The sequence below is a fragment of the Leptosomus discolor genome, chromosome 7 (genome assembly GCF_034619465.1).
Source record: "Leptosomus discolor isolate bLepDis1 chromosome 7, bLepDis1.hap2, whole genome shotgun sequence".
Lineage (NCBI taxonomy): Eukaryota > Metazoa > Chordata > Aves > Leptosomiformes > Leptosomidae > Leptosomus > Leptosomus discolor.
Genome location: NC_141397.1, coordinates 1,282,379 through 1,834,186, shown reverse-complemented (window position 1 = coordinate 1,834,186; position 551,808 = coordinate 1,282,379). Strand labels below are relative to the sequence as shown.

Sequence of the window (551,808 nt, the reverse complement as noted above, 5' to 3'; positions counted from 1 at the left end):
GACCCAAGGAAAAAAAAAAAAAAAAAGGGAAAAAAAAAGTGCCTGCGCCCTAAATTTGTCTTTAGATTACAATTCCAGTTGATTTTATTTTATTGTCAACATTGTTAATGATAAAAATAGAGTCGTTTTACAGTTATTTTTACTTTCTGGAAGGAGGCAATTAGACTTCTAATCAGGAATACACAAAAATCTCCCATGATTAACTGCAGTACTTTGTTCAAATTGCTGCTATAAATTCAGAACAATTTGCCTGTAATGATTATGGACTGGGTTTATTTTGGGAGGTGGAATAAAAGTGGATATAGCATAAATTATCCTCTAATTATACACCAGTGTCGCCTCAATTATCCTCTTATCAAAATGGTTGTCTAACTGCCGCATTAGTTTCAATTCTCTCCTTTTTTCTATAAAAAGAACTTCATACCTTGTTATTATTAATCCATTTATTATTTGCAAGGGGATTTATATCCGAACATCCAGGTGGTATTACCACTTCTCTTTCAAAGATGGACTAGGGGAAGACATTAAGTTTGATCCAGCACGGCGGAGGATCTCTCTCTCTCTCCCCTCTCCTCTCTCTCCCCTCTCTCTCTCTCACACCCTCTCTCTTTTTTTTTTTTCCCCCTTTCCCTCGCTTAAATCTCCTCGCGTCCAGCTAAGCATGAACTCCAGAGACAGACCCCACCGGAGAGGACTGAGGTAGGAAGGACCCGGCGGATCCGGCTAAGCCTAGAGAAATCCCAAAGTTGCTCTGGATGGGGGAAACGGGCTGGAGGCTTCGGGCTTTGAAAACCAACACCGGCACCAGCACCCGCCGCTGGCAAAACCCCGCACAGCCCCGAGACACCCCCAGCCCAAGCACAGGTCCTGACACTGCCTCTCCCTGCGACACTGCCTGAGGATTGGTTTCTAGATTTTTTTTTTTTGGCAGATTTTATTATTATTACATTTTTTAACGCGTCGCTTTTGGAAATATTTAGAGGGATTTTATTTTTCTTTCTGGGATTTCTTTTTTTCTTTCTTTCTTTCTCCCTTTCCCTTTCTTCATTTATTTTTGGTGTCTGTTTCTCCACAGTCATTAGCTCGGGGAAGCGGGGGGACGCGAGCCCCCTCTTTGCATACCGCACCGGCCGGGGCGGGGGGCGGGGGGAAGGGGGATGCGAAGCGATGCTCGATCGGTGGCGGGGCATAACCCAGAGTCCCTCGGCGCTTATAGTTCAACTGGCTTGTTTCGGGGCGGGGGGCGGGGGTGTGTGGTGTGTGGGGAGGGTGTCTTTTTCCCTGGGCGGCTGGGACGTTCCGTGCCCCCTTACCCACCGGCTCATCGTTGTTTCACTTCTTGAGCCCTTGGAGCCGGTTCAGTAACTCTGAATGCAGTTGTAAGTGTCTTGCCTTGTTCTCCTGCTTTTAACAAGAGTTGCACTTGAACACGCGAAAGGGTAACCCGATCCAGGCGTTTACAAACCGACAATGAATAAAAATATAGAGAAAAGGGAAGAGAAGGGAAAGAATTCCTACCGGGACTCTTTATTCATAGGTGTAGGTCATGTACTCAATAGGAACAGGTACATTTGGCAGTTTTATTGCTTTATACCCCGCAGCTTGCTGTTAACATCGTGAAGGCGGTTTTTTTTTTCCCGCAGGTGCACATCCTAGCATTTTCTCCAGCGGCAAGAGCAAGCTTAACAAAAGGTGTCAGAAAAGGGACTGGGGAGCCCTTGCAACACGTTGCTTTCTTATTCCGAAATAATTCCTGCCTCATCATAGATGTTAACAAGGGAATGGAGGGGGGAAAGTTGGGCAGGAGAGGAGACCGGGTTGAAATAATCCCTATGCGCCGCCTTGGCGAAAGGAATAAGGCGCCGGGAAGCAAAAAAAAAAAAAAAAAATTTAAAAAAAAAGGAGAAGAAAAGGTAGGGAGGATCTGCAGGAGCTGCAGATTACATGGGCATCCCTCGCTCAGCCCCACTACCGGACCCACGGGCGGGTGTCGCACCCCCGGGACGCGCAGCGGCGACGGGTGCGGGCCGGGGTGGGGGGGAGCAGCGGGGGTGCGGGACCACCAGACGAGCCGTTGTTGGGAGGGAAGGGCTGGGCAGCCGGGGCCGCTCTTCCCCGCCGTGCTCAGATCTCCTGGGCTGTCGGCAGGACAGTTGACTCCATCCAGCCCCGCACCGATCATTTTCCCCAATTTAATTAGGCAAATCTCTCCGTATGGAGCTGCCGGTGATTGGTCGATGTTAATGACTCGGCTGCAAGGAGTCACGCTGCTTGTCTATATTTATTGTTTTCTTTTTTTGGTGGGGTTTGGGTTTTTTTAAATTTTTTTTTTTTTGGTCTGTTTCTCGACCCGGCCCGGTTTGGCACGGCTCCGCCCGGTTTGGCACGGCTCCGCCCGGTTTGGCACGGCTCCGACCGTTTTGGCACGGCTCCGACCCGGCCCGGTACGGTTTGGCCCGGCACGTCTTGGCCCTGCTCGACCCCGCTCCACTCTCTGCCCGACGGGGCTGCCCCGCTCCCGTTACCCGCACCGGAGGGGGGGGGGGGGGGGCGCGGCGGAGGGCAAAGCGGGCCCGGGGAGGGCAACAGCTGCCTGACCCCCGGCAGAGGCGGCGGCTGCGGGGGTGTTTACCGAGCTCTAGCCGGGGGTGTCGGGCCGGCCGGGGGGGTCCCTGCCCGCCGGGAGCCATCGCTACCGGGCACCGATCCTGCCCGGGCGTGCGGCCGAGCGTCGTTACTGGCCTCCTTCTGATGGGGCCGGACCTCAATCAACAGCTCCGGAGGCAGCGGGGTCTCATTCCCAGGGTGGGTGACCCCTGAAAAGGGGGGGGGGGTGTCTGTGTGGACACCCTCGTACCTCCTAGACCCCCGCGAATGAGGGGGCGGCTGGGGATTTGCCCCCCAGGGAGGGACCCCCCGCCCGCCGCTTGGCAGCACCCGGTGCTCCCCGGGGAGAGGGGGCTCATCGCCTGTGCCCACCCCCCCAAGCCTGGCTTCTCCGCTCCTTCCAAACCCCCTCGGGGATGAAGGCTGCAGCCCCGGCCGCTCCGCACAGCTCCGCACCGCTCCGCCCTGCCCGCGCATCCCCGTCCAGGCTTCCTCCTCCCTTCACCCCCCTCCCAGTTTAACCCTCCCTGGGGGTGCAAGTCAGCCTCGGGGGCAGGGAGGCCTTTGCACCCCGAGCAGGACGAGGGCCAGTCCCCCTCCTCCCCCGGGCTGGCTGAGAGCCGCGGGGGGCGGCGAGAACCGGCCGTTCCCCCGCTCCGCTGCCGCGGTGATGGGCGGAGAGCCGTGGCACCCCCGCACCGGGCTCCCTGTGCCCCAGGGCTGGGTGACTTCGTGGCCGCCGGTCCTTGGTGTCACCTTCAACCGCGTCGCTTTCTTGATGTTTGCGGGTACTATTTTCAAAAGACCAACGCGTGTGTCCGCTGTTTAAAGCCGCATTCGCGAGTCGAGAGATGTCACACGACAGACACAACAGTTGGAAGGAGCTGACGAACAACAGGAAACGGGGCTCTATTTTTAGGGTATAATAGGAAGTTAATACAAGCGGCCAGAGGCTTCCTATGTGCCTCCGAGCACCTTCTGTTCCATTCATTCATTCATTCGTGCGTTCGGCAATAACAACAGGGGAAAGCAAACATTCCCGTTCCCTTCCTCATCCCCCCCTTCCCGGGAAATGCTGCTCTGGTGTTTGCATGGGTGGGATCTGCGAGCGGAACCCCTCTTTTCGGGTTGTTTAGCTTGTTTGTTGGGTGTGTGTGTGTGATAGCTGAGGAGGTGTGATAGCTGATGGCTTTCCTCAGGGCAGGCTCCCCCCGGGATGCTCTTGTCTGGGTGTTCCTGCCCGCAGAAGGAGGGCGCAGGGGCCGGGGGATGCTCTCTGGCAGCGTATCCCCCCCCTCCCCAATTCACACCAGACTCCAGGAGAGTATTTTCTGTCCCACCCAGGCCAGGGTGGCTGGGAAAGTCCGGGAGAAGCTTATTTCAGGAATGATGCTAGTGCTTGTGGGGTTGTTTTGTTGTTGGTTCTGGTTTGTTGTTTTTTTTTTTTTTTTTTTCCTTTTTCCTGCGGGAAGCCCACGCAACAGGATTTTTAAAAGAGAAATGCCGGGGGAGGGGGGCAAAGGTATAGTGCGGGATCCCCCCCTCCCCCCCTTTTTTTTAGCAACAGAAATCCACAAAGCAACGAAGAGGAGCTCGGGAGAAAGTGGGGGTCTCCTGCGGAGTTGGTGGGGGGGAAAATCTCGAGAGAAGGGAAAAGCCAGGGAATATTCCCGCTGGCGGCGATTCGCTCCAGATGAGCTTTTTTTTTTTTTTTTTTTTTTTTAGTTATTATTATTTTTTCTTTTTGGCGGAGAAGCTCCCTCCGCAGAGCAACGGGACTCGCCCCGTCTCGGCGGCCGCACGATGCGAGTGTGCACGGCTCGGTACGGCTCGGAACAGCTCGGAGCCGCCGTCCTGCCCTGCCTGCGTTATTCCCAGCTCCCAGAGAAGCTCCAACAAAATATCACGCCTTGCATCTGCCGATGGCATCCCCCCCCCCCCCAGCCTGTTTACCCCAAAACACATGGCCTCCCCTGGCTCTGCCAGCGTGTCGTGTTGCCACCGTCTTAAGAGCAGCTGAGCGGGGAGCAAAAGCCTCCCGCAAAAGGAGGTCACCTCCTCAAGCTGGAAACGAGCCATTTTAAGGAGAAACTGGGGAATCTGAGCGCTGCCAGGGCGAAGAGGGAGAGCGGAGCGGAGGCTCCTCTGGATTTCAGCCCCCCTAAAACATCCCAACAGACAGGCAGGCGTCGATGGCTTTCCATACCGCGAGTGGAGGGAAGTGGCAGGGAGGAGGAGGAGGAGGAGGAGGAGGAGGAGGAGGAAGAGGGGGGGAATAAACCCCAGCCCAGCCTCGCAGATGGATCACACACGCCGCTCTCTGTGTTGTAGCCCGGGTCAAAATAATCGGAGTCAGAAGGGGGAAAGATCCAGAGGGAACCAGCCACTGTCTCTTGTACAGATTTGTAGCGAAGGCTTCGCTGTAATTAAAACCTTACAGCCAGATTCATTCAATGTGTGGCTCTGCAGAGGGTCGGGGCTTTTTTTGTTTGGTTCATGTTTGGTCGTGTTGTTGTCCTTGGTTGTTTTCCCTGGTGGGGGGTGTATGTGTATGGCGGGGGGGGGGGGGTTGGGGTGGGATGTGTGTGGATATCGGCTTTAAAATCAGGCTTCAGGCGAGGGGCTGCCCGGCTGGGGGGACGAGACCCCCGCCGAGGGCCTGCCCACCCGCCTTCTCCCCGCATCTGGCCAGCTGTGCACACCCCCCCCCCCCCCCCCCCAACTTTACCCAAACCCTGGGGACAGGGCTCTGCCCCTCTGGATCCCCGTCAAGAGGCTGAGCGGGCGGCTTTGCCCCCCTCACTGGCTGGGAGCACCGGGGGGGACACCCACAGACACAAGGACACCTTCCCCCCCCCACCTCCGTGGGGCAGGGGGAGCGTCCCCGAAAGCAGCCGCAGGTTTGCAGCCCTCCGCCCGTGAGGTTTTTCACTCGGCAGGCGCGTTCGGGGGCTGCTGGGAGAGAGAGGTTTGGTTTAGCGGGGACTTTTGTTGGTTTGTTTTCCTTTCGAATGAAAGAAAAAACAACAACAATTAAAAAAAACAACACACACAACCCCCTTCTTCTGGCAGAAGAAGAAGACGCCATCCAATTAGAGAAAAAACCCCAAACCCAGCCAACCACCGCTCTTAAGTGCCCGTCTTGGAAGGGCTCAGAAGCGAATGGAAACTCGAGGCTCTTTTAAGTCACCAGAGAAGCTGCAATTTCTCCTGCGGTAGCGGCCGGTTTCGCCGCGGCTCCCCACGGCCACTCGGGTCCCCGCCCGGCCCGTGTCACCCCGGGGCAGCCCCGGAGAGCGGCGGACGAAAGCGGAGGCTTTAATTGCGGCCAACGAGCACGATTGTCCCCTCGCTTCAGTCTGTTTCGCCTTCGTTTATTTTTAGCGCGCTCCAAATGCCTCCACATTTCCCTCGTCGAGATCGGTGCAATTATTCACTCTACCTTTAGGGATGCATTTACCCCAGCGTGGAATGGAAATGTGGTAAACACTGCGCGAAGTCAATGCCGTTGTTGAGGTTTATTTAATAGGAAAAGAGGTAAATATCTCGGCTTTGCGTGTTCCTTCAGGCAGCCTCGTTATCTAGAGCAGGTTGCAAGGAGAGTTCTTCACTCCTTCCCTTGTAATGAGATTGCTTTATGTGTTTATCTCGGATCTGTACCTCGCTACAGCCTCTTTTGTCAGGGTCTCAACGGACTGTAAAAACAAATTTAAAAGTTAATTTAGAGAGGTAATCCGGAGGGATCCATTATCTGATCTCTCTATAGAAACTCAGCTAGGCGAGGTCCTGTATCCGAGGGCGTCAAAAAGAAACAGCCGAAGGAAGGGACGAGCATCGCCTCCAGCAAGGCGAACCCCGCCAGCACCCCCCGTCCGGAGGCGGAAAGCTCTGGACACCGATTTCGCTGGCGGACTGAAAACGCTTGACCCCATTCACTGTTCCCAGTCTCACCACGGCGTTCTCCTCCACCCTGCCAAGAATTATTATTATTATTTTTTTTTTCCCCCGAGCGGACACCGCCGCCTTTCCCCACCTGCTTGCCCTGAGCCCTCTCCTCCCCCCCCCCCCCCGCCACCCCAAGCATCCTCGGCGGGGACCGAAGGCAGGAGGAAGGGACGGGGCGGGGGGAGGCGGTGAGAGCGCAGGAGAGATCCTCAGCGTGAGACGCGGGAGGTATCCCGGGGTTCTGACAGCTGGATCTGAAACAAATCAGATCTGGATTAACTCGCCTGTTTTGTGAATTGTCTGCATTTGAGCGAGCAGCCCTCACCCGCTCCGCTTCTGGCAGGTTTTGTTACACGTGCCTCTACAAATATATTACCCCAACCCTCTTGCCTCGCCGGAGCTCTCTGTTCAACAAAACAGAAACCAGAACGAGGAGAAGCGATTTTCTTCCTTAAAATGAAGACATTTATAAGTAACCTAATTTCGTGTCGTGGAAGTAAATTTCATGCTAGGATATATTTTGCACAACATGTAATCTTTTCGAGCCGGAAGACATTTAATTAAAGCCATATTCGGAGAAGTAGGGCTTCAAAGCAGTCGTACGACCACATACCTCATTCATATTCAGGATCTGTCCGCGAATTCATATTGTTTTAATGTGGGACATCGCCTTTACGGCGCAACTCCGCGAGGCCTGGGCAGCCCGAGAGATAACACAAAGGCGAGCAGGCAAAAAAAGCAGTCCGGGGGGGGGGGGGGGGGCTTTACCAACCACGGGGGTGTCTGTTTAACCTCCAGACCACCGCTTTGTGCTCCCCGGATCCCGATTTTGCCACGGGAGGAACCGCCAGCAACGCGCACGCCGTAGCTGGGGGCTGCGGTGAGGGGGGTGGGTGGGTGTGGAGAGAGGGAAAAGCCCACCCGGGATGGGCCGGGGTCAAGCATCCCCCCCGCTTCATTTCACATCGCCTTGGGAGCAAGGTTTGGGCAGAAAGCTTTGCGGACACCCAAGACCCCCCTCCCAGGAGAGGGGCAGCCCCGTTTCTGGGCTCGGTGGGCCGCCTGCCCCCGGTCCTGCCCGGGGCACTCGCTCTTTCGTTAGAAAAACTGGGAAAAACTGCCCTGAATTCGGTGCGAGTCGGATCGGGCCCACTTTCCCCCCTTCGCCCCCGTCCCCCCGTCCCCCCGTCCCCTCCGCACTAGTTTCCCCTACGGTAACTTTTGTCTAAGCGGCTCTTGGCTCCCCCCCAGCCTTTCTCCCCCCGTCCCGAGAGGCTGTTTTTTGGGGAACCCGGGGGGGCTTGTGCGCTCTGTGGTCCCCCGTCAGCAAGCGCTTTTATTTATTTTTATTTTTCCTTCTCGAAAAATACTTCCAAAGGGCGCGGGGAAAAGCAAAGCGAAATCAACCCCCAATAAATTTTCCCCCAGAACAAATAATCCCCCCCTCCCCATCCAGCCCGAGGCAAAATAAACCCGCAAAACCACCCCCCCCGCCGCCCCGCTTCGCGTTTGGGGCTGCTGCGTTTCAGAGGGGAAAAAATTCAGCGGCCAAATCAAATCAGAAAGGTTCTGGTTAGTTTCCTTGTGGTGGTAATTAAAAGTATTAATTGGTTGTGTCGACAGCTTAAAAAGACAGGTGTTGCTAAAAAAGCCTCATTCATCTTCCAGTCATTGCTGAGCGGCGGTGGGAACCGGGCTGGGAGAAGGAGCCGATTGTTTACCGGGGTCTTTGCAAGGTTTAAGAATGGAGATTATAATAACACCGCTGCTAATCGGACGACTTTCTCCATTCTCTTGGAAAAAAAATGGAAAATAAATCAAATGGTCTGCCTGCAGCCCTCAGCTAGAAGAGGGCGAGAACTCTTCCGTGGGCTTCGCCGCCTTTCATGTAGAGTTTAAAGGCTTCGCCTCATTTTTTTATATATATAAAAAATCTGAGGGAAATGATTCAGGCTCGGTGTCTTCGGATATTTTTTTCCCCGACAGGTGACCTGCGACCCGTAGATAAAACAAGTTTTCTACAAGTTTTCGGGACACCGATCTAAACTTCAACGGTTCTGCCTTAACCCCGGCGCCCCCTCCACCGCGCAAAGCAGCGCTCGGTGCTACCGCGGGCGCGGGAAGGAGGAAAGGGCGGGAACCAGGCCCCCGGTGCGAGACTCGGCCCCGGCTTTTTAAAATGGCTGATTTCGGGTTTTGGGTTGTTTTTTTTTTTTCTTTTGGTGGGAAGGTGGGAGGGCTGCTTAGCGGGCCCGTGTCCCGGTGCGAACGTCGAGGGCAGCCGCAAGGTAGTGCCCCGTCGCCCGCCACCGGCCGCCCCCCTGAAGGCGATGCCCAGGGCTCCGGCCGGATCCCTGAGGGGAAATCCGCCCCGTCGGCCCGAGGGCCGTGGGGTGGGGTGTGTGTGTGTGTGTGTGTGTGTGTGTGTGTGTCCCCAAAGGCCTCCCCTGGCCGGTGGCGGCGACGGACCCGGCGGCTTCCCCTCACGGCCGTTACCGCCGCCCGCGCGGCACGTGACGGCGGCGCCGGGCATGCGCGCAGCGGCGGCCCCCAGCGGGCGGGGGCCAAGCGCTTGGGCCCTCCCCGCCGCTGCCCCCCCCCCCGCTCCCGGGGGCCGCCGCCCGCCGGGCCCTGCCCGCTTTCCTCCCGGACGGGTGAAGCACCCCCCGAAATCAGCCCCCCCCCCTCCCCCCCCCCCCCGTCCCGGGGCAGGTGGCTCAGGGAAGCGGGAAGGGGCCGGTGCTGCCGCTGCCCCGGCTCCCCCCGGCCGGTGCCAGCCCTGCCCGCACACACCGGGCAGCCTCTCCCGCCTTCCTGGCGGTAGTGACTTGTTTATTTTACTTTACTTTATTTTACTTTATTTTACTTTATTTTATTTTACTTTATTTTATTTTAATTTATTGTATTGTATTTTACTTTATTGTATTTTATTTTATTTTATTTAGTTTTTAAAAAAAATTTGTTAATCCCTCCTCGGTCTAACCCAACAAAACTCCGGCTTACCTGGAGCGAGGTTTATTTTCACACCAAGGGACATTCCTCGCGCAGAGGAACCAACGGATACGAGGGGCCGATGCTCTGCTGCGACGCCAATAATTGTTGCGTCGTGCAACTTCCTACATCTTGGTTTTAATTTGCAGAGAACCAAACAAAGATATTTGCAATTATTATTACTTTTTTTTTTTTTTTTTTTTTTTTTTTTTTTTTTTTAAATAAGCGCTCGATGTAATAAATGGGAACATTGTGCCTGAACGCTGTTTCTTCCCCTTTTCTTTAGGAGACGTTATTAGCTCTGACAGCATGCAGCTCAGGTTTGGAGGAGAGGATTTTGTAAAGGGATGACAGACAGGAAGGGCAGCAATCATGGGCTTCTTGGGCTAAAGCTTTTTTTTTTTTTTCTTTTTTTTTTTTCTTTTTTTATCAGAATGTTCTGTTCGATGCCATTTATCCTTGATGATAGAAAATTGCTCTGTTGCCAGGACGCTGCTGCTGAAATAGAGGGCAGGAGCCACATTTCCATTTTGCAGCTTGAAAGCTATTCAAATGAATTTGCAGAAAAGGGGAGGGGGGGAAAAATCTAGAGATAAACAAATGAGACTAAATCGAGATCCCCTTCCCTCTCCTGCCTTTCCCTTTTTTCTCCTTTTCTCCTTTCTTTGGGGGTGTGTGTGGGAACTACTCATTTGCTGCGGGAGGATTTTGGTTCATCCGTGTTTGCAGTGCCTGGGAAATGCTCTAAATCAGGGGAAATACTTATTTTGCTGCTGTTCCAGCCACCGAACGTGTAAACACGTTAGAGGATTTTACCTGTGCGCGCAGATCCGCAGCCACCTGCGGTTTCCTTACGCGGGTGCCTGGGCGAGGCGGGGCAGGGGCCGCACACCCGCACCATCACCTCCAGCGAGGGCGATTCCTGGTGAAACACCTCGTCGTTTCGGAACAATTAAAATCCGAAACGCTTCAGCCCATGGCACTGTCCCGCCATCGTAACTAATTGAGTGGGAAATCTTCATTTTTCCCTCCCAGTTCATTTAGATATTTCCGGAGTCCCAAGGAGAAGTAATAACGCAGCTGGCTATAATCCAGCACGTAGCCCAAGGGCTAATTTTTAATCATTATTTTTAAATTAAGCACTGAATAAAATAAAGCCAGAAACATTATTTATAAATCGGAATGAATATAATGACAAGTAATTATGCTCTTCCTTCGCTGGTGATTCAAGGCTCAGCTCAGCTCCTCAGTTCAAATCCAAATAAATGAAACGTGTGAAGCCTGTTAAACACTTCCATTTCACTCACTCGTTCCGCCTGCAGGCTGCTGCTGTGCCAGGCTGCAAATATCGGACATACCTTGACTGGGGCTGTAAAAACTCTCGGAGGTCTGAGAGCCCGGTTACCACAAAATAACTTTAAATGAATTCTAGCTTCGCTTCCCTGAGCAAAAGCTGGTGCCAGCGAGTCACGGGGGCTTAGAAGGTTGCACGGCGTCCTCTTCAACACAAGGAGTTTAAGCGACCATAATATATTTGATGACATACTAAATTTGATCAGCTCGGATTTTTTTTTTTTTTTTTCCCACTGTATCATTTCAACCGAGTTTTCTCTCTTATTAATCTCTAATTAGCACTTTGGCTTCAAGCACGATGTATTTCCAAGCGGCACCGTGTTAGATGTGGTTCCCTTCTGCAAGGAGGATAATTCTGGAGGCAGAAAAGAAACAAACAGGACAGAGAAAGGGGGAAAAAAAAAAAGGAGGATTGATTTATTGGCCTCGGCCAACAGCTTCTCCCTAAGTGCCCGAGCAGTCAGGCATGCGACTTTACTATTGATTTTTTAAATCTCCCTTCAGCCGAGAAGATCAGCACGTAAATAATAACGAAGGCTAATCACCGCTGCCATTAGATTAGCCTAAACGCGGGGATCCGAGGGGCCAGCCCGGCCCGGCTCTTCCACCCGCCGAGGCGAGCGGCCCCGCCGGCCGGCTCCCCGGCTCCGCTCCCGGCCGGAGCCCCTCTCCGGGGGTCAGGGCAAAGCAGGACCCCGGCTGCACCCCCGGGGAGGGAGAAGCGAGCGCAACCGGGCGCCCCCCCCTCACCCCCGGGGGGGTGGGATCCGCGGCCTCCCTTCTCCCCGCCGCGCTCGGGAGAACGGCCCGGCCCCCGGAGGCGGGCCCCGGGGCGGCGGCGCGGAGCCGGCCCCGCTCGCCTAGGCCGCCGGGGAGCGGCTGTAGGGCCTCCGGGAGCGGCTCACCTGGAGCCGGGGTGGCGGGGAGGTGGCGGGGGTGGGGGAATGGGAACGACTTCGCGGGCCTTGGCGCCGGGCGGGCGGCGAAAACCCGCCACGCCGGGGAAAGGGCCGCCTCCGCCGGGGCCGCCTCAGCGCGGCCGCACCGGGCCTCCCGCGGCCGCGGAGGGTGGCCGCCGTTGAGCGAAGGCTTCTGAGGGCTCCGCAGCCCGCCTGTTTACCGTGCCCCCCCCCCCCCCCCCCCCCCCTCCGGTTCTGTCGTGGCGAGCGACGGACACACACACACACACACACACGAGCCCCGCTGTGACACCGGGGCGATCCCAGCAGAAAATCGGGTCGCCACCACCCGGGCAGGCCCCGCCGAGGGGAAGGAGCCATTTGTAGGGCAGCTCCCTCGGAGGAGTCCGGGCTTCCCTTGCCAGGTGCCTCAGTGGCGGTGGAAAGGGATCAATTATGATCCAAGGGGTGAGATGAAAGCTGCTCCAGCCCGGTCGCCTGCTATTATCTGGGAGATGAGAGCCTCTGTCTGGGCTTCCCGCCCCCCGCCATCCTTAGCACCGTGACTTGAGTGGGGCTCAAGGAAAGCAGTGCCTGCACGTTGGAGTGATAGAAGTGAAACGGAGTCTCTGTGATAGCCACGGCTGTTCAGAGGGTGCTGGGGTATTTTCAGGCAGCAGATGACTACGGTCGTAGTGATTATTTGGGGTCTTTTGTTTAAGGAAACTTCAGGCCTAGATGCGTCCACGCTTGCTTACAAGAGAGCAACAACTTCGTTCGAAAAGCAAAGCTAACTAGACCTGGGTATAAAGTTTCAAAGGCACAAGGCCGAACAAAGAAATATTTAGAGAAGAGGTGACAAAAGCCACAGAACTGCCAGAACAACAACAACAACAAAAAACCCAACCAAAAAACCAACCCACAAAAAAACCCCCAAACCACCCCATCTTTTTCAGTACTGTACTCGTAATGCGAACCAGATTGCCATGGAAAACAAAACGGGTCACAGGCCAGGGAGCAACTTTGGCTGCAGCCTGCCCCGTTTTGTCAGCGATTCCCTTGGTGGCGTGTAGCTGCCGCCCTCGCCCGCTGCCTCCCTTTCTCCTCACATGTCTGTGCAGGAGGTTACTGGCACGGCGGAGGGAAGGGACCTGTTGACAGGGCAGCAGGGCATTCCCCAGCCTCCCGCCTCCACCGTCCAGGGCAGAGCCGGGTCGCTCGACCCGTTTCTTGCCACGCAGACCTGGTAATCCTGTCTTTCGTCAGGACTGTGCAGCACAGCACATGATGTGACTCTTTTTGCTCCTCTAGTAAGTCAAGCTCACGCTGTCTTTGTCCTGTGGAAAAAGCGTCTGTGGCCATGTGATTAAAGCATGTCTAATCATGAGCTCACAGAAGGAACTGAATTTGGGTTGCATATGCAACCTCACTTTCTACCTTTTGAGTGACTAACTCCACAATCTTACTGTTCTTTTAGCTTCCGGGTATATATGTGTGTGAGAAAGATCTTGATGTAAACCAAAGCAAAATAAGGAAGCCTGACCTTTTTATAAAGGGTTTTTTTTTTTTTTTTTTTGAAACAAAAGTTGTCCCACGTTGGGGTTTGTGCCCTGAGAGCAGAAGTGTGTCCGCTGTTGGAATTCTGTCAGACACAGGATGTAAAAAAAAAAAGAAAATCTCTCCAGTTTGGGTTCAAACACAGCCAAAGTCTCATGAGAATGGCTTGAGACACAGCCTGGTTATCACTTGATCTCTGGCGCCTTCTCTTCCCCACAAGAGAATTAGAATGCCTCTTTTCTGATTACGCTCATTTAAGAGATTAGGTGTTGGAAAATTAAAGAGATAAACATTTGAATATGCATCCGTCTCCTTATTACCACTTTCAAAAGGCTAGGTTTTAATGGTGCATTCCATCAGGAAACCATCTACTTCAGCTAAAAACTGTGAAGCTTTTGCTGTGTAACAATCTTCTTAACAGACTTTGTTCCTGCAAGGGGTGAGGAATCCGTGAAATCTTTAGTTTACAGATCCCACGAGGCTTCTGTCCCTGAGAAAACGACGGATCTGTTTGGTTCTCCAAAGGGACGCTGGCTTGGGCTTGATTTTCATATCTCGACAGGTTCTTTTGCCTTCTCAAGTCCCAACAGTTCTGGATTCGGGCTGGCCAGCCCTAATGCTAGGACACTTGTTCATGGCAGCTCCTTCTGGGCATGTTTGCAGCTCCCTTTGGGCAGCTTCTCCCCCAGGCAGCTGGAATACTCAGGGGATCAACTCTTGGCCCGGTACGGCATCAGGGTAAGGGCAAGGCGTGCGTGTTCAGCCTCCTGAGCTTGAAGGACGTTCTGGATCCACGAAATGTACAGTTTTTACTTCTCCTCGAACCAGGCTCGTAAGGTCACCTTTGCAGGAGGCCTGTTGTATGACTCTGATCTTGTTACACAAATGGTAAAGCTGCTGGTCTGTAAATGGATCCGTTTTATACTCAGTTTTATACTCAGTGATTCCAGAGAACTTTCTAAGGTTCTTTTATAGCCACCTATCCCCTAACTTTCCCAACACAGCTCTGTGGTCATCAGCTGTATGTAAAGACCGATTCTTTACAATCAAGTCGTTTATGGCTCAGGTGGACCTTAAGTAAGGTCAGACAACAGAGAAGATGTCCTAATAGTTTTATTTGAAAGCATCCATGGCAGAAAGCAGTCAGATTGGCTGCTTCCAGGCAGTTAAGATCACCCCCGTGTTTCCTAAGTATTTGAAAATTGTGGAGTTAAAGAAAATTAACGTAGAGTTTGTAATGGAAACTTTTTTTCTGGGTTACTCAGTAAGCTAAGTAATTTTTCCTAGCCTAATGAAGAACTCCCCCCGACCGCCACATGAAAAATAACCTGGCCAATTTTAATCCTATTTTATAGGAAAAAGCCTATGGGTACATTGTGCAAAGGTCGTTTGCAGCGGAGTTACTGCACCAGCTACACAAAAGTGAGAGCTCCTCATAGTTGAGGTTATAAACCTGAAGATTTTTATCGCTCGACTTAAAGGGAAGATTCCGCTGCTGCAGAGGGTGGGAAACCCTTGTGTTGTCTGCACAGGCGTCTTCCCGTGGGCCCAGCCGGGCGAGCGGTTCCTGCCCCACAGCTGGCTGTTCCCACCCCTTGGCGAGGACACGGTCGCTCGCCACCCGCAGTGTCCTTTTCTGTTGCGAATGTGTGGGGTGGCTTTGCTTAAGCCAAGCGCTGTTGACTATTGGAGGATAAATTACATCTGTTCATTCTACTGATATTATAAATTAGATACAAATTGTAATAATTATGCTTAATTGCTACTTAATTACTGATTAAAAGAAACCTTTTTATTTTTCTTTATTACAATCCCATGCATGTATTTTTCCAAGGATGTTTAATCAGGCAGACGTTCTGAAGAAGAGCCGCAAATCATATTTTAGTGGAAGGATTAGAAAGACGGTATTCCGTGCACCATTTTGAATAAGAGCATTTGCATATGACCTAAGCTTCAACACAGTTGGATCATTTTTGTCCAAGCTTTGCCAAAAAAGTATGCAGCTTTTCAGAACAAAGATGTTGTAGATGTCCAGAGTGTGCTAGTACGCTAAATTAGGGAGGGATTCCCCCCGCTCCCCGTATCGTAGCCCTTTGTTAAGCAGGCAAACTTGCAGGCAGCGATGAGGGAAAAGAAGATAACTTTTTAAATACACCAGGGATTTTCACTCTTCACAGTAAAGTCCTTACACCAATGAATCAAGAGGAAGAGGTGGAGGAATCTTTTCGTGCTCTGTGGTAGAGTAGGGAAGATACATGGAGATGTTGTAGGGACTGATAGTCTGCTTGGATTCGAAGGAGAGCCAGGTGAGTCATTAATTAAGATCACGCCTGAATAATTGGCTGATGGGCGACAGCAGGGTTGACCCTGCGTTTATGGCTTTGAGAGAACGGCTCGTGGATATCAAAATAATTTTGACGGTGCAGCAAGTGCTGGTTCGGGCCAGGTCTACACGTGTGAAGTGACTATCCTTTTTGCAGTCAGGGTAGATATGCCGGTAACCACGGCTGAGATCTGACCCTGGGTATTTACGATCTAAAAAACCCCTGTTTTGTAGATATCAAGTCTATTTAAAATATTTTTCCAAGCGTTAGAGAGACCAACTGCTGCTAGCTGTTTAGAGGGTTGGAGTAATTATGCCCATGCGCCGTGCAATATAAAGCACTTATCACTACTGTAGGGATTGTTTTACTGGTGGGGAGGGCTTGTCGTTTGGAAAGGGGAAAATAATCACCTATTCTCCTCTCTCCTTGCTTGTTACGAAGCCCACTGAAGTCAACGGGAGCGTTGCCATTGATTTGTGGAGGCTTTCGTCAGGCCCTGTACACGCTACTGCAAACTGGCGGGGGAAAAGGAGTACGGTGGAAGGGAAGAGAAGCGAGAGGCGGGGAGTTCAACGCAGGCAAAGAATAGAGCCCTTTGTCTCTTAATTAGGGTTTACATGGCTTGTGGAAAGCAGCGTTCCTCCAACACTGGGTCCCTCTGCCCCGCTATTTCATTTTTACGTCTCCCATGTTAGCTGCTTTCCAGATCTGTGTAATGCTAATAAACTCTGCTCTGCGTAGCGCTGCCCATAGCGCTCTGCCACGCCGGTGGGTAACCATCGACTTGAACGAGCTTCTCCAGGGTCAAAACCACTTTTTATTTCTGCAACTGATGCCCACTCACCCCGAAACGTGTTGTCTGGCCGCAACGCCTACACGTATCACAAGAACTTTTCTCGGAGTTACTCAACAGTAATCGTTTGTTGTCTTTGGAGGGACAGGACCTGGTGGAACCGTTGAGTTTTCCTGATGAAGGCTTGCCAGCATGCCTCAGCTGAAACTGGAAGGGCTCACTGGACGGTCCCAGTTCATTCCCGTGTCCATTTTCTCCTGGTTACACCCACCAGAAGACAGTGACAATTGGTCACAATTAGAGAGGAAAAGTGCCATTGTATTTGACACCAGGCTGGACTCCGGAGATGTTGTTCAGTCGCCGGGTGTGTCTCAAACTGCTGGGTGACCTCGGGTAAGCCGTTTGGGACTCAGACTTATGATCAGTTCATGACAATTTAACAAGCTATTGTGTCTCAGTTGAACAGCAGTGACTGTCCTTGTGCGCACTCTTACCCAGGGCAAACACAGGCTGATGTGATCCAGAGTGTAGTTATATGAGCAAATTAAAAGCCAGTGCACCCAACCCTGCTGCCATGAGGTTGTGTCCCTGAGAAGGCAACTAATCTGGTTTAAAATACGGGAGGGTTTGTTTTCTTTTGTTTTGCTTTTTCTCTGGATTGTTTTTAATCTTCAGCGGTTCCCCAGCGCAGGTCACTCTGCGGGAAGAGGTTTTTTTGGTAGCAATGGGGGGCGTACAGTGGCCGTGCTGGTTTAACCTGTAGCGAAACAGGTCTAGTTACTTTGCCCTTCCTGTGCATGGAGACAGCAGACCAACTGGTGCTTGGAGATACTTTAATGTGGTTTTGAGTCTGACCTATTAGATCCAAATCAGCGACGCACCGAAATATCGCTGTGGATCAGAGCATTTGTTCCCCATGTAAAAAGGAAGGGACCTTTATCTCCCTCTTCTCCCTTCTCTGTCCAGAGCGTAACCTGTGTAGTGGAGATGCCCTCGCTCCGTGTCGGTACAGAGTCCAACACAGTGATGGGCTGATCCTGTCTGAGGTCTGCATACAAGTGAAAACAAACCCCAGGAGTAATAGAGGGAGAAGTGTGCTCATCTGTCAGCAGAGAAAAGCAGAAGGAAGCAATCAGCCCCTGGGTTCGTCAGCTTTGTTGTCTGCCAATTAGCTCTGACCTCAGAGTGGTGATAAAGGTATATCTTGAGCCTCCTTTCACTAGGTAATTTCCCTCAGTCGGACTTTTTATTATTACCTTAAGTGCTTTCTTTTAAATAAAGTAATGGTTTTGGTAGAGAAACTATCTTAGTAGTACAGTAACATGAGTTATTATTTCACACTGAACACGCACACGTCCTGTTCTTAGGGCAACGGTTTAGCCCAGTTTTCCATCTCTTTCGGTGGTCAGACAAAATAACACGTGTCCGTGTGAGTTAAGGATGATGTAGGACCTACTTGAGAGCGCTGAAGAAGGATGAAGTCAAAAAAAAAAACCCACCTTGTGGAGCAGAAGAAAGGTATCTGCTACCACAAAGAGGAGCCTGCCCCTCAGGGGCTGCGAGGTTATGTCTCAGAGAACGAGGAAGGCAGAGCCCAGCCACCACTGGGTTGTGAAAATAAACGGCTCCTTGCAGAAGAGGCCGTACATCAATTGTGCTGCATCGATTTCATTTCGTGTCTGTAAGTCTGCTGAATTGATATGCATTAGCTCCAGAGAAATTGTTCTTGGCTCAGCTGGTTTGCACTCAAAAGCAGAGTATTTAGTTTGTTCTTAAGTGCTGAGTAATGACAACTATGTGTTGCTTCTCATCCTTATGATCCCATTTTACCGTGACAGTAAAAATTGGAGTTAAAAAGAAAGTGCATAGGGAGGGATCCGGACAGGTCACAGTCAGGCTGCCACCCACCTCCTCTAACAAGGGCTTCACACCGGCATGTTCCAGGTCTCTGAAGTGATTTCTCTTCTAAGGTGGTAGCTACTAGCTAGCAATTAAATTTCTGTCTATAGAAAATGAGTCCAGCTGGCTCTGCTTCCTCTCCCTTGAGAAACTCTTCAAGGTTCTAGGTTCCCACAGCCAGGCTTCCATGGCTTCAAAGGCATAATTTGGCACATGCCCACCGGGCATGCGTTTGTCAAAGTACACACACACAAAATTTCACTGTTGAAGACTTGTGCCCCAGGGAAACTTCCACTCTGAGGTGAAATTACTTCTTTCCAAATGCCATGCTTGAACTCTGTAAAGCATACACCCTTTAACATAATAATAGTGACTTCCAAGTGCAAAGACATAGCCTCTGATTTACAGCAAGCATACCCACCGCAGATTGCCTCTTAAGATATCTGAAGGCAAAGTATTGTAGCGAGAGCTATTTACCCTAGATTCTGCCTCATTACAAATCATCCTTGTACATTATGCTGGAGGAACAATAAAACAACCTCCTATTACCCCTTACAGAGTGGCAGACAGATCAAAATGCTCTCGTTTCTTACGACTCATTCAGACAACCACGGTGCTCAAGTCTAACCTCCTAAACAAGCCACACCTTTCTGAGACAACACAAGCACTCTTTTTTTTTTCCCACCACACACAGCTTCTGAGGAGGGAGGAATACCGAATGACAAGCAGTGCTCCTTCATGGAAAGAAGCCACGTGAGGTTGGTTCATCAGGTGAGACACCCAAGCAGCCTGCCCAGTGGCTCTCTTCTCTTGAGAGCCCTTGTTGGATCGTCTGATCTCACAAGCTCGCTCCATTTGACAGTGTCATTTCTGACATGCACAAGAAAGGTTCGACGAGTAACCTTGGGAAAGATTTGGCAACGTACTATGTCCCAGTACACAAACCCTAGGGGCTGTGTCACTTGGCTGCTGCTGTCCCAAAGTAGCTTGTTCAGACTGACCCGTAGTCTAGGCTCCCGCTTCAGGTGATGGAGAATGACGGGCTGTACTATTTTTCAGAGATATCGAACTTAGATTTCTTTGTTAGGGTATGGTGACAGGTTTCTGGAAGTGAACACCTACCTCTGTAACTATTAAGGAGGCATAGACAACTTGAGTTAACTAAATTCTTAGCTAAATCTAAGGAGATGGATGTCATCCAAGTGGATGAAACAAGATGCCCAGAGAACAGCTACACAGGGAAAGTAAAGATGTGTAAAAACATCCAACTGCAACGGGATGTTTGGCATCCTACAGATTCTCTTCTGTGCCTGGTTTATGAAGGATCAGAGTAGCTTCCAATCGGGCCGGTTTTGCTTTTCAGTTCCAGCTGTGGAGGTGCAGCACAGTTTTAGTACGAGAGATCCAACTTAACTGCTGACCAGGAAGGTGACGTGTACTGCTTGGTGCCACAGAGAAAGTAGAACGTGTACACTTTAGGTTACTGCAGAGGTCACCCCTGTGCTCGCCTCTCCAACTAGTTTTCATCTCATTTGATGGCTTTAGCCGAAAGGCTTGTGCAGGCAGGGTTGAAACCAGCAAAGAGCTAGACCCTGGTATGTAAAATCCGGCCTCATGGATTGTTTCATGGGAAGGAGGGGATGGGACCTTAGGCGCCTAATGAGGGCTTAGCTGTCTAAGGCAGCTTTGAGGATGAGGCCGAAGCACCTACCGATCGAGCCTGGAGGGACTTGGTTCTCAGAGAAGGACGCTGCTCTGGAGCTCACCTCCCACTCTGGTCTCACCGAACCTGAACCTCTTGTCCTGCAGAGCACGAGTCTCTTCTCAGGCTCTTTCCCAAGGGCTGGTTTAAGCTTCAGGAGAGTTTCTTTTAGTGAGAAATGGCTAGTGCCAGCGTTGCTATCTGTTAAAGCATTTTGCATTGGCACTGATTTCTGCACGTGTGGCTTTGGACTCATTACAACGTAAGAAATTTAATTAATTACAACAAGATTTAATTCCTTACAACATCCTTAGCTTTCTCCGGACGGCATAGGTTTGCCTGTAGTCTTCCCTTTAGCCCATTTTGTTCCCTATAATACTCCTTCCTTTGACACAGATGGCCACAAAGCAGAGCTTGACCTGGTTGGGAAGCTAAACCATTGATGGAGTCAGGCTTTTCTTGGACGCAGTTCTACCTATTTACAAAGAACACGCAAACTCCCCTTTCGCTGACTGCAGATGCAGTCAAACCACCAAAGACAGTATCTTTGCTTATAGCATCACGTTTTTTTTTGTTCAGTGCCCCCGATAAGCTCTCCCTTTAGGCGTTTATGCCCAGATAGCTTCCTTTTAGCTGCTGTGTTTAGAGCTTATTTCTCTCTCTGTTTCAGCTAGCTTGTTTTCTTGTACGTGCATACCCACAAATACACCCTTATCCAGAGCGATAACCAGCAGTACCATCTGCCCACATTATTCAAAATTTAGAGAGTACTTTTGCCTTGTCTCGGAAACCTGTATTACCTCATCAAAGAACTTACTTGGCTCTGTTATCTCAAATGAAGGGTGGTGGTTACTTCCACCAGCTTCAATGACTCTTCTCCCAGTCTTCAACAATAATACACCACGTTCACCCTGCCGTTGCCCTTACAGGATTTTCTACTTGCTTATCTTTCATTTATCTCTGTACTGATTTATTTGGCATTAAAATGCAGAATGGAGGTTCTGAGGCTAGATTCCCCTCTCACCGATACACTTCCACTATCTTCTGTCTGACACTGGATAGTGGAGCTACTTTCAATGCACATCCATAAAAGAAGGAAGAGACAGAGCCTTGATTTTTCGTTACTTTTGTCAACTCCTGCTAGTTTTTTTGTTTGGCTTTGGTTTATTTGTTATTTCTCTGATACCTCAACTTTTTTTTTTTTGTAGTTGGCTTTTAAAGAGAGCCAGGAACTGTAAGCAGCACTAAGGGAGAAGACAGAGCTATCCGAGAACCGCAAGGAAATTCCATCTAAATTAAAGAAACAGAAGTTAAAGCCAGGTTTTTGTCTATCAAACAATCGTCTCTGGAATTAGGCAAATAATGCTCTCACAGTTAGGAAGATATTAACTGCTAAAGCTTTTAGCTGGTTCCCCTGTCAAACGACATCCGATGCCCAACAGTCGCGCTGACAGGGATTCACTTATGTCATAGACTTCCTTTGGGGACAAACACAAAGAAGCATCTGGGTCAGCATGACCCACCCCTTCATTACGACTCTGGAAATACATTTTTTTTTACAGCAGAATAGCATCTCTGTGATACCTTGGTTGTCAAAAACCACAATTATAGTCATTGTTTATGCATTAGGGAAACCTCATCCTAAATCTGGCACCATATGGGGGTGAAAAGAGCAGCTGCTGACATTTCAGGATAATCATTGTGATCGAGCTGCAGATATGACTCAGCATGATGAGCCTGACAACAAGAAGGGGAAAAAAAAAGCGAAGCAACATGGGCAGGTTTCAAATGTCACTTCAAGGCACCAGCCCAAATGCATTTCTGAGGGGAGAGACTTTCGACACGCACGGAGTGGGACAGCTCCTTACGAGCTCCGCATGGAAAGCCTGGACAGGACTCCAGACCAACGTCACCAAAAGGGTTGTTGATGTGTGGGTGTGTTGTAATCCAAGGGAGAAAAGTAATTAATAACTGCCTGGGAAGAGTTTTGGAATACTGTTTTCCCCCTCATGTTAGAGAACAAGGGAACTATGCCAAGCAAAGCTACGCAAGCAGCCCCACCTCCCTGTTTCCGACTGCTCTCTGAAGCTCTAGCTCATCACTTTCCAGTGAGTTTGGAGTTCAGCTGATTCCTTTTGATCAGAAAATAACAGAGATATTTGGCTTCTTCCATGCAGCCCCACTAGTATTATTCAGCATCGCTGCATTCTTTTACCGGGTCACTACCTTCTCCACTTTCCATCCACCTATTCCTTTCCTATGGTGTCTGCAGAAAATCTCACTGCTGATGGCCTTCGGAATGTTTTACTCTCTGGACCTCTGGTTTTGCCCCTCTGTTCTTGATGGGTTGATTTCCCAAGGCAGGGATGAATTGTTTGGACAGAAAAACACCACTTCAGGAAAATGCTAGACTGTTGCTATGTATGTCCACAGCCGAGTTCTGGTGCATTAGGTCTGGCAGCAAATACTAGTTGTGTTTACTCCCTAAATGCGTACTCCACACACCTTGTGTCGATCTCAGCCTTTTGGTCCGGAAGATTGTGTCATTTTTAAGGAAGAATTCGTACGCTCTGACCTCCGACTGGGTGAGAGGCCTATCCATTAGAAAACCAAAATGCAAGCACTCCCTTCAGAAAATGCTCATGTTGGCAATAGACGAGGGGGTTCAAGTCGCGCTTGTCTCAGGGCGCTCATTCTTTTACCTCAGGGCTGTTCACATCACCTGTTAATCCTGTGGTGGGACATGCCTGAATTAGAATGGATGCAGGTTTGTAACGGTGTTGGGCTAAAACCATGAGCCTTGGGCAAAAGCCATGCTAAGACCAAGCTTCTGGCCAACTGTTTGCCCATTTAGCAGCTTGCAATTCATCGCTTCCCTGTGACTGAGGGCCACAGTGAAGGATGTGACAGCAAAGCGTGGCTATTGCTTGGATAAGTTACTCTGGCCTTTGGCAGCTGGCCTGGAGGCCATAGGTTGGGCATGTCTCCTTTATTCTACATAATAATTAAAAAAAAAAAAGTCACATATAGAATCAATAGATTAATAAATTGAGGCCCCCAGTTCATTTGTAGGTAGATGCTAAGTTTTTCAAAACACCGCCGGGAATTTAGCTGTGTGTCACAGCCTCTCCTGTCCTGTTTTGAAAGAAAATCTCTGCTGTTTCAGTTATTTGTTGTAGATTCTTCCACAGCTCAAATGTTCTGTTTGCTTCTAATATTACACCAATTCTAATATTACACAAATTCTCAGATACACACTGGGAGCCCGACTCCCAAAATTCCTGTCGTGCCAATTCGAAAAGATACTGTTTACCAGCTAATCTATATAAATATATTTCAATAAATTTCCTGCCTACTTTTGGCTCTGTAGGAGGGAAATGAAGCTAAAGAGTCTATGACCTGTGCTCTTATAGTAGACAACTGAATATTTATGTGTTTATAATGGATACGTGTTCAAGGTTCAGCATTGCTATCCGTACCTATTATTACTGGTGTGTTATCATCATTATTATTTTGCACTGTGGTGGAGATCCCCCTAAAGATCAAAGTCCCTTTGTATTAGACTCTGCACAACGAGAACGAGAGGCCCTGCTCCCATGCTAATTACCTCTGCTCATGCTTCAGCCGCCCAAGCATTCTGCTGATGAAGTAGCCTCTGAATGTGTAGTGCTGGACATTGGGTGGGGGGAAATACGTGTCAGCTGACCTAGCTCTGTCATGCTGTTCACCCAGTTCTTCGGAGAAGGTGGCTATGGCTGCATCTTTACAGATGTTTTTGTGTAATTTGGCTTGTTTACATACCCCGTTGATTGCTCTACTGATGGCTCTTTAATAGCTTGGACATCTTGTCTGATGTATTCGTGCACAACATGGAGATCTTGTCCCTGTGAAGTCTAAGTATCACGTGACTTGGTTTTTTTGGAGAGAGTTCTCTGCAGTTCAGGACAAAGGATGGGGTTGCCTGCTTGGTGCTGGAAGTTGAGAGCTGTGTGGATACGGAGAGTTTTCATCCTGTGTGGTGTACTGCGATGCGCTGGTGCTTCACTCTTCTTCTGGAGAACCTGCTCTCCTGTGATGCTGGTGGCTTTGGTGCCTAACTGCAACGGACTCCAACAAACCTCGTTGTTCTTGCAGGGAAGCCATATGTGATTCTGATTTGATACAGACCCTGTAGATAATTCCTCTCATTATTATATGAAAACCAACACATTTCCTTCACAGGAAGGTGACACCCCTCGTGCAGTCAAATGACCGTTCCTTACTGGAAAGGCCATCTCGATGGAGCTGTAGCGTTGTAGAACTGTTAACTCAGGACAGAAACACATTTATGACTGAGGCGTCAAGAATAACTGCCGAGTTGCATTGTCTGCTCGTGAGTTTTATTGCTTCGTATTTTCCCTTGATCCTCACTGTGGTCTGTTACAAAGAATGGGGAAAAATGCCAGCGCATTGGTTGAAGACACCATGTGTTTATAACACAGGCAGGATCCTGCACTGAGGCTGGCTGACATGCTCCGTCAGACCAGTGAAACTGAGGTGAATAACACATAAGATTTTTGCTCACCTTCAACAGCGCTGGCAAAACTGCTGCAGTGTCTTAACTGAACCTTCCTTCTTGCTGTGCTGTTGACTCCGCAGCCTGCAGCGGCCGAGCTGTGTTCATGGCAGCCCTGGTTAGGAGAGACATCTGTTTTTCCAGCTGCGGTGTTGCAATTCTGATTTCGATGCCAAAGCAGAAAAAGTTGTTTCTTTAAAGCAACAATGGTAGCAAAAACTGTCCTTCTAACAAATGTATGGTATTACTCCTCAATTCATTTTTAAGACATTATGTTTCTCTTCCTACTTAGCAGTATGCAGAAGGAAACAATAAAACTTGCATCATAGATCTGAAGAGTAGTTTTGCGCTGTGCCCTCATGCTGGTCTAGAGGAAAACAAGGAGCAGGAGGCTAAGCCACGGACATGTGTGGAGGCTGGCACCATGAAAATACTCTGAATTCCTGGTCCGATCCCCTCTGCTTTTTGGATGCCCCTTCCAGGCATCGTGACAATGTGTTTGCTTACTGATTATATCACCACTGGAGACGGAATGTCCTCTGGGCCTCCTGCAATAGGAGGATGATTTGTTGATTTAGCAATCGTTAACTCATCCCTGTTTTCTTTTAACATAAATTAAAGCCTGCAGTAGAGGAGGCTCATGCTGCTCGGTGGCAGCTCCTTGGCAGCTCCTTGCGCTCTCTGGTTGGGTCCCCTATGCCAACCAACACACGGACTTCAGCAATTGTTTGGAGCGCTTCAGCTGGCTTGTAGGCAGACATATCTTCCCAGAGATGTCCTGGCAGGTAACTGAAAGACCTCTCAGAAAACATCTAGGGTTTTCATTGAAACCACTAATACATATGTTAGCTAAGTTATTTACAATTGGAAGTAGGCAGCCGGACCCCGCATATGCGTGTATCTAATCATCTAGTAAAACAAGGATTTTAGGTTACCGAGGGTATTTGGGTACTTGCAAGTAGTTCCAGTTTAGGATGAGGTCAGTAGTCTCCCCTGATTTCTGAGGCATTGAGGGGGAGGTATCTTTCACATTCAAAAGGCTGCTGACAACGTCAATCAAAACCTATTATGTGACACGTTATTTGCTTGGAGATCTGCTGTATGGCGATGCCATGTGGTTGGAATCGGATAATTTTAATGATTATCATATGTAATTGTCAGCCATGTAATCATGTCTGGCCGATCTTTAGCAGTGTTTGTTTTTCAGACTTCTTTCCTGAGGCCTGAGCTCTTTGTGGATTACTTCAGCGGTCTTTTTAAAATCAAAAGAAAAACTAAAGTTTTCAGAGACCGGACATCGCAGTGATCCTACATCTAAACAATGGAGTGTCTGATGTTAAACCAACATTGTAATCTGACTTTCCCAAAAGTTTCAGAGCTCATTACAAAATGCTATTTAGCTGTAAAAGCAGCAATGGAACCTTTTGTTCTAACCATGCCAAAGCAAACAGACAGATTCTGCTTTTAGTCACACTGTTTGAACAGATTTACTCTCTGTTTTTGCTATTGTAACTGGCTCAGCACGTTTCCAGAAGATATAATATGCTACAGAATGGAAGAGAGGACTGGATGCTATCGGTTGGTAATTATTGTTATTTGATAGAAGCAGAAAGTATCTGCAGATACATTGTGGTTCTAATTATTTAAAAAAATAACACTGAGGCACACACGTAGTTCAAAGCGTAATTCATGACTAGTCTGTTAATATTTGTTAATATTAAGAGACTATTTGTTAATAGTCTCTTAATATAAGATGAGTTCCTTTTCTTCACGGCATTTTACCTCAGGTTTGTGTCTGGCAAATAAGGGCTGTGCTCTTCAGCAACTTGTTGTGTTGCAAGACAAGTTGTATTGGAGGCTTTACTCTACCGTTTGAATGTTCGATAACGTTTTTCTTTCTTAATATCCCTTCAGGTAAGATTAAACAATGATAATCCACCTCCTTAGAAGACGGTTCTTAATAAGCAATTGCCTTAACGAGGCGTACCGCAGGCACATGAGGAAATGTTGGCTCTGGTAAATTTGCATACATTCGTAAGCGTAGAATATGATCAATTTGTCTGCTTACATGTCTTCACACTGTCTCCAGTTATTCTTATGTTAAACCCAAAACTCTGGTTTTGGCTAAAGCGTGTCTTTCTCTTGGCCTTAAGAGATCATAGAAGGTACCTGGTATATCTCTGGACAGTTTTTTTCCCAACAGATAAGCATCTTTATTGTTAAAAAGGGACCTTACTGTCAGTCTGCCTGGGTTGAGTTTCCAGCCCATGGTTCTCCTGCTAGGTGGAAGAGTCCTTTCTGACTTGGTATTTCCCTCCTATGAATTACGTGTGCAACTCACCTCTTTCCATCTTCTTTCTGGTAAACTAAACAGGCCGAACTCTTTAATTTTTAGTTTCATTTTGGTTTTCTACTGCAAGGAATTCTCCCTTGAATAACTTTGGTGATCTTTCCTGTACCATTCCTGATTCCTGTTTGACTGCCCAGTCTCCATCACTGCATACTGTCCTGCTGAACTCACGGCTTTCACAGACTGTGTTGAGGGATACGTTTACATGACCACTGGGGACATCGCTGAAGAATATTAAGCCTCCTACGGAACTCAAGGGAACGCTGGGAACATTCATTCAATCGCAAATCCCAGCTGATGCCTAGTTTTTTGAGATTTGTCAGCCAGTTTTTAATCCTTTTGATATGTGTTTTATTGCTGTTACACAACGCTAGAATCAAAATAGTGTGTCAATTTCTGTGGATATTAATTTAACCCTTCCTTCTCCTTGTTCCTTCTGTGCCATTGCACTAGCTTGAGTGCCTTCCACCCCGAATAAATGCCGTGAAAGGATCCCATTGAAGAGACTTCATGGAATACCTGGCACTTTCCCTACATCAGGATTTAACAGCAAATAGCTCATTTGACTATTGTGCGCATTTTGTTACTGGTTGAATACCTGCTAGGCTGAGCTGGTATCAGTAGAGGATCTGATGGTGTAAACACTTAACTGCATGTATTAATTGTGAGTTACCTTCCAGTCTTCACTTTAATTCGAACAAAGTATTATAGTATACATCCAGAAAGGATAAGAAGAAAAGCCATTAATGACACACACAAAGAAAGACAATATTACGTTTGAAATTGTGGCTGGGGATTTTAAAGCACGATGAGTTTAGTGTCTCATGCTAAAAGCTGATCCATTGTAAGTGCTAAACCCGGCATATGTCCTATTGAAACCAGGCACCTATGTTGTTGGTGTTCTTCAAGTTACATAATTGAAGGAGACGTGCGTAACCGATTTAACTGTAATGCAATGACAGGGAAATTAGCTTCCACAAGCTTTGACTATTCAGTATGTTTAATGTACCTAGAGCCCCCAAATACATGTATTTATTACCAAACCCTGTGGATAAACAGAAGCAAATTGGCCCTGAGAAAACCTGCTGATAACAGTATTCTGCAGCTGGCATTCAAAGAAGTTGTTTTCAGTGCAACTACCGTCGAGCATTTGTACCTAGAGACTGAAAGACGTTAAACACCAGACTGAGCAATGCCAAAAAGCTCGGTCCTGTAGCTAATATATATTGATACTAACAGTATGTATTACAGAAAGATGCCAAAATGCGGCGTAACTAACACGTAATTCGTGTAACAGTATTAAGGAAGTGCAAAAGGAGCTGAGAGGAGTTAGATGTTCACAAGGTCAAGGTCTGTGTATCTCCATGACCTTGCTGAGGCTATTACAGGTTTTCTGATTTCCAGATTTTTGCAGAGAAAGTGAGGGATCGTTATGGTGTCTCCGTGTGAAAGACTTCTTTATTTGCATCGGATTTGATTTACTTCATTTTGTTTGGTTTTTTTTTTTTTTTTTTTGATGCAAATCTCTGGCAGCTCCTCTCGTTATTCATCTGAAGAAGATACTTAGATACAGGATTTCATCACAAATTACAGGGTAAATTAGGACAAAGTCTAGGAAAAATGGTGTTTTAGCCAAGAAGGAATTTCAGTTGTGGACAAAAATCTTCGTTCTGTCCAATAATAAATCCTTTTTTTTTGACTGCAGCAACCTCAGAAGTGGACATCAGGCAGACCAAACGACTCCTGAACTCTGCAGGGCATTGATGCTCTTCAGCTTTGAAAACAGGTAGAGTTGTTGTTGCAATAGCTTGGGATACTGACTGCAAAGCAGGTGATGGCTCTTGATCTTTTTCTTCCAGGTCACTAGTATGTAAGGGGATTCGTTAAACAGAAATGTCTCCACCTCCCTCAATAGAGATAAAAAAAATCCAGCAAAACAAGCAGTTGGCTAAATTCAGCGTTCACATACATGTGCCATTTCCCATTTGTAATCAATGAGAAACTTCTGTATACACCCCAGGGCGAAATCTGGCTCATCATATGTAACACTTTAACATTAATTTAGGATGATTAATGATCAAGTCAGTAGCTGTCATATTTGTTAATTCTATTCTACTACTGCTTAACTTTATATTATTTTAAAATTTACAGCTGCCATGGAAAATGACCAGAGATCTACAATCCGAGAAAACCCATCCATCATCTTCAGGCAGTCTTCCAATCTGTTAACTTTAGCTGCTACTAATAAGTGTCTCGGTCCAGGAAAAGCAATTATTACGATGTTTCGCAGAATAGCTTCCAGATAGCATGTGATGATGTAAACTGCTCTTGGGCAACATTTCTTCTAAGGAAGCAGCTTTTTTTTTTTTTCTTCAGTGAGCAACTTTACCAATCAAGTGTGATAAACCAGAGGTGAAGAGGAAGAGCTGTTGAAACGGGGATTTGCCGTAGCTGCTGTGCCCATTTACACCCTCCAAGGACTTGGGTCATGATGTTTGGTAACACCCTCGTCACGGGTTCGACCAGCCTGCAGACGCTGGCAGTGAGGATGGGAGGTATTAGCTGTGATTAAGATGCAATCACCAATGGGTTACGTCACGTCGGGCCAAATCAGGCATCTCGTTCTGACTGCAGGCTCCCACCCAGAAGGTGATATTTCACCTACTCCCTAACACGCACAACCGGCGATGCCAAACGAGCCCCAACTCAGTGCACCAGCCTCTCTGGTTTGGTTCGTGCTGGTTTGAGGCCCTTAATCAAACCGCAGCGTCGTGGCAGGCCGCTGCCCGCAGCCCGCACCCCGAGTGGCGCGCTTGCACGTGGCAGTCGCTTGCGTTTTTTTGGTCAGTGCTGTGTCTCCACAGCACCTTGGACCTGCTGCGGCCGCTGGTGAGCGTCGCTGTGAAGGTGTTCGCTGGCCTGGAGAGGTGGTGGCCTCTCCAAGGTAGTAGTGGACGGTTGTTCGTTGACTCAGGTGGATGTCCTGCAAGTGTAGACGGGCCAATGGATGAAAACTGAGCTCAAACGCAGAGAACTTCCTCTTAGAGGAGGGGAAACCAAAGGAGGAGAGGGTCAAAGGAGCCGTGTGTGGTTTATCTAGGACTGCCTTCACTGTAGCCTTATTTCTGTAACGAGGGACCTCTGACGAGGGACTGAGGAGGAAAACTCCTCTGTGACAACACACATACATTGACATCTGCTTTAGGATCTTAGAGCCAGGGCATTTAGGATCAGTCAGATGATCGTATGGTGGCACGTCACCAAGCCTCTCTGGTCAGTTTTGGGGGCTGGTTAATGGCACACCTCTTTATCCAGAATTCCTCACTGCTAGTTCCTGGCTGTTCTTCACACGTCCTTGTAAGCAGATGTTAGCTCATGAGTGACTTTGGAATCAATTCAGTCTGGCCCTGCTAGACTCCTTGATCTTGATGGCTGTTGTTAGCAGATGACATTCAGCATGCTTCCAGACACCCATCTACCTCATCAGACTGAATGACTTGTCTTTTCAATTCCACTTCTGTAGCATATTATAGATCGTCTTGGCGTGTTTGGATTTCTGATTGCAGACTTGCTTTCTGATCCGTGAAGAATTTGACACTAAGAGGAAAGCATGGTCTGGATTCCTTCTGAAAATTTCAGATTAACGTGTAGAACTTTCTGCATAAGGTGTAGAAACCTACATACCTAGATTTACTTCGCAAGCAAAATTTTGGTCTCGCATACTGTCATTGTTTCTTGGGATTAATGGGACCATGAGACACATACAATCTTTGTTTGGCAATTAGTTCTTTTAATGACTAAATTAAGGAGACACATGTACTGGAAGGTTAGAAACCGTAATTTGCCTGGCCTAAAAGATGCTTTTCAGTATATCAAGATGTTTGTTTAAATCATCAAAGCTGTTTTGGCCAGTAGATGTGCATAAATGCAAACGTATATAGATATTCTCAAAATATGTATAGGCATTCAGCTTATATATATATATATATGTGTGTGTGTGTTCCTTACATACATTATTTGGATATAATTTGTACATTAATTCCTCCTTACAAAAATTCCCCCTTATATATACATCCACATACATACACATGTGTTCCTCCTTGGTGCGTCCTCTTGCCTTTAATCGCTGAAGACTGATGGATGCCAGCAAACAATCTGGTTTTGATGTCTTGTAAGAGGGTAGGATACATTGCTGAAAGGCCAAGAGTTTGGGAGTTCTTGGGCCCCTGAACACCCTGCAAATAGGTGCCTGGAAAGGCTGATCTTGCCCTAAGGCTCGTGAGCTGCTCAGAGCTTGGCCGTAGGGAGGTCTACACTCTTCCTGCAAGTCACGGGCAGTTTAAAATATTCGTCTTCTGAGTTACATGTCCTTTGTCCTCCTGTACAGTAGTTCTACTGTAGTGAGGTGGAAGGTGTTAAAATTAGTTATTTTCCCTGGGATGGGGGGAATGAGAGCTTCTGCCTTACCAAATTTTTGCTTCATGTGAACAGTGTTTGGGCATTAGTGGTGTCACATGTTGAAATGTGACCATGACGTTGTGAGCAGGAAACGTTGGAGGATACCCGCTTGATTCCTGACAGCGTCATGCTGTCTGTCATGATGAGAAAGGGGAAAATAAAAATGACGTGGCCTCTTCGGCAGGTGCTGTAGCACCAGCAGAAAGTCCAACAGTCAGATGATTTCAAGGTTAGAAATTATGATAGGCCTAGTGAGCTGGAAAAGTGCTACTTCTTACTGTCTGTTACGGCAGAAGGTTCTTTTAATTAAATATGTAAATTAAGATGTGTATGAGCAGGAAATACTAAATTTCAAGTCATGCTTTGCCATCAGTTTGAAACCAGAACTCATCACTGCTTTCCGTTTTCAGTGAGGGTGACTCTGGTCTCGCTGGTGTTACCGTTATGTTATTTTACAGCAATGTGCTCAGCCTGTAAAGTACAAACCATTAATGAATAGATGTGGATGGTTTTTTTCATCCAGGCAGTAACTGTCTTGTACAACACAGTCCTGTTCCTTCAATCTTTTCAGACCTACCACTCAGTTTATGAGCACAAGCGGTCCTTCACAGTTCTGTATCTCTTCCTAAAACAAAAAGTCAGAAGAAAAGAAAAGGAGTTCTTATGTCTAAGTATTTGAAAATGAGTCTGGTCGAGATGCCGCTAAAGCACAAGTGTGACAGCACATATTTAAAAAAAATAATCCCTAGATGTAGAATGCAACATTCCAGCCACGCCAGGTTGTATTCGAATTCACACCAGCCTTTTGTCCGAGTCATTCCCCCCACTGAGAGGTACAGGGGGAAAACGGGTGGCATTTTCCCAGTTTTGTTCTTTGCAACTTATCGAGGTCCCCAAATCCACATTTCCTTACGCTCATCCTTGGTACTCACTGCCTTTGTCAGAAGAGGTGGGTGAATGAAAACAGATCTGAATTCCGCATCGCTTGGGGGCTTGGTTCAAAGCGGATTGGCAGCCATGGGAGGATCTCACCAAAGGCTCCCGTGACTTTAATGAAGACCTTTTGAACCTTTTGGTCTTCTGCCTTCCATGTGAAGAGAAATAATGATCCTGCCTTTGAGGAAGTTTTGAAATTGCCGGGGATGTAGATGTTAATCACTGTTACACCTCCTTACAAGCAGTAAGAAATGAAATACCGTTTAGCAGAAAGACTGTGTTTTATTATACTTACAACAATGGAGCTGGAATATAACCTTTTTATTTAAAAATCAAGCCGCAGATTCAGTTTTGATTGCAGTATTTTGTACTGAAAATAAGAATAATGGAAGCAATTAAGTATTCATAGTCCTGCTCTCACACAAACACCTTCCATGGTGAGCCTGTTTATGCAACGGAGCGCGCCATACAATTGTTTTTATTACCTTCTTATAAAACAGCCTGTATAAGCCCCTTTTTTTTTTTGATTGTTTCTTTGTGTATTGTCGAGCGTTTGCATTCGAAAGGGCTTTGCCTCATTAAAGCAATTACCGTAAACTTGCTGTAGTTTGTCGCTTTTTTTCCCACTTCTCCCTCTGTGCACTAGAAATACCCATAAAGAGCTCTTGCCCAGCCGGGATGTTCGGCGTCTCCCAAGGCTAGCAGTGGGAAGCTTCGTTCTGAGGACCAAAAAAAAAAAAAAATCTGTGGAGGTTTTCTTTAGCTGGAGCATCAAAACAGCAGCGAGCCTGAATGGGGAGGGGGGATGTGGCTGAACCCTGCCGGCTCCAGCAGCCCCTGCCCTCCCTCTTTTGGACACAAGCACGAGAAAAGCGGAGACTTCCACGTACCAGCTCTGCCACGTGAGGGGAGGAAAGGAAGGAAAGGTGGATGAGTCTGTTATGGGGCAAGATTTTGTGATGGGTTTTGTGGTTTTCAAGGGGGCAGGGCCATTCTTCACCTCTGCCCGTGACAGTCCCCACCCGCTGCCCACATCTAGGATTCACTGAACGAGATGGAAGGGACCTCTAATTTCTCCCCGTAGTACCTCAGGCGCCCCTGCAGAGCTGGTGGGGTGTAACGTCTGTATGACATCTGCCAAGGATCTCAGCAATTGGTTTCCAAGCGATGATGGGGGATGAAAAGAGAGAGAACTTCTCTCTAGGGTCGCACTTGGGTGAGCATAGCTTCAAGTGGACTGAAAGCATGGCCAAAAAAAAAAGGCATAGCCTGGGCTGCGGCAAGGCTGATGAAGTACTGTCCAATATTTTTCCTTGGATCAACTTAAGAAAAACTTAGAAGAACGAAGACTCACAGGTGAAGGACCCTATTGGAGACCCACATGTAAAGGCGACAGGGAACACAGGTGGCTGGGAGCTTTCAGAAATAAAGTCCTCAAATCAGAAAAAGCTGATTTGTCAAATCCAGACCTTCCAATGGGAAGATGTTCACTGGTTTAGTGAGTTTCTGGTCAAAACAAGAGACCTTCATTTGCTGCCTGAGGGCAGCCCGAAGTCCCTGGGTAGGATATTCAGATCCAAACCAGCAGACCACGTAAAGGGCTGTGATCTCTTTAAGTTGACCCAGGGACCTGACATTCAGCACCCCACAGCCCCGGTGTGTTCTGGGCTGCTGACTGCTTCCAAATGAGAATTTCTCCCATTGGAGATGCTCCAGCTTGCATAGATGCTGAGACAATCGTTAGGCCAGAGAGTGAAAAAGCCTGAGCTGGTTGTCCAGGAATTACATCCCTGTGCTGCGAGGAGCAGAGGGAAATCCACGTCTCTTCCCAGATTGAGATGCCATGACTTGCACAAGGTGAAACAGCTTCAGCCAGGGGAATGAGCAAAAGCACCTCGCCCTCCTCCAGCGTACTGAGCTGATCCTGGACTACAGCAGATTTTATTCTTATTTCTATATAGAAATGGTTTTTACCCAGTTCTCCAACAGCTCCAGTGGGAGTCTTAATCCCTGGCTGTTGAGTGCACTGAGCAGGCCCTATCTGAAAGCATCCTGAAGTAGAACAGCAGCAGGGACCTTCTGGAAACTGTGAGATCTTTCACTCTGCAGGGAAACCATTTTTCCTACCCAGCTCTAATAAGGAACAAGCTGCTGAAAAATAATAATAAAAAAAAGATTTTAAGGCCAGGAAAGTGTATAGCACTGTAGCACTCAATAAAGGGGCCCTTTATTTTCAGGAGTACACTGAAGTAACTAATATGAGTCTCTTGATATCTATAGGAATCCTAAACAGAGCCACAGGGAGAAGAATTAGTCAGTTCTGCAGCGTGCTCGGGGGCAGCCCCGCGTGAGGAAAGCCGTGATTATTACTGCTGTCAGCCCACCGCAGTGCCATACCCGCAGAGGTTCTCCCTGCGGGTTGCAGACCCGGAGAGCTGGAGGTGCTAGGCCTTATTCCTCGCCATCCCAGAGCCTTTCCAGTCCTTCCCTTCTGCATGAAGGAGTTTTAAAGGCTCCGTGGTGCAAGGAGTTGCCCAACACCCTCCCAGCTCTGCTGGCCACCAAGGTGCTGTGATGAAGCACGGGAGGAACAGGGCCACATAGAAACCTGAGGGGCTTCGTTTCCTACATTCTGTGCACGAATGTAGGAAAATGTACTTAATCCTGCTTTCCTGTTTCACCCAAATTCCCATTTAACTGGAATTTTACCATGTTATGTGCTCTAGTATCACCGCGAGCAGGAGGCTGACTCTACTTGGAAAACCAGACAGATATTCCAGTGGTGACTGCAAAGGGTTACTCCAGAAATCCATAATCTTTCTCCTTCCCTGGTGAGCTGTTGCTCGTGCTGTTGGCTGTAATCCCTGGGAGGTGCCGAACGCCTACCTTTAGCATCTAACTCCAAATCTCTATTCTTTAAATAAACCCAAACCATAAACCCACGAATAGTTCTTTTCTTGATGATGATATAACTTCTTAGAGAAAAGAATTCCTTCCAAGTGCCCACACCAGTTCTGAGCTTGCCTTAACGTTGTTTTTATTGCAGTTCTATTACTTCAATGCAAGATGGTTTGAAACACCTGCATTGTTATCAGAGCTGCTGAGATTTACATGTCAGTGACTGTGAGTCTGTCCCAGAGCTTTATAAGTGCTCCCAGCAGCATCACCTCTCCTTACCTCGGCGCCATCACACTGTATCTAACTCTAAAGAAGTGGTTTGTGTTTATTTGTTGGTCGTCTCCATGATTTTGGAAGCTGCCAGTGACTTTTCTAATTCAAGAATGCCGCTACTACAGCATTAATCATTCGTCATATCCTGAAAGCAAAAGTGGAGCGATTTAAGAACAAAAGGATTTAAAGAAAAATAAACACATGACCCACTGCGGCTGCTTTGGGGAAAGGAGCAATATATGCATGGCAAAGGCAGTAATGAATAGCATCTGCTTTATCTGTGGAAGAGCAAACAGTTGTAGACATTGATCATTTCTCAAAAAGAGTGGTGTTGACCAAAAACATGGAGGAAAGCCATCCAGAAGCTATTTTGTGCAAATGAAGTGCAGATTTGTGTATATGAGTCGATACCCCATTTGCTGTTTCCTTTCATTAAAACCACAACATTAGCACTGGAAAATGATTATAATGGTTACAGTCAAAGCCACTGTAATGCTCAGTTCACAGAGAACTCAGTGAGGGCAGGAGAGGAAAAAAAAAAATTCCTTCAGATCTCAAAAAAGCGTGCTTTCACGTCATGAAGCCCTAGTGGAATAGGCTCAGGTGTCCTATCTTTTCATACTCTCGCTGGCTTGTTGAGTAAGTCACTCACTGCCTCCTCAGGGCCACGCAGTGGCACAATGTGATTTCTCAAAATTTCCCTATTTCCACCTCCATTTCCTTGCTGCATCGAGGCCAAATCCCGCTCCTTGCAAGAGGAGCTCCGGTGGGCCAACATAACTCACGGTGTCTCTCGGCTGGCTTTATCCTGAGGGTTATTTTAGCCCCCTGGCTCCTAGAGGCAGAGCTCTGCAACCCCTCCAGCAGCCACATACGCCTGGAGTCTGCCCAGTGCTCCCCGCTGACCTTGCCCCATGCCCAAGCAGATGAGCGTCCAGGAGTCGTGCAAACCAACACTGGCGGGGGGAAAGGCTTTGCTTTACACCCTGACACGTCTCCATACGTGATGGAGGGTTTCAGGCATAAATACCTGAAATTGCTATTCACTATTCAGTGCTCGTGAGGGGGTTGCTCTGGTGAGACGCTCGCAGGAGGAGGGATGGGGGGTTACGCCCTACGGCAGCGACGCTCAGCCTTGGAGCAGCTGACTGAGGAGCTCTTCTTTCTTCCCTGTTTAATATCGTCTGGTTGCTCACTTCCCTTGCGATGAGGCGACTCTTCCCGAGATTACACCAGCTTTCTGGGCTGGGCCTGAGCTTTTCCCTCAACAAAACCAGGAGCAAAACCTCCGCTGGCCTCGGTGGCAAGGGACGGGAGCCCAGGCTCCGCTGTACCTACAGCCGTCCATTGAAATCCTCCTCGAATTGCCCTTCCAAGTCATCCCGTTCCCTGGAGGTACTCAGGACCAGGTCCCGCTCGCCTCTTAAAGCCGAACCTCCTACCTGAGCCAACAAAGCCCTCGCTGGCCCGAGCAGCACCTGCAGCACAGCGTCCCCTCGCTAAGGAGGCACCTTTCCGACACGTGGACCTTGATGAATACTTTCAAAGCAGCGATGTGAGAAGCCTGCTAGCCGCTTTGTGACTCAGGTTGTCCACCTCTTCCCTCCGAAGGTGGCTCCAAAGGGAAAAGGGCAAGTGAGATCCCCTGGCATCGCCTTGAGACCCGAGCTAAGGCTGGTCCCGAGCGCTGGCTCCCGTAGAGCTGCAGCCCCACGCTGGAGCAGAGCTGGGGTTTGGCACAACTAACGCTCTACCTCTGCGTTGCTGGGAGAGGCCACTGAAAATATACAATCCCCAGACGGGAGCGATTTACCGAAATTAAAACCAGACAGGGGGCATTGAAACAAGGAGGTGTCAAATGTTCCCCCTGCCCCACCACGATTTTGATGTGGCTGCTGTGTGTACCTGGCTGTCTCCTCTTCACTGCTGTCTAAGTTTGAAAGTTAAAATGCACAGGAGGAGCGGAATTAGAGCAAAGACACCCCCCACTCACCCCCCCAGACACCCACATGCGCTTTTAATTGTGTGTTATTACCAGTTAATTTCAGCTTGTCCAAGGGCAGGAAGAAAACAGCCTACAGTGGGGCTTGGGCCTCCAGAGGTATTGTAAAACATAACATCCAAAGGCCTTCCCCGACTCCATTGCTTCCTCTAGCCCACAAAGAATGTATTAATTCATGTTGTTTGATTTTTCCAGATGCTGTCGCTTTCCCACTGTAGTCCTTCTATTTTTATTTTTATTTTTTTTGTTTAGAAAATACCCTCTGATGCACGAGTGAATGGTAACGGTGCTGCCTTTTGGCAGAGAACCAGCGAGAGGAAAATCGGGAAGTCAAGATAGCTTTTCACAGGCCCCGAGCAGCTGAATGTCTCAAAGTGAATACGAATGCTTTATTCGAATATATCACAAGTTTGAAGGCTTCAGGGGAATCGCAGCATTGCTCGGGCTCGTGGGATTGAAAGGGGGAGCTAAGGAAGATTTTTATTACATAAGGTTTTTGGAAAGTCATCTGTTCTCCTCCTCCTCTTTTCTAGTAGTAGTAGTGGTAGAGAATGTGAAACAAAGGTGCCACTGAAGCAAACGGGTAAATTAAAGGCAACTGAATTGCCATACAGTATAAATCTGCCACTGCCAAGTGATAGGATAACATTTGCATTTCCTTATTAGTGGTGGGAATAGGAAAAATTCTGGAAGACATAATATTTAAAGCCCTGGGATAGTGGACTGAGACTACCAGTATTTAAAAATACAGGGATAACCTGGGATTCGCGGACCCATATTGCACCCATTACATTCATCAAATGGCAAGTAAAAATAAAACGGCCCCAGGAATAGGTGAGCAGATAAGGTTTGGTGCAGATTTTGCCGAATCGTACCTCCCTAGTCTCTCCCAACCTTCGCCCGTGCCCCCAGCGGGGTGGACAGCGGCGAACCAGACATCCACCCTTCCAGACTCCCAGTAAGCCTCTGGCAAGACACACACACAAAGCTAAGGAAAAAACCCAAGCCATCGTGCGAGTTAAGCTGGATATTTCAGTCACTCAAAACGGGCTAGAACATAGGAAGCAAAGCACTCTTTATACCTAGTGAATGAACACTTACTCACGTAGGGATTAAATGGGTAGCTTTTGTCAAAGTAAAAGCTTTACCATTGAGATCCTCCATTTATGAGGATCAGCGTCGTTACTTACTGTACTGCTATGACTATATCACTGTTAGGACCGTGCTTACCGCACAAGTGGGCAGTGTGGTGAAAAACAAACACAGGACACAGCATTATTTTTTTCACTGTGTGAAAAGAGCATTTTGAGGAGGTTCATGTGGTTGCAAACAGCCTAATGAGTAATAACATGACAGCTGAAATTCGGCGGTGATAAAATATTTGTACATATGCATTGAAAGGAAAAAAGCCCGTTTTTTCAGAGGGCCCTAAATTTAAGCACTGAGTCAGAGGGGAATCCTAGTTGGCAGTTCACTGAGGATGCTCTATTAATGTGGATTAAAACCCTGGGTGGGATTTAATGGGCTGGATAAGGAACAGGACGGCAGAATGTAAATCACTTCTCCCGGCACCGCATAGGTGGGACTGGTTGTTCTGCCTGCCCAGGGAGAGGGAGCTTGGCAATGAGCTCGGCAAGGACTCTGGTGGAGACATTGGAAAGCTGGGGTTTGTTTCTCTTTGAAACGGGGAGGAAAAGAAAGGGCCGTGATAAAAGTAGAGAAAATCATCAGTGTGCCCTCTCACACACAGCAAAAATTGGTGAAAATGAAAGGCGGCGAATTCCACAGCACTAGCAGGCAAGCGCCCTGCTCCGTGCGGGCTCACGCTGACCCTGGACGGCTGTGCCAGAGGACACCACGCAGGCCAGGGGTTCAGAGAGGCACTGAGCTGCCTTTTGGACAATAAGGCTACCTGCAGTTGCAATAATTAATGCCAAGAAAAGTAACATTAGAGAAAAACATAGGCACTCGTCCTTCGAGCCAGCCACTCGCTGCCTTAGGGATGATTCTGCCATCCTCATCGCACCGCGATCAGGGCCCGTAGCACAGCAGGTCACTGTGAACTCTGTTGGGTGCAGGACAGTGAGCAGATGGATCAGGGGGCTGCTCCAGGAAAGCAATTCCCATATTGTTATCCTGCCTAAGCTATAAATATACATTTTTGGAAGTCCATCCGATAGCAATTGAGTGTCAGTTTTAACAGCCGTGGTGTTCCTCCTCTATTTTGTAATTCGCTTTTATTAAGGAGTAAATCACTGGGATTTTCCAGCCTGAAGCTTGAGCATGACTTCTATCTGGAGAGCTGCTGATAAATACATGTACTTTTTAATTCTTATCCTCATTTTAAAATCAGATTGGTTCATTAAGTGATGGAAAATGGCTCAGGAAAGACAGGCACTGCTTTAAGCCCTCTGCTTCTGTTCCCTAACTCTTTCCTGCACACAGGTTCCAGGATCCAGACAGATAGGACGCTTGGTATCCTTTATTTTCTTCAAATACTCTGTATTTAAAATACTACTCCAGCGGTTTCTGACAACTGCTTAGGGCAATTTTGCTTAGCCTAGCGGAATGTCCTGGAAACTACTGGCAATGATTTAGCTCCCAAAATTGGAACACATTTAGCAGAGACAGAAAGCCTATGAACAAATAATGGACAAATGCCAGAGTAAATAAATGCGGTTCATGAGCTGTGGTCAGAAATGTCTCTCTTTCAGTATGCAGTGCAAGTCTTTTGCCAACATTTACCATAAAGTTATTACACAAAGCAGTTTTTCCTCTCAGTAAGACAAACTCAATGAAAGACTGCTTCTAGTCTAGCAGCCTACCATTAAGGCTGCGATAGCCTGTCATGCCAGGAGAAAACCTGTGTGCAGTGGGCTCGTTTCAAGCTGCGCTTGTGATTCTGTTCGTCGGGCTTCTGTGCAAAAAACAGAGAGCAAGTGAGTGAGCGAGACTCCTCATGGTTCGACCCTCCTTCAGGAGACCACGACGAAACACAGGGCAAATTCTGGTCCTCTCGACTCCCAAGCTCACCTCTTGGCCTGGCTGCACGAGTCCTTCCAAAGCACTTCACGAGGCTCTCATGGGAAGAGGCATCGCCGGCATTGCCGCCACCCAGCCGCATCGCCGCCACCCAGCAGCATCGCCACCACCCAGCCGCATCGCCGCCACCCAGCAGCATCGCCGCCACCCAGCAGCATCCCCTCCCTTTTCGAGCGCCCCGTCAGCAGCTGCGAGGGAGGGAACTGGCGTAAACTGGTGGCACGCTCTTGTTGGTGCTCCTTTCACCGCGCTTCACAGGGCGGTTTCAAGTAGTTGCGTTGCAAAGTCCCCAGTTTTCGGGGGCTGGCTGGTCACGGATCTGAGCGGACGGGACTTCTGCTATGTCCTCCCGTAGCCTTTGCCATCTTTAGAGGAGGTGACTGATGTCATCTTCACAGATCTGCAGAAGAAACCAAAGAATGTGCGGAGCCTCTCTCTGCCGTTAGGAATCCTGACTCCAAAGCTAAACAGCCAGAGGTGGCTGGTTTTGGCTGTTCTCCCACCAAAAAGGCCTTTCCAGCTACCAACCTCCCATGCAAGAACAGAAGGAAAAGAAGTTTGGAGGGAGGGCTTGGTCATTCTCAGGCAGTTTGGGGTTGAACCGACACCAGGGTAAAATAGATGAGGGAACCAAAATGACATTGTTCTGCTCTGCGTAGTTTTCCTGGTACGAATAGCTGGAAACGCAGAAACAGAGACTAAGTTAACCTCTGCGTGCTGCCTGTCGGTGGTAAGCCTCAGAGTGTATCAGCCCAGGCACGGTGCCACAGGGAGTGGTTATCAGCTCCATCCCTTGGCCCGTGAGCGAGACAGCAGCTGGTTGAAGAAGTGAAATCTGGATTTTTGTCCCAAACCTTGCCCCACCTCTCCTCCCACGTGTGCAGATATCTGTGACCCCACACCGTCCCCCAGCAGTTCCAGAATCATGCAAGTTGAAGCAGGAGTCCTGATAGAAATAGTTAATGGGAATCTTGTCATTTGCAACTTTATGAAATCCTTAATAAACGTCGTTCTAGCAGTTTCCTGGGTTTTCGCCACTGACGGGATCCAGGCAAGCAAAGCAAAATGATTTCAGTAACGCCAGCCAGAAGCTGAACTGAAGTTACAGGGTTAGAAACCATCCCACTTTTAAAATTTCCAATATTTCTGTATATGAAAACCTCTAAGCCCACTCAAGCGTTCTCTAGCAGGGACCGAACGAATTTGCTTTACTCTGACCCCATTCCTTTAATGAACATGCATCATTCTGTGCTGTGCCCGGCAGATGTAATAATAGCAACGTCTGGTGAGCTTCTGCAAGGAGCCCTGCAATAAAAGCACCTTCCCCTCCCGCCAAGTTAAAAGAGAACAGGCTGACATGGATTGGAAATGCACGGGCAATATAATGATAGCAAATTGCTTTGGAAAGAAAAAAGGTTGCGCGGCGCACATGTCATTTCAATCCCCGGCTCCGAGGCAGCGCTTCAGCTCCATCCTTTGTGTGTCTCCCTCCAGATCTACCCCCCTCCCGCACCCCTGCCTTTGGGGAGAGCTCTGGAGATCAAAAAGCAGCGTCTCCACTACAAAGGAGGATGCTGTCCTGCCCCCCCCCCCCCCCCCCACCACCTCCGAAAGGGGCAGCCTCCTTTCCCCCCCCCCCCGCCGCCCCCTTCATTGCTTTTTCAAGAGCACATTGGAAAAATTCGTTCCTTTTGGGCCCTCCCGATGAATTCCTCTGACTGGGATGTTCCTGCTGGTGCCTGTTTCCGTGCTCAGCCCCGTCCGGGCTGTGCCACGAGGCTTTTGTCACAACAATGGTTCATTCGGAGATGGTGACAGAACATCTTCTAACACCCAGGAAAATGGGGCTGAGCCGTTATTTCTAGACCGTATTTAAGCCCTTTGGGAGGCTGCTATTGAAAAGGCCAGGGAGGCTGATTATCGTTTGTTATTCTGATGGCTAACAAATATAAAGATGGTCTGCTGCGCTGAGGAGGAGCTTAGTCTTCAGTCCGCCGAGAGGGCTGCCCCCGTGGGTCCCCAGCTATCAGGCACGGAGGGGGGAGATGGCGTTATCCCCGCGTTTATCCCTCCGGACTCTTTCCTCATCCACCCTCCGCTTCCTTGACCCCTGGGCTGTGTTTGTGCAATTCCGAATGTGTTTTACAAAAGCCCTGGTTTTTCTTTTTTTTTTTTTATTTGCTCAAAAACTCTTCGGCTTTTTCAGCTGCCTGAAAAAAATAAAATAACAAAAAAACAACCAAACCAAAACCCACCCCGTTGCGAAACGGTGTAAATCACACTCATCCACCTTTCTGATGTGCAATGAGGTCAGAGTATCTGGACAGTGTCAGGGCATTGTAGCGCGTAGCCCAGAGTGACTTTGTTATAAGAAAGGAGTTTAATTTTTTTCCTCTTTTGTAACCTTGTGAAATTTCCACATTAAAAAGCAATCACATCTTACAAACCAGCAATGATTGTGTTTGGCATAATGGCTGCAAACCCCCAGCGTGCAGGGCCGAGCTTGTTTGCACTAAAATGAAATCAGCTTTCAAAATAAATGATCTGCAACAACATTATATTCCCCAAATCTTATAATCCTATTAACAGAGTCGATTTCTTTTCCTTTTTTTTTTCTTTTTTTTTTTTTTTTTTTTTCATTGCCACCAGACTGACACGATTGGCCCCGTTTCAAGGGGCAGAAACAGAAAGTCGGTTGAGGATGTAGCCAAGACATGCGCTGCAAGCCGAGGACCAGCCCTGCCAGGGCCTGTGGTTAGAAGCTCTTAACGACTATTGTAAGCCCTTAAATATAATCAGCTGTATTTCACCTCCACCTAATGTGCTTCATGTGTAGCATGTTTATCTCTTCGCACAGCCTTCCCAGAGACTCAACAACCAGCCCTGTTTGCCGGGGCGGGAGGCGCGCGCGTTGCCCCGGCCCTCCCGATGAATGAGACTTCTATCAAAAATGACACGGCGGTGCCAGTGTGGTGAAGGGAAATGTCTCCAAATTAGCCTGGGCAAAAAATCTCTCTGCCAGAAGTGGAAATTACGTGGTGATATCAAAAGGCAACTTCACTTATGTATAATTCCAGGTTTCTCTGCAAGTATTTTTTTTGGAAGGGAGTCAGGAGGGCTCAGCCGTGTGCCGCTGTTGCTGGTCGTGCCCCCCGTGCCCTTCCCGTGGAGGGGACCGGGGCCCCCTCCTCTCGCCGGCACCGCGCACCTTGGAGTCGCTTTGCTGCCTCAAACCCTGACTAAAAAAGGTGCAATAATTGGCCCAGAAGGAAGAAATCCTTGTGATCACGGCAGAAGCGTTCTTTTCCTTTTGGGAGCGGGAGGGAACATCCAGAAAATGCTGAGACCCTTCAGAAGGTGCTCGGGAGGGTCACTGATGTCTGTTTGGGGGGTCGCACCAGCTGGGAAACTCTGTGTGTCCCCTCCCCAGCCCCACAAACCCCATGTCTCGGGGAGGGGGGGAGAAAGCTCTGGGTCAGCGAAGGCTGCCGAGCGCAGGGGTGCAGCTTTCGCGACGAAAAGGTGTCAAAGCTCCTCCAGCTCCTCTCAGGCTGCCCAGCAAAGCCTGGGGAGACACCTGGGGACCGCCGAGGCTCAGGCACACCCCCCCCCCCCCCCCCAGCCCTCCCAGACGCCTTCTACCGCAACGAAACGCTGACTGGGGAATGTAAACGCCGCCTTTATTTTTTAACATTTTCCTTCTGTTGGTTCAGCGGGGCGGCAGCGGTTTCCTCACGCTGCGGATCAGAAGCTGACAGGTCCCCGTAGCCGCTGGGAAGCCGGGCTCTGCGCAGGAGCCTCTCGCCCCAAGCTGCCGTCGCGATAGCAGCTGCCGCCCGCCCGAGCGCTGCGGCTCCCTCCGGTCGCTGCGGAGTGGCTTTGCGACGGCTTCGTGTGGAATTTGAAACGAGAAAGTAAAAACACCAGGTCATAAACTAAACGGGCACAGTCCTCCCTCTTAAAACACCCCACCTGCTTCTCGCCCCCTTGCCCACGCTGGCGGCTGAAATGGAATTTTGACAAACTCTGCGAGGAATAAATCACTGCTGTCAGGCCAGACCTGCTGCCGCTGGAAGCCAGGGGGGATGTGCTGGGAACCCTTCAATCGGTATCGTGGTCCCAGTTATTGAAAAACCAGCGCTGAGAATCCCTGGAATAATATATTCAGCTTAAAAATCGGGAGGTTTTTGGATCTAGGAAACGGGGACTTTATTTTACCTCATTTTTAAGCCTCTAGAAGATGATATAGCTGAGCTTTGCTCTATAACCGAGAAGATTTGAGGCTTTAAAAAAAATAAACAAGGCAAAGCTGATATTCTGCCAGATCGCTTCTGCCCACAGCTGGGATTTCGGTGGGACCAACTGTCCCAAGACTTGTGACAAACTCTTCAGGGCCACGGCACAAGTTGGCCCACGGACCGGTCAGCCCTGGCGCGTCCTGCTGCCGTTTGGGAAACCCACGAGCTCCGCAGGGATTGCGTCTAAGTCCCTGGCCCTGCGGACGTAAGTGGGATCTGGGATGTAAAACTGCTGTTTGGGCAGGTAATTTCAGGTCCAGACTCAAAAATTATTACAGTCTCTTCCACTGTTATGATTTTAATCACTGCAGCAAGAGGTGGGAATGTTCCACGCGGGTCGCGGTTGGGATGTGATTTGCCTTCCGACCGTAGTGGTTGAGCCAAACTGCGTCTGTTCACTGCGTTCATTAAACGCCCCTCAGGTGTAAGACCAGATAATAAAACTAATAATATAAATAATAAGGTACAGGTTTGCCTATGGTTTCTCCACTGCTTAGGCGTGGGTTCTTTTCTGACCGAACCTTTTATGATAATATAAAGGCAGGTTCGGCAGACATCCGTAGGCATCTCAACAAATCTGCTCCGGGCTTGCCTGCGTTCTGCTTCCAGACCTCCTGGTGAAGTCCCAGTGCAGATTGGTTTGGAGAGAGTGCCTGTTGCATCGTTTCTTTTCTTTTTACAAAAGAAACGATTCCAAAGGCTGTCTAGTTTTTAAGCGTTGAGTTGTTATTTCCAGGAGTATCATTACAAACACCTAACGCTGTGTGTAAAATAGAGCAGGTCTCTCCTCAGCCCTCGTGTTCGGGGGGCTTCAGACCACTGGACGCCTGGATCTGTTAAACACTGACTCCCAGAGCGAACCCCTCACCTTACTGCTGGAGGGGGCAGAGTGAAGCATTTGGATAAATACCTTGCTGACCTGGAATCTCTCTGGGAAGGGCTGGATGTGAGTACTGAAGCGCGGTGCCAACGGTGGGGTCGTCTCATCTTTCTCCTTTCAGAGCTCTTCGCTCTCCAAGAGAAATGTTGTCCTAACAAACGGATGTAGGCGGGCGGTAACTGGGGAAGAAATGCGGGTGAGGTTTGCCGAGGAGCAAGGGGGACTGAGAGGCACAAGCCTCGCTTTTTATTTGGGAGTGGGTAAGCTCAGATTCTGAAGCAGGTGTGATAATGTCAGTTTATATGCTAGATCCTAACTATCGAGATTTTACCATAAACAATGATTGAAAAAAGTACTGCAATAATTATGAAAAACATACTGACATTTTCCTTTTAAGAAATTTCAGCTTTTTTTTTTTTTTTTTCCTGAAGAAACAGTTTTCTAAGGCAATTTACTCAGACAATAATAGAAGTGTATTTATGTAGCTGAAAAGATTAGTAACTCCCTCGAGAGAAAACAACAGATTCCATCTACCCATTGGGGAACTACTGCAACTCGCAGCTGCGGAGGGAGGGAGTAAGATCCGCCGGAGCTCGTGCCAGGAAGAGCCGCCGCGCGCCCCAGCTCCCCGGCAGCCCTTCTGCCAGCCTCGACGGCCGCGCGTGCGAGCGAGAGGGCGAACGGCCGGTGTTTGCACTGCAGAAGTGTTCCGTCAGCACAGCACCAACTTACAAAGTGCTCTCCAAACAGGCGGAGGGCTCAGTGAAGTTTCCTCTCCAGTTGTTCCAAAGCCCCGGCCAAAAAATCTCGGCGGGATTTTCCCGGAGGAATTGCAGATCGAGGGCAGCAGAGCTGCAGCCCAACGCCGAGGCTGGGAAGCGGGGGGCGTTGTATATTTGCCGCTCTCTTCCCCGGGCTCCTGGGACGGCCGCTCCTTGCCCTGGGTTAGCCGAGGTTGCCACCAGCCGCGCTCGGCCACTCTCACCTGAGCCCGGATCTGCTCGCCACGCGCTCCTCTGCCGGCTCTCACAGCGTTACCGTCTTTCATCATCTGAAAGGGATCCTCTACAGGGTATTTTTGTAAGGCTCGGTGCCTCGAGCCACTTAATTACACGATAATCTCAGCTTTTGTTTAAAAAGAAATGCGCTGGGCCCTCGTGATGGCAGGGAGGAAGATTGTACATTTGAGCCTTTGGGGCTTGTAGAAGACAAAAATATCTAGCGCGTATATATATGTTTAATGTCATGGTTTGGGGGCGGAAGAGTAGCGTTTTATGGTATCGCAAGATTGGCAACGGCGCACGTGGTTTCAGACCGGGCTAAGGAGGCTTTTTTAACGTAGTTCCAACAGGACTGGCTTTTCTTCTTTTGGCCCTTGTTTATTTCTGGAGCGTGATGTGCTTGTGGCTTGGCAAATCAGTCTCTCTGGACCATTGTAATGCTTTATTGGTGCATATACAACTGTTGGGACAACAGCTGTAAACCAGAAGCGAATTCTTATTTTCTTTTTGTTTCATACTCTGGCGTGGAAGACATTATAACCTTGGTATTTTTCTGGAAAGGCAACCAAAAGTCTTACATTTCCTGGTATGAAAAATATGGGTAGAGAAAACAAACACCTCCAATCAGCAGCCTTTTTAGCTTAATGGGTGGATGCCTTAATACCTTTCTGTGCTTGCAAGGCCGCATTTTTCTTTCTGAATCTTACTCTAAATGTAGGGGTCATATTAGGCCGAGTATGATTGTCCTCAGCCAGATTTTATCAGCTTTCTGTGGTAGGAGAACAGGCTTCTAAGAGCTCCATCGGGAGGGCTCGCTACCTTTCTGCACTTTCTCAGCTTACTGGCTCGTGTTTTGCTTTTCTCCCTCTGTTTCCAACACACGATAGTGCTTTTAGATGTTGACAAAAGTCAGATTTTCATTACCAACACAGGCAAAACACTGAAGAGCATGCAAAGGTGCTGAGGAGGGACAGAGGGAGAGGTGAAGGCTGTGTCACTCACACGGGCTCCACGCTCAGGAATGACATCAGGAATGCTTCCGAGGGATGTACTTGTCTTCTTTCCACCCCACATCCTTAGTGAGGGCGTTACCCGTAACTCCTTCCCCCGTTGTTGTTGCTGGTTTTTGTCAAGGTATCAGTACAGAGCAGCTTGATGCCTGCGGTGTGTACGTTTTCCCCGGTAAAGCTGTACCTGCGTGAGGCGGACGGGGCCTTGGGGCAGGAATACAAGGTCTTTCTTAACACTTTGTGTCCCACCACGTACAGAAGTTGTCGCGCTTCAGAGAAATCCGTAGGCATCCAGGCACGCTAGGATGGGATCACGAAGGGTTCGAACGATCTAAAAGCCACTGCCCTGCGCTAACCGAGGCGGCTGCGTGCTGTAATTTGCCACAAATATCTGAGATCCAGCCAGCAGTGACCAAACTTCATCAGCTACAGGCACATAAATGTGAAAAAAAAACCCCAAAACAACCAAAAGGAACAATCTTCAAGCGTCACCATTGCAGCAAACAGTGGGTATCTCCTGATGAAACACACAAGGGGCCCAGCTGGAGAGAGGACAGCTTAGCTCTGGGTGATGGGAACTCCTTCGCAGTCCTCGTGCTCGCATTATCTGCTGCCCACCAAGCGTGGTCCTTTTCGTGCAGGGGAGATGGTGTTGTGGTTTCGCTCCTCCGCTAGGTTGGGCAGGGTCTCGCCCCCGCCACGTTTCTCTTGCTGTTGGCTCCTTCCCGAGAGCGGGGCGAGCTGCAGAGACACGGCCGCGGGGGTGGAGCGGCCGTCGCGGTGGGAGCCGAGGATATCCGCGTGGGTGATGCCGGCCTCTGAGGGAGATGTGATTTATGGAGACACCTTCCTTTTCCAGCGGAGCAGTGGGAGGAAGGCAGACCCCAGCGTCGCTGGAAAACATTCTGAGAAATCTCAGTAAGTGGTTTCTTGGCCTCAGTGTGGCCTTTTTCCACTTAAAGGCACAATTTAACACTTAAACTATGAATCGCTTGGTTCAGGAATTTCTGCCTTATGCCTTAAACATTGATGGCACTTAATAAATAAAGTGCTGCCTCTCTTCTCCTCTGCTCCCCGCTTTTTTTTTCCCCTTTTCTTGTTGATTGCTTTCTCTCTCGATAGAGCTACAGAACTCATATACCTTCACTGCAGGTAACCTCTGATCACCTCTCAGTCTTCCCCCATGATAACTTCTCCCTCGGAGTTTTCATTTTTTGTTTTCAGTGCAAAAATCTGCTGTGCATGGACAGAAACATGGACAGGATGAAAGCAGGAAGGTACAATTGAAAAGGCGTGGGATCAGCTGTGCCGGCTTTTGTTCAGGGCTTGTTTGTTAAAGGCCTCCCTATGCAGAGTGTAGGGGAAGCTGCTGCTGCAGAATGTGCCATCTCCTGCACCAGATAACCTAAGACTGCTGGAACTGCAGTTGATAAATCTGGTTTAAACTTCCCACAGAGTATGCTCAGTTTGAATATGTTCACTAACTTTGGATGGAACTGCTTTTAACATGTAAGTGGTTGGCATTTGTTGCTACTTAGACATCAGCTGAGATCAGGGTCCCTCGTACCGGACAGTGAGTATATAAGGAGTTCTCTGTCCCAAAGACCTTCACCTCTAGATACACGAGGCAGCACGAGATGGGAGAGGGAACAGGGGAATAAAGAGGTGCGGGAATTTGTCCTAGGACAAACAGCAGGACAGTAGCATTGACGTGGTGAGAAACTAAGTCTCTTAGCACCCAAGTCAATGCCCTTTCCGCTGGGCTACAGTAATAACAGCAATGAAACGTCCTGCTAACAAGGAGGTAATTTTGGTATTCATAGCAAAATTAACCAATATACCATGTCCAGCGGAGACGACTCAGAATTCATATATACAAAGGGCATGTTTGTTACAAATTCACTGAATCCTTTTAACCTTTTTCCATTTATGTCTGAATATTAACACTTAGAAACATGCAGAACCAGGGGTTTTAACAAGCTAGAAGAGTTAGATTATGGATGTTACTGTGCTCCTTCAATTTCATTAAATGGCACGCAAGGTAATTATCAGTCATTGAGCTTCCCCTCCTCATAGACAAACCAAAGGGGCTCAATTATTGCTGCAAAATCTGAGAGGAAAAAGAAAAGAGAGACAGAGTTAAAAAAAAAAAAAAAGTGAGTAGCCAAGCTGCAGTGCAAGTGGGTTCCAAAAGGACCATGGGCTGCTCAGCCCTGCGGAAAATAAGCTGTGACTCCACGTGGGCACGAATGAGTCTTAATGTCGAGACAACGAGATCAGAGTGAGCAGAGCTTAACTCTTGGATGTGACGGAGGGAAAACGACTGTTTCCTCACCTTCCCTTCTCTTGCAGGTGAGGCAGGGCGGGACGGCGGGTCGCCCGGTGGCCTGGCTGGTGGAAGAGCTGGGGTTCATTTTCAGCTTGGACGAGGCTCTTTGCATCGGTTAGTGCTGTAACAGGAGTTAGCAGCTGTACCCCCGGTAAGGGCTTTGAAGGCTCTGCATGGAAAAGCCGTGCCAGGTGTACAGGCCCCTATTTGCACGATCTGGTTTTGTCCAGGACATACTCAGAGCAGATCTTTGTTTTTAAACAGCCACCTTCTCACTAAATTGCTTTTCTGCTAATGGTACAGGTTGCCTGCTTGATCAAAAGATGCATTTTAAAATAAAGCCTGGGTTATTTTTTTGAGGGGCGCGAGTAAAGCTTTAGACCGTTTCCAGATGACCACTGTATAAACAATGCTGTAAGGAAAAGGGCAGGTTTTGAACGTGAAGTTTCAAAGAGCTTCTTCACAAAGAAAAGCCGTCGCGGTTTGCCGGCGAGGAAATTGGAGGGGCAGGGCATGGCCACCTACCCCTGAGTGCAGCTCCTTTTTGTGTGTCTTTTTCCTTTTCTTCTAGTCACGGTGACAAAAGCATTCACCAGGTAGCTTGGAACAGGCAGTATTGATGGCAACGGGGAGGAATTCAATAAGATTTCCAAACCGGGCGTCTTTCATCTGACCCTCTTCATTCGCCCAGTGTGCCTGCTACGGGGATGACGTCGCAGGGGAAACTCCTGCGTTGGCAGAGGGTGGCCTAGATGAGCCACCAGCTGTTCTCCCCTGACGTGTTTGGTCGTTCTGAAGCACGCACCCGAGCACGCTGTGGCGGTGCTGAAAGCCCAGGCACGGGCAGAGCAATGTGGACGGCGACGTGGGATGAAGGTGCGTCCCAAAAACGGCCCTTCCTCCAGAAGGAGCTGAGCCTCTTGCGGGCCCTCCGTGGCACACCCAGAGCATTTTGGCAGAACTTCAGAGCATAAACTTATCCCCTGACAGGGAGATGGAGAGAAGGTTGCTGTGGCCATCTGAGTAGCGAAACCAAACACAAGAAGGAGTAAACTCCTCCTTTCATATCCTCTGTGACCCTCTGTTTGCTCTGAGACTGTTTGTTCAGCTGCTTGTCTGAAGGAGCAGGTAGATACCTGACCTTGAAATCCTGGCTGGAGGACCTCACCCCACTGTTTGCATCACTTGAAACACAGGCTCATGCTGTCCTTGTAGAACTGAAGCCCATTTCCAAAAATGCGTCCTGCTGAAGTTAGGCGTTGCACTTCTCACTGTCTCCACGTAAAGTATTTTCCACGTGGAACTGGCAGAACCCACTCCAGCAGTGATCACTGGATCTAACCTATTTACCACGGAAGGATTACTAGACTGCTAAGAAGAAGGGACAGGGTTCAAAGGCTCAGCTGGTGTGTGTTCAGCTTTCGATGTGTAAGTATTAATGGCCTTGAAAGAAAGGCTTGAATGCAAATTGTCGAGCTTAGCGAGGGCAGCGCCAGGATCCAACCCTAGGAATGTCACAGCTGCCCACTCTCGTGGGTTGCCCTGCCCTTGTCCTGCCCACAGACAAAGATCCAGAGAAAAGGGCAGATTTCCAGCTCCAACCCTGGCAGCAGCCCTTGCCAGGAAGAACAGGCTTGTGGCTGTTGCAGTACGCTGGAGGTCCAAACCCCTTCATTCCCTTCCTAACATTTGGACTTTGGGAAGTTGCTCTCTTCTTCAGTTAAACTCTGTTTTCTCTCTGAAAATGGGGGATAATACTTCCCTAAGCAATAAGACTAAAGTCTATATGATACTCAGTTGTTTTGATAATGACTGCTACTTTAAAGCCAAATAGAGAAGCAAAACCTCCAGTACAAACCTATATAGTCTTCCCAGTTTAAACATAACTTTCTGTATCCATACGACTAGCTTGAAGCTAGAACTCCACAGAGGAGCCAGCCAGGGTGGTCCTAATGTGATAATTTTGGGTTTCTGGTGGCAAAAGTTTCCTTTTCTTTTCCCAAAAAAGAGGTATTTTTCTTAATGCATTGAAAACCAGCCACACAAAGACCAACATTCCCTAGTGTTTGCATTAAAAAAAAGGGATGTGCTCATAAAACGCAGACGATGGGCAGCTTTCCTGTAGTCACAAGTCAGCGTATTCAAAGCACTAACATATGTTATTTGCTAAAAGCACATACCTAAATGCAGCTCAGTTCTGGCTCAAGGCTGCTTTTGTTAGTCACTGGAAAGATCACACCTTGTTATCAGCTCTCGGATGCGATTTTAAATGGATCCAGAGTTTATCTGAACGCCGTAAGACCTCTCCATTTCTTTTGAGTTGATTATTTCTCCTACATTCAGATTCTCCTCCGATTCAGACTCACTGTTATTAGAGCCTCTATTTATGTTTTCTGACTGTCAGTGACCACGAAGATTCTTCCTTTCTTGTCTAACAGGGCAGCAGTCCCATCATAACTGCTTGGTTTATGCCAACAGTATTCACGGTCGCTGAGTGGGCTTCCATCCCAGCACTGTTCAGGCCCCATCATTTAAAGTTCTAACAAAGATGCAGCCATTACAGCCAGCAACGCTAAGGCACAAATAAGATTAAGGTAATAAATATCAAATATCAAAGCAGCTTCAACTCAGCATATATCAGGGTCGTGGAAAGAAAGAATTTTTCTGATTCATCAGCAGCTCCAAAGAAGAAAAAGCCTTTCTGACCACTTAAGTGAAATCTTCTGTTTGATCCCCAAACGAACTGTTTTATTTTGAAATTGAGATTTTAAAAAAATGTTTTCAATACGATTTCAAAGGAAGTTGCGAGACATCTCAAAATAAAAGTTTGTTTTGTAAAGAAACGCCGAATCTTTAGTTTTCAAAATGTTACAACAAAAGCTTTTTAATTTTGAGGGAATTTCTCCTCAGTTTTGTGTGTGAAAATAAGCGGGTCATTCCTGGAAAGTTTCAGTGTTGACAAATCTGCGTTTTTCATCCAGTAGAGTCCTGGTGAAAAAATATTGCCCACTTTAATTAGTCCATAATTTCTTATTTCTTGAATCAGATGCCATTTCTTCACTTTCCCAATGGCATTTATATTTGAAAGCTGAATGCACGGCTTTCCCCAGGAGGAAGAACAGCCCTCAGCAGGACAAACTTCTAAATATCAGCGTGTTCAAACCCAGGAGGGGCTGTGCTGCACCGCGAGCTAGCGACATGACGCTGACTCCATGGGAACGATCTGCTCAAAGCAGAGTTTAGAAGAACATGACAGTTTCTATCAACGCTAGCCTGTTGACAGTGATTCATATTCTAAAATTAGGCAGGTAAACCATCAGCTGATGTCACCGAAATTTAGCTAAAGGCAATCTGGTTTCCTGTTGCCCTGAAAGATCTGCAAGGGTCACCGGACCTTGGTAGGACGGTGGTGCAGCCTTAGGCTTGTAACACTCAGTCCTTCTCGTGTCTCAGCTGTGGGGAGCTTACAGAGGGCTACAATCCCCAGCCTACCTGAGAAATGTAAGGTGCTGCGGCCTGTCTGCCTCCTTGTAGGCAATCGTGCCATTAACCTGGTCTAACGTGAATAACCGACAATAAAATTTGAGGATTTGCTCTTTTTTGGCGTTACACTGGTTACTTTCTTTGAAATGAGACTCATTTTGAGATAGGATCTGTTCCGCATTTTCTGAAAGTTTGGCATCTGGAGAAACATTATTTTGCTTCAGAGTCTTGAAGAACAGAAAGGCACTTCCTAAGGATGGAGTTTTAAGTACTTTTGGATACTGAAAGCCAAGCGGGGGGCATTGCTGAAATAAATGATGGGTAAATAAGTAGTAAAAATCTCAGCCGTGTGATTGGTATATCGTGTTTTTCTTCTGGGACTCTCAAAGAGAGGATCCTGTCTGCCTCTGCTCCTCTACAGAGGCAATGCTTTTGCAGGGGTATTTCATGCCACGCATGTGCGGAGGTGCAGATGTCCTTCTGGGAGGTTTAGAGAAGGAATTCTGCAGCAACCACACTCATCTTGCAGAGCAACAGGCGACAGCCGCCTTTCAGATCTGTTTCTTTCTCTGGTTCCAAGGCGAAATACTTTTACCTGTAGTTATTGTAACTTACTTGTGTCAGAAACGGCAATGATGTGAAGAAGATTTACAGACAAATGTTCGTATCAGCTCCTGATGAGTGAAAGAAATGCACCCTATGCCTTTGACCCATTACAACTCCATCTCATCATCCCTCCTGAAGAGATTGGGTTTGGTGCTGGGCAGAGAACCACCGCTTTGAGCTGTAATCTCTGAACGTGGGCAGAAAGCATGCCTGAGTACTTACGGGTTACAACCCGGAGGTTAGGGATAACACCCAGGTTAGCACTCTGCAGCCTGTTATGTGGCTTAATAAGTGTCCCCTGAGATGCTTTAGACGCCCCAGAGAGCGTACACCAGGTCGGAGCTGTGACTCTGAATCTTCTCAGGTTGAGCAAGCTCTGGTGTCTGGGTCTTCCTCTTCCTGCATGAGCACGAGGCTGGCGCTATCGGCATCCTCCTCCTTTCTTGCCATCAAAAGGAGGCGTGTGTACCCCGGCCAAGTCGCTCTGCCCCATTCCTGCAGCAGGCACCAGTACAGGAGGGGGAGCAGCCTCCTGGGAGATGCAGCTCCTGGGTTCCTGGGAGAAGGACGTGGCTTTACCTGCGCCTCTGCCTTTGGCAGCTCCAGCTGCCCGCACCGAAGCCTGTCACAGCTGTGATTTCGATCCGTTGGGTCTAACTTGGCACTGCGAATTTTCACGTTTGATTTTTCGGTAGAGCAGGACCAGGCTTCACGATGCCTCTGTGGCTTTTTGGATTAAGCCTCGAGAGACTGCTTCCAGGACTGAAGTTGCAATCTGTCAATCCTGCCCAGCTTCTAGGTGCCTAAAAACACCTAGAGAGAAAGAGAAAAGATGAAAGAAGGGCACGCTGAGCCTCCCCAAATCCCCATGTCGGCGTGTGCTTTTTCATGGCTCAATATCAAAATATTCAAAGTTAATCCTGCAACTTTTCCTGCAGGACAAACAAGTCTCTGAGTCAATATTGCACACCGAGAAGAACGTCTTCCCCTCCAAACCAGGGAGGTGTTTTATAGCAGAAACTCTGCTAGACGCAGGCACACACATCCAGCAACCCACTGAAATCAGAGAACAATGACGGGGGCTATATATATATATTTTTTTTTTTTTTCTTCCCTCTTGCCTCTTTGGCAAAAGGAGAGTGGGTGGAGGCAGACACTTTGGCTCCACGTTCACCTAAAAGCCCTTTCAAACGCCTGGTGCGTTGAGCAACACGGAGGCAGCAGTTTCTGTCTTCGTTTCTGCGTGTTGACAGGGAGCGAGGAGAATTTTAACTGGATCAGCTCGTTCCCTGTGGCCAGGCACCGTTCACACGGGCGCAGCAGGATCGAGGTGGCCGCGCGGCAGCAGTGAGCTCGGCCGCGTTTGCATGGGGATGAACTCCCAACTCTTGCTCCAAAATCCCAAACTGAATCCAAACCTGAGGCCGCCACATTAAAGTAGCGCGAGGCTCCAGGTCTGGCTCGCACCACCCTGCGATGCGACAAGAGGACGTCTGCACGAGCGGAAAGGCGTGGGAGCTCCAAGCCGCAAGGAAAAGGACTGTTTGGTGACATTCCAGCCAAAACCACTTCCCTACAGGGCCTGCTAACCAGGTCTGTCCCACGATGTCCTGCCCATCTCTGATTTTTCGCACCAGCTCTCCACTGAAGGAAGATTTGAGTTATTTTTCTTGCTTGGGCTGCTCAAAGTTGGCCTTGTAGAGTGTCGTGCCCATCCAGAGCAAAGGGCCAAGCCCAGGAAGCTGATGTGGTCTAGGGGGAAACCGAATCAAAACTGGCCCCCGAGTGGAAAGCTGCAGCGTATTACTTTCTTCTAAGACCAATTTGCCAAGATGGAAATGTTCTGGAGGCAAAGGGATTACACCAGACATGAACCTGTCTTGCTGTGTTTTGTAAAAAAATTGGGTGTGTAGAGTACAGCTGCCTTCAGGCACGTTCAGCCTGCAAAACCTGTTCATCTCGGTAGAAAATAGGATTTACTGCCCTCAACTGCACCATGAGAGCTCTGCTCCCGTATGGGGTAGTATTTTTATTATTAAAAAGAATTTCTAGCATTACTTTAAAATGTACAGAAGCGGAAAGAAATGCTTTTCCTGCCTCAGAAAGCGCTGAAGAGAATCCTGACCGCGGAGACGTGAAGCCAGAGCACGGTGAGCCTTACTGTGCGTTTTCAGTACGACGGATCTAGTTTCTCACGGAAACTTCACGCAAACTTCACGGACGTGTGAGGCCCGCTGTGACTAGTCCTTGCAAATGGAGCATCTGCTGCTGCCAGTTTAAATACACCTGCACGCATCCATACACGGACACTGGGATATTGTTGGTATTTATGACAATTTAATGTTTCCTGAAGGACTGAGTTTCTCTGTCCCTTTTAATGGTGCACGAACGGCACTGATAGCAGTTCATGCTCCTGCTCTGTGATCGTACACTTCTCTGTTCCAATCGATACCAGATACATCTGCAGATTAAAAGCAACCTTTAAACTACCAATAACCTCTCCGTCTCCCTTACGGCTATTCAGTTATTTGCGCTTTGTCCACTCAGACACATCATATAACACCACAGAGGTAAATTTTTCTGCACCACTTCAAAATCTGAAGGTCTGTCAAACTCGTACAGCCAAGTTGCTTGGAAAACACTGTGAAATGGCCAAAGCCCCAGATGTGAATATGTGACTGGTTAGGCTTCGGCTGGCTTGCTCCCCAGCTCTTCCACGAGGTTGCTCTGCGATGCTTCGTGTTCAGTGCTGGGGCTCTGAGATCATCAGGTGCACTTCCCAGAGTGACTCACGGATGCCTTTGGACCCGAGGGGAGGAGGTGAAAGGGGAGAAGGGATGTGGGTGTGCGTGTGGGTAAGAGCACAGGGCAGTCCGAGGCAGGCAGTGCGGGCGATGAAGCAAGGCAGGCAGGCTCTCCTGCGTGGCCACCCAGGAGCCAAGGCGCCGTGGAGGAGGAGCCATGGCCTGTATGACCGAGATAGCTGGTAGTTTAACATGGGCACTGGGCGAGATGCTGTGCGTTATCTGCCACAAACACCCCCCCTGAAAGCCTTCGAAAGAGAAAACCCAACAAGGTCAGTCACAGGCCCGACCAACTTCAGGTGGTTATTTGGGTCCCATGCTTCTGGGGTCCTTGGGAGCAGCAGAAGATGCTGCCCCTCAGCAGGCTGGCGGGAACAGATGCCTTTGGTATGCAGGGGTGGAGGGCGAGCACGGACCAGCCAGCACAAGGCAGCTTGCTCCACCCTGGGTCACTGCGTGGACTCAGTCCTGGATGGGAGTAGCCCTTTCAGGGGAGGATCTGGGGCAGAGGGCTCAGAGGTGAAATCCTCACCGGGAGAGCTGGGGTGTTAGAGCAGTGGGTGGTGCTGAAGGCAAGGGCCTGGAGACGGGAGTTTCACAAACTGTTAGAAGAATGGAAGATTCTGCTTCTAAATCTATCGGTTCACTGAGAAGGAAAACAAGGGCCAGATTCTGACCTCAGCGATGTCACTGCAAAGTTGGATAATGACACCGATTTCAACTAATTCTAGAGGTGATGATCTTGCACCACTAAAACCGGTGGTAAAACTCCCCGTGATTCAGTGGAGCTGAGAGATCACCTCACCGAGACACACCTGCAATGCACCTTCAAGTGCCAGGCTCCAGAAACCAAGCTGGGTCCTTGCCTGCATCCCAGTCAGTAATTTTAACCCAACTGAGATGTCCTATAGTTGCAGCTAAACCGAGACTCCTGTAAGATTTAAAGTGAGGTTGTGCTTTTGGAATTATTTGAATAGCTGCAAAAAGTAAGTCAATTCAGGTCATTCTCATGTGCCAGCTGGCACAGGGGACAACAGGGCTGGAAAGGTACTTCCAGGACCACAGGATCTGACTCTGCTTCGTTGTGGGCATCATCATCTCAAGCTCCTTCATGAAAGGGGAACATCAAAGTGGGACAGAGCATTTGAGATAAATTCTCACCAGGGACTTGTCATTAATACATCCTTATCTCCCCTTTAGCCACTAGCTCATACGGCTTCTGCAAACACAGATAGAAAAAGAATCAGGTCATTGATTTGGAGTCAACTTGCAGTTGACTGTGAAATTAGACCTAAGCTGTACACAGATACTTTGGGTACATTTGTGGCGTTTGAGAACAGTTAGCTTTCTGTCAATATTTCTATTTCAAAAGTATTTAGAAGATGGGTAGGTGAAATCTTGGTGCTTAAATTATAATGCACTGAACAATAACATATCTGTCATCATCATGATATTAAACTCGATCATATCTAGCATTTAAAAGGATCAAATAACAATTATTCAGATGCCGTGATCTATAAAGCTTCTTGAATAATCTATAGCCAGCGAAGCTGGTAACACCAGTAATAACCGAAGAATGTAAGACAAAACGTGTGTGTCTGTAACTAGCCACGAAGGACCCTCGGCTTAGCAAGCCCTGCCGAGTGGCACGGAGGTGGGGCAGTTGATAGTGAGGAAAGATGGCAAGCTGCTGCCGTACTGGGTGTCAGTGATGTGTGTTAATGCGTGAGCCCCTGGGGACAGATTGTCCTGGGTTACAGTGCAAAATGTGCCAAAAGAAAAAAAGTGTTCTATGACCATCTTCAGGAGCTGTTGAGACCAGGCGGGGCGGTGCTCTCTGCCTCCCCCCCCCCCGGACTATCTCCTGTTACTGGGCACAACAATGCCTTATCGCCTGACCCATCGGTAACTCGCTCCTGGGCTATCTCCTGTTCATGGCCCATCAAGGAACTGCCTCACGACTCCCCATCCCATGGTGAGATGCTCCGCCCGGGGGGAAGGAGCCAAGCAGTCCATGCCAAATAAAAACGGAGATCTCCAACACCCTAGCAGCCTTCTTCCACTGGATTCCCAGAGGAGCTTTTCCCCCCCACTGGAGTTCCAGAGGACAAGAGCTACCTACCTACCACTGGACCTTCGGAGGAAGACCAGACCCTTTTACCTGATCGCTGCTTCCACAGAACTACATCCATCACTTCAGGAGGACTGCAGCCAGCATCTTATCGGACTGCTACTGCCCCCCTAACAGGGGGTCAGGTTGTATTCCTGACTCTGTCAGTGTAAACCAGGGGGTTGTTTGTTTTTCCCTGCCTTGTGTTATATATATATATATATTAGTAAAGAACTGTTATTCCTATTCCCCATATCTTTGCCTGAACGCCCCTTAATTTCAAAATTATAATAATTTGGAGGGAAGGGGGTTGCACTTTCCATTTCAAGGGAGGCTCCTGCCTTCCTCCACAGACACCTGTCTTTCAAACCAAGACACAGATTCAGGTACCCACTCAGAAGAGACCCTCCCTGCCTGCATCTCCAGCCGGTACCAGAGAGCTGCAGAAGCTGCAAGACGTTTCCTGCGCTGCAGTGGCACCGTCTCTGCGTCACCTACTCTCTCCTATATGCACACACGTACGCTAGCGTGCAGGGATGGTGTCCTTGGTGCAGCCCCTCCACTTCGTGCTTTCAGCTGAAAACCTTTGCCTCAAGTGCCTTCAAAAGACGTCTCCTTCCTGAAGCAAGTGACTGAGCGGAAAGGTGCTGCGGGACCACTGGGGAGTGTGGATGTTGGAGAGGGCAGGGGCAAAAGGAGGGGGACACTAGGGACAACTAGTTTCTTTGCCAGCCTGCCTTCCCCTTCAGTGCTGGAGCTCAGAGGGGTTCATTAGAGGGAAAACCAAGTCATTTTATCCCTTTCAGAAATCAGCTGGAGATGTCCATTTTGCTATCAGTGGTGTTCCCAAGCAGAACTACAGCCGAGTGTGAACCTCAAGAACCACCGGCTTGACCCAACGTCATTGCAGCTGAGAACTGTTGATTAAACTGATCACGTTTCAAAGCCCAGAACTGATCGTGTTTCAAAATTTTGGCTTCTTTTTGAGTGGTCCCATCAATTTATTCTTCTCCTTCAGAAAACCGATATGCAGCCAGGCTGTTACAGACCAAATGGAGCCAAGGGATTTCAGCACCGCTCTCATCACACTCTCTAGGGCTGAAGCATCCCTTGAGTAGCCCACGGGCAACACACAGCCCCATCCTTCCGCCGGGCTCGCTGTGTGCCCTGCTACCCAGTGTGACATGGGGCTGTGGCCCACATCTTGGAAGGAGATGATGGAGAGGTTTGACTCAGGAAGACTATGTCAGCTTCTCTGCGCTTGGGACTTTCTCCAGCCAGCAGGACAGGGCTGCCCTGTCGTGACTTCTCTGCCATTCCTGATGGTAGGAGACAGTCAGCTGCGGAAACATGGGATATGTGGAAAACCAGCTTGGTTTTCCAACAGGGATTCACCCAGCTGGTCAGGGACTCACCCTCTCTTCCCGGGAGAGACGGGTGAACCTGTACCATGAGCTGGGTGCTGCCAAAGCGCACAGGAACGTGGAGCTGGGCACTCTCACCAGAGCCCATCTCACCATCATTGGCTGGCTCCCCATCGTCAGATAGGGCATCGGGTTTTAAACCCCCCTGTCACCTTACCTGTGACTATTAATAAATAGTTATCTGTCTTAGAATCATAGAATCATTAGGGTGGAAGAGACCTCTAAGATCATCAAGGCCAACCGTCAACCCAACACCACCATGCCCACTAACCATGTCCCAAAGTGCCACATCTACACATTTTTTGAACACCTCCAGGGATGGTGACTCCACTACTTCCCTGGGCAGCCTATTCCAGCGCTTGACAGCCCTTTCAGTAAAGAAATTCTTCCTAATGTCTAATCTAAACCTCCTCTGGTTCAACTTGAGGCCGCTTCCTCTTGAAATACTGTTGGGATCCAAAAAAGAAGCAGCACCTCCCAGTGCAGAATGAGGTGAAGGCGGTGAAAATAGCAAAGTGAGAAGCAGCTAGGGAAGCTACAGGGTGTCCTGTCCCTGGTGGGCTCCAGCCTACCTTTTGGAGAAGAGACAAGGCTAGGAACAGTAAAAAAAAAAAAGGTGTTTGAATTTTCTATGATGTTTGTCCTTCTTCGTGATAAAACTTAACAAGTGTTTACACCAAATGTCTACGCCCTGAGAAAGATTTACAGTTTCCACACATTTCTGTATTATTCTGCGACTTGTGGTGGGTGTTGTCAGCTTCACAGATTGCACTAATAAATATTACGGCCGTAGTTCTCTCTGATTGTGTCCTGTTTCCACGTGTTTCCATTCCCTCGCACCTCCCGGCAGCGTGTGACATCGCCTGGCCGCGCCAGCGGTGGCTGCCTACAGCTCCTCTGACCGCGGTATCGGGGTAGGCGAGAAACAGCCCATTGAATATTGTGAAACCTCTGCCTCGTTCTGGGAAAGCATCTCCAGAAAGCACCTCAGGGCACTGCCCTCCAGGCCTCCCATTTGGATTTTTCCATCGTTACTAACGCCGGTACGACTCCAGTGACGGTAGCAGGGGGCAATGCCGGCAGTGGGTCGCCGCGGCGTGCCCTGGGTCATGCTAGGCGACACGAGAGCAGGAAGGCTGGAGACCTGTTTACATGGCCACAACCAGGCCATGGTGCAGGGAAGGGAAAAAAAACCCCGTCGGGTGGAGGTTCCTGGAGGCTGCTCTGCAGGCAGAGGGCTGGCTGGCTGCAGGAAGGAAGGTCCACGTGTTGCTGGCACGACCTGAAGGTGCAAGCCCTGAAGCCTGGCCCGTGGGGCGAAGTTGTCCTCGGGAGGGGAGGCCAAATGCCTGAGCGTAGCCCCAGACTCTCACCTGTGCAGTCCAGACACGGCGGGATCTAACAATCTCCTCTAGCAGCAGCTGACCTGGGCTTGGCTTTTCCTGAGCTCTTGGCTGGTGAGCCCGGGACAGGGGGTGCGAGGGCTGGAGCAGCCACTTGCTCTGCCAGGTCCTGCATGGCAGCCCGCTGCTTCCAAGCCAGAAACCTCTTGCAAACCGTGGCCCCCTTCTCAACTTCTAGCCGTTGGTTTTACTGCCCTGGGCGCTTCCTGGTGCATGGAAATTGGTCCTGCTTTTCTGCTTCCCTTCCCTTTTTAGACAGGTACCAAAGTGAGGGAGTATCTGTGTTCCCCCAGTGATCGAAAGGTGTGGTTTCTCTAACTTTTTTTACAGCCCCTGTGTCTTCTCAGTGCATGGGAATCACATTGTGAGAGCGATGTGTTATCGTGGCCCTGATTATTTACGTTCATTCCCTAGTTATTTTTAGTTGCGTCTGGATTTGTGGGCTAATTACACAGGCACACACACAGAGGCAGAAACCACTTTGGCCTGTTCCCAGAGATAAAGTAACCCAAAGCATGCATTACCAGCATGCTCAAAGGTTTGTTCTACCATTTATCTGATAGATCTTTAAAACAAAATGGTTTAATATGCCTTCAGATGTAAATACAGACCATTGTAACAAGGATTTCCACACTGAAGGCAACCAAATCCCAACCTTTCGTAGCGTAAGTCACACCACTTTTGGGTGCCCGTCTGAAGCTTCAGAAACCACAGCCCTCCTCCGCGTGGACACTGACCCACCACGTGGCACACCTCATCTGAGTGTAGAAACGCTGAAGACAACAAAGGAAAAAGTCCCAATTTTGTAGCATATAATTTTTAACCCATAAAACCTAAGTTTAATATCTCACATCAAGGTGAAAGGAGTTGCCTTATCTCCAATATTGGGAAACGGCAGGACAACTCAATCTCCAGACAGTGCTGTGACCCTTTGAAAGCATTTTTGTGGTCAGGGTTTGCTGCTACATCTAAAATTAACTTCAAAGCCATTTCCCCCCTTTTCTAAAGAACCCAGGCTTTGGGTTCATAAATAAATAAGAGAAGGCAAAGTAAAGGAGACCAGATCTTAGCACTTCCCAAAGCAAAGGGGATTAAGAAGTTTTTAAAAACGGCTTTATGAGCCGTGGACCCATGGCCTTTCCTTGATCTGTGTGTGCACAAGGATGAAAAACAGCGTATCTAGCTGGAAAGGTCCTTTTTAGATGGTGAGATTCTTTTAAAACCGTAAGCCCTCTTGAGAAGGCAGACCCCACCTTTCCCTTCCTGGGTCAGGCTTAATGTACTATTGGCACTTAACGCACAGTGCTGGGGACTATGGACCTATGTTTTCATCTTTTAGTGGTGGCTCATTAGCATTTAGCTGTATAAATTCCATCCTTCCGAGCCATGAAACCTGAGATCCGTCTAAATAATAATGGAGACACTACAAACTATGACCCCACTTTCCCTGGCGTGCGCTGAGGTAAACAAGCACAACCGCTATCACACCGTTTTGAGTCATTAAAGGATAAAATTTTTCATCTGAAGCTGGCGCTGACATGCGCAATGTGATTTGAGCCTGTGGACTGCGGTTCTGGGATGGATGAATTACAGTGGTCAAAAATAAAAGAAAAGGTGTTTTTTTTTTTCTCTCATTAGTGATACCACAAAAGCCCTTTAAAAAGCTGGCCTTTGTTTCCAGTGGTGGGCTAAGCTTGAAGAACGAGCCAAACGAGGAGCCCATCTGAATGGCAAGACTCCTGTCCCTCAGAGGTGCTCTTCATCCCCCTCAGATGTATTTGGAATAATCCTGCTGCCCGTTTGTTGGAGCTGCTTTCCCAGGATAGTCCAAGAACCTGTCCTGCAAAGACTCTACATCAAGTAAGTCCCCATGGACACGATACACATCCAAGCTAATCAAAGGGAAAGGCTGGAGGGGACTTGGAAGGCCAACTCAACGTATCCATGCTGTCCTTGAGACACATTTGTCCAATCGGTTCCTCAGATTCATAGCAACGTGTGCTTCACTGCTTTCCCAGCCAGTGAACCTCAGCACTCCGGTACCTGTAGTGTTAGGAAGGTTTCTGCTGAAGCCTGAGTCTTTCTGGGTACGATTCAAATATTTTGCTGCTTCTTGACACAACAGAAACAGAGGTTCAGCTGTTTCTCTTCTCAGCGATGGCCTTTGACATTCCTGAAGGTGGTTCTCCTTCCCTAGCCCAACTCTTTTGATATTTCTTCCGTCCCTCCTCAAAGGACGCTTCGGATTGTTTGCCTCTGGGCTGTCTCCGAGAGGTCCTCCCTTTCCTTGACGCACGGTAGCCAAACCTAAGGGCATCCTTGCGGCTGAAGCTGGACTGGCGCTTTCTGGAGCAGAAGGATGGCCGCAGATGCCCAGCAAGCTGTGCCCCCGCCGAGAAGCACACTCCAGACACCCAACACAAAGTCTGACTTCTTTGCCACAGCATGACAGGGTTGACTCACTCCCTGATAATGCTTGTCTCCTTTTCCGAAGAACTGCTCCCTAGCCAGTTTTTTCTCCATCCTGTGCTTTTGCGTGACTATCGCTACCTCAATTTAGCACTTGGCATGTGTCTCTATTAAATTTTCCCGTTTTTTTTCAAGCCTGTTTCTTCAGCTTGTCCAGATCAATTTGAATTCAAGTCTATCCTCCCATCTGCCAGCAATCTCTGCAGTATCCTGTAATCCGTAGCTGCAGCAAGCACACTTTCTATTTCATCACCCAGCTTGCTAAAGGGGAATGAAAAGCAGCGGGTTTAAGACAGAACCTGGCAGAGGCGGGTTTTGTATTTGAGGTATCTTTTGATTTTAGTGTTGAAACACTAAACTCTTCCCTGGGTGTAGCACCCCGTCAGTTATGCACCTACCCTCTGGTATTTCTCTGCAGGTTGCTTCCGAGAATGCCATGCACGAAGGTGACAAAAGTCTTACTGAAGTCAAGCTGGACAACCCCTGCAAGGCCATGTGAACCCACCAGGCTGCTGGCAGCTCCCTTGCCCTTTTCCAGACCTGTGTGACCGTGCTGGGGAACGCATTGCCCAGGCTGTCACAGAGGTCTGAGGTATTCGTGACTCCTCAGGAAAGGTTTAGACAAACTCACGGAGGACGTTGGTGGCTGTTCGTTACGATGGCATGAAAGCCATCTCCTGCAGAGAGCCCCTGATGACAGCTGGAGGCTGAGGGGTAGAGCAGAGGCCCTGCCTAGCTCCACCTAGAAGTACATCTTCATGGGTTACCTATTAATTAGGTTAATATCCACTTGCGGTGGGTAATGAGAACCTGATTTCGTGAATCCATTGACCATGTATTGGGCTAGACTTACCTAAAGCAGGTGCTAAAAACCAAACGCCCAGTGAAGCCTGAAGGATCCTAAATTCATGCGCTGACATTTTGCTGTCCCTTCTTTAAAGGCTCCGTGCCACTTCCATAACGTTGCATGAGTGTTGGTAGGTCTCAGTATGAAAAAATGAAACGTTGATTTCTATTATTTTGAAGTGGAATTTTTTTCCTGCAAAGCTGTAAGCCAGAAACATGTGATTGAAAGGCCAGAGTAAGGTAACAAATGTTAATTTCATTGTAGGGTGTGTTGTAAGTTGGGAGTGAAAGCCAGAAATCACAAGCTTTTCAACGTGACATGTAGTGTGATTGCTTTTAGATACTGGCCCGCTTTACTTCCAAGATTTTAAAAATGACTTTGTGAATACTCATACTGATCATAATAAAACGATTGCCTGAGAAGTGTGAAATCCATTTGGCCTTTTCAATGAAGCACTTAGTGGGCTTTGTGCTGGGTGGGCACGACCTTAGAAAAGGCCTATCATTTGACTATGAAAACATGGCTTAGTTCCAGTGCTAACAGCATAGCTCTGTTAAAATAACTTTGGTGGGTGCAACGACCTATAATTTTTGCAACATCATTGAAAAAAAGCGTTTTCCTTACAGCAGTGTTACTTGTGTATGGGATAATTTTTTCGTACACGTTAATAATATTGGTTTGATTAGCTATTTTTAACCAAAATGGTGAAAAAGGGTCTCTGGATGCTTGTTCCAGTGATGGCTGAGAGCACTCAGGACTCACGTTAGCAGAGCTCTGCACTCGATTCTATTATCTTTCCATTTTGCTTTTTTTTTTTTTTAATCTCAGCACAGTAATTTGAGCCACATCAGTCATAGACTATCAGACGGTATAAAAATATGATGTGGACGAGACTACGACGCTGCACATGCAGAATTGTAACCTGAAAAAGGCACCGGTGGAATAGAAATTGTTCCTGTGACCCTGTTCCCACCTGGCCTGGCTACGGAGCAGCCTAACGCTGAATACCTCAGCGCTAGCTCCTGATTGCCACCGGAGCGAATCCGGCCCAGGGGATGATATATTTGCCATCAGTGCCCACTGTCTGGTGCCTTTTCTTCCTTTCGGCTGATGTGGATGGTGAGACTGACTGTCTTTCTAGCCGTATCCTCTAACTCACGTCATCACTGACATCGATGAGAAGAAGAATGTAAAATGCAGCCATTTCAGCTGAATTGTGAGCCGCGGTGGCTGCACGAGGTGGAGGGCTCATGACAAGCACGCGTGCTCGCTGCGAAGGCAACAGAAGAGGCGTTTTTGTATCGACTCCGAAGGATTTGCATGAGGGCAAGTGCTTTTTTCACTTTTTGGTTCCATTTGCTTTGATGCAATCCTGCTCTGCGAAACCCCAGGGGGAAATATTTCAACACAGAGACAGTCTTCAGTGATTAAACTGTCATGAAACAGAGGGGAAGTCGGTAGGGTTGGCTGGCTCTCACTGCGCCTTGACGCAGCTGTGGCTTGGATGAAGCGGAACGGGTTATGAGTCAAGCAGACAAGGATGGGATCATGCCAGAGGTCAGAGGAACCAGCCAGTTAGAGGAGCACTGACGGCTATTTTCTCCTTCAGTTTTTCTTTCTTTTTTTTTTTTTTTTTTTAAATGCTGGTGATTTGTGACACTTACCGAATGAGGAAAGTGTCCCCACCACAGTCCCCACCGTCGCGGACCGGCGTTACTCAGCGTGGTACTGCTGGGGCCCAGCACCTCCAACCCTCACCCTCAGCAGGGCCAATGCAGGGCCTTGAAGGACCTTCCTGCAAGAGACGGTCAGAGCCTGGGGAGCCACCTCAGTTTCTAGGTTACTTCTGCAGACAGGCCAGGAGCTCCTTTTAAGGGGTTCCTATATGGCTTCATCGCTGGAGCATCTGCCAATCAGGGAAAATGTTGGTAAAGGTGACCTCTGTCATTCCACCTCTCGGCTCTGCCCCGTTTTCTTCTTTGCACTCCATTTTATCCGTCCTGAAGGAACGGCACCTCAGCCACACCAGACAGTGTCCTTCCGGGTGCAACAGCGAGGAGGCTTCAACTGCTGACTCTGAGACGTGACGTGCTGTTGAAAAGCGAGGGAACTGTACTGTGGCGCTAAATTTCTGTCTCAGTTCATCAAACCCCTGGATTTGTTGACCAGCAAATGATGTCACGAAGCTTGTTTATTCTCCGTATGGGGCACAATGTGCAAGGAGGTACTGGTGACTTCTTCTTTTGCAAGGGCTTGGAAGGATCTGGAAAGACTGTTGGATACTGCTGTGAAAAGACTGCTTTAAACACAAACTATGTATCGCAGCAAAGGTTAAAGGAACTTCAAAATTCTCGTGCAGTAAAACTGGGATAATGTGCATACTGATAAAGGCAAAGAAACTACGCCCATGCAGCTTGGCTTAGTGGTCCTCCCGTGCTGTGGGAGGATCCCTAAACAGGAATGAATTCACTCTCCGGTTGGGTTCTGTTAGAGTTGAGAAACGCAGCTGGCAGAGATACAGCTGGGCCAGGCTGATGCTCCTCAAATGGCATCTAAGGTGTAACTTCCATAAATCGTGTTAGCCGACTGAACAGCCACAACTGAAAGGTCTTGGTTTGTAGGCGCCAGGATGTGAGTTATCTGGGGTAGAAGTTTAAGAACCTGGTTGGGAACACCCATCCTGTGGTACATTTGCCAATAAGCTCCCGTGAAGGGACCAAAGGCAGACAACACAGCTGTGACTGATCAAGTGGAAGAGAAGTAATATAAAACACCCAGCAGTTTTGTTGCTTCTAGAATATCCTGGAGGGATTAAAGACGTAAAAAGTAGGCCAGAGAGTCTAAATCTTGGCCTTTCAGTAAATGGTCACCTTTCCGTTAGTGCGTTTCTTAGGTTTTGCGGTGTTCCCGCAAAAAGTGGTCTCAAGATCCTTGGGCTGTTTCAGGCTCATTATACAACTTTTCTGGCGTCTAGGCCACCTCCCCTGTTTACTAACGGGACCCTGGTTTTAAAGGTTAATTATGGGTACGATGTTCTAACCATCTGCATCTGTATCAATTAGCTTTTACGTCGCTTAAGCCGTGGGGTTGCATTTAACACACTCCTCAACTGTCCGTAATTCCTCTTCCCTCCAGTTAGCTGGTTTCCTTCAGCATTTCTTCACCATGATGCTCATTCGGTGCTCATTGGTTTCTGTCACACTGGTCCAGTACTGGTACACTATCTCTTTTAGCAAAGACTCTCTGTTTCTTGTGCTTGGAAAAGCTGCAAATAAGTGGCGTATTCTTCATGTTGGGAGGAATGCATGCGGAATATCACATTAATCTCTAAACACAGAGCTCCTTAAGGTTTCTGATTCTCACTGGGAAGATATGTGGCATGAAAACTGAGGAGAGGTTGAAGATTGTTAGAGGACGGTTATCTAACAGCATATAAATAGCTGGGAGCAAATTATGTCATGACAACATCTTGTGATGCACTTTGTGCAGAAGTGCCTGGCTGTTAAACGGTCACACCGCAACGCTGGCGAAAGTTGTGGGGGACTTTCTTCTGGAAAACGAAGTTTCTAATGAAAACCCCCAAGCACTTTGAATAATTGCTAACAATAACCTGGACTGTAGTGCTTCAATTGTACAGTTCAGGAACATTAAACCTCTTAACCTTTGAGTTGCCTACTTGATTTTAAATGAATATGATTCTCAAGATGATAACAACTGTGCTGCTTCGTTCTTTATTAAGGACACACATGATTTCTCCCCTGCACATTAACGCTCTCATTATAATAATAAAGAATGGCAAAAATACAGGTATCAAAAGATTATTAGTACCTTCTAGACACAGTCTTTTCACAGCTCCTGTTTCTAGAACTACACCACTCTAATTAGCGTAACAACTATTGCCACATTCAGAGTGTCAACAATAACATTTGATGACACAGAAACCTTAAAGAGACTCATTTCACCTATTGTTCTGCCTGGAGTTTGTTTGAAAAAAAACCTGTTTCATGTCTGCTCTTCCCCTGTATTTCTTTTACAGCGTGCAGAGAAAAGCAACAACAATAGCACCCATTTCTGGGGTTAAGGCAAATCGATCTGTACATCATAGGGAAAATCTGTTTTCTTCCAGGACACCGCTGCGCTAGCATGCTGCATCCCACACGAACCACTCTGTTGAGGTTAGTGGTTTGTATGCTGAAAGATCTTCTCCACATCAAAATGTAGGTGCCACACAAAAGAAAAGACAGGCCAAGGAGAAAAACATGTTTTGCTGACAACAACAAAGGCAGCTCAGCTTTTAGTAATGGATAAGATAAAGCATTTTGCCCGGATCCGGGTAACTCCAAGTAGAAAGTGCAACGTTCCTACCAGGGGACTTAAAATAGGTGCTAGCTGCATGAACCAAAACGCAGAGGACTTTTGAGAGGGGTTGCCCAGCTTGACTGCCCTGAGCCTCAGCAAGGTGGGTGGAGAGAAGGCAGGCTGCAGCCAAGCCGTAGAAGGTATTACCAGCATCGATGTGGCCATGAGAGAGGAGATGAAGAAGGTTGAGCTTCCCCGAAGTGCTGTGGCTGCCTACATCCGTCTGCACGGCCGGTGCCGGACGAGCGTGGGAGGCACGGCTCCTGGCGCTCGACCTGGCAGCACGCTGCAGCAGGGTGCCTTCATCCTACCCCAAATCCCGTTGGATACCCCCAAATCTGCAACACAAGGCAATTATCTCCGAAACAAAATAATTTTCACTTAAAACACCTCAAAATGCTCTTACCACAAGAAAGATTTGACCAGCAGGCACAGAACAGATTAATTAGCCTGCTTGCAACTCAAAGCAATTCTGTGCATCAAGGTTGGAGGGAGGCAAAGAAGCACTTGTGTTTTTACATAAACACAGTGTAAGATTTCAGCCCACCCTCAGGACACCATTGATTCTGCCAGTCACGTTCCAGCCACCTTTCTCTGTAACCCAAGGTAAGCTACAAGTGCGGAGGGACTGATTTTTAATGGAGAATTAAATATTGATACACAATCCCCACCGGATGAGCTCATTAAATGGAGTTTTTCTCTTCCATTAGATCTCTCCTGGTTTCACTAGCCTCCTCCTTTTCAAGTCCTCACCTCCTTCAGATCACGGTTCCAGCATTTCAGATATTATCCTTATTTACATGCAGTGGATTTGGACTAGATTCACAAAAAGGTTTACTCACCTAGCACCACTTACCTGCCACTGTGCTTCTCAGCACCACCATTTGCATTCCCATCGAGCTGCTGCATATGCCCGGAGGTGCCTGCTTCCCTGCCAGAAAAATTCCTAAATATCGGCCCAGAACTTGCCAAGGTCTTAACAGCGCGAGCCTCCGAGCACCTAAATCACATCTAAGCTCTTTTGGGATTTGCAAACAAAGCGTTACCCCCCCCCCCCCCCCCCCCCACTACCCCCCTGCTTGCCAGGCCTGACCTGACATGCATTTTCAGAGCACGCCTTCCAGATCAGGCACCACGCAAAGCCCAGTAAGAAAAATGGTGGTGAATCTCCGTGGTTCTGTGGTCAGAGCACCCATGCAGCATGTGTGAATCAGCACTCGTCCCCTTCGAGCGAGGGGAGCCTGTCTGTCTTACAGGCTCTATAGTCTCAAGTCATTTCTGTGGCTGAAGGTCCTCCTTCTCTTGAAGACGCCCCTGGGGGTGGGTCAGTCAGGAGGTACTCATTGGGTCAAGTGGGAGAAAAGGAGGAGAGAAATCAAACGCAATCAGCATGGATGAAGAAGCTAGTGGTGGATTTACTGACCCAAAGCGAGAGCTTTCTCTGGCTGTATCCTCTCTGAAAGGGCCAGCATAGGCACTAGCTCTACAAGAGAGGACCTGCTGATGTAGAGACAAGAAATAAGCTGTTTACCAACCTGGACAGGTCAGAAAACTCTTTTTGAAGGACAAGGCTTGCTCGTTTCTACCTCCTCATTGTTTCCTTCTGCTTGGTTTTTGTTGGCCCCTCTTTTCAGCACAACAGCTCAGCACACTACAGAAAGAGGTTCAGTTCCGGCGGGCAACACCACCACAGACCTTTTGACTCTTCTGGAAATCACTCGCCGGCTTTAACCAGTGCCAGGCTTGAAGTGGCCAAGAATGGGATTGCGTGTTCCCACGACATGTCCTTGTCAGGACAGCGTGCGTAGGACTTGTCAGGTCTCAACACCTTGGTTGTTGGGCATCAATGGACCTTCTGTAACATCGTTCATAGGAGCACAGGGCAGCCACTGTTCCGAAACCTGCTCGTTGTTTTGCAGGTACCACCCTTCATCTTTCACTCTGTCTTAAAAGCACTTGGGATTTTAACTGTCTCTTCCACTGTCATCATTGTCCTCTCCTTGTAGAGAAGGGACATTTTAGGTCTGCCAGCGGTAGCAGCACTGGCTGTTTTGCACGGAGGGTAGAAGCAAGAGAGACAATGCTCAACAACTGCAGAAGTCTGGCAGAGGACAGAAGGAGATGGTTGGCCTCCAGTCTCTTGGGAATGGTGAAAGGGGAAAAAAAATATTGCCTCTGCTGCTTCAGGACAGCTATGTGGGTTGCTGGATACTGCCTGAAAGCATCCTCAGTGTCTGAAGGCTAACTCAAATTGTGTTCTAAGTGGAATGAAGCAAGGAGCTCAAAACCATCACGGGGCAGACGAAAGGGCCCCGTATGCCTGTGGTGACTTCCCTGCTACTTTGACTGGGTAACTGTCAGCAGCTTCTGTGCTTCGTTGGTTAGGTTTACAGTGCTGTAAAAGATGCAAAGACCAAGCTGTATGAGAGTTGATCACTGGAATTCAAGTCATAATTATTTTAATATTTCTTAAAACCCATTCCAAGTCAGTTCAGATCAGTTACGGAGCCAGTCTTTGTGTAGAACGAATTTGCACAATCGCTACGGGTTTCATAATGCCCTATGGACACCACTAACCGGGAAGAGAAATGTTTGGAAAGTATTTCCAACCACATTAAAGATAGTGGCATTTGCAAAATGGTGATGTGTGTCTGATATGCTCGGGGAAGGTGTCCATTGCTGTATCTCGTTACAGGACGTAGGACCCTACCCACAGTGAGCACTCCGAAGCCCCAGGTGGAGAAGAGCAAGAGGGCAGCTACGGCTGCGCAGGCTGTGGGGGTGATTCATCCTGAGCACCTTAACCAAGAGCTTGCCCAAACCCATCCTCTCCCACCATCAGTAGCACCTCTGAACTCCTCTACTTCGTTTCTGACTCTGCTTAATCTGAAGTGAATGGAAATCCCTTATTCTGCTTAGAATCACTAAACCCATACATGGCCAGTAGTGGTCTCCGGAGATACCACAGCCCAAGGCAGAATGGGCTGTTACCGTCGTCCAGTCCCGACTGATCTCTTCTTAAAAGACCTCCATAGCTTTTTCAGGCAACCTGCTCTGCTGCTGTGCTACCCTCACTCTTTGTGAACGCTCCCCACTGAGGCTTTGCTTTATCCCCTACAAACATGCAGGACAAATCTTTCCCTTCCTCTTTGCAGCAGCCTTCAACCTAGCCTCATTACACCACTCCTTAGCATTTTTTCTTTTTAAGGCTAAGAAACCCCAATGCTTTTGCCCTGCCTTCAGAGGAGCTGTTTCCTCCAGCTCTTCTCATAGCTGCTCCATGAAACCTTCCTGGGAATGACATGCAGGACTGGAAACAGCGTTTGCAGTACCATGGAAGTCCAGCAGCCCAAAGGATGAGACCTTGACTGTCAGTGAGGCCATTTCCTCAACTGTGGGATAAGGGTAATTTAAAAAAAAAAAAAAGAAATGAAGCTTCAGGTGCAGGCACCCTCATCCTTCAAGGAATTGCTTTGGTCATCTGAAAGCCATGTCTCTGACCATGCAGAGCATGCTTTGCTGGATGTAAGGGAGAGGGATTCAGATAAATCACCCCATAAATCACCCCATAAATCACCTCATAAAGCCTGATGTGGCTGAGGAGAGGGCAGCACGTGGGTCGTGACCTGTGCAAGAAGTTGGGCGCACACAGCCACGTTTGGCTGCTCTTTGCTTGGCTCTGAGACAGCGAAGCGGGGTGTCAGCGAGAGCAAGAGGCAGTTGGGAGGAGGCAGGGCGTTTTGGGTGGCTCCTGGGGTGTCAGGACCATATGCATCCCCTTAGCGCCTTTCTACGTTACAGTTTGGAATAAAGGACGACAGGACTTCAACACCCGGCAGCTGGGATGAATCAGGAGCAGATTGAGTCAATCCGCACTAAGGGCCTGGCATTTCAGAAGTACCCGCCCGTTATTAAAAATAACTACTCGGAAATGGCTGTTCTGACTCCAGTCAGAGGCAACCCAACAGGTCGTGTGGTAAAATTCAAATCTCGCCTAGAAAAGCGGGCAGGTAAAACTATGTTACTGGTGAAACCACCACCACCGAGATCTCACCCATTCCAACGAGGCTAAAATCTCCCTCTTTATTTTAGTGTGGATACACCCATGCGGCGGGTGCCGTGAGAATTTATAATCAGAGATGCTGTGGCTGAAGGGACCTGTCAGGTCATTCAGTCTCTTCTCCCAAATAATAAATAATTTGTTCCTTAGCGATACCAAAAAGGAATTGCAGCTCCTACTGAATTAAATTATCTGCCTAAAAAGGCAATGAGAACCTAAGGACTTGCAAGCAACCTTTATCATCTTATTTATTTCCAAGTGATTTCCTGAAAGTAGTCACAGCTTGATGCTTTTGTGAGGTCCCATAACTCATTTCTCACAGAAGCTGTATTTAAAGTAATCATCCATTTATGCCATTTATACCTGGCAGATAACCGAACACTAAGCACCATTCTAGATTTGTCTGGTAAAAAAAATTTGAGAGAGATTTCTGCGAAAATAGGATTTCAATGATATTTGGGGGAAAACACTTTGCTTAGGCTGTTTCTGTAATTCAGATGCTAAATTTCTACTAATGGACCATGGAAGAGAGCTGGGGGGGGGTGCTCTGGTGTGCCATGAGCTCCTTTACACACACACACGGGGGGGGGGTGGGGTGGGTGTCAATTAAAAAGAAGTGTTTCTCTTGTTTTGCACCGCGGTTCCCGCAATGCCACGGAAATCAGCGGGATTGCAGCGGCGCAACCAGGAGCGCTGCAGCCGTGAATCAGACCCTGAGCTAACAGTCACGCTCAAACTGCGTTAATTGGCAAAAGATAAAACATCCACACTGTTTGTTTTGCTGCTGTAAGGAGTTTGTGTGGAAAACCGTGACTAAATAATAATTAACAGGCTGCAAGTAATCGATCAATAGCATTTCACGAAAATAAGTTGTAAACTACAATCTTGGACTCTGTTTTAAAGTCTGATGGTGGTGGGGTTTTTTTTTCGGTTTGGGTGGGTTTTTTCGTGGGTTTTTTTTTTTTTTTTTAGGACAGCAACGATGCAAAGCTGAAACTAAACCCAGGCTTGCACTTGATTAGCAATTCCTTATTGTGGTTTTACAATGTTAAATTTGTACAAACAGATTAAGTGTGTTTTTAAGCTGTTCCTAAATAGCCTGGGAACTAAGAATTAAGTGCACATTCTGCCCAGCCCCTCAAAACCCAACACACCCTTCTCCAAGCCCAACACCTGCTGTTAAAAATACATCACACAATGGCTCTGATCTTACGTACCAGCAGATGTGAAGATGCCCAGAGGTCTCTCAGATGTTTGTGTTCCTGGGTCACGTGAGGGCACCAGGAAGGGGAGGGAAAATTATTCTGGAATTCCAGAGGTCACCGCTGGACAAAAATAGTGAAAATTGCACACATGTTGAGAAAAACAAAAGGTTCAGAAATCTGGAAATTTGGCCAAGCAGCTTTACTGAGGGCAATGTTTCATCCCTGAATTAAAAAGAAAAAGAAAGGAGAATACAGAAAAGAAATGAAAAAAATGTCACCGGGAGAAAGGACGGACTCTTAGGATGGTCTGTAGCCTCAAGCTGAAAATAATTAAAACGTTCTAGCCAAGAAAAGGGAAGGCAATCCTCTCTCGCAAGGCTTCCCTTAAACATTCCTACCTGCAGCTAGCTGATACGTTTTCAGGTTACAATTAATAATTACCGTTAATGATCTGCTGCACGTTTTTGTATTCAGAAGAACTTTCTTTCCAGCGCACCTGGCCGGTCTGCATTTGCTTTATCTGTACGTTTTTAGCCAGGGAAAAAAGCCTAGAATTTGGCCCCACGATTTTACTTGTGTACTCAGCCACACGATAAATCTGATTTCAGGGAGGTTATTCACACCAGCAAGTCGTTACTTAAACCAGCAAAAGCTTTGCAGCTCACCCCATGGTGTTTCTCGTTTCACTGGTATAAGCCGTTCGTGGGTCTGCACCCTTGTCCTTGTGCCGAGGAAGGTCTCGTGCAGTCCCCGCTGGAGGAAAACGGTGTTTGAAAAGCTCTTGTAGACATGTGGAGGGGGATGAAAGCCCGGGCCACGCACGCACCACACATGGCAGCACTAACAGTGCTCCGAGCTTCTCAAAATAATCAACCGAGCTGCAGTGACACAGCAAAATACATCATAATCACATCAATTATGCAATCACTATTTTGTGAAAACAAGCCTCTGGGATTTCTTTTTAAGTAATCAAAGAAATATCAGACAGGAAAACAATGAACCTTCCTATTACAAATGAGCAAGTCTCGGCTGGGGAAGGGGAGGAAAAAGAAAAAAAAAAAGAGCGAAACCCAGCCCCAGACAGGCCATCAAATGTCTAATTCTGCCTGCAAGAACACGGCCCCCTTCTCTTCAACCCTAGGAGAGGGCAGAGGTGCTCAGCGCCGGCTTGCCCGTGCCCCCTCCCCACCCCTGGGTGCTGCGCAGCCCCTTCCCTGGGGGTGCCACCAGCACGACTGGGTGCTGGCTGCGTGCCGGCGCCCATCGCCGTGGATTTCACACCCAGCCCTCCTCCGCCTGCCCCTCGGCACCGCACGAGCATCACCGGCCAGTTCCCACCAACTGGCCGGTAAATCCCATCCTGGGAAGAGAGGAGCCTGCAGCCTGTGCCTGGGGGAGCCCCCGAAACGTGCCACGCGTCCCAGCTCCCCCCCAGCCCCGCAGCAGCCGGGCCGTAGGGGCACGGCAGAGGGATTTTGCCGCGACCGCGTGCGTTTTGGCAAACCTCTTCAGCCAAAGCCCTCACGAAGCGCCCCCAGCGCGGCGTGCGTCCTTAGAGGACACCGAAATCTTCTCCCCCCCCCGTCAGACCTGCGGAAGGGCTCCCCGGGCGCTCCTGCCACCCCGCTCCCCAACCAGGGGGGTGCAGGCCTTGGGGGATGGGTTCCAGCTGCTGCAACCGCAGCCTGAATTTGGCAGCAGCGCTTTGGAAGGAACTATAAAGAAACGCTTCGCCCCGCAGCTAAAAAAGCCTGATAAAAATCTGTAAGCCTGTGAATGGTAAGGGGAAAAAAGGGTCAATTCAGTCCTCTCCCTTCCCCGCTCGCCTTCCTCTTGGGTTCTCAGGTCACCCCTCACGCCCCTAGCCGCTCCGTGGGGCAGTCGGGCGTCCCTCCTCGTCCCAGGGCCGACCCTGCCGGGAGCAGCGTGGCCGCCGTGACCGCCAAACCCGTGGTGCCCATGTGCCGCCCCGACGGCCATCACCCCAGGGAGCTCGGAGCCCGCGGCGGGGCGAGGAACAGCCGCTCCTCGACAGCCCCCGCTGCCCCTCAGGGGCCGATGGAGCGATGTCTCCCTGGGCCCAGGCACCGTGTGGGGCTGAGGGTGCCAGCCCTGGGCCCCCGCTTGCCCGGGTGCCCCAGGAACCCCACCCCGAATAGGCCGGTGCACGCCGGGGTAATCTGGGCCCTGGGGGAAGGGATCCGGGAGCAGCGGGGTAGCGGGGGCCCTGCCTTGCTGACATCAAGCGTGAATAATCGGGCTTTAATGTGGCTGAAAGGTGGGAGGGGTGAAGGCGGCAAAGGCACCACCTTTCCGCCCGGGGTCAGGGCATGAACGGCTGCCGGTTGCCACCCCTTCCCTCCAGCCCTCCTTTCAACCTGGTTGCCACCTCTCAGCTAAATGCTTTGAGCTCAAAGGAGCCTCATAAACCCGCTCCTGCGGCGCTCCCCGGGTCTCCCCACCTTGACGTGGCCTCTACCGCGTTGGCTCTGCGCGGCGGCCGAGCTCCCCACCACTCATGGCCACCCAGGGGGACGCTCTCCTTGGGCCCCTCCAAGGTATGACCCCAATGGGCACCTCGTGCCCATCACATGTCATTGGGGGTTCATGCTTCAACCCCTTGGATGCTTCTGGACAGCAAATCCCGAGCGTCATCCCCTCTCTCCCTCCACCGAGCAGAGGGACACATCTACAAAGCTGCTGAGTCTCCTTCTCTGGAGATATTAAAACCCCACCTGGGTGCCATCCTGTGCGACACGCTCTAGATGCACCTGCTCTAGCAGGGGGGTTGGACTAGATGATCTCCAGAGGTCCCCTCCAACCCCCACCATTCTGTGATTCCGTGGTACTTGGAGCACGTGGTTTCTCTGGTGGCACAGGGGACCTTGTCCCCTATCACCACCACCTGCAGCACCCCCAGGTCGCCATCCCTGCTGGGGTGCTTCAGTTCACACTCAGCAGGGCAAGTTCTTCACAGCAACGTTAAAAGCTGGGCAAGGGACATGATCCAAGTTGTAAAAACATTAGGGGTTGAAAAAAAAAAAAAGTTGTTCTTTTCCTTAGCTCAAATGGTTTGGTCGAGGTGGTGGAAACCTGTTAAAACAGCTTTGCCACCAGAGGAAACTACTCCATGCATCTACCCCTTCCGGTACCAGCTCACTCCTGTAAAACAGGAGGTTAGCAACACGAACGTATCAGCTAGCACTTTGTCTGGCTTCACATTAAATGTCCCACCTGACGAGTCTTCCAGTTCAAGTGCAAAGAAAAGACTTCATGCTGCATCCCCATGACTGCTTCCTCTCCCTCTCCTTCCAGCCTAGCTGCTTCTGTTCCATCCTTCCATTCTCATTTACTCCTCGCATTTTCTTCCACCTTGTGTGTTGCCAGAGTTGCTTATCTCCTTTTTCTGTAACCAAACCGTACAGATCTGGCTCTAGAGAGTCCAGAGCACCGACAGGCTAGCCAAAGGCACAGAAACCCATTTATCTCAGAGTTAGATCTTTTCTTTACGCTTCCCTACAAGCCTAATGATAGGGTTGCTTTGCTGTGAAAGCTTTTCTGTCTGCCTACGTTTCCCCAGCTCTGAAGGATGGTGTCGGGGGGCACATGAAGAGGTGGGTTCCCACCATGTTGAATTTTCTCGTGTTCAAGTTTCAGGACATTTCGGCTGGCTGTGGAGTGAGGGTGTAAGAACTGTCCCAGAAATTCTCTCTTTAGATTGTATTTCGGTACATCCCGAGAGCTTGATGGTGCCCAGGGAGGGCACTGTGGCTGGGTGCTTGAGCAGCAACCACTGCTATGGGCCCCACGGGAAGCTTTGGGCACTTGGCCCTGCGCAGGACTGACCCCTAGAATAGAAGACTTTATATATGATTAGGATGTGTTTGTATTTGCCATATTAAAGTCAAAATTAATACATGTGAGAAAGGAGTTGCCCCTTCCTAAGCATTTCCTGTAAAATAATGATTAAAACAGCAAACCGAATGAACCTTTGGACTAATACCCACTAGAAATTCAGAGCTTTTGAGTTATGGTTTTGGAGCAGAAAAAAAAAGCTAATTTGACAGAGTGGAAGCAATACGAGACGCTGTATCGTACACAGCACACTGTATGAAGGCCAGCTGATGAATTCAGACAGCTTGAAAGGGAAGGAAAATTAGTGTATGAGAAGCATCTTATGTACAGATGCTTCTCATACACTAATTTTCCTTATGTACAAATGCTTCTCATTGTCATTTCAGTCAGTCTGACTCTGTGTATGTACAGTCATATTTCTTTGGCTTAAACTTATAGTAACTCTAAGGAAACCAACAATATGTTAAGATGCAGTTTAACAACTGGATTTATGGTTTGCAGTCAGTATTTAGTGCTCTGAAACACGTAGATATCCAAAGAAGCAGGGGGAGAAACTAGAAGAAGTTTGAGGGAATCAGTCTTGAATTGGTCTGGCAACTTTCAATTACTGGAAATTCTGCTTTGGGTTTCAGTGATAGTAGAAGAGAAACAAATACGGAACAGTTTTGGAGCTTGGACACACATAGAGGAAGCCCTTCCTCTGAACCTGATGCAGACTGGAAGCAGCAGGTAGGGCATTGCATGAAGACTCAGAAGACCTTGGGGGAATTTCTGCACCAAACTTCCTCGATGCCAGCGAGGAAACCCTTTAACCCCTCTCTGTCTCACGTGTACACCAGTAACGCAGTCTGGACTGCAAAATTTCTGTGCCCACCTCCTTTTGTTTTGGTAAGCAGACCTCTCCTTATCAGCTAAGCAGCCATCAGTATCAACCCGAGCGGTCGGGCAGTGCACGGGCAGCCCGCAGTACATGCGCACCCAGATTTTGCCTGAATAAAATGCCAGCGCAGAGGCAGAGCACGGGAGATGCAGACACAGGGGCTTCGCTTCGGTGGCACTCCCGGCACGGCACGCGAGCGGTCACGTCACAGGACACCCCGCAGCCACCCCTTCCCTCTGATTCAGCCTGAAAAAGCCCTGGAAAAGAAGGTTTTATGCTCCCTGGTGCTAATGCTTTCATGTAAAACGGGCAGAGCGTTAACCCACACCTTGCGAGCATGGAAAGAAATAGCGAGGAAGGAGCGCACCAGGTTCCACTGCTTTTTTCTGTGGGTTTTTTTTTTTTTTTAAAGAAGAGGCCATGGGATGGAGAAAGAAAGGTCCGAGTTGAATAAATGTAAGTGTATGAATGAGACACGTCTAAGCACACCCAGGTGCCTTGCCAGCCCGATGCAGAGAGGTCACAGAGAAATAGAATGTCTAATCATTGGAATAAACACAGCTGTGCATACTTACGTTTTCCATACCTATTTTGCTAGTGGGGAAAAAAAATAATCACTCCTCAGAAGATCTTTTCCAGCCACTTCTAGCTTCTTTATTTTTTATCCAAATTTTTTGCTTAAGAAGTGTGTGAGAGTTATTTTTTTAATTTTTTTTTTTTTTTTAAAAAAAAAAGCTCCATACCCTGATTGGTTGTTCCCTTTCAGGTGATTTTTAGCATTTGGAATGTTGCTTTGCCTTCCAAACATTTTTGGTATCAAAGTGTATGGAAGTGTGTGAAGACAATTTTTTTCAGTGTGGAGTTTAATACTTGTGAAATTTTAAGGCACAGAAGGAGGAGACTGAAAGGACTTTTTGGATGGCAAATGCAAAACTGGAAGATTTTGTTTGGATGGAGCCAACGGGGAAAAAGAACAAAACTAATTCTGCTCAACGTGAGGCACACAAAATTCAGCAGGAACCACGGAGGGGTATAATTTTTAAAAACTTCTGCAAGCTCGAGAAGAATATTTGAAAATCTTTGAATTCATTGTCAATATTTTGAATAGATACGTTGCTCTGAGATTTTATGCAAACCAAATTCAAACGAAGAAACCCGGCTGTAAAAAATCAAACGCGCTTTTGGATAAATCAGCCGGTCAAATAACAGACATTAACTCTCCCCAGAAACCTTACCCCACGTGTACTTGCTTTTAAGGAGTTCATTGTCACAGCATTTTGCAAAGAGAATTTATGACAGGGTAGGAAGGCTCCCTGCAAAATTAAGTTGAATAACTGCAACTATTCTTGTGTTTGTGGCCAGAAAGCTGCTTTTAGCACGTCATTTGAAAACAAGGGGCTCAGCCATCAATTACAGCTGCAGCACTTGTAGATACCGGTCTGCTGCTGAGAATTATAGCAACCGCCATCTGCATTTCCGTAAGAAATCCACATTTTTCTCTGTCATAACTTGACCAACAACGTTGCTCCAAGCTGAAAATTTCCTTTAATTCACAGGACAGGGGAAAAGAGGTCTGTTGTTTTATTAAAATAATCTTCAGTCTGTTTCAGCTCAATAATAAGTTTTTGCCAAATGAGATTTCGCCGTTGTTTTAAGAAGGTGAAACATTTGCTCCTTTGGCGAGTAAGCAACGAGCGAACGTGCCTACAGGGCTTGATGGTTGTCTGAAGGCCCATAATTTTTAGCCTCCCTGCACCGGAGGAGGCAAACGTCCTCGAGCAGACTGCTCCCGCCCTGCCGAGAAACCAGCAGCCCTGTCCCGGCCCGCAGGCTCCTCGCAGGCTGCTTTGCCCTAACAGAGAAGCCGCTGAGCAGCAGGGCAAAGCGGCCCCTTGGAGCTGGGCCTGGCTGACCTCCTCCCTCGTTCGGGGTAGCAGCCGTTAAGCCAGACGGTGGGATGAGATGGGAAAGGTTTTGGAAGGCTTTCCATCTCCGCGAGCGCCCTTAGCGCTCCTTCCCGGGGCGGAACACGGGAGATCTAGGCAAAAACCCCAACTGAACTTTTGTTGACAAATCAAATGCATTTATTTTTTTTTTTCCTGGGCAAAGGAGAGACAAAAGGAAAAGCGACCGAGAGAGATCATTATGGTTAATTCTCTTTTAAATACCCGAGCCAATTCAGATAATGTTATAGCAAGGGCCATATTGAAGCAATTTTTAAATAACCTTTCCCGCCTGCTTCTGCACAACCTTATCACTGTTTTTCCTACGCAGGGAAGCAAAACTCTCCCACCAAGCTTTCCAGCGGTGCACAGGGCTTGCAATGTGCTCCAACAGCAGCTCCCTTGAGCACCCTCGGCAAGCGAAGGGCTCTGCTGCACCCTTTAAGCTATAGCTTCATAGTTGTGCGCTACACAGGCTTTAAAAAACATTTCTGAAAACCACGCTGCTGGCAAAAACCCACATGAAGTGAAATCATCTCTTTAAACTGTATTTTTAAACAGTTTCCTCACACAGTGGAGCCCATTGAGTATACAAATAGCTAGCTGTAAATAACTGGGAGACTCAGAGCTGCGGAGCAGATCCAATGCTCACAGGGGATATCCAGAGCCAAACTTGCCTTTAAAAACTTTGCCAGTTTGCAAGAACTAGAACCAGCTTTGTCATTTCAATGGCCCAATGCAGCCGTTGACTTCTGGAAGTCTAGTTCAAACCTGCTCCGTAGTGAGAACATTCAAACACTTCTCCATCGTAGCCAGGGGAGGATGAGACGGGCGCTGAACCTTCAGGAGAAGGACTGGGACCAGGGAGAGCTTAGGAGAGCAGCAGCAAGAATGAGACATCTGTGTGACCTGTCACGTGGGAAAAGCCCAAGGGACTGAGCACATTCAGCCTGGCGAAGAGGAGTAAGGAAATATCTCTAGATGCAGAAAGGAGGGCAGGGACTCACTAATCTCATTAATCCACAAGGCCAGAAGAACAAGTAACGGGGTTTGAATCACATGAGTGTTGCAATAATAAAAATGCTGCAAACCATACCCAGTTACAAGGAGGGAGAAGAGAAAGTGTTGTCAGGGCACGGGACCGAAATGCCAAGGCCTCGACTGATTTCCTAGCTCTGTTGCAGATTTCCATTGTGTCTTCCGCTGAAGGAGGCTCCAGGAGGATCAGTAAGTTTATCCTGAGGTATGCAAGTCACAGCAGAAATGGGGGTTGAACTTCTGTCACGTCAGTTTTACGCCCATGTAACTACAACTGTATCAGTGTACGTGAAAAGAAGATCATAAACAAAAGAGCCTTGTAATTTCTTTACAGTAAAGGCCATATAAGAAAAGCATGTCATCAGATAAACCATTCCTTCTGCACAGCCTATTCACCAGTCAGTCCTAGAAAGACAGCATCATCCATGGTTATTAGCTAATTTTCGGTTCTCTGATTTAGCAGCCAAAAGCGCAACTGTCTAAGGAAGAGTTTAAATGACATTTTAAAATGTTTCAATTCTTCTATACCAAAGAAAAAATATTTTGCTTTGCTCTCGATCTCTTCTAAGAGAAGCGTGTGAGACTAAAGTGGCAGGGAGGGAGAAGGAGCCAACTTTTTTTCGTCCAATGGCTCCTACTGCGGAGAAGAAGGGGGTTCAAGAGTCCTCGTGCCAGGAGCCGTAGCTGGGGAGCTCCTTACCCGCCAGGCTGCTGCAGCCAAGTGTCAGTTTGTCTTCTTGGCACCGTCCCACTTTTTATGCTTGTGTTTCAATTTTTCACTTGAGGTGAGATGTTCCACCTTTGGTCGGTGTTCTCCCCACCGGGCTCAGGGCACACGTCCACCTGCCACCCCTTCTGGCTCCATGGTGTGTCTGCATCCCACAGCACGAGCAGCGTCAGCAGAAGGGACAGAAACACAACGGTGACAGAGCCGTGCCAGGGCCTGGCAGGTCATAACCCTGAACTGAACTTAATGCAGCCTGGAAGAGCGTCCTGGCTGTGGACTGAAAAGGGAACAACATCATCACCCTCCGTTTAGGCTGTCTGGCAAGTCTAGCTTTCCTGCTCCCAAATGTAATTTTACTGGAATTACTCAATGAACTGGAATATCGAGCTGGAATTAGCTAGTAGTATCAGTTCAGCCAGTCAGGGATGCTAAATGTTTTGCTCAACAACTGAAATTCAGCAAAAGTAAGGAATATCACAGTTCACGATCATCACAGAAGGTTGTACGTGCAGCTTGGAGAAAAGGCTATGGAACAGAGGTAGGACTTTTTTTTTTAGGAGGGTAATTAACCCTTGGATCAGGTCAGATGGGAACTTGGTAGAGCCCCAGTGACTTGTAGCCTTCAAGCCACGATAGCCTGTCTTGCTGAAATGCAGGCTGTAATTCAAGCAGAAGTTAAGGGCCCGATGCCCCAATTATTAGATAATGTTTGATGAATTGTGCTGTGCAGGTCAGACCACGTACCCGTGGTGTTCCATTAGGGCCTTAACGTCCCCAACAGCAGATGGCATGAAGGCCAAGAATACGACTGTGACCACGACCAGCTTCACTCTCGGCGTTGCATTTGATGTGTCACACCGAGGGCTGCCTAGGAAGAGGAACCCATCGGAAAAGCTAGTTCTGGTTTCACTTATGTATTGAACTAGTTTGCAGGTAATTGTGTGATTCTTCATTTTCCATTCATTCTCTGAGCTCTCACTGTTGATGTAACTTGAGCGATGAGTTTGAGCTCCACTGAAGTGGAGCATGCGGAGATAAGAACATCCACGCACAGGCTCACGCTGGAATGGCATCGCGAATTAAAACCCGGCTTGTTGTTCCGCTCCCAGCCTGGATGCAACCGAAATCACTCGAGGCACGGCAGAGCCCTGAACGGTGTACGGTTTAATCGCTAATCACCACTGACAGCCCCTTGGCTCGGAGGGCAGGCGGCACAACGTGCAAACTGCCAGCGAGAAGTGAGTTGGCAAGAAGTAAAGACAGAGATTCTGGGATTTTGGCTGAGTCCAGCCCAGCCTGTGAGGATGACAGAAAAGGGAATTTTGAAACCTCTGATCACTTAAGAAGCCAGTTACAGCCGGGCTCAGTGGAAAAAGACCATGGGCCAACTGCTCCGTGTTGTGGCCCCAAACTGAGCTGGTTATTACGAAACGCCATTCTCTGTCGCTCAGCTGGTGGTTCAGAGCATCGCGGATCCTGAGTTTACTGGTACAGTCTGGCTAAATTTGATTGCCCTGCAGTCACTTGATCCTATTTCACGGCCAATTTGCACTCCCGGCCGCGGCAGAGGCTGTCTTGGCCACTGCTCATGGCAGCATCCAGTAGAGATCTGCTGGCCCAAAACTGGAGTGACTCAGTAGAGAAGCTGGTTTTGCACGTGTGAGCCTGACTCATCTCCCAATTACCGAGGAAACGGTTTTATCCAGGAAATAGCCTGCACCACCAAGGCCTTTTCACACAAGATTCTTTCCTCGGCGTCGTTCCTAGAAAACCGTTCCAACACACGCTTCAAAACCAAGACGGGTTAATCTCTCGGAAAGCGAGATCACGGCATCGCGTGGCAAACCCGCGGGGCCAGGATGGCACATTTCCCGGTGGAGACACCAGGGCTCAGCGGCAGAGGAAGACGTGAAAGGCCAAGTGGGTGGCTGCACCAGAGGAACGTCCCTTGGCGAGGGGTCTGAGACCCTGCTAGCTGTCAGGGAGGGGTTAGTCTAGCGCAGGCCAACCCTCACCTCTGAACGACCAAGCAGAGGAAAACCTTCCCGCCCTTGACTCCGACCTCTGCCTGTCCCCGTAGCTGGAGCAGAGGGCAGCTCGTCCTCCGGCATCCCGGCATTCCCCACAGCCCCGCTCGGTCCAGGGAACTGCACTGACTGCAAAGCGGAGGGAAAAATGTGAAACAAAGGAAGTTTCTCTGGGAGAAAGGAGTGATCAATGAAGCCGCTGCTTCTGCGGCGCAGCTGCTTGATCCTGCGGGATATCGATGAGCAGCTCTTTGTGGATTAGGAGAAAGAACCAGCACTGTCGCGTTACCAAGATAAAACTATTCAGGTGTGAATTTCCCATTCCTCTAAGACATAAAAAACCACCCCCTGACAGCAACTTCTGAGCACATCCTATTCTTCTTCCCTCCTCAGAACCGCGGTAGAAAAACAGTTTATTGATCTCTGCTAAGAAATCAAATGTTGTTATAACTCCGAAGGGTGTCCAGTTACAGAGAAAATCGGTGGTAATCGGAAGCTTCGCGCAGACCTTGCGTGACCCTGCTCATTCCGGCACAGAAAACTGTTTTTGTCTAAGTTCGAAAGAAACCAGACAAACCCTGCGAGGTTACTTATAATCCTGACACCGCTCTCAGAATTGCCATCTGCTGGGAACATGCCTTCTTGCCTATCTACAGTATATATCTGAAGGACTTTGTTACAGCCCCGATATTTGGCATATCTGAAGCCCATTTAGAACATCAACACCATCAATCACTTGGTACAGGGCCGAGCAGCTGGATGAACCTTGGCTATCACGCGAAGGTTATTTGTCATCTGGGCAAGTCTGTTTGGCGTGTAACGCTCCAGTCCCAGAACAATTTTCCTTCTCCAAAAATATTCTCTTTGATTCAGGAAACACGTGATTAATAACGAACAGGGGCTTAAAGATGGAGGTCAAGGCTGAAGTCTTAACCAAACAAGTGCATTGCTTGTGAACGTTTGCCTCAGCCTTCAGGTATTCCCTCGAAGGCTGCCCTCGGCGGAGAAACGCAAAGCCGTTCCTAAGGAACACGAGATCTGACGGACCCGCGTGGCCACGGCCACAACAGACGTTTTTCCTCAACTGCGGCGATGCTGCTCTTACAAGCTGGTAGCCAGAGATCAAACCTCTAACAGCAGCCCACGGTTAGGATGAGCTGTGCCCACGAGACATTCCCGTTCTCTCCGAGGCGCGCGATACTCGGCACTTCTGACACTGAGGCCATTAGCCCTCTCTTTAAAATAAGAAATATTAGCGGAAGTATCTCAACCATCTGGGTGAGCCAAAACAAGAGCAAGGGAGTTTACATAAACCGCCTTAGCACGCTTAACAAGCATGTAGCTAATGATTTATTTTTTCAAGCCTCGACAATAGAGACTACTGGATAGAAGCAAGTACTTCATCATTGGTGTGTCTGTGCTGTTAATGAAAGACTAGTAATTAGTGGGTGACTAAACTTCAGGAGTACATGTTGCTTCAATACACGGCGTTGTAAAAGACAGATTCTCCCCAGCCATCTGCAGAGCCAGAAGGAAAAGAGAGGAGAAAAATATTTGGAAATTTTGCCTTATCACTTAGAGTATTCCGTTCATACCTGCAGCCCCACTTCTTAACCCCTCTGCAGCACGTCTCCCTCCCCGTCCTCTCCGGATTTGCTAGTTGCCCAATCTTGTTTAGAGCGTGAACCGGCAGGGAAGTGGTGTGTGTCGCTGTATTTTTATGAAGAGATTCCAACACAATGCAGCGCAATCCGACATCTGCCTCGCTGGGAGGTTTGCTGGGTACCCGGCACAGGCAACGCTTGTGGTTACAGGGACGACCCTGTTCGGCAGTGACAACGCACGCAACCCCCCAAATTTGTTAGCGCTCATTGTTACCAAAGCAGGGTGAGTGACCTTGTCATATTTAACAGCTCTGAGCAGACACAGCAGTGGGGATCCTGAGGGCAAAAGCAGAATTTCCACTAGTGATGTAATAATATACCAGGATAATTAACCCCTTTTCCACTTCCAACGGCTTGAATAACTGCATAGTCCAGCTGGCAAACTCCCGACGCTTGGAACCCATGCAGCCAGGATTGTACAAACAAAAACCAAAACAAAAGTCGTAAGCGGTCTGTCTCGTCTCCGAACAAGTGCGGCATTCAGTGGGGAGCGTGGCTCTAGCCCGGCAGCGGTCACGCTAGCACGGATGCCACCACCTCCGCCTCCCAGCGCTGCTGGAGCAGACAAAAAGGGTACAAGAAATGGCGAGAAGCAACCCAAGGACGTGGCAAAAGATGCACATTTTTAGCCGCTTTTCGAGTGGAGCTGAAAACCCCAGGGACTGACGAGTGAAATGTCTTGTTTACAGTTAAATTCCTGATCCACGTAACTAAGCAACACAGCACGACGGCTCCATAAAATGGCAGCAAAGTTAATTTTTTAACAATGCCACATTACCTTTGTACATCTTGTTCCTGCTCTCCCTCAGGGTCTTACATGAATGAATCAGAAAATTGCTCCCTTATGTTCGGCTTGTGTCTGCACCTGCATTAAATTCATGGCAGACAGGGGTGGAGGCGGCAAACGTCGGCAGCGCCGATAGGATGGTACCTCCGGATTCCAACTCCCAGCCTGTCCAACATGACAATTGCCTTTAATAGCTTTTTGAGGCAAGAAAGGAGCCTCGCAGCAGTGGTGGTCCCTTCAGATAAGGGAAAAATAAAAGAATAAATCCAGTCTGGGGGCTTGTTTAGTTCGATGCCCGTCTCCGATAGGGCTGGTCATCCCCCTGCAAACAGTCAGAGAAACGGAGTCCGTGCAAACGGGAATTAATGGTGCAATTTGTGTAAATAAAAGTACTTTCTGTGCACCAGGCTGACATTTTTGACGGTAGAAAAGTGGAGTCTCAAGCTGCTGAATCTGGGGCCTGCGGGTGTCTCCGCGCTGGATTCCTGGACCGCTGCCCGCAGCCCTGGTCTGGCTTTGGGCCAGCTCCGGAGCTGAGAGGAGCTGCTCCCTGGTTCTGGGTTTGGATGTCGCTCCCCTGATCTTGGCACAGGCGGATCGGAACGCAAGCTCAGCCTTGAACCCCGGCATTAGACTAAACCTAATCCGAAGCTTCAGCCTGCTTCACGTTATTGCTGCTGGTTAATTCCAGCTGTTAAACTTCTCCCCCCGCTACCGAGCCAGAGAGTGTTTTGTTGACAAATTTGCCACGCATTTCAAGGAAAGCGGGACCTGGCCAAGGCTTTGGGGTTATATATTTTTTTTCCACTGCAGGAAATGGAAGTGTTGGCAAAAATATTCGCCGTTGTTTAGGATAAGAGAGTGTTTGGACATATCCAGTTTTAAGCGGTCTGCTTAGTCTGATACTCTTGATATATGAGACAGCAAAGAAATATGTCTAGGAGTCTTGGAATGAGGCATCTTTTTTATAAGATGAGTGAAATACACACGAGGATGAAATATTACTTGCATATTACCACCAAAGCTGGTTAAAATTCACTCAATTGACTCCAGATGTGGGTTTCTTCAGCAATTTTAAAGTTAGCACTACTGTAACTAGGTGTGAGGCCAAGGCAAACTACTCTAGTGCTTTATAGCACTTGGAAGCTACAGTAGTCAAATCAAAATATGTTACAAGAGAATCAGTTTCTTTAAGCTTAGCAGCAGGAAGGATTTAATATACTGAATACAGCCAACCCATCTTCATTTGAAAGAACATAAAATAAATCCTTACCACATTTGTGACTCATTATTTGCATAAAGAACCCGGTTCAAGCAGCAGATCCCTGGCATTACTCATGCAAGCAGGGCCATACAACCCCACAGTACTTTTTATTTATCTCCTTTCCATCAGATGACAGCTGTGCTCAAGGTGAGCTCGCACCTCCGTGCTCGGCTGATGCAGGTCGGTTATCCGAATAGGCGAAGCTACTTTTCGTAGCATTTATTAAGTGCTTAAGAGCAGCTGTTAATTCCACTTTTCCAGTCTTTCCCTCTGCCTGCTCATGCTCCTTGCAATTAGGAACTCCGTGTAAAAAATCTTCGCAGAGGAACCCACTGTGGTACTCACCAGCAAGACGTTTGACTCATCCTACAGTGAGTGTGTATTTTGTCTCTTAGCATCTTATCTATTCGCTAACCACTTAATTTACCCTGGCACAGGACATTTCAGTCGCTGCCTTCACTTATTATTTCATTATTAAGCTGTGAGAGCGATTCCACGGTGCAGCAGCCTCCTCCGTCCTTTCCTAACAGCTGATGTCGTCCTGGGCTCCAGCCCGGCTCACCTTGGTGGGGCTTCGAACGGGCAATGCCCATCCTCTGCTCAAGGGAGAGAGGGTGTCCATGGTAAGAGATATTCAGACTCATCCGTGACCCACTGACACCTCTATGGTGATAAAACGACGACGTTTCCCCTGCAGCTCCAACCAGTCCTGCTTTTTCCACTGCAAGGCTGGTAAGATCTTGCTCTTAAAGCCTCAGGTCCTGGAGCAAGGAGGTTTCCACCTTTCCTGAAGTTGATTTTGTCTGCTTTTTTATTCATTTGAAGATACAGAAGGGCCCTTGGAAATATGAGGCACCCTAAAAAATAAGAAAGTGGGAGAGAAAATGATTGATTTTAAAGTAAGGACCTTGCTCTGTGTAAACCAGTCTGCTGACTTTTGAACATTGCTGGCAATACTGCAGCCATGCTATGCTGGAACGACAGACATGCTCCACTTCCACCATGGAAAAAACTTTCCCTGGCTGCAAAGGAAGGAATAAGATTTGCCACAAAATTGCACAGCAACCTAAGTGTTTAAGACTTTCTCTAAACCACTCAAAACCGGCTCTTTTCTGCCTGCCGTTTCCAGTGTGGGCATACTGCAACAGGATAATTTTAATATATAATTTAAGGTGGCCGGGTAAGCCTGTCTTGATATATTCCATACAGTAAAGGTTTAAAAAGAGAACCTGAGGTCATTTAGGGGTTTTGACTGACCTTCTGTTGAAAGAGTTTTATCAGAAAACTGCCTTAGTATGTGTTGGTGATGTAAGGACGTATCCTCAGCTGGGAGAAATCAGTTTGTAGCTCCACGCACCGCAGGGAGGCTTTGCCAAGTTACAATAATCTCATGCAAATTTCCCCTGATGATTTCAGAACTCTTTAGTTCTCCAGTAAAACATCGCTTTGCTGAAAGTTCAGAAGAGATGCGAGCAGCAGAGAAAAGAAAAAAGTGACAATAAAGAAGGGAGAGAATATCTTACACTTAAGAACCCTTGTCATGCCACACAGCACTATTTGATTAAGTGAAGTTGTAATACAAAGACAAGGATTAATCACACAAAAGAGCAACATAATTAATTGCAAAAGCTAAGGGAGAATTTCAAGAAAGAATGCATCCTTTCATTTAGCTTACAAAAATACAATTAGTAATTATTACTGATTTCCTGGAGAAAGTCCAGAGCAGAATTAAAAATATCTCGAGTCACAGGGAAGTTCATTGGTCCGCGGGGACAGGCATGCTGGGCTGCGGGAAGCTTATATTTGTTCAGCAAACTTCTTGTTTTTAAAATGATCAGGGCTGAGTTACACATCAGGACACCCACGACTGGGTCTACGCCAGGACTGGGGGAACTCTTATTTTTAAACGCCCGTGATCTATTTTAAAATAAAAAGAAAATCAGATTTCTGCCTGAAAATTTTGTAACAGCTGCTTTTCTTGTAGCTGTGACAGCAGTTACAAGCGGTATTTAAAGACCGTTGCAATTCACAAAAATCACTACAAGCAATCAGAAAAGCCTCACCCATTTAAAAATAAATACTTTATAAAGGCATCACTAGCAGATCAATTTTATCGAAATGATTTTAGCTCGCGTGGGGCAAATCGACGCGTTTCAGAGGAACAATATCCTCCAAGAATCCTTCATCTGCCTGGGGCGCATCGGATCAGCCTTCGCGCTCGTTCCGGGCTGCACGCGCTGCTCAGCCGCAGGCGTCTCAGCAGAACTTGCAGCTGACGTGACCCACGCAGGGGGTTTTGCTCGTTCCTCCCTCCCCGCCGCCGCAGCGGCTCCCGCACGGCTGTAAGAGCCGGTCCAGAAAACTGTGACAACGGGGCAGCTGCCTCCTCTGCCGGGACACGGGAAGATGCCACAAACAGCATCCCAGCACACCCAAAACCCCCTTTTTTTTAAAAAAAAAACCCCACCCATGAAAGCACCTGGCTCTATATCTCACTTGCAGCCTTTACCTCCCCGGGGTCTTCTCAGCAGCCCCGGGGTTTAGTGGGAAGCTTCCAGCCAGCTTTGGCAGGGACTGAGTCAGCCCACAACGCCACGTGCGTCCCGCGGGTGAGCAGCCGAAGGCCTGGCCTCGCGGCTCGGATTCATACGGCGCCCTCGGGGTGAGAAATTATTGCCTGTGGAAATGAGTGGGGAAAAAATCAATCAACGTCGACTGATAATCTGGTCTGGCTGTTGATGCCAGTGCCTGGAAGACGCCTACGGCGTCGCACCGGTGCAAACAGCTACAGAGTCAGACAAAGCAGCGGTTGCCCTGGGTATGCCGAGGCTGCACTGAAACGAACCTACTGGCCCCGAATTTGAAGCCAAGCTGCACTTGCGAGTCAACTTCCAGGCTTGCCTCACACGCTGTCTACCTTCGACGGCATTCCCAGCCAATTCTGGTTCGAGGGGTACATCTCCATGATTAAAACAGGGATTAGTGCCAAACTAGATCCTAAATTCCCGTTGAAGCTTGGCCCGTTGGTTGCAAAGAGCCGGCCGGTGGTCTGCACCCCCGACGCTTTGTGCTGCTGGCTGAGAGCTGCCCTCTGCTTGAGAGACCCTTGGCGGGAGCAGAGCCAGCACAGCCAGCAGAAGGGACACGGTGGGAGAACAGGGAGTAGGGACAAGTTATTTTGGGGGCTGTTCCAAGGTGGGAGGAGTCTGAGTCACCCTAAGGTTGTTCTAGCCTGCCTTTGGGGTAAAGATGGGACAGGACAAGCCCCAAAACCTGGCAGCCACAGACACCTCCATATGCACCTTCCCCACATTTGGTGTCACCCGAAATGCTTCTGCTGCATTATTTGGTTTCGCTGGAACCAAGAGTTTCCCTTTGCTTGCTTTCCGTCCGGCTCTTGGGTACACGAACAGCTCGTACGTCTTCCGTGGCGCGTGAAAGCAAAGCCAACCCACGGTATTTAGAGTTGCAAAGCAACAACACGTATTTTGAGTTCCAGGTACTTGTAGGACCAAAAGTCTCTCCAGAAGGATGTTGATCTGGAAGAGGAGAATTGATGTAATTCTACGTTTGGGTGAAGAACAGATGTGGCAGTTGTTGGAAAGACTTCTTAGCAAATGCCCGCGTGAACACAAACTCTTGAGCAGTGAACTGCTTCCCATAGAAATCATCAGGGAGATTCCTGTATTTACAGGGAGATGGACTAGATGTTCTAATAGGTCTTTTTCATCTCAGATTTTTATCAGCGTGATTCATGCTAATTGTTAGTGGGAAATCACTTAGTGTCAGTAATAGAGGTGACACATTCATTCCTTTTTAGTCATTGCACATATATTGTATTTGAGGTGAAAGAAAGGGTTTATTTCTCCTCTCCTTTCCCCAGAAGCATGTTTGGATTTCATGCATAAATAGTCTTTCTTCCCTTAATCTGATTCGCATGACAGTATGCATTTGCATAAAGCTTCTTCTTGGGAAAACCATTCAAACCTTTATCTAGAGACAGTAGACAAGTCACAGAATTATGTCCTGCTTTACAAGACAGCTTTTTTTTTTCTCTTTTTCTGATGCATTATTTGTATCATATGCTAATTTATTATAATGGTTATTAAGAGCACCAGGCCTTGCCTTTCAGCTTCCCACATTTCCCCAGGCATACCCTAACATTCCTCTCTTTTCAGCGGTGCTCATCTTCTCCTGTCAGGAAGTAAAGAACAATTAATACCTACTGCAGATAAAAATGTTCACACCAACCCACTCGTTATTTGTTGTGGCTACAGCTCCACTGTGCTTTGTGCTTTCCAGACATCCCAGCTGGATCTGCCCCAGCAAGAACGGGAATGGTAACACACCATAAAGCTGCTCACTTCTACCACACCACCTGGGGCTGGCCAGAGGGACCGTACTATAATTTAGCCTAAAAAATCAAGTTTTGGGTCAAATAAAGCTCAGATTCAGGCCCAGGACTTTAAATTCATCCAGTCTCTGCTTCAGAGGAACTCACCAGTTGAAAGGGGATGAGGAGTGAGGTCAGGAGAGCAATTGCCCTTGCTGGCCTTCTGCCACCTTGAGCTACTCCTAGCAGCTCCGCTCAGGAGAATCTGGGCCCTCAGGACCAGGAGTGAAGAACAGCCTCCCTTTTCACGTCAAACACATCCAGTTCCTGAACCGAGGAGGAAGGTTTCAAACTCCCATCCTCTCTCCTTCCCAAATTCCACGTGGAAAAGCTCCCACCTGAGACGGCGTTCACACTCTAAAGCTTTGAGCTGTTATTCTTAAGTCAACAGAGCCATACCAGGATAAAGCTAAGCCCCGACTCTATCCCTGGCTTCCACTTTGGCCCCTTTCTAGTTCTTGGATTCATGGCAACATCATTCTGAACTCTGAGAAAAGGTGGTGCATGGGATAACTCATTTTTGTGGCTGGTAACCAAAGAAAGAGAGATCCAGTCTACGCAATCTTAATTTCAAAAAAGCCTATGATTTATAATGCAGCAGCAAACCTAGATATATTTTATGGCTTTTAATAAACAATAAAATTTCTCTGGACACTTTTATGAAACCAACTTTCTTTTTTTCCCAGTCCTGAAATAAAAGTTTGAACAGAGCCAGTATCAATATTTTTCCTCTTGATAAAGTATTATACGTTTTAGAAAGCCAAAATCTATATAAACTTCACTAAAACGTTACTTTTCCATGGAGTCACGATGTCTCAAGTTGATACAATATTTACCATCATAACTGAACAATAAAGTGTCTTCTCAGGAAAGAGAAGTATAGATAGATGTTGTACCAACATTAAGTCGATAGTTAGAGTAAGAATAGATTAGCATCCATTCAGCAGAGAGCTAGAATCCTGTCAAGGGGTTTGGTGACACCATAAACCACAAAAGATCAAGTCAATTAGCCTCTCCTATGGGAAGAGTTTGAATTTGCAGCTCAGCTGAAGTGGCTCTCGGTGAACGAAAACCGTGACAAACATAGCAATACACCACCGTGTGCGTGTTTCGATCCCCACACAACAGAACTTCAAGGCAGTCAGAGGGATGCAGGTATCTTCCAACGAAATGAATGAAGGCAAAAGTCTAAATCCAATCGTCTATACATTAAAATCTCTGCTATTTTTACATCAATTATTTCTCTGAGGTAGTTCATAAGAGTAATGGTTTTCAGAATGGGGCCCCACATTTTCAAAACGCAGCCACAGTCCTTAATTATCAGGCTTATTTAATGTGCATGCCAACTAAAGAAGGTGAAGGTTAAATATCATGTTTAAAATAATTCAATAATCAGGAAATGAATCCTTTAAAGAGACAGAAATGATTCAGTGGGAGGCAAGCATTGTCCTTCTGCTGCTCAGTGCAACCTTTGCATTCCTAATTATTCTATGTTGAGCAACACATTACGAAAAGGAGAAAGGGCTGCGTATGTGCAGAACCCATTCACTTCGTAAGGAAAGGAGAGTAAATCAGAGACTTCGACCTCGATGAACGAAAAGCCACGGAAGGTTTACAATTCAGAATCACTTTGGTGCCCAACATACTGACGTCCTGAGATACATCTGCTCGGCTGACGGAGACAACCATCCACGTGAAGACTTAGTTTTGGACCTGGACAGCCGTCATGAGCACCAGACCCCACAATGCTTACTTGGGCAGACCTAACCCCCTGTCTGTGATCAAGTTATTCTGCTCAGCAGAGAGAGAGACTCACACACACACACGCGTTTGGAAAGAGCAAGTGCTCACAGCACTCGTGTCACTGCCGGCTGCCTCACACCCCATGGGTCTTCCACTCTGGTGAAACTGGGGGTTTGTTTGATGCCTGCAGGGTATTCTGCCCTGTACTAGCATCCACACCATCCACAGCCCCACCGGATTCTTCCTCAGCAAGGAGTTCATCCATCCTCACAATCCTGTTTTAACCCCCCGCTCCAAGTCCCAAAGAGAAATTAAATGAAAGGAAGCGGGGAGAAATTCACCCAAAAAGGGACAACTCCCAACAAGCACACCTCAGATCTAGTCCTTCGTACCCCCTGCAGCGAATCATGTGCACAGCCCCGAGGTATAAAGAGCTCTCTCCTAATGAGCAAGCAGCTTTCCCAGGAGACCAGGGGCTGCTCGAAGGCTGAGGTTGGGTTACATCCCTCCGTGCTCCAGTTTCTCTCTTCTTGTTGTCGGCACAGCCTGCACAGCTGGATCACAGAATCACAGAATGGTTTGGGCTGGAAGGGACTTTTAAAGGCCATCTAGTCCAACCCCCTGCAGTGAGCAGGGACATCATCAACTAGACCGGGTTGCTCAGAGCCCCGTCCAGCCTGACCTTGAGTATTTCCAAGGACTGGGCATCGACCACCTCTCTACGTGAAGGATATGTACAGGAGAGAGAATACCATGAAAGAAAGAGCTACCAGAGCTCATCCCTGTTTCTCCCAACAAGCTGGATGTGCAAAAGATCTGCACAACATCTGTTCAAGGAGCGTGTGTGGGTCTCCCTGTGGTTCCTGGTCTGTCTACAACATGTACTCCCCAGAGAGATGGAACATCCTGTGGCTGGGGGACAGCTCGGACATGGTGACAACACCAAGTTATCCCTAAGCCTTTGTTTTACCACAGCATATTCCTCTCCATCCTTTGTTAATAATTTCTTGCCAAATATTGAAAAAAAAAAAAAATGAACAAAAGACAAGATTCTCAGTTTAAGAGTTCAAACCAGTCCCTGAATGCGACTGCAAATATACCACATCCTACAAGGCAGAAAGTCTCAGAGAGTGGGGTGCACGAGGGCAAGCACGGGCAAAGGGGTGGAGGCACCAGCTTTGCTCTCCGCACTGGTCTGACTTCATCGCTCCAGTTCTCCGTGCAAAATCCCTGCTGTAGAAACACTCTCCTGCTTTGGCGTGGTGTGGCTAACAGGAGAGAACTGCGGCGATGCCAGAGACACGCGGCTCCCGCTGCCCAAACTGCTTTCCTGCTCTCCTTCAAATCAATCAAAACCACTCCAGATGATATGTTTGGGCTTTTATTTGCTCCTGTCCAGCACATGAAGCCAGCCTGAGACTCATTTGCAGGATGGTTTGAGTAACCACGACTCTAAAGCATCGAGGGACCAAACGAATAGTGCTGCTGTTGGGAGACTTGCGTCTTCCTTGCTAAAGAGATGCCAGGGAAGAGTGGCTTGTGTAGGACGGCTGAAAAGAGCGATGTGACAGCGAGCCCAAAAACCTACTTGTGGACAAGCCCCTATAGTCATAGCTACAGACTAACGGCAATACCCTGGCAAGCCCTGACGGCAGCTCTTCTCACAAATCCTGCCGGACCAGGAGGGTGCTCACGCCCCGAGAGGGCACTGAGGACACCCAACTTGGGTGTACCTGTCCCTAGAGATCCCCCGTGTCTGTAGCTAACAAAAATCACACAAACCTGTGTTAGCGGCCAGAGTTAGGACGAGGGTTTCTGAGGTGAGGAATGGCTGCTTTTTCTTGCTAAGATCAGTAACAGCTGAAGAAATCCAACAACCTCTCTTTATGAGCCCCTTAGAGCTTGTAAAATGGTATTAGCTATTATCATAGCTAATATTGCTTGATGTGGAAATATAAACTTGGGAAAACAAGTACTAAAACATTTGTGTAAATGTAACTCCTGACATTTATATTTATTAATTTGCTTTTGAGCAGTTTTCCGTATTAAAAAAAGAGATTGATTACTCTGAATGTGGAAAATACCACGTTGTCACTAATATATTTTATTTGCTTACAAAAGCAATAGAAAAAGGTTTTTAACATAATTCTTATGCACAATTCAGTATGCAAGATTTTTTTCAGATCTAACACACACTTGACAAGAAACAGATATGTTGAAAGACATCAATAAATGTACTGATTAAGAGTTTGAGACACTTACTTTAAAAATCTGGAGCAAAGGATGACTATTCTAATTACCTGAGACATGTGAAGTCAATTGTCCTTAATACTTTAAGAATGACAGATTACAAATGAATAGATATTAGGGCTTTCTGCTCTGTTGCTTGCTGAAGAATCTGTTGAAGGACAAGTACTTGGATATGTCACCTTGTGTCTGGGGAGGGAGAGGGGGGAGCGGAGAAGAATGAAAGGATGATGATGGGAAAAGTGAGATTATCTCAGTGTTGCATTCTTTCCTAAATCCAGAGCGGGAACTGATTCTCCAAGAGAAAACAATGCTTTGTGTTTTTCAATTAGAAGTGCTTAAAGGTATATGCCGCTAAGCTCCAAGCGTTAGGCTCTCTTCACAGCTCAGAGTAGCGCTAAGAAACTGCATAGACCGTACTTCCCGTCTAGATATATATATATATATATATAAAAAAAAGAATTAGTTCTCTTTAGTGCTGGAATGACACGTCCCTCTGACCAAGTTGCCTGCTGCTTTCAGAAGGCTCAAAGCAACAGCTAAACTTCTAACGACGTTAACACCAACCCTCCGCTAAATAAAGGCTTGGCCTTTGTTCTAAGCTGGTCTGTGAGCAGCAATGCCTTCAGACAGAAGAGGCACACCCTGGGGTCCAGCCCTGCTCCTCCACGGGTCAGGAGGAGCGCGGACTGAGGTTGGCCAGCGTGGTTGTTCCGTCAGGAAATGATTTTTCCATGGAAGCAGACTGCGAGAACTACAGCGCGAGGCCAGAGCTAGCGCCGTTATCTAGTTGACATCTCCTGCCCAAAATAAAGCCGTAAGTCGTCAGGGACCCTCTGCCACGCGTTCGTACGCAGCCGCCCGAGGCAAAGAAAACCCAGACAGCGAACGCAGCAAGTGCTGTGGCCCACGAGGTCCTCCCAGGGGGAGCCAGGGGCTACGGCGGCAGCTTCCCCTGGCAGAGGGTCCCTCGGCGAGGGGCTGGTGGCGACCCAGGCGCCACAGCCGGGGCTTTGCCCCCCTGTGACAGGCAGGAGCCCAGAAGCGGGGTGTGCTCTCCAGGGAGGGATGCTCAGGCAGGAATGCCTTCCTGCCACAAACCTCACTGCAAGCGGTGACCTCGCCGCTGAGGTATTTATGACACGTCCATTACCCAGCATCTGAACACCTGGAAGAGAAAAGGCTTTGGATTCTATTACCAATCCTCTGAGTTGTGCTGTTCCACTAATTACCTTTAATTCTCATTTATTATAAGTTTCACGGCTGTTTCTCTGCCCATCTTTCTCTTTCTGCACAAAGTGCAGTGTAGGAAAACTATTCATTCTTATCTGAGCTACCAAGCAAGGAAATAAGACTATATTTCTCTTCAGATCCACAAGAAAGAAAATCACTTTAACAAAAAACCCCTGCTTTATGCATAAAATAATAACATTTATTTACGCAAATAAATATTGGCATCTACTGTCCCTGACACGATTAACATTCCATTTCCAGGGAACAATCCACAGGCAGTGACTGAACCCAAAATGCAGCCCTTGGGAAGGAAGATTTCCACAAACACGTGTAGAAATGCACCCAAGTACACGGTAACGGGTGAGGGACCCAACAAAACCAGTAAATCACCGATAGCCATTATCAGTTCAGCAGCAGGTCTGTTGCGATCGCGGTCCTCTGAACACAAGGGATATTTACCCTGCCTGGGTTTTAGCAACACAACCTCCCTTGTAGATACAAAATGCCCGTTAAATAGAGGGCTTGTTCTTCTGTGGCTTTCCCAGAATTTAACCCAAAATGAACTCTAGCTAATATATCTGCGCTGCTATCTGGTACAAATACCCCCGCTGCCCACAAGGCTGATGATAAATGTTTCCGTGAGGTTTTTTTGCAGAAAGACCATTCCCTTTCGAGCGCGCCAAGTGAAAAAGGAGCAGACAAAGGGCACGCATTTAAAAGGCTCGAAACACGGACTCCTTGCTCTTTCCCCTGGGACAGGCTTAGGAAAAATCATGGGTAGCAGCAGAGCCCAAAATTCATACTACAAATTTTAAGTAAGTGTATTTGCTCAGAAACACTTTCGAAAAGTACTCAAGGAAACAGGACTCGACGTTATTTGGTGATGTTCTCCTCAAAGCATATGAGATAAGAGGGAAAGGCAAAATTTAAAGGCAACAGAACAGCACCCGTCTGCCAGGACTAGAGAATAAACTGAAAGCAGTGCTACAAACCGCTTATTTATAACATGAAATGAGTGAAGAGGTAGAAATTGAACTGGAGAATTGTCTTCTCATCCTCCCACTTTACTCCCTACTTGAGAACAATCATAAAAATTCAGAGTAATTCGGTGCCAACAGCCCATTCTCCTGTTAGACTCCTTAATGCATTTCATTTCTTCTAGTTATTCTTAAGAGCTTCATTAGGCAAACAATTATATGATTCGTGCACATCTAGGACAGAAAATATTTTAGTGAACTATTACAGTTCTTGACTCTACATTCTTATGGTCAAAACCACGGGGAGACAGGACAGATTTACCTATATGATCACACAAAACCTCTTATTTTCCCCAAGAGTATAACAACTCTTTGTTTAATTATAATTAAACCTTTTCTTTAATGAAAATATTTCCATATTACTTCTGTCCAGGTGTGACAAACTCATCTGTGTTTCAAGGACTTGGTGGAAAAAGAGTTCGGACACAAACGAAAGACTTTTCAGAGGCTGAGCATACACAAAACAAGGTAATTTCCTCCAACAAAAAGCATCAGAATGTGGATTTCAGGGGAGAAAAATCCCAGCCTGAAGATGTTCCAAAGCAAGGTTGCTCCCAAGAGGGCTAGCTAAAGGAAGGAAGATACAAAAGGAAGAATACTGCAAAGGAGAAGCAAATCCACCTAGCTCCGACCATAGCCGCTTTCTTGTCTGATAAGTCCAGAGCCAGGTGGCTGGAATAAAAGATTGGTGTTTATCTCTTGGAAGATCTGTGCTGACTCATTCTCATTACGCTGCAGCAAGCTCACCTGGGAGGCTTTATAGATGCCTTGGGGGAAAGAGCTCAGCAGGGGTTAACTTCTTGTTGAGGGGGAAGAAAGGAGAGGTGAGATTTGGGGTTTAATTGGTGCAAGGGGAAATCCCCTCTCTTCTATATAGGTGGTTCAGAGAAAAACACAGGTAATAATAATAAAAAGTCTTAGGACAAGAGTTTTGCTGAGCACAATTCTCCAAGCATTTCCAGGTCAGCTTGGAGGTGGGGGAAGGGAGTTATCATTATAAAAGCTTCCCCTGAGGTTCAGGGGGGAACTCGGTTGTGAGATTTGTAGGAAGCTTTAGCTTGTGTGAAATCTGTGAGTTTATTGCTTGAATTAACTCTGAGCTGAGGAATAAAGTGTGCTTAATGCACTTTTAAAGCACTGTGTTTTCCTTCCCCGTTTGTTTCTATAAAAAGGTGCTTTCCAAGCTGATCCCTGCGGTATATTTGTCCCTCTGGGTTCTGTCTTAATTCGCTTGCTTGATCCAAAACTAAGAGACTCAAATATCTGGTCCCAGAAGTTATTCTTTCACTGTGAACCACTGTCGTTTGTTCCTTGCTTTCCATTTAAAAGACTCCAGCTTGCAAGATTGCAGTTTTCAGGTGCCAGAAACCTAAAATGCCAGCTCTTCTCTCTAGCATAGTAACTGCAAAGATAAAAGAAATCACTTAAAAAGCCCAGCACGGTTGCTTTAGCCCATTTTGCAGGTGATGCGGAATAAACCACGAGGCTGTTTAAAACTAAAAGCGAGAACAAAAAAAAACCCCAACTTTTGCATATGGCTGCAAGGCAGTTTATTTTGAACAACAAAAAAAAACCTCCTCTAAAGTTATTCCAAAAGTACTGGCTTGTAGAGGCAAGGCCTTTCCGTGGCAGGGAGCGTGTTTAGGTGTGTTGCCCTCTGCGGGGTGAGCCCGCCGGCTGCCAAAGGCCACCGCGAACGGCGGAGCAGCAGGAGCCAGTGCCGGCCTTCGCCCCTCTCACGTCAGACGGAAAGGCTTTCCCATGTCCTCCCCCACGGGTTTCTTCACCCTCTGATAAAATACTAGAAAAACTACATTACACTCTCCAGCCAATTTGAACAGGAAACGCTTACTGCTGGCAAATAGTGATGTTTTATATTTGCAAATTGGCTTTTTCTTTGGGTGCATCTAGCTCCTTCTTTAGGGTAGGCAGCTGCCTCCTTTGCCTACCCTTAAAGCTGGCGCGGGCAAACGCGGTATTGGATTTCCACCGAGACTGTGGAGTTTACCGAACAACAGGGCTGCTTTCATGTGGCGAATGGGAAGGCCGGAGACAGGCCAAAATTTCTTCGATGTTTAAAAAAAAACCCCCAGCGTCTTCGGCTTTACGCTTTCACTTAGTGCTGCCGCTGAGAAACATTTTAAAAAATAAAGCTTTACACTTTCCTGTTAAACCTAACTGTTTCCTACTGTGTAATTAATTGTGCCCTTGCTCCTTCAGTCCTCTCAAACCGGAATTAATAACCTCGTGGGAAGCCGTGACTTTTACAGAGATGTGCAGTTTCAAAACTGCGAAGAAATACCGATTCAAAGAACAAAGCGAGAGGCACATAACCAACATTGTGTCTGGGGGAGAAACGAGCCTGTTTCTTCCCTTTCTGTCAGCTGGAGTCTCTGAATTCCCCCACCTCGGTACATCTTGTGAAGGGAGCAGTTGGAAGGAGGTGACTCTGGATGTACAACACAGTAGCGCGGAAACCTCCTGGCTCCACAGCACTCAGGTACTTCCATCTACGTTATGCTCTGCCAGCTCCCCGCGACTCAAAAAACCACCCAGTTTGCCCATCCATCCCGTTTAATATCCAGGATCGACTGAAGATGAGAATTGGGGACCGGAATTATTTGTCCTTAGCCCACCTATTTGTTTCACAGAGCGGGACAAGTAGCTCCACGCTGCTGATTTTATCACGCCATCACTCAAAAAGGAAACACTGCTGCCTTTTTTCTTACCACTTTCCTGCAGCCCGGCCCACACCTGAGCCACACGACTGCTGGTGACAACACAAGGGCAAGCAGCGGGCTAAAACGTGGCTGGCAAATGTTCTTGCTGCTACTTCCCACACGGGTCTTACTGGTAGCCCCTGCGTCTCTCATCTGGGGGTCTTTCTGTCTCTGGAGGCTCGTACCGTCCCGCTGATAAGGGAAACAAAGAAAGTTCATGACTGCAACGCCAGATCCAAACCAGCGCGAACCCTGATGGTCAGAAGGGCGACGGCTCCCCGGCGCTGGCCGTGACAGCTTCATCACACCGCAGAAAGACCGAACGGCTCAATCCTCACTTGAACGCCTCTGTCTCTCTTACCCCCTAGTGAAGCAAACGGGAAAGTAAAAATAAAGGAGCCTGAAGTTTCTGGGGAACGTTATTGTTATTGTGTCAATAAAATACTCCAAGAACCAAACACGAACCTTGCTTGAAGAGGTCGTTAGGGAAGAAGCGAGGGCTTTCACCACCACCTCTGGCGGAAGCAGGCTGTGCTGCATCAGGGCAGGACAAGGCGTAGCTGGTTTTATCCCCTGACCAACTAAGCAAGGACGCAGAGTCCTACCAGCTCCCTCCAAGAAGTCCTGGAGAGCTGCACCCAGTGCTTCCCACCAAGAGGACTGGAAGAGGGCCACTGACTTCAAGGAGATGGGTGCAGGGTTTTTCACCTCACCGGCTCCCGTGCCAGTGGATTACTCTGCTGACTGGAGATGAGATCTCCTTGTCACTACCTTGAGCTCTGCACCCGACAGAAGTGATTTCTCCTGGCGTCTACCTGTGTGTCGAGCCAAACTCCACTGCAAGCTTTAAGTAGAAAAATGTAGCTAATAATCAAACAAATCTTTCCAAAGAGACTGGAGGGCAGGAAGAAGGAATAACTGCAATAGGAATAACAGAAAAGGGAAGAAGGGCTTGGCTGGGATCTCTAAAAGAGGCTTGGGAGGTGAGCATCTGCCACGGCGGGTGAGCATCCTGCCACCCGCCTGAGTTTGTGACCCCGAGTTAGGTGCCGAGGGTCCGTACAGAGAGCAAGGGCTTCGTTTCTCAGAGAAATTAAAGCAATTAAAACGAACTGCTCAGCATCTAGGAACGAGAGTCCTAAAAGCCAGCACTTGGAGGAGGGAACTGCCCAACCTAAACTAGCAGGAGCAGCCAGTATTTCTAACCTGCAAAGAGAACGTGTTATATCGGAGCAACTTCCCCTCCTTTCATCCCCTACAAATGCCCTGGACACCCTCCTACTGGTTTGCACGTGCCCGTGGAGAATGGCAACCTGGACTGAACCGAAGCTGCTCCCAAACTGTAGGGAAAATGAAATGCAGACAGAAATGTTGATTTGCCTCCTCTGCGTGTTGCTCTTTGAATGAGGCAGTGAGCCCGCTCTTAATGAGTAACGCCAGAGACAAAGGAACCGGGAGGCAGGAAAACAGAAGGCACTTAGCTTAGGTGGGAACTTCCCAGGAATTCAGGAGCAAAATCCTGCTTTTCAGTGAGGTGAAACTATTTTCTAAATCTTTATCCCAAGACGGTGCAGCTCAGACACTAAAAGTCTGTATTGCTTAGGGAATCAAATCACTTGCTACAGCTCCTGGAGTAATTTATTCCTGAAACAAAATATATTTTAGTCTTTTCACCACTATTTGTAAAAAAAGTTAAGATAGTCAACACACACGCAACACTAAGGGAATTCTTGTTTGTAACAACAGTAAGAACACAGTGAGATCCAAAATACTCCAAGCGGTAGCATTTAGGAACACAAACCCTCTGTCCCTCAGACACCTCAGTCTTTTGGACAAAAAAATGAACAAATAGCTGACACAAATCACCACCTTTTGGCACTGATTAGCTTCACAGACACCTCCAACTACCCCGTGCACCCAGAGCCAATTTACACGCTGCCCCAGCTTTTGCCGTTCCCTTTTTCCCTGCTGTCAGAGTGATCCCCGTTCATCTTCATTCCCGCCTTTCTTTTCTACAAGTCACTGTGCGGGAATATTCTGGGGCAGGATGGACTTGCTGCTTTGGACCAGGGACTGAACAGACAATGCCCCGTTTTGCTGTTGTCTTGCCAATATTTCACTCTCCTAACAGAAAAAAGTAGATCTACTGGATGTCTAATAATTGTTGGTGGTGTTAATAATACCACTAACATATTTTTTGGTCAGCTATTGTTATCTATTTACATGATCCTATTCAAATCTTAATATAAGTAAATCAATAAAACAAAAATGCATGGTGTGATACAGCACTCCCTCCCAGCTTCATTTCTCGTGGGTGCTCTTTACCCACCGGCGGGACCCAGCCACAGGATATAGCAGGGGCAAAACAGTATTTTAGAGGTGGGAACTCGATCCTGTCGGGAGCACAATTATTTGCGGGAGCTGGCTGTAGTAGAAGACAGCTGGACGTTCGTGGCGGTCCTCTATTTCCCAGCTTTTTCAGCAGCCTTGTGACTGCGTTGGCACTCACTGGCTCAAATCTGCAGGCGCCAGTCGTCCCCGGATCACTGGGTGAGGCACGGGCAGGAACGTCTCCGCGGAGGGGTCACTTCATACTTTGCCTCGTTTTCTGACCACGAGTGACTGGAGGGTAACAACTTCCCACCTCGCTTCTCAGGGAAAAGATATTTCAAGGCAGTAACTCTCAACCTTTTTTTTTTTTTTTAAAAAAACCCAAACCCAACCCTGAAAACCCTTTCCAGGGGAGCAGCGGATCAGGCTGAGACCTGTTAGCAATAAGGCTGCTTTGCATAGGGCTTTTTGCAGGCTTCCCTCTCTCTTCTCCTTCCAGACTGTCTCAGACCACGGGTTGAAAAACATTGTTCTGAAGTCGGTTTCCAAACGACACTATACTGCAATGAACCAGAAATCCCTCTGGCGCTAGTATATTATATTAGAATATTTTAGAACTGCAGGGAAAAATGATGTTTCACCAAAGAAGAAAACGGTCAAGTTGTTTCACGGGGACATAATCTAATATTGACTTCAGAAAAACGTAATTGAGTCGTAATCGATTAGACAATTTAAAAGCCTTTAATGAGTTAAAGATGCGATTTCTTTGTGGTTGCAGTGTGCTCAGCAGATTGATTTCTTAGAGACAAGACAGCGAACGCTTAACCTGGGTTGCCGTGCCGTGTCCCCCCCCCACTTCTCGGATGAGACTGAGTTTTCGAAGCGAGTTTACTTTTCGCCGTGGTGTTATCCAGGTGTGAGCATCGAAGCTGTGCAGTCCTGAAGTTACAGGTGTGAGGACTAACTTCTTGCATCCTTCCTTACACTCACAAGGTGAGGGTTGGGGGCCAGTTTTTTTGATAGCTCTTTGACGGTGGTACTTTTGTCAACTGCCTTACAGGAAAAGTGTCGGGGTTTGAAAGTGAACTTTGGGGATTTAGACACTTTCTTCCTTCGGTGGCATTACACAAGTGATTTGGTGGCATCTCAGAGCATAAAACCAATCGCCCGTGGATTCGTAATGAGCTGGTTGTCTTATTTCCCTTTGCAAATCCAATTAAAGAAACAAACTGGGAAATGTCCTGTCTGAAGGATGGGTGGGTTTTCTCAGGGATGGCAAAGAGACAGAGCAGCTAAAAGCTGGCATTAGCATTCCTGTGTTTAGTTCCTGTGACTACAGACATCACAGACATTAACCTGTTAATATGAATACTGTCTCTATAGCCCTCACAAAATGCCTGTAGCGGGTTTTATGCTGGTAATAAGAGCTAAACCGTGCTGTATTTCATTTCATTCCCGCTGATAGCATTTATCAGCAAAATCTGGATTTTAAAACCCCCAAAATATGCAATTTAAGCCTTATCATAACTGGACTGCTGAGGAGGAAAGTGAGGGGATTATCTGGAGCCTGGAAGCACAAATATAAGAGTGTATTGTCAGCGTGGGCTACAGGCCTTTTGGCCAACAGTAGTGTAAGCTTCAGCTGACAGGCCTTTTCGCAGCTGACAGACGAAAATATGAAACTTAAATTCTTCATGACAGATAGCTGTGCTGAATGAAGAGGCCGACGGGACAGCGCTGGGCTGGGGGCTCGGGGGACGTATACAGGCCCTGTGTCTGGGGCGCGGGGCGGCTCTTTGTAACGCGCACGCAATTCATTTCTCCTGAAGACTCTCCCACTTTGCCAAGCAAACTCTTATAGCAGGCTGGGATTTTTTTTTTCCCCCCTCTCTCATTTTCTTTCAGATCAACATCTTTTTTTTTTTTTTTTTCAGCAGATGAATGCTGAGTCTTAAAAGACAGGGGTGGCAGATTAGATTTAATATGCAGGCATGAAAGACGTTTCCTGGATGCTTCTCCATCGGACCTCTCCACCCAGTCTAACACGCTGCCATTGTAGGAAGCTTATTCACTGGTTTATGAGCTGTGCTTAATCCTCAGTGATGGCAAGCTTTGTCAAAACTTAAAAAAAACCCATGGCATTTTGAAATGATTGCTCCTTTCTGTCAGCACCCCGCCCCTCCAGCCCTGCTGGCTCACAGGGTTGCACTCCCAACCAGGACACCCCCCGGTGCAAGACGGGGCTCCTGGTGCGAGACGGAGGCCCTGCGAGCAGAGCCCTGCCCAGACGCGGTTTTGGGATAGCAGGGAAAGCCCAACTTCCACACCTGCGCTCCGCTGCAGTCAGAGGCCGACGGGGGCCGTGGCCGCTGAGCCACCCGCAGCCCTGCTGCCACCTCTCCCATGGCTCCACCGCCGGCGCTCGCAGCCCCTGCCCACGGGGAGGTCACTCTTCTGCGGCCCCCAGGAGCCTCCTGAGGGTGCAGCCGCCCCCCACGGCCACGCAGCTCCTCTGCCCGCCGCCACCTCGTCTGCCAGCGCCAGTTTCCAAGCCGGCCTCCTTCAAGCCGCGCTCCGTCCGAGCCACGGCCGGGACAGCTTTCCCATCTCCTGGCGGGAAAGCTCCTGGCTTGGGCTCCCGCAGGGCATCGCGCCAGGGGATGGCAAAGGTCTCCTCTGGCCTTCGAGGCTGCGTAGAAGGAGCAAACACCCGTGCAGGTATGGTTTGTTTGTTTGCTTCTCCTCCGCAGAGGGGAGAGCCCTGCTACGGAGCTGTTATGGTCCCCCCCTGTGCCTTCAGCCTCGCTACTGTGCTATAAAAAGGGGAGACGGGAGCCAAGAATAACGACACACGGTACGGCCTCCGGCCAGTCCCGGAGTCACTACCTCCGCAGAGTTCCCTCTGAAGTCAGTGGACTGTAGGATCCAACCCTTAGTATTTGTCTTCTTTTATACAACTTGGAATTATCAATACAAAAAACTGGAAAACCCTAAGGCAACATGTTAATTCTCACCAGATGTACTGTACGTATCCTTACATGCTAGAAGCCTGGCAGGACTGCAATGTCACAACAGACATTTACTGAAGTACCTGGGGAAATGTAACAAAAAGTGTTAGTAGAAAATGGTCTTTCAGCTAAATTACCTAATATATTTGCTAATGGTATCTGATTTAAAAGCCATAAAAATACTAAGTTAAAAGCACATTAGAAGATGTGGTGTATTTATAAGTGTTTGTCACCTTGGCAACAAAAGCGAAATTCCAAATCTAACACTAGCTTTGATGGGCCAAGACCTTTGAAAATTGATAAATACCTGCTCTTTATAGCAACGATCTGCTTTCAGTGAAGAAATACCGCACTGTAGAAGGAAGTTCTTCATTGCATCACAGGATTTCTGTTAGCTTTCAGCTATGGCTCTGCCCTCTCTGCCCCCTGTAGCATAGTTTTCTTTCAGTCTTCACAATGAAAACAGTAAATTTTCAAACACGGTAAAGCACTAATCTTTGCTGTGCCCTTTTTTGTAACTTCAAGCCTTAATTTCCTGCATACAAACTAGGTTTGTTGGTATCGTGCTGGGCTCTAAGCTGGCCTTGGTCGGTTTGCAGATCTATACCTCGGACCTGACGGCTGTGACAGGGATGTTTTTTTTCCTGCCTATGAATAGTTGTGCCACAAGCACTAAACTATACATGCCCTGAAAAATGTAGTAACAGTTCCAGCTCTGCTTTCCTACGTAACATATAGTCCCATAAAACTGTGCTTTAAGACTAAAAGGAAGATGCTGCCCTAGCGGAAGCCTCTCGTTCGGCCTCTTCCGAGGTGGAGAAGCACGATCCAGCGTAATTGTCCTCCACCTTGCACCCTCACGTCTGGTGGAACTGATTAAACAGCTTGGCCACAGAAAGGAAAGCAGAATCTGTTGTGTGCGGGTAACCTCCGAGCAGAGGCGGAACCCCGTGGGTTCAAGGGTCCAAACCTTGAAGGACTAGAGGAGCCTTTGGGGGGTTTTAGGTGGCACTAGATTAGACTGCTGAGCATCTCGTATCCCTCCATTTCTGCCTGTTTTGTAGATGCTTTCCTCTTCCTTCTGCCGTTGATTCCTGAGGTTGACAGTTGGCCAAGAAAGGCAAAGCGGGCATGAAAGTCGACAGGAAAGGGGAGAACCAGAAAGGGCAGGCGAAGGGCAAGGAGGGAGTGGAAAGCAGAAGGACTGGAAAGTGGAAGAAGTTTCCATCAGCAAAATTAGGTCGGGACAGGCTCAGAAATGTGTTTTGTGTGTTGGGCTTGTGAGATGGAAGTACCTAGTTTTTATTTAAGGCACAGTAAAGCACAGATGAGTTGTCCAAGATCTCAGGAGACACCGAGCTGAGCTACTCAGAAAACCTGTATTTATTTTTTCATTCCAATCATGTATCTAGGGGAGAGAGGCAATGTGTCAATATTAACAAAATCTTTGGAAAAGTTGCACTGGAAGGAAGAACTTTTCATTTCAGAGTTGTTTAGGACATCTCAGTATTGGTGCATAATTCTGCTGTCCTGAGCCTAAACTGATTTTTTTTTTTTAAAATTTTATAGGAAACTTAAAAATACACATTTCTATTCTGATTTAGATTTCCCAGTGGAAGTGGTGGCATCTAACTAATTTTCATCACTTTGCTTTTGTTACAATCGACGAGGACGGAGTGTGTCAGACTGGACCTCCAACCTTGCACAGCGTCTCGGTGGACGGAGGACCAAGCCCACAGCTCTATCCATCTCCACCCATCCAGCCAGCCATGCCCCAGCACCTCCTGAGCGAACATCTCCAGTGAACCGTAGAACTGACCCTTAGATCAGCGCAATTGCTTTCTAGCGACATACGTGCAATTTATACGGAGCTGATAAAGCGTCTGTTAAGACACTGGTTAATAGATGTGGTTGGAGCTATTTTTCAAGTATTGATAATAGGGTGGAAAAAGGGTTTCAATTAACTGAGGTAGCAAGAATCATATGGATAGACATGCGCTCTTACACTCAAGTGCACAATTTTCACTGATTGATAAACCTAACACACCACTTGAGACCATATTCTAGTGACATCACTTCACCATTAAACTCTTCATTTGCCCCCAAATGAATAGATTAACATTAAGTAAACTCTACTGAAAAATTGTCCAATTCAGTGAAGCTTTAATATAAATTTGTAACAGCCATAAAATTACAATTAATCGTTTGAAAATCATTATAAAATGTACAATTCCAGATTTCTAGGCAATAAGTGTTTCAGATGCGCTTGTTAAATAAGTTTATGCCAAACTGCAAAGGACCATCTGCAGCACGTATATCATATAGTATATCTGTATATGACATACACAGTTGCAAGCGTGAACCTATAAAAAAGTGATTAAATTTTATTGTGAAGGTTGCTTTAGCAAATTTGTGTTAGTAGATTTTGTTCTTATGTGTGCCTCAAATAGACTGGATTTTCCTTTTGTCCAAAATCAACAAGGTAGGTTATATGATTCTGTTAATTAAATCAGCATTGTATGTGCTGAAGAAAACTGACTATACTATAGAGGCATTTCTGAAAGTCATGGAAAATGCAGAGAAGGTGGAATCACCTTAAGAAGAGGTGTAACACCAGTACTGTTAAAGGATCATCGGTACCGTGGGCCAGATGTTGAGGAACCTGGAGCTGCTCTGTGAACACCAGGCAGCTGAAACCCACCTCGTAATATCTCAAGGAATCCAGACTTCAGCACGCAAGGTTTGGCTTGCGCAGAACTAAAGGCCAATTGCTACTTGCTTCGTGCTTTTAAGAGAAGATGGTTTCCCATTATACCCAAAAGGCAGCTGTCACGAGTCCTCGGTGTGTATTTGGAGACCCTTAGGTCATTAATTGTAGGACAAAATGTGATGTTTCTAAATAGTCTTGTGTATCTCAGTTAGGAATTCTGGATATCTGACAGCATAGGTGAGTTCTGTCGACCCCTTTTTCTTTCAGCACCAAATCTCTCTTTTTCTTTCAGCATTAAAAGCATATCCTTTTTTTTTTTTTTTTTTTCTCAGTTCTCTTTTTAGCTTTGGGTTCAAACTCACACAAATCGAGAGCTAGGCGTTCGGACGTGTTTAGTTACACTGTGCCAATAAACCACGCGTGTGATAACTGGTTGGGAAATCAAATTCCAAACTTAGTTGTATTTACGGGAATTGAGGAGCCGTTGCTTCAGTCGCAGCTCTCAGATCTGCAAGTGATTGTTTCAATTTCTTTTGCCTTGTGGCTTACATACAGCCTGCGTAAACACCCAACGTACAATTCCAAACCTTATTGGTTTGGTCTGGTTATACTTCAGGCTGCAGCCACCTCAAACCACTTCTGAGGGAAGACACAATGGCAAAGGAGGACTTTGCCCTGCAGATGACAAGGCAACGAAAGACAAAGAACAGAAATCTTTCTGACTTTTTATATGGCTTATAAATCATTTGCCATTAATGCGCAAGAACTTTTGTGAAGACGGTGCCGTCGCCAGGCAGAATGATGCAATGGAGAGGATCTCAGAGTGCCAGCATTGCAGAGAGTTTGTCTTTTAAGTAATTAACGTTGTCCTAGCTTTACATATATTATCAGTTTCCTGAAAGAAGGGAAATTGTTCTGCTAATGTTATGTATCCTACCAGTCAGCACAAACCCGCTGCCTTAAAACACAGCTATCTGTTCTGAATGGTTTCAATAAAATCTGTGCTACTACATGGGAACAAAATGACTTTGTAGGTTTGCAAGAGCATGAAAACAAGATTATAAAGCAATCTTTCAGACCTCAAAGATCTGATCTGCAGAAGTGCTTCGCATTGGCATCTCTGGGTGCTGGGGATCTTTCAAAATCAGGCCCAGAGTCTGAATAAGAATGTCACCACAAGACATTTTCATGCTATTTGCAGATTTTCGTTACAATACCTCCAGCTTTTGATTGTGCTAAAGCCTTAAAAGCAAATCAGAGGAAAGACTCCCCTATTGTGAATTACAAAAGATACAGCCAGAAACAGTGGAACTGAGGGAGCTGTTTCCTAATGCACTCCTTCACATGACAATCAGTTTAGACTTTTCACTTTCTTTCTCAGCCAACCTTAGTAACAGTGTACTCAAATCTAACTTTTTTTTTTTTGCTGTAATACACCGCTGTGGGCGAGCCTACCTACTTTTAATTTACTTTGTGCGTTAGAATGATAATTAGCACCACTGGACTATCACGTGAGCCTGCTTAATTGCGTAGTTTGCCTGTTGCAGATTAATAAGTACCGTACACATCGAGATACGAATTTATGTAGAGGTACACAACGCAGACAAAAAGATTTCCTTTATATACTCTGTAAAACCACTGGCTTTGTAGGTCGGTTTGACTTATGCTCACCCTGATGCTGTTTTTATAAGCATTCCAGATGTCACCGGTGCTATCGGATTTGCTACAGGGCTAAGAATCGAAGTTACAAAAGATTTATGTGCTTTGGAAAGCACATCAGGAACAGAGAGAGACTGTTTCCAAGGGTTTTCTTTAAAATACCGTTCAGAACAAACTGCTACCTAACAGAAAGAGAAAGGACTGTCAGTTTTGCATGGCTGTACCTACAACGGCCCTGGGCTGCTGCACTCACGTGGAAGGGTTGGATGAGCCGGAGTAAGATCAGGTCTGGGTCCAATAGCTCCTCATGGTTCTGATTTGACATGCTGCTTCAACTTCACTTGGTAACCTAAGATAATGAGCAGCCTCTGATTAATCTCTCCAGAATGTCCTCATTTAAAAAGAAATTATTCAAAGCTTCTGCTAGTGACGTAGCGTTCCTTCATTCATTTCTGTGGAAAGCCACTAGATGGTTCATCAAAACTTCTACACGTGCTGAAGGAAGCACGAGAGGTTAACAGGAGCTCCGAGGAAGAAGGTGTCCTCCGCTTTGCAGGATGGATGAGGAAGAGCTTTGGGGCTCTGGGGGTTCCTGCAGATAAAGAAAGGACCGAGAACTGCAAGGGGCAGCTGAGGGAAGCCACCATGCCTTGACCCCACCCGCCTGCGCTGCATGTCACCTCACTGGAGGGATTGGGAGGGAGGGAAAATGGGAACCAGCGGTGAAAACAAGGGGGGCTGAGGTGAGGAAGGAGGGAGGAGAGGTGTTTTTCTGAAGTTCAGCTTGAGGAAAGGTGTTTCCCTGGGTATTTGTTCAATTGCATACGTTTTGGGGTTTTTTCCCCTCAATACCCAAATCAGTAATTAAAAGTTTGGGTTAACTGGCAATAAATGAAGCGAAATCCCCTGAGCTGAGACTGCGTTGCCTGTGACACCGCAGAACAGACAGCCAGGGCTGGTGAAAAGCAGGCCCCAGGGGGGTGGAAGGGCAGCGAGTACACTCTGCCAACCAGCACGGAAAAGCCACCAGGCAGCAGCAAGCCCTGAGTGACCCCTATCTGCCCCCGCCAGCTCCCACTAGACACACTGGTGAAGCTCCTGGGGGGAGCGCTGAGCTGATAAGCAAGCTAAACAGATACATTTTGGGCTCAAAACGCCCTGGAGGAACTCTGCCAGGGGAAGAAAATGTGACTGCTGTTATCCAAACTTGTAAGAGATTATTTACGTCCCCTGACTTTCAGCACATAATTACAGGACAAGGCTTCCATGGCTCCTAATACAGTCAGAGACGAGACAGGTCCCTTCAAATTACATTTCAGGGCTGATACTTAACCCAGGCGCTCTGAATCTCCACCTGGAAGAGCCCACCTATCTCTGTTTTCTGACCCCAGAGTCCAGAGGGGGCTGTCTGGCTGAGGAAGCTCCCGAAGGGGAGGGTGGCCTTAAGTTCAGTGGCCTGACTCTTGCCCTTGAAATGGTCTGTGTATCAGTAAGTCCTTCAGCTGGCCAGGATTGCTGAGGAGTAGCCCTGGTTACCTATCAAAACATCAGAAACAAGGCTTGGTATTTCTTCCCGGGCTACAACATTTGATTTTATTTGGGTTGAGCTTCATCCTGGACCCACCTCAGCCCCTATCTAGACATGTAAAGGTATGTTTTTCACGGAAAAAAGGGCCTACTCTGTTCACCCAGTTCCTGATGATTCCCACTGACCTATCCAGAGAATGTCAAGGTTACCACAGCGCAGTATTCTCAGGGTAGGCTCGGCAGAAATAAACAGGCAGTCGTGCAGTAACCTGACAGAGACACTTCAGCACCCACAGCGGTTATTCCAACGTATGGTAGGAGTGCCGTTCAGTCGCTTAAACACAGGCAACCGGTACCATTTTGGAGACCCTGGGGTATTTTGCCCCATCTCCAGCTGCCACTGGGAAGAGCCAAGGTCTCCCAGGTGACACCAGGCAGCCCTGGGGTTTAGGGCATCCCAACCCACGTTGTTTAGGCAACGGAGCCGTACCCTGACAGTCTTGACATCTGCATCGAAATGCGAGGTGTGGTGAACGGTACCTTGTCGCTAATCCCGTTGGGATGACCCTTTACATGGTCAAAACATCAACACAATCTGTGCTGAGGCTCGGCCATCAACGTTCTGCTGGTACAGCTACACGGACTATACGGCTAACCCAGGACCGCCTGGCTTTCCAAAATCTGGTGCTGGATGCGCCTGCTACTCTTCCAGGATGTCGAGCTGGGAGGCCAGGGATTGAGCAGCCAGAAAACGAAAGGGGAACAAGATATAGGAAGCTTCCTGCACCCCACACGGAGGAAGATTCAAAGGGAAATCCTGAAAATTTGCTGCGATGGGCTGAGAGGAGAAGAAAGATGAAACCAGGAATGGTAAACAAAGACAGGAAATCGCCTGCTGGTGGTGTTAGTTCTTGATTAGGAGCCCGTTCAGTTTTGGCTAGAGGGCTAAACCCAAGGAGGCATTTTGTCAGCCCAAATGTGGAGAGAAAACAGAAAGACAATGGAACAATTAGACAGAGGAAGAGAGCAGAAGGGAACAAACACATTGCCCCTATTACAATGACACACAGCTAGAGCTTTGTAGCAACGCTGCCCAGCTGCCTTTAGACTAACTGAAAATGAGAAAATAAATCAAACTTTCTTTTGACTGTCAAGGGTAAAGAGAGAACTGTTTCTTTTTCAGCCACTGGTAACCCGATAGCTCGCCGCAGCCTATTTCACATAAGGAAGTCTGTAAAGCAACATCTCAGTGTTCCTTGTGATTAATACTCCTTATGATCTCCAGCCACCTAATCGCATCCCGACCTCGGTTGGGAGGGTCAGCTGGGAGAAGGGATGGGCTGTGGGAGCCGGGTGGGCTACCAGGAGGTGCTGGAGAAACAAAGAGGACTTCTGCAGACGTGAGCAAATAAATCGCGGCAGAGCAAAGGCGCCGGCCTCGGGAATAACGCCACGGATCCAGAGCGGCCCGGAGCTAGGGAAGGAGCGGGGCGAGCCACTCCTGACGGCCAGACCCACGAACGCAGGGGTTGGATGTAGCGCCTGTGCACACGGGTTCCACGGGTCACGGCGCCGAGGCCAGCTGGATCAAGAACACCAGTGCCCGTTTTCTTTGCAGCCCAGGGTTCCTCTGAGCCTGGGACCTCCAACCCAACAGTTTACCCAGGGTGTCTAAAATCCTGAACACGGCTCTAAGATATTTTTTTTTTTTTTTTTCAACAGGACACCTTTAACTGCTCAGGAGCAAATTCACTTCCAATCGGTTCTTTTTCCTCTCCTTAATCTTTTCCTCAGAATATGCTTTCAGCCATTAAAGCGTCCCAAGTCGAAGAAAACGGGCCCAGGCATCGAAATGACTAATAGTCCCCCTAAAAAAAAAATATCAGGAAACCTGAACTGGTGTACTGCCCTCATTTTTGTTCCCCCCTTGAGGGAAAAGAAAAAAAAGGCTCTAATTCAGAAAAAATGCTCTATTTCCATTTTTCATTTATGCAAATTACACTCTGAATAAATAAATCTACATAATCTCACCTTCCTGACAGACAACTTGCAGTAACATTTGCCAAGAGAAAGACAGGCTTTTCTGATACTAATGCATAAAACATGCTGAATAAAAAAAATTAAAACAAATCATATTGAGTAAATAGCTGCTGTGCAGCTCTGGAAAGAATAATAGAGGGACTGATGAGTTACTCAGGATTGTCTTGTCGAATTATTTCAAACACGCTACCAGTTAAGGGTATATTTAAGTTAAGGTTTTAATAGAGATGGTCATATAGACTGAAATCTATAGGATTTTTTCCTTTAATTCCCATGGAACAGGCGCGTAGACCTCTCTGGTAAAGCTCCCACCAGTGTCAGGCTGCTGGTCCTGGAAGACCAACCTATTCAGCACATAGCTGCTGCGCTGTGCAGGGCTGCAGCTCCAAGCAAGCCCATCTCCTGCGCTCTCTTGGGAATGTAGGAAGTGCCTTCCCTAGTTGGATCAAAACTGTTCCTGGCTCTGCGTGTCCTCTGTCCACGTGAGAGGCAGGCTCGGTGGCTGTAAAGGCCGCCACTGCTCTTGGGACTGCAGCGGGGGAAGGACCCAACAAAAATCAACGGCGGTATGTTCGGATTGGGTATCAGTGGCCTTTTCCCACTCTGTACAGGGCAGATGCTGAAAGGCAACTCTTATTCTTGATGGTCCATCTAGAAACTATCGAAATCCCATCGTCCTTGGGGCTTGGACACTCTCCTGTGACCTTTCAAATATCTTTTCACACTGGAAAATCTGTCTGGACAGCTGAATCCTTCTGCTCGTCTCTCTAAAGAATGAAGACCAGGCAATGGGGCTAGGTCCACCAAGAAAATACGGTTTAAGACCACCTCTGCCGAGAAATCACAGTCACAAGACTGGCACTAAAATAAGTGTTTTCTAACAAGTGCCTGCAGGAGGGTAAGTTCTTTCTGCCACTTTACTGGTAGTTAAGAGCACGCATGTGGGTTACGGCACGTCACCCACATCAACCAGCTGCCAGGAGAAGTTCTCTTGCGTGTTGCAGACTGAGTTATTTGCGTGTCAAATCCGCTCTACCGTGAGTGAAAAGACCTGAACATACTTTGGAAGAAGAGAAAAAGACTGACCCGCCGATAACCAGCCAACAGCCTGGTGGTTGTGGCACTCGCCTGTGATCAGGTCAAATCCAACTTGGTGGAGATTCGAAGGCAAGCCTGTCGCCTTGCCCACCGGGCACCTCCTCCCGCCAGGTCTAGCGGGATGGCTTGGAGAAGGCCTGGCAGATCAGGTCCTTCAGGAAAGGCAGGATGGGCATAGCTTGATGAGAGAAACACGGCATGGCAGATGCCTATGCCCTTGGAGACCTCGCTAGCAGAGAGTCACAGGGTTTGGGGGATTACAGTGAGGTCTGCATCCACGCACCCATCTGCTAGGAAGGCTAGGTAAGGCGGTGTCAATTCCAGGCTTCAAAACCCTGTGGTATTGGATTTAAACCAATGGATTTTTTATTTTTAAATCCATTATTTTAAAGCAATCTTACAAGTGAAAAAAAGGTAAATCTGAAAAAGATTCAATTTATCTTTCTGGCTAAACACGGGAATACTCAGGTCCCCAGCTGGGAAATGCAAAGGAGGACTCGGAGCCGAGACTGGCTGTGGTCAGTCCCTACGTAAGGCACTGCTCCAGGAGCTCTCGATTTCCCTTGTTCCCTGTGCAGTGGCCGGCCATATCCCCCAGGGAAGTACAGCTTCTTCTGTCCGCTGGCACTCCAGCGCTTCCTCACCAGCAGCTTGGCAGAGGAGGAGGAGAAAAGGGGGTGGACAGGACCGCCGTGTCTTTTCTCCACAGCAGATATGTAGGTAAAGTCCTCAAAACAAGTTCAAGCTGCTTCCTGCTCCAGGGCTACTTGAAGCTACTTGTCCGTAGGAGTTTCCAAGTCACATTTTTTCTTAGATAATCTCAGTGCAGTTGAGCATCTCAGTATTCCCCAATGTGCTGCAAGCTCCGTAGTTTAGTTCTAGGGAAGGCAAAAACTAGAGAGTTTGAATAGGGGCCTCAGTAACTGGATGACCACGGAGCTTTGCAAGCTTTTGATATCACAGACCCCCTTACCAACATTATGACTTTATTTCGGACTCTGTGGAGAGAGCAGGATATCTATTATTCCGAAATGCACGGCTTGCAAAAAATCCCAGCCAAGTTGTAACTAGATTCCACATACAGATTTATTAAACTGGCGTTTTCATAATTTTCACAACCATCAGTACCAGCCAGTCCTTCTGTCACATAAAAATAAAATGTGACCGCTCGAGTAGACCTTTCGTTCTGGCAGAAGGGCTCATTTCCCACCTTGCCTTAACCGTGGCCACGTGTCAAAACACGCTTACACTGGGCTGAAACCGGACTATATCTGAATTCCCACACCAGTTTTGTTTCCCTGGCTTTAAATCTAGGATGTGGTATAACCCAGCTGCGCAAGTCATTGTCTCGTGAATCAGCTTCTCGCAGAGCAAGGGAGAAAAACCCAACCCCTCCAACAAACCGGCAGCGCTGTTGCTCGGTGATTGCCGAGGGAGAAGGCATCGGAGCCGCCGCACGCACAAACTTGCTCGGGCTAGTAAGCGCTGAACTTTGCCTTTGTTTAAATCATCAGCAGGGTCTCGAACTGAGCGAAACGAACGCACTTCGGAACATTTTAGAAACAAGGCATTTCTATTTTTCATGTCACATCCTAACTCTTTTTGAACGGTTTATAGTCTCTCAAGCTGCTTGTTTCTCCGATGCGATGGCCAAGTGATTGAAAAGGTGCTAAATTAGATGTAGGTTTTGAAACAGTATCTAAAAACACCAGAAGGAAAAATCCCCCGACTCCACAGGTTACAGATTAGAAGGCCAGAAGGGTGGTATGTGATAGGTTTTGCCTGAATATGAGAGAATAATGAGAGAATACAAAGAGAACAGCCGTGTCCAGCAGCGGCTGGTGTAATTCGGACTAACGTTGCGGTGGGCAGATTTATTCAACCCACGGCATCGAAAATCCACCTGACCCTTCCCACACGGGGAATCTTGCCCCAGCTTCGCACCGTGGGGCCCATCAGCCAGCTCCGGCCAGCCCGAGCTCATTCCCGAGCCATAAATCTCCCTGCCACCAGGCCCGGCCCGTGACCCTCGGGTCCGGCAGCCACCGGAGCCGTTTTGCGGAGGGTGCCAGCACGTTCAGGCCCGTATCCCCGTTTATGGCCCCTTCTCTCCCCAGCCCGCCGCCCCCCCCCCCAGGGCACCTGCTCCCTCACCGCTCCCCGCGGGGGTCACGGCGGGGCGGGGAGGGGGGGGGGAAGGCGGCACGGCGGGGCTGCCCGGCTGGGGTAGCGCCGGGGAGGCCGCCCTGAGGGCCCGCGGCGAGGCGGGAAGCCCGGGGGGGAGGCGGCGGGTCGAGGGGCGGCGGGAACGGGGCGACGCGTCCCGCTGAGGGGAGACGGCGGGGGGGGGGGGGCGGGGCCAGGGAGGGCGGGGCGCCGGGAGGGGGGCGGAGCGAGGCGGGCGGGCGCCGGTTGTCGGGAGGGCGCAGGCGCGGTGGCGGCCGCCGGTCTCCCATCAGTCTCCGCGGGCAGGCGGCGGCGGTGAGGGCGGCAGGTCGAGCCATGTCGGAGAAGAAGCAGCCGGTAGATTTGGGGCTTTTGGAGGAGGACGATGAGTTTGAGGAGTTCCCGGCCGAAGGTGCGGGGCGGGGTGGGGGTGGGAAGAGAGGCGGAGGGGGGGGGGGGGTGGCGGCGGCGGGGGTTCCGGTTGTAGGCCGCGGCCTGGGCCGCGGCGGTGGGCCGCGGCGGGGAAGGGAGTGCGCGGCCTCCGGCGGGCGGGAGCGGCGGGGGGGGCCTGGGCACGGTTTATCAGCGGGTGCCTGCCCGCAGAGCAGCCGTCAGGGTCTCCGGGGCTGGGGGTGTGAGGCATCTCCGCCTGCGCCGTCTCAGCGATAGGGAAGCAGCTTCCCGGTGTCCCGCGGGGTTCCTGCCCTCCCGGCCCCGGTCAGGGGTGCGGGGCTACGGTTGCGGGGTCAAGCACGGCCGTGCCGCACGCCTGTGGGCGGCTGTTGTGGTTTCGGGAGGCTGGGCACATCGTCCTCGAAGTGCTGTGTCATGGTGCGGGGGGAACGGGCTGCACCTGAGCTCTGGAGGGGAGAACCGCCGGGGAGAGGGGCCTGAGGGCTGGAAACCGAGTGCCGGGGGGGGAAAAAAGCCGTGGAAAGGGAATTACGTGCTTTGTAGTTATCCAGAGCCTCTTTACACAAATGTTTCTGTGTTGGTTTGCTTTTCATAGGTACGGATTTATTGAATGAGGAGATTAAATCTGTGCTTCAGTAAAACAACTCTGTCCTTTTGCAGCTAGAATCTTGAAAAGATCCCTGTTAGGGCATGATTGTTTTCTCTGTGGCCTCAATTCTGGGAGTTGTCACAAGCTGTGGATAACAAGAAAGGATATAAAACATGGTGGATGAAATGCCAGGGTTTCTTGTTCTGTAATGTCTTCGTTACATGTGATTATTTTTTTTTGTGGCCTCACAAACCTTAGATACCAGTAAAAATAATATTTTTGAACTGACAGAAAAAGTTGTTGACATAGTTGAGATAATAGCTAAACTAAACTGAGAAGGTTAGGCCTTCTTTTCCATAGGTGTTTCCTAAGCAGGCAAAAAATGTTTACCTTATTTAATGGAAGTTAAGTATTCACAGTAGGGGTGAAGGGAGACTTCGAAGCTGCTTCTGAACCTCAGAGTGCTCAGAGCACTCAGCTGCTGTCACAGAAGGTGAAATTAAATCGACTTGAAGCCAGCAGTACTGCTGAAACCAAGTGCTGCTCAAACTTTCTGGGTAGAACAGAGATTTGTCAGAGTGACCGCGATCAGGCTTCCTGCTGATCTGTCTTGTGAAAAATAAGAGCTTCTGAAGAGGCCCCTTTAAATCTGCGAGTGAGGTGATGGTCTTGAGATGTCAGGAAGACCGCTTTGAATGTTGTCTTTGGTGCTTTAGGAAAGGATCATGATAACTCTGTGCTCAAACCCGGGCCAAATTGATCTTTCAAATTAAAACACCACTTTTCTGGGCAGCACAAAACCTTTCCATTCTATTACCCAGCTTTTATCCAAAGGAAATAGGATAATGCAAACTTGCATTAAGGGATAAAAACACTGGCTTTTGGGGGATTTCTGTTTTTCAGACTTGGAGTTTTTCTCCAAATAATTTATCAAATCAAGTTGACGCATCGAAAGTGGATGTGTCCCGTTTTTAGAGGACACTTTATTTGAAGTGCAGCCTGGTAGGTTCAAGTGGCTGTGAATTGGTCACTTAAGACTTTTTGTACCGTGCTTTTCAGGATGAAATGTGTGAACTGATAGGATTTTAGGGGTTTTATCCTCTACTCTAAAACCTGGTTTTTGTTTCCCTTTCCCAAGTGCAAAATAAAGCAGTCAGGATATTAAAATATTTTTTTAACGGGGGTCCAGCCATGACAAGTTTAATAAAATTCTGTAATTGTGGTGTAATGTGGTAGCAGGCGCTGAAATGTTCTTAATACATGCAATCCCCCATAATGCCATGTTATTTTTTCACTTTTATTTGGTGGCAGGAGCGTAGCTGGGAGTGACAACCGGGGCGTGCCGCTCCGGGGTGTAGTGTCACGGCACAGATACCGCAGCACCGTGTAGCTCCAGCGGCGAGAGCAGGGTTGGGGCTTTGCTTTCCCTCCCTCGCCCTCGGGGCGGAGGGCGACACGGGCTTGGTGGGCTCTTGGTCAAACCTGGAGCGCGTTTGTGCCGTGTCCCCAGCTTTTATGAGCTTCGATGACTGAAGCTGCTGTTTGTTGCGCTGGATGCGAGTTGCTCTGACTTTGCTCAGATTTGGAGATCTGCCTGAGCTACTGGTACATTAGTAGGTAGAAAAGTGTGAGTTTATGTTCTTTTCCAACTGTTTTGAGCTTTGCTTTTTGTACCTTTGAAATACAGATAAATGGTGGGAGTGGTAAAGCTTTTATTTTGACACCAAAAAAGAAAAAATCCATTGTGTAAATAGGCAAAGCTTATTGCAGCTAGTACTGAAATAAAATCCTTCTCTTTGACCAACCAGCAGTACAACTAAATTAAAATAATGGGGTTTTTTTTATATATATACTGCATTTTTTCTTCCCAGTTCCTTCTCATGCTATCTTTAGGACCAGTAGGCTTTCTGTATTCCTTCATCTCTTCCCATTATATAATTATTTGAGCAGTTTAGTTGTGGTGCCTTCTATGTGTGTGCCTTCATTCACTTACAAATGGGTTTTCCTGTCCTGGCTAATCTCAAATATTAATTTTGTTACCTGTAGGTGTTAGAAGAAGGAGGAGAAAATGCAAGGACCAACCTTCATCCTTACAAAGTTCGTTGTTCACAATGAGTTGGGTGTTTTTCTTTTACCCTAATAGCTGGTTTTCATCCTTCTTTGTAGTGTCACTTTTGGCCTTGGTCCTCAGCGCGTGCTGTGGGTGGGCGGGCAGCAGATGGCTTGTAAGAGCAAGATTGGTGTTAGCTCTGTAAATACTCTGATAGACTTTGAGAGGTATGAGGTCACAGGCGTCAAAATCGGGTGCTGCTGACTTTGGTAACATCAGGAAAACTCGGTGTCGGTCAGTAGAAGAAAATGAGGCGCTGTGTCCCCCGGGGGAGTGAGCTGGCTGGTGTGGACAGTGCGATTCGGAGCCTGCCTGAGTCTTCATTTTTGTTGTCTTTTGAAACTAGCTGGTTAGTTTCAGCTTAATTTTTTTTTTTTTTATAATGAAACATGAAGTGGGGGTCAGTAATTTGCCAAGGGAGGTGTGCCAGATTGTTATAGGAAAACCAGAAATGGGGTTAGCAAGGGGACATTTAGTGTCTTGCCTCTGTAAGGAAGCGGCTTCTGCTGTTTTGGGAACCCAGGAGGAGCTGCTTACGGGCAGCCACTGCTGTTTGCAGGTGGCTCTGCACAGCAGGTGCGCTCTGGGCAGACAGACCGTCTGCATCTGAGCTGAGGGAGCGGAGGAGCTGTATTTAAATGGAAAGCTGGAATTGCGCACCTTTTGCTGAGCTTGTAGGGGTCAAGTACTCCATACTGAGTTCTTTTTACGCTGTTGCCCCTGCTTGTCCCTCTTACGGATGTGTCGTCCTGCAAGCCACGATGTGAAACGCGTAAGGATCTTTTTTTTGGTAACCAAGTCGCATTTTTATTATAATTCAAGAAATTGTGAGGTGTATTTTAGATCTTTCTGTGCTATCTGGTCTCCTGGACACTTAAATATGATCCTGGCTTTTCTGTTAAAGACACTTGTTACCAGCAGAACTCTGCCTTGCCCAGAGGCTGAGCTCGTCTGTCAATAAGGCACGGTACCAAAGCAGTGCAGCATACAATATTTAGATCTCTTCTTTTTTTTTTTTTTGTCTTTAGATTGGACTGGTTTAGATGAAGATGAAGATGCGCATGTCTGGGAAGACAATTGGGATGATGACAACGTAGAAGATGATTTCTCCAATCAGTTAAGGTAACTTTATTTTTAACTTGCTGTTCTAGAAGATGGGTAAAATGCTTAAAGCAGCATTGTTTAGTCAATCCCTGAAGGTTTGAGGTCTGCTCGCTGTCAAAACCAGAGATCTGAAATAAATGAAAGCTCTGCTTTGTGCTTTTCTGTCTCAAGCTTTTCAGAACCAGACTGAAGGGGTTACAGCGCAGGGCAGTACTGATCAGCACTTCATCTTTTAATAATCGTACTGTGAGCCCTGAAACATGCCTGACGGCGTTGACGCGTCCAGGCTTTTGCTGCGCTACGCACCTTGAGCAGTACAGAGATCTCTGCAAATTGTGGTACAGTTGGCACTTTTCCGATTTAACGTGGATAAACCCTTTTGGGAGGACTTTCCTGCCTATGTGTGGGAAATCTGGGTTGTACTGCGAAGATCAGTGGCAAGGGAACCGCGAGTCTCTCTTCTGCTCTGCTTTAAAAAAGCCGTAGCGATTTGGTACCTCTAATCCAGTTGTTTAATCCTCTTTGTCACTTGTACTTTCAGCTAATCCTTTACCGACGCATAATTATAACTTAAATTGTTTCAAGCATCAATACAAAGTCACATTTTATAGTCCCTCAGTGCGTCGCATGAGGAGCAAACTGTCTGTCATACAGCCTGGTCGAACAGTTCCTGGGCTGATCTCCCTTGCTGTTCTTAGGTGAAAGCGATCCTGTCTGTAGAAGACAGCAAACAAATAGTCTGTTGGTCTAGTTCTTACCAGATCAGCAGGCAGTTAAACTGTGATGCTGGAAAAGAAGTTGAGATGCAGTGAAAGGGCCTCTCAAGGGACAGCACGGTTCAAGATGATGGTGACAAACCTTCGGTAACCGTGCCTTAGCCGCAGCCTGCGGCGTCGGTGGCCGTGTTCGGGCGTTACAGTGGTGGCTCGTGCTGCTGGCTGCTTGCAGCATGTGTTGGTCTCCCCTTTACAACGAAAACGCTGCAGTCCTCCACTCCTAAAATGAGACTGCTGAGTCTGTAAACTAACCCAAAATATTTTTCAAGTCTTGGACAACTGTGTCTGCGTACACGTACGCTAAGGCTGGGAGCTAAACCAGAGTTAGTTCTGGCTGGCGTGTTGGGAGGCAGGTGAGAAGCAAAGTGGGGACGGGGCAGGAGCGGTAACGTTTGGGGTTGCTGACTTGCTGTCCTGGCACAACGAAGGGGGGCAAAGGAATCCCGTTCCCTCGGGATTGTGCGCTGGAAGGTGCGTGGCACCGAGGTTTAAACATGGTGCAGTCTGGTTTTGTAAAACAAAGGAAAACTGAAGTTATTTTGGAGGTACCTGCATTTAAATGGCTCAGATTAGTGAGCTCATTTGGTTTCAGGAACTCTGGAGGATAACTGGTGTAAGATGGTATTCTGGTTTTTTCTAACGTGTCTGGAGTTGTTGCAGGCTCACGGGTGCTGCTCTGTGCCATATAGTTGTTCTCCAGCCACAGTGGGTCTGGGGGCTCTGATTAGAACAAGTACTTGAATTTGTCACTTAGAAGTCACGTCTGGTGATCCAGGGCGTTAAGCTGAAGTTGGAGAACTCGAGTAGGTGAGGTCGAGGTTATGAACCAAAAAGCCATGTGACGTGTTCACGTCATTTCTGAAACGACTGTGTATTGGGCAGTACTTTTAGTTTGTAAAAGCGCGGATGTCTGCACAATATTTATTTGTATGTTTTAATATACCTCTCTTTTTTTTCTATACAGAGCTGAATTAGAAAAGCACGGATACAAGATGGAAACCTCATAGTTCTTGCTGGCTGTGGAGTGGCTTGACACTGAACTGTGGATAGACTATATTGAGTTGAGAAGGTGGAAAATGAGAAGACTCTCTTAGTTCGTTATTTGCTTGGATTTATTATTGTTTTGTATAAAAAAAATAAAGTTTTTAATCTTAGCCTAGTCATACGTTCAGCCTCTAACCTGGCAACTTGTATTTCAGTTCTGAAATGCCTTGTGGGACAGGTCATGGACTTGCCTAGAGTGTGACTAGCGATCTGTCGGTGGCTGCTGGCGTGGCGGCAGCTCCGCTCCTGGGGACCTCACTGAGCATTACGGAGCGAAGGCCGGGGAACCTCACTGTCACGGGGGATGTGGCGATGTCAGAAAGAAATAAAATGCTCCTCTGTTCCAATTAAAGTGCGGCAGAGGTAGGAAAGAGTCTTGATAACGCTTATTTTGCCTCAAGATTTTGTTCCATAATGATTTGCTTTGTTTTTGTGAGTAATTGCATGTGGGTGCCAGTTGGATAGACTCGAAAGGTAAAACCCACTTTAAAGTGCATCTTGTGACAGCAGAAATCCAAACTCTCCACTCCTGACCTGTCGTTTCTCAAGCCTCATTAAGAGGAAACTTCTGGAGGTGAAAGGAGCCTTGTGCTTATTTAAGCCCAGGCATCGCTGCTGAAATTGCCTCCAGTTTGCCAGTTCCAGCAGTTGGGCTGTGGCGCCCGAACGCGCCTGCTGAGAGCGGGAGTCAAACCTCCAGCTCGTTTTGTGGATTCCCACAAATAGTTGCCAGGGAGCTGCGGCAGTGGTGGCTGGATTCGATGACTCTGAACGAGGAAACGGAAGGTGGAAATGACCAAACCTATCAGCCATTCCCTGAGTCCCCCCCAACGGAGCTGTTAAAGCCGGTGTTCGCAGAGATATGGTGATTGCAAGCTAAAAATTCGACTTTTTTTTGTTGTTAAATATAGGGGCAAACCGAGCTAGGGACTCATGGAATTAGCTGCTTGCTTTTTCAGCAGCTCGCTGTCAAGCAGCAGAGCAAAATTGTTAAAGTGAGCTTTCAGAATAAAGGTGGACACGCAGCAATGGTATTAAATGCTTTAACCTTGTCAAGTAAATACAGTTATTAATGGAAAATGCTAAGAAGCTTCCCCTTCCCCCCATGATTTAAGTGGTGCTAGATTTAGGGTGGAGGCAAGAGTATGTGACCCATACTGCTTCCTGCAAGCTCTTTAAAGCTTCCCTTGCCATCGGAACGGTTCTGCAAAAGGAGATGGTGTTGGACGCCGTCCTTCAGTCTGTCCAGGTCTGTTCTGCCTGGGGGGGCCTCTCAAGCAGCCTTGCCCTGTGCTCCAGCAAGTGGCTTGTGGTTGAAAGGTGCAGCTCAGGCAGCCCAGCTTGGTAGAACACCAAGTCCCGGAGTTCTTATGTTGACCAGTAAGAAGTGAGAAGTCTGGGGTGAGTGGCAGGTAGCAAGGGGAACGTCCCCAGGTTGGTGCTGGGAGTAGAAAGAAGTAGGTTCAGCGCAGTCCTGGGCTTGCTGCTGCTGTGGACACGCCAATACTGGCGAGCTGAGTGATGAGACTGACGCAGAGAAGACGCCTGAAGCGTTACGGCGCTGCCTGGTGCACTCTTGGGCTGGGGGCAGCTTTCCGTTCCGAAACCCGGCTAAAGCAGCGCTGCCCCAGCCCTGGCTCGCAGCGGGAGGAAGCTGCGGAGGCAGAAAAGCGTCTTTTGTCTCAAGAAAGTGGTCTTGGGTTGGAATCTGCTGCTTTCTGCACAGAAGCCTGGGGCTGGGGGAGGCTGGTGGCTCCGTGCTCTTGCAGTCGTAACCCTCCGCTGAAAAAAAATAACCTGCCTTGAGGGTGGGTTTGGTGATACCGGCGTGTAAGAACTTGTTGCGAAGGGGTAGAGAAGAAGTCGCGTGCGAAGTGCTACGAGGCCGTAGCTGACTGCATCCTCGATTCACGGAGGCCGGGGGCCTGGGTAATTACCACTGGATTCTGCATTTCTTTTGCCCTTAAGTTTATTGCGTGGTCACGTGGTTCCTCTTAAGCTTTCTGGTCTAAAAATGACTTGGGAACCTTTCTGCGTCAGGCTGGCTCTTGTAGTTCTACAAATTTTAAAAGCCAGCAGGTTTTGGGGTGAGCTAAGGACTTTTTTGCCCATTGTTTTTTTTTTTTTTTTGTTCTTGACAGCTTTGGCATTCCAGAGGGAAGTTGAGGTGGTTGGCCAGGCTGTCGCTGTAGCAAGTCACCCTAATTTACCTTCTGCGCAACTTTAAAAGGAGCTTCCCGTGTGCTTGGAGGTTTGATTTTTTTTTTTTGAGGTTGGCCATCCTGGGAGAGCTTTTCTTTGCAGGTCTTTCCTGGCGATGCTCCTGTTAGCTGAGGAACGCACCGAGTGTGGGAGGTAGGAATGCTTTGGGGCGTGAGCGAGGACACGCTGAGAGAAGATGGGGATTTGGGAAGGAGGATCTGCAGCCTGGGAAGGGCGGGGATGCGGTGGAGAGAGGGAGGTTTGGCAAAGATCCGAGCGCGGGAGAGCTTGGGCTTTTAAGCAAGTAGGACAATGCGTGGTGGTGTGCGCGTGGGGACTGGGTGTGGGCTGCTGGGTGAGTCTGTTCCCTGTCGTGGGAGGGAGATTCAGGTCACAGACACTGATGTCACCCTGGTTTTGGGGACCTAACCTCCTCACCGGCCCGTCCCTCAGCTGCGTTTCTATCCTGTAGGTATTCCTTGGAACTTTTTGTCAACACTAAGAAGTACCAAAAAGGACAGGATCAAGCTGCGTAGGCTTGTTGGGGATATGGGGGGGTAGAGGGGGAAGTCAGCACTCGTCATGGGATGGAGGGGAACCTCCCCATGTGGCAGCTGCTGCGGGAAGTCTTGACATCTTTTAATCCTCGCTACTCAGTCTTTTTCCTTTTTTTCCCCTATTCTTTCTCTGAAAATAAAACCAGGAAATGTAGGTAAAACAATCGGAAAAGGAGTTGGGCGCTCTGGCTTTGCCTTGATCCTCGGGAAACCGTCCTCGCGTAGGAAGGAGGGCAGAGTCCCCGTGAGCACACCAAACGGCGAGCAGCCGGAATGGAGGCTGCCTGGAAAGCCTTGGGTGCGGCTCTTTTGGCTCAGGAAAGCCCTTGCTGTTCTCCCGTCGCATCCCTGCCTCCCTCCGCCAGCTTGCGGAGCACCAGCGGCTGCTCCAGGTGGTCACGGCGTGTCCCGGTCCCCGCTTACCGCACCGTGCCCACGCTTGAACCTTCTTTTTCTTGAACCTTCTTTTCTCTTGTCCTGTTTTTTTCTTGAACACTAACAAGGAGTGATAAGTCCCCCTGAGGGAGCGGGTGAGTATTGGGAAAAGACATGATCAGGAAATTAAAGACTATGAGAGTACATAGGTATGGAAACTGGGATTTATATTGCGCAGCGTTACGGCTCCGGCATTTCCTATCTTTTAAATGTCTGACTTTGCAGCCCTAATAATAATCTTTTAATGCACGCATGATTTTGTGTTTGCATAATAATACAGCTAAATTTGATTTTAATTCCAAGGCATGCAGGGAAGTGAGAAGATTGATGCCCAGAAAGTTTTTGTGATGGAATTTTACTAAAGAATGAATGTTACGCAACATTTCAAACACACCGAGATCCTTCAAGATGAAGCGTGAGATGTAACTGTAAAATATTTGCAAACTATAATTTAGCAACCGTTTTAAAATCCCAGCCGGTATCCCAGCCGCTTGCGTGCGGTGGGTGAGATCCTTTGTCAACTGAGAGCTAAGGGCAGTGAGCGCCGAGAGTCGTTAAGTAATTATCTAAGAATATTAATTTCAACAGTTGCCGTAGACATCAGCAGCCAAATTAGGAGACCAAAGGCAAACAGTAACGTGGCTTAATACTTTTAATAAATGGAGGCGTTTGGAGCGACGTACATAGCTCGGATGATAAGCCCTCGTTGAACGGGCTTCCCCGCGCTCCCCGCCTCCCCTTCCCATTCCCCTTCGCTCCCTCCCAGGATGGGGCTGTGCTCTGCACCTCATCTCCCCGGCTCTCCATCCCGCTTTGCTCAAACCCTTCCCACCTCGGCTTCATCATAAACGGTCGGACTTTCTGGAACTGGTTAGCGTGGAGCCTGTTCGTGCTTCCGAACCCGCAGCGCTGGGAGGCGTGGGGAAGGGCTGGAGCCGCCGTTGACAAGCCCCCCCCCCCCGGAAAATAAATGGTGGAGAATAAAGGAAAAAAAAAAAGGCAAATTAGGGTATTGGGGGATGCTTGCCTACAGGCAGGGCAGGGAGATGAAGCCCAGCCCATCAGCGAGCGAAGGGGTGACGTGTAATGCCTAATTTTTCATCTCTTCTGCCCTGAGCTCGAGGCTCTTGAGGAAGAGGACGAGGGGCTGGTCTGGGTTTACCCTGCGCCTGGTGGAGGCCCAGCAGCTCGGTGTCCCCGAGGGTGCGAAACCAGCCCTGCCTGTGCTCCAGCCACCGGCCTTGGGTTCCTCCTGCCCCGAGGGAAAGAGCAGCGCGGGTAGGCTGTGAGGTGTAAAGGGCGAGACAGGGCAGCTGGGGAGGGTGGTGGGCTGTGTTCCCTTTCTTCTGGGACTGGTTTGCAGCGTCCCGGCAGGATGCGGTGGAGCTACGCAGCCTCTCACGAAGCCTGGGGAGAGTAAAAGGATGAAGGGTCCCTGTCACGGGGCTGTTCAGGGCTACTGGCAAGCTGGGAGTAGCGCTGGGTCCTTGTTGATCAAGGCATGGGTAATGAACCGGTGGTGTACAGCCCCTTCTCCCTCGGGGGTGGCTGGGGGGTACCAGCAAATCCGGAAAACAAAGGCGTCACGATTCTGTGCTCAGCTCAGCGTCGCTTTCTCACACCAGAGACCCAGTTCAGGTCAGAAGCGCCCAGAGAGGCGTGAGCTCCGGCAGAAGCGTCGGATCAGTCTGGCTCTGGAGCGTTGAAGACGTCAGCTCTCCTCCTCCCGTCCTGAGCTGGCCGGCGTGCCCGCTGTGCGGGTGAGCTGGTGCTTAGATGGGCAGAGCAGAGACCCAACCACGTTTTCTTCCCGGCCTTCCTTTTTTTTTTTCTTTTTTCTGGGGCAAATTAGAAATGCAGAGGGTGCAGTACAAAGCGGACCTCATCCCCCAGGTATGAGCTCAGGTGTCTGGCCCACGTCCTGCGTGCTCGGTGCTGCAGCCCCACGTGGCTCTTCGGTCCGTGCAGAGCCGGGTTCTGGCTGCAGCTGAGCCCTGGGACTGCAGAAGCGGCAGCGAGACGGCAGCTCCTGCACATTGCCTGCGGGGAGCCTTGGCTTCAGCCTAGGAACGTGACTTTCTCCCAGCCTCTGACTTGACATTTCACAGGGGAAGCATTAGGTGCTGAGAAATGGAAGGGATTTCCTAAAAATGTGCCTTGGATTCTGTTCCTTCCTCAGCTACTCTGTGATCAGTGTCCCTTCGAAGAGAGCAAAGTGCTGTTCCGTTGCCCGTGAGCACAGGTAAGGTAACCTGGGTGCTGTACGGCTTCCCCAGGACGTTGTTTCTAGGCGTTGCGAGGCTGTAGCTTGCCCGGTGAGAGACTGTTCCCCTTCTTGGGTGCTTGCTGTCTGACCACAGGTGGGGTCTGGCATGGGGTGAGCCTGAGAGGCTAGTACAGCCGTTAAAAGAGTAATTATAAAACCAACGGGTAGAGATTTGATTGCAACTCGATGGAGCTGCAGAAACTGTGTGACTCATCTTAAATAGAATATATATATTACAGTTATAAATAGGCTCCTTTTTTTTTTTTTTTGCAGTTGCAATGACAGATTTAGAAATCACTGTTCTTTTTTAAAAATAACTTTGATGTTACAGAGCTATCCGGGGCACGCAGGTTATGCTGTTTACTGAGAAAACACACGCTGTAGCGAGAGCTTGCTGTCACACCAGGCGTGCACGGTGCTTTTACAAACACGGCATCAGGCATGGCCCCCCCTGCCCTGAGACTCTCCGTGAGGCAGAAACAACGCGGAGGATGGCACGCTGCAGGGGAGGACGGAGGGGGCTGTGATGGCCGTTGGTAGAACAGCACCAATAATGGATGTTCGGGGGCAGGCAGGAGAGAGGCAAGGAGGGTCTCCTGAGTGAAGGGGTTAGGATGAAGCGAGGGACACCCCGGCTCAGCTTCAAGTGGGTAAAATAGACGGGATCCAGGTTGCTTCTGGATTGAAAAGGCTGGTAGGAAAGGAGCTCTCTTCCTAGCTTGCAGAGCAGCATAGCTGAAAGGCACAGGGAACGGGGTCAATTTGTTCCGTCTAGGAGACAGTTGAGTGGTGATCTGATCATAGCTGTCGAGTTCCTTTATGGAGAAGAAAATTGTCCCGTGAGGTGATGGCTTTTTAAGCCTCGCAGTAAAGGCAGAGCAAGGCGGAGAGACTGGAAGACAAATTCAGGCTGTACCTCTTTACAGCAGGTTCTGGATTGAGCCGTTGAAAGGTTTTTCTCCCTCAGATGCAGTGGTCTGTCCACCCTGGAGCTGGTAACCAAGATTAGGCTTCTCCTTGATGCTTTGGGATGGCTGAGCAAGGGGGTGTAGGCGCGATGCAGGAGCGGCAGTGTGGAAGTGCGGGTGTGTTCAAGCGGTGAGCGCAGACGAGCATTTCAGTCCTTTCTCACCGTGGCTTTCCTGTTCTTCTGCTCAGCACCACGGTGCTTTGTGCTGTGTGTTAACGTGAGGTCGTGTTGCACCGTCTCTAACCCCTTCCATGACAGAGGGCACTAAATCAGGCAGTCTGCCTCCCAGGTCCTTGTCTCCTCCTGCTTTAGCTTCCTTGGTGTCAAAGGGTGTCTATCAGTTCCACACGGGTGTGGGGTCAGAACCTGGAGCCTCAGGACATGGAGGAAAAATGTTGTGCAGCCATGGACTCGAGGAAGCACCACAGGGTTGTTCGTGGTGTGGATGGAGCTGCTCCCCAGGCACCACCAGACTGCTGGGTCCTTCTGTGTGAAAGGGGCACGGGTCTCCTTTCACTCTTCCTTCAGCACACTGCAGAGGCAGGGATTTAAATACAACGTCTTACCTAGATTCAGTGTCCCCTCAAACTTTCAAAATACTGAGTGAGGTGTAGAAATTCTCAAATATTTGATGTTTCCAAGGGGTGCTGGTTGGAGTCCGGTGGCTGGAGGCCATCCTGTTGGAACCACGTAAACCTCTGTAAATTGGGAACATAGAAGTGGGTTGTTTTTTTTTTTTTCCCCAAAGAAGTCCTACTAACGAGGGCACTCAGGGAGCTTCCTCCTCGGTTTTGCTGAAGCCGGTTCCAGTAGGTGGAAGAGCCTCATGCTGGTCTCACCTTTGCCATTTCCACAAAGGGTTTGAAAATGGGAGAAAGGACGGGGAGAAACCACAGAACTGACTCAAGAGAAGATTCCCCACAGCAAGAAACGTAAATATTCTGCACGTTGCCGAGGTAGCTCAGAGGTAAGTGTCACGGTGCAGAAACGCCTTAATACAGTGAAGGTCCCACGTGCCTGAAGAGCAGCTGTAAGAGGTCAGACCAGAGGCTCTGTGCCCGTAGGGCTCAGCTGCTGGGAGAGCCTGGCTGGGAGGAGCATCCCTGCAGCCAAAGGTTCCTGTCACAGACGTGCCACGAGCACTGCTGGCAGGTAGGCACGGGTGTCCTGTTTTGAGTGGGGAAATGGTCACGGAGGAACATTTTTGCCTTCTCAGGAGGATGTCCCCACGGTGCAGGCTGGTGACTTTTACAGCTACGACGAGCGACAGAGATCGTCTGAGGCACTTCAGCGTCAGCTCTGGAGTGAGCACCGTTAATCGTCGTCACTGATTGCTCTTAGTGAGACTTCGAGTGATTGGAGAAACTGCCCAGCGCTCACGAAAGGCGTTGAACCTCTTCAACCTACTGCTGGAAAATCTTGAAAACAAATAGACGGTTAGTTTGGGAGGGGATGGGGTGGGTCAGATAGTGCGTTAGCGGGTTTGGAGAAACATGAGGAAAGGAAAAAGGTAATTGTAGGAACAGCAGGAGGGATGTGGAAATGCAAAAGAGGTGAAAGCCATGACAGCCACGGAGCTGAAGTGGTTAAGAAATGTTGAATTCGAGCTGGGACCACCTCAGAGGCAGAGGATCCGTGTTGCATCAGGCAACTCAGACCTGATCCCCGTGCCTGAGCACTGCAGGCTTTTCGCCAGCGCCCGGTGTGCAGAGCGGCACCAGGGCCTGGGCTGTGCCTCTCTACGTCAACATCTCTGTTTTGCAAAGCGATGGCAAGCCCCCAGATGGATGGCCATCGGGGAGAACCCTCTCTCTGGGTAGATACTCCTCCTGCAGGGGGGTGTTCTGGTTTTGCTTGCTTTGAAACGCTGGAAGGAGTCGCTGGTTTTCCAAGGACGCCTCGTGGTGCCGGTCATTGCGCGTCCCCACCTGGGCACAGCCTGTGGCGCCAGCCAGAACGTCTCTGGATGGAAATTCGTATTTTTCAGAAAATATTTAGCTCCTGAAGCCAAGAGTCTCCGTGGGAATGTACCACGTTGAGCTACACATTTCAGATCCGAGGTCAGGATAAACCCAAAAGAGAGTGGGACACTGTATGAGGGTTGCTGGTAACTCCTTATCCCAGGGCAGGGAGCAGCTCTGGGGGCGGAGGTCCCCTTACACCCACCAGCGGAGAACCTGGGCCCTGGGTGTGGGGTGGCAGCCAGACCCCCCGGTGATTTGCCAGGCAGGGTCATTCACTCCGTCGCTTGTTGTGCAGAGTTTCAGCAGCTCCTGGGTCTGTGCTGAGGAAATGGTAATAAATGAAAATGACATATTTTTTGGAATCCCACACTGCCTATTCAGGAATATTTCTGCTATTTTGAGGAATTCACAGTCTGAGACCCTGTTGGTCATTTTTATCCGGTAAAGTTTGCTGAATGTGTAGTTCTCACTATTTTCAATCACTCAACACTTAAGTATCTGAAATTTGCGTCTTCTCATAAAAGATACCTCACTTTTTGCTTTTCCCTGCCAAAACAGTCTTGCTCAGGTTGCCAGCGCTGTCATTCAACAGGTTTACAGCCCGTTTTGTCAGACCTCCCGAGGACCCTGCATCCTCCAGGCTGCCATCCGTCCTTCCCCCTCGGCCAGGGCATTTAGTAGATGGAGTCACCCACAGGTTTTTCACTTCTCGTGTGCAGGGTGAAAAACTCTCCCCTGCTTAGAAATGGGGCAAATTATGTGGAGGGGTGTCAGGCCAGAGGAAGGGGCACAGAGCTGCGGGACATCGAAGAGCAGAGGGGAAGCTCAGAGGGGCAAAGGCGGTGGGCTGGGAAGAAAAGCAGACGTTGCCTGCTCAGCAGGGCCAGCGCTGTGCTAACACAGTGCACCGTTCTCAATATTCCACTTTACCACCACTGGCACTCTTATAATTAGCAAATAAGGGAATTACATGCTATTAATGATCACTAGAACTCCCTGTAAGGCTTCCCTATTAAAGTGGTCTTTCATGTTATCAGAGGCCAATGCTCTCTTTGATAGTCACCCATTGCTTCGGTGGCTTTGAAGCTGCGTTTCATTTGAAATAAAACCGAGGAAAGGCAATGTTACAGTCGCAGGCCTGTGTTTGTTTTCATCAGCAATGCGTCAGCATTTCAAGGGGGGGAAAAAAAGAAAAATCTCCCTAAAAATCACTGGGTGATGACCAGAGCGATGCTCGAATACGGTTGTGAAGGGATGAGGTGGAAATCCAACGCTCCCGGTGATGAGAGGAAAGTTGAGTAACAACAAAGGGAACGTACGTAAAACAGGAGGTGTGCGGAGCTGCATCCCTGTAAGGGCCATCGAATCACACACGCGGTGTCGGGGGGTTGGCACTGCTGATTTTGCTGGAGATTCAGCAATTTAAGTAACCTAATCAAGCGTCGTAATTGATTGGAGGTTCATTTCCTCTCTTGGAAGTCATTAAGGGTGGTCATTGCTTGCTAAAAGCGTTTAACACTCGCCACGGAGCGAGGGTGTTTCTCCCCCTCGCCGACAGAAAGCCATTGCCGGCGCGCGGGCGGGGAGCAGGGCGGCCAGCAGCTCCGTGCCACTCGCCATCCATCCAGCCCCTAAAAAGGGGTGCAATGCCCCACCCTGCGCCAAGGGACCCCCGGTGGGAGGATAAGGGGGGCTTTCACGGCGGCTTCGCCAGCCGCCAACGAGCTGCCCTCGGTGCCGGGGAGGGATGCGCAGGGGGCGGCGTTGCCTCCTCCTTTGGGCGAAGAGCCGAGACGTCGGGACTTGATGATTCAAGGTGCTGAAAGGCAGAGCTGCCGATTCCGTCCTCCCCTCTGAGCCGCCCCGTCCACCCCCCGCCTCTGCAGAAGGGCTCACGAGGAAGACGTGACTCCTGTCCTCAGCCGCGGGCGCTGCCGGGACCCTCCAGCCCCCGCTGCCCTGCTTGCCAGGGTGATGGGTGGCGGAGGTCGAGGCTGCGAAGCCCGTCCGGCCCCACGCTGGTGACATCCAGGGGTTGGCATCTCCGCGTAGCAAAGGAGACGCCCGAGGGCAGAGGTGCCCCAGGTTGGCTCCTCGCGTGGGTGGCGGGCACCGCCGGTGGGAACTCGCCCCTCGTGCGTGCGCCGAGCTGGGCAGCAAAAGCGTGGACGAGCAGAGCTCCGGCAAAGGGGATCCCCACTGCGGTGCCCTGCCCGGGTCACAGGTGGGTGACGCTTCCCGGGTCACATGCAGAGAGCAAAGCGTCTCTTCGTTAATGTGTTTTGAAACAACCTTTCTTGGATTTAGCCATCCGAGAGATAACATGATCTCTCGACACTCGGCAAAAGAAATATTTCAGTCCATAGGAAAGGGGTTGGGTTTTTTTTTTTTTCACTTGTATTTTAAGGAGCACTCGGCAAACAGTCAGCTTTGTTCTAAAACGAGATGTAAGCAATGTTAAAAAGCTGCCGTCCTTGTAGATGAGAATTTCTGACCTCCAAACACGCGGTGTGGTCTCCAGTGAGCAGGTTGCTGTGGGCTCTGCAGCAGTACTTGCACCCGGTAGCTACGCTATTGTGCCAACTTAGTGTAATCATGGTAATCACCCGAGCCAATTACAGAGTAACAACCTACTATACACATAATATTCTAGGTATATATTAAGGATGTTCTGTTAAAATGGGTAAAAGTCCTCTATTTCAGCAGCAGGAAGAAAAGCCTTCATCGCTATCTTTTTTTTTTCAGGCTTCGTTTCAGCGGAGACTTAAATATAGTTGCATTTATATTTTGCACCTTGGAAAATATTTGTATTTTACAACAACACATTAAAGCTTTGAGCCTGAAAACTCTAATGCACGAGAGTAACTATTTATACATTAGGAATATTTTAGTCAAATGGTCTAATGTTTGCAGAATCAGATTCTGAAAAATAATGTACTGTTTCATGTTGTGCCACTATTGGTGCAAAAATTAATGGACGCATTATTTAAATCAGGCATTTAGAGAGAAGCTTTGCAGCTTGGCTGTTTTTTGCTATCATACTGTTGGAAGAAACAAGTAAATAAAATCTGAGGGGATGGGAATTGAAAATAGAGGGAATGAAATGAAAACACGTGAAACGTTCAAGATGTGAGGCCCACCTGCCTCAGCCTGAAACGTCCCAGATTCTGGGCAAAGGCAATTTTCAACCTTCCCTCTGACCTAGGATTTAGTAAAACTCTTGATCCGCCTTTTCACTTCTGAAAAATCCTTTCATCATTTTGGTCTCCATCAACCCTGGAGGTTAACGCTTCCCTTTCAGCTCTGATTATCGCAGAGGTGGCTCTGCAGGAGTGGAGACCCCAGGTTCACCCAGGACTGGCCTTCGCATCCAAACTCAAACACCTTTTCTTCCAAAGCTCACAGAAACCCATTTGTTTAATGCTCTGGATATTCAGTACAGTCTTCAGAGAGAGCGCTTGGGACTTCGCTGGAGCAAGGTTTTAACGAGAAGAGCTTGAGCCAGGAGGGCGAGCTGTGCTTGCTCGGGCGCTGGAAGGAAGAAGCTGAGGTCGATGAGCAACACCGCTGGAGAAAGCGCAGCGAACCTCTCCCGTGGAGAAAGGAAACGTTCCCCCACACCGGCCAACAGCAGAAGGGTTGGGTTAACTGGGCAGGTGAATTGTGCCCACGGATAACCGTGCTTGCTTCTAGGAGTGATCCTCACTAGGCCTTTCATGAGAGATCTAAGTAGCTGGTGATGGGAAAACACACCGCCTGCCTCCATCAAAAGCACTTCCTGACTCCTTTAAGGTTAGATTTTGACCCCAAAGTTGTGGCACCCTGGTCGTGGCTGTTCCTGTCACCCTTGAGTAGCTGCTGTGGTCTCGGTGCCGTCGTAGGAGAGGTCCCCAGGCGGAGGCTGGGTCGGCGGTGCGCTCCGCTGGGCGCAGAGGCGGGCGAGCTGTAGCTCGGAGCCAAGGTGAGGCGCAGAGCTCTTGGGTGGTCGAGCGGTTCCTGCCATCATCACTGCAATCTACGGGCAGCAAACGGGAACCTCTACCCAAAAACCAACGCCCCGTTCAAACACAAAACTTTTATCCTCCCGCTTTAGAGTCACGGTCCACTCTTGCCTGAGGCACCGCGCTGTGGAGCCCAGCCCTCCTTGCACGTCCTCTGGCAGCACTTGGACATTTCACTCGGAGGTGCACCAGGGAATTCCCAAAAGCAGCAGAGCTGGTGGTGTGGGGAAGCTCCGACTAGAGATGCCAGCGTCAACGAAACGATGACAGTCACGAGCCTCTGCCTCAAACGGCATCTCAGCTGCTCAGACTGTGGGATCACAACAACTCCAGCTCCTTCCCAGGCCTGAGGTCTCCACAGAGGTGGAGGAGGGACAGAAAGGGACCCCTGGATGGGAAGTTTTGTGCTCACCAAAGTGGGTTATTGCTTTCCTGAGTGGGGACTTGTTGACAACCAGAGCTGAACTATTTCACTTTCTACGTGACGGGTGGTTTTCTGCTGCACCATGACCCAGAGGAGCTCAGCATCCCCTGTGAAGACCCGACCGTCTCTGGGTTTTCCTGTTTTGGCTCTCTGTGCCTGCCCAGCTACAAACATTTCTGGGCTAAGCTTTATTACACACTTCATAGTGCGTATGTACTCTTCGACTAACAGCTTTCAGAAATGGTAGCTGCCTTTTCTTCCTAAATAGACCCTTTTCCGCCGTAACTACCACCCATTTCTGCCTGTGAATATGTAAATAGGCGAAAATGAAAATGCATCCGCTGTTGCGCAGAATAACATCGCAGCCTCGAACTTCAGATTCATTCAGGATGATTTGCTAACATTTGGTACTCCAAGCTGAAGTGCCAAAATTGCCTGTCTCGTGCAATTTTCAAACATTCCGCCCGCACAGAACGAAGAAAAAATAGCTATCTCCGAGAGAGAGAGCAAACTCCATTTAACATGTTTTACAAAGTACTAAATAGCTTTCCTATTTCAGATGAAGAGCAGAGAATATGTCCTTTGTGCTGTACTTACCTAGTACCGCAATATCTTATATTCCAGGTAGTTTCAAAGACCCTACAACATACTGCATCACTATCATTAGTTATCAAAACCACACTCCCGTAACCTTGTGTGATCCGTGAGCTCAGTGGGGAAAAGCTTCGTTTCTATTGCTTTTAATTTCTTGAAGAATTGAAATAATCTCCATTGAAATTATTTTGAAAAACTAAAGCTTTCTCTAGTCTGCTTGCTAACTACAATTGCAGCTACAGGGTGTTTTGGGGGTCATTCCCCCAAAAGCTGACTGCCTCACTGCAGTCAGCTGTCCTCAGTCCTGGGACTGGGACTGCCTTCTGTAGTCTGGGTTTTCTGTCACATCAGAGTTTTTACAGACACAGGCAACTATTTTTCTCTATATAAAGACATTTACGCAGTGTACTTCGTAAAGCAGAACTGCTGCTTAGTCTGAGAGGCAAAGGGTGACTCCCTGTGCAGGCAATTCGCCTGTACAACAGCCGTGTTCTGACAAAGAAAACCCGATTCCCACAAACGCGAACCTGAATTCCAGAGGAGGCTGAAGGAAAGGCCCAGTAAGCCTTGTGCAGTGGAGTCCAGGCTCAGTGGGGGACGGGGAGGGTTTGAAGCTCTACAACAATTATTTATTACTAATAAATATTTCATCTGAGCCAAGGACTGTCCTTACACTTTGTGGAAACCTAGTCCATGAACACAGATAACTATAGAGCATATGCACCATTTTGGTTTATACCACTTTCCTCCCAGAATATTGTCGCTTTATCATCGTTTTTTGTTAGCAATTGTACTTACAAAGTGTGGTGAGAAGGAACCACAGCTTCCTAACGTGGGTGAGAATTCGGAAACCTTTGAGACTACTTTGCATTAGATAATCTCCCCAAAGATGCATGCTTCCTAAAAATGTCTGAATTATTCCCATGCTCTTTAAACTGTTTAAATCAAGCAGATTTTCCCTTAAAACAATTAAAGGTTCCATGCCAAATTGTTGCTAATTTGCAGTCGATTTGTATGTGATGCAGAATACCTTGGAACTGGATATCAAGAATCGTGTGGGTTTTTCCGTAGACTTGATGTGCTGGATCGAGGTCAAATCTTGTAGTCAGGACAACTGACCCTGGAAAATACTAACTCTTCTACAGCAGAAAAAAAGAAAAGTCTTTTGAACGGGGGGTGCTTAATTTGTGAATATGACATAGTGCAGACTTCCTTGCCATATTTCCAGCATTTTGTCTTGCCCTCTGGGCTTGAACTACCAGGAGAACAATTTGTCTTGTGATGTTTGGCATTCCTGCTGCTGATGCCAGAGTAAACTAAGGAGAGAAAAGGCAAGTGGAAATTGAAAAGGTGCCACATGCAACTCAAAAACTAAGGTTAAACTTTAGATGTCTTTTATTTTAGCCCCTCGGTTCTCTCTAGCATCAGCTGAAAAGCACGGCAGCCACTTCTGGGGGTAGGTCTCTGTGGTATTTGCCAAAACAACCAAAAATCACACGAACGCCCTAGAGCGAAGCCCGGTCAGAGCCAACGTGGATCACCCTGAGCTCTGAGCTGCTGTGGTGGCAGACAGAGCGTTCGCCACCGAGCTGGCACATCCTCCACCGAGCCGTGCGTGTCCCCACCTGCACGTCCCACCATCTCCGGCGAAGGCCGTGCCGTGCTGCTGAGGAGCTGCCGCGGCGGAGCTCGCTGCCAGCAGCCCCGGCCAGGCTGGGCATCGCTCCCCGGGGACGCTGGCTGAGGGCCAGGCCGATGGAAAGCTGCCTTCTGCCATTTCCCCTGGCTGGAAGGGAAATCAAAGAGGAGTTTTGAGTCACCCGCTCGGCGCTGGCCCATGAATCAGGAGCGATGGCTGGTGGCCTCGGCAGCTGTTTCAGCCCCAGCCTCGCCGGTTTCCCGACAGCAGCAGGCGTTTTTGCACGGGCATGAGGCAGAAGAAAAACCTTTGATCCAAAGGAGGTGGATTTGATGGAAGAGAACCGAATGAAGATGATGTTAAAAGACACCTGGAAGCTTAAAAAACATTGCTGACCTACCAACACGGAGTGAAGGCCAGCAAATTCGACAGCTCAGTGAGAAACCGTGACGATGTGCCCTTCGTGAACTCGAGGCTTCCTTGCGGGAATCCCCAGCACCGCGGCTGGGAAAGCCAACGGGACTTCTGCTCCCGACGGACTGGGCAAACACCTACACGGGGTCAGCGCCGTGCCGAAAACGTCTCCCCGATGGGTTCCCAGCAGCCTCGGGAAAGTTCACGGCTAACTGCTGAGGAACAGCAAACGTTGGGCTGCACTTACGGTAATTTCTCACTCTCTGCTGCCTCCGCGTCAAAACGATTATGTATATTCTTCAGAGCCGATGAAGTTACTCAGCTCCAAAGCCAAAAACATGTGTTGAAAAGCCGAGGTACATTAAAGGCTCTTTTTTTTTTTGATTCTAGCCATTTCACACACATTTTCCCTAAGCTGTGGCAGGCTTCCCAGCGTATTTGGCTCCAAATGTTGCTCCTCTCGCAGGCGCACGGTTTGCTCGCGTAGGAAACGATACAACTCACCCAAGGCTCGGGTGATTTCTTCTCCTTGCAATGCAATGTTTGTTACTGACTGCGTAGAATGAACCTGGTGGCACCAGTTGTCTGCTGCATGTGGGAAAAAAATAAAAATGCCGATCCCTCGATTTTGGGAGTTTTGACATTTTTTTGTTGGCATTTATTTGCACACCTCTAAGCATTATTCAATTGTCAAACAGCCATGTGTTGGTGGTGAGGAGGCAGGTAAGGTATCACCACGAATTGGCAAGATTCTCCTTTGCAGGGAGTGATTTGTCCCCGCTGCAATGCCCGTATTCATTGTCAGGCCGGTGGAAAGGAGCCTTCTGGAGCAATGAGAATCAGGTTTATCAGCTCAGTTTCAGAGTCATGTTCGCTTGCTTTATTTGCATGGCGTAGCGAAGAAAACCCAGCTCTCCTGCTGTTTTCCATTTCCCGAGAGCCCCTTTCTCCCCTCTCGCCAGCTCCGCCCCCCCCTTGCTCGTCCCACATAAATAGAAAACGGTGCCGGCATATTTTTCCAGGTAGAAAAAGCAGCGAGCTTGTGACCTGCCCCTTCTGTCAATCACCACGTGCAGCCAGGGCGTCCCACCTCGGCGGAGAGCTACGGGGTCTATATAGCTGTGTCGCGGCCAGGGCAGCCTTTCTTCCCAAGGGCATGTGGTCACTGTCTCTATTTCCCCTCTTAGCCATAAACCCACAAAAAAAAAAGGATGCTTCTCTTTTACTTCGCCTTCTCAAGGCCCCAGTTTTGGGCAGAGTCGCTGGGCAGAGCCTGGTGACACGAGGGATGAGGTCGCGTTGGCTCCTTTTGGGGCGTTTGGCTCACGTGAAGGTCAGCACATGTCTGGGACGCTCAATGGCTGTAACAAACCGAGATTCCCAAACCACCCCCTTACTGCTGTCTCATTTTTCCTGCTGCACCTGGAGGTTGCTTCGTGGTTTTGCTCGGGCCACGACTGGTGTCGGGACGTAGTGTGGCTCTACTCACTCTACTGCTCAGCCACAGTATGACTCTACGAAATGCGGTGTGTAAAACCATGCTTAGTTGGAGGGCTGTCCCTCGCTTTGGGACAGCAGCGAGTCCATCGCAGCGTGTCCGTTGCTGCAGCATCTTTTGCATGAACAATAAATTTGAAGGCAGCAGCCACGTTGTTCGGTGGAGTGCAATGAAGCGCAGCAGAGAGTCGAGCGTGGCAGGAGAAAGGCCGTAGCTCTTCACATATTTTTCAGAGTAATTTTTCTGGCTTTTATTTTTGGGATCCTTAAAAAAGCCACAGGACCCTGCCTTTTCCTTGTCTGGGGCTTCTGCTTCTCAGCCTCTGGCAGCTGCACCGCTCCCCCTGTTCCACGGCACGTCAAGCAACGTGTGATATATCGCAATTACCCCAGGGGTGGCAGTCCCTGGGGAGAGCTGACAGCACAGTTCAGATCAGCAGAGACTTTGAGTTATTTTCAGGTCGTTTTAAAGATCATTCAGTAATTCCCTTACATCTTCTATAGATTCTGATCATGATTTTTCCTCTTGCAGTTTTCTAAGTCAAGAGCAAATATCGCTCCCTCTTTCCTTTCGCACACAAGAGCAAGAGGGCACTTTGGAGATGCAACAGCAAGCTATGCATTTAGAGCACCAGACTTTAGAAGCAGGAGTCCAGAGGAAAGGTATCTGGTCTTCTTTCAGATTCAAAGAGCTTAGAGCCACATCCAATGATTTTGAGCTAGTTTTAGGCATGGTCTTCTTGGTCTCTCCTTGGTCTCCTTCCACATCTTCCCTTCCCTCACACCTTTCTGCCTATGCCCTGGTAGGAACCAGGAGCCAGTGAATCCTGTCATGGATACATGTTCTCTTACTAGATGTACTCTACCACAGATTGTGAAGACTCCTAAGTGTCTAAAATGTCAATGGATTGGCCCTTTCCCGTCCTTGACAAAGAGATTCAATCAAGCATTGAAACAGCTTGCCCAGGGAGTCTATGCAGTCTCCATCTGGGGGGCATGTGTGTGTGTGTGGTGTCAAGATCTGGCTGGATAAAACTCTGAGCAACCTGTCTGATCTCAGAGCTGACCCTGCTGTGAGCTGGAGGTTGGATCGAGACCTCCTGAGATCCCTCCCAGCCTGAATTATCCTGTGATCCCGTACAGTGAGTCAGGGCTAACTCACAGTTATGGTATGGACTACCCAAAGTTATAAAAAGTTTAAGGAGGTTCTTTACTGAGACCTAAGGAGGGAACCCTGAGGAGAAAACCAAACACAAACCCCATCCCTGTCCCCATGAGAGGTGATAAGTGTGTTGGTGCAGAGTCTCTTTCTCTCCATGCTGGACTGGTCAGCTAATCCATAGCCTGGCTGGATGGTTTGGGCACGCAGCACTGGCACGCAGTTCGGGAAGACCCTCCTCTGGCTGCAAAGGGTATCTCACAGTGCAGCACTGGCAAAGAGCTGGAGCCCTTCTCGGGTTCATCACGACTGCTCTGGGTATCTGCTGGCACCTTTGTCCTAGCACCTTCGGTCACAGCCACGCTTGGGGCGCCCTGGGTGCCTGGGGGAGCGGGTGTAGGCTGGTGGCAAGGGTGAGAAACTGAGGTCTCTGCATCTGGTGGGTCAGGATAAAGCCCTGCACAGCCGTGTTTGTGTCTTAACAGAGCCTGGTGGGGCAGGGAAAGGGGAATCTGACCCTGAACACTGGCGGTGGGGCTGCTCACCGTTATCAGCGACTGCTCAGAGGACGTGACTGCGCCGGTAACTTGCCGACATCAAATACCTGCCGTGAGCAGCGTGTACCGAGGGTGACGGAGATCTAAACACTGAGAGGCTTCAGACATGAATACGGGACACGACGCTGAAATTGATGGGTTTTGAGGCTTCTTGTGATTTCTCACTCCTACATTGCGACTGCCACATAGCTGGTGTGGTTGTTAGTGGAAATAGCAATTTCTGGAGTGATGGGAAACTCATTGGTACGACTCTCATTGATTCCACCAGGAGGTGATTAGATATGTAAACAAATTCAGTGTTGCCAATTTTTAGGTATTTATTGTGGCTGTGGAAACAGTCGTTCTACTCACAGCTCCTACTGCTCTTGCCATTTCATCACTTGAACTTTTTGTTTCGATGAAGAGTACATTTCCAGCCCGTATGGCTGGAGAGGAAAGCTCGAGGTCCAACAACTCATGCAAGGATTCTGGCAAAGGAGACGTGTGATAACGCGTGGGTTATCTCCTTGCTTCCAATTTTGGCCAAGATGAACCCAGTACTTCCTAAGTTATATTATCACCTACAGGACTTGCTCTGGCTGTTGAATATGGTTGTGAAATCGTTTTTTTTGTTGGTGGTGCCCCCATCCCGAGAGCCGTTTGTTACCGTACCGCATCGCTGAACGTTGCCCTCCAACCGCACTGCCAAAGGAAGGGCTTGGGCACTCCTCAAGTGTCTCCTTGGCAAAGCCAGCTAAAGTAGAGGGCTGAGGATGCTGATCTACATTTACCCAGTCAGCTTTGCTGGCTGAGCTCAGGATAACTCAGAGTCCCTTCCACCCGCACACGGTAGGACGGGCACAGCAGAACCCAAAAGGGGACCTCAGTGGGGGGCCATTGCACCCGCTGTTTAGGGGCAGCTCCCCACGCAGGCACGGCCTCGTCCTGCCTCCACAGCAGGGAGGTGACATCTGTATTTTCCCCTCTCGGGTGCTGTAGCACCTTATTCTGGAGGATTTCCTTTCTCACGACTTCTTAACCCCCTTGCGTAGCACTCCGTTATCATCTTGCCGCGGAAGGGGGCGGCGATTTCTGCATCAGGGCTGTTTGGCACAGAGCAGGGCCCGGATGACAAGTACGATCGAACGAAGGTGGCAGATAAACACCTTTGCAAAGCTTTAAGAATCAGCTGACGCTCTCCTCCCGCAAAACGAAGGTGGTTGCTCAGTCCACACGTATTGATCGTTCACGGTCACTGATCCCTGGCCGCCCAACAGATCCCTTAGCGCGTGTCGCGGGTGGGTAACCCGAGGCAGTGAAATCGCCTGGTTCACACCCCTTTTCCTCACCCCTCCGCCATGAAAAACCACGGCAGAGAAGGGAGAGGTGGGGAGAGGGAAGGGGGGAAGGGGAGCTCTTGCAGGAGTTTTCACCTGGATACGGTTGCTATAGGAACCACTTACGGAGCATCTCGGTACACGCAAGGAAACGTGCTCGCCCTTCGTAGCGGGCGACTTGGTTTACCCACAAGCATCCACATTCGGCCCCCGCTTACCCCCGGTGGGACGGGAGCTCCTCAGCCGGTGCAGCGGGGACCACCGGTGCCTGTAGCGGGGCAAGAGGTCAGCTTGCCCGGCGGGGCAGGACGTGGCAAGGGCGATGCTCTCTCTGCATCTGCAAAGAGCAGCGGGGGTGAGCAGAGGGCTGCCGAAACGGCCGGCGGTGGAAGGCCTGTGGTGGAGAGGGAGGATGAGAAGAAGCCAAGAGAGAGCAGCAGAAATCAGGACTTTTGTGGCAAAAGGAGCGGGAATAGGGAAAGCGTACGTAAGCTCTGGAAGAAATGGTGTGGTGGGAAAGGTGAGAAAAGGAATCAAAGCTGTAGGAGAAGTGGGTGGTGTTAAAGGTGGAAAACTTGGAGAAGCAGCATTAGTGGAAAGTGCCTGGCTTGGTGTTTGTGATGAGCACCGGGATCCTTGGATGAAAGGCCCAAGTAGGAAGAGCAATACTGTGGTTTTTAATATAATTTTGATAGCTTTTGCAATAGCTATTAGTTTCAGTCCTTGAAACCTCATCTTGATGGAAGCTCCGGTGGTGGCTCCGTGTCATTATCCCGCTGCCAGGTCTATATTTATACTTGATGGTGAGGTACAAGCGCGGAGATTGCAGCTACCGGAGCAGGGGCTTATCAGCTGTACATCAGGGCAACTCTTGACCCTCGGCTTGTGGGGAACAGCTCGTTGGCAACCAGGAACAGACCATGGACAACAAGTTAATAACCTTTTCCTACCAGTTCAACAAGAAAAGTAACTGCAAAATTGACACTGCTGGAAGAGCCTATGGCAGAGAACGGTGCTAATCACCGCGAGGCAGGGGAAAGATTAAACTGAATTACACGAATGACACCCAAGCTCAGCAAAGCACTTAAGTAGCTGCCTAATTTTATACCAGAACTAGCACAAAGTACGAGCCAATTTGAAGCGATCAAGGAAGGAACAATCTAAGGATGGCTCAACAGAGCAGTGTCACTTCGCGGGAGCTCAAACGAGGGGAAGAAAAGCAGAGGGAAACTTTAAAATGGCTCAGAGTAGACAACGAGTGGGCGAGCAGAGGTCAGGTGAAGAAGTGCAGCCCGGCAGAGGAGGAAGGTGGCAGCAATAGGAGTGAATTATAAGCTATTATGATAAATGACTAACGGATTATGGTAAATCTTCTTGATGGCCTATTTGTAGGCTGCAAATCAACAAGGGTTGGAACCTGTTTACCATGCGACGTGCTTTAACTTCACAAATTAACGGTATAACCTTAAACAGCTTCTGCTAAATGCACCACTTCACAAAATTACACAATTTATGTAAGGAAGCCCGGATTTCACATGTCAACTGATGCAAATACAATATTGATATAATTGTATTTTTTCAAAGATATGCATTAAAAAAAACCCCACGTAAACTGAGCAAAAGAAAAGTATATAGACTATCATGTGCTCTTTCTGCACTGCCAACAGAACTCGGGTTGGAAATGTTTTTCCTCTAGTCAGTTCTGCAAAGGTCTGCCACCATGGAGCTCCTGACCTCGACCATTGCTTGTGTTTCTGGATAGGTATTGATGCATATTTTCTTGCAAAAATATCCTGTCACTACTGCCAATGCTTTTTGCTTAATCCCACACAAGAAACAAAGCAGACCATTCAGTAAAAGCCAGGAGCCAGTCATCCCCTAGCAGCTGGCGTGGACAGGACTACTTCGAGTGGTGGTGTGCTTTCAGAATGCTGGCAGTGGTGGTCTGCTCCCAGCCATCCTCTTATCCAGGCAACGGGCTTCCAAAAAGTGTTGCTTGTGGTCAGTGGATTAATTGGTTTGGGCTCGGAGTTCTCAGAAATCTGGGACAACCATTTCTCCCTTGACCTTGATGGGCGATACACACATCTAACCATCACGCCTTGCAACCTACCTCCCCAGAAATCAAGGAGAGAGCAACAGATTTTAAATACCTGTAACACATGCAGGGCAGGAGTCAAACCACAAAACACAATCAGGTTACGGGCTTCTGCAGTGGAAGGGTGTGACACAAGTAGTGGAAGAGAAAAAGTGGGGAAAGACATTTGTGTTGCCAATATTCAAGCTAAAGAAATAGGTTGAGTTCCGGGTAAGGGTGAGAAAGACTAATTGGAGAGTTTTATTACTACATCTCAGGGCAAAGGGTAGATGGCGAAGAGAAAAGCTTGGCATGTGAGAGCAGTCCAGCCAAAGCACCAAGCTCCTCCTGAATCTCAGCAGCAGGGAAGGTGCTCTTTCACCAGGAAAGAGTGAAGGCAGGAAAAGACAATAGAGATAGCACAAGTCTTTCAGCGTGGAAATGCTCCTGAGGGCCAGGAGGAAGAGGGTGGGATCTGGGAGCTGGAGGAGAGGTCAGTGGCAAGAGGGGTGCTGCTCCCCCTGGCTGTGGACCCTGGGCACCCTCCAGCCCGAGGGGGGAGAGCTGCTCTTCTGCCAGATGGGGATTGACTTCCCCAGGCTTCTGGGAAGAACTCCTTTGCATGAAGCCTCCTTCTCTGCTCTGCTAATTAGCCGTTGACCTGGATTCTTCTCCGAGAGATCTGTTCTCTCTTTATTTTTATCATCCTCTCTTCTGGTTGTTCTGGATGTTGTATATCCGTATGAGTTGCAGTATCATAACAACCCTGGGACCTGGCGATGGCAGGAAGCTCTGCAGACTGACTGCATGTTGTGTACAATAAGCATTTCCGAGTTCTCTCCTTCAGTGCTCTCCCTTATTAACAAAATCGAAAGTTTTCTTTTTCTGGGTTATGATGAGGCGGAGAAAACAGACTTCCCCGCTGTAATTTCTCTCGTGCATTCCTTCTTCTATTACCTACTGTTCTTATGGCTCCTCTTTTGGTCTCTTACGGAAAACTGTCCCTGTTTTGTCACTCCCTCTTCCGAGGGGAGTTTTGCCAGCCTGGCTCAGCAGGACCCCCTTCTCCTCCGAGGTGGGAGGAAGCAGAGCTCTGCCTGTCTCTGCAGACGGGGCTCTCTGCAGCATCCTCCGTGCGGCTGAGTGTGCTGCTCCTCACACGGCAAAGTGGGTATTTGCTTTCGGGCTGTAGGTGCACGTTCGGCTGGAGCCTTCCCTGGGCTGGCGGTCCCGATGCCCGTCTCCCTTTCTCCAGCTGCTACATTCGGTGCAAACACTGCAGGGTGTGAGAGTCACTGTTTCTGCCTTCCTCCCCCCTCCAGTGCTTGTTGTTTCGCCGCTCTGCTGTAAAGCAGCATTATTTATTGCTAGCATCGCAATCTCACTGGCTTCCCCATGCAGAACAACTATTAATATTACCGGGATAATAATATCTAGTTGCCCCACAGGATTTTTATCCTCAGATGTGAATTCCTGGGTCCATGGAAATCCTAATAGATTCCAACGGATTTTCAGGATGCTGTCGCTGGTGATATTTATAACATCACTTCAAAACTCACAGCAGCCTGAAGAAACGGATTCAGTGACATTCTGCTCATGCAAATGAACTTGCACTGGCATAAAATCAGGGTAAAACAGTAAGAGACCGGGTCAGAAACACTCAGTGTTTCCAGGTTACCTTGCACTAGCTTCCATCGCAGCTAGGATGTTTTCAGATGTTTTGCAGTGTTGGGAGGGTGGGTCATGATTTTCAGTTGGCTTTTTTTTTTTCCCCACCTGAGAATAAAGCCACATAAGTAACAATAGATTCAAGCCGTTTATTCCCATAAAATAAAACCAGAACTGAAATCTTTTCTTCCTGCGAAATCTGACAGAGAAAAATACCCTGATTGGCAAATGATTTTTCTGTCCTTTCATCAAGCAAAACCTGGCTCTTGAGGCCAAGATTTGAGACACTGACTCATTTTTTTTTTTTGCAGGAGCCTGTCCAACGAGAGATCTTTGACAGGCTTGAAACTCTGCAGCAACCTTTAATTTAGAGAAATTATTTCCAGTAGGGAAAGCGGCTGGTCATGTGCAGGACTCAAATTAGGACCAACAACAACAACAACAAAAAAAACCCAGAAATGAGGATGCATGGTACTACCCAGGCTGGGCTCAGCTCTGAGCCTGGCTTCTGCCCCACCAGCAGCTGTGCAAATAAGGAGCTGCCCCGAGGAAAGATCTGTACAAATGACTGGGTGGGTGGTTATTTTATTTATTTTTTTTCAGTTCTTTGCCTCTCACCTAACCCCCTGAAGCAGCTAGCTGCCCTTGCGGCGGGGGAAGATAATAATTACTGGAAAACAACTGAAGCGCGATCAGGTGGGGAGGGCAGTAACCGGAATATTGACGGACGGTTGCTTTGTGCCAAACGGGAGTTTTTAAGATCAGCTGTGCTTTGAAGGGCTCCCAGCTAGGATGCTTCTGATAAACTCTTTAATCAACTGTGGTATAGATTTTACTGCGGGATCTGCAGAAAGACCACAGCGAGGCTTTCTAGAAGGAGCTGTGAATCTCATCCAAGTAATTTTCTCTTACAGAATGCTTTAGTACATCTGGGTTTATATCAGTTTTTCCTGACTATTCCACCTTTTTGTTTGCGTAGATGATGTGCATAAAACCAAAAAGGTGTTTGTCTTCTCTGATGATTAAATATCATTGACACACGATGTTATCACCGAACACCACTGACACAGGACACTATGGGGTACTGAGGTAATTAGATCACGAAGCCACGAGTAGGAAGGGCCAAATTTAATACCCAGACAGCGGTGCCAATGCTAAGAGGATGACTAATTTTTAAGGATTCTGTGAGTTCACTTGGGGATGGAATACAGTTTATGGCCTGGACAGCAGATGTTGTGAATTATTGAGAAACTAATAATATTAAAAAGTATATTTTTGTTCAAGCACTGCTTGTAATAGAATGAAATAATAAGAGTGTCTCCAGGATACTAACAAATATATATTCCTCAAAACCTCCTGGTAGGCAAGAATACTTCCCAAAAGGATGGTAAATTTGAGCTGCTCCCTGAGCCGTTCCTTTCTCATTAAAGGTCATTTCATCAACGATTGTCCAAGAGTTGTACAGAAGATTTAAACACCCAACCTTGCAAAAGTTGCCACAAATTTAACTTTTTGCTGAAGCATGGGGTCTGAGGCAGACACCATCTACCATTTCGGACCTTATAAATGATGTAGGCGCTTTTCCACCAGCTGCTGAAATGGTATCCGCTCCTCTGCCAGCAGAGAGCACATCCCTGGAAGAAAGATGACGATCGGGTGTCACAAACAAGCGAAACATGAAGGATGGGGCAGGGAACTGCCGTTCCATTTGCGTAGGTAAATGGCTTTTACAAACATACGCTCGCTGGATGAGGCTCCTGCACCGGCTGAAACACCTTTGCTGTTGCAATTGGTATTTCTGAGCGAGGTGATTATTTGTAATTTAGGGCTACTGATCCCCTGTAAGGGCTGCAAGTAACAGATCGTATCTTTTTAACTGCCTGCACAACTTCTGCCAGCCCCACAACTAACCAGGCGATTTAGCAGCGCCTCTGCAGCAGCGTCTATAGGTTCATCTCTAACGTTTTCATACGAACTCTGTTAACGAACGGCAGCGTCCTTGCTAAAACCTTGGAAACAGCACGAGAAGCTGTTTTCTGCCGTGGTTTCCCTAGAGAGCGCGCGCACGCAGACTCCCCGAGTTTCTCTGGGGGGGCGGGCCAAAAGGGCACGATTCTTGCTCCGTTTCCCTCCCATTTTTGCTTCGCTTGTGCCTGGGTGAGGCTGCTCCCTCCCTGCGTCTGTCAAGGGCTGCAGCTACCAGAGCCTGTTCTCTCCCGCTGCAACTTGGTACCTCGTGGCACGTTTCGAGGCAGGGATCACAGAATCGCAGCATGGTGGGGTTGGAAGGGACCTCTGGAGATCATCCAGTCCAACCCCCCCTGCTAAAGCAGGTTTGCTTAAAGCAGGTCACACAGGATCACGCCCAAGGGGGTTTTGAGTATCTCCAGAGGAGGAACCATGAATACAACTGAAATACACCCTCGTGTCAAACCAAGCAGATGGCTTGTGTGCTGCCAAGGTCTGTGGGAAAGGGATGGGAGAGGAAAATCATCCCCCTGGCCGCTCTCCTCTTGCTTCTCGGGGTTTATGTGTGAAGACAGAGCAAGCAAGAGGGTCATCGCCTCCGGGAGACACGAGGACACTGGCTGAGAGACAGAAAGGGAGAAGGGACCTGTACCCCCGCATCAGCTTCCCACAGCCCCTTTTGCAGAGGCAATTAATGGGATTTTTTTTTCAGGTGTTCAATATATTCCCTGAAAAACACTTTGTTGGGCAGAGGAAAGTCTTTGTAAATCCCAGATGGATTCAAGGGGAAATTTCAGCCCCCCACACAGCCATAATGCAGCAGGGGAAGAATTCAGAAAAGCCAAACTTGATGGGCCTTTCCCTCTATAAAATCTTTTGACTTTCTGAAATAAAACGTGACTTTGAACGTTTAATTAACGTAACTCATTGGTTTTTTTCTCATATGGATAAATATAAATGCCCAGGGCTTCAGAAACACCTCACTTTGCATGGACTGAAACTACCTGAACCTCAATTACATCTTTCCTGTTGAAGAACAAAATATTTTCAAACTAACTTGAAAAAAAAAAGGAATGAAAAAAATTCTGCAAATCCTGCCCCTAGCCGGCAGAGCAGGTTACTTGTGCATCCCAGCGTGAGGGTGAGAGGACGGACGTGTCCCCCCTGTTTTGTACCCCGTGTTGTGGGACCTGACACGGGAGAGGCTGTGCTGGCCCACAGCCCCGTCCTCCCCAACGCACGGCCAACCGCACGGCCAACCCTCTTCGTGAGCCTCTTGCCGTGCCTGGTGAGCTGGAGCAGGTTTGCCTTGTGGTACCTGAGGATTCCTCCTGTTTAGAAACAAAATTCAATCATCCAGTGTCTTGTTTTCTCACCCTTCCTTCCATCCTTCTCAGGACTTGACTGGAAGAACCCACGGGAAAACCAAACAGGTCTGCTGACGTTCGGTCAGTCCCTTGTCTTTGGTTTGTTCTTCTTATCTGTTTTGGTTGCCAGACCCTGCAAAGTACCTCCTCGGGAAAATCGGTAGCGCAAAGCATTAAAAGAGACAGGCCCATGTTTCAAAGCTGGGCCGTGTCTCGAGAGGCACTTTCAGTTACATCTATTCCAACTCATCATAACTAATTTTCAGAGGAGCTGCATCTCTGGTTTGACAAGAGTTGCAGAAGCATAGGATATTCATTGGGTTGCTAACTTCAGCCAACACACAGCCGAAAACGTTGGCCTCGGTGCTTTGGTAGCCACCTTGTTGTTCAGTGTTTTATGCTGGGAGGTAAACGCTCCATTTCTCCTCCAAACGGCTGATGGGCCTTGGCTCCCGTTTGAGGGCCCGTGGTGATTCACGGACAGCCTTTCTCTCACGTGTTTTTAAAGTGCATAGTGCTAAGAAGACCAAACAAGACGAAGGTTGTGGTGAACGTGGACTTTCAATGCAGAACAAATCATATCACCGTGTAGATGAACCTTCAAACACAAAACGGCACAGTAGCTGTACTTAGAAAAGAGATGGTGAGCTCTGGCTTCCCGTTTAATGTGCACAGGTGAGAATGCAGAATGATGGAAAGAGAAGAAAGATTTCCGAATAACATCGAATAAAGAAGACAAGAATTCTGAGATTCAGAAATACGATCTTTTTACTGATTAGATTCTCTGAGGAAAGTTTAATGTGTTAGAAAACGAATATAATAAAGACATCCAGAAAAATAAACAGCAATACTAAACTGAGCTGCTTGTGCCCACTCTGGAGGGAGTCCCATCAAGCTGCAGTGACTATTTAGAGCTGGGTCCAACCTGAAGATTGGACTTGGATGTAAAAGGTAGTCCTACTTTGTGCTGATATAAGAGTAGGAAACTCATAACCACTTTGTAAATGTTGTCTTATGACCACATGGATCTTTCTTTTTAATCTATCTATCTACCTACCTGCCTACCTATCTATTTAATGAAAAATCTGTGTTTAATAAAAAGACAGAATATTGTTAGAAAGAATTTTGATCAGTGCGTATTTGACCGGCACTAACAATTATGGTTATTTTAAACAAGAGGCTCACGTCTTGGCAGCAGAGATAAATACAAGAAAGTCCTGATCTAAACAGGGATAGGGAGGACAAACCCCCCAGACTACAGCAAGTGACCCAGGATGCACCACACCAGCCTCACTGAAAGGAGAAGGATGCACGGGCGTGAGGTCGGGGGAAGGCATCTCCTCCTCCTTCCCACCTCCTCCTCCTTCCCATTTCCTCCTCCTTCCCATCTCCTCCTCCTTCCCATCTCCTCCTCCTTCCCATCTCCTCCTCCTTCCCATCTCCTCCCTGCCTCCAAACCCAGGAAACCAGCATCTGACTGTTTTTTTCTTAATTTCCCCGTCCTTTCTGCAGCGCCTTGTCGACACAGCAGAGGTGAGAGCACCACGATGAGCACTTTTAACAATGACCACAGAAAACGGCTCAGTTAATGGCTTTGGTGGCGTTTCACACTGTTTTACCTCTGCTGGCCCAGGCCTGGTGGCCAGTAGCCCGCTGGCTTTGTTTCTCCATTTGTGGAATTGCCTTTCTGGTCTTTGTGTAATCGCCTGATTCACGCCCCGGTGTCGTGGGAGCTGCTGAAAAATGCATTCTCTGTACCTAGGAAGAACCTGTATAAATATTCTCAATAAATAAATAACAGTTGTCATTTTCAAAATATGACAATCTCCAGTTGCCTGTGCTTAAATTGAATGACATGTCATTTATCCTAATAGATGTGAATGCATGTATAGCACATATGAGTGAGTCACCTAATTCTTATTCACCTCAGCCTTGGTCTCAGTTGGGGGCAAGTGCTTCTAACAGGGTTTGGATGGATCAAATCACAAGCAGAAAAATCTTGGTCAATTATAGACGCCTGAGGCTAAAAGGGAGGTGTCTTTTTCTCTTCTTTTTTTTTTTTTTCCCCTTAATCTCGCTGAGCACAGGATGCCCCTCCTATCCACAGGTTTACTGAAGGAGCAAGTCAATCTCCAATCTGTGGAATTTCTGGGAATATCTCTCCCCCCTGTAATTTAACGTGACTCAATTCTCCATCCTGATAATACAAGCGGTGAGAAAAGCTCCTAATCCTATTGGCATACCCTCTTGTCAGCACCTCTTTATTTCACTGCTTTAAAGGCTCAACATGTTTTGATTCACAATAAGCACTAAGATAACTGCAGGTGCCCTCTCTAAAAGCGAGGTTAACTCACCTGAGATGAATTCTTTTATTGCGAACAAAAGCAACACATGAGCAGGAAACACAATTAATACAGGTGCTTCCCTGAAACTTAGCAGATGCCATTTGTCTCGAAATGACACAAATCCCCATTATATAAACAGGCCCCAGAGGCTGGGTTGTTATTATTTCTGGAGAGGAAGGATTTAAGCAAAAGATAAACGGAGCGGTGATGGTCAGGGGAAAGAAATCCTTGTACTTACAAGGTATTTGACAGTAAAACTACTAGCGCGCTACTTTGTGCCTGTATTTAAAGTTATGCAAATGCCTCAATAGAACCAAAAAAAGAGCCCAGTCTAGATGGGATTTCCAGGCTGGCTGATTTTTGCTGATGATGTGCAATATCCTTTGCGTTGACAATGCACCACTCAAGTGTTCAATCTGAATCTCTTGGTGATCTGCTGTTTGGCGATGTTAAAGGCGGATCCTTCTGGGTGTGAAGCATCACCAGACCCCAGGAGTCTCGGGGGCCCACGGCAGCGGATGGATGCTCCTTCCCGGCTCTCTCTCGAGGAGGACCCTGAAGGGTGCAGCCGGAGCTCCTGCTCCCAGTGGGGCCCCTTTGTTCCACCAGGATGGCAGCCCCAGCCCTCCCGCAGGAGGAACCGCCTCCGCACCCACCATCTGCGAGGCTGCTGCTGGCCCCTAGGGATGCTGGAGCTCCGGGCTGGGGTGGCCGGGGAGCCCACGCTGCTGGAGAACAGGGCGCCTCCCGGGCAAAAGGGAACGTGGATGTTCCGTTTGTGGCTGGCACCAGGTTACCGTGTCCACAAGCGCGCTCGAATGGGTCAGCAAGGGAGCAGAGAGGGAGGGCAGCCTGCTGGATGAGGTGCCACTGCCAAAATACTCACTTCTCGTTCCAGCTCTGCTACCGACTGAGCAACCGTAGAAAACCGCCCCATCTCCCCGAGACTCTTCATGCCCCTTTCCCCTGCTGATTCTGCCTGGCCTGTCTTTTACTACAGGTAGATGATGAGGCCCCAGGGCTTTTTAGATCCAACAGCTATTGCGCTATGGACAGCCGCCTCTACTACATGATTTTCTGAGAAATGCGTGTTGTTTTCTCGAGACTTCTCTTCCTTTGCAATTAACAGCACGAACCCTCGGTGTTTACAAACAGGTAGGAGGAAGGTGTAAGGCTATTAGAGCTGCTTACAGTCTAAAATGGCAGTTCAAAATGGTATTTAGATTATAATTTCTCTTACTTATTTCCTTTATAATTCATGGATAACTGCTTAAAAAAACCCCACTCCAAAATCACCTAAAACAAAACAAAACAAACAGGGGAAAAGAAATTGTAACACTTAATAGGATCATCAGACAAACAACTGCAATTACGTTGACAAGTATATTACACTGTTTTAGACATTCAGCTGTACCATCGCCAAATCCAGTACCCTCTCTTTCTTCACCCCAGTGCTGTGCTTTGTCTGATGAGTGTTCCTGATCCTCACTTTTCAACAACAGGGGCTCTGATTGTGGCAGCCAGTCCTGCTTGGGGGGAAGTCTGCAGCCCTGTGGAAACTGTTGCCTTCAGGTTTACCATGACCCCACCAGGAGTCCACCTACAGAAAGCTGATTGCATCATCTGGGCCAAAGCTGAACCACCGAGTCGGGCTGGTCTCCTTGCTCTTCCCGATAGTCGAACAAGCCAATAACTTCCAGTATCAAGAAATCAAAGGGGTAAAGCTTCCCTCCCCACGCCCTTCCATGTCCCCAGGCTTGAATCCTTTGCACATCCCAAATGTCCTCCATTATCCATTGGATCTTCAGGTGTCAGAAAAATACTGGATCGGTCCCTTTCCCCTGAAAATTCAGGATTTATTCAGACAACTACAGCAACGCTTATCACCCCCAGTCTGCAGACACCACCTGCTCCAGGAGTGACAAGTTGACATGGTTGTATGCTCAATTAAACCCGCTCTTCCTTTTTAAACGAGTGCATTAGACTACTAAATTACGTGCAAGTTTTCTCGTACACTTTGACTACATTAAACTTAAGATGCTAAAGTTTGGCTGCAAACTTAACTTGGTTATTTGGAGAATAAAAACTTAACATAGCTTTTTTTGACAGATAATTGAAGTAAAATAAAAATTGCTTTAGTGTTTTCTCCATTTTATAGAAAACTGCAACTTCCTCAGGAAACAATTCTTCAATGTGTGATGTGTAAAACAAAGTACGAAGCCTTACTTCCCATACGTCTCAAGAACAAGCAATTCCAGCTGATGCTGGGGATGGAGAACCATTACCTGAAAATCTAGTCCTGATGTTCCACAAAACCTGCTTTGAAAACTTTACCAACTATTCACCTCTCTACTCGGATGACAGGTATGGTAGTTTTGCTTTAGGGCTCTTTTCTCACAATTAGTCTCTGATGAATGGGCCCTTTCCTTCAGGTAGAACCCCACTGAGGTCAGTGTCTAAACTGAGGTTTGTGTCTAAAAATAGAGGTAATTTTGCTAAAATTATATTCTGGGATGGCTGACTGGTCTGTGGATGCAAATGCCCTTTGGGGAAAATGGGACATTTTTATAAGAAAAGCTGTTTCTACTTAAATTCTTCAGTGTTTTTGTTGGATAAATGAATGAAAACTTAACATAGCAGAAGCAGCAAGCTTCTCCTGGTGCTGCTGTCTCTTTCTCAGATATTGATGACTCTTTCTTTAACAGAAGGAAGAGTCGAGCAAGCATCTGTCTCCAAAAATAATTTCTAATTTTCTCTTAAATGAATGGGTGGAGCGGTTGTTTCCAAGGAATAAAGGACCTTTCAGAAATAGAAGGTCATCAACGGTTCCATGTTTGACAGTGGTAGACTTCCAGAAGGTTGATGTTTTTTTTGAAAAGCACACCTAATAATCAATCCCTCGGAAGTTACCAGGGAAGTTACTTTAAATCTAGGGAAATGCAGCATCCGCAATACGAGTTGAGAGGACTAGAAATAACTGCTCTGCATGCAGCTAGAGAGACACCAACGCTCACTTGCAAACAGACCGAGGCAGCCGTTACCAGGCGCTGGGGCTATCGAGCTGCCGTGGTAGATTTGGCATTCTCGTCTCATTCCTGCTTCAAAGTCCAATCGTGCTTGCAATTGTTGCTCTGATGATTTAGCAGAGCACAAAAGTAATACTGTTCCCCATGTTGCCATACTCGGAGATGTTTCTTATGCAGAAGAGAAACACATTTCCTTCCTTTTAAACACTGTGCTCTCCCCTTCTCTTTGTCTCTGTCTACAAGGCAAAACATATATTAAAAAGGTGTTTGTCCCCTAATTCCTCCAGTTGAGAAATCACATACTGTGACAGACCTTCCACCCTGCATTGATTCCTCCGCCAACGCCACGTCGCACACTGCGCGAGCAGAAAATACACGGCAGTCTCCTGCTGGGGATTTTTCCGGCGTGGCAGAGTTCCCGTGGCAGAAGGAGCCTGGACGGTGCCCATCTCACCAGCCCCACCACCGCCGGTGTGGGAGCAGGACGTGGCAGAGGGACCGGGGGGTCCCAGCCACCGCTCGGGTGGGCTGCAGCACGCCGGAGCCATGGGGAAGCAGGAGGGTAGGTTTCTTCCCAGTCCCTCTGGTCTCACCAGGTCTTCAAAACAAAGCTCTTAAATATATTGAGAATTTTGAAGCTGATGTGATCCCCATAAGCTCTGTGTCACAAGAGCCATGCACACAGGCCGTAGCCACTGCCGAATTTCCAGCGTCTTCTGTGAATGACACCAAGGTGATAGACGTCACACGAAAGAACAGATAACTAGAATGTGTCCTGAATTCAGAGCGTGCAGGGAAAGAGTGGAGAGGGGTAGTAGCTAGCTGGCACTATTTTCATAATTACAAGTAAATAGGCTTTTAACATCAGCAAAGCCCCCGTAATCTAATACCAGTAATCTAATTAAAGAGCTTGTGAAAAACAGATTCTATATCCATATGATGATGTGATGACCTGTAAAATGATGATAGATGTTCCTAGCTGGCATCGGCAACTAGGGAAGAAAAACAGGTTTCTTGTGTGCGTTATCTGAAAACGTGAATTCCATACTTGTACACTGATCTGTCGGCAGAGCTCTGGAGTTCCAGTGGTTAAGTCTGCAGATGGGTTGGATGGAGATGTATAAACTAGGAAATAAAAAGGTATTCTACAACATGGAATGGAATGGAATGGAATGGAATGGAATGGAATGGAATAGAATAGAATAGAATAGAATAGAATAGAATAGAATAGAATAGAATAGAATAGAATAGGACAGGACTATTTCCATTGGAAGGGCCCTACAGTGATGATCCAGTCCCACTGCCTGACCACTTCAGAGCTGCCCAAAGCTCAAGCATGTTGTTAAGGGCATTGTCCAAATGCCTCTTAAACACTGACAGGCTTGGAGCACCGACCACCTCTCTATGAAGCCTGTTCCACTGTTTGACCACTCTCTTTTCAAACCTTTTAAAACACCATAGGCTAACAGAAACAACCCCTTTCCCACCTATTTTCTCAACAACAGACAATATCAGCAAAAAAATTTGCACTGTAGCCAGCAGAAAAGGGACCCAGCCTAGCACACGAGAAGCAAGCCAAGACTGGCAGAAATAAAGGACCAGCATCTCAGACTTTATCCTCTTTCACTGCAAAGACAGGACACCTTTTGACCAGATCTTCTGCAACATAAATGTGCTTCAATGTGAAATACTAAATCTAGAATTTTTATTACCAAGACACCAATTCTAGATATATACAAAATGCGGTTTAATATGAAACATTAAATTTCTGTCTCACACAGCAAGTGGTTGTTATACTCCGTGCATTATTCTAAGACACCAGATACTGCGGTGATATGTAACTAGGAAACTATTAATGAATTACCTCCGAATTTTGAAATCTCCATAGGGATTGTAAAAATTGAAAAAACATACTGAAACAATAACAAAAAATAAATGACAGGATTAACAGACTGTATTGGGTCTGTGGGGCAAGGTTTTGCTAGCAGGGGGCCTACAGCGGGGCTTCTGTGGGAAGTTGCTAGAAGCTTCCCCAGTGTCCAATAGAGCTGATGCTCCAAGAGGGACCTGCCCTGTGATAACACAATCAATAAAGGGAAAAAAGTTTCTGTGCAGGAGCATTTGCAGCCAGAGAGAGGCGTGAGAACATGTGAGCGAACCAGCCCTGCAGGCACCAAGGTCAGTGAAGAAGGAAGGGCAGGAGGTGCTCCAGGCACCGGAGCGGAGATTCCCCTGTAGCCCCTGGTGAAGACCATGGTGAAGCAGACTGTCCCCCTGCTGCCCATGGAGGTTCATGGTTGAGCAGATGTCCACCTGCAGCCTGTGGAGGACCCCATGCTGGAGCAGGTGGATGCCCAAAGGAGGCTGTGACCCCATGGGAAGCCCACTCTGGAGCAGGTTTGCTGACAGGACCTGTGGCCCCATGGAGAGAGGAGCCCAGGCTGGAGCAGGTTTGCTGGCAGCACTTGTGACCCCGTGGGGGACCCACGCTGGAGCACTTGGTTCCTGAAGGACTGCACCCCATGGAAGGGACCCACGCTGGAGCAGTTCATGAGGAACCGCAGCCCACGGGAAGGACTCGTGCTGGAGGAGTTCGTGGAGGACTGTCTCCCACGGGACAGACCCCACACTGGAGCAGGGGAAGGGTGTGAGGAGTCCTCCTCCTGAGGAGGAAGAAGCGGCAGAAAACATCAGTGTGACGAACTGACCTCAACCCCCATTCGCCATCCCCCTGCACTGCTGGGGGGGAGGAGGGAGAGGAATTGGGAGCCCAGGAAGAAGGGAAGGGTGGGGAGAAGGTTTTTTTAAGGTTTGGGTATATTTCTCATTATCCTACTCTGGTTTGATTGGTAATAAATTAAACTAATTTCCCCACGTCAAGTCTGTGCCCATGATGGTAATTACTGGGTGACGTCTCCCTGTCCTTGCCTTGACCCATGAGCCTGTTGTCATATTTCCTCCCCTCCGTCCAGCTGAGGAGGGCACTGACGGCTGCTTTGGTGGGCACCAGGTGTCCAGCCGGGGTCAACCCACTGCACAGACTCACCCCAAAGCCAGCTGGGGTGCAGGCTAAGGAAGGATGGGTTTCATCTGTGTGAAATGTCTACGAAGGAACTGCAGGTCTTGGTTCTTTTGAGTACAGAGTACGTCTTTAGAAGCACTGCATATTTCAGTGTTTGTGTTAAAACCTCTTCACTTTTGTATTTCATAGCCACATTCTTTCTATTTTCCATTTGCTTAAAGAAAAAAAAAGGAAACTTTAAGTTTGGGAAGAAATCCCTGCTATCCAGCACTATGCAATTAGCATATATGAATAGGAAATGAGTTCCTGCTGCTCTGGACCATTGTTAATCCATATTGATGGGGTAGAAAACATGACATCAACTGTAAAAACCCAAGAACATTCCTTAAAATATTCAAATGATGTGCCTGGCCCTGTGTTCAGTCTGCATCTCAAATTCTCATTGACTTTGTGGGTGCCTGGAATGCGGGAGGAATGCAGGATTAGGTGCACGGCTCCGTGTGGTGTGCCTACCTTGACAGCGAAAACAGTTTTCGATTCTGTCTGAAATTCTCCGAGACAAATATTCAGGTCAAAGGGACTGTATGAAAAACACACACGAATTTTGTACAGCTGCTATTTGTTCCGGGCCAGATGCCACCATGGGCTGGATGGGGCTCTGTTCAGCTGCTGCCGAAGCTGCGCCATGCAAGGCTAGAGGAGCGTGGAGCTGACCGCCCTTTGAGCTCCCACCTGCTTCTTCTTTTAACGTTGCTGATTTTTTACAACCTTTATGCAAAGTTTTACAAACCTCTCTTTATATGATGGCTTGTAAGGGCGGGAGAAAAATACCATCAACCTGATGACGGCTGAGACACCGAACAATTCTGTATTTTCCGGGAAGTTCTGACGAATTAGCGCTGAGGAAGTGCCCTGGGAATTGCTGAGTAAAAACCGCTCAGGAGCCATCTCAAGTGGTCTGTATTAGAGTAGCCCTGAGGCTGGTCTTAAATAGAGCCCAAGCCAAAATTAGCCCCTGTAGCACCAGAGATAGAAGCAGCATAAGAGGTGACAATCACATTCATTTTCACCATTCCTCACCTTTTCTCTGTGAGGAGAGAAGTGTCCCCTTTCAAGCCAACAAATTGTATCTATGCATCTTTGCCTCCACTAAAAAATGCACATAGCAATACTATAATCCATGAAAAAGATGTCCCTCTGAGTTCAAACCTGTCTGTAAGAGAATATCTGAGCATCCTTAGAGTCTCCAAAGAAATGCATCAGCCTACCTAACGCCAGCCTGCCATGGTGTGGGCTGGCTGAAAGGCTTTCTCTCGAAGCCCATTTACTTAAATCATGGTTCACAAATTGTTGACCTTCTCGACTTTAATGACATCTTCTGAACCATCATTATTGGTAGGGGAAGTGTGCGAGCCATTTCTCACCCAACAAATAAAGGTTCAAAAGTTTCGAGCACAAGCTAGCCCTTTACTTCTCAGACCAATCTTTCTACCCCAAAAAGTCAAAGCCATTAGTCCATTTTAGGATTCGCAGGCTGTGAAATGTCATTCTAAAAAGAACATCCATTTTTGAGTTATTGGAGTACAAAAGCAGCCTTATAAAAGTATCTCAGTAACACTGATAATAGCTTTGGCAAAGACCTTTCAGGTCACCCAGTCCAAACCCCAGCAAGGACCAGTAACACCAACCTTTTGTATTAGCCTTGCTTGGAACACCACAAAACTGATGCAACTCCATGACCGAAGGGTTTGTGCCAGCACCTATTTCCTTCTCCTGTAATCCCCTAAACCTGACTTTTCCTTTCTTTACAGTTAGGCCTCCAGTCTCTTGTTATTAACTTCAGCAGCACAAAATGTCACTTTTCTGAATTCTTGCCGATTTTTACCTTGGGTGAGTGGAAGGTCTAGTTTAGATGGGCAGCTGGGAACCGATGGGTTCCTCGACATTTATAGGGCTGTTCTCACTCTCTTATCATTTTGCCAGGCTTAAACCATTTGAGCTGACACTCTTCTGCCTCCAGGTGATTTCTTTGAGGGTGCAGAGCTTAAGGGTCCAACAATTTCCAAAATCAGCAACAGGAAGAAACATGAGGTTAAGATATTTGGGTGGCATTTTTTGGCAGAGGGATCTTAAAACATGGGAGGGACAGTTTTCTGTGGAAAACTATGCTTTTTAAAATCAGCACAGAAACCTGTTCATCATAGGATTGGGTTCTGGAAACCCACAAAGAGAAAGGAGTAGGTTGGGACAGGCTGTCTGTCAAGTCAATATGGGCCACCTGAAAACATGGCAATCTTTGGGCAGTAAGACCTGACTGGGAAATGCAGCAGGGTGTTGAGTCACTTGGCTCCAGGGAAAACCGAGCTTGGTAGTTCTCATTGACTTTGTTGGGGTACCAGACTAAGTCTCAAACAACTCTGCTGCAGAACAGCAAAAAGAAAATGTCAAAGCATTTCAAGGGCAAAAGTAAAATCTTTAACTAGGAATCTTCATTTTTAATGGATTTTTTTTTTGGTGCAGCCTAGTGATTGCAAATCATCGTTGGATTATACTTTTAGAACAATTATTCAGCTTGCTGCAGTCATCACATTTACCAATCAACTAATTCATACTGAGTTCCAGCCGAAATCTCAGAAGAATCAGTTTTCTCATGACATTTCACTGTTTCTTCTTCTTATGCATCAGCCATGAAGTGGAGAAACGTCAAGTTTAACCCTACTGGAGAAGAGGAAGGCCAGGCTGGAGGGCCGCTGAGCAACGGGATTCGGACCCATCCATGCACAGAGGACACGTAAGTCCTCACCGGTGAGGTCACCTCCCAGTCCTCACCTACCAGACCTTGTGCTCTCCTCCCCTTGTCCCCCCCAGGCACCCTCTCCCGCTTCCATCTTCCTATTTCCCAGTTGCTACGACAACCCACCAGAAAAGTACATCACCACCTCTGTCACCAAACCTCCCAGAGCCAGTGACAGGAGGGGTCGGTCACGGCAGCCTTCAGCTCGGGCGGTACGTGCCGGCGATGCTCGGCGGCAGGGCGACGAGTGACACGCAGCCAGGTCGCCCTGCTCAAAGCCGCAGCGCGTTCGCACGTGGCAGACACAGTAGCTGGCTCCGAGCTTCTGGCATTAAAACGTCTTCATGAGGTTTTTGTTTTCTCCCCTTCCTATCCAAACTTGGGATGAAGCCTATGTAAAATGAGTCATTATTTCATTTAACTCCTCTGGGCTAGCGCACCCTCTCATCCTCAGCGTTACCATCAGTGTCTTTCCCTTTTTTCGAAGCACATACAAAATGGAATTTATTTTTTTCAAACTCTTACCTAGCTTCTGTCTAAATGAGGCCTCTGTAGTAGACACTGCACTCCCTGCTTTGTGTGCTTGGCTGCGTTCAGGCAGCAAAAGCTCTTCTCGGTAGAACAAAAGATCAAAGCACTGCAGAAGCTGTGTCACGTAGCGTGTTTTCCCCAGTATATGCTGTTAATTTTGCTCTTCTCAGCAGAGCTGTGTCATTTCGATTCAGGAGAGGAAGGGATTGCTTCTCCCTCCACGCAAGTAGGTGGCAACGCTGCCGTTGGCGTGTTAGACGATGGGCGAGTTTATCCTCGGGAAGAACTGGGGAAATGAAAGCCTCTTTAGTCATTGCTGGATATCAGCGCCTAATTTTAGCCACTCAGCAGTATTTCTGAGGGCAGATGATTGCTCTGAAAGGCCCTTGTGATGTTTCCTCAGCCATTCAAAAGCAACGTATTATTTTTAACTTGGGGCATTTTACCACCTTCTTGCCCACCAGCCTGCCTGCATTTCTCCCTTATTACGACTCCTACACTGGAAACATTTTCTGCTCTCATTATTTGAAAAGTAGAAGTTACCAAAGCTTTATAAATAATTCATGAGCAAGCATGCCTGCCATGTGTGGGAATAAATTGTATGTGTGCGAGAGGAAGAGTTCAGGGGGTACAAAAATTGGAACAAACGAGTGCAAAAGACACTAAAACCGGGCTGGATTTGTGGCTAATTTCTACCAGGCCAGTAAAAGGCGAGGGAGAAAAAGGAGGGGAAATGGGCTTGAAGCAACGACCTAACCTGGAAGCAATTTGGGGCCAGGACTGCAGGTTACGTGTGTGTACACCACCTGAGGACATGCTCTGTGTAGAGGGGGAGTGCAAACCCTTGTGTCTGTACGTACCACAACACGGCTAACCACGCTCCTGGCCACTACTGATGAAAGTCAGCAAGGAGTACCTTTTACCTCCCTCACAGCAAAGGGGGTTACACGAGAGGGAGAGAAGGACAGCAGTCGTGGGGGATGTCCTCGTTTGAATAAAAATGAAAAATAGGTTAAAAATTAATATACAAAACCCCCACTTTGACTAAAAATTAAGAAGAAGAAGAAGGAGGAGAAGGAGAAGGAGAAGGAGAAGGAGAAGGAGAAGGAGAAGGAGAAGGAGAAGGAGAAGGAGAAGGAGAAGGAGAAGGAGAAGGAGAAGGAGAAGGAGAAGGAGAAGGAGGAGAAGGAGAAGGAGAAGGAGAAGGAGAAGAAGAAGGAGAAGGAGGAGGAGAAGGAGATGAAGAAGGAGGAGAGGAAGAAGGAGAAGAAGAAGGAGAAGGAGGAGGAGAAGGAGATGAAGAAGGAGGAGAGGAAGAAGGAGAGGAAGAAGGAGAAGAAGAAGAAGAAGGAGAAGGAGAAGAAGGAGGAGGAGAGCAAGGAGAAGAAGAAGAAGAAGAAGGAGGAGGAGGAGAAGAAGAAGGAGGAGGAGAAGAAGAAGGAGGAGAAGGAGAAGAAGAAGAAGAAGAAGAAGAAGAAGAAGAAGAAGAAGAAGAAGAAGAAGAAGAAGAAGAAGAAGAAGAAGAAGAAGAAGAAGCAGCAGAAAAAGCAGCTACTTTGGTTTGGACACATTTAGCTCACCTACTGCATGTTCAGGAAGCTTCACAGAGGTGTTGGCCTTCGTAGTCAGGTTTGTTTCTTCCTTTGCCCATCGCTGCCACTAGAAGCAAAAGGGTTGAGGTACAGAGTGCCCAGCCACTGCCAAAGGTGAGGAGAGGGCTCAAGGCTTTGCAGATTACAGCCCAGGCTTTGAACCGGAGGGCGGGTGGTGCCGTTCTTTCCTGGAGAAATTCTTAATGAATTGATTTCAAGAAAAAAAAGCATGAAAAGCCACAGATTGAATCCTCTGTACGGATGCTGCAGTTCTCGGCACATGAATACCAGCCCCTTTTGCCTCCACCATAAGCACCTCTGGCCCACGGACAGTGGGGGACGTCCCAGTGGTGATCTGGACATCCAGCCCAACGCATTGAGGGCTTGCGGGCCGGCGAGCGACCGCTCGGGAGAAGGCTGCGTGTGACGCCCCGTCCCTCTCCAGGACTAGTTGCCTGGCTCGGGGTGGTGGGGAAACTGCAGCATCCTTGGGACAACCGCTGAGGTCCCCTTCCCCTGTTTTAGGAGTCAAGGAGCCCCTGGAAAGGGGCCTTTTGGCTCAAAGGCTTTGCTTTAAGCAACTTAATCCCGGCTAACTCCCGTTTCAGGCGAGGCTGCAGGTGTGTTCGCTTCCTGATGGGGGGGTCGGGAAGAACAGATAAGGCAAAGCAAACGCTGAACGTTTGGCCCACTGGGTTTTAAAATAGAGAGAGGTCTTACAGAGCACGTGGACTCGAGCGCGGAGGCATGTGCAAAGCAGCCAGGATAAGCTTTGCGTTTTCCCGTTATCAGCATGTACATCACCTTTGACATCGCTTGGCAAAAACATGTTTTGTAAAACCGGCACGTTCCTTCTCCGCAGCTCATAGAGACAGAGAAACTGAAATCATATTTATGAATGGAAAATGAAATTAGCCTGAAATTACAGTGATAAATGTAGCTTTAGAAAATCTTAATTCACTTCAGTCGCGTGATTAACTTCTGCCACTCCGCAGTGCTCAGTTATTGCGAAGTCATTTGGTGACATTAAACAATTAAACTTTAGACCTGGGAATAATTTTGCAAATCTCTCTAGAACCATAAGGTTCATTATTGTTTTACATGCCCGCGATGAAATATGGTGCGTAACTCCAGCTGTTTACTCTAGCGTAAAGCCAGCCTCGGGATAGCAAACGATAAGCTCTGGGCAACCGACCAACTCCCCAGCAGTCCAGCTCTCCCAAGCGGCTATTCTCCTCAGGGCAGAGGGTTTCTTTGTTTCTCATAGCAAAAAGTTCCTGGAAAATAGTTTCTACTGTAATAGGCTGACCAGAACGATAACTGCGGGCAACCGTGGTCAGAAACAACCTCGGGGCCAAGGGGCTCTGCTGGGGCCAGCTCTGCCGCCGACCGGCACCGGCTCGCCGGGTGGTTTTTCGGCGGCTGCCGTTCACCTCACCTGGCGTTCGCAACGTTTTGACTTCGCTTTGCACTGCGGTGCCTTTCTGCGTGTCATTATTCCACCACAACAGGAACGTTTTCATTGTAAATAGCCCTGTTTCTGAGGAAGAAAACTGGGGCCCTTTAGGAGGAAAATTGTTGTTTTACTGAAAACACATGTGAAATGTCATGATTTCTCATTTTTTCACCACCAAATTACCATTTTGTGTGACACGCAACAAAACCAGAACATATGTATGGGTGTGAAAACGGGTAATAACACAGTAGAAAAAATGTAGTGAGTGCTCTCAGCGATTTTTCAAGACCCCGCTCTTTTTAACCGAGTAGCTCTAATACACATTAAACCAATAAGCAATATGTATTTCATTTCCATAACGTCCTTGTTGACAGTAAAGGCAGCTAATTAGCGTAATTGATATTTGTATTTACTTCTCGGCTGCTTTCTTGTGTAATTTTGGAGAGAGGCTGTTCACGCTTGCTGTCATGGAGCAACCACATCAGTGCACAAGGTTTTTTTTGGGGGATGGGCTCGCCCAAACCTCCCGGGGTCTGCACCCAGCCACCATCCCCACCTGGTCCTTCTTCATTCCCAGGGCCACTATCCAGGGTCTGCAGCTTGGAAACCGATTTTTAAAGTTTGGAAGCATGGAAAAACTTATTTCCAAGCAGAAGCTGCTGCTTTTTTTTTTTGGCCTTTTTTTTTTTTGGCCTTTTTTTTTTTTTTTTTCACTTTCTGGCTACCAAATGTTATTTGTAAGAAGCTGCAAGACTCCAGAGGTGATACCAGCGCGGCAACAAATCGCTGCATGACAATACTACTTACTGTAGCAAGAAACAGCTTTTCTCTGTGACCGCATTTCTAATTGGGCTGTAAGAAATAGCATTAGAGCAGTGGTGTATAGGCAAGAATCATATTTGTATGAGGCTCATGGCTTGCTGTGGCTCATCCAGATACCACTTTACAACTTCAGTCATCAAATCAGCAGAACCACAACAGGCTCTGGTACAAGCCAAAGGGGAAAGTGCCATTGTAAAACTGAATACAGCTGCTTCCATAATAGAGCTAATTGCATATTGCATCGCGGAGCTAAATTAGTAGTGAAAACAGTTATAAAACCAACAGACAGTGAAACATGACTCACCGAGGAATTGCTGCCAGTTCGGCGAATTCTCATTGGCCCCGGTTCAACAGCCCACACCTGCATTTTCTGAATAGTAAATATATAAAAAGGCATAATTACTAGGAAAATACGCAGCACTCCAAATGTGACAACACGCTACTTGTTTATTGGGATAGTGAATAGTATATAACAAGTTTGACCCGAAGTACTTCAGAGCCACCTGGGGTCACGACGCAGAGCAGGGACGGACAGCGCAACCCCGAACCGTGGAATCCACGCGAGGTTATCCGCAAGGGCTGCTTCCAATTGACATGCTGGAGTGATACAAACCTCCCTGTGCTCCTAAATCAAAGGAGAGTAAATAGGAAGAAAGCATAAACAATAATCACTGTTTAAAAAAAAAAAATAAATCAGATATTTATAGCCTGGCTTAAATATTCAAGCTGCAATGACTTGGGATGTCTCAGCTGACTTTACTCGCAGTAATAGCTCCCTCAATAAAAAACAGATGTAGAAAGCAAACTTCATCTGTTCCTTCTGCTTATGCTCCCTTTCTCCCCTCTCTTTCCAGGGGAGCTTTGCACCCGGGCTGCCCACGAGCCCCCGAGAGAGGTGGAAACCAGACCCGGGGTGCCGGGAGCCGCAGCCAAAGCCCTGCTCGGGCTCTGAGAGGGGCAGCACCCGGGCGCTGCTCCGGGCCCAGCAACAATTCCCGCTTTGACTTCGAAGGACATCGATGCGCTTGGGTCCAGCCTTCCTTTTCTCCCACAAAATTCCTTCCGCACTTCTTACTGCGCAGGGTAGGTGGGAAATCTTTGCTTCCCCCGCACCTTTGTCAGCCCAAGGGCACCGCAATGCTCCGACTGCTGCCTTCAAAACCTGGTTTTATGGCTGTCTCGGGGCCTGATCGGGGAACAGCTCTGGAACAGGCACATCAACACTTCTTGCCTCCCCTCTAGGGCAGCGCCTTTCACTGACCAAGAAATTCAGACCTCTAAATTCGCACAGCATTTCCACTAGTGCTCCTGCACGCAGTGCACGGGCGTCATTTCCTTCCTACAGCTCAGCTCTTGGAAGCGCTGGGGTCCCTGCCCTGAGCTCGGGTAGTTTGACGGCTCAGCTCCGGAGCTGAGCGGCTGGCAGGGCTGACCTCGCAAGGGGAGGAGAAAACTAATTTGGGGGCCTTCAAGAAACAGCTCTCCTTGCTTTCAGCAGTCTGAAACAGCATCACCGCCTCGAACGAACCCGTATCCTTCTGCTTTCCAATCCCACGAGCGCCATCGCTTCGAAACCAGCCCTTGAGCGATGAAAAACCCTCATCATTTCAGGGTTATTCCCCTCAGCAGCAAGGAAGAGGAGCTTTACCTGTGCTACAGCTGAAGCAGCTGCCTGGTCAGCCAGAGCAACCCCGTGCCACGGTGCTCTGGGTCTCCATACAAGCGATTCGCTGCGCAGCTCCTTCCTTTACCTGTGCTGGACTTTGGATGCTTGTAACGCCTCTTACCGCCCTGCTTTGGGGAACAAAAGGCATTGGTGGGGTGTCCCTTGAATTGGGCACGGTGGGTGGTGCCTTGCTCCGTACTTCCACGGTCTCGGGGACCAGCTGGACTCAGGGGGGTTCGTTCACATCCCAGGGCACATACGGACATTTTGCAGCACGTCACATTTCTGCCGTGACCTTAAAGAAATGTAAGATGTTTAAATCACGTGCCAATCAGGAGCAGGTACGAGGCGGAGGGCTCTCTGCCTTCCGTAAGACAATGCCAAGCTAGATGAAGGTACGGTACCATCCATCCGGGCTTTCCAAGCATCTCCTCATTTTCCCTCCAGAAATTTTATCTCGGCAGAGTTTTAGAATTGCCCGTGTTTCTCTGGGATTCCCAGACACCAAACCAGCAGCCGCGCTGAACCAGACTCGCTGTGCGTGCGCTGAGCTGCCCGCAGCCCGGCAAGGCCTCACAGCGAGACGGCAGATCTACTCCTGCACCGAGTAACGCAGATTGAAACCACGGGAGCTTTATTACCGACACGACAGGGCCGGGATCTCACTCCACATTTCAATAAGACATTTTAAGAAGTAAGATTTTTGCCCGTGATAGTACAGTTTTGGGGACTGCTGAGTACAGCAGCTTTTTACTTCGAGGGACCCGGGTTCAAATTCCTGTTGTAGGACTGCAGAGCTTGCTCTGGTCCCACCTCCCTACATTTTCTTCTCATTTCCATAGACACAGGTTTTGGGGGCATACTGCCTGCCTGGGAGAGCTCAGGCTAGAGCAAGGGGAGATGCTGTAGTTCGAGACTGAAAGGCACCAGGAGCGCTGCGTAGAGAGCTGCTTGCCTCAGGCGTTACGCTGGCAAGGAGCAGAAGCCTCACGCACAGCTAGAGACAAAAATTCTCTTGACTCTGAATCAAACCGGTACTACCAGGAGCGAAGGAAGGACGGGAGGGAAGGAAAAGAGCAGGCATCACACTCCGAGTTCTCCCTTGGTTTGAGACACTGAGAAACAGCTAAAACATCAGTGTAGGGCGGCCGGGAGCCTAAATCCAGCTGAGGTGTTAAGCCATTTGTCTGCTACAGGGGAGAAATTAGAGCGCAAACCAGAACCATTTGTCCTATTGTTTATGCTCAACATATTCAACATTAATATTTTCTCGTGTTCCATGTCATTTTCCTCCTGCTACGCACACACGTGTATGGGGGGTGGGTGTGTGTGCTTGCACGTATTTAAAGCCATTTTTCACCGGTAAACTTTTAAGAGCTGAAGTGTAAAGTATTAAGCAAGCGAGTATTCCTGTGAAGCTTTGGAAGATAGTCAGAAAGTCTTGTTATCAGCTTCTTGTTGGCAGGCTCGTGGTATTGCTTAAAACCCGGTGCCAGCCAGCGCTAACAAACAACCTTTTATTCCTCCACCACATCAGCTCCTCAGCGCTGAATATTTCTACTCATATGGCAGTATTTTAGCAAGCTGTTGAGTTTTGCTTCAGTGTAACTTCAGGGACCAAAGAGCTGCTCTTTTTCAAAGTTTCAGAGGAATGGAATAAATTTAGGTTGAGTAACGATGATTATTCTAGGCAAAGATTTCCTTCATTTAATCTTCCCATAACCAAAAAATGCGAGCAGCATTACCACTCATTTAAAAAAAAACTAATGAATTTCCAAGGGAAATTAGAGAATCGGTCCTAAAGTATTTGGATTAGGGAATCTAATTCTGCAGCCTCTTTGCATAGGAAGCAAAAAAGCAGAGTGGATGAGGGCCACATGCTACGCAGTTTCTCAGCCTGGCAGATTCATTTTTCATTCCCCCTCTCTCTGCCCAGAATCTCGGTTTCATTCCCAGCACCCTTCTCGCTCCGATAATGCTGGTTTTCTTTCATTTCCCTAGAGCGGCTGTAAAGTCAGACCCATAGTCAAACTTTTGCAGAGGCCCGACCTTTATTCTCGTGCTTGACCTCCAGTGCCAGGACTTGGGCTCACCTTTGGAAACGGTTGGGGTCTTTAGTCACCGGCAGGAGAGTCCTGGCGGCTTTGAGGGGGAGACAGCGGCTGCTTGGCGAGACCCCGTCACGCCTACGACACACACTCACCAGCGCGGTGAACTCCATCTTTCACAAATTTCCCCACCTCCTTTCAGTTTTGAAGCATTCCCAAGAAAAGTCAACACACCAAGACCGGAGGTATCTTCTCCGGCGGCGCCGGGGGGGCCCGCCCAAGTTCTGAAATGGCCGTGGTTTTCCATCGCCTTGCAACGGGGCAGCCCACGGGAGCTCAGGGGCGCGCTGGGGGGCTCCAGCACCCTCCCGGCAGGAGCGGCAGCGTGGCGGCTCCCCGGGAAGCTGTCTCCGGAGCTGTGGCACTAGGAGGTCCACGGTTCTTGCATCTCCAGATCGCATTTGTCTCATTTAAAACCTTTTTTCTCTCTCTTTCAGTCCAGCAGACCTCAGTGCGCAGTAGGAAACCAGTGAACGATGTTTCGCAACAAGCACGTATCTGCAGAGCCCTACAACTGCCCCCTTTGTTTTCGTGTGGCACCTCTGCAGCAAGTCCGTCCTACTCGACTTGTACAACCTCCAAACCGAGAAGTTGCCTTCAGACAGTGGATATTTCGGTCCTGCTGCTGGGCCAGCCAGTCTGTCCTCAGCTACAGGTCAGTTTGGCTCTAGAAAGGTTTCAGTGAGGAGTGGAAGACATGGCAGGAGGGATTTCTCCCACGTTGAGGAACCAGCCATCCTTCCTCTCCCATAAAAATGAGCTCAGAATCAGATAATAACACACCCTGCAGAGAGAAAGGGCAAGAAGAAGGAGGTTCTTGTGGCTACGTTGCTGGACAAGGTCTCAGAGATCTGGATTTAGGTCATCGCCAGGCCTCGGGTTGCCTGGGTGCTGTTTAGGGTTTTATCCAGTTCACGCTGAGCCTTTCTGCTGATTCGGATGTGCCGTGGGTAGCCCTGCCTCAGCTCCCAAATTCCCAAGCAACGCTGCTCCCCTCCTCCCGAGCCTCCTCTGTCACCTTGTCTATTCAAATCAAAATGAATTTGAGAGAAAATATTTGGGCAGGAATGATGCGCCAGATTTTGGTTGTGAGATGGGACCCGCGGGTCTTTCTCTGATGGGCATCACCGGATTCCTGCTCCTGCCGTGATGTTGGAGCCTGGGAGGGAGGGGATGGGAGCGAGGATGGGGAGGCAGGGAGCTTGGGGAGCTCTGTCCCCGCTGCCGAGGAAACTGCGCCCAGAAGACACTCGTGATGTCATTTCAAAGTCACGGTCAGATTCCCAGAAATTTGCATCCCTTCACGGCCATTTGCCAGACAGGAGAACACGGCAGCATCCTTCCAATAAACCGTTCCCGGGGATGATTTGCCTGGCTCCCGTGTGTGTGTGTGCGTGAGTGCACGGCCCCGGGGCACTGCTGTGGAGGTCTCCTTTAGGGATAGCTCAGGCTGCGTCTTGAAGCCCTGAAATATGAGGGGGGAAAGAAATTCTGGAAAACAGTGGAAAACCAGAACTGGATGCAAACACAATTAGAACGTATGGTGTGCCGTCTGCATCTTTAATAAATGTTTGTCTGCAGTGAAACACAATTAACGTGTAAGATAATGCAGTTTACCTCATTTAGCTCTTCACTGGGTTTATAAACAAATTCTGCCAGTTAACCGTCCTGGTTAAGCAGATGCACTCGCCATACATGAGCTAAAACACACCGCAGACCGCAAACTGGAACAGGTGCAGGGGTTATAATGGGATGATGAATTTGCCAGTTTACCAGCTCTACATGTTGACAACAATGAATGCCTTTTATTTAAAACACTCGACACTGAAAAGAACTTTTTTTTCTCCATCTAGGGAGTCCAAGGTGGGGGGAAGTAACGCAATAAGACTCCATAACGCGTGCTGACTTCTAATTTTAAATGCTGGTACAGAAGACATCCAAAAAATATTTCAGATAAATGCTGTGTACTAATTAAGAGGGCTAAATTTGTGGTCCATTTTTGAAATGGAGGGATTACTGGAGGAAAACTTCAGGACAGCTTCTGATTCCCGCAAGGAGGTCCTGCGAGCAAGGAGGCTATAGCAGAGAGGAAGCCGTGTAGGGAGAGCTGCTGAGGGCGAAGGCTGCACGTAGCACGGGATGAGCTCCACAGAGAACCGGCTGCTTACGTTAATGCTTCGTTCACGTCACAGTTGATCCCAGTGATGGTTTTGTGCTTACCCGAATTACCGTAAGGACTGATTTCCACAGGCGCCCTGTGGCCAAACGATGCTCATCGGCACCTCTTGAGTTCAGAGACACCACGAAGGGTGACAGCTCTCCAAGGTAAGTACCGACTTGCATCTTTGGGCACGTAAACACCTTGAAAATCCGGGTTCTGGTGCCCAGATCCCCAGCAAGGATCAATGCTTCATGCTCAGTCTTGCTCAGAAGCACGCTGAAGGACAGTCATCTCTCTCCAGGGACGTCTTCCTGAACGCCACGCCTTCGCTTGGTGATGTTAGCTGATACTGGAGCATGTGGATTGCTATTAATTGTGTCATCAGCCTCTGTGATTTCACTTAGTTCTCCTAGAACAATTCTGTTCAGGCGAAGTTTCTTTGTCTTTGCTTTTCAGCCGGGGCTGGGTCCTCACCCAGCATAAATCAAGGTGCTTCCATTGTAGTCGAAGGAGCTAAGCCAACGTACGTTACTAGGGAACATTGTGCCTATAGTGTGAATAACAGCTGAAACGTTACTATTCTCAGCCGCTTTTTCAAACAAATTATGCCAGGTTTAAGTGTAGATAATGAAAGCCTGGAATCAGCCTTGGTGTAAATGGGTATAACTCCTCTGACAGCAGGAACGTTGCGTTTGGTTGGATTCAGCCCAGTCAGTTCAGCTTGGCATTATCAGTGGGAAGATGTGGCTGTGAGTTCATGAAATGTCACCGCCTTTTAGCTATAAAGGTGACACTTTAAATTGTCTTAAAGAGTAAGTGTGCATTTAATTTACATTTAACAGGACGGTTACTGTATATCATTTAAATACTAAATCAGCCCAAGGTTTATACGTGCACTAAGGTTTAAGAGTTACAGCAACTGGGGAGAACGGGCCAAATTCCCCCCTAATGAAATGGTGTTGGCTCAGCGGAGCTCCAAAAGGGAACATTTTGGCCCTTTTTTTGGTTTTCTTTTTCGTTTTGTTTTGTTTTCAGAACCTTCGAGCCCAGAACATAAAAGAAGCTCGAGGCAAACCAAACGCTCTCTTCCTCATGTTTTCATCTGCCTACTAAACCTAAAGAAAGATTAGTGTTCCCAAAGCGTCACTTTTCTGCTGCTGACACAGTTGGTCGCCCCAAAATATTGCGGCTGTATTCTTCAGCGGCATTTCAACTGCCGATGCGCCTTGTAAAACTGCCTGTCTGGGTCCTAAAGGAACGGGATGAGTAGACAGAGACACCGAGGGGTTTTTTTGGGGGGGGGGGAGGAAAGCCAGGTTTTTCATTTTGAGGTGAAATTTCAACATGTAAAACCCATGATCACTCCAGAGCAGAACAAAACCCAAAGCATTTCTCAGAAACGGAAATTTCAGAGTACAAGTTGATAGATGTGTTTGTTCCAGTATTTGGTTTTTTTTTTTAAATATCATTAAACCTATTTGGTTACAATGTGCAATGAAAACTTTGTAATAAAAAGCCATCTTCCTTTTTCCCGGGAAACCGAAGTGCTGTGTTCCACGAGGGCAGCAAGGTTTATTTTTCTCTCTTCTGTTTCAAAACAGATTCTCACCAAAGGTTGGAAATTTCTGCAAAATATTTTTGCCTTTAACAGTTGTAGGCAGGGCAACAGTCTGTGTACAAGATGCTGCTAGCTGTAGCGAGCAGAGCGGTATCAGGAGGAGACACCTGCTCATTGCCCACGTACACACAGAGGATGGGTGTTTGAACAGCCTGCAGGTGCTGTGCCCGAGCGCTGGCATTTCCATCCGATGCAGAAATGCTCTTCAGCTGCCCTTTATCTCCCTCTCTGCAAGATTTCCAGTAGTGCTGGATATTAAGGAAAAAAATGGGGAGAGAAGGAAAAACATTCTCCTTTCCTTTTAAAGGCGAGTGTCATGGCTCTGTATCTGAATTTTTTTCTTTCAGGAATTTAAGGCTGAGAATTACCGTTCCTGGCCAGAGCAGCAGTCGTTCTAGCCCAACTGCACAATTGCAGCAACGAATGAGAGACGGATCTTTATGCTTTTTCCAAAGCATATACCAAAAATCTCAAGAACAAGGAAGTGCCAGCAGGCTCTTCCATCTACAGGAGGCAAACGGAAACTTCTCAGTGCCTAAATCTGGGTGAAACAACCTAATTTGAGACCAGCAGCTTCTTCCGTTTGTCTCTTTTTTTTAACATCGTTAGACAGAGACTATCAGGCGAGGTCCAACGTGCTTTGTAAAGCTGAATTGTGCTTTGGCACTCGCTTTTACAGCTGTACGCGACAAAGAGCTTACGTCAGAGAACAAGCTCAACCTCTTGGCATCGCAGCGAAAATTGTCATTAATCGAGCGCATGTTAGAGGCAATTTTTACCGATGAAATGCTGTGACTAGAACATGTTTGATTCAGGCTTCCTTTTTATACCTTTGGATTTACAGGAGGCAGTAATAGTCCTGTGAGCCACCGATACGAATCTGGCCCATGTTGTAAGGCTTAGGGCTGAGGAAGACGTTGGAAGGGCAGGCTCCGCTAAAGCCGCCGAGAAAACACCCACATTCACTTCACTGGCACCAAAGTTTCATCTGAGGTTTGGTTCGGGCAGATCCCCAACACTACGTCTTCTGTCAGGCAAAGCTTGACAAGTAAGGTTGGGATTTTCCTATTTATAGGGTAAAGCCTAAAATAAAAGCAGTTAATGCAGACAGCATTGGGAGATCATATATTAGACAGAAGATTTATTTTTTTTAAAAACTCCTCTGGCCTTGAATCGTGACAGAACATTTTGGCAAACAGTGCGTTTACATCCGAGATGACATTTTTTGGTATCCCCTGGGGATTTAAGATCCAAGGGCTGTATTTGATTTGCCAACCAGGGAAAAAAACCTCTTGTTATTGTAAGTTACTTCAAGTCAGTCCTGCTCTGCAGCACGTGCCGGGCTCATGCCCTTACTTGATGATACGTGTAAAGTATTTTAAAGTGGTTTACCTTGACTTGATTGATTGACTTTACATATATATGTGAAAATAGGTATAAAATATGAATGAATAGATAAAAAAATAAGATTTAAACTGTTTTCTCTTAATGAGAACCTGTGGGGTTGCCCGAGACTGAGAATCCAGGGATTTGGCTGTATATGGCAAATAGCTCTTGCTCAGCACGCTCCGGAGATCATCGACCTTCGATGAACCCGTACGTCGTTGGGCAACTCGCCCCGTGCTCAGCGCTGGCTCTGCGGATCTCGCAGCGCTTCCAGAGCTCCTTAGGCAGCACCTCACCACTGCAAGGCAGATCACTGCTGCAGAAAGCTCTTGGCAGAGGGTTTAGGTGCCTTGTTTGCAGCGGCAGATGGAGGCAACGTCTGGGTTGGAGTCCAGGGCTCTCCCATCTCACCCCTACCTCCAGTCCTTAGACATCGCAGCGCCGGGAAAGACGGATAATGTCATAAACTTCTTCCTTAGCAGCTTATTTGGAATTTTTGAGCTTGTGTATCTTGGTAAGCTGCTGTCAAATTAAACAAAATAGGAGTGGAGGAGGAAGTGTTAAGATGTCAGAGCCCAACTTAGTCTGCTTCCATTTAGTCTAGTTCATGCACTGACATTTTCAAACAATGCATTCAATTTTTTTATACTAGAAACGAAAAAGCATATTTTCCTCTTTCAGCCTGTGACCTCGTCTTTTGCTGATGACTTCAGTCATTGTTTGTAATAGTCAAACCCCTGGGGCAGAGAACAGAGTGATTCATTTGTACTCGGGGCACTTGGATTTATAGACCACTAAACAGACTGAAATTATTCTGACTTGAAGCTTGCACGAAAGTCTTCAAAACCAGAAATGTTGCCAAACCGAAGCCCGAGACGCAGATTCAGATTTCAGGGGGCACCTCAACCTGTTTCCACAGCAGGCCGAGATGCAGACCAAACTTTTGGAAAGATCTCAGGTTTGATTATTCAAATTTACGAGCATTCACCGTGCGAAGGAACCCACCGGTGTGTAAAGACTGGTCAGCTTTCCCGACCATTAAGGTGAAGCGTGGTGTAAATCGCTGCCATGCACAAATTATCCCTCAAAAAACGGTACTGGCTGAAGGTGCTGCAGTGTCCCCCGCCAGCAGCTGCTGACCCCTGTAAGCTGCCACCCTCCCCGGTGGCCGCGTGGTTGGGCACCTCCTCACCCGCCACAGGTACCGTCAGCAGTTTTGCTTCTCTGGCTCCCGTAGCCTCACGCCGGGCGCTAGGGAAGGCTTCGACGAAGGGCAAAATGTGATCTCCCAGCAGCGGGGCGGGCTAAACAGGTCTGCAGCACCCCGTGGGTGCCAGGAGCATCGTCTCGTCCTTGCAGTGCCGTCCCCTGGGCGACACCAACTTGCTAAAGAGAAAGCTAAAGCCAGGATTATATACTCAGCTTCACCCAAATCTGAGCCAGCACTGGTTTTCGTTTCGCAAACCAGGACCTGACAGGTGAGGATTTGCAAATCTAAATCTCCTTTGATTTTTGTCTGTAATAGAGACAGGTCAAACGCGAGACTCCCTGCTAACTCCGAGGAAAACGTTGAATTAAATCGGAATTGGCCTGACCTCCCTCCTGGATTCGGCTCTGCAAAACCAAGCTCTGACAGAAAAGCTCTTGCGAAACCCAAACAGTCTCGAGTTTGTTCATCTCTGCTTTGCATATTTCAATCGCTCTTTGCCAGCTACGATGCTTATGATAATAAGAATAACAGAAACCAAAGTGAAACCACAAGTTAAGCTGCTTATTATATAATTTAATTAGACTCCACTGCACTTTCTCTTCCAATCCCCAACTTACAAGGATTGAATTGTTAGGTATATTTTTCACATTGGGATTCTGAAGAGTTTATTTTGACCTGGCAAATGATTTTAAGTCTGAGGAAAAGCAGGTCGAGCAGTGGTGAAATAAAATAGGAAGTATGCAGTTTCTTCTCACCAAGCCTGGTATCTGCGTGACTCCAGCACACAAAGAGCTGGTGTGAATTTCAGGTCCTGCGCCTGCCTTAAATCAAGGCATTTGCAGAAATTGGCCGTGACACCGTTTACCCAGTGGTCTTTGCTAAAGGAGCACTTTTGGGGGGAACTTTTACATCAGATGCTCATAACTTACTGGCTTCATGAGGTCACATGTGCCATTGAGTTAGGAAGGAAGGAAAAAACACGTTATTAGTGAGCCCTTCACCTCCCTTCCCCGCCCCCCGTCTCCCTCCCTCCCTTTATGCCTCTCGCATGTGCTTTTTCCCCCGCAATATCTGCTAAACCTGCCCAGGCACGACGAGAGGGTCCCTCTGCCTTTGGCAAGGCGAGGTCCAGGGCTCCTTTCGGCGCGCACCCATGTCGGTCTGCGCCTCCGCGAGCCGGCTGGCTGCTTGTCCCACAACACACCAGTTAACTTCGGTGTCGCCAGGACATTCGCTGTCTCCCCTTCATTCTTCTTCCCCCCCCCCCACCCCCCGCCCTGCTTTGGCTTTCAAGGCCACATTTTCCAAGAGGGAGACAATCATGAGAAATAATGTTTTTTTGAAAAGGGAGTGATTGTCGCTGAAACCGATAGGTCTGTGCGATAACAAAAACTGTCATTGCCTCGCATGGAACATGTGCCCCGGGGACTGGGACGAACAAAGAGATCCTTAGAGAGGAGCAGCGAGCCATGTGCGTCCTCTCATCTCTGTGGCACCAGGCAGAGCCCACAAGCCATTTTTCTCATACGCCACTGGGGCGGATAAATGAAGGAAGCATTTGAACGGTTTCCATTTAAGGAAGGAGTTAAAATAGTCGAGTCATTCTTTTCAGCCGTATTATTCCTTCTGCAGTCTTAGAGGCACCCGTGGCTAGAGGAAGGACCAGGGAGAAGCCGCCTCTTCCAAGCGCTGGGGCTGGTCCTGCAGGTTCTCCACATCCCGACAGAAGCATCAGCTGGGGAATCTGGCTTTTTCTCTCATCTGCCTCCTGAGCAGCAGCGCTTCAGTTCTCTGAGGGAGTAACCGGTCGCCTTCTCCTCATGTTTGCTTTTTTAGCGATAAAAAGTACTTTTGCTTTCCTGAAGCATTTCCTAGAGAGCAGATAAGAGCGATATACCGAGTTTCTGGATGGCAAATGCCAAGCTCTCTGCCATCTGTTTAATCAACTGATCTGCTGCTCTCTGCCAGCTATTAGCTGTCGTTAATTCGCTTTATTGCACCAACTGCACAGTGTCACCACTCACGTCCTTTGTGCCATTTTCCCCTATTATCACGGGATGCAAGATGAGTAAGCTGCAAAACGGTAACTGCAATCACATCTGCAAACGAGCCCCCAATAAAATTAAATAACGCTCGCTGTGCTGATCCAGGATGGCTGTTAAGGCCGTACGGTAAAAGGAAACGCAGCTCAGCCCTGGCTGGGGAGAACAGGACCCCGTGGGCCGCTCGGACGTCTGTGACATGTCCCTCTGAGGGATCCCGTGGGCTTTCATCCGAACAGCCGCGTTGCCCCTGCTTTGCACAGGGTACAGGAACAAACGGGGCTTTGATTTCTGACAGCAGAACGTGGTCGAGCCCACGGGCCACGGTGTGCAAGCTCTGCCCGCCGAAGCGGGGATGCTGCGGGAGCAGGGATGACGCTGGCTTGCCTAGGCTGAGCTAGAGGCATAGAACTAAGGTGAAGCTTGGGCAGGTCTCAGATTCCCACACCTCGGTCAGCATACCGTGGTCCGGAGCTATAGGCACCATCAGAGGCTCTAACCAGATGGTACCTGCTGCCACTGCTGCTGTCGGTCGCTGTAACTGGTATTTTTGCCACTGCTGAGGGTGCACCTGGCCAAAACAAGTTCTTGGGAACTAGTGAAGACAATTAATTTTTTTTAATTTGCTTTTTTTTTTTGGTGCTTCTTACAGCTGAATCTTCAGAACTATAGGACACAAGATTAACTATCAATTTTATTGATGATGAGTCAGATCCTCAAAGCTTTTAAAGTTTTTAAATATTATTCACAGACCATGATTTCAATTGGCTTCTATGTTTCTGAGCAGGATCTGGAAGCCCAATACCTTTGAGAATCGTGACTAAATGAGTACCATCAGGTGGGAAGCAGTCATTCAGTGCAGACCCATAAGGGAAGAGCATTGTTCACACAAACTTGTTGCTTGTCTTGTTTTCTCATACGGCAAGATCTCCAAGAGGATATTATAGCTCATTATAAGATTGTGTATAAAATGAAACATAATCCTGCACTTCTTCTGGTTTCTACATTCCAAGCCCCAAAGTCAAATTATGATCGTATTCAGCAGCAGCAGTTGCTTACTGTTGTCAAAAGGCATAAAGCAGCGAGGAATGAGTTTTGCTGAGAACGATACGAGACCGGTATCTATGTAGGGAGGTAAACCGAGGGAGCTGGGCAGGCGTGCTGGGAGAAACGGGCAGCATGGAAGGTCCGTGTGCCTCAGCTGGCCCCGAGAGCTGGAAGGTGTTCGCCTAGGACAGTCCGTCGGGCTCACAGACAGCCTTCCCAAAGGGCCACCCACAATAAAACCGAGTTAATAAAATCCAAGAGAGTGTGTCCATCCAGCCCCATCCCGCCGCTTCGGGCTGCAGCTGCAGCCGTTGTAGGGACTCTGTCACTTCCAGCGGTGCCAGCAGCGCTCGCGTGGCCGTACTGGGGCTGCACTGGGGCTGCCCAGAGCTGCTAGACGGGAGGTCTCAACCCCTTCTGCCATGCTGCAGAACAAAAGACCATTATTCTGCGAATTTCCACGTTATAGGCAGAAAACCAACAACAACCGCGCAAGGCGGACGGCCGTCGAGAGCAATTACAACCGCAGCACACACGACGCGCTATTGATTTAATCTGTTGCTCTTTTAAAATTGCCTCAGACTGCGTTTGTTTACAAGCTGTTTTATCAGATTCAGGCTAATTATAAAGCAGAGGCAGCAGAAGCGTGCTCTCCACGAGGGCTCTCGGGGCTCCGGAAAGCTCCCACCCTCTTCCCACGAGCGCCGAGGCCCCGGTGGGGTGTTTACCTGGGAGCTGCGCTGGAGTGGGGGGACAGGGGAAGCACCGAGGGTGGTATGTGGATGGGAATCAGACATTTTTTGATGTCTTTAAATCCAAACAGACGAACCATCTACAGCATTAACGGTCGCCAGTGAATAATTTTGCAACACCGTAAATACAACATTGGTTGCAGGGTGTGGATTTAGGGGCAATTCCGGCTTGCTGCACGCGGGTAGATGAGAGAAACCAGACTTTGCTCTTGGTACCTACGGAAAAGAGGGAGTTAACTCTGCTGTTAGGCGTGGGGGTAGCACCCATGTCTCTCCAGTCCCGGGGCTGCGGCATCACTGAGGTCCCATCGCCAAACCTCCGGGAGAAGCCGCCGGTGCCTGTCAGGGGTGCGTGCTGGACAAAAGGGCATCAGGTTTTTAGAGCAGAGACAAGTCCCACCAAAAAAAAAAGTCACATGAAAAAGAGCCCAAAGCCCCGGAGGGTGGGAGGGGGTGTCCTCGGTGAGGGCACGGTCCTGTTCCCACCCGCCCCACCGGGATGTTTCGCTGAGAGCTCCAGGTGAGCCGGAGGAAGGCCGGGTGTACCAAACCCAGGCTCTATCCTCCTACACATGCTTATTGATTCATTTAGACCTATTAAAAAAAAAAACCCCAACAATCAAAAGGCTCTGCCTGGTAGTTACAAGCCGATTGATTTCCCTCTTAGACATAGTTGTGCTCGTGGACTTCATCTGTAACATCCAGCACTGGCTCTGGTGTTACAAATCATCCCACGCACTTTATCTGCAGCGTTATCTGCAGATACTGGCTACCACGGCCTGTCAAAACGCTTCATGTCGAATTACTCACAGGAGAAGACGCCTATACCAGCCCCGCTGCGTTACGGTTTCTGAATAACTCCTTGCAAGCACAAGAATCACAAGAATCATCCCTCCGAACCACGCAGCTTGTGTATCCTGTAAAAATTACTTCTAAATCTTACATTTCCCTTGCAGCTCATCTATTATTTGTGGGGAAAGCAGAAAGTTTCTTTCTCCTCCTGTCTGTCTTCCATTAAACTAAAGAACTCTATAAATCAATAATAACCTTTTAGAGATGAACCTCTTTGTAATTATGTCTCCAAAGCCAGGTAATTGTTTGCATATTTTTATTGAGAAATAAAGAAGGGAAACATGTGTTCGGTGTGACTGAGCTGAAAAAAAAAAACCCAAAACCAAAACCCAGAAAAGAGAATTGAAACTGGTTATCATTGAAACTGGTTATCAGCATCCATTACGTTCACACTTTTCATCAACATCTTCTATGACTCGTAGCCAATTAATTTCTTTCGCACAAGACTCCGATCACTCAATCAGACACCAGGACATGCACCGGAGAGGGGAAAGTACAGTCTCTCAATTGGGATCTGATTTGGATTTTATTACAATATGGTCTTTATTAAGGATAATAATCTACAACCTCGGAGTTAAGGGAAACGGCTGATTTCAGTCAAATCAATCTGTGTGTATCTCCCTGATGCCTCGGTGGCGTTTCCCAACAGGAAGGGGCTGAGAGCCCGGGCGGGAGTGAGAAACAACACAGACATCTTGAAGGCACTTGGTCTGCAGAAGAAGATGACAGCAACCAGAGCACCCCGGGGCACTTTTCCAGGATGCCTACTCCCTGTGTGCCAGCCATCTGGGTTCAGTTAAAGCCCCTGCGCGCGCGAGTGTGTGTGTGTGCGTGTGTGTGTGCGCGTGCACACGCGTGTGCGAGTGGAAGGTGGGGAGCGGCGGCGGCGGGGGGGGGGACGGCACACACACGCTCTCAGGTTGCAGGCTTCAGTGTGGGCTGTGCTGGGGGCTAAACTCTCCCGCCTGGACCTTCTCAAATCCGCCGACATCATCTGCTGGTCCCTCCAGAGGGGCAATTTCAGCCGGGCCAGCTGCAGGGGGGGATGTTTAGCGTATTCTTTATTCAAAGTGAAAGATGTTAAGCAGGAAATTTCAGGAGCCCTCTTGTTCAGAGAAAGAGAAAGGAGGATCGGGAGGAGAAAATAGAAACTGGAAAACATCCATGAAATTAGTCCCAAATCATTGCCTCTACCGAGCATTTCCTGACAAGCTGTCTGTCATGTATTTGCAGCAGGTTATGCAAAAAGTCTCACACGGCTACCGCGCGAGCTCAGCTCCCCGCGTCTCAGAAACCGCATCCGCCGATGGGCTTTGTTCGGAATTAATTTTAAAAAGGAACGCAGTATTTTTTGAAGGGAGAACTCGCGCAGGACACGGCCAGCAGGCAGCTCCAAGCCGCACGTTCCCTCTCCTTAGCACTCCCTTGAAAAAGCACCTCCTGAGCTGGCCCTGCCCCTCTCCTTCCAGGCCGGGCGAGGGGCAAAGGAGCTTCGAGGTGGCTGGGGGTGTCCCCCGAGAGTTGCAGAACTGGGAGGGAGGGAAGGACTTGGACTCTTGCAGTCCCACAGAGATGGAAAATAGGTGGAAATTCGGTACGTCCGTCTCAATTCTGAAGACACGAAGCCTGAAAAATCTCCTCAGGAAAAAAATAAAATCAAGTGGTTCACATCCTGCTGGACTGAGTGGGGGGTAAAGGAGGGCCATGCGGGTCACGTACACTGGACATGCAGGATTGAATATATATAACAGAAAAATTGATAATTTCATTTTTCTTTTGGCTTTCGTGCATTAAATTGTAATGGAAATTGAATAAATGATACCATTTTAATAGTACTTTTTTACATTTTAACCCCCCCCAATTACTTCTAGAGCTGTCAGACTGGTTTCATTAAATTTAGTGGCTTTGTTCAACGGTCTTCGCCAACCACAGTCTCTAACCCGAGAAATGACGGTGCCGTGCAGGCGGGAGGTAGAGCTGTGACAGCAGCACTACCGTGAGCGTGGGGCACAAAGGAACGACCCACCTTACGCAGGAGCACCTCAACTAGACCTTTAATAGCCCAACAGGAAAGCGCCTGCGGAGAAAGGATGGTGCTGCAGCTCCTCCCGCAGAAGGAGAGTGTTTCTTGGTTAACACCCTACTGGCGCCCTGGTTGTGCCGGTTACGTACATCCTTGGGTAGCAGATTTTCCAGATTCAGGTGAGATCCGCAGCGGGTGGTGATGATTTCACTGCACTTCACCATACTTCTGGCTGGGTGGCCAGCATAGCTCCTTGACGTGTCCTGCAGGACAGGGGAATAAGAAAACCCATCCAATTCCTGCCACCCCTTACCAGTCTGACTGGTGGGGAGATCCACGCATCTCCCTACATCTGCAGAGGTGCAGAGCGGCTTCTCCTCCCAGGGCTGGAGCCTCAGTAGCCACCTCCTAACAGAGCCTCAGCTCACCAAATTGCTCGCAAGCAGCTGTATTATCTCCTGGCTGCCAGCGGAGTACGGCCAAAGAATGTGGTAGCACACGAGTAAATGCCCTCCTGGGGCTTTACAGTGAGGTTATATTGGTGTATTCAGGTTCATATGTGCACCTTTTCTGTCTGAGCCAAAAGGAAAAATGAATGAGGGAGGGTTTAGCCAGATGGGACTTTGCCATGCCTGGCGAGATGCGTCCAACTTTTTAAAGGGAGAAAGCAAAACCGGAATAAAATTGTGCACTCACCTACCGGTTTCATCTGCACCCTCTGATGCCACGTGGCGCTAGACACGGAGAAGGGGCAGCTACCTCAGCCTCAGCAACATCCAGCAGAGCAGAGCAGAGCAGATTGGACTAATTCTGCTGACCATTCCTCAGGTTAACTCGCCACCCTTCCAGTGAACAGGCGTTGTTAATGTCTGGCAATTTTTTATATGATTGCTTTCTTCAGTGAAGGAAACCCCCGCCTTTTTGCGCAGTATGAAATGCACAATAGGACTCCCCAAAAAAGCGTGTGGAGCACATGGGTCCACATTATGAATACTAATCTCGACAGAGGCGCAAAGGAAGAACCAGAGACAATATACAGGTCTTTGCAGCCCCATTTCTGTGTCGTATCAGCCAGATCATATTGAATAGCCCATGAAAAAATAATTGTGCTTGGAATGAAGCGGCATTAAGAGAAAAATTGCAAATTCACTCCCCGAGTAGCTCTGCTGGCGCTGGTGGAGCTGCCCTAGGGATGAATTTGGTCAGGTATATGTCAACTGGCCGTAAGACATAATTTGAACTTCTACCTTTGCCAAATGAGCAAATATACACACGCCATTTATTGCCGGCTCTGTTGGTTTAAGAAGTGCTCTGTATTTCAAAGCTAACATTTGTACCACTTGTTGCTGCGGTTGTCTCCTATTAACACAGCAAATAGCTAATGAAAATCTATGGCCTTGGAAAAACCCAGCTCATAAGTTAGGGCTTTAAATTAGTCTGCCTGTCATATATACGCAGCGTGGTACCCCCACTACTTTTTGTCTCATTCAGCCAGCCCATTTATAAAGACACAAAATCACCGGGCACAAAGGTTGCAAGGAAAATTTTTTCCAAGAGGAAACAAGCCTGGCTCAACTGCAAACAGCTCATGCTCTATTTAAAGTCAGGCAGCGTTCACTTCTCGTGCCAGGGAACCCGATTCATCCAGGGCGTAACTCCACAAACACCAGCAAAGTTCCACCAGAGACTAATTTAGCCTTTAAAATCTTGCTCAACGTGTATGGTTCCAGTTTGGCTTTAGAGCCGTCAGTCCCTGTGCTTCCCCCGCTGCCTTCCCCCACGGCACAGGGGGCAGAGCGCAGGGGGAGATGCTGGAGAACCATCTCCTTTCCCAGCCCTTCTCCTTCCTCCAGCGTCCGCCTCCGCAGAAAATGGGACACCAGCCTGGCTAGGACAACACCGCGACCTGTCCGGCGGGCAAGCCTGCCTCCAGTTAGGGGCAGGCGTTTTCTGAGATGATGTTTCCCTCAAGGAAGCCAACTTTGTTTTGAATAACAAGGTGGTGGCTCTTACACAGGGGCATTTGGCACCGTCTCTCATCGCCGCGCGCGCCAGGGTGCGTCTGTGTAAAGCAATAACAAACTGCGTCATGCTCGTCTTCGCGACAACTCCCTGGCCTGCGCCGGAGACTGAGAATTGAGAATTTAACCCACAACATTTGAGCAGCATCAGCAACTCGGATTCTCCGAAGTGTCCTGTACCTTCCTTTAATCTGGACTATAACACGGCCGTCTCTGAACCAGACATTTGACTTGCGAACGTCCACCTGAAGATGCCATTAACCCACGGCGTGAAAGCGTGGCCCGCTGACGAGGAGGTCGCATCCGAGCTGTAATCGCTTTCCCTAGCAGGAGCTATATGCAGGTCGGCTTTGCAGAAGCTCCTCCCAGGATAATTAAAGCCCTGAGCTGTGAGGATTTTTTTAAACAAGGTTTCTGGCCCTTTACAAAACATGTGTGCTATATATCCTTAAACATGACATGTTTTCCTCAAGGAGTTCCTTGTCAAGAATCTTTGTATTTAATAGTGGGTGATGATGAGAATATGCCCTAAATGAAACGTAATTGAAAATGAGATTATGGAACTTTACTTCCTCCGTAAGTAGACTTGCCCTTGACATATTGTAGTCAGGTTCCGCATTGAAGTCTTTAGTGTTAAGCAAACTGACAAATACAAGATTTCTTTGAGAAATGAGAAAAAAAAAAAACACCAAAACTCCGCCGAGATCTGATTTACATCTGCTGGTCTTCTGCAGCAGGAGGAAGCAGAGCTGTGTTCCCGAGGAATAGACTTGAAAGGGTAAAATCCAGTGGGCGAAGAATTATAAAAAAAAAGTTAGTTTAGAGTGAAAATCCTAATTGTCACTCAAATAAATCAGACATCAAAACAAACAGCTTAAATTTACTAATTACCCTATTGGCTGTCAAATAACATTTTAGTCACTATTAGTACAGCTGCATATGCTCCTTTGCAACAGCTCTTTGAGAAAATGGACTGAGGTTTTGTTTGATTGCAGACAGTTAAATTGAATGATTTTTTTTTTTTTTTTTTTTTACATCCAGGCTTGCGAACAGGAGGCGATATTTTGCTTGAAGGTTTTCAAACCCTTTCAGCAGGCAAAACACGGAGTCTGCTTAACTGATGCTCAGTGAGACCTCAGTCAGAGTTTGGCTGGCAATTCTCATTCGAACCAAAAAATAAGCGTTAATTTACAATCTCGAATAATGCGACAGTGCCTGTCCATAGGCTGTCAAAACAATAATACCAACTTCCAAAAATACTATAGAGAAAAAAAATGGTGCCCTATGCTTTTGCAACAGACCTGATTCTTTTTAAACTTGGTGGATCTGCAAGCGATATTATTTCTGGAAAAAACCTGTTCATAGGGAGGTCCGTTTTTAATCACCTTTTTTTTTTTTTTTTTAACCCTTAAAGACAGGCCATTTGGACTGCTGAGTGGCTGTGACAGCAAAAATTATTCTTTTCTCTTTGCAAAACCGATAGGAGTCAATAGCAGCGAGTAGTTTTACCGACCATGTTTACCATAACCGTGCAGCAGGGTCACCGGCTCGCTGGGTTTAGCAGAAACAGTCGAGATTTTCCTCGTCCAGCGTCTTTCTGGAAGCGATGCCGATACCTGCTCCACCTTCCCTGCCTTTGCCAGGGGAACAGCGCTTCTGTCCTTGAGTGCAGGCCGCGTGTGAATGAAATGATCCGTAAAAGTAATGACAGTATCAACGGGAGCTAAGCTTCTGCCAACACGGCTGCTCCCATCTCAATTTTCACTTAAACCGAAACACTTATAAAGCATCTGGGGATGAGGTTTAGGCATCTGATATTCAGATTAGAAAGATTTTTTTGCTGGGGGTGGTCCCCTCTGTCCCCGTATTTAACATACATCCAGGTGGAAGGAGACGCAGCTTTGGGTAGAATAATTGCTCCCGCTGCGCTGTGGAAGCCACGATAATGCACTTAGGGGAGTCGCAGCCGCGGCAGCTCAGCAGTGGTTGAATGGCCAAGGAAGGGAAAGTAATAAATGAGCTGTTGATCTCTGAGCGCTAAACCGATGCTGCCACAGCTTGCTGACTCAGGTCCTGCCCCCGAGAAGTTGTGCTACCCTGGCCAAGCCTATGCGGGAGGGAACTGGGTCCCAACCTGAACCCAACGGCACCGTGTTACACGCAAGGAAGCAGCAGCCCGGGTAGAGAGGGTCACTGCCTTACTCCCCTGTCTATGGGGCAGTTAAATGTGGGGCAAAAGTGCCTTCTGATAAGGTAGATTTGCACATCTGCATCTCTGAACACCGCAAAAGATGAGTAGAATGACCTCTGTGGTTTCTCATTAATGTGTTTTCATCTGCTTAGGGAGGTTTGTTGGCCGGAGTTTCCTTGTGATTTAGGACAGCCAACAACCCAGATTTTTCGTTGTACGAGAACTAAAGAGGACCTCTACCAAATATTCCTTAGCAAACGGGTAATTCCACTCTTTCTTACATTTTGTGTGAGAAATTACCATTTTCTTCGTCTACCGCAGCTTCACTTCAGCGTCTGAAGAAGCTGTGCCTGAGGCTTAGAGACGGAGCAGGGCGCAGAGAGCAGCCGAAGGCAGCAGAGTGCAGCCACGGCAGCCGCGGCTCCTCATTCCCGGCTGGGTGGACACCGAGAGCATCCCTGAGACTCTCCGTGGGCAAACCACGCGGTTCATGTTTGTTCAGTGGTAGGTGTGTGTGTGTGTGTGTGTGTGTGTGTGTGTGCAAATGGGACCACAAGTGCTCCAACTTTACAGATGGGGGAGCTGGTACCCGTTAGTGAGGAGCTGGGGGCTCCCTGGGAACCTCCTGGCACCACTTTTGACCCTCAGTGTCCCAGTTGGGGCATACAGGACACCACCACGACGGTTCAAAGAACTCTGAGCTCGGCACGGGCTGAGCCGCAGAGGCAGAGCTCAGCTGGAAGGGCTGGGACAGCCTCTCTCCTCAGGCTCCACACCAGCACTGTGACTACTTCGGCTTCAGCTTGTCAACAGGGGGCAAGGGGCAGTGGCTGGGGACCTCCAGTCAATGTGCCCAGGGCTGCTCTGGCCCTGAGGTTGGCTGGCTGTGTCCGTGCTATTAAACTGTCCATCCCCCAGGACAATTTAAAAGGATGAATGATTGATTTCTAGCGCCTGGAAACATTCTTCAGCCCAATTTCGTTTATTAGCACGGACAGAGTCAATGTGAACGGACTGCCAACCGAGTCCAGACAAGGAGCTGCAGTCCAGCTGGGGAGGAGGACCACCACCAGCCACCCACAGCCAGGCGGCAAGGACAGAGAGATCAGAAGGATCGCACCAATTTACTGCCACACTGCTGGGTTTCTGTGTTTGCTATCCCCTATCCCAGGAAAATTTTGCTTCCTTCTCCTTTCGGACTCACCGGGTGTGAGTGGAGAAATATTGCCACTCAGGCGTGTCATCGGGTTCCTGGGTTCCTTTCACGGGATAGAGACTGAGCCTATAATGTATAGGCAGACGCTCACAGCCCCCCACCCACACCTCCAAGCACTACATTATTGCTGCCTACATTTTGGAATAAATCCGTGTGATATCAGACAGCCAGATTTTCCATTTCAGTAACCAAGTCAGTTGAAAAACGTGGAAAACCCACTTGTCTCCAGCCATGTATTAATTTTACAGCACGTAAATCTGACTGATAACGTGTTTTAACTTTACAGAAGGGAGAATTCATGATGACGGAATGAAGGTTACCACCAAATTTCTGACGTCAAACCCTAGCATACAGCTCTCTCCATCAGGATATCACTTTTCAGCAGCCCCAGTGGAGTCCTCCAGCCTTTCCAGTGAAGCTAGCACCCTAATTTTTCTTTTATTTGGGCTGGTCTGTTCCCTGGACTCTTCTCATCGTGCACATACGCCGTCTCCTAGCCTGATTCTCCCCTGTAGCACTCAGCTTGAAGCTCTTCCATCCAAGCCACCACCTCCAGGCATGGTGAAAGCGGGCCACGAAGCAGCCAGGGGCAAACAAAGCATTTGAAGAGAAACTGAGAAGAGGAAGGAATAATTCTGGCTGAGACTGGGGGGAAAGTTTCGCTGTCTCTTTCCTTCCAGGGTCTTCCTCTCCGGCGTTTGCTCTCTTTTTTTATCTTATCCCCTGCACTGCTTTGTCCTTGCATCCCCAGGGTCCCTCTTTTTCTGTTGGCACCTGAGTGTCCTGTCCCGCTCCGCACGGTATGGTCGTTGCTTTTCTATTTCCCCTGTGCTTGCCAGTCCTCATGTAGCCTTGTAGCTTAGAGAAACGGAGGAAAAATTCTCTTTCATTACGCGTGGCTCATTTTCTTCCTATGACTGCTGCATTTTCTACCTCTTAGCTGTATTTGTATGTAAATATCATTTCAAATTCCCTCCATATAAAAGAGGGGCAGCTAGCACAAATGGCCAGCAGAGCTATTGAAAAGCCACCACAGGACATACATCTCTATGAAAGAATACACTGCTTTTTGATACCGGTAGTTGCAAGGTCATTAATGGCAGGAACAGGAGACAAACAGTGTTAATAATAGGCTAGTGGGGAACTGAAGGCCCTTCAGGCTTCCCGTGAAAGCTTTTAGGATATTTTTTCAAATCCTTCCCTGGCAGGAAAGGGACGAGAGGACTGGGAGATTTCTTCCACCCTAGTCATTTCTTTGGTACACCACAGCCAGAGCGGGGTGCCGTAAGGATCAGTCTTTCCTAACTTGGCCAACGAATGTGTTACACGTTGACCATGGAGGCGGTGGAGCCACCTTTATCTGCCCTCTTCTACCTGCAGCCCTCAGAATTCATAGAGGATTTAGATTATGTCTTTCAGGGTAATGGTAGAGATCCTCCTCACTCTTTGGGGAAAACAGAGCTTATGAGAGCTGGAAGAAGGCAAGTGAGAAACTTACAGCCTGTTTCTTTCGACACGTCCCATGTTCAGTCTTCACCCTCTCAGGACTTGTCCACCTGGGTGGAGGTGGGTGAGGTGGCTCATTCCCATGTGACTGTGAGCCACGATTTGGCTCAGTGACACAGCTGGTTTTAAAACCTGGGAACAGAATTTTCTCCAACAATAGTTCAATTAAGAACGTCAACGAGTTGGGATCTGGCTTTCATTTCTGCTGTTTACAAGTTTAATTTAGGCTGCGTTAGATCTCTACGAGCTTCAGAACGAGCAATTGTGATCAGCTGTTCCCTGACCAGCTGATCAAGAACGGCTTGCTTGATTAGGGAAGAAGAGTAATTAGCTTGTCAACATTTAAAACCCAGAAGTCTGTAGCAAAGGGCTGTATTGAAGGATTCCTATCGCCGTTATTTATTGACCTTTAAACCCTTCAGCTCTCCTGTCATTGATGTTTAATCGAGTCACTTAGGCTGTCAGGCTAATAACTAAGCTAATGAAGTAGTCTAGGACCTTGGTTTACGACTTTGTTATTCTAACGCTAATTTTAGAATGCTAAAAATAGGTTCACTAAAAATAAGACATTGTGGGTGGGTTTTTTCTCCTAAAACAATTGAGCTTCTGTTACTTCCCTCCCAAAACCATTAAGATGCTATTAGATTTCAAAGAGGTTCTTTTGTAGCAAAAGTTAATCATTGTCTTTGTAGTGAAGGGCTTCATAAACCAACCTCATGTGGTGATTATATCTGAAGAACGAAGAAAGATGCCATTTGTCACTTGTTTACAAATCTGTGTTTCTTAACAGGAAGGGAAAATAATGCTTCTGGCAGAGTAAGGGCATCAGGAAGGTGAGCCATCTTTCTTGAAGGACAATACCTTTAAAAATCAAAGTCATTGAAGCAGGAGCGATAGCTACTAAAATGTTTTAATAGTATGCTGATTGCATGAGGTGTCTGTAAGGACAATTCGGGTCCTCTAGGCATCTTCCTGAGTGGGTTTCTTAACCTCGAGTCGTTCAAATTTATTTTTAAATCTGATTTTGTTCAGTAAATTTCCTTGTGCACAATGCTTGGGCTTCAGCTAATGTTGATATAGCCGCAATTGCTTTATTTCCCCTTCAGTTACTGGCATATATTCTTAACCTTACAGCCATTTTAATGTGTTTGTATTTCAGTATAGCTGGCAGTACACACAGATGAAACCAGTGTGTGACTTTGCAGGGAAAAGCATGCTACTAGAATCAAATTCTGAGAACTAGAAAGCATCCAAATATGTTTTTAAAAATACTTGCTTGACACGTATTTTTAGCAAATCACTTCCTTAGAAAACCTTCCTCTGTTTTGGTTTTATTTGCAGGGGTTTTTTCACACAAAAGCCCTGTCTCTTCTGATACTCTTTCATGCCCAGAATGTTAAACCCATTTCCGAATTTTTGCTTTTCTTTTAAAATAAAATACATTTTCTTCTCCAACCTAGACAATAATGTACCCTTAACACCTGTAAAGAGTTCTACGAGATTTTAGGAAACAGGGAACATCGAGGGATGTGGTTTTTAGGGAAAAGTATTGGAGACTGTTTTATATATTGGAAATTTGTGTTTCTATGGGATTTTACTTAAGGGGAAATAAAAGAAAATAAATTCCTTATAGTTTGGATCTTTTCCCCCAAGTATTAGCTCCTCTTCTTCGTTTTAAGACTCCCTGTTCGCCACGCCACGGCAGTTTGACCTGTCAGCTTTGCAGCCATGAAGACGCCTGGCTATTTTTCTGGCCGTCAGGTCAGCAATGGCTGATTTTACTTTTTCCTCCTGTTGAGAAAAATAATTTCCCGAGTTCCCATCTCCTCAGAAGGCGTTCTCTGAAATGGGAGGTATGAGGACAGCCTTCGATGTCCTATAGCCTGACAAATTTCCCGGATTATTATTTGGCTGATGGTACTAGATAGGGGGAATAACGGCACCGCTCCTCGCGGGGTCCGCTGAAACCCCTCTCTCTCCCAGCCACCTACTGACCTGTGATTTAACGCCGTGCGCTATGTCTAATAAAAAACCTCCTTCAGGCTGAAACCGTACCCGTTTTATCGCTCTGGTAACCGCTGCGCACTCATGAAGACACAACACACACAACAGTAATGCCTTTGAGGTGGGGTCCGTTGCTTACTTCACGCTCACACAGTGCTTAAACCTGGTGGCCGCTTCAGCCTTAAATGAGTCAGAACAGGGCTACGATCCTACATGGTGGTGGCCTATAGCATCTGCTGGGTCACACCTTTCTCCTTGTGGATCCCTGGCTTTGAATGAGATGAGATTTTACTTTCAGTGAAAAATCTTCCCTGGAATTTCTCCACTTTTAGTCGGGGCCAAGGCTTCATTCAGCAACGAGACTTACCCGACCAAGCTAATGCGTGCTGACCTCTCCCCAGAGGACATCTCCAGCATGCTGGAGCTGGTCGGCAGCGCGGAGCATCAGCCCCGTGGGATATTTTTCTGGTTTTAGTCCACAGCAACCTGTTCGTTAACCATCCATGAGCTTCTCGAGTCGGAGTTTTGGGGAACGAGATGGTTCTGGGTCAGAGATCAGATGGTACCGGAGACCACCACGTTTCACAGGCGTCAGCTCGGTGCCCCATTTCACAGCAAGCCCGTGGGAGCACACGTGTCCGGGGAAGCAGCTTGTGCCTGTCACTATGCCTGCCCTCAGTGGGTACCTCAGTGTGGCATGGCTCTGGCGGAATGTATAACAGAGCATCATTCCCAGTATCTCCCTCACAGAGAAAAGATCTTTTGTGGCACCAAGTGCACCACGCGTAGACCCCAGCTCTGTTGTAGACAGTGGGCTTGGGGGCTGCTGTTTCAAAATAAGACATACTCCCACAGAAACATGTCTCCACCGCTAGGCCAAGAGAATAATTCTATTCCCGTAATTTGCAAGAGTGTTCTGGTATTCCATGAGTGACAAATTTTGCATTTTTTTCAAATACTGCTTCTGCAGAAACGTTAAATTAAGTCCACATTTCTTCTGACTCTCCAATCTGATGAGCATTCTCCCTACTCACTCATTATAATTCTGAGTTTGTCCTTGACAGATACCTGCTAGCATCTCTGCTCTCATTCTCTGGGAACAGCTGCTGCACTGCACTTTGTTTTTCTTCTTAGAGGTTGTCATCTGGGAATTCACCACTTCCATCCAAACTTTCAGGCTTTCTCCTTTCCATGGGCCCACCAGCACCTCGTTGGACTAAGCTTATGCAGGCGCCTAGTCTCTGACCTCCACGCAGCCGAGAGCTGGTTGCACCACTGACGATGAGGGAAGGAGGCTTGTGTCTGCAGCCCTGCTGTTCTCACCCCCCAGCACCTTGGCCTCAGGGAGATGATAAAAGCAGCCCCACAGAGACGGAGGGAGAGGAGGAAGAGATTATCCACGCTCAGCAATGCTCCTTTGCATCCCTGCCCGATCCTGCAGTGCCTCCAGGTGCTCCCTGATCCGACGGCCGTGAGCCTCCCTGCCTGGAGCCACCTCCACCCGCCAGCACACACCTCCCATCACAGCACAGCTGAGCCTACACCTCCATGCCCTTACACCAGCTCTTTGCTCCCAGACACAGCATTTTTTTCTTCAGTTTCTGTGGTACCAGCAGGGAAATGGTCTGCTGGATTGACCACGCAGATGTCCCACCATCCCTGCCTCCACCAGGAAGATGCCACCACAGGGCATCAACCCCACATGCGATTCCCAGACTGCACCAACAGTCTTTATGTCTGAAAAAAACTATTTGTCTTTGGCTCTTGCTGATCATTACCCGTTGCAAGATGACATACACCTCATCTGAAGAAGAGCTCACCTCCATAAATCCCAGAAATGTCCGCCCTCCTCTTCCCAAATGGCTGACGACACGTTCTTGGGCAACGCTGGACCCTGCTCTTCTCTGGCCAGGCCCCTTGGCTCCCCTAGAAAGAAGCAATCGAGGCCTTGGACTGTGGGCTGCAGAGGGGATGGGGGATGCTGAGGGACACACCAGCATGTACTGCCTGCAGAGTCCTGAGTCAGATAGTGATTCTGCAAAGTACAGGAGCAAACTAGCTGTGAGCTCTCTCCAAAATTAGCCTTCTGCCCCAAGTTCCCCCTTCTCCCTGCTGCCAAGAGCCACTCTGGCCCAGTACACACAAACATTACTGGTAGGAACCCGCTGCAGATTTGCTACACGACTTTCCTCGTCCTAGGCAGACGCCTTGACTGCCTTAAGGCATCGCCCTGGCACTCGGTTTAGGCACCTGAATCCTGCCCTAGATGGCAGCAGTAGGACAAAGAGATGCAGAGCGTTTGTCTTCTGTGCCCTACCTTGGAAATGACACGGCAGCTTTGCTTAAGCCTGTATTTGACAACGTACAGAAAAATGAAAACACATTTCGGTTGCGCTGCCAGCCGCAGCCTGTAGGCAAGCCAGGATGAAAAAATCCAGTATTTCTGCTCGTAGTGAGCCCGAGCCCATTTCCCAACGCGTATTAAGGTTTCTCTTGCTTGTTGTTGCGTACAGCACAGAATTATCCGAGCTCCTCGTGGCTGGCCAGACTTCAGGGCCCGACGCTGCCCCACTCGGGCTCGCCGCCGAAGGCTGAGGCTGCCCGCCGGGCTGCCAGCGGCACACGCTGGCGACCGGGTGAGCGCTGGTGCAGCGCTGCCTGAGCGACGCTGCGGCCGCGCATCCACCCTCCCGGACCTGCACCCTTGGGTGCCTCGGGAAGGCATTTGAGTTACGTGCTTCGCCGCAGCTCCATCGACTCTGAAGGAGAGATGGTGCCCTTAACCCACCCCCACCTCTCTAACGTAGCGTCAGGATTTCCAAATTGTGGACGGAACGTCTTTCATGTCGGAGATACGGCAATTCTCTTCGGCTGCTTAAAAAACACTCGGATGAGTTGCCTGTCGTGCCCTTATGGGCTTTGTACAGCTGTGCCTTTTGTTGAGAAAACATCTTCGTTAGACTCTGGGCACCTGAAAAATATTTTACCATGAAAAAGAACTCAAGTGACTACGAACTTTGAAGGAAGCCAGAGTCTTTGCCACAGATGCCTTTAATCTGAGAAACAGCTATGCTTTTATTTATACACTTATATGATATACCTGTGGGCATGGCTGTGTACACATGCAGGAAGATATTTCTTTTAGAAGCTTTTTAAATGTATTAATCAGTTTTCTTTCTTCTCTTACCGTTGCACTCACTGTACTTAAAAAATTTATAAATAAAATGGTACCAAAAATTACAATGCAGAGTTTTTCATCTCGCAGATTTTAAAAATAGCTGCTTTCCCCTCTGTGGGAATGCAGTGGCATCCTGCCATCGCCCATGCGCGCAGCTCTCTGCCTGTGGGATTCGTTAACCAGGCAGAGCAGCCACACAGTCTGAATGACTGCACGATTTACTGAATTTGACTGAAACGTATGATAATATAAAGACAGTGCATATGCAGCTGGCGTGTCACAGGGGGTAAGGGCTTTGTTGGCTACTACGGTAGCAGCACCGCATTTTCCTGACAGGAGCACGATGACTGCATGTTTGATGTTCGAGTAAAGAAAGGGTTTGTATGTGCAGGGAGAGATTGGTTTTCCCTGGAAAAGCTGGAAGTCCTGTAGGTGCTGAGCTCAGCTTACATAAGATTTTTCTCAGAAGGCAAGCTGGGAGTTGGCTTTACATCCACAAGTCAGTATTTGTTCTCTTCTCTGTGCCAAATCCTTCCTGCTCCCGTGTACCGCACTGATCACTGGTTTATTATTTCGAAAACAATAATTTGAGTCCATATTTCAGCCAGCAGTTTCTTTTTTTTTCCTTCCTCTTTTTTTTTCCTCCTGCTCATAGTTTGCCACTGTTTGCCTCTGTGCAGCGACTTACTGCACACACATCACCCTGGACATATCCCAAACTGGTTAATGATACCCTTCCGACCTCAAGTGATTCACCCTTTGCTTCCAAAATGGGAAGTCATCTGTCCTTTCCTTTCCTGAGGACTCTCCTCTAGCGCTGCTGGAGAAGAACTATATCTGCTATATTTAAGTGGTATGCGTGGCTATATTCCACTGACGTTTGAACAAGCCTTTGCAGGATCATTCCAGATGAAAGCACACGGTGTTCGTTCCTGTTGGTACCAGCCAGAAATGCAACAGAAAAACTTGATTTCAGAAGCTGCTCCCTAAGCGAGTTGCTGGGGGCAATGTCCAAAGGGTATCGGTGCCACTTGTCTTCTTCAGCCTGCTACTGGAATACAAAGCCCAGCATCCCAGAAGAGCTTAACTTCCAGAGCAACCTCGGTTCTCCAGCAGACACCTCTCAGCCCAGGGCCACGACGCTGCCTCGTAGGGCCTCAGGAGGTATCTTTGAGAAAGGACTTTTTGAGGTCCTATTGCCGCTTCCTAGCTCCCACCAGCTGAACACACAAATAGAAGGTAATGAGATTTTCCAAAATTATTTCCAAGTAGGATTAATTATTTCCAAGTAGGATGCCTTTAAGGTGGTGTCTGAGGGTCACGAGATTTTCCAGAAGAAAATGTCTGGTCGGTAGATATCATGGCAGCAAAGTTTTTCAAAATCTGCTCGTCTCAACAATAGGCTCTCACGAGCAAGAATAGGGACTTCACTAAGTAGAACCACGGTGCCACGACTCCCAGCTGTGATTTAGCTAGAAATGTTTCAAAAGTGTCTGTCGGCGTAATATCTAAACACTGTACAGGGACTATAAAAATGCACAGAGAGGCACTCAGAAGGACAGTAGATCAATTCAGAGATGAGAAGTCATGTTGTATTTCATCAAATATAATTCCATTCATTTATTCAGTTGTACCCCACTGCCAGCCATTGCAGGAAGCAACAAACGTGGTATTCAAAAGTCTCAAGGCTCCTCCTCGAATAGCAGTGGCTCAAACCCCGCTCAAAATTCCTGGGCTCGCTGAGCAGCCTCCCAAGGGGCCCTCAGATGATGACGGCTCCACTCGTGCACGTGCAGAGGCTGAGCACTGAAGTAACGGCGCTCAGGAAACGGTGCTTGGCTTGGGAATGCCCACCAAGTCACGTCTGGGGCCACGTGCCAGCATCCACTAGAAAGAACGTTCCCGCCATCGCACCACCTCCCAGGGGCCAAACTGTTTTACAAGCTTAGTGTGACAACCGTTTGACCTGCCACCAAGTCCTTGAAAAGCACAACCTCCTCCTGTTCTGCCAGCTCCCTGCCGGCACCAGCCACGGCCACCTCTCGGTGCCTACAGAGAGGTCACTCAGCTCCGCCACTGCCCTCATCCCTCTGCCTTGCACGAGCCCTGCCGGTGCTCGGCGCTTCTTGCTCGAGGACTGCCACAGCTCCCGTGTCCCCGGGCAGGGTCCGTGCTGGAGGCATTGCCCATTGCAACACGGGACCTTTTCGACTCTCCTTCTTTCATGTCTCCTTCTCAACCTCTTCCCATTCCGCATCGTGCACTGTTATTGTCTTGTCTCTTCCCTGGCGCTTCTCGCTCCGGCTCTCCCCGAGCGGCAGGCCACCGCGGCGCTACAGGCTGGCACTGCTGAGCACCTCCAGCACGTGGAGCTGGGATTTCTGTCTGAACTCGTCCATCTAACGATTGCCCGCGGGTTTTGAAAGGAAGCAAAGAGAAATCAGTCTCCGTGGCTCCACAAGATCTTTTTGAGCTGTTACCACTGACAGAAAACCTCGTTAATTGACAAGCTACAAACTCAAACAACCGAAACCATGCGGTTGTAACATGCTCTGAAGCTCAGGAGCACTCAGGAGAAGGTGGAACAGACACAGGGCTGGGACTTCTCCCTGGAAAAGGTGCCATCTCACCTTCCAAGCGGACATATCATAGGACAGCCAACAAAAAGCACTCAGAAAGATCTCCCCCAATCCCCTGCAGCGTTGGGTCAAAGGAAGCATCGCATCAGATCTCATCGCAAGTCCTGAGAAGGCACGGCAGGCCAAGCAAGCACATTGGTCACGCCAGTTAAACACATCTGTTAAATGTCTCTTTTCTCAAACCCCAGCAAGGTACCTCGGCTTATATCCAAAACACATATTAAGACCAAAAGTAACTTAACTCAAGCTTGGTGTAATCTATTACAAAAAAAGAAGAGCTGTAAAAAGTGGTAAATTTAAGCCTAAAATTCAAAACGTTCAGAAATGCAAAATTGGACAGTGGCAGAACCAAAAGCTTACCTTCTTTGTAGTAGCTTAAATTTTCAATATGTTAGCCTAGAAGTCTTCACAGTAAAAGATGGCTAATCATGTTGCTAATTCTTGCAATTTTATCACAGATTTTAAAGTATTTTTCAAAGTCAAGTGATAACACAGGTCTTCGAGTTTCATCTTTTAAAGATGATTCAAAACATCCCAGCAAATAAAAAGCTCATATTAAAAATAGGAGATATAAATATTAAATGAAAAACTCACTCACTCATTGACTCTTGGCCGTAGTGGGTTATAACAGGATACAGCAAGCACATCCCTAACTGGGAGCAGCGCGGAAATAATTGGTTTTATTATGAAAGACATCGGGTGTAATTGGGTGTAACTACAGAGGTCGAACATCACCCTCCATTCCGAGGATGGATCGAGACGTAGTGAGTTTTACATCCCACCTGTTGCACTGTTTTTTCTCATTTAATGTGGGAATGGAAGTCATTTCTTGGGTGCTCAGCCCTGCCTCTTTGCTTGAATGCAAAGCACACAGAAGTCTCCCTTACCCATCCACATAAAACTGGATCGTGTTCCCAAAGAAATCAGCCAGATGAGCAGAGAAAAACCATTTGGCATTCCTCAGCAGAGGTATTTATGTCTTAAAATCTAACAGGCATGGGGTATTAGCAGCTGGGATTTGCCAAGGTGTTCCCTCCTGGTTTAAGGGGTCTCCTGCAGAAGTAAAGGGGACTCCTTCTCGTTACAGTGACAAATCTCGTTAGCATCAGAGGGAACAGCTCCAGCAAAAACTGAGTGCTTTGGAAAATCCCATCCACCGTATTTTCAAATCAGACCCAGCTTTACCGGCGAGCTGCACACTATCACGTGGTGTAATAGGCACAAAAGTCTGTGTCGCTCAGCCTAGGGGAGAAGCGACTGAAAAGGGGCGATGATTTGCTTTTGGGGATGCTGAAGGCCATCTGCCAGGCAAGGTGGAGCGCTCTGCGCTCTGTTTCTCCCCTCTGCTAAAGCAACATTTACCATTTTGTCCCGCTTTTCCCCATTTCCTCTTTACATCACTACCAAAGCAAAGTTCGGTTGTTTTTGTCACCGTTCACAGAAATGCACCTCAATAACCGCCGTGAGCCCGCTGCCAAGGCCACCCTGTGGCTGGGCTGGCAGGGGACGCCACTGGGACCCCTCCCGGGGACGCTGAGCCTTGTCCTCACACTGTGCCCGGGCGTCCGCGCTCACCCCGGGCCACGGCCTCCCACCCGGATGGTGGCTTTTGGCTTCCAGCAAAGCAGGGCAGTGGTCAAGAAGCCCTTTGGTTGCTTGACCCCGTCCGCAGGCGGGATCCATCCAGGCATCATCACCCAGCAGAGACTGTTTATTTTTTCCGCGTCTTTTACTGGCTCCGCGGCAAAAGCTGTAAATACTGCCTTTTACCCCTCTTGCAGCGCCGAAGAAATGTGAATGTTGTCTCAGTGCGTCCGAGACCGAACTCCTCTGAGAGAAAAACAAAACACGTTTCGCATCCAGTTACTAAGAGTTTTCTCCAGCCTGTGTGAAGGGCTCTTTATTTTGCAGAAATATGAAGTGGAAAAGGTCCGTGGCCCATAGTCCTACTGATGCGGGGTGCTCGTACCCTCCAGCTGGCTCAGAGCAGCAGGAGGGATGTTTGTTAACCTCCCCAAGAGCAGAAATTTTTGCATCTGCAGTGTATTTAAACCACTTTTAATGGGATGACTGAAAATCCCGGTAGAGGGTTTGGGTTCAGCTACTGACAGCAGAAGAGAGCAGGAGAAAACAGAGCAGAGGATTCTGTCCCTTGAGGGACCGGGGGGCTGGGTGGGAGAAGTTGGTGCTGATCGGGTGCAAGGCCAGGACTGCAAAGTGCAGAGCTCACCCCGATGCTCATTGCAAGCAGAGAGTTATATAAAAAAAAAAAAAAAGAAATATAAAAATATAACAGAAAATGAGTGGGAGCTTAGGGCACCGGGCATTTGCCCTTTTGAAAGTTCTCCACCCTTTGGGATAGCCAGGGCAGGGTTTGCATGAAAAGGCCTCTTCTGTGCTCTTGCAGATTTTTTGCTTTCTCACACTGAGTTTGCGCAGCAGTGGCTTACCGATGTGCATGTTGGGATTAAGAGAATATATTTGCTCATTTCCTCAAACACAGGCTGGTAACATCAGTTCAAAATATTATATCCTTCCCGTCTTGTGGTAGAAGAGCGGCAGGAAATAATAAGGGCACAGAAATACGCATCATCACTCCACCATTTTGCTTTTTTATCCCATTTTAATACTTTTCACAGATTTTCCTGCGTGGATTTTCTGCACAGACGTCCTCTCCTCCTCGTTTCTGAAAAGTGGCCTTTCAGCAGAATCCCCTTCGCTTCACAGCGACCGTCAGCACCCCTCGCAGAGAGAGGGGGTGCCCTGGGCAGGGATGCTGCTGACAGTCGGGACCGGTGCACCAGCCCCACGCCCAGCAGATGCCCCGCCGCTGCCCCTTCCCCTTCCGCGCCTCCCTGCCCCAGCCGCGGCTGCTCCTCCTGGGTTTGGAGATGTCCCTGCCCTCCAAGCACTGGGGTCCCGTCATTTAACAAGAGGTGAAGAGAAACACTCACCTTCGGGAGCCGGGTCGTGGCTGAAAGTCTCCGTGAGCAAGCACCGGGCTAAGGGAAACCTTATCATTGCAATAGAAGCTTACACGTAAGTGCCAGCGATTGTACACGCTTACAATTACTAATTTGTGCTGGTAGGTAAACCGAAATGCCAGCAGTCAGGGGACAGACAGGTTTACACATCCTGTGTGGAAACCCGGGGCTGCGCACCTCTCCCTTTGTTTGCTATTTACATTATGAAAATCAAATTGACAGTTAAGACGCCAGAGGATAAAAATATTCTGCAAACTTAGCTGAAAAAAACCCGACCGTCGAGAGTTCAGGTAGCTTCTGTTTCGTTTTCTGTGCTGTCAGTAGCACATTCACACTTCAAGAGGCTCTCGTATAAATATTTGCTTGCAAATGCCAGCAGAACGGAAAACTACATCGTGACTCTTGATGCTTTGAATCAGGATCCAAGGCTAAATTGACCAACTGTTTTAAATGGACTGCCTCGGTAAATCTGCTGCCTCATTTCCAAACAATCTCATGTACTCTTTATCGTCCAAATATTTGTGGAAAAAGTGTTTACTTCCAATTTTGAATAAGCCCCTATATTTTCAAGTATCGCCTGCAACGAGGGCTGCATCCTCAAGTGCCGTAAATCAGAATAACGACAGTGAACTTAAAGGAGAGACCTTGGTACAAGCGAGCTGAAGATCTGGCCAGCTTAACCTATGTGAAGAATTAATGGTTTTATTTTTAAGCTGTTGGTAAATTAAGTTAAACTGCGATGTAATGGTAGCAATGCAATTGGTAATTGGCTTCTAAGCTTTACCAGATTCTTATCACAACAGCTATTAGGAGGCAAATCAATGGCCTTCACTGATGACTTACAAATACACCCTGTAATATCCTCTTCCCTTTGCTGTGGCTGTTCTGAGGTCCAGGGTCTGAAAAATTAACTTTGTCTTCCCTGCGGACTCCCGTCTGAAACCTCAACCGCCTCGAGATCAAAGAAGATCCCTTGTCTGTGTTGTCATCTTGAGTGACAGACCAGCAATGTGTAATTCAGTAGATCAACCCCTACTATGAAAATAATAATACCTCTTCCTTAGTTAGATCGGTAAAATCAAAGTGATGGTCTAACACAACTTAATTTCATCCTTCAGAAAGGAGTCATTCTTGAGCTCGCTTGTAACTTCAGAGATCTGTTTCCCAATTAACCGTTTCCCTGCCCAAGCCTGTGCTTCATTAGGCTTTTATCACGGTACTGCATTTCCTTTTCTCTTTGCTTCTTTTTCCCCCTTCTTTTGATAGTTGGGATTTTTTGAAATGAAACAACTGAGAGGGCAATCTACACATGGAGGCCATCAGGAAGCAGTGAATATTTGCGGCAGGAGAGCCAGGAACCCCACATTTCTGTAAAATCTGCCAACAGTGTCAGTCAAATTCTCCCTGAACATCTGTGTGTGTCACAGAGTTCTTCCTGGGGTCAGAAAACTACATTCCTACCTGCTGCAAGAGAAACCTGCTTTGTTAAAGCTCAAAGCACAACGGAGCTTTTGGGCTGTAACCGGGAGGCGAGCTGACAAGGCGTTTGGGGGGGAACCACATTTCCACCTACAGGGAGAGAAAGGAGGTGCACAGCCTCCCTGCTGGCAGCGAGGTCACCGCTTTGCTTGTCAGATTTGCCGTTAAATTCCTCCTGGATGCTCACTTTCAGACGTACTTAATCCTGAGCGTGCTGGAGGTGTGGACATTTGCACACACACTCGGAAAACCCCTAGCACGCCGACACGTGCCGTATAACATTTGCGATGCCACCGTCTACGGCAGCTGGGCTTTGTAGCTGGAGACTGCAGAATGGCCCTGTGGGACCAACTGGTTTGCTCTGCAGTAGCGACTGGTAGAGCTGCTTGAAAGGAAGATGCACAAGTTCTTGCCATGAGGTTTTACAGGACGGTTTGTCCCTAGGGTAGCTTCCCTCTCGTCTTCGCTTGTTAAGCACAGGTCATGCCAGGGCACATAAAGGGTCAGCAATCCTGAAGTTCTCACTACATAATTGAAAAATATTTTCATGCTATTAAAGTTTTACAGGAATATATTGTTCCTGTAAATGTCCGATCCTTGCTTCTCTCTGGTTTTAATCTTGCTAAATTTTTGGCATCAGGGCAACTTTAGCGACAGGCTCCTGGTTTCCCCAGTGCTTTCAGGTGAAAGGAGAAGTTCTGCCCTTTTGCCTGCCTGGAGATGCAAATTCTCCTTCCAACTCTTGCCTTTGCAGGAAGGTCTGGGAATTAGGTTAAGCCCGACTGTTCAGAAGAGGTGGCTACCTCTACCCACACCAGCTCTACCACCCAGCTCAGTGTTTCACAACCGCTCCTGTGAAATCATGGGGGACAAGAAAGAAGCAGCCAGGGTCAGAAGAAAAAAGGGATTTAATTTTAAAGAGTATCCTTTGCATCACCTTGCAGGAAGAAGAGGGAGACCCAGAGAAATATTTATGGAACATCAGTCAATGGGTGACTCATTCCTTCCCTGTTTGGTTTTTTTTTTTCTTTTAATTTTAATCTTTTATTTACTTCCTCACTTTGGCCAGTTTTTCAATCACTCTCGCCAACAGCACAGTCCTTGACCCAAAATGCGAAAGGACTATTTCTATTTAGGCTGAATGGTAGATTCCCACCCTCTGACTGCTCCTATAGTTACTCTCATCCACAAGGACCCATCACGTTGAGTTATTTCACAACAATTTTGTTACGACTACGTATTTGTGTTACCTTGGTCTTACACACCTGGCTTGGTCCTACGGTTAGGACTGCTGTGGGTGCTAAGTCCAGCACCGACACACTTCTATTTTGCACTAACGCACCGTGTAGCAAGTGAAGAATTTTAAGGCCCTCAGCACTGCCCGAGCAGTACGGGAAGGTCGGGCTCAGAGTACCTGGGAACTTCGGCACGAAGGATTTGCCAACGTTTCCTCCTCAAACACCAAGGCTGGCCACGGCTGGAGCAGAGGCACTCCTGCCGTCCTATATCGCCAGTTCTAACGACCTCACACCGTCCCTTTCCCAAGCTGCCCACACCAACCCCGTCCTTCAGCACCCCTCGAGCTTCCAGCTCCCCACGCCCGGGAGGGGGAGTGGCAGCCACCGGGCTGCGGTGCTGCCTCGCGCTCTCGCGGACGTCTCGCCGCGTCAGCTCCATCAAGCCGCGCACACGCTGTGTCACGACGTACCCGTGGTCACGCGTGCCACCCCCGAACCCGAGGCAAGGCAATAAGGTGCTCCCCGCCATTCCCGACTGATGGTATTTCCTCCTGATACCTTTCCACGGGCATAAACCACTCAGGCATTTTCAGACTCCTTCACCTAAACCACCAGGATATTCATTTCCAGCTGATGAGGACAAGAGATTGTTTCATGTCACAACATTGGCTTTGCTCAATTTGCCCGACTGAATTAACGTCAGGATTTTGTTTACGCTAAAAGTTCAGGATGCTTATTAACTTTCGGGAGAAAACACAAAAGCTCTATTATATACCTTTACTGTATTAAAAAAAAAATGATCTTTGATGTGTTCAGCATGCGACTTTTTGAAGTTCCAAGTAGCCTAGCAGGCGAAGCGTGGAGCGGAGAGCCTTTACTTTGGTCCCTGAGTCTATTGACCTGTGATCTCATGCACTAAGCCACTAATAAAAGCAAAAGTTAGATACTGGAACAGATTTCCTTATAAAATTAGACTTTTTTCTCCCTCTAGTATCACAAGTCAGGGTATGTTTGTAATTGTTTTAGCAGTCTCAGAGTCTCAGCAGCCTCTGCATGCTTAGAGAAATTAAACTGCTTTTCAAAGGGAATCGCAAGCTGTACAGTCGGAGAGAGAGAGAGTTTAAAACCCTTCACATTCATTAAAACGTATTTGAAGAATGATAAATCTTCCCTGCATGTCAGCCAGCCATCTTTTCTGCTTTATTTTAAAAGCTACTTTTCAGAGATCTGAGAGTAAACAAGCATGCAAGGGCTTCTTTAACTGCACATTTTTTACTTTTTTCCCCCTCTCTCATAAAAGAGTGTTTATGGCTTCATACACAGGACTGGAAAGAAAAGGATGTGAGCAAGAAAGATTAAAGGTATAAAATCCACAGGCCACATTTAAAAGTAACTTTAAGAAGCTTTATTCAATAAAGAGTATGAAAATAAATTCGTTCCCCTTTTTCTTTAAACCAAACTATTGCAACTTCCTTTTTATATAATTTTATGACTTGGCGTCAGCTTTTATCTGAACCTAACGAAGGTTTGGCAAAACCTAAATACGGTAATGGCATTTTCTGCGCTAACTGAACGTACAACAGCCAACGATCAGCTTTAGAAACAATTTCGGATTGAACCAGAAGACGAACCAGCTTTCTGCAGCCACAGCATTGCAATCCCTTCACTCTAACTTCTTGGTGCTGCTGGCAGATTCACGGCGCTGCCCGTTTCCATAAACACAGATTATTTAGAAAGAGAAGGGCAATCTTCAAGCATTGCGACCATCACCACTCATTGACCTCTCTGAGAAGGAACAATTTACACCAGCAGAGTCCCAGGGTTTTCTTCTCCACTTGCTTGCCCATGAAACTACCAAGCGCCACGTCCTCAGCGCTGTCCCCAGTGCAGGACTGTACCATCTACGCATTCTTACCATCTCATATTAAGAATGCTACACTAATTTAGTTGAAAGGAGACATAAACCACATCTAATATGTTCTGTAATTACGGCAAGTCACGGCTCATTCTCTGTGCTCAGCCATGCCTCCTGGTCAGGGCAGGGGGAACAATGTTCTCCATTCTCCCTTCGCCGTGTGCACCGTGGATGTCATCAGCCCTTCCAAGAGCCCTGCCAGCTCCAGACAGTCCTCTCGTCTTCCCTTTCTTTCACAGTTGCCACCGTGTTCTGTGACAGCCGCAGCGAGCGTCGCTCGCCGAGACAGCCCACATCCACTCCTGATGCCATCTGACCTTCTAACCGTGACTTTCATGCAAAGCAAATATGCCCTAAATGACCTGGGATTGTTCATTTTCCTGCCTTCCTTATGGGAAAAAAAGCCTTCGGATATAAATATCTACCCCTTTTTGAAAGGCAACCTTCATCTGCTCTGAAAAGAGGTAGCTTCCTAATGACTTTCCGATATATTTTAGAGCACCAAAAATCACCATTAGCCTATCACAACACAAAGCAACTATTTTGGGGAGGATATTCAGAACGGCAAAGCATTATCTGAGGACATCACCCAATTTCAATTCCTTCTCTCATAGGTTTTCTGCATGACCTCAGGCTGTTCCCTTAGGATAAAATTTCCAAGAGGGATTTGGACATTAAGCCTAGATCTAGAAAAGGGCTTATGTGATTAAAATGGAACTTAGGGAGGTTTTAAGTACCTGTGACCGAGAATGCAATCCTGCCAATTCCTGCTCAACTGCAGCTTAACCTCGGAGGCACCTACGGAACATACGGGCTTGAATTTTTATTTTTTCTTAAAATGCTTTAGAGGCAGAAAGTACTGCGAAAAGACGTGAAGACAGCCATTCCGAAGCGCACAAGTAGCATATATGGAAAATAAAAGCGTAATGAAAGGCCCAATGGTTTGACTATAGGAACTGGACGCCTGTTTCCTTCTCATTTTGGGCTTGTAAGTGATAATATTAATGACTTTCAATTAACGAGGTCATGACATTCAAATATCTCCGGGCCTAATTCCCAATTATTTTCGTAGGAGTTGACAGCCCATACAGTTCTGAGATTTCTTCTTTGGATGCGTAACCTGCTTCTGAAGACGCGACTGACGTATTTTTGGCGATGTTACTTGCAGTATCTCTGGACCTCAGCTATTCATCTGTGGAAGGGGCTTGAAGGTGCTTCCCTGCTAACCGAGGCGTTACGCTAGGTAAGTGCATTCCAAACCACGTAGCTCCTAGGCACCAGAGGAAATCTGTACCAGATTAGTTTTGGTTGAATTCTGCCCAGTTAAAATTCATGTTACGTAAAAAATAACTTTAAGTGCAGAACAGCCCCAGGAAGCGTTAGAAATTAAAATTGCCCAACGATAAGTGCTGGAATTGCCATGAAACAGCCACCTTAATATTCTGGTCCTTCTCTGAAATTCTAAAGGGATTTGGACATGAGTATTGCCTTTTTTTCTTAAGCTATTAAATTGAATTTGTCAAAAAAGTAGAGCAAACAAGTCCCACGTATCAAAAAAGAACGGCTCCTCAAGAGTTTCTGGCCATCCAACAGGGTAGCACGTTTGTTGGGCTAATGTGCCAGTTCTTTGCGCGACGTTCTGTGCTGGTCACAAGAAATGACGTACATGGTAGGTTTTAGAAAAGGATCGAATTTTGCAAAACGTCTCACTGCTGGTCTGCAGAACCTGCACAAAGAACAGGGATCTAAATCTTGCAAATATCCTCCTGATGTAAAGACATATTGACCTCTGGCCCAAACAAGATATTAAATTGGGGATGTTTCTTTTCATTCGGTTGTTTTTGTATTCTAGAGAGTTGTTTTACTAGGTAAGAAACTATTTTCATTATTTGATGCATTATTTCCTCCCTGGTATGTGTCTTGTCCAAATTAGTTTGAAATAATAACTCTTAACAAGGGATCTTTGGGAACCACTTTCCTTCAGAAATTGTTTCACAGTCTCATAGACATTTCTGCTTGGAACTTACTCTCATTATTCTTCGCAAATACGTAATTTGTTAAACTAATCACATTAATTTTTAATCCTTGCAACCATTCCCTTCCAAGGCTTTTCAAGGTAACAGGCAGCGCTTAATCCAGCTCTCTACCCTCCTCCTTTGGCCTCCCCTGCAGCCACTCACACATGCTAGCCACCGTGTTCTTCATTTGCTCCCCAGGCTTTCTAGCCCCAGGTGACCACCAAGGCCAGCAAATACTGCGAGAAGATCCCGGAGCTCAGCCTCAGACCGGGCAGGTGAGGAAGCTGGCAAACGTAACTGTTGCTGTGATTTGCTGGTGCCACGACCCAGGGAAGCAGGGCTCTCCCTGATCGTGCTGGGGGACGTCTCCACCTGAGACTTCTTGGTGTCTCCCCTCAGCTTCTGTGCACGCTCTCTGCAGAATTCCTGCTCCACGAGCGCCGAGGGCAAAAGAAGCATCTTGGCAATTCAGACTACATCACTGCTGCGCTAAGCCCTGCTCTATCTGAAATATTCTTGCCTTCTTCTCGCCCACCGAAGCAGCTCCTGCCTGCTCGCTCTCCTGTTCAGCAGCGGCCACGCTCAGCGGGCTGCCCTGGCTCTGTATCTGGGAGACTTTTCATCTTGGTCTGTGTGCCGAGATTGGGGGTTTGGTTTGCGGGGTTTTCCATATCCGAGCTCGGCCGTGTGGTTTGTTTAGTTCTTGGAGACTGGGGTTGACCATTTGAATTCCTGGGTCTTGTGTGTCTGAAGCGAACCAGTTTGGGTTTTTGCAAAAATATTCTACAATGTGGCAGGCTCTTGGATAGTAACCAGGGTCCAGCAGCCATGACAGGCAGCAGTATGCACAGGAACTGGGTAATCGATGGAGACTCCAGTAGTTGACATGCTAATGGTACAAAAAATTAAGCCACGCTAGGAAAATGAACGGCATGGACTCACGAATGGGGCTCTTTTCAAAAAGGTTGTGCCGTCAATACCAATAACTGGCCGCTACAATATTAGCCTAACAGAAATAGTAGTGAAGGCTGCGTCTCTTGGGGCAGAAAACAATCTGTCACAAGGAAACGTAATGGTCAATTAGTTACAGGACAATAAAACCAACATCTACCTAAAGCCTAAAGGCTTATTTGTATGTTACGATTACTGCAAAACCTCTCCCTGCATAAAGTGTTTGAATTTCAAGCCCTCTCCACGACAGCAAATTAAGACCTTTTGAAACTGGAAGTTCTTTGGGGCAGGCACCTATTTGGGAGACTGGGTGTGTGTACCGCACTGCATCAGCCCCCCACACCTCTGGGCTCGGGGCGTCTCAGTAACGGGAACGGTCATGAAGACCAGGCCTCTCAGGCACTGGAGAGGAAGAAGAAGGCCTTGTCTTCTGAGGGGTGGCACGCTATGTGACAGCTTACTGTAACATATATTGCGAGATATGGGCCTTACGCCGGACCATTTTTCACTCATTGGACACAGCATTACTTTTCCTTCCTTTTTTAAAGTCATATCTGTACATTTTTTAAGTGCCTGAAACGACGTGGTTCTGAAACGACATGATTTTCCACACCTCGCCAGCAGGCAGCTACCAACAAAACCAAGCCGCTAGATTTAGTTTCGTGTTGTTTTCTCCAAGCTAAGCCTGATAAAAGAGGCCTCCGCTAACTCCCGTTCCCAGCTTTCTGGAGGAGAGAAGGCGCTGGTTTATGCAGGAGCTCTACTTCCTTTACGGTAAGAGTCCTCTGTTACACATAAATTAGTCTGGATAAATATGAACCGCGTTTGAGAAAGTTCCCCCAAAGACGCCGGTGTGCTGCCGCCTGACAGCCGTGCAGCCAGTGGGAGCGAAGACGCAGAGCGCGGCCGTTTTTCAGAGAGGGAACAAAGGGACACGCTAAGTTACTGCATCTCTTCTTTGTTGATATTGGACACTTATTCCGGACAAAGTGATCCAGAGGAAGATAAATAAAAAGACTTTGATTTTTCAAAATAGTGACTTTGAATTGGCCGGAAAAGAAAAATAAAGCAAGCCAGTACCATGTTACCACATGCCAGGAGACAGTGGTGAGTTTTTATTTTTATAGCACATTCTGGAAAACATCAGGGAAGGGAAAAAAAATCATAGAATCACATAATTATAATCCCCTACATTAGGAATTAAAATACATTTTTATATCGCTTCTCATGTCATATTTTAGAAGCTTTTGTACATTTCAGATAATTAACAATACCAACAATTAAAGAGAAGAATGAAAAAAGAAATGTAAAATATCCCTCCGTTTTGATGGAAGGAAAACATCACAGCAAATCTGTCTCATTTCCAAGCTTACACCTTCAAAAGTGATCTCTGATGTTTCTGTTGGCTGTAGTGGGCCTCTGGACACATGGGAAGCTCTCCCTGTGTGTCTGATCGCAGGACTGGGGCTTCATGTGGTAGGTCTTTGAATGTTCACCACTTTACATAGAAAAGGCTCTGGTCTACTGGTTACCACACTGTAACCAATGCAAGCCTAGAAAAAGGGAAAATGGAAGAACGGCATCATTTTCATCCTCACGTCCAAAATAGCAAGCCCATTAAAATGTCGGCTATATAATACACTTCTTGTTAGTTTACAGGGAAAGTGGCTTCTGGGCTTTTGTGGAAACCTTCATTCTTTCTTCTGAAGTTTATAAAAAGCTCTGTCACTCCCATGTAGAGATCCGATCCTGAACGACCTCTGCAGACCTCAGTGGGCAACACATGTGGGTTCTTCTGGCCGCGCTGGAGACCTTTTTGTCATTGCCTTCAAGATCCTGTATGCAGAGGGCTAGCTGTGAAACCAGTCTGACCTTCCATAGGGCTGTGCACCTTTGAAAACGGAGGTAAACAGAGAAAAGCAGAAGCTGAGGCTTCTTGAGGCCAGGGGGGCAACGAGCCAAGCCAGGGCTTCGTAGCCCCATGGCTACCAGGGTCTCATGTGACGTGATGGTAGAAGGTCCAACGTCTGCCTGAAACAGGCATATCACAACAGTTCCTCATTTCTGACCACGGCTGATAATCACCTGTTGATAATTCCATAGAATAAACCCCCTTTCATATCAGTGCAAAGATTATTCTTACACAACGTGACGTACTACCAGGCAGAGAGATCCCGGCTTGCTCCGGACAAGCCAACTCAGGCGTCCGCAGCGATACAATCCTCATTCCCAACGCCGATGCTAGCGGTACAATACCCCAGTCACGTCAGCACGGCTCCAACCCAACCTGGACGGAACAAAACCCGTGACCAAAGGGCCACACGCTCCACAGAAGTTATTTCAGAGTGATTTTCAAAGACAAAGAAAACAACAAGCAGACCTCTAATACTTGTAGAGAAGGCAAAATTATAATTTTATAAAATTAAATCTATAATTTGCCTTCTATATAAATAGATAAACACATTTTTTAAATCCTACTGATTGATTACATCACACCTCACACAGTGAAGGCCTGATCTCTGCTGGAGTCACTGCGACTAACATAAAATGAATGAACGATAACATCAATAACAAAGAACAGCTGAAGACCTAGACGGGAATATTCAAATGCTAGAAACCCACGGGCTTTAGGAAAAAGTGGAACCAAAGAGATCATAAAGTTAAAAGCTCTTTTGAAGTAATGCAAATGTTTGTAATCAACCCCCAACCTAAAGAGGGAACTATCTGATGAACAAAGCATCCAAAAGAGGGGAAGAAATGATGAAGCAATATGAAAAGAGAACTTCTTATTTCAGGATGTCTGCACAGCAATAGAATCTTTCCATCTCAGGCAATACAAGCAGCCTCATTACTCAAAAGCAGTCATTCTTTCAAATCATAATGAAAATTACCCACAGAACACAGTTTTAAGTAAAAAAAAAAAAAAAAACCCCTGAAAGAAAAAATCACTGGAGAGAAGTTATCTGCTCTTGGCTCCCGCAGCACTTCCTAAAATTCAAACACAAATTGTGGGCTCAACACAGTTTTATCCTAGTAAATGTAACAGGATGGGATCCTTAGTATTCATAACAAAAAATAATAATCCTTTTGGACTTTCCCTGAGTACCTTAATGCAGCAGCATTTTGTAGTGGTGTGTTCTAAAGCGTCATTATGTGCAGTGGAAAAGGGCATCTCTTTTTGCAGTTTTAGATTTCTTGCCTTTCAATTTCTTTGAAAGTCAGTCTGCTCTTGCATTTTTGAGCGAGCAGAGATTACCGAGCTCATTTTTTCCCTGGAATAATCCTTTTCTTACAATATAGCTACCACCTCTTTCATGAAGCAAACCCTTTCAGTTGTTTTCAGCATCCCCTCAGACTCTCCTCTTCTCTGTCCTCTAACACCGTGACTTTTGCTTGCTTTTGCTTGATCAGTGTTTTGAGACTAACACAATGGAAATCAAACATGGTATCTACCGTTGGAGATCCACAAATGTAACTGTATCTGAAATGCCCTAATTGTTTCCTGCTATAATTCCAGATTTATTATAAGGACTATCAGCTGCTTTCATTCTCAATAACCTACCATGTTGTCTGCTCCTGCTTTCTGCTTTCTCTCTGGTGGACTTTGACGGTTACCCCTTGAAGGGTTGGACTAGATGATCACTGAGGTCCCTTCCAACCTGGTATTCTATGATTCTATGAATAGAATGGTGCTGTTCTCAGGATGAAAATGGTTTAAATACTCTTCCCATCTCCTCTCTCCAGGATTTCCAACAGAGAGATTTTAGACAAGCAGACATGATCCTATAGATGAACGTGGATTTACCGAAGCAAAGCTCACAGCAAATCATCAGAGAGATGCTGGAGCTCAGGGTTATTCAGCTGAGGAGCCACAATGCTGTAAATTGCCTCCTGAACCAGCAATGACCGTGGTATGACACGAGTGAATAAGGAGAGACATAAGCGAAGAAGAGGGTACCCATGCGACTGCATTCGCATGGCCAGTGGTCAACTACTGTAAAGGCCAGAAAATACAGTGTGGGCAAATACCAGCTGTAGCTAAAGCTGTGGACTGTATACAGGGTCTGGAGCAATGGCTCGCTGGTCTTTAGAGTCTTTTCCACTCCAGCAAACAGTCCTGTGGACTTCAGAAGGAGTTTTAACTCACATGAATCAAGTCCACTAGATCTGCTCTGGAGAATGGGATTAGCTTCCTTAAAGAAGTCTTGCTGTGGATATCCTTAACCGGAATCTGAATTCCAGGCCAACGCTTATGCTGTCACACACCCCTTGGCACAAATTGCCTGCCTGGGACCTTAAGGAAAATACACATCACCAAATTGTCCCTGCGAGTAAACATGTTTGTGACCTGAATCTACTTTTGCTTTCTAAAGGCTGGTTTGAGAGAGTCACAAAACCTCAGACTCCCCCGGTTCATTCATTGCAATTGTTGTTCATAGTTGTGGTTGTTTTCCTTCGGACGCTTCTTCTCCTTTTCCTGCTCTGTGGCCTGTTTTGAACTGTTCACTCGCTCAGGCCACGGAAATAGCTTCCCTCAGAAAACAACACTGGAGATCTGCAGCTTAAAAATGCCACAGCAGTGCAGGAAGGATTGCAGAAAAACATTCAGAAGAGAAAGACGAGTTTTCAGGAATGTCCTTCAGCTTAAAAGGTGGTCCTTCACAAAACGGGGTGCACTGAAGAGAAACTCAATTCCTCAGGACCACCAACACATCTCTGCGATGGAAGAATACTATCTGTATTGGCTTTGCATTAATGAGAACTAGGATTTACAGTTAATGACAAAGACTTCAGGTTAAAATTAGAGCACTGCTTTGTTTTGTTTCTGGAGGAGTAGTGAACATTATACAATGTATAATTAATCTATAATTAACCAATGAAGCCTTTCAGTTCAGCTTTTGGTTTATTCTTGGCTAAATATGTTCTTCAACAGAAGTAGCCTTCGACCAGTTGTTTTTTCCTGTGCATCTGTTAAAAATCTTTTCCCTCAACTTCCAGCTAATCCAGCATGACTACTGCAGCCTGAACTCAGAATTTCCTCCAGGCAGCAGATGAAAACAGTCCCATACATGTGACTTCCACTCGGGAGAACTGTAGGAATACACTGCAGCGTGCCAAAACTTCAGTTCCCACTGAAAACAAGTGGTGCATGTTGTCAGTGCAATCTGTTTTCCTTGACTCATTGAGCAAAAGGACTGTGGCCCAACCTAACGGCGGGGTCTGCGATCCTCATCACCCCTCACTTCTGAACTCAGGAGTGGCACCCCTCTCCCCCATAAGTATGCTTTAATGTACTGCTCATCATGAGGAACGAATTCCCTGAGAAAACCACTCAGAAAGAGTGTCTCTCTACAGAACACTGCTAAACCATGAGTGTTGAAACCATATCTGTAATCTATAAGATTTTGGTTTCAAATCTGGGATCAGAACTTTTACATCAAAAGTCGTGTTCAAGTAAATATTTTTATTTTTCCCAATAGCACTGAACTGATATTTCTTTTGCATTTGCAAATATGTTTGTAATTCATTTGCACCCTACGTCTACCGTCGGTTCTAAATTAACAAATAGTCACAGCGACAAAATTGGATACCAGCTGGAGCAAAAGGCAACCAAGAAAGGAGTGATTCGTACAAGCCCCATTTCTAGTTGGAATGCTCTCTGCTGTTACACCCTCACTTCTACAACTGCGTCAAAGAACATTTTGCTTCAGAAACTTTTGTTCTGCCTTACCAAACATTCTTAAGCTGTTCTACTTTTCTGTCATTCTCTAAGGACCGACGTACCTCTGTCTGAGGCTTCACAGCTTCTGATCAATGATTGTTTCAAGGATGTCAGGACTGTCTACACAGCCCATTCCGTGCAGTCATTTCCCTTTCCAGACGACTGAACATACAAAGCATTTTAATTCTGACAAAAAATACTGGTTTTTCTCTGAGCTAGTTTTTGTAACCTGTGCTTTTCTTCAAAGCAAGAGGAATTTCTCATCTAGCATTTCGATACAACAAGCAATCACACTTATTTTTCTGCTGTTGTGCTGTTTCCAAATGTACCTACTTACATTCTATGTCTCATACAAGAAAAGAATAATAAAGAAAAAACAGGATTATACAAATAATTTATTCATCATACAACTGAAGATAAAATATAAAGTTTTTTCATTTAAGTTTTCCATTATAAGATCTTATTTTCAATTGCTTACATACTAACTGATCACTCCAGGCCAGAATATTCCATGGTAGCTGGCTGGCTCACAGTGATATTTCTTTTGAAAGTTTTAGCAAAACCAATGCAGTCATTTTGAAGAACAAGATGAAAAGAATGTTTTTCCAATGCTAGAAAAGTTTTCAGAAAGTCAACTGTGGCATCCACCACACTTTGGAACAGAGGGATGAAAACTAATAGACAGCTAATGCTTGTATTAGGGATGAGCTTTTTATTACCTCATGCCAGTAAAATGATTTGATTTGGACAAGGTGAAAAGTTTGGAAAATTTGAAATCTGCAGATTCTCAGTAATGGTTTGCTCAGGGCTGGTACCTAAATTCTTCAAATATTTGTTCTACATCGAGCCAGCAGCTGAAGGATGTAGGCTCTCCGCATTTCCATGGAATGACTGTTCTTTGCTATTGTTGGCTAACACAGCACTTAAGAGACAAACTAAAATTAAGGAATTTCTTTGCTGCTTCCAGTGCACAAAAGAGGGGAAAACGGCTCAATTAAGGCACAAAAGAAACAAGTCAGAGCTGATAAGTTGGGAAACGGCAACAGCCTGAGGTGAGAAAACAGAGGCTGAGGAAGAGAAGCCATTGAAAAAAAATGTAAAAGGAGTTGGCAAAGAAGGGAACCAGATGAGCTGAAGAGGGATGAGGTTGCAAATGGCAGGATTAGAAATCGGTCAGAGTGGGGAAGGCAGCTCAGTGGCAGAAAGAATGAAATGAGGGCCAAGGAGAGAAGGGCAATGAGTCAGATAAGAAGTTTCACGAGGAGTAACGGAGGACATAGAACAGCTGTGGGGGAGAGACCACGATAGAAGAGGAGGGAGACAGGGACAATCAGTTATCAGGAGGGTAGTAGAGGAAAGGGCAATATGCAGGCCCTGACCTGGGTACCACTGGGGTAAAAAAAAAAAATCTAAAAATACAAGCATCGGACTACAGTCCCTTCAAGAACCGGAATATTTTACTGTGTCAAATGATCCTGAATTATCTTCTGGACCAGAGCAAAACGTGACAGGAATAATCAAAACCAGTAGCCACCAAGCAAGGAGGGTATCGCCACTTCCTTCTCCAGGTACTACTAAAGCTTTCACTGTCTGTCAGGTACCCCCTGGCAGCCACACTGTGTGAGAATCTGTTCGATGCCTGAAGTCCCTGCTGGATCAAGCCCTCTGATGCAAAGGAACCCTTAAAACCTTGGCAGAGCTATGAACTAAGCTGCTGAGCTCTATGGGCCAGGTAAGGACTCAAGCGGAGACATCGCCTTGGGCACCTGCAAGGCCGTACAGGGAGGCTTCTGTGGGGCTCCAGTGCCAACAGACTCTATTAAAGAAAACCCACAGCTTTGAGATCACATTCCAAACCATTTCACCATCCTTTCATAGATCTGACCCAGAAAATTTAGGGTATCTCTTTGGGTAGCACTAGACAGGTGACAAAAAAGACCCGACCAGGCATTTCAGACCCTCTAAGAGAAGCTTAGAGGTTAGTTATGCAAAGAGAGCCAGAGGTACTGACCTCTGAAAAGCTGGCAGGAGTGCTTGGAATCACCTTCTGATATGCAGCAAGTAGCTGACGAGTAATGATTAACAGATTCCAAATATCAACTTTAGGCCACGTAGCTGTGGTCAGAATAAATGGTTCGCGTTAATGATTTACATAAACATTTCAAACCCCGTGGTGCTGAAGTATATATCATTTTAGCAGCAAGAATGCAGAAGATCTGCCTGAAGGGAAACTGAAAGCTCAGCTATTGTGGTGCTTGATCTAAGTATCTAGAGTTCCTCCCTGAAATATAGAGTGGTATCTGAAATGCCTGGGCTCAGGCTGTTTCTACATAATCACCCACGGAATATTTTCTTTCCTCCAGAGATAATGCTCTGACTTGGACTAACAAGACTCTCAGAAGATCTGATCAGTTAAGCTTCACTTCGAATATGCCAATGCAAAGTGAGATACACAATGCCACAAAAACTGATCGGAACAAAAAGAAGAGCATGTTCTGGAGCCGAAGGTTGTTTCTGCTTATGCCCTACCTTTGCAGGATACAGGTCTCCTACTTGATATCAAGCACCACAAGGGAACAGAGAGAAGGCTGTTCGTTTGCTTAGTTTTTAAGGGCAAATAAACCAAGACCAGAATCTCCTCTACATACCTAGGAACTCTTTGGGAATCAACACAAGCCTGACAGGGCGGGAGATAAGCATTGTGTTTTGCAACCACCCAGAGCCAAGACATCTCTCAGACGTGTCTCATTCACTCCAAGAGTTCCAGCTGCTAAGTGCTATTCCATGGGAGTTTCTGAACGATACAACCACACTAGCTGGCTCCTTCAGGAGTCTCATAAAGATACAATTCCCCCAACAAGCCACACTGTTCAGCGGACAGCGATACTGTTCTGAGTTCCAAATGTTCTTCCTGTTCAGTTTCTGTGTGGACCTCATCAAGCCCAGCTCAAAAAAAAGGTAAAATGAAAGTGAGTGGATCCACTCTGAAAGAAAATGCCGGTCCCTTAGGGAAGAACAACTGACCTGTAGCTCTTCAATGCTGGTTATCATCTTAGCATCTGAGGATTCAAGAAGGCTTTCCAACCTCAGTAGCAAAAGTCGCACGTATTCTCTCAATCAATACACCCTACCTACTTGTGTCACCTGTCTGAATCTAATAACGAGCCTCACGGTGATTGTACGTGCTCTGCACTGACAGGGAGATACAGAAGAAGAGGAAAGTACACAGGGCTCGAGTGCATTTTATGACTACTTCTCCCATGCTCCTACAGAAGGCTAAGTTAATGGATTCCCTCACCAGGCGATGAACATTTCAATGATGTGCACTTTAAATCACTCTATATTAACATAAACAAGCAAAGCAGTACATGACAGAGCGGTTCTCTTCGCCGAGGCAGAGATGAGCATTTTTTTCTCTTTTGCAAATTTTCCTCTCTCTCCCTGGAAAAGGACACTTCGCTGACTCACACCTCATTAGCCTTGTTGCTGTAGTAGGAGCGGTGGAAAAGGAGAAAAGAGCTGGATTCTTTTCTGCCTCATACATCGCTATCCACCCACAAAAATCTAATAGAGGATAAATCATATTCTCAGATGGGAATTTTCCTATCGATTTCAGCGAGCGTAGCAGGGGATTTTCTGTATTTATTGTTTAAATCTTTTTACCCACAGAAACAGTGGACTAAACAATCAGAACATCTGTTGCAGTTCAACTTCCAGGAACTTAGCTGAAAGCCCCCCAAACCTCCTTTTGATATGTAGAGTGTGGACATCTGGCTGGAAAAGCTGTGAGACACTGAACACAAAAGCTGCATGACACATTTTTACTGAGTCACCGCTGCTCGCACAACTCATCCTGAAATACCATGCCTGCTTCTGCAGCATGAAACCGTAGATCCAGATAGTTTCTCTCCACCTCTCCAAGGCTGGTTCCAACCAAACCGAAAACAACAACAAACAAAATGAAAAGAGAAAAGAGGAGAGAAACAAACTACCAAACAAGAGGCTGTGTGAGCAGAGCAACGCAGAAAGTCTGATTTCCCGAGGATCCTTCTGGAGCGTAAGGAGCTCAGCAGCTGGGCTGGCGTCTTCCCCTCTGGTTACTCTTTCCTGGTCTCTCTTTGGATCTGGATTCTTCGGAGTCTGTTAAGAGATGAACTTACAGTCTGTTCTTCAGGGGAAGCAATGAGAAGCCTTTATTCGTTATCAGGCTGCTGGTTTTTACAAAATCTGGAGGAACAAAACACCCCCGAGACTGCTGCTTTTCCCTCAGGCCTGCTCAGAACTGGCTAACAACTGACTTTTGACCAGATACATACAAAAGCAACGTGACCTGCTTTTCTGGGTAATGAAATTAAAAACAAGTGCTCCAAGTAATTAGAAGTTATCATCTCCCCTAGGTAAACGCACTTGTTATCAACGCTTCCAGTCTTGTAAGTCACTAAAAACCTTTTGAACTTTTGTCTTTATCCAGCTCGTTTTAACAAAACAAATAGCAAAAGCTGGCACACGCTGATAACGGAGAGCTGTAAATACCTACGCGGGTGATGTTCTCGGAGCCTAAGCAAAGCGCTGAAACTAATGGAAAAGCTCCAGCTGGCTTTGATGGACTTTGAGCTAGACCATCTTTCTTCAGCTACGGAAAAAGACTAGCTCATAGTGGGTCCTCTGGAAATGTCTACTACTAACTAAGAAATGTTGTACCTTCACGGAAAATAAAAAACGGTGGGGTTTGGCTGGAGAACGAAGGAAAACACTGAGTTTCAAGATGACCAAATGTTTATATTTTCAAACACGTCAGTTTGTTGAAGCGAAGAGAAACTCAGTGCTTTGTACAAAACTCTGCAGAGGTTCTATTACTTTCTGCAGAGTCTTGGCTGGTGAAAATCCAGCACCCACTGGACGGGCAGCGTGTGCAGACATTCATACATGCACTTCGTAGACCTACCCGGGCTCTAGCAGATGATGTGGGGAAAGCCTGGTTCAAGTAGTGTGTCTGCTCAGATATGGCCAAATTGGCAAATGGGTTCATTAACAGATTTCAGTCTATTTTGTTATGGGTAATCCGTTACATTCTAGGTATTTTGGTGACTAGGTTAACTTTATAAATAGCAAATTAATATACTGTGTTGAAAATCTGATCTACTTTTGCTCTTTATTTTGCAGTGATTGACAGATTTAGTATAATTTTTTCCTCTTCATAAATGCTTCAGACTTGAGAAGAGCTCATCCCTCTTTCAGCATTTTAAGTTGGTGTTGCAATTTTGTTTACTTAATAAATAAAATTGCGAGAAAAAGGAGGTAATTTACCCCTTGACAAACCTCTATCTCGTTAAATTCCACGTGTGAATAATGGCCAGCAAGCACGCAATGTGGCTGGTACAGACTGGGTTCGGTGTGAGCAGAAGCGATTCTGATGGTATTGTCAGGAGCTGGCATTTGCACTTATGCAAATGTTTTACTGGTTCAGAATAACAATGATTTAATCCAGCAGCACAGTTCAGCACTTGACATGCAAACACAACTGTTATTGTGGTTTATTTTTTTTTATAGCCCCCTTATTAAAAAAAAAAAAAAAAAAGAAAAAATAGAGATAACTCCTATATCTGACATATAATTTACATTCAGTACTTAGCTTTAAAAATGTGATACTATCAGTACGGAGTACGGTAAATATTCTAGGCATACACAACTTGAGCTACGTGATAAAATATTCTGAGCATGTCCTAAAATGATTCTCTCATCAGAGATGGCTTGTTACCTCCACCATCAGCAGATACTGATAATTAATCAACTGAAATGAATCTTTACAGAATAAACAAATCTGTTATACATGAAGGATGATTATGTTCTTTTGGCTGTGAAGATTTTTCATAACTTATTCATGCCAATGGTGTGCCAGAGTTATGAAGCATTTTTCACTCACGAAATAAATATAGCATCCTTTGTTTGCCATAGATCCCCTCTACTTTCCAGGCTTTGCCAAGGTAAATCAGCACAACTCTACCAGCTATGCCGATTTACACCAAGAGCAGAATTAACCCTCCATTCATCAGCAGCATCAATGTTTCTTGAGTTATTTCAGGCGCATTTCCAAAACGTAGCCCTGGTAAAGCATTTTCAACAGACCCATTTTAACAGTAACGTCTGGTAAATGCCCTCAGCAGCTGTAAGACAGAATCACAGCCGTGTCTGTCCCACTCCGAGAACTCCGCTCTCTCCCGGTAGATGCAACACGCACAGTGGGGGATAGTGTTGTGTTTTGAGGTGGGAAAGCCAGGAAAATACACTACTATCTGTATGGATTTTGAAACGAATTCATACTTCTACGTGTTGCTTTTATGCTCACTTTTCCTTGAACCATTTAAAGGACCAGTTTGGTTTTTCACCAGCAGAAACACTGACAGATGATGAATTTTAGGCATGCATGTGAAAGTATTTGAAACTCTTACGTTCTAAGGAACAGGAAACAAGACCATGTTTGGCTGAGCTCCTCGGCAATCAGGGATAAACAACAGGGTTTAAATTACAAATATGTGTGATAAGTTAAAAAAACAACAGCAAAAAAGGAAACACTGACAGTCGTCAGACGATGTTATAACCAGAAAAACAGCAAATATATTTGAGGAGATCATGATCTGCCGTGAATACTCTTCAAACAGAGAAAGAAGAATTGTGAATGATTCATTTGGACTGAGTCATACTTTATTAGAGAAATTCTCAGGGTTAGGCCTACTGTGTGAGCACAAATTCTTGGCTAAGATTCACTAAAACTGATGCGCTAACTCACATCCTCTATTAGAAAAAAAAAAACCAAACAGAACATAAAAGCACAGAAAAAAGAAAAAACCCCAACCAAACCCTTGTCCTAAGGAAGGGGATACTGCTTCATGATTTTCCTTGAGGCTTCACCGAGGGAGAGGAGTCAATAAAGAGTTTTAAGAACTATTTGAACAAAACCCACTCAGGAAAACCTTGTGCTCGTTTCTTTTGAACATTCAGCTCTTTCCCACCAGGAGTGAGGCCACTCGTTTACTTCTAGTGTAAGCTGTGCTTATAGGAAGACGGGCTGGGTGCAGGTTTTGTGGTAAGTTAGCACACAGCACGCTATCCCTGCTGCTGTGTGTGTAATACAGCATGAAAGAAGCCGCCTGGAAGACGATTGCTACCTTGTGGGGCAGACAGAAGGTATATTGAGGAAAACAGCTCCATAATTTGGATAGTATCATCGGTCTTGAGGGCCTTGGGTCAGTCTTTGCTTTACCTCTGCCTTTCCTCAAGGTACTCAGTGCGCCCAGATCTTTCCAGAGCCAGTCCTTTCCAGATCTCCCCAGATGCACTCAGATCTTTCCAGATCCAAGAAGATATTTTCTTGCCTTTAAGCTACAGACTGCAATGCCTACATTTTAGGCGTCTGTCTGCCAGTGCAAAATCCAGACCCCTGGAAGAGAAATCACAGAAAAAGTAACGAATATCAGAATACGATCCAAAATCTCTGGCACACTGAGCTCTGCTTCACACTAGTCAACAGGAAAGCGTGGATCCTTTATCAGTCCTTTATCAAGTCTAAAAAATCATGAGCCCCAGGCGGCCCGTCTCCCCAGGGTAACCTGTAATAAGCTCAGCAAAGATCATACGTGCCTATCGTGATACGGCTGCCCTGCTGTACAGGACCCTAAGAGTTAAAACACCCAATCGTGCATCAGCTCTCACTCTGTCTTCTACACGAAAAGAATCAAAGCTTGATTTTTGACCTCAAGGACAGTGCCCAGACACTACGTTGTGGCTTATTTCGGAAACAAGCTGCAAGTTTTCCCACAAAACCTGTCCCCATCTGTACAAACAAACTCCAGACGCCCCGTATCAGAAGAGGGCACAAGGAGGAGGTAACTCTCGGTTGTTTCTCATCGCAAAGGGGAGCCCTGGAATGACGGTGTGCTCCGTTGCGTTAGCGTGACGTGTAAGACGCAGAAAAAGCCATTGGTTGAGGAGACACAATCTCCCAACTTCTCCAAGAAACACTTCTATGTTTTGTCACGAAGACTGACTCACAATTTTACCCCCATCCCATTGCATTTTACCATAAAAGAGTCATGCTTCTCTCCAGTCTAGCTGGTCTCGGATTCTCCTCGGCACAATAACACAGCTTCACTAGAAAGAGGGAAAAATGGTCCTGCTCTGTTCCCCAGAGCAGTTCATGGCTTTGTGGTTAAAACACACTGAAAGGCGTATGACATGTGGGCCTGGATCTAACCGCAGCCAAGAGCAGACGCTGAAAGCAAGCTGCTTCTGCAGTCAAGGAGAGCGCTGTAACCTGCTACAGTCACACGGCGTGCCATCTTGAAGCCAACGTCAGCCTTCACAGACTTTTCTACGAAGATAAGGAGCTTGGGCCTTATCTTGGGTGCGTGGGACACAGCTAGAGACCTGCCAGGCCAAAGCCTTCATGGTGATCACACTCAGGATTTCATGTAAGCTAGGCAATGACCTTCCAGCCTTGTTGGGACCAGGGCAGTGCTGAAGGCATGATCAGGACTGGAGGCACCTGGAGCTCCTGAAGGCGGGGAAATTAAGTAGATTCAGACTAGATATAGGAAGGGATCTTTAAAGGCCATCTAGTCCAACTAGACCTTTCAAGGCCATCTAGTCCAACTGCCCTGCAGTGAGCAGGGACATCTTCAGCTAGACCAGGTTGCTCAGAGCCCCGTCCAACCTGATGGGTAGATTTGGACTAGATACAAGGAAGAAACGTTTTACGAGGTGGTGAAACACTGGCACAGGTTGCCCAGAGAGGTGGTAGAAGCCCCATCCCTGGGAACATTCAAAGCCAGGCTGGACGGGGCTCTGAGCAACCTGGTCTAGGTGACGATGTCCCTGCTCACTGCAGGGGGTTGGACTAGATGATCTCTAAAGGTCCCTTCCAGCCCAAACTATTCTAAGTGCTAGAAGAGCTCAGGTGCTGCCACACTTAGGGAGCAGCTGAATGAGGCTTTCCAGGGTGATCCTTTTTATTTATCTCGCTGAATTTCATGACCAGCCTGCTTGAAACATAGGCAGGATTTTTGCTTGAATTTTCCTTGGCAGTTGGCTCAAGACCATGTGGCAGTATAACGTGAGAACTGTAGTAATTTCCTTAGCAGTCTTAATGTGGAAAGAAAATCCTGTTGAAGCCTGTTTTCACAAAAATAAAGCTCAACAGGACAGGCTATCAGCCTCACATCTAAATGTCCTTGCTTTTGTATATTCTCAGAATATTGTATTTGCAGTCTAAGACAGTTGTTACGCTCTTTTCTCTCTGTAATTTTTTTCTCTTCTTACTGGTATTATGAAAATAATCTGAGATTTTTTTGTTGTTGTTTATAAATGGACAGCTATTATCTGTTCATTTATGACAAGGTGACAGTATTTACTCATCTAGCTTGCAGACAGGCACTACATAATCTGGTTCTTGTGTTCATTTGAAAAGGTGTGGCTGGAGGAAGGCTCCAAGCCTGCTTTGTTCTAAGTGCTGCTTTCTAGGTCAGGGAGGTGCAGCAAGAAGAGAAAGGCTGTGCTGTCTCAGATCAGCTGAGCACGGTGCAGCGGGCACACGGATGCGGGGCAGGTAGAAAGGGGAGAGAATCCAGCAAGTGGGAGGGTTTTACAAGAAGCAGAGCCTGGATGACTGCCGAGAAGCGAAGGAGGTGGATGTGTTGCTGGGCCTCATGGGTGGTGGAAGAAACTTCCGAGGGACGCAGAACAGAGTGAACAATTTGCCAAAAACCAGGAAGTTCATTGGACTGGAAACAAACATAAAAAGAGGCATCCTGCAAAGATTTATAGCGGGCAGGCACAGATGCGTTTGCGAATCCTTATCATTTCTCTGTTGTCTCCCTCTAAGACAATTAAAAACAAAGAGTTAATTGTTCTGGTTTATATGGTCATAGATCTGTCTTTGAGATCCTTTGCCTTTTTGGTATCTTTATGAAACTCACTTTAGGGAAAGCGCTGGAAGATCCACCTCGAAGCTATGACTAACTTGATATTGCATTATAAACACAAAACCTCAGCCCCGGGCTACTCTTACAAAGCAAACTTCAGTTCCACGCATGCGGCAAGTTCCCTGCCTGCCCTACCAACCTCAGGCCAGCCTAAAATCCTGCCCCCCTCAGGAGCCAGAAGCCCCGGGGCCAGCCAGGGCAGGGCATCGGCAGGGCTGGCGATTGCCCCGGCGGCAGCCGCGGGCCTGCAATGCCAAATGGGACGCTGCCAACCGCGTCCAGACAGGCTGTCTGTAGACGGTCTGCAAACTGTCTGCGAGGCTGAGCGTGCCATACTTGTGGTCATCCCGGGGACGGCCGCGGGCTCCAGCGGGGCTGCTGACGTGCCACGTCCACGCTGGCTTAGGAGGGAGAACGGCATTCACACAATTTGGTTGACGGCACGTCCTCCGGACACCCCCGAATGAAGCCTGGGGTTACAGCAGCTGGATGGAAACATCCCTCACACGGCAGCCTGACTCGCAGGGGAGAAAGCAGCCCTGGGCAGGAGGAGGGCAGGGTCTGCCGAGAGGCGCGACGCCAGCATGGCCGCTGCGAAGGTCCTTGGCGGCTCTCCGCCGCTCGCCCCGGCGTCCTCCCAACACACCGGCGGCATCTCCTCGGGGTAACAGCACAAGTCACCCACCGCCGACACCCTCAGTCAGGACCCTCTGCAGCGGCCCGAGGGGCTGCAGGGCCCCTCAGAGCCCACACAGTCCCTCCGAGGCTGCTTTAGGCCACCAGCCCTGAGGAGAAAACCCTGAGGTAAAGCGGGTTCCCCCTCACAGGGGTGAGGCCGCGCCCGCCCCGAAACGCCCCGCCGGGGCCTATGGCCGCCTCTCCCTCAGCGCGGACCCCCGCAGCCCCCCGCGGGGGCCGGGCCGGGCCGGGCCGTGCCGGGCCGGGCCGGGTGCAGCCAATGGGCTGGCGGCGGCGCCGAGCGGGGCCCCGTCCGTGCCTGGGAGAGCGGTGACGGCCGGCGCTGGCGGGCTGGCGCGCAGGCGGGGAAGCTGCACTGCCGCGGTCGGAAGGGAGGGGAGGAGGGGAGGGGAGGAAGGGAAGGGAACGGGAAGGGGGTGGCCGCGCCGGGCACAGCATGGCTGCCAAGGTAAGTCACCGCCGGCGGGCGGGGAGGCGGCGCGGGTGGCGGCGGCGGCGGCGGCGGGGCGGGCGGCGGGCTCTCGCCAGCGCGGCCGTTGGCGGCGGGGAAGGGGCCGCGGCGGGAGGCGGGCGGGTGCCGGCTTTGACCTCGGGCCTGTCCTTGGCGAAACTCGGCGGGTGGCGCCTCCTCCTCCTCGGGGCTCCGCGGCCCCTCGCCGCCGGCCGAGGAGGAGGAGGAGGCTGGGGGGGGGGGGGGGGGGGGAAGGCGGCCGGCGGGGTTGGGTGCCGGCGGAGGCGGCGCGGCGGGGCTCCGCACCTGCCCGCCGCGGGGAGCGGGCCTGCTCTCTGCTTGTAATGCACCGTCTGCCTGACACTGCCGGGCCGCCTCCCGCTGCCGCCGGAGAGGGGAGAGGCGGCTGGTCCCGCCGTGCCCCGGGGCGGCCCTCCCCGGGGCGGCCCCGCCGAGCACCCTCGCCCCCCGGTCCGGCCGCGGCTCCGCCGGGCGCTGTTGGGCCCAGCTGTGCCTCCGTGAGCACCCCGCCACACACGGTGTGTAGATGCATAAAAATACACCTACCTACATGTTCTAGAATTTCTAGATACACTTATTTTTGGACGAGAGGATGCAGCGGGTGGCAGGCCAGGGCCTTGCGGGGCTCGCCGTGCCCAGAGCGGGCGCTGGTGTTGGCCCTGCCCCGCTTGCAGGCCTTGGCGTGATAGTCCCTTTTAGCTTTTTCTCCCGTTTTCTCCACGTACCTGTTTTTTTTACCTTCTGTTTTCACATGGGGTTACGATTTCCACCCGTTCCCACTTCTCAGTGTTCTGCAGTCAGATTGACACCCGTTAGTGAGGCTTTCCTGCTGTTTTGGAAGGATAAATAAATTGAAATAATTCTATGCGTTGTTTAGTAACACGCTTCCATCCCAGGAAGAAAAAAGTAATTACCCATTAGCTGGATCGAGGCCATATAAAAAGTAGGTGTTCTGCTTCCAATGGCAGGTAAAATTATATGTAGCGTTGGTGTTTCAAAACTTACTACTAGGCTTTCATTAGGTTTCTTGTTTGAATACTGAGACTTTTAAAACAAAATAATTGGGCCGCATCCTGCTTTTGTTGAAATCAGTGATGAAACTTCCGTGGAGAAAACGTCAGAAAACAAAACTTGCCCTGAAGGCCACGAAGCAGCAGATGTGCTCAGTCTGGCCGGAGCTGTACGCTCCGTTATTTCAGTGAGTCCGTGCCAGGGCCGCTCCTTCAACACCTCCCTCGCTGAGAGCTGAGGTTCTCTGAAATGCATGCTGTATTAATGCACTGGGCAAGCTGTGATTCCTCTGTACTAGGGTATATGAAACAGCCATCCCCAAATCTTGTCTTTATTATTTATAAATCTTAGCTGTCCTGTCTAGCTTTTTTTTGGTTGCCCACTGGTGCGTGCACACAGCGTATCAGTGACATCTTGCCAAACGGTTGGTGTTCAAAGACTTCCATTCACTAAATTTATGAACCATTTGCCTAGCTTTCCCTCTCCAAGCAGCAGTTGTTAATCTGCAATCCATTTGAATCCATACTAGTCACATACACTTAAAAAACGTTGTATATATAGTTAGTGTTTGTCTATTTGGGTAGACATGTGTGCTTCATGCTACGCATTTGCGTGGTGTCCTTTTTCTTCTAGCTTGGTTGACACTGTTCAGGTCACCACAATCTATACGAGCATATGTTGGGAAGACTCCATACTTAAGGAGAAGCTGAATGGAGTATCCTACGTTTGTGACTACGTCAGGCTTGGCAGAGAGATACCTGACAAAAAGAATAATGGCTTGTCGGCAGTGTCATCAGCATCCTTGGTGCATTGCAAGGCAGAGATACAGCACTTTGTACTGCAGGGTTTACAGCCCTCGTGCAGCTTCTGAGGAAGGCGCCTGGTTGCAGGCTTGAATGTGTTTTGAGAGACTTACGTTTCAAAAAAAAAAAAAAAAAAAAAGTAGAACTGGGAGCAGCTAGAATGGATTAATTATTAAGCTACCTTGTGAGACTTCAAGGGTTTTTATCTTCTTGAGGCGAAATAGTTGCTGTTAAACACTGGTGAATTTCTATTTTTATTGAAGTCAGTGGCAAAATGTGAGTAGCATTTCGTACTGTAACGGTAACGTCTGAGCTCAGGTTCTGCAAGCACACATGTGAATAGCTTTGCCACGTAAAGAGCTTCTGGGCCTGAAGTTATTCACATGTGCTTGCAGGCACGGGCCCTGGTTTGTGTTCTAACTTCCTCACTGATGCATCTCAGTAATGTTTGCCTTTTTCACCTCAGCCAAACAATGGACTGGTGAGTCGAATGATTTTTCTAAAATCCCATCGGTACCTGTTCCTTGCCAGTATCCTGCATGACCGCTTCCTTTAATTTTTTAATTGTACCCTTTTAGGCATAAGAGTCTTTGGGATTGAATGTCATTGTTCTTCGCTTGCAAGATTTCAAACGTTGACGTTTTAAGCAGACTCTAGGAATTCAGTCTGTCAGAAGGAAAACCCAAGCGGGGTGCTGTTAAGGCTGCATAGTTAAGCACTCAGGTATCAAGAAATGGGCAAAGCTTTTATGTGTGGAATCTTCCATGTCCATTACAGTGCCATTCAGTTTTCTTTGTGGTACGATACTCAGTGCCTTACAATTTATACGATATTTTAAACAATGTGTATTGCACATCGGTGTCTTTTCCTCATCTTTGAAAACATTTTCTGAAAGCGTTTTGTGAAAACTGCACTGTGAATTGTATTTGCACAAATTGGCAGTAAAAACTGCAGGTAAGATGTTCCAGTAGATTTTTACCCCATTGGTAACTAAATTATTTTTTTTCTGAATTGCACAGAAGACAGGCTGTGTGGAAAATCTTTATGGTAGTGCATGTACAAGCAATAATGATGTTTTATATAGTGTGTCATGCTTTATTTCTTCATTTTGAGTGTTTAACAATGCAATCACAATGTTTTTACTGCCCTTTAGCCAGGTAGTTTAAAAGAGAAGTGTTTCATAGTCTAGCTGACGCCCCGTGCCAGTCACCTGGGGTGTATTTTACAGCAAAATTAGCTGTGCCTGTTGAGTGAATGCAAGCTGCCTGTGGTCCATGTACTGCTACACATTTCTGGGCATAGCTGTTGTCTCGTGCGTGTGCAAAGTGTGCCATGCTATCTTTTTAAAGTCCTACTGCTTGGTAAAATATAAACTTATTTTCAGTGGGAAGTTCTAAGGTACCTCTCAATGTGACCTCTTTGCACAGTTGATTTTGCCTTTGCCACTGTGCCGCTCTGTCTGTTCAACTTAAGGTCAGAAACTGATACTTCCAGTGGGAGCTAGGTTATATAGTATTTTTAAACTTTGTATTTTGTAACCACTGAGCAACATTCAAACCAGTTAAAAATTACATTAAGGAAAATTGCAAACTTGAATAATTTCGGTAGATGAAGCTTAGAAACCGTACAGACAGTAGGCTTAGCGTGGAAGCACTTGCACACCGTTAAAACTTCGTCTCTGCTGTGGGTAGTGTGTGAATAAATGTTGATACTTGTATTTAACTGCATAGTAGTGATCCACGAGTTGATTGTGACGTACTGTGGAATATCCCTCTGTTTGTAATGCAGTTGTTGTTTTGTGCATGTGGGAACTTTGATCCGCTGGGCACATACTAGTTGCCTCTGTTCCCCAGGATGTATAAGTCATTTTAAAATGATTGTCTGATGAACGGAGTGAGCACAAGTATCGCATGCTAACAAAGCTGGTTGTGAAACGAACTGCTCCAGGGAAGGCATGCACCTTACTCAGTACCTGGTGGGACGACTTGCATGCTTAATTTTCAGTGCATGTGTAAGTCTTTTGAAGAACAAGTGCCTGACTGTCAGAAATATATCAACAAGGTAACACAAAGAGATTCCTTGCTGACTTTACTTACATGACAATATTCGGGATGTTTCTAATGCAAGGTAAAGAAAATTTGTTGTGCAGGTTTCATATATTTAACAATTTGTCGTTCTCTCCCCGCTTGTGTTTTTCTGGAACTGTTCGCTGTGGAAGCTGTATCAGTGGAGTTCCATGTTCTTTCCAGTTACTGCTCGATTTACCTTTAAAATCCTAAAGCTTGTCATGTAAAAAGTGGTTAGTCCTGATCACAGGCTCCTTGTATGTCTTGGTGTTGATACTGTCAGACATTTCCCACTGAACCCCCCCAGCTCTGCAAGCTCCATCACCTTGACTGAAGTAGTTGGAGTCCAGTGAAGGACTGGTGCCGCTGGCCCTGGCTCGGTGGGCCATTTGTGTGCAGGAATGGTCCAGTGCCTGCACTGGCCGGTGTGAAGTTGTGATGTCTGGGCAGGCAATGGTTGAAACACAGACACCATGGCAAGGTCATTCGAAATGAATGTGATTCCAGACCATGACGGAACTATGAGTTGCTGGTGCAACCATGCCACGTTGATTATTTTATTGTCCTGCGCACCCAGTGTGTGCCTTTGGCCATCACACAGCTCATCGTGCCTCTTCGTGCAGCTCCTTCTCCCGTGCTCCTCTCCCCTGTGCTAGCAGGAGAGTGGGGTGTGCCTGGGAACAGCCTGAATTCGCTCTTCTTGCCCTCGATGATGCCATTCTTCCCTTCCTCCAGCAAAATGGGAGAGAAGAATTGCATCGCGTTGCATGTGGATTTGTTGGGCCCTCAGAAAGGAACAGGTGAGGGATCCTGGCAGCATGTGTCCCTGAAAGGAGTGGAGTCCCTCACGGACAGGCTCTGGCCACTCTGTGAGGTCAGAATTGGAGGGGGGAAGGTGGTTGGTGAGTAAGGAGAGAGCAGTCTCTGATTCCCTGAAGCATCACCGAGTCTGCGTACTGCAGACTTCATAGTGTCGTGACGCTTAATGGCACCGTGGTAATTTTGTTGGACATGACAGGACCATGTAAGATCCACGTGGAAGGTCCTGGTGCCGGTCTGTGCGGGTCCAGTGGTGCTCACTGATGTGTAGTTACACTTTGGGGCTGCACATGTGTGAACTCTTAAACACCTCCTGTGTCACAAGACTCTCCTTCCACTTTCCCCCTCGAAGAAAACGTGTATTTATGCTGCTTATGACTTGCTGCTGCATCTTGACTTCTTAAGAGACCAGAATTTGCCCGACAAAGTGGCACTGAATTTGTAGGAGTGCTGATAACTTCAAACCTTTTCTAAGTACAAAGCAGCACGCGGGATGACTGCGACTGACACAGAAGAAAGCAAATCAGTTACTCCCCTTCCCTGTCCTCCCTGCGTTAAGTGTTTAGTTTCATTTGGTTTCTTTTGCTGCACAAGTCTCTGCTTATGCCATTTACCTGTAGGAGGGCTGCTTGAGTCCTGACCCCGCAAGGTGCACAGTGAGGTGCGGGGCCTGCTGGCAAGAATAATCCCAGGGAAGGCACTCACGGAGCAACTCCCTCGCGGAAAAAGTCCGTACAGCTCTTTTCTGCAGTGAATGCCGAGTTACCCTGAAAAGGATCTTTATTATGCTGGGAGTTTTGTCTCAACTGAGTTTATCTGTTTCTTTGTGCTACTATTCCGCCCCCCCCCCCCCGCCAGCTCCCAGCCTTTGTCAGAGCAAGGTGAGGGCGAGAGGAGGTGGTGAAAGAGGTTGATTTATCTCTTTAATGTGTTAGAGAGGTACTGATGGGATCACGTGTGGCAACTGCCCGTGGCTTTAACAAGCTTTTGAAACTTGCTCTTTCCCATTATGGTGTCCCCGTAAGAGGAGTTGCAGGGTGACCTCGCTCCGTGTAGAGCTCTGGGAGAGCGTTACTGGACCCAGCAGTTCCGTGTACAACCGCCCGTGAGTCTCGTCTGTGGTGATGTCCGCTGGAAAGTGTTTAAAGTTACCTGGATCTTGCCGCGCCGGGAAATGAATTCCTCTTTCCATACAGCGTTGTGTCTCAGGAGGTTAGAGCAGCTCTTCCAAGTGTGCTTCAAACCATCCTGATCCTGTAACGTAGACAAGCTTACAGCCCTGAATGGTAACAACGTGTCTTCTGAGCAGCTTGTTTAGGTCTATATCTATTTTATTTATCTATGTTGTCCAAGGAGTATGACAAGGAGGTACGTGATACTGTATTTCCTGGAAGATGGCATGAGTCTGTGGCTTAATTTTTGCTTCATTTTTGCTTTTGATCTGTGGAATTGCTGCTGCTTTGGCTAGAGAATGGCTTCACCGTCCTGAACGGAGCCTGTATGTTTGTATGGTGCCAAACCTAAACTCGCATAAGGCCTCTGGGCACTACTGTGGCTCTGCTGATCGTGCTGTTTTGCTTCGGCAACAACACAGTCTTCAGAAAGAGAGCAGCTGGTGTTGCATGGTGCTAGGTACTGTGGCTGGTGAGACGTTAGGCTGTGTATTTTCTGGTGCGTTCTCTTTCTGGAAAGTATTTGTATCTCAGTCATTTGCAGGGAGATAAAGAGGTCCTTATAAAAATAGTCTGTCTTCGATTGCTTTGGAATAAAGCAATTTCAACCGAAGCTTTGTTAAAACACTTAAAGGAACACTGCAAATGCATTTTTCATAACATTTTAAAATGATTTTGTGCTATTTACAATACCTTAGAAACGTGCAATTGCAATTATATTCTTTACCAAAAATGTTACTTGGCCTGCACAAAACCCAGCGTGTTAGAGGATGAAATTGCTCACAAGGAGTGGGTTGTTGGCGTTTTTCTCTGAAGAGGGGAAAAAAAAAGAGACATTTGAGAGAGAGTGGGGAAGTGAACACATGTACACCAAACTACGTACTTTTAGAGAAGAAACAAAAGAAATAGAGCTTGTCACAAATTCCCTTTGTTGGATACTTGTGAGGGCCCTCACCTCAGCTGCTGGATTCCTCTGCTTCTGGTGTCTTGCACACCTAGGCAGCCTGCAAGGACTGTTTCTGTGCTGAGCAGTAGGGTCACTGTTTGAGTCGCCTTGAAGATCTGCCTTACCCCCGGGCTTACTTCTGGCCATGTGAAAACCAGAGCCTGGAATTTAGGCTAAGATGACTTTTTGGTGTTCTCTAGATTGACGTATCCGTGCGTAACTTTTCTCCACTTGGCTTTGGAAGTAGAGTTAGGGAACCTCTCTGAGATGTCCAGGAGCAGGTACCGCAACAGCCAGCGTGCTGCCTAGGGAGCATCTGAGTCAGCCCGTGGGACATGGAGAGGAAGGGATGTCCCAGGGGGATCTTCGAACAGCAAAGCTTGCACCCGTCTATCGGGCAGCGACGCTGCGTGGTTAGTTGGGCACCGGGACCGGGGGGACAGAGCAGGGGGCCAGAACCCAGTTCGGCTGGAGCTGTAGGGCAGCCAGCTGGGAGGGGGGAGATTTGGCTTCGCTGTTGCCAGCTGGTTTAGGCATTTTGCATGAATGATACCTCCGCCCACCGCCGTTTCGGAGGGTGGCTGTGCTGGATGCTTCCCGCCGTTCTGGCGACGCACGGCAGGCGTGTTGCACGCGTGGTGGCTGGGCTGGAGCGGGGCCGCCTGTGTCCGAAACGCCTGTACGTGCTCAGCCAGGGCTGCGGCGGTTCTGGATGTGCACCTTGGTGGAACTTCTGGAATGCTAAAAATCTGAAATCGCATGTGCCTTTCTGCTCGTAGATGGATTGGGTTTTGCATCGTGCTGTGACGGAGGTAGTGGAGCGTGCTAATGGGTCTGACCCTCAGCGGAACAGCAGAGTGGGGTTTGCAAATACCCAGACACACTTTTTATTTGTAGAGAGCGCACTGAGATTGGCAGCCTTGTGCCCAGACAGCCAAACCTTTTAAAAATAATTTAAAAATCTTCTTAGTATCATCACTACTTCCATAGTTTTAGGTTACTGGTTCTTTTTTGGAGTCCTAGGCTAGGCAGGACCAGGCCTCTGGGACTGGTTCTTCGCCTGTTTTGCTTTCCTGATACTGGGCTGATTGTCTCTCTGCTCTAATGCCAGGGCTGAGCTCACTGTAGCTGTTCTCTTGGTTGGGTTGCCCTGGAGAGGTACGTGAACCACCAGGTCACTGTGTTTTTTAAAAGCCAGTGGTAGCCATGAAGCTGTGATTGAGCTTGGGTAATGCTGAACGTTCGGTAGGGCCATGTAGTGGTGCCAGGGTGAATCAGAGCGGGTAACAGACTTGGCAAAAAGCAGCACAGCCCTTTTTTTTTGAATAAATATAAATTGTTTTTGTTTGCTTTAAATCAGATCAGTTCCCTATTATGGTTCCCAGCGAAGCAGCACAAAGAGTTCTGTGGGTGGCTTGTGCTGATGTAGCACGGAGTGCAGAAATACTTTCAGTGGGAAACCTGCGAAGGGTTGTCTTGTGGGACAACTTACTGCCTTGCCTTTGTAGGTAGTTTTCCATTTCCCACGGCTCAGCAGAGAAATGAGAAAAAATTGGTTTTTACCAAAACCAGGTCTGTGCTGTTTTCTGTGGGTCAGGCGGTTCGTTTGTGGACAACCCCTCATGCTTGGCCCATGACGGGGTAACCAGAGAGGTGCCAGGGCGCTTTCCCGCAGTGTTAGGAGGTGTGGTGCAAGAATCTGGCCGCGGGGATGTAACAGTCAGTTTTGTGTAGGCAAAAATGTGAGATTGTTGTAGAACTGATTGGTCAACTAATGTACCCACTAGTTATTTAGATGCCAGTGGGCAATGGTCGGGTTAAATGTTCAGGAGAGGGAAAGTAAAAAATGAAACCGAAACACCAAGAAAACTTGGTCACAGTTTTAAATATTTATACCCAACTCTTTGAGAGGCTTTTGTCCCGTTTTCTCTGTATAGCCCAGTAACTGGACTGACAGGAGCACTTTTAAAAGGAAAAAATTGATGTGAATTTTCCGTAGATCAGCAATAAAAAAAATCATCCTGCCCTTGCAAATGGTTTAGTGTCGTGGTGGTTTTGTTTTTTAAAAGATGTGTCTCTGGTTGGTTTATTTATGTTTTCAAAGGTGAACTGACTTTGCTGTGGAAGGAATAACTGCCTCTTGTTTTAGGCAAGTTTAGAGTTGTATTTGCCTTGATGACCCTAGCTGGTCCCTGCCTGTTTTTCTGGCAGGGCTGATCAGTTCTAGCTCAGCGCCACACAGAAGGTGGCTGCAGGCTTGGGCTGTAGAGTCAGGAGGCTGGTGAAACCCTCCCTTGCCGAGTCTTTTTTCTCCCCTCAGAAATGTGGGAGAGGAAAGGGGAATGACCTTAGTGGTGAAGACGATGGCACCTGGCATGCGATAGGATAATGCATATGTTTTTTTCTTAGGTTGGTAGTTTTTGGGTTACTGATGCCCACGTGAGCTGTTAAGCCCTGTGGCATTTTATGAATTACCTGTATTAAAACGCGTAAAGGCCACAGTGACAAACCTTGCTACCAGGAGGTTTCATGCATTGGTGTTTTAGGTTACTGTTGCCTTCAGGACTGTGACCTCCACATCACCTCGGCCTTGCTCCCTGCCAGCCCGTCCATAACTACTGCTGGTGCTTTGTTTATCCGTTCAGCAGGAGTCCCAATCTCAAAGGCTTTGGACCAGCGCTGGAGGGAGGTTTATATCCCGCTGGGAGCAGGCACCTGGGGCCTTTCATGGGAGTCGACATTGTGGGGTTGTTTTTTAACCCAGATATCATATTTGGAAAACTTTCTGAGTTTATTGTAATAAATAGTACTACTGCAACTTGTGGTTGCTTTGGTTATTCCCAAATGTGTTTCCATTCTTAAGTGGCACGTTTTCTTGACTCTGCACATCTCCTGTCCGTGGGACAGAGAGTGTTTCTGTCCCCACAGCAGCCCGCCTTATGCCTGACAGTTTGGGTTCCACCCTCTCTCGAGTTTGCTGAATTTAGATGTAGGCTTTTTGGAGGATCTGGGCCTTGCCATCCGTCAGAGCTTAGGTAGGGTGTAGTTACAGCACAGCGTTTGCTGTGGAAGCTGGGACGGTGAGACACCCAAGCTCTCAGTCAACTGGGGTCCAAATAGCCTCTTGTTTTCAGTAGATATTGCAGATTTTCGTATAAGCCTGTCTTGTCTGCTTAGTCTCTTCATATTTTTGGCATTCTTACTGTTAATATTTCAGGGGGCTGTGAGTGCAGTGAATAGGAGGATTCTTGAAATGGTTAATTCTTGCTCCACAGACTGTCCTTACAACAGGTGACCGCTTCCCAGCCGTATTAGTGCTGTTTGAATTATTACTGCTTCTCTGTGCCTAAAAATAGGCACAAATAGTGAAAAAAGATGTGGGCGCTGCATCTTATCACATACTGCTAGATTAATTAAATTTGTTGTAATGTGGAGAGAAACACACAGACGTGTCTTTATTCAGATGTGTAGGATGCCCTTTTTTCTGAGGTGCAGTGCTTCACAGAAAGCAGATAGAGAATGTCCTGCTCCAGCACCGCTCTTGGGGACAGGAATGCCTGACAGCAAGGCAGACTGATCAGAGAGGCAAGTGGTTAATGTTATGTTGGAAATGGAAGAGGAGTCTTTCAGAAACTAACCTTTTAAAAGCCCATTAAATGCTTTTTGACCAGCATATCTTATTTTCTAAAAGCTGCCAGAGCACAGAATTAAATTCACCTGCTAAGGTCTAAGTTTTGGTAAGCCAGCAATGATAATCCTAGAGCTGTAGTTATCTGTAGAGCTATCGTTAGGTTATATTGAGATTAACCACAAATTATATAGCTGGAAGTTGATTGTGTCTTCCGTTCAAAACAGAAATATTAAGAAAATAGTTTTGCTTGGAGGGTATTAGCATGTGGTCTTTAATTTTTTTTCCAATCTTCAGGTCCCACCATAAATCAGTCCCATGTGAAGATAATATACCCTCAAACTCTTAAAGTCTAGTTTTTAAAAAAATTCTCATCAGTATAAAAATTTCAAGGCTTTTAAAGGCTATTTTTGCAATTATGGGGCCCTATCGGAAAAGTAATACATGTGCTTTTTACAACTGTGATTTTTATGTCCATGATGATTGGGGCAATTGAAGAATTGCAAAGAGCGACCTTAATTGCAAAGCTGGAACACAGAGAAGGTGTTGTGTAGCTAGGTGGCCATAGTTATTAGCCAGCCTTCTAAGTAGGCAGAAGCAGGCTTTTTTCCCCTCCTCCTTCAGATGCCTCCATGTAATTAGTGTTTTGGAGTATTAAAATCTTGGCTGTTGAGCAACTTTCAAACATGACATTTCTGAGAGGCTGTGGAACTGTGCAGGGAGGGAAGCATAGGAGATCAAAGTCTGAATATTTCTGATAGAGTTGAGCAAATTTTTCTTAAACTGAAAACTTCAGGAAAAAGACGAGAAGAGTGGTTTGATGTATTTGAATTCCACTTGTTATTTCCCCAATAGAGTTTATTCTTTCTCTCTCTCCATTTGTGACACTGTAACCTTGTTGGTCCTTCCTTCGTAATTGAAATTGATTTACTGGAATTCAGATTATTCTGTGAAATGCCATTGGCCATGGGTTTTTCCAGTTTCATGCACAATTTTCACTTTATCTTTTCACATATTTCAGTTTCTGCAGGTGAATACTACCTGATCTTTATTCACTGAAGATTTAAAAATGTTCTTTCCTGGAGCTGAGCTTCATTTCTCTCTGAGAGGATATGCTTAAACTTATCAGGAAATGGAAGGTTCAAAGAAGGTTCCTTGGCAGGTTGGAGTCTTTTTTTAGTGCTGCCTTTGCAAGGGGATGAGGAGAGCACGACAGCTAGCACTCTCTGTTCTTTGTTTTTCTTTCTGATGTTGGGTACTGGGAAAGATGTCGGTAGGTTTCAGAATAGGGAGCCCTAGAAGGGCACACGTTTTTCTGCCTTCTTCCTGATAGTGTTTGCGTGCTGCCTGAAAGTGCACTTAGTCCACAGGGGAGGATGCTTTCACAAGGATGATCCCGAGCCAAATGCCAATCATGCAGCCAGTAGGAGGAAGAAATTCTAATTGTCTTTATACTTAAGTTGCTGTTTCTTATCCCAACCTCCCTGAACTCTCTCAGCCGATAAAACCATCACTTATTTGGGGTTTGGGGTTTTTGCTGCAGTCAACGGATATTTAATTCTGGGGAGCTGGCAAATGTACCCACTTCATCTAAGTAAAGCAGTAAATTAGAATAGTTTTTAAAGGAATAAAGTAGAGTAAATTACTCAGTGTTGGAGTAGCTGGAGCGGCGTCTGACTACATCTTTCATCAAAGACTGATGGGTGTTCATCAAAATGCGGGTAACATCTCCAAACCAGAAAAGGCCGGCGGCAGGGTCATGACGCCAAGGTGCCACGGCTGCGCACGCCGCTCTGGTGTGGAGGTCTGTGTTCGGCCGTGGGCGCACGTGGGTTCCTGTGCCGAGAGCCGAGATCTGCCTTAACGCGTCTGCCTCCTTCGGCCTGTTTGTGGGGCTGCTTTGTGCGGTTTCTGCAGGTCTTTTGCGCCAGGTGCCCGCTGCGGCTTCCTAGTGGGGTCTCTGGTCTGGTGGGTGATGTTACGGGGCGGGAGAGGGGCGAGGATGCTGTCCTGTATCCGTCGCAGGGCGGGAGGCTCCCTGCTTAGAGGGCTTGACTGAAAGGTATGTTTGGCAGTAGCTCTCAAGCACTGTCACGTGTCCTTTCTTACATGACTTTCCTGTCACAGCCCTCCATCGCATGACCTGATGCAGAGGTCTGGTTTTGGGATAGCAGAAAAGAGGTCTGGGAATTAGTATTACTGAACAAACAGCAGGCTGTTCATTGCTGTTGTCATCTTTCTGTGCCTTGGAAATACGACCTGTTTCCACTCTTCCCTGGATCCTTGGTTGCTAAAACCTCTTGGTCACGTATTTTATTATTGTAGGTGTTTATCGTGTTTGACAACTACTGTTTGATGGAACATCACTGATTTAACAGATCTTTGGCAGAAGAAACCTTTAAGTGAGGCACTGAGTATGAAAAGCCATTAGAAAAAAACGCGGTATGTAAAAATACTGTGCCTGGCTGATTCCTGCTCTCAGCCCATTGTGCAGTCTGGATCTGACTAGAGAAATCTTCACGTGTTTAGGGGAAGAAATTTTTGAATAATTTCACATTTCCATTAAAATAGTTTTTGTCACTGACATCAAGTCAGCCTTCCTCCTTCCTGTCACTTCACCTGTCTAACGCTGCTTGCCATTGTGTGTCAGTCTAACTGGAAACTACTTTGTAAAGATCATGAATTAGTCCCGTGTTGATGCTGTTCAAAGGGAAGAAAAACATGGCAACAACAAACTTTCTGCGAGTGCTTTTACTCCGTTTGCGCGCCCAAATCACATACTGGGTCTGCATCTTTTCTCGCAAGACTGACTGGCATGAAGCAGTGGGTTTGGACTCATCTGCATTGTGAACGTTGTAGTACAAAAGTTTTGGGCTTCTCTTTTCTTACAGTAAAGAAAATGATAGTGACTGTAAACCTCTTGCAATTTGCATTTTATGTTCCATTACATGTAACCTATAGATTTGGTATGTGTTATGAGAAAAGCCCAGACCGGAATACTTACTTCTCAAGTGTGTCATCATTTGACCCAAATAGTGCGTAATTAAAATAGCACTTGAGAGTTCCTTATGCTGTGCACCACTGGCAAGTTAAGGATAGCAAACCAGCTTCTTTCCCTTTTTCTTGTGGGTAGGTGGGGAGAGAAGGAGGGAAAGAGGGCTCTGAACTTTTCGAAATGGTGGAAGGAGCTCAGCCAGGTATGTGCGAAATGGCTCTGTCCAACACGCTGTTTCCCTTCGGTGTTTTTAGGAAGTTTCACATGGAATAGGTGTCTGCAGTTCTTCTGTGGCTTCGGAAGCCTGGGGGTACTTGAAGGTGCGTGTGACCCACAGTTTGATTATGCAGAGGGATGTGTGAGATCTCCGGGCTTTTCTGTTCCCTGCGCGAAGACTCGCTGGGCTGGCCCAGGGTGTTGGTCACCCCGCGGCTGGGTGAGGCACAGCGTCAGCGCTTGCGCTTCGGAGGGCGCGATCCGCTGGTCACAAAGAAGGTTTGGCATTTTACTACGTTTTGGACCGTCGATGGCTAAAAGTGAACTGCCCTGTCAGCTGATAGCAGGCGCACGCTGGGGGACGGCAGAGGTGCTGCTCTGGATTCGCTCGGTGACGTCAGGGTGCTGACGTCAACCCACGTGTCCAAGGAATGAACCGGAAGCACTCCCAGTTCATGAGACCTGGACAGAATAGGGCTAGAATTGGTCTAGTATCTTAAACTCTGCTCTGCGTTTGGTTAGTCTGGTATTTTTAGATTTTGCGTTAACTGCAGTGCCCCCAAAGAAAATGGAAATCTCGTTCTTGCCAAAAAAAAAAAGAAGATTTAGTTCTGTTTTCCCTTCTGGTAAAGATGCCTGCCTGAAAGCAATCTTAGGATTTTTTATTTTTTTTTTAAATTCCTGTCTTTAAATCAAAATGGTCAGTTTGACATCATCGTTGTTTCTACTGCAACCAAATGATCTCACAAAAATATTCTGAGGGCAGTGCAGCAGAAGTGAATTTAACGTTTTAATGACAGCTATTGCTTTCTGCACATGCATGAAATAAAATAGACTCACAGGTGAGAAGCCAAAATCAGAATAGTTTCTAGTTAAAATGTATTAAAATGCTGGAAATGTTTCTGCACTTTCTTAAGGAGAGGAGAAGTTTTTAATTATTGTTGTCAGATGTCTTAGAACTTTTGTAAATTCTGGAGGGTGATTGTGAACTTTAACAATTTTGACTGAGTTGCGGCAAGGCCCTGGCCGATAAACCTTTAGTATTGCAGTCGCTGCCTTACATAAACATTTAGGTCGTCCTTGGATTATTTGGCATTCCCACATGGAACTGCAAATGTTTTCCAAGAACCCTCCTTGATAGCTTCAACCTTCTGCTCAGGTCCTTAGCAAGAATGAAGGTTGTGCTCCCACAGTGCCCTGTGGCAACTGTGCAATCTGCTGATATTTAAGCCCCAGGCATTTGTTTATCGCTAATACTGACAATAAGAATTGTAAAAGAAAATGTTAAACTGCCTTTTCTTTGCAATTGCCCTGTCTGAAGAGGGGAATGATCGAGCCATTTTAAACTGAAATCTGTACGATGGGAGTTGGACAAATGGTGATACCATTGCTTGCAGGCAAGAGAGCGTGTTTGCAAACTCACATTTTGGCATGTGTATTTGGAGATGATGGGCAAAAATCTTTTAGGGAGAGAGAGATTTTGTTCTTTGAAAGTCCAGGTTTTCCATAGTCGGAGGTGGACTAGCTCTCGTGGAGCATGGGCATGATCCCCATGACCCACTAGTCCTCTGTGCTGAGTGCTGTACAGACAGAAAAGGAAAGAAGAACCTTTTTTTCTTATTATTGTTTCAAGTGTTATTATTTGCCCAAGTATATGTTGGAATGCTGCTGTTATTTTTATTAGCTAGGAGGAAGGGTTCCTGACTGCAGGGCTTAAGAGTTTCTTGGAGTCTCATTGTCCTGGTTTGGGCTCAACCAGGACTAATTCTGCTTTAGGGCTTTAACTTCTCAGTCCAGTCTCCTCCAACTAGCGGCACTCTCTGGACCAGCAGCACGTTTTCCCGGACAGCGGCTGCTCCCAGCAGTGCCAAGGCCTGATGGTCACAGCCAGCACCAGGGAACGGTGCGCTGGGAGGCCCTGGCTTGTACCTGTTCTTGGAGCGACCCAGGTCACTGCTGAGTCTTGTCCCCGTGTTGGGGTGCCGGGAGGGAAAAGGGGCGCTGGCACGAAAAAGGCCGCCCCTGCAGGGAGGAGCGAACCGGGCAGGGGACCCAAACCTGACCCACCGAGTGTTCCACCCCACGGACGGCACGGTCAGTGGAAAGCTGAGGGGTCACCAGGGTCCATCTCTCTTCTTTGATGGCAACACCTGAGGAGGGCTCTGTCTGTCCTTCTGTTGTCCATCCCGATCCGTGCATCCCTGAATCCAGGGCCTGAGCCCAGCTCCTGCATCCCGTCCCTGTCTGCTGCCCAGTCCAGCCTGGGACTGCCCCAGTGCCAGCCCTGCAGCGTGGTGGGGACGTGTCGTCATCGGGGTGGGGGCAGTTGGGTTGGGTATTGGTGTTGTATCTATTTGTACATATTGTACAGATTTCATTATTTCCTTATTCTTCTTATTATCTTTTCTTTTATTGTTACTGTTCCATTAAAGCTGTTTCAGTTTTCTTTTCCAAACCGTAAAGTCTCTCTCCCTTGTTCCCTCTCCTTTTCCCTTTTGGGAGGGGAGAGGGGTTCATAGAGAGCGCCTGTCATCCGTTAGCGGCCGGCCCAGCCTCAACCCGTGACACTCATCATTTATAGCCTTTAATAAGTTTGCTTTGTGTGTGTGATGCTGTTCCCATTGTGCAGTTGTCTTTTGTTCTTTTTCAGGTTGTCGAAGTGGATGCTTGCACACATAGGATTCATGCCCACTCCCACACCCTTCCCAGTTCTCTGAGCTGCTGAGGTGTAGCGTTTTGAATAGAGTTGAATAGATGGATTTGATTATAAATAGGATCTTGAAAAGTGAACTTATGTGTTCAAAGAAGAAAACACAACACACTGAAACAAAATACATTTACCTGTCAGTTATTCCTACATAATTCCTGTCACGCAATTATTAGTCAAGACATGTAATGTATAGGAACTTTTCTCCAGCGCATTTCTTTTGCTTGCTCGTTCACAAACATGAAGTCACAAATAAAAACAGTTCCTCTAGCAACAACTTGAGACAGACCTTCCTAGAAGTTTATAGGCACTGATGGCACGTGCATATAATGTGGCTTCTTCTCTTATCACAGAATTAGTAGTTATCTAAGAGGAGATCATTCTGTTACGATACCCCTCTATGGCACTGCTCCAGGGTTGCGTTTCTTCAAAGGGCAGCAGATTCTTGTTTAGTGCTGCAAACATCCCTGCTCACTCACTGGGACCTTGTGACCCAGTATAACTTCCATTGCGGTGACATCCAGGAGACAAAATCATGGCGAAACGTTCAGGGCGTCTGTTCCTGCCACTGGTGGCTGTCTTGGTTCTGCAGGTGTCAGGTAAAGCACGGGACGCTTCTTTTTAGGTCCCTGTGTGCACTGCACGGCCTGAGGCGCTGTGCGGGCCTCTCAAGGAGTTCCCTGGCAGAGCAGCGTCATACCTGTTGTGTTGAATCTTTTGGTTGTGACTCGACTTGGTAGAAGCACCTGATCGTGCAGGTTGTAAAACGGCTTTGTGCCATGCCAGGGGCAGTGAGCGTTTGGGTGCTGGGGGCTGGAGGCAGGAGAAATCAGGAGTGATTGTCTCCGTTGGGAGCTGTTGGGAACCCTGAGCACCGTCATGGGGACCTTGGAGAGGCTTCTCAGTAGCTTGTACGTTGCGTTCAGCAATGGCTCTCCTGGCGCTCCGTGGGGCTCTGCGTTGCTGTGAGATGATGCTTCCTGAAGGTGCCACCTGGAGAGAACCATGGTGGTAACTGGCCTTCTGTCTTAATTGTGGCTTACTCATTGCTTAATCCCGGTCCAAATACGTATTTTCTGCTGATAACATTGGGTGCCAGATAAAATTCATGCTGCCCCAATAGTCTGCCACTTCTCCCTGACAGTTTTTGAGTGGTAACAGGTATCTAATCTTCTGCTTCCTCCAGGAGCTATTTCTGATCTTGCTGTTACACTGGAGAATTTTCCTGTCCTTTGCTTCTTTGGGTGAGATGACTGTTTTCCTGTCGGATGTAAGCCTGAAGTTTAGCTCTAGCAGATGAATTCTGGCACTGGGGTGACTGCTTTTGGAAGATGTACATGGAGCAGTTGGTGTCTTGGCGTTATGGTCGATGACTGGTTGTACAGTAGTGTAACAGAACAAGCCCCGGGAGAGTCAAAAGGGAAGGTCTGTAAACTGGGCTGAGGTAGCACCAAGTGCATTTTAGCAGGTTGACATTCGCAGTGCTTCGGTCTGCCTCCATTTCTGAAAGGTGTGAGGAAGCAAAAGGGAGAGCAGAGTACCAGTGTTGGCAGCTATCATCCCATCCACCCGTGGAGAGCAGGAGGGGCGTGTTTTGAAAAACACCCACAAGTCGATGGAAATGTCGTTTGACCCTTCTCATTAGTAGCTCATTTGCAAATAAACTTTTTCATTGAAGAACGCCTGATATATCTTCAGTGTAATTCCTGCGTTTCTTCAGGTGAGTGGTGAGCTGCAGTTTACTGAGATACTTTGGGATGTGTTCATGTCCCATAATGGCCATAGCAAAGCAGCTCGCTGGTGTGTCTTTGGATCCCAGTCCTGAAGATCATCTGAGTAATAACATGTTGTGGAGGAGCTGTGAGACAATTATTACTTTGAGGCAGAAGATGGGCTGACGTGGTCAGAGTGCTGTGGCACTTTATGAGAGGTAGGTAGAGAAGGTGATTGGAGCGCTGAGCTTTTTCTGATGGCAACATGAAAAGTGAAAGAGAAATTCCTCTTTTTCACAAAGATTGGTTTTCAGGTTCAGTTTCTCGCCGTAGCGTAGTGCATCGTGTTTTATGTAGGAATGGCAGCAGTGGTGTCCTTGTCCTCGTCCAGAGGCTGACTGCAAACTAATAGTCCAGCTTGTTCCTGAGTGCATCTTCTGATACGTGCTTGGAGTTTGGAGTGGATGGTATTAGTCACAGTATGATGCTTTTTCCTTTTGTTAAACAATTTTGCTGAGCAGTGACAATCCTAGCTCTTTTTAGTATCGGGCTAGTTTTATGGTCCTTCTGCTTTCCAGGTCTTGAAGTAGGAAAATTGTGGCAGTACACAGTCTGAATGCCTTTTTTTTACGTAGCGTTCGTCTGCTTGGACAGTGCTCATAGCAGTTTTCCATAAGATACAGACTATTCCCACCTTGGTTTCTGAACCTGCTTGGAAGCATTGGACAAACTGGACAAGCGTTTTCCTCCGTGTAGGTGATTGATAACCGTGTGTGGGTCCCCAGTCAGCTGGGGGATGCATGCAAATGCAAAATTCAGCAGTGCTGTGCTTTATTGGGAATCTCCTTGTGTGAGAACTGTCTTGCGCACAAGCCAGCTGCATTTGCTCTGAGACTTTGAAAGCAGGATCAAAGCTAGCGGGTAATTGCCCAATAAAGTCGGGCTGTTGGCTTTGATGCACTTGGAAGTGAGGCTTCCACTTACCGTGGTGCAGAAGCCGGACTGGGAATTGCCCGGAGATTTACAATTGTGACAGCGTGAAGATGGATGTGAATAGTTTTGCTTGAGATTTGCTGTCTCTGTTAGCTATCAAATTTTGTTCTGCCTCGCCGTGGTGTGGGGTAGACTCAGGACAACTGTCTGGTTTCAGCAGTGTTTATCCTGTAGCTCTGCGTACTGGATCAGCCTGGAGGAGCTGAGAAGATTCGGTTGATTAGTGTTGATAACATTTCTTTTTTGTAGCTTAGCTAGGTCTTACCAGACAAAGGAATGCTGTAACTGCTGCTTAGTGTGGGGTTACGCTTGTGCAAAATGTGATAGGAATGCTTGACTCCGAGGATGAGAACTGTTTCTAGAAAAGAAAGGTTTTTCTCTCGAGGCTGACTGTGCTCGGACTGATCAGACTGAATGTGCCTGCTTAGTAGTTACCAGCTTCGGTTAGAGTGCGTCTTACCCGTGGCCTTCGGGTAGGTACGCCAAGTGCCATCTGATGATGCTTTCCTAGGAGAAATACTGAGCTGTTGGGGAGGTGTGAGGAGAAGGTCTTGTTGATCTGCAGTCTCTGCCAGCTCTCCTCGCCGTTGTCTGTTCCCCTGCTCGGTGAGCTGGTCCACATCTTGCCGGCAAACGTCCCCGTGATGCAGGGTTCTGCGGAGCTCGCTTTCTAGGGCAGACCACAGGCCAGTTCTTTCACAGGGGTTCTGTGGCACGGAAGGAACGGCAGTGCTTTCGCTGCCGTGAGAATATGTTGAAGCCTGTTGGACTGACCAAAACCCATCGTTGGGGTGGCTGAAAGAGGAGGAGGCAGTGCCCTGGGCAGTTGCTGGTGCAGAGCCCTGTTCTGATGCAGCGTGAGGTGGTGGAGAGGGACGAAAGGGAGTTGCTAGGTCAGAAGGATGAGTGTGTATGGTTGTGGTAGTGTTAGTGTAAGCACGGAAGAAGGGTGAGTCTCTCTAAGTAAGCAAGTTAGTTGTATTAAAATACAGGAGTGTTATTTTTATAATGGAGTCTTGTTGTACCATAATTGTTACACAGTATTAATAGATTTCTGGTCTGAATTCAAACTTGACTGGTAACTGTGCTTTAACTGGTTTTCGATATTCCAGTCACTCATTTACAAAAGAATGTAAGGTCAGACCCTGGTTTGATCTCCTTTGGAGTCGCACATTCTGAGTGTGCATGTGTGCGTTTTCGCCAGGAGGAAACATGACGGTGATCTGCTCTGACCTCTGGCATAAACTGGGCCACATGTGTTTGAGCCTTACAGGTGGACTCAATAACTTGGGATGAAACTGCAGAATGCCTCTGGAAGACATGAGGTTTCAATCCCGATTTGAGGTCTTTTAGTGGTGCCAAATACATTGCATTCTTTAGTCACGTTTAAGAATGGAAGAACTTTCAAAAAATACGTTAATTTCAACACGAAGCTACTAGAGCTGGTGATCACTTGTTAGGCCTTTCATCAAACGTCTTCTCTCTGTATGTGCTTGTAGGTGGTGTTGTCTGGAATTAAACAGACTGGGCTCACCAGTGCCCGGTAGCGAGGCAGCCCTGCCGCGGCTCCGCTTCTCTGCTTGGAGAAGGGCTGCTCTCCAGCATCCTACCCGCTCGGCGTCAGGAGTTTTTAAAGACAGTGAGGTAGAGGGGAACATCTTTGCCTCCATCAGCTTTGCCCTTTGCCCTTGAGCTCTATTTGGGTTAAACCATGAGGAAGAAACAACAGGAGATGTTTATCTCTCTCTCTTTAGTTAGGACTTGCTGTCGTCCCAATAAACTTTCTGGAATATCGTAGCAATTCCCAGGTATTCTTGGATCCCCATCACCTTTCTACTCTATCCAAATGGTGGCTGCTAAAGTGATCTTTACGAGAAGGCTGAGAAGGTTGGACATTTTATGATTGCAATTAGGTTAACGCCATATTGGCATTCATTCCTATTTTCCTACTGCCCTTTTTCTCTCTTGCCCACCCGTGTTGTTGTTCTTTACTGAGCTCGCTCACTACTTTATTAGTCCTTTTGTATCTTTAAATATCATATGCCATCTGACACCCTGTCCCTTCTGCCTTGTGTATGACAAATGTATTGATAGTTCATTGGAGATGTAATACAATTTTCTTTGGTTCCCAGTGGATTCAGTTTACTGTGTTGTTATACAGTTATATTGTTCTGGGAAGAGTCTGTTTGCATTTGTTGTTGCGGATGGAAGTGAGACTGGCAATGCCTGCCAGTGTAAGCTGAGCGTAAGTCAACAAGGAGAAGAGAGCTCCACTGGAGAAAACGGGCTGAGATTAGGATCGAGGTGCAAGGGAGCCTAAGGGTACGAACAGCTCCCGCTGCGAAGCAGCCTGTGGGTTGCTGTCCTGCCTCACAGAGCTTTCCCTTTTCTGGGCACCCTCTGTCTCCCTTTGCCGCACGTCATTGCTAATGGGAGGGATCCGGCTTTTTTAAGTGCAGTTCTGATACTCCCTGTGCTGGCTGGTTCTTCCTACACGTTAAGGGGGGTTGGACTAGCTGATCTCCAGAGGTCCCTTCCAACTCCTGCCGTTCAGTGATTCGGTGATAACGCACATATACACATAGTATGTTGGCTAAAACTTTCAACTATCTACCTTAGGGATGAAAATCCCTGCTGACATGTGCTGTGCGCTACCCCAGTCTTTGCTGTAGCATGTTCTGACTTTGTTATAATCCTGCACTTTAGTTTCTGTGCTCCCTGTTGTCTCCTCGTTTTTTGTTTTTTGTTTTTTTTTTTTTTTAAATAAATGTTGTTGGAGAGCTTTCATCACTGAACCTTACTTGATAAAAGTTCCTGGGTTTTGGGGTTTTTCTTTGAAGTGTTAGTGACTGTTACAGGGCCTCTCTTTGTAAAAAGCAGTAACAAACATTATTTCCCTCAGATCCGCTTTGTCAAGTGCCTCTTCACGCAACTAGAGAGATGGCATGCCTGCCAGCTCACGGCTGGTTTGATCTCGGGCTGGTTTTTGTCTTTATGGAGAGAGTTAAAATGGAGAGAAGTCTTTCCAGTAACAAAACACATCCCCTAAGCCCCGTCCCATGAAAGTCGGTTGATACCACCTGAGCTGACTGAAGGAGAAGCAGCTTGTGTCTGCGGGTCCCTTTTCATCGGGCGTGCCGCCTGCTGGCGTGCCGTCGCGTTGGCCTCGGGTTACTCAGCCCACCTTCCACTGCTGGCACAACTGGGGACGGTTTTCAGAATGGCATTGAAAGCGATTATTTTGACCTTTTCGGGAAGGGCAATCTCCTAGAAACGCCTGTCATCGGGGTCAGGGCTCGTGTCTGTGTGTGCAGCACCAGCTTTGCCCACGGCTGGGGCTGGGTGAAAGGCCGAGTGAAATACTTCTCCTCTTAGCGCTGGGGTGGCTGCGTTAGCGTGGTCCTCCTGGAGCTGTCGCGTGGCTCTTGTCCTTATCTGGGATCGAGTAGACCTTTCGAAATGGAGGTTGGTGGGTGACACATGGACAAACCAGTTAACTCGGTGCTGACCATCCCTTTCCTCTCCTGTTTCCTGGGAAATGGAAGCACGTGGAAGCAGACTGTGGGAAGCAGAGGGAAGCCGTGGTCCGCCGGTCTGCCGTGCCTCTGGGCAGCCACTGACCTGGCCAGCTTCAGCCTGTCTTTCAGTATATGGTTTGAAAGAAACTTGCTGTAAAAAACCCACCAATATTCCCCCCCTCCCTGTAATCAAAAGGGGACCGAAAAGTGGCAGCTAGGCTGCGAGCACATTTTGTCTCACGAGTTTCTCAAGATTGTTAATGTCAGGGAAACCAAAGGAAAAAGAATGTAAGTTCAGGTGGCAGCATGTAACCTTTTCCTTTGTTCTTCTCATCCCTGGCTTCTTTAGGCTTAGATTTCTGGGCCAGTATAAAATTTAAACTTGAAGGCAGATGAAGTGCTGCCTTATTTTTAGTGGCTATAAGCATTTGTGGTGCCTTTTGTTTGCCTATATAGTGGCAAGACTCTGGATTGGAGCAGTATGGAAATGTTGGGGTTTTTTCTTTCCACAAAGTTCCCAATTGCTCTAGAGTACTGGATTTTTACAAATGGGGTTACTTATGCTTACTACACAATGATTACCTTTAGGACAGCTTGTACTTTAGAAAATACACATTTTTAGATTCCCAGCTTCACAATTACACTTTGATTTTTTTTTTTTGCAGCTGCCTCCACACAGATTTCTGTGCAAATGCAGAATTGGGACTCCAGCTGTGGACTCTGTCAGTTGAGTCCTAGCGTAACTTCAAGTGTGGTTTTTTTCCTTTTAAAACAAAACTTCTACAATTTTATAGGAAACCTTATTCACATACTTTTCTTAAAATACTCTGGGCTTTTTTGGGGAGGGGTTGTTGTCTTTTTTTTGTTATTATTATTTTTTAAATGACCCATTTAGTGTGAGGAAAAACTTACTGAAGTTTCTTCCTTAAGTGTACGTGTGAGGATATAATGCTGTTATGCAGAATGACACGGACTCCTACCATTTTCTGCAGCCGTCTAGGGTGCTGCTGAAATGCACTTGCAGCCACTTTGGCCGTTACGCCCTGCCATTGCTCTGGAGAGTCAGGAAAGTAGTTGGTCATGTGCTATGGGTGGTGTTTCTGATGTTCAGTTCTTAGGTGAGGGTGAGATTTTATGTCTTGACCTTTGGCTGTTTATTCCCAATTGCGGAGATGTTTTCACAGATTTTTTCAAAGATCCGGGTTTGCTTGCAAAGTAAATTTGTTTTTTATTAGAAATAGATCGTTGTGCTGAATTGATTTACATGTTTATTACGTTGGCAAGCACGGTTTTATCAAAGCATCCTGACGAAGGAAAAGGAAACAGTAGCAGGCACAGACTGAGGGGATGGATCCACTTACAAAGGCATGGCATGGTATGTCAACAAGGAACATCCTGATAGGCTTACTCCATAGTGGATAAAGAGTATTTCTCAATTCTGTGTTTTGGGGAAAAAAAATTCTAATTACTTTGAGTTTGTGGCGATAAACGTAACTTAGTTTTCAGTTGGAACTGGCTAGTTGTCTGATCTGCAGAAGAATCTAGATCCTGTGCTTTCTGAACTTACCTCATCCAAAAGGTCTGCGCTGCAAGTTTAAATAGTTTAAAATGCTGGAAGTAGGAGGCAGAAGTACCAGTAAGCCAACTAATCACATTGGAATTCAGTCTTTTAGGGAGTTGCTTTCTTGGACAAGTCTGTAAGTCTGAGTGTTTTATTCTTGCCATCTCTCAGTTGGGGGCTGCGTGTGGTACTCTGAAATCCTTAGATGAAGGATGCTGGAAATATAAAAATCTGTGTGGTAAGATGGTGTAATGCCGAATCCCAGCAGAGAGGTATGTGGAAAAGATTTGAACCTTGAATGTCTTTCTGACTCGTTAACGTGGGCTTGTTTAAGAGCTGCAGGGCCGTGTAAGGGAAGCGGTTGCAACGAAAATGTTGAATAACCTAGTGTAAATGTGAAATGAGTGAAATAAGCATGGCCAGCTAAAGCAGTGCCTAATTTATCTAAGGTGAACATTTATTTCATTGCTCGGTCTGTTTGAATTCTTCCTTTTAAATGACACTTTGACATCTTTTGTGTAAATTAGATATATTAATGTTATTGTATTTACTTGTAGGTGGCTCTAACCAAGAGAGCTGATCCAGCTGAGTTGAAAACAATATTTTTGAAGGTATGTATAAAGTAAATATTTTACTCTTTCTGCTTAAATTTTTCATATCTTTTGCTCCTTTATTGCAGCATACAACTCTTGATAGTTTTTCCAACCGTTAATCATTCACTGTATTATTACCATGTTAGACTTAAATACCATTATGAGAAATTGAACAATGCTCACCAAGAAGTCAGATACATTCCTGAGTGATTATTGTATTGACTCAGAAGAAGTATTACTATCTTAGAAAAAACCTGCATTGTTCGGAGGATGTGGTGGGAGTTTCACTATTGTTCCTACACCTGGTAGAATGTTCCTGTAGACACCTTGCTGTTAGACCATTGGTAAACTTTCTTCTCCCATCCTTGCTTCCTTCCCTCGTCAGGGTTATCTCTGCTGCTCTAATTTGTGGAGGTGTTGGGAAGATCACCTTGTGAAGTGGTGGCTGTATTTGTTATTTAACTAAATTCCTTCTGTGTTGGCCTGCTACAGAAGCACAGGAGTAAAGAAACGACTCATGTACTCGCTTGTATACTTGAGAGAAGCGTGCTCTGGTGTTTTGCTGGAATTGGGCTTTCTTTGGCCCATCTCCTAAATTGAATTAACTATTCCTAACCTTCCTAAGATTTATTAGCACAGTCTCTGTATTAGTTTGGTAGTCTGGTAGGAACAAAGAGTACAGAAATCGCCGGGTCTGGAGGATACGTGTGAGGCAGGTGCCACAGTGCCTCGGGGAGCTGTTGGATCTGAATTATTTTTGTGAAGGTGTTGAGTGCCTAAGAGAGCTCATACCTTTCCAAGTTCCTCCCTCCACCTTCCCCCTCTCCAGCGTCATGCCCCACTCTCTGCACTTCTTGGCGTGTTTTCCATTGTCCCTTGTGAGCTATTATTAACAATATGTGTAGGTGTCACTATGTATATTGCCAGTATTTATAGTTTTATCATATACTGTCGGTATTTATAGCTCTGAAGTCAGATTTGCAGTTGAGAAAGACAGGATTTAACTTACTGAGTCCTGGAACTTGTATCTGTCAGGAGAGCGAAAAGACTTTTGATAGAGAACGGGATAAGGTCATTTTCAGGGGTAAATGCTTGAAGAGCAGGAGCAAGGCAGCAGAAAAGCCAGAGATGGAGTAGACTGCTGACCGGAGAAGATGGTAGCATTGAGGAAGGGGAGAAACACGGTGGAGGGAAGCCCGGTCCCCTCTGCAGTGTGAGGTGGCGCTCAGCTGTGTGTGGGGTGTTGGTTGGTTGGTTGGTTTGCTAGAACAGCGTGAAGGTTGTTTCCCGCCAGCCTGGGGGTGTTCACCTCCTGTGTTTCTGAAGGCGGTGGCTCCCTCAGCGTTCAGGTTTGGTGGATTGAATGGGTCATGGTTGAGCACGCTGAACACCACCTCCAGCTCCTTTCTTCCTTTTCCACTGAAGAGAAGGGGTCTCTGTAAAGAGGAATAATGAAGTATGAGCTAAACGTTTTGTTCCGTGTAATGCAGAAATTGTCGTGCCGCTTGCTGCTGAGGAGTAGAAAGGATGAGTGAAGGTGGTACGTTGTGTTGTGCTCCACGGAGAAGCGATGGCCAGAGTGTTAGTCAAGCTGCTTTGGATGATTGTTAAGCGATGAGGCCAATACAGTTGCTTCTGTGGATTGTGGGATCTTCACTTCTAAAATGACTTGACAGCCATTTTTTCCACTTCAATTAAGAATTAAAAAAATATGATTGCCAGGTAGGAATGGTACCCACTGTGTAGAAGTAAGTATGAAGCTATCAGTTTAAGTACAGTCAATCACAGTCAACTTTTAGCGTATTTAGTACATCAAACTCCCAATAAATTGTTTGCAAATCTTATTTAAAATGGGGTTGAACTGGTTAATACTTGACTATCTGAAATGTATGTAAATAAGTTACCAAAAAGCCATTAAGTACTATTATATAATATCAAATTCTCTGTGGGTATGATTGCCAAAATGGGGAAAAATACAATTGTAGAGAACCATTTTTTCTAATGTCTCTCCTCCAAAACCAATAGAATTGATGCTTTTCTCTTTTTGTTATGGTAATTTCCAAGAGTAACTCTACTTTTTCAAAGTCTTCTACCATAACCCCTAAGAGATGAGATTTTAGTCAAAGTGATCAAGCTGACATTTTCCAAGGTCATTTTCTATATGTAGCACAGAGGACGTGCTTGGATTTCAAATGCACTTGAGTAAATCAGAATGACAAGAAACAGGGGGACACTGAAACCTTGTGCTGTTTTCTGTTATTGAGTGCCCTAGCAGGGGGTTAGCCTGGATGAAGAAAATGAAATATAGAAGCATAGGCTGGCTGACTGATTGGATTTGTTTCTCAATAGCAGCTGTGTTAAAAGTTTCTGAGCCTGCGATTCTGAAAGGTTCTGTCTCCCTGCAAGTGATTACATTGAAATCAATTGATCTGCTAGTTCTTATAAAAGTATACAATTCAAGATGCCTTGCAGTGTATCAACTAGAAAGCTTGTGTTACAAACGGTGTCTATTGAAACAGGAATCCTTAAATGCTACCCAATATATAGATGCCAAGGCAAGTTACGTTTTATTTGGGCTTGCTTCTCTGAAGCCCTGTTTCTTGAAGATATTGCTGTACCTGAAGACTGTATTTATATAGCACTAGAAGAAAATAATCTACTTACTGTTACACTGTGGTGTCCCTGTGAGAGTTAGATGCCTACAGCAGGTATAACAGTACTCTGCAGGCACCGGGGTGGCTCTGTGGAATGAAAACGGGCAGTTTCCCTCCCTTAGCAGAGCCATAGCAATGTAAAACAAAACACGTGTCTTTGAAGTACGCTAGGAAACAGCAATAGGCATCTAATTTATTTATTACCTCAGTGTGGATAATGCTCTGTGGGGAGCTGCAACAATGGTTGATCATCCTACCTTGCCTTAAAAAAAATAAGAAATGAACAGTTGCTTTCCTGTTCTCAGTGCCCGTTTGTTATTGCAAGACAGACCTGTTTCCCTTAAAGCTGACACATGGCTCTGCGGATGTTGCCTGGGAGTTCTTTTCCTCTTTAATTATTGTCCTTATCCTTTTTCTTTCCTTAAAAAACATTTTTAGGGTTGATTCCAAATTTACCCTTCCGCAGAAAATGGGAGCTTTAAACTTGGAGGGATGACTGAGGAGTCAGGGTAAAGGGGGTAACAAAGGCAATTTTATTTAGCTATGTGTTATCTTCAAAATATTTTAATATTTCTTTTCCTTGGTGTGTAACATGTTGCTGGAGGCTTCCCTTGGGAGCAAATACACTTGGGTCTGTCGGTAGCTGTTTTCTGGAGCAGTATGCCAGTAACCGCGGTAGGAAGCGGGAGTAACGTACGGCAGCGGCGTTTGGTGAGGTGTCGGACCTGTTTTCTTGTTTCTGCGCTGTGCTGAACCGTCAGAGCTCTCGTTTTCTGTTACATTTTCCTGCAAATGCAATTCTCTGGCCTCCTTTCAGCCCTTCAACCGAGGAGGAGTATCTGTAGGTTCTCCTTCACTTAGGGACCAGCCGTGGCTGAAGGTGATGCGGTGGAGTTCCTCCAAAACAGCACCCTCAGGTGGATGCTCTTGTGGCATCGTTCACTCCACTGGCGCTGCGATGTCACCTCGAACCTGCCTTCTCCTCCCGCAGCAGAGTGGTGACCCAAAGGGGTCCTTTCAGATACACACGATGTGCTGGAGCGTCCCGCTGCTGTCGGAGCGCGGGCCGGAGACCCACAGGCGTGTTGGCAACCGTGCGGGTGCTTCTTGTGCTACTTCAGGGAGACGTTCGGTGCTGGAGCGTTTCCAGACTTACCGTGGAGAAATGGTTGACAAAAACTTGTGTGTCTGCCGCTCCTCTGGCTGGGAAGCCAGGCCTTCCGCGGTGGGAGCGCTCCCCGCTTGCTCTTCCCTGTTGGGGTGCGGGCTGTAGGTTCTTCAGAGCAGAAGTGTCGTCTGCGGAGACGTCAGCCCGCTCCTGCTTGGAAGCCATGGGTGGTGGTAAGAAATGCCTGGAGAAGGATGTATTTGAGGCCCTAAACGCTGTCTTCGTTTCGCAGTATGCAAGTGTGGAGAAGAATGGCGAATTCTTCATGTCTCCTAACGACTTTGTCACACGGTACCTGAAGATAATTGGAGATGGTTTGCCTAACGCGAGCACTGTACAGCTCCTTGCAGGTGTGGTGGATCAGACAAAGGATGGGTAAGTGGGGTTTTTTTGTGTTTGTTTTCTTTTTTCTGTTGTTCATTTAAAACATACAAAACCATTCTTCCAAAACAGTCTGATCCCTGAAGGGCGGTCGGGTTTGGTTTGGTTTTGTTTTGTATTTTGCCTTTTTCCCCTGCAGATACATAAAGGAATATGGTCTCTTTTAAGTGGAAAGAGTAGAAACAATGTTTTGGGCTGCGTGTACCATTTAGCTGAGCAAACCATTTTCTGTCTACTATGTATTTTTAATTCATTAAAGCTTTCATGTTTGTTGTCGGTCTCCCCTAACTCCTGCTTTTCTTTCCTTCCATGAGCCTTTCTGTCTCTGTTTACTTCATGTATCTGCCACAAACACATTCAAATAGAAATCCAAAATAAGTTTAGATGGTGTAGGAAGAGATCGTAGAAAAAAGTGCCTCTGCTTTTTGTTTTGCCATAGCACTGTTAAAGGTTTTTGTCACTGTTTTTTCCTGTAAGAGGGAGGAGGAGCAGCCAAGGTATTTAGGGAGCCATCCTGGGAAGACAGCAGTGAAGTTGGTTGCACATGGTTTGCATTTGAAAGGCTGACTTTGGCAATAGGCAAGATTAGCTGCCCCTCCGTCTTCCCCCCCCGCCCCTTTCTTTAATGAAGCTCTAGATTTTGCTTTTGATACTTGCCCAGGCAAGCTGTCTCTTCACCCATATGAATGCCGTTCTTGAACCCTGCCTTTAAAGCATCTTTAGAGAAACTTTAGAATAATTAGCTGTGGACTTAAAGTCTGTAGTTGTGGCATTTTTAGAAACCAGAAACTTCAGGCATGACTCATATCAGTGGTTGCAGAGAGTAAAAGGTGAGATAAATAAAGCATGACGAGAGAACGCAGGCTTCGTGGCAACAGATGCATGCAGCGGTTTCTGTGCGCTCTTTTCTGCTCAGCCAGCCTCGTGTATCTGGCAGCTGGGCACCTGAAACCTCGCAGACGAGTTAATGGGATGATTGTTCCCCCTGATAAAAGAATTCTGTGAAAGGTTATGTTGGTAACAGTGGCACGATGGCAGCAAGAAAGTGGTGGCTTCAGATGGTGTTTGGCTGAAAACGTTGAACATTTCTCAGGTTTCTTCCCGTGGTCTGGTGCCTGCAGAAACGGCGTTTTCCAGATTGCACGGCTTCAAATCCATTTTGTAATAAGCAGATTGAGAGTATAATCCATGCCTTGTGATTTGGATCTCCATCACACGCAGAAGCTGGTGTCAGGAAGAGCAAAATGTAAAACTGTAGCCTGTGTGAACTTGTCAACAAGTTGGGATTTCGTTACTTGGCGTGATCTTGTAGGAGCTTTGCGGTGTAGTATTGAGGCTTCTAATTGCAGCTTTCTGTCCTGGGTAAGGGCTGGTTCTGCAGTCCAGACTGTGCAGTGACAGGGGACTGCGTGTTCCTCGCGTGTCTTTGGAGAGCCTCTTCTGGTGTTCAGGCTCTCTTCTTGCTCAGCTGCTGCACTAACACGGGAAAGAACGGAGAAAGTTCAGAAAGTGATTAGCATCCATCTTTCTACCCTGGCATTGTAGCATCTTTGCCACGTGGCCAGGCGTTTGTACCTTGTTCTAGTGGTGTATAAAGTAATTCCCAGAGTGATTATTTGAAGCACGGGTCAATCACCTTTTGGTTCCTGGAATGAAATCTCCTGGGGATGGCAATAGGACCTACTGGTCTTCTATTGAACTCTTTCCAACTTGGCAGGCCAGAGCTCCTCGTTTTAAAGTGATGTACGAAACTGCTTTTGTTAGTGTTTGTTTTTAGTGGGCTGCTCAGTGTTGAGAGACTCGCACGTGTTCAAGGTCCTGAGAGTCTGTGCAGTAATTTGGCTTTATTTCTAGTATGGAATAGAAGTTAGCTTGCAAGAGCAATGACGAGTTAATTTTGTTACAGTGTCAGTGGCTTAAAGTAGCGCGGTTCTGAAAATACTGCTAGGATATTTCTAGAAGCATTTATCCGCTGTCTTGGATCCCTGTGTTGCTCTGAAGAAGCATCTGTTCTTCATGGCTGGTGAGCGTAACCACTCCTTGCTGAAAGGGTCTGAGCCCAGAATCGCCGGCACTTTTTAAAATGCCTTTTAATTCCTTCTGATTTTGGGGAGAAGTCAGGTATAGGTGCCTTGTGTAATCAGTGAGAAATACTGAGGTGGGTAAGTCACGCAGGGGAAAGGCAGGCAGCCCAAGAGCTTCTGACTCACGAGCAGAGCAGACAAGTGGGCAAAGAGCTGCTTACCCCAGCGCTGCAGAAGTCCCGCGTGTGAAGCGCAAGGAGCAGCAGCTCTTACAGAGGGTCTCGCTGTGGTTGCTGTGGACAGAATCGCTCGTGTAGCTCCGGCACGACTCCTGCGTTGCCAGAGGTTGAGGATTTGAGGGTATCTACAGGGGCTGCTGTTGGTGGGACAACGGTACCAGACCTCTTAAGGCAGCTGCTGTCCTTCAGTGGGCGTCTCTGGCCGTAGGAGCAAGTTTTGTCTCTGTGGGCAGTCAGGACGTGAGGTTATTTGGAGGGGGGCTTTCCTTCCGCCCTCTTACCGAGGCACCTTTTTAAGGTTTCCTGGGAGAGGAGGAAACGCTTTTCTCGCCGACGGCCGGAGAAGCCTTCCAGAGTAGTCGATCGGGGATAGCGCCGGTATTTCCAAAGGGTCACAGCACGCGGCCGGAGTTGGTGCGAAACGGGCGTGAGAGCCGCGACTGGCTCCTGGCCTTAAGCTTCTCGTTCCTAATTTCAGTTCAGAAGAAATGCTTCCTTGGGCTGCAGCTGCACCAGAAACTCCCCCAAAACGCAGTGGCTTTCTCCAGGCCTATCAGCAACAGGCCAGGCGTTCGCCAGCCTGCCTACTGTAGCGTATTGTTTTTCAGTCTTTTGTTGTACTTTTAACCATCTGTCTAACAAAATAAGTATTTACTGCACGTCTCTGTTTGGACGGTAGTAACTGACACTCTACTGAGGAATACTGCATGCTTTATTTTTAGAAAGGACGAACTATCCAAAAATAACACTTGGAAACGCCAGCATTTCCCATTACTGTTGGATATAAATTTATTCTCTAATGCACCAATTTACACTATACTTAGGTTACCTAGGTTGCTGTGTAAAATAATAGCTGTAGCTTCAATTTATGTCCCATTATGTTGCCGTGTTTAAATTGCTGATACACTAAAACATATGCATTGATTTCTGAAGAAACCTCTTCATCGTTGCATTTGTATATATTATTACAGTGGGTAATGGCTTTTTTTCTTTGCCTGGCTCCACGCTGACTTTCTCTGGTGGGAACGTGTCGTGTCGCCGGGGTGCCCAGGTACCACGGGTGTGAGCACCAAAAGCAGCAGCCTGGTAGGAAGGAGAGAGTGGTAAATAGCGGGTTTGCTGCACCATACCCAGATGTCGTGTTGGGACTGTAGCTCTTGCGTGCGGATGGCTTGATAATATCAAGATTTCAGCCTTCCTGAAGAAAGCGTGCGATATTGGCACTGATAACGAGGCTGTGGAGGTGAAGGAAGACCCGTCGGATAGGGTACGTTCAAGATGGAAGTAAAAATTTGTAAACATTGCAGCTTCCTCTCTTGGTGCTGCTAAAATCACTGAGCTTTTCTCTGCTTTTGTAACATAAATGAGCACTTGCTTAGGTAGATAATATAACTCTTAAGTAGCATATTGAAGTCCACATTAATATGTGCTGTTTAATGATACCTAATGATATTCAGCGAAGGGTGATGCTAAACCCGAAAGGGTGATGCTAAACCGGCGAGAAAATGTGTTACCCAGGCAACTGCCCGTGAGCGGTGTAGGGGAGCGAGCGTGTGGCGGGGTAGGACACGTTATTTCAGCATCTTTGAGCATCAAGAAGCACACGTGTAATTGACTGTGAAAAATCACCGCTCAGTTACTGTATTGTGTGGTCATAATAGAAGTAAATGAATACGTCATTGTTGTTAGAATAGATCTGTTGGGAATCACTAGCGGGCTGGTCTACTTAGGGAGCAAAAATACAATAAGAAGAAAATAGCTGGTTTAATTAACATGTAAAAATTGGGTTAATTTGAATTCAGCTGGCGCAGCAGATATTAATGTCTCTTCTTGAGCAGTCTGGCTAGAACCACACAATTTGTACACTTTTAATCTTCCTCGTACTATGAATAATTGTTTTTAAAAATGGATATGGGGTTATTTTAAGCATCTCTCTCTAGCTTAGTGGAGGGGTTATTACTTGGAAGTACTGACAAAGAATGCTTCTACCGGTGTAAAATCTTGTGGCAGTGTTAATATGTGGAGCTTTGATCAAATCCAGGTCTCATAGCTATGTGCTTGCCGTGGTGCTGGGATTCTGCCGGGATAGGTGCTGTTTTTCTGTTCTGCGCCGTCGTCGCTGTGTTGGGATGTGTTGGTAAGGACAGACCCTGGTGGTTGTTTCACCCCAAAAGCTGCTTTATCAGAATGGTGTTGGCAGATACTTTACATTTTTAATCCTAAACAACGCTATTCTAGAGTCTCGTTGCCCGCTGTCTGTTTTGTTCTTTCTGTGGGTGGGCTTTGCAATCCTTGGGACAGAAGAATTCACTGCTTTGTGTCTGCTGTGGTGGAAGTTGGCAGGTATGTAACCAGTAATAATGGATAATAATGAGCTTTTATTTCCTGTAAGTCACATAATAACAATGAATATGCATAAATGCAAAGCCAAATAGCTTGTGATATATTTCTTGAAGGGAATGTTGCACTTTTGAAAATTTCTTTTGGCTTAGGAGCGATGAAAGTTGTCTTCTTTCTTTAAAGACTGAGTATCTGTGTGTTCTGTGTCTAGGAGGGGGGGAGTCCTGAGAGCTCCCAAGGAGTGTAAACGCCTCGGTGGGTTGCCCATGTGCTACCGTGTGTTTATGTACCCAGTCGTTGGCTTCCTTGCCAGTAAAGCTTGAGGCACGCTTACATGTTTACTGGCATCATCAATTGTGAGTTTAATATTAAGAATACCTGGGGAGGTTTCTTTTTCTTTCGTTCTCACACTACATAATAACCTCTGGCGGCAAGTTCCCAGACTAATTATTTGTTAGGCTATTTCTGACTCTACGTATACTTTCTTTTATTTAGTGCATGTCTATTGAGGGAGGTCAAGCAGAACGGCTTTTTGCCCTTCTCTGGGCCGTGCGCTTGTTTTAACGTCCCCTTTTGTTCATCCTCGCGCGTTTTCCTGTTCTTCACGGAAATCGGCGCCTGTTACCCGGTGGGTGTTTGGCTGCTGACGGGCAGCAAGCACACTTCTGTGTGACCAGAAATGAATTCCCTTGAGACGGGGTGACTGGAAATTGCTGTGTAGTCGTGGGTCATCGTAACTTGATGGCAGGAATGTCTGTTCCAGCCTATTCGGGCACTTTGTTCCTCACTGTTGCTGCATACCGAGTGGAAGTTTTCATTTCGAGCCACTCCGAAGGATACAGCTAGTTTCTAATGAAAACCAATTAATAATTTATTTTTGCGTGTGTTTCTTGACATTTGTTACACTGAATTTTGTGCTTCTCGGAAATGAACCTTTGTTCCCCAGCTACTGCCATGTGAACTCATGAAAGCTGCGTGCTTGCTGTGCTGGCAGCCTCGAGAGAGGGCAATCTGAAACCTCCCAGGCTGCCAGCGGGCCCTGCAGCCACACATTTGAAGATGATTTTAAACTGTACAACCTAGACATTAAAGAAGTAGGAAAACAGAAGAATGGTTGGCCTTTGCCTCTTTAAGAGCAGGAGTTTGGTCTCCATTTGAACTCCTGGGTGTGACCCAGCGAAATTAGAGCTGCTCAAGGTCTTTGCTGTACCAAATCGGCTGCTGGAAGCAGCGCCAAGTTGTCTAATTATGTATTTCTGCTTATTAACTAACTTAAGGAAGGGCACCTCTGCTTTTATGTGCGCTCTGCTCCTGCGCCCGCCTTGCGGGGAACCTGGCGGTAGCGATGAATTTGAATAAACTGCTCTTGGGCTGAGGCAGAACAGGCAGACAGCGGCAAACGCTGGAAATGTGTGACTCGACACGCAGGACTGGAGGGCTGCGGTGGGTGACTAATACACTGCTAGCAAGCAGATAGCACGTTCTGATCGGTTCCTTCTGAAGTGAGTGGCAGCATGTTGGTCTTGAAGAGATTTGCTTCCCAAAGGCCTCAAGTACTGAGTCTTGAGGGAGGTTGCTCATGTCTTCGCTGGCGCTCTGGCTTGCCTGCGGAGGGAGGGAGGGAGGCTCCCCAGAGGGCAGTTTGGGTAGACATTAAAGCTGAGGTGAGTGGCCACGCCGAGCGCTTTCCTTTTTTTGTGTTCTGTCGTGACTTGCCGAGAGGAATAGCTCCCGGTTCAACAAACTCATCTCCATCTAGCGCTGTGAAGGCCGCCTGGCAGCGTTGGGGATGGGGCATTTTCGGGTAGACTTTAATCCCTACTGATAACCTTTTGTGCACGTTTTGGTTGTGATCGTATTTCTTTTGTATAATCTGGGTTACGTTGTATTTCAGCTTTCTGCTGGCAAGTGGTTTCACAGCTCTTGCTTTTTTCCTTCATCCCTTAGGTTGATATCCTTTCAAGAGTTTGTGGCGTTTGAATCAGTCCTGTGTGCTCCAGATGCGTTGTTCATAGTAGCCTTTCAGCTGTTTGACAAGACTGGCAAAGGAGAAGTTACTTTTGGTAAGACTGTTCTTAAAGACTGTTCTTAAATGTACCCTCTTAATTTAAAAATCCCTGCTTATGCCAAACTCTGCTTCACCTTCTGTTACCGTAGGAAACCCAGTGGTTGGTAGTGGAACTGCACTAGCGCCAAGCAACTTTCTGGCTGAGGTGTTTTAATCATTTACTTGTGCACAGTATGAGATCGCGGTCATCTTCATGAATTTCTCTGGAGAACTGGTCACTTCTCTTTTTTTCTCTTCCCCAACATGCTTGTGCAGGCCTTCAGAACAGCAGTGAAAGGTGGCTGTAGGAAATGACTGTAAAACCGCAAGAAAGTTGCCAGAAGACTTGGGTGAATGCTGAGTCTGAAATTACCCTGAATTATTTTTTGTTTAAATTGGCTATATTTCAAGCTGGCTCCCTTTTAGGGCTTAAGACTTTCTTCTGTGAGATTTTTACAGCAACAAATCCATTATTAAACCCCCCACCCCCTGCCCCAAAAGTTCAGCTGTGCATTGGAGGTGTGGTGTTTGCCCTGACAACGTGAGAAGAACTCAGGCCAGTTTAGAACTGGATTATGGGGACTGTTTATTTCTAGATACCGTAGAGACAGCTTTTGATACCTGCAGGACTATCTGCCACCTGCCTAATGCTAATGGCCATTCTGTCTGGAAGAAGGATTCGGAAATTAGCAGATTTGAGTAACTTGGATGAGTAACAGACATGGAGCTTGCACTTCAAAAACTGCGGGGGATTTTTTCGCCCTGAGTACCTGCACTGGATAAAATTGCTATTTCTAATCGGCTACGTTTGGACACGGTTATCCATATGTCTTAAGGTTTATTAATCGGTTGTTAAACACTTCTAAGTAAAAGGAGAGTTGGATGACCTTGACTCTTTGTCTTTCCGAAGTGTATGGTTCCCGTGTCCTTTGTCTTTTGCTGGTATTCCCCACACATGTTAAAAAAGCCCTTCCCTTTGCATTTGAACTGACAAGGTCCTGTTCCCATTGCTTGAAGCATCTTTGTATTCCTTCTACCATCTCCAAAAATCTGTATTTGAAGTTGCAGCTGGTGAGACGACTTGCTGTCTCGTCTTGTGTCTATTTTGGTTTTTCGCTATTTTGGTTGTCTGCTGAGGTTGTGAAAGATGTGCTTTTTGTGTGCGACGTTACTTGTTAGAACAGCTTTGTAAAAATTACTACGGATCTGAAAGCTTTGGAAGAATTTCAGGAAGAAGTTTCTGATCGTAACCTTGGTGAAGGAAGTATTTTGTGCCTAACAGTCCTGTGCATGTGTACGGACGGAGAGGCAGCGAGGGGTGGCATGCTTTTGCGTCAGGAGGGCGCACGTATTTTGCAGAGGTTTTGTCCCAGCACAGACAAACCAGGGTTCCTGTGATGTGCAGGTTCTGGTCTGCATCGGAGCCCCCCGGTTGCTTGGAGCGCTCGTTAATAATCTGGGAAGAACTGTCGTCGTTTGATCTGAATGCTGAATCAGTCCGACTTCGCTTTTTAACTCTTGGCATTCTTGTTCGCCTTTTTCCTGCTGGCAAGTGCCTCCCTTGGGGTTTGACACAGTGAGTCAAGGGATTTGTTTGGCATTTGAAGTCCATTGAAGTCCTTCTAGTGATGAGAGAAACTCCGGTGCCAGGCTGTAGTTAAGGTATTTGAAAGAGGAGACATGCCAACGTTGGCAGAACCTCAGATAGCTTGTTTTAATTCCTTCCTCCCGCCCTTTGAAAACGTAAATGCGTTTGTAACTTCTGCATCGTACCTTGTGGCTGCCAAACCCAGCGAACGCCTGGAGCGGGGAGGCTGTGAGGGCTGCCTCAGTGTTGTGCCTTCTCAGCAGAAACGGTTGACCTTCACATGAAGCTAGTTTCTATTTTCTATCTTAAGAAAAAAAAGACACACCCCCCCCTTATGAAAAAAGCCCTAATATTTTCACAAACCAGTTGTTACAGTACTAGCCTCTGACTTTGCCACTCAGTGCCTCAGTCATGCATCTGAGGTTAATTATGAGATCTTTTTCCATTGACTTGAATGAGAGTGGGATCAAGTCCTTATCAAGGTTAGGAGACTTAAATGGGGGTTTTGTATGCTGTGGAATTACAGTGTGAAAGGAACAGAAGAAAAGGGAAAGGATCGTTTTTCCCTGCACTGCTGTTAAGTGTGGTATCTCAAGGATCCCATTGTAAGTCTGTATCTCATTTGGCTGTTGTAAAGAAACAGCGTGGCTTATCTGTGCAGTCGTTGTTTTTCTGTACGCTGGGATAATGCTATAAATATTTTAGCTCGTGCTGAACGGAGTACAGGGCTTCCCAGCTGTGAACTTCACATTTTCTACTAAGCAAATCATCCAAATCTGGCTCTTCCACAGGTACACTTCGTCTGGCACCTTTGTGAAACAGGCTAATAAGGGGCTTTGCGTCAGCGAGCTTTTACACCGAGTGCCGCATCCAGGCTGAGGATATTTAGAGAAGCGTTCTGGGTGAAGAAGTTCCAGTATTTAATCCTCGGCACACACTTTCCTTGAAAACTGCTGCGCTCTTGCTTTAGCTGCTGGGTTGGAAATGCCTTTGTGTTTTAGCCGTAGGTTGGCGTCTGCAGTTTGAGATGTTTCATTTCTTTCCAGTCGCACTTGAAGGGTACCTGGTTCCTCGAGGGAGCGTCGGTTTAAAAGGGCCGATGCACAAGCAAGTGGGTCCGTCGTGGCGGGTGGGAAGCACTTCCAGTTTAGTGCTTTTCCAGGCGAACGGAACGGCCGCTGGTAAATTAGTGGCCGGTGGCTGGTTGAGTCTGCGCCTGGCCGCTGCATCATGTCGTAGATTTATCTGCTGCTGAAGTGCCAAAGCTTTTGCAGTTTGCAAGGAGTTAAAGCTCTCAGCAGGAAAGTGGGAGGAAGTTTAGCTGGCTTTTAAATTCGAGGCAAAGAGCAAACCGTTGCTTCTTACTGTTGAGTGTTGACAGGCACATAAAAGCTGATAATGTAAGTCCAGGGGTTTAAGAGACTTAGCAGAGTTGCTTTTTTGTCGTATGACTGTATTTTAATGCCTCATTAAAGAAGCAGAGCCCTTTGAAATTCTTTACTAGATGGCACTTAAGCAAAGGTGAGATGGTTGGGTAAAAATGTCGGTGTTTAAAAACTAAGGAGTCTTAACCTCCCTCTCTAATTTCGGATGGAGAGATGAAATGATGGGAGCTAACAGGTCTGAGCTGTGAACACCGCAGTGGTGTATCCAGGGACTCGAACTTTCCTTTTCTCATACCGGTTCTGGCAGCCCTACTGAAGGGCGAAAGAAGTGCTGTCCGTGTCGGTTCTGCTCACAGGGAGAGGAAAGGCACGAAAAGAGACGCGATTGCCCCCGTCCGTGCTGCCAGCCGGCGCTGAACCTGGCTTTGAAGGTTGTCCGACTGATTTGTTCTAAAGTAGGATTTCCCAGCAGGCTGAAATTCTTGCTCTCGTACTTAATGAAATGTAGCTGAGATGGGCACTGTGTGTTTTTCTGGGTTCGGGTTTGGTTTTTTTAAAGGTCCTCTAATGCAACCTGAAGCTGTTTCAAAATGGATGCTGCGCCGTGCGGCTTTGAGAGACAAGTCAGTCCTTTAATTAAAAAAAAAAAAATAGAGAAAAAGCAAAAGCGAAACAAAACCCCCCAAACGCAGCAAAAACCTGAAGGGGATGGGGAACCCAACCCCCAATTTATTGTTTGTTTAGCCTAACAGCTGCAGAATCGAGCGATGTGTTCTGCTTTTGTCTCAAAACAAAACTTTATTTACGTGCAGACAGCAGCTATTGTGGATCCCCGCTTCTGTTATCCATTATAGCAGTACAGTGCTTGGATAAAGACATTAATTAAGGATACATCTTACTCAGCGCTCCTGTTTGCTTGTCTGATACCCAAATTGCCTGAATACTTGTTTGTAAACTTTGTAAAAGCACCTCGCTCTCAGCAGAGGTTCAGGTAGCCACACAGCTATTGTGATGAGCCCCAGAGTTTCCCCCCTACGACAACTCTCTGATAGTTTTTCCATATGCAAAGAATTCTTACAGGAGTCTCACAGTTGCTTTCCCGACCAAAGGATTAGGTTCAGACTGCCTGAGCTAGCTCCTGCCTTTGTTCCAGAGGATTATTTATTTTATGCTGTGCCCTGTAATTGCGTGGTATGACTGGGCTCTTCTTACGGGGTCTGTAATTCCCTTTTTCTCTTGCACAACACCTCGCTTAGCGATGCCAGCCCGGGTACGCTCAATGCCATGTGAAGCAAGGAAAAGCTACATCTGAACGACCAAAATAAATTGCTGAGGCTGTGAGCTTTGGTCACTCGATAGATTGCAATATTCAGTATTTCTCAGTGACTTTTCCAGTGCTGGTTCAAATTGGTCAGCAGCTGTTTGTAGCTAGTGGTGTGCTAGCTGTTGGTGGTGTACAAACGGCAGTTGCCTGGATATGGTGATCCCAACGGCAACGTTGCAGATGCAAGATTTGTTTCGTGTCTGGTATTTATTGTTGTTTGTACTGGGTGTTGCACAAATAATGGCCGGTTTTGATTGCAAGAGGGTGTAAGGTAGAGTTGTGAGTGTATTTGATTCCTTCAAAACAATTTTTGAAATCTTCTCGATCCTATTTTTGGAGAATTTAGTTTCTAGACATATGTCAACTTGACAAGGTTTTCTTTTTTTGGATTTTTTTTGGTTTTTTTCCCTTTTAACTAAAATGTTGTGTAACCAGGCAGACTGTCATGAGGGCATCTTAAGTAAAGCCAAGCCTGTTCAGTCACAAAGTGAATCCATCATTTTGAATATTAGGAGAAGCTCCATCCTCTTACACAGTTGTGTTTCGTTTTGGTCTAGAAAATACAACTGAGTTTTCCAAGTCACCCAGAACTGATTTTGGTGTTTCGGTTTGTTCTTTGTTGTTGGTTTCATTCTGATTTTTTGGGTGGTTTGTTTTTGGTTTTCTTTTTGTTGTTGTTTTTTTAAAATCAAAGCTGCCTCCTGACAAGCATCAGGCCGAAGGCTGAGCGTCTCTTGTTCATTACCAAAGCCCAAGGAGCCATCACAGAATCATCAAAGGGTTTAGGTTGGAAGGGACTGCAGCAGCCGTCTGGTTCAAACCCTTGCAGGGCCATCAAGACCAGGTTGTTCGAGGGGGCAACGTCAAGCAAGGTCTTAAATGTCCCTGAGGGTGGAGACTCCGAGCCTCTATGAGCAAGCATCTCCAGTGTTCGACCGCTGTTACAGTGAGAGGTCATTTCCTGGTGCCTGGTTGGGCTTGTCCGTGTTCCACCCTGCATCCATCGCCTCTTGTCCTGCCACTGCGCGTCTCCGTCCTCCCTTCACCCCGCCGTCGGGCAGCTGTAGGCAGCGATGGGCTCCTCCTTTAGCCCCCCTTCTCCAGGCAGAGAAACCCCCGTTCCATCAGCCTCTCCGCACACCGTGTGCATCGACCCCTCACTGTCTTCCTTGGAGAAAACAGAAGCGGTGTTTTATTTTCCTAAGCCAGGTTGTGCTGTTTACCTTGGTGGACGTGATCTGGTTTCTTTGTTATTATTCTTCAAGGCAAAAGGGGTAAATTTCGTTTTTATGCCCTCATGGGGCCTAGTCCTTTCCAAACCTGTGGTCTTTGGGAGCTGGCAGTTTGTTGCTCACTTCTAAGGAGGCCAGGAAAGGTAATAAAGAAATGTGAGGTAGTTGCCAGTAAACTGAAATGATGGATGTGCACAGCTCAAGTAGAAATATTTTTAAGAGATTGCATCTTGGAGAGATGCTGAAAACCTTTTCTGTGAGCCAATTATGTAATATTCTGTGTAGAAATTCATGTTCTTTCCCCGTACATCCAAGGAGGACAGAAGAAGCAGACAAGCTTGGATCCAGAGTCTTTTAACGGCTGAAAGCGATGATTCTCTTGGAAAGACCCTGCTTTTTTGGGGCTATTTGCCAGAGGTAACAGAAGTGCTCAGGTATCTCAGTCAAAAATCAGGGCCAAGCTGAACCGGACGGTGTACGGATACGTCATGAGGAAGTGAATTCATAGCTTTTGGAAGTGACAAAAGCACAAACAAGCAGAGCAGGGGGAAGTAAGAGGATAAAAAAAAAAGAGAACATTTTCAGCAGAAGGGTGGAACTTGAAGCTTGTCATGGATCTTTTCATTGGGAAGAATCGTAAAGGCACAAGCACGTTCTCTGTGATAATGTTTTCATTGCTGTAAAATTAACCTGTAAGAGTGCTCTGCCCTGGTTGAAAAGTTAGGATAGGGTGATGAACGTACAACCAGATGAATTCCGTTCAGCAGCTAGTGCCCCTCTGTTAAAAGGGAATGCATGCTGAAGGTTTTGTTAGGATTTGTACTGGACTTTGTGGTTTGCTGGGGGCTTTGGGGGGTTTTTTTGGTTGTTGCCACCTTTCAGGTCTGCTTAACGACATCAGAACGACACTGGGTTAGCAACACTGGTCTTCGTCTCACCGCTGGGTGCGGCAGGTACTGCACAGCCTTTGTTGCTTCTTCCAGCCGCCAAAGGGATGGGGTTCCCAGCTGAACGTGAGCAGCCGCTTTGAGCGAGAGACTCCAGCCCCCGGCTTCCCTGCCGGGCTGGGGCTGCCTCTCGGTGCCAGCACTGCCGTGGGGCTGTCGCTTCTCTGCCTGGAGGTGTGCCGAGTCGACCCACGCCGTTTGTGCGGGCAGCCCGACCAGTATCAGAAGCTTTTGCTTTCCGTTGGTGTGCTCCAGCTGTTAGTGTTACCTGGAGGTGAAAACCATAGTGAAGGCATCCGTTTTTTACTCTATGTGGAGCTTTATTGCGTTAAACCATCTGCGAAAAGAACCCCCCTGATTTTTGGAGCTTTTTTAATGACTGAGGAGCAGCGTTTTCTGAACAGCCGCGCGTAGATGGACACCGGTATCAGATCGGCATGCGTGTGTGGTGTCGTGTCTTGTCAGAGATCAGAGGAACTGCTCAGAAGCTGTTCCAGTTCAGTGGGTCAAAAATCCACTTTTTATGAAAGACTAACTGCAGATTTGCCCGATTGACTGTAATGGCTCCAATTTTGAAAGATAGAGGTAACGGAGAGCACTTCCAGTTGGTGGGATAATGCAAGAACACTACATGCTCGGATGGCTAAAATATTGTGGTTTCTGCTGCTACTTCATGCTACTTAAAAAGAAAAAAAAATAGGTGTGGAAAAGGTGTGAAAAAGCCAATTTGAGAGTAAATCTCAACTATTTGAGGTCACTCTTTGGTTAACAGTAAGCTTGAGGGTTTGCCGTGTTTCGTACAGCCGTGTATCCTGTTGGGAAGAAAAAGCCCAGCAAGATTATTAGGCAGCGTTTGGGGAGGAACCAGAAGCTTCCACACCAGGATATATTTCAACTGGTGCAGCAGCAGTGTACCACTTCAAGCTTGATTTTTATTTTAATTTTTTCCCCATTACCTTTTCAAATTGTCCTGGAATTGCGGATTAGAAGGTAAAAACTTCGGCAGGCCCTAAGAGCTAGGGAAGTGTTTTGTTATAACAAATTTTAATATGAAATTTCAGATAGCAAAACACACATACTTTTGCAGTGTGTGTAATTTAGTTTTCTAAATTGGAAAATCTGCTGTTACCTAGCAGTTAATGACTATTTTTTTCCAACATTTGGAATGCAGGACCTGATTTGATAAGCTGATAAAAGAAAACAAAACTGAGAACATGTTGGAAGTGCTCAAAGTGAAAATTACAGTTTAGGTAGGTTTGGAGGTAGATAGTTAGACATTTTAATTCAACTAAAATAGTTTTATACTAATACAGTACTGTTGTGGGAGTACATTTTGTGGTGCATTTGAAATGGAAGTATTTAAGTGGGGGAAAATGTATGTTAATGCTTTGCAAGAAAGTGATTTTTTTTTTTAAATACCATCTATCTAAGCAAAATAGCTGTTAAAGAAATAGAGCTCTCAAGTCTGTACTGGAGAGTAAAGTGCAAAGTTTAGGATAATTTCTTCCAGCCAGGAGTTTGCTTTTATCACTTTGGTTGGTATCTTAAACCGCTGTAGGAAACAATCACGTGAATTGTGAAGTAAATGGGTATTCCTGGACAGCTACAGGGAAATCAGCCCCTGACTGTAAAAAAAGAGAAGGTGTTGAGTCAGTCTGGATTCTGAAAGTCCTGTGTTTTAACGTCTCCAGGATCGAGGTGACAGAAGTGAGTCCGGGTGATGATTTCCCTTACCCACGTGGAAGCGGGGGCAGTGGCTTTGATACGGCCGCTTCGGTTACACACGAGCAACGCTGGCTCATGTGAAGCGGGGGAAGCCCCTGCTTGCCCAGCACAGTTCAGCACCAGTCCGCAGCTGGACCAGCTCGGCGTAGTTCAGTTGGTCAAAATTACCGTTTTTATTCTTCGAGTTTAATTTTGTCTTTGGGGATTTTCTCTGAGTTGGGAGTAATGGGTCCTATAAAAAAAATAAGCCGCCACTTACACATGCACGAGCACGCACAAAATTATCGAAAGAAGTGAATTCAGGTTTTTTAGGTGTTTGTATGCAACTGTGTATGTGCAGCCACGTTCTTCAGGTGCAGGTGAGATCTGAGCCGAAGTGGATCGGGTGTGCTAATGGAGGGTTTTGCACTCCTTGGAATGAATTTGTTTTAAAACAGTAGCAGCACCAGATGAGAGCGCAGGTAAATTGCACTGACCTCCGCTGCTATCTTTTTTCACATCACCCCCCCCCCCTTCTTGAGTCGTGTAATACAATCCCATTATCTTCAAATTACGTGCTCCGTTTCTGCTCTGCCAGCTTCAGTTTGAGTGTTCTAGCAGATACTTTCCTTCTGGTATTTTAAGAAGGAAAGAACCTAATTTATTTATCATTATTATTATTATTCAGAATTGCAGAATGGGTTGTGGTCCATATTTTGCCAGGAATTAAGAGGCAGTGAAAATACAGCGTTAGTGTATTATTTCAGGGCTTCTGACCGGTGGAAAAAGGCGGCTGCGACAGCCCTTCCTGCCCTGCTTTGTTGAGGGAAGTTGGAGGGATGAGTACCTTTCCTTTGCAGTCCTTGGAAATCAAGCTATTCCAGTGTGTTATTTCATTTACAGCATGGCCACTGTAAAACTATTTCAACCCGTTTCCTTGAGAAAGCAGCAGGGAGGTGAAGCTTATACTTCCAGAGGGCTGACCCTCTTCTGGCTGAATGGTCATAAACGGACAACCCAGCCGAGTTCTTGGACTACCCATCGTTCCTCATCTTAGCTGAGCAGATGGGATGTCCACATCTGTTTTCCCAAATAAAAAGTCATCGTTACAGAGCACCTAGTGCCAGACCATAAAAGGACGGCAGTGAACTCTGACTAGCTGTGTATTTGGAGTTCACAACAGTAAATAAAAAGACAAGAAAACAAAAAAAAAAAAAACCCCAAACAAACAGGCCAACCCAAACCTTGGATACCCCCCAGCAATTCCAGTAAAAGAAGGTAACACAAAACGTTATTACTGGAGTGTTTTTGACACGTGTCTGTGCACATGTCTCTGCACACGTGTGCCGTTGCACAGGTTGATTGTACTTTCCCCGAGGCTGGGGCGTGGGCACGGGTCTCCCTGCCGAGGGGCGCAGACCCCCGCTACCCGGGCAGGGACAGCAGAGCAGGGCTGGTGGCCGTGACCAGGGTCAGCCAGCCCAGGCCGGAGGGGCGAGGCGGGTCCGAGGTACGGCTGCGAGGGGGCGTTGGGGTCCCCGAGGTGGAGGCGTCCCTGCAGCATGGCTGGGGCAAGGAGGACCGAGGAGGTGAGGCTTCTCCCAGCTCTTTCTCCTGCAGCTCTTTGCCTGGACCCAAATCCCTCGTGCTCGTGGGTGGGTCGTGGGGAAGGGGTTGCAGAACCGGGTGCTGCGTGCAGGGTCACGAAGGAGATGGAAAACGTGGAGTTGTTTCCAAGGATCAATGAGGACAAAAGCCTGGGGAAATCATCGTGTTGGCGTCTTCCCTGAGCTTTAGGTCGGGTCTTGCTTGGCAGTTGGCAAGGTGCTGGGCTGTCCTGGTCACGGTGGTGAAACAGCTACTCTCATCAGTAGTTTAATTTGACCAACTGCACTTTCTTCTTTGCCTTTTCCTCTGTGTAGGATTTATTTTAAATGACTGTGGGGAAAAAATGCACTTTTTATTGCAGCCTTTTAAAGGAAACTGTTTCCAAATGCATGAACAGAAATGCTTAACTATTAACAAAACATGATTTTATAAAGGTATCACCTTTTGTCTGAGCAGAATGACGGGGATTTGCATATTCAGGCTTAAAAACCCGTATCTCTCTATACTAAAACATCTATTCCACTCTCTTTGCATTAATTTAATCCAAGTGGTAGCTATAACGTGCGTATGTTCATCTGCAGGGCCTTAAGTACGACAGATACAGAAGCAGTTGCTGCCAGAAGGGTTTGAAAAGGTTATTGGTGCCTGTGGAACTCTTGTTAACCTGGTAATTCGTGTCTTTTCAAGTTTGTCTTTTGTTTTCCTCTTTGCAGAAGGTAGCCTGTGTTCTTTACAGAAGTTGCTGTTACCGGTGTCACCGGGGTGATCTCATTTTTTCTCAAGGCTCAGGGGTTTGGTACAGGCTGTCTATACCACGCCCAGATCGCTGAACTGTGTAAAGGTACAGCTTCCCTCAAATGTAGAGAACATCTTTAAAGTAGAGCCGATGGTGACAGCTCTTCTGCAAGAGTGTGGCAGCTGTCTTGGAAGGGCAGAGGGATTTTTGTAGATGATCAAGAAGTTTTTTCTGGCTATACATGGAGGTGGTACTGGCCTCGTTGGCTTGATGACACCACGTGAAAAATTTATGTATTTGTGCAAATAGTTTGAAAGAGTTTCAGATTTAATATATCAGATATTTACGGACTGTAGCCTGTAAAGATTTTAGTAGCTTGTTCTGTCAAGTGGCTTTTCTTAAATGTAAAATACAGTGGGAGATTGGCTTTCAGGTTTTTTCTTTTAAAAATTTCAGATTTCCAAATAGGTGCTTTTCATTTGGCAGCACAGGGACTAACGATTCTTTGTTTTAGAGCTTTGCAATTTATTTTAAAATTTGAGTTTCACAGTTTAATTTTTTCAAAGGTTGACGCAAATGACCTCATGGATTTCTAAAAACGAGTATTTAAAATCTTCTTCAACCTGTTGTTTGTGTGGCTTTCCACCAGCTCTGGTTCAAACAATGCGAACACAGAAATGGTTGTATCTTTTGCTGGCTTTAGCTCTTGTGCTCTCACGGCTCCAGACACTGCAGCGTCAACATTTTGCCTTTTAAAACTTGAACAATTAAACACTGTTTTAATATGGATTGAAAAGCTTCCATTTATCAGATATTTTCATTAAATATCGGTTTAGGATCAAACCACAGTTGCCCAGAGAGGTTTTGGAATCTCCATCGTTGGAGATAGTCACACCTCAGCTGGCCAAGGCCCTGAGCAACCTGACCTGGAGGGACCTTCTTTGGCAGGAGGTGGGACCAGATGACGTCCAGCTGTCCTTCCGTCACAAATTCCTCTGTAACTGTGAAACAGGTTCCTTTAAAAAAAGATCTAAACAAAGAAAATAACTCCTGGCTACTGAAGGACATTGCTGCTTCGCTATGTTTGACTGACCGCGTTTCGTCAGTGACGTGCGGGTAGCCGTGGAACTTCGGCTACGGGTTTAAGGCAAAGCTACGTTTTGAAATTGTCTGGGTTTTATTTTAGTACTGGACTGAGAGGATTAGGAGACGGTACTGTTAGAACTGAGCAGTAACTTGGAGTGGGTTCTAGTGCATAATTGGGTACTTTTTGCTGGTTAAATCACAGGCTGAAACGTTTAAGATTTGTTCATGGCATGTGAAGAGTCTGTAATACCTGCATCGGGCAGTCTGACTGCGGACGGGATGTCGGTCAGTGACGTGGTAGAGGAGTGGGCGATGAAAGCTAGCGAGGGAGGAGGAAAACCACTGTCCCCTGGTCGTATCCAGGAGTTTGTGAACCGTGGATCGTTGGGGAAAGGGAGTACCAAAAGGCAGTGGCAAACAGGGCACCGTGTCTCATGCCATCGAAGGGTCAGTAGAAGCGCAGCAGGAGTCTTCCACTGCGCCGCCTGCCCTGTGTAATCCAACGTGCCCTCTGTCAGAAGAGCATCTGGCGTTAGCTGCCGAGTCGTACCGACATCAATAGACCGTGGATTTTGAAAAGGTCAACTAGTGTGGGGAGTTCTCTGTCCTAAATACCGACACTAACGCGGTAGTTGATGTTCCCCAAGTCATTGCAGCCATGAAGCGTACATCTCCTGCTTGGACTGTCCGGAGGGGTATTGGTACTTGCCAGAACTTCTGAGGCATGTGTGTGGCTTTTGATCTCTAAAGTAGACAAGGGAATGCAAATGTCCTGGGTATAGACTTTACAATATTCCTAGTGGCTTGATGAGGCTTAAAGTTCCATTGCTGTGGGTTCCTTTGCCATTTGTCATGCCAATAATTAAACATTGTATTTGGTCTGAAATTACTGTTCTTTTCACTTCTTGATGTTTGATTTTCTTGAGCTGGAATTTTTCTTTTGGGCCCAAATTAAGGAGGTTTTACAAGGCACAGAGATGGGGGAGCAATGTCCTTGTTCCTTCAAGATAGCTAACGTATGATAAGGAATTAAAATAAAATTGCAGTGGCATAATCAGAGGGCAGTCTGTAACTTTCATATGTTAACAAGTTGAAGTAAAGATTGTGAGGAGCCTGGCCCCATCAAAAGGAATTTGAGACTGCTTTTGTACTAGCTGGGATTTTCCTATCTCTTACCTTGCATCAAGTCAGAAAGCACCTTTTTTCTCTGACAAAGGCAAATCTGGAGTCCAACGAAACATAGCTTTTGGTGGCAATATCCAAACAATATCAGTTTCTTGCTCTGGGGAAACTCAGGAGGTGGTGTGAGAGGGAAGGAGGAAGCAGATGAGCATCTGATTTCCATGCAAGAGCCAGGTACTGGAGCTGTTCTGGGAATATCTTCATTCCTCTGGAAGAGCAGAGTTGTCACTACCAGGAAGAGAAAGCCTTCATTTCCTCTTGTTTCTGGCCAAGACAGGCTGTCTTCTTCGTGGTGCTTGCCTTCTTTGAAGGAAGTCTAGCAGAAAGCAGGAACTTTGTGAAGGTGATCTCCAATGACATACGCAAGGTGCCTCGAGCTGTGTCCGTAGGAAGCATCCCAAGCAAAAGACATTCAATAGAGGGACAGGGCCTCACCCTGAACCGACTGGCTTCCTTCCCCCCTCCCCGCCCCGTTGCCTTGAGAGCAGAATTTTGCTCCTGGAGAATGCTGGCGGACAAGATCCAAGCTGGCTGTGATGGAGCTTGAAGACATGAATGAACAATGCTGTCCTGGGGGCACTGACGTTGCTTGGAGAAAATTCTCATAGGACATTAGGACTTGAAGTTCTGAATGTTAAGAATTTGAGGTTAACTGGGGTCAGTCTTTCTGTTTGTAGGTTAAATCCAACTTGCTTTTTCACCACGGATTCCCTGGGATCAGGGGGTGGTGTGTTTTTAAAGACGAAACTACTGACTGTGTGGAGGGATGGGAAGTGCTCTGCGGTATGATCTCTGCTCCTTCCTTGAAGCCCCCTCTCTTTAGAACAAGCTGTCGTTGTGGGTAACGCCAGCTGCAGTGCTTTTGGGTCTGTGCAGCAGCACACCTGCCCCTTTCACCGGCTTGGGACCATTTTTTCCTATGTCTTTATCCTCCATTCACTTGAGTGCTTCCTCACATCTTCCTGGCTCTTCGCCGCGCCACCCCGCGCTCAAATTTTCTTGCTTCCTTGCCTAAAAGTGGGAATTCCACCCTGGCTGGGTTTCCCCAGGGCAACAGAGCCCCTGTGCCTGGCTGCCGTGGGCTGAACCAGAAGCCAGAACTCCACTTGTGTGGGAGACGGGACCTCACGGCCCCGAGGAGTCGGCTCCCGCCTTTGCTTGTGGCACTGGGGCGAGCTGGAAGGTGGCTCCAGGCCTGCCGGGTAGGCAGAGGCTGGCTCCAGCACGGTGGCTCCCAGCTTGTTCTGCACGCAGGCAGGCCCAAAGCTGTGCTGATTTCCTTGACCCCAGGCACCAGCCACGCTTGGGAACTGGCTCCCAGCTCTGCTGCTCGCCGAGACAGACAGGAGCTCAGGGTTTGGGCTCCCGGCCTTTCTTCCACAAAGCGTGAAGGGAGCAGGAGACCAGCTCCCGGCCCTGCCTGCGGGTAGGGAGTGTCTCCTGGGAACCAGCTCTCCATGCCCACAAGACCGAGCAGGAGACGAGAGCTGGCTCTTGGCTGGCACTGCTGGAGGAGTCGCACGGCAATTAGGAAGGTGTGGAGCAGTTGGGAACCTCCGGCCTTCAGCTTGTCTTCAGAAGGTACCTTTGCCCTGTATTTTTGGCTGAGACAGACTTCAGTGTGATCATCGAAGCGGGCACCGTCATGCGAGACGAGTCCTTCCTCAGATCTTGGTGCTCTTTCCCTGAGTTAAAATACATACGGTCCAGTTCCAGCAGGGTGTGGTCCTTATTACTGACTGTACCCCTTGGTGCGTTTCAAATGTTTCATCAAAAATGCTGTGTATTACCAAAAAACCTTGCCAAGCCTGTAATAAACTTGCCCAGTTATGACTCCGAAATCGAATTAAACTATGAAGTTTGCATTTAGGTGTGATCACACAAACTTGTGCTGCTGCCCCCCTCCTTGTAGCAGAGGGCTGGGGTTGAAGTCTGCTTAGTGCTGGAAGTGGTGATCAGTTTGTGTTCCCCCGTCCCCTGTCCTGCACGTCACTGCTCCTGTAAGGTACCTACAGAAAAGTGGCTCTTGAAATACTGGTATTTTTGTAGTTGGTTTGTTTGAACGTGGAGAACTCTGGGAATAATACAAAAGCCTGAATTATAGTGACACGAAACTTTGATTGTTAGCAGCTTGAAAAGATTATGCTGAAAATTGGTTAGCTTTAGTCATCTTTTTATAAATTGTCTTTTAATTTTAATCTGTTCTTGCTGGAGTTTGAAACTTGAAATACATCCTTGAGTCTCTTCTAATCAAATGCGGTGAGTATGAAGCTTCACGAATAACAGGATTATTCAGAAACTGTTTGTGAGGGTGTTCAAAGCTTTGCGATGATTTCGGTAAACAAAAACATTAGGTTTGCTTTGCAATGTGTTACTAATTTATACGAACAGTCTTGCTTCCCTGTTAGAAAATATCAGATTTGTTTAGATGCCTGTTCTATTGTTATTTTATTTTATTATTAAATGAACATTTTTCTTTTCTTCCCAGAGGACGCTAAGCAAGTTTTTGGCCAGACCACGATTCATCAGCACATTCCTTTTAACTGGAATTCAGAGTTCGTACAGCTGCATTTCGGAAAGGACAGAAAAAGACACCTAACATACGCGGAGTTCACCCAGTTTTTACTGGTGGGTCTACTACAATGCGCTTGGTCAAGAGTAATAAGAAGGATGCAAGAATCAGAAGTATTTGCAGACTTGCCAGATACCACGCTGGTGGGAAGGCTGAAAGGGAGACCAAGCGTGGGCTTTCACAGTCTGAGTGCTGGAGGTCTGCAGTGTGTTGAGAAGTAGGGTATGCCCATGGTGAAATTGCTGATTCAGGCTAGCTGGGGGGTTTTTTTTTTGTCTTTTGTTTTGGTTTTGGCACCTGTGTGCACAAGGTGATCCTTCCTACTCTAGACAGAGGCATAGAATTAAAACCCTGGACCTCTCTAAGGCTGAGAATCTCCTGTATGTTTAAATCCATGAGTCAAAGATTGTTAAGTAACAGTATTGAACATTTTGGACCCAGTTGCCAGACTGGTGTTAAGAAGTACTTCTGTGAACAGCGTGTTTACCCAGCGTGCATTTCGTTCCGTGCTGATAGCCACTAGAGGTGTTTTGCTGCAAGCCCTTTCCTCACAGTTCTTTACTTTTGACCTTTTTTGAATGACGAGTATCTCAGATAGGGAGCTGCCACTTGGCTTTGCTTGTGGTATATCGAGAATAAAATACTGTCTGTCTTTTGCAAGGAATTCTTGGCCACTCATGCTTTGGGGTACTTTGTAACAGAAAGTAAAATATTGTGCTGATAAAGAAACCAAACAGATCATCTGTGCTTCAGCAGTACTGCTAAAAATAGTCTTCAGTGGGGAAAGTGATCCTTGGAGTGGTGAAACACGTGAGTTTCTTATTTGTATTCCTTCTGAATACTTAATGCCTGTGTTAGTATTTACACTAGAGAGTTTTAAAATGGGAACCTGCTTCAAGACGGCAAGGTTTCTTTTTTTTCTTGTTTACACAAGTATGTTAGTTCACAGTAGGAGGTGGTATCATTTTGATGAGGAATAATTAAGATAATGCTATTGAGACAAATGTTTCAAATTGACTTTGTAGAACAGAGCCTAATTAACTTTGTATGAAGAGGACGTCAGGTATCACATGATTAAATCGTATTCCCTTAGGTTTTGTATTGACTGTTGTAACTCCTAAGACATGCACCAGTTTTGTGACAAAACAGTGAGCTAGAACCTTTTTTGTGTAAAAAGGCAAATGTGTTACTTGATTAGGAAAAAATGCCTCTGGCCGTGCGTTCTGGTGGTCTAGTGTCTCCTTCCAGCTACAGAACAAACCCTGGGTGTGTGTCCTGTGGATTAAAATCACAGTCTTAACAGAGTACCAGTCCTGTCTGCCTCATGCGTCTGTTTGTTTAGAGATCTGAGGAAAACCTGATGAAAAAAAGACACTTTTTTGCCAAAAAGAAAAAAAAAGGGGGGGGGGGGGAGAGTGGTGAGAGGGGTTGGAGCTGCAGACTTAAAAGAGCCTGTAACCTCGTGGCTAGGTGTTTGGGAGATTTGAGTTCTTTCTTTGTGTCTTTGGGTTCTTTTGTGTTTTTTTTTTCTTTGAATTAGGAAAAGCAAGAGCTGAGGCAGGAGTTTTCTGACTTTGGAGATGAGTCCCAACTACTACGCTTCCTCATCCTGCGGGGGGTGTTCCTCGTTCCTTGTCTGAAAGGGCTTTTCTTGGATGCGATCGTGTTCTGGGGAGAATTGTATTTGGTTTTGGTGTGTCTTGCCCCTGCCTCTTTATTTTTGTTTTGTTTTTTACCCAGCTCTACTGCAAAAGTGGCTCTTGGCTAGTCGCAGGGCAGCGGAGGGTTGTGTTGGAACACGTCAGTGCTCCTCGTGAGCCAGACAGCCCTGTTGGTGATCCGTATAGGACAGAGAGAGGGAGGAAGAGCATAAACCTGGAGCCTAAGGATGATGATCCTGGGTGTCCTCTAGAGAGATGCATTCAGGCAAACTTCTAAGGCTGCTGATAAAGATGCTCTCAGCACCGGCGCAGGCAGCAAGGGCTTTCAAATAAATTCGTTATCCCGAGACACCCGACTTTCCCACCTGATTCTTGCCTTGCGGCATTGTATTATAGATACTGAGTTTTGGGCACAGGAATGACTCTCAGCACAAATTGGAGAGTTGATGTTCACAGGGATGGAAATCTTCTTTTAAGCTCTGTAACCTTTGGTGCTCAGCCTTTCCTTCTGACTTTCTGCCTGGGCATGAGTCAGTCTCCTTGGTCTGGCGTCTAGACCTTGGACCTCAGACAGCAGGAGGGCACAGTGGATACCGAGTTCCCTTTCTGCATTCCTGATGTGCGAACGCACTTTACTTTGCGCTTAACATGGACCAGATGCCTCTGCAAGGCGCTTCAGGTACCGCTTTGTAAGCACAATGCAATTTGCGACTTTTAATGAAACAATCCGGCTAGATTCAAATTCATTCACGTCGGGTCCTATTATGCCACATAAAGTTGTTACATATTCATTATCTGTTGCAGCATTTGGGCTAATCATCACTTCTGGCAAAGCTGAAGGTACAGGGAAAATACCATTAGTATATTTTATCCGTGCACAGGATGGATCTCTGCTGGCTTTAAGTAAGAAGAGTTTATATGGGATTCTGAATATTTATATCCTGCCAGCACTTTTTTTTGTCTGCAGTAACAGAGATGCCCAAAAGTACAGCCTGCAAACTGCTTGGCTGTGATACAGTTAACAATCTGTTTGCATCAACCCACGGCTCGAGGTGTGTTGTTCTACCTCACTTCTCATTTTGCTGGCTTAAAATTACTGTGTATCCCTCATGTCTATATTTGTTTGCATGTGGTCGTCTTCCATCATCATTTAGATGGCAAGGCTGCTTCACAAAGAACAACATTGGCCCCTTTTCTCAGCGTGTAAAATCCATTCTGTGGGATGAATTTTAGCATACACTTCCATGTGGGCCTGGTAAATCCACTTCCACATTGTCTAGGAATTTATTTGTGCACAGCCTGTTAGCTGATGAAGTAGTACTCTGTAATTGAAAGCCGGGATCTGCCCACTGAAAGGATTGAGCTGTATCTGGTGACTTGTAGATCTGTTGGGATGGAACCCAGACATAAATTTCTATCTAAGTGGAAAGTACAGGAGCTTCTGATGAGCTGTGAGGTAACATCTCTAGATAGGAAATAATTTCATGAAAATTCTGGTGCCAGCATGCCTGCCATGATGTGCAAATTGATTTTTCACGGAGTCGTGTGCTGCCTGGGGGAATTCTGGACTTCTAGCATCAAGGGAGAAGCTTGTTTTCTAAGAACACCTAAGTTTACAGAAGGTCTAGTCGGCGAAGGTTCTTTAGGGTGTGTAATTTGTATTGCAAAGCAATGAGGATTGTATTTCTTGAAACCTTAATTTGCCTAGGTAAACAATACTGCACTGAAATAGGAGAAACAGTAAAAATTATTGCAAGTCAGCAGCTCTAAACACGACGACTTTGTTGTTTTTCAGTTTGTTGTTAAGATGGTGTTTTTAAGATTAGCTGCAGGCACGCTGCATAGGCGATGTTACGAATGACTCGTGAAGATTTCCCTGATAAATTGGTAGTAGCTACCGAGCCTCATTCTGCACCGTAGTTAGTCATGCCGTGAGGTGTCTCAGCTTCCAGGCTTGGAGACTGAGGAACAGGTCGCCTTCCCTTTGAGTTAAACACTTGGAGGAGTTGATTACGCTGTCATGCAAGGTGCAGTGATCAGAGAAGTGACAGCTGTCGGGCTGCTTTGTGGCAGACTTTACAGGTGAAGTTGGGTTTTGAGACCGAGCGTGTTACCACGTCGCAGCCTGCCTGTGCTTGCGCGCTGCGTCGCTGCCGTGGCCGTGGTTTGGGACCGTCCCGTGGCTGAAGGGCCCTGCGCTGTTTTCTGCTCGGTGCAAGTGGGGATGGCGCAGTGCAGCTCCAGATAACTGTAGCCTAAAAAGACCCTGCCTTCCTGAGAAGGTGGGGTGGGTCTTTCTTGGCAGTGTGCTTAAACCTGTTCCTTTCTGAGCTAGGGAGGAGGTGCGAATAGGGAGCCCCAGGGGCCTGACAGCCCTCTCAGAGTTCTGTCTTGCTGTCTGCCTACAGCAGAGCTGGCGAGAGCATCTGCAAAGGGCAGCACTGAGGCCCTGACCGGGTGTTTATAACCAAGTGGGATAATTCTTCTCTCTAGTGGGTTCCACAGGTACCCGGAATCACGATAGCCAGGAGGGGATGGGGTGTTTTGGCTTGTGGTACTAACAGCCTTCAGGCAATTAGCTGGGTGGCGACAAGAAACAGGCGCTTAACGTGTCCCTGGAACGCGAGCCCCGCTTTGCTTCTGTGGCCGGGCCGTCACCACTGTCACCCAGGGCCCGCCAGTGGTCTGGGTACCTCCAGACTTCTGATGGGGGTTCACAGACGGGACTTCTGCGAGCGGTGTCCGGGTTTTTTGCTGCATTTTAGTGCTGGGTTCTGCCAGCACAACGCTGCCAGCCGTTTCAGTGGTTAAAAAAGTGAATGAGAGCAGGAGAAGAAAGCAGCGTTCAGAGTTTCCCGTGTAATCCTGCTGCTAAACTCGGTTTATTTTTTCTTTGGTGATGGTGCCACTTAATGACAAACCTTTTTGTTTGTCTGTTCATACGTTTCCACCTGCCAGGTGGGTGAGTATTTAGGGATAGCAGAGTTATTGTACGTAACTCCTCTTCAGAGCTCGCTGCCTCCCAAGTGGCAGCCTGCCTCTAGCTGACGAAGGCTTTTTGTGTTCTTGTGCTCCTCCCACCGTAAACCTCCCAAAATTGCTTGCTTCCAAATTTCTGTTGAAATTATAGTCGCAATTGGAGTGAAGCAAGAGCTTCCAGGGCTGCATCCAGCCAGAGTGAATATTGTTGCTGAATTGTAACACCTCCACGTAGGGGGCTGTAGTGTAAAGGAAACGTGACAGAACTGAAATTGTAACTCGTCAAATTATAACCCCCATGAGCGTTTCTCATCAAAAGCAGAAATTTCTGAATAATTCTGTGAGTGGAAATGCAGTGTTGAAACATTGATCAGTCCTTTCCCCCCCCTGCCCCTTTCCTCCTGCCTAGTGTTAGGAGGTTTTCATCATACACCTTTCACGTCAGGGTACAGCGTTGTAATTAGAAATTCGGACTAAAATTGGAGAGGTCAGGGGGCTGCAGGGAAAAGACGAGCGTGGGTTTGAGTGGCAGCATCCATCGGTGGCCGTGGCGTGAGCTGAATGAGCAGGAGGAGGGCGGCAGGTCTGATCCTGCTCCGCCTGAATTTGCCTTTCGCCCTTCGCTGTCTGTTCCCTTGAGAGCTGCTGTGAGATAAATACCGACTTCCAGGAGATCAGATTCACCGTGAGTACATCATGCTGGTGATTCTTGACTAGCCTGGGTCTTGATTAATGTCACTTTTAAGGCATAGATTTGCAAATATAATGGGAATAGCAGGATAGTGGCAGGGTCCGCTGCCAGACTTGCTTCGTGTTGCTGACATACTTTTGCTCTGCTTCCGTTTTCTGAGTAACTGAGTGTGAAAGTTACACATAAATAGCCCATCGAAATTAGATTGTGTGTCACCACGTTTTGTTAAGGACAAGGTACCTTGTAGCATTGCATTATATAAAATCTAACTATTAAGGTGATGATTTTGAACCTAACTTTCTTTTTTTTTTTTTTTTCCCATGTGTTTTTAGGAGATACAGTTAGAACATGCAAAACAAGCTTTTGTGCAGAGAGACAATGCTCAGGCTGGAAGAGTCACAGCTATGGACTTCAGGGACATTATGGTCACCATCCGGCCACACATGCTGACACCGTTTGTAGAAGAATGTCTAGTCGCTGTGAGTAGTTCTGGTATCCCAGCTGGCAAAGGCCTGGGATACGGACACGGGATTCCTTCTTTGTGTGCCTCGGCCACTACCTGTGGCGTGTAGCCTGGCTTTTGGATTCGTGCCTTTAAGTTGATCAGTTGTTATCTACACATACGGAGGTTAATCCTCGTTGCAGGATCTGTATCCTCAGTGTTCCTGGTCTCCTGAGACAAAGGGCAAAGCAGGTAGATGGACCTTAGTGATGGCCTACAAATGTAGAGTTTGCCCCTTTCCAGTCACTCCATCATAGCAGACTGGGTCAGATATGTCGAAATCCCACTTAGGAAGCCATCCTTCTCAAAGGACTTGCTGTGTAATGTCAGTTCTGAGCTCCTGAGTGTCATTTCCCAGCGCCTGGGACAGTGGATGAACTGGAACGTCGCCCAAGGCCGTTCACTGTGTATTGACTGATAGTTGTTGCACTTGACTGAACGCATTTTTTCAGCTTGAAGTGCTCAAACCAAATTAAATATTACAATTGTGCAATTTCACTGGGGGGAAAAAAAAAAGTTACATTTGGTTTTGACTGCAGTTTCTGATCTTGGGAACTTGTAGCAGCGCTTTCCAAGCAATCCAAAGTCTGACCATATCCAGGTTTAAAGAAATCTGTTCTGCTCTGACTTGCAAGGGAGAATACCAGGGAGGTGTGTGAAGCGATGAGAGCTGCAAACTCTGGACAGAATCTTGGCAGAAGCATACAGCAAAAAGCCTAGCCAGAAGACTTAGAGAATGACAATGGGATCTGATACTTTCTTCCTCGATTCTTTCCCCAGTCTTATTATCAGCTTTCCTGGGTCATATACTCTCTTGTAAAACATAAGATAAGATTTTTGATTCTCCTTCAAGGTCAATTAAATTTTGGCAAGCTTATGCATTGTTTTCAGAAATTTCCTTCATTACCAATCTTTAAATAGGGAATTGATCCAATGATTGTTCTGTGTGCAGACCCAACAGCACTTTAAAATAAAGATTTAGGCTCAGTTCTCGTTTGAGAGTGAATAACTGTTGGAACCTTATTGTTCCCATTTTGTTTGACTGCCTGATATAAGCCCGAGAGCTTACTGCTGGTTTGCCATGACTTGAAACGCCTGTGGATTTAAATGTTGCAGTTGACCTTTTTCAGAATATGTTTTGATTTTTGCTGAAACTTTCTGTATAATAATACACTTTACATGTAGAAGTAGATTTCCTCATTACTAGAAATAAGCCGACTTATGAAACATTTCCAACTGAAGCAGTACTGAAACTTGAACTTTGTAAATTACTACTGGTTATGTTGTTATAATCCTGCATATGTATTTGTTTAGGTTTGTAGGGCGGGGAGAGTTTTACATTCTGGTCGTGATTAGTTTCAGTAACATAAGAATCTTTCAGAGTTTTCTTTATTTTGCAGTTTTTTAAAAAGGCAAGCCTGCACTGCCGTCACTCTTGTAAAATAACATTGTTTGAAAACGTTTATTTCAAGGTTTTTCTTCATCTTGTAACAGTCCCCTTTCTCTTTTCTTCTTTTACTGTCTCTACTCTAGGCTGCTGGAGGTACCACTTCCCATCAGGTCAGCTTTTCCTATTTTAATGGATTTAATTCTCTCCTTAACAACATGGAGCTCATTAGGAAGATCTACAGTACTCTGGCTGGAAACAGAAAAGATGTGGAAGTCACTAAGGGTTGGTAGAAATTTTTGCAGCCTGGAAGTTTCCTTGGGCGTTTGGTTGGGGCGAGTGGAGGGAGAGACCTCATCTGTATGCTTTTAAATCCCGGGGAGGGGGGAGAAAGCCTGCCTCGTTAGCGTTCCTCGGCGCACCGCTCCGTTGTGTAGGCTCCTGTTGGAGTCCACCCTCCAGGTTTTTCCTTTCGTTTCCATCAGCCAAAGGTCCCAGTAAACTGGCGGTGGGGGGCAGGGTGAGGAAAGTATGTAAAGATACTTAAAAGTTTAAAAAACTTCCTAGGACTCCTGCCAAATTGGCAGCCTATTAAAGTGACCTTCAAGGGTAGTTGAAGAATTCCATAAACTTGTATTGGCGGCACGGTAAGCTGATCTACAAGCTTGGAACAAGATGTTATCTGCTCTATCTAACCACTTTTATAGAGAATTCCCTGTGCAACGCCAAAGTTTCATTAATGTGGCCTACTGGGACTATGCATGAAAAGTTCCACATCTCTTGACTCCTGCGTTTTTTTCCTGTTGCTTTTTATTTGATTTTTTTTTTTTTTTTCCCTCTGACCTGCAGCTGATTGATACCGTATGTCAGATACCCTAAATCCCGCTGATAGCGCTAAGCTTTAAGACCAGAGAGTTGTACTTCTTTGCATGAAGGGTAGACCATTAAAAACATGCCTTTAAGTAGTGGCAGGAACACTTTTGTGGTGGGTCACTGTTATTCCCCTTCTCCCTCCCCCACACCAGCGTCTTCTGCTTAATACTAGGCTCTGGATTATTTGTTCTGGTTTGGTTAGTTTTTCTCTTCTCTATTTCTGTTCTGTTGCAGAGGAGTTTGTTCTGGCAGCTCAGAAATTTGGTCAGGTTACACCCATGGAAGTTGACATCTTGTTTCAGTTAGCAGATCTCTATGAGCCACGGGGGTAAGTGGAGAATTATCTGTCCTCCTCTCCTTCCTTCCCTCCTCTCCCCTTGGAAGGAGCGGGAGGTGGTGCTGGGGAGCAGGGGAGTGTGGTGCAGCGGCCGCGTGCAGGTAACTTCTGGTGATCTGAAAGCCCATCTCTAAGCAAGCACTGAGCTGAATCCGTTTCCTCAGCCGCATGACGTTAGCTGACATCGAGAGGATTGCCCCGCTGGAGGAAGGGACCTTGCCCTACAACCTGGCCGAGGCTCAGAGGCAGGTAAGAACAGGAGCCGGTGGGATGCTGTTGTCTGTTCCCAGGGCCAGGTAAGGAGATAGCCAGCCGCCTTCTGTGCTGTCTGCTTTTCTCTTGTGTTCTGTGAGGAATACTGTCTTGGTAGAATTTACTTGTGTCATGTCCTCTCCATCTCTTCCCTCTGCCCCTTTCTCTCGGGCTGCATTTTGACAGGTTAAGTGTAATTTGCTTCGGAACGATAAAATGTACGTGAGTGTCATCCAGCCAGTCAGTAAATATTAGCTGTATTCCTAATTAAGGTGTTTATGTTTTGTGATTCTGTTGCTCTCTGTTCTTTTAATGAGGAAAGAAGACTTCCTGCTTCAAATATGGACGCTGAATTCAGCATCGAGCCTGTTAAGTGGCAGCCCTGGCTCTGCACACAGCGGGCACGTTCTTGGCTTCAGAGCGTCCTCTGCTTTGCCTTATGCTCTTCTGAGTATCAAAATGGGAGAGATTATGTTGAGCCTACCGTTGTGGTTTGAGTAAAAGCATTACTATTCTCTGCATTTCTGAAAACAAAAGGGTAGTGACTCCCGATGGTGTAAGAGCAAAGGAACTTTTGCTGTGTTTCAGGCAAAAAGAAACAGGAGTGTTCGTTACAGGTCAAACCTGTTGATCTTTTAGTTTTCGTGTTATTTTAGCATATCTTATATTTTCGTTGACACGAGTTTCAATACAGATAGATTTAAAACTACCCCTGTTTCTCTCTTTCACTGTCTCTATTTTAAGGCAGCCTTAACTTTGTGTCTTGTGAGACTAAGGGGTTTTTTGGTTGGGTTTTTTTTTCCTGCTCTGGGTCTGTGCGGAGACGCCAGTTTGACCACAATGGGTTGATGCAGGCTACATTTTTAGGACTACCAGGCCATAAGCCAGGCCTCTGTGTGTGTGTGTACACACGCGTCTCTTCTGCTTCTCTTTCTTCTTCTCCTCCCTCCCCTCCATGTGAACACCCCCACCACCGCACCGAGGCGGTTTTCTGTTTGTTTGAGCAGTGACTAAATGTTGACTGTGCTGGGATGAATTCAAACTGGTTGGCTCCCAAAAGCTCGCCATCTATTCCTAGAAGACTCCTAAAGGAGTTAAAAAGCGTTTGCGTCGGGCGGGATCTCAAGTAACGGGAGGTACAATAGGTGGCAGTAAAACGTAGCCAGAAACTGCGGTGCTGAAAGTAGCAGCTTCCTCAGGTTTTGCTCTGGGGCCACTGGCTTTGCTAGTGTGATTTATGCCGTTTGAGGAGGCCGGGACATAGGAACCTGCTTGAATCTTACCAGTTCTTCTGCAGATGTGTCCTACCTTTTCGTTTTTCCATCCAGTTCCTTTGTAATGTCGCCTGCTTGATGCCGAGACTGGAAGGATTTTCAGCTGCATTGATACCTTCGATTTGTTTTCTGGCCAACTCCACCTTCTTTGGAATATTAGCTAAAACGTAAACACACTTTCAGGAAAAAATATATCCGTATTTTTGTTTTGTCCTTTTACTTGTAGTATCCTAAAAAAAAGTGTTACAAAAGCGGTGGTACGCATGCAAGGCTCAACGCCCCTGCAGAACTTCTGTTTGCCTCATTCTTCCCTTTCCTCAGATAGCAATTGTAAATCTGGAGCACTTCTGAGATTTGGTTTTCACTGGGTTGAGTCTAGCACTCACGGACTGTGAGCAAAATGAAATTGTGGGGGTGCTTTGTGAAACCTTGTTTTCCTTTAGCTGGTGTGTCTGTACAATGCTTGCGTGCTTGTTTTGGTAGCCTGAGAAGTAATAGGTAATCCTGGTTTTGGTGGAGAAATCCCAAACTGGAGTTGCTTTTGGCTGTAGGAAATTGATAACTTAAGATGCAATATGTGTGCCCTCGTATGCACATTTAGACCATGACTTTAGTGGTTGTATAATTTTGTTGTAGTATCAGCCTTACTTTTCTTTGCTATTCCATCTGAAGAGGCTACCTGACGTGGCACTTAGAGATCAGTGGAAAAGAAGTAGTAATTGAGAAGGAAATCTCCAGTGTATTGTGGGGTTTTGCCCAGGTATCTGCGTGCTTGTGTCAGTCTGCTCATGAGATGTTCTCTCGTGAAATAAGGTGTTCTGATTATTTTTCTCGTCTTTCATTTTGTTTTAAATCCTGCCTTGACAGAAAGCTCCAGGCGATGTGTCTCGACCTGTTCTCATCCAGATTGCAGAGTCAGCGTACAGGTTTGCCCTTGGTTCGGTTGCTGGAGGTTAGTCATGGCTGAGCCAAAGAGCATTCATCTTCACTGCTTGGGGTTTTTCTTCTTTTCTGCTGCCCTTCTGCCCATTCTGCCTTTGGTTTAAGTGGGGAAGGCTTCTGAGTCCTTCCCTTGGAGCCACCTCTAAGGGATGGGATGACCGTAAGGTTGAAGGGGAAGGGGTCATCTGGTCTACAAGAGTTTTGGAGTTTGCAGGTGGTGCTGCTACCTGATTTGTCCCCAAACCAGTTTCAGAAGAAGCAGATTAATAATGAGGTAGGGCCAGGAAGTGCTTTTGGTTAAAACTGTGGGAGGTAGTTCAAATATATCCAGAATATATCATGGAGAAAAAAGATACAACTGGTACTGGAGCTGTAAATCTGGAAGGTGACAGCTGCAGTCAAATAGGGCAAAGGGAAAATCGTGGGTTTTTATACCTTGATTTTTGTTTGCAGCTGTAGGAGCCACTGCAGTCTACCCAATTGACTTGGTAAAAACTCGAATGCAAAACCAGCGCTCTACAGGCTCTTTTGTGGGAGAACTTATGTACAAAAACAGCTTTGATTGCTTCAAGAAAGTGCTACGTTATGAAGGTTTCTTTGGGCTTTACAGAGGTAAGTGTAACAGGTGGTACATACAAAGGATAAGATACTGATAAGAGTTCAGTGGGACTCTGGATTTTTAAGCCTTTTTCGTTAAGACTTCATTTTTGCCTGGTTTGTGCTTTTGCTTCTACTCAGTTGTAAGTGAAGGGTTTGCAAACTCCTTGGTAATGAACACCTCATTGTAACGAGAGCATTTCTGTAGGACCTGTCCGTCCTTTCCTTCCTCTTCTGCAGTGGGGCAACAACAGCAATTTCCTACAGCAAAACTACACTGTTGGTCACGTTTCCATTTCCTTAGCAGTCCTTAGTACCAAGAATGATTTGTCCTGTTTGGGAAGGAGTTAGATCATCCAGTTTGGGGTTTTGTTTCAGTGTTGTTTGTTACTTCTTTTCTTTCTATTTAAAAACTGAGAGAAAATATGGTACCTTGTTATTAACCAGATCTCTTTTTATGATACCCTCCGTGACAAAGAGGTCACTGAACCAGCTGCATGTGCTTCACTGACCATTGGGAATAGTCGTCTTTAGCAAGTTCCCTGTGTGCCTCTTCCTAGCTTGTCGCCGTGGGGTCAGCCAGCGAGATGAGCTGGCGTTCCACCCGCTCTGTCTGTGTAACCCCAGTCACCCAGTTAGCTCTTCCAAGTGTCCCTTGCAGCCAGTTCTGGAGAAAGCTCCAGAAGCTCATTTACTCTGTTCAGGGTGTAAATCATCCTCGCTTTGGATAAGTGCCTGCAGCTGGATGGTGGCTTTTCTTTCTTTTTTGTTTTAAATTTTGTCCTTGTCCCAGTTGTGGCACCAAAGGTGTGAGTTCAGGTATCGCAGAGGTGATCACCAAGAGTCATGAACTGCCCCTGAGTCTGCGGTTCTCCTCTGTCACAGAGATGAAGCAAATTATATTTCTGGCGCCCCAGTTATCGAGATCTCTTGTTATATCCTCTGCTTTATTCATTGGGGAGGATTTGAAACGTGTGTTACTTCGTTTTCAGCCAGCTTGCTTAGAAACTTTTTTTAACTTTGGAAAATAAGAATGTTGTAATGACAGAAATTCATTGCAAAAAGCAGTTGAGTCGGGAAGGAAGAGCGGGGGATTTTGGTAAAATACTGTTACGCTCTGGCAAAGCTATATGCAGTAACAGATGGAACAACGTTAGGACTGAGTGGTGTGGGACATGTGCTCCCTTTAACGTACGACCTCAGACACTGGAGGTTGGCTGAGTAGCTCCTCCGGAAAATACAGACTTTGTAATTATTTCAGCACAATCGGAGATGGGAAGGCTCTGTTGTTATTGACTGAGTTTAAGGCAATGTTTTGAGTCGGTCTAATAATTTAATAGAGTATTGACATGGTTTCTATTTCATAAGGATTTATAGCAATTGGAATTTGCTTGTAGAAAGTCCCAGTTACTGGCTGAAGAACAAAATGTGTTCCCTGCAAATGTACGTCTGCTCCTTCCAGGATCCTGAAAGAATAAATATGCAGAATTCCACTATGATCTGCTTCTGTCTTCTTGAAGCTCGGAGGCACAGTGATTTTTTCACCTGGAAAAAAAAAAACCCTCAGAAGTGTCATAAATGCATATTCTTAACTCCATTTGCTTGTTGTGTTTTTGAAGTGAATTTTTTCCCTGCCAAATTTAGGGGACTTTAGGAACCTTCATCACTGTAGCTTGTCCTTCCCTTCCCCATCACCTTTATTACTTTTCAGTCTTCCAAGGAGTACTGAACTGTGAAATCGCAGTCAGTTTGGTGGAGCTGAACTTCTAAACCCAGGGCAATAATCTCTTTTCTGGATTATACAGTAGAAATCGTGTGATGGCAAAGAACATGGTCATTTCAGAGGCAAATTGAGGCCTGCATTTCCACAGCTTCTCTACTTAAAGGGCACCCTGCTTTAACTTCACTTTGTAAGGAGTCAAATACAGAAATCTTAAAAGTGTGGAGCTTCCTCTGTGCGGTTCTGCAATTCGGGCTGTTCCTTGTTTTCTGAGGAGATGATGTTGGGGAGAGTTGAGCATCTGAGAGCAGGATGAAGGTTTCTGGTTAAGCTGGAGAGGGTATGAACGTTTGAAAGGAACGTTTTCTAGATTAGGATATTGACCCAATTTAATGCAGTAAACTTAGAGTAAGAACCATCTCATTCTAGTCTAAAATACCGCGGGAGGTCAGACAAACAACGGAGTACGTTACTTTTTGCTGCTCGTCAGTAACTGGTGTTCTTTCTGACACAGTGGTGCGCTCGGAGTTAACTAAATCCTAGCAGGAACATTTGGAGCAGTGGTCTCTCTGCCATGGCACACTGCAGGGAAGCAAGCAGGAGTGATAAACCCTACTCTGAACTCAGCCATTTCAGATGATATTTTTAATACAAGGTGCATAGGTCCTTCCAGTGAAGTGAACTGATTTTTCTTTTTTGTTTCGTTACTTCATTCCAAACTTGAAAAGGGCAGACCCACCATGTTCTAAACCACCATCTCAGATAAGGATAAATTACACCATCTTGTGGATATAGAGAGCGCACTATATTTTGTTTAATGTCAGTTTTGTTCTAAGGATAATCAATGGTTCCACTGAGAAGATACTTTGATTTTAAAAAAAAACAAGCCCAAACATGATATAAACCTCTGTAGAGTCTTTAGAATATGCATTGTTTGAATGCTCTGTGGTTAGATTAATTTTAAGACTGTGTATCTGAGATAAATTTTTCATCTGTCTCTTTCTCAGCATGGCTGAAAAGAATATTCATCTCATATACCTATAATTTACTGTTGTGTCTACGTTTATACCTGAAACGCATCTTTAGAAACTCACAAGTATTTATATATATGCAAATATCAGAAAATGTTGAAAGCTGTGATTTGTCAACCTCTCTTCCAACTGATGAGGTCACCCACTTTTCTTAGTATTAACTTCATCAGAAGTCCACCCAATGAGTCACAGAACGCTTCACCATCTCGAGCAGTGCGTCTAGTAGAGATGATTTCACCTGTCCTTGGTAGAAATCTTACGGGAAATTGGAGTCCCGGAGATCAAAGGTGGCTCGTGAAGGCGTTCGGTAGCCGTGCTGGTGATGCCTCTTCTAGAGGATGCAAAAGACAGGACAGGCGGCGGGAGGCTCTCAGCTGCCCTCACTAGCTGTTAGGGAACTTGTTAGTTTTATTTCTCCCCATGGTGCTTCTAGCACTGCAGCGACTCCAGGTGCCATCTAACCTTGGAGTTTAGTCGTTCATTCACCGTCCAACGTCATTACTACTGCTGGAGTCCAGTGCTAATGGTGTAACAAGACGGTGGCAGGAGCTTCCCTCCAGAGGTAGGCGATGAAGTGCCGGTTTTGTGGAATGGAAGTACGAACCTCCCCCTACCCAGCGTTCTGACACAGCACAAATTCTTCAAGAAATACCCCGTTTCCCAGCTGAGGAGGCTGTACTTGAATGGCAACTGGTCGTTAATTGGCCAATTTCTTGTGTGAATCCTGTAACAAAAAAATTTGGCTGTGTTCTGTTACCGCCTTTCTATCGGATGCTCCAGTGGGTTCAAATACTTTACCTAGACTGAGCTTCAGCTCCTTCTGTTTTTCTAATTTTTTCCCTTCGTCTTTCTAATACGAAGAGAAAATCACATGCATTACACAGTGTGAAACTGCAGTGTCACTGTTAGACATCTGAAGAAATACTTTGGCCAAATAAGACTTTTTTTTACCCGATGCCATCACCACAGCTGGGCGTGCTGAGCCGTTGCGTGTGTACCCACGGTGTGCGTACGCTGCCTTCAGAAAGGAACTTGTGCGGTGTGCCCGGCGGAGTGCGGCTCTCCGTGCTCTCTCGCGCGTGCCTGCACCTTCCCCGAGAGTCCTGCGGCACTCGACGGTGTGTCAAATATCCCGGGGTACGTGGTCGTGGCTGCTGGAAAGCCCTGGGTGTCTCCAGGTGGGTTGGAGAACGTGTTTGCTGCGTGCCATACTAGCAGGCAGCCTGTGTCCAAAGTGCTGCTCGCTGATGCCACGAGAGGCACGCCCTTTGCAGGCGCTGTCAGACATTTCTAAGCCTGTCCTGCATCTCTGTGCTTGTCATGCTGCTGATCTGATAATGCGTAGTAAACCCCGAAAAATTCCCGGCGTGTCGGGAGAACCCCAGCGGCAAAATGACGTTTTCACACGTGTCCCTTGGTGTGCTTGCTTGCTTCCAGACCTTACCGCCTTGGTCACGTTCAGAACTCTTCCAACAGCGTTTCAGGGCTCCTATCAAAAGGATGAAAAAAAAAGATAATTTAGTTTTGATGGTCATAACCTAGAGTGCAGAGGTGCCACTTACAGGTAGCTTTATCACGTAGGTCTGGGAGCAGGTGAAGAGTCCCTCTAACCCCCCCCGGCTGCTGGTGGAGGGCAAGGCTGCGCAGCGAAGTGTTAAACTTCATCCCACCTTTTTTAAAATACCGTGTGCCATCTTGCAGTAGGCATACAGCATTATCTGTAATTAAACTTACAAAGCACTTTTATAGTATAAAATTGTGTGCGAAGTAGAGAGGGAAAAAGAGGAAAACGCTCCGGGGTTTGGTTGTTCAGTTAGGGTTTTTTTGGTGGTGGGTTTGAGGGGGTTTTTGGTAACTTCTACCTATTCTGTTCAATCTTTCTCTTCTACATTGAAGTTTGATGCAAAGTTTTGAGTCGTAACGGTCCCACTCAGATTTGAGTGCAAAAGGAATGGAGCAGATGGGGAAAAAGTAACTTGTGCCAAGATAAACATGTTTTTCCTGCGATTTTACAAGCGCCTTTACAAACGCAAAGTCTTAGGAGCTGAAAAACGAAATCTCCAGCTCAGTCTAGTGAAAATGAATTTGATTTGTTCTGCTTAGGTTGCTTCCGAAACTGGAGGTTCATGCAGATCTCCAGCTGGACTATTTTTATGATTTTATATCTTGATAGTTTAGAACGTCTTTTTCATAATTTACTTGCTGCGATCTCACTTCAAAGTCATGTTATATATAGCTTAGGTGTAGTGATATCTGCATCTGTGGTTTTAAAATTAGTGATCTCCAGGTTCTTTTGGAGTTACAGAGCTGCATACAGACCTGCTGTGACTCTACTGGATTAGGTTTAGGATCAGGTAGTGTGCCTGTACAGTAAATGGAATATTTTTTTGTTAACCTCTGAAGATAGAACTTCATTAGCCGTAATGTCTATACAAAGCCACACGTGTCCTGTAGTGAGATGTGAATGTCACAGAGGTTACAGAGATAGTTGTGTCTGTATAAGGCTAAAAAAAAATTCTATTCGTTGTGTTACCTTGTGTGTTCTTCATAGTGCTGCAGAAATGTAGTGTTTAATCACACAAATCTGTCTTAATGGGTTTTTTTTTGTTGTTGAAGTCTGGATTCAGGTCACCTGTACAACTAGACCGGTTTAAGAAATTCAGATTTTGAAATTTAACTTAGCTGCAGAATCTCTTTTTATTTAATTTTTTTTTTTTTTTGAGCAACTGCACACGGGCTCAGTGTCACTGTGTTCTTTTGTTTGGCTGCTCAGCCACATGATCATAATTCAGCATCGTTGTCTTGGGTAGACGTTGGGTGTAGCTGTGCATCAGCTGTACACACAGTTAGTTACCCTTGTTGGCACTCGGAAAACAAAAATGCTAATTCAGGTGTGACATTTTCGAGACATTGGTACATAAATACGGCTGGCCCTCCTGCTGCCGCAGGGCACGGGGGGCTGTTCTCCAATGTCATTTTCCTACAAAGAGTGTCAGCAGTAACCAGTAAAGCGTCGGCAGTAACCAGTAAAGCTGAGGGATGGTAGCGGGACGGAAGAACGCGCGAATCCAGTGCATTCTTCTCTTTGCTATTAAGGAAAAACTTTTTCCCTGTGAGGGTGGCAGAGCCCTGGCACAGGCTGCCCAGAGCGGTGGTGGGGTCTGCTCCTCTGGAGACATTCGCAACCCGCCTGGACGCGTTCCTGGGTGACCTGCTCTGGGTGACCCTGCTCTGGCAGGGGGGGTGGACTAGATGATCTCCAGAGGTCCCTTCCGACCCCTGACATCCTGTGATTCTGTGATTCTGACGTTTAGTTCTTTGGGAAAATGCTTTTTGGCCAGTGAGCTCTTAGAGCTGTAACCTTAGTTGTCGTCTTTTTCCCCCAAAATAAGGTGAAAATGTCAGGCTTTGTCGAAAGTACCCAGCGGTGCTGCCCGAGCTGCACCGGGAGCTGCCGCCGGGCTGGTTTGCTGGCGTGGCTGCAGGGCGCCCTGATGGCGTTGTGCTGCTGAGCGCTGGCAGCGCCATTCCAGCCCTTCCTTGGGAAGCTCTGCGTGGTTTTGGGTCCTGTCATCCGCAAGGTTACAAAATACCGACCCTTGGCTTCGAGCGAGCGAAGCGGCAGCCAGGGAGTCCCACCTCGGGTCTGCAGCGCGTCCCTTCTGACAGAGTGAAGCAGGGAGTTCCATACCCGGGGGGAAAGCAGCAGACCCGCCTGGGGCGTGAGACCTGCTGAGGTAGCTGGGCAAAAAGAACGCAGCCGGATGTTTTGTGATTCCTGTCCCCTTGGGTCCTGCCGTCTGATGCCACTGGTTTTGCCAGGAAAAGGTACCGCGCTCAGGGTCTTTGGAGCGGATGCATCGTGTATCTCACAAAATTAATTAGAAAGTCTTCGTTTTTGTGTGAAGGTGCAGAAAACAAATGTTAGTTTAGGACAGAGGACTGGAACATAGTTGGCCAATCTATATTCGTGTTTAAGCATAAAGTGAACTAACGCCATGGGTTTAAAACAGCTAAAAAGAAACAAATACGTCGAGGCAGTGGTAGCGCTTGAAGTGGTAGCACAAAGTTTGTTCTCAAAATGGAATGTTTAAGTACTCTCATTAAATGTAATAACACAAAATTGCTGTAAAAATTGCCCGTTTCTAGGTGGTGATCTCTGCCTATATTTGTTGATTTGTTTAGTTAATACCCAGTTACTCGATGCATTGAATTCTCCGTTTCCGTGTTACAGGGCTGTTACCGCAGCTGTTGGGAGTAGCACCAGAGAAGGCCATAAAACTTACTGTAAGTTTGCAAATGGATCGTTTTCACGTTTCTCCACGTTGTAAAGTCCATCTAACTGCAATTAGGGCAGTGGGGATTTTTATCCTTTTATCCTTAACGTGTCAGCAACACGGTAGAGTGTGTTCCGTCATTTCTGCCTGATACAAACTTAATTACAGAAAGCACAAAGCAGCTGGTTTTGTCTGACTTGGGAACATTACAAGCGGCGTACGGGTCACATGCAGGTATATGCACACACATGTACATTTTAAGGATGTTGCTGAAAACTTATGTTTGGATTCGCTCCAGGATCTAAGCAGCTTGTTCCACGTGTTCACCTCATCGGCTTGTTCGTAGGTAGCGCAGGCCTTTGGTTTCACTTCTTAGCGAAAATGAATAATTATTTATTGGACTCGGGGGGCTGGGGGTGTGTTTGTATCTCCGTGTGGTTCCTCCGTGTTTAATTCTGGGACAACAGGAGATAGTATGAGCAGGTGGTGAAGTGTTGGTGAGAAAGGAACTTGTTGGCATGCGGGTTTGTGGTTTTTTTTCCCCTAAATGTTTTAATTCTGTAATTTTGTTATTTCTTGAATGATTTCAAGGCACTGAAGAATTTTTTTATTATAACCCAGTCGTAATGTATTGGTTATTCACCGATAAGCTGGTACTCACCAAAGCTGGTAGTGTGCATTTTAAAAAAAGAAAGGTACTTAATGCTATTCATTGAATTACTATTGTGTTAAAACTTATTGTTGAACGTTCTGGTATTAATTTGAAATTGTATTGAAATTTGGAAATGTAGCGAGCATTTCTAAAATCTTAAATTATCATTAATTTTCAGATAATGATGCTCTTATTTTGTTTGTTGTCTTTGTTCAATAATAAGCATTTGAATTATGCTGCCAGTGTTTGTTAGAAAGAAAACCATAGTCAGCTTTACAGTATTTCGTGTAAAAACTAAGATTTGTTTGGTATCTGTTAGTTTTGATAGCTTCAGGGATGTCTTTGCATTTTCAGTTGCCCACAATTTGCAGCTGTTTTCTCCGACCCCTTTTTTATCAGCTTTCACCCATGTTTGTTTTTGAAGGTCAACGATTTTGTGCGAGATAAGTTTATGGCTAAGGATGGCTCCGTCCCGCTGGCTGCAGAGATTCTCGCGGGTGGCTGCGTAAGTACCTTCGATTTCCTTCGTGTGAGCTTGGCGCAAGCGCGGTGCGCGGGATGAACCGCGTGGAGACTGAGGCTGCTGTCCCCCCCCGCAGATCCGGGGCAAGAGCAGACTCCAGGGGAGCATCCCCGCTCCTCCCTGGCCCGGCCAGCCGCTCTCGTGGAAGGGTAAATGTCGCTGTGCATCGTGCCGGTGAGCTGCGCGGTGCCATCCTCACAGCTTGGAGTGTGTTCCCTTAATACAGGCTCTGCCTTCCGTCGTGTTGGCTGTAGCTTGTGGCCTGAAGAGGATTCATGCTAACCTTTCCCGAAGTTAATAATGAGTTCCTCCTTTGTGGCACCCACTCTGCCACGTCACTTCTTTCCTGATGTGTTATTGCACCCACTAATTTTCACTTTTTGCAGTGATACTGGCTGTTGGAAATGGCAAAAACTACTCACGCTTCTTTGAGTTCATAGCAGACGTAGGCTGTGTAATGTTAGCTCCGTGCATAATGCGCTCCTGAATGTAGGCTGTGTTTAAAACCCACTAAGTTTTTAAGAGTGTTTTGCTTGCACAAGGTAGTATCTTAATGAGCAGCTTGGCATATTACCGGGTGAAGATAATGCTCCACAGTTGGGTCTGGGTCTGTCTGTTCGTATTACAGCTTACTTTATCTGGCTTATTGATTCTGTTCAAGCGAATGTAAATACTTGAGGTGAAGTGAATAGTTGTTCAAAGACCAGTGCACTTTACAGATAAAGAACACTGTTTATTTAAACGGGCTTTGATCAGCGGGGCAGAGCGATGCCGGGGTATTTTCAATCCATCTTTGTTTCTGCTGTCATAAGACAGATGAGGTCACGTTTTCAAACAGCTTCTACCTGTGTCGAGAGCTACCGCAAGCGGCAACTTAAGAACAAATGCCGGTGTCTTACCGGCAGGAGGTGCGGAGGGTTGGGCTGGGCTGGCGGGGAGCGCACCGGGTGCGGGGGCTCGGCGGAGAAGCCCCGGCGTTCTGTAATTCTCAGGAGATGGGGCAGGGTTTGGCTGCTGTCTCACTGCTCCTTCTGTTTGATCACTGACCTGTTGTAGACTGCCAGGTAGGATCCCCTTGTTCTGTAACCTTAGGAGCATTCAGGGGAGAAAAAAAAGAAGGGGAGGGAGAGAAGAATGTGCGTCTCTAAAGCCCGAAATAAAAAGCGTGCTGTAAATGAAGGAAAAACGCAATAAAGTGCTTGCAGGGTAAAAAGTATTTGCCCCTTACACTAATAAAACGTCTTATGAACATAGCAGCCACGGAGAATTCAGCAAAATTTTCATTTAAAATGTCATTTGATCCGGAGTTTTTATTTTTACAGACTGCTGTGAATTTTTTAATGCCGTACAGAAAGCGCTCTCTGCAGAGACCTGTCATTCATGGCAACGCTGCAGCAAGCTTTGCGCCAGTGCTTCATTGCAAGCTGAGGATCTGCTTTAAGAGATAGGTGGTTTGAGGCGTATTTTCGACGTGCTGTAAATGTTGGCTTTTCCTATTTGGTGTTTGGAATACGTATTAACGGTGAGATGCTGCATAAAGTTGTAGCAGCAGACGTGCGGTGGCAGAATGCCTCGAGTTTTCTTTTAACTGGAGTGCTCCACTTAAGGGCATAGTCTCGTGCCAGGTAGATAGGTTGCAACTTGTCTTTTCTGCAGGTGGTCTTTGGGGTGGTGTGGTTTTTTTTTTTTTTTGTAATTTTAAACCCAATTCAGACGAGCAACAGAGTCTCTCATTACAAGTGGTGCCTAGTTTTTGGGGTGAATTTTTCTCTCGTGGTGTAAATGTGTGAGGTACCAAAGACAGGCTTTTCCCTGTCGCTTTCAGGGTTGCATTGGCCTAACTTTTTGTCCCCGTTTAAGCCAATGTGAAACCAGTGCTGAATGCCTTTGAAAATTCTCAGTCTCGGATTTTTACCTCATTTCACGATGTGATAATGGCTTCTGTGGGAGGGAAGAAGACGGCAGCGCAGGATGTGTTGGGCGCTAAAAAGGGGCAGCCAGCTAAGGTGAAGCCTGTAGTGGACACCTGCCCTGTCGCCTTCCCGCTCTCCCCGTCTGCCTCTCGATGTTAAATTTCCCTTCTTCGGCGCTTCTGGCACCTTGGAGCGCGGTCGTTCCCTGCGCCAGGGCTGTGTGCTGGGCTGCCTGCGGGGTTTTTTGTGAAATACCAGTCTGGGGAGCCCAGGAGGGCGCTGGGGGCTGGGAAGGGCAGGAGGGAGCAGGTACCCGGGCTGGGAAGGGGTCGGTATCACCTGAGGAGCTCCACTCGCTGTTTGCCCAGCCACTGCCAGGCGTTGACTTTGAGGTCCCCAAGGAGTTCGCTTTGCATCGTAATGACTGAGAATTGGGACACAGGGCTGAGTTTTGCACTTGTAACTAAAGCTGGTTGTTTCACTGAACAGGCCCTTTTCTGTTTTGTAAACTGTTTTCTCTCCTGCAATAAAAAAAAAAAAAAAAGAAAGAAGAAAAAAAAAGAGGAAGATCTTTTACTTGGTGACCTCGTGGCGCTTAGTTCACGTAACAGCCTGTTTCGTTGCTTTTTATTATGTGAAGATGAAAGTGATCGGTTGGGCGAGATTTATTCGAGACCCCCAAGAGTACGATTAAAAGTATAACCTTTATATTTTTATACAGAGTCTTAAGGAGGGTTGTTATGTAAATTACTAACTCAAAATTTCCATCTCCTTGGTTTGTAAGAAATTTTCCTGGTGACTGTGGGGTTTGTCACCCATAAAAACGTGTGTGACTTCCAGGTCTGCGCAGCGCCTGACACCCGCCGTGATCTCTGGCCTCTGCTGTGCATTTAGGACTCTTCCCTCATGCGAATCCTGCACAGCCCTTACCCTTATCAGGCCGGTAAAAGGCTTCAGTTCCCGGACATGGGGTAATGATGCTGTAGAGCTGGGATCTGCCGAGCACCCGAACCCCAAATCTGACGTAACCTCCTTGAACAAATGTGCTAGGTTTGCTTTCTGCTAATGCTGCAACTTACCTGCGGGGGTTCTTTAATAAAAGGATCGTCTTGGGTAAGCTGTAAGCCCAGCCTGGAATCTTTTCTTTACAGAGGCAATAATCTTGAAGTTTCTGTACCCTTTTTTTTTCATGGTCGTTCAGTTTACATTCTATCTTAAATACAAAATAACCACTAGTCCTACCGAGTTCAGCTGCTTGCTTCTTTTAAACTTAATTCACTTAAAAGCTTCTGTTAAGAGACCTGCAGTTTTTGGTACAGCACTGCTCGTTCTTATTTTTTGAGCTCTACTAACCCGCATAAAACTCTGTTTTTAAAAGTGGCATCAATATTAATTGTTGTTTTGAGGTGTTGTGTTCAACACTTGAGCTTTTAGGCGAGGCAGTTGTTTTGCTTGGTTCCTTAAATAAAACAGTTCCGTGCTTAATTGAAAAATGTGCGTCTGGAAGTAACCGGGAAAGAGATGCAAAGATGCCAAATAAAGAGTCGTCATAAAACACGTACAAAACGTTAAGAAAAACCAAGGTATTAGAGCACGGCTGAAAAGCAATAGCTACAGAATGTCTGTGGCCTCGCCTGCTTGGAGCAGTGCAATTATATAGGTGAATCGAAGGCTTCATTTTCAGCAAGAAAAGAGAAAAACATTTTGCTTTATTAACCTTTCCTTCTGCTCTCCCTCCTCTTCCCGAGCACGCACAATCTTTTCCTTCCCAGCTGCTCAGTGTGTGCTCACTATTAGCCAGCTTAAATCGTGTAGCTCAGTACAATTACAGACCCCATACAGATCTGCTTTTATTTAAGTTGTCAAGACAATTTTAGGCATATTTCTGGAGACTTTATAGTAATCGGAATAAAGTTAAAACATATTGGACCTGCTTGGACAACCTCAGCTCTGCTGTGGAACATAAAAAATAGATCTGGTTAAGATGCAGCTCATCTAGAAAGTGCAAAATTCTGTCCAAAATTAATTTTTTATAAAGGAGTATGACGTGAAATTGCAGATGAATTGTGCCAAGTAACCGAGCCCGTGCAAAGAGTTTTATTGAGGTTCTTACAACATTTATTTTGTGTTTCAGAGAGTAATAAAGATAAGTCCACAGCTGAGCTGCCTTTTCCCTGTGGCATTGCAGTGGAGGTAGAGGCTGCAGGGACTGCAGTTCCCACACGTCTTAGATCTCTTTCTTGCAAAAATTGAGGCATTTCTAAGTTGCAGGCTAAAGGAGGCTGAAGGTGTCATTCTCGCTGTCATGATTCAGAAACCTAAGTCTGAGAAAATTCTGTTCTGTTTGGTAGGGAAGGCTGAGCTGGGGGTAAAATGAAACTGAGCATCACGTATGCCAGGGGAAAAAACCCTCTGCGTGCATAGCTGAAAGGAAAAAACCGAAACCAGCTGCTGTCAGACCGCCAAGTTTTGGTGTAGTTTATCGAGACAGTTCAGTGATGATGGTCTTCGCGGTGACGGCTCACGGGAGCTTTGAGAGCCAGCGGCGTACGTCTCGTGAGCTCTCGGAGGCGTTCTCGGCGGTCTGCTCTCCCTGGAGTCGGGGGGCCGCGCTGGCACTGCCTTCAGGGGAGTTCTGCCTGCACGGGGAGAAGCCCAGCAGGCACACTGCTTGTGTAAGGAAATGATCGGAAGATCCTAATTTTTTTTTTTCTTCATTAAATTTAAAACGTTTTTCTTTTTACATAAAATATAGGTTGTTGAATAAATTAATTAAAGGCTATTTAGTAGAATTAATACAATGTAAGAGAATACACTGTAATGAATTAGGTATTTTTAAAGTGTAGTTTTCTCCTCTGAAGCACTGTAATTGCAGTTACTTCAGCATACTGAACGTAACTTAAACTGATTGTAAGCTTTTGGTACAAAAAACACCCCGGCTGGGTCTGAGCTGAAATTTAACTTGCCATTTGCAAACCCCTTGTATTTCAGCACTGCTCTGTTTTAATTGTCTCTGATTAATTTTTGGCTAATCTTAGGTTTAAGCCGTATGCTGAAGTTTGGGAAGGCAACATGCAGCAACGTGATAGCCCTTCCAAGAGGCTGTACCAAAGGGTGGGGAAATTCCTGGTGCAGGGTTCCTGCTTTTCTTTCACTCGCCCCCCATTTCCTTGCAGGTTTGGATGTTTTAAAAAAGAGTTTGGGGAAATTTTCCCCCAGTCATACCTGTTTAAACTGGCCTTTCCTGAGAGCAATAAGGAGTTCTGCAGAACGTGATTTCACTCGATTTTGAATTTTCCTTTTGGATTAGTTAATTTAATTTTTTTCCAAAGGCGTTTGCCCTTAACAAATTAGAGGAGCTTTCCTCTCTTGCTTCCCCTTCCCTCTTCCTTTTCATTTCCCTTCTCCCCTAAAAAAAAAAAAAAGAGACAGAGGAGGTTTGTCAAGCTGTAAAACAAGGGGGGATACATAGGTTTAGGTTGATATGTTTCTGACTGCCTGGTTTTTTTTCCCAGCAAACATGCTTAATATTCTTTCCATTTGAAATGTATTCTTTTTTTTCTGTTATGTTAGAAATAACGACTGCACAATTTTGTATGTACATACGTTACAGTTTAAAACATGTATTTGTTTTAACAATTATATTTTATTACTCCTCCTTTTACTGGCAGGATTTTAGTGTATACCAGTGCAGGTTCAAAAAGGACCCAAAAATCAAAGCCTCAACCTCAAATCGGGAATTAAAATCTAGCTTTCTGTGAGAAAAATGAAGATATTTATGATGTCACAGTGATTTATGATGTGACCAAGAAATAATGGGTCACAGTTTTAATACAGCTACCATGCCTTAAGACTTGAAAGGTCTGTAAATCATTAAATGATTCTACAACTAGTCAAAATAGACAAGTAGAGCAGACAGAGCCAAACGTTAACATATTTGACAGGTCTGTAACTTAATTGCTTTTACAATGCCAATCAAGTAGGCTCCACTTCGGTTTTTTGGCTCGGCTTCTGAGAACTGAATTACCTATAACGTGGAAAATATCAAATCCACAGTTTGAATTTTTTTTTTATTCCCCCGCTGCGGGCTTGGCCGGTGCTGGCAGACAAACCGTACTCCTGCTTGGTTCTGTTCCGCCTGGTCTTTCACACGCCGATGCGGGACGGTCGTCACCGCCTGTAGCTGAGTCTTGGAGACGTGTCTGAAGCAGCAGCGGGAACGTCCTTCTGCTCAGACTAATTACAAACCTGTTAATGAGCACGTACGCGTGAGCGTTGGAGGGAGCTTGCCGTACGGCGTGGGTAGCGTTCGCAAGCCTCTGCGATTCCAGCGGCGTGCGCTGCTCCGGCTGCCCGGGGGGAAAACCTCAGCCGGAGCGAGGGAAGGCCGTCCCGGGGAGACGGGAAGGGTTAGCTGGAGCAAAACACGGCTCTGCCTGAGCGGCCTGAAAGCTGTTTCTGTGCAAGCCTGGTCAGGGGAGTGAAAGGCAGATGGTGGAGGGCTCGGGAAATCTCCTCGTGAGCTGAAGGAAAGGTATTTGCTCTGTGCGCTCCCGTTGCCGGGGAGCGTTATCAGAATCCCGGGAAGGCAGGACCGCAGAGGAGAGAACGCCAAATAGCACGAGGTGGCTTCTCTGGGGTTTTGAGGCCTGGCTTTGTCGGACAGAAAGGTGACGCTGAACCAGGCTTTTGGGAACCCAGTGCGCTTTGCCCTTGACGTCCAGCGCCACGTCACTAAGGTTGTCACCTTGGAAACCTAGAGGAAAACGGGTCACTTTGGACCGGTGTCTGTTACTCGGCAGCTCTTCTGGTAACAGGCAAGTCCCTGGTGGAATCACCTCTGCAGCAGCTCAGCCTAACTCACCTGATCCTCTTGGGATCCTTTGCCGTACAAACACCCAGACTTTTAGAGGGAGCTTGGAGCGCTGCCGTGGCGCTCCGTAAATCTGGCTGCTAAGCCTTGTTCTGCCGTGGCGTTAGTGTGGGATTTTGTGGTAAATTGGTGACTGGTTCTATGCCTCAGTCGCCCTTAGGATGCACTGAGGATGGTAATTCCTCCGTTCCTGCATCCCTTGAGTGCGTTGTTAATTTAGATTTTTTTTAAAATTTATTTATTTATGACAGGGAACAATCTTCATTTTGCGCCTGTACAATGCTCAGCACTTTAGGAACCTCAACTTTAACAAGGGTTAATGGATGCTAGCAAACGCCCGGGAGAGCGAGCCGCATCTGGCAACTGGCGAGGAGTAAGGGCCTGGGACAGCGTACGATGTTCAGGACGACTGAATGGGATAAACAGTTGACTGAAAATTTTGGAACTTGCACCTGCTTGTCCTTCTGTAAATCGAACGAGCAACCAAGGCATTGTAGACAGTTTCTTTTGCAGAGGTTGAATTTGGATAATTATATAATGTGTTGCTTATATATTTTAATGGTTGACATTAATTGCCGTAATTGCTATCCCTGGGCGATATTGTTGGGAAATATTAACGCTCGAGCAGCAGTAGTAATCCTTGCTTCATCCATGAAGCCTTGAAAGGTGGTATGAGACAAGTTGGATGGGATGTAGAAGAAAGATCGAGGCTGACCCTAAATGCTCTCAGCTGAGAACAGGAAAATGGCCACGATTTGAAGTAGGTAAGAAGGTTAATTAGAGGCACGAGAACGGTTGATGGTCAGGAGTGATGAAAGGAAAAGAATCTTCCTTCTGGGATGGAAAACACAGGATTTTCTTCCTGAATTGCGAGCTGTGTTCTCTTCAGAACCTACGCCGAGGCATTCAAATGGAGATGTGAAAGCCCTGGGAGAGCTGGGTCTGGCATGCTCGTTCCTTATCTAATCTCATAAGGGCACAAAATGCAGCTACATTAAAAAGAACAGGAATTTCTTGTCTTAGTGTAATGAGAGGGGTGAAAATCTGTTTATTTTCCATTAAAATTTATTACGAGGTGAGCTGAACACCTGAACGAGTAGAAATCATTCTGACTGGTCAAACTGGGGCGTTGTGAAGCGGTTGTTATTAAACTTTTTTTTTTTTTTTTCCACTACGCAGTGGGTTTTATTTCCCCATGGACAAAAAAATAAACCTCAACTATTTCTGCTTCTCCCTTCCGTTCAGTAAAGAAGGGGAGTAGAAGGCGGTGTGTGGTAGGCAGCACTGCGTTACTGTACAAGACTCTGCTGCCATCGAGAGGTGTTGGGTGATATCAGACCGAGTGCCGAGCTGAAGAACTGCAAAAATGAAAAAAAAAACCCAGCTTGTTTTTAAAAATTGACATCTCTGAGGATGCCTAGCTAGCCGTCCGTGTGTTAAAGCACACTGAACGTCTTCTGGGCACGCGGATTTCTAGCTGTGTGTGTCTGAGTTCTTGGATGACGGGGGTGTTTCCCTTTTATTTTCTTGCTTTACAGCAAACGAGACCGTAAGTGCTTGTGTTTAGGTCAAATGCTAATTTATTTCAGTGTAATATGGGCACTTTGTGGGCCCTTGCAGATCATTACCTATGCAGTACCTCTAGGTATCTACTCCTATAAATAACTCAAAATTGCAGTTTTTATTTTAATCACATGATAATAACTGAAATGTCATAATTTGCTTTTACAGTCAGATCATTTGTTTCTTTAAAAAAAATGATTGGAAGAGGTGATAAGGAATTTGGAGGTGAGGATATTCAAGTTTGTAACTTCAGTTTAGAAAAATTGGTGTTCCTGGGAACTATCTGTATTAAACAGTTGAAGGAGCTGATTTTTGTGCCACTTCGTGGAGAAATCATTAAACCGTGTTTATTCTGGCCAGAAAAATAGTTTTCAAATTCTGACCTTTGGCGGCATACTTTGAAATTTTAAAATGAGATGCACTTTCAGCTGCAGAAGCTAGGAAACAAGAAGGCGGTGCTCTTCAGCTTTTGGCCCCGCAGAAGGGATGAGCAGGGTGATAGGATGGGCTGATGACGTTTTGTCTGATTTTTTCCACACCGGTTTATATCAGCACCTTGAAGAGACGTGGAAAAAACCAGGTTGCTGCGATTTCTTTCCTTGCATTCAGTGTGCACAACCTGAGAGAGAAGACAGAAGCCGTGCTGGCGTGAGGCAAGCTGCTGGCTGGCAGCTCGGGGTGTCTGGAGACTCTTCGGAGTCGCGTGTGTTTGAGCTGGGGGGACACAACTAACCTCTGCCTCAGATCCCCGTCTTGTAAAGCCAGAGTCACTGTCCTTTCCTCACGGGGAGGAAATACCATGAGTATTTATGAGACGCTGCCACGCTACGGTGATGAATAACACGATGGGAGTTACCGCCACTAGGCAAGCAAGAAATCATCCCGTTAGAGCACGGCGGCCACCGCGGGCTCGCTTCCCACCGTTCTGAGAGTGAGGCGCTGCAGTGCCCAGCACGGGCGGCTGAAGACCGGTGAGAAGAGCTCCCAGGCTGCCCTTGTCCCCGCTGGAGCCGCCTCTGCGGGGGCTGACCACCCAGCCTGCCCCCCAGCACGAGGCGGGAACCCCCGTACCGAGACCCTCCGTCGGGGATCGTCCGGCCGAGTCCTTTCAGCGACTCGCCGTTCGGTTTTTGGAGTATGGCTTTGACCAAGGTCAAGGGTGACAAAGGTTGTTCAGGGAGTTCAGGGCAGTTTTGTGGAAAGTCTTCGCTGGGAATTTCCAATGTCTTTCTCCAGCCCTGCTTGGGGGGCAGCCAAACCGGCACTGCTCTTGGGAATGCCCGGTGCGTGCAGGTCTTGGGGTGTTAAAAACCCCAAGGTTTTTAAAAGGCAGCGAGCTGGATTGCGTGAGGGGGGTAAAATAACAGCAGCCCTGGTTTTCCGAGAGCAAACCGAAGCGGAGGAAGTCTTGTGCGATTTACCCGGAGCCCCAAACATCCGATAAACACCTAACGCTGCGAGCGCCGGCGCAGCCGGTTGGACGTGCGAGCCCAAACGCTGACCTGTGCTGGCACCTGAAGCGTTGCCCGTTTGTTTGAGTTCCAAAATGATTTGCCTTCGTTCTCCTTTAAAATCAGATCTGTGTTTCCATTTCCTTTCTTTAAATATGGCATTCACTTACAAACATTCTTATGGATTTTTAAATTGCTCAGTGTTTTGGTGCGTTAATAACAACGACTTCGTTTTGTTGTCGTCTTTTAAATTTTAATATGGTTTTCCCGTAGTGAAAAGGGAAGGAACACTTCCCGTGGAGTCACGGCACCATGAACTGTAAGAACATGATGCTGAGGGAGAGCAGTTCGTTTGTGCTAGCAGAGATGAGTTGGGGCGAGGTTTTAAGTAGTGTTTCAGAGGAGGGCTGTGGTATAGCAGACTTGCGAATGCACATTATCACCTGCAATTGGGATTTTAGCCTTTTAAGAAGAAAATATGTGTGATGGCGTGTGGGAACGCTGAGTATTTCTAATAAATAGACCAAAACGTTTATTCTATAGGAATCTGTAGTTCGCCGTGAGGACCTTTCCAGGATTTTTTTATTATTTTGAGACTTTGCGAGATGAGTAGACAAGTAAAAGAAACATGTTTTTGTTTCGTTTTGAACGCTTGCTTACTTAATACGTTTTGGTTTAAGTGCAAAACTGAAGTCAGCGTATGTGCCAAGTAATTTATCAGTCTAACTTCTGATAGGAACGAGAATAGGAGTTTTATATGTACCAGGATTCTGGTTTGGTAAAAACAGTTAAATTAAATTATGCCAATTTGAAAGTCAAAACCAGTGGAGTTACACAAGAGCGTGCTTTTTCTGGTCAAAATAGGAAACATTTGGGATATTTTGGGGGTTATGTAAAGACTTTAATTTGTAACCACACTGTGTATGCTCAGTCTTAAGTGGTAGACAGGAATAGTTGTTCGTGTGATTTGCCATTTCTTCAGCACATTATTTAAACCATATTACTGCGCGTATTTTTTATTGTGAATGATAGTTAATCTGACCGATGATTAATTCTTTTAACATTTGGATAATTTAAAAAAGATGTGCACGTAGTGTTTACATACTAGACACGGCTAGATGCAAGTGCTTTTAAAGGCAATTTATTTCATTTCAGTCATTACCTTCCAGGAAAAAAGTAGCCGTTTTGTTGTGGGGAGGGTGAGGGTTGCCCTTCGGTTCGTGTGATTTCAGAACCTAGAGGAGGGCCCAGCTGTTGGGCCACGTAATTAAGGAATTAACAGCAGTTAGAGTGACACTCGGTTGAATTTTGGCCGGAGGGAGTTGGAACGAGTGTTTTCTGAATACACGTAGGCAACCTTCATGTTCCCTTTTCTCTCGTTTCCAATTCTTAACTGGGGGTCTGCCAGCCTAGCAGAAAGGTTGGGCCCTGCGTTACATGCTGTGAATGAGATGAGCTTTACAGCACTAGCGGGGCCTCTGAACTGCTTGCCACCACTGGGTTTTAAATCTAACTTTCAAACCCAGTCGAGTGATGTCTTCCTGGCTAACGGAGGCTGACACGTTAAAAACGTTTAGCAGTTCCTGCGTAACCGAACCCTTCGGGCTCTAGACCTTCTTGTCTTTGTGACCTGGTGCACAAGTGGCGTCGTGGAGCTCAGGCTCTTGAATCCAACAGCGTTTGATGGCCCTGAAACGGGTGGTTCGGTGGGGTTATTAAAAAAGCACCATATCTCTGCAGCTCTGGTCTTCGGCATCCACGTGTTCTTTGTTTTGTGAACTCATGCCAAGGTTGAAAAAGCTTCTGCCAGCCTTCTGCTCTTCAGTAGCACGTTTTCACTTTCTAAGTGCTGGCATGCCCATCTCCGTTTCTTTACTTGGCCACTAATTCCTCCTTTCACGTCGTTACTTGCTTTACGATGGTCTCGGCTTGTCCGTGGTGCATAAGTCGGCGTTGGTGACCGTGCTGCTGCAGCAGGAATTGAGCTGGTGTCTGTCCGGTGTCCCGCCGTGTCCTGCGGTGGCTGACCCGCTTCCCCTCCCTTTCCCTCGCCGCTCGGCTCGGGGTTTCTTACCTTGTGGGCCGCAGTTTATTACCTAATACTAAACCTCTTTCTCTGCTAACAGCTTCACCGACTGCCGCAGGGTTAAAAGTGTCTTCTCTTGGTCCGCTGCAAATAACGCATCGGGTTAATGTGCTGCCTTCTGCTTTTGATTTCAGGCCGGAGGTTCTCAAGTGATCTTTACCAATCCGCTGGAGATTGTCAAGATTCGATTACAGGTGGCTGGAGAAATTACTACTGGTCCACGAGTTAGTGCCCTCACTGTATTACGGGACTTGGGCTTCTTTGGCCTCTACAAGGTATGCTTTGGTTTGTACATGCATGCGTTAAAAGCCAATTTTGAGTATTTCGAATCAAAACATCATTTCGTGGTTCTCAGAAACTTTCATAGCTGGACATAATTGTACTTTTGTAAAAAAAAATCCTCCTTATTGTGTGATATTGTGTCTTCATTTTTCATTTCTACCTAAGGGCAGAAACTGTCTCATGTTTTTGAGCACATGGCTCTGGTGGATGTTACCAAGATTGCTTTTCCCACTTCAGCAGGTGTAAGTACTGGTCACTGAGGATTAGTTTGTGATTCTTGATGGCCTGCCTGGTGTAAAAATAAACTTACTTTGCTCTGCTTCATGATACAGAGCTTGCAGTTCTGGAGCAGTGCTTTTGCTCTTCTGTGTTTGATTCAGCACCTTCCCCAGATGTCATTGTTAATTTGGTGATGGGAATTAATTGCAGGACAGTATTGGTGAAGAAATACAGACAGTGGGAGCCCAGCATAAAAGTAAGCTCCTAAAGCAGCTTCCCTTGCTACTTTAGAAGAACATTGCCACAAAGAATACCAGGAAAAAAAGCTTTTATGAGTGTGTACTACAAACGCTGCAATTCTGCTTTCTGCAGTACTGTCCTCACATAGATACGTAAATACGTAGAAATCAAGGTAGGTTTAATGTTAGACTGCTGCTTTCTAATCTAGAGGATTAGAAACATCTTCTGCTGAATCTAATCAGGTGGGTGCCGCCAGTCATTTAAAGGATTAACGTGGTGCCTTCTGCTTCGAGGTGAAGGAGACTGGATACGGGGGAGCGTGACAGGTCTTGGGGCACTTTGAGATAGCCATTGGAGACAGTGTCGGAACAGAACCTGTGACGAACGCCGTGCCCTGCAGAGCACCCCGTGGTGGTGTTGCTTCAGATGCTGCAGCCCACTTCTGGGGAGAAAGCTTTCGCCCCACCCGTTTGGCCCAGGATTTCCAGTGCGGCAGGCAGCACTCCCCTGTTTCTTTACAGCAGCGGGACTGTAAATTGAAGATGTTTCAAATACCACCAGATCAGCCCCAGCCCCCCCTCCCCAACACTGAAATTCCATCGCCGTTTTTAAGCATCCAGTCCTTTTCAGTTGGGCTGTTAACATCACAAAGAGGAAGCCTGCCCCCGAGTAGATGTATGTATGTTTTGGCCTGGAGAGAAGTTGCAGGTCTGAATAGGGTTTAACGGGGAGTTGTTCCTCCCTTTAAATTGAGTTGCTAATTTTTTAGGTGTTTTACTGAAGCTGATGCTATTGTGTGAACTCCCAGTAAATGGCATTATGGTGTTGATCAGGTCGGCATTTACAACTGAAAACGTGGAGGTGGTAAACAGCCTGCTGCATCCCTGAGGCTGTGCAGGGGTGGAGGGCAGCTACTGGCTGTTCCTTGGACTAGTAAAAATAAAACATAAAACGAGAAGGAGGGATGAAGTAGTTGACTAAAGTTAGCATAGTTTAGATTTACTTTTTTCCTTAATACCTGCTGTTGGCAGCTCAGCAGAACCTGCTACGTTTTTCCCGTTTTAAATGGCATTCGCGTTTTGGGTTGTAGTTTGGATTATTTGTTTTCTAGAGTAGATACTTGGTGAATACTTTTACGGAATACACCTGAACAGGAGCTGGTGACAGCACTGCGTTGCAGGGAGACAGGCAGTTATTTAATCACAAGTGACACAGTTCCATTGGTTCATTCACAAAGTCCATTTACCTCCACAAAAAAAGGGCGCAGAAGGGTTTGGGTTTATTTTAACTCTTCTGTTCCTGTCTCTCTCCACCCCTCTCCTTGTGCTCATGTCCTTTTGTGTGTCCAGTTTGGATTCATTGCCTACAAAAACTTGACTGATTCGACAAAACTAGAGAATTTAACCCAGCCATCAGTCATCCACCCACGGCAGAAGGCTTGTGTCCAAGGGAATCCTTATCCTCGGCTGCCTCCCGTCATCGGGCACCGTAGCCAAAAAAAGAAAAGACAATCCTATCTGCCCCCTCTCCCCTGTGCCGGCGGGAGCGTTGGTGCTGCCAAATAATGGTCCGGAATGGGAAACTCATGAAAACGAAGCCTCCTCCTCATCCTCCTCCTCAGGCTTGGATTCCTTTGAACCCAGAGCAGCTCGCTCTGTAGCTCCTCAGGGTGCCTGCACCCAGGCGAAGGGAGGAATGGCCTGGTGGCACGGGGAACCCCCCAGCCTGTAGCCGAGGAGTTTTACACTGCCTTGAGGTGCTTGTGGAACAGCGGCCTTGGAGGCAAAAGCAGTCCTCTCCTGAGTGCTGGCGCTGAAGCTGGCAGGGCTGGTGAGGCTGGTGCTGAAGCTGGCAGTGCTGGTGAGGCTGGTGGTGAAGCTGGCGGGGCTGGTGAGGCCACGCAGGGGTTAATAACTCACTGCATCAAAGTCACGGGCCCCAGGAAGTGCTACCCAGAGACATCAGTGGTCTGAAATGAATCTCAGATGAGACTAGATGTGGTAGGTGCTACCTTCTGGTGGTGCTTCTGGTACATTAATTTAGTGAGTATAGTGGCCAAGTGAGCATCAAATAATAACGAACGTTCTGCTAATGAGAAGTCCAAATGCACCAAGACATTTCAATGCTGGTCCTCCTGACAAGTCAAATCAGCTTTAAAGCTGTAAGTCGGGACCGAGGATTTCGTGTCTGACACGCTGTTCACTCTAACATGAACAACTCTCGTTTGCACCTTAAGCCTGTGGTTTAGCTTTGTCTTTCCTGTCTCCGGACACAAGGCGTGTATCACAAGCCCTGAATGTGCCTGTTTCAGTAGATCTACGTACGACTCCAGGCTTGCTGCTGCAGAAGAACAAGAATTGGTGCTTGTTTCAGAAAACAGTTTTATTTGTGACTCGTGGAGTTTGTTTATAGGCTTAATGAGCCTTCATGTGAGTATTCCAGCTGTTTAAACACTGGTCTAGCATGATTTAGGGCCCGCTGGTTAACTTTCTTTTGCAAGTGTTGAGAGCAAAATTCTAGACTTTTCATTTCAGGAATTTTCATTTGAAATCAATGGATATAATTCCCCCTCCCCCAAGTTTTCTTTTAAAAAAAGGTGTTTAACAATACAAAATTTAAATGTAATATTTCATTTCATAGTTGATCATAACATTTTTTGCTTGGTTTTTTTTTTTTTCCTCCTCTTTGGCCTGAATTTATTTTCTGTTGTGGGTTGTTTTTTTTTTTTTTTTTCCTTTGTGGCCAAAAGAAAGCAAAACCAACAAAAATGAACTACTCCATCAGTTTTGGTTCAAGACCATAATGTTCCTTCTTTTCCACTTGACTTGTTAGAAATTCTGGTAGAGCTGCTCTAAGAAGGGTTGACTGCAGTTGTCTACAGCAGTTTCCACCACTGACCACCCAAACAATTCCTTTCCGATGTCTGGATGAATGGAGATCAAGTGCCTGTAGTGCTGCCCCTGGAAAAGGTGGAGATGGCCACTGTCTGGATGAGGCCAAGCAGGGAGGGACAGGGTCCTCTGGCGGTTACAGCATTTCCTTAAAGGTCTTGCTTTGAGCTGGGGAGGAAAGGGATTCCCTCAACCTGACGGTTGGCTGGTGAAACCCGTGGAGAGCAAAGGTTAATGCTTGCTCTGTACTGCCAGCAGGGGAGAAAATAGGTTATAGAGAGAGAATAAATGGAGGGATGTCACGTATTTAACACGAGGATGGAGCCCAGAAGACTTGAAACTAATATTGCCAGAATGGTAATTCTTTAGAACAGGAGCACGGACGTTTTGAAGTGGTTATTTTTCTGTGATGAGTGAGAACGTTACCAGTCAGTCTGCAAGCTCGTAGTAGAGCTGAAGCGTTTCTGTTGCTCGTCAGCGTGGGTTTACTTCTGCGTTGGTAAGGTACAAGCCTCTTAAATCAGGACTGGTCATCCAGCCCGCTGCACACTGGCTTTCCTGTGCCTCTTGCTCCGCCTTTGTGCCGTTCCGTTTGCCACGTTGCGAGGACCACAGTGAAAATTCCATTTTCCCAGTTCAGAAATGAATCGCCTAGAAAGCTGTTCTGGCCACCGTAGATCAATCCAGCATGCTCTGCTTAGTTCCTGTGAATCTTTCATGCTGGAATTCGGGTGAAAATCTATATGAGTCCCATAGAGTAGTCAGAGAGGGAGAACGTACTTCCATCAATGACAACTGCAGCCAGAAGATGCAAAGAATTACGTATGTTGGTCTTAGCTTCATGAGGCAAATTCCTGCAGGTCTTTAACAGGATCGACTGCTTGTTGTTTGAATGCTATTTTCTGTGAATTTCTACCTATGAAGCACTTTCTGTGGATTTTAAAATAAGACGTCCGCGCGCACACACGCTCCCCCCCGCGATACAGGTAATTTCAGTGTTCCTGTCTTGCATTAACAGAGAGAACCAAGGCACAGACAAATAAATCTTGTGTCTCGCATCAGCAAATTAACAAAGGAAGTGCTATGTAAGCCCTTTTTGCATCCAGCTGAGTGAATCTTGTATTGATTATGATCATAATTATCCCAGCATTCTAGTCCAAATGAACAGCCATTTGAGGATCGCCGAGAAGCTGGCTGCGTCGTTTTGATGTGCCTCTGTATTTAGTGAGATTAATGTTCTTTTGGGTCATTCGTGGGCATGTTAACGTGGTGCTCTGCTGTGCTAGCGGCACGGAACGGTTCACAGTAGGGCTCTGCCGAGGTCTCTGCTCTGCGCTCCGCTGTGCTTGCGGGCTCGGTGTTAGAATCAGGATAATTGGCGTTGAGAGCCAGTCTGGAGGTCATCTGGGCAACCCGACCCAGTATTTGACCACCTCTGTGGGTTAAAACAAACAAACAAACCCAAACCCAAACCCTCGCCCTTTTTCTAATGCCTCATGGGGACTGGTCACGTTCCAGCTTCTGTCCCTTGCCTCCAGTCCTTCCGCTGTGCACCTCCAAGGAGAGTTGTGTTCCTGGCACCCTCTCTTTAGGTGGTTGAAGAGAGTCTCCCCCCGGCCTGCTCTGCTCAGAGCTGAGCACGCTGAGTTCCCTCGGCCTCTCCTCAGGTACCATGGGCTACCCAGCCGGCCTGATGGCCCTGCACGGGACTCACCCCAGCATAGCAACGTCTTCCTTGTACTGGAGAGTCCACAACTGGGCACAGGACTCCAGATGGGGCCTCCCCAGTGCCGAATGGAGGGGAATAATCACTTCCCTTGCACCCTTGCTACTAGAGCCCAGGGCGTGCCTGTCTCTTCGCTGCAAAGAGGCGTTGCTGACCCAGACTCAACTTGGCCACCGGCACCCTCCAGATTTTTACTTCAAAGCTGCTTTCTGGCCGCTCAGCCTGAACTGCTGCACAGGGCTGTTCCAGTTCAGGGGCAGGACTTTTCATTTGCTGCTTTGAACTTCGTGAGGTTCTTGTCAGCCCATTTCTCCACCCTGTGAGGGTCTCTCTGAATAGCAGCCCTGACCTACAGCGCACTGGCTACTCCCCCGATTTCAGTATCATCCACCAGCCTGCTGAGAGTGGTGCAGCTCACGTTCCGTGACTGAGCTGTGAGGGTGCTACGCCAGACCATCCCAAAAGCCTTGCTCCTGGTCAAGGTGTACACCGTGCATTGCTGTCCCCCTCAGCCACAGGCCTGGCAAACCCCTTGGTCAGCCGTGAGTTGGTAAATCCGTGTTGGTCGTTCCCAGTCTCTCCCTCTTGACTGACTTGACCTTTCGAGGGTAATAACAGCCTCACAACGACACCAGCCGGCCGTCTTGGCACCACTGGAAGGGTCTCTTCTGGTCTCGCGGATTGTCTGCGTGCAGATGGCTTGAGTGCTCTGTCTGTAGGTAGTGCTGGGCCTCCGCGGAGTTTTCTGGTCAGCTCATGGAGCTGAGAGGCCCGAGGGCAGATTTTACTAGCAAAAAGCAAGGCAAAGGTAATTCCTCTGCCTTTTCCATGTACTTTGTCATTAGGTTTCCTGCCTCCAATTAGCAAGAGCCTCACAATTTGTTGAGTTGTCCTTCTGCTGCTCCTGGGCTTACAGAAGCCGTTTTTACTCCCCCTTCACATCCCTTGCTAGACCCAGCTCCAGCTGACCCTTGGCTTTTCTGACTCAGTTGCTGCATGCCCAGGCAGCGGTTCTGCATTTCTCTCTTCAAGGAGACTGTCCTTGACCATCAGCATTATTTAAAAAAAAAAAAAATTATTTGGGGGAAAATTGCTGTCGCAGTGCATAGAGGTCCAGATAATCTACATCTCCTCTCCTTCTTTTCCTTCCCCATCAAAGAGCTAAAGACCAGTAGGTCTGGAAAAACAGAGGGGGGTTTTCTCTTCAACTGATTGTCCATCATGGTGAGTACAACAATTTGAAGTCAAAGCTTCCTCCCAGCCTCACCGCCCCTTCACTGGGTGTTCAGGTACTAGCAGTTCTGTGATGCTACGCAGCTTGGAAATGAAATGCGTGTTAATTCCAGCAATAAAAAGCTTTGACACACACGGCTCGTTAGGCTAACTGCTGGGTTGAACCCCTGCCGTTCTTTAAAGCTAGAAAGCAAATATTTTTTCTGCCTTTGTCTAAAATTCTGAACGACTTGTGTAAATAAGTATTTTAAAACATCGTGCTTCTTAAAACCCAGCTGCTCCTTTGGGGAGGCACACCACGGCACTGCTGCAGAAGGGATTTGTTGCCTCTGTTTGTCTTCTTTCTGCCAGTCATTGTTGCTGTGAGAGCACCAGGGCATGGAAGCTTACAACTAGTGAGTTCTTCTTTAGCTACAGATGTTCTGTAGGTGACAGCTATTCTTAAAAATACAGAGACGACATTTCCCAGTCAGGGAAAATATCATTTAACCTAACGCAGAATGTCATTTGTGTTGGCAGAAACAGGAAAGGATACATTTCTGGGTTTCAATGTTTTTAATGGATTTCGTTTAATTTCTGGTCACAGTTGAACACTGAAGTAACTGTACAAGATTAGCTAATAGATTTCTCTGTCTTCTGCCTGTCTGACACAGTAATATGCATAAAGTCCCGTTAAAATCAGTTGAGTTTATATTCCGTTGGTTTTGAAAGACGTCTTTAAAGTGCTCCTGTAAATACACATCGTAAGCACACCTACTTATTTTGTACATCGTAGAGACTCGTATCTATAGAATATCTGCCGTAAGTTGTTTAATAAAATATTACTCTTTCTATAAATAATCGTTCTGAATAGTGCTTTCCAGCATAACAGAGACCGTGCACTCCATAATTTCGCACAACAAAGTGATTCTGCGCTCCCAGGGAAACGGTAAATAATACGGTAGTAAATGATTCTTTGAGGAAAGGATCTGTTGGTTGTGGCAGTGTTGGTCATTACAGTTACTAGAAGGCGTTTAGCTCAGGTCGGTGCTTTGGCTGATACCACCAACACAGTTTGCGTTTCCAAAACTAGTCCGAAAAGCTGCCGAAAGTCTCTTCGTTTTATTTTTTTTTCTTAATTTGACAACTTCGTAAGCGGGCTTCTGCTGCGTTGGCCTGGAGAGCGGAATCTCAGGGTATATACGGCGCTCCCATGGTCGCTGTGATAGCAGCTGGGGTGTTTCACCCCTGGAAGGTGTGGGTTTACAGCTGGGTGGTAAACATACCAAACAGGTAGTGAAAGTTGTGAGTTACATTAATTGGCCTCCGCCTATTTGTGACTGCGTTCTCGTAGGGGAGAACCGGCTCTTTGGTCATTTTCTTTGAAAATAACCCAAAAAAAAAGCCCTTCCAGCTAAGAAGCGCTGTAATTTTTGTTTGCAAACCCCGTTGGAATTCGTGGCGCAGCGTTTGAAACCAGCGTTGTATCCCTCTGCCGTGATGTGCGACATCAGTTTGGTGTTTGGGTCGGTATAAATGCACGGGAATAAAACCCCAGAGCAGCTTTCAAGGCGGTGCCGTTGCGCAGCAGAAAAAATTAGAGCCCTTGAGAGCAAATGCCGGTAGCGTTGGACCGACTGTTCCGGCCCTGCTGGGTGCCGTTGGGGCCGCGATGCCAAAGGGTTAAGCCTGTAGTAAAACCCCAGAAGAATGCGACAGGGGATGGAGAAATGACATGCTGCCTATTGTTTGTGGCTGTAGGATCAAAATAACAATTCCACATGCCAAATAAATTCTAAACCTGTAAAGGAGGGCAAGGGGGGGGGGGGGGGGGCGGCTGTAAGTGCAGGTGCCAGAAGCATTAAATAACCCTCCCAGACAAGGTGCACCTCTGTTGTCCTGGCCGCGGCCGGGTCCCGGCTCTGGCACGTTTCCCCGCGTAGACAATGTGCATTCACGGCAGGACCCAGACCTGCCGGCTCCTTCTGCCCAGCCCGGCACAGAGCTGCCTTTGTCAGCGTAATTACCCTCCCCTTGGAGTAGAAATAGTTTGTTGGGAGCCTTATTTGCAGGTAGAGCTGGTAGCAGCAGGAATTAGCATGCTAAAGAACCTGCCCCAGCTCTGGTTTGGGCTTATTTATCCCGATCTTTGACCATCAGGGTTGGGTTTTTTCCCCCCCTCAGCCTCCCCTGGTTTATTCGGTGAGATGCTCTCCGAGATTAAGAGCTTTAAGGTTACCAAAGAGCGGGAAGATGGGAGCCGAGGGCCCTGTCGTGGTGTGGAGGGTCTCCCCACGGCGTCGGGCCTGGCAGGTCTGCGCCTTGGCTGCCAGAGCGGACCCGGGCGGATGGTCCTTCGGGCTTTCTGGGGGCTGATTGAAGCTCCTTCGGGCTTTGGGCGCGTTGTCCCCATCCAGAAGGCGCGAGAAGTAAAATAAATGTCTCATTTTGCTTTTCGAGATACTGTGGCCCATGTCCCTAAGCCTTCCTAATGGGCCTGGGCTGGTTGCGGATGATTAACCTGAAGTGAAACGGGGCCTGCTCCTACACGGGCTTTCCCAGGCTTTAAACGGGACGATGGGGGGAAACTTTAGACTGGTGCGATGCTGGACCGGAGCCAGGCTGGGTTATTGTTAAAGTGGATCCAAGTTTTGATCCAGGTTTTGTTTACACTGAGCCAACTGAGTTGATGGACATCCCTCCCTCTCCGCGTACCTGAATTAGTAACAATGTGCGGTTTCTGCCCCACGAAAATGCCTTTTAGTGAAGGGGGAGGAACATGAGCAGCTCAGATGGAGTTAAGGGTTGCTCGCATTTGGAGTTTATGGATTTCCGTAAGTTATTTTAACTATGTCGAGATATTTCAGAGCACGAAAAAAATGCGGAGGCAAAAAATGCGCCGCAGCTTTTAATGACAACATTGCAAGGAAAATAAAAGTAACGTGCCCCGCGGGCAGAGGCAGCGAGGAGATCTGCTCTGAGGGAAAGCGCGCTCTAAAAATAAATCTTTGAAGAAACCATGTTGGTCTGTGATTGTTTCATTAGGGAGTTTCATAATTTTTCTGCGAGGTAAATGCAGTGCAGGCATCTGATCGTTAAAAAGTGGGGGTTTTGTGTAGAACTTGGTAAAACCCTTCTTTTCTTTTTGTGTGGAGCTTAAAGGAAAAGTGTAAAAGGGGCTTCTGTTGCACATGAGAGGCCAGAATTCTTGTGTCTCTGGTGAATGCAAAAGATTCACCTTCTCGGTGCCCTGAAGGCAAAGCCGTGGGCTCTGCGGGTGGTTTGGAGAGTCCAGCCCGGCAGCGCTCTGTTCCCGGGCTGCTGACCCCGCTCGGAGCGGCTCCACGGCAGCACTTCCAGCCGCTTCGTGGCATTTCCCTCGGCGTACCACGAGAACCGGCGCCGGGCAGCGTGGATGAGCGACAAGGCGGAGGGTCTGAGGGGCAGGAGCCATTAACCTCCGAAGGGCCCGTCAGGGTCGCGGCCAGTTCTCGGTCGGAAAGCGCCAAGAAACAGGCTGAGGAGGAGCGGCGGGAAGCAGCCGGGCCTGGGACAGACGGCAAGTCTGGCCTGGAAGATCCAACGGGTGGTTTTAGGTAAATCTTTGTTTTCTCTGGCTGCGGCCTGCGCTTAGGAGCATCGCCGGCGCGGTGGCTCGCGGCACCTGGTTTGCCCACCCGCCCTGCCCTGCCTCGCCGACAGGCAGCTTCTCCGTTGCTCTGGCACCTCGCGGCTCTGCCTCGCCGCTGGATAACCCGCGTCCGACTCGGATAAGCACCGCGTTTTCACCGCTCTTCTAGTACGAGCTCAGTTTGCAGCCGGGTCCGGGCACATCGTGAGAGGTATTTGCATCCTGTGGGTGCTGGCGCGTCCCCTGTGAACTGTCCGGCGCCGAGCCGTGCCCGGGCAGACCCGCACATGCGAGCAGCACGGTGACAAGGGCACCCCGGGAGCGCTCGGGGATGAACCTCGAGCAGTTTCACCACAGCTCCGCCCTCGCTTCGGAGAGAACAGGCCAACACTTACCCGCCAACCTTTTCTTTCCCAAGCTCGGAAGATTTTAGCCGTTTCCCAAAGCCGCCGCCTATTCGTGCCTTCCCGCTGGGCTCAGCCCTGGCGTGTTTGGGCTCTGGTGTCCTCCGGATCGCCACAGGGAGGGAAGGCAGATTCGATGTTATTTGGTGTTTTATTTTGGTTGCCATCCCTAGCGGCTTTTTTGCTTTCCCCCCTGCTTGACTGCCTGCTGCTACCCCAAAACTTTCCTTGCCTGTGTGCCACCCTCTTCGGTTTGAGCTTCGTCACCTTGTACCGCTTCCAGCATGGGAGCGAGGCAAACTTACCAGTCAGAGCTGACTGGAAACAAACTGTATCCCAGAGCCACCGGTATTTCAAAGATCACAAGTAAATCATCCTGTTACCGTTGTGCAGGAGCTGGTGTTAACATCCCTGCTCTCGTTCTTTCCCTCTTTCCCTCCGTTCCCGTTGCGTTATCAGTTGCGATGCCTGCGTAGGTGGGTGGACTGGGCACTGTTGTCCCTGGAGTGTTTGTGGTGGGCGGGAATGAGAGGGGACAGCCCTGTCCTGCGGCTCAGTCTTCTCCAGACACGTCCTAAACTCCCACCGCGGGTGCGTGGCTACAGTCTTGACCATTCTGTGAAGGCGTTACCAGAGTTTACTCCAACGCGTGACATTTTCTCTCTTACCAGCGAATCGCTACAGTACTGGGCAGCGAGGGAGAACAAGCGGCCGAGATAAATACAATGGCAGAAATTACCGAGCCGAGCAACAATGCGCAGACGCTCCTCGGCAGGGTGAAGCTCACGGATCTCTCAAAATCTTGAGAGAAGGAATTGCTTTTTCCAGAAGCCCTTCGCACCCAACCAAAGAACTGACGATGCTGCTTTGCTCTCCGGCGTTCCTCGCTCACCGTGGTACATTTGCTCATTCTCAAAACGTGTTCTCTTTTCCAACGCAGGGCGCTAAGGCGTGTTTTTTGCGCGACATCCCCTTCTCCGCCATTTACTTCCCGTGTTACGCTCACTTGAAAGCTTCGCTTGCGAACGAGGATGGGAGGGTCAGCCCCGGCAACCTGCTCTTGGCTGGATCGATAGCTGGTAAGTGCCCGGGTTTCTTTTTGCAGGAGAACTTCAGGAAGCTCAGAAGGACTAGATGCGTTTTGCAACCTCGTGCCCAAATAACAGCAGGCTACCATGCTGTAGAGTGATCTGATGTTAGAAAGCTACTCTAAGTTCCTGGTATAATCACCGCGTTGAGGAGGAAAAACAAAGGGAAGGGTCGAAGTGCTGCTGTTCTGTCATCTTCCGTTGTGCAGCCGCTGTGCCGGGTTGGGTCGTGGCTGGCGGGCTGGTAAAGGTTGGCTGGAATGGTTTATAGACAAAATCATTTGTGAAATTCTGTATGACCACAGGAATCTCGAGTTTTGGGACGTGGGGTCTAAAAGCCACGCTGGCAGTACAGCTCTCCAAGCACAGTGACAAGACGGTGACAGCGCTCGCTACCCGCGGTGTCCCATGCAGTTTCTTGGCTTTTGTGAGGAGATTACCTTTTATTTTTTAATTTTTAAAGCTTGGAAGCATTTCGGCTGTCCCGTAGGCCGCTGATTCCTAGCGGATCCGGGCACGAGCAGAGACGCTGAGTGTGATCTTGGGCACTTGCTTGTTTTAGTCCGCCACGTAGTGGATGGGGGAACCAAATCACACTTAACTTGTCACAGACACGTTTAACTCGAGCGTGCCAGAGCCTCAGGGAAGAGACGGAGCCCCGCTTTGGAGCCTCAGCTTGCCTCCGGGGCTGCTGCCTAGCTGGGCCCCGGCACGGCACCCAGCGTCCGCACCCACAGGGCACCGCCGTTCGGTGGCTGCCTCCTGGAGACGGCAGCGTGAGGGCCCTGCTCCTGCCATGACCAGGGTTTTCCCTTCAGGAGACACGTGGCCTTGGACGGGCGGGCAGTGAGGCCTTGGCGGGGGCGGGAGGGCTCACATCAGCGGGTGTTTGGGGACCGCGCAGGCTCCTTGCGCTCCTCCAGCGTGGCTGCTGCGACCTCCCGGGTGAGAGGAGCGACGGAGCAGGGTGGCCCCAGCCCAGACGGGTGGTTTAGCTATGCTCTCTCCTGGCTGCGCTTTCTCGTTTGACTTTGAGCTCCCTTCTCCCTGGGGAAGCTCTCCTTGGTCGGGACCACACGCGGGGCTGTGTCTCCTGAAGAGCCAGGCCCCTTTTACGGCCCCAGCGTGGGGCCTGGGCTGTGGGCAAGGTCTGGCGGCGCAGCTCCGTGTGTCGTGGGGAAGCACGCGGCTGCAGCTCGCTGCCTTGGCCCTGCCTTCAGCGGCTCGTGGTCCAGAGGGCTCGGCCCGGCACGAGGAAAACCAGCGGTGTCCCAGGGACTGGTGCTTAAACCCCCCCTTGTCCTCTGCCCACCCCCCCCCCCCGCCAAACCAGAGCCCCCCAGCAGCATCTCACAGCCAGTTCATTTCTCACCCCTTTTAATGGAACAAAACAATTTTTGAACTTTAGATCATATTTACAGGCTTGAAACATAAGCTGGCATTTTTAAGCCAAGTAATTTCTTAGATTTTCCTATTTTTCTCTTCCTAGCCATTGTCAGGTGATTGCAGACTGAGATAACCGTCCCTTTGAAGTCCAGGCACAGAAGCAGTCTTTATTGTTGCTGATAGGGCTTCCCAAACGAGCTATAATGTGGATTTTACCCGGCGCTTCCTGTGAATCCCACCCGAGGTTAACTCTCATGAGCAGGTTCCAGGGTTAAGAGATCCAGCACGCACCGTCCTGTTTCCCAGCCCAAGGAAATTCCTTTCCCTGGGTGCAAGTAGAGCGTGGCGGGGGCGCGGGCGCCTGCTGTTCTGCCCCAAGAAAGGTCAGGGGGAAGCCAAAACCAACCCCCCACCCCTGAAACGCTGGCTCGGCCTTGGGGCTGACGGCTCTGCTCTGGCCGGGGGATCTCGCCGGGTCGTCGCGCTTCAGCCGTGGGGCCTGAGCTCCGTCCGGGTGGGAAAGCGCCTTCCCACAGCCCCTGGGATGTCGGCGCCGCGCTGGGACCTGCCCCTGCGTCCCGCGGTGCTGCGCCCGGGTTCTTCCCGTCTCCCTTGCCGCCGTCGTCGAGCTTGCTCTGCCTCTGGCCTCGCACCCTGTGGTGCCACAGGAGAGGGGTCTCGCGTCGGCTGCGGGGTCTCTCCTTAATTCGCTCCGTCGGGTTATTGCTTCCACGAGCTTCCTTCTCCTCCCCTCGCTCCTCTCCTTCCTCGGCAGCTCCTGCTGTGCCGTTCGTCTCGTTCCGATTGGAAGCTCCTCACGGCAGCGACCTGTAAATTTTTATTTGTCTGTAAAGTCTTTTTTTTTTTTTTTTCTCCTGTACACACAGCTCCTAAAAGCAGGATTAAAAACATCTTTAGCTGCAAATTATCCTCAGTAGTAGGGAATGAGGAGATGGGAGGCAATGTCTCGTCAGCAGGATTGTTCCTAAGTATGTCCTTGGGTTTTCCTTGAAAACACTGGTTGGCTTTTGAAGGACCAAAGTCCGGCTTTAACTTGAAGACTCGGCCTGTCCCGATGTGGGTGAGGCTTATAAGCAAAGAGGAATTTCGACGTTCCCGGTCTTCAGAAACCCTCCCCCAGGTTTTGGCGCTCGCCTGCCAGGCGGACGGCTGCGCAGGGTCAGCTCGTGCCTTGTTTCGGGGGGTCCGGGAGAGGAGGAAGGAGGGTTCCTAGTTCGGGGAGGCGCGCAGGCGTGCGTCTCTCCAGGCCGCCTGCGGGAAGGGTGCTGGGGTGCTCGGAGCCAGACCGTGCTGGTTTGGACAGAAGTTGTGACAGAATTATTAAGGCAAAAGAAAACAAAAAAGCAAAGGAGATTTATGGATCTACAGCTGACCAAGTTGGTTTGGAACAGATGCAGAGTGGAAAAGTAATAAAACCATCAGAGACAGTGTCTTCTGGGTACGGTCTCGCTGCTTTTTTGGGGTTTTTTTTCTGGCTTTTAAAATTTTTATATTTTTTTTTTCAACTCCAAACATGGGCAGCCCCAGTGTGGCTGGGAATGATTTTCGTTATACCACCCATGGGTCATCTGGTATTTTTTTGGCTTTCAGTGGATGATCCGCCAGGGTAAATTTAAACCTTCCTCCAAGCGTCCTGCTGAGGGTGTCGGCTGTGGCTTTGCAGCGGAGCAGCCTGCCCTTCCGAGCGAGAAGAACGCCCCTGGTTTTGAACCGCTGCCGGGCGGCGGTGCTGCGGGGCGAGAGGGGCTGCGGGCGCGCGTCCAGGCCGCAGCCGGGGCCCGCAGAGAGGCGCCAAGGGCAGAGATCGCCCTCCCCTCCCCAACCTCGGCGCCGAACGACACCCCCCCCCCCCCGGCTCGGCAGGACGGATCCGGGACGGCGGCTCCTCCGGCAGCAGCTCTCCCCGCCCGCAGCCCCGTCCGCCGCGGCTGCCCCTCGTTCCTTCCTCCCCTCCTCGGCTCCCGCTCAGCTCGAGCGGGGCCGGATTCTCCGGGCGCCGGGGCGGAGGGCGCGGGTAGCCCCGGGTGAGGCGGGGGCGCCCAGCCGGCGGGTTCTGTGTTGCAGGGATGCCCGCCGCCTCTCTGGTGACCCCCGCGGATGTCATCAAAACGCGGCTCCAGGTGGCAGCCCGGGCAGGACAGACCACCTACAGCGGCGTCGTCGACTGCTTTGTGAAGATCCTCCGGGAGGAAGGTCCCAAGGCGCTGTGGAAAGGAGCAGGAGGTGCGTGGGGGAGCTGTGCTGGCCGAGCCATTTCCCAGCGTGGGTTCTGCCACTCAGGAGCTCTTTTCTGCTCTTTTCTGTTCTTTTCTTTCCAGCTCGCGTGTTCCGATCCTCGCCTCAGTTCGGGGTGACTCTGGTGACTTACGAGCTGCTGCAGAGGTGGTTTTACGTGGACTTCGGGGGAGTGTAAGTACGTGGTGACTCTGCCCGGTCCTGTGCGGGTCCTCGGGCTCCCGGTGGCCTTGCTGGGGCAGAGCCCGCCGCCTCGCGAGGGCTTTGCAAGCGCTGCCGCCGCCACACGACCCGGGAGGTTGGGCGGATGCTCCGGTGGCTGCTTCACAGCGAGACGTTGCCACGTTTCACGTCACCGTTTCAAGCCGGGGGCGTGGGTCGGTGTGAGCAGAGACAGTGAGAGGGTAAATAAGGGGCTGGGGATGGAACTGCAGGGGAAGCGTGACCCGCCAGGCCGGGCTACGCCCCGCGTTGCTCCGGCGGGGGAGCCGTGCCCCCTGCCAGGCAGGGCGTTTGGCATCCCCAAAAAAGCCCTCAGGGGTCTCCAAGCCCCAAGCCTGCCTGTGGGAGCCACAGCCCAGCCTCCCCCCGGGGGCTGGCGGTGCAGAGGGACGTGCCGGTGGGTCGGCGCGACGCCACGAGCGGCCGCAGCCCCGCGGCGAAGCTTTGGGGACGGTCGTTCGGGAGCCACCGCAGCAGCTACTGAAACCCGGCGAGGCTCCTGGGGGGGTTGTGCGCTGCAGCCGAGATTTGGGAGCCCCTGCTCCCCCGAGCTGCCGTTGGGGTTAAGGCCCTGCAGATTTGGTCTGGGTTTGACCGCTCTCCAGCGACACAGAGGCTCCCAGCTGCTCCGGAAGGTTTTAATCCTGGGGATTTCCCGCGACGCTGCAGCGTTCAGTCCAGTTACTTCCTGGGAGGTGCACTCGGATGCCTCGCTCGGCTTACTTTATGGAGGAGATTTTGGCGAATTCTGGTTTCGCTCGATGGAAATTAATTTATAATTCTTGTTATTTTGCAGAAAACCAGCCGGATCAGAGCCAGTTCCTAAGTCTCGGATCACGCTCCCTGCTCCTAACCCCGACCACGTCGGTGGTTACAAACTGGCAGTTGCCACTTTTGCAGGGATTGAAAACAAGTTTGGACTTTACCTACCTCGGTTTAAGCCATCGCCACCTACCTCAAAGGCTGCTGCAGCAGTAGGACCCTGAGTTTATTGCCGTAGGTTTTTTGTTATTAGTCGGGAAAGAGCCACTTTTCTAATCAGTTAATACTTTGTTCCTTTAGCTTCTCGTCCTAGAACAGTTCAGCTTCAGTTGCGTTTCAAGGCAGTTTTCATCTTCAGTGTAATCATTTGTCTTTGTGCTTCCTTAACCAGATCACTGTGAAATTCTTACCCGTTGTTTTAAGTTTGGGACCATGAATGTATTTGTCCCCATCTGCCACGCGCTCGTGTTGGGAAGACGCTAATTTTCGGTTCCGTATCTCGCTGGGGGAGAGCTGCGAGCCGGCTCGTCCGAGGGCTGCGGGTGGCCGGGGCGGGGGTCGCGCGTCGTCGCTCGGAGGGACGAGCCCGGTGGAGGCGGCGGCGCGGGACGGTCCTGGCTGCGCGTGTCCGCCGAGGGCAGCAGAGCTGGGCCGGCACCCGGGGACGCCAGGACAGCCGCGGCTTCTTACGGACGTACACGCACAAGTCCTGATCCTGGGTGGTGTCGCGGAGCTTTCGTTTGCCACGGAGACCCCGTTTATAGACGTTGAGCCGTTGCGTTGCGTTGCCGGTGTCAGACCGCTCACCAGAAAGCGGTGTCGTCCATCGCCTTTGCACTTTACGGCAGAACTCCCGGCGTCCTCCCACCCCTGCGAGGAGGCGTCACCGCCGGGTGCCTCTCCGGGGTCGCTGGTGTTTGGAATTCGGCTCGTCCGTGCACTTCTGTAGTCAAACGCTGCTTGTGGAAATAACTGCAATAGGAGATTCATGCACTGTATCAATGGTACCTGCCTTAACTGCTGGCTTGTAATTGGCAACTAGGTGGTTTCAGATCCTTATTATTTACTTCATTGAGTCAAAAGAGATTAAAATACTCTAAAAGAAAAGATTTTACTCAATTTTTTGGTGCCTTGCACAGTGTTTAGAAGATGATGTATTTATGAAGATAGAAATAAACCTTTCAAACCGATGCACACCTGGTGTGGTGGTACGGGACGTGGCGCAGCACCTCCGGTGGCTTGTTCGGCTCCAGGTCTGACCTTGCCGGCAAGGCCGAGGTAGTGTTTGGAGACGTGGGCTACACAGACGCCTGCAGGTTGAGAATACAGTTACCTGACCCCCCCTGCCCCCGGGCGGAGAAGGCGTCTGTTGGTGTCGATGTCACTGGAAAAAAGGCATTTTCCCTCACTCAAAACCCAGGATCGGAGCAAGCTTTGCTGTTTGGACCTCTCCTCTTGGGGGGGGGAGGTGAATGTCTTACGAAGAGCCCGACCACGAGTCAGCGGCAGGGACCGGTGGGCGCCTTCGGTGGTACCAGGAAGAATTTGGTCTTGCTCGTCTCCTTGGGGCGGGAGGCGGGTGCCTCAGCACGGGCTGCAGAGGGAGGGAGCGCAGAGGTGCGGGGGCCGCAGGGGCCGGGGGGGCCGCGTCCCGCCGCTGTGCTCCCGCTGGTGGAAATCCCGAAATGGGCGTCGCTCCCTGCCTGCGTTTGTACCCTCAGGAAAATGATTCCCTCGGACTGAGCCGCGTTCTGAAGTGACCAGGTCGCGGCAGGCGCGTCGCCTGCAGCGCCGTGCCCGTGGGAGCAGAGGAGGAGATGGTGGGATCTACCTCGGGGTCTGGCAGCCACCGGCTGCTCCCTCAGCCCCCTGCGTCCCCGTCTCCCCGCGTGACAGCTCCTGCGTTTCAGAAACAGGGAAAAAAAAAAGAGCTGCCCCTTGTATTACCGAAAAAAGACCCCGTCAGGGATGTCACAGAAGTGAAGCTTTCTCCCTGGGGGCTGCCCCTGCTCGACGCTCGGGTTTTTAGGCTATTTGGGCCACGTCTGTGGGTTCCACCAGCAGAAGGAGAGGGACCCCCCGGGCCACCCGGGCCTTGAAGCCGGGAAGCGGAGAGGAATTGGGGCCGGGGCTGTGTAAGACTTGCACAGCTCCTTGGCTCGTGGTGAAGGTCGTTGCTTGGGTTTGACAAAGCAAACCGTAACCCAGACGCCTTCCCCTGCCCGCTCTTCCCCAGGCCTGGCAGAGTATTTATGGCTCGCCCATTATTCCAGGGATGATAAAGCCCCCGGGCCAGGGGACAGAGCTCGGGCACGGCTCTCCTGTGGCAGGTCCACCTCAGAAGGCCACAGCCTCCAGCTTCTCCCTGGCAGGCGGACGAGCAAGGCCGGCCCGACACCCCCACCCCCACCTGTGGTGGCCCTTCCCCACTACCTGGCTTTTGGGGGGTGGTTCTGTCCTTCCACCCTTCTTCTTGGGGCCTGCAGATGATGGAGGCAGAAGGGCTGACGAGCCAGCGACTCCTTCCCTAACAGGCAACCTCGCTCAGAACATTTCAGAGCAGCTGCAGCCCTGCCCGGAGAGCTCGGGGAAGATCGGTGCCCACCATCGGCTGCTTCCAGACACCGAAGGATGCGTTCCTGCTCTGAAAAGCTTACAGAAATTGTCAGCTCGCCTTACAAACACAGAGAAGGCCCCAGGACAACGTTTAGATGTTTGTCCTCCGGGTTTCCGGGTGAATTATGCAAAATGAGGGAGGAACGGGCTAAAATGTGACCCCCCCGCTTGCTTCCCGCGGTCCGGCCACCTCCCCGGGTCAGCCCGTGCAGAAAAAAGGAACGATCGAGTATCGGCGATGGGACCTGTCAGCATGAGAGTGGGGCAGGGGTGTCCCTGAAGCAGCTTCCCCACATTTGTAAGCAGTTTCCCTGTATTTGTGTTTCTCGGTCCAGCAGCAGCTGCAGGATGCTTTTCTCCCCGGTCCCGGGGGAATGGGCTGGGTTTAAGCTGACTTAATATTGACAGTTTGCAGGGACGGCTTTGAGAGCAAACACATACCACAGGCTTCCAAAATAACTTGGGCAGGTTTTTCTAAACCTGCTAAAAATACGCAAACCTGACAAACTGCTCTGCGTCCCGAGGAGGGGACAGCCGGCTCGGGACCGTCCTGGTGCCGAGCTCCTCAGCTCTCCAGCGCACACGTGGCCGGGGGGGGGGGATGAAGAAGCATCCGCCAACCCCGCTGTTGAAATACTGCTGTGAAATTCAGACTGGTTTTTGCATGAGCTAGAAGATGATTTCCAGAGACGGTGATCATTTGTAAGTTATTTAATTCTTGAGAGTCCAGAAATCTCAAGACATTTATAATTTAAGCATCTCCAGAGAGCGTCAAACACAGCAAATAACACAGAAGCAGCCGGGGGTGAAGTGATTTATCGCCACGTGCCGTGTGGTGGTTCTGCTTTCGGCCGGTGGCAGCGCAGAGCCGGGGCCGTGGGCAGGGGCAGCCTCTCCCTGTGCTGCCCGGGAGGGTGTCCCCAGGGTGGCTGCTGCCCTTCGGCCGGAGATGGCGGTTTAAGACGCACCTTTATCACTTTAACTGCTCCTTGTGCTCGGCCTCGTCGCTCCAGGCAGCAGCACCACTGCTTGCAAGACTCGCGGCTCGCTCACACCCGGGCTGTGCGGCCAGCGCGGGCCGGGCATCGGTGGTGCCGCCACAGGGGTAGCTCTTGCTCCTGACTTTGAAGGAGAACCAGTCCCGTCAGCTCCCTGTGGACAGGCGGCTGCTGCGGTAGCACCATCGAGTGCCGAGTCCTTCCCCAGGGCTGATGACAGCAGAGTCCCCTCTGTCTGTCACTGGGCAGGGGGGGACCAGCCCACTCTACGTGGGATGCCGTCTTGCTCGGCGAGGGGTTCCCCGCCTTCTGCTGTGAGCGCTTTGTACCCAAGGCTGCTAAAACTTGAGAGCTTTTCCTGCATGGCTGGTGTGAAAGAACCCCTCCCCAGGTGCTCCCGTAGCGCTAGAGGCACAGGCTGCAGTCGCAGCAAGAGCCTATAATGGTCCAGGATGTGGTGGGGGCTCCTGTGCTTTCAGAAGCAGCAAATGCTCGGGGCGGTGGTTTTGAGACCCCGGAGCAAGTACCTTTCATCTCGGGAGATTTGCCGTGGAGCTCTTGCTGCGTACCCTGCGGAAAACACCGCGGCTCCTGGATCTTGGTGACCCAGCCCCGCATGTCCCGTGTGACTTCCCGCTTTGAAGTCCCAAGCCAGAGGCAACTCTGCGGAGCTGGAGCTCCAACAGCAACCACTTGCTCCAACGGCCTTACCCTGGGGATGGCTGTGGTGCTCCCAGGCTCAGGGGCAGCCGCTTCAGTCCCACCTTTCAGATACCCACGTGGTCCGAGCGCCCTTACTCACACGGTAGGGCTGCCATGCAAGCCCCTGCCATGCCAGCCCCTGCCATTCCAGCCCCACGCTCGGTGTTCGTGCATCCCGGCCAAATCCCAGGCTGGCCAAGGCCGTGCACGTGCTCTCTCAGCCTGCCCCGGCCATTGTCTCCTTCCCCTGGTACCATGGGGGGGTCTCTTGAACAGAGCACACGTCACGAAGGTGAAGCAACTCCGCTTCCCCTTCCAGCGCTGCCGCCAGCGCCCAGCCCCAGCCCCACCTGCCGCATCTCCCCGCGTCCTTTCAGGACAACTCCTGAGTCCCTGGCCACGCCGTTCCGCTGCCTCTCGCTCGTGCTGGTGTGGCTGCGCTCCTTGGCACCGAGATCAAGGGCGTCTCTGCTCTTTCCCTTGTCAAGCGTGGGACAGTTGTCTCTGCCACGTCCACCTCACGGTCCTCTCCTCCACCCCAAACCTCAGTTCAGCCTCACCCCTCTCAGCCCGCGTCACTCACCTTCAGGGCCACTTGCCTGCTTCTGCCCTGCTTGCCTTCGCTCCTCCTTGCCCTCTCCAGCTCCAGCTGAGCTCACGGGTTTTGTCCTTCCCCAAACACCCACGTGCGATGGCCTCAAGTAGCGCCAGGCCTTTTCCTGACCCGTCCCGTGCCCGGAGCTGGCACGGCAGCGCCCCGGCAGTGCCAGAGCATGGGCCGTACCCCTCATGCTCTCCCTTCTCTTCTCCGGGTGTTTGTAGGCAGAAAAGCCTCGAGAAGTTGCTTTCTCTTTGCTGAAAATAAAGGGTAGGTTTGAATTTGGCTCCCTAGCGGGCGGATCCTGAGGACCACCTTGTCACACGGGCTCTTTTGGCCAGGCAGGGAGGCGGAGCTGTTCGGGTAGCAGCGGGAAAACCCCAAGAAACGAACAAAAAGCGTTGGAGATTCCTGGAAGGGCAGCAACAAGGGCTGGTCACAAACTCCACCGCCCGGCAGTGAGGACCAGCAGAGGGGGAGTAAATGCCTCGTGGGCTGGTTGGGTGCCCTTCCGTCTGCTTCAGCTGCGTGCAGCGGCCCTTTCGTGTGGCTGCTCTGTGTATACAAACCCGGTTTTGGGGAAAGCTGGATCTTTTCCTTGTTCCCTCTTGTACTGCTGAACCCCACCCGAAAAAGAGGACAGAAAAATAATTAAAAAAAAAAAAAAGGAGGGACTTTGGGTGTATCTGTTTGCCCACAGCAGCGAACGCTGCTGCTCTTGGGAGCGTTTTACCCGCTGGTGATGCCGTGGAGCTCGGGCGGTGACCACGCAGCCCCTCCTCAGGGCCCCCAAACCCAACGGTGACGTGGAAAAAGTGGAAGCAAATTTGCCAACCATTCCCAGTGCGCTGGTCTCGCTGACTGGGAGACCCCATCGCAGGGCCGCCCTGCCCTCCGCAGCGCAGCGGGCCCTCCCACGCTGTCCCCACACTTGGGGGTGGGGAGGTACCGTGGGGGGCTGAAGGGTAGGGAGTCCCCCCAGCCCCCCCCTCCCCAGTGACACGGCTGCGTGGGCACGTCGTCCTGCTCTTGTGACCCACCAAAGTGGACACCCCCCCCACACACACCTCCCCTTGGCACCGCAGCTGCTCTGCCCACGTACACAGCCACCACTTACATGTGCATTTTTGAAAGGCAAACAGGGAGAAACGGGGAAAAAAACCCAACCACCCAGCGATGATTTCTAAACTGCTGCTCTGCAGGCGTCTCGCCTGGTTCTTCTTTAGCACCTTCACGCTACGGAAGTGCCACGCTGGTTCTGGAGGAGAGTCCCGAAATCCCCAGGGGAGCAAAGGGAGGGGTCCCCAACGCCGGGCTCCGGTCTCAGGGAGCCTCCAGCCCCCCCGGCAGGCGGATCTCTGCTGCGGGAACTCGGGAGGCGCCGCTTCCCACAGCCCCCCGGGCAGGACGCTGCCGTGGGCACTGGGGGGTAGCGCCAGGTCCTGCATCGGCAGGCACTGGGACAGGTCTCCAGGTCCCACCGCGAAGAAGAAACAAGCCCGTGCGCCCTCACTGGGTTCTTTCTGACCGCCAAGAGGATAAGGGAACCCCCGCTTCTCCGGGGGGTTCATTTTCTTGGCCTGCTCGGGCGTGTCGCAGCACAGACACCTCCCCGGGGCGCTGGGCTTGACCACAGCCCTGAAGGGTGTTCGGGGCCATGTTCCCCCTCACGACTGCCCCAAGGCGAGGCGCCGTTCCCCGCAAACTCACCTCCAAAAGCGTTGCCGCCGCCGGACTCCCCGCGTCTCGTGCTGTCGTGCGTGAGCCACGGCCAAACCCCGGGGACAGAGCCCGGCTCCGCGACGCCACCGTCCCCCGCAGCCTCGCCACCGAGGTCGGCGTTCGCCGGCGAGGTGAGCTTCTCCGCTCAAGCCACAAGTGGTGGTGGTGAAGGAGAATCCCCCGCCCTGTCCCAGCCCGGCTCTCTGGGCAGTCTGAGCCGAGGCCTCGTCTTTCCCGGTCCTTCTCCTTCAGCACACGCGGCGGGCGCAGGAAGGCACGGGCAGCTGGGGGTGGAGGGGAGACTAGAGCTAAACCGAGCTCAGGAGCTGACGTGGGTTCGTGTCTGCCCATGCAGGAGGCGTAGCAGGATCCCAGGCGCGCCAGGCCACGACTGCCCGGTCCCCGCGGCCGAAGGCGTCTCTTCGAGCACGCCGCGAGCCAGGGCAGCCGTGTCTTCCCAGCGCCCGAGCACAGCCGGCGAGGAAAGATTCACCACGCTGCGACAGGACGGGCCCGAGAGGTTTTACTGGAGCTACTGGCGCCGTACTGGGGAACCGCAACCCTTTGTCAGCCTTAGCGTTAACCTGCCTGACACGTACCAGTGACCGGCTGCCCCTGAAATACAGCCGGAGCGCCTGGAAGTAATGGGCACCTCAAAATCCAGGGAGAGGAAACTCATTCCATCCGCTCCAGCCCCCCCCTCCGCAGGTCTTCCCTCTCGAGCACAGCCGATGCCCTGTAATTGTTACGTGGGCTTTAACGTCTCACCCCTGCAGCAGCGCACGGACAAGGCAGCTCTCTCGTTATGCACATGCTTTAGGATCGTTTATTTTAATGCTTTCAAATAAATACGTTCCATGCAGCACACCGCAATAAATAAGGAGCAGCAACGTGCGTATAGTACATCCATTCATAATGTAAGTCACCCCGTGAAACACCACATCTAAGGTCTTTGGCCCGGGCCCATCCAGGGAAGCACACCACATCTGCACACAATCACAGCTGGCTTCATATGGAGTTAATAGGGCGATGCCAGAAGGGCAGCGCGAGCACAAGCCTAACCAGGGGTCCCCAGCTATTAAATACAGCTACTAAGTAGTTAAAAGGCAACAACTAAACCCATAAAGGGTTGATTTGTCTTTTCTTCCTTACTTTTCCGACAGAAATATAAAGTATGAAAATGCTCTGGATGTTTTCAGCCCCGTGCGAAGCGGCGTGATGAACGCGGAATGCTCTGAGCGACACTGGCACGGACGCTGGCACCAACAGCCGCGGCGAGGCCGGCTCCGACGCCGGCGTGCTCGGCGGGGGGGGGGAGGCGCCGCTCCTTCCCTCGCCCTAGGCCGACAGCTCCACCGCCCCGTCCTCTTCGCTGTCGGCTCGGTTGGCGCGGATCTCCACCAGCGTCCGAGCGAAGCGGGTCCACTCGTCGTTGTGCGGGACGGCCAGCTGCGGGAGAGAGCGGCAGGGGGTGAAGAGGCGGCGGGTTCTCCCCCAGTCCCCAAACCCAGGCGCCTCCGAGAGAAAAAAAAAAGGCTTTATGGGCACGATTTGAAGGCAAAGCTTCGTGCTGCTGGTGCAAACTCCACCCCTCGGTTAAAGCGGTTTGGGATCCCCGCGCTGAGGCGAGGCCTCGATCCCCCCCCACCCTCCGCCGCGCGCGAGCCGGCCGGTGGGAGCCAGCGCGGCTCTGCCCCCGCGTCGCCGCCGGCAGCAGCGAGCTCCGAGCGCGCAGGGCCGCAGAGCTTCCGCGCCGCCTTGGGACTACTTGCCTGAAGTTCGTTAAAGCTCTTAACAGCAAAATAAACGCGGGGCTGTTTTTGCCACCCTCCTCGGTGTTAGGGGATTCACGGCTGCAAGACGGGCGTCACGGGGGAGCGTCACACCAGCCGGCCTGCCTTTTTTATGTCCCCACGCAAGATCCACCCCTGTGTAACACCACTGACGCTTCTAATGAAGAGCTCTGGAGCATCAGACTGCAATCCAAGAGCCAACCCTCCGGACAAAACACTTCAGTGCCGCGGCAAAAGAAGACCGCAGCCGTTTCCAGCCGGGCCCAACACTGCAATTTCTGGAAGATAATGCAAGCTGGGATTGAGAGAATTAAAGAAAAAAAGAGAAAAAAGAAAAAGCCAGCTGTTCCCTCAACCTTTGTTTAACTCAAATTCCAGAGAAGAGCAGCCAGAGGAACCACACGCACTTTGACGGCCCTCGTGAAGCCCCCTGTGCGCGGTGTGAGAACCAACCGGTGCCGCACGGTGCTGGGGCTCGAAGACGGCGGCTGCTTGGAAGCGCCGGGGCAAGCACCGAGCTGCCGCCGGCCTCGCCAGGCGGAGCCCGCAGGGCCAAGAGCGAGCCTGCCCTCAGCCAGCCCGCTCCGGGGCACCCGGTGGCGCAGCCGTGCCGGCCGGCGGCTCTCGAACCGCCACCAAAACGAACGAGGTCCGCGCGGCCCCAGCAGAGCAGCGGCGCGGCGGGGCAGCAGGGCACGCTGCAGGGGAGGACAGCCCCGCGCTCGTCCCCTCCTGCTGTCCCAGTGCCGCCGGAGGCTGAGGAGAGGCTCTGGGCCAGGAACCAGCAAGCCCCGCGGGGGAAGAGCGGGTGGACGTGGCCAGCGCCACCCCGGCGTGGGGGGACAGGGCTCCGCCGCGCTGGGCCCACGCAGCTCCTCCGCCCCTCACCGGTGCTGCCGCGCTTCCCAGCTGCCCTGACACCCAGCTTCGCCTCTCCATGCGGGATTTTGGGGAGGAGCGTAGCGCGTGTTCCAAAGCTCCCCCTGCCCAGCGCGCGCGTCAGCGACTGGGTCACGACGGGCTGGGGTGCAACTGGTTTGGGGTTTTGCCCGCTGAGACACCGACTACAGCACAGCTCAGCGCTCTCTGCGGCTCAGGAAGGCAGTCTGGGCGGAAGCCACCTTGGCCCCCCCCGCTGCTGCGCTCTCTGGGTTTTCCCGGCTTTGCCTTCCACTTTCTGCGTTCTCTCCTTTCCCCGGGAACGGGGACCAGAGCGGCAGCAGTCCGTCGCTCCAGACGGCCGTCTCTCACGCTCCCCGCCGCGGCTCCGGGATGGGCTTTCTCGGAAGGACAGCTCTGTTCTTCCCAAGACCTCCAGCAGAAGGGCACCTCACCCCAGAACCAGCCCCCCAGTACCCGCCGTGCGGGTTTGGGGCAGCCACAGCCCTGAACAAGCGAAGGGACGGCACAGAGACCCTCCTGCATGACGCAACCAGAACGGGCTGTACAGCAATCCCCTGTTGTGTCCTGAAAGACCTTGTTTCTTGGGATGCGCACGGCACCGTCACTTACCAAACTCTTGAATGAAAACATGGACCGAGCCTCACTTACTTCAAGCAGGAAAATCATTAAAGTGGAACAATTTCCTAGTCAAAGGACTTGCTGAATTCAATAAAGCCTCGTTTCTCCTTGTCTTTTGAAGTCCTTCGGAGCATTCCCTTGCATCAAACGGCTGAAGCAGACAGTATGCCATTCGAGAGACAAAAATGAAATATATTTATGACACTGGGACCGTTTCTTTTCCTCCACTCCACAGCATGGCCACGGACAAACAAAACCAAGGTCCGGCCTGTGAAAACAACGTGGTATCTCCCGCTGGAAGACCCTCCCCACAAACGTACGGGCGCTGCTGTCAGCTGACAGCGCTAGCGAGGCCTGGGCTGCCCTGAATTCACCAAGCAGTCAATGACTGAAGACCTTCAGCCCAGAGATGAAACCATCCAGGGCCCACACGCAATCTAATTACTCACGACTTGGGCTTGTTTTGCCTTATTTAATCTCACACACTGCATCAGGCTTTCAACCAGGGGCCAATCCTGCTAATGGACTGTTAGCAGAATAAACCTCTCTAATCTAAATTCCTCCGGGATGCGGAGGGAAATCATGAAGCCGAGGGAAAAACTGACTTTTATTCCCTCCCCACGTCTCCCTGTGAAGATCCTAATACCGAACCACAACGGTTATACAGCAAGAGACCACAAGGAAAACCAAAAGCATCCACAAACTCTGAATTGATGCTCCCCTTCCAGCCCTTTCCCACCCAAGCTCCCTCAGGCGGGCACACTGTCACCCACGAGTGCTGGAGGCCCGGGTCTACCTCTGGCATCTCCTTTTCAGCCTCTCTGCACCAGTTTTTTCTGCCAATACCAGGGCAGAGGGTGGAAGAAACGAGGAGATACTTGGAGCCCTCTGGGTGTTCCTCACTCATTTGGTGTTTCTGTCGTTTTTCTGCCCGCTCCCAGTCGCTACAAAGCAGCATGTGTTGAGTCCCAGCGGTCGTGATGTCGACGCAGGGTAGCAACGCTCACCAAAGCAGTAACTTCATATAATAACTTATCTATAACTGATATATTAATATAATAACTTAGATATAACATACATTCTATATTAATATAATAACTTATATATAACTTACAATAACATCTGGGTCAGAAGGTTATTTGAATGAACCGACGCTGAGGTATGGAGCAGAACAAGACAATAAACGCTATCGAGTGCTCTCCTTTGATCCCCTCACACGGCAGGTAAGCGCTCCTGTAAGAGCCAGTCCGGAAAACAGCGTTGTCTCAACCTTCTCATCAGGAGTACGGACTCTGAAAGTGAGGCTGACACCTTGCCATGACTCTGCAGGGCCTGAGGAGCGGTTGCTGATCCTGGGAAGGGAATGCCAGGCTGGTGAGGTCCTTGTGCCCCAGACAGAGCAAGGACAGAGCTGAGCAACTTGTTCATCTGGCAGGAAACAGCACAAGGATGGAGATGCTGCTGTCTGCTTCTGCCTTCTAGAAACCTGGTGGGGGGAGATAACAGCCGAAGGAGGGAGCCTTGCGGAGGCAAGAGGGCTCTGGTTTGGCTCAACAGTGCCGTGCCGTTCTCCGGTGCCAGGGATGAGCCTGAGAACCGTTATCGAGAAGGATCCATCAGCATCGATGGAGCCCAGAAGAGGCGGAGATGCAGAGGAGGAGCACGGGGTGCTGCTGGGCATGAAAAGGGGCTCCTCAAACTGCGGAAGCTTCCCGCACCGAGGGTCACGACGATCGGTAGGACCGGCGGGACGCTGCCTGGACCTGGGACCACAGGGACGCCTCGGACCCGCGGTGGCAGCTATTGACCTCTGTCCTCTTGTCACTTCACTTTCCCCTTTCCTTTCACCCTCTTTCCCTACCGCACGCTGCTTTACGGGCAAACAGTAAAGCTTCCCGGTTTGACTGAAGCAAACCCCTTTGGCGCGGTCGCCTTAATATTGCCCTTTGAGATCACAGCAAACGAACCCTCACGAGTCCACCCAGCGGGCCCTGACCGCTCCCCGCACCCAACGAACGGACCGAATCACTCGCCGCTGTAGCTGAAGTGCCGCGGCACGTTTAGGTTGTGTCGGGTAGCAGCTCTGCTGAGGAAACCCAGCATTGTCAAAGCAAGGCGGTGACTTCAGCCAGACTTTGTCAAGCTGTTGGAAAAGGGGTACTTGGAGCTGCTGTCTGGCTTCTAAAACTTCCGGAAGAGTTCAGGTGGGAAGCCACCGACCTGCAAGTGTGACTACGAGTTTACACATCCAAAGGAACCCGCTTCTGCTTGTGAAGGTACAGCTGGACACAGGAGCGAGGATTTGGAAAACACCTTCTGAGGATGTGAGGATGGTGACCCGCTTTCAGTTGGGTGAAGATGCCTCAAGATGCCAAGAGGGCTCAGCCGAGCGCCAGGCGAGGCGGGCTGCGGGATGCCCATGCCGGCTGACAGGCAGCAGCCACGGTTCGTACTCAGCGCTGGAGAGGCGGGCTGGTAACTTCAGCAGGCCCAGGGGCGGCCTCCAGACAGTGGCACGAAACAGATTTCTGCCTGTTCCTGCGAGGCGTTACAGTGGTTTATCTCATTACAGATAAACAACGTTATACCTATGTGAAGCCTTCCCAGCCTGCGCCTCCCCGGTCCAGCAGACGTACGTATTCCAAGGGAGGGCAACCCTTGGCTGGACCGAACGGAATACCAAGGGCCTGGAAAGTGAGATGATGGGACGGTGATGATGATGCAGCAGCAAAATGATTGTAAATTAGGAGCTGAGGTGTCCCTGTCCTCTTGTTCTTCTCCTTCCTCTGCTAGAGGTGGCTGGTCTATGGCCCAGCCAGAAGCCCTTTGTCGCTAGCACCCTCTTCTTTTTTTGGGTGATGATGTGTTCCACTGCGCTTCCAAGACTGGAGGGGATCTAAACATCTAGATGTGGAAAGAAGGGACTTGTCTGGCTGGGCCATAGACCGTGGGTCTCCCCAGTTCATTTTTTGGAGTCGTGCAGACTTCGATGCAGCGAGGCCTGTGCAGGGTACAGGTCAGATTGTTCCAACTGGTGCCTGTTCTCCCCTGTAGCTGGAGGATAAAATGACCAGACCCAAGGGCAACGACCGCCAGGGTCTTCCTGACAACCACCCGGCTTCTCCTCGCCAATGTGTCACAACTCTACGTGATTTATGCAGCGCATGACAAAACTGTACCTCATGGTGCCACCACACAACCCTTGGGTTTCTGAACCTCCCGGAGCATCTCTGTGTCTCCTCGGTGATCGCTCTCGCCAAGCGCTTCACTTACCTACCACCTTTGCAGCCCCGAAGCACAGACATGTGCCCCCCTCGACGCTAGGACTGACCAAGGAGGCGGTTTGTGTGCATCCGGCAAGAGAGTAAGGAGCCCTCTCCCCGCGAGGCTCCCCGGGCCAGCAGCACGAACCCAAGTCTCACCAGGAACAGCCTCCTCCACCATCCCGTCGCGGCAGGGATTCCCCCCGCGCGCGGAGCTTCCAATGCCTGCTCCAGAGAGCCGACAAACACAAACTATCGCCCGTGTTTTCCCAGAAACTGTGCCGCCAGCAGCCCCCCCTGAACACGGCTGCTCTTAAAACCCCAAGACAGAGCTGGGGAAAAGGAGCTGCTCTGACCAGAGCGCTCTGGGCGCTGCCACCCGTGTCCGCTAGTGCCGGGCTCCCCAGGCGAGCAGAAAAGCAAGAAGAATCTCGGTGCCTGAAGACACAAACCATCCTAAATTTCTTTTCCTTTTCAGATCATTTAACACCTTCTAGTAACATTTGCTCTTTTAATTTAGGTCTCGGGAAAAAAAAAAAAAAAAAAAAGGAATGATTTTGAGACAAAAAAAAAAGAGAAGCTTTGAATGTGCCTTTTAAAGGAACCTGTCCAGAAGGCTGAAATAAGATATTACAACATATTTCAAGATTTTCATATATTCCCCTCCTATCCATCTTTTTTATGGCTGAGAGTGTTTCAGCTCAATTTGTCCAAATCTCTGTATAGCTTCAGTTTCCCTGAAAAACCACTTTCCAGCAAATGAATTACTCATTGAGGATATTTCACTTTATTCCTGGCCCCTCGCCTTCCCTGGAGCCTGTAAATCTTTGGGATGGGAGCGGACAAACTCTTCCTGCCTTCATCCCTCCACGCTCTTGTCCAGCACAGCTCTCCCCTGTGGGCTGGGGACTCTCCTGGGAAGGAGAAAAAATGCAATTTCAGCAGCAGCCTCCACTTGGGAGGAACCAGCGTCCCGGAGCTCCAAGGGAGCACGTCCTCAACCAACTGCGCTTCCTTTTAACGACTGGACCTCGCGGGTCAAGCTACCTGCCACCGAGACGCCGGTTCACGACCTGCAGCGCTGATCGCCGGTGAAAGCATTGTGCAACCCCAATCACCACCTTAATAATCACATTTTTTTTCGTCTTCACCTAGAGTTCAGATGCCTCAAAGCAAAAACCGCCGTGGGAAGAACCCCCTCTGCGTTGCCTTTGGCCGAAGGGGGGAATTTTTCCAACCAGAACTGTCTATAATCGCCTCGAACACCCCCGGCCCGTGGATGCAGGTGTAAAAGGAGAATCCGAAAACGAACCGTTACACCGCGCCTGGGAACGACCTGCCAAAGCCTGGGGTCGGCAGCCGGCCCGCGCCACCGCGCCGCCGCACGCTGGTTTCAATTAGCCGCCGGCAGCCGAGCCTGCACGGTGGTCCCCGACCCGCTCGGAGGGCGACGGCGGGTCCCGAGTCAAAAATCTGCGACCCGCCCGAACCCCTGCGGCGGAAGCACAACGCTGACGGGTTTTTGGAGGGAGCACCTTGTTCTGATCGGAGCCAGTGGGTCTCCACGGCTGGGCACCACGCTCCGAGAGCTCCGAAACTGCCGAGTAACCCGCATCTCTCATCAGCTGCATTTGGATTTGTTGCTGTTTGGAGGCAAAAGCCGATCGTATTTTAGACAATCCCCTTGCCTCCGCTTCAGTGCAGACGTATTTGCAAGAATAAAAATCTCACATCCACCAGGGAAAAAAAAAACCTATATGAAAACTAATGTTCCTCTCACCTCTAAATACTCTGTTGCTATTGCAGCTTCTGAGAAGGGCAAGTTAAACGCTCTTTGAGGAGACGGCTAATTAAAGCTTAGAAAAACAGTCAGATTCATTTGAGTTTGTGGAAAACAGCAAGTCTGGTGAACTAACTGTAATGACTAAAACCTTCACACAAAGTTATTTGTGTACGTGGTTTATCACCGTTTTCATATTCTTTCAATTTAACAGCATCATCAAATAAACGTAGCTGCAGGTGAATATCATTTTAGCTATTTTCTCTAAGCAGAATTTTTGTCAACCTGTATTGTCCGTATCACCCTCTAAAATTAAGTGAGAAGAGATCCGCTGCAGATACCTCGTGCAATGGATTAACATCTGAATACAGTTATGGCATTGTAGGCAAAAATACATTTAATGATGATAAAATATCACTACTGCAGCGACTGTTGTCTCCGAAGTAGAGCAATCAGACTGATTTTCCGGGTAAAAGACAGCGCTTGCAGAGCGAGGGTCGTTAACACCTACAAATGAAAAACAAGAGCTACAGCTCCGCTTTAAGCAACTGATCCCTCTTCTGGAGTTGCACAGATGTTTTATCGCTATCACCGAGGTGAAAACAGACACGTAAACGTAAATACGAAATACCTTGACACGCACACACAGAGCAGGCAGGCAGGCATCTATTCTGGCCCTGCTCTTGCCCCCCCAGAATCAGTCACAGACCACCTTTGATATTTTTCTCAACCTATATGGATTTTTACTTTTTTTTTTTTCCCCCTGAAAAACCCTATATTTTTCCAGGCAACACCCTATGCCACACACATGGATGGAAACAAAGTGGGAGGTAATGTGCAACAAAACGGCCACCAAAGTAACCAAGAGCACCCTGTTCACATAACTATGGTACCACTCGATTTAACTCCTGGGAGAGCCGAGCATCCCTGTTAACAATGGATGAAACCACTGGCAGGAACTCAAAGCCCACATACTGCATGCAGATGATTTTAATAAGACACAGTGTTCAGACCACAAAGGATACACTCCAGAGTAGCTCTATATATATTTGTTTACTTAATTGAAGGGGTGGAATACCATAGGCAGCCTAAATACTGCATTTATTCTACGCACAGCAGTCAGTCTGGTGTCACAGACACAGTATACACCACCCTTCTATGAAGTTAATTACTTAGCCCTCATCTAGATTAATGTCTGTTGTGATTTATTTCTTTGCAATTCACCAGCAGGGTCTGATTTAACTAGCGCTGCCACAGTCAAAAGAAGACAAAATATTATCTTATATGACAAAAAAAAAAAAAAAAAAAAGCAGCTTAATCTCAAACAGAAACTGAATCCATTTTCAGCAAACTTTGACTTTTTCTCCCAAGGAGAACAGTAGCTGCTGAGTTGTTACACAGTCGATGGTAAATTATGTTTTGAATACCAAGCAAACAATGGTGTTATTTTAATAATTTATACGTAATGTGCAAAGATACTCTGTCTAAAGGGCCTGCACAGGAGCTCAAGCATGTGAACGCCCATTAATCCTTCTCTAGACTCAGTGCTCTGCCTGCAGCAGGCATCTCGGTGCCAGTCTAACAGGAGAACAGGCTACAGCGTAGTCCATAAATTGCCCACACATGACACACAAATGCATGTTAACAGAACATTAAGACTGCAGACTGTAACACTTCAAAGACAGCAAATGTCAGAGTTAAGGCTCACTCCCTCGGTTTGAGCATGTTATTAATTTTGTGTTATGATGCCGTCTTTTTTTTTTAAAAAAAAGGAAGTAAAAACCAACAAAACCTGTGCTGGAAGCAAACTCCAATTACAGAAGACTTCAGCCTGAAGGATCAAAACCCGGTAGGGCATATGGAAAAGAAAAGGAGGAAGTGGAAAGTCTCCTGAATTGCAGACAACGCTACAGTTCCACCTCTGACATCAGAGTCGGCTCGGGCTCTCCTGGATTAGCCAGGCAGAGCGATGCCCAAGCTACCAAACAGATGACGCTTCCCTCCAGTAACGCAGCCAAACGCTGCACTTGATAGTGACTACAGGGGACAAAAGCCCGAGGGAGCACCGGTCACCTCGAAAGCGATGACTGAAAGTTGAAGTTTAGGTTACTTTTGTCTCCTTAGATCACGTCTTGTTTTTGAAATGCAAACACTGAGCTCTAGGCTTGTAGCCTGCTCTCGAGCACACCTGAGTCACGTTGTGGGGATCCTCTCCTCGAGGGGTACGTCCAGTGGCAGAGACTATTGGCCTGTTTAAGCCCTTGGAAACAAAAGAGATTTAGGAAAATTAGGAGATTAGAAAAAAATTCTTTACTGAAAGAGTGGTCAAGAGCTGGAACAGGCTGCCCAGGGAAGTGGTGGAGTCACCATCCCTGGAGGTGTTCAAAAAACGTGCAGATGTGGCACTTGGGGACATAGTTGAGTGGGCACGGTGGTGTTGGGAGACAGTTGGCCTTGATGATCTTAGAAGTCTTCTCCAACCTAACGATTCTGTGATTTTAATATGATTAATCAGCTACGGGAGCAGAAAGAGCACCTCCCATGCTTCAGAAAAGCGGACAGTTTTGCCTCAAAAGAGGCGGTGCCCTGAGCAGCAAAGTTCTTGCAGTTCCTGCCTTTTCCACCACTTCTGTGACGCCATCACTTTACAGGCTGATGAAGAAAATCGTCGAGGCACGCTGCCTGCCGCTCGTCTCCCATGGGGATCCCAGTCCTGTTTGGATTGCCCTTTCTCAACACCACTGAAAACTCCTGTAATTTTTTGCATGAGTTTCAGGACATCTCATGCTTGAAGCTAAGGGACCAGAATTCCTCCTTTACCAGATTACGTTATGCATTAGAAAGCCTAAAAACACCAAGTGGGTCAAAACGAGAAGGTAAGGAGCCTTCAACCTATTGCTCTTTCCAATATCTACATTTTTTTACTGACAACTACACTGACTGGGGGAACTGTCCCATCATTTTTACTTGAAATACAGGAGCTTCAGCCTGGGGGGCAGCTGCACTGGCCAAGGTGCCTCCCTGGAAGTTCAGCCGAGTGAAGGACTATTGCCTCAGGGAAGGAATAAATCATGGTGTCTTCAGCTCAGCTTGCTTCCTTTCCAAACCGAGTCGGCCATGTCCAAGCATGGGCCATGCCAGGAAATCTGGCAGAACAGGAGCTGTCAAGGGCTCTCGCCACGGCTTTCTGGCTCCCAGCTGGCAAACAGACTCTCACCAGAAGCAGCTCATGAGCTGCTCAAAGATTTTGGTTGGCAGGAGAGTTGCTGCCTTCCCTGAGATTGTGCATGCATGCCATTATCTGCAAAAGCTCATCCATGAAACAGCAGGGGGTTTGTTTTGTTGGGTTTGGTTTGGGTTTTTTTTTTTTTTCATTTCAGACATAGACTTTTCCATCCCTTCAGGCACTGGCAGATACATTTCACATTTAAATTAAACACTGAATCTGGAATTTTAGCCACCAAATAGGATGTGTTAAGGCCCAGAGCTACCCTCAGTTGATATTTTAGGTTTAACTGTTCCTTTCCAAGTCATGAAATAAATATTTTTTCCATGTTCAAAATGCAGACCATTCTTCAAACCATAAAGAAAGACTGAAAACATGGTTAAGGAGTCTCAAAACGAAATCTGCTACTGGATGTGACAGGTTGAAACCACAGAAGAGTCGTGAAGAAAGTTCATTATACAAAGCAGCTCTTGTTTCAGAAGTGTTTTAACACCACAACGATAACACATGAATTTCAATGAAATTTGCAAATTGCTGCACACAGACCGAGCTTAAGCTGAATTTTGCATCCAGTACTTTTCCCCTCCCGTACTCCCTGCTACTGAAAGCGATGAACGTTTTTCAGTAACACGCCTCTTTACACCAGAAAGGGGGGAAAAAAACTTTCAGAGCAATTATCACCCAACGGGCTAACTAGACATTTTAAACACGTACTCCATGACACGACTAACAGGCATGGCCTTCAGCTCTGGCCCCCCGCGGTGTTCCAGGATGCAGGGTCAGGACAGGACAGACCTAAAGCACTCGCTCAGCTTCCCCTGTCTCACCTACAGCTCCCCTGGAAAGCCCAGACTACCTTTTCCACTAAGCCTTTGGAAAGGTTTTCAGGAGAAATGCTACCTGAAGAGCCAGTAGCAAGGCCACCGGTAGTGCCAATGTGCTAAACACACAGAGGACAGAGCGGGACGTCCGACCCGGAGCCTGCCTTCCTCCTTTCTCTCCTGCCCTTTACAGTGTTTCCCAGCTCAGCAGGAAAATACCGGCCCGAAGACTGTCACGCACAGCTCTCCTTCCTCCCCCTCCTGCAGGCTTTACAGCGCAGACAGGGAATGATCTCTTACAGCTTTTCCTCTGCCGCTCTCATCACTTCGTTATCTGAGTGCCTTCTAATAGGGCATTAAGCTACACGATTAACTCCTGTCACATGTGGCTTGTTCCCTCTGATCCTCACTGCAGGGGGAGGATCTGGGCCTTTGCAAGGGAAAAGGAAACATACGCCGGCTTTAAAAGAAGTGTGCAAACGAAGAAAAAGGACTGGAGCCAGATTTTTGTCGGTTGGTTGACTGGTTTTCTTAAGCTTTTTATTCCATGTGACGAGGACTTGAGGAATTCTTATAAAAGATATTTGTATCATATTGGAAAACTCATGCCTTTTCAGCCCGTGAAATTCTCCGGGGAGCTAGTAAGCTATGTCTGGAGAACTACTGAAATATTCCATCATGAGCAACTGGAAGGTAAGGATGAAGAATGAATTGAATTGTTAGGATGACTATTGAAACCCCTCACCCCCCTTTCTGTCTCTTTTCACTAATGCCCATCTAATTCCACTGCCTAATCAACAAATGAGAGAAAGGTTTTCGTTGTTAAAAGTCTGGTACTTCTTCTGGTTGTAACAAGTAATATTCCAGTAGCAAAATGAAATTTCACGTTCACTTATGTACGCTGCAAACCAGAAGAAACTCTGTCGTTACCAAGAACGAGCGGACGTCACGGCAGCGGCGGGACAGCGACCCGGCACGCAGGTGCGACCCGCTGCTGTACCCAAGCCCATCCCAAGCTGCTGTTGACAGGCTGTTCGTCCCGTTGTCCCCACCTGCTCTGGAACTTCAGCCTTCTGATGGATATAAATACTCATTTCTGACGAATACACGGCCAGCTTGCAGCCGCAGGCTCTCCCCCTCTGGCCCCAAGCGCTCCTGTCTCTGCAAGGACGTGAATCATCCGGACTGCCACCAGGCTCACCCTTCCTTGGCTCGTCACGCCAAGTTCTTCAGCCTCTTTCTACAGGCTGCTCTCCTCTCCCAGTAGCCCAGATCCACGCCTCTCCCTGACACGTTTCAAGTGCTCTTTGAAAAAATACAGACTTTCAAACAAGAGGGGAAATGATTTTGAGGTCATCTTTGAAATAACCTCGGCTTTACGAAGCTGCTCGGTAAGCCAGGAGTGCCAGGAGGAAGGTGACCCGAGAAGGGCAGGCAGACAGCGATGCTGCAAGATGCGCGAGAGGCGGCAGGGAGAGGGAAGGGAAGGCCCCAGGCCGGCACTGGAGACGCACAGCTCCAACGCCCCGCAGCCGGCCGTGGGTCAGCCGGGTTAGCCGGGCCATGGCTCAGCTGTCCCTCTTGGGAAGGGCTTCCCGAACAACGATGGGTACGAGGAACGCAAGCCTCCATCCCAGCTTCCTGAAGTACCAGAACAGGCTGGAAGCACGAGGTAACTCACATCCTTTCCCATTTCTTACCAGCCTAGCAGGACCGTGCCCACAAGCCCATGAAGAGGAGCGTACAGGGGCGCTCCCAGGCGTAAACGTACGCATTTCTACATCTGGATGTAGCCAAGCCTCGTTTTAAACTGTAAAAGTACATAAATGCTTGGGTTTAACTTCTCAACATACCAACATTGCTTCCCTACCGGAGAATAAACCAGTGCTTGCATAGAGACCTCAAAGCATTCACGGCAACCTGAAGTAATGAATATTGTAATGAGAAACACAAGTATTTAGGGTGATAATGACTGGACTTTGCTCTACTTAGATCGGCTCACCCCCTATGGAGGCTACCAAAGCTTAAAGATTTTATCACCCTAGTAATCAGCAACGGGTAATGGCCTTCATAAAACACAGTAATTAAATTGACTGATTTCCAACTAGTGCCTTTTTTTCATTAGGGAGTTCTTATTTAACCTACTTCAAAAATCCCTTTGTGAATACTGGCTGTATCAGTCAAAATTCAAGGGGCGAGGGACGAAGAGCTTGTTCTGTTCACTGTTTCAGATACTATCCACGTAAAAAGCTGGAGTTCCTGGTATGCTGTCATATTCCCTTTTTTTATTTTTTTTTTTTTTTGGTCACCTCTAGGAGCTTCCGGTTTTAAAAGTCTCTCAAGACTGAACTTTATAAAACTGGGGGCAGAGAGGAAGCAAATCAAAACCTTAGCTCTTTACATTTTCCAACAACTCTTAAGAGATTCTGCTTTGTTAAAACACGCTTTCAAAATTCTCCGAGGCCAGCGTTCCAACCTCCCTTGCAAAAATATCAACGGTAAAACTCCGGCACTGCCTCGCAATCCGTTCAATTATCCTTCACGCCTGGATTGTGCGTGTTGTTGGAACTACTGCATCTCACTTGATCTCTGAACGCTTTTGAATACAACTTGGTTGTAAGCACAACCCCTTATTATTGCTCGAATTTGCCGTCACAACACGTGTGTGAGCCGTTTATCTGTGTTCCAAGAATACTTGTAACTCAACACAGATTTTAAAATAAAATATTTTACGGCGAGTCTCAGCTCTGCTTTTGTGACAAAAACATTTCCTAACTCAATATACGCTCCACAGGAGCTTTATGATGGCAAAAGTAAACCTACTGGAAAATCTACCTGGAGAACTACATGACACAAAACCCGGTTTCACATTTCTCTCTCTGAGCTACCGCAGTTTTTAACCGCATGAAAGAGGTGCTGGCTATGTTTCCCGTACCAAATCTGCAGCGAAACGCCGGGATCTCAGGATAGGAGTACAAAGTCTCAACCCTTCCCCACTCTACCCAGAGAGCGAAGTGACTCCATGGACATACTGAAACGTGAGAGCTGCTCACAAACACACACTTGTCTCTGTCTGGAGCCCCAAGAACCTCGGGGCAGCTGTTCAAGGCTGCTGAAATCAAAGAACATTATTTCAGAGGCACCAGTGGGATATTCCTTACCACACCACTTCATCCACGTACCCCAGGCAGTGGCCAGCTCCACCCTCGTTGGTCAGCTACTTGAAAACGAGATAGGGAATCGACGCCCATCGTGGAGCAAACGGGGAAGAACACGAACAAGCTAACGCAGCAGCCCTACAAGGAGATACTGACTCTGAAACCTAACGAGGTCACACCAACATCAACACGATTATGATTTCACAGCAAGGAAACGAGGACAGAGGTAACAACTGTGCAAAGAATCCCGGTAACTGCTTTCTTTGGCAGAGCCAGCCTTCCTGGATGGCCCAGGGAAAGACCTTTTCTGCCTTTTCTCCAGTTCCGCCTGTCGTACGAGCCACCCTTGAAAAGCATAACTAGGATCAACTGCCTGAAAGGCCGCCAAAGCCATGCAAGAGTCTGTCTTGTAACCAGTTTAACAGAATAAGGTACAGTAGAAAGCTCCTTGTGATGACAGTTTCAAACTCTCCAATCCTGCGCTGCAAACTTACATTATATTTTATCACAATGAAATAATAAATCATCGATTTACAGTTCCTATCTGTTTATTCACAGTGCAAGCAGAATATGACGTGGAAGAGATTAATGGGCGGGGGGGGGGGGGGGAGGGGGGGCGGGCAATAATGGAAGCTGGATGAGAAGCTGCTTCCTTCACAACCAAAGGTGCAAAGAGCATTCCCAACAGGCCAGGTAAGCAACAAACGGGGCTGTTAGAGAATATTTATGCCAGCGGCAACTGTGTAACATCACTGAAGCATGCACAATGGGAGCAGGCTTTCTAGAAAATCCATCTGCAGGAGAGACAGGCAGTCAGGGCTAACTATCAATCATCTGGGCAGGTGAATAAATCTACAGTCAGTGGCCCATGTTCTGCTAAAATCAGCTCCTACCACACAGAAAACTTGCTGCCCAGCAAATAAGCCGTGAGACCACAGAAGCTAAAATGCATTACACGTACTATCACAATAGTATCATCCCAACTACTGGGCCAGCAAAGGCTTGAATATTTAGATCTCACAGTGAGTAAAGTGCATTTACAATAACTGGATATATCCTCTGGCGATGGTTTAAGATCCCATCACACCGAAACAATCAGATTTTTGTGTGTTTGGGGTTTTATTTCATTTTATAATTCACATTCTTTAAATCAGCGGTTACTGATCCACGAGAGCACATCTATACGGACTATTTAAGTCTCCTCTCCCCTGGAAGTGTGTGTATAACTCCCATTAATGCTAATGGGCATAAAGTACATGCATTGAGGAGAAAATAGACCCCTCACTGTGAAAATAAATGTGTTCAGTTATTTTCAGACACGATGCCGAAATCAAACAACTAAAAGTACACACTCTAAGGAGATAACATTATATAGCCTAACTGGAAATGTCACCATTATTTTTAACTCCCTGGTCAGGGACCCTGCCACGCTCCTCCTGTTTCTGCCACTTTTCGTGTCATAAAGAATACGACTGGCTAACACATCAGAAAAGGGCCAAATCCTAAATTCTTACACGAGCCAAGCAGCCCTGATCTCACACTCCTTGCCCTCACAAAGGATGCAAGGTTAGGCCTCGTGTCGTACGTTTTCATTTAGGCCATGCAACATTTTCTCTTTACACCACGTGGGTTAATAGCAGCAGTAGACTTCACTGTTCTCTAGAAAAGTTCCTGAAACCTCTGATGAACCTACCAAAGTAAAAATTCCAGTCACTTAAGTTTTTTCCTTAATGATTTGATATCCTGATGTTTTCTGCTCTGCTCAGAATTCACAGAGTCAATTCTGCCTGTTCAGGTAAGAAAAATTGCTTATGTAGTAATGTGAAATTCAAAGACACTGTCTGTCTTACAATACAAATACAATCACAATTTTTTTCTGATGGAACCAATGTTTTATGAATTCACAGCTGATCTAATGTGGTATTTGGAAAAGGCATGAGGAAAGAAAGGTTTTAAAAAGGCTGCAGCACAAGTGGAGCATGAATGGTTCTGGCGAGTGCATTCAGGGTCTTTGTAAAGTGACCTGCTGACTTTCTAAGGCCGGTCATCACACCCACCTCCCCAAATCCGAGCGAAGCACCTTCAAACAGGAGGATGCTGCTGAGCTATCAGGCAGGCAGGGACGAGCTCTCCCAGCGACGAGGCCTTTTCAGAAGGTGGGGCTGCAGGAGAGGGGCAGAGCTCTTGCCGAGGGGCTTTGCAGTGCCGCTGGGGCAAACACGAAAGCCACGTGCCGTCAGGGGCTGCACGCTCCGGCTCCCAGCCCCTGGTCCCAGCCACGTGCTCACCCACCTACTCCCACACCGGGTCCGTTCACGGAGAAAATACCCCAAGGAAAACCAAACAAACGAAATAAATAAATGGGTGCTTCTCTGATGATCTGTCTCCCGCCCCAAAACGGAGGTGGTCACAAGCACCGCGACCAGCGCCAGAACTGGGCAGCGGCGGGGTATGGCTCAGGCTGGCAGCGGGGAAGGACTGTCCCTGGCGCACCGTCAGCCCAGCCCCGCCATGTCCCTGAACCACGGCCACACCAAAAGGACGGCTAAAGGAGGACCCCAGCTGCGCCTCGGAACTGGCGGGTCCCTGCCCGCTGAAGCACCGAGCGAGCCTCAAGGCTGCCACGTTTCCGCCCGACGCTTCCAAAAGCACAGGGGGACGCTGTGAAGGCCCCGTGCGTCGTGCCCGAGGACGGCTAAGCACGGAACAACTCATCAGCGAGCTCTGTATGGGCTGGCACGGAGGGTTAACGACTGAGGAGGCCGATATTCACAGTACGAGCTCTCAGTGCCAGGCTCTTGAGTTGCAAAGTATTCCTGCGTCTCACCTAAGGCTGTACAGCGAGAAGAGTCGTGCTGGAAGATGTTTCTGTTTCAAACCAGACAAAGCCACTAACAACCCAGGACCTGAAGCTGCGGCGGCCCAGACCACCTCTGCTAAACGCGGTACAGGAATTACTGCAGAGACCGACGCTGCCAAAATGAGCCGGGCAACAAATTAACGAGCTCCTTCCTTCATTAGGCAGAGGAGGAGGGGTGGCAGTGCCCATGACCGCTGCCACGCGGCTGGACATCCACCTGTGTGCCTCAGCGCGCGCGGAGCTGAGCTGGAGAGGCCGGGGCTCTGCCCGGGCAGGGCGTGTTAAGGCCCGCGAGGCAGGAGACTTTTTGTAACGCTGATCCAGACCCACACAAATCAACGCTGTTGAATCACTCTCTTTTCTTTTTCCTTTTCAAGCAATAGAAGTCTGCCTGTCTTTTTGATCTATCACTGTGACTCTCTTTGCAAGCTGAAGTCCGATTACACAGAGGAAAGGCCAAAACCTTTAATATTACTTCTTCTGCGTAGAACACAAAATCCATGCTCTCCTGGGTGAGCTCGCAGGGATAAACAATCTTATGAGTGATTTGGTGTATGATATGCAAAAAGAGACATTTCTACAGCCCGTCTAGACTCCCAGACAAGATCAGACTGCTCTGTCATCAAAGACATTTCCATAGCCTGTCGTATCACTTGGAAGACAGAACATCCACCTTTTTCAGAACAGTCATGCCAAAATGAAAAATAAATAAAAACAGCCTGACCTGCCAGTGTCAGAGTGAAAATCTGAATGCAGTAACTTTAGACAAGTCAGAAATTAACGCTAACAATACGGCAAGAAGTTTCAGCAAACATTTGTGAGGAAAGGCAACTCCTGCAACTAGCGAATGCAATCCAAAAACATGAGTCATGCACAAGCAATCTTGCTATGGGCCATAAAATCACTTTATGAGAGTTACAGATAATTCTGTATGTATTCTATAATGTTTCCCTACTGTGTAGAGATGGCTATCTCAATACCCTATCACAGATAATGATGGAAAACAAATTCTCCACATAAAAGCTGATTGCTCAGAGATTCACCCTTCACTGTTCCAAGGGATTGTAACGCCGACAGAACACTTTATACCCTATTCATCAACACAGAGGTAGATCCCATCAGTGCCAAACACTCTGCAGCTCAGGTGGTTTTTATAAGACGTAGCAGGGGGAATGGAGAGCAGCCTTCGACACAGCAGATGCATCCTGCTCTTTCTCAGCACCTACATGCACCTACCAGCCTCCCCAACGACACCTCTCATCTCCTCCTGCTGGTACCTCTGCACGTATTCAGAGATACTCAGTGTTAAAAGAACAGATGTATTCGGTACATGTCATGCTGAGAAAAATCAACAGCATTAAGGCTGTCATGAAATAAGAGATACTGGAGTATAAAAGGTGAACCCTTCAGGACCAACATCAGAACAATGCAGCTTCTTTATGCACCTCCATTTCCCTCCTCATCTTCCTCTGCAACTTTTTCCAACTGCACCCATAGAACGATTAAAAAAAAAAAAAAAAGTTGTAAAAACACTGAAAACTTTCCAAAAGACTTCTCTGATGAGACTTTAACCCATCAACTCTTTCGCAAGGTAGCTTTACAACCAACGCGCTGTTGGCAACCCAAAAGCGACGGGGACTCCACTGAAAGACACACTCAGGCTTATTCTTTGGAGGTGTCCTACCCATGTGTTATGGTACATGACCTTTTCTCAGACTTGCATGTGGCACCCTCTGGCAGCCGAGCTTTAAAAAAACCCCAAACCCACGACAATAATACCTCTCCAACGTCATAGATCCATATGCGGCCTTCTGAATCACCAACAGCCACCTCCTTCCCGGCCTGGGCCCAGCGGACACGGTTGAGGGCAGAAGCTCCTTCTATGGTGACACTGGCTGTGGGAACCTGTCGAAACAAAAGGAACAGGAAGGACAATAAAATCACGCTGCCTGTGAACCCGGGGGTCAGTTTTGCACGTCCTGCTTAGCTGGGTGAGTCACAAGTCCCTCAGCATTGCTGGGAGTAACATACAACCCTTGTCGGTGGGGGAGAAGAAAAAGGGTTCATTGTTTCTTCGATCACATGTGCGAAAAAGAGGAAAGCCTAAGAGATTTCTTGGAATGAGCAGAGAAGACTTTTCCACAGCAAAGGGCAGAAAATGAAACAGTTTTTTCCCCTGAACCTCGGAGACATGCAAAACCACATCTGCTTCTTTCTCAAAAGTCACTGACTTATGACCAAGAACTAACTGAGGGTAGGACTTGGCTTCAGTCCTGCCTTGGCTTCTGGCCTCCGACTCGGGGCCCAGGAACCTGATGGCTGGCAGACACAGCTCTGCATTCCTGCTGGCACATCCTGTACATCACCACTCACCTCTGCGGCGAGATGCAGAGGTCGATACTTGGGTATTACGTCAGGAAAGTCCTGAGCTAATCACTTCAGCGCGAGGACACGGCAGAAGCGAGAACAGCTGAGCTGACATTTAGGAACTCCTACCATATATTCCCACAATTCTCCTTTACATCCCCAGGAGACTTCTTCTGCTTTAAATACACCTGGATGCTGCCTAATTTCCAACCCCCCCTCCCCGCCCCAAGTCAACCAACTGAACGGGTGATCCCCAAGAATACATCAAGCTTCTGGTCAACGTGTGGGACGAGTAAAGCAACGAACACGATCTAAGGAGAAGTATTTGTAATCTACACTGGAATGAGGGCATCGAAAGGTGCTGCAGGAGGAAGGAACCGTGTGGGTGTTTGTCCCAGATAGGTAGATTACTCAGTTGATTTAGGTCACCTCATAAGACAAATGACAGCAACCCGCAAGTCTGCTAATGCTCCACCCAGCTGCCTTGAACACGAGAACCTGCCCGAGCAAGGAGCCTGCAGCTTAGCACAACAGTCTCCCGAACCAGGCTTTCCAGCTTTCACGCTTTTTTTAGCTTTAATGCTCTTTTAGGTCAGGGCAAACAGGACAGGATAGCTGCAAAAGCAGCTCCTCCACCAGACCCGTCTGTGGGAAGGGGTCTTGGCCACACGGTGAGGTGGGGACAAGGGGGTGTCCTGGGATCTATAAATGGACGTGGACTGAGAGCAGTCCGGGCAAGAAGAGGTGGCTGGACAGGAACCAGAGCCCGGGTTACCTCTGAGGGAGTGACAGGTACTCCTTCTGTCCTCGCTGTCGGCACCATGCAGCAGAAGCAGGAAGAAAGCAGCTCGAAGGTGGCATTAAAGCCTGGTCTGAACAGTGACAGACCGACAAGGTTAACAAAACCGGTATTTTGCTGCCTTCCTCTCAGTTCTCTGGCTGTAGCTCTACACAGTAGTTGTGAGACAGGTCCGAAAGATCCAGGAGAAGAGTAATTTTAAACCAAACACCGTATAGATCCCATGCCAGTCCCCTTCTCCTCGGCTCTAGCACCTTCACTGTGTCACACAAGACGAGTGACAGCAGGAAGCCGAACCTTCGCAGCCTTCCCGAGGCTCTCGTTGCGGCCATGCCAGCAGCAGGACACGGGCTGGGAAGTGGGGCTGCCTGCCTTGCCCCTCTGCCCCGGGAGACTCCCCGCTCCTCCTCCTCACCGACCCTGGCACCAGGCTGCCAAACCAAACCGGCAATTCCAGCACAATGAGCCGGCCAAGCTGAAGCGTCACCTCCAGGGAGGGCTTCACGGCAGCATCCCAAGCCCCGCGTGTGACACGCAAGAGGGTTTTGTTTGTGGAATAAGGCAGGAATAGTGCCGGAGAGCGCTCAGAGAGCAGATATACCATCTCTCCCCACCCCTTTTAAGGAGTCCTTCAAATGCAGACAAGCTCCTGGGCTCATCTTCCCCCGGTGCAGGAGGCCCAGGTCCTGTCCAAGGCCGTAGCACCCCGCAGGGCTGGCACGCTCTAACTCCTTGTCCCAAGGCCGTGACTGCTTAGTGGGCGAGAGTCAACGGCCTAAATCTGACATGGGGCCGTTGATCCATGAGAAATCACAGTAGAAAACAAGCAAGTTTTACTCCTGTGATCACTGATTTCTATTTAAAAAAAAAAAAAAAAAAAATCTATTTCAATTCCAGCCAAAATTAATTGCGTAACATTTGGAAATGGGTTTCTTCAAACAACAACTAAATGCCACATTTTGGAGGACTAATCCACTAACCAGCTATGTTTCTCCGAAAACTGTAGATCAAAGATATTTGTTTCATATACAAATACGCACAGCGTCTATTTAAGGCACTGAATTTTCACAAAATCTTTCAGAAGCCTGAAATACATAGCTCCAGAGCCGAGTTGGTTTTTTTTGTTAATCCAGCATTCTTCCAGTGTTCCACATAAAACTAAGCAGCACGCATGCCGCAGACTCAAGGCATAACCCGTGCTTTTCTTTTTTTCAAAACCTAATAGTTTTGTGAAACCCTGTCACTGTTCCACAAAGCTATCTAACAACATAAAAAGCAATAATGAAATAGTCTTTAAAAATCTAAATAAGAAGCCTTTTCTCCAGCTATACGGCGAGAAATCCAGTCAAACCATAGTATCTTAAAATGGATTTGTCTGCTCTCAACAACGATAGGTTAAATTACACAGGCTGACTTTAGATTGCAAAGATAAGACTATTTCATAATGGCAGCATTATGTTTTTAAAATCACACTTGAAATACTTCATAAATTCTCTGAAGTTGATGCTCGTCAGATTTTGAACAATTTTGAAGTGAGATTTGCACAGGAAACAGATTAAGAAACACACAGTCAGAAAAACCTGCACGGTAAGAATATACCTTTTATTTTTTTTTTTAATTTTTATTGCTTATGTAGCATCAAAACCTGCTTGTAAATACAGGTTACCTGTGTTACCTAGAAATAGATGCCACCTTCACACTTTCCAAGCTAAGGTTCAGCATGCAAAAAAGCCCAACAAACCCTTGAACGGGCTAGAACACAGCAGAACTAGGCTGGTTCGTAAGTCAGTGTAATACCAGCTCATAGGTAAGTCAGCTCACCAGCAACCCAGGGACCTTCTCCAAGCTTGATCAAAAAAGAAATGTTAGAGACACATGGGTAAGAAATCGGCGTTTGGTATCAGAAACTCTCTGCAAACCTCACTGTACTGCTCCATAAAAATAATATTCAGTTTGCAAAATAATGAAGGAGTGAGTAAGGATTTTTTGCTGTTTAAGTTGGGTTTTTTTTTATATATCAATTTATGAAATACAAAATAAAATGCAATGACTTTCACTGCTGTTACAAAAACAGTTTCTGGCACCCACAGATCAACATGAAGCACGCACATACCCTTGTTACTTTGCACTGAGGTTTTGAGAATAATTGCTTGATCGAATCTGTAGTACAGTCAAATGATTTTAGTTATTTTTGATCAGAAAGCATCTAGCTCTCAGGAGAAATGTCAATAAATACGGGGAGTAACACTACTGGAAACTGTGTTGCAGTTCAAAAATTTGAAGGCACGATACTGTAACTAAAACCAGGTATTTTCTTAATAGGTTTACAGAATAATACCTAAATAATAACGTGGCTTATTTCCCAAATTAAACAAAACCAGATCTCATCCGTAACAATCATCTCCAGTTCGTACACAGTGATTTTTATCAATAGCCAGCCGTTAAACACATTAATAGACCTGTCATTTTCTACTGTCTCCCTTTGACATCACATACCCGACATCTAAAAGTAATAATGAACTCAAAAATAGCTGTTTCAAGATTTCTTATTACAAAGGCAAAAGCGCTGACAAGGACCCTTTCTTAGCGAAGAGCAAGGCAGCCTCAAACGGCGTCATCAACTACAGGTATCTTGAAAATTATAAACTAATTATGACCTACCAGACAGAGGGTAAAAGCAAACAACGGTCACTTCCAGCTACATCTCTAAAGGAAACTGCTGACAGTTCTCCCTCTCAGCGGCACTTCGCTGCTTCTCCTGCCTAACAAAACCTCGCAACTATGCAGAATCTGACAGTTTATCCCTTATGGAGATTTTTTCAGTTTGTTTCTTCGGTGCTCAGTAAGGAAACCAAATGGTATTTCTGCCTCCAGAGACCCAATTTTGATTCTCATAAAAATACAAAGCTCGGATACCACGGAAATAATTCCAGCCTGCTCCTTACATGAGAGCTGATTTTGACCTCTCGGAACGGAAATCATTTGTGGAGTCAGGGGTGGCCTTGCACGCAGAAGAAAAGCAGGATCGAGCTTGAAATTACTTTTTTTCCCTGATGTTCCTATGTATTTATATGTAAACACACTGAAAATATATCAGCAGTTTTCCACATACAGCCTTTGTATTGATGGGAATGGGATCAAGCGGTCCACAGTCATTTTTTGGAAATAAATTATGGTCTCACCGAGTTAAATGGCAAAACATCAGTTGATTTCGAGCAGAGCAGGATTTCAGCCCTGGTATTTGGGGGGAAAGGGTTATTTTTTTTTTCTTTTTAAAACGCTGGGGTTTATGCTCTGTGTTTAAGCCTGCATTAATGAGAACACCTGAAGGATATGTCCCTCCCTTCCCAAAATAAATTCTGAGGAGACTCCTCCTGTATATCCTCCAGCTGTATGTGCTCTAATTAAAAAGGCTGTGCTGCTTCCTGCTCGGAGCACTTCAAAAGGCCTCGCTGCTCCCCTTGACAATGCAGTGCCCGGCACTGGTTCCTCTTACCTGTCCCTGCTTATTTATGGCAAGCACCCCTCACTGCAAGCCATAAACTGCGCCCGTATTTTACTCTGTCGGAAACATATAGCATGTTTACGTGAAAGGCGTCTTAGTGATCAAGCTAATCTTAAAAATAAAGTAATCGCAAAAAATAAGGTGTACAGGGGGGAAATCCTGGTGCTTGCTCTTCAGCCTTCTCTTTTTTTGGAAATGAAAAGAAACTGTCCATTAATATGTGACTTTTTTTTTTCAGTCTGTTTGTTCTTAATTTTGCACAGCATTAAGTACAAATAAGCAACACTTCAGTTGTGGAAAAGATATTTCGATTCTCGTGCTGCATACCGATGGCTGGCCTTCTAAGGCTGACCTCAAGCGACATTAACAGGTTTTCTCAAAACCATTTCTGTGGGAGACTCAAATTGAGAAAAAATAGTATCAATATAAGCCCGCAACATGTTTAACCATCTGAAATAACAGGAGGAAAAAAGGGTGTTCGGTATGTTTAGAAAAAGACTTTTTTAAAAAAAAACGGTATTTACCATTCCCAACCTTTGCAAAAAGCTCTCTGACTAATCCTTATTGGCAAAACCCAAAGGTGTGATGTTTCCTCCCCAACAGTCCCCGCTACTTAGTTAATAGAGATGGAAGGAAAGTTTCATTGTTCATTTGCATTTGTGCCTTTTAAGTTTCGCAGCAAATTTTAAACAGGAAAAAAAAAAAGGTGAGGGTATAAAAGCACAAACAACACGTGAGAGAGATGCCCTGTGCCTCCGACGCTCGAGCGGAGCAGCTCATGACTCAGGGAAGGGGCTCTGACACGCTGGAGGCACCGGTCCAGCCTTGCCAGGATTTGGCGCGGAGGATGGATGCGAAGGGAACTGGGAGTCTCCCACCCAAACACGAAGCACCTCCAGAGCACGGGGGGCTGGCGAGGGGCTGCCCTGCGGCCTCGGCCCACGCCGCAGGCCGGGGCTGCCAAGGTGTGACCACCGGAGCGAGGGGAGGCTTCGAAAACGGGTGTGCCAGAAAGGGAGGGGGCAAAATAAAATAAAATAAAATAAATAATAAAAAACCCCAAACCAACAAACCACTACAAAACGGGCGCGGTTTAAAAGCGCACCTTAAAATAACAGAGAGGGGAGGGAGACTCCTGCCCCGAGCCGGCACGGCGGCTGCCGACTCCCGTCGCCGTCTCCGGGGGTGCCGCAGCCGGCCCTGCCCGCCCCTGGCGGGTCCCCGGGAGCAGCAGCCCCGCCGCCGGGCAGGGAGGGAAGGCGGGAGGCGGGACGGCGGGGGCGGGGGGCGGTCAGGCGCCCCCAGCAGCAGCGGGGCCTGCCCTTCCCCCGCCGCAACCCCCGGGGCGCGGGCGGAGGCCGACGCCGGCCTCCCGGCGCCCTGAGGGAACCCGGCGCCCCCGCAGACCCTCGGCGGGGCGTGGGGGGTGTGTGTGTGTGGGGGGGTGCTCGGCAGCGCCTTCCCGCCGGCCCTCACAGGGTTAAGGTCTCGCCCGCCCTCGCCTTCCCGCCACCGGCCGCCGCCTCACCTCGGTGTCGTTATTCAGGTTCCACAGATCCAGGCGCCCCATCCCGTCCACGCAGGCGAAGAGCGCGGGATGCACTGGCGACCACATGACATCGTAGACATAGTCGGCATTGTCTTCAAAGGAGTAGAGCGGCTTGTTGTGCTGTAAAGCAGAGAGAAGCATGAAGACTTCGTGGCGCTAGCGCTGCCCGGGGCTGTCTGGCGAGTCTAATTAAAAACTTTGCACATTCACCAAAGTGTCATAAAACTTCCCCAGATGAAAGGTCCTCGCGAAGGGTGGGGACTGCGCTTTAATGGGGCAACAACTGTCCGGTGGGGATTAAACGAGATGCCCGGCGTGGAGGGGTGTGGGACGCGCGGGTGATGGGGTGGGGGGGGGGTGGGGGGTAAGCAGCGCCCGCGGCCTCTCCCGCTCCCGGCCGGCGGCGAAGGGGGGGGGGGGGGGGAATGTGCGGCGGGCGGGCGGGCGGGCAGGCAGGCACCTCCGCGCCCGCCCGAGCCAACCGCGCTTGCGGTCGCCCCCGATAACGATCGTGAGATCGGCGGGGAGACGCGCAGCGCCCTCCGCGCCCCTCCGCGCACCGCGGGCGGCGCCTGCCACCTAGCGGCGGGCGGGGCGAGCGCCCGCGCATTTCCCCCCCCCCCCCCCCCCCTTAACGCCGCCTGAGGGCCCGGCTTCCCGCCGGCGGCCCTCGCCCCGCGGAGGCTGTCGGCTGCAGCGAGGCGGGAAGCCGAGGGGAAGGGAGGAAGTACAGCGGGAATAAAGTGTAATTGCCCGTCATGAATTATTCATCGCGTCGGGCTCGTCTTAATTTTTTTTTTGCATAATGGCTTCGCTAATCCCCGATCAATTAATGGAAAATGAAATCTGAATGAGAGGGAAAACTCCAGAGATGAAAGAAATTTTAAGTGTTCTCATGGCTCGTGACAGAAATCGGAAACAACGGGGCTTCTCCGAGGGTCTCCCGCAATCCCCGCGGCCGCCCTGCCGCCTCCCTGCCCACAGGCCACCCCCGCGGCTCCCCGGGGGACTCTGCCAGAAATAAGGGTCGCACAGGGCCCCTCTGTCACCCTCCGAGTCGCACACCTCGGCCGGGTCCCTCCAGAACGCAGCCCCAAGTCGTTTCACAAAGGCAACCACCTCAGGAATGCCTCACTGCCTTTAAGGCCTCACTGCCTTACGCGGCTGGGCTTATTTTTCCCTGAAAGTGGAGCGACTGGCCTTATTCTGTCGCTTTTCGGTCGTATTTGATTAATCTAGAGCATAGTGGTCGGTTTGGTACCGCTGGGTCCTTGCCAGCGTTGGTTTTGGCCCTCCCGTGGGGGCTGCGAGCGAGGGTCCGGCGTGCGGCCACCGCCGGGCTGGAGGGCATAGAATTCTGAGATTTCTGTTCGTCACGGGTATTACAAAAAATCATAAGAAGCGTTCTGAGATTTGATTACATGACTCTTCTGAAAAAATACTGAAAATACAAAGCAATTTGCTCCATAGGACAGTTTTTCCTCTGCTTGAATGAATGAAAGACACTCTGAGTGATCAGGGCCAGAATTTTCATACCTGGCCTGATGGTTTTTGTGCGTTTCCTAAACAGCAAACATTTTGTTTCGTGTGACAACAAAATTAAATTAGACCTCAAGCTTATTACCCCAAATTTATACAACATTTTTATTTCTTTTCCAAAGCTGGAGTTTTGCAAACGAAAAGGAAAAAAATTACAAGAATATTTTCTTACCTTGTTCTCCAAGCCCGTATGTATCTGCCCAGTACAGTACCAGTATTATCACTACCAGTGAAGTTCCTTACACGTGTTAACAGAATTACCTACGTGCCTGTGCTAAAGCATTTGCAGGGCCGAGGGCCAAACGAAGACTAAGCTTTTGAAGAGGCAGAGGTATTTCGTAGGAAATTTCAAAGTGAATCCTTACAGCTATGAGCTGGGAAATAGTATTTAGAGTGAGCCACATGGATCCACAATGTCTATCTGCTGTATCGTGTATTTTCACTGAAAGTGTCTAATTTAGGTTCAAAGGCATCAAATGCTGGAAAAAGCAGCATTGGACACACAAAGGGAAAGGAGATCTGGTTGACTACGAGGTGGCTGGTTTTTTTCTGATTCATGGGAAGCGTGCTGCACCTACAGTGCTCGAACATTTAATGTCCTGGGAGAAATAAGACAATTCCACAGAAGCAAGAAAGAGGACTATTAGATACCCATCACTCCAGGGCAGATTTCAGTCAGCATTTCCTGTTTGTCCACATAACAAAACTTGTTTTGATCTCATTTGGAGTGTGACACTTTTTTAATGCTCTTTTTAGTTTATTTTCCAGCGCCTGCCCAAAGAGCAAGGCGTTAGGAGGAAGGGTCAGGAGATTTGGTTCTAGTCTGAATCTTGCTGTTCACATGACGGCAAATAGCTTTAGCGGACGTGCCTCGGTTTCCCTGTCAGCAAAATAAAGATGCGTTTGGAGTGCTGGTATTTGAGGTGCAAAGCGCAGCAGCAGATAGGCAGCGTGCACTGCCTCTGCCCTAACAGTGGAAATAAGTCAGTCAGACAGGAAGTCTGAGGGAAAATCTGGACAACAGGAATAATACAGCTTTTGAGGAAGATCTCAGCCAAGGAACGACACCCGAACGAATGGGGATGAACAGGGAGTGGAGCCCTGCGAGGGAAGAAGCAGCGGCAGCCGTGCGAGCAGCCCAGCCGAAAGGCAAGATCGACTGCGGCGCGGCTGCAGAAACAGGGAGCCAGGCCCATGACACGGCACCGCCGTGGTGGTGGAGCCGAGCCGAGCCTTCACAGCGCCCGCAGCGTGCCTGCCCTCCCGGCAGGAACAGCCTTCCACGGGGAAAAATAAAGTATTCCCCACACTGCGTCTTTTTATCTCGCACCCTTTAATGAGAGAGAAGAACCGGGCTGAAGGTCCCTCCTGCTCAGCGTCCTGATTCAGCAGTGAGAGCGGGTGACCTTTCTGAAGTGCTGGCGTTTCATCCTGCTCTGATTTTGCCCGCTGAGAGCAGTGATGCTGATTTCGTTGTGCAGACGCGATTTGTAAGGTTAAGTGTATGTATAAATGTTTGCAGGACTCACCGTGAGCCTGTTAACGGAGGGCCCAGGCCTGCAGAGTCTTTTAATGTAAGGATTTATGAGTAGGGACCGATACCGACCGCTTTTGGAAAATGCTGAAATGTGGAACCATGTAAAGGTCACTTTAAAGCAGTTTTAAATTACCAAAACTTCAGACTCACACAATCTGTAACTAACATATGGCTATTATTATAAAAAACCTGAAATTTAAACTTGATGAGCTTTCATTCTTAAGTATCAACCCACTCTGTTATTCAGTAGAACAGAAGAAATACTTTAAAGCCGTATCTTCAGACAAACTTGGGCCAAATCTGCTTATTACTGAAAAAGAGAGTTCGGGGTGAAAATGTGGCCCTACTGAATCAGTGGAGCTTTGCCATTGATTTCAGTAAGACAGGATTTGAGCATTTTAGTGGAAAAAGTGAAAAAGCCAATTCCAAGACACGAGGTTTTGTCTCATTTATTCGAGCGTGTCGTCAAAATCTGTCGTTCATCCTCAGCGCCTGTGTACGGGCATTGTTTTAAAGAACAATGCGGGGCGAACACTTTAAATAGGTGGGAGCTCTCTAGGAATTAGCACTTGTCTCTGAAATGAGAAACTCACCTAAATAAATACTACGTATTTAGAGGAAAGAGGACTTTTTTTCCACATATAAATTTGACCAGTCTGTTCCACTTCTTATTTGCATAGAAGAATTTTCTTTAATCCAGGAGGCGCCACACATAAAGCAGCTAATTATCCATCTAAAGGAATGTGTGCGTATCCACAGGTTTTAACTAGCATCTGACTTCTGAAACGCCATGGAAAAAGCTATTGGCTTTGCCTCTTTCATGAAAGGAGCGTTTTACAGGTTGGCACCATTTCCGTGGGTGTCAGCTCCACCTAAAGGTGCTTCCCTGGACCGTCCCTGCCGCAGCACAGCTGTATGGTGGCACCACGTACTCCGCTGGCTCCCCTTCTCGCTTCCCACTCCACTGTCTTCCCTTCTAGAGGCAATAACCCAAACCCATCCTTCTGGCTCACGCTGTACAAGCGTGTTGTGTGCCATTGTAAGTCGATTCGAGCTGATCTGACTTTTCTAGGTGTGCAGCAAATACGATAGATTCATTAGTCCCTGGCGTAGAAACTTTCCGAGCAAGCTGATGTGTTTGTTTAGGCTCAAGCTCCAGCTTTCGGGCACTTGGAAAGAGCAGAGCCGGGGCGGTCCTGAGCAGAGCGGCTGCTCTTGTGTCTCCAGGGAATAGGGGGTTGGAACTAGGTGGGCTTTAAGGTCCCTTCCGACCCAAACCATCTGTGATTCTATGAATTTGGCCCCTACGAGACCACATATTGTATAAATAGCCTTTATTCCTTAAGAACTCCAAAAAAACCCTACAAAATGGAGTCGAAGGAAGACATCTCTTCTGGCATAGATAACATGTAGGGAAGCGAAACTCTGCTGTCTTTATCTAAAGCAAGTGTTACGGCGTCACACTGGCCAGAGGGATGCAAAAGAAACCGGGACGGGGCAGCGCTTGTGGGACTTCCACTCGGGTTAGGATCCGAGCTCCTCCACTGCTCTGTAGACCCCAGTTGCTAGGCCCAGTCTTCTCCACCTGGCGAGAGACATCTTACTGCGTTGCTGAACTCAGGCTCATCTTTTCCTTTCTGACCCTGCCAGTTAGCCGGGCCGACCCACAAGATGCAGACAGTATAAGCAAAAGCTCCTGGGAATTTTGAGGCAAATACACCTCAGATCAGCTTTACTCTGGCCTTGACCTTTCCTCCTTCAGTGGTCTCCTTCCTGGGTCACCGGCTGTTAGCTGTTTGGGGTTACTTGTGCCTGGGGGGGTAAGTCCTCCGCTGTGTGTGAGGCTCTGCTGCTCTTGCAGGCCTTCACGTTCTCCGTTTGTATGGAGCCAGGGAGGCCCTGGTTTTTATTATGGTGGGTCTCCGTGGGAATTTTGCCAGTTCTGGACTACCACGTTTCTCCCAAATCTGTTTTCTAATAGCTACGATAAGTTAGGATAATCCAATAGTTCCTACTTTAATACTATACTTAGGGGAGTTGGCTTCGTTGAGATGGAGCTGGCTTTTAAAGGCCACAGCAATCCCAGGAGGCGTTAGGAGCTGCCATAAATCAGAGGCACAAGTCACAGGCACGTCCCCGATGGCTCAGCAAAGCCTGGCTGCGTTCTCCCCGAAGGGTGTCGTTATCCCACAGACCCCGATACTCTCCAGCTCACAACTTGCTGTCTGCTCCACCTCTACCAGGACTAGCCAGACCTCCAAGGACGGCGCTGGGGAAGCTGCAGGGGGATGTTTATGCCCTTTGGCTTTCGCCACCCCATGTCGCTGGCTAACTGAGGTGCCCTAAACTGAGTTACATGAGTAACAGCTCCCTGACCTGTCTTTAAATCCCTCCTGGCAGTCAGATTTCAGTGCTGAATCACAGATGAGCCTCTGGGGCTCAATGGACATTCCGCTGGGCTATGACCTGTGTAAAGGTGTCATCTCACTGTCCGATGCCTTTTAGGTCACTGAATCAAGCCTAAACTGCATTTCTGGGCAAGAGAACAGGCTTCATTTTTAGATCCAGTAGCAACAGGGGCAAAGAGATGAGTGAGGAAATGATCCCTGCACTCTTCACAGCCCTGTTTTATTTAAGTACTCTAGTATTACTACGCTGATTGGGTTTTGGCGCCCTAAAAGTTGCAGTCAAGGCAGAAAACTGTTCGCTTTTAGAAATGCTTGTTCTTGCAGAGATGCTGAAACTGTTGCCTCTCTTAATTGCCAATAATAAAAGCAAGTCCCAGTATTTTTGCATAAGCATGTGGGAATTATTATCGATGGAGGAGGGGACAAGGGTGAGACCGAAAGGCAAGGGGTCTATGAGAGCAGACCAAGTCTGGAGATAACATGGTGATTACATGTTTGTGGTTTCCTTCAAAGTCAAAGAGTCACGAGTGAGCATACAAGGAGGAATCGAAGGAGAAAAGGTCTGATGATTGGCACGGGCGGTTTTAATGAGAACCGATCTTCATGTCCAATACTGTGGCACGGAGGAAAAAAAAATAAAAGAACTTGGGAAGTCGTTCATCACCTGACTTTTAGAAGCGTCAAGAATGTCAACCAGCAGAGCTTTCAGGGTCTGTGGAGGTAGCCTGGAAGCTACACTGATGGGTAAACTGCTTATTTGGTTAATCCTCCCTATCTAAGTCCCCTGCAGCGGTGGGACACATTCAGGCTGTGCTGCTAGACTTGGGTTGTCGCCTTTCCGCTTCCTCCACGGAAAAAGACCTTTTTATTTTCTGGAGAAAAAAAGCAGAAAGCGTGGCATTCCTCTTCACCCCTGCCTGTTAGCTGAGGGGCCATCTTCAGTGAGTTTGGTACGAAGGTGTATCACTTGATGCCATTTAAATTACTAATGTAAATTTAAATGAATTAATGATAAGATATCTGCTTGTGACGGAGGAACTTCACAAACATCAGAAGGTACTTAAGGCCTTGAAACTCTACAAAACAGCCTTAGGAGAGATTTTATGAAGAAGCCAATACCCAGACTGGGTTACAGTGAGGCACCGGGGAGGACAGTGTTCCCCGGCTCACTTTTCTCCCCAGTTCCTTCCTGCTGGCCAGGCTGGTGTACGCCTGTTACTGCATTTTAGATCATCCAGTTTCACTCCCGGTCCGGAGCCCTTCTTACTCCGCACTTGAGAGAGTTGTGCCGACAGGTTTCCCCCGCTTGAGGTTTAATACCTCCTGTTCCACTCACCCACATCCAGCCGGATGTGGCGTGGATGGCAACGGCGGAGACGCCTGCACAGGTACTTGCCATTTGTTCTGTATTTCCTCAGACTGCTGACTTCATCGCTAAAGGTTAATCAAGTTTTCCACCTTTTATTTAAAACATGCTTTAAGCAAGCCAGCACTTCTTCCTATCTTACCAACTATGCATTTCAGTTGAGAGATTTCTTTAGAAATACTATCATTTTCTTTTGGAATTTCTACCTACTTCTAAAGATGGCTTGATTTCCTCTTTTAAGAAGCTCAAAACACTATAGAAGGTCTTATGTCCCCGCCTAGCAAACCGAGTCACAGTTGGTGTGGCTCATACTCCTGCCTTTATGTTGCTGTATGCCTGGAGTTTTTCCGGAGGAGCACTTGGGGGACTGGCTGAGAAATACGAGCAAGGGATGGTTTTCCTAGACTGACAGAAGAATCACCAGAGGAAACACTGAGTGTAGCACCAAAGGAGGGCGGATTGGGTCTGCTCCCTCCAGCTGTCACTCCTGTCTAACCCCCGCACGGCTGGGATCAGGAAGCAGAGCTGGAGAGCGCGTGGGGGCTCTGGGGGAAGCTGGGTCGCTGTGCTCTCCCGTCGTGCAGGAGAGGCTGTGGCACCCACTTGGGTCCTGAGCCTGCTCCTCTTGGAGTCAGTGGGACTGGTCTCCCTGCTTCGGGCCTCAAGTTGTTAAGAGAGGTGGTTTAGCTCAAATTGCGAGGCGAGGAGGGTGGCGGGATACTGTAGCTGCGGTTTCAGGGGGTTGTTACCCACCCCTGTGATTCTGATGGGAACATTCAGTGTGAGGCCCCTGAAAATTCAGGTTTTCTTTACAATGGAAAAGGCTGCTTCATCACTGGGTACCTGGCCCGGCGCTGCATGGGCACTCAGGAATAACCAGGCTTTCAAGCGACTCTGCTGCTGCAGTTCCAGCTGCCGGGAAGCGCTGGCAGGAGCACGGCGAGCACGGCAGGACGGCCGGCGCAGCCTGATGTTGCAGCACTGTCTGCTGAACGGTCAACGTTAGTATTTGCAGCTGCTGCCACCAGGATGCCCACAGAGCTTTCACGGGTCAGCAAGCAATGATTTCGAGCCTAATTATTATTGGAGAGAACTCCATCTTGTAGGATTTGGAATACAGTTCCTTTTTTTTTTTTTACTGATAACACAAGGCCCTCTCTCACATAGCAGGGAAAGGATGGCTGTGTGAAGCAGGTGGGAGAAAATTCCCATTAGGGAAGAAGTCCTGGGCTTTGTATACTGATAACTTTCCCCAAGTGTTTCACTGTTACGTGCGAGCACGATCCTCCAGCACAATTCTGCAACAGAACAGTCAGTGGGAGGTTTGCATTTTGATTGCAGGGGAAAAAGGAATGACGACTTTGTTCTGTACAGATTACATGAGCTCCTGAAATCCAATTCTGCTTTCCATGTGCAAGTAAAGCTTTCACCACTGCAGCTGGATTTACGTTAGGGTTTTCTGAAATAGGAGTTTAGCCCACTGAGTTTTTCAGAACAGCCTCAGTATGCTAGATGACTGTTTTATTTTGGGGTGTGTGTGCCATTCTTCACGAGACGTTTCACAAAGAAGCGGCATGGTTCGCCTGAGTAAATGAAGTACGTTGGCCAACCAGAGAATATTTTCCTATCACTTTTCAAATATGGCTACACCGAAAACCAAAATCATGAGAAGCATTTCATGTGAAGAACTTGGGGCTGATTTCAAGCCACCTGACTTCACTTTGGTTTTGCTCCTTAAAATTACCTAGAAAATACCATAATCTTCTTTTCTGTGCAGCTGGATGAGAGCCAGACCTCTGGCTCCAGAGGTAAAGGGCAAAAACTGAAGAAATCCTGTCTGAACAGGCAACTCCACCCTCTTCCCCAAGTCAGCTTGGCCTTTTGACAGAAAGTGAGCTCTGAAGCAAATTCATTCATTGCCTTCTTTTTGGACAAAACTCAAAATTCTGAACTCACACCACAGAGAGACTGTTTCCATGAAATCCAGCGGGCTGTTTTATCACCCTTTGTCTTTCCCTATAATCAGATAAAATTAATCAGATTAATAATTTTAATTGCTTTTGTCGAAGAGAAAAGCTGGCACTGGAAATGCAGTGCTGTCAAAGGAAGGTGATGGCCTTATGAGCAGAGTCAAGCAGGAGCTCCATTTTCTCATGCAGCAGTGAGGGGGACTGTTCTAGCCAGGTATCCAAAATAAAAGGAGTGAAATCATCCCCCCGAGACAGACATTTGAGCCCCACCAAAATCAATGGGAGGGAGGAGCAGTAAAGGACTCCACAGAGAGAAGAAAATCGGGAGAACCGTTTGTATTCAGTCCACCTACTCCCAAAATAGACTGAAGTTTTGGTCTCCTTCACAGTACATTGTTTCTTTTCCTCTTTGTCTTCTTGATGTTATTTCTTACACCTGCCTAAACTCCGTGTGCCCTTTTGAGATCACCCGCCGTGGCACTGGAGACAGATGCAGATCGCATCCAGAGTCGGTGGGGTGGCGGTCCTGACACCAGTACAGTTTGATTGAGCGTCTGGTCAGAGCACACCCTGGCTTTCCTCTGCTTGTGCCGCAGCTTTTCTGGCTGCAGACTCCAGGTACAGCTGGGTGCGTGCGGTGTGGGATAAAGAGGCTGGTTCCTTCCTGGTAGTGCTTTGGGAGAAGCTGGAATAAGAAGACAGACGCAGGAGCTCAGAAGTGCTGCCACAGCTGCCAGTTCAGATATGACCTGAGGCTGTCCAGATGCAAGAAAGCCATCAAAAGCTACAACAACTGGTTATCTGCCAGACGTGGGCTCCTGTGTAGTCAGTGGTGGGAAGTAATGGTGGTACCTCCAAGAGATGTCTAATTATGCATCGCAATTACTTCTTTCCAGTGGCTGCCTAAGAAACCAAAGTATGGAAGCCCTAAGTAATAAAGGATCCAGGAGGATCCAACTTCATATGCAGTAAGAGTCACCTCCAATGCCTCATGTGCTCATGTGAGAAGCCTGAATATGGCCCAAAGGATTTAGGAAAGCTTGGAAAACAGCATTGAGAACGAACAGGTTCAAGACGGAAAGCAGTGATGCTTTCTAAATGTCACCGAGTCCAGCTCTCAGCCACGCTTCAGCGTACGCGAGATAAGGTACGTGAGTAACCGCTGCGTTTCACCAGTCCATTTTGCTGTCAGAGACCTGTCTGATCCTGTTACAAACTGGAGAAGTAGGGCTGGCCCCAAGTGGACAAAACTGGTTTTCATCAGGAAGCGTCAGCACATTAAAATCAAAGCTTTACCCTGAGAAGATCCTACTTTCAGTGAAACCGGAGTTGTTCACAGGCACAAGATACAGCTCAGAGCAAAATGGCAAGATCATCACAGCACTTCCTCCCCCCAGGGGAGACACATGTTCCAGGCCTACTCAGGCAGACCTTTGCCGCGTGGCTTGGTGCCCAAACCACGGGCTTACAGGATGCTCTTGTGGAGCTCCGACACTCCTCATAAATAACTGCGTAGCCACTGGAACCGGAACGTCTTCCGTGAGGCAGGGGAATGCCATATACCATCAACCGCTGACGTCTGTGCCTCTGAGCTGTGAGCCACGCTGGTCACCTGCCACCGGCCTTCGCTAAATCAAGCCATTGACTCCAGCATTCCCAACTGCAGTTAACACAGTCTTCATGAGGGAGAATTCACCGAGCTGCTGTAATAGTTCACTGATTTCACTGTCCTTTTATCGTGACTACATGCCTGACTACACTTCTGTTCGGATCTTTAACTTCAGGCAATGCTATCTATAACGCAAGAGGCTCTCACTCACCCACTTAATGTGACTGAAATTATACCAGAAAAAAACCCAAGCCAGTAACCAGATACCTTGACACATGGTATTCGTAATGTAAAAAAATAGTAAGTTCTTAATCTTACAAAAAGTGACAACCTGACCGTGTTATTTTAGTAAACTTTAAAGATCGCCCATTTGTGAGCACATTGTTTTCTTGGTGACTAATCCACGCGACCATGTAATGCTCTGATTCATTCTGCTGCGCCGTTTTCCATCACAGTAAGTTCAGCCCGTCAGCTGGATCCCCTCAGATCCTATCAGCCAGGCATTTGGGGAAGGGGACTCGGGGGTAGAGGTACCAATCCTTAGCACCACCACCACCACCACGTGCTTCTTTGCGTTGTTCTAGAGCCTAAGAAAGAGAAGACAGAGGAGAGGAAGGAGCTGCCACTGGTGCCCGTGCTAGCGAGGCAAACCCGAGCTGGACACAGCAGCAGGTCGTCTGTCGCTGAAGGCACCCTCTCCTCTGGCTCCATCAGCCCTCGCTGATGGCGGTCCTGCTGCCAGCCTGCTCGCCTCTGTCCCTCCTCCTGAGCGTGGCGCTCACCAGCGTTACTTAAACATGAGGCAAAGAGGGAGATGGCACGGGCGGGATACAGCAACGCCGTTATTATTCCCGTCTCTCTTCTAGTCCGCTGCCCACCTGAGCGTGACCGAGGCATAGATGCAAGAGGAGAAAACCGGTCATGAGCACCTCCCCTCAACAGCAGGGTGAGAGATAAAGGAGACGTGTGAAGGCTGAAAGAGCTCACAAAACCCAGCTCTCTATCCAGACCTTTAGCTCCCTCAGCAGCAAACAAGCCGTCTTCTAGGCTTTGGCTGAAAGTACCTTACGCTTTGCTACGCTTTCTCAGTTCCAAGCTAGCTCCTGTCCCTTGACGCCGTAGCTAAAAATCCGCACTCCGAACGGCAATTGCCGTAATAATAACAATACTTACATTTCATTATTTAACCTCATGATATTCGTTCATGAGGATTAGTGCTTAATTAATTAACAACACTTAGCATTTCCACTTAGCGCTTTGCCTCTTCAAAGCATCGTACAGACAGTGCCTAATTAAGGGCAGAGCTCTGCAGACACTTCACATCAGGACTTCCCTTTGACGGCTCCGCAGCCAAGGCTTGCTTGCCTGGTGTAGCACATATTCAAGTTGAAAGCCCCACTGACTTCATCAGGAGCCAGGTAGTGCCCTGGCTCCCAAGTGACTATCTTTGCAAATTCCTTTTCTTTTCCTCTCGCTTCTGGTTGCTTACCATTCACCCGGGGATCTAATTGTTGGCCAATGTGATGGGTGATAACGTGAACCCCGTATTAGTGTTATCTACAAAACCTTCATTCTTCTGCTAGTGAAAGCCTTATTCTCAGCCACCTGGTTGAACTGCCTTTGGACAGAAAATGTGTTAACCACAAAAAACAGATTACAAAATGTCAAGCCAGAGTTTTTAAGGGAGATGGTGCTTTCAATCCATCAGTCAAATGCCTGCTCTGAGAGTGCCTTTCTTCTAAGCACCCCAGGGTGCTGCGCAACATCAACAGACAATATAAACACAGAGCTTTTATGGTTCACTTTACAATTGGACATTGACTCTGAACCTGTGAAACAGAAAGGAATTGAATTTCATGACCAAAGAGGGTAACGTGCACAGGATTAAGCAGATGACACTGGTAGAAGCAGCAAAGAAATACAGCACTGGATGCTGAGAGAGAGATTAAATTTACAAATAAGAAACCAAAGGAATAAAACAATTCCAAGTAAACTCTCGTAAACCAGCAGTAGCACTCAATGCTTCGTATCAATCCGCTATTTTTTTCCCGAGAATCCAACATGCTGATGGGTTTATTCAAAGCCCACTGATTGACCAGGCCCTGACTATGGGAACTGAACAAAGAGAGCCCTACATATGCCATAGCTTCAGCCAAGAGCATTATCCAGCCTGCATGGAAAGAAAACTTCTGCCAGAGTCAAACTGGAAGAAAAAGAAAACATTCATCACGGTTCCAGAACTCATCTGGTGTCTCAGGGGGTGTCTTCCCAGCGCAGCAGCGGGCAGGGCGGCAGCCCGGGGCTGCTGCTGCTCGCGCCAGAAGCGGTACAGCAGGGCGGCGTCCAGCTCTGAGCGGGGCCGTGCTGTGCCGCAGGCACGTCACAGCTCACACCAGCCGGGTCAGACAGCTTTCTCAGGGAGCCCCTCTTGCCGGATGAGCCACAGCTTGATAGATACTAGAAATTTAAATGGTTTGGTTCTTTGAAAACTGACTGCATTGAACAGAATCTGACCGAACCGTTTTGGCACTGAATTATTGCGCGAGGATGACTGGGTACTACTAACTGCAGCGTCTTTGTGCCCAAAATACGCTGTGCTAGCGTTCCTACTACCAGGAGCTTAAAATAAAAACCAGGCCTTATTATCCCTTAATTTAATTTCATTCAAGCCGCAGATGGATGAGACCCTTATTGCCACATTCAACGCCAAGCTGAGGGTCAGATACTCATCCTAGACTTTTCTGGACATGTATGCTTGGAATTCAGTACCTGCCTCTCATCTTCCCCCAGTGCCCACAGATTCTTTTGCCCTAATATTCCCTTGCTACCAATTACCACTGTCCCTTATCTCAGACACCAAAGATCCTCAGCAGCCCCAGCCAGCCAACACCTAAGCTCTCCATCGCCTGGTTATCCCGCAGCCCTTTCTAATGTCAGCCACCCTGGTCCCGTCCCAGACCCATTCCAGCCTGCCCGTGACCGGTCCCCTGGAGCACTGCTGCACTAAGGCTGGCTTCACTGATGTATGTGGTTACACACGAATTAGGTAAATCATGGCCCTTTCTTCTAACGAGTTTCCTAGAACCTAATGCTCAAGACAAACCCGTCAGCTGTGGTCACTGCTGATCAGGAACAGATACCTGTTAATTAGCATGCACATTGCATCAGGCCACTAACGAACGCATTGTGAGGCTGCTGCGGAAGCTGGCTGAAGTCATTATCTAGGTAACCCTGCTTCCATTCCCAGCACAAGCCTGTCACATGAGCCCTTCTGGTCACTTTTGGGTTTACATTCGCTGTGCATCTGGCCTAGCATCAACCAGCCCTGATGTCCTGGAGGAACACACGCTGGGATACTTCCTGACCGGGGTCAGCTTCCAGGACTGGAACTCTGCCGGGGGCAGCTCAAGATGCGAACCAAACACAGGCATAAAAACAGGGTTAAGACAAAAGCCTGGCATTTGGAAGGCAGCTCTCTGCTCTCACGTATGACAAAACCAACTGTCTGGATGACTTACGTAATTAGGATTTTAGCTCTCATTCTCCTGTTTTACTCAGCCTGCACAATGACGCAGGGCAGTCTGTTTAGTCTGCCCCGGTTGTCACTCATGCTGTCGTTACTCTATATTCCTACAGTCCTACGGGGTGTTGGGGCTTCAGAGCTCCGCAGGACTGCCTATCCATTCCTGCTGTTCACAGTGCTCTCTCCCTGCACGAGCTCACGAGGACACATCCAAGATCAGTCAGCAACCATGGTGATCATGGCTGCGAGTTCCAGCATGTATTTCCTCCCTGCTTCCAGCCATCAAGTGTCTACTGTCCTTGCGACAAATCCTACTTTTCGGCCGTCACAACCTCCTGCAGCAATGAATTTCACGAGTGAGACTGACGGCCTTAAGTCTGTTGCTTCACCAGAAGAAAGCGTTCCTGCCGCTGCACCGCCACGGCGCGCAGCGTTAGCCTTGCAATTTAGCCTGCACGGGCAGCGCTGGCCGGATTGCTCGATGACTTGCAGTACAAGACGTCCTAATCTCCTCGCCTAGTGGAACTGCTCCGCACCAGGGTTACCACTGCAGTGCCGGCCAGCTGAAGCTGCCTTTAAAGGGCAGGGTACGCTCCAGGGCGAATACGGTTGGCGCCGTTACACTAGGAATATATTTTACCTATTGTTTTATCGCTACGCCAGTTCTAAGCACAGGCTTTCGATTAAGTGATGCTTCGGACTCGATATAGAAAATATTGAAATATTTCTGACAACGGCATTTTCACAAGTAGCATTACCCATCCCACCCCAGCTCGGATTTCTCACCTTCGTGGTCCACAGCTTGACTGTCCAGTCAAACGATGATGTGACAAAGAGATGGGAAAAGTCAATTGGACCCACGGCCATGTGACAATTGATTCCTGTGACGGGTCCCTGGTGGCCTTCAAAAATTTCACCAATGCCAGCTTTACTGCAGGAAGAAGGGACATGTGCATTCAGAGAGTGATTTAACATCTGGTGATTTAACATCATTTTCCTTCACTCGTAGGTTCCCGTTCCCTTTCAAAGCTCCATTTAATCTGTAAATCTCTCTCCTTTCAGCAAGGCCCTTGCCTGCGGAGGTTTATTGCTGTGCGCACAATTAACGCTCAGGATCCAGCACGCGGAGACCTTCTCTTCGTTCTGAAGACGTGCCTTACTCACTTTTACATACACTGTCTACCACTGCAGCTTGAAATAACATTTCTGTATAATTACAAAATAATTCTGAATTATAATTATACTATAGCTTATGCCTCTGAGTAAGCCACTATCACAAGGAATAACCATTAAAATAAAAATGCAAATATGTTAATGACTTATCACGAGCAATTATTTTTCTCTTAAATATCAGGAATAACTTTCCACAGCAGTCAATCAGGTCCCTAGGAAGCAAATCCTTTTTGCACAAAAAGCGCAGGAACTGTTGCCGTGATCAGGCATCACACAGTCAGGACGCTGAACGAGGGGCGATGCGCGTTTCATCGGCCGGCGGCTAGAGCAGCTATTAGGGAGGGAAAACACAACGCGGGCTAAGAGGGAATGTGCGCAGTTTTCTTCTTCCTGCAAGCAAGTGACGCCAGATCGGTTGTCAGTGCTGCCTCACGGCGGATACAGACATCATGAAACTACCCTTTTAGCTGCATTATAGAAAAATTGCCGACGGAAGAAAATAACATTAAAAATAGCCAGAGCTCTGACGAGGCTGCCAGCCCGGTGTGAATACAGTGTCCCTGAAGACATGAGGAGCTGCACTGGAGGACGTCGGTCCCCCGTGTTGCTAGCGTGGTGTCCCCTCCCCTCTTGCCCGTGACAGCGTGGCCTCCCTTGCCAGACCTCGCAGCACATGCTGGAGCAGGGCTGCATCCTGCAGTGCTGGGTACAGAGCACACCTCTCTCTGCCACGTAGTCGGCGGGATAAGGGGAGTTCTGGGGCGCTGAGAACACCTTGCCGTGCTTTGACGCGCCTTTTTCCAGACTAACACGTGGCTCTCCGCGGCGCGGGGCTGAAGGACACAGGAGCCTCTGGAAACAAAACGGGGATGACAGCAAAAAGCTCTGGGAAAGACAGGCAGGAGCAGAAAACGAGCGTGTTTGTCAGCAACAGGTTTGCTAAAAACGTGGGCTAACAAGAGGACCTGGCACCTTCCTGCTCTTGTAAGGAACAGACCAGGCATGTCAGAAAGATCAGAAAGTAGAGGTGGCCTTGGGCATACTTCACTAGTCCCAGCAGCCTCATTCAAACCATCACCCGCCACACAGCCTATCCGTGTAAGGCCTAAATAGACACAGTTTTGCAATGCTGCCAGCGGTCGGGCTGAAATAATATTTTAAAATAAAAACTATGTCGAACAAAATCTCTGTGAAGCAGTATCTCTGCAACATTAGGAATGGGTAATAGAGGACTTCCAGTCTTAAACCAGTGTACCGGTGTCTATTTGGTCAACAGAAACACAGAACGTGATAAAATACCAATTCAGAGAACACTGCGAACTCCTGGAGAGGTTGGTCACACCCCAACTGCCCACCCAGCGCGGGGGCCGGCAGGGCTCAGCCTCCGGCCTGCGGGGCCGGGTGGCACACCCAGCGCTGGATGGCCGTGCGTTGGGACATGCGTGCCCTGATTCTCACATCCCCCTGTGCCCATGGCGGCTCTTCTCTGATACCTGCCTGTGGAGACTGAAGACGGAGCAGATAAAGCAGATTACCAGCTCTCACGAGTGGCTTAGGCCTGATTACCCTGCAACAAAACTGTCTTGTAGGGCCTGACTCGACCTGCCCAGACATAGGTACCTACATCTCAGCCAGCTGTCTAGGCCGCCGCCTCACCCCATGGGTGAGAAAGAGGCGTTTCTGAGGTCCCAGTCATCTCTTCTTCCGGCAGATGTCTGAAAAAGGCAAAGGAAATCAAACCCTAAGGACAGTCGTTGCTCCCCACCAACCACGCAGGGGCCTGGGGCAGCCACCCCGGTCGAACCGGCTGTGGCGCAGATGCTCGAAGTCAGGCGACTCCTGTCCTAGTCGTGCGAAACAGAACAGCAGAGACACCGTTGATCCAAGAGAAACCATGACCCGCTCTCCACGCACACTTGGCTACCTCACGCCAACGCAGGCACACGATGTTATTTAAGTACGAAATGCCGAGCATCACCTTCCATGACGACAGGCCGTGTAGACTGTTCCCTCTTCACTGCCGACGACGAAGTTGTTGACATCTCCGGTTGGGAAAGCCATTCCTGTAACCGCCACGGGTTTGGACTTATTGTACACGAGCTCCATGCTCTCCTACCAAAACAGACCTTTGTTATTATCCTGCGATCATCCTTTTGTTCGGCTGGGTTTTGGGTTTGATTTGGGTTTTTTTCTAGCTAATTTCTAAATGTTACACGGGGTAGCAGGAGGGGAAGAAGAAACCATTTGACCCAGCCACAGGACTTTGGTTTCTACATAGGAGGACGCTGTGAGAAGGCGCAGTGTCACAAACTGGGATGCACTGCTCCTGCCACCCCCACCGCTGCCTGTCACACGTTTGAGAGCGGCTGGAAGGCACTCGTCCTTGCTGCATCATCTTAAATCAGGCAGAGATGACAGGTGGGAACTTAAAATCTAATGGTGCAGAAACTAAAGATAATACCGTAATGGTTACACTTGCCAGCCCCAGGCTCTAATAAAACATGCAATACCCTTCTATTTACAAACATGTTTTAAATCGATTGTTTGTCAGGAAACGTGTAATATCGTGTGCCCCCGGGGCATTTATCAGCCTGTGCCATTTGTCCCTTTGCAGAAAAAATTTCAGAAGTTGGGGTCCTGCCACTACCACCGCTCTACGGTGGTTGCTTTTCAGGGATTTTTCTGAGGTAACCACCAACACTCCCTCTAGACTTCACCATCAAGCTACAAACCAGCAAGCATGCTTGCTTTTTTCTTCCAGCAGCTGTATTTCCGACTAAACCAGCCTGCCCATTTTTGCTATTGCAAGGACAACCAGCACGAACCGTTTGTGGCCGTCGCAAGAGGCGCAAGCTTCGAGCAGATTTTGCCCAACTTTTTGGTTGCTCGGCCTAAAGGGTGTAACCCAAGAACCCGCAAAGGGGCTGAACGATTTAGCAGTTTTCATTTTTAGCTATTCAGGTGGGCAGGTTTTCTATGTTTAAAATGTCTAAGCTGCTATTCTTCTCGGGCCAAAGCCTGCAGCGTTTTGCTGTCGCTTTTGCTTTTTGCTGTAGCTCTAGTGGGCACCCCTGTGAGAGGAGAGGGCTGCAAATCCACAGAGAAATACTCTGGTTTGTATATTTTTCTTTGAAATACATTTCGTTCTGTTAAAAAGGCAAAACAAGACCTGGAAAATGCATTGGCAGAGCACCCGTGGACCATATATTTCTGGGAAAATCTTCTGGGGTGAGATCATCATTTAGTGTCTCTGTGGAGACACGGCCAGATACTGTGGTGGACTCTCTCTCCTCCCAGCGCCTACCCCACGGCTGCCCACGAGTGCTCCGGATCTGTGTCTTTGGAAAGTTTCAGACTGACACACATCAGCAACACTCTGCTCCTCCCAATTTAGAGCCGTGGTGTGCAGCGTGACGTCAAGCCCCGTGCCTCTCTTTTCTAGATGACCATCAGCCGTGCGCCAAACGTCAGCGTGATGTGGGGTGTGTTCCCATCCCTGTCGAAAGCCAGTTTTAGAGCAGGGAAATTCCATCGGGGTGATGAAGGACTGGAACGGAGATGTTCACAAATCTCTGCTTCAAAATTTAGTGTTCCAGTGAGTGAATACGTAAGGGTGGGATTTACCTTCTTGGTGTTTAAGTGAGAAACAGGGGAAGGGATTCAGGTGCCTAAACCCGGATGCCTGGGCCAGTTTAGATGCCTCCACTTCTATTCCACAAGACTATTGGTTTCTCCATAGTCCCAGGACACAACCACCAGACCCATGCTGTTGCTTTAGATGAGCATGAGCAACACAATCTGACTTTGACGTTGGCCTCACTTTGAGCAGGGGAGCAGAAGGGGTGACTTCCAGAAGCCCCTTCCATCCCGAGATCTGACAGTTCTGTACCCCAGGGTGGGTATCTGAAATGGTACTTCGCACTGGGGTGGGATGAGGCATCCTCCAGAAGTGCCCACTCTTTCTCTGCATTGACTGTAAAGGGAACTCAAACCGCTGGCTTAGATTTGACACAGACCTAACTTTTAGATGGCTAAGGTTAGGCTAGAGGAGTCCCACCTCTTGTGTCAACACTGAAAAGCAAATAATTCGACAGTAATTGGGCATTAATGCGTGATTAATGGATGATTCACGGAATCATTAAGAGGAGTTTCTACGCAGCATTTTGAAACAAGATCGGATCCCGTGATGCTTAGCAAAAATTATACTAAATTTTTTTTTTCTAAGAAATTATGTATAAAAAAATCAGTGAGGTGTTGGAATAGAAAAGGTACTACTCCAGAAGATAACACTGAAAAGATGCTTTCCATGGACCCTTTTCAGCATCAGATCCTTTGTTTAGTTTCCATTATTATAATCGCTAGCCATTTGGACCATTTTCCTGGGTTTCCTTTCATTTCTGATACAAAGGAGAGGGGAGGCGGGGGAAGACAATAGCAGCAAACATTCCAGAGAGGGGATATTAGTTCTAACGCTTTGGATTTGCGTTGTTTGTTCCTCTGGCTCCCGAAGGCAGGCGGCAAAGTGAGCTTTCTGCCCGCGTGCCTCGGGCAGCCGCAGCGCAATCTCGTCCGTATTTGTTAAGCAGCGCTGGAGAGTAAGTACAAGTTCTACCACGGGCGACTTCTGTAATTACCCTGCTTTAAAATGGATTATTTCATTTTCACTTGAAACTGACCTGTGGATTAACGTATTACAATAATTACACGATTTGTGGTGAAGGAAATGGGGTTTGGCTCTCAGCAGAGACTGCTGGAAGCAAGCTCAACTCTTTCAAGTGCATCGTTGGGTTTAGTTTGTACAGGACGGGCGGTTTGGGCGTTCAGGAGCCGTGTTCCATGAAGCAGGTATCCTGCCCTACCAAAGGTACCTTTTTTCCCCCCCATGGAGGTGAAAACAGACCTGTGGAGTTGAGAGCATGTCCAGGCTCCAGGAGCACATTTTGCCATCCGTAGAGACGGTGATGAGGTTGTGCGCGTTCTGCGTCCCGACGACGTTCACGCAATACACGGGATGCTGAAAACACATGAACACGGGGAATCAGAGAGCCATTCTCACATCTTCGTGAGCAAACTCCTAATGTCTCATCTGTTATTTTAAAGAATGATTAAGCAGTCACATAATGTCCGGTCTCAGCTTTTGCCAGATAGGAATTGGTTTGCTGTTTTGTTTTGGTTTTTTTTTTTTTTAATTTAAATTGTAAGTGCTACATTATGGAGGTGGAAATGTTTTCAAAGTTTCATTTTCCTCATAATAAAACAACCCAGCTGAGTAATGCTGTGAAAATACTTAAGTATGTAGCAGAGATTTCACCCACATGGACACGTATCGTTCTACTGATAGCTTTTGATACTGAAAATAACTGGCAGAAAGAGGCAAATTGTCCAAATGGAATCAAAATGAAAACTTTATTCAAGAAAACAGCTGGATAAAACTTTAACTTTTCCAGAATTTGGCTTGCATGCCAAATATTTGCAAACGTACTCCAGTTGAAAAATACGAACCAGTCCATCAGCGTTCTCCAGCACTGTCCAACAAACCTTCTTAAATCTGTCATTATAAACGTGAAGTGACTCAATTGAGGCTGTTCCACCTGGTTCACCATAGCGTAGTCGTTCCATGGAGGCTGAATTCCGCTTAGGATGCAGTAATTAAACTTGCCTTACTCCTTTTCCAAGGAACCTGGTAACATTTTGAGCCTAAAGCATCATCTGGTATCTGATGGTGACGTCTGAGGGATGGTTGGAGGTCAGCAGTCTCCAGAGTGAAAAATGAGCCAGAGTGAACAATAAGATTTCATTTCCTTTGGCCAGTACAAGTGATACTGCTGAATCAAGCGGAAGACGCACACAAGTCAAGCAAAGAAAAATTGTATTTCTCTGCCTCTTTTGCCGATGAATAGAAGACCTGCGTCTCCAGGAAGAAAAAAAACTTTTCACTAATACTTTCCTTATTTAAAGAAAATGAGGACTAACTTACTAGACGTCCCTACAGAGCTTCTAAGCCAATTCCATGTAGGGTTAGAAACCCAGCGTTCGCTCCTGCTGACAGGAATGGCAGAACCACCCCTTGTCTCGGAGTAAGATCCAGCTGCAGGTCACCCCCCGCAGTCCGGAGGGAAAGGCAGGGATCTCCAGCACACCGGCCAGCTCTCGGGGTCAACAGGGGCGCGGGCCCAGGAGATGCCCCCTCCCCAGGGCAGGACGGGCAGCGGCTGGAGGCACAGCGTGTGGGCACACACCGGGGACTGGCTCGGCAACGGCTGCCGAAACGGCGCCTCGTGCTCGGCAGCCCCCTGTACACACGAGGGAGTCGCGAGGTCCAGCCTGACGCTGACTTCTTCTCTCTCTCTCAAGGCGGTCAGGCACCTGGCTTCCCCCAGATCATCAGACGGACCCCGGTCTGTCCCTCGCACGGGTCTCGCGCCGTTACCCTCGTACGAAGGACCTTCTGGCTGCTCAGCGGTGAGCTGATGACCCCAGCACTAAACACCATCAGCACATGCTGGTGTGTGAAATAAGCACAGACCTGTGTTGTCATGGGTGTTTGACCTCCGGCAGTCCCAACAGGCAGGGCCAGGGTGCGGGGAGGAAGCTAAAGCAAGCTGTGGAATATCTAGAATATTTAGGAGGGAAAGAGAGATGGAGCCATATCTTCCCAGCAGCACCTCAGTGGGCCAGGTCTGGCTTTAATCAGGGCTACCAGCCATCAATTTCATGCACAATAAAACCCACGGCTGAAATGAAAAGGCGTAAGGAAGATGGATGAAAAAGACAAGCAACTGTACGCAACAGAAGGTCTAAACAGGCTCCTTCCTTTCAAAGGGCCGCTGCCAGCTTGCTTTTATTTATTTTGGAAATGAAATCATCATGCAAACGGGTTTTGTCTTAATTAAAATTTCCTGTTGTCCCAAGTGCAGATGTGTGGTGGGTGTGAAAGGAAATTAGTGAGTAAGCTGCGGGTGGAATTCTCCTTCCTGGTGAATCCAGGCGGCAATCAGTGATACTGAACTTCAGGAAGGTTTAAGTCAGTGGTAACAACACACTCTATCTGCTTCAGAGAAACAAAGCGAGAGAGAGAAAAGAGAAAAATCCCTTTTTTCACAGATGGCGTAAGTTCATATTAAAACATGACTATTCAGCCCCTGTTTCTAGCAGTGCATAACGTGACAGTGCTACAGCAGGGCTGTCTTGATTTAATCCTGCCTTTTTTTTTTCCTTGGCAGCTAGGATTCAAGCCATCCTTTTGCAACCAAGACTCCATTTACAGTTTATGTGATTCCTATATATGAACATAAAGTAAGCACTCTTTTATTGTAACATCTGATCACTCCTTAACAACATCATGCTTCCTCATGTTAGACTGCGTAAACACTTATTTATACCAATCCATGGCAGCACATAAAGTGCCCATCCACAACTGGAAGTCATTTGTTTATATTTGTCAAAAGAAAAACATCCCATATTGTTCTATTGCAATAATAGAACTAGTTTAATACATAATTCCAGGCGGTACGATTTCATCTTAAATGTTTTTGTGAATGTAAACAAATTACTTCCCATTAATCTTCCCTTTTCCACTACACTTTGAGTCCCAGTTGTTCAGTTTTCAGTGACAGTCAGCTTCTTGCCACTAGTTTTCTGGTCTGCTACATCTCCAAATTGCACTGCCAGGAGAGACTGTTTCTTTTCACGCAGGCTGAACAACATTACTGGCGACAAAACGAGGAAAGAACATTAGGGAAACGAAAAGCGACGTTGCAGTTGCAACCCGTGGCACAGACCATTAGATTATTACATCAACATTCATGATAGTGGAAACTTAGGGAACAATATTTGTGCTGCCCGGCCCACTGAGCGTGCCTGTGCGCTCCTGCCGTTTTTTAATGTGAGAGACTCGCCGCCAAAATACGGGCCCCACGCTGAATCTTTTGCATTAATCCACGTGAGACGGCTTCCGGAGGTGTCTCTTAACTCTTGGATTATGTTGTCACCGTCGACTAAAAGCTGAACCTTGATCTGCAAATCCCAAAGACTGGAACCGCAGAACCCTAGAAGCCGGAGGTGCGAAAGACCCATCTCTTTGTCCGATCCTTCGCTCTGACAGAGCGAGATGGTCCCCTCCGCTCTCAGAGTGCTTGGCCTAGTTGGGTTTCTCACGTTTCAGGAAATCTGCATTTTCCTGCATTCTTCTATCATACCATGACATTTTTCTCCTCCTTTCAGCCTGTATTTTCTCTTCCACTTCCCACTCCCGGACGGTCCCAGGCCCACTCCCGAGGTGCGATGGTTGGCCATGCACAGTGTACACCTTCCAGCTCTTACGAAGAGGCTGCCTGATCCTGAACTTGGGAAGAGGAGAGCTCAGGAGCGCACAGCACCTTCGTGCAGGGTGGACTGGAGGTCAGCGCCACAGCAGAGTGAGGACACTTCAGCAGGAGATCCAGGCGTGCCTCTTCCTCCAGCACAATATGAGTGCTTTGCAATGGGAGAGAGTTTTCTACCACAGACATCCTCTTTGTGTCGCAGAGAAACTCTCTTCTCGGGTATTTTGTGCTACTGCTCCGCCTGTGTATCTCCCGGACATCACCAGAGCCCTGTGCCACCATCACTGTACCTGCAGTGTGTCGGCAAATGCTCTTCCACATCACTCGACGGAAACAAACCCCCCCTCGCTGTGCAAGCTCTGCCCCATGGCCCTGTCTGGAGTAGGAGACCATGACAAGCATTTATGTGTTGCTCTACTGGAAAACAGAAGGAAACGGCCTCACGCTCTTCAAGGGCACCAGTGCCTACCCACAGGGCCCCGCTGAGACCACCGTAATCCGGTTCAAAAGAGAAACTCGTGTACAACGAGTCAACAAGAAATGATTCAAACGGCCTGCCGTGCTGGACTGCCAGACACGCAGTCCCTGCAGTGACCTGGCTCTTTATGGGCAGTGGAGAGCAAGAGTGACAGTGGCACTGTGCTGGCACAGAGGCGCCTCACTCGAGTGTTGCCCCCTCTTCCTTGGAAAGGAGGATAATCTGACCTGACCATACGAAGTGTGATGGTCCAGCACTTCCAGGAGATGGCCGTACATCTCTCTTGCCCTTCAAAGCTCACACTTATGTTTCCACTTGTGTGGCAACCAGCATTGTAGACACAACTAGACAGCTCCGCTTCCCTGCTGACCGTTTCCTCTAAGGAAAGGAGGAGGTGATTTTCACCCTTACCGTGTGAGCAGCAGCAGATAAGGGAGTTCTCTGAACCGGAGTGCGCCTGTGGCTGCGGTTATCCCACAGGACAATTTGGCCAGAGTACGTTCCACCGACGACCAGGTTCGGGTGAAAGCGGGCAAAGCAGACAGACATCACGGAGGACTGGAGTGAAACAGGTAGAGAAGAAGAGAGGGGTTACACGGTCAGTCATCTTCAGTTCTCTCCTTAAGGAAGAGTATTGCAATTAGCATTTTGTATTTTAGAAATCACTGTATGAGCTCTATTCGTATTCCTTGCACACCAGTAATTCTGCTAAAGCCAACGGGACACATGCAAAGAGCTAATTTTGACCCTAAAACGCGTAGTTCCATTGCTCCTAGGGAAAATACGCACCATAGGACGAGTCTTAGCTTGATGCTAAAAACCTGAGGTAAGCTCTCCCTGACAGCGACGGAAAAGTGCTCAATTTCATTTCCAAAAGTGAGAACTTCCAGTAACCAGACAGCCACCCAAGAGAGGCTGTCATCCTGGCCCGCGATTCCCCATCAGGGAGAGCTCGTCCCCTGTTGCTCCTCCAGCTTTTCACTCTCAAACAATTTGAGGCGAGTTTGTGAGACGCCCTCCAAAGGTGACCTCGAGGTGCGCAGCTTTGAGAGCATCAGCTGACGAGCTGCGCCTCGTTGTTGGATCCAGGACTGATTTCTCTCCTACAGAGACGTCCTCTTCTCACAGCAGAGGGAACCACACTGCCCCTTGCACTGCTTGAGCAGAAATGAGATTTTCCTCATTTTAATGACAGCTGAGGTGCCTCTGTGCATTTTCTTTAGCTGGGGGTGCTGAGGAGCCGGATGGGTTACCTTGGCTATCTGGTAGAGTGCCCCACAAGCCAGGATGGAGATGGGTACCTATCCCAACTACTGCCTTCCAGCCTCGGTAAAATAACATACAACTTCTGAAGTCCTCGAGGGAACAGCCCCTAGAAACGTCATGTGCCAACATGCTACAGCCAAGAGCAACAGGCTGTCGCTCCTTCAAGTCCCCCATCCTCTCTCTAAGGAACTATTTCCCATTTTTAGATAATCGATCCTGGATGTTATGTCTTTGTTTTATGCAAATTGGAAAGCAAAAGTTACATCATTTCTGTGATTTCCTGAGAATTCACATGCTAATAAAGCCAGTTTGCAAACAGAAGCAAACGCCATTTTTTCACGGGCAGTTCTAGTGACGCTTTACAAGCCACGGAGCACGACTTGAACTGCTGCGGCAATCACAGTCAGAAAGTTAAATTCACTGTTAGTGGTCACATTCTTAAAAATTCATTTTTTGGCTGTTTCCAATGAGTTTTGGTAACAAATCTTTGTTAGAGCTTAATGACTGGATATTTTGAATTGGTGATGTTCCTAGGTGTGAGCCTGTTCTACTCAACGACAAAGGGTTAACTGAATTACCATGTTTTGGTTGCCTAAAAATCGTTGCAGACATTTAAGTAAACTTTGTGGAACTGGGAACACAGGAGCTGCCAAGCTGAACTAGACCTAACGCCCACCTAGCTGACCACCCTGTTCTGGCAGGAGTGGATGGAGTTGCAAAAACCCTGACGTGGGCAGATGTGTTGTCTTCTTTCCTTATTGCTCCTTATCCTGATTTCTGGTACCCAGAGACTGGTTTAAAGTCTTACACCACAGATTTAAAACCCCTTCTGATGGGGCTAGAATTAATTATGCTAACTGTTGATGTCTAAAACCAGGTTAATAAGAATAAAGCAAAATGTGAAGTTTTAACAGTTTTTACTGAGTTCACGTGACTGCCTGTTATCTGTTCTTTAAAGCCTGATTATATGCTAAATTAACTTCGTAGATCCACTTACAGCATACAGCAGCATATTCAGTACAGTTTTTTTGACCCAGTAAGATCACCAAGACAACGAAATCAGCTGCCACCACCTTTTTTTCTGTTGTCCCTGGATTCTCGTGGCTGTCCCCTTGGCACCCCTTCTTGACTAAAGCTTTTGCATACGTCTCTCTGACGTTACACAGTCTAGTACCTACTGACTAGATGATTGCTATACGTAATTGCCTATCTGAGTCCATATCTATCTAAGCGCTTGAGTGTAGCAATTACCCCATGGTCAGTCCCAGCAACAAAAGGTAGCTCCCAAACACCATTTCCAAAGGACCTATTAGCTTTACAGGTAAGAAAACCCACGTCTGAGTAACAGGACTTCTAAGAGGGGCTTAAAACTCAGTTACAATGCAGCTGCCAGCCGGTTTCCACAGATCCCCCATCCATTATAATTAAAACGACCCTACAGCACATGTTCTACATTTTATCTCTTTGTTTAATGGCTTCGTGAGTTGTTTTAATCAACCCCTCTCGTTCCTTATAACTAAGCTGACAGATATCCTTACATGAAGGAAAATAGCCAGATGATTCTAAAATAGTACAGCCCCACCGCTGTGCACACCCCGCAGCAGCTACGAGGCTCCACATGTATTTTAAGAAACCCCAATTCAAACAGTCCCTCCACAACAAAGTTCTCAGTTGGTCCGAAACAAACTTGGGAGACTCTGAAGCAGGGCGAAGAAGCCAAGTGGACAGTGTTATTTTTAAATGCTGTGTTTTCATGGTTAGCATGTTTTCGAATTCAGAATCCCAGAATACGGTTGAATGGTCAGGATATAAACTGCTAAAGTGTGTTTTTCATACAGTCCAAAAATAACCTACAGGCATGACACGGCCTGAAGCCCTCTGCGCTGCTTCTGGTTTTACATACCGCTCCAGAGTAACTTGCGTTCTTCAACGGATGGAATGTTCACATCCTTCTGTCAATATTATCTTTCTACCGAGGAGAAACTTCTGTCAAATAGGAGAATTTAACAATTTAAGGACTCCAATCCGTAGCACTTAATAGTGATTATTTTCTTAAAGTTAATGGCGGTGCTCAGATGAGTAAGGGCTGTAAGATCCGGCCCACTCATCTAACAACTTTAAAAGCATTCATTTCGTAGCCTTAATGGGAGAGAGCGGCAGACAGGTCTCCAGTCTGTCTGAACAGCTCCGTGCTCAAGGGGAGCAGCAGCAACCGTTCCCTGTAAGCCTCTCCTGCCTCCAGGCTGCCTCTTCTCTGCCGATCCAAGCCGTCTTCCTCCTCTAAAACGGAGGTTTGGCCACTGACTTCAAAGGGGGGAGGAACCAGCGCACCGTTGGGTTTTAAAATGACAGCACATCCCTCTGCGCTTCTACCGCACCTTTCCAGGGACAGATCTCACGGCACTTCCCAATAACGACGGTAAAGCTTCCCCGTTTTTCGGTTAGGCATATTTCATGTGCCGTCGGCGCGTAGTTACCCGTTGCAGAGGACAGAAGCAGCCAGTTTCACAGCACGTGGCAACAAGGCATAAAGAAACCCAAGAGGGATCACGTCAGAAGGCAACTCCACAGCCAGTTTAGTGTCCACAGTGTAAAAGCGACATTTAGGACAGGAGGTTCCCAGCGTTACCTTTTTATGGGTGCCCCAGAGCACCTGTGCCTGCAAGGGACAGGCAAACGCCCGTGTTTGGTCACCTTCATTCCCCTGAATCACTTCGTGCGGTGAATCGTCTCACAATTCACTCCAGCTTAGTGCTCTGGGGTTTTCTCCCTCTGTGCAAATACCGTCTGCTGGGTTTAGCTTTCTCTGTCTCTCCTTAGCTTTCTCAGCAACCCTGCTGAAGTATTTCTGGTGCTTCTGCCTTTGTGATCTTCCGCCCAGATGTTCTACTCCTCTATCTCGGCGATGGCTTTCTGGTGGGTGCCACCACGCTGGTGCTGCTGCCTCATCCCCCGCGCGTGCTCTGCCCGTCCGTGGAGGTGAGCAGCTCTCGGAGGGCCAGAGGAGTGAGGCCGAATTAGCTCCGGGTGGGAGCACTGCCCAGGCCAAAGGGACAGCCAGGCCCAGGCTGCCAAACCCGAGATCTTTGGGGCAGGGACGACCCCGCTCCCCGAATGCTAAAGCTCCTGGCGGCCACAAGAACCGCGCTGAGGAGGTGATTAAGAAACAAAGCGTGAAACGCCCGTGCTCTTGTCACGGCCAAGAGGGGGCTGGCCTCGGACCCCGAGGTGCTGCCCAGCCGCGGAGAGGCCTGCAGCCGACGGGACGGAGGCAGCACCCCCCCGGCCCCCGTTTCGGCAGCTGTCAGCTCGTCCCGGAGAAGCGCTGCGGGGGCGTGGGGGTGGTGGCTTTGCTCGGCCGCCTCGGCCTCCTCTCCCTCCCTCCCTCCCTCCCCGCTGATGCGCTCGACTCAAACAGGCCCCGAGCCCTCTTCAAGTGGCTGGCAGAGCTGGTTTTTATTTTAGAAGCTTAATCCGGCCCAGGTTTTGGATTAATGGTGGCGTATCCCTTCAACCACAGATACACATGCTCGGGGACAGACAGTCGCTCGGATTCCCCTCACCGAGAAGCCTGACCTCAGTACCCACATCTGATGTGTGTGAGGCCCCAGAGGCTCAGCTGTCTGTGCTCGCGTCCGTCGACGCGGATGGCATCCTGCCCAGCCACCAGTTGAACAAGTTCACAAAGACCTGGGTGCTAAACAATAACGACTTTCAACAGGCAACGACTACTGCGTTCAGCGAGACCTCTTCTGCAGGAAACCACCCCCGTAGGCAGCGCTGCCATACTGGTGCCATATGCCTACACTTGACACCAGATGGATCGCAAAACAATACTTTGTCAGTGGGAAGAAGCGATCCGAGGAGTTCACAGGCATTTCTAGACTCCAAAATACCAGGTTATATTGCAACAGGCACTCAGGAAACTCCTGGGTAGGTTTTCTAGCTGAGCAAACAGATGTGAAAAAGCACCAAGGTCTGTGGCATGCTACGGTAGGTCAGCCTAACACAGACAACAGCGGCAATAAAATTAACTGCAGCTGAGATGAAGAGGCAGATCCTTTTCCACGCTTGAGGGAATTGGCTTAGAGGGACCGAGAGCAGAGGGACAAAGCTGTGGTATACTGCTGCTTAGCTAGAGCCACGAAAAGGTGCCCAACTCATAGTCCGTTATCCATAGGAACTGGAGAATGGGCACCGGACCTCTGATCACCTATGCCTGCCCTCCTGAGGAATAAACAAATAAAGACCAAGGCCAAAAGTACATGTACAATTTACTCACAACCTTTTGCTCTCACTCCTGCTCATCAAGAACAGCACTTAAAGAGCCTAAGCACTCCCAGTCCCTCCCAGAGCTGCCCTACCTTCTTCTGGTCAGGCAATCAGGAGACCATCTCCTCCTGCTTGCATTGCTACACACACTCCTATGTGGCCCCAGCACAGAAATGGATGATACACCTCAAATGCAAAGGAGGATTAAAATCATCATCTAGAAACGAAACGGCAAACGAGTTACTAAATAAAGCCCTTTTTTCCCTGCCAGGCCAAGGACAGAATCAGCGTGAAAAGTAGTGGTGTCAGGTCTGGTTTGTCTCGTCAGTGCCCTGTTACAGCCTTTTTGCGCCACAAAAGAAGGTGTGAGATACCTTGAAAGAGGCAATTCTAGGCAAAACTTTGCCCTGGCTACTGAGGTACCTGGATTCCTACACTGAAATAGAGACTATGTTCCTTCCAAGAGCCTTGCTTATTTTTAGTATCAGCTATTATGAAGCTGGGTATTTCTGTGTTTCACATATATATCAAAGTATAATTAATAGTAATAAGCAAACGGCAGAGAATAGCAACAGAATTACAACTGGTTTTCCCAATTAGATTTGAAGAGGTACGTAAAACATTATTTATGTGCACAGAAACGCTTACCAAAGAGGTTAACTCTTAATTCTAAAAGCTTTAAATGCCAAGACTTCTGTATTGCTCCCCCCCAACTCTCTTCAACTCTGAAATGACACCTGAAAGATTTTGTGCTGGAGATTATTTGTGGTACCATACAAAATTCGTCTTCTACTAAAAATAAAATAAAATAAAAGCAGTTGACACCCTTCACATATTAAAAAAAATAAATAAAACCAAACAAACACTTCTTCAAACCAAATGTCAGAATCCTGTTTAATTAAAAAAAGGAAGTTTATACTTGGTTATGGTGTGTGTCGACATCTATCCCTTTGATTTACAAGAGTATGGACTGGGAAGAACAGATTGCTTTATTCAAGAGAAAGAAAGGAGGGAGGGGGGCCCAGTGTGACAGGAAAGAGTGTAGGCTGTATTAACTTCAGTGCTTGTTAAAACATGAAGGATTAATGGCAGAAAGGGGAGGGGGAAGAATTGTGAATGTCTCCACTTTAGGATCTTCAAAAATGTTTGGGGATTCTAAGAATGTCTCACCCGACCACATGAAAGCTGCACAGAGAGACTCAGCCACACGACTGCTCTAAATCCAAAGCTGGTATTGCTCCACTTATACCATCAAACCAATGGAGCTGAAATGTAGCCGCAAATTAAATTTATTTTTATTGAAAAAGTACTAAGTCCTTAAGAAGAAGGGAAAGAGTATGTCAGGAAACACAGCTCTTTGGTAGCCGCGTTTGCGGGGTAGGTAACTCTGACATCTAACCTCAGTGCTGACATCGGAGCCCTGCAGCAGAACCTGAGCGCTCTGCCCACGTCTGCAGAAAGGCAACATCCAGCCTCACGCCGTCGTTTTAAGCTGGGCAGAAGGCTGGACCTTTCTCCTTCCACCTCTGTAAGTGCAGGTCCACCCCGTGTCACTACAAGGATAAAATCACCAGAAGAAAGGCCACGAGCTGCCTTGCCAGAAGGGAACCTGCCCTTCAGCCCTTTTGGAAGGTGAATTTGCTAACAGTATTCATTCGGGGATGTCGTGATGGCTCAGGAAAGCAGCCAGACCGCTGGCTGTGCTGCAGAAGCTGCAGATCACCCGACGCTGCTCCGATGCGATACGCGCAGATCCTGCCTGCCTTCGTCCATGACTGCCACAGCCAGCCGAGCTGGTGACCCTGAGCCACTGCACAGAGCTGCGAGCCCGAGAACACCGCCTCTGCTGAATACCAGACTTTCTTTGTCAGGCTGACGGTGGGAGAATTTAAGCCTGGAGAAATAAGGAGCAATTTCTAACAGCAGCCCATCAAAACCAAGCTTCCTTTCCACCCAACTGCTTGCATGCAAAGCACCCAAATTTCTCCGTTTTCTCTGTGTAGGACCCGGCTGCTTATCGGACGGCAGGGTCAAATCCGCGCTGCCCGTGCGCCTGCGTGCTGGAGGAGCACGCGCGTCCTCGGCTGGTGTGGTTTATTTTCACGGTGTCGCTGCCTGCCACCACCCCGAACCACAGCTGCAGGCTCTGCGGGGCAGAGGCTGCTTTCTTACGATGAGCTTGTAACAAGTTTCTTTCAAAGGCATCTCAACCTCAGGCTGAGGCCTCTAGGATTGACCAAATAATCACATTACACGAAAAATCTACTTGGCGCCCAGGAATGCCGGTGGGTCAGAAGCAGCTCTTGCGCTGAAGAGTGTCCATTTGCTTCCTGGAAATAGGGGGCTGGCGGCAGAATGTCCCTATCAACTACCAGAAATCCTTTAGCAGGAAGTCATCGCCTACGTGGGGCGTGACAAAGCAGAAGCTCTCTGGTGTGGTCCTACTGACGCTTTCGATTCTGTTAACTGGTGGTTGCTGGTTTCATACAGGGGGAAACTCCAAGGGATTTTAGAAGTTAAAACCGCAGCCTGAATAATTTTCTAGTGATGAAACCTCCTTAACGTTCTGCACACATTCACATTGAGTCACCTTGACTTGTTTTTTTTTAAAAAAGCATCTCGCGCACAAACGGTGTCTATCCACGCACCGGCTGGTTGGCGGGACAAGGGTAGGTAGGTGCTGCAAAGCGTGCTGGCCAGCCCGTCGCCTGCCTGGCTCTTCATCTTTAGGCACCTAGCCACGTTTGTAAACCTAGCTCAAAATCACTAGGACATAAATTAACGTCTTAGCCGTTTTGCTCGCACGCTGTGTGCGATGGGGAAGGTAGGCTGCTTTCCCTGCCGCGGTAAGGAATGTCAGGGATGTTGCAATTGTCACCCCTCTTCGTGTTTTTTTTTTCTTTCTTGCGTCAGAAAAGGGCTTATTGGACTGGACTGCTAACATCAAAGCGCTGTCTAACACAGACAGCTACCCCGCAGAGAGAACCTCAACCAGACCATGACCTCCGTCTTGCTCTAGGGTGACCACCCTCCCGTGGAAGCGGCCGTGCGCTCTGCACGTGAGCTTAGTCGTGTCCGGGTTGCGTCTGGGCTCAGGCAATCACGTTACAGGGAACGTTCTATAGTAATTCACGACGGGGCAATAACTGAAGAGAAACAAAAGATTTTACATTCAACTGCTCAGCTCCTTTGAAATGTTTAATTCTCCATTCCCTACAGACTCTAAGGAAATACGTTCAGGGACACAGTCTTTGCAGAATTTTAGAGACAGTTTAACTAAGACACCAACAATTGCTGGGGCAAATACCCCTCGTGCTCTGCGCCAAGCTTGACAACTGTACCCTATGCACAACCCGCCGTGTGTACATTACATCTACTGTAAGTACACACTGAAAATATAATAAAGAATGAAAACTGGTGCTTCCCTAATCCTTTTTCTCTCTCTTTAGCACTCGTTTTGGCGAGCAGGGCAGAGACTGCAGCATTCAGTGCCGGAAGGTCCTGAAAGAGGCGGAGTATTTAACATAGGACAAGTTTCAAAAGCCATCTCCGTCTGCACAGCCTAAAAGCACTGTTTACGTTTCCATGCGTTATTATCCATGCACGTGGACGGCAGAATAGAGATAAGATTAGAGTCCATCACGAAAAGAAAGAGGAATAGTTCAGTTTAGCCTGTTTTGGTCAATATATTCACCATTATATCTCTTTGCATTCCTATGGGGTGTTTTTGGAAGGAGGAATATATGAAGCACTGCAAAATGAAATAGAGAGCTTGAGAAGCATCTAGCAAAGCATCCCACAGACCAGAGCCCTCTCTAAGCGTTGCAGTTGGGCAACTCCAGGCAAAAGCATCTACGAAGGTGAAGCCACTTCTTCTGTCTAGCAAATGCCTGGGGAACCTGCCTGGGAGGGACAAGTCCAGGAGTTCCGGTCACTTTTCCTGAATTATTTCTGCATATTCTCTGATATTATCTAATGTAAAACACACGTACAGTCTCGGCAGCTCAGCCCCACGCTCATGAAGTGCCTCAGCCATTGGTCTAAGGACTTCTTGTTGCCGCACACCTCCAGGCAGAGTCTGCTTTCTGCTGGGCCACGACCTGGCCTGAGGAGCGAGTCTCAAGAGTCCCTACCTGGGGTGGTTCCCATCTCTGCGAAAGCAGAAGTGATCCCCCAGAGAGTGAGGTATGGGCTAGGCTTGCCTGGCACCTTGGTGTCCTGGGCTCTTCTCCTCGCAGAGGAAGCACAACAGATAATCACTTGATGGCAAGTTCTGGAAATACCAGAGTTGGGCTCTGCAGAGCACACAGAGACATCACATTCCAGTCTCGGAGAACAGGAATAGAAACACGAGTTGTGCTTGAGCTGTGGTGGTAGCTTGGTGGTTTCTATGGCAGCAGTTCCCCAAACCACACATTTGATCAATCAAACTACATAAAGCCACAGATGAATTAGAAGCCAGTACAGATGCTGCAAGAACCATTATCTACAACTCAGCCTGTGAAGCTGGGCATAGCAGTCACAGCTGCTTAGGGGGGAGCTGCAGATAAATCTCAAGCATAGCACTAAGTCCAAACCCCTGCAGTAAATGCCATGAGAACCCAGGCACGGTCCGAAGGTTGAACACAGCCGACCAAGAACACCTTAAAGCCCCAGCTGAGGAAAGAACTTATCTATATACTTGAGTCCATCTTTTCTCAGAAGTCCATGAACTTAATTGTAGTTAATTCTTCTAAGTTCCCCATGACTTCAATGACTCAAAAGCCTGCTTCCAGCCAAGCAAGTCGGTAAGTGCTTTCCTAAACAGGCAATTTCTTGATTCAGGACTTCTGAGAGCCAGTGACCTCCCTTCAGGGAGGAAGGAAGGACACCCTGACGTTCTGCTGGTCCCGGGAAGACTTTAGAATTACAGACAGTCACGGCCCAGCTGACTTCTGCATAACTCAGAGGCAGGGAAGGGAAAAGGAGTATGAAGTGTCAGAGACACTCACTGACTTGCCAAGGCTGGAAAGCACATCTAGAGACTGTCTAGTACAACCGCTTGCTCGGAGCAGGGTCAGCTGGAGCAGGTTGCTCGCGACGGTGGGTCGCTGGGTTTTGAGTACCTCCGCGGATGGAGACCCCATGGCTGCTGCGGGCAACCTGTGCTGGTAGTCAGTCGGCCTTGCAGCAAAAGATTTTTTTTCCTTATGTTTAAATGCAATTTCCTGTATTTCAGTTTGTGCCCATTGCCCCTTCTCCTGTCACTGGGTGCCACTGAGAAGAGCCTGGCCCCATCCTCGTTACTCCCCACATCGACAAGATCCCCCCCGAGCCTTCCCTTCTCCAGGCTGAGCAGCCCCAGCTCTCTCAGCCTCTCCTCCTACGAGAGATGATCTGGTCCCTAAATCACCTTAGAGGCCCTTTGCTGGGCTCGCTCCGGTATGTCCAAGTCTCTCTTGCACTGGGGAGCCCAGAACGGAATGAATCTCCACTTACTGGACCCCTCTTCACTTACCAAAGACCCTGCAAGTCTCTGACTGGATGGAGCTCTGCCTGGTGCTGGAGATGGGTCACTTGGTTTGCCAGGTAAAGGCTGGGGAGCAAAGGCACAACATTTCTTATTTTACTTGTTTCTTAAGCAATTGGCATTTTGTACTCCGTAGTCTGTGTCACTTGGGCAAACTTCTACCAGTTCACTGTCAAAATAATTACAGTAATCTTTTCTTATCTTTTTGATTTAATTGCAGCTTCTAGTGAAGACTGACAGGCTATTATATTTGCCCAAATCCATCACTTTCACTGATGTATCATTTATAAGTAGTGTCACGACATAATTGGAAATAATTGAAAATTAATGAAACATTGCACATAGATATGGGGATTGAGAGGCTGAGAGGCACAGATAAACAGCTATCATCTAGTGGAAAAGCAGAAGACACCACAGGCAAGTCTGTATTTAAGAATGAGGGCAGGAACACGAGTTGCCTTTGCGCTGTTCATGTCTCCTACAGTGAATTACTGGACACGTTCTGCCATCAGTAGCCTGGCTCTGCACCCGTACAGCGTGAGGAAGCAGCTAAGGCCACACAGCAATAGATGACTACTTCCCACTACAGACCCAATTTTTAATTCCCCTTTCTCCAACAAACCTTAGTTTCCTGAAATTTCACATCCCTCTTCCCTCACCTGCAAGGTTCTGCCGTTTGGTTCCTGCTGGTTTTCCCATGAGCAGTCTAGTGGAGGAGGAAGGAACGAGGTGTTTTTCCAGTCTTGGGGTCAAAGCCTTAGTTACAATAAATCAGCACACTTGTGCCAGCTTACATTTGCTGACTCTTTGAGCAACACAGGACCACATCTTGCTCAAAACCCAGCTTGACCAGCTCATTCAATCTCACCGGTGACGGGACATTTTATAATGCATCGCTATCCTGCCAGGAGGAACGGATTTACCCCGGACAACTCATGGCAAACAGCGGTTCTGCACAACTCCCGTACGTTGTTAACTCAGTCCAAACGGGGCTTAGGCTGTTTATTCACAGATGTGAACGTGAGACAGCGAATGTTAAGCGTGTTCCTCTCCCCATGACGTGACTGGTGATTCGGTGTATGTTCATGGACAACACGGAACTGAAGTGGAATCGATATTTATCGTAGCTACTAAAACACTAAATGTTGTTAAAAGAGCAGTCAAAATGAATTAATCGTAGATCCTAACGTACCCTGGTGCATTTTGTTGTAGAGATAATGAAAACACCCTGATCGCTCCAATGTGACAAGCTTTTAAAAGCATACTGCTTCTTGCACGTAGGACATTTGCTGGTCATCTCATGCACGAATGAATGTACTTTAGCTTTTCTTCTCTGACACTCTTCATAGAATCATAGTGTCACGTAGGTTGGAAAAGACCTCTAAGATCACCGAGTCCAACTGCTAACCTCACACTGCCAAGGCCACCACTAAACCATGTCCCCAAGGGCCACATCTACAGGTCTTTTAAATACCTCCAGGGATGGTGACTCCACTGCTTCCCTGGGCAGCCCGTTCCAGCGCTTGACAGCCCTTTCCATGAAGAAATTGTTCCCAATGTCCGATCTAAACCTCCTCTGGCGCAACTTGAGGCCGTTTCCTCTCGCCCTATCACTTGATAGAGAAAAGACGTGATAAAGACAATCCTGTTTTAATAAAATTTCATCAGACGGATCTGCTTTGTGAGAGTTACATCTACGGTATCTCCCATTGTTCATGTTCCGCTGTTATGGGTACAGAGCGGACGGTGAAATTTTCACAGAACACTACGAATGACTTCATACGGGCGCTGGTTACTAACAAAGGCTCACTTTTCATAATCATCCTTACAGCGGCAGCAAACATGATACCGTTACGCAGAGCAGTGCTTGTACAGTAAGAATTTCGGGGCAGTCTCTGAGGGGGCTGGTAGAGACTCTCCCCTTTTTGCCGCTTTCCAGAAGACTCTCGGCCACCTGGGAAACGTCTCCCAAGGATAATACCCAGCCAGTCGGCACGTGCTTCTGCTTTCCCTTTGTGGGAAGCAGGGAACGTTCATCATCATTAAATCCATGTTGGCCGTATACAGAAATCCTTTTCAGGGAAGCACTTGTCAGCCATCCAGCCCTGGGGGCAGAGGGCAGAAAACTGTTGATTTTAGACCTAAGGCTGAGGGCAGTTGTGTCTCAGGGTGTAATGACGGATTCCTCGGCTTCTGGGGCCTTTTACAGCACTTTAGAAGAGTAACTGGTTTATATTTTGTGCCAGGTAACACAGAAAGAGGCTTCACTCCTCACACAGAGCTCCCACAGAGACAAAAATCACGAGGTGAAATAATTTTCTCACACTTGGACCAAATGCATTCTCCATTGGAAGCAGCTTGCACTGCGAACAGCGGCAGAACCCAAACAGGAAAGTCCTGCCTATGGCTGTTTATCCACCATCTGCAGTGCAGCCAGGGAACTGCAGCGGGTTTTATATCCTTTAGGGAAAAAAAAATGCCGTGGAAGGATCCCAGAGACTTATTGGTTTCACATCCCATCCCGCATTTCTTGTTCACCCAAAACTCTCGTAGCGCTGGGAGTTTCAGAAACACAAGACAAACTTTAAAATGTGATGTCCACATCCACAAAAGAAAGTTACGTTCATATTTGCCTTCCTTCCTCCCTTTTTCTTAAAATATTTTACACGAGGTCATGTTGGAATGTAACCAAATCGACAATAGTAACCTACAAAACATCATCGGGAACAACTGGAGCATTTTTGGTGATTTTTTTTTTGCCTCTGTGATTTTTGGGATAGTGTGACAAATTTGCATTTTTTTATCAACAGTTTTTCAAAATTCTGAGTTGAATGAGTAATGTCATGTGTTTGCAAGTATCAATAATCTAAGCCATCTGCAAAGGAATGGTTTTGCAAAGGCATCTCTTTCAGGACACTGTGGATTTTGTCACTGCTTGAGGTTTTGGCAAACCATCAATATCACTATAATTTTCTCTTATGAAATATAGTTTTTGACTGAGATTTTTTTTTTTTTTTCCTTAGGTTTAAAAATACTGCATGTCTAACTCTGCAAATTCACGGGTTAGGTTTTCTCCAACTTGGGTTATCTGCATATTGCATACGAGATGCCAGTAATTCAGAATGGCACAATGCGAGTTATCGGTGAAACAAACTTCAAAAAACCCGCCTGCTGCACCGAGTGGCCAACATATTCTTTATATTTGGTCTGAAAGCAAGAATCCATGAACTTTAAGAAGAGAAACAGCATCTTTAAGTACCGATTCACTACAAATCACTACTTTAACGCCCGCAAAAAGCACGGCGCTGTTGCTAGCAGTGACAGCGTGTCATTTAAGCGTATGATGCTCCGCCCCCTCCAAAAAAGGCTTTAGAAGGAGGAACCACCTACAATCTTCTATCCCAGTCAAGCAAATTTGTCACTTCCTAATTCTTTGATTCACAGTTGAAATCTCAGTTTCCAACGAGGAAGACGATCCGTGTCAAGCAGTGCTCTAAGCAAAGGAGCCCTCTGTTGCTAGCGGGCTTTGCATGCTTCAACGCAGTCCTCGGGTAATTCAGGACGTTGATTACCCACAGGGCAAGGAGCCCACCTTTGGGCCAGCAGTCATTTCACAGACTGACGGGCTGCGGCGCACGGTTACGCTGTTCTATTGAACCCGCTGGCTTTGACGGGTGAGCTGCTCCTCAGGGCTCTGCACAAGACAGCAAGGGATCCAGGTCATCGTGGGAAGGGGCAGGAAAGGGACAGGTGAACCCGAGGGAAGGGGTACAGCCCTGTGAATCCAAGTGACCCCCCTTTAGTCGAAATAACGACGCGGAGTTTCTCTCCGACCTTGCCTGGAAGAAGGTTTCCTTCCCCCACTCTTGCTGTGAAAAATATCCTGATTTGGTTTTTGTGTGGAAATGAAAGCAGTTTTAAGAGATTTTTAGGACTGAAAGGCTTTGTGGAAAACGTGGCATACTTCTTCCTGATGCGAGCAGATGCTGTATTAACAGCTATGGCATTTCAGCAGCAAGGGAGGACATTTCAGGACTGGGTAAGACACTGTAGCGCCCGAGACAGAATATACATTTCCATATTTTCAGTGCCTTTTCCGTCCTCCCCCACCGATGCCTGAGGAGTATCCGGGAGATAGGAGTCTCTGCCGCTTGTGTATTTGGTCCTCTTTGGCCCCTTCTACGAATCTGCTGCAGGCAGGTCTCTCCCCTCACCTGAGACACTGAAAACCATTTTCCAAATACTACACTCGGCCTTTGGATGTGGGGGTGTAACTTCTACTGACTCACACACATCTCTCCAGAAGTACTGGAGCACTAATCTTAGGTCAAATGATAGTTATTGTTCCACAGAAAAACAGAAGTGCTCCAATATGAGGAGCAAAAAAAAAGACAGCTGGTATCAGCTGAGAACAGGAGGAAGAGCCTCAGACAAAAGCCTAAGAGGTGAGACACGGGCTCTTGTTCACTGCAGTCCCCACGGCACTAACTGTGCTCTGAGTTTCTACGCTCCAGCCTGGACAAACACAACAGGACAGAGGAAAAAAGCTTTAAAATAAAGAACAGAATGAACAGGTCCTTCCGCCACAAGCCGCAGCTGAAACCGTTCTCCTCCCCCAGTAGCAGAGCGAGAAATTCCCCCAAATTCTAATCCAAAATGGCGCGCCTGTGCATCTGCGTGAATTATCGGAGCGTGGAAATGACCACGTAGTCACAAATGTCATAGCAGCAGTATGTCCTGGAGAACAGGCACGGAAGAGCTCTGTGCAGCTCCACGGAGACCATCCTGCCGAGGAGGCGCAGCAGGAAACGAAACAGAAACGAAACCAGACCCACCCCTCTGTCTTATGAGGAGGCCCTGCCTGGGTTGTTGTACAGTTTGGTGTGAGTTACAGAAATCCTGCAACAAATTTGGGTCCCTGGGCACTGGAGCATTCCCAGTATGGGAGCTGCCCCAGCATCGTCAAAGGCAGACATTCAGAGGCCCACTGACCAAACCGCTCCAAAACCAGGCAGAACCTGATTCACGTCCAGGATCATAGGATCACAGGGTCTGTCATTTCTTTTATGGCTCTGGAGAGGCGAATCCTTACTTGAAACTTAGCAGCAGCAAAGTGAGGAAGCCTTGGTGGAAAAGCACCAATATAATAATCTGAGAAAATTTCCTTAATTTTTTTAAGCGTGCTTTACTGACAATTAAACTTGTATTAATTTTTTTTCTTTTAAAGTTCTGGAGGGACTGAGCTCTGGTCTGGCTTCCACAGAGAAGGAAACTCAAGGATAAGAGGAAGAGGAGGATATTAGTCATTCATGCTGCTACCTCAGCCCACTCCACACACAAGTGTCCTGGATTTGGGCGCTCAGCACCTTTAGAAGGCAGGCTGCTGGAGCAAAAAGCATGTCTGAACGAATTTATGTGAATTTTGAAAGAGCAGACAACAACAAAGGAACCAAATCAGGGGAAAAAAAGAGGCAACTCCGGCCAATATCAGCCACTAACTATAGCCCTTCCCTTACCTCAGTGCATCTAATTCTAAGATACGCATTTCTGACTCCATCCATTCAGTTGAAAAGGGAAAGACCACACCAGGATAAGCAATGAAGAGTGGTCAAACACATAACTTAATGACAGTGTACAGAAGCCACTACAAAAAAGCTAGGGGAGAATGAAACGTTTTGTGGTGCGGCTGAGTGGCTGATCTCTGTACCCAATCCACCAACATTTTCCAAGCACGGACAGCTTTTCTTGAAATTAAAATAGAAAACACAAGTCCCATATCCCACAAAAACCCTGACAGTTTAGTAAAGAGATGGAACCAACCAAGTCAATCTGACTGCATGGCATTTTAGGAAAAGGACAGAAATAGCTGCAGCTATTAAAAGTGATATACTGCTGAAAGCTTTTTGTGATTATGCTAAAAGGCGATCTGACTCCTTGAAAGAACTCTCAAATGGTTACTGCTTCCCCAAATGAAAGCTACTTCACATGTGCTCTCCTTCCTTAAAAGTACACTGAATGGAAGTTGCTTTTAAGTGTCAGACTTGTACTTCTCACTGCGCTTTTGAGACATTTGGAAAAGACACAGCTGAGAAAGGGGAAATGAATAGATCAGGAAATAATCGGTAATAAATCAAAATGCAGTCAATGTAGTAATATTTGTTGTTGTTGCTGCTGCTGCTGCTATCATTAGACTGGGTGCAGGAAAGCAGAATTCATCAAACTTTCCAAACGCAACTCAGAGTCCTCCAAATCAGAAAGTAACATTTATTGGCACAAAACTAATATCTTTAGCTGTCTTCCCCCACCCCTCCTCTCTCGAAGTGATGGATGTTTGAAGCTGAAGTCCAGATACCTCAACCGACTTTAATAACCCCTCTTCAGTTCCAGAAGAAAGGAAATGGTTTGCAATATCCTGACGTCCACTAGACCCACTGATTATTTCTTTCCCTTGGATCTTCCGTCTCTGTAGGTCAGCTCTAACCCAAAAGCTCTGAGATCTGGTGTAAGGGCAGTGCTGTATCCACGGGAACAGGCCCTGCTGAAAGGATGGGTATGACAGCTCAGGCTTCAGCTAGTCACTTTAGGGCAAAGACAGCCTGAGTTCTCATTTGCCTCACTCAACAGGGTATGTTGGTGCAAAGTTTCAGATACTTCTTCAGGTCACTTTGGCTCAGAAAGCTTAGATCCATCCACCAGGGAACAGAAACAACATCATGGGCAGAGACGATCGGTAGTACAGAAACAATGGGCGCTGCATCACAAACAATTAACGGGTAATGTAGATTTTTGTTCGTTCGTTCAGGGAAAAAACACATTACGGACAAATAAGCGCTTTCTAAGAAAGAGAGTAAGACTGAGAAGTGCCGTCGGTGCCACCCTGCCAACCCACAGCGCAGGAACGTTCACATACAAGGCCAGCCCCGTGCGTTGCGTAAATCGATACAGGATTGAGCTCGTGTCGAGTCCTATCAGCGATATCCGTGCCACACTGCTTTGGTTCCCGTCACCCCCCCCAAACGCAGACCGGCAGCAGCTGAGAGAAGCAGTGTGAACCACCGCCTGAAATTCCCCGGCCAACCCGAGGGAGAGTCAATGTGATTTCCATGTCTTTGCTGGAATTCGTTCCCTCGCTGGATACTGCCAAACCAACCCAACCAGGGGTGACTCATCCGCGGGGCCTCACAAAGCACTTCGGAAAGGCTTGGGGTTTGCCTTTGGAATGCGCTGGATTGCACTAAGAGTTCGTGATGCTCCAGCATGGGGGCAGATGTCCACCCCTGACTCTTCCCTACAAGGACACTCCCGGTCTGCACTCCGCAGTATCAACTGCAGGCTCAACTTATTCCTCACTACCTAAGGGAAGCATCGAGTCTTCATTCCTTTGGCAAATGATATCACCCTTCCGCTCCGATTTTGCTCCGGAGACAACATTTTTTTTTGCTTGCAAAGGAAAACAAATGAACAAATTGCCCGATCCCTCACTCTTCCTTGTTTTCCCATTTCTGACCTTGTGGTAAAGAGATGTATGATGAGCTATAGAGGAAAAAATCTGTGGGAGTCCCAGCTAAAATACAGCCAGCCCATCACTGGGTAAAACAGAAATATAAAAACCCAAAGAAAGGTAAAAATAAAACAATAGAAGAAAAGAAATATTCCGCAGGAGGAAAGAGTAGAAGCCCGTAGGACTGTTTTGTTTAGAAAGGATTTGATAGATCACATGGCAGTTCAAGTGAATTAATGAGTAAACAAGTCCATTTGACTGACAGTCATTTTTCCCTTAATGCATATTAACTAAAATTGAACCCAGTCTTTGCAGCACAACATACAGGAGAGCTGTGAAATTGACTCCCACCTCCGCCGTCATAATGAGCCAACAGCCTAACAGGACTCTAAATTGGGCAAGAATTTCCTAAGAGTAAGATCATTAGTGACAACAGCCAAGATAAACATTTACAGAATACATCATCCCTCACATTTGAGGACTGAAATCCAACGTTTTGCTGATTGGAGTTAGGAAAAAACCATCATTGCTGGTAGATTTTCGCATCATCGTCTGCCACGGCTGACAGAGAGCTTCACTTGAAGCCCCTGGGTTCTGGCAACTTTCAGCAAAGGCACTGGGAAAGCCTGTTGCTCTGACTATGGCAATTTCAACGATCCTATGTAAGATTACAAAAAACTCATAGAAAGACGTAAAGAAAATCAAGAAACTCCTTGGCAAGCGTCTCACTTAAATCTGTATAATTCACCAGGAAAACCAGAAAACTTCATGGCTCCTAGCTCCAAGAATTTAACGAATGTACACAAGAGGCATCTAAAGTGCTACCTGCTGAAGTTCAGCCAGCAATTTAGCTGTCCAGAGGTGTTTCACCTATCTATTTCTAGATCTATTTCTGATGTTACCCAAACTCCCGAGGTGGAATTTCTTAGAAGCTCCTCAGAAACAGCTTCATAAACCTATTCATTGATTTGGCTTCCCAGAAGTGGCTTGCCTGAGTTCCTCGACAGTCACATCTGAAATGAGATTCTACTGGCTTGTATCTCGCTCCCCGAGCCCAAAAATTGAAAGGCAAAAGGTATATTAGTCAGTACCACACAGTATTTACTACGACTAGAGTCTTACAGCCTGTTTAGTAAGTTTTTATAGAAAGTCTCTGGAAAGGAAAACAGAGGCCTATTGGGAAAATACACTCAAAGTACCGTGTTTGTCATGTCTGGGCAACCAGCTGTAACGACAAGGTGTGTGCTCATCTCTAGCTGCTGGGCTGGGCTGTCATAAGGTCATGTATTGCGGCAGAAAAATCGGGCCTGTCTCAGAGAAGACCCAGAGAAATGACCAAATCGGGACTGAATAAGGGAATATTTCTTTTGCAAAATGGTAATATAAACGATACGGGGCTGACTAATAATACAGTTGGTTTCCACTAACAGAATAACATGATGATCTACAGAACTGAATTCCAGACTCTGAGCTAAGATAATTTTTTTTTCTTATTTTCCATCTGAGTCGGAAAAAAACCCGTGTTCAAGAGACCAAGTCCCACGCTTTTTGCTTCCCCATTTAATCTCCTGTGGGCATCCCCACCCGATCTGAGATGCAGAAGGTATTCAACGTGTCAGAAGCCCCATAATGGTGGTTCAAACACGGTTCCAACCCCTAATGGACTTCAGATTATCTGTGGACAGTTTGACCAAGACAATAAATATTTCTCATGAAGAACTGATGTCATTTAACCGAAAGACGATGAACCCAGGCTGCCTGTGAAAGCACAACGCCACGTGTGCCTCACAGCTCACAGGGTTTAAGGTTCTGGTTCTAAAAAGGGGAACATCCGACTTAACGGGAGAATTAGACAGAAGCTCAGCCAGGCTGAATCTCTGGCCACTGCTCTGTCCCGTGTGTGTTTTCCTCATGGAGAGTATAGCCTGCCTCAATGCGTTCAGTTTAGTGAGTCACACCTCCCCTGCTTAAGGGTACCTGCACCTACTTCTACAACTGGATAGAATTTTTAATTAACGGAGCGCGTTAAGTCTGCAGTCAATCTCCCCTTTGTGTACTCAGAAGGGCTGCCCTGAGACAGCTTATTATCTTGCAAAATCAATCTAGTTTAAGGATTGTAATTCCTGAAAATGCAATGGACAATCTCTTCTCTTGAATATTTTGTTGAAAACACGCACGTACGTCCTAGAAGAAGTTGAACGTGGGATCTAAGACCTTGCGCAGCCTGAAAGAACACGTCAATCTGCCAAATATGATATCCAGAAAAATACAAGTTCTCATTTCAAAGGTAATACACGCACACACAGAGCCGTACATATATATATGTACATAAATCTGTACGGCATATTTGCTGGGCAGGCCTAGACTCCTTGTGAAGTTGTTTTTCGGTATAGCAAATTAGAAAAACATGCCCAGAATTAAAGGTTACTTAATCGGGTTGAAGCAGTAACTTCAGTTCCAGCAACTCCCTCCCACTATGTTACATCTGATAATGTACCCGAGTCCAAACACAAACTCAGTTCAAAAAGATGTTTGGTCCTTGAATGTAAAATGACACTGAGCTTACACAATTAGCCAGGTAATACATATCCTTCCAAGAGAAGCAATTTTTTACCGCAGAATAATCTGCATTTTACTAATCTCTGATTGTTAAGTTTTACTTGCTGAAACTTTTCCATATGGCTTTCGAATGCCACTGTCCTGTGTTTAATTACCACAGAAGGATATTAATGAAGAGGTTGGAAATTTGGCCCAAGCCCTGTTCCACAGTTCGGACAGTTTGATGGAGATAGAGCCCACGAGCAGAACCTTTCTGTCAACACGAGGCCGTGCCATGGCACACACAAAAGCAGCGGCAAAAGAGGAGCAAACAGACCTAGAGAAATGAAACACCCAACTGTTCCTGAATGGTCCATAAACTGCTGAAATAGTAGGGCCACAAAGCAGCAGCGAAAGCCGGGTTTGCTAACCTAAGGGACAGTCAAACAGCAACTGGTGGAGTAGTCCTTGTCATCGAGGCTGGTTTTATCCAGCCGTAAGGAGGACACGTGCCCAGAAATGCAACGTGCAGTTCCCAGTGTCCAAGGCAGAACGCGGCACGGAGCAGACCCAAGGCAAGGGGAGGCAGCTCGGAGCGCAGAGGACGCGAGGGAGCTAACGTGGGTGGGAAAGCATATGTTGCTGCCTGGGTGAGGAAGTGGTACACCACAGTTACTTCTTAAGTGCACGGGCTTTATAAACCCCATCTCCCAGGGGCTGTTTTAAATAGACAAAGAATGACACGCAGCCCCAACAGGCTTTCAGCATTGTCTGAGAAGGCTGCTTGCCTTCTAAAAACACTGGACTGCCGCTTGTACTTTTTCCAAAAAAATCCCTATTTTTAACCTCGACCTCTTCACAGAAACAGTGGGAAGATGCACCACGTAGTAAACTCTGCTTCGTCTGGCCTGACAGTGGCGGCTTCTTCCGCCTTACCTGACAATGGAAAACATATTCCGGTGTGGTTTTCTTGAACTTCATGTTCCATACCAGGGCTACCCCATCAGGCTCATGTGGAGCGTCTTCGTTGTTGTTATAAGATGCAACCATCAGCTCGGGGTACTAGAAAGAAAAGGAGAAAGCAAATGAAATAAGAGGGATGATGAAGAACCTATGCAAAATCAGATGAGACAGAAATAATCTACACTAAATGTGCAATATCTGGTTTTAATTACGATACACGCTAGTTTATCACAGCGTTCAGCTTCATTTTGGTTTTATATTTTCCTCGTCCCTGACACCCCTAAAGCCCCAGCTCCTTGCTCTCTATCAGTTATTCTGAGACACCGCAAAGGCAATGTTATTTCCTGCAGGTAATTCTCAGAAAAGACAACTAGCAGGATACTCATAAAGGGAATGCAAAGCAAGGAAGAGGAAAAATCTGAAAGCCTGAGTAATTCTAACGTATTAGCTTAACCATTTCTTCAGGGACAAACCGTTGTCTTAATCAATTTTGATAATGCAAACACTATGACCATAGCATTGACTTGCTTTTATTCTGAAATGCACACTTTTTTTTTTTTTCCCTGAAAACTATTCTTTCTTATTTCATTATGTACTCTTCCTGTTCACTTATGAGTAGAATCAACCCAAAAGCTCTTCTTGATGATTCAAATAGCAAACAAAACGATTTTCTTCACAGAAGCTCGGTTTTGCAAGATGCTGAGGTCACTTTGTAAAGCACAGGGTGACCTCGAATTCCACTCACTCACTAAGACTGAGCCGTGAGCACTCTGAAATCACATCCATATTTTCTTGTACACCCATTATCCGCTGATGTGTAGCAGTAGATGTGCGCCAGGCACATATGTATTTGCTCTCTCTACAGAGAAACACACACATATACACACACACACACATAATATCATACACGAAAAACCAGATTTTCACATTCTGTTGATGACCTTGTATCGTTTCAAAACACTGTAAGAGGCAACAATTTACCCACAAAACATCAATTACTTTCTGCCTACACAACAGCGCCCAGTTCTCCACTCTCCCACGTTTGACCCTAGGCACCTCTGGTAGCCCCTGTCCTTCCCTCTAGGCAGTCAGAGCAAGGCAGTGGACCTTATGGCACGTCCAGAGAAAAGCTCGTGGCTTCTGCAGACAAGCGAGCCAGCAGCCCAAGCTCCGCCGGACCCACACCCTCCTCCTGTAAACTAGGAATGCTTTCCCTCCAAATCGCTCGGTGATCTCCTCAAATCATTGTCACCTTTTGTCTTTCCCAGGTCAATTCCTGCCAAACCATTCACCGCTGCATAGCGGAACAGGGCAGCTGGCAGATGGAAGGGAAGCGGGACAAAGAAACTGCCAGCAGTGCTATTGGGAGCTCTGAATTTGGTCCACACCAGGCATTTTAACAACAAAAAAAAAACCCACCACCCTTTGTATCGTTACTATTGGGGTTTGAAACTCACTGCTTTCAAACTCCATTTGGAAGAAATAATGCGCAGAGCTGTAACTTTTGCCATCAGCAGCTGTTCTTTCCCACTTTGTGTACCCTTCCATGGACAATACATCACGGAGCTGATGATTTTTCTGTTCAAGCTCATTGTTCCAAATGAGCCTGGACCCACGTGTGGGAGAACCAGCAACGACACGTGGCCACCACAGCTGCCTCTTTCCCATTTCGGGGCAGCTCTGACTGGGTCGTACCTACACCCCTGGCTGCTGGCACAGCTTGTGAGGGCAACTGAGCACCCCAATCGCTTCCGTGGGATTTAGAGCATGCAGCAGACCAACCGCCTCTTCTCCCTCCTCAAGAACTGAGGTAGACCCGAGGGTGGTTTCATCCCACACCTGAGACACCACCGCTCTGGACACCCTTGTGCCAGCCTGCCCTCCGCTGCTCCCATCCCCCTCACCCCCCGCTTCTCTCTCTCTCTCTCCCCCGACAGAGATTATAACCACTTCTGAACAGCGAGCTCACTTCTCCTTTGAACCTTTCTATCCCACGTTGGCCAAGGCCCAAGGAAACACCGCAGGCTCTCGCCAGGCCATCTCGTGTTGGCTGAGCGGGTCAGGTACCCCCTGAGCGAGCAGCTGAGCCCGCAGTCGGCAAGGGGCCAGGTCCCTTGGCAGCCAGAAGCCACAAGCCCTTCCACCGGCGTGACTGCAGCCAGCTGGGGCGCGTGGCCGGGTCTGAAGCACCAGTTTAGAGGCACTTTGGGGCCAGTTGACGCCCCCGGAAAGTCGAGCGAGCGTGTTCTGGTTGGCAGCACGTCCGGCCACGAACAAACGCTGACTCCAGTCTCGCTGGTCTGCACGTAGGTTTTGCAATCGCAGTTTACGCATCTGACTGGAAATACAGTTTCAAATGTACACATACGCTGGGGTCATAGCTAGCTGGGCAACACCTTTATGAGGCTTTCTGACTCTTAAAAAACCCAGAGCTAACGAAGTGCAGCACCCTAAATCCACGCTGGCGTTGCACCCTCGCCGCTTCATTCAGCCTACTGGCGTTCACAGAATTTCGGTCCTCCTGCAGCTGAAAACAACGTGGAAACGGTGCCGTGGGAAACGGCACTCAAGGCTGCTGTCTGAGAGTCAAGGGAGGCACAGCAGTATCCCCGAGAGTGTGGTTTTCTTGGCTTTAGAGGAGCTAAGTTACCTCCTCACCGACACAGCAAGGTGATCCCACTCTCTGTTTACCCTCAGTCTGTTGGGACTTTCCCTCAGATCCTTGATGACGCACCTAAGCCGCTTTCCCTTTGCTCTGCAGAAGCATCAAGGGGCTGGTGGGTTCGCTTTAATGGTAGGAATGATCCCACATAGCTGGGACCGTATTTTACATGTGACTGGGAACAGAAGGACTTGCTTAATCAATGCATCAAGGTCCTTTGTTTGATTAAGCTTCTATCTGCCTCCAGGCTGTTTTGCAGCAACAGTTTTATCGCAGAAAATTGAGCAATGTCTTCTGCAGTTCCCATGATTATACAAGTTACCCTTTGGCACACCGGACACTGCCATGTCCTGGAGCGTGGGCGAGAAGCGGAGCTAGCGGTTGGGTGAAATACCTCCGTCTGGCTCCAGCTCCTGCCGCACGGTACACCTCAAAGCAGGCAAGAGAGGAGGCAAGTCCCTCCTCCCAGGCTAGCGGAGGGAGGCAAGCAGAAGCCCCCTCCAGCACGGAGAAGCCCCCGCTGGGGTGCCAGGGAGCTGAGCGTGAGGAGTTAACAGAGGGGAAGGCAGGAGGGGCCACCCTGGAACAAAGAGGTGGGAAGCAGAACATGCCTTGGAGCCCCAGGGGCTGAGCAATTACATTTGGCAGTGCTCTTCTGAGGCGGCTTTTTTCTTGCTGCCCTGGGAATACAGTAAGAGCTGCCTGTTAGGAAAATATCAGATAAGAATTCCATGTAATTTCCAGCCCCTGAACAAGTGAACAACCTAAGATAAGTGTTTCCTCAGGCTTATATTTGATTTCTGTGGAAATCCACATGCGCTCAAAGGCCACCCACGTCACCTCAGCGCATACCTGTTGTTAAGCTGGTATTTTGTGTGAAAGCAAAGGGATAAACCCCTGGTTTCGCGCGCGGGGCGTGAGCCTGGCTGTTCCAAGCAGCCTCTCGGCAGCTGGCTGCCGTGCCGCGCGCCCGGTCCGAGAGCCAGCCCCGCGCGCTGGCACCCGCCGGCTCCTCTCCTCCCCGCTGCCACGTCCACCTTCCCTGAGGAGCACCCGGAGGGATGGAAGCAGCCCTGCCGCCGTGCCGAGGGGGAGGAGGGAAGGACGGCCGCGAGAGTCACCCACGATTTCGGTGCTTGGCCTCAGACCCGCGCTGCACCCCCATCCCCGTCTAAGACGGCGCAGAAAGAGCAGCTGGGCTGAGCAAAGCTTGTTCTTGGCACCGGGCTGAGCGACTCCTGCAGCACCTTTGCAGCCCGGGCCGGGCTGCACCATTGCTCCGGACACAGCCGGGCACGCCTCGGGCTGGCTTGGGGCCACCCGGGCAGCCTTGCCTTCGCGATCTTTCAAGTCTCGGTCCTCCTGCAGCAGCTCCGTTATACGGCGGGCCGGGGAGCAGCGTCTCTCCCCGGTCTCCTCCCCAGGGAAACCAGCTGCTCCGCTCCAGGCTGGAACCTCGGAGCAGGCGAACCGGGGTGAAGCCGAGAGGAGGAGGAGGGGGGTTGGAGCGAAGCGGGGACCGAAGGAGTTCGACGGGACCCGTGATGGCGCGTGGGCGCTAATCCCGGCTCCCCAGAGGAGTAAGGAATTACCCTGCTTTCTGTGCCTCACTGATGCGGCTGTATAGGTTTGGGGAAGCTTAGGCAGCTCTAGCTAGCTGCAGGCACGCTGCTTTAGCATGCCCCCGGGCCTTCCGTCCTCGCTTGAGGAGAGGACCCAGCGCTTTTTGGAAGACCTCTTTTCAGCCTTCCCAAGTCGCTCAGCTACTTTCACATGTTGAGTTTTAGTATATCAGAAAAATAAATTTTGTTCCCCTGTTTATCTATTATTATGCATAACAATTCATTAAATCAATTGCTACATATCTAGTAAATGATTTTTAATTGGTTTAATTTTAAACCTTTTGTCCTAAAAATATTTCCATGGGCTGAAGGAGTAGAGGGAGGGAGGAAGAGTAAAGGCTCCATCTTAGCAGGTTTGTTAACCTGTAGTTTTGATAACGACGACCTGGTTTTGAAGACCAAGTAACACACACAAAAAGATGACAGCTTCATTATTGTCCACTACTCTTCTTCAGGGAGAAACATGCATTTGCTCATTCAGGGCCCTGCTGTTAGGTAAAAAACAACATCAGACTCTGCAGAACGAAGGGCAAACTGAGGCTGGCCGTACTTTTTGAGGGAGAAGTTGGAAGGGATGCGGAAACACATCTCCCAGCTTCGCATCTTACCTGCAGAGACCAATCCATACAGGTGACGACGCGATGCTTCGACCAGTGCTCATCATAAAACTGACGGTTAAAGGAAAGGTTGGCTCCTGCTTGAACATCTCTGTGTGAATTCAAACAAAGTGACACTTCTTGAAATATCAAATGCTGCGAAAAGCAACGTAAAAGTTTCTGATTGCTTCTCAGTTCTCTGCCCAGCCTGGGGAACGCTGCCACCTTGATTTAATCGCTAATTGCTCTCACTGCCTGTCCTCCTGATAACAAAGCTGCACCACGGAACAAATTTCACATCTGTTTCACAAACCCACATTTCTTAATTTCCCAGTGGTTTCCTGCCTCTTCTGGGCCACCCTGGGCCACCTCTGCCACCTTCATCTCTCAGGACCCAACTTGGCCCTGGAATCCAGCTCTGCCTTTTCCGAATCTTCAGGCTATAGCCAATCTCTCTTATTTTCGATTCCTGAAACCTTCAAGTTACAGCACCTCCTCCCAGCGATGGAGACTGGCACCGTTAGGATGGGCTGAAGCTCAGTGCTGGCCCAGCGCTGCCCCACAGATGCCTTCAGCCCATCAGAGGGGTGATGCTCTAGCCCAGCCTCCAGCGCGACACAGCTACTGGTTTGCCACGGGGCTTCAACAGACACGAAGCTGGTGAAATCTGAATAGCTCCTCTGGTATTAACAAGCTTTGCTGCTTCTGCTGCCCTGTCCGTTGGTGAATGCATAACATATGCCTGTGTACGTGCATGTGTACGCACATCTATCTACCTCAATGAGGAATGTTTTTCTTCAGAATTTGAAATTTCATCCCCAAAAATGAAAACAAAAAATCACACCACCTGCATAATACATCAAAGAAAAAACCCCAGAGCAGTAAAGCATGAGGAGCTGTTTTACAAAATAATTTGGGCTAACAAAGCGACCCAGGCCTTCGTAGAGAGGTTTGAAACGTTCCTTAACTACAAAAATGCTTAGTTTAGTTTTAAAATTAAGGCTTCCTGGCATTGGAATTCTTTTTATAAAGGTTATTTTACAAAAGCAAACAAACCCCAAACTGACCCATCTTTCTCTTCTACATCTCTGCCACTGTAGTCGAAGAAGATGTCTGAATCTTCAGCCAACGCTCGCTCGATTACACGTATTGTCCGGTCAAAAAATATCAGGAATTCTTCTGAATGGAGAACTTGTTGTTTTTCTTCTTCTGTCAGTTCTCTAGGAGGAGCTTGGAAAATGAAAAGATGCAGTTAAGAGTTATGACATTTCACCCCTTTCCCAATGAATCAACACCTTCGGTGGGTTTCTTTTGACATGAAAGCTTGCCGTGGCAATGTCAGGACAAAAATCAAAGCTTTACTCTTAAAATCATGACTAAGAATTTTTTCGTATATCTAAACATACTCCTGTATATTCCCAAAACGTAGCATTTACACAGAAGAGATCCTATATCTTATATATTTATTATTCTGAAATGGAAAATACTTAAACCCCCCAAATTAAATAAACTCAGTGTTCCTATTTCAGGAAATGGCTGTGACTGACGTTTAGGCAATACCTAACTCGAAAAAGCAGAACACTTATGCAACAGGGGACCTGTCAGAGGAGCCAAAGATAAAATAATCTTCTTAACTTACACTACAGCTCTTTGTGTTAAAAGGGCTCACATAATCTCTCCCTCCATTTCTTCCCATTTCGCCTTGGTGTCAATGATAAATCCTGTCTCTGCTTCAGAGCTTCTGTGAAGCAAGGAGGTAAATAACCAAAGAGGTTCTCTGAGGCAGCAAGACTGAAAGCAACCGACCAAACACCAGTTTTTTCCAGGCAGTTTTATTCCTTACAGAGGAATCCGACGAGCCAGAGCACAAACGCCACTGAGCAGGGGCCAAGGCTGCCCTGGGGGCGGGCAGGAACCGTCTCCGGTCAGGACAGCCTCGCCCCCGCCAGAGGAAGCTGCTTCTTTCCACGTACGCGGAGATGCTAAACCTGCACTTCCAAACTAATATCTCCAGTATGGCCCTTCATTTGAAAAATACTGCCTTTGCAGGAGGCACCAATGCGACGTCTCCATCAGTTTAATGACCTCTTGGTAACGTCCAGCTCCACCGTGAGCGTCAGAGGGTAAGGACGTTGGGATGCTGCTGTCGCTACGGTGCGAAGCTCTGTTCTCAGTTACACCAGCAGGGTCATATTGGTACGGTGGCAATGGTGTACGTCAGTTATGCCTTTGCCCACGTATGCTTTTGAACCGTCATTTTAGTTACGTTTCAGAATTACTTGTATTTCAAAAAACGCCGTTAGCATCTTCACTAAACCAACCTTCCAACGAGCTTAAATTCCCAGCATGAAAAGCTCTGTTGACATCACAGGAATTATGCTAACAGAGAATTTTGTTCCAAATTTGTAATTAGCCACGCAAACAACATATCCTGAACAGATTCATTGCAAAATTACAGCTACTCGTACGTAGAGTTTGACTGTCCATCAGAGGTCTCCTGCGTTTGGCTGTACACTGCACAGCTGAGGGGTTTACTTGTGAAAGGGACCTCGCAGTCTCTCTGGGCCACACTGGGTTAAAACACCAGCAGCCAAAAAAGATAATTCAGCGGGGTGCCTCGGAGAACACCCAGAACACGCCAACATTTAACTCCAAGCCCTGCCACCTGCATCTCACTGTTCAATTAAACGAGTGACACAGTTTCAGGTTGCAGTTGGAAACGATCCCCCAGTCGCCAAGCCACGGCACACAGCTCCCTTCAGCTGCCAGGGAGCTGCAGCCCTCGCTCGCCCTCCGATTTTCACGTGGTTCACGCTGGATTCGCGAGCTCCGGTGCCCAAATCCGACGCCACGACCGGCCCCGGGGGCAAGGACGGCTTGAGAGGCGCAACAGCAGGCGGGAGCAGCGACACGGTCGGCATCACCGCAGTACTCGGCTCCCCCAGCATTTCGGTGCACTTGCCTTCGGACCGGTCCCTGTGGTTGGGAGAGGTTGTTACCACCACGCTTAGGTTTGCCTCAACTGGTCAAAGCGTTAGGTCTGAGAGGCAAAACCTCTGCGCTACGCCTGCGCTCAATGCAGAGGGTAAGAAAAATGGAAAAGGTGGAGGAGCAGTTTGTCCCTCGGGAGAAAAGGCAGCCAAGAAGTTAGAAACTTGAGCCTTTGATGATCTCCTATGGCCTTGGCCCTACGCCTCCCTGCCACCCGGTCAGTGGTCCCTGTGGAGCTTCCCACCCCCAGAGAATACCTACGTCCCGCCGCACGGTCCCCCGGAGTCGCAGAGCAATTGTCGCGGAGCGAATTGTGCTCCCAAGGCGGGAGCACAATTTGCCTCTAAGTGCTCTAGACAGAAGCGATGCATGTGGAAAAAAAAAAAAAAGAACGACTAGCAAAAAAGTACAGGTTGACCTATTGCAGCATCCGCTGCTGAATAGTAATTGGCACTAAGGGAACTCATCTGGCAAGGAAGCCTGTAATGAGGCAATATCCCACTGTCACCACTAAAGCATCGCTTTCCGAGAATCAAAGACAAGAGGCATGACAATGCGGCAAAATGGCATGAAAGGGGAGAAAATAACTGCAAAGGCAACTGGAAAACTCATTTTAAACTGCTCCAAATGGTGAAATTATTTGCTAAATGAAATCCTCTCTACAGCTTGGAAATACAAATTTATTACTTGGCCATTTGCCGACTGTAACTGGCAAAGGGAATACAACCAAAAAATCAATAGAAAGGGAAAAGGCAAAAAATAAACGGCTTGGGAGCTGTGCAGTGTTCACAAGCCATGGAGACACACATGACCGCGGTTCCACCTCAGCAAAATCTCCCTTGCAGTTAGCAACGACCTGTGGGAGGCCAGCAGTCTATTAAACCCTCCCCGGCATCAGAAACACCTTGGCTAAAGTTTGTAGGGCATAAATCAGCTTACCTCATCCATCTGACTGACACACCAGATGCCCTCTGGCGATATTAAGCTCCATATTTTAACCTTATTTTCTTCTTTCATTCGCCTGCCTCTGAAGTTTTATTTGAGGCAATCTCTCCTTACGAGAATGTTAACATCGTTATATTTTCCAGTGTAAAACATTGCTGTAACGACTGCAAATACATGAAGTACAAGGAAAACACCCAAACCAGACAGGCCTGTTCTTTCAAATATCAAGATTTTATAACCGTTTATCTTTCAGAGCCACCTCCATTTTCCCCTTGTTCCTTCTCCCTGTCTGTCCATTACCTCGAATAAAATAAAAAGAATCTCTGTAATTTTCTGCAATTTTTCTTCCTACCTGGGAGCTTACAGCTACTTTGATCTCAGCTTTCAAGAGACACGGGCGCTCTGCAAGGAAAACGCTGCCAAACATAAGCAGCTGATCAAAGTATTGTTTTGCTCTGTTTTGTCACAGAGACCTGCGTGATGTGACAATACCTTCAGGAACTCCCTGCAAGAACACAGCGTTTGCCTTCCACTGTCGGCTCTCCCTGGCGTAAAACCCAAGCAAACCACATCCAGCCTCCCGCGTCTACCAAAGCCTGGCGCGACGCTTGCCTGACCGGCGCCACGAGCTACGTGCTTATGGCCCGGGGTGCGACGAGAGCTCCTGCGGGGGGACACCGCGACTTCGCTCTGGGTTCCACGCCGTGGCCTCGTGAAGAACTATCGCGCCTGTGCTCTGCCTCCCGGCCCTGGCCCCGCAGAGCCACCCCGTTCTGCCCAACGGGGCCCCTGGGCACCTCGTCCGCCCACCGAACCCTCGAGGGGGCCGCGTGCCCACAAGCGGCGTGGGGGGCTCCGGGGTTGCGTGGTCAAGGACACGTGTCAAGGAAGCCCTGTGCTCATGTTGATGTCTAACACTGTACAGAACAAAGTGGAATCCACACTTGGAACTAAACCCCTGTGCGGTGATGTACGCATGGAGGGCACCGCAGGGGAAGAAAATGCGAGGGATGTCCGTGATGAAAGGCACCGTGCACTGGCGCGTGAGCAGAAAGGTCTAGAACAAGAGCGTGAATGTATGTCATATATTCATACATGTAATAATAGTGCAACAAAACCTGGACGGGACACGAAGACAACAGATTTGTTCAACGCTTACTTCTGCAAAATAAAAGCGTTCCATTGTTTCACGTGATTTAACAGGATCGATCCTCAGAAAACTTCACATCAGGTCCTTTGTCCAAAAATTGCTTTGGACAAAACAGAAAAAAAAAAAAAGATGATGTTAAAAGATTTCCTTGGATCTTTAGGAACTAAGATAAAAAATGCTGTAGAGTTGTTCTTATCTGGCAGGAGCAGGTTTGTAGTAAATATAACAGAAATAGTTGTGATAACAGTGCAGGATCAAGTTGGCAAATATTTAAATACCAGGATTCAAGCCTTCTCCCAGGGGAGCCAAAAAGATATTTAGAAAAATCCCCAACAACAAAACAGGAAAAAGACCCACATTTAAATGAGTATGATAGCATATAAAAAAATATTCTCCTGGAACCTCAGTGATTGTAAAAACCTGACAAAAGAAATCAAGTCCATCAAAGGGAAAAAAATAAAAGAACAGAAGGAGTAAGTGAAGGAAAGAAAGGGCGAACTAATAAAAGGAGTAAAGCAGGAAGCAGCCTTGTTATGAGCCCAGAGATGTAACGAGAGACAGAAGGAGATTAGTAAAACCCTTTTAAGAGCTGGGCTATTTCTTTCAGCGTGTGTGTAAGCCCGTGTAAGCTGTAGACGTGTTGACGACGGCGTGAGAGCTGCAAGGTGCTGAGGGGCTCCCGGCAGCTTTTGGTCCTCGCCTGCCGATCGCCTGTGGTGCTCCTGTTTCCCTTGGGCATCTCCCTCTCACGTCAGGCTGGATGTGAGCCGCAGCCTGGTTCGGTACGTGCCGTAGCCTGGCTGTGCCGGGTTTGAAACGCACGTCCCCGCACGTCCCCATCGCTGAACACGCCAAGGGAGATTTCGAGGTGCATTTAGGGGGTTTTTCGGTTCTGGAGTAGCAGGGCTCAGAGCTTTACATCGGAAGCTGTGCCAGGCAGGGCTGTTCCCACTGACCCGTGCCGAGCCCCCTGGCTGGGCACGCCTGAGCCGGGCTCTCAGGAAGGGTCGGCACACCCGCGCTCGCCCGCCGCGCTGGCGGCGATACAGCCGATGACGACCCCCAGAGGGATGACGGGGGCAACGGTGGCAGCCTTGTCCTGCCTCTCTGGTACCGCTGCCTGCGCTGGCGAGGGCGCAAGCGTCCCCCCACCGCAGCCTGCGCAGGGGGCACAGGAGAGCTCTGAGGCTGCGGATGCCAGCCTCCCCCGCCACAGCCTTTCACGCCCGTTTCTCTGGACATCCCCATGGCTTCAGAGGAACGCTGAGGCCCACTTTCAAGACCCAGCCCGTCCCGGTGTTCATGTGGTTTCTGCTGACACAAAGAGGCGCCTTAGGTGGAGCTCCAGAGCTCTCTGGCGGTGGAAAGCCCCAACCCACTCGACGCCACAGTTTGGGAGCAGTCTCTTGTTTCCGTGGTCAGGAGAGGCTGGGAACGGGCAGAGCCCGGCCCAGTTCACCAACAAGGATCCCACACTCGGCTCTCGCAAGGATGGCGGGGACGCCACGCACCCGAGACACGGGTGACCACAGGCAGCCCTGTGGAAGAACCGCAGCGGGGTCCCAAGGCTCCCTGTGTTTCCGACGGCCAACAAGCCAGGTCTTCGCCTCCCACTCCAGAAGCGCTCCGGGGGGGGGCTGGAGCAGCCCTGAGCAGCCCCACGGCACCGAAGTGACGCCAGCGGCGCGGCGCCAGGCGGGCCGCCCTACTGCAGGTGCACCGCGTGCCTTACGGTGAGGCGGAGACGGGGCTGGAGCGAGGGTCCGACCCTGCAAACAGCCCTGCCCGCTGGACGGTCCCACCCAACCCCGCAGAGCGACGCTGGGGCGTGCAGGGGGAAGACAAGGAAATTAAGCATGCAATAAATGTCTGTAGAACTAAACTGGCCTACCTATAAACCACAGAGGGAAAAAAAAAAATAATCAATCACATTTCCTCTTAAAATACCATTATAAAAATAGAGCACTCCTGTCCTGTTGGCTTGGGGAGAGGGAGACTGAACCAACTGGATCCAAGCTTTATCTGTCATCCTGACCTATTTTTGAATTATATTCATGAAAAAAATCGTCTGCCTTTCTCTCCCCGCACTTCTCTCCCCCATGGTTTTTTTTCTTACACTCCTATAACTCAAAAAAGGCCACGCTGATTTTTTTTTTTTTTTTTTTTTAATCTGTTAAAAAATGTGCTCCCTGAGCTGAAACCAAATTTCAGCCCAGAGCAAATTTTTACGGCTGGGTTATAAATCCCTGAAAAACAGGATTCATAATGGAAGTGCTGACACAGCCTTAACTACTATATAGCAGTGTGAATGGCGCCACTATAATATCTATTAGAGATTCTTTTAAAAGTTTGCAAAATATTGTCTTGCCTTGCAGAGAAAAAGAAGCCAGAGTACTTAATGCCAACATAAACATGTTTTTAACCCATTATGTGCTAATTTGCAGAAAAGCTATTAATTCTGAGTAGGCACACCGAGCGCAGCCCCGACAGGAAATGTTCTTCTAAACCCCTGTTTGACTTGTAACATGGCTTTAATCACTTCCATGAAACACAAACGATGGCTTCAAACTCCGAACGTTGCTCAGAACATGAGAAGGGTGATTACAACAGAGAGGAAAATGGGATTTTGTTGGCGAAAGGGCTAAAGCCACCGGGGAGAGAAGGACACCAAACGCTCAGAAACGGGACTCGGCTCCCTGGGAGCTGGGGGGTGACTGACTGCTTCCCTTGCTTCACAGCGTGGAACGCCGGCCGTCAGCACGCCGCTGTTTTGCCCGTCACGACACGTCCTGCGGGTCAAGTCCACTTGCGATCAGGCGAGGAGCGCGTTTTCTCCTTCCCTGAACCCAGTCAAGGGTTGTAGCACCTCACAAAGCCGGTTCTGCTAAAACAAGCCGTGCCTCGCTCTTGCAGCCTGCAGTTGGTGTGTCTGGGCTAAGCTAGCCCAGCTGATTTACCCCTCCTGGGGGGTCTGCGGGGCAGGGAAGGGGAGCGCTGCCCCGAGACTGAAACACCACAGAGAAATAAAAGGTGTTGGCAGCGGTGCTTGGGCAGCCAAGTACATAAGGGGCTAACCTGAAAGCCCAGAAAAAGTGAAATAAATCAGTTCAGGAATGTATTTAGATGTTTTTCTTCTTCTCTTCCTGCAGGACTTGGTGCTTTCTCTCCAGGCAGAAGCACTAGCGCGACTTTCAGGCAGAAATAAACGGGGGGTAGGTGTGGGATCAGCTGTAAGCCGAATGCTAGAGGGACGTTCAGTGACTCAGGACGGTGCTTTTGCACTGGGCGCGGCGATACTGGTTTTTATGGCTTGCTCTTGTCACCAGTAAAAGAGGTGCCGCGGTGGGTCCAGTGACTGCTAGAGCCCATACGTGAGCTCACCCCACCGTTTTGGGAGGAAGGGTAATTTTCAGGAAAAAGTAAGTTTTTCCGTGCGGCCACGTGTCTTGCTCATGTCTTCACGTCTGCCTTTGCAGCCTCTTGTGTGACTCCTGTTCCTGCTGTCACCGCTGCTCCCCTCCGCCCCTGGCAGCGGCGCCTGGGGGCAGCGGGAGAAGCAGAAGGACGAGGAGCGGGAGGAGCGAGTTCCCTCCCCCGTGTTTCTACAAGGACCTAACGAGCAACGGACACTGCAGGATTTACGGCACGGGGGATTTCGGTGATGCTCTCAAGAGGGAAGAAAGATCAATTTCTAACCAAAACAGCACGGCTGGAACTGCAGCTCCCTTCAGCGTGCGAGGGCAGCAAATGTGGGCAATACACACCAGACCCAGGTTTTTCGGACACTGATGTAAATCACGCCAGGCTCCCCTGGATGAGAAAGGAGCATCCGCTGCTGTATTCACAGGTAACGATTTCATGGGCCTCTCTGTAAAATGACGCTGTATTTTTCCCATAGTGAAGAGATCTCGTGAAAAACAAAGCCAAGGTCGCGGAATCATCCTGGTAACGACCACCAGAGCACAAAGTGACTCAGCCCTTACCTGAGGAAGTCAGTTACCTTGTTGTGAACAGTCCTGGAAATACGGAGCTAAGGAGTGCTGGAAAAGAAACTCATTCCCTCTCCCACTGGAGCTGCTGGTATTTCAGCTCTTTTCCCCCACCCCACACTGGGGTGAGCACTGACTGTTCAAAGCGACACACCGGAACAGCCAAGACTCTAATAATTTCCAAGATGAGGAAGACCAAATTTCACATCCCTCTTCTAATTATCAAAGCTAGAACGGGTCCAAGAGCAGCAAAGAAGAGACACCCGGCGTACCTACCAAGTCTGGCACTGACGTGCACCACTTCAACACGCGCCTCCTGTCTGCACCAGAAATTCAGTAACCTGAATTTTTGTCTCTCATAACCCTGGAGAGTGTCTCAATCCACAGAAATTTCTCTCGACCCAGAGAAATTGGACATGCCTGGCTTCAGTTGTGACCTTAAGTTCCCTGGGGGTGACACATGACACAGCTCCTACAAAAAAAATTTGATTTTGGCAGCCAATGTTTTCCAGTGAAATGGTTTTCTGCTGGAGGATTCCTGACCGCCACTAGGTTTAAGTTCATCCCTCTCAAGCAGGCAGAGAGTTATGGGCTCCAAGTACCTCTGAAGACCAAGCAACTTTATGGAGCCGCTGGAATGCCTGGCATTTGTGTTTAAATCTTTCATGTAAGCAGGCTGTTTGAGCCAGAGGACAAGTAAGCACCAGTCCAAGAATGTCTACTTTGTTCCCAAAGCATGAGGACATGTTGCTTCTTCCGAACGGCCGAAGTCTTGTGCCCTTCACAAGCTTCTCAGACCTACCAGCTGGGTTGCTGGGTTACAATTTTCTGCTTTTACGCCACTTGTGGTTCTGAATCAATAAAACTGGTGACTGTTTCGATTTCAGAGTGTTCTCAGTAATAGAAGCTACCTATGAGAATAACTACTTGCAGGATTCAGTCCCTTAAAGCTGTAACAAAATCCTTTTCATTTTTTTTAAAGTACCTTCTTTCACTTCCTGCTTCTGGTCTTGATTTTCCATCTCCAAGTCATCCTGTGCTTTTGGCTCCACCATCTCGTCATCATCTTCATCCTCTAAAAAAAAAAGGGAATAAAAAGAGATTTGTGAGATTCTCCTCTTTAAGGGGGATGGAAATTGTGCATCTTCTTTACGATTACAAACTGGTAGCAAACACAGGTAAAGCAAAGGGCTCAATAAATGGAAATGTCTAAATTTATACTCAGGAGTGACTCTCTCAGCCATTTCCCCCCAGATCGCAAGACGATCTGCTAACACAGGGCACCTGCCACTCGCGCTCCCTGTGGCAACTTCCCATCTCGGATGTCGGCGGAATGTCTCCCTGACCTCGGAGATGACTTCTTGGATGGCATCAGAACAGATGCAAACATGTTTCAGCCTGGCAGCTATTCCACGGCTGGGACACCTGCTAGCCAGACACCTCATTTCCAATTCAATTCTCACCAGATTAATTTGTCTTTTGACCTACAGGAAGGGGTTAAATAGAAATCTGACCTCAGGTCAGATGCCACTAGCGAGCAAACAAGCGTGGTACAGTTCTGAAAAGTCATCACCATCAACCGGGGGAACACGGCAACCAAAAGTGGCCTTTGGAGCTTAAGAACCATTCTTGCATTAATACGAATTTAATGAACACTAAAGTTTGACACATGTCAGTTCCTGCTGCCAGATGTTTTAATGACCTTTCCTGACCTATGCAAATGCCTCTCTCCCTTCCCCGCTCTCCCCCCCGCTCACATGCTCTCATTTTATTCAGGAGAGCAAACCATCCATTCCTTGATGTCCGTCTGAAGTTACAAGGGTTCCGATTGCCCAGACCAAAACAGAATACAAGCAGAGCTGGAAAGACAGCGAGGCACCAAAACGGCTGAAATCCCACCTAACCCTCATTCCTTGTTCCCAGCTGCAGCGACGTGATTCCTTCTCCAGCTCCCAGGGCCGGCACCCAACCCACGCATGCTCTGGAGAGGGTAGGGACGCTCAGCCTTCCAGATTCAGTGAACTACAAAGGCTGAAAACAGAGCTGGTCCTAACAGTGAGGATAAGCGAATCCGTGGGCGACGGGGGAATTATTTTGGAATTATTCTAGAATCATTCTGGAGCTTGACGTACCATCAAGGCACAGCAAGTACCGCTGGTGCCCTGGGTCAGTCCATCGCATGAGAGTGTTGTCCTGGCCCTGGGGCATTCAGCCACCAGCAAAACCGCTGCAGTTCCTTCCTTCTGAGCCATCCGCCTGTCCCCACCTCGCGATCCGGCACTTCTCCAGGCACCCTCCCCGCTCTAACATCCCCCTAACCCACCTTAACACGGCCCAGGAGCGGGCAGGGGGCAACCTGTCATGTTCTCCAGCCCCTCGGCTGCTGGCGCCTTCTCCTGCAACCAGCCCTGGCTTCCTGGGGAGATGCTGGTGCTGACAGGTTGCACACACAGCTGTATTTTGTTTTCAGCGACAGAACTACCATACTACTCCCACCATGCTGCCCACCCGAGGGCTTCTCCCCCCCAGAAGCCCACAGGGGGCACGTTGCTAGCTGACATCTTGGCTGGAGAGCGCGGCTTAGCCACATGCTGTGAGGAAGCATCTCAGCACGGACAGATACGCTTTTCCCTCTTGGGAAAACGAGGAAATCTTGGCCTAAGATCTGCCATCGCTCCCTCTACTGCTAGCGACTGCAGCAAGGAGGCAGGGAAAGCTCAGCTCCCCAGCCACCAGGGAGGAGGGATAACCGTGTGCTCCCCAGGCTGGGAAGGGAGGAGGAATGCAGCGTGGACGGCGAGGCATTTCCAGAGTTAAAAGCGCTACTAACGAGGGCCACCCCTCTATCAGGGACTTTTCAGACCACGAAACTCCGAGTGGGGGAAAGGTAGGGTATTCCTGGTGCCTCCCTTTGATGCCTCCCTTGACAATTACGCTTCCCTGGGCAGCCTATACAGAAGGGCTGGAGAGCAGAGCTTCAAGAGAGCAAGCCAGGGCATCTCGGTTCACCAGGGTAAACACATCGCTCTGTCCACCGCCTGAAAGAGAGATAACATCCGAGGCAGTCAGCAGAGAGCCGGTGAGCACAGCTCCCCCGCTCTACACGCACAGGAGGGGTGAAAGAAGGTCCCTCGGCCATCGACCCACGGCACTGGCGGAGATGGGGATGGACGGAGGCGAGCGGCACTCCCGGTCTCAGGGAACAGCGGAGAGGTGTGAGAAGAGAGAGGAGGGACCGGCGCAGCAGGGAGGGAACCCTCTGCTGACCTCAGCTCCCTCTGCACACACGGACAGGATCGCAGCGGTGCGCAGATGCAGGCACGCAGACACGCTTAGGGTAGATACCTAATGAAGCCAACTCCCACAGGAGTTTTGGGAGTCTTGCGTGACAAGTTTTCGTCCCCTCGAGCACCAGCGCTTGGAGCCAGCAGTTTACACGTGGATGTCAGCTTCCATTTTTAACCTGTTTCCAACCTGTCAGCTTGCGCAGGGAAGTTTCAGAAGGGGAAGGGTTTGAGAAAACTTGCAGGCAGCGAGCAAAAAATAAACCAATATTTAATTGAATAACTGGGGATTTTCGAGGCAGCATGCTATGGTTTTTAACGCCCCGCTTGTAATTTGGTAATGGATAGCGGCGAAGTAGCAAATGCAGAACTCGAGGTTCAGTAGCAGGTTTTGAGACTGAAGTGAAGCAAATTTGTCCTTGATCCCCCTGATTTTGGTTGTCGAATTGTTTGCCTGCCTACAGCCCGTTCCTGCTGCTAAAGCAGAGTAGGAACAAATGGCCGAGGCACAGCTGGAGCAGGGGGATGTACTGATATTTCAGCACCTATTAAGGTAGAACTTCTTTACTTCCCTTTCTTCCTCTTCTGCGAACAATCAAAACCAAGTTTCCCTAGATTTCTCTAGATTGCATTGCAGCAGGAAAAATAAGTAAAGGCTGTTACAGCACAGGCAATGCCTTTTTCCAAGGGCGCACACACCAGTAAGTCAGTTTTACTGAGAAGGCAGCGCAAGAGGTTTTAGCGGATCAGCCACAGTTCCGATGTCCTTATTTACTTCCAGAGAAACGCATGCACATACACAGAGAAACTCGGCTCAGAGAATGACAGGGTGGTGAGCCAAATGCTAAAACGTTAGCAAATGCCAGAATTCGGATTGCCTGGGCACGATTAGCTCCTTCCCCCTCCCCACGTGTAGGCATGATGACATCATTCTGGAATTTCCTCCTTCTTGAGTGCTTGGCCTCATTTTCTGGGTGCTCAACAAGAGACACCTGGGGCCTGAAATGCCGAAGCGCTGAGAGCTGAAGCCAACTGGCCGCGAGCGGAGAAAGCGCTGGGGAAACGCGCCGCGTGCGAAAGCTCCCGCGTCTCTCCCAGCTTTCGCTGAAAGTTGTCATTCTGACATTGTGGTCCTTTCTCCCCCCGGGCTTCAGGGCTTTTGCAGGCTGGCGATACTGCTGTGAAGGCGACAGCAATCCCCCTGTTGCAGAGAGACGGCCATCAGGATTTGGGGCTTATCAAGATGCTGCCATGGGAGCCGCGGAGGAACAAAAGCTTGGAAGGAGATGAAAGTTCTCCGTGTTCGGTGCAACACTTGGACCGCGTGCGTTAACAGGGGAGCTGAGGCCAGAGCGCCGAATGGAAGAAGATAAAAACCAAAAGGGTTAAAAACCTGCCTCCCCCTTGACTGGCTGAAACACAAATCTGCTAAGGAAAAAAAAACCCGACACGATATCATGTAATTAAAATGGCATCGTCATACATATTCAAAAGGGCTAATTAAGGATGCCCAGGAAACCTGCGTGCTGGAATATCCAATGTTGCTTGGCTTTGCAACCTGAATGTTTATTTGTCGTACTTTTTTGATACGGCACAATTTAATGCCAACGCAGGCACACTGCCACACGCTCACAGTACAGGCAGTTGCTGTTGCGCCTAAGCAGGGTTACGTATTTGAGCGTTCGACGTACGTTACAGAACAATGGGAAATGCTTTGGCGTTCATTATCCTGTGCTTTACTTAAACGTGAAAAAGAAAACATTTATTGTACATTTCTTGGAGAAGCTGTGAGCGTCTACGTGGTTATTTGTTTCCCCACGTGCCTGCTGAGACTGGATGTGCTACTGCAGTAAATGTCCAGGGAGATGAAGACGCTTCTGTAGTTCCTGAACACAAACAGCCTTTCCCTATTTAAAAGCAGATCTGACATTGGGAACTTTAGAGAAACAACTTTTTAACTGCTTACATCACAGCAGCAGGAGTCTTCTAGTCGCATTTGGCAAGCAGGGGGTTGCTGGTAGCACCAGCAGTGTTACACCCTGTTCAGAAGATCGAAATCAGAACCCAAATGTCTATTAAAGGAACCACATGAAAAAGAGCTAGTAATGAAGATGTGTATAGCTGCTGCGTAACACTTCTCCTTTGTAGGTCCCAAAGGACTTTGCAAGGAGGCCAGTTCTACCGTGCCCATGTACCACGCCGAAGCTGACGGGCCGACCCACTCCCTGGAGATCACTCAGTAAACCAGCGGCTGAGTGAAGGACAGAGGGCTGGCTTCACAGTTTCACCCCAGAGTCCTGATGTTTGCCTGCTGAAGCTGGTGGAGCCATAGGTGGCATTAACACAGACTGGCCTAGGCGGGCCAAGTACTGTTTCTTCTTGACCCGGCGCGAGGTGACTCTCCAGGCTCTAGGAGGTGGCCAGTCGGTCTGGGCAGTGCTTTGTTCAACATGATGAAGTAAAAGCAGAGCAACTGTTCTCAGCTTGTGCTTAGCTTGAACGCTCCTGCTCCTGCTCCAGACCAGAAGTGGTCTTGTCTGTCTAAAAGCTTCCCTGTTTCTTCCAGCTATAGAAGTTGCTCTAATAAAAAGAGTGTGACCTCTCCTGCAAACCCGGTTTTGTTTAATCTGCGTGTAAACGCCTTCATTGTCGAACGCTGCCGAACTACGAGCTCCAGCGAGCCTGCTCTCTGCCTGGCCTTTGCCTTGGCCTCCACGAGGATGGATCACCGCTTCGCAAGCGCACGAAACGGCGGGGGAAGCCCTGTAAACACGTGGCTAACTCAGTCCCTGGCACCTGCCGAAGAAACGCCCAGATGTGCCGAGCTGGATCAAATGTTCACAGAGAGCCCAGATGATCTCAGAAAGTCAGACCCTGCATTTCCACAGAGCCAGACTATTTATTACCTACTCTGACTTTCCAGGGTTTTAAATCACTGCATCTATTTTTACAGCGTATAAAAACATACCAGGCCCATTTAGGACAAACTAGAATACAATAATTACAGCTGAGAGGACTGCACATGACACTGGCTTAGGGTTTTAATTCTTGAGATGAATACTGTTTTGCTTGGGTCAACATTTTCTTTGTTGGTTGTCTGAGTTTTGGATTGCCAGTTTTAGGCAGTTAGCACTGGTACTGCTCAAATAATTTACTAAATAGCTATTTTTTTTGAGGATTTATGTAATTATAGGCCTCTGCTCTGCTAATACGTGTACGACCAGTTAAACAGCAGGCAGCATGTTGTGCATTCTTCTTGGGTGGAGGATTTACACCTCCTCAGACCTGCACCTCTGAGACCAGCTAGGAAGTTGCAGCTTCTGTGCCTTGTTTTGAGCACTGACAGCTATGCTGAATTAGACTGACAGCTCCGTTTTTAATTCTGGGTAGGTACAAACAATCCCTTTATTGCAGACATATCTTTAAAATAGCAATTTAATTAGCATCACTATTATATATTTTATTGCCTGAGTCACTGATATATGAGAATCCAGCGGGTTATTATACGGGGTTTTATATCAGCATTGACATTCCTTCAGTGCATGAGAAGGATCAGCCATGCATATGACACACTCAACAAAATCAAGCGTCTTCACAAGGAGCAGGCTTGATGTTTGCAACTATGAAATACCAGAAACTGTTGTATCACTTTTATATTTACAACCGTTCAAATTAATTTTGGTGTTCCGGTTATGCAAGAACTACAAACTGAGCAAGGACAAACGCGTCGTATTTACATCGACATAAGCCTGGATCAAACAAGCTGGATATTGTTGGCATTATCCTGAGGAGGAGTTAAAACACGGTCTTTCCTTTTTGAATACGTTCTTTCCATCACTAGCAAAAAACGCAACAAGCAAGGGAACACATACTTTTTGAAACAGGACTGCTTGACATTCCGCATTTTTGAAAGTCTGTGATTTGCAATCTGGCTGAATGACCTGTTTCTCATGTAATGTAATTTTTTTGAAATATGTCCAGTTTTCCACTTTCATCTTTTGACTGCCCTTTGAAGCAAGAAGAGAATTAATTCCTCAGCGGATTTTGTTTGCAGAGTGGGATGTGAGACTGGACGTACACTGGGCACACGTTAGTCATCCCAGATGGAAATACGCTTGCGTGCAGGCTCTTCTTGGCAATAGGCAGCTGCCTCCTAAAATGCATTCCAGTTAGCCAAAGCGGGGAAGACTACTCAGTGCTGAACACCGAAAAAAACCAGAGGTGAGCAGACCCTGGCCTGAGCTCCGTGCGACAGGCAGCAGATTTCAGATGAGAATTTCACGTGAGCCTGAGCCTGCAAGCATATTTGCACGCAAGAATCATGCACGTGCAGGTATCTCTGGCCCTGCCCAGAAAGAGACTTAAATCTGCATTGCAGGGACGTCAAAAAAAAAAGCTCCAGGTCGTCCTTCTAGAGTTCCCCATCCCTGACACGGCACATTCCCAACGCATCGTCTCGTCCTTATGAACTAGTATAGGGAGGTTGTTCTTTCTACTGACCATCGGAGGAAAAGGGAACGTTAGGAAAAGAAAGGGGGAAATTGGATGAATGAATGTCTGGAATTACCATACGGCTGCAGCACCTAAGAGACTTGAGCAGAAGCGTGTGACATTCTTCCTTCGCTCTCCACCTATATGTTTTTCAGTCGTCTAAAGAAAACGGTCTGCCTGTGTGTTCTTCGACTGCAGCGCTGCACGAGCAACGGTAAATCACAGCACCACAAGAACAGACTGCCCAGCATCTTCAAACTCCCTCGATTTTTTGTTACCTACGGGTGCTGTGGTGCTCTTCTGCAAAAGAGAGCCTTCACGTGCTGATAGAACACAGGCGGCATGAGTCACATTACTTTAACCAGACTCAAGTATATTGACTGAATCTTTTTGAAGAAAATATTATTTTGGAATTTAATAATAAAATAATATGTTTGACACTTACATCCTTTTAATCCAGAAGATTGCAGGGCACTTTTCCCTGGAGTTAATTACTTTGCCTAACAACTTCCACAGCGAGTAGAGCGCGGAATTGCAGTAATAATAAACCAGTTTTAAAGTGCAGGACTAAGAAAAAACCCTCAGTTTTCCCGTTTCTTGCAAAACGAAGCACTACTCGCATCTCTCTGCCACATCTAAGAAGGGTTTTCTGATCCCATTCCGTGTGGGGCAATGCAAATCTCGGCAAAGCCCCCCCCTCACCCCATGCGGCGCAGGTGGTATTGCCAGGCATTGCAACCAGATCCCCCGAGTCCTCCTCTCAGGCTTCAGCTACCCTTGTACCAGCGCAACGCAGGAAATACATATTTCACCCCAAAAACAAACACTGTAGCCTGGCTGACTGAGAGGAGTCATTTACTTCAGAAAATTTATTTTGCCTACAGCATAGGCCGTGCCTGTACTATTGCCACTTAAAAATTTGTCCTGAAATTTACTACACTTCCCTCTTAAAACAAGCACCCCCTAAGTAATTTTTACTCAACATTTCTGTTTAAAGCTTTCCTTAACAATTCCCGCATTCAATTACTGCGGGTCGGGGGATTCTCAGGTCTCCTGGTATGTGATTTCTCATAACCATCTCCTGATCTAGGGTTTCACCACTCAGCTCCGGTCCCTGTGCCTCTTCCTGACGTGTGTTTGCAGTCAGGCTTCTTTTTGGTACATGATGAAGACAGATCTTATTTTTCCGTTTTGTGGCAAATGATAGACTATCACAGCCAAATGGCAAGAAAATGTCACAGAAAAAATTGGTTTACTGCAGCATTTCACTAAGCTCCATACGAAACGATCCAGATCTCTCCACAGCCCTGATGGCAAATCTTCGCACCGGTTCAAGTGTTAGAATCAAACGCTTCAGAACACAATAATTTCTTTACCAATTAAAACAGAAAGCTGCCTCTGATTCTTCAGGGAAGCATTTCTCTAACCCAAGAAACTGATTTTCCAGTTACTTGGCCTGAGCACAGTTTTCAGTTGTGGTGAGAGTCTCAGAATTCAAAGTGTCCCTTGTTTTTCGTTTCTGGTCGGTCTAGACCAGACAGAGATTTTTCTCTCCTCTTTTGGACTGTTGCAACATCACACTGGTTGAAAGCATTTTTCAGTCCCCAGAGAACTAAAGCACAGAGTACCCCACTGGAGTCATCATCTCTTCTAGCCGATTCCCTTTCCTCCTCTTCCCCCCTCCCCAAAGCTCATGTTCGATTCTATTGTGCTTGAAAACATTCCAGTTGGAAGATGTAACACAAAAAGAAAAGTACAGAAGTTTCCTTTTCTTGGCCATGGTTGGGCCTTCAAATAAAAATGCCAACACGAAATAATGGTTGAGCAGCAGAAGCCTTACAGGAGCACTCACAGACCTCGAGCTCCAAAACCAAATAGCATAAATTTTAAATATCCCGCTGCAGTAAAACTGCGGTGGTGTTATCCTTGAGGAAGAAAGGGATGGAGACCCTTCGTTTCTGTGGACGAAGAAGGGGTTGCTAAACCATGCAGGTTTTCACAGCCTCTGAAACCCGTAGGGATTTCTTCCTGCTCTGCTGCTGGAAGAAGCCACATCGTGCCAGCAGCGTGAAGTGACTCCGGCCCTGGGAAAGGGCACCGAGACACGTGGCAGACGCAGTGGATGGGGCCTGCTCAAGTCACTCAGATCATGTCAGAGTGTTAAATCGCAAAAGCCTAAGTATGTTAATGAAAACCAGCCCCCACAACCTACGGCACTAGCAGCGACTGTAAAAACAAAAGCTGCTTTCACATCACACACACACACACACACGCACACACAGAGATGCTGTATCTGGCATTTACACAGCGCCTGATTTGGAGGTCAGTCACAGAAGTCGGTTGCCTCAGCTGGGCACTGGGTACTTAAAACCTCAAGTACAACGCAGACCGCGTAAATTCTGCGGGATTTTCACTGCTGACATATAGGGGCTAGGACTTCACTCGTCTACTCGTTCATTCCAAGTGCAAATGACTTTATACTCCACAGGCCACCTCTCCTATTTTCCACTGTGCTTTTGCCTGAGCAAGATGACAAAATCTTGCTGTTCTGGAAGAAAGTAATTCTCCACTTCCATACTGTGTCTCCGTCCGTGAAGCCACACTAATATGCTTTAGGTCAAATTCTCCAGCCTTGACTTCTGGGCTTAACTTCTCCTGCAGGCATTAGCATGAGTTCTGGCCTTTCAGAGTTTCTCCTTTATTTTCTGGAGATGAAATAGCATTTCAGTCCAAGACGCTGAAATTAGCTGCATGGCCACATAGTTGGTTGCACGACCACGGTTTAACTTTTAACTCCATCTTTTCCACAAATCTTCCTCTCTCTGTTCTATGGCACTTTATGAATAAAAACCAATGCTTAAGATGTAGCGTATACTGAAAGATCTGAGAGCATAAATCTCTACATTTATACACAAACTTTGACAGAGAGAAACGGAGACAAGACTGCTGATGGATTACAAGGATAATAGGAAAAAACAACTGCATTCATAAACAATTACCACCGCAAATGCACAAAGACTCCCTTTCTTTGTCTCCCTGACACACACACATACATACGCTTTGCTCAACGCTTTAAAAATAACCATTAGTCATATGGCAAATGCATTTTACATGAGCAAAGGTTCATTTCAACATTTGTCTTAAAAAAAGGCAGGCAAAAAATTGTTTTATTAAAAAAACAAACTACTGAAGAACAGCTGGGTCAGGGCCCTATGAGCATGTGCTTATTACTTCTACGGGCGCTGAACAGACCCCACTTAATTCTGGTTCCCACTGACGCCAGCTCACCTTAGTCACTGGTGTGAGCCCTGATTTGCATCGGCGTGTGCGAGAAAGGAATTCCCTCGGACAGTTTTCAACTTGCCGTATTTTAATTTCAGTGTTTTTGTCCTGCCACGCCGGGAGAGCAGAGGCTTCCTCTTCCAGAGCCTCAGTTTCGGGGGTATCAAGGTGAGCAACACCTCGTGGCGGTGGGGAAACCAAGGCGCAAGCGCATCACCCGCCTGCCCAAAGTCACTCCTGAAATAGCTGCAGATGATGGAATAAAACCCTGGTCTCCTGATCCCTGGGCTGATGCTTCAGCCGCTGCTTCCCCCAGGGCATGTGCTCAGGGCTGAGCCTTCATCATGTCAAACCAGCTGTTAAAAACCACAGCCCGTTTCCCCCAACCGCTTGTTGCAACCTGTCCGGCGAGCGCCCAGCTCCCGGCGCTGCTGTCCCCGCTGCCGGGAGCCCCCAGCCCGCTCGCCCTCCTCCCTGCCCCTCGCCTCCCCCTGCCGCCCCGCTGCCCCTCGCCTCCGCGCCTGCCCTTCCCACCCCGCTTCTGCTCGGGGTCACGCTTCAAAGTCTCCCGCCCGCCCCGGGAAGGCCTCTTCCTTCCTCCTGGCCCCCTTCCAGCCTCCCTGGCATCGTCTTCCTGAGGCAGATATCAAAAATCCCCTCCATGCAATCCAGGGGTTTGTGCACGCCGAGAGCCGTACCCACCTGCAGGTACCTGTTTGACACAGCAGTGCCCTCTCATTTGGATTCTCAGGTGAACACTTCAAGGTTTTTCTGAGAACTTGGGTTGTAAGACACTAATTAAAAAAAACCCAAACCAAACAAACCCACAACGAAACGCAGCCCCCACCCCCCGAGGTCCCAATTGCTACGGTTAAAACCCAGCTCATCCGCTGCAGCTCGGAGCATCAGGTATGTTTTCCCGTGCTTAAGCTCAACAGACTCCAGTAGATTCGGGTGCCGAAACAGGGGTACAGGGGAAGATGAATCGGTCACTGCGATGTGCATCCCTTTCCCCACTTCACAGTTCAGATTCACCAGGAAAATCATTTCTGTGGCTCCTTTCCATCTGTCACACCTTGGGAAACGGGTGCTCTGAAGTGCTGCACAACAGGCTGCCCGCGAATCAAAATCCTCCCTTTTCTCCTAAAGCACCAGAAAGATCCTCTCCTCAGCCCACTTTCGGGAGCTCTCGGGTACAGACAGGGGCGTGAAGTCTAGAGAACCACACGAAAATGGAGGTAAAATAAACTAGGTTACGCTACCTCATAGCCCTTCACTTGAAGAGGCATCTTTGCACAGACTTTTCCTTTTTTAGGGGAAAACAAAAGCAAGAAGTTGCTGCCTTCAGCCCCTACGTCCTTTCGGTGGTAACGCAGCTCACAGCTGCGAAGTTTACATGTGTTAGCTCGGGATGCCCCAAGCCAGCCAGCGACGAGGCTGTCACCCTGATCTGAGGAAACACGGCGTGCCTACATGCCAACGGACTGACCGCAAGCGAAGCGTTTTGCTGAGATAATTCAAAGCACATTACGCTTCCTCAGTTGACTGTTCCATCGACAGCCGATCCCAACAGCCAGCAACGCTGGAGCCACGTCCTGGCAAAAAGGTGCCGCTCCGTAAAACCTTAGTCTCTTGCAAAATGATGCCACTTTCTTTGTGGAAGGTGGAGAGACGAAAAAAAAAAAAGCAAGATGAAGAGAGTTCTGGCAATATCAAAATGGCTTGTTTTCATGTTTTCTGAATGGATTTTTTGTGGCTTTCCATTATAAAGTACTTCTCATATTTTTTACGCTGAGACTGTTTTAAAATATGAGATGAGGCAAATCAAAATGAAAAGGTTTTTGTTTTGTTAAAACATATGTGCATTGAGTGACCAGACTGGAAAATAAGGCAAAATTGTGCTTAAGGTGGTGTTTCAGTACACTGGAGTCTTCTTGCAACCTGGAACAAAATCGTTATTTCGAAATCTGAATTTCACAGCACTTCATAAAGAAGGGATTCCTTCTGGGCCGGACTTGAGTGCTGCCACTGCCTAAGGGATGCAGGCTTAGTCGAGTGGGGATTTAAAAATCTGGTATTAAAGCAACAGAGAAGCACACACTGGGTTGGGGGTAAGGATGTCTTTCATCGCAGTAATGGCAAGATCTCTTTTCCTGTGATCTGAGATTCCCTCTCCTACGACTTCAGGTTAATAACTTCTTTGAGACGGGACAAACTTACAGTCGTGCTTCCAGTACTGAGTGCCCGAAGGCAAATTGCACGTCCATGTCCTGTGACAAATCTACTCGGTGCCCGTTTGAAACGCAGCCCAGTGCAGCAGCCAGCGACCACACTCAGAAGCAATACGCAAATGGGCATTTGTTGCCTTGGAGGCCTGATCCTGGCTTTTTTTTTTTTTTTCCTTTTGCATGCAGAACTCCAAAGGAAGGGGACAAATGCGTTAGGAAGCCCGCAAAGTTCTGCCAATCTGTCTCGATGGCCCTTTCACGGAGAAAGAACCACCCAAGCAAGTCTGACGAGCCTCTCTGAGCCCATTGTCTTAGCGGCCTGTACTGTTACATAGTTGGATAAAAAAGGAAAAAGCACCACAACAGAGGTGTTTGCTTTGGGGGTGAGCACGGGGGGGTAGTGCTAAATTCAGCAGCCACGGCAGAACAAATAGAAACTGTGAGCTTTCCGCCACATTAATGAAACTTCATTCAAAAGGTGGAGTGTAACGTTCTTCAAGATGGATAATTCACATAAGCTGTGTGATTCAAACACTCATGTCTCCACACCACCTCAGGATTTATGTTTTAGTCCAGCTTTCATCGGACTGCTCATGAATGACCCACGACAAAAGAGCATGTGTGCATTTTCCTTTTTCACAGGTCCCCGTTAATGAGGACTCTGTCGCATTAAGACAGTCGAGATTGTCTCTGGCAAAACGTGTTGAACCAAGGTGTTTGTGCCTGCATAAAATTAAGCCACAAGTAAAGCACTTACTTCTGACAGCAGATTTATAATAGGAAAATCCCAGCAGGAATGAAGAGTTAGAAACCCCCGTTGTAGCCTTTTTCATAAACTTCACCTTGATTTAGTATCTCAAACAAGTAGCAGGAAAGGCTAACAGCAGAGGTAATCCTATCATCTTTTCTCCGACAGCACCATTCCATCTTTTTGACTTCCTCATGCTGCTAACACGAATTCAAATCATCTGTGTTTAAAGCTAAATGCAGTGATTGACAGATCTTTGTAGTCTCAGTCCGCACTGAAGATTATTCTAGATACCTATCAGTTATTACTACAAGCCCTGTCTGATATTCAATACCTACAGGGAAAATTGTTTTTAACGGTGTAATGTCTGATCTATTTTGAAAGCTATTTTAAAATAAGAAACTAACTATAACCAGGTGGCTAAAATCCAGACAGGTTTTTTACAGCTTGATTTGGGGGGCGGGGGGAGAAGGTGGAAGATAAGAGCAGAACTCTGTTGTACTGCAGTAACAACCACGATTCAGAGCAAAACGCAGACAAAAAGAGCAGCGTTTTGTTTTGATTCCATGACATCCATTTCTGTAAAAAACACCTATTCCAATATCACAGGATACAGGAAAGTTTAGGGGTTTGCTCCCGGCTCTTAGAACAGACTCATGACAGTATATGCTGCTCTGAAGGAATTGCTTCACTTCAAAGCTCGGTTGCTGGGCTAGAAAACGGGAACGCTGGAAGAGACCTCCGGGCGGACCACATCTCTCACTGCGGACACCAAGGCAAAATGAAACGGAGAATGCAGCGGTCAGACCACGGCTGTGCTCCAGGGCCAGGGGGGCAGAAAGGCAGAAGGATGTCTCCTTTAGTCAACACCCCCGGAGCTGCGCTCCGCCAACCCTGCCGCTCCAGCCCTGCTGGTGACAGCGTGACAGACCTGGCTGGCTTTAGGCACCAGCAGGTCGCCAGCTGGGTAGGAAAGCACGCCAGTCGGTGGCCGTGCCCTCACGGGGAGGAAAGCAGGAGCGCTGCCCTCTCACACGGGCAGCCCCGCAAAGGTGGAAGACGGAGGAGGGACGGGCGGGCGACGCCAGCCGGTGCCCGTCTCTGGCGCCCTGATGGCTCCCCTGTGAGGCAGGCTCTTCCCTGAGCTGTTCCCATCCTTCCCCACCACTCGGGTTTGCCGCTGGAAGGTTTTGAACGGGTTCTGGCTGACGGCCTCACGCTCTCAGTGCTTTCCCCTGCAGCACTGACACCTAACAGCAGGGAAAGAAGTAGAAGAGAAGCAGCTCGGCACAGACGGCAGGCAGGACATTGCCCTCAGACTCAGAGCTCCTACTACCACGACTGAGATCACACCCAGATCTCTGTGAAACTTGATTAACTTTGTGCTCACGGTTAAATGGATCTGAAACTATTAGACAAGGGCTTAACGCTGCTGCTCAGTGCAAGAAAGTCTCTCCTGGTTTTGTGACTGAGATACGAGGAGCAAGCACAGCGAGTGTATTTTGGCTGTAAACCATGGTAGGAAAAGAATAAACAAAACTGGGGAATGGAGCTTGTGAGTCTTGGGTTAGATGGGATGGTTCGGGCTGCTGAATTCCTAGCGGCTTTTTCAAGATTTAATTTATCCCTGGTTGGTACTCTGTGTGCTTAGCAATGAAAAAAGAAGTACAAAAGAGATGAAAATGCAGACTTTATAAAGCCAAACTCAGCCCCCTAAAATCAAAGGCAGTAAAGGCATCAGCAAATGCACGGCCAAATCAGAAAATCACCAAGATGGACAGATTCCATCAGCAGAATGACAGCTAAAAATAACGTCACGTGGAAATGTGCACGGAAGTTCATTTTTCACGCGCTGGCCAAATAAAATCGGATCTGTTTTTGCATTCTCGGCATTGCCCCATTACATTACATGGGAGCCTGAAAGAAGATGATGATTTAAATAAAAAGATCCTCCCCTGTTTGTCAAGTTGTCATTTTTCCATCTGCAAATAATGAAACATAAACTACTCTGAAAGGGAGAGAGATGGAAGGGAATGTGTTCCACGGATCTGTGGAGAACCACATAGAAACATATACAGAAAAAGAAGCTGCAGCACGGAGCACTTCCTGACCTCCTCTTGGCTACAAGTCTAAAAGAAGTCTCCAAGGCAAGAAGCATGAAAGAGCTTAAACAAGAAACCCTTCAGAAGTACAGCTCTTTGCTGCATGAATACCACAACACAGGGAAAATCTGCTGTGTAGGAGTACAGTCCTCCCACTTGAAAAGAGCTGGTAATGCCATCATGTCACGGAAAGATTTTCTTCATGGCTTTTGTGCATTGAAGGCATTAGCGAAGTGGGAAAAGTGCGAGCTGACAATTGTGTGAAAAGAAAGGGTTCTTAATTACACTGTAAAGCGTGTCTCGTTCAAACGTGCAGCAGAATCAGAGTTAAAAACACAGCTCTTCCCATATAAACAGATGCAAAATCAGTGCAGGTTAATCTAGCCGACAGCGCACTCTTATTACAGATCTCAAGGAGACAAGCTTCCTCCATGGCACGTAAATATTACTGCCCCCCCAGCGTCCTCCTGTAGCGCCTGCCGCAGCAGGACTCACAGCCCCCTGTGCTATCTGCTGGCTGGACCTTGATACAAGGGCTCCGTGCTCTGCCTGCCCTGCCTGTTCACGATATCCCCTCACAAATCCCCCGTTCAGGATGTGTTGACCCTTTCCTAGGGAGCCTGGATGTCCGCTCAGGTTCCTCGTGCCACGTGGCTTCGACCAGTTCCACCCACCCTGCTCGTGGAGGTGAGATCTGAGCTCAGGTCAGTGTCTCGCCGCGTTCCCACCCCAGTGAGTTTCTCCACCTGGAGATGACAGCCGGCTCACCGTTGTGCCAGCCAGGCAATACGGAGCATCAAGGCATTCGGCCTCGAGCAGAGGCCCGAACTGTGAACCCTCACGACAACAGAAAGGCATAGCCCAAGTGTCAGAGCCGGGAACTGAAATCAGGGCTCTGTATTCTGACCTGATACCTTACACAAAAGGCTACGTCAGTGACCAAACCGACGTCTTTAGCACCAGAAATGCGAGGAAGATCTGCTGGGTTTTGGGCCGGTACCGCTGCCTGGAGACGACACCGGGATGACGGCAGCTTTGCTGTTAAGGCCAGACTTTGGGTATGCTGATTGTGAACGTGCTTATTCACACGATTTGGTTTGGTTACATGTCGGTGAACAGCAGCCTCCATCTCTACGCACGCCGGTCTTCTCGTTCCAGCTGGTGTGTCAGTCGCCCTGCTGAGCCTGCCGAACGCTGCAGGGACCAAAGAATATTCTATACAACTCGGCGACACAGACCACTTGTAGAGTGCAAAATCCTGACATGAAATAAATACCAGAGATACACTTCCCTCCCCGTCCTGCTCACGGAATTCACAATGAAAGGCCAGACTTGCTTTCTTTCCTCGCCCTTGGAAAACTCTAAATAGCATTATTCTTCTCCTGCCCACGGATCCTTCAAACGGCATTTTCTTTCACTAGCGTGCTCTTTAATTCAGGAAACATTCTTTTCTTTCCCTTCGTTTGCCTTGGAAGTGCACTGCAACACCCACAAAGCAGGGGCTCTGGCTCCTGCCGCACGTCCGTGCAAGGTCCAAAGCGCGCGTGCAAGCACCCGCACGCACGTTCAAAGGGATGGTGCGGACCCGCGCTGGGGCAGCTCCGCACCTCACCTCGCGCTGGGCCACGCTGTCACACAGCAGGCATCGGGGCCTTGAAGCGGAGCAGTAACGAGCGGTTCCAAACATGCTTTGTGTTTTGTTTTCGGGGGCGGGAGGGGGGCACGAGGGGTACTTAATCATAAAAATGCTGAATATTTAAGCCCTTTTCCCCTTCCACCACCCCCTTTAAATCAGCAATGCAGTTGGAATGAAATACAACTCGGCTTTCAAACATTTTCGTATTTAATTCAATTTACTTCTAGATTGATAGCTAAACTCAAAACAGATTTTACCCCTTTTCTCCTGGATGGGGAAATAGAGATGACCAAGTTCCCTTTGAACTCGGTCTAGAATGTTTCTGTTTTTTCCTATTAACTAAAAACAAACAAACAAAAGAAAGCAATTATTAAAGCGCTCCGTAATCTATTTCCAGCCGAGGACTGCGATGAAACGGGGTGAAGAGCTGAGTCTCTCTCTCCGACCCTGAGGGACAGGTGTTTCCAGCAGCTGACACATGGGTTGGTTGTCTCGGAAAATGGACAAGATCTCGAATTAGCCTTTTATTTTCAACTCAAGCGTTCTCAGCGAAAGTTGAGGTGTACCCGTGAAGTGCTTTGGGTGGTAGGAACCGTGATTTTTGGGGTAGGTGGCTCTGAGAGCCACCCACGTACGTGAAGAGAAGCAGCCACAGGCATAGATCACAAGGGGTCAGACTGAGAGGTGAAACTACTCAGTCATCATGTGTATTGCACCAGTCGACTTCTGGGAGGAATGACGCCAAAGTAATACTCGATCACCTATTTTGGGAAAGACATGAGCAAAGGGGAATGGAAATTGATAATAAAATCCGCTGATGTAACGACGGAACTCACCAGCTAGACATTTCTAACACTTTAAATAGCGAATACTGAGACTTTTTTGGAGCGATCCTTCAGCAGAACAGAAGAATTAAAAGGTTGTGGACCCGAGGCACACAGTTCACTTGAGGAAAAGCACTACCTCAGCCCAGCCCTGACTGAACCCACGCTGCCCACAGCTCTGTTCTTAGGCAGAGATGTTTGATCTCCACAGATGTCCATCTTGCCTCCTTCATAAACATTCATTGCATTTTAATACTCTTTCCTGGTTTTTTTAAGTCTGGTTTTGGTGACTATCCCAGAGTTCAGATGTTTCTCCAAAGTTTAGAGGACCTCATTCCAACATCTACTTTTTTTTCTGAAAGTACACTGGAAATTTCACAAGAAAAGCTTTTTGCTCTCAGATCTCCACATCATTTCATCCAGGTCAGAGACTATTTTCCAGCTTGCTCACATTTTCATTTCACAGGTTCGCTCATGCACAAAAGGTAATAGAGGAAAACGATGACAAGATGACCCTTCCAGCCTCAACCATTCTGTGATTCTGCGAAAACTAACTAAAAATTAAGTTAACTGCACTTTCAAAAATAGAAGTTATTTCAATTTTCATAGAATCATAGTGTCACGTAGGTTGGAAAAGACCTTTAAGACCATCGAGTCCAACTGCTAACCTCACACTGCCAAGGCCACCACTAAACCATGTCCCCAAGGGCCACATCTACAGGTCTTTTAAATACCTCCAGGGATGGTGACTCCACTGCTTCCCTGGGCAGCCTGTTCCAGCGCTTGACAGCCCTTTCCATGAAGAAATTGTTCCCCATGTCCAATCTAAACCTCCCCTGAAGTAACTTGAGGCCGTTTCCTCTCATCCTGTAGCTTGTTCCTCGGGAGCAGAGACCGACCCCCACCTCACTACACCCTCCTTTCAGGCAGTTGCAGAGAGCGATCAGGTCTCCCCTCAGCCTCCCCTTCTCCAGGCTGAACACCCCCAGTTCCCTCAGCCGCTCCTCACAGACCTGCTCTCCAGACCCCTCATCAGCTTCGCTGCCCTTCTCTGGACACGCTCCAGCCCCTCCATGTCCTTCTTGCAGTGAGGGGCCCAAAACTGCACCCAGCATTTTGGAGAGAAGATGAATCTGTGGCATTTTATATTCGAACATTCCTATCGCCAACACTTACTACTAAACTGGTAAATGTGTTTCTGAGCAACCACCCACCCTCACACTGCCCGTAGCTGAGGTGTCTGTCTCGTCCCTTTTGATAGCCTGAGACCAACGTCCTCTGGAGCTGCAGTTACCTCTATCTAGTAGGAGGCGAGTGGAAAGGGCTGTTCCTTTGCTTCTATAATTCTTCCAGAGCCTACAATAATGAAATACATCTAGAACCTCCTTCTACATTTCGTTTCTATTCAGAGGCCTGTTTTACACACCACAAGCACGGCTCTGTTTCACGCCTCTCTCACAGTTTCAGCGAGTGGAAGCTCAGGCACAAAGCCAGCCCTGCTTCTGAAGGACTCAGCCCTGCACAGTCTGTTCACGCTCAGGTCCCCTCTGATGTTCACAAGGGCCCAGCCTCCCCCTAGAAGTCCTTTGCAGCTCAGAAGTGAGGGTGAACTGCTTTCTGCTCGGAAAGCTTTGCCCTGGCCTTGCTCGCAGACCCAGGCTTTCCCCGTGCACAGGACTGCGATAAACACACAGGGAGAAAAAGATCTGTGAGGGAAATCATTTAGGAATCAAAGGGTCGTAACATACTGCTTAAAGTATTTTGCGGATGAAATTACTGAATCATGATGAAAGATGAGAGATTAACAGCAACCTGGTCCAAAGCCTTCTATTTATACCCAGGCCAAATAAAATGGTAGGCAGGTGCACTCACTGGATCCCTGACTCTATAGAGGACTTCTGTCTGCCCCTCGCTTTTCAATCCCATTAAAGTTATTAAACCTTTGCTTTTGTAAAAAGACAAAAAGTATTTCCCAGAGTTAACGACAAATACAGTTTATCTTTAGTATTTACCTCCATCAATGACATTTTTTTGGCAGCACTATAAAACAGTGCAGGGCAAAAAAATCTCGATTCATTCTAAGCAGAGTTCCCTCCAAAATGACTTTCATCTTTGTTTAGAGGAAATCCAGACAGACTAATAAAGTAATCTTTTTTTTTTTTTTTTCCCCCCTTCCTGGTGCTAACAATTATCTGAGAATTTTTTTACTCTTTTAAGAATTTCAGGAAGTTTTCTTTTGTTCTCTGGGTTGCCACTGCAGTGCCATCACAAAGCTGCCAGAACAGAAAACTAACACAACAGCAAATAATTTCTAGAGAAAACAAAACACTTATTTCTTGCCTCCAAATAGCTTTTTTTTTTTAAACTCCATCTATAAATAAGGCCATGTTAATGCCTTCTACAGCGCCTGTTCCAAAAGCTCTTCCACGCTTACCCAACTTCTTGTTGCCTATCTTTACTTTGTTATGCTACTTGTTCTGTAATAAATAGAAAAGCCTGAACAAACCGATTTTCTGGCAACAAGTTTGCTCATTTATGAAGTCTTAAAAGCAGGGGAGGAAAAGATGCTCTGTTAGAAATTTGTGGCATCCGATACTTATTTTATTTCCCCTAAGTTAAGGTTCTTTCTGACAAAGAACCCCACCAAACAAAGACCAGAAGACTGAACATAACAGACTTCCTAAGCTAAATCCTACAGAACAGACCATTTATTGCAGTGTTCAAGCGACAAGGCAGAGTAACGACTGGGGAAATGAATGGTGCAAAGAAATGGTCTTGAGGAAGTTTTACTTCTACGGATCAAGTTCTGTCCGATGGCAGGAAGGAATTGCTAACTGAAAGCTCTTCACCCGAGCACAAAAAGTAAGAAGGTGACCATAGTCTAATTCGTAACAGACAAATACCAAAAGCATACACCAATTACGAGCTATATATTGAAGCATGACGAGAGCAGGATAGGCATAAAGAGTAGCAGAGGTTTAGCTAAAAACGGGGTTGCCAAAGAATTTTGCTGAAACGAAGCTTTTGGTACAAAAAGGGCATCATGTTCTGGCACTCGCAGGATACCTGCAATTTCAATCTCTGCATGGAACGTATTTTAGCGATTCGCTTTGCAAGTGACAGACAGGAAATGCAGCAGACATGACTGCAAAGTGAAGCCCTATAGAGAGGAACACAGTTTAAACCACTAAAAAGTGTGGGAGGAACGGGAGATCAGCTCTACGAGCCTTTTTTAGACCAACCCCTAGAAAATCAAGCGGAAAGGCTGAGTGCTCAGCACTTTGGGTAACCAGGCTATTTGTTTAAGTGCTTGTATACAGATTTATGAGCCAAAGTTCCAGCTCTTTATAAATCCTTAAGCACAAAGGCAGAGGGTTAGTATTTCAGAAGTGTTCAGTTCTTAATTACATTTTAAAAGCTCAGGTGCAAATCTACGTTGTAGAGAAGATTTTCAGAAGACCTCCACACCAAACTCACAGCATGGCCACCTTGAGGCTTGTAGAGAACCGATTACAAAGTCCACATACCTAAATAAGGCCTAAATGTATTTACAGACATGGCCCTAGGGCTCTATCCATAAGACACTAAACCAGTTAATTTCTGTGCCTACTACTAGTAGGTGCGCTGCGTGAGACGTGCCCCATCGCTGAGGCCTCCGCTCTGCCCCTTTATCTCCAGTGAAGTTCACTCCCACACCGTGTCCTGGCGCCTATTTCATCGCTACGTGAGGGCAGGCAGGGCTGCAGAAGACACGGGTGCCCTGGATGGGTGGCCGCTCCCCGGACCTGCCCCTCGCCCACCAGACCACCCTTTCTGTGTGAATCCAAGGTCTCCGGCACATCCCCAAACCAGGGCCAAGTTCAAAATGCGCGGTGCCGCTCGCGTGGCACGCCTGAGAGGAGACCGTATCGCCGCTTTCCTAAGGACCACTGCTTCCTAAACAAACATGTCGCTGAAAGGAACCTTCAGGAGATGGGTGGAGAAAGGAACCGGGGGGGGGGGGGGAAGAAAAGACGAGGGGAACTGACTAAAACCAACCTAAGGAATATTTTTCTTATTCCAGCATGAAATGTTGACAGAATTAAATGTGGGATTAAAAAAACCAACCTTCTAACGCACAGTTTCATGTTACCTCCGCAAGAGTTTTGATTCCACTTATGAGACTTCCCGAATGAAAACGCTGGCTGTGTGCCTGCCTCAAAAATACATTTTTTTTCCTCAGCGGAGTGGATTTGCCAGTTGTCAATGCCATTTCTTTGCTAGCCAGCAAAATATGTTCATACTCACAGCAGGCAATTACCGTTCTTTTCTCTGCTGGTAAGGGGCATGACTTCACTCCTAAGCCTGAGATCCCTGGATCCTTTCCTCATTGCATACTCTAGTTAGCCAGTGTAATTAACCCTTAAAGCAAACGGAACAATTATCCCCTTTCTTTTTAAAGTGAGTTTAAATGGTTTCATCTGAGAACGGTTTTGTCAACAGGCGAATCTGTTTCACACATTTGCGGCCTGTTCCAAGGGGCATCGGTTGCTGGGAACGCCATCGGAGCCGGGCCGCCTCGCGCCACGGCCTGAAAGCCGCGGTTACAGCCAGCTCCCTGACAACAGAAACACCGGGGAGCGGATCCAAAACTTCGTGAAGTTAATGGGAGCCTTTTAATTAGTTTCAGTGTCTTTGGGGAAGGCCCTAAGGGCAAATATTCCTTTTTGAAACTTGTTCTCCAACTCGTGGGGCCGGGAGGTGGTATTTTTCATGCATACACAACAGCGCTGCGAATGCTCCTGAGCGCTCTTATTACAAGCCCCAAACCATGCTGGGGAAAAAACACAACAACAACAACAAAAAAACCCAACACCACAAAAAAAAAACCAACAAAAAAACCAAACAACAGGTCTCTGGATTATGAATCTGATTTGCTTTCTCTGATAAGAGCAAGAATATTCCAGCGAACACCGAATGCGATAGCGCTAACAGATCTGGGCAGTTCACTCACTGCGAGCAGACAGGGCAAATTACTTCTAGGGTCACACTGTGTGTGAGTAAAGGATAACACACTAACTTCTGAAAGGAGCCACAGTTAAAAAAAAAATAAAGAAAAAGTCAGGGTCCTTGTATAAAAGCAGTTGTGAATCCAGCTGTATAAACCAGCTGCCTAAAAATGCCAGCCCAGAGATTTGCTAGGCAAAATCTTTCACAGCACAGCTGGGAAGTTTGGGGACCAAACCACTAGACATCCACGTTCGTCTCTAGAACACAAGGATTATATCTTTCCGTGTCGAACAGAAGCACAATCTCTTATTTCTGCCACGGCGCAGCACTCGCCCCAAAGCCAGCAGTGTGCTAGAGACAGAAAGACAGACCTTGGTCACGCTCCGATATTCATCTAACGCAGCTCCTCGCTCAAAGGAGCAGAGTTAACAGCTTTACACCACAAAAAATGGGATTGGAATCTGCAGCACAGTACATGGGGTGCAACTTCCCAGCCCAAATATGGTCCTGAACTGGAGTTATGTAGAACAACCTGTCTGTACCAGAAAACGCAGACAGCTTCTTAAGGGTTACATTTCCTTTTTACATACTTCTACATCAAAACCATATTGCAGCCTAGCCCGGGATTCAAACACATCCTACAAAACCAGGCAGCAGAACTCTGATATTGAACTCCAGCCCAGTTTTAATTGACTGCCAGCTCTCAGCCACTTCCTAAAGCACCAGATAGCCAATACCAGTGTTGTAATTTCTAAATGTGTGCTTCTCTCAGCTGGAGACCAAATGTAACGGCTTCAGCTTGCTTTTTGAAATCTAGACATGATATCTTAACTCCCACAGCAGACCCTCACCTTAAACACCTTTCTGAGGGGGGCAAAAGAAAAAAAAATTAAGGAGGATGGCAGGCAGGCACTTATTAAGAGGATATCCCTGAAGTATAAACAACGCAATGTTTTCATCATTCATTGACAAATAATTTACAGCGCTGCTGGTGAAATCCCTTAGAAACCTCTTCAGGCACTGGCAACAGGGTAGACTGATAAGTATTTTTAATTAATGCCACTGTAATCATGTGTTCTATATACTTAGGATGGTATTTTCATGCCAGGAGTTAATAGCAAACTGGCTTTCAGTTCCCAAAGGCACGAGTTCGCAGAGCTCAGAAGCAGCAGTCTCGGGCAGGAGGAACGTTGAACGATGGGAATTTAGGCGAACGCTACACACCGTGCGCCGCTACGGCCAGGACTGGCCGACAGCGCACAGACGTTTTGTCCTAGCCAGGGGGCTGAGGGCAGCCCCACTACCATTTCTAGGCTAACCGCACCAGACAGTGCTGACGGAGCAGGTCAGTTGATGAAGTAAATTGGAGGGCTCGCGAGTCACCCCCTTCTTCAAATGGTTACTCCCCATTTTGAACGCTCCTGTTTTCCCAGTTCTGCTGCGCTCGCTATCGCCTCCAAACACCTTCTGCGAAAACATTTCCTCTGCAAAACCTTCTCAGGGGAACTGCCAAAGACATCCTGTCCCTTCCTTCCGAGTCCGAGTAAGTTTTTAGGCAGACGCTGGGGATTAACACCGCCGTGCTGGAGGGCCCTCAGCTTGGTAGCGGTAGCCTACATGAAGAAGCAACACCAGTTTTGTTTATTTATAGCATCAGCTGAAAGGCTGCAACAGTGCAGTGATAAACACGATGTCACTCCCTGAACCAGGCATAAAGATGTATGAAAACCCGTTCTCCAGCCAGCCGGGGGATGCGGGTTCGGTAGCAGTGAGGAGGCCGCCTCTGTCACTCTGGGAAACGCGCTTCAACAAAAACCCAGCTCCCAGTGCAAGGGGAGGGGTGACTTAGTAATTATTTCTCTTGTTCCTTAGAGCATCTCGTGCCTGTAAAGCTTGCAGAGTACTGGCACTGTCCCAAAATATCTCCGGCGCTGGGACAACATCACAAAGCGCCAGAGCGCAATGATGCATCACCACCTCCCCACACAGCAACATGACATGAACATCACTAAAGAACAAGGCAGTGACTTTATCACTGAGTAATTTAATTGATGACTTGAGCTCTAAATAGCCACTTCCCTTCACCTCCTCAGCTGCATCCCTCCTTCTCAAGATGTCATCCACACTCAACTAGCACTTACTGTTGTGATACTGATTGATGCTGCACGGCAGCAAGTCACAGGAAAGAGCTCTAGTGAAAGTTCATTAACTTCAAGCTAATGCATTTCATGGTAAACAACCAACTGAATCACTAGGGGAGGGAGAACAGCTTTGGTTAACAGGAGATGATCTGTAAAACATCAGGAATGCCCAAAAGCCAGATGGAGCAAAGGGTGAAACGGAGGAAGACAGAGGAAGCTAGAAGAAGAAGAAGAAGAACAGAAGAGAGTATTGTCTCTGAGCACAGGACTGGCAGCATGAAAACACCCAAGATGTAGGTTCCCTGGGTGTTTATTAGGCAAAGTAGGATCTCTGGCCCCAACGGATGCCCAGGGTGTTCGTCTATTTTATTCTTTTTTAGCAAATAATATGTGGAGGAGCTGAGGGGAGAACTGGCTATGGAACCATGTCAGTTTAGGACTATTTCACATACCACGACTCAAATGGTCTTTGTTGGTCAGCAGCAGCTTCAAGGTAACTCGAGTGGTCACGTTCCTGCTTAGATTGCAGAGGAGCTGTGAACCCACCTCACAGTGACACCATGGCTGTACTGGTGGAGGCACTCACGCATTTCTGCCTTTCCCACCCAGCCCCTTCTCCTTTCTACTCCAAAACTTCTTTCTCTACGCACACCTTGGTCCCACTTTGGCCCTTTGGAAGTATATTCTCTACATCCTGCGCTCAAACACTTGGTTGAAATATTCGGCGGGGGTCAGGACAGAAGGCAACCTTGCGAGCCTCTCTCTATTTCTAGGTATCATCACACAGCAAGACTGAGGTCTCTTAAACCCCCTGGAGTAGGGGATGCAGGCAAATTCCCACAGTGCAACTCAGAATTGCACAGGCTGCTAAAATTCCTCCCGATTTCTTGATTCAGTCTCTAAACAGAGTAGGGATGTGGAACATGTCGGTACTTGAAGCTTAGAACTACCACTTGGTTAATTATATAGCTGATTATGTAGGACTCTGTTGGCTGACTTACACACAAAAGCTTGGGCATTTCAGTAAAAAAAAAGTAAAATAAATAGAAAGACCTACTGCCACAACGTGGCAGGAGCTCGGAATGATGAGAAATAAGGTCCCCTGGCTTCATGGGTGGCATTTACAATATGGAAAACTCAATGCCACACATGAAGTACAGTAAAAGTAACAGAAACAACAAAGCAGCTCTTGGTTTCCTTATTTAAACACTTCCACTACAGCTGGAAGCTCCCCTTCTGCAAAAGCAACTCAGTCAGCACAAGCCCTCTGAACTTTTTCACCCAAGTTGCCTTGTAGAAAAAAATACAGTTTCTTGCTTCTCAGTAAGTGAATTTTCAAAAGTACGTGCATATATCGAGTGAGGTTGTCGAATTACTCCTTAAAAAAATAAAAGCCTTTTGTGCATTTTGATTGGGATGACTGCTAAAAATACTCCAATGCAGCTGTTTAATTTGCTGTAGCTCGAATGCTAGTTTTATACTTTTAATTGCTACTATACAAAATTCTTTGATTGCATTTGATGAAATTAAGATTTTCAGTATTTAATGATTAAACCTGCGGAAAAAAAATGTAGCCACATGCTAGTTAAAATGTAAATTGTCTGTGCTGGGAAACCTAGGTAAATCTTTTCAGATAGTTGTCACAGATCTAGTTATACCTGGCTTGATGAACTGCTCAAAACCTGCTCATTCTGCAGTCTCCTAAGTGTCCAAAAAGGTGTTCTCTTATTCGAAAACCTAGATCTCACTGCAGTCACATAACTTCTGTGCTTATTCAGAGGATAAAACGTGTCCCTGGAACAGCAAATGTCACAGTTCCAAAGACCCAAGATGTCCTGGTTTAGGTATCCGTAATTTGGTGGGTGCAGCTCGTACACACTGCCCCTCGGGCCCGCAAACGCTGGGATTCGCAGGGACAACACCTCTGCCCCGGGAGGTGCAAACCCACCCGCGTGTCAGTAAGGGAGATGTTTACAGGAGCACACAGAGCTCAGTGGGTGAGGCGTTTCGCTAGCTTACAGAGACACGGGGTTTGAGCTCTTCTGGACGGACGCTGAGAGCCACCCGCCATTCACCCCACGTTCTTCGGGGCGTCGCACCTCCACCGAGAGCCTGCTGGGGAGAGAGCAGCCTTTCCACCTCAGAACGTCAGAGCCCTCAATGTCCGATCGCTCTTCAGTCGCTTTTTGCCTTGTCCAAGACGCGTGCCACAGCCCTGCGCCCTCTCTCAATTCCGGGGCGCTCCCGATCGCTCGGTCTGACTGCAAAGCTGTCCTAAGGGCCGTGCTCTTCATCTGGCCCGTTTCCTCCGCCTGGGACAGGTGACTGTTGTGTCAACATCTGGGATAACGAGGCTGATGTTCAGATTATCCTCTGGGAACTCCAGTCTGCCGCCCCAGACAGCGTTACTCAAGCGTAGCTCCGGCAACAAACTAAATAGGTATTGTTCTTTTCACCAAGAGCAAGGTTAAAAGGGAAAGCTGAAGTGCCAAGGAAAAAATACGGTGGGTGTTATCAGAAGCACGTACCGCAGGAGCGCTTCTCCTCAGAAACTTCTCAAGAAGCACAGCAATGACTACAGCGTGCCGATAACTGCAGAGCATCCGAGTCTTCATGTGACTGCACCGCAAGTACTGGACGTCGCGGCTAAATAAAGCTTGTGCACCCACTTCCCCGGCTGCACAGGGACACCAGGAACTTCACAGAAGCCTCTGCTCCTATGCACGTACGCAGCAGGCTCTACTTCATCCAGACACGCCATTTTTTTCCTTATGCTGTTACCTTTTTACCTAGTAATTATGTCACAAAGGCACACAGGCAAAGGACAAGCACACAAAGCACGCTCTCCATGTTCTTCCTGCCTGCAGAAAATGCCAGGATTTGAGGCAATCTCTCCAACTGATTCTTACAGGACTAAATTCTACCTTCATTTTAGCAAGCTAGTATATTTTGCACCATCAATTTTTTAATTAACTTCCAATATTTTAAGTCAGGCCCAGTTGATCATGCCTCCTGAGCACCACACAGTTCTCGCGGAATGAACTTGTGTCGTACACACATACAGGAACACTGCAAAAGCTTTATAAAGGAAATTCTTAAAGTACCTCAATAAAAGCAGGATGAAATCCCACCTTCACGTCAGTTGTGCACCTCCCACAGATTGCAGTAAAAGCGGCATGTACATGTATGCACCGGAGGTTTTTTGGTTTGGGGCTTTTCTGTTTGGTTTTGTGTGGGGTTTGGTTGTTTTTTTTTTTTTTTTTTAGGATGGGAAACAAAGGAAAACGTTGCACTAATGGGGTGCAGAAAGAATTGGACCAGTCTTCCGGCCCAAAAATCTGAAGGAGGTGCTGTCGCAAAGACTCAGAGCAAAACTGGGGTCAAAACAGAGACCCGTAAACTCTGTCTCTGGCAAGGAGTCGATCGTGCTCTGCCTGCAGGGCATTCTCCTGAGGGTAGGCAGGGACAGGCGTGGGACAAGAGCTCCTGTGTCTGCCCGAGCTCCCGGTGCAGCCACGCGCGATCCGTGCTGCAACGCGCGCTTGTGTACGGACCAGAAGGTGGAAGAGGCGAAGCCTGAGCCCCGGGAGCCCCGCAGCACAGCTGTGCGCCGTGGCGCACAAGAGGGACAGCGGGAGCACGGCTCAGGGAGAGCACGGTGCTTTGTCGGCTCAGCCCCTGCCCCACGCGCCCACCAACGGCCCAGATGCAGCCAGGGTGGTTTCGGAGAAGCCTCACGCTTCCTTTGCGTTGCTTTCCCTGCGGCAGAGCACACGGGAAAATCTTGACTCGTCCGATTTCTGAGCGAGTAGCCACGGCTCGGGTATTTTTAGGAAAACCCTCGAGAAATACTTCCCCTGTACGGTAACAGAAACGGCACCTGCCTCAGGCAGGACAGACCCTCACAGCAGTTGATTTTGCTGCACCCTCTGGCACTGATGCATTTAGGTCCTCAAAGGCTCACCGTGACTTAAGTCGGTCCACTCCTATCCTGCTAAATATATGGTTGCAAAAGCTAAACAAATGTCATTAAGAAAGCTGTGATCTTCCCTCAGTCATCTCAGGCATTTGCTAAATCTGCCCTTTTCCGTGGTGTTTTCTGTGATCATTACGATGCCTGCAGCTCCAACAGAGGTAGTAACAACAGGAGCACTTGTTTATACAAGCCACAAAGAGCTGTCTACATCTGAGTACTGTTCTCTTTTGATCTCACACACATCACAGTTTTACCTACTGAGTCCATCTTTTTAACTATGGCCACTTCTCCCATCAGTTCCAGAAACCTCAACTCATTAATATTAACATCAAATTTCTTCTGATAGACTGATTTTTTTTGTGTGTGTGTGTGCCAACGAATACAGAAATAGTTCATGTTTCACGTTTCTAGTTAAATAATTAAGACTGTATTAATGGCACAGGCTTGTTTTAATGGCAGACATTTTTTTGATACAAAGCCAAAATAATAATAATCTGCAGAGATCCTCTCTCGTTACACAGAAGCCTGAAAACAAGCCAAACTGTGAAGTGGGTACTGTGGAACCTAGGAAGATATGGGGCATCTTTTTGTTTATTGATTTTTTACCAGAAATAACGACTAAGAACTATTCCAATGTTTTCTCCCAGTCTTTGCATTAAAGATAGAGGCTTATTCAAATTATAGCGAACAGCAAAACCCATCCACTCTGAGGCATGACTCATGCTTTTTTCTTTTGAACTCTCAGCCCAAAAGCAGAGTGCGTGGTAGAAGGCATGGGCTCATTTGCCAACGCACGACATTTTTCATGCTGTCACAATACATCTTGTGCCAGCTCATCAGCCAGCCAAGAGTGGCACCCACCAGCTGCAGAGGACGCTCGTCACCTCCATTCCCAGTTGGTGGGAAAGTGCCATGCAGGGAAAAGTTTGGACACATGGAGAAACGCTGTTTCTAATAAGTTATTCGTAAAACAGCAAACAAAAACCAAATCCTTATGACAATGCCGTGAAAAATAATATAGCAGTGTCACCGAGGCTTTCAGAAACAATTCATTAAACTACTTTAAATATTCTTAAGCAAGCTCTGGCACGAAAATGCTGCAAAGTCTGTGTAACCAAAGCAAAAGGCGATGAAAGATCCTGTACAACCTCAATTCCCCCTCCCTATCCCTCCCCCAAATGGTGCAGTTGCCAGGGCTTCACAGATGTTGTGAGATCATAACACAGGGTCAGAGGATAACTGGTAAGGTCAGCTAGAGAAGGGGGAATGTAAACACTTCTTCTGGACTTTCATGAATGGGACTCTCAGAATAGGAACTTCAGGCTGAAAGAAAAATGAGATAATCTGCCTCCATTGCTCCCCTATACTGTACTTCTGGCTCAGGGTCCGCAGTGTCTTCTACACGACTGGAAGCTGTTTTACCTGCTGATTCTGCGAGGGCCGCTCCAGAAACGGCAATGGTAAAGGGATATAAACTCTAACCCAGCAAGAATAATTTTACAGTAAGGAATAATAAAAAGAAAAGATATTCGGGAGGTTTTAAGCAAGCCAACAGCTAATGATTTTTTTTTTCGTTCCATCCTAAGAGAGCAGCACACTCTACTGGCTGCTCCCTTGCAGTTGTCTAGATAAAGCCCTACGCGTTACTGTAAATCGGCATCTTCTCCTGTCCCGCTGATACAACCAGAGACAACACAGTCTAGCTGGAAAAAAAAAGGAAAACCAGAGGACACCGATGGCAGGTCCTGCTTCTGCCACCAGCTCGTGTCACTCCAGGGCAAAGACCCGCCGTGCGGCACGGCAGCCTCCACGAGGAGAACAGCACCAACCCGCTGCAAAGCACAGGGACGCTCACGGTTTAAAGGCGCAGACAGGGAGCGTTAGTAGTGCTGTCACTAGATTAACAACGAAAACACAACGGTAGAGGTTTAAATTTCATCTTTCATACCAGCTTCTTGCCCATCACAGCACAGCACGGTCTCAGGAGAACGCAGGGCTGTACACTTATCAGGATGTTTGTGGTTAAACTTTTTCTGTTCTTTAGGTTTGTGTCTCTGTGCAAATACACGATTTCGCCTGGAAAGTTGTAACTGATGAAACTGAAGACTGCTATTTTGCTGATTTTGCATGGAGTCCATTACAAAGAGATGTCATTCACCCTCATGAAAAGTCCATCTCAAAGGCACAGGCCCTCCATGCCAAGTTGTGTGTCAGACCACAAGAAACAGTTAAACTGGTGCTCCAGTGCTGTGTGAGGTTTCTGCTGTTAGCACCCGGTACACAGAATCCAGTTTCATGTAACTGATTGGTTTAATGTGTTTTTCCTTTCAAAATACACCGATCCAGTACATTCCAAAAATGTTACTGTTAAAAAAACCAACTTGCACATTTAAACATCCCTGAATGTCATATACAGGGAAGTCTTCTTTCAGGTTAAAATAAATTAACCTATTTTAAAAAAAAAAAAAAATAATCCCAGCTCCTAAATCAGAAACATTGGTTTCACAAACAACTACCAGTAGTCATTAGTGCGCTGCAGTAGTTTGAAACAAATTTGTAACTTCCATTTTATGCAACTATTTGTGCTATTTCACTACTACAGCCGTCTTTGTTTCCTTATCACAGCTCTATACTACTCGGTAACTGAAAAGGACGTACCTTCATTCCCCAACTACAGCTTTGCATATGTACAGACTACTTACAACACTATTAAAAGAAACTTCCTAACAAGAGACGCAGAATTAAGTGAGAAGAAAAAAAAGGCAACAAAACCCCAGACCCAACAAATACTTCTGTTCGTATTTACACAGAAACATTTTTATGAATAACCTCTTTCTTTAGTATAGATTCACTTAACATGATTTTGCCTTTTTTTCACTTGCAGTAAAGAAATACAACCAAACTCTTACAGAGTCTACAAAAGAGACAACATGATTGCAACAAACTTCCAGGCTTTTATTCTACAGAGAAAGAGACAATTCCCTGGGGTCACTGAAAGTCAAACTGGCTCTTATGTGCAGCTGTAATTTTTAGTTTATATGAAAACAAATCAATACTGTCTCCACAAAACTCTGACTCTTGATAATGGCACTAAACTGAACTCCTCTTTACCACGTTTTCAGCAGAATTTCAAGTTTATTTTTCTATGTTTACAAGAGATTACATTCAACCAATTGCACCATGAATAGAGTAACCAGGTCTTTTATCTGGAAAAGCGGCCAAGAGCTTGCTTCATGAAACGACTTCCCTGTGTACAAAAGAACATACCATCGTATACAGTATCACAGCAAAACAGGCACGATTTTTTGGAGAATGGCATCTTTGGGGCAGCCGGCACATTTCACACGCGCCTTTCTGTCTCACAGCTAAGGAGGGATGACATTCACCCCGTAAGAGAAGCTAAATCCTCCTGGTATTACAACTCAACCAGTCAGACTTCAGCTCCTTCGTCCTTAGGGCTTGATTCAAAACCTTTTGAAGTCAACACAGAGACTTCCCCTGACTGCAGGAGCTTTGGCTCAGATCCTAAACCGTGCTCCTACACCTTTCACTCACCCTTATGCCTTCCCTCCTTCCCAGACCTTGGAACCACGTTTCATGGCTTAGAGGAGCCTCAGGGCAGCTCTAAATTACTTTAGCTAATATTATCTCCCAAAGAACTAACTGGGGGGGATACAGCATCACTCTATTGTACCTTCTCCTCTGGTGTATCTCCATAATGGGCTCAGAAGAATGGTTGGCTCGAGACAGCTAAGATTTTTAGTGCGCCAAAGGAATTCATATCCAGAAACTAATTCAGCTGGTTTTATTTTACTGGCAGAAAATAAGGCCAGGTTCTGGCTGGAAGCAACGACAATTCATCCCAGAACACAACTTTCTCCCAGCCCTGCATTCCTTCCCAGCAAAGGGGACCCACTCGGAGCTGGGCTCTGGGAGCCCTTCGCTGCAGGGGAGCGTGCATGGCGTAAGGCTCTCCGCGGCCCGGTGCCACCAATTAACACACCAGACACTTAGAAAGACAATAGTCGGGGTCAGATGCACAAGGACTCTCCTTTGACGTGGCGATTACAATCAGTCTAAATTTACAAAGGCAGAATTCGCAGTGCCCATTATATGTGTTTTAAGTGTCTCTAAATCTGGCCGAGTCCTAGCAGGATGCCATCCAGAACCCCGGGTTCCTCTCAAGAGAGGTGCTGCCTTTCTCTTTTCTCTTCTATAATCTGCATCTCCATGGTACTCTAGCAGCCATGCATTATTCAGCAGAGCATTAAGTAGCGTGAGTGACATCTGTGGGTCCTTTTTCCCTTCATATTCTCACCAGAAAGAATTATATTTCATTGTTATCAAGCCCAATGCAATGGTCAGACGGTACAGACCATTGGCAGAGCCACTTGCCAGAAACAGCTCTCCCATGTCACGTACGCGTGTCAGAGCCATTTGACCACGTAAGCATTTCCTGAAATCACATTGCATCTCGCTGTTACTGAAATTAAGGTACATCCCGTAGGTCTAAATGAGCAACACAAAGGAGCTGACTGCTGAACTCCACAAAAATGCAGTCAATGCTCTTATGGTTGAGGGTCTAACAACAGAAAAACCAGGATAAAACAGCACAGAAGGCTTAAAAAGAATAGGGATAATGTCCTAAGGATCAAATGTTTGTACGTCTAGAGAAAAATTAGCTTCACTAAATTATTGATGTCTTTTTCATATCCAGAAGCAGCGTGTAACCTTCTGGTAAAATAAGAAGCGCAGAGCAGCTGAAAGGAAGGTTTTACATTTAACTCAGTGCTGCAGAGAATACAACGTGCAAAAATACCACTCTCCAGAGCAGAACCAAAAGGGTATAACACAGACAACCAAGCTATAAAGCTATACAACTACCAAAGCCACTGTCTTTTTTTTTTTTTTTTGCTAGTTCCTGCTCACTAATTCCTTTCTTTTCTTCTTTCTCCAAGTGCAATAATAACATTGCATGGGCCCATTTTATTTACGAACCTTTAGCATAATGTGACAGCCTACCAACCTGTCTGCATGCTTAAACCTTTTCCATTCTAAATGGACTGCCTGAACCACACAAAAACGAGAAGCCACGTGCACCCCGCATTCTTTGGATCTTTTACTGTTTCTTTACCGAATTTGTTCAAATAACTTTTTATGTAATCACTGAGCGAACACACACAGTCACAAAATTCCCCTTTAGGACTTTGAAAAACACGTCGATGTAGAGAAAAAAATCTAATTATCACATCAGCTCATCATCACACACACACAAACATATTCTTATGAAATAGATTCCGAATTATGTGTTAATAACTGCCTAAAACGCGCGGTGTTATTTCTGTCTCATGACCTAGCACTTTTTGAAAGCTTGATGAAACACCAGCACAGCGAAAGAGAAACGTTGCCGCAACCTGCAACGGCGTGAAATCCAAGTCAGCGGGGGCCGTCTGGCGTTTCTCGCGTCGCCCGAACGTGGAAGGGAACCGGGACCGCCGCAAACCGCTCGCTGGGCGAACAGCCCGCTGCGTGGAGCTGCTCCTGCTCCGTCCCGCGGGCAGTGGGCAGGCTGCCGCTGGGGTCTTCGAAGGGGGTGGCTCAAGGTGCCCCTCGGCGCCTTCACCAGCACCTTCTCCCCAGCAAACCGCCGGCCTGGTGAAGACGCCCTGCTGGGCATCATCATTCTCATTCCCTCCTCACGAGGTGCGGCTTTTCTCTCTTACTACTTCTATCTACGTGGATTTGATCCCGTGGTGAACGTGAGAAAAGCTGACGATATGTGGAGAGCCAGCTGACGACAAGGGCCCGTTTCAGGTGTCTACGACACAGAGCTGCTAAGCTGCAGCTTGGAATTCCTATTGCACCGTCCAAGAACGAGAGAGTAGTCTGTGCGACCCAAGAGCAGCAAATTCAGACTTGAAAGGAGGAAAGACTTTTTTCAAATAAGGTGTAATTGGACCTTGGAGCTCATTATGACAGGATGTTGCTGGGGTTATGGTCTTACGAGAGCCCAGGCATGTACTGAAACAGTAGTAACATCCAGGGTTGTAATAGTTAATGCTAAAAGGAAGAGTATGGGAACAAAAATGAAACCTTATGCTTCAGGATTTAAAGCAATCTCAATTTACTAAGCGAGATCTTTTCTGAGTGTGATGAAAAGAAGGAGGAATTATCCACCTCTGCCTGCTCGGAGCTGCTGAAACCTCTCCCTGAAATGCCTCATTCTGGATGTTGTTGAAAATAAAAGTACTGCACTGGATGGATCTCAGACTTGATCCAGACTGGCATTTATGTCACTGAATATCTCCTGTGCAACGTATTGTTGATTACATCAGTAATTGTAATTGGCTTAATTGATAGTCTTAGGGACTGCAATAAGATGGGACTGCACGCGAGGTGTTTTTCTTTAAGGGCAGCACATTCGGATGGATTAATTAACTATTTATGTGTTTGTTTACTCTAGTGTCTTTTCAAGCCACGTATATATTCATTTCACCTAGAGTGTAATTAGATTTTGGAGCTCATTATCACATGATCCCCCTGGGGTGCACGTATGTAAGAAAAGATTCTGCATTTTCAGCTGTCTCCAAGGCCTATAGAGATCACAGTTCAGAGAGCTGAGGCAAGGATATTCCTCTGGGAAAATGGCAGGATGTGAACAACTCCCGCTGACACCGGCAGAGACAGCACACACAAAATGAGGGCACGCACAGCCCAAAAGAAATTGCTACGGGCGACGAGGGAGGGTTGTACGTACCCACAGAGAAGGTTTCAGCCATCTTAAAATAAGATGGGTTATAGTCAGTACGAGGTGACAAATTTCCCCCCGTCAATTCGTAGAAGGCTGGGAATACAGAACATGCTGACTTACGTATTTTTGCTGAGGGAATAATTGGAAATATTTTCTTATTGAAAAGGAGACAAGTGGATTTAAAACATATCATGTTTTTTAGATGACTAAGTTTCCCCTGTATGGAAGAAGAGGTATAAATATTGCATTTGAAAAATGTCATGTTGATAAAAAAGCTACAGTTTCACCAATATAAAATACGAATGTAAACAACATGTCTGTCAGACATGGCTATAACATACTGCTTAACACTGCTAACTTACAATATGCACCTATTATTGTTAGCTCTCTTAATGAAAGAAAGTAAAGACACTGCATAAATTCTTGAACACATGTTTCACTTTTCCAGCTGCCTTGTGCTGTAGAACATCATGCTAACAAGAAGTGATGCTAACAAGAAGCTAAAACCAGTGTAGCAAATGGGGCATTTAAATATATATAAACATACAGACATTCATATATAAATAGAACTGGCTATTTTGGGGAAATGAATGGATCCCTAGACAGACATATTTCAGTTTAATATTACCTATATTTTCCTACATGGTAACCATTACGGTCCTGCTTAATCAGAAAAAAAAATGGTTACGCTCACTGCTAAGATGGAAAGTCAATATTCAGCTATCATCTCTTTTAGGTTCAATATGAAATTTGTCTGTCAAGCACGGGGAGCAAAAAGCGTATGAATGTTGACATTTTTGCTCAGCCACTTCAAATCGAGACTTGACGCCTATACCTGCCAGCAAAAGGCGCGTGCTCACGTTCAGACCATTTCCATACAGACGGCCACCATGCAACGGCACTGACAGTGCTAGACACCCCAAATCTCTTTGTTTTAACGCTATAAAAAAGCGTATTTTAAGACCTTCTCCAAATAAGCTGCACTTGCACTGTCTCAAAGAGATTATTTTTGTTCTTCCCCGCACCAAAATCCATGTTTTCAATCTCCACTCAAGTACGAAGCATCCACATCGTTCTTTACTGGGAACTGCAGCTCAGTTTGCAGCAGGCTGGCGTACCTCTATCGAACCACCGCACCACAACAGCGGCATTCCACTGCACTTCACACTCAATACCGACTACAGAGCCACGTGCAAGCATTCAGCTACACGCTTCCTTCTGAAACAGAAACAGCAAACTAAAACGAAACCGAGGGGACTGCACAGAACAGGTTGTGATGTTAAACACTCGATGGTGGTGACTAAGAAATCTGTAGGCTTGAGTACCTCATTAAACAGAGAGGGAAAAATGACCCTTTGAACTTACAACCCCTACTGGGGGTGGTTTCTACTGCAACACCACCCTGTTTAAACCCTATGACTACAGTACATCTGCGGTTCACTGGCTATAATTACAGCTTTAATACTCTAACAGGAGCAAACAAGTCCCATGGTGTGTTAGACTAAACACACGAGGCATTCTGTCCTCCTGACTACAGCCTGTTTAATGGCATTTCAGGCTCCAGCACATAAGTCTGCTCTTGGCCACGCGCTCCCAAGCAGTTAAAGTTGGCCTGAGCTGGTTCCAGAGGAACACCGATCCAGCCCAACTGGGCATTGGACAATTACTCGAGAATATCATTTAGGGCTGAAACCGATATTTATCTAGTGATTGAAATCAGTTGGGAACGCCGTTACTGTTGTGTCAGCATTATGGCTTTCCTGGAGCCTTCGGCGCTCTTGGTTTGGCTTGTTCCTACCCTGGGCATTTCCAGCCGGGCTGACGTGGCAGCCGAAGCAGCAGCATACCGAGGGTATTTGTTTGTGTTTTTTATTCACTCCTTATCCTGGCCAACCCCCCCTGAAAAAAAAAAAAACGACCAAACCACAACCCACATCAGGAGGACTGAACTCGCTTTGACTATCCCTTCCCCTCCTTTTCAGGAGCCTGCCCGCGCTCCCCCTCGCCACAGGCAGGAGTCCAGCCCGGAGCTGGGCACGTGCCTCGAGCCTCCTTTGTCGAACACGTTGCAAGGCGCAGCCCCGTCCCTCCACCTTCTTCCCAAAAGAAGCTGGGGTCTACTTCGGGCGAGGGAGTGACCTGTCGAAACTCTTTAAACGCGATGTTTCCCTCCGCCTTGATCAGATGTCCCAGCTCTATCCCTGCTGTTAAGCACTGGCCAGGGGAGCTCCTGCTGCCGTGTCTCATGGTGCATGTGTGCAGACCTCTGTAACCAGCCCTTCAGCGAGAGGTTTCATCCACCCAGCCCTGCCCAGAAGACCAACCTTTGAACAGCCTGACTCTTCCTTAAGTCCTTCACTAAAACGAGTCATTAGCAGTCATTAGCCTCGTCCCGACCCTCGGAGCAGGAGCCAATTTTTCTTTTTTTCCAAGTAGCATTTTATTTTTTCTTTCCTTCAGTAAAACACAAATTTTCCAGTTTTCTGACTGTGTCACTTGGGCAGCGAAACCTCACGGTCCTGTTAATGCTCCCGCCACCCACGGCTGGACATTTCTCTTACTGACTTTGTACCTTCCTCTTTGGCATCTTCCAAACTCATCACTCAGTGTTTTCCCACCAAGTCTATCCAAATGCAGAGTGACCCTGAATACAAAGGAGACCTGACACGTTGTCTGCAGGGTGGAGATAGGTGCTGGTCTTTAGAGCAAGGCCTGTCCACCCCTGAACCCCGGTTCCCCCGTAACCCACTCCCTCCCACAGCTCCCACCTCCACCGAACCCTGCACCCCCTGCCCACCGCTGCAGCTGGAAAGCCCAGGGACACGGCTCTATTCCTGCAGGAGCCGCAGAGGCGTGAGGGGGGCACGCTGTTTACTTGCCACTGTGTCGTGTAAAAAGTCCAAGTTCCTGACCACAAAGAAAACGTAAGGAATACAAAGCAAGTGTACTTTTAGCGCAACCATTTGGAAAAAAACCTAAATTCTGATTATTTTTTTAAAAAAATTTTTAATGTAGGAGAAAGGGCAGATTTTATCAAGACCCAACAGAAGCTTGCACCAGCAACTAGAGCCTAGTGGGAGCGTTTCCACCAGCTGCAGGTAGAGTGCAAAGCACATATGGATGCTTATGATCTCGTGCCACAACCACCAGCCAAAGCAGTCACGGTCATTTCCTTAAAATATTGGAAGAGTAGTTGGCACCCAGTTTGGCCAAGGAAAGGGGACCGCACAGGGATACTTAAGACTCCCACTACATCCTCAAAATAATGTAGGTTAGAGCTTTAAAAATAATATATTGCCCCTAATAATAATAGTAATACTTCGCAGGGTTGTAAGTACTTTTCAGCCGAGGTTATCAAAACACTTTACAAAGGCAGTTAAGTAAGTATCATTATATCTATTCTGCTCTGAGGTGACAATGACTTTGTGTCAGTTATAACTGCAGAACAATCCAATACTTATCCATTATTCAGCTTCCCAAAATAACCCGTAATTCTCTAAGCAGCTCTAACAGGAAAACGTTACAAATGGAGCAACTGAATGATTCATCCAACAGCAAATTTAAGGGCTCATTCTCCTAACAGGTAGAATTACCACCACATTGCACTCACGCTGCAAATAATAATGACTTGCATCTACACAGCCCCTTGCACCCCGAACGATCGCAAAGCACCGGGCGAACGCTCTGCGGTAAGCGCCGAGGACTGCCCCACGGCAGCATGACGCAGCCACCCCCGGGAAGGAATGCAGATAGCACGCTGCAGCAGAAAAGTAAAGCAAAAAAAAACAACCCACAAACATAATCTTTTTTAAAGGGAAGCTGAACAAGGGCGTAAATTCTCCTTGGCGCAGAAATACAGCAGAGCTTTTTTTTGGTAGGCGACACGAAAGTTACGGTGAGACAGCTGAAAAACTCTGTGGGGTTTCCTAAATAAACACAAAAGCCGGGGCCCCAGCAGGTGGCCAAGTTTGATATTCAAATCATTAACATTTTACATGTGGAGTTTTCATTAGGACAAGGTTACCACATGATGGACAATCTGTATATATTTGCAGATGTGGCATGCGGGGAAGTCAAACCTGGGCAAGGAGCATAATTCACAGCAATCTCTCTGCCCGAGAATTGCTGAAGGCAATGTCCAATCAAAGTACTGTCAGTGCAGCGCTCAGCGAATAAATGAGTTGCTTTGACAGGAAATTCCAACAGCAATTTTAATTCTGATCAGGCTTCAGGAAGTGGAAAGAATAAAAACACATCAATTATAGTGACAGGAAGTTTTAAATCACATGGCAAGCAGCTGCTGCCAAAGGACACGTCTGCCAGCTTTGTTAAGGAGTACGGTATTTTGGTGCGACCAAAATTTTACACCAAAATTTTACGGGCTGACATCAGCCCCTAATTGTATGTTATCCCACTACAAGGGTAAAGAAAATGACACAGTGCAGGCAGCACACCGTCATTACAACAAATCAGAGACCGCTTTTTTTTTTTTTTTGAAATCCCGACCCAACACGAGCTTATTTATAACAACCCCAGAACACACCACCGACCGATGATATGGAGCCCGTGCACGGCTACCTCAGCAAAGCAGGAGATCCCAGCAGCAAGGCAGAGAGACCATCGTTTCCTGAGTCAGCCTCAGGCTGCAGAACTTTAATCACTTTATATACACTGCCTTTTTTCATTAATCCTTGTGGTCAGTGGTGACCACCGAGATGAATCAGAGGTGCCCGCAGATGAAGGCTGAAGAGCTGTCGATACCAAGTTCTTACTGCACGGGGCAGACTCAAGGGTCTACCAAAAGAGGGGTAGGTGCTTTTCCACGCTCCCTGTGCAGTACCACGTCTAGCACGAACGAACCCTGGGCTGGAGTTCTCATGGCAGAGCCTAACTAAGCCGGCCTGGGAACGGGATGGTGGGGCTGGGGTGGGCAGGGGGAGGAGGTCTCAGGCTAAGCTGCTGACTTCCCTCCTATGGCATCACAGCTCAAACGGCTGTCGTTTCGGGGCAAACCACTCCAACGGGTGCGAATTGTCCTGGCCTCACTTCCAGGCACGCTGGAGCTGGTTTAGACAGCACTGGGACTGCGGAAGGGCATTAAAGTGAATATAAACGGGGTTTGCAGTCTGACACGACGCTGAAAAGCAGCCCAGCTACACAGGGGATTTAGATCCCCAGAGTACAGCCCTGAGCTCCCTTTTGTCCAGGGAGATTTTGTAATTGGCTCCAGGGAGTGTTTCTGCCCCGGAGGCCAAGGGAATGGCCGTGGCTGGCCACACGGCACACGCCTACAGGTCAGTCGGATGTGGCAAGTGCCGTTCCACATAAAGCGACCGAAGAAGGGCGCTGAACTGCCGGTGAGTGACTCACACCCCACACAGATGACTGATTTATATCCTCCACAACTGAATTACATCCTCTGCTGCACAGCTTCCTGGCCTGAGAAACTCCTGCTGTCCCTTCGCTGAAACGACCAAGAGCATCAAAGGGCTCAGAGTTGAAGACTGTGTTTTTCAGATGGGTGGGTAAGCGCAGGAGCGAAGTCTGCCCTCAGGAAAGGAGGTGCTCAGGAGTTTCAGTAATTGCATGGACACAGATAGGACAGTATTTTCTAAACTGCAGAAAAAAACACTCAACCAAAAGTGATAGAAATATTTTTGCAGATTAAACAAAGGTCACTAAAAGTGTCATTTTGACAATACTGGCAAGCTTTGTATAAAGTTTTGCTTTTCAAAGAGAATATTTTTCAATAAAAAGACTGCTGCAGAAAAGATTTAAGCTAATTCTACATAAAATTTTTCATTATGTCTTTGGAGACAGTGTGAATATTGGATTCCAAAACAAAGAAAAAAAACCTGTCAAGATAAGACATGATACATCTTTTTATTTCATTTTAACTTCGACTTAAATAGTAAATGAAGCTAAAACATAAAAGTGCTCATAGTTTCCTGCATAATTATCCACATTCAAATCTCTCCTCAGGAGAGATTCTGCAGGCTTTGATCGAGGGATTTTCAAGCATTTAAGGAAGATACAGGAGTCAAATCTCGTATTTCTTCTGAAGAAAATATGGTATAATTTCCTTATGCTTTTAAGGACATTCCACACATGGACAATCTGGCCTGAAGCCAGCAACAAAGAAAAACACAGGCAGACTTCTTAAATGTCCATTATGTTTTATAAGTCTGTTTCTATTAATTTTTATCTTTATAAGATTCTCTTTATATTCCAATCGAACCAGTGTTTCAAATCGAGTGACCTTGTCTGGTGGGAGGTGTCCCTGCCATGGCAGGGGGGTTGGAACTAGATGACATTTGAGGTCCCTTCCAACCCAAACCATTCTATGATTCTATGATATCTATAGTATATCTTACTAATTGTCCACACTTTTCATCAAAGTTGCCCTATTTCACCCAAAAGACATTTCAGTCTATGTACATGCAGGAATGTATCTTTTCCAATGATCGTGCAGTATTTCAACTGCAAAGCTATGAAATAACACACCAAAAATCACTTAACTCTCATCGCACGCTGCTGCCCTGCAACAACATATATGGCAGTGACAGTAAGCTTAGAAGAGTGCGAGAAACTCATCTTTAAAGAGCAGGGCTGAGTCCTAAGGCACTTTTAAAGTAAGCAAAGAAAAAGAAGTGGACATTTGCATGTACAGACAGGTCTGTAGACTACCTCCTAATGACCACTCTAGCACAAAATCACTTTGTGCTTCAGCAAGTCCCTAAAACGGGTGAAAGAGTGGCACAGATTTCCCGTTTCTGTTTCCCAGTACTGCCCTGCCAACAGTTACTATGAACACACGTGTACAGATCTGCTTCCAAAATCTAGGATCGGCCCAAATCATCCAGAAATTTCCCGCTCAGGTCACCTAGAAGGGTACCTTGAAGGACAAGTGTTTCCTTGGATGTGCACCTTGGCTGCCTACCCCAATGGTCTCAGCAGCACCATTTTACAGAACGCCCCTGTCCTGCACAAGGCCTGTGGCAGGCTGGGCTGCACCTTCTCCTTCAGCTGAACTGAGAAAGCTCCCCTTTTTCAAGCTAAGCTCATTCTTCAGTCCTCAGCGTTGCTGTGGCAGTTACACGTGCCAATAAAACTGGCTATAAATCAGACTCTCGTGCATCTTCCTCCTTCGTTAATTAGCCACCTTGTGCAAAGTATCTACAAACCATGGGAATAAATCTTTGGTTTCAGCGGTTTTACTTCTTTCCTGCTTGATTTCTTCTCTCCCTGCTTTTAACGGCAAGGCTACAACCAACACCTGGGCTCCAACGCTTTCTCATGGCCCTGCCTCTCTGCTGGTGCCCACAAAGAACCCACCGGTCCACTGTCCAGACTGGCAGTGTTCACAGGCGGATGAAATACTAGCAGTGCGTCAGGGGCATACGCAGCTGAAACTCAACCCTCGCAGTCCCAACCAAGCCCGAGTCCTTCTCAGGTGTCCTGTACTTTGTTCCCAACACTGCTTGCCAAAGTTAACTCCAGGAACAAAGGGTTCTGGTTAAACATAATGTTGTTTCAGAGCTGGAGACCAGAGGAATATAGACAGGAGCCTCAAAGCCTGACCGCTTGACAACATCAACCAAAGGCCAGAGCAGCACTGATTCACCAGGAGGTGAGTTACAGAGCCTCTGATGTCCTGACTGACACTGCTTAGCGAGCACCCGCACGTGGCATGACGAAATGGTGACCCTGTAGCTGTGTGATATTGCCCTCATCTGCTCTGCCCACCTCCAGAGACAGACTTCCCACGCCAGGACGCGCAGGGTGGCAGTTCTGAGAGTGCCACCTTCACTCCCAGCCTAAGCCAGGGCTGTTCTGGTTTACCCTGTGCAGTACCTAGCCCACCAGCTGACAACAGACCCCAAACCCACAGCATGACCAGACACTCAGCTGCTGGTGCATTTACTCCAAGAGCTCTCTGTGTTGACTGACAGAAGCCCTACCTTCCCTGAAGGGTACGCTGCAGCTGATCAAGCTTACTTCTCATTTACTCTGAAGAGCAAAACTGCAGTGGAGACTAAAATCAGAGCATCTGGAACCAGGAGCAATGCAACAAGATGACTCACTAGTCCGTGGTCAGAGTTGTCCCAGTGCAGGATTGTCAGCTCCTCACATCCTCTCCCTCTGCCACCTCCAGGAGCATCCTCTTAATTTCTTCTGAAAATACAAATATGTCTTTGTGGTTTTCAGGACTTCCTCCACTTCCTTTTCATTATTTCTTCATTCTTTACAATCTATTATTCATCCGCCTGCTTGTTCTAGTCATCTGGATTTCTTGCCCTTCCCTATTGCCAGGAGTTATTCTTTAGCTTATGATGCTCCTGCATCTCTTCAGCTCTTTGTCATCAACCAAATGCCAAATGTCATCGTTTTCAGTATTTTCTCCAACGACTTTTTCTCATTTAGCTTATGACTGGTCCTCTCCTGTACCATTTTGTTTCTTCATCAGTCGGGGAACAACACATATGGTGATTAGAGCAAATTGTTATTACTATTGGCTAATCCTCAGAAAACGGTGTTAAAGATCACAGGTGGGTTCAAAAACTGAAATCCCTCCCCCCAAGAAAAAGGTCTCCTCTCCAGATAACTACTGACTATTGGTTTTCCAGCTGACACACTGAAGGCTCACCTCCTGGGAAGCCTCTCCTCTTAGTCACCTTCCAATGAGACCATATAAAGGGCTCTTCCCACCTCAGTGAGTGGGCCAACGATATAAGTGGGCAATGTTGGCACATGGTGATTTTGTGACCATTATCCAATTCCTCACAATCATTAGAACAAGAGGAGTAATTTATGAAGATGCCTTTCAACATTCATGTAAGTTTTTCCTGTCTCTGCAAAGCCACTGAAAGTTTGCAGACTCCATTACTGAGACTTCTCCAGGGATCACGCTGCTCCCTGTAGACATGCGAGTTCTTCCTAAGTCCTGTTCCTTTGGTCCAAGACATCTTGCTTCATCCATTCCTTCCCTGAGGAACTTGTTCAAGATTCTTGCACAACGGAGGTCTCAGCATCCAAAGAACCACAAAAAGACAGCTCTGTATTTCAGTCTGGCCGCACCCAGACTCAAGATTTTGAAAAGCAAGTGCTTAGAACAAATCAGCAGCTTACCTCTTTCAGCAAGACCCCGTTTCTCGACAGAAGAAATATTGACTGAACACAGCTCGCAGGAAGGGAAGGCAGGCCACTGCCCTTTTTAGAGACCCTGCACGGAAGCCCCACCAGCACGAGAGGTTCAGAGGACTAGCACCCCCCTAACTCCAACCAGCCATGGGAACGACCCAGCTCGTCGCAGCGTCTCAGCATGTCCCATAAAACGCACCGAAACATTTGCTAACAGGACTATCTGCATGTTGTTGTTCAGTTTTATTACAGCAGCACTGGGAGTGCCCATCGGTATCAGGACCTTGTGCCTGGCACAGATGTCAGTGTTCAGCGCCTTCTCCAAAGGAGACCAGATGGTTCATCTTCCCACTCCCAACACACGCGGGTCCAACGAGACCCTTTCGTGTCAACGTGCCGTTTGTACAGACAAATGCTCAGCAGCACGGGTCATAAAAGCTACCCCACAAGAACTCTTTCTGGGGAAAAAAAAAAGAAGATTCTTAAACTTATTTTAAGATTCATATCTATGCGCTCATGCATGTACATTTAACCATATACATAATTCACTTAAGTTTAAGAGACCTGCTTTTAAATACTTCACCACTGTGTCATGCCATGGAAACTACCTCAGGGCTACTAGGAAGGGGGTTCAAACATCCCTCACATAAAACACATCATTATGCATTAGAGGAAACTTCATTCACGAGAGAAGAATGGCACACCAGCTGGAGGTGAACACCATAAACCACATAAAGTTTTAATTAAATTCATTAAAAATTCTTTGTCTCTCACTGTGTTTGGAGGCAGATAGAACCCTTTAACAATGGCCAGCACACAATCAGGTTTGTCAAAACTAATAACGATACAAAAGCATTTGCTTACCCTGGGACATTTTGAAAAAGTCTGAGTAAGTGTATTATTTTTAATATGGGGCATTTATAAATTACTGCAAGATGTGGCCGGTCTTGGAGCAGAGTTGCTGTTTCTATTGTTCGTCGGATTGATAAAAGGTGTTAATAATAAAAGGCACATTTTTAGCAGTTGACAAAGTGAATCAGGCTAGAAAATACGAAAGTAGCATATTTTCCCCTTAAAACATACATATATATGTATGGTTCTATATACACATATATATATATATTCAGTAGGGCCTGTTGCGATAGGACACAGTGTAATGGTTCTAAACTAAGAGGGTTGGTCCAGACTAGATATAAGGAAGAAATATTTTACACTGAGGAGGGTGAAACGCTGGCACAGGCTGCCCAGAGAGGCGGTCGATGCCCCATCCCTGGGAACACTCCAGGTCAGGCTGGACGGGGCTCTGAGCTGCCTGATCCAGCTAAAGATGTCCCTGCTCCCTGCAGGGGGGGTTGGACTAGGTGGCCTTTGAAGGTCCCTTCCCCCCCAAACCACCCTGTGACTCTGTGATATATAAAACCACCTATGACGAGCAGTACTTCTACACGCCGTACTGATCAGTCTGACGTGCAGTTACACCTCCTGCCCTTCAGAGCTTGCAGTCTATCAGCAAGGCAGGACACAACCAACGAACGCCACAGCACCAGACCTCCTCCTGCAAACACATACACGCCTGATGTCAGACAATCAAATGTGCCAGGGGACTAATCATCAGCACAGAGCATGCATAAATATTTGCAGGATTAAGCCTCCTAACCAGGGTAAAAGAGGATAGCTATGTGGTTGCTTAGCTCTTATGTAAATGACTTTGTTTTTCAAAGCTGGAAAGCCTTGCAAAATACTTTTATGTTTAATCAAATCCAAATAAAATGATTCTGCAATGTACTGAAGGGCTTCACATGATGAGTCAGTGACAATGTCAGCTATTTAGACTCATGGCAAGCAATTAATTTTGGTCCCAGTCCAGGTCCCCTTGAAGGCAGTGGGAGTCCTTTCCCTGATTGCAACATGAGCGTTTTTTACTAAATTATCTCAAGCTGATGAACTGTGAAACAGAAAAGTTACTTTTACTAACCATTCCTAATCCAGACTTATTACGGGTAATTGTAAACTAGTACTAACTAATTCAGTAATTAGGTCTGAAAACATACTCCCTGCATAGCCGATCCATAAGGGCTGGGTATCCATTCTTCATACTTCATCAATACCAGATATACTCTGATACCAGAAATATCCCAGGTCAAATGAACAGCCCCACAACCTATGTGATACGGTTGCAAGTGGGGGAAGAGCAGACCAAAGTGTGTAGTCCCCATCCTACACCTCAGGAAACAGACTTGTGGTTTTGTCCATTACACAGTCACGGTGCCGTGAATTTCGGCTTTAGATCTGTACCCACCTGACGCTCAGCGCTCTTTGGGGCAAGGAATTTGATGGGCTTTAGTTCCACCTTTACTGTAAGGCATATGCCTTGAGCACAATGTGACAGAAATGGGCATTTGAGCAACTACACAATACAAAAATTACCTTGGTGGATCAAAATTAATGTTAGCACGTAAAGTGTAGCACTGAGTCTACACAAGGAAGCATTCTGACTAGCACGAAAACACTATTTAATTGAAGAAACAAAAGAGCAAGTAATTCTTCTATTTTTTTTTCTCTGTCATATTGCTTTTAAGTATCAGCTATAGAAGTGCTGTCCTTAATTGCATAGGTTTTAGAGGAAAAATAAGATGTGTGCTTTTTCACTTTGCTTTCCCACAGGCACAACAAGCAACTGCAAAGGAGGGTAGCTACGAAGGGAGCTGAAGAAAAGAAACAGCAACAACAATAGTCCCAGAACTGTTTCAGGCGTTGACAGAAACCCACTGCATAACGCATTTGCCCATATTCCCATCACAAAATGGTGGCAATTATCTCATCTAACCTCAATCATCTGAAAACGAGGCTTATAATTTAAATGTATTGGCTAAATACTGTAGGCAATGGAGAAAGGCACCAACAGAAGGTAATTCTTTCAGTGTTATGATAAATAAAACAGGTAGGGGCAAACTGCCTTCCGGAAGGGTCTCACTCTTAAGTGAGAAAGTCTAAATATGGGCTCGGCCCCTCAAGGTAGAGCTATTGCATGTGGGTACACTGAAATACTGAAGCATCTCATCGAAGATGTGACTAGCTAGCTCGGGGACCGGCATCAGTCATGCTGCCCGATCAGGCAGCTCTGTGGCAGCTAAACCCCCCCATAAATCTGGCTGCTGCGAGTTCACTCAGTTCATGTTGAAGCTGTTAGTGGTCTCCACTACGGGTAAATGAAGAGACGTACGTCTGTCTCTGCGGTGGCTGGAACAGAGTTTGTGATTTGCTCTGAATTACACGTACAGACGGTGACAAAGACAAGACTCCTGACGTTCACTCCGCTGCTCTGTCCCCAAGGCTATCACTTGCCAGGTGGTGAGATCTTGTAGTGGTCAGCTTGGCGTACGTACCTACAGGTATCTGTACATCTACAGATGTCGATCGATAATTTATTATCTAAACTTTGTATCTGCAGCGATACCTACAGGTAAACACTTTAAATTTAACTATATAAAGACATCTACAGCTTTTTAACACGGTTCACTGACTTTGACCCTAGTCACTAGCCTCGAGAGACAAAAGGAGAAAAGGGAGAGCAGATTCACCTCCCGCTCACTCCCTGCCTCGGTCACCCAGGAACCGCAGGACAGGCGTCTCCCCAGCACGCACCAGCACTGCACTCGTGCCCGCACACTCAGCCTTAACTCTCCAAGGCCACCTTGAAAACGGAAGCTCACTTCGCTCCCGGGACACCTTTTCATGACAGCACAACTGAGACCCAGTTTACGATTTATTGTGTCTCAGCTCAAACAGCAACTCTTACATCCTTCAAACGGACGCAAACACTTCAGCGCCTAACTCCTAGGAACGCTGTTTGGAAACCCACAGCCCTGAATCCAAGCTTTCCGCGTTACCCGACCTAGCAAGGAGCGCAGTGCAGACAGAAGAGATCCTCGCTCCTGCTCGGGCCGAACTGCAAGCGGGTTATATCACGCCCAGTTCACATCTGGACCAAATCAAGTCGTTCCACTGGCCCGGAAACCTGGGCACAGACTGAAGGGCAGTCGGGGCTGGGGCCCACATTCTGCCTCACGAGGCTGCGTTGGGCTCAGCTGCCTTGGCCTCAGTCGCCCCTCAGCGCGGATCCCAGCACGTCTCGCGCTCGCAGGTGAGAAGCCTGTGAAGTGCATGCAAGACAAGTCCATGCTGTCTCCTGGTCTAAGATGGTGGGGTAGCTACCACAGCACACCGTGAGCCTGACAAGAAGCAGTGCGAGTGACTGCTCCAAGAGATCCTGAGGTGTTAACACGGGAGGTGAGATGACCCAACCCATACCATTTGACACGGGCATCATGGACCATTCTCTGGGCTCCCCACCAGCAATTCACAGACTGTGTAGTTGACCTAGCAAGAACCAAGCTCCTACCTCTGGTCTAGGCAAGCATCTACCACTTCTCAGCATCCTCAGTAATGGATCTCCTCCAAGGCAAGGAATCTATCACCAGATTTTCTATCACCAGAAAACACAAGAGGGACCCAAATTAGCCAATAACCTTAAAACACTGTCTCAGATCCATAAATGCCAAAGAAGGGCGGGATTGCTGTTCTAGATACCCAGAAACAAAGCAGCCCTATGTCATGACAATCATGAACATTCAGCTAGAATATTGAACGCTGTGCTTCTGGTGCCTGGGCCAATGAATAGCTCATCCCAGATCACCCAACACTTTACTGGTTAAAGCATTTTCCTATTAGGCAAACGATCCCAGGCACATCATACAAGAAACATCTGAATTTTGGCTACTAAGCTACCCATTTTTCTAAATGCATGTATGTATTGGGTGTAGGTGGCAAGGTTTTGGCGGGAGGCGGGCTGCAGGGGTGGCTTCTATGAGAACAGACCAGGGGCTGCCCTGTGCCAGACCAGACTGATCCATAGCAGACCTGCCAGAGGACACAGCTCAGCCCATCAGCCACGCTGCTGGTGCCCCTGGGAAAACGTAGTTAAGAAGAGGCAAAACACCCCACAGCAGAGAGAGAAATGAGGAAGAAAAAGTGTGAGAAAACAGCCCTGTGAGCACCAAGAGCAGCGAAGTAGCGGGGGAAGGAGGTGCTCCAGGAGCCGGAGCAGATATTTCCCTGCAGACTACGGAAAGACGATGCTGGAGCAGTTATTTCCTTTCAGCTCATGGAGAGGACCACGCCAGAGCAGATATCCACACTGCAGCCCACTGAGGACCCCACACTGGAGCATGTGGACATTTCCCAAAGGAACTGTGGTCCGTGCAGAGCCCATGCTGGAGCAAGTTTGTCCTGAAGGACTGCAGCCCACGGGGAAAACCCAGGCTGGAGCAGGAAAAAGTGCGAGGAGGAAGGAGTGGCAGAGAGGAAGGGCTACGGACGGATCACAGCCCCCCACACCCATCCCCCTGAGCTGCTCGGGGCAGATGGGAGGTAGAGGAGCTGGGAATGAAGGAGTGAGGCTCAGCCCAGGAAAAAGGAGAGGGGGAAAGGTATTATTTCAATTTCATCTTTGTTTCTTGCCATCCAAATCTATTTTAATTGGCAACAGACCAAACTAATTTTCCCTAAACTGAGGCTGTTTTACCCATGATGGTCACTGGTAAGTGCTCCCCCACCCTTATTTCAACCCATGAGCTTCATCATCTTATTTCCACCTCCATCCAGTTCAGGAAGGGGGAATGAGAGCGGTTGGGTGGGCAACCAAAGCCAACCCACCACAACGGGTATGTCCCCCAGCATCCATTTGTGAAGACAAAAGGCCAAGGCAACATTGAGTCTCCACTCTGGAAGGCTGGTTTGAGCTGTGCTTTCAACCTGCACGTTACCTGTGACGCAGCATCAGCGCATGGAGGGTTCTTCACGCGGTCACAGGCAGAATCTGCAGCGCTTTGTGTGTTTCATAGCCGATGAGGGGCTGTTTTGAGCATGTTGCTGCTGAGCAACTGGTGCCTAGGAGAGGGAGAGTAAGACCTGAAGGTCTGGGTGGAGATGCCAAGAAGTATGATATGAAACAACCACGATTAAGGGCTAAAATTTCACAAATTCTCCATCTCTGCATTTGGGGCCAGGCCTTCAGAAAAGGTTCAGCTCCAAACCGAGCAGTAAGACCCGAGAGAGTCCTCAAAACCCAGCAGCTGCTACTGAGACCAGCGAGGCTATTTGTAAGCGCAGGGATCTGCTTGTGCCAAACTTAGAGGAGCTGGACCCATTTTGAGCTCTGATGTGGCAAACTTTGCAAGGCAAGTAGGGTGAGAGGGAAAAAAAAAGAAAAAAAAGGAAAGAGTATCCACAGCAACAAGATCACAATTATAGACTTAAAATAAGTGTGAAGCTTCATGGCTCGAATGCAACACATTTTAGAAAAATAACGATTATATTCTCACTTCTTGTGGGCCCTAAGCGAGGCACTAACTTGCAGGAAGAGCCAGCACTGTTTTGGGGGGTTTATGGCTAGGACATACATCTAAATTAATGGTGGCTCAGAGTGAATTTATGCTAAGTTTGTTTAAAATAAGATAGATGGGCAAGTGGCAGCCAGGGTCTGGTTGAAAAGTCACATTATTTGTGGAGACAGTCTATTGTATTGCAGCAAAAGAGAATTCCATCTTCTATTAATAGTGGCCAGTGGGAATTCATGCTGAGACTTTTAATGGAATGGATATGTCAGTGAAGTAAAAGTTTCTTCATCCAGATCCTTTCTTCAGTTTTCACAGTAACTCTTAGTGCGTGTCAGCAAGCAAAAGGATTCCCTGGAAAGGATCCAGCTACTACTGATTTCGAAGGAGGGGTCCTCAAGTACTTGAGAGGAGATCCGCGATGGCTCGCCGTAATAATTCCGGCATGGCTTCACCCAGCCTTGGGAGCAGCCCAAGGGGGGCCCAGGTGCTGGGGCCAGGCTGGGAAGACACCCTCGGTGGGCAAGGACCCAGCTGGGGGTGCGTCCCCAGTCACCTTTACGGCGGGCAATAACACGGGCTGTGGCAAACCCTCTTCGTTCCACCCAACCCGGCCACTGGGCTCCCTCTCCAGTTGGGCTGCGGGCAAGCAGGTGACACTTGCCAGCCCAGGCAGGTGGCCTCTCCTATGGAAATGAGCCAATTAAAGGAGACTACTGAGGGCCGCAATCGCCCCGCTGCTTAAGCTGTGGCTCAGCTGTAGAACAGAAGATAGGGAGGCGATGAACAGGAGAATTGTCAGCATCATAATTTTTGACCCAGTACACGAGCAGCGTGGGTTAAAACACAGAAGGGAACTTTTGGCACGTGAATCTCTTCCCTTTCTTGGAGTTGCAAGTGCCAAGAAACAAATTGAGAAGTGTGAAGAAACAGAGCAGTGAAGTTTTTTTTTTTTCTGTACATCTTTTTAACACTACTAATGAAGGGCTTGCCACATCACGGCCTGCGTCTATCTCAGCCCTGATTTTGTATCTACTTACAGGATTAGAAAGATTAAGCGCTAATTAGAGCGCTGAGGATTAATAGCTGCCACTTCTGCAATGCACATTTTTCTTAATCTTGTCTTTAATTCCAGTGGAGATTGGTCCATGTTACAAAGCCAGAGTTTGCCAAAGGTTACTAAACACGCAATAGGTGGTGCTGGGTATTAGGGGGTTTGTATGTACTGAACAGGCACCATCCATTAGGCTAAAGAAGGAATTACAGGGACGGTAGGAAAAAGCACGCTTTGTTTCTGGAGAAAACAAAAAGCTGTGTCTTCATTGTTCTGCTGGAAGCACTGTTAACCCAACCTTCCCCCTTCTTACACGTTCATATCTATAACTTCTAATTCAGGCATTGCGGTATGTACAACATATTGTTAGTTCAAAGTATATTCAAATACTACTTAAATAATACATACTGCAAAGTGAGAACACGGAACATGTGAAAATGGCAGAGCAAAACTGGCCGCTGTCTTTTCACTGACTTGACCGGGGAAATCATGGTGCTGCTCATTCGTGGGACAGTTTCCTTCTCTTCTAACACTACAGCTCAGGGGTAACATCCTGATAGTCATGTATTGCAAATAACTTTAGAACTACTTGGTTGCTTGAGGGGAACACATGACAAATGAGCTTGACACGGCAGTTGTTCACGTGTAAAACATGGCCAGGATCTTTTCCAGAGAGGAAAGACCCAGAGGAAGGTTTTCATTTTCATTTCCAGCCCACAAAGGGCCCTCATTTGCATACAGGTGTCACAGGGCTCCTCTCAATTCATGGATCACTGCGAGTTTCAGATGTCAGGACACACAGATGGGTCAAAGGCACCGTGAGATGACTTGCAGCTAGTTAAGGGAGCTGGAGGTCAAGGCTGCCAACACCAGAGCTCTCATTTTCCACCAAGTGACACCAGACGTACCAGGATCTCATTCACTTACGTATTTCCCACTGCAACTAAAGGAGCAGGTTGGGTTCTGCACAAGGGGGCTGACTACAAGACTTTTTTGGTTTATTCCAGGACACAGTGGCCTTCCACCTCTTGGGTGGAGGATGGGACCCACTTGCTCAAGAGCACAGAGCAAGGATCAAGCAGGATCTGCAAGGAGGGGAGGTACAGTCCTTCTTCCATGCTGTCTGCAGGCGCTTTGAAGGAGCATTCCTTCCATGAACAGAATGACAGTTGCACAACAGTCCCCTCTGAGGCAGCCACAGACAAAGAACTGGTTCCTCGTGTCATGGAGAAGGCAGTTAACCCTTCTGGTTTGTCCCCCATCTCCTGGAGCCTGACCAGTTTAGAGAAGGTGTAGGCACACCATGACAGACCTGTTGTTCTCCTTCCAGCCTTGTAAAGAACCATTCGACAGGTCTCCTGGGCTTGCATTTAATGCAGAGGTACCTTGTGCAACAGAAACCAGGGTCTGCAGAAGGCCTGGGCCACTTTGGAGCAGGAAACTCCCATGCACGTGGGCCTGGTTTTCAGGCGACCTTCCCAGGATTTTGTCAAGATTGTGGGGGAGCTGCAAAGAGTCAAATGACTCTGCCCCTGTGTCATGAAATGACCAGTGACCAAGTCCAAGATCCCTAAAGAGTTTTCCTTTCTCAGACCTCCAATGGTGTGTGACCAGACAACCTTCTCTCTGCCGAGTCAGTTCTTAGTAGACAATTTCCAGAGAATTGCTGATGCCTAATAAATGGTCAGATCTGCCCGTTCAGAACTGTACAGCATTAAGAGGGCTCTCTGCTGAAAACCATCTGAAAACCATCCTGAGTATGAGAAAAACCCCTCTCCAGAAGTCTTTAGAGAGGACCTGGGAGGAGAGAGGGAATGGGAGCAAATACTTCAGCGACGAGCACTGGTAAATACAGCAGTAGACTGCGACTGTAACAGGCCACCTTTTAGAAATGGAGAGGGACTGTCTTCCAGAAATCTTATTTTAGCCCATGCGTGCTACATATTTGAGGAGATTAGACATTCAGTGTCTCCTCCTGCCCTCCAACACCAAACCGTGCACGACCACAGACTACAGCCTCTTCATTCTTCCTCCAAAAGCAGCCAGTGCCAGTGTCAAATACATTATCCTGCACAACAAAACCCACAGAAACACCTTTTCCAAAGCCCAGCCCTTACCCTAACTCCGTACTACACAAAACCGTCAGGAGCCAAGCCTTGGGTGGGATACACCCATGTCTGCAGCTTGCCGGGAGCAGAACACGGACCCACCACACCCGGTACCTGCCTGCCGCAGCTGTCCTGCAGAATACGTACTTTAACAAACTGTGCTTTACTAATGGTACTTCAGAAAGGGATTGGCGAGAACAAGTGATTGCAGCTGGTTTCACTGGTGTATAATTCCCTTGGATTTTTGTCATAATACCTACAACCGAATTTTTAAGGCTTTTTTTTTTTTCCCCCAGATTTCTAGATAATACCTTTTTCTCCCAACTTTTTATGTAATAGCCTGCTTTCTTCTCACACTCTTTTCATCAGCACTTACATTCATGCAGCTTTACAGCCGCACAACTCGAGCATCTTCTATTAAGTGTAATTCTTGCCTCAGACAAAAGCCCCCCCCCTCCAGCACCCCCCGCCCCCGCCTCCAGCATCTTTTAGGCACGACGCGTCAGTTCATCGCTTCGCCACCAGAGGGCGCCGCCCGAATGCCTTTGGAAGCCTTTTAGGCCCCATTTAAATTAAAAAACCCCAACAACATACATTCCACTTTTGAAATCTTGCTATTTAGAAAAGGGAAGGCAGTTGTGACAGGCATAAAGGGGAATTACTGGAACACTGCTGTACGGTGCAACGCCTCAAATCTTTGCTCCGCTTCATTCTAGTCTCAGCCAATCTTGTACAGTCTGGTACAACAGCACAAAATAAGCTTTGTTGATTTAATCAAACAAAGCGGTCTTGAATTAGGGTGTTTATGCCAGCTATTGAGACCCACAGTATGAGTCTGATGGACTGAGGTTTGAGAGAAGAAAAGGCAAACTAGGTTTTTTATAGCTAACTAAAACCACTCAATGGTAAGTGATACTGCCCAGGGTAGACTGTAATAGTTCTTTCAAAATTAGTGCCCATTCGTACCAATACTGAGGCTCTGCCTCTTTAGAAACAGAACTTCTGCTTTAACACCGATTCATCCTTAGGCTGTCTCCTGTTTTCAGCACTGATTTCTATCCCAGTTCAGCTCTGCTTTCCAACACCACCCTTTGTTTACAACAGAGGAGCTCTGCTTTCCCCCAGCTATGTCCAACGCCTTGCCATGACACATTTTTTCGTGTCTCCTGACATGTATTGCATGCACAGCAATGCACAAACGTGCATCTGCCTTTCCCGTTAGATAAGGTGTCCAAAGCTATTCTCGGGTCCAGACTTGTCCTCTTCAGACTGGAGCTGAGCTCTAAGATTCTCCGGCAGAGAAAAGCCAAAGCGACCTCTTCAGCTTAACCCCCAGCGTCCGATCTGCGAGCTCGAGACACATTGGGCCCGGGAAGGCTCAAGTACGACCTTGCTTAGCTCTGGGACTGGCTCTTCTGAAGTGCAGCATGCTTTCACAAAGCCAGAGCCGCAGTCGGGCACGGGAGGGCACAGCGGGCCTGGTGCACAACTCGCTGTGCTAGAGGTCGGCTGCACATCATCTTACAGCACAGACAGAGCCACAGCTCCACACTGAGCAAACCTGAGCCCCCAACGATCAAAATAAAAATAACTTTATCTATGGATTTTACCACAGAACTCCCAGAGGCCCGACTTGCTTCCACAGCATTGGGGCTTGTCAGTCCTCGTCACAGGTAACGCCTCACCCGATTACCTAAAGGGAAAGTGGGACACGGCCCTCACACGCTGTCAGTTTGCAGTTCACTCAATGAGAAACCTGAAAACCATTAATACGCCACCACGAAGCGCTCTGGTACCAAGCTGGTCAGTGAAGCACTAGTCAGTGGCCTCTAGGGAGAGTTCTGGTTCACCCCACAGTAGTCACTTGCATTTGGTATCACACACCAATACCTGAACTCAGGCGTCTTGGTCTCATGAGCCCTAGACTGTAAGCAGAATTCCCCTCTCTTCCCTCAGGGTGTTGAAAAGGATAACTTTCAGGAACATTAGTTCAGAGAACTACAGTATTGGAGGGATGCAGAAGCCAACCCAGCCTCTGGAGTTCCACCTCCATTTTGCCACTTCAGTCCAGTCTACCTCCAAATGGAGTAGAGAACTTATTTTTCCTTTCCCCCACAGCCAAAATACCCTCAGTGTTCGAACACAGCAGACAAACAGACAGAGCACAGGCCTGAATCATGTTCTTTGCCAGAAGTGGGCAAACACTTGTGACAGAGGACGAGGCTGTCCTGCTCAGAAGGTGAGTATGGCAGCACATTTGTTTTCCCCACATGAACCATCATCTGTTGAAGACTATAAACAGGTCAGGTACACAGGACCTCCACTGTTCTAGAAAGACCTTCTTCCCCTGTACACGGGATCTACTTTTTCAGAGATGCATTTCAGACTAACCTATTTGCAGTGACAGTCTGGCAAGCCAGAAAAGTGAGAACTTCTCATTTTATTGATGAAGATAGTTCACAACAGATAAATAACAGCATCCCTGACACCGGCCAGCAAAGCCAGAGAGCTCACAGACCTTCACCTTCTTGCTGCTCCTCTTTGAGAGAAGATAAACCTTCCTTTTCAGTGCAGGGATGCTTTCCTCACTGAGATTTTACCTCCTGGCCCTTCAGCAAAGGGCAATTCTGCAGTGGTTTGGAGGGTCCAGCCATCGAAGGCTAATACACAGGGCTGCCATCCTGGGGCAACGTGAGAGTCTCCATACAGGGAAGGAACACGTCCCAGCGACCTCTCAGAAAACATTTGGCACAGTCTAGGTCTTAACCAACTCCAGAGTGGAAAAAGCAGCACAAGTGACATGTCTCTCAATGCCTATGAATGCCTAAATTGAAGCCCAATTACCAAAGGGAGGGGGGCGGGGTAAAGAACACATCTCAGGCTCCAGAGCCAAGATCTGGGTGTTTTTGAAGTCATCCTACAAGGAAGAAAAAGCTGAAGCTTACTGTGACCTAAATAAAGCAAAAGAATTAGGTACTTGTGATCAAAGGGCTGAATGATGCATATACACATCTCCCTAAATAATAGAATGGGTGGGGGAAACGACAAGTCATTATTCCTCTGAAATAAAGCGAATTACCTGTTCTGAAAAGAAGAGTTAATCTGTTTTTATACAATGAAGAAGAATGCCACATTATTTCTTCCAAAATTAGCAGCTGACAAGCTGAGACTTCAGTGCTCATAGCATCTGGCTCTCTGGCACCACACTGTACTCACCACAGTGAAGCTTTCCTTCACCAGTTTTACAAGGTTTGGGGGGAAATAGCCATTACCACAAAGGCCTGCACCCACCGAGCACCAGAACAGCAGTAGGTCTAAGGCTCCTCAGGGTTTCTTTCTTCCTAGAGAAAAACCTGACACCACCATTTCAAAAAAGCTGCAGAACTTTGGTCTCAAAGTCTCCTTTCCATGGCTTAACCGTACAGGAACGATCTCTCCAACCAGCTGTACCCTTCATTAGTTGTCTTCCAGAAGCAAACGTGTGACAATCTCATCCCAAAATTCTGCATTTTGACATTTCCAGTGCTCAAGGCAGGCAGTGAAAGAGTGAATCCCAAAAGGCAAAGTCAGCCTCATCTCAGGAAATAAGACATTTCTTTAGGTCTTTTCTCAAACTCTAAGGCTTCAGATACTGAATAACTGAGCACGTAACAATAGTAATGGCTGAACAATTTAGCTTGAAGAGGTAATGGCTATATTTTATCACATGAATGCATAGGAAAAGTGTAGAGACTTCTCTTCAAAACTGCTCTCCCAAGGAATTCCCCTCTGTTTGCTGTTCATGTTTACAGTGACAGTATGAAGGGCTCAGCATTCATAAAGAGCCTTGGGAGACTGAAAACCTGAGAATTCATTTCCATCAGACCTTGGAGACCAAAATCAGAGCTTATTTACCCCCTAGAGAGTTTCCAATTAAACGCCATTTTAACCGAACAACCAAGCTTTCCTGACTCTGCTTTACTGATACGGGGCCATATTTGTGTCCAGGTTATGTGCAGAGAATTCCCTAGCAGCAGACTGGAAAGGAAATACAAGTTAAGCTTTCCCTCCCCCGTGCATCTGAAGGAGGTGACTAGGTGATATTTTCTCTGTGTTTAAATATTTAAACTTCACTTTTGTTGATTTTTTTTTTCCTTGACTGTGATGACAGAGAATATGAAAGATAATAAATCCACTCACCAAACCCACTTACCACCATTTGACCTTTCCCATCACTGGTTTGGCCTAGGCAGTCTGAATTCCATGACTTTTTGTGTTTGCACTTATCATCTTTCATATAATTGAGGAACAAAAGCTTCCTCCATGTTGGGAGAACCAGAAGAAGCCACATTGCCCTCTGGGCTTGCTGTCCTGACTGCCAGGCACAGCCAGCAGCACATTGTTCAGGGTTGGGGTTTTTTTCTCCTCCTTGAAGGGTGGGAGTTTGTCCCCTTGCCTACCCAAGAAAAGGATTTTGTAACAGTTGAAGAGCTCCTTGGGAAAAGGCAAGAAGAACTAATTGGAAGAAGTTGCTTCCTCAAGAGAGGTTGGCCTCCTCAGGAAGGCAGGTCAGCTAACGAGTGCTGGAGCTGCAGGCCTGAGAGAGGGAAACGCATCAACGCCATCTTCAACTCCCCGTATCCATAGGCTCTTGCACTGGATAAGGGCCCCGTGACAGGGAAGAGAGGCATCCTCTCCATCTGACCTAGCAATGACCCCGTGATAAGGCCCCAGGGTTGAGCACCTGCTGGTCTCAAGCCAGAAAGGCAAGGCCTCGGGGGCAAATCCCATCTTCTCTGGGCTTCAGCAGCCCTCGGAGATGAGCTGGATTCAACTAGGGCGGCTCCTGAGGCAGCCCGTCCCTCTGAGAGGGCAAAGCAGCACCCAAACGACACGGCTGTCTGCGCTCGGAGGCACTACTGTGGACAACAGGGTAAGCCCGTGGTCTGGGAAAGCAGAACCTGCGTGCCTAGCTCGGCAGTTTTCACTCCTGGTTTCATACAGTCAGACCCGGTAGCCCAGTTGCAGACAAAAGCTGGCTACGGTTATCGCTGTATCTTCCCCAACAGTAACTCCTATTCAGACAGATTTACTCACCCACCTTTTACAACCCGCTTGAATCTTCTTCTGCACGGAGCTGGTGAGGTTTTGCACTATCTGCTGCAGGAAAGCACCCAGTTGTCGAACTTTTCTTGACCTTTCATTGCTAACACCAAAAATTACAGTCAAGACTGTCTTGAGTTTTTCTTCTTCTACCTCCTCTAGAACAGTGTGTAAGTTACATCAGGCTAACGTACAGTTCTACACCCAGTTTAGATGGTTTCAGCTGACCCGCAGTCAGCGTTCTCCAGTACAGCGCTGGTGAGTGGGTAGTCCAAGACAGATACACCAGCACCCCCCTACTAACTACTCCTCGTATTTACCTACCAAGAGGAAAGCCAAGCAGCTAACGAACAGCCCCACGAGTACAGGGGAACTCAGGACTGCCCACCTCAAACTCACATCAGCACACGGAGCTAAACTCAAACTTCTCCCGAGACTCACCTACTGGAGGGGGACACAGTTACACTGACCAAATAGCAGAGGGCAACTTTCCAGCACTGCCTCTTTACAAAGCACAGAATGAATAACTTCCTTGAGAAAGCACGAAAAATGGAATAAAGCACTATTTTAATTATATTCATCATGATTTATTTGAAAATATGTTTTCAATAAACTGCTATCTAAGTACAACCCATTGTAAGGCAGAAGTAGTTCGGTTCCACCTGAATTTAAAGTCATTATTATAATTATTCTCACCAAAAGAGCCATTAATCACATAAACAATACCTGGCTTGCAGAAAACATGTGATAAGTAGCTATATTATGATTTACTATTATTTTTCTCACGTTCTTTAACTCTTACTCGGATATTTATTTTCTATGAAAATGTTTTTGGAAAAAAAGAAATCTTACCTTCAGATTGATGCGTGGCAAGAGGTGTCTGCGTCTCCTTGGAGTATGATACCACCTCCCGAGGTAAGAAATCAACCTGGGTGATCTTTGACACCCCTAGTTTGTGCAGTCTGCGTCTAAGACGGAATACAGGACATCAGAAGGTTAGTCACGTTAGATGTAAATCGGCAGCAGGAAAAGACTGTTTGTTTTCATGAACAGGAAAAAAACACCACTTCAGTGGTTGCTCAGATGAAACACAATACACTGTGCCTGAGAAGTACCTAATTGCAGTGACGAAAATTAACCTGGGAACCACTTGCCATAATAAAGTACAGGTACCGAGCCTCTAGATCGTGCTGCTGAGAGGGGTGTAAACGGGAGAAGGAAACGACCTCCTTGTGCCCCTCGTAACATGCCACAAATTTCTCTTTTGTGCTACGAAGTTCTGCCTGCTCCAAAGAGTTAATCCTCAGCCCGAGATCCACGGGAGTGGAACGGGCACAGCGGGTGTAAACCAGGCAGGATCAGGACTGTCCGGTGTTCCCCTGAGCGCCTTTAATCGGCAAGGTGGGGGATTTCCAGAACAAAGGAGATCCTCCCTTCCACAGGAGTCAGCAGCAGTGGGATGGATGTAGGTTCATGATTAGTAGAGTCTTAACGCAAGGGCTGCAGGGGAGCTCCAAGACACGGTCAGAACAGGGTCACTATAGCTGCCGCCTTCTGCTGCTGCTTCCCTTACCGTAAATAAACCATATGAAATAAATCCGTAAAGCCAACTAACTGTGAGTGGGTAAGGGAAAGAGAAAGATATGGCTGAACGTGGTCATGGACACGTCTAGTCAGACACAGTTCACTCAACAGTGTGCGTGGGGGGAGGAATTGATTTCTTTCCTGAATGTTATTTGACCATCTGTAGGGAAGGAAGAATAAACAAACATATACTTGCAAGTGTTTTACTCAAAAAAAAAAAGCCAATTTCCAGCAAAGAATATGCACATAATAAACAAATCAACCAAGTCAGCCCAGTTGCCTAGATCAATACGTGCAAGCACGCCAATACGTTGATGGGAAATTAATTCACGGACACGGTGTTTCTGAACTGCCGTATCAGAGCGATTTGGAAAGGCAGAAAATTCATACACATCATCCATAGCCTCTCTGTTTTCCAGACGGACAGAAGAACAGAGGCCAAAGGGGGTTTGATCTAACTCACTCACAACGGCTTAGGTGCTCAGTTAAGATTCATGTCTGAAAGGAGATGGGAGCCTCACAAGGAAATTGTCATCACTGGATGACACCTACTGAACTCTTCAGCTGGTTAATGCACCTCTGTATTTTTCTAGTCTATCTTACTGTCTAAGTTGTTATGAAGTTGAATGCAATTATATTCAGCAGGTAATCAGGATGAATCAGCCGTATCACGTAACAAACCACTACAGCAGAAATAGTGGTTACAGCTCTGAGCCTTCTTTTCAAAGAGGAAAAATTAACAAGTCTCCTTCCTTACAAGGATCTGTGACTGACTTTGCCAACGTGAATAAAAGCTACGACTGTCTGAAAATCCTACCGAAAAGCTTCTACAGCTTGTGCTATAGCTCAGCTAATGAAGTTTTAGCAGCACTGCATTTTCGTAGCTGCCTTAACAGAGGGTTTGTGTGAATTCAAGCTTTCATAAATACCTTGCCCCAGCAAAGTCCCATGTGCTTTCCCCTTCTTCAGCACCAGATGGGTACCCTGTTGCCTACATGGTCAGTTGGACTCTCCTGTGTAACCAGTCCCCTGCTGGCCCAGGCTACTGTTCCATTTACTGAGATCCTTAAGCCTTCTGCATTGAAAGAGCTTCTTGACAGTAGTCTTTGTTAGAGACAGTAGTCTCTAACTCATTATGTGCCTAATCTGGGCCTAATTAGAACCTCACCTAATTCTAACAAGTTTCACATGAGGTTGCTCCGTGTCTCCTCAACTGCCTGAGGATGGGGAACAGAGATCCCAGTGGAGAGCTGGATTTAGCCGAGCTGGGTTAACCTCTTTGTAGACTGCTCACCAAGAAGTGAGCTGCGTCCCAGAGCACTGTGCTGAGAGAGCTGGGGGGATTTTTCACCCAAAACATTTCGAAGTCAGGAACTGAATGTGCCTGCACAAATGTCTAGTGTTGCCCATATACTGGTAATTACTGGTGAAGACAGGGAGGTCTTCCTTCATCTGAAGGAACATGGTCCCTTAGTAGTTCTTTGCCCCTGTTAAGCAACCTGTGATGGCTCTTGTGTAACTAGAAGCTGGCCCAGCCCCACTTCCCAAGCACTTAGGGACAACTGGAGCATCCTTTCAGTATCTGGACTGTAATGGTCTAGTCTAGTCCTAGTTGCTTTCCCATCCCCATTTTTCATCTGAGGTACTCATAATTCTTATCATTTGCAGTTTGCTGAATATTCATCTTCGAGACCACATAAGCTTTGAAGGATTCCTTTCAAAACTGCCTATGGGATGTCAGTAGGAGGACAGTAACTGAAGTCCATGCATGAAAATTGATTCCTCCGCCTGTAGGTGCCAGAAGAAAGATGTAGCTGCTGGAAGTGTTTTGCTACACACATCATTTAGTTGCTGGCTGCAGGATTTCTTTTGCAGTGGTATTTTTATCTAGTCTCATGATACCAGAGGAAAGCTTGGTCCTCTCCCCAACTCTGCCTTAGTTTCGAAGACAGTTTTCATTCCAAAGGGGCAGGACTTCCATTACAGAGCATACCTGTGGATTTACTCTTTGGCATCCTTCTTTGCTGTCTTTTCACTGACCGCTCATAAAAGACTGAAGTCTTGCAGCTATACACAGGGTTATCTTTTCACAAGTCAAAGGAACTCGCCTCGCGCAGCCATTTGAGGAACCTTCCTTCTGGGAGTGCTCATCTCTTCATCCAAAGTTCTGGGAAAGGGCAGCTGAGATTTCTAAAAGGTTTCTGTGTATTGAAACAGCTCAAAACACTCCACCTCTTTGGTACGGCCCAGATGAAGTTGTAGAATCTGGATCTGTTTGAAGCCACACTCAGGTGGAAATTACAAACATTCCCAGCAGCTCTGGATGAGGAGAAACCCTGTTTAGAAGCTCTCTGGATACTTCCCACTCCTCCTGATCTTCCCTGGTGAATAGCCCTAACACCCCTAACTGCAGCTGGGAGCAGTGCCAATCAGTAGTTAAAGGGAAATCGGTGTTTTTCTTATAAAATGGTGAATGAATTTCACAAGAACTAGTAAAAGCGTAAGACACTTGCCTGGAGACTCAGACAGGCGAGCCCCTAAGTTCATATGCAGAGCAATTTCACCAGCAAAGAGATTTGGTTTTGCCAATGACTCCAGTCACAGAGGCACTGCTACCCAGCCTTTTTAGAGGAACAGTTTACCCCAAATCTCTCCGCAGGTAGGCATTTCTAACTTAACTATTTTTTTTCAGATGCTCGGGGTAGAAGTGTTCCATCCCAAACCAGAAAATATTAATTTTAGCTTTAATACAATTTAAAAAAATGCTTGATTGGCCTGTAGTCAGGTAAGAAGGCAGTTACTCTCCGACTATGATCGTATCTAAGTGCACAATTATAAGCACATACACAGCTCCCAAGGAAAAAGGGGAAATTGTTATTGCACGTGGAAACAGCATAACTATGGCAGGCAGGAGGGGGAAAAGTACCTTGCAAATGATTCAGAGAGAAAAGTCTGAATCAACAGGTACAAACAAGACCCGTGTAACTGTACATGCACATTTAAGTGCCACAATAATAACATTTCATCTGTAATGAAATAGTTATTTGTATTGTGTTTCAGGCAACAGAAACAGCAGCTTATCTTTTCAGGAGAGTATTTAAATAGTTGGGGTTTTTTTCCCCAAAAATGGCTTTGCTGAAGCTTCTTATTGATGAAATTAAAAAGGCAACTTAAATCATGGTCTTTTTGAGTTCAACAACGCAAATGAAAAAAAAAAAAAATAAAAAAAAAAATCACACAAACCCAGCTCAACCAGGAAGCATTTTCAACATAATTCTTGCAAAGAAATGATAAACGAGTAACAAAAAGAGCCGACATATACCCAAGTTCAGAGTCAGACTGGAGCTGCAGCACTGAGGGGTCTGTGTCCCATTGCAAGGTCCTAGGGTGGTAATCAGCCGTGCAGCACAAAGGGGGGGAAAAAAAAGAACACACAGAATTAACTGAAAGGATGAACAAAACCCCACCTCCTTAGTTACATGCTCTATGTAGTACATTCAACCTCCAAGTGCAAGGGACAGCCACGAGTCAAACCAGGTTTGTACGTCAAACCCTGACAGGGCAGGCAACTTATTAAAATTGCACATCACTGGCAAACAGCGGGAAGAAGCTGGGTTTCCTTTCAGGTATTGGTTAGTGAAACTTTGTTTTTCTTTTCCTGAAAGGTTTTAAACTCTTTAACTACGGCTGACGGTGTAATTTGTAAAACCTGGAGGCACGATTTATTGCAGTCACGTTTCTGTGACCCACCGGACTGGGCACTCGCCATGCCCCCCGCTGAAGAGTCCAGCCCTCCGCACGCCCCTGGGGCTGCCTGCAAGCCACCCGGTGAAACAGCGCCCTGGGCACGAACACCACGTAGTGCCCGCGCCAGCAAACGGCACACTGACACCAGCTCTGGCACGTTCTGGGTGCATCTGGGACAAACAAACAAATTTTCCTTCTTTTCCTTCAGATAAAGTTTCTGGGGAAGAGGGGGATGATGCACCTGGGGAAGTCAGGTCTCTGGCAGTCTCTTAACAGACTGCTGCCATATGGGACTGTCACCAAACGTACAGATGTTCCAGAGGAGGGGTCTGAAGCGATGTTCCTGGCATTGCAGCACAACTTGCCACGCTAAAATACTTTGCAAACACTCACAGAGCTGCTCTGGAGTCCCGTGAAATGCTCATAACCCCCCAATTTAGAAATACAAGAATTGACACATTGAGGTCAGCATTTTCAAATCTGCCCACTCATTCCCCAGCTCTCAATTTTACTTCATTTTCCTCCCTCAGGAAGCCAGATCTCACACGCAAGAAAACTGCCAGAATCCACGACAGACTCAGAAGTGCACGTTTGGCTCCTGAGCACCTTCTCCTGCAGCACAAACGCGGGATCACGCATCGCTCTCGCTAGCAGAGGCTAACGCCAAGGAAAGCGCTCCTTCACAGGCAGACAGGCTGGATAACGATAGCCCTCCAAATTACACACCACCCCCCCCCTCATTTCTTCTGAATGCAAATGCCTACATCCAGCCTGCACCCAGGGCTAAGCTGTAACAGCCGCTCCATCACCCAACAACCCCTCACCGGCCAGGGAGGGGAATCAGGAAAAGGAGAGCAGACCCAGGGGTGGAAGCAAGAACAGATTTTAAGGAGATAACACCAACAGAGACGTACGGAGTTATACTCGGCCAAATGAACATCCAGTTGCCAGAGTCCACCAGAGAGCAGTCCTCAGGAGTAGGGAGAAGCCAGAGGAGGAGCTGGAGGAACCCCAGCAGCAACCCCCCCCAGGAGATCCCTCTGCTCTGCCAACCTCCCCCTTTATAAGGCCCACGGCACGAGGGGCTGCCCCTGCAGCTCGCTCAGGGCAGCTGCCCCGGCTGACGAGCTGCTAACGGCCTGCCTGGCACGGCTGGGTGGGATTCTGTCCCGCCCAAACCAGGACAACAAATTTTGAGGATAGAGAGAACATCATGCTACCAGGGTCAGCCAAACCCGGCCACGTAACCAGCCGTGCTCAGCTTACACAAACCTTTCTGCAGCAACGGCAACCTCTGCCAGCGAATCACTTGTATAAACCAACAAGTTACTGAATTGGGTTGGAAATAGATCCCTTAAAGCCATGTAATTATTCTACTCCTGTACTTAGTAAACTCACCCATTCTACTACCAATGTTGACTGTCCCTCTGGAGCAGCAGCCAAGGGCACGTGCTGCACTCTGTCGTGTCAGAGTGAGAGAGAATCAACCTCAACACGCTGTGCGCAGAAAAAGAATGAAGAATTGTGACGCGAAGGTGCTTTCCCACACAACATAAGGGCACTTATTCCCCTCAACTTCTTATGATCTGTAGTGACGTGTACTGGCACAAAAGAGTTCACAGTGGTACAGACCGACTTCTCCAGAATGAAACTGTATTACAGAAAGGTCAGAGACGTAACAACAGAGTAACAAAGAACAGATTTTTTTCCTTGGAACTTGACTGTAGCTCAAGTACCGTGGAAAGTGGACATAAGGATCTGAATGCCTGATGCCAGGCAAAGGCATCAGTGACCAATGTGTTACAGACACTCCACTAAAATCGCCATTACTCTTGTAATGTCACCAAGGTGGGTCGCATATATTCGGACTTGCTATGTGAGCGCCAGTTTCTAATCTTATAGCTGCCTAGGGGCCACTTACACCTGCATATCCAGGTTTGCCAAACACTGAAAAGAAAACATAACATAACTCGTTGCAGTTCCACCCCCGCCATCCACTTCTAAACCTACAAAATTTCCCAAGGGATAAAGACTATTCCGTCAGAAGGAACTCCATTATCATCCGATTAAAACAAGACCTCGCAACAGTCCCAGAAGAGGCACAGCCCCTACGCCCCACCTCTAAGGATCCAGGCCAGGTTACAAGAGAGGGCACGTTTACCTGGCGCCCAGCTGAATGCCTGCACAAGACAGATTTAGAGATCTCAGGCGCTCCAGACGGCCCTCAAACCCCCAAAATACGAGAATAGCAACACCCGTGGTTTGGGCCATCGTTTGTTCCATGCAAACATGTTCTTCCCTCAGGTGTTCCGTTATCTGGACGCTGACACAGACACTTCACCATTCTTGACGTCGATACGTACCTTTAACAGCAATTCTCCTTGGCTCCTCATTACACCCGTTTTCAACAGGTTTAGTGCATCTGCAAAACCTTTCTTGGATTTGTGCTCCAAACGGTGATTGGTGTCTCTGCGTCGCTCACTGTGCTACCACTCGCAAAGGCTTGAAAAACAGATACGGAAGCGATCTGCTGCACCGTCCCCTCAAGCCTGGCGGAGCAATGTTATCGCAGAAGACGAGGCTGCAGGCAGCAGACCTCCAGGTTTCGAGTCTCTTGCCCCAGGAGACATGAAATGCCCGAGGCTGGAGGGCACAGGGAGGGACTGTATGTTTCAAGGAACAATATTGATGTGGCCTCTGCCTCTTCCTGGCACCTGAAGAACGTCTGCAGATCACAACGAAAGCGAGCGAACAGTACAGATGTAATCTGGACCTGCAGTTTAGCCAGTTTCCATGGCAATAACACTGAAAAAGAAATAAATAGATTCTTTGAGGATTAGCAACCCAGAGACGATGTTGAATAGGCTGCTCTGTCATCCAGACCAGGAAATTAAAGCTAATCTGTTTGTGACGAGCAGACGTAGCGTATGAGATTCCTCGATCGTTTGGATGAGCATCACAACTAAGCTTCCTCTCCCGTGGACTGTTCTCCGTGGGGACTGTGAAATGCCATGGGAGCTCCGTGAAAAAGCCGTGCCAATCCTTTTCAAACCCCGCGCACGAGGTCTTTACCCAGAGATCTCTTCGTGAAGAAGAAGGATGAGGTGCTCTTCCTCTGTTTTTCTTTCTTCTTCGTGAAAGAAAACTGAGATTAGCTTCGGGACTTCTAGTCCCCCAGAGAGAGGGGCAGAGGGAGCAACGCTGAAGACAAGGGCACGGCCCAGGAGAACTGCTTGACCAGTGGGCAGCAGAGGGGCTCCCGCTCCGGACCCTTTCGGAGAGCTCAAGCTGGTGAACGTCCCCCTAAACAGACTCAGTGGCTTTTGGCACGGATCTACGTAGAAGAGACACAAACCATTTCACCTGAACATTTCAACGGTGGAAAGGGAGGAGCATTAGACCGAGCAGGGCAGAGCAGTGCTCCCTTGTGCTCTCCAGGCCTTCCACGAGCCCCCGCACCCCATCGGAGCTGAGCCTCCCCAGCGCGGGAAGGCTCCCGGGCAGCTCGCCGAGCCCCACAGCACGGTCAGGACGGAGCCGGAGCCGCCCGTTCCCACCCCGCAGCCAGCACGGGCACTACTTTAATCCCAATTACCCAACATTGCCGCAAAGCTGGTGGCTGTATCCGCCTCCCGCACAGCGACAAACAGCCGCCCCGCTATCAATCTGCCTCTTGCACGTTCCCCGCCCGACGGCTGCCCTCGGCTGATGGAAGGATAAAAAGCCGTAACTGTTCTCCAAGGACAGACTGCTCTCAAGCAGCAGGAAGGGAATGAGGGCTTCTAGATCTTGCCCTAACTAGACAAGTTACAAGTGTTAGTCTCTCTCTTTAAACTGGTCTGCTCTCGCTCTCTCCCTTTAGACAGGCATATTTCAGTATTCCCTATTTGCTCTATATTATGATCTCAATAATCTATTTTTTTCCTCGAATTTAGGACAGTATTAATGCTGGTGCTGTTTCAGCTCTTAGTACTGAGAAAGCACCAGATAATTTTGATGCAACGCATCTTCTTTTTCCCCAGTCAGTAGGGCAGCAACCTGCAGAAAGAACCCCCCCCCCCCAGGAGGAAGAGACCCACATGTCATAATTCATTGAAGGACTGGATGGCAAAGCAACTTGTTACATTTTTCTACTCCGAATTCAGGTCCAAAGCATTAGGGAGATATTCAGAGAACAGTCTGAGACCATTGCAAAAGGCAAGGTGGGAAGTGAAAGGAATTTGAGCAGCAGCATTCCCTTTTCTGTATTATTATTACCATGGAAAACCAGGCACTCGGCCATCTGTTATGATGCCCTGTGGAACCTTACTTCCAGAAGATTTTATTCGGATTGCATAATGTCAATTATGTAGATTAAAAATGTGGAAAAGACTAAAATAAATAACCTAAAAATAAAATGAAATATTTGAACTCTTTTGGAAAGTTCCCAGCCTCAGAACGCATTAATGAAGCAGGGAGTCTACATCATCTAAAACCATCTGGAATCCATGAGAACTTCTCAGCTGATTTAAGCAACTTTGGGTCTGGCCTCAGTGACAGTATATGAAACACACGAGGGATCAGTGCCAACACATATACTTATTAAATCACCATCATAAAATGACGTTTCATATCTGGAATCACGGTCGGCTTGCAGCACGACTTGGCTCTGGTAATGCCCCAACCCAACCTTTTTCATTCAACCCGCGTGCAACATGCTGGCAGCTTCGTTCTGACTCCGCTTCCCTGAAGCTATGATCAAATCCTCCCTCATCTGCTGCCGGTGCTGCAGAACACGTGTTCTGCATGACTTCTTCTCTCCCACCACTCACTCCTCCCTTCCCAGGTCAAGAGCACCCAGGCCATGGAGATCCACGCTTTTGAAACAGGCTGCCCACAGAAGTAACAGCAAACCCTGCTTTCCCAAGGGCTCCCTTGCAGCGCAGGAATCTCGTTGCAGCACTGCAAATCACTCCTTCGAGCAGAGCCGGAGGAAAGCAAACACCGTGTTCTGGCATCTCCTGTCACCAAGAGCTGTTGTGCTTGGAGAAAACTGCACTGACAGCGTACCGGGCCCCGAGGTATCGGCTGCGCTGCGATACCCATACGTGTCCCTCACGAAACACCACCAGACCTGACAGGTCCCAAACCCAGCATCTTCCCCCGCAGCAACGGCAATGTCCTAAAATGACCCTTGGCGTGGGAAAGGGCTACGCCCCCCGAGCCCTCAAACGCAGCGAAGGAGCGTGCCACGACTCCACGGATTAAGCTGCGCCGGGGTTTCCAGAGATCAAAGGCCAATCCCATTAAGCAGAGCACGGATTGTTACTGAACTGGAACAGAGAGACCAGAAGTGACGGCGGGACTCGCCCGCAGCATACGGAGCCCTAAAGCAGCTGGGCTTACCAGAGCGATGCTTCTCAAGTGACGTGGCTGCGACTAGTCTCGTCTTCCCCATCTAGGGTAGCAGGGGGGCTTGACGCTGCACTGGGTACTTATGCTATCTTCAGGCACCTAGATGAAGGGCTCCAGCGCGAAACATGTCACCACGGGCTCTCTGCACACCAACAGAGAGACAGGAGGTTGCAGTTCCGAGCACCCAACTCCGGCTCCAACTCTGAGGAGGATTTAGGGGTGGATGACCGCAAAGGTTTCCGGGAGGAGAGCCCAACTGACTTGGGTGGGTGAAGAAGATGGAGCCAGACTTTTCTTAGTGGTGCCCAGTGACAGGAGAAGAGGCAATGGACACAAACTGAGAAAAGGAAATTCCACTTAAACACAAGAAAAAACTTCTTTGCTGCGGAGTTCGTGGAGTCCCCGTCCTTTCAGAGACTCAGAACCCAACTGGACACAGCCTGAGCAACCTGCTCCAGGTGACCCTGCCCTGAGCAGGGCGGGATGGACCAGATGATCTCCAGAGGTGCCTTCTCACCTCAGCCACTGTTGGGTGCGTGGTTCTGCGCTCCCCCTTTCACCGCCCTGCCAGCCCCCGCCACAGAGCCCAGGGGCTATCGACGGCAGAGCGACTCGAGAGCCTGCGAGCTCCAGCCGGCTTCTTGCTTTCCGTCCTTCCAACTGCAACTGGCGGAAGAAGTGAAGCAGGACAAAGGAGCTGAGCAAAAAGCCTAAGACTGGAAAGAAAAACAGGATTCTTGGCTTTGACTTTGATGCACGGAGGAGCCCCGTGCTCAAAACGCAGGCTTGGATGACAGTGCCCAAAAGCTTCAGCACTGCTCACACTCCGAACTGTGCACCTGCACATGGATACACACGGAAAACCAGGTGCCACCCAACTCATGGGGATGCAACGACTGTGAGATGAGAGACCTATCTTAAAATCACCAGTAGAATACAAAGCTTACACAAAGCGTGAACGGATTCTTTCAGTACAGCACCAAATATTGTCACCAAATTACAATCCAGTATTATCTGCAATTTCAATACGTAATCTATCATGTACCTAGACTTTTTGTTTTTAATGTCTGTATATTGCTAGAATGAATTTAAAGCTGCATAATTATTTAGCTATCAAATTTTAAAGAGTTCTACCTACTCTGTTGTGTCAGTTTCTTTAAAGCTCCTACTTTGCTGTTGATTAATTAGGAAATCTGAATTAAGAAACTGTTGGGGAGAAACTACTGCAGATGTTTAAAAATATATCTGTGTATAGATAAACTGTTTGGTTTTATTCCTTTCATTCTAGATTTTTATAATCTTCATTTTTCTCCACTGTAATTTTCGCTTTCTGATATTTGTCGTACGTTTAAAGCGTGTCTCCAAAACAAAACACGTCCAGAAAAGAAGATTCAAAGCTACTACTCAGAGATGGAAAAGTACCACTTGCCTCAACTGATGCTTTGCATCTAAGCCACTATTCTGCTGCCATCTGTGCTCTGTGTGGCAGATCTGCCCCACTTTGAGAGGGCTGGCAAAGAGAAAACACCTTCCTTGTGCCACTGGTTCTCTGCAGCACCCTCTGAGCAAGGCGGCCGCCGGCGGCCGGGGGGATCTGTGCCTCCCCACGAGAGGCTCGCTGCATGTTCTGCCTTCGCTGGGCTGCTCCGCACGAACCAAAACCCGGGAGACGTGCGGCGACCGCGGAGCGCGGCGGCGCGCCGGGAGCACCGCCAGACGCTTGGGCTTGCAGCTACGCTTCCCAGCAGGCTGGCACCTCTGACTTCCAGTCTTCGCCAATAAAAAAGAGCAACTATGGCCCCCCTGAGCGCAGAGCGCTGCCTCTCAGCTGCCTGGAAACCAGAACCGCCCTGCTCAGACAGGGAGATGACATACTCTTTTTTTTTTTTAAGGTATATTTATAAACAATCATGGACAAACAACATTTAAAACACACGTACGTTTCAAAATTCTTTTAAAATCAAGGCTATGCTGCTGAATGTATTCAATAATTTTCAAAATCCACTTGATTTTTAAATCAGAACGAACTTAATTTTCATTTTCACATTGTTTAATTGTAATTTCATTCCTTTAATTGTAAGGACATATCACGGGACCAACGCCCTGTTGATTCCCCTTTCACAGAATTCCGCTAATTAAATCGGCAGTTAAATTCATCCAATCTGCTGAACTTCTTTGGTATATTCAAAGCCTGCCCTTTGATCAGGTCTACATGACAGAACACAGTCTCCTGGCAAGGCGATGAGCCTCGTCATTGCCACAGTTCGTACGCTACAGCTACAGAAACCTTAGTCTGCACGCTTAGGCCGGTTCGCCAGGAGGGTCACTGCGAGCAGCAGGCTGGATCTGCGAGGAGAGAAGCTTCTGCTGAGCCTCTGAGCTGACACGGACTTACGGCAAGTGCGGGACAGCAGGAGCGGCCACTGGGGAAGCGCCGCAATAAAACACACGCTCGGGAGGGGGAAGGCACAAGTTGTTGTGTTCTTGCAGCAAACCCTGAAAATTCTTTTTTTTAAAACAACGTTTTCGTCTTGGTTTTCATACCAAGAGCAAGTCTATGCGGCAAAACAGAACTCAAATGACCGCAGATGTGAAGAAAGAACTCGGTGGGAGAAGTTTCACGTGTTGGCAGCCCCTGCGGATGCCTGGGAGGAACATTAGGAGGCTTCAATCCCGAGTCCCTGGAGATGCACATCAGGGAAGTTTCCTCATAAACGTCAAGGGGCTTTGCAGTCAGTTACATTTATCAGGCAAATCTAGGAAGGACAATCCGTAGCCTTGCAGAGCACCCAAAGAGCTCACGTGAAGGCTGGGACCTACAACTTTTAGGTTTGGCATTGCTCAGCTGAAGAAGGTGGTGAAAGATTTCAGCAAATTTTCCTTTTTCCTTCAGTGCTACAACCCAGTAACTACTAGCTGGAAGGACAACTGGTGCTTCCCTTCCCTTACACAATTTATTTTGTACTAGAAACAGCAAAGTCATTCCAGAAGGGAATGAGATTTTTGCTACAAGTGGGTTGAAACAAGAGCTCACTGTATGAGAGTTATCAAAAATTTTTCACATCAACAGTCAAAATGTCAGAAGTTTTCATGACCCAATTATCTGACTTTTAATAGACCTGCTCTGTTATATTCTGATTTTTAATTATTAAAGTAAATAAGTATAACTAAAATTTCTGAATCAAAAATAGTTCTAAATGGAAGACCAAAATGTTCTGCTTATGAAAAATTTAATATGGGATGCTTAGACTGTTTCAAACATCCTTTAAAAAAGGGGGGAAAAATGAACTGCGGATTTACCAGCATCATTCCAGTCACAGCAATTCCCATTTTACAGATTTGAAGAAAATTCCTAAAAAATGAGTGACTGAAATAGCTACTTAGAGGCTCTTTTTTTTTTTTTTTCTCCCCAGATTAAACATAAAATCGTGAATGGGGATTTTCTGAGGGGCTTTTTAATAGGCTAGCGAAGGAGAAAACATCTACACGCACAAACTGTGCCGGTTTAACTACGTTAAACAGTTTAAGAGAGGAGGTGATCTCACACGATTTAATTAAATCAAGATGAAATTCTGTGCAAGAGAACTGTTTAAGTCGAGCCGGATTTAGCAAGTAAGTTGTTGTGTTTTAAGAGGATTAGTGTTTTAGTCCCTAAAAATCATCTGATTGTCTGACTAAATATATGCATGATACGCCTGGAAATAACTACAGAGAGGTAACTACAGCTGGGCTGATAACCTGAACGGTTAAGCGGGGCTTTAGACATCAATATTGTTTTCTTCTGGATGCAGCTGGGGCTCAGGTTTCCCAGGCATTTTACGAAGCACCCTGGGAATGGCAATCTTTCCTCCTCCTTTAATTTATAGCGTGGAGATGCTTGCTAATGAGAAAAATAATCAAAGATCTGGAGGCCTGAACTCCATCCGTTCTTTAGGAATGAAAGCATGAAAATCCTTAATGATGCCACAGGCTCACAAGGATTGCAGATGACTCTAATTAATACGGACTATTCTGACTTTGTAACTGGCACGCACTGAAATACACTCCCTCCTTTCTAGGTCAGATATACAGACACTTGAAAGCGACTGCCAAGCGCCAGTCCCGAAGGTGTCTGCTTATGTTTATAGGCTAAAAAAAAATTGGCAGGGAGAGGCTTCAGACATCTAGGGCTAAAAATACATGGAATATAAAGGGGAAGGATTGTGGTTCTTCATGTATAAAGGGAGCGGATCGTGGTTCTTCTTGCGCAGCGACAAAAGGAGGGAAACGACTGTCAGAAACCTGCCGCCCTCCAGCCTCGGGCACTGGTCCGGGCAGGGCAGCGGGGCTGTGGGCGAGCAGCTCGCGGCCCCGCTCGTGCTGCGCAGCCCGGGCTGGCGGCAGGAGGGCCGGCCGGCCCCGCTCCCGTCCTCTGAAGGGGCTGCGGGTGGGAAGGGCGAGAGATTTGCAGCGTCGCTCTAAAAAGCAGCAGGGTTCCCAGGGCAAAGGCAGCTGAGAGGGCCAGGGTGTGCCGGGGCCGGGGAGGAGGCTGACACCGTCGCTCCTTCGCAGATGCCAGCACGACTCGGGTCGAGAAGACTTAAGGACAATTTGGCCTCTAACACTGCTGGGAACTACGATAAAACACGCGTGCCAAGAGCTCCCAGTGACGGTGTCGCGGTAAATTATACGGGAAAAAAAGTGCCATCTGGGGTGTGTATTTCTGCCCCACCACGTAATGGCAAACGTCCCACCCCGAGCCCAAAGCCCCCAGAACAGAGTGGCAATGCCAGCCCCCCAAGGGTCATCCCCTTTGCCTCTAGCCACCAAGCAAACGTTTCTCTGGGCTCCCCGCTGTGAAAGACTCGCGTCTGCCCTACCCAACAGTCCCGTTTGAGCAAATGCTGCCATCAAGTAGTTACTTTCCCTCGGTCTTTCCTGTAGCTCCCTCAGAGTCTTGACATCGTTCTGTGCCCCCCTTTGGCTCAGCACGTTTATGAAACACGTGTGCCACTAAACCAGCCATTCAAAAGCCATTTTGTACATTTAAACTGATCTTAAAAAGCGCCGCCGTAAAAAAATAATAACCTGGTACCCAACAGTGCCGGCTGCTGCTCCTGAGGCAGCACCACACAGGCCCACTTGGACTGGCCGCACCTGAAGAAGGATGCCCACCGTTTGGGAACGTGGTAACACAAGGAAACGCCGGTAGCGCAGAGCTGATGAAAGAGCATCGTCACACAGAACCTGTCAAATGCACTGACCTAACGACAAAGCAGCTAAGCCCCAGGCTTATGTCAGCAGTGGTTTTAGCAGATCTTACAGAAACGTGGGCTTGTTAACATCTACGAGATGTTTTCTGCAGCTAAAGAGAAGGTAGGAAACAGGCTGCACGGACTGTAGAAGACTATCTACTACAATAATCCAACGTTCCCGCATAAATGAAACAGAGAGCAGGACCCTCCTTCTTCTTTTTCTTCTTGTGCCGCCTTTATCTGTCTCATTAAACAGCAAAGAGGACATTCAAAAGGGACAGTGGCATTCTGATACCCTCTCCTCAGCTTGTCAATGCGTTGTATGACTGTACTAGGCACGGATCTGTTCAAAAATAAAACAGTGAAAATAAAAGCTGAGTTGACAAGTCTGATTTTTCAGGCAAAAAGCCTAAAAAGCACAGAACCTAAAGACTTTGGTGACATTTAGATACACTCATAAAAGATCAGCAAACAAAATCCTTATGACTTTAAGTATTATGTGGTAAGAACACCTCATAAAAGATCAGCAAACAAAATCCTTATGACTTTAAGTATTATGTGGTAAGAACACACTTCTTAACCGGAGATGCCTTTTTTTTAAAAAACTCGACTGACAGTGAGCAAGATTAAATACAAACTGTACAAGGGTAAACGCAGTAATGGCATGCTCTGACTCACTCAGTGCCCAGATGCTCCAGAGCTACCTCTTTCCTTTGGATTGTATGTCTCAGAAGCAAGAAATGTTTGTGTTTGACAGTCAGACACGAAGCAATGCAGGATTAACAAGCGTCTCGTGCGCGTGTTTAGACACTGCATCATGCAGCAGAACACCTAATAACTACATAAAACCAAGCAAATAATATGCTGCAGAGAAAAAGGACTGGAATTACATCTGTTTCTCCCTGCACAACACAAATGGAGGGTGGACATCAACACAGCAAAGTAAAACATATCCTAGTGCGTTTCTTCTTATACCCCAGCAGCTCCAAGTGGCCACGGCCCACGGAAGCAACTCAGAGTCACGCCTGATGAAAACATACACGAATGCAGACTAATCTTGTCAGCAAACTTCAAAACAGAATGAGAGAGAAGGAGCCGTGCTCCTGCCCCTCAGTAAGGACACCCGACCTGCCGTGACAGCCGCTACTACGGATCTCCAGAACACAACTGGGAACCCATCCAGCGGTCACAGGAACGGCCAGGTGAACTGCCAGAGAGGACGCAAAACTCTGCCAACAGCCGAAGCCAAAGGTGGTACAGCTCCCCAGAGGAAAGTCCTCCAGCATTACAGACAGCTGCTGTAGCCCTAGGACTGCTCATGGGCCGTATTTTATCTAGAAATAAAAAAGCAGTGATGACGAGGCAATCAGGGTTCCAGAGTGGTCTAACTTCTATGGCATCTTACTGCTACAAAACCCCTTGGAGAAATCCGATTTCCCTTTATTTTTTCTTTTCTTTGCTACCCAATGCAATGCTCAAACTCATTCTCACTGGAACTTTCATTAAATATTTACAGCATCATCTAAATATGGACTAACCCTGCTTTACTGGAAGTAAACTTCACACACTGAAGGAAGCTAACTGACCTCAGTCCACCAAACACATCTCAAAACTGTGATCTCAATGGAACAACAACATCATTCAGGTAAGAGCCATTTAAACTAAGTATTATGTAGTGCCCTAATCCAGGTAAGAAGGATAATTATAGAACGAGTAGCGGTAGCCAGACAAATCCACCAAAACCAATGGACTGTGAGATAAATAGTACAAAATAATCCACCTTGCATTATTTTACAGCGGACAAAATACCACGTCGAAGTAACCATCCTCTGAAAGAAGCTACCAGAAGATGAAGAATGCTTCCTATCACCTTTGTCTTTATGGGAGCCCACGAAATAATCTGTTATCTAAACGTACGGGCAGCAAAATACGCAAGTTTGAAAGTAGAAGAGCACAGATGAAGCTGTTGCAGAAAGAAAGGCAACCATTAACCTCTGCACGTCCAAGACAGCCGAGCCTGGTGCATTTACTGAGCAGATGGAAGGTGGGAAACCTTATACGCAGCCTAATGGGATTCTCATGTTCCAGTAGAAAACGCACAGAGGGAAGCGCTGCGTGCACGGGGCTTCACCGCACGCACGGCCCAGCTCAGCAATAAATGGGATGCTACCGTGCAAACCTGCCCTGGTGGGGTCATGAAGCTAGCTGGGGACACGCAGGAGCAGGGAAGGACGTAGGGAAAAAATGGTCCCCACAGATAAACCCCACCTCGGACCACGACGGAACTCCTCCAAGCGTGCAAGGCGCCAGGGCGAGCACACAGACACCCCGCGGGTGGCCCAGGAACACGCACCAACGCTGGCCAGGAGTAGCACGTGAAGGCTACCCAGCTACCCAGCCACAGGGGCGCGTCCTTCCAGCCCAGACCCGTTCCTGCCATCTCGCGTGGAGCTGGCATGCCCTCGCGCTCTGGGCCTGCCTGTGGCGGGGGACGGGGGCTTTCCTGGAGAGCTGCTCAGCCCGCGAGACCTGCCGTGGCACGGCGGGGCGCTGCAGCACCGCACAGGGTTTGTCCCCGTGTGCTCGCTCAGGTGACACGAACATGCAGGCCCTGGCTGTGAGCGCCGAGAAGAGGAGATCTATGAATGTCTGAGGTACGTTGAGTAGTAAAACGGGCCTCTCCACGGGCGCTGTTTCGCGACAGTGGTACTATGACAGCTAGGATCCTCTCTGGCACGCTAGGGTAGCAAAAGTTCAGAGTATCTGCTAGGGAGGGCCGAGATGCATATAGCTATTATGAAGAAGCTCCATAGCAATAGCCCCAAAGAGGCAAATTTGCGTTTCAAGCCACGCCACAGCACAGGAGCTCTCGGCAAATGCCTTTCCCTCAGCCTCTTTCTTCACAACACCTACTCGATTCTAGTTAGCTGAAATCTGCGCTTCATGTCTGTATAAGCTGGCCATCAGCAATAGGGCAGTGGGCATCAACAAAATGCTTACAAAACACTAAACAAAACAAAATACTTATCCTGAAAGAGCCAAGCATACTCTTATTTCAAGGAGAATCCTCATGGGATCATGCAACATTGCCTTGTGGAAAATGAGTCACGTCTGAATACCTGGTAACAGAAAGCCCTGTGAACCAATAACCCGTCTACCCAGAGCCAGGTATCTGCTCAGGCTGCGGTGCAGTTCTCCTGCCCTGTCTGTGTAGCACAGGCAACCCGGCCATCAGAAAAGTGAGGTGGGGTGTGCAACGCAGTGCGGAGGGCGGCGAGTTGCTCGCTGTGCGACCACAGGGCTCTAACGAACTGATAACTGACCGCAGCACGTACCAAACCCACTCCTTAAGCCCACGGTTCTGGTAAAATCTTCCAGAATCAAAGGTTAACGTGCCTCTGCCTACCCAGAAGCGAACCCCAAGACCACCACCAAAAAAAGAGGTGGCTCTCCTGTCCAACTGACAGCATGCAAAGAAAATTGTCCGTAGTTTCTAGCACCGTTACTCATCTAACATCTGCTCACTCTTACAGTTGCCGTCCTGGCTCAGGGGGAAGCTGGAACACTCCTGAAACCTAGGGTTATCCCTAGTGAAACAGCTATGACACAGAGCAGTGTGGGACTAAAGATCAAGCAGCAAAAAAACCCCACAGAAACCTGGGCCGCACAGGACAGAAACGGCTCCGTCATCCAGCGCTATCACACAGTGTGCCCCACACCGTCTCCTAACGAGCTTAACGGCATCAGGGAAACGCCAGCGTTGCTCTAGCTGGTGTGCTGGGGATAATGGACAATGGTCCTGCAGGACAGCAGCACTGCTAGTCGGTAGATTGTGTGGCAGAAGGGACCATTGTGACCACGCGGCTTTTCTTCCTGCGCAAGAAAAAGGCTGTACGGCTTTTCTGAATGAGTTACTGTCTGACCTAGCATCCGCCTGCTGGGCAGGCAGCGTTATCCTGAGCAACGTCCAGTGACAGAAGATCCAACAGAGCCTTCAGGTAAATCGCTTTAGTGATAACTCTCCCCATTAAAATTTTAGGTTTTTTCTGGTTTTGTATTTGTCCAGCTTCACTGCCAAACATTTTGCTGCTCTTACACATTGCCCGCTGGAGCCCTTTTGCTCCCCACATAACTATTACAATTGATGAGCAAGTTACCAGCCAGCTTTCATCTTGCAAAGTGAGATTGAGTGGGGTCTGTGGTTCCAGGATAACAACCACTTAACACTGTCCGAACTCCCCGATTTATCAGTTGTCCCTCCTGAAAAGCGGATGTCAGAAACCTGGATTTCTGGCTAAACTACTTACTTCTGTAAGAAATCACAGGCGCCTGCCAATCAAAACATACCTCTTGGTGACGCTGGGACCAGTGGATTGAGTCTGACAACCACCACAAGTGCCAACAACTCACAGAAGCATGAGCCCAACCTGGTTCCGCACCAGAAACTGCTGCCCCTAAATGGGAACGTACAGAGATCTCTCGCTTTCCTCAAAGCTTTCCACAGGGCCTCTCTCCTGTGGTGAACCAAAACCTACAACTTCACAGGGTTGGGTTGGTTTTTTTTTTTAATATCCGTATCTTCCTCTGGAGAACACTCCAGCAAGGAGTGACCAGACTGCACGCGGGATTCCTGCCAGCCTGTGCGAGCTCGTTATTCCTCATTATTGCAGCAGAGTTAGCAGCAACGACGACAGACGAGCCGTGATCTCCGAGATCAGGGCATTAGCAGCTTTGGAACTAATCTGCTCTCCTCTAATGCCTGTGCTCGGTCCACTGCCGCACAGCAAATCTGCAGCAGAATGGCGAAAAGGGAGAAGATCTTACAAGCACGATGTCGTGCGAGGGGATCTGGCAGAAGCGCCCTCGCTACCAGAGAGAGCAACAGGGAAGGATGCATTAAAACGAAGCAGCGTGGCCTTGCTTATACAGATAACTACAGACACACGTTTGTACGCGCAGCAGTCACGCAGAGCTATGGTCTAGGCGTCTCCCAGAGAGAAAACAGCAGCGGTGTTTCATCCTGTTGAGGTGCTGTGACGACTGCTCTACCAACCTTTTGCTCTCCCAGTTGGACTGCTCCATCACACGTGCGTGCCGGAGGGTGCTCGTCCGCACACGGAGCACATCCACCCGCACCCAGTGACACCAGTACTATCCGCAGGTTACAGAGATTCCCCAGGGCCTGGGCCAGACCTCATCGAATTCCCGTGACCACAAACCAATGGCTCCAGTCAAGCACCTGCAAGCAGCCTTCCTGACACAGCCCTTTCGATACCAGAGGACTACGAGCAAAGTCTTGGGATTCCCACTGAATTCCTAGTACGGCCACGAGCCAGAAGACGGGTCCACAACGAAAGCCCGCAATGCAGTACGTCGTGAGCTCTGAAGGAAGGGACAACCCTGTTCTCTGTAAGGACACGTGGTCACGGGCTTCCGTTGCTTGTTGCTGACAGAAAGTCAAAGTGCCAGCGTAGGTCAGAGTAAAATTAATTCTTCCAAGGGCATTTCACCACCTTAACAGTAAATGTTACACCATCAAGGTTCAGATGAAAACCAGGAATTTAGAAGTCTCCAGCCAGCGTTGTCAGAGCTGCATGTAGGACTGTGGGAAATAACTTTATCCTGAACAGTCAGCAGGCTATACGTCGCTTAAAAACAATTTTTGTTGTGCTCAAAGTACTTTGATTTGCTCAAGTCTACTGCATTTATTCATGAATGCAGCACTATGTGCATTCATGCGTGTTTTGAACTGCCACGTCTTACAGGCTAGGGCTTTCCTACTCAACAACCTCCGTTTCTTCTAGAGGGCAGAGCCGGGAGAAGGGCTGAGCAGGTTTCAGCAGCATCTGTGCAGCCCGCACACCACAACCTACAGTGTCTGCATCTGGCTGAAGGGGGACCCACTGTGCTTTCAGCTCACAGAAGGGTGATCTTCCTAAGCAGAAGGCCGGTGTGGTATGAAATCTGGTGACGTGAAGCTCTGTGACATTAGTGTTGATGTCTGTGAAGACACGGTGTCTACTCCTGACAACTGTTAGCTGTGGAGAGCCGTCACTGTGTTTTCAAGCCATTAGCAGAGCCTTGGCTCGCAGATTTGGATGAGCTGGCAGCTCAGCTTTATGTTGAATTAGTTTGAGACAAAACGAGCTATTAGGACCCCTGGTTTACATTTCTCAAAATTTACAGTATAGTTGCTTGGACCTCTTCCTACTCGAACATATGCTCCTTTACCAGCAGCATCCTCCTTTCTACTCGAGTCGGGATTATTCGGTGACTGCCACTTCATCTCCTAGTTCAGCCGTACGATCAGAGATAAGCCTGTGCCCATCCCTCACACGCCCCCCACCGCCCCTTTCCAACAAGGCAAGAGCTGCTTCCCTCCCGTTCTGCATGAAACTCTCTGCTCCCTGCAGCCTGCAGGGCAGAATTGCCAGTTGGCCCTGGGGCGTTTCAGCGTGGCTCTGCACAAGCTCTGCCCTGCCACCGCAACGCCACGCGCCGCAACCCGCGCCAGCCTGGCGTTACGCCGGGGAGGACTTCAAAGGGGACTGGTTGTGCGAAGAGAACTCACAGGATTAAGAGGTTCTACCACCGGGCACTTCCCCCTGGTTGTAGCGTACGTCCCCGCAGAATGACAGCTTCCCGCGGGCCGTTTCAGCGCGTAAACCCAGCTCTCGCTTCCAACAGGAGGTTTGGGGCTCATGGCTTAAGATCCACTTGCCACATGCATTTATTTACCTCACACCTGAGACCAGTCTTACTGGATGGCAACACACAGTGGAAAATGCAGGAACAACAGTACACGTTAGACAGGGCACGTTCTCCTTTACAGAGGCAAAGGTAAAAACGGGGAAGCAAGAGCAAAGTCAAGCAATGCCACATTTACCCAAGGCGATGGACTCCGTGCCTTACCTTCCGATGGGTCCCAGATCTCCCGAGTCCTGGCTGCCTGCGTCACTGGGTGTGCTCACTGATTTCGAAGAGGGAGACATAGGGGTTGGGACTAAATAATGAAAATAACAGGTATCCCATGTTAACACATGCAGCGACTGCACTGATGAAGAGCAGTGTCAGACAAATCAAAACCAATGGACCAAAATGAGAGTGGATGAATGAGTAGGAGAGTTTGAAATGGTGAAAGCAAATAAGGAAGGAAAGAAAAAGAAAAGGAAGAGAGTCAAGTGAATTTTAAGTCTTTTGGAAGTGTTAAATCTGACATGAATTTAGACAGGACTGAAAGCCCAATGGAAATCTACAGCTAATCAACGGAGGAGATAGCTGCGGAAATAAAACAGCACTTGTTTTCTGGGGTGTCGTTTAAAGTTGACTTGCAAACGATTTTAAAGGCACGGAGAAATAGCAGGGGCTTGTCTTGTCAAAAAACTAAGTGAACTCTTCTGCTAAAGTCAAGTAGGCGATAGAACAAGCATACTTTCCAAATTCTGAATTTAAATAAAAGCCAGTGTCCATTAGATGTGGTCTAAGGCTGCAGTGTGGAAATGGCATCAAAAATAAAAGCTAAATAAGGAAACTCAGCGAAGTTAAAATCATTTCCCAAAGATGGTGAGAATACACATTAGTTTGCTTTGCGATCGTGCTTTCTTAAGCAATTTAGGTCATACGAAGTTTCCGGTTTGGGTGGGACATGATTTCAACGCTCAAGGAAAAGTTTCCCTTGGTTTAGATACTATTTGCCCAAGCTCTAGAAATGATTTTCTCCTCGGCTCGCCAGGGCTTTTGAAGCACATTTCATGCAAAGGCAGTTTTGTTTCCTGAAACAGGAAAGGAAGTTCACAGCTCAAGGTCAGCCCGAGTTCAAGCTCTTCAGCAAGGAAACAATAAATTAAAAAAGTAAAAATACCCTGATTTCTTTTAAAATGGTTTCTTGAGAACATCTAAAATGCAGAGATGGCTCCAGTCAAGATTTAACGCAAGTATTCTTCAAAGCAGCCACATTGAATAAAACACAAAAAGGGGTTTTAATGCAAGAGTGAAGTTTCCCATTTGGTTTAAATCATGTGCATTTCCTTTTATAGATTTAACGGAGTAAAACTTTAAACTATTCCGTTATGCTCTATAATGTATAATGACAGACCTGTCAAGAGATTTGGATTTTCCATGTGGTCAAACATTTCACGCAGATTCTCACTAGAGGCCGTCACAGAAATGACTGCAGCGTGAAAAGGGAATTCATCTCCGTGACAGCGCTGCGGCCGGCTACAGGTACGTCGTGGCTGTTCGCTCCGCGCTCACGGCGGGATGCGGGATCATACGCGTACGTGAAGGCAGAATTAAAGCCTCTTGGTGTACTGACCGACTGTGAGTGCGCACACAGGGAACGAAAGGGGAGAAAATACTTAACTAAAGATAATACTAAAGTATTAACTAAAGCTTAACTAAAATGAATCACCTTATATGTGAATTTTCATGTTCTTTTGACAGTATCAAACAAAATAATTCAGTAAGATAAGAACTGATCATTTGCAACATTAATATATGTGTTTAGTTAATAATACGATAAGGAAATATATCCTAATTTTTAGATAAAAGTGAGTATTTTAAATGCTCGAACATTAAAAATGTATCTGATTTTATAATACCACGATATAATTTACAAAACCTATTTTATGATACTTAAAAATAACCTAACCATTACTTGTCAGGCAATCCTTCTGGCAAGTGGTATTTAAAAGCTTCAGTCGCTGTATTGTAACTTCTAAAACCAGTAACCTTTCTCAATAAACGTTGGTTGATGCAAGTTATGAACTGAAACCCCAATTCAGAATGCCACAATCTACTTGCACACACACAAGTATGTGTATAAGGTGCTTTCCTAAATCGAGGCTTCAGTACTTTGCCAAAGTTTTTCCTAACTACGACAGGCAATACTGTCTAGGGGTAAAATCCCAGATTCAGCCCCAATGAATTTAATGACAAGGCTTGACACCTCCGGAGGGGCCAATATTTCAGCTAAAATAGCGAGAGCGATTCTGGATTCAAGGGAGAAGAAAGCACAGGAAGGAAGGAAGGACGGAAGGAAATTTCTCACTTTAGAGCCACCCAATAAGTGAGACAGAACTTCACCAAGGTGACCAATATTCAGACACTACAAGCTCTGCCACGTGTATTTTTAAACTCAGGACTTCAGACCCTAGAACTGAAACATCAAAATCAAAAAAGCAAAAAAGCAAAGAGCACGTGAAACCAGAGGTAAAATCTACAATAATGATCTGATGATGAGCTTTTGGCTATTTGCGATTTGTCTTTCTATTTCCCCTCTCCAGTTTTGCCTGATTTTAAAAGAAAACCAATGGGAGTTCCATCATGACTATGCTCCTCCTTCCTCAGCAAATGCTTAAGATGAGTTTTTGAAACAGAACTCGGGGCTAATGAAATACAGCGTTTGTAACACTGTTTTGTGGGTCATCAGAGAGATGTGGGAGAAGATAAAACAGTCCATCAGAAAAGAAATCATCGCTGCTATGCAAAACCAACCTGCGCTGCGTTCACAAACAATTTCTTGAAGAAATGGCACGGATGTTTTTGGCAATGACAAGTACTCAAAATGCCATGGGCTGGTTTATGTGAATGGTATGGCAGGCATTCGAACAGAAGAGTTCACTTCACTAATACAGCCAGAAATCAAAAAAGCCAAGCATGCTTTAATAGGAAGAATGCATCCACTGTGGCAGAGCTGAATGCTTTACAGTGTGCTTCTCTTAAATACCTAGAGGTGGTTCTGGGGATATACCAATGCTCTGTAACAAAGCTTCTGTCTCTCTCCTTTTGCGGTCTAGGTCAGAATCTTCCTGAGCTGGCTCCTTCTTCTGCTGTAGATCAGCCTGAGTTAAAAGAAAACAAACCAGCAAAGTTTCACCCACATACAACCAGCTCTAGCAGTGAAGTGTGCAGAAAACATTTATATGCAGCACTGCTTAGGCAGACTTTGAAATTCACTTAGATACATTTAGGTCAATTATAACCTTGATAATTTATACTGTATATATCAGCAACAACATTCTTCCCTGAATGCATGGCAAGGCTGATCTTTGTGAGGATATTTGCAAGGATTTTTACAGTACACCAAGAGAAATCTTCTGCCTCTCACTCATCAGATGCAACTCACTCAGCTAATATAAAAGCTGACCATCGAAAACGGATACCATTGCCCTGAAAAAAAACGGCCCTTTCCTGCTTCCTCCAGGATCACGAAATAAAATACCATCGGACTTCAGTGATGCAGCTTAAGGGCCTACATTTGGTCCCTAGCACTTGTGGGCAATAAAAAAACCTTTATCATAAATTTCCACCAAAGCAAAGGAAAGCACTAAGGTGTCTGAAACAGGATTTTGGCAGCCCTGGGCACCAAGAGCCAAAACTAACAGCCCCCTCCCTCATTGCTTAGACATCTACACCTCCTTGGAGCTGCCCCAGATGAGCCTCCTCGCCCTCTGGTCTACTGGGACCTAGAACCAGGAGGAGCAACATCTGCATTAGCCAGAATCCCTTACATTTGGCTCATCATTCCCCAATTTAGTAGGGCGGAAGGAAAACACCAACACCCCAGCCTAGCGGCACTCCGTTGAAAGAAACAGGCCTTGCAGCCCTTCTTCCAGGGAGATGAGGGACCTGAACCCATGTCCTGCTTCGTAGTCCAGTGCAGAGACCAGCAATGCGAGTAAGACAAAACACAAGTGGTTGTGTCGATCCTTTTGTCATCTCTTAAATACAGCAATCCCAGCAGAGCGCTTACAGAGAGCGTCTGGAGGCACCTGCCTCCACTTTGGATCCTTAGGCTGCTTCTGAACCAGCCGGTCCTACCCAGCCTCCACACAGAGAGGTTCTCCTTTCCGCTGACACCAGAGTGTGGGGCACAGGGGACTCGCCTGGTGCCTCAGCCTGCTGCGGATGTTGGTGCAGGCACAACCCTTGAAGTTCAGAAGCATCCCCATGTTCTGTTCTCTAGTTTGGACACGGCCAGGATGCAGAAGAACACGGCTTTTACAGACAGAGACGAAGTTCAGGCATATCCCCGTGCTCAGCTCTTCCCAAGAGCCAGCCTGAAGCCCCTCACAGTACGTTGGGTTGTAGACAACTCTTCTGCACCCCTGTAGATGGCTAAGCACCTACGTGAACGTCAGACTTCCCTCCTGGAGGCCGCTGGGCACCACAGCACGCCCCACTCACGGTGCCACAGCTGGGCACCGCGGCACCACCTGCAGAGCCGGGTCCCGAGCTGGAGCTGGCTATCGAGGCCAATGGAAAGTTCCAGCCACCACGAGATCTCCACGAGGCATAAAATCAGAGGCAGGGGACAAAGGAAGGGACTTAATAGCTTCCTCGAGCCAGCAGCTTGGCTCCCTTCCCTCTAATTCATTAACAGGCTGGTAATGAACACTGAGAACGTTAACGTTCAAAGTTCTGCTTACAGGGGACTCCCCCAGTGGCTCCAGGAGCCTCGCTGGGGGGTGTGCTGGTAATTGCACAAAAATGGCTCGAACAAAAAAAGGTTAAAAAGACAGCCAAAATGGGAACGCTGATTTCTTGGATCACATCACATTTCCACAGTAATTCCATGAAATTCATGTACAATATTAAAGTGTCAGTTTAAAAGGAAACCAGTTATTAGTAAAGGATAACAGGTGCTTTAAACTGTAGTAAGTGTTGACATTTGAAGGAAAGGAAACATAATCACTTAATGCTTCCCTGACTTTGCATGAAAATGAATATCCACTCCCTGTCAATTCTCACCTCTATTCTGCTAAGTGACTGAATAAAAAGAAGTACAAATCCTTTAATGAAAAACCTAATGCATATTGTCAAGGACAAATAAACTAATATGTCAATCAAACTTTAACAGAACTGAGAGATGCACCCATGCCAGAAGATGAAAATGCAATTGCAATTATGTTTTACTTTACCAGGGAATAATAATCGTAAATCTGTTACCTTAGCTAGTAATCAAACTGGTCTGCAGAGTACAAAAATACATATTTAGATTGTAATGGCTCGAAAAAAACGTGAGCCCTCTTTCTGTCTTTCCCCTCTCCGCTCCCTTTCCATTGAAGGAGAGCCCAGGAAAAAGCACTGTGGCAACTCAATTTTTCGTTCTGCACACACATACACATCATGTTGTCTAAACTGCTGTCATCTGACAGTGCGTTGGTTTTAAAAGCAATTCCCTCACCCCAACTTTCTCGACTGAAAATAAGCATTTTGACTCTAAGGTTAGCCTGATGTGGGTTTGAGGATCTCATTCCACATGACAGATACCTTGGGGCACACAATACCGAGATGTCAAAACCTCAGCAAGTCCCTCCCGCAAGCACGAGCTATCTAAAAGGTGCTTTTGCATATTTACCTCTTTCTTCTTCCTTTCTTCCTCCTTCCGTTTCTTTTCTTCTCTGATCTGAGCCAAACGCTGCTTTTTGCGCTCAAGTTCTGCTTTTAAATCACTTTTGTCTGACATTTTGACTCTGCTGGAAACAAACAAAATTATGGAAACCAAGGTGAAAACAGGATTAAGTGCTTTCCCTATTTACTGTAAAAAGATACCGAATTATGTCAAAAATAGTGCTTCTAAAATTGCTACAATTATATTTCTCTATAAACGCTGGCCCTTGGACTACAGTGCCAAGTGTTTCACAATTTTTATTTCAAGAAATCAGGCCAGAACATCACCGAACATGGAATACGTTTTCAAATGACCTTTACTAGAAAACCACCTTTGTGAGGCAAACCCATTTTCACCCGTGGTTCAAAAGAACGCTCTAGCGCTTTTACACACTGAAGCTGAAGTCTTTTGGTTTTCATCGGCTTCAGCAGCAATGTCAGGCTGTAGGACCCAGATCCACAAAAGGATTTCAATTTTAAGCACGAGAACAAGCTCTGCCCCGAACAGCCCCACACATCTTAGGCAAGTCACAATTTTACTCGCAAAAACTGGGAACGTGGTAACTTTCGCTTCCGCAGGTGCCCGGGACGGCTGCCGTCCCAGGACGCCCTCGCTCCACCGGTACAGCCCCAGCATCCTCCACACGCTCCCCGCCCCGCGAGCAGCCCCACCAAGCCGCGGGCCACCCTGCGCGGGCATCTCCTCCAGCCCTTCCCGGGGAACGCTGGGCCGTGCCCCCCAAAGCTGGAGCCGAGGCACAAAGCCAGGCAGGCCAGCGAGCCTGAGCTTCCCATTAAGGACGCAGTACGTTGCTCTGCCAACAGTCCCGTGCTCAGACCATCTTTCCAAGAGGCAGGAGACACGCCCGATAGTCCTGATTTGACTCCAGTCACGCCAACTTGGCGAAAGCACTTCTTCTGAGCTACCGACAGACCTCCCCCAGCACTTAAACACAGCTCTCCGTAGGACAGGGGTGCGAAGCCACGTACGCTCCTCGTGCTTTAACCCTCTGCCAACCTACGCTGCTGTTAGGCGAGCCTTGAAAATGAAGGGTAAAGAGATAGAAAGCCACATCACACAGCAACAGAGCCAGATCGCTAAAGAACATGCGACACGAATCCTTTTCTGCAGTTTTAAAACCCCACCCGTGTTGCACAAACGCGTAACTGAACTCACCGATCATTTATTCGTCGTCCAACATCACAATCATTATGGGCTGTCATCTAACCGTACCAATACTGATTTTCTTACTAGCACTTTATTTCAGAGACAGTCCTGGCTAATACGGACGTCCAGGAAGAGAGCTGACTTTCCTATTAATTCACACATCACCGGCCACGTCCACCGCTGCAGCCCAGAATCAATTGGATCAATGGCGGTGCCGTGCACACGCAATGGAAGGATATCGTTCGCTTGACGCACGGGAAATTTGAACGGCAACTCTCCGTTAACGCCATGAGAACGCCACCCACATCACTGCCTGGGCGGGCGGACGAGGGGAGAGTGAATTTATATGCTAAAAACTGTATGGCACTTCCGCCCATCCCCAATTCCCCTGCAGTCATCGGCTTCCTCCTCAGAATGACAAAAGCACCGTTGGCCCATCACACGGAGGGTACTGCCAGCAAAACGCCACCTGCACGTTTAAAGCAACCTCGGCCCCAAATGTCTTGTTGTCTTTGCAAGCTTTTCCCTTTAATGAAAGGAAAGAACAATATTTGGGATCAGAAGAGGAAAACCATTCGATGAAAACGGCAGGCACAAGAGCAGCATGAGGGATGCCAGAGGGGCCAGCGTAGCTCTGAGTGTGGGCCGCACCACGGACGCTAACATTGCCCAGCCCAACGCCCAGCTGAAGCCCACAGTGGCACAGATCCTGCACTTCAGCAGAGGTGCCCACCCTGGCGAGGGACCCTGCAGTCCTCCCAGGGCCCGGGCACTCCCAGTTCAACCCACAACTCACAGTAAGTGGGATAGCTACGACGGACTTTACACTGCCAACACACCGGACCACTGGGTGCACCGGCTGTGTGTGGAGGACCATCATTTCCTTACTCCTCCATCACTCTTAGTCATGATGATATTGTTTTCAGTTTGAGAAAGAGAAATCAAAACTGTCAGAAAAATTGCACTTGATATCAAGAAAACTAAGCAGTAGCACCGTAAACAACATTAATCTGCTTGATGGGTTGACATCAGCGAGCTATTTTTTACACGAGAAATGCCCGGAGAAGAAAACAAGCATTTTAACGGCAGTGCAGGTAGTATTTTGCCTACCAATCTGCTCAGGATTTGTGGGTCTCTCTCAGACACGGCTGAAATCCCATTTTTAGTCATTTTCCTAATCTGTTGCACACATTTGAATTCTGGCAATGAAGTTCCCCCCTCAGAGCCCTTCGGATGAGACAGAGTTTTTGCATCCTTTTAGTTCTGCAGTTTGGCAACAGAGCGAGCGCTCCTGTTTCTATGCAAAATACATGCAAATGCGTTTTAAGGCTCACGACAGAAACCCTGAGGGTTTGGCATCCCTTTCAAGCTGTTTGTCAGATATCAATGAATGGCTTTCTAAAAATTCGTTCCCTTAACGTCAGGGAAGCTAACTAGCTTTTCCCCCGATTTGAGCATCAGTGGTTTAGTGCCGGCCCCTTCTTCACACTGCTCCAGTCAGGGTGATCCAATCCTATTATAACTCTGCCCTATTTTTAACAAAACAGATCTTACATACAACAAAGACGATGTATTAAATTTCCTTCAAAGAAGGTTGCCAGAGCTGAGTTATAAAAAGAAATTAATCTCAAGTTACTTTCATCCTGCATATATTACAGTCATGCCTCGGCCCCCCCAAGCAGCTTACCAACCTTCAAACTGGCTATTTACAATTTTAGCACAAATTGAAGACCGAGGGTATGTAAGCACCTTTCTCAGACGCCAGCAAGTCAGCCGTGAGCACGGAGGCAAGCGTCCTCGTCACTCTGCTTGGCATTAGCCACGGAGCTAGCACTCTGCGTTCATTACTGGGAACAAATTTCCAATAATTGCCATTCGGGGTGCCAAAAGGCATGCCACACCAGGAGGGATAAAGGCAAACAGTAAAAAAGATTTATTTCTAACAGTGTCTGCGGTGCAGGATTGACAGCCCAAGGCTTATGTACGACCTAATCCTCTCCAGCCTGGGAGAAGGCTTTGGTCAGAGGGAAACCGTAAGGAGCACATTTTGTGGTGAAGCAATTAAATCACCTACCTGGGAGAAGCCGCACAGAGGAACAAACACACTGAACACTGCACTGAACGTAGAAGCAGTTCTCACAGCAGGGCAGCAGCCCAGGGCTCCCTCCTCAAGGGAGGGGCGGAACCTCAGACCAATTTTTGGTGTGTTTGGCCCAGTTTATTGTCAAGTGACACAGTTTTATAAGGAGAGAGTGCTCCCACTCGGGAAGAGCTTACCACCCACGCGCTAACATCGGTGCTCGAGACGTAGCAGGATCCGTGGACGCGAGCCGCCTGGCCTGCGCTCCTCCTCCTCTGAGGAAATTCTCCTTTCCGCGAGCTGCTGGCGGAAGGAGCCCGCTCCTCCTGGCGTGACTTTTAGTGACACGGACCGCTCTATCTCGAGGTGTCAGCTCTCCCCGTACGCATCCAAGATGCCTCGGAGTCCCCTCTTAGGCTCGGAAACACAGCCGGGTCCACTCGCGCGCCAGAGGGGCACCAGACCCAGCGGGTCGGCAGCCACCGGGGCACGCGCGAACGCGGCGCCGAGGCCTCCGAGGGCCGCGTTCTGGGACTTGCCCAGCTGCTGGGCTTCTCCCACGAAACCTGGATGCCCGCAGTGGAGCTGCAGCGCTATCCTTACCCTCAGCGCAGGTCACATCAGGGGTCTGGGTGCCCTAGGATGGGATCCCACTTTTCCTAAAGCAGATGCCTGAAAGCAGTTAAGATTAGGCGTGCCCCAAAGCCACCAGTTCCTCTCCAACGATGACATAAGGCCCTGGGTGATCAGTTAAGTTCTAGAAATCTCCTCTGTAAAGGACTCAGACTGGGTGAGAAGACTCCTGGCCTTAATGTGCTCCCAGCAGCTCCTTCTAGCTGACAGGGTGTGAAAGAAGATCTTTGAGAGGCCATTTACATTAATCTTAAAATAATAATAGCGTTTGCACAACCTTCCCTGCTGGACAGAGCACGGGCAGAACTGCTCCGCTGAGCTTATCACGCAGGCGGCAGCGTCCCACCACCCCTTCGTTCGGGGCAGCGGTAAGCACACGAGCATGGAAAACACACACCAACCGCAGCGTTTTACCCTCGACTGGACTAAAAGCCACACAGATGCTTTTACAGGTACAAGCCAGCAGACTTGTTACAGCTTTATAACGAGCTACAAGGTCTTTAGCAATGATCAGCATCACAATATTTGAGCAGATATTTTTCCGAACCATTTATACGAGCGCTTAACAGCAGAAACAGTCACAGGCATCTGAAAGGCTTTACTATAGTTGCAGCACTGATAAAGTGACACCTCCCAGAGCAATAAAGGCACTGAGTTACAGAGGTACACAGAATGGCGACACACGTACGTAGCTTGGACTAAATACAAGAAAAAATAAGCACAAAGTGCCCAATGTATAATGAATGAAATAAAACCAAAGAAAATTATAACAGTGCACACTTTGTATAAGCAGGAAAAGAAAATTAGATATAACACCTCCCTCCTCCTAACGCCTGTTCTTTACATCTCCTAGAAGAGCATCTTGTCTATATGCTGTGACCGAGCTCATCTAAAAAGAAACCTAAGTCTCCACATCTGGTAGGAGATAAACAAGCCTACAGATTTTATTGCTTTTTGGTGTTTGGGGGATTTTTCCGTGCTGTTCATTCAGCAGGCTGCACTGGAGTAGAACTATATTCACCACTTCATGGGCCTCAAAGTCTCTCCTGTTTTGTGACTTCCTACGTTGCCCTTTTCACTACTACTGCAGTTACCAAAGGAGTTCATTAAATACTGCGACATACGGCATTAGTCATCCTATGTAACTGATTATAAATAATTGATTCATTGATCTAGTTTTCTAAAAGAAATAGGCAGCACCCAGTGCTCGTAGATGCTGTACACCTACCAGTCATAAAGAGCCAGTTACTCTTGAGCCCAGAACTGCAAAACGTCCCCAGTTTGAGAGGCAAAGTCGCACAACGAAATGCATTACTCAGTGATTGTTGGTTTTAAAGAACGGGTTGACGGAGTGGGAGTACTATTGCTATTTAACTATCACATACGGACTTTTCTACTGGAAAAAAATGATTCATTTCTGTTACGCACCATATTTGTCTCTCTTTTGTACAAACTATCACATTCCCTACGCTTAGGCATATTATACGTTTTTACAACAGAAGAAATTCCCACGGGATCTACCGATGACTTTCACAAGTGTAAAGTTTGCATGCAAAGTACAAAATTGTACAAAGCAGACAAACATCTTTGGTCTGCAGGAAACCAGAGGGAGCTGTAACCCTCGCATAAATGCATTCTAATCCATGGCACGCCTTTGAAAATCATGTTTGAAACGCACTTCAAATGGGCAAGAGGGGCTACAACCATCTTCTCAACAGCAATCCTTAAGTCAACGTGCGAGTACCTCTTTTCTTCATGCATCAGACTTGTACTTGACTTCAGTCAAATAACATAAATACTTTTGCTAAGCAGGCCTGGCAATGTTTACAAAATCACAACAGAGGGTAAGTATTTGGAGCTGCAAAAACTCAGCATTTGCAGTATTTTAAAGAACCTCCTGTGTGATGAATTCAGGGAAACACTAAGCAAAACCGGGGAGACTAAGTATTTTTTTCTACATGACGCCGAGGCAAAGCAGTCAGGCTTTTCACACCGCGGCTGTGTATTCACCTAGAAATAAAAATGGTTGTTAAGCGTTAGATTTCAGCAAAAGTGCCATTTTTATCCTTCAGCTTCTGAACATTTCTAGCAGATGGGCAAAGGTCTGGTACTCTGTTCTGTACGGGTTTACAACTCACAGCACCCAGAGATGTGCCCCTGTGCTTCCTCCCGGTCGCTGTGCAACAGGTCAGCGCATCTCTCACCCATTTATTTTGAGGCTGACAAGGGGCAAGACGTGTACCCACCGCTGCTCAACTAGACGTCCCTCACAATCTATTACCACTTCATCTTTTCACTCTTGTTCTTCCATAACGGCCCTTCTACAAGATGAGCTCAGTTACGGCAGAATCTCAGGGTCCCCCCAAAGCAGCGCAGGAGCAAAGCTCTACTGTCGCCCATTCTCCCGGCACCAGGCGTAGCGTCAATGAAGCATCACCTTCTCATCGCCCCTCTCGCTCACGCCCCCTCAGCCTCTTAAATTCACCTTTCCAATTCCAACAAACATAGTTCCACGGCAGAGCCATCAAGGCTGGAGAGAACAAGCTGCTGGCCACAACTCGCTGGAGATAAATGAGAAACACGCGACGTTCCAGCCAGGATTAGGATGAAGTCAAGTACTACGTACTGACGGGTGGCTCTAGCAAAGCTGCTGCACATCTCCCACCAAACATGCTCCCTCTATAGTGAGTTCCACAGAGCTGGCTGCGTGTATCACCTCAAAGAAAACTAGATTTTAAATAGGTCTTTTCAAGGGTCTTGGGTTTTCCCCCAACAAGCATTGCTGGGCACGGTTATAAGGGCACAACGGTCTCAGATGTGGTGCCAGGAGATGATCCTCGGCGATGCAGCCAGCACCGATTGGCATCCCCTCAGGATCTGACTCAGCAATCGTGCCTCACGTTATGAAGAACGGATGTTTTTAACAAAACAACCAATCGCACACGTGACGTTTTGGACCTGCAGAACACAAGATTTCCAGGTCCTCCTGGTCAGTTCGCTCTCTACCCGCTTCTGCTTCCGTTGTCTTTTACTGTCTGGCTGCAGGGAAACGCAGGGCTCCACCTGTGGCTCTGCAGACGGCTGGGACTGGACCCACCACAACTCTGAATCTTTGTGACTGTACATTCCCCACACACTAACTGGTCTGGCTAGTTGTGCTGTGTTATCTTCCGTGAATTTCCCAGCTTGCTTCAGAGAGGAACTGCAGGACCTAGCTGGATAGTTTAAAAAAGTTTTCTGACATTCCAAGAGAATCAAATGCAAGCTATAAATTGATAAGGTTGTAGAGACAGATAACAGCGAGATGACAGAATCTAATCCTCAAGCTGCAGGTCACTTATCTAGAAAAGAGAGCCCTGTATTTCATGTTTCTGATGGCCATTGCTTTTGTACGTACTCCTTTCTTACGTAACGCTCAGATTGCAATGATATCTGCTGCTATCATTGATACCACCACTTCTTCAAACCCCATACAACACACCTGGGTCATCAGACAGTAGCAAAGTGCTCCCCAGGAGTATATTTAATGACTTACTAAGACCTAACGTAGAATTTCACTTCAAGATGTCCGCTAGTGTCTCCTGAAGTGGAACAAAGACTCATCTTCTCCATCCTGCAAACGTTTCAGACACTAAAACACGTATTTCCACTCCTTAGGGGGGGTAAACCTGACCCCTCTGACTTTTCTACCCTCCTTCTGAGAGAACCCTAGGGGTATATGGTCAGCAAAGTGAGACTTAAAGCCATTCACCCAAACATGAAAAATGCACGCTCCAGAGCCCGCCTCTCACCCCAGCGATGACAACCGCCAGACAGACACCACCGAACAAGCCATGCTGCCGACACACAGGTTTTGCTGGAAGACTTACCCAGAGCGCGCTTCGTTCTTCAAACAAAAAGACACTTTGGGGCTGATGTTTGTAAGGATGCAATTAGGCTAAAAATATCACACACTGCTTTCATCTCTGAAGTCAGTAACACCGAAGGATTTAGAAAGCAGGGAAGAGCGCTGGCTGTAAGAAACAGGCAGAGTATCTCATACAAGTCCTCATCAGTTTTAAGGAAGCAAAGTGGAAGAAGCAACACTGCCATTCCCTTCGTACATCCCAGGGCTCCTCTGGCTGTAGCAACAAAGCCTTACCCAGCCACCCCTGTTGAGCCACAGAAGTGGAAAAAGATATGCCAAGATAAAAAGGCAAGATGGTAACTGCAGATGTCTAACAGCATAATTTAAAGGACATATAAATAACTGCAAAGAATTTGAATACGAGAGAGGACTGAGAACCATGAAGTCCACGTCTTCCATTTATTTTCTCTGTGGTTAAAGTATTTTACCCAAATGGAAGAAACATGGGTTTGGGGTTTTTTTGGTTTGGTTTGGTTTGGGGGGGCATTTGGAGGGGTTTTTTTTAGTCTTGAGAAGACTGAAACCCACCTCCCTAGGGTGACTGTTGGCTACCGGGTGAGAAAGACTGGAGGCATGGAGACTGCACTCTTAACCATTGAAGCTATTTGCTACTCATGTCTTTTCTGCGAAGATTCACTGGGCCAGAAGCAGCAGACGCAAGGCAGCGAACGTTGGTCCCTAACTGAGGCCCCTGGGTTCTCATCTCCGTTTCGGGGCTAGTTTATATGCTATGCTGTGCCTGTTTAGTTTAAGGTACAATGCTGTACTTAGCATCTGGAGCCCAAGACTCCTTGTTCTTGCCGAGTGCCTGAAGCAAGGTGCTGAAGAGTCCTTTCTCTTTTTCCCACAAGCTCTCTTGCAACCAAAGAGTCTAACGCTCTAGACTTACGTGGAGCACCTTCACTGGAAAAGACCAGGAGGGTGCCTACTGCAGGCGACACATAGCTTGCCGATTAGAGGAAAGATGAAGACAAGTATCTCTTTAAGTGAAGGCAAAAACTGCCTGAGACCCCTTTACCTCAGGTGAGCCCCGCTAAAACCAGGGCGCCCTACAAGGAGCACATGCTATCAGCTGCAGCTCGGCACGGAGCACACAGCCTGACAGACGGGCTCCACAAGTGCCAACTAGAGGAGGCAGCCCAGGACAGAGACAGGGGACACCCAGGCTGCTGAGCCTGCGGGCTCAGGGGTAAGAACACATCCAAAAGCAGGTGAAAAAGGATGTTTTTCGAGACTGCGCGTGCTTCGAGCGCTAGGTGACAGCCAAGCAGAGATCTCTGAGGACTGCAATTTGGGTTTCTCTTTCTACATCATTTTGTCAGTCTAGATTTATCTGAGCTTCCCAGGCACCATAAGAACTTCAAGCTTGGGGAATTTACGTGTCCCAGGTTCAAGATGCGGGCACGCTCTGCACCTTAAGCACCGCCAGGCAAGGCTGGCTGCACGTGAACTCTTCTCTCCCCCACACACATGCACCTCTCACGTGCCCTGGCTTCCACAGAGAAGAAACTTGGCAAATGGGCTGACTGGGAGCAGAAGCAAACGAGTCCCCAGCCTAAATGACGGGGCAATCGCGTCTCCAGCGTGCACTGCAGGACTGCTCCAGAAGTCAGCCTCAGTGCGTGGCTCACTGCACCAGGACCTCGGCTCCAGAATTTAGGACCAGGACACCAGTTAGATGCCACCAGCTCTCTTCAAATGAGGTTCCCAATATTTTTGGAAAATAAATTAATTTTTACTAGTGGTTTGCAAAATATGGGACCACTGGTGATCCACAAGGCAATCAGAAATGGTCCGTGCCTGGTTTCCAGCCACATTAAACTTATGGGCTTATCAGTTCCAACAGAAAGTCTTGAGGATTAAGAGGGGAACGTAGTTTAAAAAGGTCTACAAACCATTGCAATACCACAAGAGAGAACCCAGGAGCAAGCGGGTAATGCAGTTAGCCCTTTAGCAAAAATGGGCATTATGTGACAGAAGAAACTCCACCAGCCTTACTGGTCTGTAGATATCTACAGCATTTTAAGAAAAAAGATACAAAAAATGGGAGGCTGCTGACTTCAATTATACTTGCACCTAATTCATCACTTTTAGTTTAGTGAGATGAGAAACTTGCTGGGGAAGAACTTTTAATTAAACCTTAAGAACTTTAATTAAAAGTCTACCGAATCGACACTGAGGAGGCATGATCTTCGTTTAAAGACTTCAACATCAATACTGGCATTGACTAATACTGATATTGCACTACATTATAATTTTGTTTGAAAGGACTCACGTGTTCGTGTGACAGTGTGGCTGTCCATAGGTTTTTACTTCCCTGCCCCCTGATTCATTGATAAGTAAACAATAAAACCCAGTAAGCGTTACGTACATAAAGGAAGGGCTGCTGTAAAAGGTGTGGAGAACATTAGCAGGAAGGTTACAACATCCTTCTTTTTCCATCTTGGCCCCTTCCAGAGAATATAATTTACCATCATCTTTTGAGTTCTGCGCTTTAAAGATATGAGAATAAACCTGAAGCTCTCTAATAAGTAAATCTCTATAATTATCAGATAAAAATGGTACTGAATTTGCACAGGGTGTTGTTAATATATTTGAAGAGGCCCGTTAAAGGGCGAGAAACCAGGCTTTCCCGTGTTTTCTTGCTATTAATCAACTTTCTGTGAAAAAGAAAATATTGTGGGAAATAATGGGACAGTTTTCCCACGGGCTCTTTCAGTACAAACAGAGAATGGCATCACTGGTTTTTTTTGTCTCCAGTACAATACCCTCCTATCCCATCAGCACAATTTTTTGGTATTATTATTACTACTACTATGGAGATAGTGAAAGGCAGGAATACAACATTCACAGGCTTTGCCAAGCACAGCAGACTATGTACATGAACAGCTAACGGCACACTAGGGGGTACGATTTTAGGTCAGATTGCTTGTTTCGTTCCAAAAGGTTACAGTTTTTTAAGCCATTCCTTGTTTAATGCACCACGCAGCTTACACCCATCCATGTAACATGAACGACCTTTTCTCTGTTTCTTGCAGAAGCAATCTGGGGTCCTAGGCAATGAAGACTGGCAGGAGTCGAGCCTGTAACAAACTGCCATGAGCGTGTAACAAAGCTCTGTGAGCAGTCAGAGCTGAAAAAGGACAGAGAAAAGAAGAATTCATCTAGGGGCAAATCGGGATCTGAAATCCTTCAGGATTATGATGGAAACCACCTTCTGGTTCAGCAACTGCTCAAAATGTAACGAGACACAAACTGATGAAAAAACCCCCGATGTCATATGACTTTGAATAGTGTGATTAATGAAAACGGTGGTTCTTCTGTATTATTAAAGAGAAGACAAACATGTATTGTGAAGCCAGTCACATGAGCTTAGATAGTCCCCCAACTTTTTTTTGTGCTGTGAGAATCAGAGAAGTTATTCTTTCAAATGCTCAGTCAGTGGAGCAGTTCGTAAACCAGGGCAGGCAGGTTCAAATACGAGGAACCATATCAGATGGCAGACTGGGTTTGGGTTTTGCTGTAACCCTGTGTCGTTAAAAATTTTAATTTCCGAAAATATACAATAGAGACCATTTGAAATGTCTTTGCCCCAATTACCAAGTGACCTGGTAACCGCACTGATCCTAGCAGTGGTGGCCTAATGTGCAAAGCACGAAACAAGGGCATGCCTTGAATGGTATGGATTTGATCCCGTCTCTGCACTTTAAAAGCTGAGATCTGTGTTAATGGATACGGAACGGAAGGGCTGAACAGTTTAAAGCACGAGAGATCCGTATGTTCGCTGCATGTGGTCTAGGACCTACAGTGATTAACTTTCAATACTAACAGAGCATAGGTTGGGGGATAGCTTCTTCTGTCAAACTCAGCCTGAAAATATCAGAATCAAGTGTTAGAAAAGTCTTGGAGACACTGATATGAGAAGATAAACAATTTATCCTCCATTATGCTTATTTATATTTAAACATACTAGGCAGTGTTGTGTCTTTGCCTTATTACAACTCCCAATTGTTTCAACACAAAACACACCGTGTCTTTCTGCTGAAGTGAAAAGGGAATAACCGAGGAGCAGGATCTGGAATTACTTGTACCACATCGCAGGTGGAGGGAGAAAAGAACAAGGAGCTAAAACCAGCTCTATCCCAGGGAGAGAAGACCCCTGAGGAGGGAAGACGGCGTTAAGGCTAGTATCGAGGAAGAGAGATAAAGATAAGCCTCAGAGAACGACGGCAAGAAGGAAAAGTGAAGAAGAGAAGGTATCACAGGCCACAAAAAGCTACATTCTTAAAAGATTCCCTCTGAAACTGCTTTCTGCTGCGTGGCAGTAAACGAGCCCGCTTCCTCTGACCAATTACTCATTACTTACTCTAGGGCAAAGCAGGGACAGTCAGCCAGCACCTGGGGAACACGCAGGGTCGAACCGCACGGGTCCAGGAGGGCTGCAGGGAGGTTTGTCCCACAGGCTGAGGGAACCCATCTCTCCAGGTGGGGCAAGCTGACCCACACGCAGCGTTAAAACCGCAAACAGGCTGACACGCGCTCTTACCCCAAGAACAGCAGCCAAGAACCACCAGAGCCCTCGGAGCAGCGATTGTTCCGCGGGTAACGCAGGGGTCTGCACGCAGGTCAAGGCAGCAGCCCCGCGGGGCCTCACCCAAAGCCCGCCGAGTCCAGCCAAGACTCTCGTTGGCTCCAACGGAGTTTGGAGCTGTCTCACGGCTCCCAGACAGCGCGCACGGCTGACGCCTGCCATCGCTCTAGAGGCGAGATTCACCACCCGAGAAGTCCCAGAGAGACTCCTACTACTGCCAGCAGCGGCAGGGCTGAGTCCTCGCCCCTTAAACCTCCAGCGAGGCGTTACGGTGTGCTGCCCACAAACACCCCCAGAACTGCCAGTCCTGCTCCGTGCCTCCTGCTGCTGCAGCCCGCTCCCGGACACCCACCGGCACGTTTTGGCCTCAAAAGGGAAAAGAAAGAACAGAAGAAGAACAGTAAAAAAAAAAAGAGGGGGGTCTAGTATCAAGCTCAGGAGGAGTCAGGACGTCATAGCTCTCAGGTGCTCAGAGGTGTCTCGTGTCTATGAGATCTAGCGGCTCCCACATCAGTCTGCTTCACAGCTTCCTGCAGCTCCCGCCATCTGCCTGGAAGTAGCCATTTCCCAGGAAAGCTGGCAAGATGATGCAACCGAAAATGAACAGTATTGGGGGAGCAAGCTCACGTATACTGTATACTGCCTTATTTTGAGTGCTTGCAGATGGCCAAGTGAACAACAGCTCCCGATGTCATGGCTGACTAAAAAGATCTAGCATGGGTTTAGATGGATAATTACCGAGTAGCAAAAGGGACGTATTGTGTCTATCCGAGATTTAGGCTGAGTCAGGGTCTCAGGCTGCCACTGCAGCTTTTCAGGCACTTTTTTCCCAGCTTTTTCAAATCTTCTGTGTTTCAAGCAGTGTCATTCCTGCATGACCATTTCTGCCTGCTTAGATAGGTCAGCTGAGCGTAAGGCCACACGATCCCTCCTCTGGAAAGCAAGCCCCCTTACGGACAGATAAACCTGTATTCACCTGTATCACTTGTGGTGCTCGATGAACTAAAATAAGCTGCACTGGCAAAAGCACAGTTTTACTAACACGAGATGCATCTGTACTAAGGGCACTTTGCCAGCACGCGCCATCAGCATTCCTGCCAGAAAATGTCCCTTTCACACGCAGACTAGGTCTACAGTCATTATGGCTTGTTTCATTTCAGGTTTTTAAAATAAAAATATGAAAACACCAGACAAGCATTGCGCTGAGGTCATGACGGCTGGCTATGGCTGCAGAAAGCCTGAGACCAGACCTCTGCAGACCGGAATTTCCCCATGCACCTCGGCGTTAGCTCCCTGAAAATTAAAGCCCCTGGGTAGGACAGGGAGGATCTTTCTGTTAGCAGCCCACCACCCCCAAGCCACAGCTTGTTTTGGCACTAGGCATCAGTGACTCCGAAAGACTCCGAATTACTACCTCTGCTGTCGGTCAAACCAAGCCAAAGGAGCTCAGCAGGGCACCCGAGGCATCACACTAGTTAACAAGCCTGGGTAGTCCTAGAGAGACACCGTGAACGTATTTTTAAACCTCTGTGAGAAGAAGTCAAGGTTGAGGAGCTGAAAGATTCCACATGACCACCTGAATGATTAGCAGGAGCTGGTGAAGCTTTGGAAAGCAGCAGTGCCTTTCTATACCCTTATGTTTTTCTATTTCACTCCCTTATCTTTTTCCCTCCCAGCCCATTTCACCTCATTGTCCAGCATCCTGCAACGGTGAGACCTCCACCACAACCACCATGTCAAGCTCTATCTAGCATTCCCCCTCTTTCTTCTTGCAGACTGGAAAACTGATGGCAGAAAGAAATGATTCTTGAAACCTGTCTTACAAAAGAGAAGGAGACCAAGTGACTTGATCTGTTGATTTTTTTGAAAATAAAGCAGGTAAGTTCTTGCCACATCATTTAGAGTACCTACGCTGAAGAGAGCTGCTAAAGCAAGGCTTTTCTCTATAACAGGAACCAGGAACCTGAAGCTGGAAAAACATGAACTGGAAAACAAACAAATGCATTTCAATAATGAAAAAAACCAGCCACTGAAAGGCATCACAAAGGAGGGCACCTCACTGCCCTTCCTCCTATAGAAAGAGCTGGAAGGTCAGCTGCTTAATTTAAGATCTGCAGGGTACTAAGGAGTATTTGCCTGACTATTCTTGGAGTAGCCAGATTTCCAAATTCTCAATAATCACTGCATGCATAGGGTGTGGTTTGCTGCTGCTCCTTTAAAGACTCCTCTCTTAAACTGTGGCTAAGGCAGCAATGCAGTTAATGCATTTTTAGGGTAGACTAATTTGAGGCCGAGGTGTTTAGAGCTAGGAGAAATCTAGCTAATCTGACTCTAAGACATCTCCTGGCCCTCAGAAGTCTTTCACAGATCAAGGAAGAGGATAGCAAGTCCCAATCCTCAAAATAGCCTGTGCACAGAGAAGAGGTGCAGAAGGAGCATCACATTTTGTATTTTCATGGGACTATAAATGGATGGTTTTAGGAAAACAAAATGAAGCAGAGGATGGTTATCAGAGCGAGCACTCCCCAGGGGAAAGAGCTGGCTGCAGCCCCAAGGTTTGTGTGGAGGAACCCCCCCTTTCTTGCTGAGAAATGCTACACAGAAATTAGAGAAGGAATTCTATCCACCTTCGGTAAGCGTGGAGACTGTTAGGAAAGATGTCCTCTCAAATGGACGGAAAGTAAAAAGAGGAACTTAAAAGAATCAGAAAAACACGTAACTTCTTCCCATTAACTTAGCAAGAGCAAATGAGGCACTTCAACAAAGCGCATTGGAGGTAACTGACGCGAAATTCCTCAGTGGCTCTGACAATACCACCCATCAGGAGATAGATGGTCCTGGGATTCGGATTTCCATTCTGAAACAGGTTTTGCAGCACCGTGCTTCGTGGTATTTAGAACCATTTCAGAGGTAATTTAATGTCCTCATGCAGACGCAAAACCCCGTATGTCAGGATAAATTACCAGGTGCAGGCACCAAAGCCACGTGCCAACTTCACAGTCAGGTCTTTCCATCTCATCCCCCCTATAATAGCAGGTTAGATTGCTCGGTCTGCTGAGAATCCTCATTTTATATGTATTTACAGTCGAAATTTGTACTTTCTGTCAATGCCATTATCGACAGAAAACCAGACTTTGTTCCGGTCAGTAAACCAGGGGCTTTGTCTAGGCAATATCTAGGGGCCTTATGCTCTCTGCTGACCCAGGAGGATTCCTGGGGTGATGTAACCGTAATAACATCCTTTTGACAACGTACTTCAGCGGACTACCGGTGCAAAAGGCCTCTCCTCGATCCCCTCCTCCTCTCGCCCTTTTTCGGGAATTACCTTAGGAACGGGAAAAGAGCTAATTCCCCGCCCGCTGCCGTCGCGGACTTCAGTAAACCCGCTGTTGCTCACGCTGTGCAAAGAATTAAAGATGGGGAAACTTTTTCCCACCCCTCCCTTTGCTCAAAGCTGCTCCTCCGGCGCCGAGACCCCAAACCGCGGAACCTGCGGCAGCGGCGGGGCCGGGGCCGGGAGGAGCCCCGGGGACTGGAGCTAGGCGCCGCGGAGGCCGGCGGGGCTCCCCGCAGCCCCCCACGCCCGCTACCTCCCCGGAGACGAGCTGCCGGGGCGGACAAGCCCACCCACCCCCTGCCCCCGGCGGGGACCGGGCGGTTCCTGCGGGGCAGCCGGGGGATGCCCGCTCACCCAGCCCGGGCCGGCTGCCGGGGGAGCCCCTCCGAGCAGCGTCCCCCCGCTCGCCCCCTTCGCCGCGTCCCCAAAAGGGGAGCCCCCCGCCCCGCTCGCCCCCTCCGCCGCGGCACGGCCCCGTCCCGGCCCCGCCGGTGCCTTACCTCCGCCGGCGCCCGGGAGATGCGGAGGGGCTCCCGGCGCCGCGCAGCCCTCACCGAGCCCCCGCCGCTGCAGGGGCAGGGAGGGGGGGGGGGCGAGGAGGGACGCCCCGCTGCCCGAACGGCTGCTGCCCGCCGAGCCGGGCCGTGCCGCCCGCCGCTGCCGCAGGACCGCCGCCGCCGGCTGAATGTGCTGTCTCACGCTGGACAGGCTCCTCCCGAGAGCTGCTGCTGCTGCTGCTGCTGCCGCTGCCGCCGCCTTCCTCCTCCTCCCGCCTTCCTCCTCCTCTTCCTCCGCCCGCGCTCTCCCCCGCCGGCGACACCCCCTCCCGCCGCCCGGCAGCTCACGGCGGCGCCGGGGGGAGGCCGCGGGGCAGGTGGGAAGGGGGGGGGGGGGGCGGCGCGGCCTCCGGGGCGGGGCGATGCCTGCTGCCCCCCGCAGCAACTGGGGCCTGAAATGGGCTCCCCCGGCCCCTCCGAGGTCCCCTCGCTGTCGTCGTGTGTGTCGTGTCGTGTCCCCCCCCCCCGCGCTGGCGCAGGGTTCCCCGCTGCAGCAGCCCAGCCGGTGGCTGCACGTCAGGGTGGTTCTCGCCCCACAACAGACCAGCCACCACCCACCGCCACAGCGTCCTGGCCACCAGCCCCCGTGGCAGCAGCCGTCAGCCCCGCAATGGCTCAGCCATCGCCCCCAAAGCTGCCTAGGTGTCCCTCACCGTCACCCCTACAGCAGCGTCGCCATCGCCCTCGCTGCGGCCTCATCCGCAGCCCCCACGGCAGCCTGGCTGCCAGCCCTATCATGGCCTCGCACACCAGCCCCATAGCAGCCTGGCCTTCAGCCCCATGGCAGCCTGGCCACCAGCCCCACGGCAACCTGGCCACCAGCCCTGTCACGGCCTGGCCACCAGCCCTATCATGGTGTGGCCGTCAGCCCTATCATGGCCTGGCCACCAGCCCCACAGCACCCTGGCCACCAGCCCCATCATGGCCTGGACACCAGTCCTATCATGGCCTGGCCACCAGCCCCATGGCAGCCTGTCAACCAGCCCCATCGCAACCTGGCCACCAGCCCCACAGCACCCTGGCCATCAGCCCTATCATGGCCTGGCCTTCAGCCCCATGGCAGCCTGGCCATTAGCCCTATCATGGCCTGGCCACCAGCCCTGTGATGGCCTGGCCAACTGTCGTGAGGGCAGCGGGCTCCTGATGAGGCCCTGTCCCTTTGGGGAAAAATGGAGAGAGCTCTGGAGGAGGTGAACAATACCCAGCTTTCATGGTCAGATGAAGGCAAGGCTGCCCAAAGGCAGAGGTTTTGTTTCGTCCCTGTTTCCTCACACCCCTCCTGTGGGGACAGGTACCAGAGAGGAGGACCGTGCTCCTTCAGCAGCACACCTGCTCCTCCCCACCCACCAGCATGTCCATCTCCTGGGGGACAGCAGCCAAGCAGAGCTGTTGGAGGTAGTCCATGCTCCTGCAGATAACATCCACCTCCGGAGTAGATAACTTGGCTTCCCTCTCTCTTAATGCACACAGGTATGTTGCCCCACGTGGAGGAAAGGATGCGCCCTTTAGTACCGTCATTTGTCCTTCAAAAACAGGATGTCCTGGACATACAACTCACTGTTCTCCATCCTTCTGGTCCAAGAGAGCAGGGAAGGTACCCTTCTGAAACCTGTCCCTGGCGCCACGTCTGGTCTGTTTCGGTGAGAAGCGCTAACTCCAGCCACTGTCATTGCAGGACCAGGGCCTGTCCTGGGCAGAGGGAGGTATACCCAGACCACTGGAAAGCCATCAAGGATTCACATCCCCTCCAGTTCCTGCCAGACCCAGCCAGACTTCACCCGGCCAGGAGACAAAGAACGCTGAAGAGGAACAACAGCATCCATTGTGGATGAGGACACAGTGATGAAATAGCAGTTTCTCAATTTAGTTGGAGTTGAAAGCAGGAAAGATTCATAACTTGCTCTCCTGTAAGAGTCCTTGAAGAGCAACATCTTCTGCTTGTGCAGGTCGGAGCACGTGGAAAAGAGCCCGTGGTTTTACATGCACAATTTGGAAAGTTTCGAGTTTGGGGCACTCAGTTTGCAACTCTTTGTTCAAACAAGGCCCTTTCAAAACCAGGCACTCAAAATTGAGCTTCAGAAACTGCTGTTTGCTTTTGGAAGTGTTGGCCTTAGTCTCAGCTTTAGCATAAATCCCACGGGGTTTGTTTAGGTTTCTCTGGATTGTGCACCATTTGCAAATTCCCTGCAAACGCAGCGGATTCCTTTAAATTGTTCTGACCTAAGAGGGCCTTGGGGTCATTTAGTATTCCTGAATCGGCAGATCAGACTGGTTCTCCCTGGTGTCTGATGAAGTTCTGTTGTTGTTAACACGCTATCATGTAACTATGATGTCATGGTATGCTGATGATGATATCATAGACTACATCATGCCATCACGTTGTATGATGATATCAGGTACACTGATACATGTCACAAATAAGTCTTCAAAGCTTGTTCAGTCCTACATTTTTGGTTCCAAAATAATGGTATTTTATGTTCTACCAATAATTCACATAGGGCACTAAAAAAACCCCCAACACTGTAAACCCCAGTGTAATGGGACGCAGTTTGTTATATCCACATTTGCCAGAGGTGATTTGCTTTTCTAAAGTGTAAAAATAAAGCCTAAAAATGGAAATGTCAAGGAAAAACTGTAAAAAACCCTCATGAAACATACTGACAGATCTGGTAAAAATCACTATTGAATAATGGGGAATCCTATACAGAAGAGTTTGGAAAGAACTTCAGTGGCCAGTGTAGTATCAAAAAAGCCACAATTTCTCCTCATAATCAACTAGTGTAAGGACTTGCAGAGAAGCGAGCCTTGCTCTGTATTCTTAATAGGTGACCCCAGGACCAACAAACTTCAGAAACACAAGAAAAATGCACAACCAGCCAAGCTAAGGAGTTCTCTGAAGGAATAACTAATTCCCCTACAAATGACGCTCTGTTCTCTTTGACCTCATTCTCACCATTGTCTCCTCTAATCTTCCACAGCAAAAGCTCTCACCACTCTTGCGGATTACTTGTTCCAGGGATGCAAATTGTATCATCACTAATTTTACAAGACAGGGATAAAATCTTTATATTCCAAGAAGAGATGATTATATTCATTTCTACCACAAAAAAAAAAAATCGTTATGATCAATAATGTCTTTTTAACAGCATTTCATGAAAAACATCCAGTCATTTCAGTGTACCCCGGGATGTGTACTAATTTTACATTTTCCCATTAAACACAAATCCATAATATTATCCAACTCGTTCTATTCTGCCAGTAGGCATTATCTGATTCTGTATGTCTTAATTACCAGGTGAAGGTGCAGCAGGGCAGAGTCAGGGTGATTTTCCAAACTCCACGGTTCTGACTCGGTGAGTGCAGCAGGCAGCGATTGTAGCCTCAGGGGGCTTTGTTAGCTCAACTGGGGGCAAACCAGCCAGCCACCACGCACATCTGCAGCAGAGCTCAGCTGGACGTGGGCACACAGCAACCATGCTGTCATCTACAGAGAAATCAAAGATTAAGGGGAAGTTCGGGGCTCACCACAGCCCATGGATTGTGTGGAAAAAAGGCTGTTGATAAAATTACAAACATTCAACGTTCGCCCGTCTCCCCTCTTACAGACACGCATGTAAAATTTAGTGGGCACTCGTAAGTGCAACACGTGGTTCACTGCTAGGTTGGAAAAGCTCAAGGGGAAAAAAAAAGGACATAATTCCTTTTTGAAGTCGTTTATATAGAGCTGTTCACGTGCACGTTATTAATGAAGGCAAACCGATAATCATCTACGATGCAATGTGAGACAAATAATTCGTAGTGCATCGCATTTCCCTGCCTTAGGCACCAGCAACCCCTGCTTCACAAAGGGCAGCAACAAGCAAGCAAACCCCCTTGGAAGTTTGTGCCGCCGGAAGGTGAGGGATGAATTTCAAAGCGGGCGTTTCTAAGGCTTAATGGCAATGGCAGCACTTTTTGGGCACTTTGCATGACAGCTTCACCTGGGCTCTGCAAGTGACACAGGGTGTCACAAAACGCCTCCCCGCTTTTCAAAGGCAATGGCTTAAACAAAGGATCAAAAGGCAGCATGAAAAATGAAGGCAAGCTTTAGAAAGAGTGGGGAGCATCACTTCTGAGGTCAGGTTTATTGTTGTGGCAGTGAAGTCGCTGTTCCACGCGGCTCTAAAAATCTTTTCTTCACAAATGAACTAGTTAGTCTTGGAAGAAATAATACATGGGTGGTTACTTGGTGATGAAAAGGTTAAGCGGAAAGTATCGGAGAGCTTTTCTTACCGTTGGCTAAAACCACTTAGTTCTCCAGGTGGATCTTTGAGGTGAAATTTCTGCAAGCCTGAATATCCACGACAGGTGCAAGAATATAAATTAAGAGTTTAACTGTACCCGGTACACAGTCACGAATAATTCCTCTGACAATTGATTTGCTGTTGGGAGGTGGCCAGTTCCAAGCTCTTTGCACAAGCACATGTACAAAGCTAAACAAGCACGTATCTTTAAAAGGACAAGTTATTTCTCAGGAAGAAACAGCAAAAATAAGTGGAAGGTAAAGGGAGAGCTGTGGCAGACGGGCGGGTTCCACGTTGCTCTGGATTTGGGTTTCTCTTCAAAGATACTGCAGCTGTGTGCTCTTAGAAACAACGATTCCAGTGACAGGCTCTTTTCTAAGCCTCTTTTCTTGCTTTGTTCCTCACTTTCCTACGACATTGACACCAGAGGGATTAGTTAGAAGGGCAGGAAATTATTTGCAAATCAGCCCAGTTGCAGTGGCCCACATGATGCCTGGAGTGTCCAGGGAAGGAGCAGCAAGGCTGCAGCAGTGTATTTTATTTTTGCTGCTGTTCAGGCAACAGAAAAGGAAATTAAGCAGGCCAAGAACCCACTGAGAGGAAACGTGTCCACGGTCAAAGACAGCAGCATTTGACACAACCATTTGGATCTACTGGGTTTTTTTTTCCAGAAAGTCTCAGCTCCATCCCTGCTGTTCAAACAAGTGGCACTCTGTAGCCCGGACTTGTCTCCTCTGACAGGTTCACTTCACCTTGAACGCTCTCTCAGCTTTCAGCTTGTGGAGATACAAACCTGAAGGGAGGATAATATATGGCCTGTTACCCTTTGGAGGCACCCTGCTCTGGGTCAAGAGAGAGAGGGGATAGCAGCAGGCTCTCCTTTCCATCCTGCTTTCAAAAAACAAACAACACCCCCCCCCCCCCCCCAATAACCTGCATTCACGTACACTCTATGTTTGCTATTTATATGAGACTATAAATTCTTCAGTCAATCTACCTATACAGCAGTTAGTAGATTAATGTGTCAACTGTGATTGAAAAAGCTGGGTGAGCTGTGGTATAAATGTTAAGTGATGATAATAAGCTCAACTAAAATAGCAATTAGCTGGAAGATAGAGCTACATTTCTACAGATTGATCAAACCTTAGCAGAGCAACACTAAGCAGGATGACTGTGGATTCAACCCGGCTCTTAAGGTCTCCTAAGGAATCCTAGTCTTTCCATGAAAGATAGCCATTGTTCTCCAAGAAATGTCTTTTTTATGTTGTCCTAAAACTCAACAGCACTGCACACCTGAAATAGCAATCGTGAACGTGACTTCACGTGTGAGACTCTGCCTGATAAAACACATCACTCCCAGGCTCCGGGTTTTGCACTTGTAGCTGCGGTACGGAGATGGCGCGCAAGAAAGCAGGTGCTTGCCATGTGAAACAACTGGTTCCTGTTATTCAGAAAGGTTCAGTGTACTGGGAAGGGCTTGGAAGCCCAGCAGCAAAGCAGCTACCTTGGGCAGGAACTGGAAGGTTCTGGGACACGCTTCCCCAGGCTCCCTGGCAATGGAAGTCTTCTTGCAGACTCAGCGGCGTGTAGAGGACTTCAGCCTTGAAGGGTTTTACTGCGCTTTGCTACTGTGCTCTTGTTCTGACTGACCGAGGAAGCTGCAGAAGGAGAGCTCCAGAGCTCGTACGGTAGGGCCTGGAAGAGAAAGGGGCTTGGGGCAGGTCTGGATGAGTGGCTTAGGGAACATAGACTGAAATAATCTTCTAAAAACCAAACTAAGTAGGTGTCTCCATTCAGCGCTGTTGTGAGTCCCTGGTGACTCAAGAACTTTGAAAGGAGCAAACGAAATGGCTGAGTTTACAGAATTACCGGCAGCGCTCTGAGATCTTTAAAATTATTGGGTGCTTTTTACAAAATGCTGTCTCATTTCCCCCCACCACCTTTGGTTTGAAACCCATTCCTTCATGTTTGACTCAAAACAACAATTTTTGCATTTTTACAAACATCAAAGGATGCGACACGTTTTTATACGATTCCTGAGGCCTCCCAAACATTAACTTGAAGTTTAGCTTTACCAGTTGAAGTTAAAATCAGCAGTACATACAAAGTGGTCCATGAATTTAATATATCATGAAGATGTATTAAAATGTATGAAACCAGCGAAGCGCTATTTTTGACAACAAATTGAACCTTACGGCAAATTATTCATATGATTGAAAGTAGAAATGCACTACGGAGAGAAGATCCTAAAAGAAAGTATTTCTCTAAAATGTGTCTTTGAAATGTCCCTTATTTTTCATACTTAGTTCTGCCCAAGGCAGTCATCTTTGCTGGCCTCTCCATTAACCGTGGATTGGTTGCACTGGTCGGTGTAATTAATAGGAAATTGTGGCCTTAATGGCCCATCTACAGAGACAACAATAGGTGCTAATTACAGTAGTGATCTGGATCCCTGTAGAAGCGGCCATCCTTGTGTCAGCACACAGCAGAAGTTTCCAAGCAGGTCTTAGCTCTCAGTTTATGCTGTGGTCTTAGAAAACCACTTACCTGGGGGCTGAGCCATCCAGCCCCGGCCATGGCTTCCATTCTTTGGCCATGCTCTTCTCACACCCCCCATCGCTTGTTGACAAACAGGCCTGTATTTTTCACCCTCTCTCCCTCGTCCTTCCTAACTCGTAAGTCTGCCGACGTGGATAAGGAGCGATGCTTGCCTGGAGGCCTGGGTGACAGTCAGGGAGGGAAGATGAAAGCAGCAGCAGAGAAATGTAGCAGTTTAATCTTCTTAAAAGGGGATAGCTGATAAAACAGTTCTGGGGTGGGGCTTGTTCCACGGCTTTGAATTGCTGCTTGGTTAAGGGAATTTAATGTTGCAGTGTGTGAGCACGGTTCTTTCGGCATTGTTTCTGATCCCAAATAGCCGTCAGTGCCTAGAGTTGTAGATGGGTATGGTTTTTTCTCATGGAAATCTAAAAATAAATGGTGGAGGAGTCGGGGAAATTACTACTGAATGCGCTGAGCTTTCAGACACAGCAACCATCTTAGCCAGGAAGCCTAAGGGAAAAGATATGGCAGCACAGACTGTTCCACCAAGACAATGCAAATTAAAATTCAGCAAAGTGGCCTTCGTACCCAGGCTTTTGGAAAATCAAATCACTGATGCATTTCAGACCAGAGCTAGGAGGCTGCCTCCATGGAGCCAAAACGAATAGGACTGCCTAGCATGACTTGAGCGGGGCTATCTGTGCTGAACGAGGAGAAAGAAGCTAAGGTGATTTGGGATCCCTCAGCTCACAGGACACTGAGATTATGACTTGGGTCTGAAAGCAGGCAGGCATCTAGTGCCATTTTAGGCATGGTGGTGCGTGACAGTGATTCATCTTGACTGCTTCCCCACAATTTTTTAGCACACCCATCTCCTGCATTGCGACGCCTGTGCTCCATTCCGACATTTGTGCTTTGAGGGATGCCTGTGTCACTCTCACGTATACACAACTGACACATCTCCTCTAAGCCAGCCCCTCTGATGCAGGCGTTTCATGCCCAGTGCCATGCTCAAGGTCTGCCCCCCTGCTCTCTCCGGGCATGACAGAACTATATCTGCACCAAAAAGGCATCTCTGGAATGAGCTGCCGGGGGCAGCGCAAGAATGAATCTTGTCCACTGGAAAAAAACCCTCCCGCCTCACTCTGCTAAGACTAGAGGTTAGTGGAGACAGCAGAGGTGAAGGCAGAAGGCTTGTTTGGGAAATGGTACACTGGATGGGTAGAAAGCCAGTGTCATTTAGAGTAAATAGGGATTAGGGAAAGTTAAGGCCTGGGATGAGCTCTAGGTTTGGGCAGGGTCAGAACAAGCAGCTCTGCAAGATACAGGCGAGGCTCCAAGAGCAATAGTGCTAAGGAGTGAGGAGGGCCTCAAAGGGATCGCTGCACCCCCCTTGTCTCCTAGGGTTGTGGTGGAGGACCTCACCCCTAAGCCTTTTGAGGAGGGAGGGTCTGGCAGGAGCTGCAGAGGCTGAGGTGGCGGTGGCTCCAGGGGTAGTTCTCTGTGAGTAAGTGACAGCAGTTGCAGCACAATCATTCCCTGAGCAGAGAGGTCGTGACAGTCAAAGATGTTGCTGCTGTGATGTCAAGTTTAGGAAACCCTCCAGCACAGCCCAGGTGCTGTTCAGACAGCGATGGAAGGAGGAAAGGTGCTATGTCTGTGTCTCCACCCAAGAAAAAGGAGGCATCTGCCTGAAATTCACGGCCTGAAGCAATTGCAACTTGTCTTACCTCTAGGGCTGTGATCATCATGTACAGCAGGGGCTCCCTTGAGTGGTGGCTTTCCTTCTGCGCACCAGCTGGACAGAGTTCAATGTTGAGAAGGTGCTGGGATAGTAACTGGCAGTGGGAAATAGATCCGTGAGGGATCACACTGTTGCAATAGTGCTCGGCAGTGCCAAAGTGCCTCAGCACCTCTTCATGTGCAATAGTTGCTGGCCTCTGTTTTCTGGAGCACATTGGATGTCTTCAGAAGACAGCCCAAAATCTGAGATGCTGATTGAGAAGATAAGGCCAAGGTCATCTCTGAAGAAGAGTTCTGTCTGCTGGAAAGCTGTATGCTGGGAGTGATGGGCTACACTGGAGGCTAGGGAGAGGAGGAGAGTGTTAGGGAGGCTGAGGCCTGTGTACTTAAGTCTCTCTTACCTCTTGGACTGTTCAAAGTAGCCAGGCTCTGTGATGGCCAAATCCTGTAAGTGCCCATCCACAGACCATATTCCCATGTAGGTTCTGAGACACCTGGCAATGGTCCGTACCGAGAAAGGAACCGCGTACAGCCTGGTCAGCAGTGCTGGGTGTTGGCTTGGTGGTATCTGAGTGATGAAAGAGCAGTAGTAAGGTGTCATTAGCAGACACCCCGTGACTGCATTAATACCCTACTGCTGGTCATGCTGGAAGCGACCAGTTGTATTAAATTACTCGTTTCTTGCCCTGTGAACCTTGTCCCAGTCACATCCCAGACCCCCCGTCTGTATGCAGGCAGCTCCAGAGTGGAGCATGTTGGGTGCCATAGTAGGAGACCAATGGACCCATGTTCTTTGTGGGACTATGTGGGCACAATGTAGGGAAAGTGACAATCCCCAAACTGCCTGTCTGTTCGTCAAGGAGGAAAGGGAGTTCTTGACAGAGTTATGCGATCTCAGAGGCCCCACACCACGCCGTTGTCCTCCAGGAAAGGGTTCTGTCTTGGTTTGAAAGACAGGTGTCTATGGAGGAAGGCAGGAGCCTCCCTTGAAATGGAAAGTGCAACCCCCTTCCCTCCTAATTATTATAATTTTGAAATTAATGGGCCTTCAGGCAAAGATATGGGGAATAGGAATAACAGTTCTTTACTAATATATATATATATATATATATATATATATGACACAAGGCAGGGAAAAACAAACAACCCCCTGGTTTACACTGACAGAGTCAGAAATACAACCTGACCCCCTGTTAGGGGGGCAGTAGCAGTCCGATAAGATGCTGGCTGCAGTCCTCCTGAAGTGATGGATGTAGTTCTGTGGAAGCAGCAATCAGGTAAAAGGGTCTGGTCTTCCTCCGAAGGTCCAGTGGTAGGTAGGCAGCTCCTGTCCTCTGGAACTCCAGTGGGGGGAAAAGCTCCTCTGGGAATCCAGTGGAAGAAGGCTGCTAGGGTGTTGGAGATCTCAGTTTTTATTTGGCATGGACTGCTTGGCTCCTTCCCCCCCCTCCCCGGGCGGAGCATCTCACCATGGGATGGGGAGTCCTGAGGCAGTTCCTTGATGGGCCATGAACAGGAGATAGCCCAGGAGCGAGTTACCGATGGGTCAGGCGATAAGGCATTGTTGTGCCCAGTAACAGGAGATAGTCCAGAGGGGGGAGGCAGGGAGCACCGCCCCGCCTGGTCTCAACAGCTCCTGAAGATGGTCATAGAACACTTTTTTTTCTTTTTGGCACATTTTACACTGTAACCTAGGACAGGTTGTCTCCTTGTGCAGGAGGCAGAAGCCTTTTTTGGAGTGGCTGAGCCAAGCACTGATTTCATGTGTGCACACTGCTTGACCTGCTTACAGCAGGGCTGTCTCACATCATCCACCAGGGCTGACGCAGAGCTGCCATGGGTCTAACTGGCTGTATGGTGCCAGGAGTCCAGGGAAAGCAGGGAAGGGGGGACGTCTGAACTCAAACTGAGGATCAAATTTTTTGCCAATGAAATTTTGTGTGTCAGCAGAGAAATCTGTCAGTGCCGGCTTGAGTCTGCTGCAGTATTTGCCCAAGGTGCTGCTGCGCCTCCGGGTGAGCCCACCCTACCCTAGCCGTTCCCGAGACACGGTGTTTCTTCTTGCCACTGGTGTCCTCGGCAGAAGGCAGCGATGTGGCTGAGGGGTGGGAGTGCCCGTGAGGCTGGAGATCTGCTGTCCCTAACGGTGTTGCTGCCCGCCATCCCCGCAGCGACGCTGGCGCTTCTGGGACCGTGTGTCACCCAGGAGTCTCGTCAGTTGGAGAGGAGCACGGGCTTCCCCGGCCTTTTTGCAGGGGGACGGCTATGTGGGGTACACGGGGGAGAGGGTGAGGGCTCTCGCAGCAGATGCTTTGCAGCCGCCTTGGCAAACAGCTCAGGGATGCTGGAGCACTGCACAGCTCCACCTGCAGCCTCCGATGCCTCCGGGCTTCCCTCTGAATGAGCACGGGAGCGAGATCCCTGCTGCATGACTGAATGCAGGCCTCGGCTTTGGGAGACGCCGGTAGCCTAAATGTGGATGACATCTTTTAGTCCGATGAGCTGCACGTCAGCTACACCCGTCCGTTGGAAAATATCCGGCGAACGCGTGTTGGGAGGGATCCGCTTGAGCCGCTCCGGTTCTCCCAGCCCGCTCCCGCGTCGTCACCGCGAGCAGAAGGCAGAGGTTCCACTGCAGCCTTGGGACTGGGTGTTTCACAGGGCAGCCAGGCTGGGCCACCAGCGCCCATCTCAGCAACCCTTCCCCTGTCCGTGTCGGTGGCTAGCGTGGCCTCTTCTTCCTCGGCCTGCCCCTGCCGTGCAGGGTTTGCTGCGCTGCCTTCTTCTGCACCACTGCCTCCCAGCTGCCTGCGGTCCCTCTGTGCGCCCGGGATGTGACGCGTTCCCAGCAGCACAGCTGGCCGGTCTGGCACACACCGGGAATGCCTCTCCAGAAGCATCCAGGAGCAGCAACTCATTAGCAGGAATTAGGTTTTGAAAATTCACGTTGCAGCACAGTACAGATGTAAAGCCCTACTCACCAGCTGCAGCTTTTGTTGATGTCCTATTAATACAACTATCCCAAGGCAGAATGATGGTAACATGGAATTATGCTGAAAGCATCGTAAGCAGCTTAGAAGTAAAAACTTTACAAAGGTGCTGTAACGGTCCCCCAATCTATTACACATCCAAGAAATCCTGATCCAGGGTTACACAGGAAAAAAAAGCCAAGATCATATAATGATCTAGAAGGGCACTGCTAATTTTATGCTATATTATTATGATGAAAGAGTTTTTTGTTTGCAACCATTAATTAGAGTAGATGGATTTATAAAGGCATAGTGCTTTTCCCTCATCCCCTAAAAAAACCCTTGTGGTATTACTATAAAGAAGACATAGAGTTAACAGAGAAGTAAATATCTGTGAAAAATGTCAATGTGTTCAAGAGGAACTATTACCTATGTGTCTATGTGTCACACTCCACACTAGGATGATGATTCTGTCCTCACCTCAGCATGGGTTTCTCACCATGACTGTCATGAAAATAAAGCTACTTCTGTGTGTGTGCCTAGACAATATACATACAACTCTCTCCAGCAAATGTAAATACCCTTTGGGGACATGACCAGACACTCCACTTTCCACTGGTTCACACTATGTATGTACTTTTGTTTTAGTGACTGGAGAAAGACAGCTAATGTTCTACTTTTTAATAAGGGCTTAATTATGATGTCTTCCCTGTTTACCTGAAGAATGTTTCTCTATGTATAAACAATAAACTTCATTTCAATGAATTTCAATGCATGCTGAGATAGCTCTATTCTTTTATAGCATGTATTTTGGTCTTTATGGGTTTTCTTCATATTTGGGAAGCATTATCTCCTTGCCCCCAAACCTCTGACCTACAGGTAGGCTGTGAAACTGTGCAAAAAGTTTCCGTGAGCTCCCTGGGACACCTAAGGGTGCCACACTGCAGTGGCAAGCCCAGGGGCTGGGTCTGTGTGTAGGAGCCAACCCCCCCCCTTGCTTGGAGCACATACAATGTGCCTTGTGAAAAGCTTCCACCAAACAGGTACACAGCATCGCCGTCGAGGTCCCGCGCAGAAGGAGAAGCTTTTGCATTGCATGCCCCTGCCGTGCCTCAGCATTTCTTTCAGAGCACCACCCTCCTGCAGGATGAGCTGAGTTACGTACCAAGGGACCCTCGAGCTGCGAGAGCAGCCTGGCATGGCCGCTCACCTGGCAAGAGGGGGGGCCTGCATTTGGGGACCTCTGAAATGGATCGTTAGGCTCATGCCATGGACACCAGTCCTGGGCTCTGCTGCCCAAAGCTGCAGCCTCTCTCGTGGCTGGTGATCTCTCCCCACAGAGGTGCCCAACGTAGGCCTTCCGCGGTAAGCACTCGTGCTGCCTCTGCCCGAACAGCACGTTTTCCTCTTCATCATCTTCTTCAGATAAGTCAGGATCAATCAAGTCGGTCGACGGGAAGTGCTTGGATCCTCAGTCTCCAGATGGAGCGGCTGGGATCTTTCAGAAGAGCGAGCTGCTCTGCAACGGCAGCGTCTCATCCAGTTGATGATCCTGCTCTCCATCAGCCAAACCATGGATTCTGTCCCTGTGCGCTTGTGAGTACTTCTCTAGTCCATTTGAATTTTTATGGGAGAAACCTTTTCACTCCACATCACATCATTAACCACCACACTTTTCAGGAAGGTATGATGGATGGCTGAGAGGGCATGGGTATATTCTGGGGTAGAGCATATACATGACATAACAGAGTGATTGGAACAGCCACCATTCATTTTTCTTTTTTTTTTTTTTTTTTGTTTTCATTTAAATTCTTGTTTAAGCACTAAGCTTTGTGTCTAATTTAGGAGATAAGAAAAACAGCCCTAAAGAGCTTATTACAAAAACACTACTTTTGTTTCCTTACTCACCTCTGTATCTTGAGTTTGTTCAAATAGGGGTGTTTTGGTGTGTTTGATACATCGCTAGTAAAATACAGTTATTCAGTATTCTTGATCCTCCTACTTATTCAGGCTCCTCCTTACACGTAAGAACTTTCATTAAGACTCTTGATATCGATTGATGCTTGATCTTCCATTAGTATGAAGGAGTTTAATACATAGAAAAGAAAAACAAAACACCTCATAAAAGCGTGAGAATCATAACAAAGCTAGTATCACACACAGACTTAATTACTGCTCTCCAGTGACATATTGCCACTAGGTGGCAGGGCAACAATTCACTCCGCCAGGGCAACAGGTTGGCAGGCTTAGCTCCTACTCACCTCCTCCGAGCGTTTAGCGATAACATTGTCTACTCTCTCACATTTCTCACTGAAAGGCTTTAAAACTGTGGTGGAATCGATCCTCTCTTCGACAAAGTCACTTTTTTGCAAACTCTGTATACTGGTGCACTTAGCTCTGCCGCTCTGGTAACCACAGTGAGGGAGTTACCAAGAGAAATTAGAGGCAAAGTGTAAAGACAAAGCAGGTGTTGTCTACCTGGACTTCAGTAAGGCCTTCGACACTGTCCCTCCTAAGATCCTCAAAGAGAACCCGATGAAGTAGGGCCTGGGTGAGTGAGGTATACTGAAAACTGGCTGAACGGCTGGGCCCAGAGAGCGGTGGTCTGTGGCGTGAAGCCTAGTCAGAGACCAGGAACTGGCGGTGTACCTCAGGGGTCCATGGCTGGGTCTAATCCTGTTCAACGTTTTCATTAACGAGCTGGATGATGGGGCGTAGTGCAACCTTAGCAGGTTTGTAGATGAAACAAATCTGGGAGCTGGGAGGGTCATGCTGCCATCCAGAGGGACCTTGACAGAAATGGGTGGACAGGAACCTGATGAAGTTCAACAGGAGCCTTATGAAGTTCCACAAGGGGAAGTGCAAAGTCTTGAACCTGGGGAGGAACAGTCCCATGTGTCAGTGTATGCTGGGGGCTGCCCAGCTGGAAAGCGCGTTTGCAGAAGAGGATCTGGGGTCCTGGTGGATGCAGAGTTGAACACGAGGCAGCGACGTGCCCTTGCGGCGAGGAAGGCTGATGGCACCCTGGGCTGCGTTAGGAGGAGTGTGGCCAGCAGGTCGAGGGCGATGATCCTTCCCCTCTGCTCCGCTCTGGCAAGCCCACACCTGCAGTACTGTGTCCAGTTCTAGGATCCCTGGTCAAAGAGAGACATGGACATACTGGAGAGAGTCCACCGAAGACTTCACGACACTTACCACCACCCTCTGGGGCTGGCCATTCAGCCAGTTTTCAACCCAACTCGCTGTCTACTTACACAGCTCATATATCAACAGCTTGTCTATCAGGATCTTATGGGAGACAGTGCCAAAGGCCTTACTGAAGTCCAGGTAAACAACACCCACTGCTCTCCCCTCATCTGCCAGGCCAGACATTTTGTCATAGCAGTTTATCAAGGCGATTGTTTACCAAGAATGGCTACAACCTACATTTCTTCTAACAGCTCCGTAAGTCATGTTTGCACAGTGCACACCAAGACTTCCCGCATTTCTGGAGTCAACTCCAGTTACAAGCACTTAGCGGAAACTTAGTTCTTCTGGGCCAGGAAGAGCGAGCCTTTACGTTTTGCAGCAGCTTCCCCAGCAGGCATTTTCACTGTGCCAAAGACTGGGGATACAGTACGGTCTGGTTGCTCAGTGTAAGTCTGGAAGTCATCTCTCTGAAAGAAGGATTACTTGTTTTGAGTTGCACTCCCAGAAACTTGGGCATATAGGAGGCGTTTGTCACTTCTAAAAACATTCCCTTCCATTTTGGCACAAGGAGCCCATGTAGATTTAGTGGCAATGCTATTCCCCATTAATTTCTTCGCTGGTATCGATCTGAAGAAAGGGACAGACTTCCAGTTAGTGGGAACTGGCAGAGCTTTGAAATTTTTAGATGGAAAACCGGAATGTATAGAATAATTTCAGAAGAATAATCCTGAATTCCTATGGAAGTTTTCATTTGCAACTCTGTAGCATTTCCCCCCCAAAATATTACAGAATTAGTGTTAAAAGAGAAAACAGGTATAGCTCAACCAGAGGCCTAGATTAGATCTGACAACGACTTGTTTTGACTCCTAAATACCCCATCTATTTCTGTACACCTATATCATGTGTTCCCTGACCATCTCTGCTCAGAGCCAAAGCACAAATCACGCTGCACGTGGATACTCGGTCACGTGTAGGCACGCCAAACTCTCAGACAAATGCAGATAAACCAGGAACTGCTTCTTTCCAAGGTGGGAAAGGATGCATGTGTTATGGAAATGTTGACACTTTGCAAATGAGGAAAACAACCAAATTGACAAACAACCTCCATCTTCAACAAATTCAGATACAAGGAGCCGGAGGGGTCCATGGAATAGTAAATAGTATTTCTCCTTTACTGTGTTTAGTTGCAAGGGGATGTATAAACACCGTCTCCCAGAGTAGAACAGGAATGCCATGCCGTTGTGTTGCTGCCCCGTTTTCATAAATAGGCCATTTCTAAAGAATCAACACCTACAACTGCCACGCTTCTGACAGAAACTAATGTGCCTGAGCTATGTTTATACCTCTGCCGTGCCTTTCATGAACTAAATAATTTCCTTTATATCATGCAGCAGATGTAACCCAGGCTCTAATTATGTCTAGACTCAGTTCAAATGCTCACAGCCTGTTTGCTTGGAAACTAGATGATAATAATATACCACCCTGCTCATTGTCCTCCCCACATCGTATCTTTAGTGCAGTTCCTTGCAGAGCTAGGGTCAGTTCTCACCAGCATTCTGCCACGGAAAGGAAGCTATGTGAGTTGAAACATACAGAAAATGGATATCCTCAAAAATCTTACCGTTCACAGAACGGACAACGGTTCATCTTTACCTATTAGCAGAACAGAGCCTGAACTGGAGGAGCCATACTGATCCATCAAAGGGTGCTCATAACCCACAGTAGCTCAAACTCCGTAGATTTGTTGTTGACGTTGTTCTAGGTGCTGCCTGTTACATGACATTCATGCAATGGAGCCTACCAATTTGTTTTGTAAAAGTTATCAGAAATCTAATCTTTACCCAGGCAGTTCAAATCTGACATCATTTATGAAGATAAGTCACTTCTAGCTAGTCATCTTCCTTTCCCTCCACAACCGTAAAGCTTCCAGATCAGAAGGACGGAGCTTGTTTCCCTGTCCGTCAGAAGAACGTGACACACGAGAAAAGCCAACCACGAGGAGCACATAGACGATGCAGAGCTTTTTGGGTTGATTTGCTGCGTTTGCTGGTTTGGGGTTGACTGGTTTGGGGTTTTTGTAGAGGTGAAGTATAGTGAAACATTACTAAGTACTCAGTAAAATAGATAATGTTTGGGGCAAAAAAGGAACAAACATTAACATTCAGAGAGGAATGTAAACCTTTCTGCGAGAGTCATGATCAAGCAGGCTGGTAGTCATGGGCTAGTGCTTCTTGGAAACATCAGGCCAGTAAACTAGCCCCTCCCCTTGTGTTGCTAGCCAGACAAACAGGTGGCATACAGAGACTTTTCTCTTGCTTCCAAAGCAGAACTCCGTTTTTCTGTTTCGCCGACGGTAACACTACTCCATAGGTGACGGGAAATTTCCTCTGTGAGTCAAGGTTCAGAAAAGGTCTGGAGCTGTCGGAGAGGATGAACATAGATGGCAGCACCGCCTCGCCCTGGAGGTTACACCACCGTTCACCCCCGGCAGCGGCTATGCAGGCAACCTGCCACGTAGGTGATTTTTGTTCCAAAAGTACAGACAGGGGAGACCATAAAGTATGCTTCACCATGAGACAACCAAGTATTCTTTGTGGGATGAAGGGAAACAAACATTATAAGAAAGCATTTAAAAATAAGATTTCGTGATGTTCTAGAGCTATTTTTGTAAGTAGAGAGGAAAATGAACAAAAGTAAAAATCACTTTTACCTTTTTTTTTTTTTTTCAACTGCATCTTTTCTAGCAATAGAAACAAAAAAAAACAAATGAAAAATTTCCTAAGCTCTAGAAAGTTTTGAATTTAGGATTCATAGTATTCAAAAAGACCTCGGTCACTGGACTTGAATTGTTCAATTTACAAAGATGATTGTACCAAGAGAACTTTGAGGTCACTGATAGCAAAGGACAACAGAGAAAACAAAAAGGTGGAATAAGGCAGAAGTATAAAGGAAGTTAAAAGCAAAAGATGTAAGGAAGAACACATCAAGGAATCTATTTCCACTTCTTCCTTCAATTTTCTTTCTTCCACTCAATTATTTCCTCTTTGCCATAATTTCTTTTTTTTTTTTTTCCCCCTCAGGCACTCTCCCTTCTGTGTCTCCAACATCTGAACAGAAATGGAGCCCACCAGTACACCCCTTTCATCCCCCTCTTTGCTATCAGAAATTAAGGCGAAAGTTAAGGGGCAGGTCATACATCGTCAATATGGGTTTAACAGAGAACTTGTTTCACAGACACCTTATTTTCTGAGGCAATTCCATGATTTTCAAAGCAGGTTAGAAGCTTCTTTGGGACAATATTTGTAGAAGCTTCTCTGTAATAATGAACTGGATGGTCATTATGAAAGGAAAAAGATGGAAAGCATGGACTCAAGCAATCAGTGAAAGTAATTAGAATAAACAGACAACATCTCCAAAAGATACACCCTGGAAGAGCTGATGGAGCTGATTAATTCAGCGCTAACAGCCAAAATTCTTTACTTTGTTCTTTAACATTGCTCTCGGCAATGTGAGCAGTAAAACGACTTCTGTGTCAGTCAGTCCTTGACATGGAAGTTCTCTCCCTCCCTTCCACCTTGGAACTGCAAATTGTGGTTTAATGAAAGACGTGACCCAAAAAGCCAGGCAATACCCTGGGACCACGCCACAGGTGCCAGTGCTAACTTTAAGCCTGGAAGCATTAGGAGATGATCCTCAGAACAGAACCTGCTGCGCTTCATCAACTAAATTTGGATTATGGGCTGCTGGCTCTGAAAAGTTGTATAACAGACCACAGACATGGGGAGAGAAGTGTGTTTCGGAGGAAGATGCATGACATGAAGTGGGCAAATGAGGCACTTTGCAATTATCCTGCCACCCTCCACCAGCTGGCACAGCTTCCAGGGCTACTGGATCAGGGTTACCCTCCCAGAAGACTCTTTGCTAACTATCATCAGAGCCGTGCCGAAACAGCCCGCTCTGTGGACTGATTTTCAGGACTGCAAATTTCCATTAAGACAGTCGGTTTGATACAGGCCTACAGCAAAAACCAGTCTCAAGATGGGGTTTTTTTTGGCATTGTCACCCTCAAAAGTGCATTGGCCTCTGTGGACACTGGCTCTTATAATATCCCTGGGACCATTTCTAAGGCAGCACAAAGAGGAATCACAGAATCACAGGATGTCAGGGGTCGGAAGGGACCTCTGGAGATCATCTAGTCCAACCCCCTGCCAGAGCAGGGTCACCCAGAGCAGGTCACCCAGGAACGCATCCAGGTGGGTTTTGAACGTCTCTAGGGAAGGAGACCCCACCACCTCCCTGGGCAGCCTGTTCCAGCGCTCTGTCACCCTCACAGTGAAAAAGTTTTTCCTCATGTTAACGTGGAACCTCCTGTGCTCCAGCTTGCACCCGTTGCCCCTCGTCCTGTCATTGGCCATCACCGAGAAGAGCCCGGCTCCATCCTCCTGACACTCGCCCTTTACATATTTATAAACATTGAAGAGGTCACCCCTCAGTCTCCTCTTCTCCAGCTAAAGAGACCCAGCTCCCTCAGCCTTTCGTCATAAAGAAAGGTCAGCTATGTTTGTGTCCTCTGCTCTAATTGTCTCAAAGAGGCCATCAAGCCATCTTCCTGAGTCGATTTTTGTGACAATCTGCTCAGACTCCTTTTTCTTCTGAAAAACCTTCAGCTTCTGATCACTTTGGGTACCATTCTACAATAAGAGATGCCTTCACTGACTTGGATTTTCAGACTAGATGACTGCAGGCAGCAACAAATGGTAGCTTTGCGTTGTTCTCTCCAGATGTTGACTGAGTGGGCAGAAAGCTGTCAGTCTTGATTTAGGAGCTAATGCAAAAGGCCAGAGTGAGGTGTGGAAAAAAATTCAAAGGATTTTGTTTAGCTTAGAGCTAGACACTGTCACTGCAGGACACATAATTTACGCAATTCATTGAAGGGCCATAAAGACTTTTGCCCGTGTTTCACCAAGTCTTACTGTCCGGATTGAGGTGGCCTGCATCTGATGCCCTGCTGAGTACCCAGTCTCAGAATTTAAGGTACTGCAGGCAACAGAAACACACCTGTAAAATGTCTAGGGCGTTTTCTAAACATCCATGTATCATTGACTCGCGGAAAACCACATTATTCACGCTGATAGCAAGAGCATCTATCCAAAGTCTGAGGGAGTAAGGGAAGTAAAGGTGTTTTGGCCTGAACAATGCAGGAGGCTTGCACGCCTTGCTGGGAATGAAGTGTGCAGCGTTTACAATCCATGCCTCATCTTCTGACTAGTCCTGTTTTGAGTATAGGTCTTAAATCCACTTTCTCTTCCAGTTCCTTTCCCTCCCCAATACCAAAAAACACCCAGCAAGACTGTCCCTTCTCAGTCATTAGCTGTGAGGCGCTGAAGCCTAATAGCAACAGCTAATCAGAGCCCTTTATATCATAGCGGTATGAATCCTAACAAGGCCTCGATCGAACCACTCTGTGGGATATCTCTCCTCGAAGGAGTCTATACAGTACGGACGCAGCTGGGATGGCTTAGTGAAACTATCTAACATGTCACGCATGTCTGGTCTGAGAGGTGTCTAACAGAACGTGGAGGCCATGGCCCCATCGGCTGCCTGAAAATAAGAAGCAGGCTCTCTTCACCGAGCTCCTGCATAAAGCAACGTCCAGTGCGTTACAGCTTTCCATGCAGAGCTCCATCCTACCTTTCTAATATTTTCTTATCACTTAGTAAGGACATCTGGAGAAGAGACAGGTAACCCTGCTGGGTCATTCAGCAGTTCCAGGGTTAGGTGTCCCCCCTTCCCTCCTGATCCCAGAGCGCACTCGGGTGCTGGTGCTCACAGCGGGGAACCATCAGTGGATCCTCCTCTCCTGCCCCCGGTTCCCAGCACCATCTCTCCCTGCTGGTCTCTCTCAGCTCAGACATCCTGTACTTCTTTCCTCTGAGAGTCCATAACCAATGATGGACACGACATCATCACAGCATCTTTAAAACCAAAGTACTGTGTATTTTAGACAGAAAGAACAAAGCACACACAGAAAAAGATGTCAAAACCGGAATACGAGTGTCTGCTTTAATTTTCCTTGCTGTAAAGGTCACTGCCTTCCTCAAGTTAGACAGTCATAAGAAAAAAATTTTCAACTCATTGAATTCACCTATGTGTAATGTAGGAAGCTGAACAAGGGGCAAATCAGACTCTAAAATACTTTTCTGAAAGCTTTCAAGAATGATTGAAAAATTCAAACTATGAAGCCCAAAACTGACATTTTCCTCTCAGTGGGTGTTTTGCCCTCTCCTGTCTCACAGAGGTTTGATCCAGTTCCCACTGAAGACTACAGCTGAAATGGCTGGAAACATTTATCTGAATGCAGTGGACATTGGATTAGGGCTTCATCCACAGTCATTCACACACTATCCGGTAACTGGAAATAACACATACACAACCTCCCTCTTGCTGAGGAGTTAACCCATCACTTCAGGGTGTCCCAGTGACCCCCTCTAACATCTCACATTGCAATATCTATGCATATTACTTAATACTATTTGCAGCTGGCAGGAAGACGTCATACCATCCTGCTGAAAATCATTCACTTGACTCGTACACGAACTCCCCAGTTGTCACCTGCACTCGGACGACTACAGAACATTACAGCAAGCTCTCCAGTGCTGCAGCAGTTCGTGAGCACACCAAGCCTGTCCTTTCCTGTAAACAACCTCTCCCTCACCTATTTTCGGACACACAGCTGTCAGATCCCCAAATACTTCTGAAAGCATTCGAAAGGGTGGGTTGAACACTGCTGGTGACAGCTCAGTTTCGCAGCCACCACACAGAATAAATCTGTTCTGCAAGTGTAAAAACATTCTCTTAGGCCAAATCGGGGCTATGTAGCAAATACACACACCAGTTGGGACCAGACGGTCCATACGCTTCTACGAGAACTGGGGAGCGCATCCTTCTGACCCTGCTGTAAACAGTGTATCAGACATAAAATTAATTTTTAAAAAATATTCAAAAATTAGTAACTTTCCTAATGGAAAAAAATTGGAAGAATAAGGCAACCGTGTATTTCAAACACTAGTCACGTTGCTCAGTGTGCTTCTGGAACACGTGTTTACTCAAGTGAGAAGAGGAGGACAGGACAGGACCAGACAGGGTCCCTCTCCAAAGGGAGCTGTGGAAAAAATAATTCAACTGACGTGATTCCGGGGGAGCTGTGGGAGGCTATTTACAGCAGGGAGAGCGAAGCTTTTCTGGCGCTGGCCTGGGCCCCCGTCAGCATTTCCCAGCACGTAGCGCACCCAGGCACTGTCTGTGTCATGGGACATACCCGATGGCAGTTCTGGTCCCTTATCAAGAAGACGAGTGACACATGAAATGCCACCCTCAGCAAGCTGTGGCAGGTGGCGCGCTGACTGTACCGCCTGCGAGATGCTCCTACGGAGAGTTAAAGGTCACCGGCACAGCTAACGCGTTTGAAACGCTACCTGCTATACACGGCTGGGACGCAGGGACTGCGGTGCTGAAGCACCGCCGTGTCCACGAGCTGATCAATACCAGTATAAATAATAATTTATATTATTATGCTAATAATTTATATTATAACGCTGACGGGAGTTTAGGTGACGTTAACGCAGACAGCAAACAAAGAGCAGCCAGAACGACGCTCAGAAGTAGGGCAGACAGCAAGGCACACGGTCCTTGTCACGGCACTGAAAAAAGGAGGAGGGGAAAAAGCTCTGGATGATCTGCATCTGTGCCTTTATTCCCTTGCAATGTTGGAACGGGTGTCTTTACCACAGAGGGGAAAGTTAATGAAAGAGGGAGCGAATGGACGGAAACAACCTGAAGTGGTTTCTGTTCAGATGAGGGTGGCGACTCGCGACTCCCTCGAGCAGGAGCATTTAGTCTCTAAGGTACACAAATCACATACCTGGAACACGGCAAGTGGCAGGTTGTAGCCTTGTTTTATTCGGCTGTCCTAACTTTATCTGGGGCTCAATAGATCCAATTTTGCAATTGCAGGCCATTAGAGAGAAGAAGAAAAGGAGGTGGTAATTTTTTTGTCTGGACTACCTCATGATCTTTTCAGCACATAAAGGTCACCTACAGCAGACATCAATAATCACACTCTTTACAGCTTCCTTAAAGTTCATCATTTTAGTGAACCACTTCACAGGTTACTAAACCAAACCAAATTACTGCTCAGCAAGAGTGAATTGGTGCCTTTCCTATATAATTTTATGTGTTCCCTCTGGGTCTTCTCTGCTTCAAGACATTCAGGCATTTGCCACAAGATTTGAAACACGAACTGACTGTAAAGGGCTGGAATTATCTGGAAGTTTCAAAAGGACAATTTCAGATAGATTTCTCCAGGAATGCTTAAACAGGGCACACACCCCCTTTCTATTTGAAAGAGAAATTCTGGGAATCAAAATGCTGTGATTGGTCTCTTTGTGTGTCTTGGGGTGGAAAATTATCCCACATTTTCGACAGCACAGTTAAATTCAGGATGTTGGTCAGACCTGGCACCTCAGTTTTCAAGGCGATACGGGTTCACAACGCTGACTGAAGTCGCTCGGAGCTGCAGGGTCTCACAGTCTTTATGAAGCAGCCACAGCTTTTCAACATGCAGTCCACCACTCCGTTGAGTCTTTCTCAAATCCATCTACTGTATTCCACAGGAAGGGTCAAAAATGTAATGAAGGTTTGACCACGATTTTTTAATGGGAAATACAAGAGAAATGTCTTTATTAGTTGGCTTTTATAAAACCTCTGATGTTTTCCCAAGGCCTTAAAGAAGGTAATTTTTAGTAAAAACTACATCCCAGCTAGGATCTTGATTTGATTTCACTTTTTGGCTTAAATGCTAACAATTTAAAGCCTCTGTGTTTCCATCTATGAGAGGAGTTTAGCATACACATCACTTGATGTGCACACTGTGAGACAGCCCAAAATGCCCTTAAAAATAAATACAGATGGACTTGTTCACTTCAGCGTGCAACACCCATGGAATATCGATTTAAGTATCTCACTCAGATTATTATCCCGTTCTTGCTGGAACTACAGATGCATTCCTGAATTCCAGGTTGCTTCTTTGCTAACTTCCTCATCACTGTTTCTGAAGCCGCAGCATATCGGGAGTTGCAAGTAAGGAGCAGGTTTCCAGGTTTCCACCCAGCACATCTGGAACGGGCAGCAGAGGGAAAAGAGGTGCTCCAGCAGCTACCCCGGGGGACAGCACTGCCCGGCCCCTCAGCACTCGCTGAAAGCGAGCAAGCTCTCGTGTGGCAGTTACCTGGTTTTCTCTTGTCTAGGGTGTCTTCTGGTGGTTTATAGCAGACTTACTGCTTGATCTGAATACTAAAATTTCATAACATTTCTCCAGTACTGAATGAACTGCAGAGTAAGCTTGTATTTCTTTCTGGGAGTGAGGAAATCCCCAAATATCCAACCCTACTTAAGTGTGTATGAATAATGACTAGCCATGAAGTGGAAGACATGACAATTCACACTTCAACAGCAGTTGTGTGAGCGTGTAAGAGGAAATTACAACGTTTCCTATCAGGTGTAAAAGGAGGTCTTGCACATTTCAACGAATCTATTTTTGTCCAGTGAAAATCCATCTCATTAATCACATAACATTTTCCATCTGAATTTATAATTCAATAGGTCTCACAAGAGACAAAGACATTTTTCATCTCTGTTTCACAGACCGTATCCTACTGTTGCATCGGCGGCTTTGTAAAACCAACGCCTGCACACATACTGCTGATTATTGGCACCCAGGTACTGTGCCCCAGACTGGAGGGAACCAAGATTTGTATTTGGACACCTTTTGAACTTTCCAAAAATAGGTAAACACATCAGTTAAAATTCTATTTTCTTCATCCAGTATTTTTGAACGCCTAGGAGTCTTGTAGAAACTAAATAAAACGTCTGTTTGTAAATGCCTGCATGTAAATGTAACTACCACAGTTCATTTTGAATACTGGTGTAATTTTGACGAGTAAAATGAAGAAATATTAAACTCGTGTTTGTTTTTATGTCACTTTAGGTAGACTGAAATCTTGGAAACCAGGTACCACCACAGCTCTGATTGCTAATCTTATTTTTCGGTTCAGTAATAAGCACTACAGTGAAAACCGGATTTGAAAACGCCAGTGTGGATAGAGTAATGAGGAATATTAGAAGAATTACAGTACAAAGGAAACATGCTAATACTGCGGAGTGAAACTCCGTGTGTTTTGCCAGAGTCCAGCACACCACGAGGTTAAAATGGAGAAGGCCAGCAGCGCCAGCCCACCCCGCGAGCCCACCTCCCTTTCCTCTGGATGTGCACGTGGGTACCTGGCCAACGATTACCATAGCCCTCCGCAGCAAGTGGCCTCCTGAGTTCAACGCGCTCTAGCGACAAGCACAAGCACTCCTGAGTGATGTCCTACCGCAGGGTGAGTCCGAGCTTTTCTGCTGAAGGGCACAGCTATACTCCAAAACAGCTTTCTCCCTCCCTGCTGTCTCCACACTCCCAGTCTCAAACACCCCCAGTTAGTCTTGTGCCAGCCTCTCGCTATTTTTTGGAAAAGCAGTTTTTAAAACCAGCCATCCGTCTCCCTCTCCCTGATTTTCAGGCGGTTAACACCCGATTTCAGACACGGATAACAAAGGCAGGGAATGAGGAGAAAGGGTGTCCCCCGCTCAGGGCTGCCGGGTTGCTATGCGCATCCCAGTGTTTACAGCTCCACGCGGCTCCGGCAGGAAAACGATCCAGCTACTGTACTCTTGACTTTTGGGAACCGTGAGCGGGCGGGGGAGATTGCGCAAGCACCGGAGCAGCTGCAGGACCTTTCTCTCACTGACACGCCAGCCTGTTTGTGCGCTGCTCCACAACCTTTCCCCTACTTCGGCTGTTTTGGCCGCGCCGGGAGCCCTCGGCAGCTTGACAGCTCCTGCGGCTGCAGCGTCGGGTGATGGAAAGATGAGAACGGGAAGATATGACCCTTGTTTATAACGCTATTTCTGGCTTTTTTTTTTTTTTTTCTCCAGGCAAAGGGCCACATAAATATTTAGAAAACAAGCGTGTCAGTAGATTAAAGTAGCAATCCTACGGCGTAAAGTCAGACCTACTTGCGGGCGGAGGGTGAGCGCTTTGCCCATGGCACTGCTGGAAAAGTCACGCAGTGCTGCAAACACAGCTCGCGCCCTTCAGTCATCAGGGCATTCCTTCCGCTCACACGCAAAACTTCCTACGGCTACTGTTCATTTCCACCCTGACTTACTGCTCCTCCTGGGTCGTCGCTTACCCTTCCTTGCAAAATTAGAGGTTCCCTTTGCCCCTAGTAGGAAGCGTTCGTCTGGTTTCCCGAGGGAGAAAACTTCAGCAGTGTTGCCTGCTCACCTGTTTGCCAAACCATCCCTCCTAACCAAATCTGAATAGATAACCAACGTCCTACAAACTCAGCACAAGCTGGCAGATGGTTTAGGGAGGAGATTTTTCAAATTTTGGTCCACATTGAGGAAAAGGCAGGGGAAACTCGGCCAGGACTCCTCCTACTGGAGCGCAGCAACCCCACCAGTGGTCGTCACACGTATTCTGGCTGGTAGGAGAGGGCACTCCCTCCCCCCAGCACAGCATATTGTGTCTCCAGTGCTTGTTGGCAGGTGGGTTAGGAAGAAGAGCCTTAAATTTGTGTCCCCACGGAGAAAAAGGTAGGGCAAAATCAGCCAAGACACCTTCTGTTAGACATCAGCCACACGGCCAGTTGTCACGTGTGCTGGCTAGCCAGGAACACGGCTCTGACCCAAGCACAGCACGTTGTGTCTCGGGCAGCCGGGAGGACGTAAGGAACATTGAGGAGGGAGGCAGCTGATTGCGATGGATAGCACTCAGGAGACGCATGGGCAGGAATCCGGGCTTCATTTGTTCCGCTCTTCTGGGCCCAGCTGTTGGGCAAAAAAAGCAGACTGTTACACAGCTCCGTTTTCTTCTCCTTCCCCACCAAAATGCCCTTCTCCGGCACCCGCGCTTCTAACTCTCACGTGCACTGGGGCCTCAGGAGGAGGGGGGATGTGGTGGTTTGGAGAGGAAACCAAGTGAGAACGAACAGTACTGCAGTCGGGATAGACCGCGGAGTTACTTGAAGTGGTCGCAGTTTTCACAGCCTGGTCTTCTTCACACGCAGCTTGGCTGACCCGATGGACCGTCACCTTTGTGCCTAACACTCAGCTGTCTGGCCCGATATTCAGGACGCCCTTAACTATTGTTTCCCAGATATATCACTGTTGTGTGCAGGAATGGAGCAGCACCTACTGTAATATATAACCCGTCATACAAAGAGCAAGCAGCAAATTCGCATTATGAGGGAGACAGGCTTCTTCCAGAAGCTCACTGCAGTAATAAAAACTCTGTTAGTTGTTGCGCTGCTGCTGTGTAAAATTCTCGTAGGAGTTTGTTTTGATTTGACAAGCGTCCAGGTTTTGAGTTACTGGAGCCTTGCCCTTTTAATAATCGGGGAAAGCAACAGCTTCCTAAATTTCCTGCAACTACACTTGTACTGTTTGTTCAGAGCTCGGCTGAACAAGGAAGATTTTTGTTCATCCCTTGCTGCATATAACTACCAGGAAAACGATGAGAAAACAAGTTGCAGTACAGAAAAGGAATGTAAACAACAGGAATTAGTCCCAGTAGACTTTTTCCCTATCCAGAACAGCGTGTAACACAACTCCTCACAAAGGTTGTTCAAGTCACCCGTATTAAGCAGGGTCAGCACACCAGCAGATTAAGATAATGTATCTCAGTAGGAACAGAAATAGTGACCTCATAAACTAGAGTAACTGCCTAGTGCGGAGGACTTTCTTGACTCAGATTTTTATCACAAAGTGTTAATCTTGAGATCCTTCTTGCCACTGATTAGTGGCTTCAGGAACAACACGAAAGAAAACAAAAACTATCGAGCACATGCTCCATAATTTAAACACATTTGCATGATATTTTTACTGCCATGAGCCATCTGAAACTTGCAGGCAAGCGAAGTTAAAACAGTCAAGAGCAAACCCTAACGTCTATTCTTGAACTTCCAACTTCTGGCAAGCGCAGGAAAAATCAAACCCGTTACATTTGTTATTACTCGATGTCTTCATTTTGCATCATTTCAGGTTTCGTATGCCAGCCTTCAAGCCCTGTAGTAAAACATAATATATCTGATGGAACAATAACAGAGCAACTCTCCCCATAAAATAATAAAAAGGGATCAATGAAATAATAAAACAGAGAGTACAGTGGGACCAGGGATAACATATAATGACTAGGAAGACAAAAATGAGATAAAGCTCAAAAAAAAATCTAATGATAAGCTGAAATGTTCTCCTCTGCCTATTATACTAAGTATACGAATTTCTTGCGAGGAATGTACCTTCCTTCCCCTG

At 47.9% G+C, this 551,808-nt stretch overlaps 3 protein-coding genes across 11 annotated transcripts; 2 read left to right on the top strand and 1 right to left on the bottom strand.

Annotated features, from left to right (window-relative positions):
- The first annotated feature begins 119,251 nt into the window (after positions 1-119,251).
- Positions 119,252-125,116, top strand: SEM1 (SEM1 26S proteasome subunit). The gene is made up of 3 exons (XM_086467927.1): positions 119,252-119,381; positions 123,111-123,204; positions 124,927-125,116. Exons 1-3 carry the CDS (start codon positions 119,306-119,308, stop codon positions 124,967-124,969), a joined length of 213 nt encoding a protein of 70 aa, XP_086324053.1. The 5' UTR covers positions 119,252-119,305; the 3' UTR covers positions 124,970-125,116.
- Positions 125,117-226,698: 101,582 nt separating this feature from the next.
- Positions 226,699-326,150, top strand: SLC25A13 (solute carrier family 25 member 13). 5 transcript variants are annotated; one of them, XM_086467689.1, is made up of 19 exons: positions 229,003-229,039; positions 231,360-231,424; positions 251,449-251,502; positions 255,539-255,681; positions 262,238-262,353; positions 277,618-277,757; positions 283,365-283,511; positions 285,068-285,206; positions 286,029-286,122; positions 286,296-286,380; positions 288,525-288,609; positions 289,053-289,211; positions 296,182-296,234; positions 297,301-297,381; positions 309,420-309,560; positions 320,831-320,969; positions 324,450-324,608; positions 324,704-324,794; positions 325,639-326,150. In XM_086467689.1, exons 1-19 carry the CDS (start codon positions 229,003-229,005, stop codon positions 325,826-325,828), a joined length of 2,118 nt encoding a protein of 705 aa, XP_086323815.1. In that variant the 3' UTR covers positions 325,829-326,150. The 5 variants fall into 5 exon arrangements, with proteins under 5 accessions (XP_086323816.1, XP_086323818.1, XP_086323815.1 ...); XM_086467690.1 differs by lacking the exons at positions 229,003-229,039; positions 231,360-231,424 and adding an exon at positions 226,699-226,720; XM_086467691.1 differs by lacking the exons at positions 229,003-229,039; positions 231,360-231,424 and adding an exon at positions 247,659-247,673.
- Positions 326,151-333,578: 7,428 nt separating this feature from the next.
- On the bottom strand, positions 333,579-507,473 carry DYNC1I1 (dynein cytoplasmic 1 intermediate chain 1). Of its 5 annotated transcripts, XM_086468688.1 has the most exons (17): positions 507,366-507,473; positions 505,420-505,470; positions 504,732-504,846; positions 501,917-502,007; positions 483,952-484,011; positions 479,898-480,013; positions 419,799-419,888; positions 410,806-410,968; positions 409,751-409,850; positions 404,832-404,957; positions 383,221-383,367; positions 378,908-379,021; positions 375,986-376,119; positions 373,621-373,765; positions 358,862-359,002; positions 352,442-352,567; positions 333,579-333,689 (listed from the first exon to the last, which is right to left on the bottom strand). In XM_086468688.1, exons 1-17 carry the CDS (start codon positions 507,471-507,473, stop codon positions 333,579-333,581), a joined length of 1,938 nt encoding a protein of 645 aa, XP_086324814.1. The 5 variants fall into 5 exon arrangements, with proteins under 5 accessions (XP_086324814.1, XP_086324813.1, XP_086324815.1 ...); XM_086468687.1 differs by lacking the exon at positions 505,420-505,470 and having other exon boundaries at positions 501,917-502,058; XM_086468689.1 differs by lacking the exon at positions 505,420-505,470.
- Between the last annotated feature and the right edge of the window lie 44,335 nt (positions 507,474-551,808).

What these genes read in the sequence shown, in the direction of transcription:
- SEM1 (XM_086467927.1), top strand. Translation starts at nt 119,306, where the DNA reads ATGTCGGAGAAGAAGCAGCCGGTAGATTTGGGGCTTTTGGAGGAGGAC. An exon ending in TGAGGAGTTCCCGGCCGAAG is followed by an intron (nt 119,382 to 123,110) that starts GTGCGGGGCGGG and finishes TTTTGTCTTTAG; the next exon opens with ATTGGACTGGTTTAGATGAA. An exon ending in GATTTCTCCAATCAGTTAAG is followed by an intron (nt 123,205 to 124,926) that starts GTAACTTTATTT and finishes TTTTCTATACAG; the next exon opens with AGCTGAATTAGAAAAGCACG.
- SLC25A13 (XM_086467689.1), top strand. Translation starts at nt 229,003, where the DNA reads ATGTTTGCCTTTTTCACCTCAGCCAAACAATGGACTG. An exon ending in AGAAGGCCATAAAACTTACT is followed by an intron (nt 296,235 to 297,300) that starts GTAAGTTTGCAA and finishes TTGTTTTTGAAG; the next exon opens with GTCAACGATTTTGTGCGAGA. An exon ending in CTTGGCTGGATCGATAGCTG is followed by an intron (nt 320,970 to 324,449) that starts GTAAGTGCCCGG and finishes TCTGTGTTGCAG; the next exon opens with GGATGCCCGCCGCCTCTCTG.
- DYNC1I1 (XM_086468688.1), bottom strand. Translation starts at nt 507,473, where the DNA reads ATGTCAGACAAAAGTGATTTAAAAGCAGAACTTGAGCGCAAAAAGCAG. An exon ending in ATCCCCAGAACCACCTCTAG is followed by an intron (nt 502,008 to 504,731) that starts GTATTTAAGAGA and finishes TTCATTATTTAG; the next exon opens with TCCCAACCCCTATGTCTCCC. An exon ending in TGCCACGCATCAATCTGAAG is followed by an intron (nt 419,889 to 479,897) that starts GTAAGATTTCTT and finishes TTTTTTTTTTAG; the next exon opens with AGGATGAAGATGATGACGAG.